Below are 576716 nucleotides of genomic sequence, written 5' to 3' on the forward strand. Positions count from 1 at the left end.
TGATTCTCAAATGTTGAGGAAGTCGAATTTATTTTCTCAAGAAAATCCTAATTGTTTCTGTATGTAGGCTAGAGGCTAACCTCTTGGTTAATTTTAATAATTACGTGTTATGAAAAGTAGTAGTTACAGTTTAAGAGGTTTGCCTTGTTCATTTTTTACAGTCCAAGTGTCAGACCATTGTAATTGTTCTGAAAAGAACTAAGAAAGAAACAAAATTTCTTATTGATTTATCTTAAGTATGTAGTTGAAGAAAAAAGTATTCATGTTTACTCAAGTTAAAAAAGACACCTTTATGAAGCTTTTGTTTCTTAAGACACGTTTGTGAATTCAGCCCCTGATTCGTAAAGTGTCTCTTGAAAAAAAAAAGCACATCAAACCACACTGAAATACGTTGTTTACATTTTCATATAAGGGAACCCTTGGGGGCTAGCTGGGCCTTTCAGAGAAGGCGCAATGATTTCTGGGAACTGAAAATTTTTCACGAGCTGTATAGAAGGCCTAACGCGTTAGATTAATCATCAGCGTATTAGGAAGGTACAGAGGAAACAACCAAACACGTTTTGATTTCCAGTAGGCAGAATCAATTTGTGAGGGGAAAAAAAAACATCAGGCCTTCTGGAATTCCTAGATACTGACTGTGAATGGCTGCAGCTTAATCACTGGGTTGTTAGAAATGAAAACAGTGGCGGCAGCTCTGTGCCAGAGCTCTGTACTTCTACCAAGTAAAAAAAACAAAATAAATAATTTTATATATATATTAAACATTAAATTCCCATTTAACAGCCACAAAACAAGGCATGGGCTAAGTTTATGTTAAAGTAATTTGAAAATAAGCTTGCCTGGACTCACTACAGTCATTAAGAATAAAGAATTACACCTCAAAGAGAAATGCAAAACTTTTTGTCTGTTTTAATTATTTATAAAGTGCTCTTCTTCATCCTAAATCCTTTGTCAAATCTTTTAATGGATTTCTGAAAAGACCTACAGATATTATCATTCTGAAATCTGTAGCTAGGTCTTTACAGAAAACAGTAAAACTGGAAAATAGCGATCCACAATTAACACTTATGACTTTCTCCATTATGTAAACAGACTCAACAGTAAAAAAAAAAATACAAAAACGTTTTAAAGAATGTGTTTTATTAAACCAGGTTCATATTTGACATATGAGCATTCTACTTTACATTTTCTACAGTTTTTACCATCAACTGTGCAGTAGTCTTTGCCAGATTTCTCTCTGTATAGCACATACACGCAAGAAGTCATGTCCATACAGACATAAAATAGTACAAAAGTACATAAATTACTCCCCAGTTCTATTTAACAAAAATGAACAAACTGACAAAATGGATATCCCAGCTACATGTCTGAAAATATACTGAAGCTGTTTTAATACATAAATGGAGGCTTGCTGAAAATGCTTTAGTTATGTGCCATGAAAGTTTGGGGATTGCACTCAAAAAGGAAAAAGCAAAAGAAACAGTGACCACAGACATTGCATTGATAGTCAACAGCCAGACCGTTCAATGCACACTTCATTTTTCATTTCAAATCAGTGACTGAACTATTTTTCACCTTCAAAATCATATGAAATTTACATCTTACATGATGTAAACCCTCTTTACATTCTCAGAATAACAGCCAATACAATATCTTTACTACGCAACTAATATTTTAATCGTGTTGATTCTGTCAGATAAACACAAAGTTATAAAATGTTTACATAGAAAGAATCAGGGCTTAAAAGAAATTAAAAGTGAACCCAAAAGATCTGTCTGAAAGGCCATCGCTTCCCAAACCAAATATATGGAAACATCTAGAGAAGTATAAAGACAAAGGTAGAAAATGCATGAGTGGAAATGAGGGCTCTTCTGTAGTGTGATGAGGCTGGATATCCAATCTTTAAAGTAGTAAATGGCTGGCTTGAAGGAGGAGCAAAAGGAAGCATATTTTACACGACTCTCCGTACTTCGAAAAATCTCTTCAGGTAGTAAATCTGTCCCAGGGTCATGGCAACAAGCACCAATGCTTCGAAGAAAGACCAGAGCACCACCCTGCTGTTAGTGTTGTCATTGACTAGAAGAGAGAGACAAGCAGAATGTAACTTGTACAGAAAACTTCAGTCTTCAATCTTTGCAAAGCCAAAAAACATTAAAAGTAATACATCCCATGCAGTTCTGTTGATATTTGCAGTATGAGTTTTGAGCTCACCAGTCAGATTTTCTAAGTAAAAAGAAGTTAACACATCCTCTACAGAGAACACACTTCTGCACATTTTAATGCAGGATTATTGTTTATTTGCTGGAAGGTCACATGGAGGGGAAAAAAAAAACATAAAATGTGACACTGTGCAAAGGTTTTGGCACATTTTATATTTTATGTTTTTTGTCCCATAATGTTAAACTCAGCAAATACATAGAAATTTTGCACTAAAATTTTTGTAGACAAGCACATTTTCACTTAAAGAGTCTTATTCTCACTTAGAAAATCAACCAAAACATGTAATTTGACCAGGGTTTTCAAACTTTTGCATGCATCTATAAACGTTATTACAAATAGAGTAATCTATCAATTGAGTAATCAAAGTTACAAAGAGGCCAAACTAAGGATACACCAAAATTTTGGCACCAAAAATGTTCAGCTAGAAATTATCAAAAATGACACTTTCAGAAGCAAAAAAAAAGCAATGAAAATTTTGACTAAACTGAGGTTAAACAGGAAAAAGGAAGACAAATTCTAACATTTTACAAAGAATTTAAATGGTAATGAAAATAATAAATATCCAATAAAAACACTAATTGTTCTCTTTGCTCTTCTGTGCTGGTCAGTGCAAACATATTTAAACAATTTGAGCAACAGCAGGTTTGGTTTTGGCCAAGATTTTTTTTTTTCAGTGCATCACTAGGCCAAATAATGAAAATGCACTTGACTGGACAATAACAAACCATGCATTGCATTTTAGAGACTTCAAAATACTTTACTGCAGAAACAAACAAGGATGCCTTTAAAATTATTAAAAACATTGCAAGTAAACAGGAGTGTTTATCAGAGCCTGCTTCTTACTGTAAGAGACCAGTAGTAGAATTTAACTGCCAACTAATCACTGCAGATTCCCTGAGAAAGTCAAATTTAATAACTTATTTTAAATCAAATGCCCATAATATGTGTGATACATGCAGTCTTTAAAACGGTACACAATGTGAGATTATAAGCATGTGCTTTTGTAAGTCAGTTAAGATAATAGTCTTACTCGCTCTGTGTATTCTTTCCCGGACCTCCATGTACTCCTGCTCGTGCTTCACAGCTGTCATTGCTACCGCCAATTCATTGATCATCTCTTCCAGCTTGTTCTGGTGAGCTGAAGGAGAAAGAATTCATTTAAGTAATTAGACAATACATGGAATATGCAAAGTGCAAGTAAAACTTATCAAAAAGGTAATGCATGAAAGTGGACCATGGTTTTATACCATCAACTAAGCTAATAGTTCAAAATCAGCTTTTGCAAATTTAAGTTATGCATGCAAGAGAGGCGTTAACAGTTCACCACCAATATAAGGTGCATTTGTTCACACTTGTGTTATTATTTTGCGTGGTATTAACAACATGCATAAAACTCTTGCCAGCCATCACGCTGAGCACACTGATCAGGTACATAATTCCAAACCTATAAGTGCTTTCTCTGCACTGTGCTGCTGTTAGATACTGTTTTTCTCAACGCAATGCAACAGGCAACACTGCTGTCATTAACAAATACAAACCGAACCATGGCACAATTTAAAAGTTAAAGGGGAATTACACTGATTTTTCTAACTTTCAGCATAATTCAATCATTGAGATATAGACAAAGTCATTCAGTGTGGTTGGATGCAAGATGGTGTACTGTAGAGAAAAACTTAATGACAAATTTTTTTACAGTGGTGATCTTGTAATGTTGATAACGGTACCATGATGATAACTCTCTACGGCTATTTTGCCTTACAAAATCTTGCTTCTCTCTGTCCAGCACATAATGTTTTTAATTACGTTTTAAGCCAAAACCTCAAAATAATCTTGAAACAATTTCTTACATCAGGTAGCGTATTTGTAACTATTGCACGTAATAGTTACGTTTTCAGAGGCACTTTGGACGTCTGGTTCCCACCACTACCACTGTGAGTTTATCAAGAATGAAGCCATTTCACATCAGATCACTTTAAAAGCCATGCAGAAATTTTGCAAAATCAGTGGAATTTCCCTTTAAGCTAATCTTTACATGTGTTAAAAGCTTCTTTATGCTGCCTGCTCCTACCATCCCAGCTGTCACCACCGCCTAAAAAGGGGAGGAAGTTACAGTTATGGCAAAGAAAATAAGGTTAACTAAACTTCATAATGAAAAATAAATATTATATTTCCTTGTGTGGTAATAATAATAACAATAATAATAATAATAATAATAACGATAACAAAAACAAAGAAGAAGCAGCACATTTCAATCACAAAGCGCTTTAATAACCCACCTACAATGGTTTTTTTTAAAAACCTTTATAAACAGCAATGTAAGGAGATGACATTTATATATGAAAACTACCTAACTAGTTGAAAGGGCCCAGACCATAGAAAACATCATTTTTCATATTTATATATAAAAAAAGTGTGATGTAGCATGTAAACATTGCTGAAGCTTCAAAATGTACAGATGACTGCTTAGCCCATATATAAACTAAGCTGCAAAAACAGCCCATTTTCAATTAATGTTTTTTGTGATGTCATACAACCACCTATTCAGCACACAACAGTTTAGCCTTACCCTTTCACACTGAAGTTATAAGGAGTGTTTCATACCAGATTGCTTTTTGAATGAGGCACAATACAAGGCAGCCAATCAGCTCTGTTGTATTTACATATATCAGTCTTAAAGGCATAGTATGAAGAACAGCCTGGAATAAAGGGAGTTTTGACACAAACCCACACAAATGTCATACACAACCTTGAAAAAAAAAAAACACTGAAATACAAGAAAAATGCATTAGCCCTTTAAATAAATAGAGTTCTGAATGAAAACTAGCCCAGCTCACTAACCCTATATTTTGACCATATGGAACAAGAGGATGAAACAGTGCACCCACGCCCTTTCACTTCAACTACAAAAGAACAAACTCACCTTCCGTCTCCATGTCTTGATCCTTAGGAGCTTCGCCGATGTCGATGGTAAACATCACGATTTTGGGGGTCATGGTGGACATCTTGTTGCTGAAGCAAAACTTATAGGTTCCATCCATATGGGCGGCAACAGAGTACTTGCCACTGGACTCACGGTCTCCTTTATAAATTTGCTTTCCATCTGGCCCTGTTATCTGCAAGAGATTTAAAATGAATTAGGCAGAATACCTTTATTAACAGACAGATGTAAAGACCAGCAGGTTGGCGGAATACTGCATGTCAGTCGGATACCCCACAAATATACTTGAGTATGCAAATGTTTTGTATGTCTGAAAAGTTAAAATCCGTCCCTATTCTATTTAGGTAGACGCAACAGAGTGAATGTAACTTCTATCCATCTCTGTTCTGTTTTGTGTAAACTGCTGTATCCGCTTTGCTACTCAGTAGTAGTTGCAAAATAAGCTGTTGACACATACACAATGTGAAATGAGGAAAAAGTATGAAAGGTAGAGAAACATCAGAAAGCACAGAAAATAACTGGTTGTTTTGACAAAGTGACATACAAAAGATTAGGATAAAATAATACAGCATCAGAACAGGAATGGCATCAGCACGTCTGCTAAAGCTATTATGATGTTTGTTTTAGTTTTATTTGGCTATATTTAACCAGTGAGCACCGCTGCTGTGGGGCCATAACTGAACGTCTTTTTATGTTTTAAACTAGCTGCTCCCGCTTTCCCACTTTCAGAGCTGGCAGGCGGCAGGTTAAGCCAGCTAGTCGACATTTTTTGCATGTGAAATTCAGAACCCTCACCTCCACGTCGATGTCCAGGAAGCCTCCCTCGGCCACCTCGAACATGAGGCCCATCTTGGTGCCCGAGTTCACGCGCTCGAAGAAGCACTCCTCGGCGTGCGCGTCTATGCTAACGAAGTAGCCGGACGCCGTGGCCACCATGACGGCGAGGAGAAGGACAATCTCCGAGCATGTAAACATCCTCCAAGCGCCGGCGTCACCACCACCATGAAGAGCGAACTGCGGAGGCGACGATTTTCGTCAAGGCTGGTTTAAGTTGAACGACGGGCTTTACTGCTAGTGCCACGTAAAAGCTTGTGACGGAAAGCGGGTAGGTACAAACATAGCGCTGATACGCGAATGCGAAAATACAACCTACCGCTTCAGAGATGCAGGTCAGTGGTGAAAGGTGAAAGGTAGTGATGAGCGTGACAGATAACCTACCGAGTTTATTTACTTTTCGATCTGCTACCGAGTAATACCAAGGCTAATATTCCGAAACCTATAGAGCCCTTAAGGTGAAATGGGGATTATTTTTAATAAGACATGGGGATTATTTTTAATAAGACGTGGCCACGAATTAATATATGATTTTGGGGTTTTTTTGTCTTTTCTTTTTTCCTCTGTTAATGTTTAACAAAGAAATTCAGGTTGATATGTGAATCTTTTATTTCCAAAACATAAAAGAAATTACTATATTAAGGCCACGAGTTGTGAGAGATTTAACTCGTGGCCTCAATATAGTAATTTGTGGCCTCAATATAGTAATGTGTGGCCTCGGTATGTTAATAAGGCCACTCCTTATTAAAAAAAAATAATAATGTCATCTTCGGGGTTAAAAACCAGTACTTTAAAAAGCATTTTGTGGATGTAAAAAGTGGGGGTCTTTGGTGAAAATCAGTAAATGTGAACATTAAACATTTTAATTTGAAATTCATAAAAACTCACTGTTGAGTGGAGTGAAATAACTCCATTTGATCATCCATTTTCAGGTATTCACTCCATCTCATGTTCTTTTTGAGAAGCAGAGGGAAAAGTAGTGCCGATAACACACATTTATTTGCTGCAATCATTCTCTCTCTGTCTTCTTTCAAAGACACATTCAGTTTCATAAAAAAATCAGTATTCAGTTATCGCTTAAAGAAAACACATCATAATTATAATCTTATAATCTAATAATAATCATCTTATTTAATTACATGAAACTAAGTCAATGTTACTTGTTGCCCCCCACTTGTGTATATAACTTTTTTTATCTGACATTTTCTTTACCATGTCTTATGATAGAGTCAATGGAGTGAAAGTGCATGCTGAGAAGGGAGCTTACATAATTGTCAGAAGGAAAAAAAGACTGTACAAGAAGGAAGAATTGGGAACTGTTTTTCTGGCAAAGCAATACATGGAAGAATTAGACCAATAGTACAGAACATAAATAAATCTCAGTAAGTATCGCCAAAAATTACAATGTTAAAACAGGAATCCAACCAATATTTCTGCTTCTGCTGTAAAAATGCATTTTATTGCGCCGTTCTCTCTTTCAACGTTCTCAAATGCCCCATTTGGCGTTCTAAGTTTTCTTGCTTGTGTTCCAATTCGTTCGTTATTGTACATATAGTTCCCTAGTGGGTTCATTATTTCATGACCTTTTTAGTGCACTATCTAGAGAGTAGGGAGCCGTTTGGGATCGAGCCCTACATATGCACCACTAGAGGACGCAGCTGCTTCGCGCAGGTCGGCCTCGCTGCCTTGTCGCATGTTTGGTGACGTTCTCCAACTGACTCGAAAGGTCTCCGATGCGAGGCCTAGCGAATTTTGTATTTCTCCGGCCAATTTTGAGCAAATGTCCACATACCTAAACCCGTTTTGAGCGGGTTGTTTTCTTTATGAGGGATTTTGTCGGACGAAAGAAGGGCTTCACCTACTCAGCGCGGTCTCCTCGCCATCGAGTGAATTAACTCGAAGCGCGTATCTGGAGTGGAGGAAACGAGGGTTGGAAAGATGACATCTCGGAGGTGAGGGCTGTGGAGATGAAAAACAAACGATATGCGGGGATGTTGTCTGCTCAAAGAGAGACTAATGTCATCATTATTTGGACTGGAGTAGTTGTCTATCTGGGCACGGCTTTTAAATACAGCTTACTAGCGAAACAGCCCCCTGACTCGGAAAGTTTGAATCGGTGGTGAAAAAGCACAGGGGGGTGTTTCAAACTTGGTTTGCTAGCGAGCCTTAGTAGTGCATTGTGCTATGGCTAGCTAGCTAACGATTTTAGCCGAGCCAATAAGACAGTCCGCGTTGGTTTGCTATCTGTCCGGCTGGCTAAAATAACCTCATGAATCAAAAACATTTTATCCAGCAAGACATTCAGACAGCATAACGCGTAGCTAGATAATCTACGGATTTTATTGTCAACTTCAGCGCCTGTGATCGCGGACACGTCACAGACTTCGGGTGCAAATGTAGTATCTGTGAAAGCTGTGTAAGCTTGAAAGCTTCGTTTAGCTTTTTCATGCCTTTTTAAAACTGTTGTGGCAAGATGAAGTGTTAACCTAGACAGATTCGAGACGTCCTGTTAGTAGCTACTGAACAAGTACACACCCAATGAACTGAAGCTTTGGTTTTGTTTTCATTTCCATCTTACCGATTTTCTCCGCTCGGCAAACTAGCAGCGTTTGCCGGATAAAGCAACCAAATAAACCTGACAGGTTGTGTTGATCAGGAATTTGCATTTGTCGCTTCTGATCACCACTGATTTTCGTTTTGTGTTCGCTCGCCTGTGGTTCCAGCTGCATTTTGTATTTCTTATTATACAGACTTTATTCTTGTTATTCGATTAAAGAATGACTCAAGTATGGCTAAAAGTAACTGCCACAAAAAAACCTAAAACTCTTCAAGTAGTCTACTTAGTTCCCTGTAGAATTGCAGTGGAACGTCTTAGTACATTCAGCATCTAGCAGTACTGGAAGTTCAGGAAGTGAAATTTGTTAGGTGTTGTTCTTCGGTGTTTGTCCTACTTTGGGTCTAAAATAAAATGATAAAGCTTGGATGTCAGAAGAGAGCAGCAGCAGCACTCAAAAAAGATATTAGGAGCTAGAAACTTACTGGCACAAATTTCTTTACAGTTGTGGTGAAGGGAGCCAGGGGTTGTGATGTCTACTGTAGCTATTTTATTTACTTTTTAAATTTACCTACACGTGTCTTCTGAATTTTTATGTAATGTTAATAATGGGAAATCTGGTAATATAGTTTTCTATGGGTATTACTTTTGAATATGTATTTGAATGTAACTTTCCCCCATGAATAGAGGATACATTTAAACCAAAACCTTATCTTAAAACATCTGTAAAATAATGTCTCAGGCATAAAGCAGCATATTCGTTAACATTTCATGTAGTAACTTTCTGCAAGGTAGCTTTAAGGCTTTAAACTCTTTAAACGTCTGGTTTCTATCACCACTCCTGTGAACAGTTCTGTTCTCTAGAATGGAACATTTTAAGAAACCACTCTTTAATTACTTTTTAATAAAAGAAAAATGTTGGAATTCCCCTTTAAGTACAGGGAGGTGAGTAAATGAAACCAGTCACTCTGCTCTAAGACTGAAAACCCACTTACCTGTTGGATAGGTAACTTCCAAGCATATTTATTTATTTACACTAATAGTGACTAATGTAATGTTGAAGACTTTGCTTGTATGTCTTGTCATAATAAAAGGCCACTGTGAAATTCTGTTATTAGGTGGTTCCACCCCAATATCACTGGTGTGGAGGCTGAGAACCTTCTGCTAACCCGTGGAGTGGACGGGAGCTTCCTGGCCCGTCCCAGCAAGAGCAACCCCGGCGACTTTACCCTATCTGTCAGGTGGGTGACCACTTCGAACATGTGCTGATGGAGAGACAACAGGCAGCACTGCGGTTGTGTTGATTTCAAGTAGAGAGCGCATTTGTTAGGATACGGTTGAAGAGAGAACGAAAAAGCTGTGTTTATGTCAAAAGCCACAAAAAGGAAGGGGCTATTCAAATGAACTTTATACCCCCTTACTTGATGTTCTGGCACGTCTTTCCAACAGACCATACGCCACTTCCATACCTGTTGCTGTACTGTAGATTTGTGTATATTTGAAACAGGTGGACAACCTTTTGAGGATTCATTGAAAATGCTAAACCCAACTCTTAGAATGTGTGTTGAACACACAGATGTGGGCAAACATTAGAATTACATATAAAAGGGTGGTACTGTTTGTTTGGCATTTAATAAGAAGTAAAACCTAGAGGTCAAATGAGTGGACTTGGCATGTAACAGCTAATGACAGTTTTGCAATTGCTGGAAAAATAATTAATTGATACCATGTTATCATTTGTCCCACTTGCTGTGTGTTATTTAGGCTTGCAGTAATTTCATATAAATGTACCTGCATGATCACCATTTACACTGTCAAACTTTGGCATACTTGTTCCACTTCGAATTCTACTTCCCTTTTTACCCCTATTTCTGCATACACCAGTCATTAATGCATCCACCCAACATTTTGTTCCTTCATACTTCATACGAAAGAAAATCCTAGTTCCTTTATTGTTAAGAGCGGTGGTTATAATGGTAGTCACACACTTTTGTCAGTAGTTTAAGCATGTTTAAGTAGAGTTTCACAATCTGTAGGGAAGATTCATTTCAAGTGTTGTTTTATTGCCTCAGTAGCAGTGGTCATCAGCCTGTCTCCTGGGGATCTACTTTCATATGACAATATTTATAGTTGCTGTGATAAATTATGTCACGTTACATTACATTACCGTATGGAATTCCACCTGTGTTTCCCTGAAATGTCTGCATAGTTAAATGATGTAAGCAAATACATTCAGAATGGTTTGATATGAAATGTTCCGTTCTAAAGAAGTTTTCAGAGTCAGAATTGTTCACATGGTGGTGATAGGAACCAGATGTTTGAAGAATTTAACACTTCTAAAAGTTGCCTCACAGAAAGTTATTATGTGACATGGTATATAAAACAATGTCTCAGACATCAGACACTGTGTTTGTCAGGGTAAATAATCTTCAATGAAAATTTATTTCCACATTACACATAAAAACTCGGAACACGCATTTGGGGTCGCTTTGGGTAGGAAATAAATGGCTATATTTGTGAAATGAAGACGCCTAGTTCCTATTACCACTGTAAAATAAATAAATAAAATAAAATAGGAGCTGGTACATTTCTCTACAGTGAACCATTCGTGATACATTTTGTGTCATAAAAATGTCTCGAAGTATTGCAGCGTTATTATTTTTGCCATATCGTTTCTTCTAACAGTATTTCATTTTTCTGAATTGTAACGCACAATGCACCAGCAAAACACTTGTTTAAAAACAGTGATTTGATGAACTTGATTTCTTAAAGGCAGTGCCTTAAGAATTTTAACTTCACTTTTCGTAACTGGCTGTCTCTCTAAACGCACTATAACTAGTTCAGAATGTGGCAGCCTGTGTGTTTAGTTTTTGTGGCATATTACTCCAGTCTTGTTCAGTTTGCACTGAATTTCTGTTAAGTTTCGCATTGACTACAAGATCTTAATACGTTGAAAGCTCTTATAGGTATAGCTCTGGTATGTCTTGCTGATCTGCTGAAGCATTCTAGCCCATCCAGACCACTTTTCTCAGCTGAGGCAAGTTTACTGCAAACTCCACTTACTTGTTATATAGCTTCTAAACTGTGGAAGTTGAGCATTCGCGAGACTATTGGGAATACAAGATAGATCTGTTTTTAAATTCAGGAATTATTTTAGGCTTGTGTGTACTTAGACTAGCTTCTTGTTTTTAATATGTCCTGTTAAGTGTTAGTGCCTTTGGTAAAATTTTATGTAGATGGTGGAAAAATTAAATGGATGAAATACACTTAATTTTGAGAGATTATGCATGTAGTCTGGCTAAAATTTTGAAGCTGTCCCTATTTAGGCGAAATGGGGCGGTCACCCATATTAAGATCCAGAACACAGGGGACTACTATGACCTGTATGGAGGGGAGAAGTTTGCTACGTTGGCTGAACTGGTGCAGTACTACATGGAACACCACGGCCAGCTGAAAGAGAAGAATGGAGACGTGATTGAGCTCAAATACCCTCTCAACTGTGCCGACCCCACTTCAGAGAGGTGACTCTCCAACTAAATCCACCTCAGTCATTGTGTCTCTGTTCCCTGGTCGGGGACAGTCGGTAACCATGTTTTATAACTGCTTTTATGGTGTCTGACAGAAATCGTCCTGACATTGTCTCGTTCTCCAAGGTGGTTTCACGGACACCTTTCGGGTCGGGAGGCGGAGAAGCTACTGACGGAGAAAGGGAAGAATGGCAGCTTCCTGGTGAGAGAAAGCCAAAGTCATCCTGGGGATTTTGTGTTGTCCGTACGAACGGGCGATGACAAGACAGACAGCAGTGACAGCAAACCCAAAGTGACCCACGTCATGATCCGCTGCCAGGTACTTGGAGAAGGGGCCAAGAGCATCTTTACTCATTTTGGGTTGTTTTACTGTCTTATTTGGACTGAAGAAAGTCCAGTACATCTGCATGGTTCTCACTTTTGTATTTCGTATTTTTGTTCTTCAGCATGATATGAAGTATGATGTTGGTGGTGGAGAAAAGTTTGACTCCCTGACAGACCTGGTGGAACACTACAAGAAGAACCCCATGGTGGAAACACTGGGCACAGTGCTTCAGCTGAAACAGGTCTGCTATTATTCTGATTATTTGTCTAAATTACGTTATGTGCGGAGGTGATTATTATCAGGACCTCCTAATTAGACTACAGTTTTTTATGGTCAGTAAATATACCTATTTCTAGTACCTCACACTTATTTTTGCTTTAAGCCACACCCACGTCTGGTTGTAATTTAAAATAAGGTATTGAGGAAAAAAATAGTGTTCAGAAATCAGTATCAAAGCTGGTATCAAATTGATGCCCAGCACCAGTTTAGACCCTTGTTTTAATACAGTCTCACTGTTAATGAAACAAAAATTATCTTTCTTCATATGTAGTCACACTGGACCATAAGTACCAAAAATATTTATAGATTTTGTATTTGCAAAACCCAGAAGAAGCGTCCCATGGCCATATTGTTGACATTCTGTCAGCAGAACGTGTATAAGCAGTCAGTGCTGGCTATAGCTTCCAAATCAAGATATCAAGAAAAAATCAATTTGAACAGAGATGTTGATTCTTATCTAATCAATAAGTTACCTTAGTTCCTGGTTATTATCCTGATTAACATGCCCAGACATCTATAAGTACTTATAGTAAATATTGCATCAGCATTCACATCCTTGTATGAATGCACACACTGTAAGCACAATTTGGAAGCTTTGTGCCAGGTGTTCACATTTAAGGTTACATACTCAGTGGAGAGAAAATTAGAGGGGGGAATATGAACTTGTTTTGTGTGTCAGGGCAGCCAAGTATTTGTAAAATTTAGCAGATCTACTATATTGAAAGGTTTCCTAACAATTTTGAAAAACGTTTTCAGAAAATTCACTTGTTCGTTTTTAAGAAATTCTATATTATAAACTGTATAATAATAAACTGTGTATTATTTATTGCTTATATTAAAAGCCACTGAACACCACACGCATTAACGCAGCTGAGATCGAGAGTAGAGTGCGAGAGCTCAGCAAGCTGGCCGAAGCCACCGATAAGGTCAAGCAGGGCTTCTGGGAAGAGTTTGAGGTGAGAACCACGAACCTGATCAGTTGTCTGCACTTAATGTGGTTTCATACATTGGTATTATGTTGCTGTACACTTTTTGAGCATTGCTAGATCTCTCTTTCTCTGACTTCCCACAGACACTTCAACAACAGGAATGCAAGTTGCTCTACAGCCGCAAGGAGGGTCAACGTCCTGAAAACAAAAACAAGAACAGATACAAAAACATTCTACCCTGTGTGTATACATAGTTTCTTCTTTTTTGCTACTTTATTGCTGTTGTCTTAAACAAGAATGTGGAGCAGGGAGGATTAAAGTATATTGGGAGGTGGGCAGAGCCTCATGTTCCTCAGGGGCATGTGGGAAATGAAATGGCTGACATTACTTTCTCTGCATCTTCTCCTCAGTTGACCATACGCGAGTGGTTCTCAACGATGGTGACATGAATGAGCCAGGCTCTGACTACATAAACGCCAACATCATCATGGTAGTAAATTTATTATGGTAAACATTGATATAGTCGGAAATCTGCGTATATAGTTATTTTATAACTGATCACAATACTACTTTAAAGCCCCACTGCATGATCTGCAAAATTTCCACTTTCACAAAGTCACTGCTAATGAAATATACGCACAATATTAAACTATTAAAGTTGATCATATTTTTATTGTGATCGCGGTCAGTTTCCATGATGAACCCATCGTTAAAAGCTGCGATGATGGATCAAATTACATTATGTTCTGTTCTTAACTACTAACCTGTAAAAACGCTTTAAATGGTATGACTACTCTCTTCTCCAGTGTTGTGTGTACAAAGTATGAAGCAGTCATGTCACAACACGCTTGCATCACCATATGTGTTAGTAGTTCCAATGCAGCTGCCAGTAGAATCAATATTGACCCAGTAATAATACTGGTGTCACTATCTGTGCATCTCTAGTTTGCTGTCTAAATGGATCTTTCTACTGGATTGGTTCAAAGTCAGAGTTGAAAACAGATTTTGGACTCTGAACTGACTTGGACTTTAGACTAAAATCCTTTTGCTTTGAGTGACCTTATACCTTCATTACATCTGTTGTATTATAATTAATAATTGAACATTCCATTTTGTCATTACCAGTATTATAATACTGCCTCTGAAACTGAAACAAACAGGCTGTGTATTTCTAAGGGATAAAGAGGTTTGAAAATGGTAATGTAAAAATGAATTTTAAGTATTGTTGGTATATAAAACCACACATATCTTGTAAATGGACCTCAGGGGAAAAATAAAATAGAAAAAAAAATGTCGGATATGGGCCTTTAAAGCTTAAATATCACATCAATATTCATATCAAACAAAGGTTCGATATCTGTATCAATATCGGAAAAGAGAAAGCGTTATCACGCCATCTCTGTTCAGTACATAGTGTGAATTGCTCATTGGATATTTGTCTGCTATTCTACAGCCGGAGTTGGAGTCAAAATGCAACAATGCCAGATTAAAGAAAAGCTACATCGCCACCCAAGGCTGCCTGCAGAACACAATAAGTGACTTCTGGAGGATGGTGTTTCAGGAAAACTCCCGAGTCATTGTTATGACAACTAAGGAGGTGGAAAGGGGCAAGGTAAGGTCTTTTCCCTGTGAAGGCCACCAAAAGGTTATCTGTTTTGTTTACAGGTGTGGTTTATTTATTAATTTATTTATTTTTGGAAATACAGGGTCACCTCAGACATCTTTTTTTGGCACCCCGTTTGTTTATTCTGTATTTCTGTATTCTTTATGTGGCATCAGTAACACAAGGATAAGCTGAAAAGGGGAAACTAATCTCAGTGTATCTTTTTCTATAGAGTAAGTGTGTAAAGTACTGGCCAGATGTGTCAGCGCTAAAGGAATATGGGGCCATGCGTGTACGCAACGTAAAGGAAACGTCAGCCCATGATTACATCCTCCGAGAACTGAAGCTTTCAAAGGTTGGACAGGTAAAGGAGTCCAGTAAAAAAGGGATTTATAAAAAAGGCTGCCCTTTCTGGGCCGACTGAATTGCTCTACTTTCAGTTTCTCATATTGAAAATAGGACAATATATCAGTTCAACAAAGCAATGAAACATGCTTTATGTGTTACCGAGTATTAACCTAGTGGTCCCCACCTATACATAACAAAATAAAAACTCACGTTGCCACTAATGTTGTGTGTTTGGTTTTTGTTTAATCCTTTTGAGCACACTCATGAGGTTTCCTCACTTCTGTATGTAAGGAATTTCACAGCATATGTTCTAGTAAGGTAATGTAGTTTCTATATGCAGTTACCCAGTCTCGTCGATTGAGTTGCTGTTCTGTAACATTGTTATCTTTTGTTGTTTAGGGCAATACAGAGCGCACTGTGTGGCAGTACCATTTTCGTGCCTGGCCTGACCATGGCGTACCCACAGACCCTGGTGGTGTCCTGGATTTCCTGGAGGAGGTCAAGCTGAAGCAGGAGGGCATTCTAGAGGCCGGCCCAATTGTGGTGCACTGCAGGTAAGATACAGGGAACATGTTTGTACCATTCTTTTTTTAGGGCTGTTGTGGTTATTTTCGATGCCTTTTGAGTCAAGTCTTTTCTTAAAGAGAAGAATTTATTGTACTTTGTTCTGTTATTGTAGTATTCTGCAGTGCAGCATTATATTTCTCAGCCTCAGAATTCAGAATAATTTCACTTTTATGTTTTTGTTCCTCAGGCTCTCCCTACAAATCCTAGCATGCATTATGCAAATACATCAATGTAACTTTAACATTGGTCATTAAACAAACAAGAATAGTGATTATAGTTTTATTCAGCACAAAATAAATGTCAGAGGCAAGATTTTTTTTTCCAAACTTTTCAGCCAAAGAAAAGAAGCCCAACTAAAGTAAGTTATTTAGATAGCTAGGTAGAGACCTTGCTACCTTTAGCTTTTAACTTGTTGTCTTCCTCACCTGACAGGTCATTTCTGTCATTCAAGTAATTCATTCTCTCCATTGTAATGATTATTTGAAAATAGTTACCGCTTGGCTACTTGGCTTGGGAATGCGATATGACCTACGGGTGATCCACCATTGTGGCAGGGTTTGTCAGTCTTGGTTGGTTCTGATTAGGTGAATGAATCCTTGTTTCCTACCTGCTCTCCTTGATTTTGGCTGAACTGAAGCCCATGGAATACATTTACATAGCTGATTATCACGTGGATCTACAAAGATCTGTGCAGCTCAAGTTAAACAGTACATAGGAAGCATTGCAGTGAGAGTACTGGTGAACATCAAACTCAAGCTCTTTTGTAAGTATTTGTATAAATTTAATAAAATAAAATCTTCATGGGATTTATCACTTTTGGTATCAGTTAACTAATTTTCCAGCAAAAAAGTGAAGTTATGTTGTAAGTGGGCTAGTAATGTTACCTGAAGTATAAGGCAGTTAGCCTCTGTCCATTTCTCTTAAAGACTTTAGATTAAATGCCCCATTCTTTGTGAACTTTAAATTATGTGTGATCTAATATGAACTTTTGTGGGGTTTAATATATTACAGTGTAATAGTAATGTTATTTGTTTGCTGACTTACTAAATAAGCAGTATATGCTAGCTGTATTTGCTAAAAGGCTACAGTGGAGTATACTAGCTGAGTGAAATATGCAAAAAAACAAAACAGAACAGTGAAATGTGATGAAAGAATGACTGACATGTAGCAGTGAATAACTGTAATATGCCAGTAACTGAGTTAAGTCAAAGATCTTATGACTCCTCTGGTTAAATCTGCAGTGGCTAAGTAAAATATGCCAGTAACTGTGTTAAATAGGCCAGTGGCTCAGTGGAATAACCATTTGTAAACTGTACATGGACTTCAAATGACTTAAATACACCAGCTAGGAAAGCACCTGTGAATGAAAGAGGTGGTAACGGTTGCATATCCAGATCATTATTCCATATTTTGGGAATTTGGATCCACACCATCACTAAGGCTAATTTTACCCATCCTTCACCGTAGCTTAGCATCCCTCTGGAGTTGGTAAAGATACACTTCCCTTTAATTCAGTTCACTTTTAAGCATTTTTATTGTATGTAATCAAAGGACAAACCCTGCCAACATGGTGGAACAATCCCATACGTAGCGTGACATAAGAAATTTAATTTCATAGCGGTAACATTAGCTGCCTTTCTTCTGCATTCTGTCGCTAGTAAGGGAAACATTTCAAACAGCCTGCCCCCCAAGATACACAAGAAGGGGATTTCCTTTGTGTCAAACTGTAAAATCTTACTCTAGAGGCAACTATGGCACTATTGTAGCATGCAAATAAGCATGTTTACAACAGATGTAGCAATAGTAAAATGTTTTATTTTGGCCAGAGTGGCTTTGATTGAGCTTTAATTATTAATATTCATTTTGTCTTTTCATCAGTGCTGGGATTGGACGAACAGGAACGTTTATTGTGATTGACATCTTAATAGACATCATCAGAGAAAAAGGTAACACTCTAATACAACTCAAGCCACATCGTGGGTGATAAACAAAAAAACATGGTTATATTCTATAGTTGATAACATTGTTTTTTCTATGCATCCAGGAGTGGACTGTGATATTGATGTCCCAAAGACTATCCAGATGGTGCGTTCACAGCGCTCAGGGATGGTGCAGACAGAGGCACAATACCGCTTCATCTACATGGCAGTACAGCATTACATAGAGACTCTGCAGCGCCGCATAGAGGAAGAGCAGGTACATATGTGTGTGTGTATATATACACAGTAGGGCGGCACAGTATATTGTTTGTTAGACAAGATGAAAATATTGTCCGTCTTGACCAATTACCAGTTCCAGATTCATTTGTGTTGTGTTTTTCATGAATGAAGGTTTTCATGTAATCCAGGGTTCTTGAACTCCGGTTCAGCACAGTTTGGTGGTTATTTTGCTCAAATGTTCCCGATTCAACTCATCTGTTAATTGCCAGGTGAAATGCGTCATTTGTGCAGGACACTGGCCCTCCAGGACCGGAATTGAAGAACCCTGATGTAATCCATCATAAGTAAATTATTTTGGTCAAAATATTGCAAAATGTTTTGCAATCGCAATGTGCAGCTATGGAATTGCAATACTAATGCATTGCATATCATACATCCTTTATTTACATCTGTGTGTGGAAAAAGCTGTTGCAAGCACTAATATATTTTAGTTTTAGGTTGTCATGTGTAACTTGTGTGTGCTGTTTCTCATTTCTATGACTTCTCCTTTCAGAAAAGTAAAATCAAGGGACGTGAGTATACAAACATCAAGTACTCCCTGTCAGATCTGACCGGAGGTGACCAGAGCCCCCTGCCTCCCTGCACTCCTACGCCAACCTGTGCTGAGTGAGTAGCCTTATGTTCTTCTTTTTGTTTGTACTGAAACACTGAGCTGCACTGTGGGCAGTTAAGTTTTCATACTCAGTTGGAGATGGATACACTTTCGATGAGAACTAAACAGCAACCTAACCACTAGGGATGGGCATTTCAAATTTGATATTCAAATTTATAAGGCATTATTCAAAAAATATTTTAAAAATATCTCCTCTCCAACCATCAAAAACAAACAGAAATATTCCACGTGGGACCTGAGGCTACAGGCTTCCACACTCTGGACACACTGGGCAGACGCCATTTAGTATCAAACGTCTTTAAATCTAAAGTCTCAAAGGAGAACAGTCACATTTTAGATTGTTAGATGGTGCTGCATCATGCCAGTGGTTTAATAATAAATGTGTATTTGCCATCAGTGGAAAAACTCTACCAGTGATGTTTTTGTACGTGTTAAAAATCTCCCAAGTTTCACGGCAGCGGCATGACTCTACCATTCAATCACACAGAAGTAGTTTATCCACTTCCACTGACCTGCGTTAGGTGAGGGGGTGGGGACATCCGGCATAACAGCTGTCCAAATAAACTCTGGGAGATGTAGGAATCGAGCTTTATAGGTTCTTAAATAAAAACACTCAATAATTTTAGAAATATTCTACAGAAATCATGATTTCATTTATTTGTTCTGAATATTTATGTAGGGTGCTGAAAAAAGCCATTTGAAAGTGTGACTGGTACCCTTTTTAAGATGATTGTGACATGCTCTCCATGGCCTTCTGGTGAAATACAGAGTTCAGACTTGGGGTTCTTAAATATGAGAATGTATAACATTAGAGTGAAGCTAAATAGTTTATAAAAAATTCGAATTTACTTTTTGATTTGTTAAACTTTCATGACTACTTGATTTATTGCTACTAACCACCAATGGATTTGATGTTCATGTTTGATTTGCAGAAAAGTATATGGTAAGAATAATAGAATAATAATCAAACAAAAAATCCATCTTGCTTTGTGGTTCTGGACCAAAGCTTTGAGCTCCGAGTAGCCATTGTGGTTCGAACTAATGTAGTATATGTTATAATGAAATTTCATGCACGCAGTTAGTGCTGACTGCATTGATTTTGTGAAGAATATTAAAGCACACATAGTTTCTGTTACACATATGGATTTCATTTACAGAGTGGAATTTTCTGAACCATATCATTTCACTTATGAGATGATTGGGCGTGTTCTTCATATGGTTACTCTTCGTGTGTTTGTGTGTGTATAGTATGCGGGAGGACAGCTCTAGAGTGTATGAGAATGTGGGTCTGATGCAGCAGCAGAAGAGTCACAGATGAGGCTCAGAATCCAGCACTGTCCAGCTCACAGGTAACGTTCTTCATTATACACCACATCGCATCAACAGTGAGAGCTGAGCCATTCTCAAAGGGAACATGCTGCAGTGTTTCCCCTAGATTGCTTTCAGGCTGTGTGGTAGACCGTTTGAAGCTACCAGAGTTGTCATGCAAACACAGTATTTGTAAAACACTGTTTGATTATTAAGGCTTGAAGAATGCTATGGGAAGTTGGTTGTAGTAGGTTTAATGTCTGCAAACATCCAGTAGGGGGAGCTCTCACTGGTTTTACTGGCCAATAAAATGGCAAAGATGAAACACCATGCTTGACTTTTACATGTCGATGCTGATTACTTTCCAGTCTAAACACTGTTTTATATTTCAACAGGAACCATTTTTTGTTTTCGCCAGCCGCACCTGAATGCCTGAAATGTGATCATTGCTACATGGAAAGATGAAAAAAAAATCAGAAAACATTAAAAAAAGGAGTAAAAAAGAAAATGGAGACCAGTCTGTGAGGGCTCAAAAGACGCGTGGATGGAGTTAACTTCATTTCTCCTCCCTGCAACGTAGCCTTTTTAACCCCCATGCTAAGAAACCACTGTGAACATCATGAAGCCTTATTCCTGAGAACGGAGAAGAGAGAGAGAGCCCCTGCGAAACAAACTGCTACGGCTCCGGAATTCTCCGCAATCAATTCAGGCTACAATTAGCAAAGTGTAGAGCGGAAAAAAAGCTGTTGTTGTCTTGTTCTCCTTTTTCATGTGTATTTTTTGTTTTATTTTTCCTTTTTTTGCTTCTGTTTTGTTTCTTTTACCAAAGGAAGATTATATTATAATTATTGTGAGAAGCAGTATGTATGATTTTTCTCCAAGGAAAAGAAAGGCCCGTGCCAAACACCCAGCCTCACTTAGTCATCCATGTCTGCCTTTTTTTTTCGAAATGATATGGGAACAGGGCATAAGGGACAGAGTTTAAAAGGATGTATTCATCTCGGAAGCAGTGTGTTTTGCATTGAGTAGCCCAGACCTGTTACCGAATAAAGTGTTCGCTGCCTGTTCTCAGAAGAAGACACTTGAGCCACCTTCACGACTCAGACCGAGGATGCCTTTCAGTTCCCGACGTGATCAGTATGAACAAGTGCGCTCTGTTATCGAGGGTGCAGCTGTCTGCCTGCTCTAGTTTGCCCTTCAGTCCAAGCGTGCTCATGTTGGGATTCCTATTGATGGTGCATTCAGAGAAGACAATCTCTGTTTGCCTTTTGTCCTTTGTGAGAAGATGAGAAATGTCCTGACTGAAGGAATCCTGGGACTTTTATCAAGGGAAGGCCTTTTAATATATATATATACACCTGTTCCCATCCTGATTGTGTCAAAGTTACTGAAGCATTACTGTGCGCATAACACACCACCTAGCAGGCCTCGCTGTTACCGCTTGGCCGCTGTGACTTTTTACGGTTTGTTGTTTTCTTTTTTTAACAATACGCTGTTGCCTTTTTAAAAAAAAACAAATAAATAAACACAAAAAAGGATCGCCTATTACGTATGTAAAAGCACCATGTGAACTTAATTTCTGAACCCCTGTTGGACGAAAAGTGACTGCACATTAACATGTCGAAATGAGTGTCGGTTCTTAGAGCTTCGAAGTGCTGTTGGGTTTTCTACGATGGAAAAATCTTGACTTTTGATTGGGGCGTTTATATACGCAGTCATCTGCCTATAATATGTCCTCTTTCTTTTTTGTTTTTTTTGGTTTTTTTTTACACTAGTTTCACTGGCAGGTTCTGAATACCTGTTACTGTCTTTACTTGTTTCACTAAACCAAACTTTTGTCTTTTTTGTTTTTTTCCTCTATGGATTTAAGTGCTTGACATTGTTAACAGTATTTTTAAATGAAATTCCCACTTTTTGTTATTTAATGTGTTTTTCACATGCTCTTGGACATTTATTCCCAGCCTCATCATTTCAAATGTGTAATGCATTTCCCCACTTTCTGCTTGCCCTATACACATTTGACAGGTTCAGACCGTGTATTCATAGCCTTATGAATGTAATTCTGCCCCTTGAATTATATTCATAGTGTTGGAAATTGGCCTTTTCTCTTAATACATTCATATGGCCTTCGAGGATGTCTAAGAAGCTAAGTGTTCTTCAATTCTGTTTTCTTACAGGTGAGGGTCGCCCGTTAGGTCGGGGGTCGCATCCAGTGTACTGTAGTGTGTCCATTTATTGTACTGTAGTGTGTATGAGTGCGAGTTTGTCTTACTTGTGGAGTGGTTGTGTTCTCTGTATGTGTGTGTGATAGGGTTGTATGTACGTCTTGAGAATACTGCTGATAAGCTGTCAGCTTCTTGATGCCTGCTCTTTTTTTTTAGGTAGCCATACACACTTTGGTCATTCACATAAATTCACCCAGATACATGTCTTCGACCAGCCTCGCTTTTTTTCTCACTTCTTTTTCCGTATGTCCAAATCCAGTACTCTTCAGAATCACTACCATCACATCTGAGACTTGCAGCCCCAAGCGAACTAATGTGAATTTTGTCATCCTGAAGAGAATACGTGGAATATGAACTCAATGCAAACAAACTATATTTTTGAACTTGTATATTGTACATGAATATCTTGTAGAGGAGAATGTACTTACTAAACATATCTAATTGCCAATAAGATATACTGTATGTTTAACCCAGCAACTTTCTCATGGCAGAATGTGAGCGTTGCCGAAAAGCTAATAAGGGTTTATTGTGTTGTTCGGCTATCAATGCAATTAACCATTTATCAATTTGTCAGTAACAATAAACAACAAGCTCACGTCTTTATTGTCGTCTTATTTTTCCTTTATGATGGAGATCCAGTGAGTTTGACCACATACAGTACTGTGCAAAAGTCAGAAACCACCCCTTTGGTTATTTCCAGTCAAAATAACTTTTAGGTTCAAGCTTTTTATTTCACATGAGATGTTTCTGAGGAGATTAGTTATAAGAAAATCTGATATAATTTTCTGCATAAGGAAGGTGAAGGTCAATCAGTGAAAAATACAGTAGTTTCCAAAACTGGAGCTCCAAAAATGATTTAAAGATATCCCTGCAGTTTTTTAAAAACTGAAATGGCTCCTGAAAGAATGGAAGCTGTAATGAAGGCAAAGATTTTGATTTTATATTTAAGTGTTGAGGTTCTAGTTTTCTGTTAAATATAGGTTTTCTGCTTTGTTCCTGAGGCAGAAAAGTAACTAACTATAAATTTATTTAACTTAAAACCTTTTAAATTATTATTGAAAATCAATAAATGAAAGGTGATCTCTGACTTTTGCATTTCGCACTGTACTTCCCTTCGGTTAGACGGCAGTGTTGAAATATTTTTCCAGATTGTTATGAGTGGATAGTACTTCATCTGAAAATAGTGTGAAAGGTTTTGTGGACAATGGGTAATGTATTACATAGTGTATGATCTAAATATTAGTGATCCTTCAGATCGTGCTCCATGTGTGTTGGCTCACGTTTATGAAGGCGTATCACAGTGCACCTAAAACCTTTTAAAGTAGTTTGTGATTTCTCCAGGAGAGCAGGACAATGAAAATCAAATGACTCACATATTGTCCACTTACATCCCAAATAGATGCATAATGTTCTGTAACTAGGCTTGAATTTTTGCTTTGTTTTGATTGACAGTGTGAATTAAGGCTTTTTTATGTACTGTGATGTACTTCTAAGTGAAGCATAGTAGTAAGGAGGATATCTCAGCTAGCTGAGAATTTTATTATCCCCATTCACTGGTGGATGGTGATCAAAAATTAGCAGGTGTTTTAGAGGCAGACAAAAAGGTTAAAGCTACATTTAGATGGAAGCTTACAGGAAAACGAGTTTTATCTTTTAAATGACATGATGAATCATGACTAGGGACGTAAACTACACTATATGGACAACAGTATTGGGACATACCTCTGTAATCATCGAACTCATTTTCATTAAGTCCTATTGCCACAGGTGTATAAAATCAAGCACCTAGCCATGCATTTGTGAAAGAATGGGTCGTTCTAAAGAGCTCACTGGATTTAAGTGTGCTGCTGTAAAAGGATGGCACCTTTGTAACAAGTCAGTTTGTGAAATTTTTTCCCTCCTAGATATTTCACAAACAACTATGAGTGGTATTGAAAAATGGAAGCGTTTAGGAACCACAGCAATTTAGCAAGTGACAGACCATGTAAAGTTACAGAGCAGGGTCACTGAGTGCTGGCGGGCATAGTGCACAAATTTCGCCAACGCTCTAGGAGCTTCATGGCATGGGTTTCCATGGCCAAGCAGCTGCATGCAAGCCTTACATCACAAAGCACAATGCCAAGCATCGGATGGAGCGGTGTAAAGCAGGCCGCCACTGGACTCTGGAGCAGTGAAAACGTATTTTGTGTAGTGACAGATCACGCGTCTCTATCTGGCAGTCTGATAAACGAGTCTGGGTTTGGCGAAAACCAGGAGAACGTTACCTGTCTGACTGCCAACTGTAAAGTTTGGTGGAGGAGGGATAATGCTATGAGGGTATTTTTCAGGAGTTGGCCTAGGCCCCTTAATTCCAGTGAAGCATTCTTAATGCTTCAGCATACCAAGACATTTTGGACAATTCTATGCTTCTAACTTTGTGGGAACAGTTTGGGGAAGAACCTTTTCTGTTCCAGCATGACTGCGCACCAGGTCCATATAGGCATATAGGAATTTGGTATGGAAGAACCTGACTGGTCAACGCAGAGCCCTGACCTCAACCCCATCAAACACCTTTGGGATGAACTAGAATGGAGATTGCGAGCCAGGCCCTCTCGTCCAACATCAGTGTCTGACCTCACAAATGCTCTTCTGGATTCATACATACATACATACACATACATCATTTAAACTGCTTATCCTTCTGGGTCGCGGTGGGGTGCTGGAGCCTATCCCAGCTGTCATTGGGTGGAAGGCAGGATACACTTCTGGATAAATGGGCTAAATTCCCACAGACACACTCCAAAATCTTGTAGACAGGTGTCCCAGTACATTTGTCCATATAGTGTATTTTATGTGGTAGAGACCTTGAGTGGGCCTCAGTACAAGTAACCTGTTTGACCTTTGATCCGCAAACCAAACCACCTCGTTAAAAATGAGGTCTATTATTTGTAAATCAGGCATTGTTTAAGGTTGTTCAACTCTGTTGAAGGGAAAAGGGATGACTTGAATTAATATTGTATGTGTTGTGCTCTGTAGCAAGGTCAAACCCTGCAAGTGGTGTGTCTGTGAATTTATGCAATGAGTAATCCTGCAAGCACATGCTCAGACTAAAATAAGGGGTTTAACGTTGGAGGAAGCAGGGGAGAAAAATCATAAGCACATTTGCAGCATGGCAGGCTGTGTGCTCTTTCTGCTATTTGGACTCCTTCTCTTTCTTCTTCTTTTCCTTGGACCCCGAAGGCCCAAAAACTTTCCCCCTGGTCCAGCGGCCATCGCTTTGTTTGGGAATGTACTTCAGCTGAGCATGAGCAACCCAATGGAGGACCTGGACCGGGTATTCCCCTGTGGTGAAACTAACTGTTGATTTGTATTTCGTGCTATTATGGAGTTCAGGACCACATAGGCTAACATGCACTTTGGATAACTGAGGAATCTGAAAGGCAATGACGTATTCAAGCTATCTTAGCACTGTTTCTGCCAATGACAACACTAACATTGGAATACATACAAATAAACGTAACAAGTATTTTGTATTTTTTTGGTTATGTTACAGGAATATAGTTAGGGACATAGAGCATAGGGTTGGTTCTTGACTTTTTGCTGTTCTACAGGCATTGCAAAGATATTGTTCAATTGTGTCAGCAGCACACTTGATTTAATTTGAATAAGGACTGATTGCATAAACTAGGTATTGGGTGGTAACTGTACATACAAGGCTTCCCTAAGCAGAGTTTTGGAAATGGTTAAGCTAACACATATTGTCAGACTTTAAATCACAATGTAGTGTTTATTTGTATTGAATCAAATATTAGTATTTTTTTTTAACACTTACTGCTCAGATAAAAGACATTACATCTTCTCATACACATACAAGACTTAACACATTAATGTATTTATGGAAAAGGACATGGTGGAATCTTGCCAAGAGACACTGTGTCAGGTATTTGTTTCCTCTTTTAGGTATTGAATTTGTCTGAAGCACAACAAGTGTTACAAATTTGCTTCCACACGTTGTGTGCAATTACACCTTTCCACCACAGAGGTCTCTAAATCCCCAAAACTTATACAGTGTAGCTTTAAGTTTAGGTTCAAAGGAATGCGCAATGTAGTGGCCTATTTTTTAACTTAATGGTTCCTTGAATCTTTCTTGCTAACCCTGAACTTTGGCCACAATCAGTTGATTTAGGGTGACCATAGGTCCTTTTTTCCAGGACATACCATGCTGGTCTATGCTGGTTTAGCTAGTTGACCAGCATACCAGCATCTGAAACACAATATTTCGCTGCTGTCTGAAGAAACCCTCGTATCTCCATTTTTGTCATTTTTCGGTTTTTGACATATTTTGAAAATGCCCATTGTCCTTTACATTGTGTGTAAATTTCATGAAGAATGGGCCAAAAGAAATGACCAAAAATGACTCGGAAAAAAGTCTGGTTCCATTGACTCACATTAAAAGTAGTTTTTTTTTCCTTCTCCTGATGTTTTTCCTTTTCCTGATGTTTGGTGTTAAGTTACCAACACTGTTGGTAGGGGACAGACAGACTGAAAGCCATTTGGTGTGTTCTTGCCATTTACAGTGCAGTCTAGGTGCAGCATCTTAGCAGAAGAAATGACATATTTACTCAAAAAAGTATTAGTTTTTTTTGGTGTTTTGTTTTTGTTAGATTTTTTTTTAAATCATCCATTAAGAAAAAGAAACACCATGTCCTCCTGCAGGCTCTGTACTGTTTTGTCTAAGATAGTGATTTTGTTTTTGTTCTTTGTTTTTTGTTTTTGTTTATTCCTCAGCTGGCTAAGCACTATGGGAATGTGTTCAGTCTGTACATCGGCAGAAAACCAGCAGTGGTACTGCATGGCCTGCGTGCTGTAAAGGAAGCCCTCGTAGTGCGTGCTGCGGACTTTGCTGGCAGGCCACAGGGACTGATGGTGAATCATGTCACAGAGAACAAGGGTACAGCACTCAACATCTCAAATAAAGGCTGTATTTTGTAGCCCCAACAGGCTGCAGTACAGCACAGTTTACTGTTTACCTTCTGTGACTGATTAAACCAACGGCAAGCAGTGACTATTAAAGCTAGGCCTTCAGTTCAGGCCATAAATGTCAAAACATGGTCTAAAAAATGAGAAGAAAATGCTTGTGCTAAGCTAAAGGTGCACACAAACTTTTTTTAACTTTTCTAGATTAAATACGACAATTGAAGCTCGTAAAACACATTCCACATTTTTTAAAGCTTGTAACATGTAATTTTAACACAGGTTGATAGTGATTTCTTTAGTACTTTACTGTACTAAAAGAATGTCCACTGATTTATTACTTTATCTTCAGAATTGACAAAAAACTTACTTCTGGCAATAACAGTCAGTGACACCTTGGCCTGCCAGAAGGCCTAGAGTGACTTTTTTGTTTTTTTACTTCAACCCCACCCCCGCTCCCAACGAGAACAAACATTTTTTGATAGAAATTAATTCATTCAATTCTTATTTTTCTTTTAAAATTGATTTTTAAAGTTAATTCATTTGAAACCTACCTACCTTCTTTATTTGTACATTGCATTGTCTTCTGGGCCTTGGCACACCATTGGCCCACATTCCATTTTGGCCCCTAAAACAAAAGGTTTGGGTCTGATCTAGACAAATGGGTAATTTCCCATTAGAAATGTCAAGTTTGTAACCCTTTCTCTAATCAAAACCTAATAATGAAATAAGAGTAATGATTCATAGTTTACCTCCACTCCTAATCTAATACACCTGGTCCAGGAATGAAGGCCTTATATAACTCATCAATCCTTTGTTTAATTGGTCAAATATGTTGGAACAGGGCTCATCCAGTGCTGTGGCCCTTCAAGACTTCAGCCCATCCATATTGTACAAGCCTAGACATATCTTTCAAAGAAAGCAGCCTAACAGTGCTTTCTCTGATGACTGCATAAGTGGTTTGAATTGTGTAGACTGGCTAATCTCACTACAAGGAACATTGTTCTTGTTGTAAAGCAAAGTGTGAGAAGATTACATGCTTATTGGGTCAAAGAGTGCTACAGTACAGTTAGCATTAGGTCTTTCATAATCACAATTTACCACACTGAATAGGGTTCTTTCTCAACACAAATAACTGCATGGAAAAATATAAACTGAATTCTCCAAAAACATTGAAGATGTGTATGTGTTCTGACGTTCAGCAGGTCTTGTCATGGCTAATTATGGTGCTGTTTGGAAAGAGCACAGACGCCTTGCACTGACAACCATGAAGAACTTTGGACTGGGGAAACAGTCAATAGAGGAAAGGATTCTTGAGGAGACCACAAATATCTGTCAACACTTTGAGAGTAGTTCCGGTAAAGCGTCAGCATGACCTTGATTAAGAGGTTGCTCTGGAATGAAACCTTGTATCTCCATTTTAGGTGTTTTTTTTTTTGCCCACCAGCTGTCCTTTACCCTGCATTCATATTTCAAGATGAATGAACCAATAAAGATGCTCCAAAATTACTTACTTAGAATAAAGTATCTTAACATTTTTACAACTTCCATTGAAAGTTCATGTTTTTTTTCATTTCCTGTAAAGTTGTTTTTTGGAGATACACGGTTTTGTTCCAACAGCAACAATACATTGCCTATGACCTACTGACTTCATTTTCGGTCTGATTCTTCATAGGAAAACCCATAGATCCACAGCCCTTGATCCACAGTGCTGCTTCCAACATCATTAGTTCTATGTTATTTGGAACACGATACAGCTACGATGATGAAGTCCTTTCTTTCATTGTCAACAGCTTCAAAGAAAATGCCAGGAAAGCCAATAGTGCCTGGGCCGTGGTACGCAAAATGGCACCACAAACCTAATAAGATAATCATGCATTCAGTTAGCAGCTAGCATTTTGCTAATGATTGTGTTCGATAACATTGATCTTGAGATAGAAGCACTGTACTCTGTTATTTTAGATCTATGATTCCTTTCCCTTCCTGAGACACTTGCCACTACCCTTTCGGAAAGTCTTCGAGAACTATAAGGCCCTCAAAAATCACACCAGGGGTGTTGTTGCTGAACATAAGAAGACAAGGATCCCAGGAGAGCCACGAGACGTCATTGACTGCTATCTTGATGAAATGGAAAAGGTTAGCCTGTGTCTTATGACAGCCTACAACAGACCACAGTTGAGCTCTTTAAGTGGCAATCGGCTACAGCACACAAAGAACAAGCAAAATGTGATGGTGATAGATACGATATATATTATTTTTTGCAAAATGAAAAACAGACTCCTCTTAATTGACATTTGAAAATCTATAATGTTCGATGGTTCTTGGTAATATAAATAGGTGTTATTGTCTTGTCTTTGAGAGCTCAGTTTGATCTTTGCCTCTTCAGAGGGGAAGTGAGGGCACTTCACTGGATGAGGACAGGTTGGTTATGTTCCTGCTGGATCTCCATTTCGCAGGGACAGACACCACTTCCAACACTATCCTCACAGCTCTTCTCTACCTCGCCACCTACAGAGATGTGCAGGGTGAGTGATCTTACATGTAGCCTACGTATGTTAGCCACCATATGCTAGCTTGGTTGTGTGTGTCATCATTCTGGAGACAGCATCATGGTCATATTAGAAACTGGGTCTAAGCTGGTTACAAGCGCTTCCAACGTTGGCTGACTGCTAACTCACATGCCTAAAGGTGCTGATGATAGCTTCAATATCAGCAAAATATTTGGTTGAACAATTCTCCTTTTTGGAAATGCTCTTTTCTAGTTTGGTAATGAGGTCTTCAACACATTAACTGAGATCTTACCTCACTCTTTTGTTTTTGGGTTCAGAACTGAGTAGCAGTTCACTCTTTCCACCAGTCTCTTGGGAAACTGGGAAAGTTTTCAGATTAATAAATATGCTGAACTTTTATATATGCATAAACTTTTTCATAGTTACATATGCATAGTTACAGTTATAGTTGCGAGGCTAAGAAGGACCAACTGGGTGAGCTAATTTGCTACAGCACCACCCTTAGGCAGACCAGGGCTGCATCTCTAGTTAGTTAAGAATACCAAAGACAGAAGCTCGTTGATTGTGTGTGAAGCAGCTAAACAATGACTTCCGGGGGGTCCCTGAAAATAGACTTATTATGAGGTTATGCTGTCAAGGAAAAACAGACGCTCAAATTTAAATTAGGGACCCTCCCAGAATTTTGATTTTGAGACATTCAGGGGTTCCAAGAGGTTAATCAGGGCGCTAGAATCGATTTTTTAAAATTCCATGCATTTTTGTCACAGAGAAATCCTTAGGCCTGGAATTGCTAATAAGGGTATAATGCCGGCTAATGAAACATGACTTCAGAGGTCTTTTATGGCTGGTTATGAAGCAGAAACAGGAAGTAAGATCCAGTGTTGATATCACCACTATGAAAGAAAAAAAAACTGACTATAAGCCCAAACAAAATTCATGCTTCAAAATGCTGCCATGACAGTTTTTTAGCAAAGCAACATACTTTTCTCCATTTTTGTCAGAGTAAGAAACCACATACTCTATTTGGAACCGCTATCTATTTGAGATATATATGATTAAGAAAATATCACACTTGGAAGGACGTGGGCATATATTTAGTCAGGAAGTGCTAATGGGTATAGCTTTCATCACTTCATAGCTATAATCCCTGCTGAAAAAAAATCATTTAATGTTTCCTTTGGTTCCTGGTGGTGTTCAGTAGTCACTTATTGTAGTTTATATTTTCTTGATTGGTTGATATCACAGTGTAAAGGATTCTAGTAGTTCAACAAGTATTCAGGACTGATACCAGATGCATTTGATGCATACTCAAATTCATACCACACTTCTCCTTTTTATTATTCAGTTGTCTGTCAGCAGGAGATTGACTCAGTACTCCAGGCAAAAGAACATGTCTCATATGAGGACAGACTGCAGATGCCCTTTGTGCAGGCCACCATCCATGAGCTCCAGCGTCTGGCTAACATTGCGCCGCTGGGCGTCTTCCATGCCACCACCAGGAACACCCAGCTAATGGGCTACGACATCCCTGAGGTGCTTGACTGGGTGAACTAATTAACGAGCAAACCTTATGTTCTATTTATTGCCCAGTTTCTGTTCAACATGGGCTTTTGGTAGGTGCAAAAACAAGTTTCAACATTCATTTTTTCTCCTCACTGTGTTGCTTAGGGCACCCTGGTCATTACCAATCTTACATCTGTTCTGTATGAGCAAGGTCAGTGGGCACAACCAAATGACTTCTACCCCTCACACTTCCTGAATGAACGAGGTGAATTTGTGAAGCCTGAGGCCTTTCTGGTATTTTCTGCAGGTGAGATGACATTCCCTGATTTTTACAAAAAACTAGTGGGGATATAACAATACAACATATTGTATTGTATTGAACTGTATCACAGAGTGTCATATTGTATTAAATTGGATTGTCGTATCCTGATTAACATGTTAGCTTGTGGCCAGTATGTTACTTTGGGGCTAATATGTAAGGTTGTGGCTTGAGTGTTAGATTGGGACACTATAAAGCACAACTTTTGTTTCAAATATTGTTCTTTTTTGATGTTGTATAATGGGCTAATTAACCAAAATTGGAAACATTAGCATGCTACCAGAATGCACGTTTCTAGCCACTCCCTATTTTTGCTGTATTGAGAAACCACTGTTTCATACCAAAAGCAAACAATGAATGTTGTGAATTGTTACACCCCTAATAACAGTGTCAGTAATATGGTCGTAGTTTGGGTACTGAAGATGAGAGAGGGAAGGGACCACGAAGCAAGGTTTTATCAGTCACAAAGATAAAGCCATGCTAGTTAAAGTAAACACTCTCAGTTCAAGCACTGGTTTAGCTAAAAATCAATTTTACAGTTTTCCCTTAACTCCAAATCTACTCAATGTATCTTTCATATCTGATGATTGCTTCTTTTGCTCTGGAGCTTTAAGGCTAATGCAGCTAGCAAGTACACAAACACATTTTCTAAGCCACATATCCTTCTGGGTCAGAGGGGGTGCTGGAGCCTATCCCAGTGCTCATTGGGCAGAAGGCATTAAACACCCTGGACAGGTCACTAGTCCATCAGAGGGTAGACACACAGACATAAACATTCATGCACCTGCTCTCACCTAGGGCCAGTTTAGTATCTCTAATACACCCGACTGTGTGTCTTTGGACTGCGGGAGGAAACCCACAGGGAGAACATGCAAACTCTACAAAGAAAGGACCCTGTTCATCTGGCCAAGGAATTTTTGCTGTGAAGTGACAGTGCTACCAATTGCACCACTGTACCGCCTGCTAGCAACTTTGGCAGCTTATTCAACCAGTTAGCATTGCACAGCCTGCATGCTTGAATCATGACACACCACAGTTGTTAACGCTTGCTTATGCAGTGACATGCTGTTACCTATAAAAATGGACAAAAGCTCAGGCTAAATCAATATGGCTCCTTGTACTACCTTTCCTATGCATTTGTCCGTAATACTAATTGGTGCATAAACCATTACTTGTTAGCTGCATTAGCTTCACAGCTCCAGTGCAAAACTAAAGAAAAAAAACTTCAAATTTAAAGCTTGTCTTGGCTAACTACATTTGGGATATTCCTAAACTGATAGTTTTAGCAAAATTATGCTCATGGAACCATTTCTAGGTTCTAGTATCTCTCTCTCATGTGTGGTGTTTGTGGCAGGTCCTCGTGTATGTCTGGGAGAAGCTTTGGCCCGTATGGAGCTCTTCCTGATTCTGGTCACGCTTCTCTGGCGTTTTCACTTCATGTGGCCCAATGACTGCGGGGTACCTGACCTCCGGCCTGTGTTTGGAGGGATACAAGCCCCCAAGCCCTTACAGACTGACTGTCATACCAAGGAGAAACAAGGGCGACCCTTTGGATTCTTGATCAGCCATCAGCTGAATTTAATATAACTGTGCTTTGTCTTAGAGTTCTTGTGATTTTGAATGATGTTTTTTATGTTCCATGATTTTTTTTAGGTCCTTCTAGGGATGGGGATGCGACTCATTTTAATGGTATCCCATGGGATAAAACTCAGTGAAAATCATCACATTCCAATTTGAATCAATTCCAAAGCATGCACCAGAATTTGTTCACAGTAGTAGTGCTTACGGTAATATTATAGATTTTTTGGTGTTATAAACAAGTACAAGTCTGGAAAGTATAATAATATTTGTTAGTGCTATTTAAGTTTTTCTGTATATTTTACAATTATTTGATAAGACCCAAACCTATAATCATTGTGATCACTTATAATAGGAAATGTTCATACCATCCCATCCCTAGCTTTTCTTTCCTCTGCTCTGTTGAATTCTTTAAACTGAGTGACCTTGAGATGGAAGCCCTTAGACCTGCTTTTCCAGACACAAACTGAATTAGTTCTTGGACTGAACTGCACTACAAATAAAAAGCATTTCAGAAGACCTCTTACATTCTCTTATTTGTGACCTGACTGCTCAACATTATTTTGTGAAATGAGGTGTCAGTTCATTCCTGTCTGTGATACAATGTACAACCACCACCAGGTGGCAATAAAGCTGTGATATATTGAGTCTGAGTTAAGTCTGAGTTAGGCTTCTGGACAGTCTATGAGAAGAATTCAGCAGAAATATGACAAAAGTGGTTTATATATCATCTAATATGTCGTCCTCTTGTATTCATGTGGGGTAAAGAATATAAATAACAAAACAACAATATGCCTAGAATGCAATGGGAATTTGATGACAGGAGTAATAACCTGAAAGACAAACACCTTGAAGTTCAGCACAATATGCCCCCAAAGCATCCCAATGTCCCTTTTTAATTAGTGAATTCAGCTGTTTAATGTACACCCATTGCTGAGGTATTCAATTGCTCACAATTGCACAGCTTGTATAATCTCCTCTAAAAAGCACTGCCAAATGAATGGGATGCTCTGAAGAAACTGCACATGAGCCTTAGCTCACCATTTCCAATGCCAAACATTGACTACAGGCGTATAAAGACCTTCTGCTTTGAGCTTTAGAGCAGTGGAACTGTGCTGTGATGGAGCGCCATCCAATAGTTGCAGAGGCGTTTGTGATCCAGAGCAAATCCTCCAACATGACCTGACCTTACTAATGCTCTTGTGGCTGAATGCAATGAGATCCTTGCTGCTATGTCCCAACATCTGGTGTAAAGCCTTTCCAATATAGCAGAACATGCTACTGCATGAAAAGAGGGAAACTCCCAATTAAAACCCTTGATTTCAGAAGAAATGCTGGACTATACTTTACTATATAAACTTTATTTTATATACTTTACTGTATAAACCTTTGGACATATAGTGCACGTTCTAACAACAGCACTAACATTTTAGCTACCTGCTGCAATAAAGTGGTCCCAAACCTCCTCCTGGAGATCTAGTTTCCTGCAGGTTTCACCTCTATTACAAATCTAACACACATCATTCAGCTAATGAAGGACCTCCGAAGGCAATAATTAAATGGGGTCAGTAAGGGTTGGAACTGAAGTCTGTAGGATGGCTTCTCTCCAGGAGCAAGGTTGATGACCACTGCTGTAAATCAAGTAGCCCAGTCCTGCTCATGCACAGGACAGCCAGATCAATTGGTCAAAGGTTTGTTAATTAGCTGATGAGTTCAATCAGGTGTATTGGAGCAGTGAAAACTAAATCAGTGTGATAGACTGATATATGATACATGGCAATGTATGGATTTTAAATGTATGACATATATCAGCACGTATAGCTTTCCCTTCTATCCATCACTTATTTGTGACACCTGGACATATATGTGATATATACCAACTTATTTGGTCATTTTCAGATCTTGGATGTATATTTCAGCCACATATTAACGTATCGCTGTTGTTGGAACAAAACCTTGTATCTCCAAAATAATAACTTTACAGAAGAAGGAAAAAAAATACTTTACTTTTAATGTAAGTCAGTGGAACCAGACTTTTTTCCAAGCAATTTTGATACTTCCATATTTGTACACGACACAGGTGACCCTTTGATGATATATGTGCATATTTGGCCGTATGTCAGATTTCTGTAAAGGTTCTACTTCACGGAGTGAGGGGGCGTGGCGAGGGGGCGTGGCTTCTGCTCTCTTAGAAGGCAGCGTTAAAGCGTGGAGAGCAGTGAACTAGGCGGATTATTACAGGCTCGTCTCTCCTCTCGTGCTCGAATCAGCGGCGCTGGCGAGTGATAGCAGCTCAGAGATCATCCACTCAGTGCGGGTGAGTTCAACATAGTTGAGATTTTCATCCTCATGTGTTTCAGAGCTACGAGCTGAACTGAATAACGTACAGTTCGCCGATATATTCATTCAGATAAAGGTGATTAAGGCACACGAGCAGCGCCAGGGTATCACGGATGCATTACTGGGAACGCATTAATGCACAGTGGTAATAATATAGGTCTTGCAGTATTATATTACTATAGGATTATGTGGATAGCTGCTCTTTAATCCTGATTTCAGTATCTCGTCTGTCAATCACTGTTCTGCCTTGTGTTATCCATTCTGTTCCGCCCCTGTCATTTCACATTAGTGCTAGTTCACAACTCATGATTGCCTTTTGTTTACTCTTTTAAAGAAAAATCCTCTGCTAACTTTACTGTCCTGCAAACTGCATCTCATTGTATGAATGTCATCAATGTGTAATAGAATCACTGCAGGCTAGAACATGGTTGAATTGTGGAGCCCAGGTTTCAAAGCTAAACACTTGTGTAAACTCTTGTGAGCTGGCACTACCCCTCTTGTCACTGGGGTGGTACCCTCAAGGGTACATATCAGTACTTTTCGTCAGGGAACATAATTGTACCATAATCCATTGAAAGTCATATTGACTCCACACACCTCATCTTGTCTCCAGGCTTTTTATTTTATTGTTCTGTTTTAAAACATTAGGTTATGAAAAGGTACAAATATGTACTTTTTCACTAGAAAAAAAAATTAAGGTTCACAATTGGACCCCAAAACCACTGTTGTACCTTTGATGGTACATTTACCTTGTTTGTACCTTGATGAACGAAAATATACCTGCACAGAACTACCGGTGCTACCGTGTTTCCTATCACTATATTAAAGATGTACAAGACTTCTTTTATCTCTGGATTGCTCAGAGCGATTTGAATTGGTAAGCACTTGTAACAAATGTCTAATCTATTAAGTATATTTCTATTCAAGTGTTTACTTAAGCTATAGAACACGAGAGGGAGTGTGTTATTGTTATTGTGTTATTACAGCTGTGATGATGTTATTTCGCAATAACACATGACCTCGAGTGTTCTATTGCTTTTATACACCAGTTAAATAAATAAAGTAAGAAATACATAAACTGGTCTGTGAACGTGGCATTTAATATCTTTTAATGTTAGCAGTTCTTTCCGCCAAATTATAGTTCCCTGACAAGCAGCTTGTTGCTATGTCAGAGTAACGAACTCCACTCACTCGCTGCACAGCCGGCAGTTTGTTCTCCAGCTCCTTACACTAAATTTCGAAATGAACCGAATACCATTTGCCAAATGTGTAGTCTCATCTTCAGCGTCTGATCAAATTGGACTGAACCACAAAACTGCCAAGATATCAAGTTTAGCTCAGTTTTTTCAATTTTTGCTAGATCAGTATTAATGTTGTTTCGTTCCAGCCAGTCTTTGTTTGGCGAATGGTATTTGGTTCATTTCTGGCTGATTCCAGGTTGTGTAGGTTTTCTTCGGTCACAGCTGCCGACTGAAAAGCTGCTCAGTGGTGATGATGCTGTTATGGTGAAATAACAGCACGGTTAGAACGCTTCTCAACCAATCAGCTTGCGTGGCCGGAACTAACTGTTGTATAGTCGTTAATATAATTTGTGAGATACATAAAACAAAAATCTATACATTTTCAGTTTTGTTAGATAATATATCAAATAAATGCAGCAACAGCATTTAGAAATCACTTGAGCAGATTAAACAGCACCAAGTTTTTGTTTGACCTTAAAGGGTTAATATTTACTGAACTACTGAATTTGCTCTGATAAGGAGTTGGTGCTGTGAGATCTGGGTGGCTGCATATTTTGTTTCATGTCAAAACTCATTACAGTTTTTTGACATATGATTTGAAAAGTGTTCAAATTTACATCGTACCAAAATCACCAGTTCTTGATGTTTTTTTTGTGCTTATGGCTGTACTCTTGACTAAATGTCACTTGGTAAATTAAAGTGCTGGTCTAGTCAGAGAAGAAAGGCTCTTAAACTTTAGCTAACTTCGTTACCACAATGCGGTGCATTACACTGTAATTTTACAGCACTACTGCTGCCACCATTAGGTGAAAAAAAACTGTAACACAATGGCTGGCGGGCCACATATAACACACTCTAAAACAGAAGCAATGGGCCGATTAAAATGAGCCCGTGGCCCACATTTGGCCCTGGGGCCGGATTTAGTGTTGGAGACTAACTACGATTAATACTGGCCTTCCTCAAGGAGAGGAAATGGTTAAATGAACACATTGACATAAAATCTCTACTTGTTTCGTAAATTTCTAATGCTTATTTGTCTTTATTTTAATGTTAATGTTTTTTAAGTGCAAATAAATGCTTGATTCCCAGATAAAGAGCTTTTTTATTCAAATTTTCTCTATTTATAAAGCATCCATTTGACATATCAGTCAAATCAAAACAACTGTTCGACACATATAATTTTTTCCAAGCGCTTATCTGCTGATACCGGTATCACTGTGCATCCCTAGTTTGAATAGCTCTTGGAACATGACTCATTCTGTGAGTGTGCTCTACCACCTTTCATTCAAATGCATTAAAATCATTGAGGACTTCTTGCCGCTTTCCGGAGCAGGTCTGCTTGAGCAGTTCACAGCAGCACTACAGGGAACCGCACACATCTTCGAGAGGCTCATGATGGGTGTATTATATAAGGAGAGGCAATCCTTCTATAACTGTTTAGACCCGGAGCCTGACAAAAAAAACAAAGGCAATAAAAAAGCGATTGTTCTCTAACAGGCGAATCTTAAAATAAACCCCGCTGCGTGAGTCAGAAAATGGAATATAGTTTGAAAGTCTTCTCTTTGATTTTGTTTTTGTTATCCTAGACTGACAAAAATAGGTTTCTAGCATGGATAATGGGCCCAGAACCTCTGTGAAGGCCTCAGATGACCATGGAGATCTTGGAGGAGGCCTTGTCTCATAGATTACACTGCTAGGTGAACCCTGCCTATGCTCAGATCCCAACTATGCTATGCTGGGGTTCCAGAGAATGCAATTTGTCAGGTTCTTACTAGAGGCAGGGTGCACACTGAGCTGCTCAGCAGTGGTCTGTGGCTGGTAGTTTGACAAGATGCAGGAGCTTCTTGCATAGCAATGGCTGGCCTGTTGTGAAACACTGAAGAGACCTAACACAGCAGGAATCGGCTACAAGCAAATTAGGGAAATAAATAATTAAGTAATCATCAGAAAAAGAGAAAGAAACAGAAAGAATGCCATGGCCATGGTGCAGTCATGCTGCCTGAAGGCCCTGTAGACCTTTGCAGATGTTCACAAACCCAGAATTAATTTGAGCAGGAGTGTCCCCAGAATAGGTCATGATTTTGCCTTGTGTAGGCTTTTCACACTTTTCTTAAACTGCATCTCAGCATTCTCCTGATCACTTACGAAAGCTCATGTCTTGGGTCAGTTGGTGTTTCACGGGGGATGAATGCATTTTGCATTAAAGCCGGTGGTGTTTTTTCATGCAGCGCTCTGGCTTGACAGATATATAAGCCATTACTAACAGCAGTAGAGGGCAGTTTGGCCCAAAATGTATATCACAGTATAACTTAAATATCTGTTTCAGTATGTATCACAGTATATTTTTATATTTAAATAAAAACTTTTTAGATTAAGTAAATCTATTTTTTAAGATTAACAGTGGCTTATTATTCTGGGATGTCCCTTCACCTGTACAGGTGCTTAAATGTAACTGCTGCACCATTTAAGGTGAAACGGAAAATTCGAATAAGAAGCCTGAATTCGAATAAGTGTCTGTGAATTTCTCAATTTCTCTTAATTCACCAATCTTTAACCCTGAAGACTGGCGCACTGACTGCTGGTCACATATCAGTGCAGACAACAATCTTGCCTCGTTTGTAACTAACAAAACGGAAAAGAGAAAGATTTAAAATAAACATCTGTAATTTGGAGACGAATGGACTTATTTGCATTTATAATCACTCCAGCTGGTTTCCTGATAGGTTTACTTTGCAACGAGAAACTGTCAGACACTAAAAAGTTGCGAGGCTGAAGTCGCTTCTCGTTCACCAACTTTTTGTTTGAATTTTTCTGTTTCACCTTGTGAATGGTGCAGCAGTTACATTCTGGCACCTCAGGCACCAGTTAAGGTGGAAAATTCGAACATGAAGCTGGCAAATGAGAAGCTGACTTCAGCCTCGTAAAAAGTCGAATGCTGAGAGACATTTTAGAAAAAAACTATTCTACTCTTGAGGAAAAGTATCCCACCAGAGATGCAGGAAAAACAGCTATAGCTGAGCTGAAGCTTAAAGCAGAGCAAAGTCTGTGTTTTTGCTTATATCCATTCATATTATAGCTAACATCAACAGTGATTAACCCCATCAAACACGGATGTGCAGCTATTACTCACTTTTGCGATCACAATGCTTAATAGTGTAGTTGATGGCAGGATATACAGAATATTTCTGACCGTTCCACAGACAAAATAATTATATTATTCTAGCGATTTGTACACATTTAGCTTATGTGATGTGTACGCTGATGTGTAATTACCATGCCATACCACCTACTACTAATCAACACTGTGAGCTTCTTAGTTATGACTCCCAGTCAAAATGTTGAAAATAATCGTATTTGATGTGTGGGTTACTGGGATAGACTGGGAGCAGTAGCAGATGAGTTACAGATGCAGTTTTGTGGCAGAATGAAAATTGGGCCATTAATGTGTTCTGTCTGGTAATGGTGAACCAAGATTGAACAGCTGCCCCGATGTTCTGGTATATGACCTAACTGTAGGACTCCCTCTGTGCCCCACATCAGATCATGAGTGCAGAATGATTTGCATGATCTGGGGGGAAATTATGACCCGATCATAGTCTTACATGCTACAAAATCACAAGTGTCTTGTGACATGTATTGTGGGTATTATAGGGCCTCACACTGGTAGCCTAACAAAGTGGTAATGAATCAAAGAGAGAAAAAAAAAGCCAAAACAGACAGAAGGAGACACAGGAGTAGAGCATGTCACTTGGCTGGAGGACAAAGTTGTTGTTCTCTTTTGGTGCTGAACCCGACACTTCCAGGAAATCCTCTGTGGGCACCCCAGCACCATATGAGAGGCATGGCAGCTACTGCGTTAATGAACACTCCACAGTCAGATGTGCGTATTCCCCCGCTTCAGACAGATGGTAAGGGACATGCCTCGCTGGAGGATAAGTCTCTTAGTTTGTTTCACCTGCGTTCAGTGCCTGGAAAAAACCTTTACTCCTAACTCAACTTTCCTTTGACTTAGGAGTCCACGCAGAATGAACGGGGACCAATAACAAAACCTTGAGGAACACCTAGTTTAGCTCTCGTAATATAGAAATCTTCTTTGACAGCACTGCATTAGCAGTGCATACCAGCGTGTATCCACGCTGTGAAATAGCTTTAGACTTAAAACTCATTTGCATCTGTTGACTCATACGAGTGAGTGTCATCAAAATGGTGGAGAAGGGATGAACTAGTTGAGGTTCTTACTAAGATGGTAAGCTTCTCCCTCGCAATGAAGCTGAGCTGGGGTGGGTGGTTGATCTGCTCTGTGCTGATACAGATGTTGCATTAGTGTGTGTGTGTGGTGGGAACGTAAATACCCTCTAGTAAGTATTAGACAGTTGTGGCACAGGAATTCTGAGCTTTATATTATTATGTGTTACATGACAGATCCATTTTGGAACACTAAGATTCATATTTATGAGAAGCATATTTTGAAATCATTAAATACATCTGACTCATTCCTCCAGATCTTTGTTTTCTTTTGTTGTGGACACACACACACATAGACATACCATACATACGTACAGAACACAGTGCAAAGGCCCTAAAGCCCTTTGTCAGCCCACACAGTCCTGTGCAGCTAAAATGCTACTGCTGCTTCTCGTCAATTTGCCGTTCTCTTCCCTGGGCTAGTGACAGTTCCCCTGTAACGCAGCGAGCAGTGGATGCCAAGTGACAGGGGCTTTCTCCTAGCAGTGCACTGGAGCAGACTGGAGCATCACTGTGCTTTGCAACTTCTATTACACTCCTCCACCCACCCCCAAGTAACATCTGGCTCCCTCATTAGTTCCTCACAAAAATACACTGGGATGCCTATTGTGTAATCCAGTATTTCTTAAATGGGATTCTGGAGTTTCACTGCCCTGAAGCGTTCAGTGTTTTCCCTGTGCTGTCGTCATTCCTCAGCTCAAAGTGTTCATTAATTTGCCGATTCATTGAATCATTTGTGTTACGACAAGAAAGGCACTAAACCTTGCAAGGACCGGATATGCTAAATGAATCCTTGAAGCAGAATCCTTAATACAGAGATACTCCATTAAAAGGTGTTAACTAGGGCTATAGCAGTGAGCACGAAACAGTGCAGGGTAAAATGTAAAGTGGATATTTTATGTCGTTGAACAGGTTCAAATAGTACATGCTTTTAGTCATCTTCTTGTAGTCCCATAGCAAGATTTTTCATTAGATTCTTCTACTATTAGAGTTGCTTTGTTCATCATATGTTTTTTTTTCAGTCATAGAATTCTTGCTTATATTACTTTAATCATATTAGTGGCTGTAACTTGTAGTAGTAGTAGGCTGTAACAGTGTAAGCACTGTTCTGAAGCATATAATCGACTCACAGTGAGAGCTAGCCAGGCTAAAGTACACCCTCCACACAGGGTTAGTTGGGGTTGATTGTAATTGTAATTTAAAATTGAAATAAAATATATTCCAATTATATTGTGCTGATATTTGCTCTTCTACTTTGTGGTCAAAACTAAATTTGATTGGTCAGTTAGAATGATTTTCAGTTAACTGTGTTCTGCATTGATTTACCAGACTTTTAGCCACTGTCACAGCTCTCAGTCCATTAAAGGAAATGAGCTTAGTTTTGTTCAGAAATGCTAAACGCTGGAAATAACATGTATACTTTCATTTGCAGCAGAGACATGTAGGGTTGCCTGTATAAAAACACACTAATCTTGCTTAAATACTTTTAAAATGATTAAGCAAAAAACTAAATATATCACCATGTATCATTAGTGAATTGTTATTGCGAAGTTGGCCTTTGCAACACAGATATTGCAGGAGGCAGCAATATGCAAATGAATATCTAAACAATCACTTAATGTTTTACTGTGTGATCTGAGCATTTTACCAATCACATTTTCAAATGAGTGTTTCTGTGGGTATTTGGATGAATGAATGTATGCATATAATCCAACAAAAGTAATTATTCTGCTCAAAATATTGCAGGCCAGTCTTTATTCATGTCACATTACTAATTCATCAGGGCAAATTCAGTATATCACAAGGCAGTCGCAATTGGTGGCAATGCACTTGCAATACTGCGCTCTTACAAATGGTGGTTCTTCAAGGGTTCTGTAGTAAAGAATTCTATATAGAAATATGAACACATAAAGAACCCTTTGCATGATTTAAGCATTCTTTACATTGTGAAAGTGTTCTTCAGATTAATGTAGAGAATGTGCTGTAGTTGGTTCTGTATAGAACCTTATTGAAAAGGGTTCTATATTGCTCCAAAAAGGGTGCTATTGTTATGATGTCAAGCTTGGAACAATACTGTAGTATTTTGTTAATATCGTGCAACCCTAGTTTTGTAGGCCCCATTTCTTTGTTTTGTTTTGTTTTCATTTGTTTTGTTTTTCTCTGTTGAGTGTCATTTACTAAAAGACCGAGAAGGTCGCCAGCTATACTATCATGCAGCCTTGAATCAGAGCATTTGCTCAGACTGATACATGCATGCAGGCCCATTTTTGAACATTTTGGGGCCCTACGTGACATTCTACTTTGGGGTCCCATACCCCACCCACCCCAATAATATTCTTTTGAATACAAAAGTAAAACAAGAATTTCTATCCATTCATTTTGCTAAAGAAAAAAATGAAGGAAATTTCTGGACCCACTGTGTTTTTGATAATAAATAAATGATAATATATACATTTGAAAAAGTACATAATCAGGAGCCCTGTGGTGGCTTGGGGGCTTGTAGCAACAAATTCACAAATTATTTCAATTAATTCTAACAGGGATTTTAACACAGTACGTTCTCTATGTGTTCAAATACCTACAGTTTTAGACCAAAACAAATTTGTATTACACGGTATACAGTTTCCAGCATCATCTTGTATACAAAAAATGTAAGAGTAATATTACTCTTGCATTCTGTTCCATGGAATGATCTCTCATCACATCAGTGATAATGAATCGCGCACCACTGGCCTTCTTGCTGCTCTGCTCTGTGAAGCTCGTTTTGCTCCGCTGATTCCGCTCTGAAGCAATGGCACTCAGACATGTTTGTGTAGTGCATTAATGAGTTTAGAATAGCCTTCATCTCGCCACTTTTCCCTCCCACTCGCAGAATAACAACTCAAATTAATCTCCATGCCTCGCTTTTGATCCGTGCATCTCGTTAACCTATTTCACGCGTGTTTTGCTAGAAGCAAGGTTAGCATTACAGTTAGCGGTGATGGTTTGTGGTTTCAGGATTCCTCCATGTTGGCAGTGGCAGAGGATGGAAGGGACAGCGAGACGAGAAGCCACTCTTTGTTTGAATGGTCCCATATAACTTGTCCACAGATGTTCAAATTGTTAGCAAACTATCTGGTGAAATAGTGAATTGTAGTGAATTCTGCCAAAAATCAATGAACCAAGACATGCTTGGTGTCCATATTTTGCTTTTTTAGTTTTTCTCTGGAGCCATAAGGCTAATGTCGCTAACAAGTATTGGAACTTCCAACCTGTTAGACTAAATTGTCACAGATTTGCCTCCAACCATTTTGAGTTGTAATCTCAAATAGACTTGCTTAGGTAGTTTCTGAGACTAAATGATACTGTTGTCGTTAAAAACAGACAGAAGTTAACACAAAATTCAAGCTTCTAGATGGCTGCCACTACTATTTCATGCAATGAAGCTAAAAATAGAAGTAGCAGTCATCATGAAGCCTGAATTTGGTCTGTACTTTTGTCCATTTAAGGCTCATTTAAGGTTAGGGTTAGCTTGAAAGTTTAAGTGAATTTTATGGGGCACTCTGGACAAAATGAAAAATTTCACTGTTGCTATGTCTGTTGCAAACATGCTCACCTCCTATAGTGGTGCTAGTCTTCCAGTTTAAAGACAAAAAAGAAAAAACCCTTCTGATTATGTATCTTGAAAGTGGGGGAAACTTCAAGAAACTACAGGTGCTTTGAGGTGGACACAAGAGGGCAGGCAGTTTGAAACGTTAGTATTTTTTATGCTAGCTGACTAACGTAGAAGGATGCTAGATAGCTAAGGTTACTTCTAACAAGCCGAGTATCATGTCCGTATTTATCATCCTCCGTGTCTTTATTGTAGGGCCCCAATGGCTGTTTAACGTGTTTGTGTAATGCATGCTGGGTATTGAGGTGAAGGAACATTGAGGGACAAAAACAAAATGTATACAAAATAATGAACTCTGTTGAACTTGTGAGACTGAGGTGCAGTGCTGCACTACAGCATACATATCATGATAAATAACATACTAAATACTAGTTTTAGGCGAGAATGGCCTTTTTATAGACATTTAGTTAAATGTAAGTAAAAGACAAGGTGAGCATCTATAAAGCATCTAAATTAAGTGTTACGAATGCTGGTGGTGAGGAGAGGGGGTGGATAGAACGGAAGGATGTGGAGAGCAGGTGTTGGACGTAGAGCTGGACGAGACAGAATTTTGGACGCCCCAGGGTTGTTCATACGCCGTGTCGTCAGAAAGCTCAATAAAGTCGAGCAATAATATCAGTCTCGCTGGAGCAGCTGAGGATGGGGTGCTTGGGTGTAGAGACATTGATGCTGAGGTCACTCAGGTGTGAACACACAAACACACACACACACACACACTCAGATTGGCCAGCTTGGGAGACAGAGGACTGAGCTGACACTGTAGAGGCAGTTTAGTATTGGGGCGCCATATAATCAGCTGTGGCATTCTGAGAGCGTTGTTTTGGCAGTGGAGTCCCACTGTGTGAAATCGTCTTGAAATGGGCACAGTCCTACCCTGTCTCTGCCAGGGCTAATGACGTGTAAATGAAAGCCCTGTGGTGTAGGCCTGGGTGGTACACCAGAAATGCCATGTACAGGGATATGGAATTGAAGCCAGAATGGTGTTTTTCAGTAGTGTAGCAGCATGTTCTAGGCTGCACTTCATTAGTCTCTCAATGAAATTGTACATTTGACCTTGCAGTTTCTTAATACTACTTCTACTATTATTACTACTATTACTACTACTAATAGTACTACTACCACTACTACTATTACTGGTATTGTTAGTAGTTCTATTACTACAAGTAGTAGTAGTATTACTACTACTGTTACTTCTACTGCTACTACCACTACTATTTCTGCTACTACTGCTACTACTACTACTAGCAGTAATACTGCTATTACTTCTACTACTACTACTACTTGAACTAGTAGTAATACCACTATTACTTTCACTACTTTTACAGCTACTGCTACTACTTCTATACTGTTATAACTACTACTACTACTACTAATTATTATTATTATTTTTATTATTATTATTATTATTGTTGTTATTATTATTATTATCATTATTATTACTGTTGTTATTATAACGTTTAGAAAAAAGAAAAATATAAAAACAAGCAAATAAAATTAAAACACTGAACAAGATACAAGAATTCAGCTTTTAATGCTTAATTTTTCAGTAAAAAGTTCTTGCTTAGTAAAAACAGAAAACTGTAAGCCAATAATAATAATAATAATAATAATAATAATAATGCAACAATGCAAACCGGACAATTGTTTGAATCTTACAATAGTTTCACACCTCTGCTACTAGCTGAACAATTGTGGCCAAATTGGTGCATTTGGTATAAAATGGCCACTTTGGAGCTGTTATGAAGCTCATTCGCAGATGAATAACCTTAACCTCACGTTGCTTTGCATACAAAGATGTGAATTTCATGCCTCGGTGCCATTGAATTCGGCAGGGGCATTAAATCTGTAATCCAATCAGTGTCCTGAATGTCCTGTGACAGTAAGTGACATTTAGAGGAGCGATGTACTGCTCCTGTTGCGGCTACAGCTGACCCCGAGGTAAGTGCGTGGACCCAGATCCAATCTAATAATGTATGTGACAATGGAGTCTAGCTGGACATGACTGCATGTGAATGATCTAGGAGTCACACTGCATAAATGCTGACATTTCTGTAGGTGACGACCTCAAACTGTCCTAGTGTTGCGCGCTCTGCAAATTTGAGTTATTGTGTGACAGTCAGCTATACATACAATGAGGTAACTAGGATCTTATGGAGCCCAGTGCAAAAAAAATGAGTTGCCCCCCTATTGTGAATATTACCTTTCAGGTAATAAAAAATTACAATGTAACTTGTTTTTTTACTCGCTATTGTTATGTCTCAAACAATTTGATGCTCCTAAGCATACACAGTTGAAAGGGGTGAACAGGGTAGCCAGTGCCCTCCTGAAATCTGATTGGCCACCCCAGATGCCACCCCAAAATTTCTGCCACCTCATTGGATTCCACCTCACTGTGGTGTGGGTGTTTGCACCATTAAAAGGAGAGTTGTTTTGCTATTGGTGGAGCAACTCCCCACCCACAACCCACTCGCACTTTAATACTGCCACCCTGCCACACCTTTATCATCCTCACATTTCTAGAACTGCCACTGCTCTTAAGGCATGTCATTTCATCCACAAGCATCTGATGTTAACCTAAATCAGTCATGTCTGTGAAGTGTTATGGGTAACCGCTGACGTATGTTGTCATGAGTGGAGCCCAACAAAGACTGCACCCTGGGCTCCAGTATAATTTACACAATTTACTACCACCCATCACCCCCCCCCACCCCACCTTTTGTTTAAGATCTTTAAAACAAAATTATATTGATGAAAATAAGTTAACCAGCTGGCCCTGTGCGGAAAAAGTAAAATTAACCAGATTTAGATGATCATTTGGGATCAGTTAAACTAGACACACACAGGCTTGACTGCTGCTGGCCATGCTGGATCTAAACATCACTTAAATAGAACCTTTCTAGCAATGCAAAGTACGGGAAAATGTCTGAGCGATTTGACAGACTAAGTTATAGGAAGTATTGGGTTACAGTTGTTGCTGGTAAAGGTGACACAACCAATTATTAAGTAAAAGCTGTTTTGTGTTTCCTTATGTTCTCATTGTCTTATAGCCGTATGCGAAAGTTCAAACACACACACACATCTTCTAAGCCGCTTATTCTTCCGGGTCATGGCTGGAGCTGGAGCTTAGAAAACTCACTTAGAAAATCAGCACAACATGTAATTTGACCAGGGGCACCCAAACTACATATTACATTTTGTATGAGGATCTGAATCAATTTCGTGTGACAAATAGGCAAAAATAAAGGAAAGTCAAAGGGGGCAAATACTTTTTCACAGCACTGTACCATTTGCAGAACGTTTACATTGTTTGAGTTAGCAGTGGCTAGTTTATTAGAACCACCTACACTGTACCTACATTATTGGCCTTATTATCAGAAACTCCATAGAGGTGTACTTTGTATGCTTAAAACTACTGACTACCAAATAAAATCAGCATGGTCGTGGCATGGTAGTGTGACACAACAGTGTTACTGGGGTTTTTATACACCTCAGAGTCACTGCTGGGTTGAGAATAGTCTGCCAACCAAAAATATCCAGCCAACAGTAGTCCTGTGGCCAGAAAATAATCAGTAGTGAAGTGCTAAAGGATGACAAACACAAACTATGCATGGAAAAATACAAGCTTTTGTCTCTAACTATACATTTACAAGGTAAACCAACAATGTAAGTGTGTCTAGGGAAGAGGACAGTATGTTTACACAGTATTTAAAAATCACAGCAACGTGACTATACATAAAAACTTCACACAAGCACAAAACCCACTGACACAGGGATAGATCATTGACCAGGCCTTTGGGTCTAGTGCCCAGGGGGCTGCCAGGAGTCTTGAGGGACCTCAGAACACAAGACTTGATTTAGCTCAAATACCTTCAATACAGATGGAACCCCTTCATTTAGTACTGTGTGCAACCTCCATTTACCACCATAACAGCAATGCATCTTCTGTTTAAATAAGATTGGAGAATACAGAGCAAGCAATTTGAGACCACTCCTTAATACAGAATCACTTTATATCCTCCAGGGTCCTAGGTCCTCTCTTTTGGACCCTTCTGTTCAGCTCACCCCACAGGCTCAATAAGGTTTAGTTCAGGGGACTGTAATGGCTATGTCAAAATCTGGACTCTGTGGTCACTCAACCATTTGTGTGCATTTGGACACGTTTTGGATCATTGTCCAGCTAGAAGACCCTACTTCGCTAGAGGTGATGGCATACATTATTTCACTTTAAATCTTCGGATACTTAATGTCCACAATGCCTTGTCTCCTAACAAGGTTCACAGGGCCTTTGAAGGAAAAAACATCCCCCAAAAAAGCCCTAAAACATAACAGATCCTCTGTGGTACTTAACAATGGGGAGTCTCTTTTTTGTATAACTATGCTAGTTTTTATGTCAAAGCCACCTTAAGTGTTTGGTACCGCAAGCTCTAATTTTTTTAAATCTAATCTGACCATAGAAACCAGTTCCAGTGGTGTCCAGTGGATGCCACTTGAACTGGGTTAGATGAAAGAAAAGGCCTTTTTCTGTCATGCCTTCCAAAAAGTTTGTTGGTATGGAGATGGTGTCTACATTTCTTTCTTTCTTCTGCACATCTCCAACCATGATCTAGAGAGAAAGTGCCTCTCTGACCATCCTCCTTACTGTGTATGTAAACATGCAGCTTCTTCCAGGCAGCTTCACTACGGCTCGGGTTCTTTTAAACTTCTTAATTATTGACCTAATAGAAAATATGGAGTTTTTTAGGCACTTTTTTAGGTAGCCAATACATGTTTATCTGATTTAATTTGTGTTCTCTAATCTCCCATTTTTATTAATGACTAAGGGAATTTGGCCTCTGTGACACCTCATATTTATACTCCAGTGGAAAGGAAGGCATGGATGACTGCTTAAGAGATCTCGAACAGTCAGGTAGACTTCAAAAAAATGTGAAATATAATTGGGAACATGCTTCAGCTACATTTTATTCAAAAACATGTCCAGTGACAAGGCTTTGTTTTTCTACAAAGTGCTGCTTCAGTTAAAGTTTAGATTTATGTAATATTTTCAGATTGAGTTAATAAATCACACAGACATGTTTAATGAGCTTTATTTAAGCAAATTGTAAAGCAAGAAATGGGACTACAGTCAGTAATTGTACACCTACACTCAAAGTTTGTCTTTTTAAAAAGTGCACAGCTGTATGCAAAAGTTTGGGTGCCCCAGTCAACGTACGTTTTGTTGGTTTTCCTACTGAAAATAAGTACACATCCTAATACATGGAAGATGTTTGTTTTTTAGGCATTTTTCTCAATTTGATCATGTCCCATTTCACCACTAGCTAGGTTTCCCCTCATTCACACAATGCTACTAATGCTGGGAGAATGAAGACTCAGAGACGAGACACATAAAGCCAGCCACCTCATCTTTTTGAACTGCTGCTAACGTAACACCATTGAATATCTTAAGACACTTGGAAGAGAATGCTAACTCATTACATTAGCTAACAGATGTCTGCATTGGCTAGTGTAGTGATAGGATCAGGAGGTCCATCCTACCCACCCAGAGAGAGCTAGTTATGCTCTCTTGGACTCCCAGATGACAGTGGCATCACCAGGTATTGAACTTGCGATTCCCCAATGATAGTTATGTGTGCAGTAGCTGTTTCTGATTAAATGGCCAACGAGAGTAGGTATGAGGTAGGTGTAGCACATAAACTGGCCGTATAACCACAAGGCTGTTCAGATCCCATTGTAATAAAACCAAGAATAAATTCAGAACTAGCAGGTTGTGGTACCCCCGTTTTCCACTGTACTGTGTTACTGGATCATGAAATTCACAATTACATTTTATTTGCATAATTTCATTTGTATGTATTCTCACAAAGCAGCTTTACACAAATCCAAGCCCAGCACACGCCTCAAACTTGCCGAAAAGATGAAATGACTCAGAGCCCTCTTTTGCGTCTGCGGTTTATATAACCCCTTACTGTCAGAACCAACCACTGAACCTGCCTCTATAAAAGGCCACTGCAGAACATGAATATATATTGTTTATGAAATAACCGCCTCTATCTCAGAATCTTCATTTCTAGAAACTTCATCACTTCATCCAGCTCAGAAATGCACAGTAATGCGTTTGGGTTTAGACGAGCGCTTCAGTTGAGGGTTTAAATGTGCAGAGCACCATTAGCAAGGGCAAGAAACCACACTCGTTTTCTGATTCGCAGACCGCCTTTGAAAAGCGCTGATGAGATGAATAGTGACAGTGATGGCGGGTGCGATGCAGTTTCCGATCATTTGTGTTTGCTTCTCTCTCTCCCTCTTTAGAGCGACTCCCTCTCCGCCTCTCTCCTCCCTCAGACAGCAATCAGTCACGTCTTCTGCCAGGTCGCCCTCACTGTCAGCACTCTCTCCTCGACATTTCAATCAGCGCTTAGCGCGTCTCTGTGGGGAAAAAAGGCGGAATCTGACTAACGCGGCCGGGCCGGAAAGAGCAGCCCACTGACTCACTGATGATGTGACACACTGTAATGTCAAAATCCAGCGCCACAGAAATTTTCATTCTGCTCACTGCAGCCACGTAGGAACAGAGGCTGCAAAGAGTGTTACCTCCGCTGTCTCGCGATCTGTGCATCTCACTGTCACGTGACACTTATTTTCTTATTCTTAAAAAGGTAGATCTGTTTTAGAGGCTGTAGTTATCATTTAGGAGAAGGTATTTGACGCCAAGTATCCACCTTATTTTTCACGTGCCGCTGGAATTGGAGATTATTCCTTTGGAGACCGGAAGTGTCTTTCTGTTTTAGCAAAGTCATGCTTATTGCTAAAGCTTATTGTTAAAGCTAATCTTCCCTCCCCCGCCCACCACCCTGACCAATCCTTAAAGGAGAACACCTCTCATCACCTCCTGGCTCCACGTACACGTATGCTGGCAGACAACTTCCTTTCTTATCATAACTGAGGTAGTTCTGATATTCAAAATGTAGTTATGTTACATCTGAAGTTTGGAGGGAGGAACATGCCTCAAACCCCTCCTTCTTCCAATCTAATGCCCACATCCTCACCTTCCATTCCCGTGACATTTTCTCCCTGTTCTTCAGTCCTACATCAATCCTACTACAACTAAGGGGAAGGGGGGGTGGGTGGTGGGGGGTGGTCTGGCCTTCTGCTACAAGCAGAAGCTGCCCAGAACTCCAGCCCAAGTTCTTAGAATTCTCCCCCGCCTCCTCAATCAGTCTTCATACTAACACTCATACTAGCACCATTTTGAAGGCATGGTCTGAACTCACAAACAATATTTGTGCTGTTTTCTAAAGTTTACTGTGATGCTGAGAGCTGTGAGATGGCAAGCTGATGATGGAGTAACATACACAGACGCAAACACATGACCCATCTCCTGTTCACTCACGTTTGGTACTTACACTTGTACATGGGTTTATTTTAGCAATAACCTGACTTCTTTTTTAGTGTAGTATTTCTTTTCTTGCTTTTGCTGTGGATGCTAAAAGCCTGCTAACTGGATTTTCACAAATAATGAATCATGTTTCAAATTCTACAGAAAATACATCAAAATGTTGCAGTACTTCATTTAGAATACAAAACAGACAGATTCTGCTGACTGTTAGATACTCTGTGTTTGTGTCCTGCTGGTTTTTTCACAATCAAATCAAATCTTGAAGAATAAAATCATGTCCTGCCTACAATTATTTAACCCCCCAAATGTCCTATTTCACCCGGAAATATGGCACATTATGGAAGAAAAATGCCTTCTGATATCCGATGCCCTATTAAATGTCTCAGAAGCATTTCTGTGAGATTGTGCAGTTTTTGTGGCTGTCACTACAGCTGAGTGATGCTGAAAGTACGACAAGAACAGGAATGTTACAAGAATAAACCTCTCAAGAAAGTGCAGAGCTTCAAAGGACATGTATGTGTATGTGGCTTCATAACCTCTGCTTGAAAAAGTCCAGTTGTTCTGGTTGAAATCCATGGTAATAAAATCCAACCAGATGATGAACTGTTGAACAGTTGAACAGTTGAACATCACTGGTTGCAGCTAAGAGACTCTCTTTAACTGGTTCACCCTTTATATTCTCTGGAACTGGGTGTAGAGTACAAATTACAGTAAGTTGAGCAAGTTAGCAGAAAGCTCACTAGCTAAACACTCTGACAATAAAAGACAGACTTCAAATTTAAGCCCTCATAGAAAGACTTACCTAAAAATGAAGACATGCAAAGAATGTTTCTTAAATGCCTGTTACAAACTTAAAATGTCTTTACTATAATGAACATTACATATAAAACTCTGAAGGCATGTGTAGGTTCAAATGGTAGTTTATTGGATAGTAAATAAAATGGCTATATTTGTGTTGTAGACACCGCTGCCTTGACACATCAAATCACTGATCACACCCTGATTTGTCTGATCCTGGATGAACTTTACACAAGTGAGCTGAGTGGTGACCAGTCAGGTTGTGGATGTGGCGTGATAACCATGGTATCACGCCCCTAGTCTAGCTATGCACTGAGATTCAGTAATGGAGCGCACATCCATTGGGAGAGATAATGGTGGAAAAAACATCTGATGTATTCAGAACTTAGGACATTATTGCAAAGTTTAAAAAACAACATTAGGCCGCTGTTGGGCTCAGAAATTGCTTACAGCTTTGCATACACTTTCACTCTGAACGAAATGAGAGACCTGGCCATGAAACAGTTGGCCAAGGAAGCAATACGGCTCACTGTAGTGAAAGCACAGTGTTGTCTCAAAGGGCAATTCCACCAATTTTTCAAAATTTATGAATCCTTCAGTTGTTGAGTTGTAAACAAAGTCATACAGTTTTCATTTAAAATGGTAGTGATAGAAACCAAAGGTTGCAATGTCTACAATGCAAATATAGCCATTTAAATTACTATCTAAAACAACCACTGAATGTGTCTTCTGCCTACATGTGTCTTCAGATTTTTAATATGTAATGTTGATAATGGTAAAATATTAGTAAATCTGGAAAAAAAAAATGTTTTTTTTAAGACTATGTATGTAAAAATATGTTTTAGGCCAAAAGTTTTTTTTGTGAAATGATGTCCCTGACATCAGACAACATATTCAGAACCATCATATGTCGTAGCTTTCATAGCTGTGAAGTTTCTATAGAGTGGTGCATTTGGCATCAATTTTTTTTTTAATAATGCAAGAATGTTTGAAAATTAAGTGTAATTCCCAACTCCACCCAAAATACCTCCACCCTAAACTGTATTAATTCTATTAACATTCAGTTCTTTTAGTTTTAAACAAATTTTTTGCAGGTGCAGATAAATTTCCTGAGATGTTCACTGGGTGTTGGAATGAATCAAGGCACATATGATCCAAAAAACAAGTAATTTTGGTAAAGAACAGCATCCTTTCCATTGCTATAGTGGTAATTAACTCTATTTGGGCAAAGGCTATCTGGACAAATCGTTAAATAGTTTGTTATTTTTATTGCAAAATTTACTGCAAAAGCTTAATATACTGCAATGTGACTTTTTCATAATATTTTTCTAATGCCAGATGGATGCCATCATCATTAAAGTACTGACTTCCATAAAGGTTAATCTCTTAACTTCATAAAGAGAGCATAGTGAATGTAATATAATCAAACTATAAGAGGTGAATCCATCAGGATTTTAAATGACATCAATCATCAATAGATCACTGTAGCATTACTATATTTATTACTTGAATTTCATTTCATTATACCTGACCAGCAGAGGGCGGTTCTTGCACAGGGATCACCATAAAAGCCACAAGGTCATGAAGAAATTGGATGCATCTAGGTGTCAGTGCTGGAGTGTTTGTATAAGGAACAGTGGTGAATGAATGAAAGGCTGTTTCTGTAAATGTCCAGGAAAAGTACTTCATTAATTGCCCAGAAGAATGACACACTAAAGTCATATGTTAAAAAATAATAAAAATCTGTGTTGAATAATAATTTGTTAAATATTTAAATGCATTTTTGTTATGCCCAAGAAACTGATAAAATTGGCATAGGAGCATCCCTAAACCTCAGTGCTCTTTAAAAATGCGAAGAACGATGAATGTGAACGATGCAAATTGTAAATGCTGCTCTGCTGCCCTGATTCTAAACCCAGCCCCTTCCCATCAGTACTCTGCATCCTCTGTTACAAATTGAGGGGCAGCAGAAACAAAAACAAGCTTAATAATTCGAAAAATTCTGTCTTTGTCACTCCATCACCAGTCACTCACTCAGATTTGAGTCTTCATTCTCTAAACTTGCTTCGGTGCAGCATCATTGACTTGTAATTGCTGGCGGTTTAGTCTTCTTGCTAAGCTAATGTTAGCCTCTGATGCTACAAGGGCATAAAAAAGTAAAAAGTAGAAAAGTAGCTTAAGCTAAAATCTTTACAGACAAAAACACACGTTAATCCCCTCAGATCTGAGTTTTTACTCCCCAAACTTGCGTCAGTGTGGCTTCAGTGAAACGCAATGAACCTGCGTGATTGTGTGTAAAGCCTTCTCTCTAAGCAAATGCTAACTTCTCGCGAACGTGGTCAAACATGGAGCAAAAGGACCTTCGGCTAACAGCTCCACACAAAAACACAGGTTTATTTGCTCTGATTTGAGTCTATATTCTCAAAGCAACAGTGAGGCTTCAGTGAGCCAGAATGAACTTATGCTTTGTTGAAATTGTAGCATGCTAAGCTACTGCAATAGCATGCTGCCTACTCTTAGAACAGTGTCAGATGCTGGTGAGAGGTGGCATGAGGCCAGCGTCCAAGCCCCAGGGACCAACTAGAGCCTTGGGAAGCAGCATGAGTCCCGTGATTGACTCCCTGGCACAGGCTCCCAGGCCTAAACCTCACGTTTGCAGCGTGGCTGCAGGACCATGCCTCACGTTCGACCTTGGCAGAGTTGGACATGATGGCTGCCCTTAAGGAGAGCGAGCTGACACTGGCTTTGTGTTGACAGTGTGTCTTGACGCTTGGAGCACATTAGGATATTTCAGTATATTGGACCATGATAGGTTCAAGCTCATGCGTGATGTACAGAACTATACTGCTACTCCATGAATCACTTTTTTCAGATGTACTAAGAAAACTTGTTTTAAATGGAAAAATGTGGACTAAAATACTTAACCAATTATAAAAAAATCATATTTTTGAGTACAGGGGGCCTTTAACAATGTCTTTCACAGTAGTAGATCTCTTTGGTACCATGCATATAAACATACATTTTACAGTAATAAAGGAATAATTTGCATTAGTAGCATTAACACAACAGTTGCAAAAAGACCATGCACCCAACCAAGGCAAAAATCGCCAAAAAAAAAAGTGATTAGTGTTTCAGACTTCCACTGAATACAGCCTACAAAAGCATGTCTGCCTCTGTCAAAAAATGAATTAATTTTTTTTTACAAAACTATAGTCAGAAAAAGGTACTACACAACTTAGTAAGACCAGCTATAAGATAACATGGTGCATGTCTGAATCTTAAACCTCAGTAGGGTCAGTAATCTAGAGTCAGTAATTATTGTAACGATTTTGTCTGATATTTGTCTGTGAAAACTGCTGTTTGATATGCTGGAGGGTAGAAAAAATGAATTTCAATTTATAAATCATATTTATAACAGCTATAAGCAGTGATCATGCACCAGAAACAGCGATTCAAAACTCTTCATCAAATTCAGTGCACTGCCATTAGCCAATCAGCAGCACAAAAAGACACTAGCTCAGGGCAGTGGAGAAAACACCCTATCAATCATGTGGTTGTTGCTAGGCAAAATTAACAAATTGCTTTAAAACCATTGGCAACGTTTCCTCCAATCCAAAGCTTCTGGTGCCAGCTTTAGTAAACATGGCTAAGAGAACATAGACTGCTTATACAGTTGAGGCTATACTTATAAATCCAACTGGGAGAAATTTTCTTGAAAAATTATATGTTAAGCATTAGAATGGAGGAACTTACATAGACAATGGTTATGAAGTCAGGCAAGGGTGCTGTGGAAGCATGAAATTTCAGTAGGGCATAAGTGACACAATGCTAATAGGGCAAGGCATCTGAGTCTGGTATGAGACTGGGCCACTGTGTTAGAGTGATGAATGACTGCACCGCCCTCCTAGTTGGCAAAACCATGCCACACCACTGTAATTGAGTAATCAGAGTTTTATCACTGAGCTACTAAACTGTTGTGAACCATACATGGCTGTTCAAAGATTCCAAGATACCCCACTGGAATAAGATTATATATATGTATATATGCTATTTTTTATTTCATTTTTAATCAGATTTTTGTAGGTTCCTGGTTCATATATCTATTTATCAGTAGGAGAATATTTTAAATATGCTTTGTCATCATACAAACTGTCTGCCAACTAATCACTCACTGTTTATTGAGCTTGTTATTTTTAATTGATTTAATGTTTAATTAAGAAATCATGACAGCAAGGTCCCAATAGCCCATTAGCCTTGAAAGAATAAGCAAACTACTCAACAGCAAATAATTAGACCCTCCAAACAGACAGGGGCTTATGAACCTGACTACCTGTTCTTCAGGTCAGTGCCTGCATCTTTGTCAACAGTGTGGAATCCTTTATCCAAACTCCATTTTAATGGCAGCGTTTTATTTTCAATGTTCTCCTGACGCAGATGCTATCATCTTTATGTCGGTATCCATAGTGTTCAGTCAGAATGATTCTACACAGACATTAGCCATCAGCATTGCTTTCTCAGTGAGATGGCTGCCTCCCAGTAAAAGCTATTGCTGTCGTATTGAGCATGATTGCATGCGCGTGTGAAGTGTGTGACTCTTCTGCTCTCTCCTTGTGGCTGTAAGACAGGCTGTGGGATGTATGCTGGGCAGATGGAGTTCACTGGAACCGAGGAGCTGACCGATGAGGAGAAGGAAATCATCAACCGCGTGCTGGCCCGTGCTGAGCTTATGGAGGCCATGGAGCAGGAGCGGATTGGGTGAGATGTACTGATGGGTGGAAGCTGACCCCCTTTTTTTACCAGTACAGCACTAGCTCCCCCCACCTTAAAGTGATAATTTGGTGAAAAATCAAATGGTGTCCAAAATGTGCTTCTGTAGTTTTGCAGTGACTGCGAGGATAATGGAGCATACAAACCACTTACTAGCATTGTGCGAAACTGGATGCCTAAATCATTACATACTTGCTTTAAACCACCTCAAGTTGTTCAGTAATCTCAAATAGAAGTGCGTTTTGTGGTTTCTGACACTGTATGTTATCTACAGTACATATGTAAGGACATATGTATGTACCTTGCATAACTTAAAGTAGTAACAGCCTTCTTGAATCATCACGAAGCCCGAATTAGGTCCAGTTTTATAGGTAACATTATATCATACAGTGTTAGAAACATAAATAAGTCTATTCCAGATTACTTATATGGGGATTTTTGGTCTAAAACTAGCATTTAATTTACTGTCATAGATAGATAGATGGATAGACAGATGGACAGACAGACAGACAGACAGACAGACAGGTAGACAGATAGATAGATAGATAGATAGATAGATAGATAGATAGATAGATAGATAGATACTTTATTGATCCCGAAGGAAATTCAGCAATTTCCCAACAATTACCTAACAATCATGTTAGGTAATAACCTCTAGCACAGCCTTGCATCCTCACAGCCTCACTGATTTGACAGAATTCACTTTTTTATCCTTTTTTTTATTATTATTGTTCATCAGTATTAGATAAAGATATGCATTAATAAAAAATCCTAATTTCTAGCAAAGCTGCTAATGTAGAATCTAATAATTACAGACATAATATTTGGCTTTTTAGCACAAATATTAGCTGTCTGACTTCAGTTGCGGTTTCTTAAAAATGACTGCCGCCTTTAAGATATGTCATCAGAAGGGGGTTTTCCTAGTCTTTATACTGGAAAATCTTGCTCATGAGTCTTGCTCCTTTTAACACTTTGTCACAGTTTGCACAATACTAACTGTTAAACATAATTTTCCATTACATGTTAGCTGCATAAGTCTTAAAGTTCCAGTGCAAAACAAGAATAGTAAACTTCAGAGACAAAGCATGTCTTGGCCGACAGACTCTGTTTGGGGTAAGGGGAAATGTGTACATTTTAATTTTCCATTAAACTGTCCCTTTAAGCCAACAAACCAACGAAATCAGTTTTAGAAGGAAGAGCAAAAGAGAGCAGATGGAAATATGGGTTCATTCACACCTTTATTCTCAAGTGGCTGAGGCGGCAGCGAAACATTCCATGGAGTGATTCAGCACAAGCACATCTGTCTAAGTGCTTCAGCATGCTAGTGCATTCACGCTCCATTACAGCCAATGAAGAGTCAGCGGCGGAATGCTCTGCAAGGCATTAACGGTGCAAGTTAAACAACAGCTTTGCATCTGTCTCTCTCTCTCTCTCTTGCTTTCTGTCCCCCATCCCCCTCTCCTGCGCCTTCAATGTGCTGATGACCACCCCCCCACCACCCACCCTGACCTCAGCACTTGGCTTGCAAAGTGTGTAAACTCTCGGTTCCTCTTATCAATCGTGTTTTAACAGGGGTGTTTCAGGGTTCAACTGAAAGAAGGTGTTCTGAGCCTGTCCTCTGCTGTTTCACATCCCACAGGCAGCTGGTCAATCGGCTGGACAGGATAAAGCAGACGGCCTGCGGTGACGGCCACTCACGCTGCCTGCTCTGTGGCCAGCAGTTTGGCCTGATGGGAGTCAGCTCGGTCATGTGTGAGGAGTGCAAGAAGGTAGATGTGCGTTCTGCCAGCTTGAAAGCTTCAGGGACTTGCTAATAATTAAGTCTGAATACATTCTTTTTATTGGGTTATTGGGCAAATTCTATATTCCAAAAAGTCATATGTCACGTGACTGTTGTTAGAAATTGCTGCCAAGTTCATTTTTTCATGGCTACAGTTTATCCACACTTGGATGGACACATCCAGCATGAAAATGCACCATGTCACAAGGCATGTATCATCACAGAATGGTTTCAAGAACATGACAGCAGCATACTGGCAGCGTAGGCACTAGTAGCTGAAATTATCTAATTAGAGAGGGTATCTGGATACTTTTGGACATAGTGTATGTTTTGGACTGAGTGTATGTTTTCATCAAACAAGTATAGCGTTAACTTTACAAGAGAAGGCAAAAATGTTCATAACTTTAAATATAAATGAATGTAAAGAGATTTTATTTGAAGCATTCATCATGTGTGTATATATATTTGTATATTTAGATATTTAGAATACATATACGCCCATAAAGGTGTAGTTATACCACTGCATGAAAGCAGGTTTTCATTGCAATTTTCAACTCGATCAAGCATTTATAGGATGAGGTAGAACACATGACACACATTTAGCATCTTATAAAATCCTTTCCCAGGCAAATTCATGCTGTTCTGAAGGTTTTAGGGGTTGCGCAACATGCTACTAGACAACCTAATAAACTAACAACTCCATGCAGCTATTTTGGTGCGCAAAGCAAAGATCCCATGTGGCTTGTGCATAACAGACTTTCACAAAGGCTACGTTCACGTTACAAGCCTCATAGCTCAATTCCAGTTTTTTGCTCAGATCCAATCTTTCTGCTTTGATGGTTTGTAAGTGCCTGTATCTGTCAATGGTGTGAAAACACTTCTGCCCTGAAAGAACCTGCATGCATTTTCAAAATCAATAATGTCATATGTGTGATCCACATATTTCATGCACAACAACAAAAAACAGTTGTTTTGAACAATACTCAATTTTTTATTAGGTTCCCTCCAGTTTATTGCCTCATTTCCCCAGATTCAGCTTTTTCACTGTCCCTCCACTAACTGTCTTTTTCTTTCAGGTTAGCCGCTGCTGACATGCTGCCCACTCTGGAGGATGAGCACAATGAACTGTGAATGTGCAGTGAAGTGTGAAGTTAAAAAAAAAAAAAAACACATTAATTCTGATCTGGCCATTCTCATTATGGTCGCATGGTCATGTCTCAGATAGACATCCAATTTATGACCACATATGAAGGCTACATTCACATTAGCAGGTTGAAATGGCACAAATATGATTTTTCTGTGTTAATGTGACACAGATCTGATGTTTACAGATTGTTAACACAATCAGATCTTTTCATTTTAGAACCAGTTTTATATATGGTCCTAGATCAAGTATATATCTGATTTGTCACCATATGACATTATTAAGAACAGTCAGATCAGAATTCATGTGTATTTTTCCTGCATGCTGCACCACATGTAATGCTCTTCTGTGTTAATCAGTGTAGCACATGGCCATTCGTGTCATACGAAGCCACAGCGGTAATGTGTGTGTGAAGCACAAAATATGCTTTGTGTCTATTTTTGTGTCTACAATTGCCAGAAATGGCATGCTAGCAAATTCTAGTTATAAAAACCATTCAAGATTTGGGATTCTTGCTATATGTCCATAATCAAAACAGCAGACAACTATATGGGTCTTTCTACCACTGTAATGGAGCCTGTAATATTGAATTGAGCTTTTTTACAATAGTCCACTGCTACTTTAGTTTATTTAAATTTTAAAATAATTTATGACATAAACTTTTTGTGACACATGACGCTGCCAGTATTTTACCCAAATTTATCAGAAATATGGAGAAAGGTTTCATGTTTTACTAACCCTGGACTTCTCACAGTTAGTTTTTCTTCCTAAGATATCCATACAAGAAGTAGTTCAAACAGACCTTCCTGTTTTTATTTTTTTCAAAATGACATTTTATGTTTCTATAAATAATTTTAACATTAAAAAGACAACAATTATAGTGCTTTTTACAAGTGAAACTGAAAAACAGGCATTGAAATTGTTGTTTCACATAAAAATAGTATCTGCTGCTTTTCATGCACTACATTACTGAAAATCACTAAAACAAAAATTCAAAAAGAAGAATTATCGTCATTTTTGTTGGTTAATTTAGGAATAGAAGAATGAATATATTGGGATTTTGGGACATGATGTGCCACCGCAATGGTAGAATGACCCATTTTGTGCTGTAGAAGCAGCACTACACTAGTACAAACTTTGAGAAAGTTCTAGACTGATGTAGGACTGATGAGGGAAACGACTGACTGAGCTAATCAAAAGTCCTTTCAAACAGTTCACAGCTAAAACCTGTGCTCAAATGTCATCTACATTAAGCTGGAATGGAATAAAGGCATCTAGAGGTCAACTTATTCATCAGTGGAAAACCAAATAGCAAGTGTCGAAGATCAGTGTAGCACATGGCTTCTGGTGTAAAATTGCCTTGATTGGTGCTTTCTGTCTGTTAAAAACTGCAAAATCATGAATGTATCTTGCCTTTTTTCCTGCTACCCTAATCTAAGTGAATACCTAAGAGCGTTTCAGAGCTAGTGATCTTCGCGAGGAAAGCTTGTGCTGCTAGTGTGTTCATTTGCTACTGCTGTTGTTGGTGTGGTTCATGATGCATGTAGATCATTCACGTGATCATTTGGGGCACATGGTTCCTTCACTCTAAACACAAATATGGGTCACTTACACAAACGAATGTGAACCACTGAGGCACACAGATTGGATCTGTGCAGAAAATTGGAATTGAACACTGGGACTTGTGATGTGAACAGAGCGGCTCAAATCTGATTAAAAGAGATCAGATTTTAGTGCTAAAAAAGGATGTGTCACAATTAGGCCAAAACATCAGATTTGTGTTGCTTTATGTAAAAAAAATCTGATTTCAAATTTGAAAATCAGAAAAATCAGATTTATGCTGCTGTAATGTAAACGCAGCCATAGCTCAGTTGACTGCAATTACAAGAATGTAAAACAAACACTCATCATATGACAAATATTGTGTCAACTGTTCCAACATATGCTATAGCCTCTGGCGTGCATACAGCTTAAACATCACAATTCAAGGCTGCAGCTAAACATCTTGCACATATCAGCACATCTCTAGTGCTGTGAATTGTTATGGAAATGCAGAAGAGGCTGATGCCATCTGAACTGTGTATGTGAGTATATTTGCACCTGCACAACCTCCTGAGGCTAATATATCTGTGTTCATGTTTATTTTTTTCCCCCCACTCCTGCAGCACATGTGCACCAAGTGCGGCATTCGCAGCAATAGTCGCTCCTGTCCTGTGTGGCTGTGCAAGATCTGCAGTGAACACAAGGAGGTGAGGCAATGTTAGATAAGTGATAATCTCCAGTGGTCGAATTTTTGAAGGGGGTGGTGGATTCAGACCAACAATGAAATGAGAAGAGTTCACTAAAAGACTGATTCTACTCATGTATATGTTATTTAAGGGTATTTAAGTGTAGTGTGTTACATTGAACATCGGTAAATTCGTAACACCACTGACAGAATGACGCAAATCTGAGCTTTTCTAAAATGTATTGCATTTACTGACACTTTAGTTTTAAAATCACATTGTATGTAGAAAATGACCCACATTGCATTTGTCATTATTTTATTTTCATTTAAAATAATTTAATGTGTCATTAGCAACATCACTGACACAAATTCTTTTTGCAACACATGAAGCTCTGTATTTTATGTTTCTGATACACAGCTGACAAAAAAATCTTGGAGCAAAATGATCAAAAAAGTGATATTTATCTATTTAAAATAATTCTAATAATTCTCATTTTATGCTCATTTTAATGGGACACCATTTGCCACCACATGATATAAAGGACTCCTAATACATATATGGCACGTAAATCTGAAATATGGTTGAAATTAGAACATCATTCATAGACATTTTAAATGACATATCGACATTAATCCAAAAGGGATGGAAATGGGATTTGGCAGTTTTACAAGGGCATCTCTTTTTCATCTCCCCTTTAATTGAGCCCTGGTTCATGATTCAAACACACTGCTATAGAATGTATGTGGTATATGCATTTTTGCAAAACCACACACTGTTTTTTGTTTTGTTTTGTTTTGTCTTGGCCTTTTTTTAAGAAGAGCTGTAGGCATGCTTGTCTGTTTCTGCATGACGGTTTGGTTCAGCACCTCTGACTTTTAAGAGGCTCTCTTACTGTAATGAGATGATTCATACCTTTGATGATGTAACCCGCGGTTAGTCACTGTTGTCACAGAGCAGCATGCAGACGGCCTCTTATAATGCAGCCGGATCATAGAGGCGCTTCAGCACTACGTTTGCCTCTAATCCAGTACATCCTCATCACTATGATGCCTGAGGTGTTACAGTTTCATACTTCAGCTCTTATAGGTGGGGTTGTAAAGGAAATACATAGTGTATTTATACAGAGTGGTGTGGTTCTTAGGTGATTCAGCACATTTATCAGAAATATCCATACTTTTATGTTCCAAATTCTGTAGCTTTAAGCAGCGTCTCACCCAGAGGTGTAACTATTACTTTTACCTCAAGTGGGTCCTTCACACTGGGGCCTGTAGCAGGGGTCGGTGGTGACTACAACCTTTAATGTCTTTATTGATGTAACTCAGCTCCGTCAAGATTTCAGGGACTTGCTAATGATTACTTCTGCAAGTTGCCAGTTTATTAGGTACCTTCGTACCAGGGTTATTATAGTTTTGTTTTTGTTGGTTTTTAATTTTGTTTAGTTTCAGTTAGTTGTAGAAAGTTACATGAATATTTTTAATTTAGTTTTTTATTTTCTAATAATAGTTTTAGTTTTCATTCAGTTTCATTTTTAGTTTTTAGTATTTTGTTGGACGCAGTGATGATAAGAGCAGGATAAAATTAACACAACAGTAGACTGAGCTTGGCTCGGCACTGGCTTTTCTTAAAAACAGTAAAACACAGAAGAGTTGCATTTCTAAACTCTCATTCACTAACGTAGTTTTCTGAGTAATTCTATTTAGTTTTAGAAATATCAATGTATTTAGTTTTAGTTAGTTTTGCAGTGGACATTACAGTTTTGATCTAGTTTTGGTGTTTTAGAAAATTTTATTTTTTATTTTTATTACAGTTAACAAGCACATTTTTTTCACTGCTAGTTTTAATTTTAGTAATAGTTTTAGTTAAATATAATACAAACTGCTTCATACAGACTGTGTTTAATAAGTCATAGTTTATGTGACTGTGGTGTGTCCACACTTGTATGGATGTTTGCAGCATGATAATAGCCCACGTCACGAGGGACCTATCATCAATGAATGGCACCCAGGAACCTGACAGCAGTGATGTAATAACTGGCAGTCCAGACGTGCCCATATTACGGTGGGGCCTGTAGCAACTGGGCCCCCTAACGTTTTTATCAGATGCCTTATATCACTACTTACGCAATTTCACACCAGTGACTCATGGGTAGCTATGGTAACTTACTAGGGAGTTTAGGCATTGACAGCTGTAAGGACACTGGGGAAATCAATGTCTCTAAGCAACAATTCTATTATGAAGACAATTTGTGTTTGACAGTTTTTGCTCACCTCATGACACATCTTCAGGAAAATGGAGAAATTTGACTGAAGTAGTCAGTGAAACATTTCCTCTGAATTCACTGAAAGAATGGATAAATATTGTAGAGTAATTAAAACGCTAATTCAACACACAAATAAAATGTGCTTACTAAAACCTTAGTTTTAGTGACTCATGTTTAGTCAAAGTGGTGTTTTTTTCTATATTATAACAACAGGCTACAGAGGCAGAAAGCATCTAGTCAAATTCACACACACCTATTTATCAGCAGGGGAAAACTGGTGAAAATGGCCCCCTTAGAAACAATGCCCATTTAGTGTAAAGCTAAACCATATGTGTGTGTGAGTTTATCAATGTCAATTTTGTCTAATTAAATTAATTAAATACTATAAATGAAATAAATACTAAATTAAATAATTAAATATTAAGTACTCGTGATTCATATTAATTGCATCAGAGGTGTCCAGTCTTTTCCACAAAGGACTCGTGTGGCAGCATGTTTTAATTCCAATCAAGCTGTAATAAACCTTCAAATGACTGATCATGTGCGCTCTTGCTTGATTACATAATTATATTGTGTACATTCATTAAACATTATTAGATCAGCTATTATTATTTTTATTATTATTATTATTATTATTATTATTATTGCAACATCATTTTTAAAAATAAAGGTGCCAGAAAGGATTCTTTGCACAATGCCATAGAAGAACCACTTTTGGTTAGCTGATGTATTATCATAAAAGTACCATTAGATACTTTAAGCTTTTAAGAAGTTCTTTACACTCACAAATTTCTTTTGTGGTTCTTTAGGGGACCAGGAGTGGTTCTCCTATGACATCGCTCAAAGAACCCTCTGTGACACCTTTTTATTAAGAATGAATGATAGCAATAACAGTTTAAACCAAACAATAGCATTCTACATTCAATTGGTAAGTGCAAATGATTATCACACAACAGAGCAGATTAGGTGTGAATGTAACTCTGCCTAACTGCTAAAGTCATTCAACTCAAACTCATCTCCAATAAGACGGTTAGAAATGTTGCCAAATTTTAGCTAACATTCGCTATTGCTAGCATGAAATGCTAATGCTAGCTAGCCACTGAAACACTAGAAACTTTTTTTAACCAATTTTCTCTGTAGTTTAGTCGTTGCCAGTTCCTCACTTTAGCTAGGTCTCCCCCTATCACACAATGCTACCAAGCTGGGAGGCTGAAGGCTAGCACATGGTTCCCCTGAGACACATGAAACTACATTTTTTTGAACTTCCACTAAACCAGTGTCATTGAACAGCTCAACATGCTTTGAGGAGAACACTAATTGCCAATTCTGTTACATCAGCCAACACAGGCAACACTGCACTGAAGGGAGTGATGGAGGATATAGAAGGAGGAGAAGGAGGGCCATCCTACCCACCCAGAGGGAGCAAGGAGAACTAGTCTCTTGGACCCCCTGGCTACAGCCATCTGTGGCATTGCTGGGGCTTGAACTTACAATCTACTGATTATAAGGCCAACACAATTTTCAAGGCAGTAAGCTAAAGGGGGCCTTCTGATCCATGTCTGGGTGGACTTCTTACCAAAACTTTACATTTTTACACCAACAGAAAAAAACTGTGTCTAGTATACTTTTACTATTAGCCTACATTAGAGCACCAAGTTGGTTGAGACATAGAAATAGTGAATAAACAAGCAAATAAATAGTCATTTTTAAATTTATTAAAGGTCATGTTTGTATCGGCCAGAGGCACCCATTGTTTTTTGCACTGTGGCCAATAAAATCTTAGTTACACCACTGGTCTGCTTTACTGGGAAAATGCACAGTGTGCAGTTACTTCCCAGGAGTTACTAATATAAATCACATACCCTCTTAGGAAATTTAATTGTATCTCAAGATCATGTTTTACCGTTGTATTACATTATTGCAAATAAAATCTTTAAAGAGGGGCCCAGGGGGACGGCATCTCTGGAAAGAGAACAAGTCTGATCTTCGAGATAAAATGAATCATTTATGGTAGTACATTTTCCCTCTGGCAGTTGCTTGTTTGAAGTCCAGATTAGCCTATTTCACCGATACAATCAACTAGACAATAACCGTTGTCTGTAATCATCCACAGGCAAGATAGGGAATCAAAGACATTTTGATACGTATCCTTTTTAATCTCTCTCAAGATGTTGAAGCGATCGGGTGCCTGGTTCTTCAAGGGGTTGCCGCAGCAAGTCTTGCCCGCTCCCTTACCCATCAAGCAGAAACAGTTCAACGCACCTGCTTCATATGTCAACACACAGAACGGAGGTTTGCTTTACAAGTCTCTATTATGCCTGAATGTGTGGTTATAAAGTTCAGTTTCATCTTGGAAACTTTCTCTGATATGAAAGGATTACCCATGTGCACATTAACAAGATGCATGTGTGAAGCAAACAAATTAACCACATTTGTACACTGGACCATTTTCCTAAATCTAGACAGTGCCCAGCTTCTCGGCAGAGGGCAGCACATTCCAGGTCAGTGCCTGTTCGTATTTATTTCAGTGGGCTTTAATATCGGATGAAAACAGCCTGAAAACTGGAATATCACTTTCCTGTTTATTCGCACTCAGCAGAAATGAAGCCTCCTGAGCAGGAGGAACAGTGTGTCATTGTCCAGAAGGAGCAAATGTTGGTAGGAGCAAGGCCGGCTGAGAGCAGGATCTTAGGTCGAACGCAAGCGGCTGTGGAAAGACAGACTAATCTGACGACAGTAAAGAAAGAAGAACCCGTCCAGAACACTAGACCTTCACACCCATCTTCTGCTATCATACTAACCCAAAAAGGTAAACAGATTTGTAGGTAAGTAGCAGAACTTTTTTAATGGCTCTGCAAGAACTTTGTTGGAGACAGTCTGCAAGAACTTGATTAACCTTTGCAGCGGCAGTTACAGCATGTGTTTGGCACGTTTGGAGCTGTTACAGTTGTGTGCAAAAGTCAGAGACCACCCTTCATTTATTCAATTTGCAGTCAAAATGACTATTAGTGACTATATGACCGTAAGTAAAAAATGGGTTATCTTATATCTAATCTGGTCAGAAATCTGAAAAATGAACTTTTGTTAGTTTGTATGTTTTGACTGGAAATTAAGTAAATAAAGAGGTGGTCTCTGACTTTTGCACAGCACTGTAAGTTCAATGGAATGGGTTACACCCGAATCCAGTGATGGCACTGGTGATTTTTTGGTCATACTATTAGGTCACCATGTGATTGATCTTCAACAGGTCTGGTAATGTGTTTCTCTTGCAGTCAAAACTCTTGCTCTTGAGAAAGGAATCCCGCCAATGGAGAACAGGCCACTACCCGCTATGCAGAAAGAGATACGACCCCTATTTGCAAACAGCGCCCCTGCTGTACACCAGCCCCCTCCCCCCACTACCGAGGAGGAGGAGGACGCCAACAGCTATGACTCTGACGATGCCAGTAAGACAGTAATACACTCTGACACATGGTCGTGTTTCTTCCCTACAGGTTCTTTACTGGACTAAATTGTTTACCGTGCAGCTCTTTCCTCCCCTAGAGAATCTTTGCATTCACACAATCCATGCGCCCTCCATGATCCAGCAGTGACTCGTGGCATCAACCTAGAATCCTAGTTTTTGCCTCTAGTTTGTAGTTTTTGTGGAATTAGGCATCAATTCCCTGTTGATCTGATATATTGTCACTCTCTTAGCCACACTGGGAATGCTGGAGTTCAGTCTGCTCTACGAGGAAGAAAACAGCGCTCTGCACTGCAATATTATCAGAGCCAAGGTATTGTGTTTCTGTCTCCGAGCGGGCAGAAATCACATTAAGTAAGCAGTTCTGTTTAAGTCTATTTCCGTACAAGACAAAAGCTTCCTTCAATCTTTTTGATGGATCATGTCACAATGTATGTAACCATAAACCATACAACCAAAGATGCTACTAAAACGGAGGTGTAGGAGGATAAATGTTGACTCTTTACTGTCGTCTCTTTGGTTAAGGGCCTCAAGCCAATGGACTCCAATGGACTGGCTGATCCATATGTCAAGCTGCATTTGCTTCCAGGGGCCAGCAAGGTAACACCAAAACACCTTCTGATCTGACTAATAAGGCTGATGGTATTGTTTTGACTTGAGAAGTGGGTACTGTCAGGAGGGATTGCTTTAAGTCTTAACTAGACACAGCAGAAGAAAGTACAGTTCAGTCTGTAATTACCTGAACTCTTGGTAAAGATAAGTATGAAAAGGTCATGAAAAATGTCTTGCTAATTCACTCACACTAAAAATGTGAGAATAAATCTAACATTTAATATAAGTAAATTTAGTCTAACAAAACAAGAACCATCTGTAAAACTACTTTTACAAAAAAACTAAAAACGCTTAACGAAGTTTAGTTTAGTACTTTCTGCAACCTCTCTTTGCCGACATAATGGCATTAAATCTTCTCGTATAATGCTGAATGAGATTGGGGAATAGAGAGTGAGGAATCTGAGACCACTCCTCAATATACAATCTCTCCAGATCCTCCAGGGTGCTAGGTTCTCTTTCTTTTGCACTGTCCAATTCAGCTCACCCCACGTTTTCAGTGGGGTTTAGGTCAGGGGACTGCGATGGCCATGTCAAATGCTTGATTCTGTGGTCACTGAACCATTTATATGTGGATTTGGATGTATGCTTTGGATCACTGTACTGCTGGAAGATCCAACCCCAACCCAGTTTCAGCTTTTTAGGAAGAGGATGCCTGATTTTCATTTAAATTCTCCTTGTACTTCATGTCCATGATGGCATATATCTTAACAAGGTTGTCAGGAGGAAAACAGCCCCAAAACATCAGAGATCCTCCAACACACTTAACAGTAGGGATAACTTTCTTTTTTTAAGAACAATCCTTCCTTTTTATGCCAAACCCTCCTTTAGTGTTGGGTGCCAAAAAAATGTACTCTCTAAGCACAGGACCCAGTTCCAAAAGTTCCAGCAGTGTCTAGTCAACTCCAGAGTGTCCTTTTCCAGGCAGGTTCACTATAGCTCCAGTTGTTTTAAATATCTTAATTATTGCCTTAACAGTGGATCAGGATACTTTTGGGTGAGTTTTATAGACATCACCTGATTTGTGAAGGTCAAAACACTTCTGACTCATTTCATAAGTGTAGTTCTAATCTTGACAAAGGGAGTTTGGCCTCTGTGTCACCACATAATTATATTCCATGTATAAATAAAGAGTCCCTGAAAACTCAAGTGGACTTAAAAAAGTGAAATCAACATGTTCACCATGGCAACATCAAATGGATGTTGAAATGTGCCTTGAAATGTGCATACATTAAATGCTTTGTAGGAAACATGACATAGACTTAAAAGGAAGATTTCAATTCTTGAAAAATATTTAAACTTACTGTGCAAAGTTGAAGACTAAGAATCTATGTTCTTCTTATGCCAGTCAAACAAGCTACGCACAAAGACTCTGTATAACACCTTGAATCCAGTTTGGAATGAAACTCTGGTCTACCATGGCATCACCAATGAAGACATGCAGAGAAAGACCCTCAGGTGAGCACAAGTTGTCTCTAGGTTTTTTTTCCCCATAACAAAAGGAAGAGTCAAGTTTACCTGTTATACAAATAGAACAACTTAACCAAAGCATGAAATCTGTATTAAGCCCATTGGCCAAATCATATTTCAATCATGAAAATCGTTAGTCATTTTGTAGAAACAAGCTGATTAGGTATTACATTCAGTGCTTTCATTTAATTTGCAAGTGAGATGAGCTTGGAGACTCATTGATTTACACTCTTCAGCTACTTCACAACTTAATTAAAGACCTGACATTTCCAAGAGTGCAAGGGGTTAGCATCCACATTGTTCTCTGCCAGACTGTCTGTGAGTGATGAGGACAAGTTCGGACATAACGAGTTCATCGGGGAAACACGGGTGGTCCTGAAGAAGCTGAAGCTGAACCAGAAGAAGAACTTCAGCGTATGTTTGGAGAGAGTGGTGCCGGTAAGCCACATTACTCACACTATTAGATTACAGATATTCTCGTAATGTATGTTCTTGAGTTTCACAGCCTGGCTTTGGCCCCCACCTGTGTAGGTGAAGCGAGTAGCTGCTGGAGGTTCGATCCGTGGCATGGCCTTGTATGAGGAGGAGGTAACTAAATCAAACCTACATACTCTTTGCATGGACATAGAACTTCCAAGTTGTATAACTCATGACTGCGAATAGGCATATTCCTATTATGTAGGCTAACCTCTTTTGCATAGGTTGCAGGAATGGGTAGTTTTGGAAGGCCATGGTGCTGCACAGTGTCCTGTCTCCACGAACACATTTTTTTAACCCAACAAGGTTGAAAATTAGCTGAATGGTAATATGTGTTATTTAAAGCAGAGAAAACTGTGCTCTGCTGGACTGGAATTGCTCATTTTTACTGTCGTCTGTGAGGGCTGACTGGTTCTTTGTATGACTTTTGGTAGGTAAAAGAAGGCGATGATGCAGAGGAGCGAGGCCGTATCCTGGTGTCGCTCACCTATAACAGCCAGGAGAGCCGGCTCATTGTGGGCATCGTCCGCTGTGCCCATCTGGCTGCTATGGACTCCAATGGCTACTCTGACCCTTTTGTCAAGATGTGAGTAGGAACTATTTTTGAGATTGAAAACTTCCATAGCCACTACAAAGTCTTGAAGTCAGACAGTCATGCTACATGCCACACATAATGAGTGTTTTGAGATTTTAAACGTTTCGTACAGGGCTATCCTCGAAGGGCCAGTGTGGTAACAGGTTTTCATTGTAACAAAGCAGGAACCCACATACGGAAGCATATCAGTAGCAAAATTCAAACGAAAATGTGACTTGTAAAATGGCAATGTATTCTTATGTTTGAATTTGAATTCCCACTCAAAAGGCAAAAATTAAAACATTATTTACCTTATAAGCATTTGCAGTCCTTGATAATGCATTTGATTTGCAATATCAAAGAGAAGACCTAACCAGAAACATGGCAAAACAGCACACTCAGTGGAAAAGGCTTTCTCTGGACCATAGCGGCCAGTTTAATGTTAGAACCAGAAACAGAATGAATGAAGCAGAACAATATATCCACTTGAGATTTACTATGTCCTTATATACAACCCACAAATAATCTTTAATTGAATGTGTGGCAGATCTTTCTGTTTTAATAAGTGGGTCAAAATTATGGCTAATTTATAGTGTTATATAATATAGTAATATAGTGTTAGTTGAACAGCTACAGACAGAGATTAGTCCAGCATCAAAGGCTATCTTCTAATGTACGTAATGAGCATCAGATGTACATAATATGCATGCATATATTGATGTCCACTGCATATTTTGTGTTCCACCTTATCTGTCATGAACAATTTATACAATTATTTAGTTGTAATTGTACTGGTACACACAAGCAGATGTAGATCAAATAAATACCTAGTCATAATGGCTGAGTTGGCAACAGTTCCTGTACTGTGTCAGTACTGTGTCATATCTCGACCAAGATCAGCTAGCGGTTCTATAACGGTATGCTTTCCATTTTAAAAATGAATATTATAAAAATCGCTGGTGTATGTGTGTGACATAGTATGCTGGTTCAGGTTAGCAGCTGGTAGAAACAGCAGATTGGGGCCTTGTTTGGAAATGTAGCTTTAGCAAGCATTAAAAACGGCTTTTAGCTAAATTAATTCCACAGTTCCACAGTTTCCCCAGAATACCATTAGATGAGATAATGGCAGAGCAATATATCCATATCTGATGGTCACTTTGTAGAAAACATCCCTACATGGCATCAACTGGAATCTCCATGACAGACCTCCCCGCTGCCCTAGTTGTGAATTCTTTCAGGCAACGCTCTCAGTTTATGAAACAAGGTGAACAGTTTCTTGTTCAAATTTTCTGTTTCACCCCTAACGGTGTTGCTATAACATTCAGGTGCATTTACATTGCTCCTGCATGTTGACGGCCAAGAGCGCATCCTTCCCCTTCAGTTTGCTGCCTGTGGGTGTTTTAAGTGAGTTCCCTGTGAAATCCAATTGAAATGTAGTCTTGCTAAGTTGTTATTTTAGTAATCAACTTAGTAAAGTAATGCTTATTTTAGTAATCAATTTAGTAAAGTAATGCTTCTATTTTCATGCTTTCTATTTTTTTCATCATTAAATGAATATTAATATTAATAAGGTTAAACTTGGAAAGATTAGTATTTAGGTCGTTGATTACCACTTGGGGTCAAAATCAGTCATTTTGGTTTACTATCATCCAAACAATCATTTTCCCACACGGATTTCAAAATCTGGAAGTAAACAGTTGTGTTTAGATATATTAGCGTTCACCACTAATCATCCATGTCGCAAGAAGACGTCTGAAAACCAGAGCGAATGTTTCGTACCTTGAGCTGCAGACACGAATCACGTGAACACCAGCTGCTTCCTGATTGGGTAAGATCAGCTGGATTTATTTGCATAAAGTTCAGCTCCACTCAACTTTTTGATACACCCCATCCCCCATTATGCACCGCACAGCCTCATCTGATGGAATCAATGCTTTCTATTGAAAATGAAAATGCAAGAAAAAGAAGCTGGCGAATTGGACAAGAAAAGTTCAGCTTCATTTTTATCAACCAGATTGATAAAGCAGAGAACTTGGCCTATGTTCGGCTAAACACCTTCTCATTGAGTCATAAAAACATTAAGCATCATAACTGGATGTATTGCTCTGCTTCATCTCATCTGCAAATGTAAGAATAGCTCTAATCTCTTCGGCCGCCATGCTTTCAGATAGAAAGCCTTTTACGCTAAGGGTGCTGTTGGTCCCACCCTGATGGGATTGTTGACAGGTTGGGAAGTCCATTAAAATGAAAATGCAATTGGGTCAATGCATTTTTAAAGACATATTGCCACAGAATGAACGCAGTAGGCAAGGATATGTAATTGCTAAGAGGAGAGGCACCAGTTCCCTTTTTACATTTGAATTTTATCCTCTTTCTAGCTTGGTGTTCTCTTTGATAATGCGACTTTTAAAGGCATTATTAAAGAGTGCAAATGCATATAAGGTAGGTTACATTTTAATTACCATTTTGACACCATTATTGTATAATCACATGAAGCATAAATATGTAGTTCTGGAAATAAATTTGAATTTAAATAAAGTTAGTTATAAAGCATCTAAATTGTTGTGTAAATGAAATGTCAATATTAATGTAGTGAATTTTCATTTTGAGTCCAAAGTTGCATATATGAATGGGACATTTAAATTCAAACATAAAAATACATTACCATTTTATACATTACATATTCATTTGAGTTTTGCTAATGATATGCTTCCATATCCACATAATCAACAAATCTGCAGACACACCAGCCCTTTGCGGACAAGACTGGACACTCCTGGTCTACAGCATTTTTTTTCCAACCATGATCAAACATTTTAAAAGCATTCTAAAATACACAACTGTTCAGTTTGGAATCACTTGCCATAATAAATTCAGAGTGGTTTAATGTGAAACATATCACTGTAGAGAGACCTACTGACTCAGCTTTCTTTACAGTGGTGATAAAGGATTGTAGGGAAAAATAGGGAATTCTTCCTCAATATCTTTTGTTATTTTATATTTAAGCAGCAGAGCAAGTGTGTTATCACAATTAATGTAATAGCTGTGATTCAGTCACAGGCCAAAGACCTTCATAGCAGCCATGTCATCATGATAATACACATCCTCAAGGCTTGTGTTGCTTTATACAACAGTACTGCAAAAAAAGTTAAACAAAGAAGCCCCAAACATTTTATCTAGTGTGCTTTAATATTAGCAATTCCTTCATCTGAAAATGTACTTACAGCCAAAGCCATAAAACTGTGACAATATCAGGTTCAGCTCCACCTTTTTAATAATTACTACATTAACCTGCATCTGCGTCTTTTGTTCCAGCCAGTCTGTAAAGCATTTCTTAGCCCATCTAGTTTGCCAAATTGTATTCTGTTCATTTCTGGCTAATTCCAGTTTGTTTAGTTGTTCCACCATCACAGCTGTCATCCAAAAACCTTGCTTAGCAGCAACGACAGGTTCAGAACTCTTCTTAAGAATCTGACCAAACAGGCTGCAGGTCAGATATTATCTTATATCAGTTATCTAATGTGTCCATTTTCTGGTTTTAGATATAATAAAGTATAAACTTTATTAGTGAATCGTTGCCAATTGTTAAACGGTGCTAAGAGGAATGTAATTGTGAAAAAAGGGCCATTATCACAAATAAAAGCACGTGTAGAATGCTTATCAACCAATCAGAGTGTGCCGTCTGATCTGACTGTCATATAAACAATAATAACTTTTGCAATGTGTATTTCAATATGACAAACTACTCACCAAAAGATATTTTTATACGTTTTATTCATAATTTCAGGAATTCTGTGAACAAGAAGTTAATAAATGATTATTAATGCAGTGTAATTACAGATTTACATTCATAGTTTTATTACTTTGTCTACCTAGAGAATTGATTTCCACATTTTAAATATGATAAATTCTGGATATTAATTTGATTATAAATTTATAGAATTCTTGATGCTATGCAGCTTTCTCTGTAGTTTTAGAATCTTATATAGCTCTGTTCAACATTCTGGACACAGCAAACATTTCTTACTTTATTATGTGCTTTATTTACAGCTCCCTTGTGTCCAAGTAATTATTTGAAACATGTGAAGTTGCACAGGACTAACATATTAGAGTCATTTTATACATGTCAAACAGGTTTTGTATTCTTGAAAGCTATAATTTCAAACTTTTGAACAGTAAGTAGAACTGTGTTTTGGAAGAATCTTGTCTTTGTCCTCCTTTGTCACATCTCATGGGGTGGCTATTATTAGCTTATCATAGATCTTTTTTTTGGGAAACTAATTAGACCCCCATGTAGCTCATAAATGTACTTCACATTGTTGTCTTTATTGTTGTCGTGCTGTTCTGCAGTTGCCTGAAGCCTGACATGGGGAAGAAAGCTAAGAATAAAACACAGATCAAGAAGAAGACCCTGAACCCTGAATTTAATGAGGTTTGCTCTTTCTGTCTGTCTCACTAATACCCATCTGTCTTGCTAATATGAGATGGAGCAAAGCGCTCTTCAAAATGCCGTGAAATGACACCTTGAGAGAGCATTTATGAGCTCTGACACATCAAAACAAAAGGAAGTTCCTCATTCTCTTCATGTCACATGAAATGGGTTCTGCCACTGACATGTTTCAGAAACTGACAGGTTTTTTGTCATTGCAGGAGTTCAGCTATGAGATCAAGCATGGTGAACTTGCAAAGAAGACTTTGGATATCTCTGTCTGGGACTACGACATGGGAAAATCCAATGATTTCATAGGTATAGACTCTTTAGAGCATATCATATGTTAACTTATGGATCCACATAGTTCATAAAAGGGACCAAACAATATATCGATTGGAGGGGATACTGGTGGATATCGAGATTTTGCTAATTTATCAGTACCAGTGAAAAACCTGCAGATAATGTGATAATGTGGCTTGTCTTATATTGTAACAAACAGACATCCTTTAATATTAGCAGAACCATTTGCTTTATTAAGACTGGTAATCTGACAGTCATCATGTATTTATATACAAGTGGCTCCAAAAGTCTGAGACCACACAGAAAAACTTGGAATAAATAAATAACAAATGTTTAGACTTTAAAAAACTAAAACATCGATAAATTATGAAGTAAATGAAGAAGAAATATTCAAGATTCTGCACTATATGTAGGGCACTATGCTATAATTCAAGCAAATTTGTGACACTGACATTTTTTTTAGTATTATTTGTTCGTGTTGAGGTGACTCTTCAGTGTATCTGATGTACTCATCAGAGGCTTTTGCACAAATTTGTAAAGTCTATCCCAACTCAAGTGCATTAAAGCAAACTGGGGACAGAATAAATACTAAGAAATTGTGAAATTCATATAAAGGTTTTAAAAAAACTACTTCTCACTCAAACTGGTATGCTGGTGTATACAGTCCTCAATTACAAAAAAGTTGGGACAGTCTGTAAATTGCTAAGAAAAACAGAAAACAGTGGTTAGTACATTCTGTTGTACCTGTTTTAATTTAAATAAAAGTTGTTTTATCTTTGAAACTATATATTTTTTTGCAAATATACACTCATTCCAAATTTGATGCCTGCAACATGTTTCAAGTTGGGACAGGTTTACTGTTTACTGTTACATCACCTTTTCCTTTTAAAAGTACTTAATATGTACTTAATAAGTACTTAATAAGTGATCTGGATGGTCCTTTTCATCCTCGGCCCAGAGAACATGACATGCATTATTTCCATAAAAAATCTGAAAGTTTGATAACAGTACATGCTGTTATTAAAGCAGCGTCATTTGAGGGATGGATTTCACCAAAAATCTTTTGATGATGTTTCACCATAAAGAGGGATATACCTAAAATCCTTGCAATCGCTCATTGAGGAATGTTGTTCTTAAACTGTTGGAATATTTGTTGATGCATTTTTGGCAAAGTGGAGAGTAGAGGTGAGTGATATGGAAAAATGTAATATAACAATACTTGAGGAAGATTTTTACAAAACACAGTGTGGCACAATATTGATTTTTTTCTGACATCTGATAAGTTAGAACAAAGAAAGTTGAAAAATGCTGTCAAAAATGATGTATGCAATTACTTGTATTCAACATTTCACACACTGTAAAATCTACATCCAAAGTATATCCACAATATAAATATACTCAGAAGAGCATATTGTGACATATTGTCATGTAATTTATCACAATGCAGCGTTAAGTACTGTCATATTGCCCAGCTCTAGTGGAGATTCTTTGCGTTCTTGCTTATAAGAGACTAGCATTACGTGTTTTAAGTTTTTTTTAACATTTCACAATGTTCCTAGTTTTAAACTGCCCCTGTCCCAACTTTTTTGGAATGTGTTGCAGGCATCAATTTCAGAATAAATGTATGAAGTTGATAAGATAAAACATTTAATTTTGTGTCTTTGCACTTTTTCTTGTTTAAATATAGGTCAGTGTGGATTTACAAGTCACTGCTCTTTGCAATTGTTCACTTTGTGAGCTGCTTATTTGAGTTCAAGAAATTTGCAGTTCACAGTTCAATGATGCAATACAATTTCTTATTTTAAAAAGTCGTTCATATCTTGGTTAGGATAGCACAGGAAGAACACATGTTGGTTCTTGATTTCATGTAAGCCATTGCACGAATTTGTTAAGTTTCATTAGCAACTTACCTGATTTAATTGAACGAAGGACTAATTAGATAAATTAGGTATTGGTTGGTCACTGTAAATTCTGGGCCTCCTCAAGGAGATGTTTATGGTTAAACAAACACGTAACATCACGTAAAATCTTTTTTGGATTCTAATTGCTTAATTGTATTTATTGTAATGTTCCTCAAAGGAGTGGTTCAAATTTACATAATTTTCCACTTACCCCAGATATAAGTAGTCAGCCAAGACATGCTTGGTGTTCAAATTATGCTTCTTCAGTTTAGCTTTTTGATGTGTTTTAGGACACAGTATGAGTTAATGTGAGCTATAAAAAGGAGCAAAACTTCTCAGTGTAGCTGAACACAGCAGGCAGACTTTTTAGACAACAGTTGTTGTGCCGAATTCCAACTCCTCAGCACAGTCCAACTTAACTGTTATTTCAATTTATGTTTATTAATAAAAACAACAAAAATCACAAACATAATCTGTAACGTCCATATGGTTGCATAAGCATGACTGCAAAGGCATGTCTGAATTCAGCACAACACCTCTTGTTTACTAGCTTCACAGTGAAGTTTTGCTTAATTATCTGTTAATTCACAGTAAGTCGTACTGTTCCCTAAATCACAAGGCTGCACAACCTGAATGAAGACCTGGATGCAGTTTGAGCTGATTGAGATAAGTTTTGGGGCTCTATTTATATGACAGAGGAGTCACTGACTATTGACTCCTAGTGTTTGCTAGCAATTTTAGCTTCATAGCTCCAGTACTAAAATAAAGAAGCCAAATTTGGGCATTAAACATGTTTTTTCGCCGAATCATTCTTTCAAGATAACTAACTGCAGTTCTGTGTTTGCTTTCATCTCAGTTGGGCCCCAGATTAGAAATGTTGTGTGCTGTAACATGCATGCTATATCCATAATGATGCTCAGGCCAGTGATATAGAGGGCCATGGTATGGTAGTGATGATGATGATGATGGTTAAATAAATGCAATAAAATATACTGTATAAAACAGGTGGCTGTCAGCTTGGAATCACAGCCAAAGGAGAATGCCTGAAGCATTGGTACGAGTGCCTGAAGAACAAAGACAAGAAGATCGAACGCTGGCACGTTCTGTTCAACCAAAACAACGTGGAGGCTGATGACTGAAACGTGTCCCTATCCTGCTAGATCTTTGTGACTCTGTATGATCCTGTCTTCCACCATCTTTATCCCTACCCTAACTGTGCTAATAACATGACTTTGTGTACCCAGTGTTCTTCTTGCTTTGAATTCCTATGTTGAGCTATTACGTAACTAGTGGTCTAGGTAACATGGAACTGACTCACTGTTAATCCGCTATTGTGCACAAGAGTGCATCATGGATTTTCAGGCAACATGAAAGAGCCTCATAGGATAAGAACATGGGAAGTAAATGTGACAGTAAATGTGACAAATACTATATTTAAATAATAAAAACCACCAAATAATTTTGAAACATGATAATGTTGCTGCTCGATTAGATTGGAAAAACAACTTAGCATTGTAAGCTACGCACGTGGCCTTGAGCTATATTTATCATTTCTGTTTTGAAATTATGCAAACAACAAAAGTTTATTTAAATGAGATATAACATCCAGTCAATTTAGACTATGAATATGAAGTTGAAACTATGTACTGACTGTTGTCTTATTGGAGGGTTTTATTTCGATATAGTCCATATAAGTGCTCACTTATATATACATATATATCACTCAATATTTAGGAAATGTTCTATGTGCATTTTCTCAAATATTCTTGTCATTGTTCTGTTCCTACCATTGAAAGAAGCTTATTCAGTTTATTTGTTAAATACTCAGACACGCTACTGTATGTTGAGTGTATGCACTTGTATTATCTAAATGTAGCCAATAAAATATACATGACACAAAGTAACCTTGCTGATATGTTGCAACGTGAAACATTCAAATCACTCGCAATAATTGGCTAGCCATGTGTTTGTACTCTGGAAAGTCTCTGCTCACCTGTGTCTCAAGATCCAGCGCAAAGGTCAGCAAGTGAAATGCTCGACAATCTGTAACGCAATATCATCTTCCAGTCTGGAGGGGAATTTCTGTGTGATGCCCAATGTCACTGTGCTGAAAGAAAAAAGGGTACATTTTAGTCCACGAAGATGCCAACAATATATACCCTCAAAGGTACAAAACTGTCTTTAAGGCCCAAATGGTTACCTTAAAAGAGTTTTACAGGTAAATTATGTTCACTTACCCAGGGAAAAAAAGGGTTTTTAAATAGAAATGTAACAAAAAACCTGGAGTGTATAGACAGAGTGTATAAAGTTAATGCAAATTAAAACAATACATTCCAACAGAATATGATACAATTATGTTCCCTAACTAAAAGTACTGAATATGTACCCTTGAGGGTTCTCCCCAATGACATGAGGGTACTATTTTTCAGTGATTTGAATTTGCTCTTTGTGCATTAATATGATGCAAAAACACAATGTGAGCATACAAAGTAAAACAAAAGCCTGCTGACCCCTATGACATGCAAACAAAACTAATTAGGCCTGTCATAAAATTTTAGCTGACAATTAATTCCCATAGAGGTAACTGTGATTTGCAATTTAATTTTTTATTTTTTTTTAGTTCCTGGTGATACTACAGCTATCCACGGTCAGGGATCCAAGAGAGCATAGCTGGGCTCGCTTTCTCTGGGTGGAATGAATGATCAGTATGATGCTAGTGAGCAAGAGTGCTTGTTGGCTAACATAACAGAATTGGCAGTTAGCATTCTCCTCCAAGCGTGTTGAGGTGTCCAATAACTGCATTAGCAGCAGTCAGAGAAGATGCGGTGGCTCCATGTGACTCAGAGTAAGCACACACCAGTCTTCACCCTCTGAGCTTGGTAGCATTGCGTGATGGGGAGAAGTAGCTATAAGATGTGAACTGTCATTGAGTAAATTGGGCAGAAAATGGGATGGTGGGGATGTTGTATTAAAGTACACGCCAGAAGTGGCCAAACTGACTGAATAGCACCTCTTGACTCTTGGTTGCTTTCAACTGACGATCTCAAATAAGCTAACAAAATATTGTTAGATCCTCTAACAAGATATTGTTAAATACCCATCGTTGCATTCTAAACGTATTATAGCACCGGGTCAGAAGACAGAACTTTGGCTGTTTTTGTAAGACCCACAATGTGTCTCAGTGAACGTGTTTTCTACTTTCTTTTATTTACATGAATTCACATTCATGTGCACCCAGTTCACATTCTTTGTTTGATGATAAACATAACATTGTGAATAGAGGTGGCCAATATGATGAAATTTTATCATGATTAATGTTGTTATCCTGATAATATGCTTTTGTGAGCATATCATGGATATTGTCAGAAACGGACTCCATGTTTCATTACAAAGACAGCAGAATTAGTCCTGTTTAACCGGACTTAATGCAGCATAATGTGTAGAACACTGAACAAACATCATTGTGCTCAGAGTTTTCAAATGTGCCACTACTAGTGCATTGTGTCTGTGTGTCACAATGTTGTGATATGTATTCTGTATGATAAAAACATCTTTTAGTATTATGATATGATCATTTTGCCATATTGCCCACCCCTAATTGTGAAAGCTGAAAACTCTGGAAAAAAAATTTTAACAGCTAAAATAATTGCGATCCGGCGACTATGTAATAACTGTGACAAGCCTAAACCTAATATGTCACGTTTCCTCACTGACACTCACAGACAAAAGGCAAACTATGTGGGTAAATTTTTGTGGCGATTTTGAAAAGTCACATCTTATAAATGTATTCACAGCCTTTGACCTTCTGGAAATCAGTGAATATTGATTACACTTTAGCATGTCCATACGCGTCATTTCCATCTTATGTAACAAGCCGGGAGACCCCTCATGTTGTGCTGGAGTTTTTCCTCTTGCCTGCTTTCAACGTGTACTTTCTCTTTCCTATAACCTGCTTTAGAAAATTTTGGTATGATGCACTTCAAGAACATGGCACAATTAACGAAAGTGCCAGTGTACTGTTGACAAAGTAAGACTCACATTATTTGTCTTGGCTTATTTCTCAATTTCAAGCAGAACAGAGGAAACTCAGCCAAAAAAAAAAAACTAAGTGGATGTCCAGAAGGTGCACTTTCTAAAGCACTGGAAGAGCTGTTGGGGGCACGTTGCTCTTTTCAACACAGGCTAAAGCCCTAAAAGCAAAAGATTGATCAATTACACAGAGAATAGCATCTAAAAGCTCAACCAGCTTTGTTTGTGTTTACTTTGTATGTCAACAAAGCACTCAATATCTCCATTACTGTGTCCCACCATGAGGTGAAAAAATGCCTTTAGAGTAAAAGGCATGCAAAGAGTGAAATATGCCAAAATCATTCGAAATATGGCATAAATGTAGCTTTTTTGCATGTTCTTACTAATTATAAACTTAAAAGTAAGCAATAAGGTAATAAGACTTGAGGAAATAAACTTTTCACCTTCATGTTGTAACTGAATTTATGAGTGCAATGAAAAAATTAGCTGCAAATTTCTGTGCAATTTCTTTCAATAGTTCATAGATGTTAGAATCTGGTTCACTGGGGGAGGGCGGGGGTTACCAATGAAGTAATGTTAATGGTTAATCTGCCAGCCGTGCCCCCAGCAATGATAGGACAGAAAACTTTGTGCGAATCAGGCGAGGGCTGCACCAATCACCGCAGTGACACGCATAAGGAACCTGGTGACCTTTGATTCGCTAGGTAAACACTTCAGCCTCCTTTGGGTGTGCAAACGTTCTTATCATTTTAGCCCATCACTACAAAGGCATTCTTACCTCATATATGTTAAGTGTAACAGACATTGTTTTACATGCAGAATCAGTATTGCACATGATGAGAATGCAGTGTTACTATGTCAAGACTGACCATGACACTTTAGCCCTGCAGTGTCCATTCTTAGCGGCTGCCACAATCACATTTTTCTTTACCCTGGAGTTTGAATCTTGTCTTGTTGTCACATCGCGTCATGTCATGCAGGGAGATAACAAGATGTTGCGGATATTGATAAAACATGATAAAGATAATGACTAATGCATCAGTAAATGTTTGATGTATCACTCTATGCGAGTCCATTCTAGTCCCCATAAGGACTGTACCAAATCAGGTGTGTTTCTGTGTTGGTACCTACACAGTCAGTTCTCCATAAATAAATCTACTTACCAAAGACACGCCTGTTGCCAAACCCTCCTTTTGGTCATCCAAACATCCTGATGTTGACTCAAGTCCAGACCATAAGGGAAGTCCCCCCATTCGGACCATCATATAAAAGAGCAAAGGGTGCAATGCCCAGTCACATAGCTAGAACAGAGGTGTGTAGCAGATTTGATTGATTTTCCTTTGGCTTTGTGTGCAACACCTCAAATTATTTATGCATTCACTTAGCTTTTTCTGGAACTTTCTGATGTGAAAAGCTCAATACAGCAGCATTTCATTGCAGAGAGGTTTCAGTTCAGTCCATTGCAGTTACCTTTTCTGGATTTCACAAATAAAATGAACGGTCGCTGCCTTTTTCAGGCTGTAGTGTGCCTCATGTCGTTTTTCCTAGATTTTTCCGCTGCTGGTCATTTTTGGACATTTGCAGGAAGCAGCACTTTCTGCTTCTGGACTAAATCTATCTCAAATGGGCGCACACATTATATGTTCCTTCACCAAACTGGAGAGGCCAATGAGAGATCTCTTGTCCTATTTGACAGTATCTGGAACAAGGAGAACAGCCTGGTGGACTGCATTACAAGCAGCGACCAAGCTGTTACCAAAAGCTACGAGTCAAAGTGCTGGGAGGCTGGAGGCAGGCCGTTCTTAGAGACTCCAGATGGACGCTTTAACATCAGTGAGCTGGTTGAACCCGATGGCCCCTGTGTGGCCATGGGCCGTTTGGCAGGACTCAGGACGTCTGTGCGCAGGAGCAGAGACCTGGAGAGTGTTAACCGCAAGGCGGCATCCATGCGGCAGAACAGTGGAGAAAGTTCCGGGCTGAAGCAGAGGCGCACAAAGAGAGCATGGATGATCCCAGGAACTCTGTGGTGTGGTGCTGGAAACAAGGCCCTCAACTTCTCAGACTTAGGTCAGCAGAATATGTTGCTTGTGCTTTTAGTATTATACACAACCCGATTACCATGCTTTGTGCAGTAGTTAAAGAGGACCTTGATGTTTGTGACAACTGTCCTCTCGTGTCATAGGTATGTATGAGGAGACTGATAAGTGCTGTAGGGAGCATGACCACTGTAAGGACGCCATCGCCTCTTTTGGGTTCAACTACGGAGTCTTCAACACCAACATCTTCACCTTGTCGCACTGCGACTGTGATACCAAGTAAGTCTAACTTCATTAACACAACCAGTTTCATGTTCCTGCAGCTGGAGTTTGACTTGCTAACAGCATCGATTCATTACATAGCCTCCTGTAACATGAGACAAAACATGACTGTGAGAAGGCTTACTTTAAAGACGTCTCACATTTCTATTGCCCACTAACACTGAGGGGTGTGCTATCATGTTAACTTAATGTGATCTCTCTCTGTGATATTGATTCAGGTTCCGCCGCTGCCTTCATAAGGCCAACGATAGCATGTCCAATGTGGTAGGCTACGGCTACTTCAACATCCTCAAGATGCGCTGCTTTGAATTCTCACAGAAAATGCAGTGTGTGGAAAGGACCTGGTGGGGCATGTAAGTGAGCATATATTACATATATTTAATCAAATGTTTGCACTGAAAACTCAAGTTAAAGACCCATAGAGCAAAATGTCCAGCAAACATCTATATAAGTATCTATAGCTACATGGCTGTAGAGTAATACAGGAGATATGACTCTTGACTCTTCTTAACAGGTGTAAATTATATCAGCTGACTAAATATGCGTTGGTGAAAGATGCAACATATTACAATTCCACGTCCCCTGAGTTAGAAGATGACATGCAGGGTCTAGCCATTTATCACACAATCTCTGCTGGAAACCACACATTCACTACCAGCTCTGCAATGTCCTCTACGGTGCTCATGGAAGATGCCAGGACAGCCAGCACAGAACAGTCGACAGTGTCTGGAGCTGAACTGACATCCAGTACAGCGAATGCACCTGAGCTTCATGAAGGAAGTCCACAGACAAATTCACCACTGACAGAGACAACTTTACCACAAACAACACAGAACAAAACAACAGACCCACCACATACACAAAGGACAGATTCACCACATACACCAACAAAAGATTCACCAAGGACGCCAACAACAGTTTCACCACAGACAAAAACAACAGATTCACCACATACACCAACAAAAGATTCACCAAGGACGCCAACAACAGTTTCACCACAGACAAAAACAACAGATTCACCACATACACCAACAAAAGATTCACCAAAGACACCAACAACAGTTTCACCACAGACAAAAACAACAGATTCACCACATACACCAACAAAAGATTCACCAAAGACACCAACAGTTTCACTACAGACACAAAGGACAGATTCACCACAGACAAAAACGACAGATTCACCACATGTACCAACAAAAGAATCACCAAGGACACCAACAACAGGTTCACCGCAGACATACTCACCACAGACACATTCAGGTGTGCCAATGACAAAAACAACAGATGCACCACATACACCAACAAATGATTCACCAAGGACACCAATAACAGTTTCACCGCAGACACAGAGGACAGATACACCACAGACAAAAACAACAGGTTCACCAAAGACGCACCTCCAGCCTGATCTACACACCAGGCAGAAAGGTACAATGTGTGGCTTTTATACGTTAAACATCCTACTTAAGTCCATTCCAGCATATATTATCTTCAGGAAAAAGGTTCTTAAAGGGTGACTTTCTGCTTTACAGATAAACTGGAAACATGTGAGAGTTATAAGGACCTGGATTCCTGTCGTCATCAGATACCTGCAATGCAGGAGAAATATGGCCTGCGCAACAGTGAATTCACCACTTTGTACCACTGCAACTGCACAGCAAGGTAGCCACATGTTCTACACTATGATCACAAGAACTGAACACGTTGACAGTCAGATACAGACTTTAGCACAGAAACAGAAAAAAGTACAGTGTGTTGTTTGTAACACAGGCTTGCCAGAGAGTTCGCTGGACAGGACAAGGCCGATGACGTTCACTTCTTATTGCTGGACTTTGTGTCCCAATTTTGTTTTATTCTGCCTCTGAACTGCACTCATGAAAGGTGAGATCACACCATATTACACTGGATACCAAATGATAAATAGCATGTAAAACTACCATCATTCGTGCAATTGTTCACTGTCAGTGAAGTAATGACTGAGGCTGAGGTGAAAGAGATACCAAAATTATTATTTTGAATCACAATATTCAGGGCTGTTTCTGAACTTTTGAGGGCCCCAGGCAACAGCCTACTTGTATGTAGAAATGAAAATAATTCTAATGTTTATTAAATGTAAAGAGAAATATGCAGTCTTTAAACAACTAAATTGTCATAGTTAATAAGTATATATATTTTAAAATGTTACATTGTTTGCCAATAGTAGTCATTTTCCTGCCAATATCATGATTGACAAAAACATTAAAAAACAAAACAAAACAATATTAATATAGTAATACTATATTAATAAATTGAAGCCACGAGCTACTACATTGAGAACACCAATTACTATATTGATGCCACGAATTAATATATTGAGGCCACAAGTTATGAGAAAGTTGATTTGTGGCCTCAATGTAGTAATGTGGGGCCTCGGTATATTATTTTGAGGCCACGCCTTATCAAAAAATAATCAACATGTCACCTTAGGGGCTGCGTACACAACAAAACAGAACAAAACCGGAAATGACGTACTCATTGGCGACTGATTCTAGAAACCGCACACAGCAAGAAAATAACCTTGTGATATAATTTCGTTTTTGTCTGGGCAGTGAAAAATATCGTGCTATAAATTTAAGGTCATTGCCCACTGCTGTTACTGCTCACCCTCTATTCATCGGTTTTTGAATTATTTTACAAGGCGGACAGTCTCTAAAATCAAAGCTAACTCACCGCATCACTCTTTCCTCTTTTCTTTTCCACAGCTGCTCGATCTCTTCTACCGAGGCGCCTCTGCTCAAACGATGGAGCAAAGACGTGGCTGGATGGCGCCCTCTAGTGGCTTCTAAGCGTAAAGCCAAGCGCTTCAACTCAAAACGGTCCAAGAGGAAAGACTCAACATTTAGGCTGTACAAAAAGTGTCTGAGGATGCACTCCAAGCTGCAGAAACACAACGCACCCAAGGAAAAACTCCAGGACCACGGCGGTGCAGCATCACAGCGACAAACTCTACAATACGCTCTGAACTAACAACATGCAACGACATACATGATTTCTCATTTGGTGTGCAGAAACTGAGCTCATTGCAAACTGCATATAAAAATTGTACACTGTGTACTCATGAATGTGAATGTTTGTATATATAATTTAAATATATATTTCTATAAAAAAACACTGTAAATATCTCTGCGTGTCTCATTCCATCGTTTTGATTCATGCACAGAGAAAAATATGACCAAGGACAGTTAAAGGGGAGGTCCACTGATCTTTCGAAATGAGTCAGTCGCTGAGATGTAGTCATTCAGAGTGGTTTGATGCAGATCGGTGTATTGTAGAGAAGCTTCGATATATTTACAGAGGTGGTGACAGGAGCCAGGGGTCACATCGCAAATGTAGCCATTTCATTTACTAAGTCTTTTGTGTTTTAACAATAAAGTAGTACTGGAAAATAAAAAAAAAGATCAATCAATTAATCACCTAATCAATACCACTGCAATTGCTTATCCGCAATGAATGGATGTTAAAAATGTGTTTCAGGTCAAAACCTTTTCTCAGAACTATTGCAAAACACTGTCTCAGGCATCAGTGTATAACTATTTCGTGCAGCTTTCTGTGAGGTTGTATTTAGGCACTTACGTCTGGTTCCCACTGTAAACAGTAAACAGAACTAAGCATTTCATATGAAATCACTCCGAAAGACTTCGTGTACATTTTACCTATTTTACAATGCAGAAATGTTCGAAAATGTGGTGGAGCGTCCCTTTAAAGAACCTCAGTAAGAGATTATGACTCCAACTGTATCACAGCATCACAGGCCTTTTGTAGTTCGAGACAACAGGTAATACTGAGTACCTGAGATGTGATGGAGGACCTTACACACACACACACACACACACACTCTTCTGCTCCAGTAGGTAACCTAACTCCATCCTGATGTCACGAATAGTAACTGAGCCCTTCACTGCAACCATACAATTGTGAACCGCCTCTACCGGGAGAGAGAAAGAGAGAGAGAGAGAGAGAGAGTGAGAGAGAGAGAGAGAGAGAGACAGAGAGAGAGGGAAAAAAATCCGCTACAAGAGGAAAAAACGCGAGAAAAGCGGATTTGACAACATGGCGTACTTTCCCCGGAATAACTTTTTTCTGAGGAGCTGCTGAGCGTTTCTGCACAGCTCTGCATGCCCTACTTTTCTCAGCTCGGTTCGAGCAGCCCAACAGCCAGAAAGTTTGAAGTGGCTAGCTAGGTTAACTCACATCGCGGCCTGTCCTTTTTTTCGTCGTTCTGGACGGAAACTTTATCATGGGCTGAAAGTTTCGAGTCGGCATTGTCGGAAAACTGAGCAGGACAGGATGGAGAAACAAGGGACGAGACGAGAAAAGGTAAAACGGCCACGGTGTGGAGAAGCGAGTATGTGTGGTGTCTTGTGACTTTAGCCATGCCTCGCATCTTTGCTTTGCTAACGGTTATCAGCTCAAGAGAAAGCGACCGTTTGTTAAAACCGTTTTACCTCTTCAGAAACGTCTACGGTGCCGAGTTTTGAGACTCACTTAAAAATTAGCTTCTTTGCTTTTCTCCATTTTCTTTTTTGGGTTGTTCGTGAATTGTGGACTGTTAGTTACTAAGCTACCGCCAGTTTAGTGCTCATGTCACAGCTTCTCTTGTTGAAAACAGGGTTTCACTACTACAGATACTAGTTAATGTCTTCTATCCTAGACTGACGAAATAAACAAAACATTTAAGGTTGGAGTTGTAACCGTTAGCAAATTTGAAGTTGGTCGGATTTTTTTTTGGGATTTTTAACTCTTTCCTGGTCTTGACTGAGAGGCCAAAGCGGACGATAGGGGCCCTTTTCACTCTTCACATAAATATAACACATAATATGTTCCTTCATAACCTTCATATCCTAGTACATTATGAACATGGAGCTGAAGAAAAATCAAAGAAAACAGCTCCACATCACAACACACTGACTAAGAGACAGGGCTGTCAGAGTGTCTGTGTCTGGCTTCTGTTTTGGCCGATTGTCTAATGGCAAGCCTGGTCCCTGTAGAGGAAGCGCCTCAGTGGTCTGGCATCAGCGCTGGAGCAGTTTAGCATGGAGATGTCCTCGTAACAGGTGCTGGATCTGGAACAAGATTCTGACAGAGCTTCACTGCAGCGGACCCCAACGTGGTTAGCCCAGACTGCCGACCAGGACATGCTTTGTGATGGTTCCATCCTTGCCAAAGAGCAGTGGTTGCACCTGTGTTTTCTTTTGCACTCGCACCTGGGAGGTTTTAAGTTATTTCCCTGAGGACATTAGGATGGTCTTGAGAATTGTTCCTGGGCCTTTTTCTTTACTATAGAACCCTTTAAGAAGCATATTTTTAACCCCTTAAGTTTTGTTACACATGTTGCATTTAAATCCCTTTAGTTACTGAATAATAAGCCTTTGTATGTAACAAGCCTGGCATGTTAAGTGGTTAAGAGCGTAAGTTTAATAGGCACAAGCCTTTCCTTTTTGGGATCCTTTTGTTGTAAAATAGACTGCTAAATCATAAAAGTGAGAAGTGTGAGTAACAAAAGAGAAAGACATTAGGCTTAACTCCAAAAAGGAATTAGGAGCTACACGTTAATTATTGCATTACAACTGAGGAAAAAGTAGATTCACAGATTTACTTCACTCATAGTAGTAGTTTAGTACGTAAGGTACACTCTTAGCAAAAAGGGTTCTAAAAAGGAACAAAAAAGGGTTCTTTTCAAGGCTTGTAACAACATTGGAACCCTTTCAAAATGGTTCGTTATAGAACCATCTGCAGTGCATTCTCCATCAGTCTGAAGAACCCTTTCACGATGCAGAGAACCAGCTGAATGGTGAAATACAGTACACTTCATCAAACCTTAAAACCGAAGATTGATAAGGTAGCAGATTAGAGGAACGATGCACAGAGGAAGTGGAGAGATTGAGGTCAGCCAAATGTGATTTTACTAGAAATCTGCTAAGCGATGACAAACAGGGTCAGTTAAGTGAGTCAACCAGAACTGTTCTGAAGGTTTGCTGAATCATATTTTGCTGGCAAGTTGTGGATGGCTGGCTTACTGCCGGTCATATGGCTGGAATCAAAAGTATCCACAGCATAACAACAGGAAGCAACCTCCAGTGATCCCATGAAAGGCATTTTCCCACCGTAACTGCCTTAAGACTTCACATCCTCCTAGCCAGTACAATAAAAATGTATAAGGGATGGAATTTTTATATAAAAACAACATTAAAATCAAATTGAATCAACTGATTCATTTAATGAGAGTCACTGAAAAAGGTTCAGCATGTTAATAAAGAAACCTGAGACTGAAGTAATCCTTAAATGCCTGTTGAGTTGCTTCTCTACAGTCCCTAACAAGAACCCTGATAACCACATTAATTAAATTAGGGCTATCATGATTAATCAATTACATTTGAGCAATAAAAATAATCAGTAAAAATATGCTTTATCAGTCATCGACAATGATTAGTTCGTATGATAATGTATGTTTTTGTTATCTTCCTAATCTCTCACGGTTAGAAGAAGCCTTATTGGCACCTGCATGTAAATGCATTTTTGTCACATAATGTTTTTATAGAACTTTTAATGAAGTATTTTAAAAGGCTTTTATTTTTGTGTTTTGCCAGTAAAGTATTTTGGAGTATTTGAAAGGCTACGCATAGTTATTGTTCAGCTAAGTCCATTTTTATTGTTTGATTGTTAAAAACTGTGGCTACTCGATTTCTCATCAAAATAACCAGTAGATTAGTTGATTACAAATATAACTGTTGCTGACAGCTATAATATCATCCATGGTCTAAAAAACATCCAGGGTCTGCTCTTTGTTATTTCTATTTGACCACTCATAAGAGGGACCACTCCTTGGATTTGGGAATTGGCCAAAGAGCATCCAGAAAGCAGCTGTTGCACAGACATACCGCAACATGCTGAAGCCCTAGGGCTTCCACCGAAGGGGGCATCTACTTCTCCATCGGCTGCTTGATGCCTCCATGGCCTGCCAAAGGAGAGGCTTGTTTTCATTTTCCCAGGAATGCGCCGCGGCCCCCTGACCCGAGCGAAGCCGAGGGGGTAGGAGCAGGAAAGGAAGCCAACAGCCCCAAGGTTGGGCCACGGAGGTGGAGGCACTGCCTACTTGCGCAAATGGAAACGAATGTTAGTTTGAGCGGGCATGGGGACACAATAGGTTCGGACTGTTCCCTGTCGGCAGGGTCTCACTGTGTTTGTTCTGCTGGACCGGGCCCAAAAAGCAGGTTGAAAATTCCTTCTTTATGAGCTGAGGCCCGGAGTATTATTGGAAAGAGTCTGCAGTTTGACTTAGAGCCTCGCTCAGCTGTTTGAAGTGGAGGAGGACAGAGAGGACAGCGATTAAAGAGAAGTAGAACAGTGCAGAAAAGAACGCAGCGTGTTACATCTCCACCTAGGCAGCTAGGCAACCAAATATTCTTTGGCTGACCTTCTGTGGTTCACGATAACAAAAATGTTCATGAAATGTTTTATGGCAGGTCAGCTAACAGGTGTTTGACAAGTGAAATAAAATATCTCTCTGTAAACATGTTATGGGCCAGGAATCTACAAGAAAGATTTGAATTAGCCTGTTCATCTGTTGCTTGTTGTGTCTGTGGGAAGTTTACAGCTGTTATATTTGGATCACCGAGTGGAGTTCGTGTTCTACACGTGTGGTGCGTGTTTGTGCTTGTGGTGGGTCCGCGCATACCCACTGTGATGTATACTTATCTGCATCTGGGGTGTGTGCGTACTAGTGTGTATGCATGCTGCTGCAGCTTGAGGTTTGCACTCTGTTGCTTCAGCTGAGGAGGGCTCCCGTCTCCCGTCTCCCTCCCTGAACTGGTGTGCCCAAATTTGTCTTTTCAGAATTACCTCCACCAAGACTCTGATTAAGTCTGCCTGCGCGTCCCATGCGGTCAGCGGCCAACAGAAACACACCCAACACTGTTATCTGTGCCTGCCCCTGGATAATGCTACTTCAGACAGGCTGCACGTGCAAACTGGTTCAAACTTCACTGTGGCGTTGAATAATAAAATTCAGTTCTATAATAAGAATGGCCATATTTGAGCTAGATTAGTTTTCACTGGAGATGTACCGTAATTTATAGAAATGGTTCAGTGAAAAATCAAATCTACACAATATTCCACTTACCTCTATATGTAGTCGATCAGTCAAGGCATGTCGCTGGAGCTGGAGCTACAAGGCTAATGTTGTCAACAAACACCAGAAGTCAAGAGTCTCTCAACTCTTCCATAAATGCATACTGTGAACTATACACATGAACAGAACTTCACAGTGTAGCGGTGGTTACCTAGCATGTTCAGCTACACAGTGAACATGTTTTGTTCATATTTACAGTTCACCTTAAGTCATACTGTGTCCTAAACCAAATCAACAAGTCTGCAGAACCTTAAGGAAGACCTGTGTGTGGTTTGAGTGGGTTGAAAAAATTTTGGACATGTATTCACAAAAAATATTGGGGTGACTATTGACTAGTCCAGTCCACCTCACAGTGATATAGTACTAAAACCTGCTAATAGACACAGCAGTATGGTGTGTTGTAATTGTGGCTTCTGTCTCTTAAGACTGACGTGAACATCTGGGCTATGACATTTCAGTCCAAGCAGTCTGTGCTAATTTGTTGAAATTAACACAATTACTTAACTACTTTATCCTGTACAAACCCCTTTGAAATTACATTACAGAAGCTCTTCTGGTAAAACTAATCCAGACCCAGTGGGGCCTTAGTCACATACAGGTTATCAGTCAAAGTAACTTGAATTTTCATCCCTTTAATCCTAGAGGTTCACACATTGGCCCATATTTCCATTCTTTTCATAATTACATGCCTCATAACTACATAACTTGGAGATTAGTTTGATAGTAGTTACTAAATTATTCATGTCATGTTACTAAATAATAAGCCTGGGGTTAACTTGGTCTCTATATTTCTCATATGAAAACAAAGTAAATACTTCACAACAAAACAAAATGTAACTGCGCCAACAAATGTGCAACTCTGCAGCTTACGCTATTCTTCTTTCTTTCTGCTTTGATTTGCCCTTTTTTTTAAGGGGGGGGGTGATGCAATTACTTTCAAAACACTTTTGCCTTCTTCTGCCTCTTATCTCTCTGCCTGCCCTCAGTCTATGCACTGTTGTCTCTCCTCCCTTCTTTTCCCTTCTATCCTTGCCCTGACAGTTCTTTGCTTTTTGTTTTCGACTCGATCCTTTATTCTCTATTCTGTCTGTTTTGCTGTCTTGCTCTTTGTGGCATGCAGGAGCCCAAATTCAGCTCTCTATCTGCCCTTTCCCGTTCCCCACTCAGCTTCTTCAGGCTTTCTCACTTTAACCCTTAAAAGGTGCAGTTATCACTAGCAATAACAAATGCTTGGTGTAATTCTATGGAAGTTTAATGGGAAATGTGGATTGGATACTTTCAATTAACAGCACATTTGTATTTGAATGTATTTTATTATACATTGAATTCAGTGGAATATTATTGTTGTGCATACAGTTTTCAGAACTAACACTTTAGTCTTTACTTGACTTCGAAACAAAGAGATGAGGTCAAAAGTGCAGAATTGAACCTGTCAGTACAGAATGTGAATGTAATTTGTTGTATAACACATTAAGTAATTAAACATATACTTATATAATTGCATTGAGATAGCAAAGTGAAAGTAACAGCTCTGAATTTCTAAGGGTTAACTGAGGTTCTCAGACACCCCCCTTCCTTTTCTCTTTTCTGTATTTCTTTCGGCCTCTTCTCTCTCATTCGTCCCCTAGCTGCAGCTCCAGCTCTCCTTCGTCCTTCCTCTCTCTCTTTCTCTGGAAGTAATTACCCTGCTGCGCTATCCCAGAGTTCCTTTGGAGGAGGGGTGTGGCCTGTGCCAGAGATTACAGGAGAGCAGAGGTGGGGAGTGGCTCTCTGCTCCTGCCCTCTCTCTCTCTCTCTCTCTCTCTCTCTCTCTCTCTCTCTCTCTTTCCCTCGCTCTTCACCCCTCGCTCCGTCCCTCCCTGCTCTTGGGGATGCTCCAGATGTGAAGCTCTGAGGTGGCTACCCATAAATTTCCTGCATACTCTTAAGTCAGCAGCAGCCACTGCTGTGTTCTTACCCGAGGAGTTGGCCTCCTGGCCAAAAAAGCAGAGCAGAGCCTTCCAGCAGTATTGTCCTGATGTTAAAGCTCTGTTTTCCTTTTTGTAATTTTTTTTTACCCCCTCAATGCAGCTGCTCCCCTCCTTTCATGCGTAGAAAGAAATGACTCACAAAACTCTCGTGTTCAGCTACATTGAAAAATTTGAGGTCCGTAAGTTTATATGTAAAGACACTAATGCTGAGTAATGTGGAAAAGTAATAAACATAATAATTGAGGTAATAAAAAGGTACAGCCTCAATAATCTTGATAATGCTATCTTGATATCGCTATCTTGATAACAATAAATGTAATGATAATTATACAGTCAAAACGATCATAATACAGTGAATACATTAAAGCATCACTAGGGTCATGACAGAAACATGCTGGTTGCTACCTGGGCTTTTCTGGCCATAAGATTTTCAGTCTCTTTAGTATTACTGCTTATATGTGTTGAAAATATGAGAAAATAAATCTTAAATGTTAAAATCGCGTTGTGTCTGTGTTTGCAGATTACCTAACTCATTGTTCTACATCATTTGACTCTTGAGTGATTTTGGCATTTTGTTTCGTTCCATTTATTACATTTTTCCCATTTTTATCTGTCTTTTTAAAATAGGAGTTTGTATCCTTGATACCTCTCTCTCTCACACTCTATTTTTATATATATATATATGTGTGTGTGTCTGTGTGTGTGCGTGTGTGTGTGTGTGTATATATATATATATATATATGTATATGGTCTGTATATGGTCATATCTGGGAAGGGAAAAATCTGGTTACTGTCTATTCTGCGTCCACTGACAGTCATCTTGCATGTTGTCTCCTTTGGGCAGTTTTCACTGTTTGGGCCACGGTCACTGGGGAGGGCGGTGCACGCAGTAGCTGAGGGGCCTGGCCTGAGCAAGGCCGAGTTCATGGAGAAGGTGCGGCGGAGCAACGAGGCGTGCCAGCTGGGTGACTTCCAGACAGCCGTGAAGCTGTATGGAGAGGCCCTGCGGGCCGACCCACAAAACTGCATCCTTTACAGCAACCGCTCGGCTGCCCACCTCAAACTTGGCCAGTACCAGACCGCCCTGGATGATGCAGTCAAGGCACGCCTGCTAAACCCCAAATGGCCTAAGGTAGGAGGGAGATATGTAGTCATGTGGCTTGTTTGTTGACTTTTCGTTTCTGTATTATTGCATGCAGAATAGCACACACAATTTAACTGCAGCATAATCCACATGCAATTGCGTCCATTTGTGAAAGTACGTGCTTCGTTCTGTGAAGACATTGATGGTACATATGACTTGAAAGAGCTTCTAACGGCATTTTTCATGCTTGGGCTGCGTACTACATACAGTCCACACCTAAGATTGATTTCTGGGCTTGATTGGGGAAGCCCTTGATTATCACAAGTTTGTTTTCAAATCAAACATGATTCTCTAGACCAGGGGTATTTAATAAAATTTAATAAGGCCCAGTTAGAGAAAATTTCCTCAAGCAAAGGTCCGGAACATAATAATGTCCAACTTGCATCATGACTCAGTGCCATACACTGTATACTGAAGTAGCCTAGTAGGTATATCAACATCTTATACAGTCAACAACTGAATGTCAAATCAAATAAAGTACAATTCAGTCATATTTCAACAACATTTATTGTTGTTTTCTCTTTTTAGAGAACACCATGTGAAATAACTTCCCTCTGACTCACTTTCTTCTCTGACTGCTGTGTCTCGCCTCGTCCCTCCCCTGTGTGTGTGTCACTCACTTGAGTCTCAGTGCTCATCGTAATGCACAGATCTGATTGGCCAGTAGCGTCACGTGTGATATTTACAACGCATGCAATTGGTCTGTGAGTCTCTCGGGCCGCTAAAGTGGCACCGTAAAGCGACACCGTAAAGGCTAGAAATGTTACGCCGATTAAAATAGGACCACCCGTCAAAATAAAAGAATTCTCCATAGTGTATCGGTTATAGGTCCAGGTCCGCATAGGACAGCGTCTGGGTCCGGACTTGGACCGCGGTTTGCCTATTAGTGACCTCTGCTCTAGACAATAAGTGCATCTCTTTATTGTTGTCTGTTTAAAGGAAATTAGAGATTTGTTTCTGAATGCATTATACATGTTATAAAGTTGCATTGCATTAGCATCAGTGGTTCTCCTGCTTGATTGCAGCATATGTTTTGTTTGATGTTATTGATAGCCTAACTTTATTTGGCTAGATTATGCTAGTCAGTAATACCTACAGCTAACTTGCATAAATGGGAGAAAAAAATTACCATTCTGTTGCAGGACTAAGAGGAACAAGGTTGATTCTCAGGTAGGTCAGTGTCATCTGGCTCCGAATGGGATTCTGGCTTTACATGGACTTTAAGGTTCCTTTGGTCCCAATACCAACACCATGTACAGCACTTATTGGTGGGTTCTCTTGTAGGATTACCTGTGATCAGTGTGGCCTTCTCATTTGTGTAGTCCTTACTTGAGTTTGCTTGGAGCAAATCCCAGACCACAGCTTTCAGGTGGGCCAGAGATCGCTTTTATGGTCCACACTTGGGTTTAAAAACAGCTGGACTAAAGGAAAAAAAGCCTAAATTACGACTCACTTATAGGCTGTATTTATGCTTGCATTAATATCCCATCACTCTGATCCCATTGTGGTAATCGGATCATCTTCCAATCAAGACACAGCACATTTCCTCCTGCCCTTTTTTAAATGTATAATCTGCATCCAGGTATTGATTGGATCTCGTTTCCCCACACAGTATTTACATTTTTAAATCTGGCTAGGATGGCTGGTATAGCTGTGGGCTATGTTGTGTTTTAAAGCTCTATTAAACATTTTGAAATTGTGGTGCAGAGCGTTCCAGGCATTTTAAGTTGCATAGAAAGAAAAGCCAGCAAGTTATGTACTTTTTGTACAATGCCAATGGCAACCTCAAGAGCAACAGCTGTTGTCACAGCTGCTTCTTTTCTGACTTGTTAACTTTCAAAGTGTGTACCCTTCACTTCCTCATTTCATTGTCATCAGAGGACATGCACTGATCCAGCTTGAAATGTACAGTGGAAAACACTATGGCAGCAGTGTACATGTAACTAACAAACCTCTCCAGCTTCAGGAACTATAAGGTTAAGGCAGGAAGGAGATTGAGAGGCCCTTGCCAAAAATGAAACTCAAAGGCTCTTTATAAACTCACCATCTTGAAGAAAAGAGCATTAATAATCACATGCTAAGACTAGATTAGCCTGTATAGAATGAAATGGGTTTGTGGTTTGTGGTGACTTAATGATACACAGCATCTGCTTTGTGTGGCTTCCATCCAGGTCAAGGAGCCCAAGCTTTTTACTTCATATGTATATTTGATGGAGTATTAGTTCTCAAGTTATGAGTGGGTCGAAGTTAAATAAACTGTAGTAGTACACATAAATTGCACCATAGGTTTGCTTTTATATTGCATATTGATTTATGCTGCACTCAAATGCATCCCATACAAGTGGACACATTTGAGTATAGTATAGATCTCTTTATCAGTTAAGGTGCAATCAGCTAAATGCATTGTAAAGATTGGGCACTCCACTGAGACATTGAGTAGTACCTTAGTTTGGTCTCTCCCTGACCACATGATCTTCTTCCTGGCCCAGATCTCATGTGACTAAATCCAAACCCAGAGAGGAACGTTAAACCCCAGCCCATGAGCTGCCAGTCATCTTCTGTCTGTGATCCCCATTCGCTGCACAAGGCCAGGGAGGCAGAACCGGGCAATTGCCATAAAGGAAGAGGCCAGAATGATTGGTTCTGTGCCAGCAATATATAGTGTTATCTGTGAGTGCATTTTCTTCGATTCCTTGATTCCTTGGAAAAATCAGGGCCCTGTGGACTGAGTATTAAGACCAATCAGTGGCACAAGATGGGGTAGGCCGTGGTCTGAGGCTAAGCACAGAAAGCTTTTGTAGGAGTAACTGTGGAGCCTTTTCCCACTACCAGAGCACTCTCGGAAAGAGCCAAGCTCTGCTTCCTTTTAGAGTAGAATAGGAGGAAGCAGTGGGTGTGGGGCAGCACTGCTATTTTGTTGTGGAAGCCGAAGCCCTGGACGAGCTTACCAGCAAACTAGCACTGTGAGGACAATAACGGCAGCGGCAGCAACATTCCTCTGCTTTTTACTGCCTTTAAGAGCTGGATGGGGTTTGAGTTCTTGCTCAACACAGCACATTCACAAGTGTTTGGCTGTGTGATTTTCAGCATTTATGTCCAGAAACTGTCAGTCAAAGAACTGAGATTGCTTGTGAAATATCTTTCAGGGCTATTTTACATTATGAAAGGTAACCATTTCAGTAACTTGTTCTGAATTCTAGTTAATGTCTTTCTGAAAAACAGTGTAACACTAAGGAGAAGGGAAAAACTGCCACTGAAAGAGTACACTAGAATGAGCAGGACAGAATGGCAGTGCCCTTGCTTTCGTTTAAGGGCTCTGTTTGTCTCCACTCTGTCACTCATGCTGACACTTTTCAAGCCTTAGAGAAAGAGGTTATGTAAAGTGATGAATGTGAAGAGGGCGCAAAAGAGTGCAGACAAACAGGACTTCATCAGAATGCTGCAGGAGAGCTGTACACTGCAGAAAATGGTATCTTACAACTAGTTGATATAACTAATATTTCTCATTTTGAGATTGTTGCAAGATTGCAAGATTTATCATTTACTTGCTGTTTTTATTTTTGAACAAATCAACTTTTCTGTTTCTGTAGTTTCTATTCGTTTATCTATTGCTGTCAGCATTTACATGGTTTGGTGTGGGGCATGTTTGCCTATATGACATCATTGGCTAAAGATTTCTGCATTAAACACTAAGTTTAAGACTGGCATGAAAAAAGCTGTCACATTTGTGATTTTATGACTTTTATGACTTATTATATACAGATTTCAGTTGTTAACGCACACAACTTCATCATTCTGAAAGCATCCTAAAATAGATTTAGCATCATCCTGCACACTTTTTTACACTCCCCTGGACAACATAACAGTCTTAGTCTGGAGCATTCCCATTTTAGTATTGCATCTCTAACTTAAGTGTGTCATTAATTTTATGGCATATACCTAACATCACTGAAATGTTTGTGTCCATGAGAAGTTCTGCTTTCTAAAAGGTAGTCACACCTTATATTTACTAGTCTGATGTTAGCCACTTGGGATAGTTAGTTAAAAGCACTTACCCACTATCGGTAATAGCGAAGAATGTGTTGGAACTCGTGCTTTACATTCATTTGCGTTATTGTTGTGCTGCTATAAAATGCTATCCACACCTTACATATCGTGTCACATTACTGTGAATTTCGTGGGTCTTGCTTTCTTAATTTCGTCTCTCTTTGCTGCCACCACTGTTTAATGTTCTGCCTCTTATGATGGAGAGAACGTCAGAAGCCATATTGACCCCATGTATTTAAAGTTTATTGAAATCTATAGACATAAGCACACATGAATTGACGATGACAAATCCACATCGACAATTTAGACTTTGAGTCTGTGGCTAATCGCTGCAGCCCTAATTGTACGTTTTTACAGTACATTTTTGTCGTTGAATAACAAGTTATAGGACAGATACAATGCACTCTCACAAGAATAAACTATTTCACAATGAACTGGAGGAAGAAGGAAAAAATGGTTAAAAGAAAAAATACATGAAAACTGATGGTAGGCATTAAATCCAAGCAGCTATTGGTTACACCTGCAGTATGCTTAGAAAAGTGCATCTTGACGTTGTTTCTTGCAGTGACAATGATATATCGTTACACCGCCCAATGTTAAAGTGACCCCTTGTGGTTAAAGCCACTTTGTTTACACCATGTTTATGGTCTGCATGCATTTATTCTTAGCAACTTACTCACACCAGCATGAGCCAGTTTCCATGAGCCAAATGAGACAAGTTTTTCATTCTGTTGTTTCCAAAACAAATAATATAAACAAAGCCATTAAAGTTTTCAAAACTCTTTCTTCATGTGGCTGACTATTGCATGCTTACAAGCCTTGTATGTGAAAAGGAGGGCTAGGGGGCAGGATACTTCCAATCCAGCATCAGGCTCATCTCTGTGCAATTTCAAAGTCACAAAGTACACCAAAAAATACAGTTTGTTTATTTGTTGTGCCTGAAATCTTTGTTCCCTCTGTTGTGCCTCTGTTAATTTGTTAGTAAAAGGCCAGTGGAGTGAGGCTACGTAGAGAAGACAGGCAAGGCGGTGTCATAGCAGTGGACCTGCTGCTTCATTACTGTAGGTTCACTGCCCCAGGTCAGCTCTAATTAAGTCCCAATGACCATGGGCACTCTGAGAAGGCCATTTACTTCTGCCTGGGCTCCCTAGTCAGCCAGCGCAGCTCATTCCTGCTCTGCTTTGTTGCCCCCCACAGACTCCTGTGTTGGCACAACAGCCGCTTCCAGAGCGGGTCCATGGGAGGGGGCAGGGGGAGCGGGGAGCGACCCTGGTGCGGCCCAGGCAGCACAAAAGGCCCTGAAATGCCCTGGACGTTTGCAAGGGAAGTTGTTGTTGTGTTTTTTTTTTTTTCAGAGACGTTTTTACTCCTTATTCTTTTGATGCCAGTCTCTGTTAAGACACAAGAGCTCTTTGTCTCTTTGTCATTCAGATCAAGCATTTCATGGGTGAAAGCGTCTGCATCTAGTGGACATCTACATCCAGCCTGTTCTCTGTTTTTTCACGCATTGCTTTCTTTCAGTGTCGTTTGTAAAGGGAAATGGTAAGTCCTTTGGCATTCTCTGTTCTCATCCCACATGGTTGCTAGGTTATGGTGGTCAACAGACGTGGAGGTGGGATATATGGAGATTGTGGAAAAAGTCTGCCACCTTACTGCTCTTCCGAGGCACCACACTTCAAAGGCCTTCATGTGTCCATCATCAAAAGCTTGCCTCAGATTCTAATTCTTCGAATCTGCTATTTTGCCCACTTTCATTTGTAGCCCTTTCCTTGATCAAAGACGGAGGCCGTGGCCTGGGCCCACACTGTATTGTGAACGGAGGATTACGCGTGAAGCCGAGATGCAGATAGGAACGCGCACCGACTTGTAATTTCTAGATTAAACAAGCATTGAGTTAAAGGTTGTGGATTGAGCCCTGTCCCAGTTTTCAGCTGTGCCAATACTAATGTTGATACTGAGACATGAGGAGGGTAAAGAAATGGTTGGGCATCAGTGCAGCATTCTCTGGAATTCCTTCATATTTTGGTAGGCCAGTCTAGGCTGCAAATAAGAGATGGTAATGCTGTGGGACATGATAAGAACTGGGTCTCTCTTTGTATTAAGGAAATTCCAGAATGAATAGTGTATCACAGCAAACAGACTGAGCATATCTTGTTTTTGTTAGAGAGCGTATTGTTCTTTGAGCAGTTGGAACATCCTCTTCTGAGAAGTTGAGCCATAGTTATGGTCTCTGGAGCAACAGGAGTCTGGGAAGATCCTCCTCTCCGGACCGGATGCCAAGGCAGCAACCCACAAGTCCCTCTTCCCATGGTGCACTAGTGCCATGGCCTGTTCTCTCTCCTCACTAACTCTGGCACCCTGCAATAATGGAGCCATGCATGTTCTTCTTCACAAAGGCACAATTCACCATGCATGAAATCTAAATACTCAGTTTGCTTTCAGAATCTTGGAATATGGAATGGATATACTGTACCACAGTGCATCATATACATCATATGGATATTAAAATATTTATTTTGATGTATAAAGATGTCTTAAAATGTAACTGATAAAACATTTTTGTCCTGAAGCAAGGAGGGGGTGACTGCAATGATTACCCAGGCCACTGCTTTTCTAAGGCTTGCTTTGTGATAAACCTCAACGTTATGATATCAGTTGGGAAAATAGATTGGGTTCACCCCAAAATGAATAGATATGATTTGTTACTGTGCGTTACCATGTTTTTTCTTCCTCTGTACAATACTTTCCCCTCCAGCATGTACAAAGGTAGGTTATTACAAGTTTTTGTTAGAAGCAGATTTTTGATGGTCTCCCCACATAATATCAACATGCCTAGATTTGGGTCCGATAACAGCTTTGTTTCCAAGTTTCCAAGCCTGTGGATTCCTCCATTTTTTACCTTTTTGCTCACTTCACTCCAGTCCTTTTGGGGTTTTTCAGACTCTGGGTCACTGGCATTCAAGGGCTTTAAGGACTGCACCAAAAGATGGAAACCAGGAGAAAAGGTTTGGTTTGGACTGTTGTAAGGCGATGTTTTGTGTGGCATCTGTACGGCCGTGTTAATGAGAGTTCACAGGCATTCTAATGTTAATCCAGCCCTTAAAGCCAGAAGTGTTCTAGACCCCAGACAATGCTGCACTGCAGACTTCCTCTCTCTCTTCCCCTGCTCTCGCTTTGTCTCTCTGTCTCTTTTTTACTCTTTTAGTTGTTTTTAACATGCATGCCCACACCACAGAGCCAAACCCCTCCAGTCCTGGCACCCTGCTTACCGCTTGACACCATGCCATTGCACCGAATGGGTTGCTTGCTCAAAGCCTTATAGACTCATGGGAGAGAACTCGGTCACACTCCCTAAAGGATCTGGATACAAAGTCAAGAATGTGTTAACTTGTTCTCTTAGAAGAGTCTGGTTTAATATTTTGTGTGCATGATATTGCACTGAGGCTCAGGTTGAAATTCTGACCGCGAGCTTATTGTGTCTTGTTTATTTTATTTTATTGATTTTATTATCATGCCAAACATGATGTAGAAATCTTGCCTTAAATGCAGATCTGAATGTGAATTTGACTTGGCTCTGTGTTGTTACTAATTGTTGTGCTAGAAGTAGAGGAACCTGCAAAGATCTCTTGAAAGCCAAGCTGTCCTACACAAGACTAACACAAGAGGGAACCCTTGAACCACCTATTAACATGGGTCAGGGGAAAACAAGTAATGGGGGAAAGTTACTAAGAATGTGAGAGAGGACAGACTGCAGAGTATGAGATCACATCAAAAACATCATTCCATATCACTTTAGTACTGATCTCACTGGGGCGTTGTCATTTTGATTACAATAACGCTGTCTTCTTACAGTCTCCTCCTCGCCCCACGCACAAACTCATGCACACACATACGTGCGCCTTCTGTTTAAAATTAAGTGCTTGGTTCCTTTACAGACAACCACTAATAACCTTTCACTTGTGTTGTGGAAGTATAAATCTAACATTAACACTAACATTTGCTAATTGGATAACAAAGGCCTCACCACAAAACTTACAGCAGGCTGTAATTATTTGAAACATTCAGGGTGCTCTATTTACACTTTCCGGTGCTTTATAATTGTCAGAGAAAACATAAAACAAAGAAGAAAGATCAAACATCTTTGTAGAGGCTGATCCGGGTTGTCCTTTTACCAAACAGTGTCATTAATATGGAGGAGAAAAAGGGTCTTAGATCCAGTCACATGAAGATGGGAGGAAAGTGCTGTGGCACTCCAAGCACCGCCTGCATCACATGAGAATTTGTCTCACTGCTTTCCCCAAATGAGGTGGACGGCTGTAGCCAGGGCCCCTTTCAGAAACACACACACACACACACACACACATATACACACTAGTGTAAGCTCTACAAGTGCAATACTCAAGCGTGCTAATTCCATAAAGTGCAATCCTGTGTTTCACGTCAAATGCACACAATGACCACTTTCAGAAGGAAACTAAGCCTTTGCATTATGTTGGCCTAAATAGTGTGAAATCTTAAAGATCACGACGTGTGCTTTCAGGTTTAAAGACTCCACATACCATTGCTAAAACACATTATTCAACGTCGTTCAGAAAACAGATTCATTCATGAGGTGCAAATGAGAAGAAAAGACGAGCCACGGTTGAGGGTGAATACATGCACACCTGATGTGTGGAACGCAAGTGACAGTGTTGCGATAGTGAATAAAAAGCAGTTTGCGCACATTTGCTGTCATTTGGCTGAGGAAGTCATATTACAGAGGTCGTAAATTTCATCAACCGCAGCAGTGCTCAAACACCTTTGGAGGAAACGAGCCAATCCGTCTCTGTCAGTCGGATGTGAAATTGATGGTTTATGTTTCCACACAATTGGTTCCTATCAATTGCCTCTTTTGTGTTTTGACATGTATGTGGCATTAGATAGCGTTCTCGTTTCCTTCAGTCGAGAGGTCACTATGCAAATGCAGTTTTGATAGACAAGGTCAGATCTTTGAGCAATTGGACAAATCTTGCCAATCTCTCAACTATGGGTGCATCGATTTGGGAATTGTGGGCCGATGCCACTATCCAGTATTTTTCATGTACACGTATGCCGATACATAAACATAGCTGATGCATGCCGAAACATAGCCTGTCCAAAACCTGAGGTTACTTTGCAATTTCAACAGCAGATGTGCAAGAACACAAATCAGCACTAGATAAAACACACACAACGGTTCCTCCGTTGATCAGAGAATTTTTGTGAGTTTGAAGGAAATCATCACTCGCAGCTGCAGAAATAGCTCATTCCTGGCAGAAAGAGAGTTTATCAGTCTGAAAGACATTTTTACTTGCTGCTAAAGTTTAGCAGGTTAGCTTGTTGCTGGCTGAGAGAAAATTTCTAAATCTGAAGGAAGTTTTAGCATACTGCTAAAGAGGTTAGCTTGTTCACTATTGAGCTTAAGTTTGTTGGTGGCTGGCTGAGGAAAGATTTTTGTCCTCTTCATTCGCCACTAAAGAAGCCGAGAGAAACATCATCAGTACGGTGGAAATTTTTACTTGCCGCTAAAGAGGTTAGCTCATTAAGGGCTCATTACGAGAGAAAATTTCTCAGCAAGTCGGAGTTAGCAGTACAGAGAAATTCAGTATTTATTTTGGTAAGGTTACAAATGTGGTAACATTTAATAAAGTGCAGACATTTTACCGTAGTACCATAAACCTGCATCATCAAATATCAGTTTGAAACATTGGCTAAAGCTTAACATCGGTCACAACGGGAAATTCTGCTTTTGTAGTGGCAACTGATCAAGCAGATCTCTCTAATAATGTCTAGATGTTACACAGTTGATGATGACTAGTTGGAATGGTACATCAAGCAACTGACTGTGATTTCAGCTCATTGTGCTTTTCATATCTCAGTAAAGCAGGTTAACATTCCTTTGAATCCAAGCTGTATGCAGTAAACTTCCCTTGTAGTGCACAGCCAATCAAGCATTGAGTGGGCTGAGAAGTTGTCAGAAAGGGCACGTTGGCATGATCTGCTTCCTCCAAACACCCCCTCTCCGCTCCCTTTCTCTAATTGGCTCGGCTCTGGCTGGTGAAGGAGCAGCCCTAATTGGTTTGAAACGAGAGACGAGGTGTGTTAACTGCGGAGATGAGAGCTGTGCCTGTGTGGTGAGGTCATGCATGTGTGTGTGTGTGTGTGTGTATGTGTGTGAGGATGTGTAGGTGGGTGGAAGTACTGCAGCTGCGTACACTACACACTGGAACATCTGCTCCAGCTCCTCTGGAGCCAGATCTCAGTGCTGCCTCAGCATAGCAGCAGCAGGCGAGTGCCTGGTTCATCCTCCCCATGCGGGCCGTTCCGCCTCTGCCTGCAGAGGTGACTAAAGGATCTCTAACAGCACACATGACCCTTTTCTTACATTAGCAACTTTTAAATAACTGTTAATGATGGCTGGACTGTATTTTGCGACAATGGCGTGGCAATAAATAATCACATTTTAGTGTAGGTTAATGTAGTGCCATCTGTGCTTTGGAGAATGACAGTTGTAGGAGGCAGCACAGTGGTAAGAGTAGAAGTATGCATGTGGATTCAAATACACCGTTAATCGTACCAGATGCACCACACAGGTACTTATTATGTCACATCATGGAGAGTCAAAGCAAATATACAGGCCACAATTCATGAAATGTGTCTGCATCTATGTTACTTTGCTACTTTGAAATATGTTTTAACATGAGCACTTTGCCAAGGACACGTTGTCAGGGATGGGATTGAGAAGTCTGGAGTAGTGCAGCTGTATGTCCAGCTAACAGTGAAAGCTGACATTGTCTAGGGCTAAATTTCTCCTTTTGTTCTGTTTTCCTCAAACTTACGTCCTTTTCTGATCTCTACATCTTAAAAGTAAAAACAGTTAAGAGAGCTCAAGGCAACATGATGCATTAACATTAGAAATCTGGCTAGCTCTCATATGTCATGTTAGTTTGATATTATAAGGTAATGGCTAGACTTCTCTGATGTTGTCCTTGAGTAAAAGGTGCGCATCTCCATCCAGTGTACTCATGTACTCCAACTAGTGTGCTGCTAATACTGACTTTCAGGAGTCAAATGGCAACATTGTTTCATCGAAAATACCTCAAATGTGCTATTTTTATTTTTACAACCTTGCTCCAGAATGACGTTCTTTATTAAGCCAGTCTTCTGGAGTAGATTTAGACCTATGTCATTGTGAATGTGATACAAAAATACAGCATTAAAGCAACAAAGTGAAAGTTATTTAGTTACCATTGCATCCCTCACAATGTGGCTGTTATGTGAGGTGTGAAGGAGTTACGGTGCTGTTGGTGGTGGGGGGAGGAACTGCAGCTGCATCCAAGGCTGTATGTGGTTTGAGCCTCACGCCTTCGACTGCTCTTTGAAGCAGTGGGCTAGGCGCCCGCATATGGGTAAAGCTCAGAGCAGAAAGAGGCCATATGTGTGATGCTTCAGAACACTCATCCAGGGACAGCTCTGTATGTGTTCATTAGTGTATAAAAGGTGAAAACAGATCCCGGGTTAGTACTGCTTTTCTAGGAAGGATTATACAAAGGTCCTGCTTGCTGACTCTCTCCCACACATGGCCCTGGCCTTGCCTTCTTTCTCAGTGAAATATCTCCAGATCTGCCAGAACTCTGCCCTTTCCTTTTGTTCCTCCTCTTGAAACTAATGTCTCTTGACAGGACTTCTGAGACCAAGTTTACTGGGAGTTCCCCAGGGTGTGGAAATGCACTGTTGGGTTGAAGACATTCCTACTTCTCTTAACGTTGGAATACTGAATACCCGCCTGTGGGAATGTCCCAGGATTGTATTTAGGGATGCAAGGAGGAATAGCTGTAGACATGGCTTAGTGAAAAGAAAGGGAGAAAAAGCCTAGGCAACTGTAAAATCCTACAGATATGCAGTGTTGTGAAAAAGTATTAGCCCCTTCTCAACTTCTTTTATTTTTGCTAGTTTGTCACATTTAAATGTTTCAGATCATCCAGCTATTTTTAATATAGGCTAGAGACAACACGGGTAAACACAAAATGCAGCTTTTAAATGAACATTCCATTTATTGAAGATAAAGATTTATTCAAAATCTATATCACCCATGTAAAAAAGTAATTGCCCCTCTAAGCATAATAACTGTTTGGCAGCAACAACTGCGATCAAACATTTGAGATAACTTGTGGTGAGTCTTAAATCGCTGTGGAGGAATTTTGTCCCAGTCTTCTTTGCAGAATTGTTTTAATTCGGCCATATTGGAGGCTTTTATAGCGTGAACTGCCCGTTTAAGGTCTCGCCACAGCATCTCAAAGGGATTCAAGTCAGGACTTTGACTCGGCCACTCCAGAACCTTAATTTTGTTTCTTTTGAGCCATTCAGACTTGCACTACCCAACTGCACTTGAGCTTTAGGTCACAAACTGATGGCTGGCCATTCTCCTTCAGGATTTTCTGACAGAGAGCAGAATTCATGGCTCCATCAGTTATGACAAGTCATCCAGGTCCTTCAGAAGCAAAGCAGCTCCAAACCATCACATAACCACCACCACATCTAGATGTTTTTGGGCAAATGCGTGACGAGCCTGTGTGTTCTTTTTTGGTCAGCAGTGGTTTGCACTCTGCAACTTTCCCATGCATACCGTTTTTGCCCAGTGTCTTTCTTAGTGTGGAATTGTGTACATTGACCTTAACAAAGGCAAATGAGGCCTGGAGTGCTTTAGATGATTGTTTGGGTTCTTTTCTGACCCCCTGTGTGAGTCGTCTGTGTGCTCTTGGTGAAATTTTGGTAGGCCTGTTACTCCTGGAAAGGTTCACGACTGTTCCAAGTTTTCTCCATTTGTGGTTCGCTGGAGTCCCAGAACCTTAGCAATGGCTTTGTAACCCTTTCCAGACTTGTAGATTTCAATGACTTTGCTTCACATTGTATTTGAATCTCTTCAGAATGTGGCATCGTGTGTTGCTTTTTGAGACCTTCAAGCCTGCTTCACATTGCCAGACAGGTTCTATTTAAGTGATGTTTAGATCCAACAGGTCTGGCAGTAAACATGTCTGGGTGATTAGTGAAATTGAACCCAATAGCCTATTGAATTTGGTTAAATGGTTGATTTGGTAGCTAAGGGGGCAATTATTTTTTTACACAGGGCCAGGTAGGGCTGAACAGCAGTTTTTCTTCAATAAATGAAAGCATCATTTAAAAATAGCATTTTGTGTTTACATGGGTTATCTTAGTCTAATATTAAAAGTACTGTGATAATCTGAAACGTTCAAGTGTGACAAATATGCAAAAATAGAAGTAACTGGGAAGGGTAAGGAACCATATATTTAGCTCTAAAGGGCTAATTTTCTGTAACAATGTCCAGTGCAGGCGGTTGTTTGATATTGCTCACTAGAATTTAGGTGGAAAAACAAAACTTCAATTCCTGTCGGAATGTTAAAAAATGCTGTGTGTACATGGACGTGCGAATAGCTAATCAAAAGGCAATTGACAGAATTCCAATAGTTGTGGCCAGTTTGTGTGCAAAAGATTAGATGATCTGTTTCCACGTGGGCGGAGCTTCTAAGGCTAAGACTCCTCACTTCTTGACCAGCATGTAAAAGGTGCATCTCGCCACCTGCTTTTGAATATGCTCTGCCAGGTTGGAGACAAGTATTGCCTCTCTTAACAGGGAATGCTCGCCTGTGAGAATGTCTCTGATTAACTGAATAACTGGGAATTTCAGGATTATTTTTGAGTGCACAGGGAGGAATAGCTATAGAACTGGCTTGCTAAAAAGAAAGGGAGAAAGAGAGCGAGATAGTTAGACGTCCAACCTCCATTTGCTCTTCCTACCCCGTTTCTCTTTCTGTCAGTCGAAATGGAACCTTCTTTTCGGGAGTTCAAAACAAGCGTGTGTATTGTTAGATCATGCTAATGAGAATAATAATTATCAAGAATAATAAGGTAATAATAGAGGGCCTTGCTTCGCCAGCACTGACATAATTTCCCTACTGACAGGAGGTAGGTTTCTTTCCGCCCTTTTTTCTCCTTCTTGTGCTGCTGCCAGGACGACCATTAAAACAAGGTCTCCACCATCTCAAGCTCTCTCATCACACGGGCTGCTGTATTTTTGCAAAGGCACACGCTGGAGGGGGAAAAACACATGCAGGAGGAGAAATGTTTGGAACCACTAATAACGGGGTGCACATCGCAATTTCCAGGGGAGGGTTCAACTTAATGAACAATCAAATAAAGGATTTGTAATTACAGGCCGCCAGGAGGGAAAGAATCTGAGGTTGCCCTTAGTAGTGAGAAAAAAAAGATATGGAATTATCTGTCGTTCAGAGAGGTGGGCTGCCAGGCTTGGGGCCCTCGTGCAGGGAGGTCAGGAGTGAGTGTGTGCGTGAGTGCGCATGTGGTTGTTCTGTTCCACAGCTATTTCCCATTCTGCATCTGTGTGTCCAGCTCTGTGGCCATCCCCATTCTGGCTGTATTGCGAGCAGTTGAGAGAGAGCAGCTGCCCTGGGCATTCCAGTTTCCTTTAAGTCAAATGCTTAATTTAAGCAATTAGTCTGGAGTTCAGGCTCACTTAATCTGCAGCCTTTTGCTGTAGTGACTCAATAATTGATGACTTGAGGGGATTCCAGAGAGGAACTTTGAATTTAGGTCTAAAGAGGTTTCGCTTTACCCATGGCTGTTCTCCCTCTTTCAGCTTAAGCATCATGTTTTTCTTGGGAAATTATTAATGTTGTCATGTTCAGATGTTTTGTCCTGTCACACTTTTTTCATGAGCACAAACCAGCATTTTCCAGTCACTTTCAGACAACTTTGGTGGTTTGTGCTTGTATAACGTCAGTATCTTTTCAAATATGGTAAAAAGGTAAAGCCCTGGGTCTGTTTAGTTTTCAGACGTGGTGTTTTGAATGTCAGGCATTTTATGTCAGGCTTTGAAAAGAGGTATCCAAGGTCTTTCATTTGTCTTTCACCGCAGAGACCAATTCATATTACATGTTACATTCTCCTGTATCTTACATTCAATGTATGGCTACGTTTATCACTGAGTCATTTGGGCAGCTGACCCTCTGGCCCCTCTGAGCTCTGGTGAGTGTGAAAGCAGAAGTCATCTCAGCCCATGCGAAGACCCTTATCTCCTCATCACTCCGGGGGCTGCCTTCTCCTCTTTCGCTGCCTCAGGGCCCTGGATATCCTCTTCTCTTCTTGTCTGTCTGCTTTTCCACTCTTCCGTCTCGCTGATGACATTCGCATAAGTTCTCGCTGCAACTTGTGCAAGGAACCGGACGTGGCCGCCAGTGAAAACAGTGTCTGTGTTAAAGGGATAGTTCAACTGAACAGTGTCGCTGAACGTAAGTAGAAGATAGCGTTGTACTAACAGGTAACTAGGAATGTGGATGAGTACTGCAGTACTCGGTTAACCAATCAGTACTGGATCAGTAGGATTGGTTCAGTACTGAATACTGAAATCATTCAGGTGTCCATTACATTTTGTCACAGGAAGACAGAAAATATACAGGCAAACAATTTTGCTCATATTTGTGAGAAAGTATGTTACCTTATACTTTGTTTTGCTTTATTTTGAAACATGAGCGCCTGAACATGAACGTGTTGCAAAGCATGTGTGGTTAAGGATGTGACTGAGAAGGCAGAGATTGCTCAGCTGTGTAACTAACTACGCTAACTACTGTAGCTGATGATAGCTAGGTCTAGAAACAATGAAAATACATTTCTCTGATGAATAACATGTTGGCACAAGACAGCGCATTCTCATCAGCATCCAACATGACACTGGTTAGCTCTGTTAGCTTTTTAGGTCATTAGCTTATCTGAAGAGACAGCCTCTCTTACTCATCCAACACAAAAACCTGGAAGTGTATTTGTCTGTGTGCCGCTATATTTTTGTGCAACACCAGTTCTATCCCTTAAAAAGTAACTGTAGTGTATTTTTTTCTTGCCTGTGATTAACTGGATATCCAAGAACTGTTATGGATACTCCAATATCAAAATTAGTTGATATGCCTACTGGCAACATTAGCTTGCATTTCTTGTTAGCCATGTTAGCATTGTACAGTAAAGCTGTTCCTTTAAGGCAGCACTATTCTCCCCTTGTCGGCCCCTTTGGCCCTTGATAATGTCTGGGGAGACGCAGTAACAGTACTGCGATGTTTCTGTCCTGAAAAGCGGATATGAGGTTGTGGGGGTTTAACCTTCTGTCCCGCTGCCTGCCTTACTCTTCCCAACCAAATCCTCTGGTATTAGATGTATATTGATATAGGGTTGAATTTAACTATGTCCAGAAGGGATGAAAGGGTGAAGTGCATGTAGTGGGATAGGAACTGAGTGGTTATGTCGTTGGGGGAAGAAGCATTAAGAAACTCCTGTAGAGGAAATAATATGTGCTGTGGCTCCAAAGATTTATGATCAATAAAGAAATTCATTCATGCTTCCATCAGGACTGCATTGCTTTTTCAGTTTTCCCTAAATCACTAGTCCCTCAATGAAGTTGTAAGGAAATGCATTCTTTTTCGCTACTCAACTTAAAATGTGCTTTTGTGAGGAAGTGGTTTTATTTATTATGAAAAAATACATCTGTAACCCTATGTTCTGTTGTGAAAAAAACAACTATGCCTTGGAAGCAGCAAGAACAGTTGCAGCCATTGATAACAGTCATTAAGAACCTAGGTGTTCGGCATTCACTGTTGCGTTTGAGTGTGTGAGAGACACTGCTTGACAGAGGAGTAAAGCTTTGCTCTTTTGCTTGCGCTAGCTTCACCTGCCACCTTTCAGTGATGAAAGCTGCGGTACTGCTGCCCTTCACCCCCAGCCTTCAGATCTAATATGAAGTCGAGAAGATTTATCGCGCCACTCGGCGCCGTTATTTTCCGGCGATCGATCAAAACCCTGTTTAACGACCAGGTGATTTTCACTAGGGCTTGGAAAAAGAAATTTTAGTGCTTTCTGTCGGACCTGATGCTCTCATGAAGCCGACGGTCCCCAAAATGAAAAATAAGCCTTCCAGCTAAGATGTCAAAGGAATATTTAATACAGGTGTCACCGGCGCTTGATTAATCTTCATAAAATTGATCTTGCTGTCAGTTCCCCTTCTGTTGATGGGGTAAAATCGCAGACCCTAAACAACAGGGTTTAATATGGAGTGTGTGTGGTTGTTAAATGAGTGTGTGTTTTGTATGTGTGTGTGTGTTTTACAGCTGGCTCCTCAGCAGGCTGTCCTCTTACTGGAATGCTATTGATTCAGGATTCATTAGGAGATCAGACTAATTTTGTGCTTACTCGTACTCTGTTTCTCTGTTTTTAACCTGCTTTCATCTGTCTGCTGAAAGCCTACCTGTGTGAGATTTCTCACGACAGATGGCGACGACAGTGCCTGGTGCTTTCTCATACTGATCTCAACAAATTGACAACCTCTGCTGTAGTACTCAGCAACATCTGACCTGGATTCTGGAAAGAGCTCTTTGTTTTTACAAAAGCACCTGTGGGTCAGGAAATGCTTGAAATACTTTCAAATCCCAGCTATAAATGGCAGTAGGAGCTTTAAAAAAAAAAGCTGACTTCAGGCCCTTGGGGCAGTGCTGTGTACTGCTTCTCACTCTCTCCTCAAGCAATCCATTACAGCATCTGTTTAATACGCACCCCCTTCTTCAGAGGCTGCTATTTTCAGCGTCCCATCAGTCCTTTGAATGGGTCCTGGGAGAGCCGTATTGGAATTAATGCTGAGGGCTCTTGTCCAGTAGTGGTCAATAAGCAGAGGAGCTCCTGACTCCCATGCCTCCAATATAGACTTGTCAATACAGGCCATAAGGGTTGCCCGGGACTGCTGCCACTGACCTGTGGTCAAGGGGTCACTCTGGAATTAATCAGGAAAAAACACTCTTACCATCCCAATTGTTGTCTGTTATCTGTTCGCCCATATGTGTTGACCAGCGTCATCAGCTAACAAATACGTAACATTTGACATTGACCGTTGTGCTGTGTTGAGGGTCACTGGATCTTTGGTCAGCTAAATGGGTCAATAGTTTAAGACTGTTTAAGGCATAGGATATTCAGCCCAAGCTCCAGAACAATGGAATGTGAATAGCCGTGGCCCCAGAAGCAGGGTCTAAGGAATGTTTAGATCGAAGTGCCAAGAATTTATCCGGCATCTCTGCAACTAACGCAGGCTTTGGTCCAACTAATTACTTAACCTACATTCAGATAAGAGTCTGGGCTGTGTCCTCGTTTCCTTAAAGATTTCCCTTTGAAAAAAAGCAGGGGGGGGGCAGTAGGAATTGCACCACATTCAGAGGAAATGCTTGATACTCTGAATCATTTACAGTTGAGGTTAAAAAGAGAAATTTGGGTCCTGGGTACACTGCCATGTGAACTGAACTTCACCCGCAGTTCTTTTCATTCATATTCAGAAAGCTACACTTTCAAGACACTCAGCATACAGGATGGGGTGTCCATATACAGGTCAAGCCTTATTAACTAATTTGACCTGTAAATTGATTTTCCTTATCAACATTCTTTTCTTTTAACTAAATTTGCCACCAGAACATGGTCCTGAGTTGTCATGTGCTATGATGATGTAATTGGTTCTACTTTGATTTGATATTTATGTGCGTGCTCTCACATCAAAGAGTTCTGCTGAGTGATATTCCCACAGTGAGAAAGTGTTGCAGTAGCTGTGCAGCAGGCTGCTGATGGGACAGATGTGGTGGTGTGTGTCATGCTCATAGAACAACAGCCCTCGCTCTTCTGTCTGCTGTCCCCAAGAGTTGGTGTCATTTTTGGTTTCCTTTTTTTGGTCTTGAAAGCAATAAGTTGCCAGGTCTTTGATTATTTATTGCAGAACCCTTCCCTAAAATCTTTTTGATTATTGCTATTTTGAATCACTTCTAATTATCTGTTCTTTGGCCTGAGTGCTAATTCTCTCACTTGTTCCTTGTCTGACTTGAGATAAGCTTTGTCAAAACAAAGCAGCAGGTGGAGAGAGTGAGGTGAACATGCCTGTCTTTATGTACCTTGAGCTGTTTATTTTGTAATTGGCTTTGCACAACTCCTAAAACCATTCACTTCTGGCTGTCATCATCATTATCATCATCATCATCATTATCGCGATCACTGCCACCACCATCATCACCACTGCAGTCATCTTTATCATTACTCCCATCGAAACAATCATCATTGCGGCCTTTGTAGCCTCCATCACAGATTGAATGTGTTTTTTTTTTTCGCTTTCCAGTCAGTGGCCTAGTGGTGCAAGGCATCCCTGCTAAAGCAAAATCAATCCCTTCTGCCCTATTCCTCCACAGCTGCCCCACTGACTTCCCCTCCGCACCATTTCAAATAAAAAAGGGAGGGGTGCATAATCCATGCAGGATGATCCATCGCACAGGCAGATAGCAGAAGAAAGGAAAGCTGATGGTCTGTCCCATTGCCGCCAAGAAGACTACACAAGCGTATTTGTCTCCTTCAGAATTAATATACTGTTCAAACGCAAAACTCAGAGTGACAAGTGAAGGCTACGGAGCTTGTGCGAATCTCAGCTGAATCGTAGTTATTCCACAAGGCAGGCATTATTCAGACAGCCACTGGTGCAGGAGCCTGACAGCCTTTTGGTCTGTCACTCTTGAAAGACCTACCAGATGGAAATGTGAGATATAGCTTCGCTAGTCAAAGTCACAAACACAGTGGCGCTGGGCCTCATAGCCCATTGTCTAAAAGATGCTTCAGAAGATAAGGACTTCTTTTCTTTTTGTGGCACTTGCTGTGATTTGATAAGAATTGGCTTTATCAGAAGCTCAAGTTGTGGTCCAAGTATAGAGGCAACGTTGTTTCTTTTTATAAACCCATTGTTGCACCATAATATGTAGATTTGGAACCCGGAATGCTTTCAGGATGCTGTTGCATGTTCACTCCTGAAGCACCTTTCAGATTATGGGTTTCATGTGAAGTTAGGCTGCGTTCAGACAGTGGAGTATATTCTGCAAAAAATCTGCATCTGAACTGCAAAGACATGTGAAACTGGCAAGTTTTTCGACGTGGAGAAGGAGCGGAGGAGATCTTCATGGGTGGTGTTGGAGGCTGAAAGTTCGACACCATGTCACACATCGCAGTGCGTAAATAAACTAAAGAAACTAACTCTTACTAGCCACGTTTACATACAGCCTAATAATCCGTTAATAATCCGATTTATAGCTCAATCGGAATAGAATACGTCCATGTAAACACCTCAATCGGAGTAGTCTAGTCCGATTGAGGCCATTCGGAATACAATTTCTATCCGATTGAACGAGGTGGATAATCCTGTAAATAATCTGTTAAATAGAAGAATAATAGCCATGTAAACGCCTGAATCCGATTACATTTCCAATCGGAACGTGTAAGTACGTTTTGTGCATGTGCGTAGCGTCATAACAAAAGCACAGAACTCAAAAACCGGCTCTGGCAAAAGTTTATAATGTTCAACATGGCGGAGCAGAAACTGGTCTGCAGAGGAGACGAAGTTTATGCTCTGAGCTTTAAAAGGCAGCGGTGGGACGGGTGTCCAGCTTATGTGTCTCAGAACACGACGTCTTCCTCTCGGCCTTCTTTAATAAGTACATGTGAGGTACATTTTTCTGAGTCTGAAATCATTTTAAAGTAATTAAAAACTTAAGCCACCAACTGGAAACTCATCTCACTCGGACTGGACCTCACGTGATGTTTGCTGTCATGGTAACGTTTACTCTAAGTTGTTCTCCACGCATGTGCGTCATTTTGTATCGGATTGCTTGTAGTGAGCATATAAACGAAGATATTCCATCAGATTGTTGAATGGAGTGAGCATATAAACACGTCAGTCTGAACCTGTAATCGGAATGTATTCATTCGGATTGGCAAAAATCTTTGCATGTAAACACAGCCACTGTGCTTCTTTCTGGAGGAGAAAGATGGGGAGAAAAAGTCCAACAGGCTTCATTTTTCCTTCTCAGCTCGTGTGAACATTAGGAGTTTTAGTAAGTGCCTTGAACCCCACAAACAACAAGCAAAGTGACACTAAACTACTCTAGTGTATTTCTCATGGTCTTTTAGCAAACCGTAATGACTGCAGAGTACAGGAGGGCACATTTGCCAGTGAAATATTATTTATCTTTGAGCTGTATATTTTTGCGAGCAAAACCATTGTACTTAGTTCTACCCTCACTCTTTTTTGAGCGGTTATTCCATCAAAAATGACACGATTGATTTAACTTTTAAGTAAAAAAATTTTCAGCTCAATTCTTGAGGATCCGCAGCAGAAAAATCCACAAGCCACAGCAGAAACAGCGTGATTTGAGGCAGATGAGCAGTGCTCGCTGAATCTAGGTCCTACAGTAGAATATATTGATGTTTTAAACAGAATAACAGAATTCTGTCTGAATACAGCCTCTGACCATTCCTGCAATACTGTGCAAAATAGTGTCGCTAAATCCTTACTGGTAGGATCTACAAACAAACAAAAAAAGGATGAGGTGTGTGTGTGTGCGTGTGTAGGCGTGCGTGTGTGTAAGAGGAATTAAACTCGTCGGTGTTGTGGTCGAGCAGTGGGCGATAATCAGAAGTCAATGGCACCATGTTATCAACCTCCAGCTGATATTGATTCCTCTCCCCCCAGGCGATCTGCTGCTGTCTACAGTATCAAAGCCCATTGTCCATCTGTAGCACATCATTGGAACCAAGCTGCTGCTGCTAGCTGATAATCCTTTTGGATATTAGGGGTGTGTGCCTAGGGCCATCCAGTCTCTTAACCTAACGTACTGGAAAGGACTTGCATCTCAGCCTCTTCCATAGCTTGTAGAGTCAGATTTTTTCTGCTGGATGGTTTTGTGTTAGAATTTGCACAAAAATTTGCTTTGGGGGGCGATGTCAGCCCTTACACTGGTACAGTGCGATTCCGAACGAGGCCTAACATTATATTGCTCATTGCCAGTGGGCCAAGACCCATTGAAACATGATCACATGATCAGAATTAAATCTGCATGACTAGACTCCCTATACAGCTTGCTGCTGAATTGCTTGTCTGGGTTTTAAAACAAGCCAAGCTCCTTCAGTCATTTGATCAAATTGTGCACGTGACTGATGTGATGGAGGTCCCATATGCATTACACTTATGGTTGATACATATTACAAAATTAGAAAGCGAAGAATGATTTGATTTACCCATTAAAACAAGCGAGGTTGTATTAACTGGTTTTCTTGCCACTTTTGTTAGTAGCTTTCATGGCAAGCATATTAGTAAATATGCAAATCCTCCTTCACAGAGGAGCCAGGGGAACGTCTGAAGGTCATATACAGCCCATTGAAACACTGCTCTCTCTATTACAGCAAGAACCAGATGCTGCAATACTGTTAGGTGAGAGCAGGGCTCTGATATTGGAAGGTCAATGTGTTATGCATACAGTGTAATGGTGATTATGCTGTATATAATGATATTTATAAACATCGAGAGCATTGAAGTTATTAATGAAGACATCTCTGCTAAATGCTTCTCTGAAGCACTTTAGCTGCTGTGTGATCCTCTCTAACTGAACGCTATTCCTTGGGGTCTCTTATAGGACTGTGTAATCTGATGGTACTCAGACAAAGTAATGAGACATGATTTTCTTTATTTTTCTTTTTTAGATGATAAAAGTTTCGTATTTCTTTTGTTTTCTATGTAGGTTTCTTATCTTTACCTGTGATGTTCTCAGTGCCTATTATCAAGAAAGGCATTGCAGAGATTTTTTAAAGCTGTTTTGACAGAACATCTAACATGGCTCTCACACTTGTGCGCAAACACCGTCTGAAACGGTCTTTACAGACATTAATAATTCACTGAACAGGTGTCAATATGATGCTCTGGCTTCAATTTCCAGAACGGCAGCGTTCTTGGCCGTGGATGGCGCCCCATGGAAGCACCCGGAACAGATGCCTTCAGCAGGCCCACTCTTCCCCAGCAGCTGGCTCTGGGAGCTCGCGTCCGCTCACCAACTGTGCATGGCCTCGCCACTCTCTCTGTCTTACATACACACACACACACACACACACAAATCCTGCCGTTTGATAAACGAGAGGAAAATGCAGTGCTGTATCCTACTATGAAGGTCAGTTAGTCAAGCGTGAGGTGTGTCTAGTTGTCCTTGTTTGACAAGTTCTCATAAATACAACTCTCCCCTTACTGCATTTTTGCTAACTGCCTGTGGTTGAGTTTTCCCCCTTAGTCCGGGAGCTGTGGAGTGTGGAGGGTTGGAGGTCTGTTATGTCTTTGTGCTGAATCTGACAGATGTGAGGTGCTGACATTGCTTGCAAGAGTGGCGTGCCTCAGGGGTGCATGTTAGGGTCGATGTCATTTCCAAGGTAAAACTCTTTAACTCGCACATTCAAGCCATCTTGCCAATTATGCCTACCCTATAATTATGTGCTTGATTAGCATCAAAGTCATAACCAGGCTTTTTTTTTGTTGAGTTTGATGAGACCACATTTGGCGATGAGTGCCTATTAAACTGGCACGTACGGAGTGTCCGCCGGGATCGCACACCTCTTTGATAAATTCAAGAGCGTCACGTTATTTGTTTATCCCCGTCTCATTACTCACACTATGCAAATTAAGAGCGTGGCAGATACATAAAAATATATTTAATGGACCTGTAGCGCCTCTCTGCTGTGACAGTGTAGTTAATCTTAATGACCTAATGATTATGACATTAGCATTTTGTTTCTCTGACTGCTGGCTGGATTGTGGTGTGTGGCTATCTTGAGTTCTCTAGATGGATATAAACTCATGGCTAGCCTTTTGTCAAAATTAAATATGACCTTTTAATCAAGTCAGGTAGGTTCAAGTGGCATCAAGTGGTAGGCCTGCTACACATCAATCTTCCATAGAAATTTAACAATCTGAAAGTGGAAGCCAGAACACTCATGTACTGAGCAGAAGCTTGTATTGCACTAGTGGCTTTGATCATCTGCCCTTTTTCATATAGCCTGTTTTTAAAATCCACACATGTACTTTTATTTCCCCTGCATCCTCTTTTAGACCATATTTTGCATGCATAGAGACATACAATATCTCAAACAAGTAAAACTGTATCTAAAACATGTACAGGCTTTTCTTCCGTTGCTGTCTTTCATCCAGTGTTAATGTGCCCATTTGTATATATCCTGATCATGGTTTCTGCTGTGCCTTGATAAATCCCGGGATGAAGGCTTTGTGTTGGTGTTTAGGTTTGTTTCCCTCCGCCTCTGAGCTTCTCACTGCAAATGAGATCATTCGTCTTGGCCACGATGCCTTAGCGCACACCCCGATGGAAAATTAATTAACGCAGTTTGTCTCTTTCTCCTCTCTTTTGTTTCTAGGCCCTTCCCCTCCCTCCCACTTTGACTCAGGGCCCATTGATTCGTTTCTGCTGGTATTGTCCTGGTTGACAGCTCTTAGTTGGTGGCACACAAAGCCAGTCATTTTCAGAGGGTGTTTTCTGTGTGTTGAGGGCACAGTGAAACAGGTTCTGTGTCATGCCTCTGCAGCCACTGCGGTAGGGTACGGCTGGCCCTCTAACAGCCTATGCTGCAATGGGAAATAAACGATGCTCTCCGAGGTGCATGTGCATTAGACATGCTGTGATGGACTGTGCTGGCAGAATTCAATGAGGTCTCTTTATGAAAGGGGAGGGTGAAGGGGGTGTGTGGGTAAAGGCAGTACTGCGCTGTATGCTACTCTTGACACCTTTTATAAGAGGCAGTACTCCATATTAGGGGGAAATTACCAAAACAGCAATGCTTTGTAATATGGATTTTAGGTTAAAGACAAATTAAACTGCTAAACTGATTTAACCCTTAGACATTGCTGTTATCACTTGTGATGACAAAGGCATGGTGTAATTTGATATTAATTATTTCTCACTTATGGCTCATTGAAACAGAAAAATTCTGTCTAGCAGATTCTAAACTTTGAATTCATGTCACAGTTGTGTTAATAAAAAAAGATGTTTTATAATGATTTGAATCTGACTAAAAGGTACTATTGTACATACAGTCTTAAGCATTCAAATGCTTTTACGTCACTTATGATGCTTTTAACAGCAAGATGAGAATTTCCAACTAAAACCAGACACAGTTTGAGCTCAAACGAACATAAAGTACTTACCGCTGTTACAACGAGCTTTTGTTTTTGTAAGACCATGTTGTGTTTCAATGCTGTCTTTTCTGCTGTCTTTAATCATTTTTCTGTTAGCCCACCACAAGTGCAGTATGAAAAAAGGGGCAACGGTCTTGCTTCATTTATTTAGGAGTATAGGTCTGTTTTGGGCAATGCATGTTTTAACAATGGGTTTCAGTTAGGGATAGATCTGTCAGTCACTCAGTCACTCACCCTGTTACCTTGTTACAGACAGCGAGTCTTGTAGGCAACAGCATTTACACTTTATATTTTTGCCATGTTTATCATTTGTTGGCGCCAAAACAAATAGATATAAGTTGGAAATGCAAACTCAAACCTGTTGATATAAAATAAAATAAAATAAAAATTGAAGATCAGTATAAATCCGTACATTTTATTTATTTGTATAATGTACATTACAACAAAACAAAATAACAAAAAATAAATGCTATCTTAAAAAAAAATTAAGTTTCCATTGTATGATAGTTATCTTTGAACATTACTGCCCCATTGTTCTGGTTCTTGTTATAATATAATTGAGCCGACTGGTGAGCTTCGCTAACACATGGCAATGCAGATGGAGCAGATGACCCTGTTTAATGGTTCCACCTGTGCAAGATGGTCGGTCTGGGACAGAAAGGTAAATCCCAGAAATGGAGTCCAGGGGCATGGTTGGCTCTGGAGGCGCACAAGAAATTTTGGCTCACGGTGAGTTCTAGTGGATGGGTGGGGCAGCTGTCAAAATGGAGAGTGTAACGCCCATCTGATAGGAAGATCCATCTGGTGTCAGGGCCACCCCCCAGGTGCGTTACAAATGGAAACCCAGATGGAGATTTCCTCTGTGTGTTCTCACATCCTGGTACGCCGCCTCTTGAATGACCTCTTCAGGGGCCCCCCTGTATTTTCTTTTTTTGCTGCTTTGGCTTCGTTGAAATGCTTGAATTTGTGTCTTCTGTGTCTTTTGACTGATAATAATAGTTGCTTATGACATGTTCTGGGTGGAAGCCATCGGCAGCTGTGTATGTATTCATGCTGAGTTGTTGGTCTATGCAAACAACATTTATGGCCCATACATCTGCGTATCCGTCTCTATATAAATATGCTTCATTGTGCTTGTCTGTGCCTTTGCATTTCTGATGCGGCCATGCCTGCATGTTGGTGTGGTTGGGTTGGAGGTGCGGGTGTGTGATTTGTTGCTGCAGAAGGGAGCTAGCTGGCAATAAGGTGGCAGTTCATCACACCGCCCTGCAGGGCTTCTGTCACAAATGTGGTAATACGTCAGCAAATATGACTACATTGGGGATTGGAAAGAGCTCGGTGAGCATACCTCAGAATGTGCTTGGAGAACTACACTCAGGTGTTTAGAAAATGAGCTAATGCCTTGATTTTTGAAACAAGTCTCTCATTATGGCTTTCAGCTTTCCCCTTTAAGCCAAACTGAAATCAGAATTTCCCTTTTTTACGTTTTTTGCACCTCATTATGCACAAGCTAACTAGTCACCTATTGGCAAAATTTTGCCATTTTGAATGCTGAATATGTCATTCACATGAACCATGTAGATTTGAAAAGTTTTTCATTTTAGGGAGGCAAAATTAAACACAGAACAGTTCAAGGTCGTTATTCGGCCACATAGTATTTTATTTTTATTGGACCATCAGAACTAAGATAATGTTACTGACACATGGTAGCAGAGCCACAAGTGGATTTAATTTCAACTCCACACACATCATTGGGGTCCAAGCACAATATGTCTTACGAAGCCAGTAGAACACAAATGATGGGCATTTTCCCCCCAACCTTTTAGAATGCCCTCTATTCATGACAGACAAAAAGGCCCAATCCCATTTCACCCCTCGCCCCTACCACTTAGCCCTTAGCCCTTAGCCCTCTGTTTTGCGCGTTCACGTCTAGGGTTAGGGTGTCCCAATTTTTGTTAAGATAGGGGGGTAGGAGGAAGTGTTAGGGCTACACGGCCCTCCAAACGGAGATTTTTCAGAGGCACACTCCAAACTCCGTTAAAAAATTACAATAACCATTGCATCATCTTAGTTTAATGTCATTTCAATGTATTATGCACGTTTTCATTATAACATGCATAAAAAAATCGCTAATAGCATGCTAATGTTTCGGTAGCTAGCTAGCTAACTTTCCCGTTCCACCTTAAATAGTCCAGCAGTATTGACGCCTGAAGCGCCAGAATGTAACTGCTGCACCATTTAAGGTGGAGTGGGAAAATTTTAACAAGAAGCTGGTGAATAGCTGATTTCAGCTTCGTATCACCAAAGAATTAGCGGTGGGCGATAATAAATAATTGTCTTATACCCCCTTTTTGAAAGGACATGATGCCCTAAACGTAACTAAAGCCCAGCAGCGAGGTCAAACTTTTCCCTTCTCTGCTATCACTGAAGTCGGGCTGGGTCGCCTACAGAGCACCGATGGTAGCCTGTTACTGAAGTAATGTTTTTTTTTTTGACTTTGGTATGGTAAACAACAAATTATAATAAAATAAATCAAATTACCTAGAAAAATGGGACATGATTTGTTGCATAGTTGTTGAACTAAATGGACTGAATGTTTCCACAACAAGAATGTTATTTAAAACCTACCTAAAGTTTTCTCTTGTGAACGATGCCACCAGACCCACTACAGGGGTTTGGTTTCTGAGCTTGTCACCTTTTTCTTGTCACCTTGTTTTGTTTCAACCCATTGCTACAGTGCTGTAAAGTGTCATAATCACATGCTTTGTGGTTGCACAGCCACTGTAATTTATGAGGAGATGCTCTTTTCATATAAATGAAAATGTAGTATTTATATGCCACTTTAAACAAGAGAAAAATGAGCGTTTATAACCTCATTTATTTTTCAGCTGATCAGTAGATCATTAGAAAATCCTCATAGCATCTCTAATATGATTCCAGTTAATTCTTTTTCAATCTGTAGGCTCGATAAAGAGATTCGTAGCTTCACTCCTAAGGGCTACAGGAACGTAATCTACTGCTTTCATCTCATTAATAAGGATACGCGTGCAATCACACATTCACGGTGGAGCTGCCAGTTGATTTAGGGTGTTGAGATTGTGTGGCACCTCTCTTGGCTGCTGTATTAAATAACACGGAGAGCTCTTTGTACCGAGGTGGCCGCCCCGGGAGAGAGAGAGAGAGGGAGTCTCGCCAGTGCAGGCCATGCACGCTCATAAAGGAATGCAGTTAATAATTTAAACCAATATTGTAAGAAGACAAGGAGGGGGCTATAGCTGAATAACACTAGAGCTCTAAATGAAGAGGAACCCAACAAATTCCCACCATCATTTCCCTTCCACAGAGCGATATATTTGGACTTAATGCAGATCCTTAATGAGGTCATTGATCCAAGGGCTGGCTGTTCTTCTTTCTAGGTGTCGCCTAGGCACGGGAGTCCTACACTGAGGCACTTTAATTTACCAATACATTGAGACCTGCTCGTGTTTATAGACCTCTATAATGGAGAGTGAGAGAGAGCAAGAGAGGGGGAGAGAGAGAGAGAGAGGGAACATCTCCTGAGCTTGCTTATTAAATTTCCAATCAGACTCTGGCAGTGTGATGGCAGGCATAAAACACAAATTCCCTTGGTGTAACAATCCAAGCGAAATAAGGGGCTGTTTGTGGAAATGGAGTATTATTTGGCACTGATCGACACTGAGAAGGGAAGAGGGAGGAAGGAGAGAAAAAAGCAGCATGTGTAAGGGGGGGGGGTGGGCATGAAGTGTTAAATTCGGAGCACCGGTTAAGAACAGGGAAAGTGCTCGCCACTCGGCTTTGTGCCGTGGACCCTTTTTACGAGGCAGCATGTGTGAAAGAGTGCGGCCTGTAATCAGCGCACAAAGAGGGGCACGCAGGGCCCAGTGTGCCACATCCTGTCTTCCCTTCCCCACATCTCCCCCGATTAAAGGCCTTAATTGCTCTAATCGAGCCACCAGATGGATTTTTAAAGGGCTTGATAAATCAAAACGCTGTGCTACTTTTTTATGTCCAGGAAGAGACATGTTTGAGGACGTTAAGCATCGATAGAGGACAGAGTGAACAAATGGGGGATGCAGCGTCAATTTTAGAAAGGCAGTGCGTAATGTCTCGACGGTGTATTACCATTTGCAGTTTGACTCGAGTTTGTAGTTGTGGGTTGGCGTCTTGGGAAAGATTTCTTACTATGTTTGGCGTATCTAAATCGGTTTTGTAGATATGATTACTTGGTCTCACAGCCATCTGCAGCTAGGACACTGAATGGCATATGGTAAATCTTATCACCCTGTGCAGATTTCTGAGTATATTTCCAGCAGCATCAACATGCAAAAGTCACTTTAACTAGAGCTTCCTGACTGCCACAAACCTCCTCTCCAGTCCTGAAGGGATGGCCTCCTGTTTACACAGCTGCCTCTTTGAAATCATATGATTTGTGCTTAAATACAACCAAAATGTAATAATCTTACACTGAATTAATGGCAAAAAGCAATACAAAGATATTTGAATTTTTGATGCTGTCATATATTGAAATATGGTATTATGCAAAAGTCCAGAAGACCACCCTTCATTTATTTGGTTTTCAGTCAAAATGGCCATTAAGTACAAGTTACTCTCGTTTTCAGCCTCAGGAAAAAGGCAGAAAAGGGTTTTGTTCCAAAACACATTGCAGACCACTTTTATAGATTTTTTTTAGAGGTATACACTGTCGAGAGTGGGCTTTACACCTACAAGAAATATAAATGCTATATTTTGATTAAAAGCACTTCTATTAGATGAATAAAGATGTGTCTTCTATTATTAGCTGTTACTCTTTTCAAAAACTCTGCATATATTTAACTTTTGAAAAAACGCCATATATTTAACACAAAATTCGAGGAAGGCTTCAACAACCCAATATGATATGAAATTTTCCAGCATTTAGAATGTCCACCTTTTACCTTTATTACAGCTTCCGTTCTTTTCAGAAGACTTGTTTTCAGTGTCTCCAAGAGATCTACAGGGATATTTTTCCACGCCTCCAAAGTCTTAGAAGTTGCATTTTCTGCTTCTCACAAGACAAGTAATTCCATACACGTTCAATGCTATTGAGGTCTGGACATGTTCAGTGCTATTGAGGTCTGGAGGTCTGGGGTGGCCAGTCCATTGTTTTGAGAAGACCGTCATCATCTTTGTTTGGATAGAAAAGGTTCTTTTTTTGTCTATTTGCGATAATCACTGTTTTGGTAATAGAACCAAGAGAGAGTTAAAGAGGGCTAATTTACCGTAAAACAGCCTGCGTAATACTTTGGGAAACGGGGCTTCATGTTTAAGAAGTGTTTGGGCTTGCACACCAGTAGTCAGGTTCACACAGACAAGAGAGAGAGAGAGAATATAGACAGACAGACAGACAGAGAGATTTGTTACGGAACTGCCTGTGTTAATTCTCTCTGCTTTGCACTGTAATGCTAACTTTATCTGGTAGATATAGTGAATCCTTCACTAAATATTTCAACATGACACCTAACTACTGGATTCTACTGTTAGCTTATTATCAGTCTGCTGAACTGCTTAGGTTGAGTTTAAGCTTTTTATGCCTTTCATTTCACACACACAAAGTTTGTGACTGCAAATGTAAGTGTATTCGTGTGACAGAGCATTTTTTTTCTTTCTCTAAGCTAGGCTTTTAGGTTAGAGGAGTTGCTCCCTGTTCTGCCATACTGTTGCTGCTGTGGATGTTTACAAGCTCTGCTCAGAGGAGGGACTGCAACATGTTATCAGACCGTGACTGCGTAGTAGGCTCTTGTGAAAGCAGAGCTGTGCTGCATGTCTAAGAAATCTCTGGTGAAACTGTGGCTTGTTTGACCTAATTTCAGTGATGTTATTTCCAAGTGCCTGCGATAATGTAACTGTGCACGTTAAATATTGTGGTGCACAATATTACTGAATGCCGGCGCATGTCTATTGGCAGCACGTATGGATGAAGGAAAAATGTGGACTATGTGGGGAGCACTGACGACTCGGGCAGGAATCACTGTTCTGTCACGTTGGCCGAGGCACTTACTGTGCTTCCACACACACACACACACACACACACACACACACAATTTCCAGCAGTTTTTTCCTTTCCGTTTCCGCATGATGAATGTGCAATTAATTTGGTGTTCTTGAATTTGTGGAAGAATGGAAGAAAACAAAAACACCAGGTAAACTCAGCAAGGCCAAAGTCAACACCTGAGTAACTTCCTTTTGTGGTATATTGATTTTTGGCTGAGGTATTGGGTCAGCACTTTGGGCAGCGTTTCAGTTAAAAGGCTTTATTTGTCACCAATAAGGAACCCATAACAACATAGCAGAGGGACGAATATTTTCCCCTGAAAGGGCTTCATCAGTGTCAGGACGTTGGGGACATATTGATCACAGTTAATTGCTTGTGATGTAATGTGCCATCATGACAGACTTAAGGATGCTCTTTTTGTGCCTGCCCAGCGATGCTTTTGAGGAATTTCTAGTATATGTTGATTTATAGTGCGTGCCTGCCTTCATTTAACTAGTTGAAAGCCACGTATTGATTTACTCAGATAGAAGTCATAAGCCATTGTTTTCAAGTTCTGTTCTTGATCTTGATTTAAGACCTTTTTGACTTACATACACAGAATTTGCATCCATTGTTTTTGTGTGGAGTTAACTCACATTAGGCCTCCTGAGGGTTTTATGTCAGGATGTGTAGGGGAAGATGTACTACATGTTATAAAATGATGCAAGGGGCTCAAGATGCCCCATGATATATGAGAAAAATATTGCTGAGCCTCTTGTTCTCAAAAGTATTACAGAGAGCAGTGAAAGAAAACATTTGAGAAAAAGGTTTCAAAGGAATTTCAGTGGGACTTGAGGCACACTTATGAAAAGCTGCACACACAAATGCCTCTTTATATGTATACATACACACATCTGCCAACTGGGAATTCAATCCATCACTGTCTTGATCTTAAACAACCTTGCTGCCAATAAGCGCTCAATCACAATGCATGTGATCCCTGATATGGCAAAATGGAGAGTAATGATGGCGAGCCACTGGCGGCAACAACCAGGCTGATGGGGAGTAAATGGAAACACGATCAGGGTGACCCTTAACTCCCTAAGACAAATGAGGTGTACATGCAGCACCACACATGCTTTGCTTCAAGCTTAAAACACTGTACTCTCCAGACAGTGATAACACAATGTAATACTGGCCCCAGGGCTCAAAAGGATCTGCTTCAGAACCAGATTCTTTTACCTAATTCAGATGGCTGGCTGGTTTCTGTGTACTTTAAAGCAGCTAGTTGCATGTTGTGTTGTGAGTTACATGCAACATAATTTCTGTGTGTAACCTGACAGTTATATGAAGTAATTTAAAAACAAAGTTGAATGCAAAACATATGATTACTTTACTAGGTAACCAAATTAGTAGCTCATAATTTTGATACACCATCCACAAGGTGTTATTTGCAGCATCTTCACAGTTTTTTCAGTTGTCATTGCTGTTTATGTATGTCTATATATCTGTCTTTTATCTATGCATCTATGGTTCTTTACTTTATATTTGACTCCTGTTTAATCTGTTCTGCATATGTTGAAAATCAGTGTTTAATTAGTGATTACGGTTGTACTTGACATCTTGCTTATCCAGTCCTAGAAGCACTAGAACTTCATTAAGGGCCACATCTCGGTCTCCTCTTCTGTAATAATTTCCATCCTATGGTTGTCAGAGAAATCTGAGCTGTGTGTGAAACTGGGGGGTGTCAAGAGAGGAGAAAATGAATCTAGCTACGTAGATCAAGATAATAGTAGGCTAACAAAGAACAAGCACAGGTAGCCGTTTAAACAGCTCTGACTGTTAGCTGGCAAGTTAAGCCAGCTGGATGCAGAAACATTCACTTTGAGAAATGTTTGACATCATGGCTTAGGTGACTGACGAAAGGAGAAACTACCCACCTTGCATGAGGGGCAGTCTCCTTTTTAACTGTCTAAAAAGCCATCATCTGTTTTATTTTCTTGTCTGTTGATCGAGTGAAAATAGTTTGAAAGTGTGGTTTGATCATGCAATGTATTATTGGCGTTCTGATTGGCTGTTTTATGAAACTTGTTTCACAAAGTTGAGACGCTTGCAGCTGTTGTCTTTGAGTCTCAGATGAGACGCAGGACACTTTACATTATGCAACTCAGGTGAGGTTTAATTTTTATACAGGTTTAAGCAACATCAAAATTTCACTGTGCAGAGCCAGCTGAAGTCTGCTGGTTATGCAATAAACAACATGACTGGCTTGCCGTGACTGACAGTAGAGAGGTGGGCAAAACCTTACAGTAAACCAGCTCTAGTGATGAGATCAACCAAGTTTGCGCTCACTAAAGTCCCAAGGCTGTTAAAATATTAACAATGTTTGTATGATACTTAAATCAAGTGTTTATCATCCTCCAGAATAAAAAAACAAGATAGAAATGTGATAAAAACACAAAACACAGTAAAATCCACTGATTAGGCCTGTGAACCATCTGGTCATGGTCCTAATATTCTAATGAGCATGTTTCTGTCTATACTCTCTGTCCAGCACTTGCTTCGCCAGTTGTACATCCTTAGCTGGCTAATGTGTTTAACCCTGAGACAGAACAAGCTGCAGAATGTTCAATATTATTTTTGAAGTACTAAATACTTCTAAAATACAGAAACTAAAACGATGCTTGTAAAAAAGATTTTAAAAAATTTTGTCTGTCAACTTCATTTGAACACTGCAGCTGCCCTTTACACTGTGTGACAAATTCATAATGAATGGGACCAATAGAAATGCTCCAGAAGTGCATGGAAAAAAATTTCAGCCGTAATTTTTTAGGTACAACGCTATATACATATATTGCTGCCTTTTACAAGTTAAGTCATCAAGTCTCAGCTGGTCATCGTTTTGAATATGTAAACGAAAAAATGAATGTAAATATTTGTAGATGATGTTTATTATTGAAATGATTAATAATACTGAATATCTGTTTCAGCCCTAGTAGTGTTCTTATTCATTATACTACACACATATAATGTGACAGACAAATGAGCCAACTTGCGAGCACACATATGCTTGCTAGGTTAGCTTTGGCTGCTAAGTTGCTTAGACTTGAAAAAGAGAGACTGTGGAGAAGGTGTAGTTTTGTTAAAGCTATGTGGGCTGGACAAGCCTCATGAGCCTTGTGACTGGTGAGGGTAAAGCTTACCGAAAGGGAGTCATTCTGGCAAAATACATTGATCTTTTATTGGACACTAGTACATTATTTACAAAGCATACTGTATATTGCATGTATATTATGTGCCCAAAAGACCAAGATGAATCTAATTAAAAAGAAAGCATTTACGATTTAGTCCCCCCCTTGCTTTAATCCATTATTAAAGAAGAATTCCACCGTTTTTTCCAAATTTCTACCATTTTATTTACTATCCAAAATGACCATGAACAGACACATGTCATCTGAGTTTTTACATGTAAGGTTGATGATGGTAAAATAGTGGCAAATCTGGAAAAAAAAAAGTTTTCTTTGGGGACTGTTTGCCTTCCAGTACCCTACATGTACACCTTCAATATGAATGTGTGTGTGTGTGTGTGTGTATAAACATGCGTGCATGTGTACAAACGTGTGTATGTGTATAAGCTATCGTAAAACAACGTGTCAGGCATCATAACCATTTCATGTAATGTCTCAGTGGAGATAAGTTAATAAACCACTATCGTTAATAACGTAAACAGTAATCTTACTGTGATACACGTATGCTATAATACAAGAGTACTACAATAAAAGAAAATGCTGTAATACAAATTCCAAGATTTCAACCAAATACCATATATCATACCAAAACCCATATACCTTATATGTTCATTATTAAGCTGGTGAGGTATATGTACATTTGGTTGAAATTGGAATTTGTGTTATAGCGTTTTCTTTTACTGTAGTACTCTTGTATTTCTTGTTTTGTATGTACTTTTGAGTTATTTTATGTTGGAGTGGGCCAACACAATGTTTTTAATATTGTTCACTTTTTTATGATTTAAAATGCACAGGAATCAATGTGTAGCCTTGTTCACCATGTTTGCCTTGCCTCTGTCTTCTGATTGGAGTTGGATTATAAGGCATGTGAGCGTTCTCCCCACCACAACCTTGTTTACCTCAGGCTAACCTCCTGACCCTTTGAAGAACTGCAGTCTGTTTTTCCTGTTTGTTGTATAAGCTGAAAGCACAGACGTTGGGAGTAGGGAGCGCTCAATTTTTCTCAAAGTAAGAAAGAGAATCTATTGCTTTTTGGAGTGGAACAGACTGAATTGTCGATCAGGCATTCTGCTCATACTGTCACCTCTGGCTGGTTGGCTCTTGTTGGAATTCTAGGGTGCTGATAGTGTCTCTCTGTCTCTCCATACATCTTTCTCTTTCCCTGCTCTTTAGTTCCACACTTTTCTTGTTCGCTGCATCCTCCCGCCTGCATTTGCATGCCTCCGTGTCGGCGGCACTCTTACTCGCAATAAATATGCGGTTAACAGCCTTCATGAAAAAACAATGAGGCAGCAGCCACAAGCATAAACAAATAACCCAGCTTCTGCATCATTAATGGACGTTGGGCCATATGCAGTTCGAGCTAGCGGCTAGCCCTACTGCACAGGCTCTCTGCGAAGATGGCAGTATAGCGGCATCTGAAGTCTCCTCTTTTGTCACAGGAAGCAGGTTGCAGGAATTAGGGAGCCCTTATACAGCAGTGTGTGCATGCTTGGCAGCAGAGAGGGACCAACTCATGCCAGGTCTTTCTGGCCGACAGATGTAGTCTCAGTGGCACAACACATCCATACCCACTGCTAATGCACACTTGCATATTGCTGGTTCTGCTGTCACCTTGTGTTAAGCAGGAGAAGCTGGTTTCCCTTCCTAGTTATTGGTCAACTTCTAGAGTGGTAACATAGGCTTTGTCTTTGTTATACTTTAGGGACACTAGTTTGGGAAGGTTCTTTGCATTCTTGAGGTAGTCTGATCTTGTCTGATAGAAGCGAGATTTGAATTTCAATCCAAGCTGGGCGAACTCTGCATTAAAAGTAGGGAAAAAGTTTCTTTGCCCCTCAATCCAAGTACTCTTAGTACTTTAATGTTGTATATCAGCCAATACAGCCACATAATTTATGCAAGATATGTTGGGGTGCCAATTAATCTGTAGTGTGATTACTTTTACTACATTTTTAGTATGTGTGTAATGTAACATTCTGGACTGCTACATTTTGTTTGTTCCTATTCATTTTTTTTTTAAACTTATGTCTAATATTGGCTTATAATCAAATTTGATTTACCAGCTTGATGATTTAGCCGCCAGTTAATAAAGTATTTTGCAGTGAAATCACTTCATTTTTGGATGTGCATAGGCATATACACCTTAAACTTGTATCTTTTGTTTTGGTGAACCATTTACACTACATGGCCAAAAGTTGACCATGTAGCTGTGAGAGCATCGATTCTTCTGGCTTTCCACATGATTTTGGAGTGAGTCTGTGGGAATTTGTGCCCATTCCGTCAAAATAGGCTTTTGTGAGGTAAGGCACTGATGAGAAGGATTGACTCACAATTGATGTTCTAATTCATCCCAAAGGTTCATTGTGGTTGAGGTCAGAGATTTGTGCAGGCAGCTCAAGTTCTTCCACACCCAGCTCGTCAAAGCTTGTCAGCTGACCTCGCTGTGTGCACAGTCATGCTGGAACAGAAAAGGGCCTTTCCCAAACTGGAAAGAGCCTTCCCCAAACAGTTGCCTTAAAGTTGGAAGCATATAATTATATGAAATGTCTTTGCATGCTGTCATATTAACATTAACCTTCATTTGAACTAAGGCATCCAAAACCCTGAAATACTGCCCCAAACCATTATCCCTCCTCCACCAAACTTTACAGTTGGCACTCTGCATCCGGTAGATAGTTTTCCTAACATCTGCCAAGCCCAGATTGGTCCATCAGACTGCCAGGTAGTGAAGCGTGGTTCATCACTCTAGACGACACATTTCCATGCTCCAGAGTCCAGTGGCCATGTGCTTTACATCACTCCAGCCGATGCTTGGCATTGTATATATATATATATATATATATATATATGTGGATAATGCCTGTTTATGTCACCTCTATGACAGTGGTGTGAGTAGAGCGCAAAAAAAAACAAGGAAGGAGCTAAACTGGATCGGCTCTGATCCCAGTCCTTTGGCTTGGATCAGGACATTTCTATTTAAAAGTCATACTTCAAAGCAGCACTTCATACAAAGTTGCTACAATTGCTAACAATGAAAGAAAGCTAGCGGGGCCAAAGAAGATCATAGTAACTGGTCTTTAACTTTAATTAGCTACGGTAGCGTTTGGGTAAAGCATACCTTTAATTGGATGAGTCACTTTTCAGGTGTTCCACGTTTATTGACAGTTAAAAAGAGTTTTGCTGAATGCACTGTGCTCTGAAAATCTGCCCCTTACAGGCGTTGACTGCACCCACAATTCACTGTCAAAGGCATAAAATATTTCAGTACGTTTAGAACACCATGACTGATAAATGGAAGTCCCACCAGGTTCAATGCTTGTCCTACTTACCAAGTTGTTCGTGTCTTCTCTTACCTATTGCCACTTAATGATCCTCCTGCTTCTTTGATCGATCCACTCTTTCCAGTCATTCCTCAGTTCCTTCATTGTTCTGGGTATGAAATCTCTGTCTCTATACAGCTGCAGTTAATGCTGAAATGCCTGTCAAAGTGCACTTTTACTATTGATCTAGAACAAAACTGAGATTAAGCCTTTTTAATCCAAATGCAGTACTGATTCCTGTCACACACTCACTGAAAATGACTGACATAGTGTAAGGGCTTTAAGAGTTTAGAATCAAACTGTGAAGTTCAGTGATACTTTAGAATGTGCTGCAGTACGGAAAGAGCTTCAGTACCGTTTCCATGCTATTCCATGCACTCGTGGGGCATTATCAGGCCAAATCATAGAACATTAATATGGGATATATAAATAAATGGTCGGATGTTAGCCATCCAGGTATGCATTACTACAAAGCTAACAGTCTAATGAACATTTAAATGCATTAGATTTTGATTGCGTGATTGCGAGCATGCAGCACAAGTCCAATTTTACCCTGTCTGGCAGCAATGGTAACCAGATGAGTCAACTGGGGACACTTCAGTTTAGGTATTGACAGTTAGACAAAGCATCGTCTCTAAATGCCTCATATGTCTGCATGTAGTTTACGTGAATAGAATGAGCAATATTGTTTTCTGTCCCAACATTTTGCCCTTGCAATTAAAGATGATTCTTAATGTGCTGCATAGTCAGTTAACACCTTTCATTCCTGTGCTGCTGGTTCATTAGAACCACACATGAAATCTGCGTGCCATGTAGTAGGCTGATCATTCTGTCTGTCCATCAAAAATGTTATTGTTATCTTTGTGGAAGGCAAGTTGTTGTTCACGCTATCATTTTTTTAAAAACCCAAGTCTTCATCAAAGACAATATTAGCGTGCTTATATTGACCCACTTTGTGACCATGACCTAGGCAATTGTCCAAGATCGCTTGGCAGTTTCACTCATAGTTCAGGTGCTTTCATACAGTACATACATTTTTTTTGGTATGCAAAAGTGTGGGTATGCCTGGCCAAACAACATATTTTGTTAATTTTTGAAGTGAAAAAGAAGTAAATATAACCTCTGCAGCAAATTATTTTAAAGAATAACATTTTTCTGCAAATGTCATTGCACAATACTTTATATCCTACAAAATAGAAAAGAATAAAATAGTAATCGTGGCATGTGTAAACATTTGGACACCCTTCCAACTGTAAAATCTCAGAATTGAATTCATTTGTTAGATCCTAATTGACTGGTTAGATAGGTCAAGAATTGTCGTTAGGAATTGTCAACTGATGACAGTTCCAGAGCATAATACGTTCTCTGACTCTTCCGACCTTGTGCTAACACTCTACAACTATGGGCTTCTCTAAGCAGTGGTCTGAGGATCTAACTAATACCTATAAAGCAGGGAAGATATCAAAATGCTTCCTCCCAGCTGTTTCCAGTTTCCAGAATGCCATTAAGAAATGGCAGTTATGTCACAACAAGATCTGGAAGACCTTGGAAGCATGGAAGTCATGGCAAGATCAAGGATCAAGGAAAACGAAGAACATGCTTTTATGCTTTGAGGTTGTGTGGCAGCCAGTGGCACAAGACACATTGCACAGGTAAACGAAGGAATGGATTCCACTAAATATCAGCAAATTCTGCATCCAAATGTGACACAGTCAGTCAAGAAACTGAAACTGAAAAGAGGCTAGACAATGATCCAAAATGTGCCTCAGATTTGACCATGAACTACTTCAAGAAATGCTTGCTGAAGCTTTTGGAAAGGCCCTCACAGTCCCCTGACATCATTCAAAATCTGTGGGTAGATGTGCTGTCCATGCAAGATGGCCCAAACAATTTGCAGAACTAGAAGTAACTGACTACAAAAAGCATTTACAAGCTGTGATAACTGTCAAAGGGGGTGTCAGTAAAAGCTGACTTAGTAAGGTGTCCAAACTTTTGCACATACTATAATTACTGTAACTGCATTATTAGAAAAAAAAGTATGACTTGGAAGCTAGGGTAGGTGTTTTGTCTTTGAGCATTTAGCATTGTGCAAAAAGAGGAATAGTCCTTTTATTTTTATTTTGTTAAAAGGAACATTGCGCATAACATGAAATATTTAAGTGGCCACACTTTTTCTTTTCTCGATTAATCGATGTTGTAATGAACCAATTAATCGATTTAAAAAATTATCAGTAGCTGCAGCTCTAGTCTACATTCACTTTTCAATACAAGGTTTCATACTGCTCATATCCGCTCTACTCAAACATAGACAATTGAAACATTTGAGGCTTGGAAAAATACTGAAGAGGCATATACTTTATTTTGTATGTTGCGTTAAAGACTAACTGGAAAATGTTTGAGTAGCCATTTAGCTGCCTGCCATGTTGTTCAGCCTAAACCTAATTAAGCCGAATTTTTTACAACAACTATTTGTAACAACAAACAGTATTCTTACTTCATATACATGCAGTTTTTAACTACAAACACAAATACATTAGTGAGATCCTAATGATGTGGGTTTCCTGTTTCTCAGTGAGGCACACAAAAGTGAATTGGGTGCGGAGAATTTGCAGTCTGCTGAACACAGCTTTATAATGGCCTGTGGATGATTCATTGGGAATACAAATTTGAATCCATTTTTAAAATTGATTTTAATGAAGTAATAATCTGAAGGCATGTAGAGTTGGTTGATGTGCTTCCTTACCTTTGTGTACCCAATTTGTGGCAGCAGCTCTTGATGACCACTGTAGCTGCTTTTAAATCCACTGCACCCCACTGAACTTAGAAAGGAAAGAGTGGTAGGAAAAAAGAGAGAGAAAAGAATAATCCTATCAATTCGCTTAGGACTGGATGCTTGGCTATAAAACCATGCCATGCTTTCTGAAAGATATGTGTCATTTGATGTTGCAAGGTAGGAAAACACATTTGCTTTCTTGTTGCAAAATGCCTGTGACCTTTTAAAGTTCTTGCAACTATTTGCAATGACTAAATGTTTATAGTTTTTTTCCCAGTGTTTTTCACCACAGCAATGATAAATATTGTCTTTCACGACAGCATAGAGGAAATATCAAAAGTTTTGCACAGCTGGATAAATGGAGGCTATGAGTGTGACTACAAAACAGGCTTTTATTAGACACCAGCTCCAGTTGGCAACTGTTGTTGTGACAGCATTGTATTAGCCATCTAAACATTCATTGCCAAATACATTAGTATAAACACAAGAACATTGATTTTGATACTAATGTCAACAGTCAGTGCACTAAAAGCCAGTAAACACTCTTTCTCCCCTCTCTCACACACTCCTTCTCTCTCTCTGAATGGGTACTTTGACATGGTTAGTTTCTTTATAGATCAATAGCGAACTTGTCAATACTGCTCACAACATTTCTACAGCTGTAGAAGGAAAAGGAGAACAACCTAAACAGTTTTAACGGTCAACTGTGGACTTTTCTGTCTAATATTACTAATGGCTGCATCGTAACTTGCATCTAAGTTGCAGCAGACTTGGAGCCTATTTATAACACTACAGCCCTAACGGATGTTTCCATTTAGAGTTATTACAAAACTAACAACGTAATAAATGCTGCCATGTATTGTGATCTGATACTGTTGATATTAGGGATTTAACGATTATCGGTTTTAATGAATATAAAATCCAAAGATAATCGCACTGTTACAAATTTTAATAACTGACCATTTCAAAAAAGATTATGACTGACGCCTCTCAGCCAATCACAATTGCTCTAAACATTCCTTATTCTGTCAAGCAAAGAAAAAAACTTTGTCAGAACTCAAATCTGCAGTGAGAATGGCGCTGGCAGTAAATAAGTCTTTTCTTACATTTGTAGTTACTGCTCAGGCCAGTAAAGGTTTTGTCTTTAAATATTAGTTTTAGAGACATTACAGAGACATTACAGAGGACAGACAGTGTACCATATATACAAAAATACTGTTACATTTAAAGAATTAAAGGTATCATTAAAGTTAGCAAACTTTAAAGTTAACAAAAGACCTTGTGTAAAGGGTGACGAGTCCTCCGCTTAGCTTTAGTTCATCTGTTTTTATTAGACATGAAAATCTACCACTTAAACATTGAGTGAGGAACGATTCCCTTGGTATGTTGAATGTAAACACAGTTTCCAGAATCTGTTTTTTTTTTTTTGTTCGCTTTACATTGGCCAGCATTCTAGTTTTAGCAGTTCACAAATATGTACAGTGCTGTGCAAAAGTTTTAGGCACCTGAGAAAATAATATTTGAAACACTGTGTATCTGGGCAATAAGAGTTTATTTGCTTAGAAAAGCATTAACATTACAATAATTACAAATAACATCAAAACAATAAGTAGTCATTTTATGTACGTGTTTAACTATTTCCAAACCTCTCCTCACAGCAGCCCAGTACTTTTTTGTAGCAATCATCCAACATTTGCTTTGGATAATCAGTGTTTCATTAAGTTAAATCAAGCGTGCTGGTGATTTAATTTAAATCTGGAACCAAACTTTGGTTTTTAACAAGCTCACAAGTTTTCAACTACTTTTTGAAAATAAGAAATTCTTGTTACTTTTTACTGTATTTATGTTCATTTGCTTCTATTGTAATGATATGTGGTGTTTTTCAAGCAATAACACACTTATTGCCAAGATGGATGTAGCAACAATAACTAAGGGAGGTGGAACTTTATCTGAATTTTGCCAGCGGTCAATTCCGATTTGCCAACTTGATAGTTTGTGAAAACCATGCTGGAGGAAGTTGATCGATCTTTGTTAGCTGCTCTTTTTGAGTCACAAAGAAATACAAGAGGTTCAATAAAAACTTTGTATTACCTACATTTTAGCCATTTAAATTTTAATACCATGATAATACTGATAACCATGATCATTTCTATCAATGATTTTATGGCAAGAAAATTTCATACCAATCTATCGCTAGTTGATATTGTGGGTGTATTATATTCTCTTAAAAATCAACTCATCTAAATGCTGAGAAAGGTATGTAATTGCACTGATAAGAAGTATTACATGAATAATGCTACATAATAAACAGGAAGTTGACTCTGGTCAACAGTGTTTACAATACAGGCCAAATAAAAGGGTGTTGGGGAGGATGGGAGCACGTCTGGCTCAAAGTAAGATCAGAAATCGCGGCATGATTAAAAAAAAAATTCTTTCTCACCCCCCGTTCTCTTGTCGCTGAGGCCGCAGGCGACGGGCCTGACTGTTGCCATGGCGATGTAATAGTTTTTTTTTTTCCCTCCCCTCCCTTTTCTGTAATGTGATATGTCTTATCGGGTTCGGTTAGAAAAATTTCGCCTCTGCTATTTTATTTCATGCATCGTTAACCATTTTTGATACCCGCCCCCCGTCTTTTGCACAAAAGGCTCATTCGGGTTTTCTACAAACATACCTCATACTTGCATCAAAGAGAGAGGGAGCAGATGTGTGCATGGATTTAATAGAGACCTTTGTTGTTCTTGTGCTGTTCTTTTCCTTCTCAAGACTTTTATCTGGTCCTTAATTTCCAGAAACTAAAAATGCCCACAACTCAAATCAAAGATTTGCTACATTTGAGGCTCTTGCATTTGAGTTGTGGCCATTTTTTAGTTTCTGGAAATTAAGGACCAGATTAAAGTTGTCCTTCAAGACTGTGTACACTAGATTAATTGAAAGGTCCTCAACAGCTACCACGCTGTCACCATACCTTGACTTGATGTATGTTACATACCTTCAACTAGAGCAAGTAGTGTTAGTGGGATTCTTCGCTATGTCCAAAAGAGGACCAGCCTGTGATGGACAGTTTAGTTTCAGGCCTGTCATGGCTAGAATGATTTAACACTATATTGCTGCCCCTGTTGGCCTCTGTGCCTCTGCAGCTGACCCTGAGAGACACCTGTTGAGGGCTGCCTGTATACTTGTAGGGTTTGTATCCAGGCAGAGTCTAGCCCCATAATATTTTTCTGGGTTAGAAGGGGGCAGCACAAAGCTTCTGCTGTCCTTCCAGCTCTTCTGTCAAAGGGGAAGCCTTGTGCCCAGAGCCACTGAGGCTAAATAGACACAGGATCAATACTGGCATTGATGGCTCCTGTCCGAAGCCAAACACTGCCCTGTAAGCCTAGCTGTAAAAGGGCTTAGCTCCTCAGTGGGCAGCCGGCTCTACCCAATTAAGTCACAGTGGTGGGAATCGACCCTGGCAAAGGAAGGAGCTACTGGAAGGCCAGATGTCGAGCCCATGAGTTCTATCCATAAAGGACTTTACCACCATCGATGGGCAGCCTTCTCTGTCCAATTAGTGCCCAGTAGTAGAAAAGCAGTATCTGCTGCGAGTCCTTTACCCCTGTCAATGGGTGGCGATTAAAACGGCCGTGGGGGAGAAGATTACATGGAGGCTGTTTATGGCTTCTCATGTGTGTCATTTAACAGGTATGGAGGCAAAGCGCTGTGTGCGAGTTTTATGTATGAATGTGAGTGAGTGGGAGGTTGCAGTCTGCCACACAGGGTGCTGTTGAGCTTGCCAAAGCTGATGCAAACTTGCTACATTTCTCTCAGCATCTGAAGGGGAGGAGTGCCTGACTGTAGTGTTGAATTCAATGGCTTTCTCCATTCCTCTTGTGGTGCCTTTATGTTTTTGCCTCTCTCTCACTTTCCCTCTCTTCCTATGCCATGTCTATGTCTCTCTTTCTCTCTCTTTCTCTCTCTATCTCACTCACATCTCTGTGGCATGGGAGGTTGGCTGAGGCACCCTGGTAGAGTGTGGAATTGGTAGTGCCCTTAGGAGACCAGGGCAAGAGCTGGGCAGGGTCAGGCACCAAATTACTTTCTCCACTTGCGGTGCTTGTGGACAGAGGAAAGTGAGACTGTTATTATTCAGAGCATAGCTGCTTATCTGACCTGAGTCAAATGCATATTTCAGGGATTTTTTTTGAGAAACCCTGTTTCTGAGAACACATTACAGCTCTACAGCTCTCTGGATTTTGGACACTTCAGAACAGACACTGCATGTTCACTTGCATTCAGGGGCATGTCCTTATGGTTCAAGGGGATGAAAATGAGAAGTTTGAGCAGATTGAGGGTAGAACAGAGGCGAAGGAACTTGAAGTAGAGCTGAGAGAGTTCTGTTCACTGTCCCAGAAGAACCTGGGAGCACTTGTCTTTACACATGGCCCTAATCCGTCAGCAGGGCGTCTGAAGAATTGTACAGGGTTTATGAGAAAATGAAAGATCAGCGTGACTCTCTTTAATTCGGCCTAAATCCTGGTACTGCACAAGATGTAATGTGCCTTTCCCCAGTGTGACAGCAAGGGAGAGTGCTATCTGGAGGTGTGCAGTACCTTTATCAGATGCCTAATTCTGCTTTTCAGAAGTAACAGGCTGTCACTCTTTCTTTTTGTATTATAAAGGTGGGAGGCCACGCTGTCATAAAGGCTTTTCCAAGAGCCTCTCAAGCTTCAAGACTCCTATACTGTGCCAGAGGTGTAAGGCAGAAAGCCAGTTCCATAATAGTTCCACAGCTCTTCTGCCTTGCTTTTGGGTGTGAAAATTCTCAGAATGCTTCATCTCAAGAGGTTTATTGATGAACAGTCTACAGATAATAGTACAGGGTATCTCATTTGGTCAGTGTATAGCATACATCTAATCTTTATCTTGTTCTTGAGATTTTTTCACAATACAGTGTGGGACAATTATTTGCCGATCTATTTAGACAACGAATTCTCTGCAGCAAAGTGAAAAAAAAATTTGTTGAAATATAGCTCCAGTCATAAAAGAAGCTGTGATTGCTTAGATTTAAAATATGTGCACAAAATATTATTTGTCAGCAGGATGTGCCTGGTTGAACCTGCACTTTGAATGAAGCACCATAAATTAATCAAAACTGTTTCCTTTTATTAGACTGCAGAATGTTCTACAGAACCTGTGCTGCTGTGTGTATATTCGTGTCTTAGGTGTGGGGGGTATGGGGGCGTTTGCGACATGATTGTCTGTGCGTGTTTGAGGGCTGAGTGAGATAGTGAGTGTATGTGTGTGCTTTGAGCATGTTTGGTATATTTGATGAAAGTGTAGACGACCAGGTCTGATTGATGCTGATTATCGAAGTCACAGCTGCGCTTCTTTCTGGGTTTCAGCTCAGTGCCTGGAGAGGAACAGGAGTGGGTGTATTCAGTTGTGTCTGTGCAGCATTCGAGGGCACAGAGCAGAGGTGGGACATATGCTCTTCAAGCTTGGCAGATCCTCCTTTCATCCTAGCTCTCCTTGCTTTACACCAGTCCTACATCACATCAAGCCTCCTTATCTTGCATTTGAACATAGAAAGCTCCGGAACACTGGCCTTCCTCTAAACACGACAAATCCCTGCCCTCCAGTCTCACTTGGAGTACATTCCCTCCAGTTTAGCCAATCCCAGTGAACAGAAATACACTACGCTCCTTTCATAGCATGGAGAGACCAGTACACTGCTTTGCCAGGAACTACTTCGACCATGGATGCTGCTGAGGGTGGATCAGGATGAACACGTCATCCAGGCGAGTGGCGATGACAGATAGGATGCACGGCAGCCATGATTGTCTTGCAGGCCTTTCCAGGCAGCTGTCAGGCCTGGCACAGGAAAATGTGGAGTGGGGTGGGGCCTGGTGTGATTGATGGTTGGAGAGCGGGTGGAGAGCGGGGCGTGAAATGCACTGTGTGGAGGAGAGCAGCCGGAATTGGCAGGAGCTGAAAGAGCGAGATGGGAAAGCTGGGGGGAAGAGTTGACAGTGCACAACCTTTCTGCTGTTTACCGTGGCCTTTATTTCGGGAGAAGAAAATGTAACTATGGGCCATGCTCAAGGAAGAGACTGCATATCAGATGGCAGCAGATTCTAGCTCTGGTGAAATAATGCTGTCAAATTTGATACCATTTCAGCTTTTGTGTGATGTAGTTGTGTGTATACAGTTTGATCGCTGCTGAATTGGTACATTCTCGCAGATACTGGTGCTGAGACTCAGCCCTGATTAGCTTGAGTGGTAGGTCAGAGCACTGATCTCTCACTTACCATGAAACAACCTGTGTTGGAAGGTGCATCTTTGATCATAGCACGATAACATGATGGGGTGGTATCTTTGTAACTTCTTCACCAGACCCAAGTAGTATTTAAGATTGCCTTAAAGCCATGCACTAACTAAATTCTTGATTTTCATCTCCAAATTTAATTCTGATGAATGCCAGTAATCCAAGTGATGATTTTGTTATGCAAGCTTATTGATCATGTCTCTGACATTGTCTTTTTTGTTTACCTTGCACCTTTTGGATTCAGCATTTTTCCCCCAGTGTGGATGCAACGGAGTCCTGCTTGTGTTTTTGGGGCTAAGAGCTGTCATGTTCACTCTTGTCTAACCAGGGCAGTGCTTCACGCTCTGACAGCTCTGATAAGAGTCCTCCATGTTCCCTAATCAAGTGTTTTCCTCCAGGAGTAGGAGAACCTGGTGAAAAGTGGGCAGAGAACAATCCTGCCAGGTGGGACTTTCGGTGAGAGCTTTAACCTCTGCTGGAGCCCTGTCATCATTGTCTGCTCTGGATGCCTGTAGTTGCAGCTGATGAGAGAGGACAGGATGAGCAGGGGAGACGAGATGTTGACCCAGGGGTTCTCTGGCTGAGTGGGACAGCATTGCCATTGAAAGTGAAGGTTGGAGACTATTTAGTATATAGTCAACATTTCCTTTTTTCCTTGGAACTAATAAATTATTAGTTTGATTAGTTAAAAGTGGGCTTTGGTTTTTGGTAGCATGACAGCCTACCTGCAGGTTGATATGGTTACAGAGGTTAGTGATATGAAAGGAGGTTGCTATGCAACACATTGCCAAACACTCACATACGTGTGGACAACTCAGCAGCTCTGGGCAACAGAGGTTAGAGGCTCAAGAGAGCAAAAGAAAGAGAGAAGGGCCCATGCAGGGCACATGAAGGATCTGTAGCCATTTAGCTCTCAGTGAGCCCGCAGCCTTTGGTTAATGGCTGTCTACAGGAGTCTCTGGTAATGGCTCTCTCTGGCCATTGAAGACATAACGGGTAATTCTGTTTTGACTAAGCACCTCATCAGCCACACAGAACAGCCACAGTTGCCTGGATAGCTCATCCTTTCAGCGCTCCTCCAGCCAGTGCGACTCCTCTCACTTTTTCATCAGCTATTTTTTTCTTTAGTGATAAGAACACTGGTGAAATCACTTTTCCATAACCATCCCTCTGTTTGGGCTGAAAAGGAGGAATTTCTCACAAACTGCCTATTCCTGAAAGAAAGATCAACGGATGGATTAATTTAGGTAGATGATAGAGGAGAGGGAGCCTGAGTCAGCCTCTGGGCCATAATGAGTATGTGTTCCTTTCACGCTGGCACTGAAGAATCTGTGTGTGCCTCTCCCTAATAAGCGCCTTTCAAGATGCTCTCACTCACGGAGCCATCACTTAGTCATGAAATATGCATAGCGCGATGCCTCCACTCAGCTCCCACCGGACCAGCGCAAGATAACTCCTTCAACCTGATCAATGCTCATGCAGTTGTAATACGCCTGTTTTGGTGGAGAGAGGGAAAGCAATTAGATTATGGTGCTAGATGTGATCTTTTCCCCAGCTACGCCTTTAGCGGCCAGGCTATTTGTTTAATAAATGTCGTCGTGTAGTCTAGGGGCTCCCAATCATTCTGCTCCCTTTGTATAACTGTTTTAGTTAAAGCAGTAAATTAACTACTTAAACTCAAAGACAGATTGGCTTTTTCATAAAAAGTTTCCATTAGTCTGCCTGATTAATAGTAGTGTATTATGTTGCTCTATCAAGCTTGCTTCGCACAATATGTAGTGCACTCTACTGTTTAAAAGTTTGGAAATGCATCCAGGTTTGCTCAAACTCATGACAATGCCAAAGTGCAAATGTATATTTGTAAAAAAGCTGTGGCCTTTTCATGATCCTTGGCCTCATTTGTCCTCAGTCACAATATTTCTTTCAGTCTTTTCATTTCCAAAGTTTTTCCTAAAAGTCCTAATTCATCTCTATTTCTCCAACCCATCATTTCAGCAAAACTCAGTGCAAAGCTTTCCTTTTCCAAACTTTCCATCGAAAGGATCCGCACCATCTCCTAATCTCTGTAACTCTTCCATACACCCCTCCGTCATTTTCTAAGAGACAGGGGAGGTTATGGAGTCCTGAAAAACTTTTTTGTTTTCTTTTCCTCCCCTTATCTTTTCTCCTCTGTCTTGTCAACCATAAATAAGCTTAAACTTTAGTACTGCCACCCTCCCTCTGTCTTTGAACTTCAGAGCTGTTTTGTCAGTGAGACTTGCTTCTACCTCAACTCACATGTTCTTTTATGTAAGTCCTAATATGCATCAAGTCTGTCCTTTCTTTGCAGAGATTTATGCATGCAGGCTAAAAGAACAGTAATGGACTTAAATAAGGCTTGGGGCCTGTATTAAAGTCTTCAACCTGATAATAAGTTAAAATCCCCCTTTTGTGGCTTTGAGAGAGCTGGCTCTTGGATTTAACAGGCATGAAATGTTTTTGCTCACTATGGCGGGACTATTTGTTACGCTTGTTTGTATGATTGTAGCGCATGAACTTTTCCTTGCAAATCAGTCAATTTTCCCCCTTTAAGCTGAGCTTGCTGCAACTTTTTGAATGTACTACAGCAGGATGCAAAGCCGCTCTGCTGGAACTCACCTTCTGTCACTTGTGGCTAATGCCCTGAAATGCAAAACTAAAGTTAAACAGTGTGTAAGTAAACATCAGCCTCATTAAATTTAACTGCAACCTGTTTTGGCGTAACTTACTCATTAACTCGGTTTAGGTGTTTATCCATCTCTTTTTGTGTTGCTGATTTGCTTCACCAAGAAGGCACGAAAACACCTCTGACCACCAATTTATTCTTTTAAACTAGTACAGATAACCTGGAAAATATGTAGAACATGAAAAAAAACAAGTTTTAGCAGTGGCAACAGCATAAGTATATTATGTGCCTGAGAAACCTCGTCTGAAAAACTACTTGGCTGAGTGGAGCGCTTGTCTGTGTTTACACTGACCACTTGTCAGTCATTATATAAGACCCTCACCCAATAACACAATACTCTGCCTCCATCTCCGTCTGTTCTGCTAAGAAACCATGGCAGAAGTGAACTGCGCAGCCAGGTTTTAGTACAGTGGGGAAAACCCATGCTGTGCCGCCAAAAAACTTGAAACTTGAAACACGAATCAACACATGAAGCACTTTTCAAAGCTGGCATTATTACATGAAAAATGGATAAAGTTGGACACAGAATTAGCACAAAATTTGAACGCCTGACGTGACATAACGAATTAAGTAGATAAATCTTTATCATTCAGGGAGCCAGGTAAAATAATGTTTTGGATGAATCACTGTCACAGAGATGTATGTAATACTAGTGAACTAGTCTAATGAAGCTAACTATACGAGGCTGTTAAAAAGCTGTATCCTTCTTTTTTTCATTCCACCTTAAATGCTGCTTGAGTAGCAAATCGGTATAAACTGTTTAACACTTGGCATTCAGTCACTGAATAAAGGAGACACAGGAGTTGGATGCTCACTCTGGCCAAACGCCACTACTATACAAAGTATTTGGCAAATACTTCGAAAGCATAACTACACGAAAAGCATCTCTGAATAAGTGAAATGTAATAGTGTGTCATCATTATAAACCAAGCAGTATAAATCAGTACTTTGCCAGGGGGAGAGCAGTATTATCTTTTGATGCTTTTATCTCTTAGCTACATTCCTGAAAGCAAGCAAACCACCCTTAGATAAACTAAGCTGATAGCCATGGTATTCGCTGTTGTAAACAACTTGTAAATTGTTGTTTTAGCTATTAAAAAATCGAGATGTAAACTACATAGAGTACTTTGATCTCTTTTTGAGCTACGTTAGCATAATGCCATACTTTTATCATCTATATCTAAATAATGGAGGAAGGCAATACACTTAATGAAGGCTTACCTCATCGCTGGAAAGTGAGGTCAAGATAATGCCTATTAATGCTAAAAACTCTAAATGAACTTGACGCTGGGCACCATCGACTCTGTGAGTGTGCTCTATGCTGATGAGTGGGAATGGAAGGCAGATCCAAAAAGTAAAAAATCGTTCTAGTATTGCAGTAGTCCCCCTATTTAACCATTAGAGGTTCTCCTGTGTCTTCAATTTTGACTCTTGCACCTTTAAAGATGAATGCCTGTGAATGTATCTATGCCTATTAATGCCTATTAATACCTTTTACGTTAACCACTAGCTGTTGATAGAGTTGATGACTTTTGTTTCCCCTGTTTTAGCCTCCTTATAGCAGATAGTTGTCCCTTACCTTTTTAGAGGGCTGATCGGCTCTACCACTGTGGACTCAAGGGCATCACATGTAGCATTATCTAAGCCTCAGGATGATAAATGTACACATTCACTGTACATCCTCGTCTGATTCTAAATGAGAAGGATGCATTCCTGCTACAGAGACATTTGCAGTGTCACATTAGCGTGCTGTAGATTTAGCCAGCACCAGGTTCATCTTCAGAGAGCCAGCACTTGCTTTGCTCCTGCTGTGTGGAGTTATATATTTTCCCACTGTATTACACTTGTGTTGGTGCTAGGAATAGTCTAGCTTCACATCATTAAGCTGAATTTTAAACTTAAAACTTGTTGAGAAGTCGAGATTTTTAGGCAAGTGTGGCTTAGGAAGACCCATAGTCACCTCTCCGCAGACTTTTTATCCTTGATAGCGGTTTCATCTCAACACTGGCTTTCTTTATTCTGAACTCCAATGCACATACTATATATATCATTATACGATCATGCACACATACTCACCCCAAAGCCGAAACAGTCATTATCTCTGCCAACACCAAGGGGACCACACAGGCCTGTTCTGTCTCTCCCTTATTCTTTCTCTCTCTCTCTTTCTCTCTCTCTCTCTCCTTGTCTGCATAGTGTGTTGTGGCTCCACTGTGCTTTGCTATTATTGATCTGGGTACAGATGAAACCCAACTGCTTTTTAACAGCCATGTTGATTTAAACAGCATGTTGGACTCCGTTTCATCAATATCCAGTGCGGATGAATTATTAAACACAGCTTTAGAGGGCTCGCCGTCTTCTTGCATAAAGCGTTTTTATATAAGTAGCGCCCCTTTGTAGATAAACAGACCCATGTTCATCACAGTAATTGGGACCACTGGTTGTTAGGAGAAGTGATGGAGGGAAAAAAATAAAAAAGGTTTAATCAAACGTCTCTATCACGACTGCTGAACATTCGGGGGGTGGGGGGTCGGGGGGACGCCTGCCGTTCAATTTAACTTGATTTTGTGACTGGAGGAGTTTCATTCCCATAAAAGAAGTGCAAGAGTAAATGCCAGGATGACTATTTTGTAAATGATGAGATCACGTTTTCTCACATCTGTAACTTAAAGTCACACCGGTAACACTTTCTATGAATGTCACCCTTGTAAGCATCTATAAACGCATTCATAACATGTTATAATGCATTCATAAGACATTATAAACATAGCTATACATATTTATAAAAATGCATTATACATTATAGCCATGTTTATTATGCATTATGAATTGTTAACATAATACATTATAAGTACTGATCATAACAAATTATAAGAGCTCATAAGTTGTATTTGTCCGTTCTAAGTAAAGTGAATTGTACTGTACTAAAGCCTCCTCCAGTGTTAAGAGTGAGGCTTCAAGCTGAAGTATTTACTGAGGAATTTACTGAAACAGTAAAACATACATAATGAAGCTCATTACAGGCTTCAAATGTCAGAGTTTAAACTAGTGCTGCATCAGTGTTTTACCCAATGTGGGAAAGGTAATGTACACCAGCGTTAACTTGGTATTTGTTTTTACGCTCTCCAAGCTGGGACTGACTTCTTCGGCACTGACATTATAACATGTTATTAACACTATTTATAATGCAGTATATTAACAATTCATAATGTATAATAAACATGGCTATAAAGTGTAATTCAGTGTAATTCTTTTTTATATTTATAACCATGTTTATAATGCCTTATGAATACATTATAACATGTTATAAATGTGTTTATAGATGCTTACAAAGGTGACATTCATAGAAAGTGTTACCGTCGCACCTTTTCAACATGAAAAGAGTTAAAGGAGAAAAGATCCAATATTCATCAGTGACACACAGTGTGTTTGTCGTTTTATGAATTATTGATTAAACTGTTGAATTTTAAATGAGGGGTTGTGCCATGCTATAAACATACAGCTTTCATCCATAAGCCTGATTATGCAAATTCTGCAAAATAGAAGAATATGAGGTGAATATAGGAGGTTAATATCAATATCATAAGGAAAGAATGTACTGAATGTAATAGTAAAGTTTTATTTTTATATTAAGTCAACTACCTGCTGGAAACAATAACTGATCTGTTCCCTTTGTAAATCTTTTTGCACGCTGACAATACCACACAATTGTAACAAGGTTCCAGAACTCAATGATCTTGTACATGGTCAGTGGAAGTTCACCACCCTGTTTGCAAAACTCTAGTGGGGCTGGTCAGATGGCCTTTGCCTGCCAGCTAAAATCAGTTGATGGGTGACAAACCGAAATGTAGACTTGAGCAGTTCTTATTGGGTTAGCAGGATATTCAGTGGGTAGAGGCACCATTGAACAAAGGCTAATGCTTTGCTAAATCCAATTGCCTCGAGGTCATTCATGGGCCTTGGGGCTGGTATGAGTGATCTCTGTGTAAGATCAGTGTACATCTAATATTGGGAGGCAGTTGGATAGTGCTATGTGAGACAGGATCCATCCCCTGAGGCTCATTCAACTAAGAGTATATCTTCTTTTGGTTGACCAGACCCTGCACATCCAGGCAAAGACACTCTTCCCCAAAGGGCATTCCTGACCCTCAGCTGTGCCTTATGTGAACCTTGCAGCCCAGCATGACCCATCTGGCCCATCCTTTCCCCAGGGAGAATTTGCTAGTGACACCAGTGGGGTACCAAAAAACTCAATATATCTTCATCAGAAAGAGCGAGTTCAATAGTAAGCCATTTATGGAGACACACAGAGAAAGGTGAAGCAATGGTTTCATCTTAAAAAAAAGGTCTGTTGTATCTTTTTTGTGTAGAGCAGTGGTGACTGTCTGCTGTGTTGAGGGAGCTGAGAGAGGCTGGAACTGCTCCATGTAGATAGAGCCTCTGTGGCTTAGAGATAGGCAGAGCAACATTAATTAGCTACCATGATTATAGCCCATGGGGTCTCATCACTGTGTAAGACAGCATGACTCAGACTTAAAACAGACAAGCATACTGGTCAAAAGACTTTCAAAATATAGTCAAATCCGCTTCTTTATGTAGCTCTTCTAATGACTTGTATATGTATTTATTTATTTATTTTTAAAAATGTAACCAGAAAGAGATTTTCTGCGAGAGCCAAATACAACCTCTTTTCAGTTCACTTTCTAATCCTTTGTACTTTCTCTTCAGCAGATCTATTGATAGAGGTCTCAGTGTTTTATTTATTATTAATTTTTGGAATAAAAAAGGCTATATTGAAAACAGAGAAGAGCCAAGGCACTGTAATCCCTCTAACATTCCCATACATCATTACTCTCCCCTTTTAGTACACCACAGATTTCATCTACCTCAGTGTCTCATTTACTCTCTCAAACATTGCCCTCTTGAAAGATGAAGATGCTTCCATGCTTTCATCGACAAGGCCAAAAAAAGAAACACAGATGCAGCGTGTGGCTGCTAAATCAACGGAGAAGCTAAAAAAGGCAGCTGTGTTGATTTCCTGTGCAAGCCTGATTGCGAAAGCAGACCTAGGTCAGATCTGAACCCCTTTCTGCCGTCGAGGAGGTGACTGTCTTGTTCTGGGATGGGGGCATGCAGGACACTGTTATGTCTTAAGTGAGGTAGTCATTCTAATAAAGCTAAGTTGTGTCAGGACAGTGCTGATTTCATTAACAGATAAAAGGGCATTAAATAGTCATCTTTTAATCATTTTAATAATGTAATAATTGAACTGCTGATATGATAGAAGTAACTAAACAGAAATATATACTATATGGCCGAAGGTATGGAGATTATTGATAATTATTGAGTTCAGGTGTTTTCAGCCACACCCTTTGCTAACAGGTGATGAAAATCAAGCACATGGCCATGCACTCTCCAGAGACAAACATTGGAAATAGAATGGGTCATGCTGTAAAGCTCTGACTGATACCGACTTTAAACTTGCCACTGTAATGGGATGTCACTTTTGCCACAAGTCATTTCATGAAATATCTTCTTCAGATCCTGCCAGATCTGTTTATTGTAAAGGAAGTGTCTAGGTGCAGCAAGAGCTCACAGAGCTGGGCTGCCAAGCTCTGAAGCGGGTAGTGCATAAAAATTCTGTGGCATCACTATGCCCATAGTTTTGGAATTGGATGTCCAATAAGCTCATATAAATTGTGATTGTCCACATACTTTTGACCAAATAGTGTACATCTAGGAGATTAATTGTTATTTTTAGAACTCCATGTATCCTACTTAGACACAGCCTGGTTTATTATGCTATTACTGCACAGAACCCATTAATAGAATATAAATTATTAGATTACATGCTCACAAATACATCCCTATAGAGTCTGATTTAGCTTTTTCCCACTAGGGAAACACAGGCACACAAATACAGTTGCTCATTATAAAAGCAACCTGCTGTTGACTCGAATGGCATACTACATTTGGAAAAACAACTGATGTTTAAATCAAAGTTTGTTTATTTTTGCTGGTGTTATGTACATGAGCTCTTTGGATTAAAGGTAAAAATCTTGCTATTCCAAGTGTCTGTGCTTTGAGTTCTCATTTTGTTTAGAAACCTAATATTCACAGTGTTGATTCATAGATCTTTACTATGCAAAATCATCAGTGAACCCACCCATCTTCTGAGTTCTTATATGTAAAGCTGATCAGGGTAAAACAGAAGTAAATGTGACAAGTTTTTGGACACTATTTTGCCTGTAGTGCCCTGCACCAAAGCATGTGAGTGGTGTGGAGTGGGAGCCGAGCGGGAAGCAGAGTGATGTGAGTGTGGAGCGACTTTTCAGAAAGTTGGAGCGTCAGTGTTCTCACTCGCTCTGAAATCGCTCCAGTATCACTCTATCCCACAAACCAGAGAGCCATGAGTGACATGAGTTATGCAGCAGTGGCTGCTACAGCTCTCACATGACAGCCATTCAAACACAGCTTCTGTACCGTGGAGCTGTTCAACAAATCTGTACTGGAAATTCTCACCAATCACAACAAAGTTCTACAGACATTACACAGAGTGAGTCTCGCGTCGTCAATTTTGCTGAGCGAATGATAAAGCAGAGCATGTTAAAGGCACATACATTTGTTTACCCTCAGCAGTTTCGCTTTAAGGCTATACCTTCTGAAAAAAAGTGTAGCACAGAATGTTTAACTAGTTTTTGTTTAATAATGGCCAGAAATGATCATTAATGAAATAAAATGTGTAGTGTCTCGTCCGTACATTCACGACATAAAATAAAGGTAAGAATGGATCATATGGAGCGGACATGGAGCAGGGTTTCTCTGAGGTGTGAGCAAGGAGTGGGAAATAGAAAACCCAGAGCGGAGCTGGAGCAGGAGAGGAAATGTCTGCTGCTCCACTCCACCCACATGCTCTGCCCTGCATGTACCCCTCCACCACGAATGGGTTTAAAAATATACATACTTGTATAGGCCAGAACATTCTTAAAATCTAAAACAACATACTGTGTTTACATTTCAGTGATCGTGTTATATAGAAGTTAAGTAGATGGAATTTCCCTTTAAAATAACCATACATATAACATTTATGATTGCAACCACACAGGCAGGCTTAATGAAATGATATAAGATGACATGATAGCAACCGAACAGGCAGGCTTATTAAGACGATATAAGATGATATAATAGCAACCAAACAGGCAGGCTTATTAAGATGGTGTAGGTTTGCTGGCCACAGTATCTTTGAAATTAGCTCGGAAAATAATGATTAACAATACAAGTCTCGCGTTGAATTGTAAGAATGTTTGTCACCGCACACTAAGGCTGTTGCACTGCTGACACTGTGGGACCAGAGAGATCTGGATTTATACACTAGTAAATTAAGAATTATTCTTCATTGCCTTTTCTGTGTCCTCAAACCGAAATTAAATTTAGGACTTGCACAAAAGGTGAACCTCAACATCTGTGCTTCCAGTGCAGATGATCACCAATTTAGGGCCATTTGTATTAATTGCATCTGGTAGTGTCACAAGCTAGACACTTGAGTGATATTATTCACAGGGCTAGTGGTGTCTTGTCACTGGTTTGACTTGACCGGCCTGAACTTCTGCCCACTTTCACCATGAGCAGCTGTCTGTGTGTGCTTTTGTCCCTTTGTGTGTGTCAGATTGCATCCATGCACAAAAGAAGGAAAAAATCTGTACATGTGCAGAAGTGGGAATGGTCTTTTATGACTTAGTTCTTATAAACACTTTAAAATAGACCTAGTAAATTACTGAAAAGATCACACAACTTCACAAGGACACCAGTGTACTTTAACACACTCAAAAAATTCAGATGTGCTGTGGACAGGGTGCTGCTCAAAGAGGGTAATATACACCCCCTGTCAGTCTATCACAACTTAGAATGGCATTTGTGCCTTTTGAAATCAGAGCTGAAGAAAATATTATTGAGGGATCAAGGCAATTTGCCAAGCGGAGACATAGGGACTCCTCCAAATCTCTTAAGCACCCTAAAACCAAAGTAAACAGCCAAGGAGATCAGTCTTTAAAGGCAACTCGTGATAAAACAAAGCCTACGAAACCAGTGTCATATTACTCGTGCCTGTTATTGACGGAGACTGAGGACATCAGTGCTTACTCTGACCTTTTCAAAACACACACGCTGGCATTGGATGAATAGGGGCTTCCAAAAGAAGCCCACAAACACATGTCAGTCTGAGTCTAACTGTTACAGGGATGTAACGCTATTGGAATTCATCTGAAGAGCATGCAAACCAAGGCACATCAGGATTACAAACCTGTTGCTGGTACTGTAAATCTATTCACAAGTCTTCCTAACAAAACAGTGGGGCGCTGCCAATATAAACCGCATTTGTTAACTTTTGTAGCAATACACAGTATACATACACTGACTGACCACTTCATGTGGTACACCTACATAGTATTTACACTCTTTGTATAGGTGCAGTTTGTAGTATGTATATATGAATGTATGAAAAAAGGCCATGTGTATTTTTGCACAGGGGAGGGGGGCTATTATCCATAATGTGATTTTTTGACTAGAAAATATCCTGCAAATTATTTTTAGGTATCTGCCAGGCCTAGTATGAATTTAGGCTATATTACAGCTTGTCTATATGCAAGGTGCGAAATACAGGAACCCCTGAACGCCTCAAAAAACAAAATTCTGGGAATCCCTGAAAATAAGCTTATTATATAGTTAGGCTGTCTGTAGAAGAAAAATAGACGCTCAAATACAAATTCACGGAAATGTTATTGTTGAGGAGCTTCACCCACAATAAGTGAGCTTCTGTCTTTGGTATTCTTAACTAATTAAAGATGCAGAACTGGTCTGCCTCAGGGTGGCGCTATATCAAAATGGTTCACCCTGTTGGTCCTTCAGCCCAACAACTCTAACTGTGTCCCTGAATGCCCCTGAAAAATCTAAAACCTTGCCCAATTTCTCAAGGCGTTTGGTGGAAAAAGCAAATTGTTAGTCACCTCTCAAACTAAAGACAGCAGTTACTCACCTCTCAAACTAAAGACAAAACAGGAGATGTGTAAGATCTCAGCTAATGTGTAGAACAGCACATTATCAAACTAGAAAAAAGAGCAGTACCAGAAGAAGAACAGTTAACATTTTGCTGCCACTGAAGCTAGCACCAGCACCGCTGTGATGAGTAAGTTAGCAGTCAGCCAACATGGGACCCTCAAGTACACCAGGGGGTATTTGGCACACTGTCCATATACGGCTGCTAGAAGTCACCTCTCCAGTAGCTACAGGAATTCTTTTCATTTTATACTGCTGTCTAATCATTTTTTGGCAGCTGCAGTACATTTTGAAAGTAGCCTGAAAAAAAACACAACCTTGACTTTATAATTTTCACCTACGACACATTTTCAGACTAGCCCAATTTGGCGGGGGAAAAACGCAAACCTGGCAACTCAACCTGGTTGTTAAAGCAACTTTCTTGCAGGGCTGTATGGAGAGGAATTTGTGCCAAATTGAAAAGCAATCTCTACAGTGGAAAAACATGAAATGCAATGCACACATCAACTTTTTCATAGTGATATGCAGAATATGTCTCAAAGAGAAAAACAACTTCTGTTATGTTGTTTTCAGGTGCTTGACCTCTTTACTGTAAACCAATGCATGAGAATTTACATTTGAACAATGAAATGATGACTTCATGTAAGAATTGAATACAGTCCACTTTAAAATGTACTTTTTTCTCATTGAAAAGCAATCATAACAGTGAAAACAGTGTAATATAATGTAGACGTACGTGTACTTTTTTGTACCACAGGTGACATGAGGAACACGTGCTTAAATGAAAAGCAAACTACTTCTCTACTACAGTCTACTACAGTCTTTTCACGTCGATTGACCTCCTTTTTGTACTTCATATGTATTTGCCTCATTGGAATACAACCAAAACAGTGAAATGTAAAGCATGAGATTGTGTTTAAACAGTAACATGCAGAAAATGTGTGAAAATGAGTAAAAGAATTAAAAATGAAGTAAAACATACATTACATTGATTTAGCATTGTTTTGAGTACTGCACAGTGGAATGCAATATAGGCATGGCTTTATTACATTTTAAGGTTTATGTATTCAATTCTGTTATGAATTCAGCATTTCGTTTTTTTTAAATGCAAATGGTCAAGCGGCATGAAAACAGTGTGTAAGAGGGTTTGTTTTTCATTTTGTCACATATTCTGAATGTCGCTGTGGAAAAGTAATGTCGTGTGCATTACATTTCACGTTTTTCCACTGTAGTGACTGCTTTTCAATTTGGCATGAATTCCTCTCCGTAGGATGTGTCTACATAGTTTGTGACTGCAAAATACATAGCATTTTTGTCCAATTCTCCATTAAAAAAATGCAATTATACATCCCATAAACGTGCTCGGACTAAACTTAACACAAACACAAAACACAACACAAAACAAAACAAAACTCGAAACTGACTGGAAAGGTTAAAGGAAAAGAAATGTGGATATTCTTTAAGTGTCTCCTTGTGTGAATAATTTTATAGCAAAATACGATATATCCATTTACATCAGAGTATATAGCTTATATATGGCTAACTATTATAAAAATGTTTTATCTTCTGGTCAGTGGTCATAGTAAAATGAGTGAAAGCGGTTTCATTGCCTGAAATTGTAACGTTAAACGGAGCTGGCAGTGTACGCGGCGGCGCTAGGACCCGGCAGCCTCCTTCTGCTCCGCCAGTGGAGCTCAGCGAGCTCGAAGGAGCGGGGAAGGAAGTCATTAGTGTACTCAAGTCCAGTTCGTAGCTGTTGCAGGATATCCTTCTAACTCGACGTACAGAAATTCCAAGGATTTTTGCTTTTCGTTCTTTTTTCAGTCTCTCTCTCTCTGTGTTTCCCCTCTGCTTTTCGTGTGGTTCCGTCTCTCTCTGCCTCTCACTCTCTCTCTCTCTTTCTGACTCCTTCTGGTACTCGGGATTTTACGGAGTTACGCATCTTCTCTGGAATTCACATTTAACAAGGACTGTGATTTTCGCGATATTTTCGCTCACCCTCGCCGAAGTGCACGAACTGCTTCACAACCGGTACAGTCCGTCAACTTTTCCCCCCACCCCTCAGTTTAGCAGCCTTCACACACAAAACTAGGGGATTCGTTACACTTTTTTAAGACGACCGTTGGGCACATATGTAAATATTATCGTAACTGAGTCAGATTTTTCAGAGGACGCTGAGCATTAAAAAAACGAAAACTCAGTCTGAGCGCACTGGAAACGCTGCGGGAAAAGACGGAAAGGAGTAGCAGTTTACTTGACTGGCCGATGGCACATCTCAGCGAGCAGCCTTCTCCTTCTCCATGGTCGAGGAGGACAACTCGAGTCTAACAGTTTTACTCCTGCTCCGTATCACACCGCCATTTACGGCGCTTGTGGAGAAAAGGACGGAAAAAAGTTGTCGACGTTTCCTCCACATCCCTCCGAACCCACCGGATTAAAGGGGGCTCCGCACGGACCGCACGGAGGGGGGAAAAAATGCTGCAGCTGTGCTGAAAGTCAGCGGGCAGCATGACTCCGCGCAACTCCCCTGAATGCGCCTTCTCTGCTCTTGTCATGTTTTGATGCTGTACATTTTTCGTTACAAATATGATGAAATGGCAGCCCCGGAAGAAGGTAAGACATGTACATCTGTACTTTTTTTCTTGCGCTGTACCACTGGTCATTTCTGTACTTCACATCAGAAAGTACCTTTGATTTGTAGACATCGGCAGTTTAAGCCCTCATGCAATCTGTGTCGAAACCTTTGAGTTACTGTACAGATGTATTTGAATAGCGCTTTTACAGCAGACATCGACCTAAAGCAGCCGTACGGACATAGGGGTCCAGGCACCTAATAAGCAACGTTGGCTGGAAAAGAGCATGAGTAAGAAACCTTCTTCAGCATGGCCATCATTTAAACGTTTTTGGTTGCAAAACATATTTCAGATAAAGCCTCTGCTGAAAGTTTACTGTTTGCCAGCTATCATGATCCTGTATTTTTACTCCGGGCTAGGGCTCAACACTAGCAGATGTGGCTGGATTGGAATAGGTTGGGAGTGATCACTGATCAGATTTAGAGCTGGTGGACGTGTACTTTTAGCCCATTTCCCAGCTTAAGGCTGTAGTCATGCAGTGGCCGCTTCCAGCCACATGCAGCCTGCGAAGCGTATTAGTCTTCCCTTTGGTATGTTAATCTTGTGTTGTGTGTTAACGTAGTACCAACCTCGCTGTACTTTATTCCACCTTTGCTGCATGCGGGTGAAACTTGACATTTGTTCACAAATCCCGTGGGAACAGATGGCTGAGGTCAGAGAGGATAGAGCAGATTGGGGGTTGCAGTTTCCTTCGGCAGCCACACGATAAGAAAAGTGTCTGTGAAATGTGATTGTACTTGATTTTTTATTGACAGTATCCCCCCTTCATTGAGTCAAATTTGTGACTGCAGTGCAGTTACTATTTAAACACAGCACTATAAAAACATAGTCACTCATTGTATTTTGGTTCATGTCATTATTAAGATTCTAATTGATCATTAGAAAAGAAACAAGTATGCAGAATGCATGGCCTGTATATATCATGAGCAGACTGTAAGTACTGCTGAAAAACTGCCCTGTTTACTCTGTGCAGTGTCCAATCTGATTTCCCTGGACACTGAGCATACCTTCGCCTGTAGGCTGGTGTATTGAAGCCAGGACTTGCATTTTCTCATTTGTTCCACTAGGGGGCAAGCAGCTGCAGATCAAAGGAACTTGATTATTTCTTTACCCATTAAAAAACAGCAATACCTTCACAGATCTCTGCTTATTTTGAATGTATTTTGAATGGTTTGTTTGTGGTTTTAATTGAAGTGGTTATTAGTAGTTTTCTATGAATGTCCCAGGATTAAAAGGATTCCAGTATGACAATGCTGGTTTTGTAAATAAAAGATCTTGGCAAATGGTGAGTGAGTCATGTATGCAGCTGTAGCACACCTCTTTAAGTGTCTGTAAATAGACCTCCCCGGAGGATTACAGCACCCCAAACGCAGCTAGGGGAGCCACGGCACAGACACAGAGCACAAGATCATGCGTCACTACACAAGAGCGTTCGTCACTGCAATTCACTGCGCTGCCGCCGCCGCCTTCCAGCGATGCAACAAAAGTGCAGTGAATGATAACAGTTCCCAACAAAAGACAGCTGCTGTTAAAACTCTGCTCGGCAGGTGTCAGATTGTGTTCTTCACCAGACTTTCTTGATTATTATTTCCACTCTTTCTTCCTTGTGGGGCCTGTTGTATCAGCTTCTCTTGCGGATCAAAGCGCCGCAGGTCTCACTCAACTGTGAATGCCCCCCCCCACCCGCAGCAGTCACGAGGCACACCTGCTCCTGTATCTGCGTCTTGGCAGGGGGAGGATGCTTTCCAAACTGCCTACAATCACAAGAGACTTCAGGCGACTTCAGACACTGATACTCTTGTTGTGTGTAAAGCATTGTTTTGAGAGCACTAATAATAGTCTGTCTGCTACATGGTACTAATGCCCTGGTCTGTGAGCGTCTTGTGCATGAGGCAGAGAAACTTTAAGGGGGAGAGGCCCAAGGCAGGGCCAGTGGGGCCAGGGTTTGGCGTAGCTCTGCATGGTCCTGGCCAGCAGCACACATTCCGTGCAGAGTTGGCCCGGCATATTTCCTACAGGGTTTAGTGTTTCCACAATCTCCCCTCTTGAGAGCCCGTCAGTTAGAGAGGCCACACTGCTTACTGCCACATCCTCACTTTAGTGAAGACGGTATTTTAGGAGTAAACATGGCTATAATTTAAAACCCCAATTAGGAATTTTTGAAGCTTGCAGGCCAGAATTTAGTCCTGCAACAACAGGACCAAAAATGTGCAAAAAACATTTCACCTACTTTCACAGCACTTTCTGATAGTGAGCCAGAGGTAGTACTAGGTTATGTTGCTGTTCCAGCCATGTCTGATTGGGGATTTAAGGACAAATCTTGCTTGATCCAAGCTTGAAGATGTTATTTGAAAAGCATTGTAAAACCACTGGTCTTCATCCTTTGGTGCAGTGGTGTCACCAAACAATTTTTTTTTGTCCAGTCTTTCTCCTCGGTTTGACCCAAATGTGTCTTAATGGTCTCTCTGAATAACCACAAACTTAAAAAGCCACTTCTTCAAACACACCCAGGCTCTTGCTCCCAGCACCATGCAGAAACAGATCAGTGCAAGATCTCCAAGTGTTGAAAGTGCCCTGTCTCAGAGTGTGTCGTGATTCGTTACTGCGACTCCTCAGGCTCAACACTCAATAAAAGCCACAACCCGTCTTTGATCCAGCTCTCTTTTGTGTGGTTTTCGACTTGTCTCTTCATTTTTATTAGCATTCAATCTACCAGTCCTCTCTCACCCCTACATATTTTAAAATGTTCTAGGAACATATGTATCAAATCTTGAATGGGAGTGAAGATTTGGGATAAACTTTATCCTTAAAGACCCCACTGATGAGGATTATAAGGACAAAAACTGATCTTTGAACAGCGTTCTTATTTGATACGGGCAAAATTTTCACTCTCCATCCCTGGCAGAGATGTCTGTTCACTGTGTCTGTATGCATATTTTGTTAGACCTCGATTTGGTATGCACATTATTCTGTACAATGTTTTTGCCATACAAGCTTTAAAGATTTCCTCCAGTCATTATGCTGCATCCTCTCCACTCTCTCAGTGCAGATCAATACAGGCAGCAGTAAACACGCCGGGTGTTTGCCTGAGACCCCAACCGACTCCTCCGCTTCTGATTGGATTACACTAATATGTTCAAAGGCACTTCATATTTCTCTGTGCACTCGGTTCAAGCATGCTGATAGCGTTCCAGGGGAAGGCGATTTTGTTTACTGCGGATTACGAGGATTACCGGGCTCTTTTCTAGCTTTACCACCTCAGCAGATCAGCCTCCCCTATCCATTGCTCACTTCCTTCAGTGACTTGGAGGAAGCCCATGCCCTAGAGGTTATCTACTACAGTGGAGGGGGTGGAGATGGAGACGTAGTTATTCATCATGTCAGGGCCGCTGAATCAGGGCTGCAGAGGCAGCTCTTGGAGGTGTATGTGGGGCCAGGGCAGAGAATTGTGATTCTTTCACTTCAGCTTTGTGCTTAATGATTTAGGCATGAATAAATCTAGGATGATGAAAGTTGCTGAAAGTTTTTTTTTTTTTGGTTTCTGGGGCAGCTTAGATGAAAAACTGAAGATATTGTGTCCTTGACATTGTAGGAATTGGGGCTTATTTTTAGCTCTTGTGTGTCAATTGAGTTTCAATGTTGTGAAATGTCAGGAATTTCAGATATTTTTAATGCATAGCTCTTGTTTTTAGGTCATGAGTCATGAGCATGCAGTCTGAACATCTAGAAATGCTCTGATGGCATGGTTTGGGTTGAGACTGGCCACTATTTCAGAGAGATGGGAGGCTTTTTTTGCTCCTTCATCTTATAAATGATATTGCAGTACAACATGATTTAGTGGGAAGTTCAGTGGAGTGGGCTTAACCCTTATCTGTAGTGATATTCCTTCTGTGCTAACCTAATTTGGTAGCTCTTAACCTCTGAGCAGCTTCAGGACCTTATCTCCATTCGATTCCCGTTTTATTTATTCAATCTATGAGGGGAGGCTATCTCTCTTCTGACATTTTATCCATCACCAGAATCACTCATGACTGTTGGCTTGAAAACAAAACACCTTACGGGGAACAGCTCAGTGAATCCATGATGAGTAACGTCCTATCTCTCTACACTGCGAGGAACAATGTTTGGTCAACATTCTATTCAGATCCCCTGATGTCCAGAGGTATCTCTCAGCTCAGAAGGGACAAATAGGCACAAATAGAGAGGAGATGATGAAGTGCTCCCTAGTACCTAAGGCACCGATGCTGGTGTATAGTGCAAAAGGTGTTCTGTCGTGTCCACTGAAATGGAAGAGAGAGTGTGTAGGGAGCCAGTGGAAGATTAACAGTAAAGAGTAGGTGCACCTGCTGGGGTTTATGACAGGCCAGCATATTTACAGCCTACCAGTTTGTGCGGAAGCATGCTGAATCAAGCTCCCAAGGCAAACCGCCAGGACTGCAGCAGGTACCCCTGGCTCACCCTTGTGTGAGTGGCTAATGTGGTTGAGAAGGGAGCGAATGGAAGTTATTAGGAAAACTTTGTGATGGCTCCTTTACATCATCCTTTCACATAACAAAGAGAGAAAACTAGAAAACTACGAGCAGAGTTAGATATCTGAACGTGTTGTCTTCGTAAGAACATGTTGCAGAATGGCTAGTGCCACAGATTGGCCAGTACATATGCTTACTAAACAGTAAACTTTATACATAATACATCAAGACATCAGGATGTGTAATTACCTCCAGTGTACTGCAGATCTTAAAGGCAAATTTGGACTAAGGATCATGCAGGCTTGGGAGGGTCATTTTAAAAACTTTGCCATTTGCAGTGTAATTTGTTGGTCCCTTTATGTTTTAGCAGTCCACAGAACTCAATGTGCCCTATGTTTTAAAAAGCATTAATTTGTTAGTGGAAACTAATTGTTTTAATTGCCAATAATGATGAATTAACCATTTTGATGTTCTTGCAGCCATCATTGAAAACAAATAAAGAAAGAAATCATTTTTACAAAAATGAAACCAACTTTACTACTCACAAGATATTACCACATTAGCAAAAGTTAAGATTTAAAGATAGTAAAACTGTACAATTCTATGTGACGAAAAACAGGAATAAAAGATCTTTCTTACAGTGACATTATTCAAAATGAGAAATTTCAACAAAAGGCGACTGTTTGTGATTTGAATGTAATCCTGCCAGTAATCACACTGTTTTTATGTTGTACCTGTAATTTGATTATCTTTTTTTTTTTTTTTATCTGTTTTTCTGTTTTTTATTTATTTATTTATTTTTGTATGATTCCATAGCGCCATTACATGTGTACTGTTACTACCCAACCTTGAGTAGTGTCGGCTCCTTCATTTTCAGGTATTTTGGGAAGACCTGAACTGGACGTAGTTAAAAAAAAACTGAGCAAATTTGAAAGTTCTTTGTCTTCTTTCCCTAACATTTCTTGCCATGTAGGATATTAGCAGTGCTGATGCCTTGCAGTTTACTGCCGCAAGAAATCATCTCAGCCAGGCACCGAACCGTCTAATATGACCAATAATGCTTTTGATTGAAACCAATTTACACAATTTTGCCTTTACCCCAGGCGAGCGAATAAGTTAATTAGCTGGATGTGGTAGCCGTGGTGAGTGTGTGTATGTGGTGTTATCTCCAGTCGAGGAGGTGCATGCTTGAAAAGAAACTCTAGTGTCAGCTGCAGCTTTAAGGTTGGATGTTCTGTCAGTTTTATGCGGGAACTATGTAACGGTTGTGCTGATTGGTACGATTAGACCCTGAATGTGTATGTGAGCCAAAGAACCGGCTGAGGCTAGAGCGCCTGTTTCTTGAGCCCCCAGGCAGCAGCGCTACTAGGAGAGGCAGTCAGATGAATAAACATGCAGGCCCAATCCACAGCATATTTCCCCGTGTGATGAGGTGGAAAAACACCTCAAACACGGCAGCCCAGGAGAACTCAGCACTCAGACCTGCTCCAGCGAGAGTCCCTGTTCCCCACTCCAAAGGAAATAAAGCAAAGACAGGCAGGAAAAAAACAGAGGAAGCCTTGTGTTGAATACAGAGGCCGCCCTAGAAGCTTTTGATGAGGACTCACCTACTGTTTCGCAGCTTAATGGGCTGATTTCTTTGCCTAGATTATGTTTGATGCTGAGTATTTGCCAGCATGTGTCTTTTAGCTGCTTCACTTTCATCAGGATGTATGAATAATGAGGCTCATCTCTGGCTGTGAGGTGGATGTGCAGCATGAAATTTCACAAGTATGATGGAGGTTGTGGCTTCAGCGTGTCAGCTGTTTATTAGCATCCTTGGTCTTATCTTTTGTTAGATGGTTGAGTGTCTTGCTCTTGTACACTCAAAACCTGCAGGTCAAGAAGCCATGTAAGTGTGCTGGCACTATGTTACAATGCTGCTGCTATATGTATACCAAAAAAACACAGATTTGGCTGCCTAAAATGACTTATAAACTACTCTGTCTGATTCATGAAGTGTTTGTACAACGTGGAAGCAAGTGGAGATTTCAGCGCACATGATGATCCTCAGTGTGTGAAATCAAGCCTCAGCCTACCAATACCTCCTTTGCATATCTTTTATATGGAGCACGCCCTAATTCATTCAGATGTTTCAGTAGGGAGCCAATAAAACGACAGCATCCCGCAGGTTGTTAGCCAGGGGCTGTGTGCATAGATGAAGTTTAAGGTCCAAACCTTCTAATGTTTATATTAAAACAGCTATAAAGAATAAAAGGTGAAAAAAACTCTTAGTTTTTAAGATGGTAGAATGATGTGATTGTGTGGTGTGATTATTGTCATAAAAAATATTTAAGTACTGTATTATTGCAGTGTATGAGATGAGCTATTGCGCTAGCTGTGTCTTGTATTTTTTATGTTTTGGGTAGTGTCAGTAGTATAAAACAAAAGCACAGTGTGTGAACATGGAACATAAAATAGTTGCAGCATTTGTTTATAGCTATGCACTAGGCTTGGGTGATAAGGTAAATTTAGACAAACAATTACTGCCTCCAGAATTATCTAGATAAATTATATAATCATGTTAAAAATTAATTTACAAAGAAAACCCAAGTGAGTGGGCTTTTCAGTCACGTGATCATTTTATTGCAGCCTATGTAAGTGAACTGCTGCATCTCAGTGGAACAGCAAAGGAGAATTATAGCAGTGAATTCTGGAAAAAAACATAATAATAATTATTAATATTGTTATGATTATAGTCTTTAACAACCTAGATTGTTTCATGCACAATTAACATTATTATACATCTCAGGCATCGCTGTCTTGCTGAAGTACTTATGGCTTGGCAGCTCGTACTGTGGATTCAAGGTCTGTATTGCCGCCTTTGGTGATGATCAGTTTTCTGCATAGACGGCATGTAACACTGTTAACATCTAACGGTTCTCCATGTTCGTCTGGTTTAAACCAAAACATTGCCAAACGGGTGCGGTAACACCCTTCTTCTGTACGAGCTCATCCATATTTCACCGTCTAGGGAGAAGGTCACATGTAGCGGAGCGTTTCATTTGCATATACTCAGCATTCTTTGTCAGACTGAAATGCTACGTTCTAATCTTTTCAAGTGGCGTTTTAAAAACATATGGTTGTAGTTAATTAGTTATGTTTGTGTGGTCTGTACTTAAATGCCTTCTTTTCTGTTATAACTTAGGTCTAAAATTTTAACCTACCATAGATTAGAATGCTTGTATAAAGTCAATGGTTAAAAACAAAGAACAACAAAAAAAAAGTCACATGCCATGGTACATGATAAAAAATAAAATGATAATTTACTTAATATCGTCACCGGTTGAAATTATCGCGATATTCGATAATATTGTTTATCGCCCTAAGGCTAGTATGCACAAATTATTTGTATTGCTGTTATTTTCTGTTTTCGTTTCCATTAATGGTACTATAGATGATAGTGATAATAGTTTTGATTAGTTAACCACAAATCAAGCGTTTTCTTCAGGTTGTTAAACTGTTATCCTCAAATATACATGCACTCCTACAACAGTGAGTTTGATCGTACAAACACGCCAAAGATGAAATTGATGAATAACACATGAAAAACACACACACACACACACACACAAACACGTGATATTTGCACGCAGATTTGACCACGGCCAGTTTGTCTAAAAAACTCAATCATACATTAAAGTACATGATTATTGCACCTTATTGTAGCCATAGCAGCATCTATGTAAAGTCTTACTATGGTCTCTGAAAACAGACAGATTTATGTGTGTGCGTGGCTGTTAGGAAGCGCACCAGTGCCTTTCATCGCTGAGAGATTGAGCAGTGAACAGTACGGTACAGCATTTCACACAATGATTGATCAGGCATGTCTTTTTGGACAGATTTAACTTTGTATGACAAGGAAGCTGGCCTTTTGTCTTTAGTAGTTATCTATCAGAGCACACTGGTTGTTGACTTCCTGCCCTGCATCTGCTCTGCAGGCCAGTGTGCATGCTCTATAAATGGGCTCAAGCATGGAGACTCTGTGGCACAGTTATGACCTGCTGTTGTGTCTACAGTCATTTGATAGCATGTCTGCTTGCTGACTCTTTGACCCGAACGTCTCTGTGTGTATGTAACAGACTGTTCTTGTGTGGTCATGAAATACGCAGACAGCCTGAGATGAGTAAAAATGACATTCAGAGACTTTGACATAAGCAGAATTCTGTGCCACTCAGTAGCCCATGCAGTGTTAGGATCTCTTGACCTGTACAGGTGTATAAAATCAAGCACCTAGCCATGCAGCCTGTCTTTACAAACATTTGTGAAAGAATAGGTCATTCTAAAGCTTACGGACCTCAAGCTTGGTGTAATAGGTGCCACCACTGCAATAGGTCAGTTTGTGAAATTTCTTCACTCTTAAATATTCCATGATCAACTTGTGAGTGGTATTATTGGAAAATGGAAGTGTTTTGGAACCACAGCAACTCGACCATAAAATGGCAGACCACATAAAGTTACAGAGTGGGGTTGACGAGCGTTGCCAAAAATCTGCTGACTCAATAACTGCAGAGTTCCAAACCTCCGCTGGCATCAACATCAGCACAAAAACTGTGCTCCGGGGCCTTCATGGCATGGGTTTCCATGGCCGAGCAGCTGCATGCAAGCCTTACATCAGTAAGCACAATGCCAAGCATCGGATGTAGTGGTGTAAAGCACGCCGTCACTGGACTCTGGAGCAGTGGAAACGTATACTGTGGAGTGACAAATCATACATCTCTATCTGGCAGTCTGATGGATGAGTCTGGGTTTGATGAATGCCAGGAGAACGTTACCTGCCTGACTGTGTCAACAGTAACGTTTGGTGGCGGAGGGATATTGCTATGCGGTTGTTTTTCAGGGGTTGGCCTAGGCCTTTTAGTTTGATTGAAGGGAAGTTTTATGCGGGAACAGTTTGGGGAAGGCCCTTTTCTGTTCCAGCATGACTGTAACCCACTGCACAAAGCAAGGTCCATAAAGGCATGGCTGGGTGAGTTTGGAGTGGAAGAACTTGACTGGCCCGCACAGAGCCCTGACCTCAACCACATCGAACACTTTTGGGATGAACTAGAACAGAGACTGCAAGCCAGGTCCTCTCATCTAACATCAGTGTTTGACCTCACAAATGCTCTTTTGGATGGAAAATGTCCGCAGACACACTCCAAAATCTTGTAGAAAGCTTCACAGAAGAGTGGAAACTGTTACAGCTGCAAAGGGGTACCAGCTCCATATTAATGCCTATGGATTTAGAATGGGATGTCATAAAAGCTCCCTATACTTTTGTCCATTTAATGTATGTAAATAAATGAAACGTTCAGTCAAAATGTCAATATGACCATAAAAATGTAATAATTAGCAATAGCTCATAGCCACTTCTTAGCAGTTAGCATGCTAACCTGCATTTGTGATTAGCAACGTCTGTATTTTTGGCAAGACTGTTTTTTTTCAGTGCCTCTGCAACCACAGAGTATTCATTGGAGAGAGAAGGCGAAAGGGCTCTTGAAGGTCTGAATAGAATAAGTGTGAAAATACAGTCCTCTTATTCTGTCTTTTGACTGTGAAGCCAGCGGTTTCACCTTGAAGCAGCCTGCAGGCGCTTGTGAAGAGAGAGGAGAGCGGGGAGTGACGGTGTGCTTGTGAGAGAAGGACAGTAAAGGGCGAGTTGGGATAGCCTGCCCACTTCTCCGAGTGTGATGAATGGGGACTTTACCGCTTAAGGACATCCGAATCTTGTGAATGGCCAGTTCAGTTTGGGCTTGTGTGGAAAAAGAAGAGATAAGAATAGAAGGAGCTGTATTTTGTTTACAGTGGGACACTGTAGGAAAAAGGTATTGGGGTAGAATTGCAGTATTTATGTGGGACAAAAGCTACTGATAACAGCTTGAAATTTGGACATGGCAATATACTATAATACATGGGGTTTTGTTGATGTAGGTATGGTCAGGGATTTGGGATATTGTGTCATGACTAGGGTAATATGACAATGTTCTGTAAATGTGAAATTATGTGACATTACGCTCTCGAGTCTCTTCTGTACAAATGACTTTACGCAAGTCTTTAGTTTCTAAAGTGCAAGTCAGTCATAGTGAAATCAGGTCTTTAGTAGTTTATGTTAGCTAAGTCTCACATTGTTATTAGCTGTGGACATTGTATTGTGTAAAAGTTGGATGTCATAGTGATCACTTTTTTCTGTATATTATCTTTCTCATGCATTCATTATGTAAACAATTAATTTTCATATGAAGATAAGCTTTATAACATTGACTTAAATTTTAGTCTACTTAAATGTTATTTTTTCAGATGAAAAGTTCCAGCAATTCATAAAAACAAGCAGGATCTTAATAATACAACTGCTTAATATTCAGTTATTCATTTTAAGATTTATTATTCAGTAACTACTATAAATCACTAACTGCTAATGTGGAAAATATGTAGTTATCAGGAATTAATTAGGAATTAAAGTGTAGGCCCACGCAAAGACCGTTGAATTGACCATAAATATGTGAATCAATATATTTACAGCATTGACGTACTATATATTAGTATTAACTTACTAAAACATATGAATCCCTGCTTCTTCTGCTAGATTACTTAAATGGCTAACACGCTAGCATACCAAACCACAGGCTAATCGACCTTTTTGTTTAATTTCAAGTTGTTTTGACAGTTTAAACACCACATTTACTCCATGTAGCAATTCAGTTGTCATTACATTGAAGGTTTTTTTCTATAGTTAAAGGCTTGTTATTTGAAGCCATATTGAACCTGACGCTGCTGAAAGCTGCAAAAGAATGGCTTTGTGCAATGTTTGTGCATCACATTTGCCAAATTGACAGGCAGATTTACATATACAAGGTTGGAAAGCTTTCACTGTATTAAGGAGGACAGCCCTAATTTGATTATATTTCCTATTTTTTCTCAGGCCTAAACTTCAGTCTAGAGACAGGTCAAGTTGTGAGTCAGTTAAGAGCAAGTCAGAGTCAGTCAACATTGTGAGACATATCAGTGGCATTAGTGGCAAACTTTGACTGTTAGAGCTAGGCCCTTCAATTTGAGCCACAAATCTCAAAATCCATCTCTACACTAAAGCCAATAAATGCTGGTGTCCTAATGGGATTTCTTATCAGGGGTATGTTAGCACTAAGTTACTAACTTGGTTGAACACATTTAAGGCATTAGCAAATATTTAACAGTTGTACTTAGCGACTTAAGTAACTCCAATTCTAACAACAGACTGAAACCTGTTTAGACTATGGCCCGTATTCACAGCCAGTGACATATCTAGGACTTCCTGAAGATCTAGAGTCTGCTGATGGCCTGCTGTCAAACTTCTGAAGGCCTAACCAAAAGAACAGCTCTCTTTGGTATACCTATCTAGATAGTACAGGAAAAAATTATGGTTGAGCAGTTTTCTGTTGGGTGTTTAAGATCTTAACCCTTTAGTGAAATAAGAGTAGTCGTAGAATAAGCATAATTCTGTAGAATAAAAAAATGAACAAAAAATTACAAGCATGTGTTTTTTGGTTCCCAGAAATATTTAAGCTTTCTCTGAAGACTTAGAAGGCACTAAAGGTTCCTCACTGTGAAATGCCTTAAAGTATCCTAATGCTGTATAGCATAGAATTAGATAAACGGAGTGACCATTACTTGTATGCATCCTGGCTGCATTTTGAAAGTTATATATATACGCTTTTCTTCGTAGATCAGTGAGTTCAGTTATACAGGTCCATTTAACCTCTCTGTCACAGCACATAAGCTCACCTTGATGAAATGATTTACAGGGATATGAGTTTTTCCAAAGGCATGTAATCATCTTTCTGAATGTTTTTTACCTTGTGGAAAATGGAACAACTTGTGAAAGTACCACAAACTTGCTAAATCTTTCCTGATTCACATAGTCCAAAGAAAAGAACTGTTTTTGCGGATAACCTTTTCCATTATGATGTGGGTGGGTGTGCGCATAAGTGGTGTATTTGAACTAGTCTGAAATACTGCGAGCAGCGAAGCAGAGCAAGACTCAAGACCTCTCGCACACTTAGCCGGTAACTCACACTGGAACTCTCCGCCACGATTACTCTCACACACACATGCGCACACGTACACACACTTACACCACTCTTTTTATCACAGCACTCCTGCCCCTCTGAGCTAAAACCAGTTTCCTCCCTTTTGAGATGTGAAAGGATGAAATAATAAGAGGCCATAGGGGCTTTCCTCTCCCAGACTTCACAGTGGACTCTAATGCAATTTATTTCAATTCCCAGCACTGCTTCTACACTCACTTTAGCCACCAACTCCCCCTTCACAGCTAGAGGTGATACTGGTTGCCTCGCGCTATTTTTTGAGTATGTGCGTGTGCATATGTGCATGCGTGTGCATTCATGCACATTTGTGAGCACTTGAGAATGAGCTCTGAATAGAGGCATTCCAATTCTCCTGTGTCAAGGAGGTGTGAAATACTCAATCTCTGAATGTGTCATATGGCGACTTGGCACAAAAAGAAAAAAAATTCATGACATGGAGAGACTTCTCGCTGCCAGGTGTGGCGGCTTGCTGCCGTTTACCTATTGGCCACTCAGTGGAGAGAGAGCAAAAGTGTTTCAGCCAGATTTGGAGTTAGCAATCTTCCAGCCTCCATGTTTTTGTTTTTCATCTCAGCACAGTACATATGACTCCTTCCATGCTTGTCAAAATGTGTTCATTTCCTCTGTTCATGCGCTCCAGAGAACTTGAATCTTTCCGCATGCTGCAGTTTAGATGATTGAACTTTTTATCTTGTGTGCCATAAGAACAGAAAGCACTAGGTATGTCCCGATTCAGTTTTTCTGCCGTCCAGGCCAATCCGAATCCTTTAATACTGAGAATTAGCTTCTACCAAGTCTGAGTTGATATTTAAATTCTCATACATATTACATTTAAACAATTTACATAGAATATATAGGGCTGGCTGTTAAAGCTACTGTAAAATCACCTTATGGTTACTATTGTGAATAATGTGACACTTTGAGCTAATATGTTTTGTTTTTGTGGGCTACTATTGAGTACATTTATTAGCGTCTTATGCTCCAATTTGATTCACCGACCTGGTGATTTTTAAAATTCTTTGTATTTGCATGCACACAGTGTTGTATGCTATAATATGGATTTTTTGACTATTTATGTGAAATCATAGTGTTGGGAATATGCTATGAGTTCAACTCACTGTAATATGCACAATAACCGGAAGCATGGCCAGTACAGCAGAACCTTTTCGTGCCACAACACTAAATAAGTAAAATAGGCAGTATTACTCAAGTCTTTACCTGCGCCCTAAGTGAGGGTCATCATCACCTGTAATGTGTCAGTCAGTCCATGTAATAACAGCATTTAACCTCGGGGAGAATTGATTAAAACTAGGATAACAGTTATACTCCTATAACTAAAAGATAAGTTATAGTCTTTTCTGGCACAGTGAGTGAGAAAGATATTAAAAAAGCTTTGGGATAACAGTGTTAGCTTTTTGTAGAGAGTCTATTAAACATAGGATAACGAATGCACCGGTCCCTTGTACTCATGCTTTTTTCCTTTTACACGAGCATGTGCACCAGCGTGTGAAAAATGTCATGGGAGGGTATTTTGGATGTGCCTGTAGTGCCATGCTGTTCATGGCAAGCTGTAGAAATTAGACTGGAAGCATAATAGCTATGCTTTCACGTATATGTGCCCATGTGTGATGAAAGGTGACTTTATCAAACACAGTCGAAACACTGCCACTGAAGATATCACATTTTCACTTTCCACTTTAAAATAGTGTCGCACCGCAAAGGCTGGGTATCTTTTAATTTTTAAATATCAGTACCGATACCTTAAATTCCTGAGCAATATTTATTTGACACCTTCTTTGAAAATTACAGATCAAAAGTGAATGTGGCCTAAACCAGAAAGGATTGGTGCTGATGCACAGTGAAGACTTAAAAGTGGATAGAGTTCATGATCCCAACAGGTTACAGACTAAAGAACAAACTCTGACATTCATAGTATGCATACACTTGGTAATTTAGACAGCCAGTCCCCACTGTAGATTATGTACAGTAAGCATGTATATTAGCTCATGAAGGCTAGACTGACTGCTTAGGTACTGATATTTTATACTGAATTACAAAATTTTTATACTTGACAGTAGTGAAGTGTATATATAACACCATAAAAGTATTGAATTTTGACACCCAGCCCTACACACTGCAGGAAACATGCCTCATTGCCTCAGTCGTTAATAATGTAGGGTTGTGTCCTCTTAAATAGAGGCATAAACAAAGCACAAAAAGAAATTAATGCTCGGTACTGGATTGTTTTTAATATAGCCAAGATCCAGTCCAATAAAACATGCCTGTATTGGCTATGATTCCATTCTTCTTACCATATCAGAGGTTTCCTGAAACCCCTTTTTATGGTTTTTAGCACATAGTAGGAGTGTAACAATACTCTGAACCCACAATATGAATCTATTCACAATACTAGGTTCACAATTTGGAAGTGGAATGATGCCTGTGACCATGTAATCATGTTTCACAATTTGCTAAATACTCTACAGTTAGGAGAGTACTGGAGTGATTTGTTGATTGGTGCCTGACTTTGGTGTTCAAAGATGGCATAATTAATAAGTCTCCAGCATGCACAATGTCACAGTGTCATATGTGTATACATATATATATATATATATAAACTGGCTTTCTGAGAATTTGGTATTGTTGAGGAGAAACTAAGGCTGGGCAAAATGACAGTATTTATTGTTATCTCAATAAATAACATCACAGTATGCTTTTCTGAGAATAATGTGGATATCATTAGCACTTCCTAATTGCATGTTTGATCACAAGAACATCATAATTAATCCTGTTTAATTGGATTTAGTGCAGCACCTTATGTAAAATGTTGAATGCAAATCATTAAATTCATATTTTTTAGTAATTTTTAGATGTGACACTACTTTGTTCCAACTTATATCATATTGTGTGTCTTAATAATTTCTTAAAGTATTTTTGTCATATCGCTCAGCTATAGGGGAAACTTTTACAGGCATAGCAGAAGAGTGGCTGTACAGAGGAAGTATTCTCTGTCACAAGTGTGTGGGGAATGGGGGAGGGCTGGGTGAGTTTTAATTGGAAAGCTTCAGAGGGCTATTCACACAGCCATGTTCTACTGAACCCCCTCAAACACACAACCCCCCCCATTTTTTAACACACACACACACACATGCTACAATATACTCACATACACAGGCATGTTTCATCAACCTTTTCACTTTTACACCCATTCCCTCATTCTCTCTCTCTCTCTCTCTCTCTCTCTCTCACTCCCCCTCTCGTGCTCTCTCCCTCGCTCTTTCCTGGCAGTGCGAATAAAAACCCGCTCTCAGAGGACCCATGAAAAACGACAGGATTGGAAAGAGAAGGAGAGAGGGATGGAGGGTAGCATGCCGGAAAAAACTGTTTGTGTGCTGCCTATCCAGGCATACGAGGAGGGTTTATCCCAGTAGGCAAGGTCCTAATATTACATGCTCTATTCTAGAACGTTCCATATTTGAAGCATGCGGAATCTCTTGCCCATATCCACCCAGTGCAGCCCATCCACCCATCCATCCTCGCCATGGTCTTCTCCAGTAGTTTGGTGGGTCATATGTCAGATTAACATTACAGGCCAGGTGGAAAATAATAGCCCCAGACTGCTGCGCTTAGCATTTTTCCTGCCTGGCACTTTCCACAGCCTTCATTTTGACGTAGCTTTGGCCTTGAACAGGCAAACCCTGGAATATTTTTTTTCCCCTTTCTGAAATGCCCTTTGAACGAGTGTCTTCTGACAAATTGGCCAGTGTTAAGGCCGGCGATGCCTGACCGAGGTCTATTCTGCTGTTGGTCTTCTACTGCTTTCCGTGTTGCTGCCACCTCTGGCACTTTCCCCTGTTCAACCACCCAGGGTCTGTGGGGCAGCTGCAGTGAAGGGCCTCTCGTTTTCTGCACTGTTTGTCCAACTGTTGGGGGCAGACTGCTCTGTTTGTTAGGACCAGGTGGTTATGATAAAGCTGAATTGCTCAAAAGCAAACACTCTTTTGGTGGTACGTTCTTATATTACTCTTTTTGTATTTTAAAGGAAGCTCCTTCAATAGCATCGTCTCTCATCATTTTAGCATGCGTCTGTTCAGCTTTTCCTGTAAACACAGCTAAACTGTTTGTTCGGTTGGTCTCTAGTTCATGTTTACGAGTAGAAATTATGTACTGGTGTTTGATGCACTGGTGCTGGATAGTCCTCTCAGCCAGTCTTGTGGTGTACATCTTCTTATTAGGGCTGTCAAAATTGCATTAACACAATAAATTAATAGCACCACTAATTTTTCTAACATATACAACACATTTTCCTAGTTTGACCCTTTGAACCATCTGTAGCAGTGCAGGCTGATGCCCAGCTACTCATGCGCTTTGCCTGGGCAGGGAATCGATCCACAGTCTGCTGTGTGGAGGGCAGCAATATTGTAATAGTACCCTTGCATAACTCCTCACACTGCACTTGCCTATTAATGTAAACATCTGTGGATAAGAGCGTTTGCTTAATGTTTACAAACTCACATGTAGTTGTGTTTAGTACACACTCTGTCCCTGTGCTCTGGTGAAAGCCTGAACATTATTAAAAGTAGGCTAAGCATTCTGACGCCTCAGCGTTAGATGAGCAAACAGCACTGATTTAAAGAAGAGAAAAACTATGTGAATTGAAGAGAGAATATTTGACATTGTTTATAAATAATTAAAAAGTAGCTAAAAAGTAGTTAGGTATCTAGTGTTCTACTTGTGTGGACAGTTATGCATTGCGATATTGTTGATCAGATTGAGTTCTGAAGGCTTTTCCACAGTTAACGTTAGCGAAACTACTCAAACACTAAAGTAATTTAACATTGTTATGTCAGTTTACTTACACAGGAAAACAGTAAAACAGTTCATTTCTGTTTTCTGACATCCGTTCTTGCTTTAATCTGTACAGCACATAGAATATATTTTGATTCCACTGGTCATTAAAATGGCAGCACGGTCATACAGTGACATCATACGAGACAGATGAATAACAAAGTGGAAAGCTATAGTAACCATTGAGAACCTTCACTGTAACAAGAATTCACAAACTGTATGAAAAAGAACAAGAGCAAAAGGACTGTATGATATATGATATGTACTCTAATTGGTTGCAGCTACTGTTGCTCTCGCTAGACGTCTGTGATGAAAATTAGAAGCTGCGTTCACTCTGTGGGATTTTTTAATTTGGTTTGTGTGAACCCTGCATTCACATAGCAATTTCTGAAAGTAATAAATACATTCTGATGAATCTTATTTTGTCCACTACTGTAGCTATAAGAAAAAATCGTTAAGGTCGTTAACAAATAAGACAAACGCGATTAATGGCAATTAGCTGTACAAAATAATACAGTTAGTTGTGATGAATTATTTTAATCATTTGACAGGCCCGGTTCTTAGCCATCCAACTAGGGAACAGTTCTTCAGTGTCTTACTGTCCTCATCTGTTTGCAAACAAATATTGCCAGTTCTCCCTCCTCTCTCTGTCCCAGACGACATTGTCTGACTCCTCCAGACTCCGATAAGCAATCGTGGCTGGTGGATGACACTTGTTTTTGCATGCTGTCTGCTGACAGCCTTATCAGAAAACTTCCCCCTCCTCCAGACAGATCCCAATTTGCCTCTTCATCTCCAGTCTCTGTTACAGATGGCGTTGTTTCCCGAACAGATACCCACTCGAGCTTTGCAAAAGTATGTCTTCCACTGCTGTTAATTGCCTTTTTGATGTAGCTCGTTGCTTATTGATATGCCCTGATTCATTGCTGTGTATCGGTGGATGTCTTAAGTTGGTTCCTGTTTGGTGAATTAGTGTCAGAATGATCTCATTTGAGAGCTCAGGCCCTCTCTCATTAATATGATCCCTCGTCCCTCAGGGGGGTTACAGCCGGAGACAGGATTGGCTTCTCCCAGAAACCTGATTAGAATGCTGTTCCAGTTAATCAAGCTTGAGCCCCTTTTTTATCCTCTTCTTTTAAAAATCACTTTTGTGTAATGTAATTATGCCATGTCTTTTTTTCCCCCCAGCACTATGAAATTTAATTTCAACCGTCCCGTCAGGGGACTGAGGAAAGGCGTTTTGTTTGGAGCAAAGCAGTGGATTTGCTTGGTCCTAGAGTTGTATTTTGGAGTGTGGTGAAACCCACTAACCTGCCTGCTGTGCTTATACACAATATATGTTTATGAGAAGGGATAGTAAACGTAGTACGATGGGTATATGGAAAAGAGTGAGTGGATGGATGATGGTCATGCGCATACGTAATCATAGGTTTCAGACTCGCAGGTTTCTGTCCTCACACTTTGCAAACCCAGTTCCAAATGGTGGGATATTTCCATGGTTCTGGCACAGCATCCCAATTTCCCCAGCTATCTCAGAGGAGACGGCGAGATGAGGTTAGAATGGGGCCATGCAGACTGACCTCATTTCATGGAACTGTATTTGGAAAGGGGGGTTTGGGTATTGCCTTATATTACTTGCTCTATAATGGCTGTGTGTAGCTCAGTAAGTGTTATTAATTCTAAAACTACTTTGCCAGAATTTATTTTGGCGAGAAAGAAATAAAGTTTAAACTGACAGCAGCAAAATGTAATTCTGGCACCCTTTTATATCATTTTCTCATATTGATTGTTGGCTGTTATATGTCTCTCTCATCCCCGGGGATGTCACTGTAGGGTCGGTAAAGTGGTTTCTTATCTCAGGGTTGTTTCTAAAATTGGTTTATTCTTTCATCTTACATTAAATGTTTAGATTGCAAAGAAAAAAAACATGCACTTTGGCTATGAGGAATAAAGCTGTAAAAATCAGTAAGAGGTTTGGCCCTGAAACTACAGCAGGAAGGAAGGACCACATGTCCTGTCTCGTGCCTTTGACACTCCTTTTTGTGCTATTATGACTGGAATCGTAATGCATGACCTCTGCCATCGTGTTTCGTTTTGATATGTGATTTGTCTCCGTCTGGGTTCGTGTCTAGGTTCCTGTGTGCCCTCTATCCAGTGTCTGTTTTGCTAGTGCGGTAGGTGTCCCAGATTCTACCACCCTTAAATTTAGAGCACAGCTCAACTTCTGCAGGGAGGCAGCTGGAACACACTTGAAATGGGAGTGATGCTAAGGTACCTCAATGTGGCTTTGGAAGCTTCTCAAGTGCTTAAACGCTCATCATGGTTTCATCAGATTCAGCCCCCAAGAGCAGAGTGGAGCATTAAGCGGCGACCGTAAAAGGAAACTCTCGATTCGAGCTAGCATGTTATAAATTTGGATGAATCTAAATGGCAGCTGTGATGCAAAAACGTTCAGTGGGATTTGAAGTTTTCAGGAAGACGAGTTCATTCTGCATCTGTGGGCGCCTCTTGTCATTCCAATTGGACTCAGCTCAACAGTCTAAGAGAGGAAGGAGTTGTTTTAAGTCCATGTTAGCCTGGAGATATATTTCTCACCATCTGCTTATTAATTTCATGCACATCTCTTTCTGGATTTTTAGAAAGATACCATCTGTGGTAGGCTTGTAAGCCTCAATTTCATCCAAAGATTATTTGGTTCTTTTCATTCCGTCTTCTGTGAGATCTCTTTTCTGTCACTTTTCTCTTTCACTCTCACTCGCCTCTCCCCCACTCCACATAGGCTGCTTAGATCTACAAAAGACCAGTGTGGACTGTTGCCTCCTTTGGCCTTCAAAACACAGGTGGGACAGTGGAGAGCTCTGAGCGGCGATGAAGTTCAAACACAGCTGGAGCTCACTGGGTCCCCAATCTGAGGCCTTGAGAAGGCGTCAGTCCATCCAGCTGGGGCTGCATTTGATGCTCCTCTTCACTCCACATCTGGTCTGCTATGTCTCTGGTCTCTCCAAACTATGGGAAAAGAAGAGAGGTTTGCTTGAGCAAGGTGACCAAGTGATCAGACTTTCCCTGGAACTGTATGCACATCCATTGTACAGTCCAGATTGCCTTCCAGTAGTTAGGTAGCTTATTTATGTGTGCTCTCACACATATCCTTCATTTTTACTCTCATCATCTGATTATGAAATCTAATACATTCAACATAAAGCCGGGTAAACAGTGTTAAATGTTTCCATAGTAACCAAGCTTGAAACAGACAGCCTGTCTCCTAACCATATCCAGTCTTTGGTGGAATTTTGAACTTGAACCATAAAAAAAGGCCGCATTAAAAGCCTGGAGGTGACCACATTGGTGGTGCCGTCTTTCAAGCGGGGCCTGCTGGGAAAGAGGTGGGCATGTAATTAAGGCGCGGGCGGATGGTTTTAGGAGATGTGAAGCAGCGATATTTACTTGCTCTGTTTGCGGCCTTGGGTGGAGCTCCCCTTGTGGCTCAGGGCTCACAGCAGCTGGGCCGTGGGTAGAAAACTGCAAGAGGAAATGCACGGTGGCTCTACAAGCTAGAGCAGTAGAAGCCATGGCTGCCAGTTTTTTAAGAGCGTTTGTCAGGTTACCATCTGTTTACGCTATTAGAAAGATGGCTGCAAGTGGCACTCATTCTAACCTCTTTACGCCATTACACTCCAAATACGATGTGAATAAATGACATGAAAAGGCAAAATATTATGAAACTTTTTCAGACCAAATATGCACACCGAACACCAGTGACTGTTTGTTTGTTTATTTATTTATTTATTTCTTTATTTGCTCTGTTGTTCAAGTTGTTCAAGACTGTCAGAGTGCCAGATGTACGTTTGAGTGCAGACACAATGCAAAATGTGCTTTGATACAACTGCAAAATTCACCCACAATGTGCCTGAATTTTACTTGTGATTTACTAAAACTGCAGCTTAGGAAATACATGCAAACTACCCATAACCCCACCTACTAACTTCTCAGTTGTAAGGCTCAGGATTTAAAAGGGCCCGATGAAATAACGGAGCCATCAACAAGCTGGAGACAACACAGGAAATGAAAGTTAAGCGATAAAGTTCTTTCCCACAGCTCTCCCTAAAGTGCGTTTGTAAGAGGACTTTTTTTGCATTACCATGCATACGTCCTGGAATCTGCAAGTTAAAGCTCATGCACCAGTTTTGTAAAAAACATAAAATGCTGAATGTGTCTGATTTGTGCTTGAAACTGCCGCAGAAGTCTTAGTTCATCAGGCCCAGAATATCTTAAGTGACAAAAATATCCTTTGCTTTCAAAAAGGGCAAATGGTGACATTGGGTGGGTTAGTGTTTTCGAAAAGTAAAAGTACTATGGAGAATTTTCTCATTGCTTTTGTGCATAGAGTTGTTGTCCATAGGGCATTTTGAGTTGCTTTCAGAAATGCTAGCACCATGGTTGATGAAGTAGATGACAAACTAACTTTATTACATTTTTTAAAAGGCAAGAGTTGTTGAGTGACAATCAATCAGTTAGCTCAGTTGCAGACACAACCACAATTAATTGAGTGGGTTCATATTGCCTGCAAAGGTTTGCAAACAGGAAGAACAAAATAACTCATGTGTTTGGTGTGCAAGATATCATTATTCGTACATATCAAATTATTTTATTGCGCCCAAATAAATCACTAGATGTCTAAAGGCCTTTAGAGCGGCCTCTGCACTGCAAATTCTCCAGTAAGGAACCCATCTTAGAGTAGCAGTGGTTTGACCAGTGTGGTCCAGAGCATTACTAACAAGAGCAGCCCAGCCAGGCCAGTATTAGACAAGAACTAGAAAAATTAGAGAGACAGGACTCTGATGCTTCATACACAATAGAAATCTGAAGTTTGGAATCACCTGTCCTATTAATAATTATCATTATTTTATTTAACAATAAATTATACAGTGTAGAAATGTATTTTCTTTTCACAGCTTCCTACTAATTGGTTGAAATCTGAAGTTGTAGAGTAGTAGCATCATAACAGAATCATTTCGTATGTTTATCAGCAACGTTTTTTAAAATTGCATTAAAACATTGATCCCAAACTTGTAAATAGTGATTCCAAACCTTTGAACGCTAGCTCACTTGGTTGAAGATAAAGATTTATTACAGAGCTACATATTCCTCAGTGACTAAGAGGCAACAGTTTGTTATGGATGTTGGAAATGGCATTCACATCCTTATGACTGTCTCTCTGTCGCTCTCTTCTCTCCTTTGCACGCACTTGCTGGCTTTGACCCTGATTGATTGCGATGAAGCCCTCTAATTCAGGGCTCGACTGTGGGTCCCTCTTCGGGATTAAATGTTTAATTATGGTGAATATAAGAAATTGGCCGTGACTCGTTGGAATGAAATATTTATGGCCATGAAAGCTATCCCTCGGATGGGACCACTCTCCTGTCTTTCTGTCTGCGGGGAATGAGGAAACAGTGCCAAACATGAACACGCAATACAGCATGAATCTGGCCATCACACAGAATAACACAAGCATGATCACAATGTGACACTGTGTTCGAAACTCCGCCACTCCGTGATCAGACTTCAGACAGAGGTGTTCAGATGCATGCAGATGCATTGTGGGATCGAGGGCATGCTCATCACGTGCCTTTTGAAACACGGCGTGTTGAGTGGTTTCCCAGATGTGCTGCGCCGCAGCAGAGCCTGGAGGACCGGCAGTCTTATGTTTCTCCAGGTGAAAGCGTATGCATAGCCTCCAAATGAGAGAAAAAGAAAGAAAATTGGCCTCTAGCAGTAATGAGAATAACAGAGAACGAGGAGGAGGGGGAACGAACAGGACGGGTTCAGAGGCTATTTTTAGACAGGCAGCCAAAGCTTTGGCAAATCTCTGGAGGACTGACCCGGACTGAAGTGCTGAAAGTTGGACTCCTTCATCCAGGGTGTTTGCCAGTCTAGTCGACACAGCGGTCAGTGCTACAGGGCTGGAGTGTCTGTTGCCCAAAGGGCGTCCAGGCTAGAGATGGTGTTCTCATCTCTGGAGGGAAAGGAAGTAATTACGCAGCAAGAAGGCAAGTGGAATACGGCAGCAGGGTCTTATTGTTTTTTTTTGGCATTTTTATCTTATGAATATACTCCTCTGGCAATAAAGAGACAGACTAAAAAGATTGGGGTTGATTTGATTGGGATTAGGCTGAGTCTTGGGAAATGGTGTACTGGAACAGTAGAATAAGGTGCGAGAGATGAAAACAAGCAAGAGGAATCTGGCTAGTCAGGCCACAGATGAGGAGACTAATAAAAAACGTTTAGGGAAGGAGAAGACACTAAAGCAAGAGAAGTTGGAGAGAAAAAGAAATGAGCCAGTGAAGGAGTCTGGCAAGCCTCTTTTGTTGTGTTTTGATCCCGCTGCCTGTAACAAGCCTCATTTGGGGATGAGGCCAGGATTAGGCTCTCTGGGAGGGCATTCAATTGGCCCTGTCATGGCTAAATGCTCTCCTCAGCAGGGGAATAGTGAGTGGGGTGTATGATGAGAACTCTTGCAAAGCTCTGACAGACAACACCACACCCCCTCTTTTTGTTCTTTTAAAATCCCATAAGTTAGCACCCATAGAGCTGCCATTGTATGCTTGCGGTGACTTGCTGTGGCTTTCTTTTATTGTACGTATATGTAGTACTGTTGTAATCTTCGTGAAATTTGCTGCTTTGCGTCATTATAGCAGAAAAAAAATCTATTTTCCTTTATGGCAGTGTGCCACCATTAGAGGCAAAAGAGCAGCAGTTAGTGGAAAGGCACTGGGATCAATGGGAGTGGCCACAACGTGCGAAAACGGAGATGTAAGAACCCACTGTGGACATGAATAGGAGGCTGAGAGAGGAGAGAAAGGAGGAGAGAGATAAAGAGGCCTGATATACTGAACCTTTTCTGCCGGTTTCAGGTGCAAATCGGATGCATTCTTCCCACATTATGTATAAAAACCTGCAGAGGACCTTAAATGCACAGTGAGCTGTGTGCATGGTAGAATGCAGAACGCTTAATGGGCATTGTTGAGAGACTTCCCTTAACAAATGCAGCATTAGGCACGAGCCTGAAATACATCCTGAAAGAATGTTCACCATCAGGACGATTCTGTTTAAACTCTCAGGACCAGATGTACATGTGTAAGAAGACACAGCACAAGAAAAGCAGTCTGTGTTAACATTTCACAAACTTTTAATCTCTTAGTTGGAATAAAATATCATCCCTACAGAATGTTTTGGTGGGATAGAACTTTATTTAACTTGTCACTAAACTTGAATTTTCTATTTTGTCTCTAGCTTGTTGACAGATCCATTATTTCACAGCCCACCAATATTCTCCCCAATTTGATCCACCCACTAGCTCGGCCTCCTTCAGTCACAGGATACTAGCAGTGTTAGGACGGTAAGGGCTAGCGTGCACTTCCTCAGACTCATGTGAAGCCAGCCATGGCATCTTTTCTAGTTGCTGCTAATGCAGCATCACTGGCAGCTCAGCGGGCTTAGAGGAGAATGCTAACTGCCAATTCTGTTACTTTAGCTAACAGTCACCCACTCTGGCTAGCATTGCACTGAGTGATAGAGGGAGAAAAAGTGAGAGAGGGAGGCCAGTTGTGCTCTCTTGGACTCTTAGATTCTTGTGTCATCGTACAGGATCAAACTGCGCCAAAGCGTGCATTATAAGCTGAAGTCTTAGTAAATCAGACGTTAAATTCAAGGGCATTACAGTTGCATCAAGGCACATTATGTGTTGTGCCTACGCTTGTACATACATCTGACCCAGAGAGTGGATCCAGAGAGAAAAGTCATTGCTCACGCTGTGATGAGACCTGTCTCATCAGCCTGGCTCAAACGATAGGGGCTTCAGTCACGGTGTCCAGATCAATCCTCCCCATAATAACACGAGGCATGTGGAGTGGGCAACAGGCAGGCTCTGCTGTCCTCTTCATACATGCTCCTCTGCCCACCTTTTTTTTTTTATATTTTTAATATATATTAATACACTCTGTAGATTATTTTCGGCTCTCCGCTTTGAATTTAATTTAGATGTTGAATTCCGTGTGATCTCTCCTGCAAATTGTGATGCTACGGTCATTGTCTGGCAATTAGAATTCAATTTGAGGAGTGGAGATGGCTTGAAATGTGATTATGTGGGGGAAAATTAAAACTAACATGGTGGCTTAGTGCTGCATATTACAGGAGCGAGGCTTTTGTCCCGTACGACCCAGTGCAAAGTGATTTTTTTTTTTTTGCGCCACCTGAAATGATGGAAGATAGAGGCCTTTATGGAAGATGAAAAAATGGGCGCAACCTTATTTTTGTTCTTTAATAAAGAAAGCATGCTGGCTTCAGCTGGGGGCATTTTATGAGTGTGTGTCTTTGGGTGTGTGGGTTTGTGTGAAGGGCAACCACCCATGGGTTGGAGTGAGTAATCAGCCATCGAGCTAGTCTCTTAACCACTGAGGGGGCGTGCGTGTATGTGTGTGTGTATGTGTGTGGCAGAAGGTTAGAGGACCTCCTGGAGTTGGCCTGAGCCTTGTCATGTCAGCTGAAATTAGCTGGAGCAGCCTGTGCCAGGTCAAATAATAAGCTCTGCTGGCTCGGAGGCATCCACCCAAGACCTCTGCTGTTACCGGTTCGGCTACTGTTGTTTTTAATCTGCTTTTAAGAGCCTCTTGTGTTGTTCTTATTTTCCACTGTCTTTCAGAGTAACATGGTGATAAGGCTACAATATAATATAACAATACCTCAAGTAGGGATGGTCAGTATGACAATACTCATCGTTATTGTGATAAATTACGTCACAGTATGTCACAATATTCTTTTCTTAGTCTATCGTAGGTATCGTCAGTACTTTTAGAAAACTGAACAACTACATGGTTTGTTACAATGAAACCATAATTAGGATTTAGTGCAGTGCAGTGTGTGAAATGTTGAATAAAAATCATTGTATTCATTTTTTTATGTGGCAACACTAGTTCTTTGATTGGTTGTCTATTGGTTTTTTGTCCATTCCAACTTTTTAGATATCAGAAAAAAAGAAATTGTGTTATATCATTGAGAAAATTTCTTGTAGTATCGTGATACTGTATTTTTTGGCTTATCGACCACCCCTACCCTCAAGACATTTTCTCAATACACTGTATCTATCAATAGTGTTTATTTTTTCTGAGGTTTGCTGAAACAGACAACAAAAGAATTAGGAACATCACATTTTAAAGAGTTCTGTCAAAACTATGAATACAGTGATTTTTATTCACAATTATATTAGAGTAAATTCAATTAGAAGGCTTAATTATCCTATCTTTGTCATAAAACATACAGTTGGTCAGTGTTTAAGTACTCACAATATCCACAGTATGCTCAGAAGAGCATTTTGTGTGGTGTAATTTATCATAAAGATGCTAAATATATTTTCATATTGCCCACCCTTACAGCATTGTCATTGTGGAGGGAAAAGCCTGTTTTTATCACTGTGACACAGTGTTAAAAGGGAATTCCACCAATCTTTCAAATTACCTGCATAGTTCGATCATTGAGATTGCTAAGTCTCAGAATGGTTTGTTGTAAAATACCGACGGTGATAGGTGGTGATTTCATTTACTTCTCAACCCACATGTCTTCTGAATTTTTTTACATGCAGAGTTGATAATAAAAAAAGTGATAAAATAGTGGTAAATCTGAAAGAAATGTTGAAATCTGAAATGTTTTCTGTTGCTTTACAACACAGTACATGCACCTCTCCATCACAAATAGATCTAAAAAAAATGTTTTAGGCCAAAATCTTATCTCAGTCAGCTTTCGGAAAACAGTATCTCCGGCGTCAGGCAGCATTTTTGTAACCATTTCACATAATAGCTTTCTGTGATGTAGCTTTTAGAGCTATTAATTGGTTAGGAAATGCTTAGCAGGACTTTTGAGAAATCTGTGGAATTTCCTTCTGTGGAATTCTCTTTGATGCTAGTTTTTGAATCACAACTCTGTAAAACATAGATTCCAGTAGACTGTTTTAAAAATATCATGGAGTCTGGAGGTTCATTTATTTACACCAGTGCATGTTTGTAGTTAACAGAAAGGGAAGGGTTTCAGTGACCTGGAAAGGTGGAGTGACCCAGGAGTATTCCCGCATTGAGCAGTGGCTTACTTCCAGAATCCCATTTGAGACTCATAGATTGTGTACTAGAGATTAGATTATGTAGATCTAGACGCTGTTTTTGACTTTTATAACGCTTTTCCAAGGGCTGAGTGGCCATGTAAATGTTTTTAGGCGCTTCTTTAATCTTTTTATGGAAGAAATAATCTAAACGATCGGGTTTGTCTTCATTTACTAAGTGCTACATGTGATATTCTAAAAGAATAATCCATTTTTGTGACTGTAGTTTGCTGTACACACCATGTTAAACAGATTGTAAAGGGGCTTGAGATTCCATGTGCAAAATGCACACTCCAAAATTAAAACACAATCCATTTGTTCATCTAAAGACAAGTATGAATCATTCCAAATGGTCTCTTTGCCAGAGCTTTAATCACCCAATCCTTTGTTCTTCCAGCATAGGCACATTAAAATTTTATGCTGTCAATACGGCAGCCTCACGAATGCATGTGCATCTAAGCGAGCTACTAACATGGCTGTATGAATTATTAAGCACAACAAATGACTTGTCACAGCATGTGTAATGGGGTCCAGCTATTTACATATTGCGCTGGTACGCTCACAGTCAGCATGATTCTTAAGCGTCCTCCATCAGGCAGGGCTGACCCAGTATCAAACAGCAAAAGGACTGGAACTGTTCTATTGACATGACTGGTATTTGCAATGGTGGTGGCCCAGCAGCATAAAAGTGAGGAGAGAAATATCTTTGCTTAATGGAAAGAATGTACGGTAGTGCTTTATTTTATGGTGCAGTAAGTAACTATAATTTAATAGGTAAATATGTGGTGCTTAGCAGTAATTGTATGGTACATACTTTGCATGTACATAATAATTTATATACAAAACTAAAATTGCACTTACTCAGGTAAATATGAAGTACTTACAAGTAATTTTCTGGTATATACTTTGCATGTACTTAGTAAAATCTAACTTAGAAAATTTAATGGTAAGTATGTAGTACTTACAAGTAATGTTTGGTGCAAGATTTGCAAGTTCAAAATGTTAGAATATCACATGTAACACCAGGTATATTTCAGATATTAGTGATTGAACATTCCTGTAAATACATGCATAGACAGAGAAGTACAGAGTAAGATATAGTACCGATTTCCAATACATTAATTCATTCCATATTAATTGCTACCTTTACTGGTGAGTTCTCTGTGATGTTGTGCTGTTATCATATACAGGAATTAACCAGACATATATCTAGGTACTAACTAGGAAGTCCTGTATAATATGATGGAAACAGGACTGTAAAATAAAATGCTTTGTACATAGTAATTACACAGTAACTACCTCTTCTCTTCTCGTCATCACATAACTTATTAACAAGGTGAAAAAACAACAAAAGACACAGAAACTTCCATCTGAACCTGATTAATACACACACATCTACAGCCATAGTCACACCCAGAAAATCAGGACTTGCTACGTGCAAAATATCTACAAAACAGTAAAGAATCCAAAAGAGCAAGAGCAAACGGCATGGCAGAGAAACAAATGTAGATTAACAAGTCCAGTTGCGGAAGCTAACGGGCCAGTGACTCAGTCCCACAAATAGCGTCAAGATTGCAGGAAACATGGAAGAAGTGGACAGATGTACTGGGTTGGAATAAATCACTGTACTGGAAAAAGATAACTTACTGAAAACTCAGTGATAGATACCGTTTTTACAGCACTGTCAAGTATACCTGTAATCTGCTCTTCGCTGTCGCATAGGCATGTATTTCCTGAAGCACTTTGGTAGTCCTTGCCATTATCATGTAACTCTGTAGGATTAACCTGTTAAAATCCCAGTCTTATTACATACTAAGGCTTACTATTCAGTAATTAATGAACTCCAATGCAAACCAGTTGAACTTCTTAGGCTATAGAAGTGTCTAATAAAACTGGCTTTTTAAGGAGTTAAAAGCTGAAATATACCCTGTATTTCTCACAGGAGTTACTGTAGTTATATATTAAAAGTAAGCAAGTATTTATTACTGGTAAATACTACATATTTAGCCCAAAATTCTGAGTAAGTACTGCTTTAATTACCTGGCACATACTATGCAAAGTTTGCAAAGTATGTACCAGAAAGTTACTTCTAAGTACTACACATTTACGTAGGATAAACTGCTACCGAATATTCAGCATTGACATCAGTGTCTGTCCATGAGGTGCTGTATCTATGTTATTTTCAAACGTTTATTCCAGAAACATAATAGACATATCTGCATTAGAATTCAATTGCTGTACATGTAAGGACTAGGCCACATATAGCTCTTTCAATTTGGTATCAGATCAAATCCAGTTCATTGGGTGAAACCATGTATCTCCTGAACATGCCTTTGTATATCATATAATAAGAATGGTATATGGCAGATTTCTTTAACCAAAGCACACAAGTCTTTCTCTGCCATTTGTAAGAATTTTTATTTTTAATGCTGTTTACTCTTGTCTTCATACCAAAAAATCATAATTGAAGTGTTCCCTTCTAACAGTCTCACTGCAGTGGTGGATCTTAAGATTCTTTGTCTCAGCTCTGAAAAAAGACTTACTTAGTACGGAAGGATAAAAGAGCTTTGATGGGGGAGGGGTTACTTCGTTTGATGTCTTTAATACAGAGGGCACTGAGCATGTAGTGAAGTAATGGCACTCGCTCCATGAGTACATCATTAGGCAGGGTGCTCTTTACACATAGGCTTATATTTTGGGAGAAGTGAAGGAATGTAAATAGTCGAATGTCATTCTTTTTAATCACAGAAGGTACATCCTTCCTTCAGCGCTTAACAGATACAGCCATAGTCATGTTCTCTGTTCATTCAACCCCAAAACGAAAGCTCCTAGCGAGGAACCCCCTTTCGATCTGCAGTCTAAAAATTATAAACACGCGAATCAGTATTACTGCCACACCTAATTAAATCTGGGTGGTCTTATCACTCGACTCACAGCCAAAGATGAATCAGTACTTGAAGTTCATGTTGTAGGCTAATTACTGTCTTCAGAGATCAGAGATTTCCACTGCATCAGTTCTGTCAATGTTTGGAGTACACCACATATGAGGATATGTTAGAGGTCTTAAGATAACAAAAGTGAAAGCTTTGTGTGTGTTACATTTTCTCAGAGGGCAGATCAAGCACTGGATCAAATGTGTGGGAGGAGAGCGTGTGGCGAGTGTCATTATTGCCGGCGGGCTGGCTGCAGGACTCGGCTTTATGAGAAAAGAAGAAAGAGCGTGCTTCTGAGACTAGAAATGATATGCCAGCTTTATTAAGACAACTCCTGTTGTCTTATCAAGCGTGTGAAAGTGGTGGAGCCAGATTGTGAAAGCTCTGCTGGTTCTCCTGAGTGTGTGATTTGGGGGAAGGTGGTGGGGGGGGGGTCACTTTATTCTTTTGATCCCAAAATCTTTAATTTTTATTCCCAGTATCCCAATAGCTTGCAGGCTGGGAGTACTATCATCAAGAAGATATTAAATGTAAAAAAATGTGTATTGTGTTGAGTGGTTGAAATCTCCTCTTATTACTAGTACAGGAGAGCTCTGCTTGGTGTATACATGCATTAGCATAAGGATTGCTCTGCAAGTTGATTTGTCCTTCAGCACCTTTTGAGCTGTGGAGAGTGATGGGCTATTGTAGTGAGTGGCCCTGGGCAATGACAGAAAGAGAGAAAACGAGAGAGGCGGGAGAGAGGGAAATGGCAAACAGAGTCATTCAGCCCTCACAAGCCTGCATTCATTTATCCAGCTAAGCACCAAAAGCAGATTAGTGGTATTAATCTCTTGTAACCAAAATAAAGTGTGCCGGAGTGGCTTCCGTGGGTGCACGGATAAAGCCAAGGACTTTTGTCCTTTCTGTGGGGCATAGCTGAGCTTGTTCCCCCCTCCAGGCCCTTCTACTTTCACTGGAGCGCCACTGTCGGCCCTGTTCTGCTATTCTCTCCAGCTTTCTATAGCTTATCGTATGAAAGCAGATGCATCATGACAGTGGGCATTTTCCATATGTACCTCTTGGATATGAGAGAGCAAAAAGCTTTTTGATTCTGAGCTGGTCCCTGTCCACATGATGTTCCAGCAAAAAATTGTTGATATGTCCAACCGTTTCAGAAACCCGTAACCTGCCTCCACTTTACCCCACAAGCTACTTCCTGTCCAAGAGATTCTGGCCTCTTGAGTTCTAAGAGTACCTCGTCCTGTTTCTTGTTTGTATTTAGACATGTTCAACTGCTTGCTCACCAGAGCAGGACTGGCTCCGGACCCACTCGGGACCATTTGCAGTTTAAAGCTTTGGGAATCCTGACAGCGGTTAAGTGTCCGCGTGTGAACTGCCTGGATGAACCCGGAGACATGGAGAGAAACATTTGTCTTCGGAAAGCAGTGCATCTTATCCAGCTCGCAATAAAGCTCATCAGCTTGCACAACAAGATGGACTTGGGCAGCATCTTACTCCCCTTGCAGGCAAAGAGCAGGGATCATTTTTGGAACGATAATTGCTCAATGGAACCATTCCATTAATAGAGGCCGGGGGCAAACACTGGAAAGATAGGAAGAAATTAAATCATAATTATCGGCTACTTAGTAGTGGCCCCACACCTGAGCGATTTCAAATTAAGATAAGTTTAGGTATGTGACAGAGGTGCCCCACAGAAAACAGACGGAGCTGAAATAATTAACAATCGACATTTAATGACGGTGTGAATCACCCAAGTTCACTCAACTTTTAGCTACAGCGAACTTGACTGATTAATAATGAGCAAGGAGAGATTGGAGTAACACTAACAGGCCTCTTATTGACATATCTGGTGCAGACTGTGCATGTAGTCAGTGCATGGCTGCTTCCTGAGGTCTGGTGAATATATTCAGAGTATTTGAAGTTCAACCCTGCTTCTGTTTGGAGATGGCTATCCGTGGGCTGAGATTACCCCTGTACTGGTCCACACACATACGCTCTCTCTCAAACTACACAGCGAGTCTGTAAAGAAAGAACTGCAATAGGATCTAATGTGGCCGCAGAGATGTTTAGATAGAAATAGTGCATGTGTAATGCAGACCACAGGTATTCTAAGAATAGTGTGACTAGATTACAAAGCGGACATACATGCACTTTATTTCTCTTGCTCTCTCTCTCTTTCGTTCGCTCTTTCTCTTTCTCTCTGCATCTCTCGCTGCTGTTGCACCTGCATTCCACATACAGCACAGAGGCAGGACAGCAGAAATGGATGCAGGCAGGCAGGTGGGTGCTTTTGCCTGCAACCCAATTAAGAACACAGAAAGGAAGAGGCTCAAAGATAATTGAAAGGCAACCGGGCGAGCCTTTATTCCCTGTCCTTCTGTCTACCAGCCACCATTTTGAGTTGTAAAACAACACCATTTTCAATTAAGCGTTCTTAGCATGTGGTCCGTAGCCAGAAGGAGTCCATGTTCACTCACTGGTGTGGAGGTGCCAGATGACTGATGTCAAAGTTAAGGCCTATTATACTGTGACACATGCTGGGCATATTCTGCTGGAGTATTCACTCATCCTCCTAGTAGTGGGTGGCATGTCCAAAAATTATATCATGGTAAAATTAAAATTTCTTTTTTTGCTATATTTCACAATGTGTATACATGTTTTTAAAGTAAAACCATTTTAGATCCTTAAGTATCCCACCTGTGTAGGTTAACAGGGCCTAACTGTTGAAATCTTTTTTTATGTGTAAAATACTAAAAACAAAACTGAACAACATACAGATAAACCTATGTCAGTATTGCTTGAGCCTTGCAGACCGGGCAAAAATGATGCTAAATGTTGCTTTATGTCTTACTTTCTTTAAGGCTCTTCTTGTTGGGCAGCTTTTTGTTCAAATTTTACATTCCACCTTAAACAGAGCGGCAGTTACATTCTGGCACCTGTACAGGCTTCTGAATGCAACTGCTTCACCATTTAAAGCAGAACAGGGATTTTGAATTAGAAGTTGATTTCTCAGGTCACTTGTTTCATGTGTGCGTCCCATACAGTTGTGTCTCCAACCGTCAGATATTGTGAGAAATTAGAAAACATTACAGTTATTCAGTACCAGCTGGTTGATGGCCCTGAGACCTCAGCCTAATCTGACAGAGTCAGACAGCTACTCATGTGGTACAAAGGGCAGCATGTCAATTGGTCTGGTGTCCATGTTGGGCTAAGGCTAACCCTAAAACACTGGCTGTATGCATGTTGTGTTATCAGCACTTATTTGCCTGATAACACCTACCTGAGGAAGAATTTCATCTGGTATACTGGACGAACTGGTCCACTATTTTGTCCTCCAACAGTCAAGGCACCTTAAATAAAGTGACCATTTGCCGGGCTGGGGTTTCAGCTTTGGAATGCCAAGAGAAGGTGTTTAATCCTCGTTGTATAGCAGGGAGAAAAAGTGGGATGAAAAGCATGTTCAGTATAAAGTCAGAGCTTTGTTGAAGGATAGTTACAGGTCTGGCCCCTCTCCTAATCCCTCTCCTACTCTCCTCGCAGCACTCAAGAATTCTTCCCTGCATTCTTGCAGCAGCCTTGCTCTTGTAAGTAATAACGTCTTCATCAGAATGTCTTTATAAAGAAGCTTTTTTTCCCCCCTCACTGCTCAGTAGAACTAGAATTGTCCTCTCTTCACCAATCAGAAGATTTCTTTAGAGGACTCTAAGGCAAAGAAACATGAATGAGAAGTTGACCATGACTTGTCAAGTGGTCTTAGGCTCTACTGGGGGGGTACACGGCCCTGTAATGGTCTACAGTAGTACAGCAGAGGTAAGAAGGGGGAGGGATATACTTGGAGGAACAAGAGCAGAAGGTTGGAGAGAAAGCAGCCCTGGATTTTTGTCATATTCCTATGCCGATGCATCCACAGAGCTATATAAGGTTGCTGGGTATGAAGTCGGCCTCTGAATGGGGCCCTGATTGAAATGCGCAATTCTAGAGCTGCACAGGGAATGCTAGTTTTATCCTTGCACACACACACACAAGCTTTCTGGTGTGTTCCACCGTAAATCTCCCTCACGTTGCCTCTGAATATAATCCTCTAAAATGATTCAGGGGTTTCTCTCCTGTAGAGGAACGGCTGGCTTTTGTGTCCCCACACTGTTTGCCCGCTCCTGTGAATGCTGACAATGTCACCTCGGTGCTTTTTGACAGCCATTCTCTGCGCCGATTCAAACCATCAGTGGGATCCTCCTCTACAGTGCTGAAAGTGTCTATTAAAACTCTAAGACTTTTGCCTTTTTATGGCCTGCTCTACTTTTTGTATAGACTGGGCTCGGCACATTGTTGTGCATTGACCTGCTTTGAGGTCCATTGTACTTTAAAAAAAAAAAAAACAGCTTTTCATGAGCTTTGCCTCTGCAGGAACTTTGGTACATACAATTCTAGTGTACTGTATCTGTGCCCAAAGGCCTGCGGTGAAGCCTTTCTTTTCAGCCAAGGAATAAAGGATTCCCAATCCATGCAGCCATATTCATAAAGCCTCCCAGAGAAGGTGCATTGTTTCTAGATCTGTGTTTTTGCAGTTTAGCGCATGATAACAGATGAGGTTTCCAAACACAGGCCCTGCTTTTGGACCGGTGTGAGTCTCCATCGCTGCAGTAAAGAGAACACCATATGGAAGAGGAAGAACAATAGCCCGTTGGAATGTTGCATTCCTTCTCCTCTTTCTTGCCATACATCAGCCGTGAGGTCAAACAGAGAGACTACAGAGAGGGGGCTGTTGCACTGGGGGACTGAGAGAAGAGAGAGCAATGCAGAAAAGTAGACACTTTCTCTTTATCTTGTTTCCTGCTGTTTGTGTCCAAGGACAGTTCAGCTGCGGGGAAGATGCATGGCTTTCACCATTTGCTTGTCAACTGGCCGTCTCTTACTGTCTAGAAAGGAAATAAGGGAGCACAAACAAATTTGTAATGAGCTTGACATCTTTAATCAGTAACGAACGGTTTCACACCAGACTCGAGAGAGTGAGTGTGTGATGTGTTTTGTCTTATTTACCATATAATGGGCAGCAATCAACACCTGCAAAGCCCCCTGTCTGCACACTGAATGCATATAAAAGATTGTGAATTTGTTCTTTGTCCAACTCCACTATCCCTCTCAGTAGAAAAGTGCTGAGGGAGTGGCTTTGAGACTTGCATTTTAAAGCTATTATTATGGATGATGGGCCCATAAATGTTTCAGCTTCATTTCAAACAGCACAGTAATGTTGCGCGTAATTTTGGCTGGGCCAGGGCTGTGTGCAGTCATTTCAAGTTGTTTCTTTTGATCATTAATGTGCAATCCAAAGCATTTCGTAAAAGAAGGAAAAAGCGCTCCAAGCTTTTTCACACCACTGGAAATGGATGTTAACGAGGATGCTGCCGAACACCATGCAGCCGTGGTAAATATTCCGGAATCATTAATTAGCGTGTGCTTGCTAATAGGCTCTGTCAATGAATCAACCATCAGCGCCTGTTAAAGTGACAGAAAACAAAACACTTTATTAGAAGCGAGAGCAGCACATTATGCAGCAAAATACTTAATACTTAGCAGTAATGACATTATTTTTGTTGTTGCTAGGGCATGGATTGAAATATAGCAGAAAATGTTATTTCAAAAGGGATAGGCTTTAATGTAATTCAGAAATACGTATCAGCTCCTGGGCTATTGGTGCGGAAGCAGCGCTGCCTCCCTTGGGAGCGGATGGTCCTAGATCTTTCAGTTACTCCCAGTAAGTGGATAATTTCGATCTCATTAAGCGCTCCTCATCTGAGAAGATGGGGGAAACTAGGACTGTGGTGAGGCTGTGGCCCAAGTCTTCAGCAGCCTAGGAGTGGTGGTGTGAAGGAAGGGGCCGGCCGGTCTCAAGGCTTTGAGAAGGGACATGAAAAGAGAAGTGGGGAAGATGACAAGGCGTTTGAATCTCTGGCCTCTCTCTGTCCTTAGGGACAGCCCTCATTAGCACCTGACTTCTAAGCGGCCCACTGCTCCTCCTTTACCCTCCTTAGATATGGATAGTTGGGGGGTTAGAATGGTGGACCAAGGGGCTGTTGCTGCTTTCTTCTTCTTCTTCTTCCTTCCATCCCTCTCTCTCTTTAGTGCCTGCCCTCTATGTGTTTGTGTGGTTTGATTGATGGCTGGCTGAAGTTCAAGGCATTGGGGGATTTTTTTTTTTGTTTTGGTGCTGTGGTGAAAGATGGACGGAGCCATTGGAAGGGAGCAGAGCCTAAGAGAACCTGAGAAATGAATGAGCAAAGAAACCTTTACCACCACCCAGGTGATTCTTCATAGTGTCCCAGATAATCAAATCCTATCAAATCGATCAAGTAGCAGCATAGAGGAAAGGGGATGGGGGTCTGTGTTCTGTCTATATTTAAAGGTTCTATATTTTACATTTTTCTTGTGTTTAAAATGTTTTGCTTCTTTCAGTCCACTTATAATATTTGTGTGGTTTCATGTAGCAAAACAATAGTAATTCATTTCCAATACTGTGCTAGAATATCTACATTTTACTCCTTTTACTGCATTTGTAACCCTCTACAAGTAAATATTATATTTCTCTGTAATGCTAATACAAGTGGATCTAGTCCCAGTTTCTACATTGTATAAATGTTTGTGTCTATATCTGCTTTGGCACATGTGCACATGCAAAATATTCCTGTCGGCATCACCCCGCAATTCCCATAACAGTGCGTTCATACTCATTATTCCATAGTCCACAAGCAGTTAAAAAGGCAAGAGAAGCCTAATGTTTAAACATTTTCCTATACTTTGTACTCCAGTAACTTCACATAGTCTGTCTGCAGTAACAACACTCCTTATTACTTGTGAAAGAGTGGGCTTAACTGCTGTAGGCTGAACGGGCGATTATATAAAAAAAATAGTTTTTTGCAGCTTAGTATTCATTTATGAACTGAGTAGAGAACTTTTTTGAAACTCTATTTTTTTGCTTTTTGTACTAAAGTATATTAAAGTCTATTTAAAAAAGCAAGGAAATTTTGATTTCTGTCATATGGGCAGTTTAAAAGTAAGGATGAGTTTAAAAAAATCTTTGTAAGGTCCCGTGACTGCTTCTGGAGCCTCTTTGTGTGTGTGTGTGTGTGTGTGTGTGTGTGTGTGTGTGTGTGTATGTGTGAAAGAGAGGGTGGGAGTCAGGCAGCCACAGTAGGCCTTAATTGCCCCCTTAAGACAGCAAGTGCAGTAGAGGATCCACCACTAGTAGTCTACCTGTTAAAAGCAGAGAGTGTGTAAGACCAAGGTTTATTACAGCACATTTTCTGCCCATTTCACAGAGATAAAACCAGCGCCTTACTTTATTGCCTCCGTTTGAATGGCGTTTTTATAGTTCAAAGTAATTCATGGGAAAATATTTTGAAAGCTATTTTTGGGGTTGGTATTCAAATATCTCAGTTATTTTTATATATTAAGAATTATTTTTAACAACTTATCAGGTTGTGTTGATTGATTACTTACAGTTTATTCATCCATTTCATACCAACTCATAGGTCCAGGGCCAGACTAATGCCATTCCATCATCCAGAGGACAATATTTAAGCCATTTTGGGACGCTTAAGATGCGATTAACCAGCATGCAGAAACTTAACACTTAATGCCTATGAAACATAGTCATAAAATCCTGAACATGTCAGCTATTCACACCATCCCTGATTGTAGAAATGTTCAATATAGAAACTGTTTTTAATTAATTTAGTTCATGAAATTTCTACAGCTAGTGTAAAGCTAATTTCTATTTGCTTGCCATTTGGAATTCCATTGTAATTTTAGCATCAAGCTAACAGTTGTGTCCGTTCAAGGTTTTTTCATATGCTCTACCTTAAATGGGCAATTAACGTATATTAAAGTGAAATGTTGTTACTCCATTTGTTGGAGGTTTTGGTTGTTGTGCTTGTTGTGTACAGTGAATAGTTTTCATTATCTACACTACCTGCTTATATTTCAAACAGGACACTTCTCAATTTCTGCTTTCTTTCTTTCTTTTTTGGAAAAGAAAGATGCCAAACTGCTTTATGGCATGGTACAGTATCTTAGTAATAGATGCAAGTGTTTGTACTGTACCTAAAGAATTATGTCCAAAATGTGAATCTGTTTTAAATTTTTTGTCCATACTGAAAGCTGATTAAGATAAACGAGGATAAATTCCCCGCTTCCTATGTCAGAGTCACTCTTCAGTTAGGACATCTGAACATACTACAGGTCACATACTACATAAACAGCCCTCAATGCATGCCTCACCTCTTAACCTAGAGGTCATTCATACAGGCCTTGATTGACAATCTAATTACCCAGTACAACAATGCCAGACCTCTGCTGTAACGGCAGCTAAAAGGATTGCAAGGGATGGGAGTAGGGTCAGACAGACGTTTGTCCTTTCTCCGTCCATCTGCAGTGTCATGGGAACACCGGAAGCCGACTGACTTGTTTGCACGGTCAAAATGCCCGGCAAATGGCCCAGGCAATCAAGAGCATAGATAAAAAGATGGAAATAAATAAGAAGGCCAGAGGAGAGAATTGCTCCTTTCCACAGGGGAGGATCAAGACAAATACAGGGTTGTGATTGACTTATGTGTCCGTACTGGCTGCCTCTGTTTGTCCTCATTCAGGAGCTGATGGTCGGACTCCTGGAGGTAAGCTCTGACCAGCTGTGGGGAGGAGTCTTTGTGTTCTCAGTGTGGCACAGGCTGCATCAGCTATCCCTATACAAAGGCAAAAAGAGGTCAGTTTTCACAAGGACGCCGCAAGAGCGCTCTACCCAAGAATATTGTTTTTTTTGCCCAGTGTTCGTAAGCCTGGCAGCTCTAAGACAACACCCTAATGGCCAAAAACGGCTCCTCAAACACCTGGACTATGAGTTAGTGCTGATGTGCGTTAATTACATCTGGAAGCTGTAATTAAGCAGCATGCCTTGATCATTGAAAAGCCTAAAATACATCCACAGAGGCTATCAATTGCAGGGAACATGTAACCTGCTATTTTTGGATGAATTTGCTCTGTGTGATTACAGGCATAATTGCTCAAATGGTCTGAAATCAGAGGTTGTGTGACCTAATGTTCATTCAGTACTTAACCAATTCAACATTTGACAGAGATGTACTATCAGTACCAGAAAAGAATGGGTGTGTAGTGATCTATCTGCCCAGTCTCTGTTGCAGTTACAAAGAAAACCTGTAAATAAAAGTGATGTCAGTCTGCTAGACCACTTTGTTTGGCTTTGCTGACCATGGACGTTCCCCTACAATGCAAAACCCTGAGTCCTGAAATAGTCATGAGAACCGCCACAGCCAAAGCCTTTGAACGCAAACGTCACAGCGTGGCTGTAATGAGAGGGGTGATCCTGGGTGTTCCTCTGCCTGAAGATAAATACGCTATCGGGTATCGTTTAATCTCCTTGCATCTCCAGCTCCTATTGATTGAAGTTTCCTGTCGGAATTCCAGTCGGCTGTCAGATGGAGGTGAATTCCTTATCTCAAATACATGTCATCTCTCTCTCTTGGTTCAATCAATTGTGAAAGCTGAAACATCTTTCTCTTTTCGGCTTGCTTTCCCTCTCTCTCCCCACTGCTCAATCAGAGGGTCTCATTCACTAAACAGCTCAGAGCTTTGGTGGAGATATCAAATAGAAAGAACAGGAACCTGTCTGTTCTGCTGGAGCAGTGCCCTTTGTTTGCTTGAGCTTAGCAGCGATACATCCGTTCTGTTCCGCTATCCTCAGAGCAGTCCACCTTTCTTGGATGAGCCACCATGTGACAACAAGATATAGCCTTTGAATTCTTCCAACTGGAGGAGGACTGGGGTGTAAATGCCCTCGGCTTGTAGCCTTGGTTGGAGGTCTAAGCCCTGAAAGCCTCCGGTTTCGGAAGCGTTGTGGTGTTGTTACTGCTGGACAGATACGTTTCTTATTTTTTAACTAACTATGAACCCATTGTGGTCATTTGTTGGTAACTTTGAAATATAGAAGGAGACAGTGTTTAGAGATCGATAGATGAAGATTACTTTCTTATGATCTTATGATGTACATGGGTCCATAAGTACTTGGATTTATCATTCAAGGTGCCAGTATTCAAATACTGAAACTGTATTTGCGATTTTTTGAGAAAATATACAGGGCAACAATTCAGTGAAATTCTGATTTTATGCTCTAACAGGACAGTAAAATGTGACTGTTTTGCTTGCATTTGTGAGTAAGAGTGTATTTTATATTACTTTGCTACTACAATACATGAGTGCCTTAACGTGAGCACGTTGCCAGGGACATGTTGTTAAGAATGTGACTGAATGAGAAAACAGTGACTCGGCGAGAAAACAGTGAGTCTTCCGCTTTTAACGTTCTAAGGTTAGCTCTAGGTTGTAAGGTTTTTGACATGAAAACCTACTAGTTTTCATTGGCTATTTTTGAATCATAAAACATGCTTTTCAGTGTGTTCCAGTGTGAGCTACTAGAATGTTTTGCCTCATAGCACCATTGCTATCACCTAAAAAGGAAATCCAACTGCCCTACACTGTCAGAAAAAAGAGTACTGTGCACATACATTTTTGTCCCATAAAGTACAAACAATGTAAATGCACCCTAAACAGTACAACATGGTCCTTAAGGTCCAATTGTGCACTGTAAATGCGTTCGAAAGGCACTCTGTGTTCACTTTCCCAAGAGAAATAGCCTAACTTTTTTTTTTAGAAAGGCAAATCTAATAAAAAGGCTGTTAAACAGAGTTTATGAAATCAGTACAAGTTAAAAAAATAAAATAATTGCTTTGGAATAGTACAATAATGTTGCCTTACTAAAGATATACCTTTGAGGGTACCACCCCAGTGCAGTTTGTGTAATCTGTATTCTGAGAATGTACATTAATTTGGCTATAGTCAGTCACCCTCACACCCAATTAAGTAAATAAGTTATAAAAACAGTAAAAAAATAAGTTTAAAAATATAAATATTCTTTTTGTTAGGGCAGCATAATAATTAAATTGCTTTCAAAATATATTTTATCAGAAACTCTGTGACTGTACACACTTAAAGAAGATGGTTCTTCAGGGGATCTTTAGTAAAGAAAATGGTTCTATATAGAACCATGAACACTCAAAAAACCCTTTGCATGATGAAAGGGTTCTTTGGATTGATGGATATGTGCTATATGTGGTTCTGTATAAAACCTTATTGAAAACTGTTCTGTATAGTACCAAAAGGGTGCCTGTATTGTTACGGTGTCAAACTTAGCAAAAGAAGCAATAAAAGAACCCTTTTTGGTGCTATATAGAACCCTATTCAAAAAGGTTCTATATAGAACCATCTACAGCACATTCTCCATCAATCTGAAGAACCATATCATGCCATGCAAATGGTCCTCTGAGTGTTAATCGTTCTATGTAGAACTGTTTTCTTTACTACAGAACCCTTGAACAAGCATATTTTTAAGCGTGTAGTATATCGGTGGCTCAGTTCTAGCTAACTATATCCCGCTGACAGTTTTGTAGATGTGGTGAAATGACATACTACCTGCCACAACATTCTATCTCATCACTTTCAAGTTGGCTTAATCTGCTGACTTTTTAGGCCGAGTCAGCAGACACTCGCACTGAGCAAATGATCCTCTTAAATGCTCAATAGAATCAGTCACATTATCTCTGCAGCTGTGAACCTTATCTAGTCAGTGGAGCCATCTCTGAATTACCATAGATGAATTCATACCATTTCCACAACAATAGACAGAAGAAACTCCAGCTTTCAGCAATCCTAAGCCTCAGAAAATGCACACGACAGTGGATGCTATTAGCATTTTGCGTGGATCTTTGCTGTAGATGTTCGGTGCTTTAGACGGCAGTTAGGTCAGAGGTATCTCAGCTAATGTTATATATTCCATTTTCTTTCTGTGCAAGTGGAAAAAAATTCTACTCAAGCTGAGAAGGAACCTGTGTAATTGTGGTTGAAAATGTATGACATTTCAAGCAGCCTTAGATGTGCTCATAAGTCCAAAGGCCCTGCTGAAGGTCCCCTCTAATTGCCATAAATTCCTCCATTTCTGAATTAACTAGAGGCTACAAACTAACTGGAGAGCAGTAGGGTATGGGGGATGTTGTTTTCGTTTTTTTTAATTTGAAAAGGGTTTTTTTGGTTTTGTGTGTGTGTGAGAGAGTTGTGGCTGACATGACTCCAGAGAAAGTTTTAGTTTCATGTCTAATTATAATTAATGAGCGTGTGAATTCAAAGTGAGGATAAAGAAAACGGCTGACTGTACTTGGCATTTCTAGTGTGCCTTTAGGACTGGGCTTACTTGCAATTAAAGGCAACGCTGTTACCCTTACCCTTTTTTGATGGAGGGTATTTCCTTCCATTTGTACGTTTCCATTTAACTGTCTCTGAGTTCATTTCATCTTGGTAAGGATAGGATAGGTGTTTTTTTGCCCAGCTGAGGACAGTAATGAACCTGCTCCTCTGCAGACCAGAGATATATAATAAGCTTATTGTCATACTGTGTGGTTATTCAGTGGACCTTTGCCTTTTGGAGTAGCATTAGTGGAAATGTCTATTGGCTCTGGACTAGTTAAAGGTCACCCATTACACACTGTCAATAACTGTCATATGTACAGGTAAGCATGACAGATACAAAGAGCTTTATCTCATCTGTCTAACATAGAAATTTATACTGTATTCTTTCTTGTGTCCTCAACTCTCTTGGTGCTGGGATGGATCGGCAAGACGTATGTTATCCAATCTAGTACAGTGCCATTATCTTATTAGTAGGGATATTTCAATTAAATGTTTTGCCATCTAGCCATTTAGTATCTGCCTGTACTGAGTCAGGATCTGATATTGGCGTTTTTGTAGATACACACATCAGACCAGCTCATGTAAGATATGTCTACTAATTATAGGAATACTTCTGTCTACCAATCAGCGTGAAAATGTTGACATAAAATCACTTAATTTTTAGCATGTCCATAATGTGACAAACTCTGAACTGAATGTTCTGCTTTTTGGACTTTTGTTTTGTCTTGAATGCATTTTCCAGTTGCTCTAACATGAGTGGAGTAGCCTAGTGCTTGTTCTTGTCTTTGAATGCAGTTTCTGTTAAGCGTATGATAGCCACACACTCAAATTTATGTGCGGCTAGTTTAGTGGTGTTTTGACAAAAGCTACTTCAACCGTAGTCGAAACACTGGCCTTGCCGATATTACAAGTGGATGTTGGGCTGTTTACATTTTCCAAATAGCTTCAGACTGCAGAATTTAGATGACTTGTTAATGTCTCTCACTGTTGCAAATGTCCATTTTAGGTCATCAGTACAACAGTGGTGCACATGAAGCACAATGGGGTTTAACAGCCTTAAGAAATGATTGGAATTAGATTGAGTTAAATGTAGCTGATATGGATTTATGAAAATATGGTCAACTTTGAAAGCGATCTTTCAGATGGGATCAGAACATCCGTATTTATTAGTGTCATATATTTTGCACTGATAATGTTTTTCCATACATAGCTTTTAATGTGGCTTTCTGTGTGGGTATTGCGAGGCAGCCATACCCAGAAAAATAGTTTGGGAAGAGTTTCTGAGCATCTACAGCCTCTTTACTCCACATGAACACTTTAAGCTTGCCCGATGCTGCATTTAATCAGCTGTAAAGGTGACGTCGAACAGGCTACATGACCAAGTGCTTGTTTGAATTACTCTAAAAGCTTTGGAGGCAATCTAATGTCGCTGTCTGCTGGCGCCAACTAGGTTATGAGTTCAGTAGTGGAAATGCTCTTAAATCACCAGGCAAGCCTTTTGGCAGGGAGCTGTCGTTTTGTCGCCTGCGTGGTGGAGTCATGACTCCCCTACGGATCTTTATCAAACCCTCTTCTCAGCTGTAGTGGATTACCTGCCTGACCAGGGCCACCGAACACCATTTGTATTTGTCCCTGCTGTGTGGCACTACCTGGAAATTAATGGCAGGTTCAAAGAGAGCTAGAGAAAGTGGAGCCACACATAGACATGACTTCATCATGTTGCATCATAACAGTTCTCGGAGCTCCTCTGAGCCCCTTCAGTTAAACGCTGAGACTGCTCATGATCAAAAGGCTTCTGCAGAAACAGAGTTGCAGACCACCCTCAAGACAATAAGTGCATAATTGCCTCCACTCATCCTGGTTTCACTCTTGTTATATTATTGTCCTATTTTAGCCTGTTTTATTGAAAGCAGTTCATCAGCAGGCACTTTTCACCCCCTGTGCGACACATTCTCTGGTGCTTGACTTGGTGTTAATGGTGTTAATCTCTAAACATGATTTTTGTGCTTTTGAGGGCCGGAGCTATTCTGAACAGGCAACAGGCGGCTCTTGCATCCCTGCTGATGTCTCATCGCTAGCTGGTGGTCTTGTGGTTTGATTTCAATTACAGAGGGAGCTGTTCCTCATCTCCACCTGGCTGTGACTGCTGATCAGAGACGGGACAGGATCTGACGGCCCAACGGTGGGGAGTGCCGCTCAAAGCCTCCTGCTTCATTAGTGTCAGAGGAAGTGGGCTGCCGTGTCGAACCTCAGCGCTGACATCAGCAGAACAGCCTACTGGGGGTGTCAGCAACAGCCGTGCTCTCTCTCTGTTCCTCTCTCCTCTGTGTTGCAGCCATAAAGAGGCTTTGAACGCAACTTCTTGTCAAGCCCGCAGGCCTCTTCGTCTGATTCATGCAGTCCGATCCACACGTTAATGGACTCCCCCGATCTCTGCTTTTCTTTACGTGTCATCCACCCACAAAGGGGAGGCTGTGCTTCCTTGCCATTCTGAGAGGAAGAGCGGCGCTGGGGGGAATGATTTTGCAGACGTGTCGGGCTCTTGTCTGGATCAGAAAAAAATCGGTTAAAGCAGAGGCTGTTTTAGCTACCAGCGCATTGTTTCAAGTGTAACTCAAGGCTGCCTGGATTGTTTCGCCGTTGGCCTAGAGATGGGAGCGTTGTTTTGATTGGTGCCTTCATGAGCAAGAATTCAGGACTAGGCAGGACTCAGCATCTCTGCATTTAACTAGAACTTTTTTACACTGCCTTGTAATTGTATGCTGTCTGCTTGCTTTTTAGCAACAGAACAAAAAACCTAATGTGTGTTGCCAAAGGTCTGTGATGTGTACTGAAGCGCTCTAGTTAGACCCAATTGACCAGTGTGCAGTCATAATGGACAAACAAAACAATTGCAGATTTGCTGCCAGCGGTGAATTAAGTCTTTGGCTTGTGTGCGAGGGGTCCTCTGTAGACTTTGTACACTAACATTTTTCAAAACCGTGTTAGCATGTTCAAATTATTGATCATGGCAGTGTAAAGAAATGAAACTCACAAATAGACAAATACAAATATATGAAACAGTGGTCAAAATGAATGTTTGTAGGCTTTTCCACAGCTAATTTAATGTTTGTTTTTTTTCATTTACCTTTATAGAGCAGAACAAAATTAAAATGCTAAAAGTTGTGTTCTTTTAAGGTTTTTGTATTTCCTATAATGTGTAGTGTTTAACCCCACACCATGATATGTAATATGGACAAAAGAATGTGGACATTTGATCATCACACATATATGAGCTTATCAGACATTCCATTCCAAAGCCATGGATATTAATATGGAATACCCCCACCTTTGTGGCTATAACAGTCTCCACTATTCTGGGAAGGCTTTCCACTAGGTTTGGGGAATTTGTGCCCATTCAGTCAAAAGAGCATTTATGAGGTCAGACGCTGATGTTGGATGAGAAGGCCTGGCTCGCATTGGAAGAGACTGCATCCGGGGGTATGCAAGTGACGCAGCAGAGGATAGGCGATTTTTATGCGCTGTGGCAGCCTTGCCCTATGAGTTTGCATGGTCTGCCACTTCATGGCTGGGCTGTTGTTGCTCCTGCTCCTAGATGTTGTCAGTTATTATGGATGTTTCTCAATAATAGCCATGTGTGGCAAATCTGGCATCCTGTGATAGTACCATGTTTAAAGTCAACTGAGATCTTCAGTATTACACATTCTACTGCCAGTGTCTCGTCTATGGAGAATGCATGGCTATGTGTGTGATTTTATGTACCTGTTAGCAATTGGTATGGTTAAAACACATGAACTCATTAATTAGAAGAGCTGTCCACATACTTTTGGACAAATAGTGTATTTATATTGTGACCTGTCTGAAAAGAGTAAAATAAGGCTGGTAAGGCTGTAATTTTTCCATTGTGTGTGAAAATAGGATGGTGCAAGCGCAGGCTTGAGGCTTGAGAAAATGATCTCTGAAATTCCTCACAACTGACTGAGGCAGCTTCAGTTCATATCTACAGTGCGTTTTGCTGCGATTCGGTGCTAAGAGAAGGGACGGAGAGTTCACTGCTCCAGGCTGTTAAGCCATACCAGGTTGGGTTGGATTAGGTCAGGCTGATCTGAGCTTGTTTAGACTGGACCAGTGCCTAACTCAGTCAGGATGCCTCCCACACCTGGCCAGCGGTGACCTTCATCTGTAATAAGCATCATTCCGCATCTAAATCCCCCCAGCTGGGCTTTACTTATGCATTTCACAGCCCAATTATGTATGTACCTGTCAGTTCTGTCTCTTGCCCTGCCCACCTCCTCAATTCTCTCTCTCTCTCTCTGCCTCTCTCTCTTCGCTTCTGTCCTTCATCTGGCCACTGAAGTCGGCAGCTTAGTAGGCTGTCCTGCAGAAAGGTGAAGCGGGTTGTCCTGGAGCAAGGTGATGCAGCACTGGGAAGTGTTCTGCTGGACTAACCAGTCTCTCATAGCATATTTGGCAGGCAACTATCTGAAAGGAAATGACTCTCCAGATTTCATAATGACTCTAAACTCTCCTGATTCATTCTGTATCGTTTTTATCTTCAGTGTAGCTTATAAGCAAAATGCACTGATTGGTGTGCCCCACTAGCTAGTGCAGGTGGGGAGGCTAGTGTGATTTGGGCTGATGGACATTGTATGTAAGGTGAGCCCTCAGGCAATGAATCTGTACTTGCTGAAGTTGTAGTGCACTTGAATAGTTCTCTTTTAATATCCACCAGAGCTTGAGATGTGTGCTAATGTCTTGCTGCTCTCCTGGTGTCCCTGCTTGTCCTCCTACATGCACACACACTCACACATTCTTTCTTCTATCCCACCATACTCTCAGCACCATTACACCCAAGCACAGTGATGAATGACTTTTAATAAAGCAAACAGAGTTCTTGCTTGTCTGGATCAATCTTTCCCTTGGTTGCCATGCCAGCCATTGTCACAAGTAATTGCCTAAACCCCTTGTTGTATGAAATGAGGCACTTTCGGGGAAGAAAAAAAAACATCTGAACTTGTGGCAGCCTCAATTTCCTACTTCAGTGCTCTCTGTGCTGCAAACCCTGAGCCACGGGGGACAGTTTGGCTGGATGCTAGCGCAGTCAAGGCCGACACATCGGCAAGAGCCGAGGACCCCTGCAAGGGCCAGAGACCCCTGCAGGTGCTAACTGCTAAGGTGATGTTACCATGCTGGGAGATGGACCCCACTGCTAAAGTGATGTTACCAACATGGGAAATGGACCCCATTACGTGCATCCTATGGCATGGAATGCATGCCCATATGAGGATAGTGTCCTTCGCTTGCATTGCAATTAATCCTGGTTATCGTGCATTAGCAGACAAATACCAAATCAGAAGCTTCAGTGAGATCAGCTTTCAAACCTGGTTACACTTATGAAATTCAGTGTCAGCTGATTTCCACAGCATTGATTTTTGTGTACTTCTCAGATGTTTGCCTATGATTTACTTCTAACTGTCTGGTTTCCCAGCTTGTTTGTGTGTAAGACTATGCTCTTGGACCACTGGGTCATTGGGGTCATATGACTTGCTGGCTTCATCTGGCAGCGGGATGCATTCGCTTGTCCCTCTTGGAACGTTCACAAAGAGAAATGCAACCAGATTAATGACATTTGATTAGCTTCCCACAGCAACACAGATTAATATTCATGCAGATTAGCCCTGTTATTTTGGGCCCAGCTTTCCTGCTAGGAACAGTTGGCGACGGCTGTTTCAATTAAGGTCTGTTGTTTGCCTTTTAACGGCTTAATCTCTCTGCAGGTGGACACTGAAAGCTGGCCACCTTTAACTGGATCAGTTTGAATGAGACTGCTGTGTGTATGCATCGAGACCAGTGCTCTTAACACACCCGTACTCTGCTAAGGTTCTCTAAGAGGTTAGACAACAACAGATATGCTGCATGGATACAGTTTTGAAGCCCCCAAATGTTGCTTAACCATGCAGTACTGAGGCGCTTCTCACTGAAGTTGATAAAACATGGAGCCTGGAGAGAACTGCGAGGAATTAGCAGGTCTATATTTGGGCCGGCTGCATGTGTTGTGAATTAGAGTGCATTTATCTGGTAATCGCCTGGGAGATCTAAGCATCTGCATTCCAGGCAACCTGGAAACAGAGCTGCTGGACAATGACCAGCCATGAGCAGAGCCTATAAAACTCAGCCTTGCTTCTCACGGCTCTCGCCATCTGTCCATTCTGCCTCCCTCCCTCTCTCACTCGTGCTCTCTCTTGACACATTGCTTGTTTACTCGTTACTACACACGAAGGGCTAAACAGTTGCTATTTTAGCATCTTTGTGGGTTTTCTATTTCGTGGTATTACTAGGAGTTCTTTATAGCACTGTGTTTTCCATTATTTTTCAGTCCAGTCCTTGTTGTCCTCCTCTCTTGGCTGCAAACACAGCCTTCTCCCTGTGCATGGGAACAAACAAGGCACTCAAGTCCAATTACAGTCGTAAAAGCTCCAGCCTCAAGAACAGATCTCTCGCGGTCACCTAGGCTGAGGGCATCATTATTTGCATCCGAATGTGGTAATAAAATGACGTCAGTGTTGTTGTTTCACAGGACTAATTTACCATCTAAGTTCCTCTTGGTGCCGTCAAACCAACTGACTATCTCTGCTGATTGATTCTAAGGCGTGGTCTTCAGCTTTGTGAGCAAGACTTTGAAATGTGCTGGGTATGTATTGACAGTTGTTGCTCATATTGGCCTTGGTTGCGACAAATGCTTATTAAAAGCTAATCAGATGAATGTTTGTTGAGAGTTGGGGCCATGGAGTAGGTGTTAGCAGTGGACTGAAACCAGAACAAATGGAACATATCCAGTACTAAAGGGAGGAGCATTACTGGCAAGAGTGCAGCTTGTATCTAGTTTTCCGATCAGGACGTTTTTCTAGTAATGTGCTTAAGATGAGAGGGGATCACAATCCTCAACCCATCTGTATCCTGCTGTCTTCCCAGCACTGCTGATGCTGCTGTCTTGACTCTCGAAAGATTTTTTTAATACTCCCATTTATGTTTGATACAGCATTTATATTTAATAAGAACTGCTGATGCACAGTTTTCTAAGGATTCCGAAGAAGAGGCTTGTTGAAAAAAAGAAATCAGAAGAGAAACGCTCTGCTTCTCCTTTGAGACCCTGGTGTTGAACTGATGTTGCATTAATAAAAGCCTCTCACATTTCAAGACTGGCTTATTATACACCTACAGTGGTGCTTACTGGCTTGGGGAGTGGCAGGAAATCCATGGCCCGTAATTCCACACTGCAGGGACATGCATGAAGGTGAACGGTCCTAAAAGGTAGCATGGGGAAGGTCGGAGAGATGGGTGTTTTGGCGATCTGCCTGTAGGGACTCGGGAGAGAAGGTTAACATCTTGCTTTGACTGCTCTACTGACATGCTTCTAGAGTGCTCTTGCCTATGAGGATACAGAGCCCTGAAAAAAGGATGTCCCCACTCTCCCAGGCATTGTGCCCCCAAGGTGTGTCTCTGTATGTGAGCGGGTGGTTTAAAATTAGCTAGAGAAGTTCCTGCTAGCCCTGAATGGAAGAAATTCCTTTTTACCAGATGTACAACTCTTCAGTCGATACTAGCCTAATATTCCTTACACTTACAGTCCCCTCCTCGAGTCACTAATATGTTTGACTGCAGAGTGTTTTGCCTCTCCAGCACTCAAGCCAGAGAAGTCTCTGCACAGTCACCATCTGGACTTGATTAATATAAGTAATGATCTGTAATTGAGGTGTCTGCTCATACAGCGAAGCTTCAGTATGCCACTAGCCTTGCTTTGTCAGTGTTTCTAGTCCTGGACTACCCCTGCACTGTGCAATTTATTGTGTCCTTTGCTCCAACACACCTAATTCAACTCATCAGCTAATTAACAAGCCTTCACTGAGTGGACCCAGGTGTACTGGAAAAGAGGGAATGCTAAACTATGCCCAGCAGTGGTACTCCAGGACCAGAATTGAGAAGCACTCCTTTGTGTGATCCACTAGCCCTGTATGGCTGGCAATCAGTAGGGCAGAAATCAGTCCTGAGGAGCTGTAAGAAGTGGAAACTGCAGGATGTTCTGTTGATTAGCATTAAGACAATAGCATTCCCAGGACTTTGCAGTGTAGTTCAAAAAGCGCTTTCCAGCAAGCCGTCATCAAAAATAAAGATATGATTCCTGGAGTACAAAGAGGAGGCATAATGAAAATTACAGCCAACTTTCATCTGGGCCCATTCAGAATACCTCATCCTCTGATTTCAAAGCCAGGTGAGCAGCCGATGTCTCGATTGCGCCATTACTACTGTGTGTAACAGTTGTGACAGACTGTGAATTCAGAATGTGTATATTGATTATGGCTCTGAAGTATGACCTTTTCCACACACTTCTCTGCAGTTTGATGTACGCTGCCAATCGATTGCGCTCGACAGTCAAGGAAGGCGGGAGCTCTTGTTCTGCTTGCACAACAAGTACCTTTTCGCCATCAACCAAGGCATAATTTGTCCACGTGTCATGCTTTATTTTCAGACGAGCAAACGTATGTTCAGCAGTTTAGCACAAATACCTATTCTCCTAAAGATCTGACAAGCAGTGCTTCTGTCTTCATGACTGATGCAGATGCTGTCCAACTAGAAAGTCTTCAAATTCCTCTGAAAATTTGAGGCAGTTGAGTATTTCATTAGTAAGCTAATTGAACTCTCCATCCCTGTGCTTTAAGTGAAGTGATAATGCGAGTGGCACGGCAAGGCTCTGAGAGTAATTAGACGTGAGCAGCCCCGTTAGTCTTGGCTCTGTCTGAGTCGTCTGCCGGCTCAACTGCAAGCCCAGCAGGTGAGCTTCACTGGGGAGAGGCAGGCGTTGCCTGGCAAACGTTGCTAGGCAGCCAGTAACTTTAGGAGGTAGCGTGATGTGGACCTGCTGACTGGAGAGATGTTCTACATATATCATTGATATGTGGTATATTTTACAACAGACACATCTCAACCACGTCATAATATGGATGGCAAAGAGCTTTTTATCATTAAGTAATATTGTAACCCCTTAAAATCCCAGACTTATTACATACTAATTCTTATTGTTTAGTAACTACAGTGACTTAAGTGCAAACTGGTTGAATTATTCTTAGGATATAGAAGTGTATAATATAAAGAAAAGAACTATGCATGTATTTCTTTAATAACATTGGTAAAAATGTATTTTGGTGGAATTGTATGTGATTTACAAAACTGGAAGTGAGTTGGATTTTGAAGAGCAAGCTAGTATTTATAAAAGTGTTTTTATGATGTTTAAATGCTGTCTTTGTGGTTGTTGTACCTGATTTTTTGTTATGAAGAAAGCTGCAGTTCTGTCCGTTTTGTCTCGGTATGGCTTTTTGGAGAAGTGTGAATTGATTCACACCCCTCCTATTTAACCCCTCATTACTTGCTAGCAGCTCAACCCAGAGTCATAACATGTCATACACAGAGTCAGAGAGTTAGAGTAAAGAAATATTTTGATTATATTAATCAAAAATATCCAAGTCGATTTCCAGACACCATGGGACCTGCTATAAAAAGGTAATAGATCTTCATGTATTAGTTTTATCTAACATTGCATTTTAAATGTCACAACAAGTTCCTTGTTTCAGAGCAGACTAACTAGGCTAACTTAGAAACTGTTTTTTAGTTATAGTAAAGCTTCACCCTCGAGGCTCTCAAGGACACCGTATGTCAAGCAGTGTGCTACCAAATCCAATTATGTTTTGGGTTCAGTAATTTGTTTTTATTGAAAATACTGAATGTTTGTTACTTTTTAAAATAAAAACTGAATTTCAGTTAGATTAATAATATAATTTATGACCATATTTCATGGGCATGACAAGGATGTGTAACAGACACTGACGTATAAAAATGCATGCATACACGTCTCTGCACACTCTGTGTTGTACAGCCGGTCCAGTGGTCCTTCACCAGGCCAAACCTTGTATGCTAATGGAGCAGTTGTTTGCTCTCACTGTTGAGTGCTTTCTCAACAGTGTTGTTACTGCGGAATCATTTTAATCCCAGCTGGAAAGCCAGAGGAACGTGATTGCGGTTCAAGTGCTGACTGTAAGCGTCTATAAACCATCTGAACCGAGGCAAACAGTTTTAGATGCAGTAGCAGTGAGTCTTGTGTATTATGTTTGCTTGTTTGTTTGTTTGTTTACTAGAAGCCAGAGCAATAAACAGAGACCGCTATATCCCCTAAGTCGGGTTCTCCACATGTAGAGGGCTTTAATAAACCATTAGTTTGTCCAGTGAATAGAGCCCTTCAGAAGCAGGCTTTCGGGTGAAAGAGAAATTCTTCCAAAGATGTTCAGTAGTATGTCCTTAAACAAGAGCACAGACAGAAATGAGAGCATAGCCAAAGGCTTGCGCTTTCCATGCCACACTTTAGCCTCTTTTCCTCCCCCATCTGTACATGACAGGAAAGATCATGCTAAATGGTGTTTGTTTTGATGGTGGACTCACCATTATGTACAATGATTGTGTTCATGGTTGACTAGAGGATCAGATGGTAGCCTGTCAAGCATAGCCTACATAGTAAACAAAAAAAAGTTTGAGTTCATCCTAAAAAAATGTGGCAACAAGCAGTTTAACTGGTTTCATTTAACCAAACAAACAAAGACTTTGAATGAAACAAGTTAGCAAAGTTTTAGTTTAGATCAGTGTTTCTCAACCCGTTGCTCAGGGCCACCCGAGACAGTCAAGATTTATCCTCCAACACATAGGAATGAAAGAAAAATGTTGCCTCTCTGGGGGGCCCCGAGGGCTCTCTGAGTTGGGAACCACTGGTTTAGATGAAAAAAGGAATATTTCACATCTGTTCCTACCTCAAAAACACTTAAAATCAACTTGCGCCCTATTACACTCTATTCACTGAAGTGTAAGTGATGGAGGGCAAAAGAAATGATTATAGAAGATGGGGAAAAGGCATGAAAGTTGGCAAAGCAACATGAGGATGAGGCTTTGGTGGGAATTTACTAATAGGCCAATTAGGGTTTCTGGTGGAGGCCAAATTGAGACTGGCAGCGCTCAGTTCATCAATAAATTGTCTGATTTAAAACCAGTGTACTTGGAGATGGAAATGTGTGTGTGATGTTTGCCAGATTCATTCAATTATGCAGTAGCAGAAGAAACATTTGCTGAAAATCATATTAGAGAAATGGGATTGAATGGGATGGAATCTTCTGAAGCAAACTGTGTCTTCTTTATCCTGTCAAGAGTGTGGATGCCATTTCTGAGAGCAGTTTGTCTAAAAGCTTTTCCCATACATCTGCTTTGCATAGACGCTGAATAAATGTGCTCTCTGAACATAACTTAAACACAGACACACATAGGGCCATAACAGACATTACAGTGTTCAACGGCAATATCAGGCATTTAACACTGCTTTAACATTGATGATAACGTTCTGTTTATGTAATTAGTTTTTAAATCATAACGATTTATTTTTTAAACTTTTTTTTTTTAATAAGACTTTATAGAAACTAAAAGCAATCTATCTAAAAGTATCATTACATGAAACTAATTAAAACATCATGAATGGCCTTATGAAGTATCGCTTCATGACAGCACAGCTACGTGATGTGAGAATTTAGCTACCTTTTCATTACAGCAAAGCCAGTTGCCTACCTTGCTGTCTGTTTTCCATCAACCTCTTTGGTGGAAAACCAGGATGGAAAATCCAGAACAATGCCTAAATATCACCAAAAAGTTAGAATGTGATAGAAAAGTTGGTTTATTGATAAAAGAAAGATGCGAAAAACAGTAATGGAAATAGATTTTTCAAATAAGTAGTGGGAACCTCTTTGCCATCAGGAAAGGAATACAGTCATAAAAATACACAAGTGAATTATAACATTATTATAACATTGTAGACCAGTAAACGCTATACATACTTTTATAATATTATATATGTTAATGACAATGTTTTATTTCTATTTACTATATTGCTGTATTGTGTTTTATTGTATGTCTCACAGGGCCTTACTGTAAATTAGACCTCAGTATCAGTGGCTGTACATGTAGATGCATATACAGGGTGATTCAAAAAGATTCATTGATTTCAATCATTACAGAACAATGCAGTAAATTGTAAATGGTTAAATGAGCATGAAGTTTGTTGTGTAGTTTTACAAGTGCTCAATACGATCTCCTCCAGCTGCACGGACATCAACAACACGATTTTCAAATTCATTCCAAACTGATTGAGCATGTCGGGTGCCATTGTACTCACAGCTCTTTCAGTGCGATTTTGGAGATCATCCAGTGTTGTGGAACCAACAACGAATGCTCTGAGGTGTTGGAGGTTCACTGCTGACGAAAGTCACGTTGCAGTTATGATGGATTTACTCTTATTGAAGTGGAGATTGCAAAACGCTTGCTGCTCAGGGGTCGCCATCTCCTCGCAGACGGAAGGGAGCCATCTTCCAGTGACAGTCAGAAACTCTATGACTCCCTCTTTCAATTGGTATGTGATTGTTTTCTTAGCCGCCTCACGGTTGTAAAAATATGGCGCTTTGTAATCGGATGAATCTTTTTGAATCTATAAATATATAAATATAATAAATATATAATATGCGTACAAACATGTTCGGCCAGTGTTCAGTAAACGACTGTGAAGTGAAATAGCGAATTTGGGCCTCATTAAATGTTGTTGATGTTTATTTATCAGGAAAAGCTGATAAATTTGCACTTTGTTTAAATGACTTTTTCGTAAAATTTGCTTAAAATTTGCAAAATGTTTGAATGGACACACAGCTTGTTTTGAAGTGTCGCAAGAAAATTTAGCTGTCCAGAGTGAAAGATCTGTAGGTGAATTGTGATTCCTGATGAAATAGATATGATGTAAAAATTTGTCTGTTGAATCTTTACAACTGTTAAATTATTTCACCATGTAGCTTTAATATGGGCACAATATATAGCAAAAAATGCTTTCTGTGTTACATTTCAACAACCTTATTGGCCTCTTTTGGCTTAATTGCGTGCTCTTCTCCTCACCATGGTGGTATTGCATATCATGACTGTTAGTCACGCGGACATTGTGGTGTTTCCACCCCAATGACCCTAGACACACACACTTGTAACACAATCTTTCAGAACGGTCTTTTAGTTTATATAACTATGTGTATCTGTAAATACATGCTACTATCAGGAACCCCAACATTTTGGAAATCTTTAGTCTCTTCTAGCTTTCCAGATAAACAGTCCCTCTCTCAAAAAACAGAAAAGGAAAATTGTAATGTCTCTCTAATGACAGTTTTATTGCTTTGTGTGCGGGCGTTTGGTCCCCATAAAGACAGTAAAACAGACCACACATGTGCACACACACACAAAGTAACACACACACTGAGGCAATTAATAGTGAAGTGAACATGGTGGCCTGCAAGGTTCTGTAATAACATGGTTAGACTAAAGGTTAATGTGCTGAATTCAATCTGCCTCTCCGTTCGTTTCAGTGAAGCAGTCTGAAAAGAGAAGATGTCTCTGTAATCAAAGGTTGCCCTACCGTTCAAAGTGAAATTAATTACAGTTGAGCTTCATAAATTCAGTGCCATGCGTCTTTTTCCATAGTTCTCCTGTCCCCTGTCATCTGAACACTGCTGAATAAAGACAGGATGCTGAGGAGAGATGTGTGTGAGATGTGAATGAGCTGCCATCAGTGCATTCCCTCCCTCAGCATGTGTGTGTGTGTATGTGTAACCAGAGGTATGTGTGTATATGTGTAACCAGAGACGGAGAGCACTCCACTCAAACATTAGCGGCATAATGAAACATGTCTCTGAGTGGAAATTAAGTTATTATGTCGAAGTTCATCTCTTGCTGGACCTCAGAAACAGACTTGCATACAGAGTGCAAATTAGCACTGATGGTAGTTAAAGGGATAGTTATCTGTTATACTAACTGACAAAAATAACCTTTGTTCATTTTTAGCAACGTTAGCACTGTTTCATTAATTAGTAATGTATTTCACATGCTATAGGATTATATAGTAAAAACTGTTTGTACAGTGAAAGCTGAAAGAGGCTGATAATCAAAACAGTTTACTGAAATATACTTATCGATTATGGTATATAATCTATAAATGGTTGGTCATCCAAGGCAATTTCATTAATTTTTTATTACTTTGGTGAAAAAATGCACAAACAACAGTTTTTTTTTTTCAGAATTCCAATAACTAACTACAGGTGGCATTAGCATGCTGACCGGGCCTTTCCTTTGTGCTTTGGTTGTTTTGCTGTATTCTGTGCAGAGGATCCTACTAGACCTTCGGGGAAGGCCTAACAATTTCTGGGAACTAAGAAATACATGTCTGTAATTTTTAGTTCATTTTTACTCAGTAGAATCTTACTTGTATTTAAACTCTGTATTACTGTACTACTCTTGTTCCATTGTCAAGTTCTGGAAGAAAAAGGGATACATTCTTATAAAGTCCAGTGGAAAATTGGCCAATCGGGAATGTTTTTTCTTTGTGGTATCTAGGTAGATATAGCTAAGCAGGCTCTCCTGTTTGTTAGGACTTCAAAAGCCTGAGCGAAGTATTTAACGCTTTAGATTAACCACCAACGTAATTACAAAGTGACTGTGGAATGAACCAATCACATTTTGATTTACAATGGGTGAAACCAATTTCATGACAAAAAAAGGTCTCTCTAGGCCTTCTGGAAGTCCTAGATCCATCACTGACTGTGAATACGAGCAGCAGCCTAATCAATAAGTTGTTAGAAATGTAAAACAGCAGCAGCTCTATGCCAGGCCCCTCTACTAAATAAGTCACTGTGAACCTGCTACAAGGTAAAAAATATATTAATATATCTGTTAACAAGCTTCAGGTAAAACATGTCTTTCAGAAGCTTCAGATGACGGCCAAAAAAAGTTTATGCAAACTGCTAGAATCTTGCTAGAGCCTCTAGGAAAAATTTGCATTATCATAGCAGAGGTTTTTCCCTCATGTTTTGACCAGGTTTTGGCACTTGTATCTCAAATTGAAGGTCTAGCTTTAATAGTCACAGTTCACATACTGTGCATCAAGCGGGATGCCATGTGGTGCCATGTTTTCAAGTGGTATCAAACCTGTAATGTAGACGTTTTGTGTGTTGTACCCCCTCATGATACTTGACGTTAACAGTGTCAAATCAAATCGCTTGTTTAATGTCTCTTATAGAAACCTTGAAGTAGTTTCACACTACCAGCATCTGCTACTGTTTGAGTGCAACTGCACTGACCAGCACAAGAGAGTGAAGGAAACACTTTAAGCCTATTTAGTCTTTATTTTGGTCAGAAATTTCTGCCTTTTTTCCAGCCAAAAACCAGAAGTGCAATGGTTGACCATTTTCAGTGGCTGAGCTTCTGGTGCATCCCTACTGTATAGGTCAGTGTACAAGTGGAAATGTATTATTTTATGCAGCAAAAAGTATGTGCTGTCCACTCGTTAGGTATGTCAGCCTTGTACCTACACTCATTAGCCATTTTGTCAAATATCTCTACCATATAGGTGCACTACGTAGGTTACAGTTACTGACACCAACATGGTAGTGACCAATGAGTAGAGACAGCATAGGTGCACCTAATAAACTGGCATCTCCGTGAATTTGTGCCTTTAGTTTCAGTCTATATTACAGGAAAGGTCAGAGTTTTTGTGTACTTGGATCCACTGTGGTCAATTTTTTAATTGCAACACTTTTTAAAGTTGTAAATTGGATAAACAAAGAATGTAACATAAATGTACCTCTGTGTCTCTTTGTAGGCATACTTCCGACAGGGTGTTGCCCTTCAGTACCTGGGTCGGCATGCAGATGCTCTGGCTGCATTCGCCTCTGGCCTGGCCCAGGACCCCAAGAGCCTGCAGCTGCTGGTCGGCATGGTGGAGGCTGCCATGAAGTCGCCACTACGAGGTGTGTGTTTTTTAAATGCTTGATTTATGGTAAAACCTAAATTTTACTTCTCCATCCGCGCATCTAAAAATGTGCTATCATGCTTTCACATGAGTATTTGTCTTACAATTTTCTTTTCTTGCTCTTAGAATTAATACTCTCTTCACTGGCTTTTAGTATTTGGTCAATGTGTTGCATAAATGTTTGTAATTTTGCACCTCTTCTGCCAGCTGATTCTTGAACTGCTCCATTTGATTATGTGCTAGTTCTGTTTCGGGTCGAGTGTTATTCGGATCTCATCCCACCCTCAGCCCTCCTGGATAGCCAATAAGCGCTTGCTTGGTGTACAACTCTGCAGATTCGCACAGCACATAGTTGAGATTTTGGAGGTGTGCACATTGTGGCCATTGCTACGCTTACTACTTATCTGTGTCTGTACAGATGAGTTTTTATGTATCTTCACAGAACTAGAAATTAAGCTTAAGACCTCATATACTCATATACATACCACTATTAGCACACCTTGTACTTCACTCAGTGGCCACTTTGTATGTGTTCCACCTACATCAAGTATGTTTTTTAATGAGGCAGCATGCTGAAGTCTGATGTGTTTTGCCCCACAAGGACTGGAGTCTGACCCATGTGACCTGCATTATAGGTCCAATGTTTAGGTGTACAATTACAGACCGTAGCACCCAAAAGTAGTACCTAAAAATGTTGTCAGCTGTACATTTCTTCCTGTAGGGTACAGTGTTTGAGTAGCTTGAGCATCATAACATCATCATTTTAGTTCCTGGAATCTGGAATCTGGAGGTGCAAAATTGAAGACCTTTGTCAGAGGGTGGCTAAGAGGATGTAGCTTTCCACTTTGCTCTTGCCTTTGTTAGTCTGCTGCTTGTTGATTTGTGAATAGGTCTCCCACAAACGATGTGTGGCTTAATCTGATGAAAGTATTGTGTAAAAAGCCATCTAAAAGCTGTATGTGAACAACGATACAACTGCAGACTTTATCATTGCAACATGCAGTGTGGGAACTGCTAGGCTTCAGGCTGGGCTACTTTGGATTGTTTGGGGAGTCAAACTGGGATAGCGAGGCATCAAAGAAATTGTGGTAACATATTGAGAAGAGGCAGTTTTGCTAACAGACTGAGTGACAACTTTGTTGAAACGTGCATGTGTGAGGAGTGTAGCTAGCCCTCAATAGGTGGCGGTAGTGTACTCAAAGCTTGCCAACCGTCTTTAGTCCAATAGAAGAAGACTCGGGCACCAGCTTTTAATGCTACACTGCATTAGATAAGCTAAGGCTGTAGTGTTTCATTTGGGTGTGTGACAGAAAGTTTAGTACGAGCTGAGGGAGCTCTGTTGGCTCCTTGGAGCATGTTAAATCGACATTAGCCGAGAGCGAGCTGCGAGAAAAATAGAACACGTTACGTAGCCACGTTTAAGTGCAGAGTAGCAGAGAAGTAAACAGGGAGAGTAGCCCCGTTATTTGCTATTTAAGTGAACTTTTAACAAATGGTAGTTAATACTTCATTCCCTGTTAAAAACCAGCCTAAGAGTCAATTAGTCTCCCCAGCCCTACCTGACACACTCTCAGACACTGAGTAACTGTACACCTGCGAGGTGCACCCACAGTGTAAAGGGTTCTAATAAAGTGGCCATAATGAAGTGATGTATGTACATTACTGGGCTTTTGCTGCCAGTGCCTCTGTATGTGCAGACTGTGGAGAGTGGTTTCTCTCATTAGTTTGTCTAGTGCAGTTTGCTATTCTGAAATCCAGCAAAATAGCAGCACCAGTGTTGCTGTTTCCTGCAGATGAGGCCTCCCTGGCAGGAGAGCTGTCCACTAAAGATATGTTTCTGCAGCTGCCTGTGGCTGGATCAGATCTGCACGTGTTTGTGTATATCACATTTCCAGTCTGCTTGGCTGCTCCCTGTAGGTGTGCTCGTGCGAGCGTGTATGTGTGTGTGCGAGAGATGTTACTATAGATGCACAAAGACGGAGAGAAAATATAAATCTGTGGCTCTGAGTAAACAGCCACGTTTATTTGTAGGTAAATCAGTGACACACACACACAGCCTTGGTCCTGGGAGTGTGTCCAAACTGAGGCTGTTTTATCTCTTAATGACGCCCTTTATTTCCTCCACACGCACACATACGCGCACACACACACACACACACACACACATACACACACACACACACACACAGGCGCACACAGGCCGGAATGCTGTGGAGGAGATTATGTAGAACAGCCCCTTATAATCAGCCCCAGAGAGAGAGAGATGATCTGAACCACTGAGCTCACACACTCTGTCTGTCTGTCAGTCAGTCTTTCTCTCTCTCAATTTCTGTCTCTCTTTCATTTTCTATTTTAATTTTTCTCTTTCTCTCACTCTCAGTGTCTCTCTAACCTTTTCTCTTCCACTTTCACTTTCTTTTTCTTCCTTTTTCTGGCTCTCTCTCTCTTTCTTCTCCCTGTTTCTTTTCTTTTTGCCTCTGTCTCTCTCTGTCTTCCTCTGTCCCATCTCTCTTCCTCTCTCCCTCCCTGTCTCTCTCTTCCTGAAAGAAGAGACAGAAGGAGAAAGAGAGCTCTCCCTTCTGTCTCTTTCTTCTTTCTTTCTCTCTCTCCCTCTCTCTCTTTGCCTCTCTTTTTCACTTTTCTTTCTTCTTTCTCTCTTTCTTCCTTCTCTTTGTTTCTGCCTTCTTTCTTTCTTTCTTTCTTTCTTTCTTTTCTCTCTCATGCTTTTTTGCCTCTTTCTTCTTTATATATCTGCTGTGCGCTTCTATCTCTTTCTTCTCTCTCTTTCTCTTTCTCTCTCTCTCTCTCTCTCTCTCTCTCTCTCTCTCCCATCTTTGTGTCTGCCCTCCCTTCATTTTTTTTCATTTCAGTGTCAGTCTGAGTCATCTCACTGCCAGGGATTTGATCCTCTAGTCGTTCTTTATCAGTTTGAGCGGAGCTATCATTTTGAGGATTTGCATGCGGGGGGGATTACCTCACTCTAATTTAATTGTCCCCCCTCATTGGCTCTGCGGCATTAGAGGTGCCATCCAAACCCTCTCCATACTGCCAAGCCTGAGAAGAGAGCAGTGCTAAATGCTAAGCAGGCTGTTTGGCTGCTTATCGAGGACAGCTTTTGAATGCTGTATCTCACAGAGTTTATGTTCAGGCCCAAGACACAAGATAAACACGCTTGCGCAATAATGTTTAGGGTTCGCACAAGTGCGCAGACAAATTAAACGTTTAAAGGCAAAGGAGTCTGGAGGATTTGAAGTGGTTTTTAAAGCCCCTGTTGTGGTTTCAGTTGTAGAATTTTTGTTTTAATAGTAGAAATTTGCCACAGAAAAGCATTTACCGGTGTTATACTCAAGAAACATACACCAATCGGGCATAACATTATGAGCACCGCCTTGTTTCTATGCTCATTGTCCATTTTATCAGCTCCACTTACTATATAGGTGCACTTTGTAGTTCTACAGTTACAGACTGTAGTCCATCTGTTTCTCTGCATACTTTGTTAGACCCCTTTTACCCTGTTCTTCAGTGGTCAGGATCCCCCAGCAGTGCAAGTAGGAAGCAGTGTCTAGCTATGCTACAAACAACCTTCAAAACAAGCACTGTTAACAAATTTAGAAAAGCTCAAATAATCTACTTGCTGGGAGTTCTGGCTGGGACTCAGCAGGAGAGCAGTCACATTTTGTGAAGTAGTGGAACATAAGTAGCTGATTTAGACATACTGTTAACTCTGATTGGTACTTTGGCAGATCTACCATCATCTCCAGCAAGTTTAGTCCTGCCCAACTCAATTTGAGCTGAAGAGAACAGCAGAAAAAGTTTCTCAACAGAAAAGAACAACATCATCAAGACTGAAGTTTGCTTCTTTTATTTAGCACTGTGGCTACAAGGTACAAGCTATTTGAGATGGCTTAGCAACTCAAGAAGGCCAGTGCAAAACTACAGAAGCAAACTTTGGGCACGATACATGTCTGCTTGATTGCATTTGAGAAAAGGGGAATAATTTAAAGTAGATTTTTCACTGAGCTGTTTCTTTAAGACACAAACACTGTGTTGTACTATGTATGGATGGAGTTCATCATAAGAACTGTTCACATCACTTGTACATCAGTGTCTCAGATAACTGAACGCCTCCAGATGTGTTGAATGGGAATGTAAATAGCATGAACGGAAATAAAGCGAGCTCAATGCAGGTGGGTGGCGGCGTTGTCACTTGCTGTTATTACGGTTTTATTTAGCAGCCCTCCCACGGCCACATTGAAGCGTCCTTTCTGACAGGGAAGTGGTGTGGAAGTGGAAGAAGGCAAGCAGAGCAGGAAGAGAGAGAGGAGGGAAGAGAAAGAAAAAGGCAGCCAGAGGCTCATCATTAAATCCTTGCCGTGCTATCGCTCCATTGTGACGTGCTGCTTAAGCGCCTCTCCTCTCTTATCATCCTGAGCTCCATCATTAAAAGAGTGTTCTAGCTTTTTTTAACCTAATATAATACATGTTTTGTTGAAAATAAGTACACATCCTCTACATAGAACAAACCTGTGAACAATTTTAATGCACCATTTAACATACTGGGGAAAAATGAAAAAGAAAATAGCCTCTGCCAAAGGTATGGCACATATTATATTTTAGTTTTTTTCCCAATATGTTAAACTATATGTTAAATAAATATATGTATTGTGCACAAAAATTTGAAAATGCCATATTATTAAATTTGGTCTCTGTAGAGCATATGTTAACTTATTTTCACCCAGAAAATCAACAAAACATGTAATTTCACCAGGGAGTGTTCAAACCTTTGCATCTGACTATAGTTCTAGAGTAGACTGAGAAAGTTTAACATCCAGAAAGCCTCGTGATTGAAAAGTAGTGATCAAGTCTCGAGGCACATTCAATATTAAGAAATTACTGTAAATACATAATTAAAGTATATTGTTTGTCATTTAATAACTTGTTACTGTTCCCCAAAAAAATTGAAATATTAAATAAAACATCTTAAGATGCCTTCTAGTGTCTAGCTTATAGTATTTCAACCCACACTGTGTAAGTTACAATAATAGCAGTTATTGGTAAGACAAGCGATTCCAAACTTTTGAATGGTACTTAAGAGTGTCGATATACAGTATCCTCCCCAAAAGCCATTTATACAGCAGCCCCAAAGCCAAAAAGTTCTTTCACCATTTAGATTTATGCAACTTGTAGGGCTCTCAGGCAGAACGTACTTACGAGCGTGGGATGACACAGCTCTTCCATTGCAAACATCACTGGAGGATTCCTGGCCCTTTTCCAAACAGACAGCTTTCTTCACTTACTAAAAAGGGGATAGATGAATTTCTGCAGTTCTGTAAGATGCAGTGTCATCTTTTGGCCTTCGGGACATCCTAAGAGAAATGCCGATCGATCCTAAAAAGATTTACGGCGCGCGTTTTGTTGTGTTTTCATGCTGTTTTGCTCAGCCACATTTTCACACAAAGCACCCTCTCTGCTCAGCCTCTAGTGCAGTCTGTGTGTGAGAAGCGGATTACAGGTGTGTAATGGTGTGTGTAACGCGTTTGACAGCCATGGATGGACAGATTTCCTCTCGCTACAGAAGAGCTATTGTTGTTTTAATGGAGCAGACAAATGCATGCAAGCACTCACATGCACGCTTGTGTTACTATCTTTGTGGGGATTTTCCATATATATATATAATTGTAGCTTACATCTAAACCTAAGCCTAAGTCTAGTAATACAAAGAAATTCGGCTGTCTCTTATACTCCATTAAATTAAATCTGCATTTTGTGTCTGAAAAAGCATTTTATCTGAGACGTTTCTCAACAACTTTCATATTTACCTATAAGTGACCTATCAATGTGCCCTCCACAAATGTGTTCTTTCATAACTACTGTTGGACAAGCTTTATGGAACTTCCCATTCAACCTGATGAGTTTAGGTTCTCTACGTAACATTGAACATCCAGTTTAAATTGCTAAACTACCAAGTTAGGCTATGTTGTTGTAGCTGATCAATATGAGGCAGGGAGGAATGACAACATCTGCCACCATTCTAGCATTAATGAATTACACACTCTATATTTCTATATTTTGACAAAAACACAATTTATCTTTATGTTGAACAAAGTTTTTGTCAGCATTCCGTAAAGCTCAAAATCAGGAATAATCAAAAAACTTTAATTCCTTTATATTGTCACCAAATAAGTGAACGCAGTCCATAATTTTCAAGCCATTACTCAAAAAATTTCAAACCATCTGTCTAACAATTGCTAAATGTTACAGTGCTGCTAAATAGGAGAGAGGTGCTGTCAGAATTAGCTTAGCTAGCATGATAACAGCACAGCTCACTTCAGAAAATGTTTGATTCTGGCTAACTAAAGCACTGACACATGTTTGTGATAATGACTGAAATCTGAGGAAGTGAAATCGACCAGTTGCTGTTGAAGAGAGAGAAAGTTGAAATTAAACCTGTTCTGTGGTGTTTGGATCAGTAGCCTGATTCAATACCTCAAAAGTGAACTCCACTGATTTTTCTAAATTTCTGCGTAATCAAATAATTAACATGCCAACAACATCATTCTGAGCAGTGTGGTGTGAAATGCTCTGTCTTTAGAGAAACCTCCTGAGTCAGAATTGTTCATAGTGTTGGTGATAGGAACCAGATGTCTGAAGTGTTTAATGCTTCTAAATGCTCCCTCCCAAAAAGGTTTTACATGAAATGTTAATGAACACACTGCCTGATGTTTGAGACATTGTATTAGAGAATTTTGTGATGAAGCTTATAGTGTTTTAAAGTTGTTACTGTTATTTGATCCATTTATTTTAGTCCATTATGGTGGAAGGATACAAGAATGGTATTCTAAGGCAAAATGCTCCCTGAATAAAACTTATTTCTTCTGATTTTCCACTATTTTACCATCATTAACATTACATACGTGAACTCAGAAGACACATGTCGGTTCACTGGTCATTTTGGACAGTAAATAAACTGGCTATAATTGCATTGTAGACATTGGGACCCCTGGTTCCTATCACTTTAAGTTTATTTATTAGAATCCTTTTGACGGCAGACCTCTCTGAATGACTGTTTATATCTCAACCACTACATTATGCCGAAATTTAGAAAATCTGTGGAATTCCCCTTTAATGTTAGCTTAGAGAGCAGGCTACAGATCCAAACAGTGCCACACACCACAGTGTACAGGCCTGTTTCTGACTAACTGGTGCTCTGCTTAAACAAGTGTAGATGATAAAAACTAATGTCTGAGAGAGTAAAAGTCAAGCAAATGGTATGTTGAAGTGACAGAAAGCTGAAATCAAACCTGTTTCATTGGTGCTCAAGACTGCTTTTTGGCTAATCTAACGACAGGTTCATTATCAGGCCAAACGTGCCCCGCACCACAGCACAGGCTTGGTTCCAGCTAACTAAAGCTAAAGTAACACCCGATTAGAGGATATCAGAGAGAGAGCAAAAGTGAAGTAACTGGTGTTGGAGTGACAGAAAGCTGAAATAGAAAGCTGCCATGTGGTATTTGGGACTGTTACATTTTGGCTAAACTAATGATGGCTTTGTTAGCAAACCAAACCTGCCACATACCACAGCACAGGCTGGGTGCCAGCAAACTGATGCTAAAATGAGACTCATTTAGAGGATATCTAAGACACTGTTTACACCTGGTCGCTTCATGCTTCAGAGTTATATCTGGATAAGGCCACGCCACATAACAATGCAAGTGTAAAGGCACCCAAGACACATTTAAAACAGATACAAATCAGATCAAATACAGAAATGATTGCTCAGACCACTTCAGGAGTTGGTCAGAGCGACATATTATAGCAGTGTAAAAGCATCCATCTGTCCGAGATGCATTCAGCGACCAAAACTTGTTTCAGTACAAGCAAAACTCCTCCCCATGCAGTATGTTACTGGGCATGTGATCCGTGTCTGTGAGGAAGAAAGTCATGGAGGACGCACATGGTTGGGGACCCGACGAAACAAAATGCTTAATAGCAATATGGGCAGACAAAACAACAACTGTGCAAAACAACAACAGAACAATTGTTTTATTGTCTTTTGGCCTACATGTTGACACTTACGTTATCATAAAATATTAGAACATCTCAATTCCATCCCCACCTCCGCTTTCCCTCCGCAGGGTGTGTTGATGGATTACAGAATTTACATTGAGGACAGTACGCAGAAGAAAATATATAGCTTTATAAAAACAAAAGAACAAAAAATACACAAATGTACATGTGGGTTAATAGACAAGAATTCTTTTAAAATGAAAATAAACAAATAAATAAAACCAAGAACCAAGAGTCCATGCCTCTGTAGGCAAAGGGTCTGAGGCTGAGACTAACCTAGTGTCAACCTTGTCTAACAGTTGCTACAAAAGAATGGATTTTTGTCCCCTCAATGAGGTTAAAATCAAGTACATACACATTTGTGTTACCCCCCAGCATACACAGTCCCACACCTATAAAGAGTAGGACATCAGTGAAGCTCTTCCCAAGCTAGAATGTATAGAAAGAGCAGAAAGGGCAGCTAAAACAGTGTCATCCGTCCCAGCGGGCAGTGCGGGGGACATTCAGCTGCGGCCTGTGCTGATTTATGACAGTGTTTGCACTTTCACTCTTTACCTGTGTCTCCGCCCCTCCTGTGGAGGTCACCTCTACACATATGTTGGCCTTCTGTCTGTACTCTACCTTCCACCGTCAAGCATGCGCTGAATGTCTGAGCATGTATCACACCTCAGACTGTGAAAATAAACACTTTGAAGATATCAGAAGACATGGAAAGGCATCAGAAAGACGTTGGCTACTGTAGAAAAAGAAACATCAGTCGTTGACTGTAGTAGGACATCGAAAGAAATTAGAAAGTTTTGTGCCCTTTGTGCCCCATATACACTGGCCATCATCTGGCCCTTCATCAGTGGTCAGTGTCTAACCACAGAAACACTCTTGTGTGAATATATTTAGTGGTGAACCACTCTCAAGCTGTCCATTACCATAATAATAGCTGGATACTAGTGTTCCAGTTGTCCAGTCATTAATGTGGTAGACGGCAGCCAATAAACCGTGCATGACATCAGGTGGGCTACAGTGAGAATGGTTCTAGTTCTAGTTTACTTTCCACCTACTTGAGAGACAGCTTGAATCAAATAACCGTGATTATCTTTTTTATTGTCTTTCTGATGATTGTATTCCACCCTAAAGCATCTAATTTGGCTAATTAACTACCTTACTTGCTAGTCATAATTACTTTAATTTATGGCTAATATGAAGCAATTTACTGCACTGATCTGCGATCACACACACACAAATGTATAAAATTACACAGATTTATCTAGAGTTAAGCAACGCTTATATTTTTCTCTGCTCAGTGTAAAAATATGAGTAAAAACGCCCATTCCTTGGAGGCTAGCATGAACACTAATGACATTAGCCTTAGATTAAATAGTTTAAACTAGCTTACTTAGCAAACTGTTTACAAAGTAATAATTCTAAAAAGACAGCAACTGACACATCAACATACCATCCTAGTTTACTTTCTGGTGCCTTTGTAGGTCATAGTGTAATAGTGATTGGTGACTTTACAGTCACCTGAAAGCTGCAAGTGTTACCAAAGACAGAGTAAAACTCCCTCAAGTCTTGTTTGTACCAATCTTGAACATTTACAAAAAAAACACAAAACCAGAATCTTTGATAATGGACCAGTGGCCAATAGAAAACACACAGTTACAGTTTTCTGGTGTCAAAGTTTTCAGAGCTTTGTGCCATGGAAAAACACCCTAATTGTACACTTCCAATATATGGCCAAAATTATGTGAACACTCATTGCTAACAGATGTGTAAAATCAAGCACATAGCCATACAATCTCCACAGATAAACACTGGCAGTAAAATGTGTTGCACTGAAGAGCGCCGTGACTTTAAATGTGGCACTGTCATAGGATGCCACCTGTGCTGCAAGTCAGTTTGTGGAATTTCTGTCCTGGTAGTTCTGCCCTGGTCAACTATAAATGGTATCATTGTAAAAAAAAATAAAAGTTTGGTGGAGGAGAGATAATAGGCTGTTTTTCAGGATTTGGACATGGCCCCTTAGTTGCAGTGAAGTGTAATGTTAGTACTGCAGCATACAAAGACATTTTAGACAATTATACACTTTCAGTTTTGGCAAAAGTTTAGGAAATGCCTTTTGCTCCAGCATGACTGCACCCCTATTCACAAAGTAAGGTCCATAAAGAGATAGTTTGATGAGTTTGGTGTGGAGGAACACCAGTGGCCTACACAGAGCGCTGACTTTAAACTGACTGAACACCTTCGCAACATCAATTGTGAGTCAGCCCTCTCGTCCAACATCAGTGTCTGACCTCACAAGTGCTCTTTTGACTGAATGGGCACAAATTCCCACAGACACACTCCGAAATCTTGTGGAAAGCCTTTCCAGAAGGGGGCCTGTTGTAGCCTCATAAAGGGGCAAACTCCATATTAATGCCCTTGATTTTGGAATAAGATGTCCAACAAGCTCGCATTGGTGTGATGGTCAGGTATCCACATATTTTTGGCTATATATTGTATATAGTGGACCTGTAATGTAGATGGACCTCAAAGTGGCCAGTGAGTACAAGTATTTGAAATAGTAGATTCTGAATATACAGATTTACAGATACAGTATATTGAAATTAAAATGTGTTTTGGAATATTCATTGTTGGTTACGTTACCTTGTTTATAACTTTCTGCATTTAATTCTTTATAAACAATGTTAACGTGGATGATATTGACACACAAACCACAACCTTACGCTAACCTGGTCATCTTCACATGCAGAGTCATTGGAGCCCACATATCAGCAGCTGCAGAAGATGAAGCTGGACAAAAGCCCATTCGTGGTGGTGTCCGTAATCGGCCAGGAGCTGCTGACCGCCTCCCACCATGGTGCCTCAGTGGTGGTCTTGGAGGCAGCACTAAAGATTGGCACCTGCAGCCTGAAGCTGCGTGGCTCCGTTTTCTCCGCCCTCAGCAGTGCCTACTGGTCACTGGGCAACACGGAGAAAAGTACCGCCTACATGCAGCAAGATCTGGAGGTGGCCAAGACTTTAGGTGAGTGCACCCCGGAATCTAACTCTGGTTAGTAACCATGATCTTAGTGTATGGAAACTGGACTCAACAGCTTTCGTTAATTTTTACCAATGCTGGGATTTTACACTGGTATAACTGAGTATAATGTAGCTAACAAGTAATAGAAGTTTATAGATTATTCCCCACTAATTATTATCATGCAAACTGCATACCCAAAACACACTGGCCTCAAACTGTGTTAAGATGATAAAGCGGAGTTCATTTTACAAAATTTTAGCATACGTAATTGTTGAGATGTTAAGTTATTCAGAGTGTTTTAATTTGAAATATTTTATTGTGTAGAAACCTATTAGTTTGGATCTTTTTTACAGTGGTGGTGATAGGAATCAGTCATCACGATGTCTAAAAGCAAACACTGCCATTTTATTTGCTGTCCAAAATGACCAATGAACCTACATGTCTTCTCAGTTTTGTAATGTAATGTTGACAGTGGTAAACTGGTGGTAACGCAACACACTGCCTATACCTCTCTGCCATGAATGCCTTTAAAAAAATGGTTTACAACAAAATCTTTTCTCAAAACTATCATAAAATTAAAGGCACCAGGCAGCAACCAAGCTTTCTTTAAGGGAATAAAGTCTTCAGAAGTCTGGTCCCTCTCACTACCATTGTGAATTATTCTGGCCCTGTAAGTTTTTAAACAAAGGCACTCTTCATATCAAACCTCTGAATGACTTGTTTACATGTTAATGATTGAATTATGCAGACATTTTAATAGAATTCTCTTTCAAGTAATCTCAAACAGACTTGCTTATGTTGTCTCTGACACTGAATGACATATTGTTATCTATAAAAATGGAAAAATATGTCACATACCTGAAAACAGTTGTACCAGCAATCTTTTAGAGTAAGAGAAAATTTTCATTAGCTTATCCTTCAACTGTTAAGTGTCCACTAAGGGCATTCATATCTGCCTTGTTTGGTGCAGACCTTTCGAACCTTTTCGTTATGACAGTTGTGAACACTCTTATCTGTACTCAGGTGCGCACTGAATCAACCAAGGTACAGCAAAAATTGCGAGTCTCGGTTTGCTTGTACATGAAGGTTCAGTTCGCTGCTGGTGGGAACACATTTTTGTGATGGTCTGCACCAAACGAGGGAAATCAGCATCAGAGCATGCTTTTCTGTTTCTTCTAGAAATATGGTAGCTGTGTGTGATTTATTGAGTCAAATTTGCAGTCTTTTTTGAACAGCTGAAGTGTCTCAGTGAGTAGTTGAATTACGAGATCTTGAAGTATCCTGATGTAATATTTTTACAATACCGCCCTTCCCTACTTGTATCCCTGCAAAATTACTGACTAATAAACAAGCACACACGCGTGTAACATGGTGCTCTTTTGCCATTATAGTGTAAAACGAAATGAACCAAATGAAAAAAAATGTCACGAAAACTCAAGCACTGGTTCAAGCTTAATCAAAAGTAGGCGTGAAAACAGCCTTAGTCTCCGTATGACTAAGAGTGAGTGAATGTAGCTGCTTTTGTTAGGCGAGGCTTGGCTGAAGAAAATAATGCTTACCCTTGAGAGACGCTGTGCAAGCCATCGACAGAAAGGAAGAATTGGTGAATTAATGTACTTTTTGAGCTAGCCCCTCCGTTAGCACAGGATGAGAGTCACGATTCTGACCTTGAGCTCTTGGAAACAGTTCGCTACCTCTTCCTGGTTCTAGTAGTTCTACACCTTTTTCTTGAAGCTAATTAATTTGACCCGCATGAGCCAGTTTTAATTATGTTCTGTCGTAATTAAGTTAAATCTTACTCGTGCCTAATTAGTTATTTTTTCCATAAATATATATTAGTAGATATGGTAACACCAGTAACACCTTTGACCTTCAGCACAGGAGGAAGTGCATCTCATAAAGTATACATATAACATAGAGTGCGCTCCCACCAGGAATACAACATCATAAATATTCACCACGCGCTCCGCATGTCAGTCTTATAGGCCAGCTTTGTTGAGACATGAAAGGTTTTCACAGTTTGAGCACGGCACTCTCCAGCGTCCGCCTCCTCTTTCCCGCATCTACGCGGCTGCTGAACCGTGCAAACGTGCGTATGTGTGTGTGAGCTGTGGTTCAGCTCACACGTTTAACACATTACAGAACAGTTCTGGAGATCGGCTGAGGGGTCTGCTCTCTTGAGTGAGCAGTCAGCGTGAAGGAAGTTGTGTTACTGTTCGGCACTGTTTGCCTGAAGACTGCACATACAGACGGGTGACAATTTAAGGAAAAACCTCAATAAACGAGTGAAGGAAGGTAACAAGTGCAGATGCTTCCAGACAGATGTACTTAATTTTAGAAATGAACAGTTACCATGTGTTATACGTATATATAAAAAAGCTCAGCAGGCTCAGCTGACCTAGATTTTGGATCAAGTTTGAAAAGGAAAAGATCTTAGTGACTTTGAAAGAAGGTTCGTTACTGGGGCACGGATGGCAGAAGCTTCAGTAACAAAGACAGCTCAACTGGCTAGTGGTTCAGTGGGAACTGTGACTAAAGTGGCATCTACATTTTAGATCTATGGGAAAGTAAATCGGGTTGGAAACTGTAGTTGAAAGTGCAAATGTTTTGATCGTGATACTTGTTCAGTTGTGTGATATGTAAGGGAAAAACAGAAGAGCAGCCGTTCTTCAAGTTACTGAGAATAACAGTGTGGGACGTGATCAGACTGTGTCAGCAAGTACAGTCCATCCACAACTCCATATAGGGGGATTTTGTAGTGGGGCTGCAGTGCATAAACCCCTCATTACAAAGACAAAAACACTTTTGAGACCTCAGTTGTGCTAAAACCACACGCCCTGATCTACAGAGAAGGGGAAAGTAGTAGGATGATGCAATGAGCCATCCTTCAACAAATTCTCCACAAGTGGGTGAGTGCATGTGTGGCGTACACCAAGAGAACAATACAGACCTAAACGCCTCAAACAGTGATTGGATCCCCTCACTGTAGGCTGATAAACACATATGCAATGGACTACAGAGGTGTGGAAAAAAGTAATATGGTCAGCTATCTGTCATCTGAGTTATCTGTCATCATACTCCTCCACAAGTAGACGAGTGCATGTGTGGTGTACACCAAGAGCAGTACTGGCCTCCTGACTCTTACAGTGAGGGAGTCAAACCACAATTCTAGATGAGTTTTTCTGGATGAAGGTATTCATGTAATCCAACGAAAGTAAGTACTTTGTTGCATTTTACTTAAAATAATGCAGCCAAAGAGTTAATGGTTAAATTAAATATGTTTTTAATATATTGCAAAGCCTTTCGCAGTATTTAGCCATATAATCAGATTGATCTCAAGAAACTGCCTGAAACTATGTCCATAGATATTTAAGTGTCAGTCATCATGCAGATAAAGATATTTTTAAATAATTCAGTAAGCCAGTTTGAGCTCTGTAGGATACATCAAAAAGTTAAATTATTTATTTCTTTTTAAACATTTTTTTTACCCTAATTCCTATCACCGCAACACCCACATATGTTTACACCCACATATACATTACTGAAATGTATAATCTTTTTGCTATTTTTAATTTAAAAAGATGAGTTTGTATTACTTCTAATGGTTGAATCTCTTTACTTCAATATTTTTTTATGTAAACTGTAAGGAAGTGGACCAAAAGAACAAAATGTTTGGGGCACAAGTGACAAGAAAAACCTCAATGGCTGTCAGTGTGTTACAGTAATAAGATAAAATTGCAGAATACTATAATTTGTTAACTGCATATGTTTGAAAAAATAGCTTTAAAGCACTTAGTCTGACAATAGTATGCAAAATACAAAAAGAAAAGTTGGGAAAATCATTATTTACACATTTATCTTCAAATTACAGTGTTGCATTAATAACAATTTAGTCACCTAAAACTGGAGAAAGTTACTAATAATGTAGAAGTTAAAATCAGTTAAATCATTCAGGTTTTTTTTTAATCATTTGAATCAGCATCAAAAAATAAAAATAGTAAGTTATTTTAATTTTTTCCATGTTCCCAGCATTCCACCATTTGTTAAAGGTGGTCAAACAATGGTATGTGTCAGTGTCACACAAGAGCTTCTGCAGATGTCCAGGGAGCTGGGAACCTTACTTGACTGCAATGATGTCAGTGCTGTGTTATCTTCTAATGGGGGGCTCCTGGATAGCTGTGTTCACTTTTCATACACAGCACAACTGAACTTATGACCTAGGGCAAGGTTCCTCTAATCCAGCCTTGAAGAAACACAGCACTTGAAATGTTTTGTGTTTTCCTGTGCTGACACAGCTGATTCAGCTCAACAGCCAGCTGCCAGATTCTTTCATGTAGTGTGACACATCAGAGAAACGCTAAACTTTGTAATGTGTTGGTGTCTACAAGACTGGGGTTGGAAACCTGCAATCTAGAGCCAAAACTCCATATCAGACTGTGAAAGGAAATTCCTTATCCATCAAGCAATAATCTCATCATGTGGAAACTAGGGATGCAGTGAAATGGGAATTCTGGGCCAGTGCCCAGATCTGATATTTATCTGCCAACGCCGATAGCTAAACATTTATAAAATGTAGAAATTGAAACTAGATCCACCTGGATTAGCATTACAGAGAAATGTAACACTTCTATAGAGGGTTAAAAATTCAGTAAAATTAATAAAATACTACGTTTTAGGTCGCTGAATACAGAGCTTTTGGAAAATGCTCAGTTTTCTGTTTTCATGTGGTTGGATGTCTTTGAAAGTGTTGACATCACATGCATGTTTACTGCTATTTAACAAGTGGTGAACATGTTTTATGGTCCTGCATGTCTGACAATGTCTGATTACAGGGCTGCTTCTATATGTTCATACTAGGGGTGGGAATCTCTAGGCACCTCACGATTCGATTCGATTACGATTCAGAGGGCTGCGATAAAAAGATTATCGATGCATCTCAATGCATCTTTTTTTTCTATACAGGATTTCTTTTTTCTCACTGAGTGAGGTCATTTTAAAGCAAAGTATCTGTAATGATCCATAATGAATTTACTTCCAATATCTTTTATTAATAAAACAAATGGAAGTGATGTGGCAAGTCAACTGGAAGACTCTCGTTCACTGCTCTTGTTTGGAGCACGTGAGATGCAGGCTGCCACTCATCTGCGATAAAATGCGCCGTTATGGTGACTTAAGATTTTGCGGCAGTGGGTGTCCATGCAGCAGATTACAGCGATTCTACCCGTTATCTTCCGTGATTTCATAACTTCGGTTTTGGTCTAGTTGTAGAGAGTGGGGGAGGTGTAACTGTGTCAGAGAATGGCCGGAAACATGTAATATGCTCCACAGAAGCCAAAGTGCTTCCATGCGCTAGCTCAGGGGTCGGCAACCTGCGACTCTTTTACTGGCCTGGTGTGGCTCTGCATCAGTTAGATTTCTAGGTAAAAATAAATAAATCCTCATTTGCAGTAAAATAAAGCTCTGCTGATCGTTCAAACACAGTTTCAACAATAAATGATCTTAAACGCTGGAATTAATATAGCCTATAACTGCTAGTTCACCTAGCTAGTAACGTTAGCTAACGAAAAGGCAAAGAGAAAGATTTAAGACGAACATCCATTATTTAGAGACGAATAGTCTTATTTGCATTTATAAATCACTCCAGCTGGTTTCCTGATACATTTAATCTGCAATGAGAAACTGTCAAACACTAAAAACACATTAAACTGAAGTCAGTTTCTTGTTCTCCAGCGTCTCATTCGAATTATCCTGTTCCAGCAGTTACATTCTGGCGCCTCAGGCACCATTTAAGGTGGAACGGCAAAATTCAAACAGGAAACGCGGATGAATGAGAAGCAACTTCACCTTCGTAAAAAGTAGAACATTGAGAGACATTTTACAAGAAACTGTTCTTTTATTGGAAAGTTCCAGCTGGTGATGCAAGAAAAGCGGCTACAGCTGAGCTAAAGCTTAAAGCAGAGCAAATTAGTCTGCGTTTTTGTTTGTATTATATTTTTAGCCTACACTAGGACGTTAGCACGTGCTGAGACACACGTACAGCCAAGATGGTAAAATGGACTCAAAATGTTGTGGCTCCCAAGGTGGTTTGATTTTTGTTGAAAGGGCAAAATGACTCTTATTAACATTTGGGTTGCGACCCCTGCACTAGCTTTTAATGTGGTGTGCACGCCACAGACTGTCCAGGCACTGCACTTCTGCACTTTGCAAAGTTCCGCCTTTTGCGTCCCATTAGCATTACGTTATCAATTAAAATTTAGAAAATCGATTTTTGACATTTGTGAATCGATGCGGAATCGTCTACGTCTGCATCGCGATGCATCTAAAAATCTATTTTTTCCCCCCACCCCTAGTTTGTACAGATGGGCAATATGGCAAAATGTAATATCACAATACTTTAGAAATACACAAGGTGTCATGATATTTATTTTTTCTGACATCTGATAAGTTACAACAGAAAAATAGTGCCGCATTTTAAAATTACTAACAAACACCATAACTCTTATTCAACATTTCACACACTGCGCTGCAATAAATCCAATTAAACAGGACTAATTATGCTCTCTTTTTAATCAAATGTGCAGCTGCTGAAAAGTGTTTTTTAAGTACTCATGATTTTGATGATGTACTTTAAAAAAATATATATATATATCACAATAACTATAAATCGTCATATTGCCCAGCTCTATGTGCTCGCTTATATCAGGATTGATTACATGATGTTACTGACCGCACAAACTAATTCATTTATACTTACTTTATAATTAGAGAAGATATTATTGGAATAGCAATGTGAGATTCTTGTGCAATCAAACTACCTCTATAATAGTTTGTGGATTGCCATGTAAAATTTTGTTTATGCTTTATTCTTTTGTTTCTGCACCTTTCACACAGAGCAAAATAGTATTTATAAGGGCATTGCAGAAAGCCTCCTGTGGCACTGTTGATCTTGATCAAGTATGATTAAGAAGATAGGATAGGTGTTATATGTCTGAAAAAGCATTGCGAATGACATGAAATATTTAGTTATCGACAGACCACTGGCCGCATCTTTTCTTTTGCTGAGTAATTGATTATTTGTAGCCATAACAAACTGATTAATTGATTATGGAAATCATTGTTAGTTGCAGCCCTACAGTAAATGGATAATCAAATATTGATTAAAAGTACTGGTCAAATCTAAACATTTGTCCGATGCCATTGTTGATATAATTATGCATCAAATGGGTAAGAGGTATACAAATACGTATGATGATAAAATTACAAGTGTTAGAATAGATTATAACCAATTATAATATTTTGTAAAGTAAATTATTTTTTAGCCAGTTTTTAATTGAAAAATCCTCCAAAAAACTTGTTCTGTTGTGTTTGTATTGCTTTTACTCTGTAAATAATTTCTCTAATCACATTTGCAGAATATATATATATATATATATATATATATATATATATATATATATATATATATATATATATATAGTTCAACTGTACCAAATACAAAAACAAATTGAATCGTGGTGGAATTTGAGATTTCGCTGAATGATTTCCTGAAGTAGATTAATGTGAATTCAGAAGGATTTTTAGATTTGTCGATCTAAAAAGGCTGTCATTGAGATGGCAGTTGCATAGGTGTGTGACTGGAGCCAGGCCTGTGTGTGTCATCTGCTGACGCCACCCCATTGATTCTTCCAGGTGACCAGACGGGCGAGTGCAGGGCCCACGGGAACCTGGGGTCAGCCTTCTTCTCCAAGGGCAATTACCGCGAGGCCCTGACCAACCACAGACACCAGCTCGTCCTGGCCATGAAGCTCAAGGACAGAGAGGTAAACGGCTGTGTGTGTGTCTGTTTGTGTGTGTAGGTGTCTTTGTGTCAGTTCCCCCCCTAAAAGAAGTCCTTGCCATATTGTTTTATCAGCGGACTGCAGTTTGTACTGTGGGAGTGACAAATGTTATTGTCAAATCCTTCATTTGGTCTACTGGCCGTCAGGTTTTTGGCCTCACTCTCAGTCTGGCTCTGGGCACCGCCTGCTCTTCTCCCTGCACCTCTGTCCACTCTGCTTCACACACTCGGAGCACCCACTCCTGAGGCTGCAACGATTAGTTGTTAAACTTCAATTATGACAAAATGGCATGGATTTTTATTGTTGATGCGTCATTTACTTTAAAAAAAAAGCGTAATGCTCTATAGTGTTCATATCTAGGATGGTACTCAAGGGCATTGTGACAAATTACAGTACACTACAATACAGGAACAGAATGGGGATGATATAGTTTCTGTTTTGTAGCAACATAAATTGCAATCATTTGGTGTTTTTCTTTTAATATCTTGTTTTCATTTGAGGAAGCATTTATTCATTCATTCATTCATTCGTTCATTCATTTATTCCTTGATATTAGCTCTGTAGCAACAGGACAGTATTAGTATTAATAAAACTGAAAGCAGGGCTGTCAAATGATTAAAATAATTCATGTTTGTCGTATTTGCTGAAAAGGACCCCAAAGAAATAAGATTCATCATAATCTGTGTATTCATTTCAAGAATTCAGTAACATGAAAGTCAAATGATTTCCATAGGGTGGACACAGTTTTCAGTACCAGTGAGAACAACAGTGAGTGCATTTATGTGCATTAATAATCTGTTCATGATCAGATTTCTGCATTTACATGATTATTCAAATAGTTATGTAAACAGTATACTCTGATTTCTTAGATCAGAGTAAGGTCTAGAAATCTAATTAAGAAATCCCATAAAGAGAGGTGGATTTTAGCTTAGTAATCAGATTTCTCAGCACATATATGCTCTTACTCTGATTTCTTTCGGATTTCTCAGTCTCCGCATGAGCGAAAAGAGACTGTGGTACTGAAAATAAGCAGCAGCGTTTAACACAGCGAGATGGCAACAGAAACACCGATGGACAGAGATCTAAAATGCTTTAAATGCAGGGGTGTGGCTAAAATAAGCCTCTGCCTATGTACCAAAACTGTGTGTTTCAGTAGTGACATTAAAACGTGGGACAGCATTTTTTTAATAAACTCATGATACATTTAAATCTTTCAACTTTCCTTTTTAAATATTATTTTAAAGTAATTTTAAGTATTCATTTCACAAGTTGAAATTCAGCGGTAGGGTTTGGGACAGACACCTCCCAACAGAAAACACCGTATAAATGATGATTTTGTATATATCTATCCTGATACTTTCTCAGTTAATCCCTTGGGTTTAAATAGATCATAACACAATCGTTTCAGATATCTCAAGTCTGAACATTTTTTTAATTTTTTAAAACAGCTTTTTTACTGTGGAATTACTTCAGTAGAATGATCCATATATGATAGATTCTTGTTACGGTGGCTCAAGGGGATCTGTAGCTTTCCCACTACTGTTGCTTTTGTTAGTTTGCTGCTGGTTGACTAATTCATAGTTCTCCCACGAGCACTGTCCAGTTTCATATTGTTTCACAAGCTGTGTGTAAGCTGTGTTACAATGAGAGGGCTACAATTGTAGATTTTGTTGTAGCAACATCAGGTGCACGAAAAACTGGACTTCAGGCTGGAACAGCGGATGGTTCAAAGGGTCAAATTATGGAAATATGGTCATGGCATTAGAAGAGTTAGCGATGTTGCTAATTTGTTTGTTATCAATGCATTGACTTTGACTGGACTAAAAAGAAACAGTAATAAGATACAAAGAAATATATAAATAGAAATAATTAGATCCAGCCATACCAACCCCCTACTCCCACGCACCTTTCACTGCTTTTGTGGAGTTGGAAAGCTGGATGGGACCCCTCCCCCTTCAGTTTGCAAGGGGTCTGCGTTGTGGCCAATTCTTGGCGCTTTCTCGAACACCAGGCCCCATTCACACATGGCAGCACACACTGGCACCAATTAATACCTCCCCCATCACACCGCTGCCTCTCCATGGCAGACGCTCAGCGCAACCTGCCAGCGCTGCTGCAGTGCATGCTGGGTAACGGGGGTTGTCAGATCTACGCTGCTGTTCTCTAGCTGCATAGTGGGAGAATGGATGGAGCAAATGAGGTAGATACAGCTTGCATGGCAGGAAGTGTGTGTGTGTGTATGTGTGTGTGTGTGTGTGTGTGTATGTGTGTGTGTGTGTGTGTGTGTGTGTGTGTGTGTTAAGAAATAGATAGATAAACTGCACCCCTCATCTCCTCCAGTTCGTCATTAGTCACTCCAGTCTTCAGAAGGTCACAGCGATGCTCATTGTGACTCTGCCTCCTCCAGCCATACTTTTGTCTCTTGTCCTTTATCACTGTGCGCAAGTAACTACCTCACCACGTACGCTGATCATTTGTCAATAAGGGTTTTTAGCGGAGGTACTTTTTTTGTGAGGGGGCTGGGAGTAGGTGGCAAAACTGAGCGTTAAGCAGACATACTAGACAGTAGAATTCTAATTTGTGATGTGACGTCCATATAGCTCTTGGTTGAATCTGAGTTTAAAAGAATACACCAAAATTTTTCAATCTGATCTCTGTCTGACACATCTGTATTATACTGTTGATTATCACAGACAACAATTTTAACACAGTTTCCTGTGCAAACCTAGTTCCAAAAAAAGCTGGGACAGTATGTGAAATGCCAATAAAAACAGAAAGCAGTGTTTAGTTAATTCTCTCTGTCCTGTATTTAATAAAAAATACAACAGAAACATTTTATGTATTACCTTTTGAGCATCATTGTAATTAATATATGCTCGTTACAAATATGATGCCCCCAACACATTCCAAAATGTTTGCACAGGAACACATTTACCACTGTGTTACCTCACCTTTCATTTTAACAACACGTTTGCAGATTGAAAACACAAACACATCCTTTTTTTGGAAGTGGATTTTTTTCTTCAGTTATACAAGCCTTCAGCTGCACAAACGTATGGAGCCTTTGTTGTCATATTGCACTTCATAATGCGCCACACATTTTCAATAGGAGACAGGCAGGCCAGACTAGTCAAGTCAAGTCAGTCAAGTCAAATTTATTTATATAGCATCTTTGCAACAGATGTTGTCACAAAGCAGCTTTACAAAGAATCCGGGTCCAAGCCCCCAGTGAGCAAGCCTTGGCGACAGTGGCAAGGAAAAACTCCCTCAAAAGGAGGAAGAAACCTTGAGAGGAACCAGACTCAAAAGGGGAACCCATCCTCCTCTGGTCGACACCGGATAAGAGGACAGACACAAAACAGTATAGTGGATACAGTTTAACACCACTGTGCAGTGCACCGGCCGCATCTCAGGTCAGACCCTCTTAGGACGGGCAGCCGCTCAGCTCAGGAAAAGAGAGGGGGAGGGGGAGGGGGAGGGGGGGGGTGGGGGGGGAGGGGGGATGAGAGGGACATAGTTAGAAAAACAAATTAACCGAAAGCTCGACTAAACAGGTACGTTTTTAGCCTAGACTTAAAGATAGAGGCTGTGTCTGAGTCCCGAACACAGACTGGTAGGCTGTTCCAAAGCTGGGGGGCTTTGTATGAAAAGGCTCTTCCCCCTGACGTAACTTTATTTATTCTGGGTACTAATAATGAGCCCGCACCTTGTGATCTAGCACCCGCACTTTCTAATTACACAGCCATACTGTCGTAATCTGCAGAATGTGGCTTGGCCTTGTCTTGTTGTAATAGGCTGGGATGTCCCTAAAAAAAATAGCACCTAAAAGGCAGCATATGTTGCTCCAAAATGTGTATATATCTTTCAGCATCAGTGGTGCTTTTACAGATGTGCAAGATACTCTCTCCCATACCATGACAGACTCTGGCTTTTTAACTTTACACTGGTAACAGTCTGGATAGTTCTTTACTTCTTCGGCCTGAAGAACACAACCTCCATTAATTCCATAAATCTGAAAGTTTGACTTGTCAGAGCATGTTTCCTCTGTACATCAGACCATTTCAGATGAGCTTGAATCCAGAGAAGGCGGCAGCATTTCTGGACGTTGTTGACATATGGCTTCCACAGTGCATAGTACAGTGTTAGCTTGCATTTGTAGACACAGCAGTTGACAACATTTTGTGAAAGTATTCCCAAGCCCATGTGTTGACATCTGCCCCAGAAGTATGTTGATTTTTAATGCAGTGCCATCCATGGGATCTAAGATCATAGGCATTCTGTTGTGGTCTTTGGCTTTGCTGTTTACGCACAGAGATTTCTCCAGATTCCCCAAATTTTTTGATAATATCATGCACTGTAGAGGGTGAAATACCTAAAATGCTCGCAAACACTCATTGATTAACATTGTTCTTAAACAGCTGGACTATGGGCTCCCGAGTGGTGCAACCGTCTAAGTGTTGGACCTCTCATCAGGAGATCGCAAGTTCGATCCCTGGTGATGCTACAGCCATCCGTAGCCGGGAGTCCAGGAGAGCACAATTGGCCTCGCTCTCTCTGGGTGGGTAGGATGGCCCCTCCTTCTCCCCCCATCACTTAATGTGATGCTAGTCAGTGCAGGCGTCTGTTAGCCGACATAACAGATCTGGCGGTTGGCGCTTTCCTCCGAGCGCATTAAGCTGTCCACTGACGTTGCGTGAGCGGCAGCTCGAAAAGAAGCGGTGGCGCTGATTGGGGGAGTCCTAACTAGCAGGTGGAATTGGCAACGACTAAATTGGGGAGATAATTGGGTTAAAATCCAAAAAAAAAAACAGCTGGACTATTTACTCATGTATTTTTGGCAAAGTGGCTTGCCTTACTCTTGCTCTTAAATTACTAGGCCTTTTCTAGATGCTTCTTTTATACCCAAACATTATTATGTCACCTCTTTTAAAATATTTAATGTTCACTTAACAACGTTGCTCATCTTAAATTGACCCTGTCCCAATTTTTTTGGAAGGCATCAGTTTCAGAATGAGAGTATATTTACAAAAAACAATGAAGTTGATGAGGCAAAGCTTCATATCTTGTCTTTGCACCGCTTTATTTGAATACAGGTTTAAGGGGATTTACTAATCACTCCTTTCTGTTTTTATTTGTTTATTTGTCTTCTCACACATTGTCTTAACTTTTTAGAATTGGGTTTATACTTCACAAAATGACTGAAAACCAGTTGACTCAAAACCAAGTCAAAGTCAGACACCAGTGGGTAGTTGAATTCAGTGAATTAAGGATGTCAACAGTATCTGTACTCCTCTGCAAAGTTGGTACCAAAATTTAAACTGACGTAACAACTGTGTGTTTTCTATAGGAATGGTGGTACCAACTTAAATCAGTACCACAATCCTGTCTGACTGAAAGTAAATAACTCAAGGACACTATAAAAAAACAACATGGCAGCCAGTATGGCTCTGTTGCAACACCGCAACCACCAGTATACTTCTTTTCAAGTGAAAAGATTATTTTCTATTGTACAATTTTCAAACCAGAAAGATGCACTGGTTTGGCTTGGCATGGTGCAGTTTGCTCTGGCTTCTAAACAGAACTCCAGTGTATGTTCTGATAGGTCCTCCTGACTGTGATTGGTCCAGACATCGCTGTGAGTTCTACTGTGATTAAAAGTTTAAAAAGTATAACTATATAACATTAATTCAAAACTACAACCATTACATTGACCTGTACAGGTCTTATGATGAAACTGTCTTTTAACAAAGCTGTTATAAAAGCTGTCCTTTTGGTTACTTTCACATTTTCTAGATTTGTGCACAGTCGGGATACCGTGAATATTCCACTCGCATCACTATACTGCAAATATTACCACAAATTCTACACACTGAAAACTAGTTCTATCTCTGACAGAACACATTGTGCAGATTTACACCTTAAAAATATATTTGGTGGAAGAATTCATGAAAGTAATCCACAATAATATGTTTTGCTGGCGCAAATCAGCGGCCTCCCAATGGCTTCTATTTTAAACATATGTCAGGTTTTGTGTTCTTTATTAAATACAGGAAAATGTGTTGAATTAATTCTTCATGGTGAAAATGCGACGTTTCCTCATAATTAAACAGTTAAGATGTAAACTGAGTCATACAGAGTGACTTTGATGAGGAATGCACGATTCTACAGAAACATGCTGAGCATTAATACCTCTATACGCTACCTCACAGAAAAGCTTCTACATTAAATGGTTACTAATATGTTGCTTGGCTGAGAAAAGTATTTGAGAAATTTTTGGCCTAAAATTGGTTTTAAAAATACATTAATTGCAAAGAGGTACTTACAAGGCATTTTCCAGGCAACGCAGTACCCAAAGAAAATGTATTTACCACTATTTTACCATCAACATTACCCTAAAAACACACAAGACATGTGTGGGTTCACTGGTCATTTTGTAGATTAAATAAAATGTCTAAGTTTGCATTATGGCTATATTACATGCTGCAACACATGGTTCTTATCAGCATCATAAATACAATGCATTATTTTATATCAAACCAGTGAATTAATTTGTTTGCATCTCAACAATTTAACAAAATCTGACAAATCGGTGGAATTCACCTTTAAGGGAGCTACAGAGGAAGAAAGTTCACACACTAGAGATCACCATGCTTCATCATATATTCACTGATGAGCTGACTTTATGATCTCCAAACTTTCTTATGATCTCTGAGAATGTGACCTAAAATCCAGTGGCAGTGAACTACACAGTAAACATTTAAAGCGACAACAGCATCTAACATCCCAAAGCTGGAATTGCTGAAGTAAACACTTGATGACAGGATGTTTACATTGATTAGCCTGCAGTTAGGCTAAAAACAGCCTGCATCATCCACTTAGCTAACAGACGAAAATGTAAGACTAGTCAAATCCGACAGTTCATTAACTGATTAGTAAACTGCACCTACATCCCGTAATGAGGGGCCTTCTGCGTATTCTGTTTCAAGGATTGATTATCACGCTTTAATTGAGTTAAACGGTTAAATGCTGTACATTCATACATTTTCATGCTGCAGGCTCAGTAAGCAGCATTTGTGTAATTGCACTCATATGCAGCAGTGAAAACGATTAGTTCATTTAATTGATATGTCTCCCAAAGAGTTCACTGAAAATAGAAGAGTGTGGTGTGGATGTGGTTGGCTAATGGAGTGTGATTTGTGACTGTGCACAGGAATATGTGATGGGTTGTGTACACAGGTGTGTGTATCTATTTACGTATCTATGCATGTGCTTGTGTGTGTGTTTTTGTGTTTGTTAGGCCTGTGACGGTTAACCAAGTTACGGTGCTAACAGCCTTCACTGACGATAGAACTTGTTTACTGCTGGTTTAAAAACCCATCAATCATTTCATGCAAACCAGAGTAAGACTAGTATTTTCACACATGTATATGACTGAACTGTAAACATGGTGATGTGATATTTTACATTAATATACCTAAGGTAGATTGTTCTAGAAATGCAGCTGTTGAGCTGCACTGGTTGAATGCGCTGGTTGAATAGCTGCCTAAGTGGTACAGTGTTTGTTTTAGGACGTTTTTCATTAGTTTTACATTAATTAAAGCGAGTTTTATACTTTATTCTGGACAGTTGAAAACTCAATGATGTGGGGAGATTTTTGTCAGGTTTGCATTAGTTCCAGCTTCAACAATTGATGATGTGGTTCAGGTCAGGTACTGGTTAGTCAGATTTTTGTCAGGTTTGGGTCAGTTTCATCCTGAAAACTTGCTGATATAGTTCAGGTCAGGTTTGCACTAAATGTTGTCAGGCTCGAGTCAGTTTCAGACTCTATACCTGATAATGTGGTTTGGGTTGAGTCAGATTTGAACTCTACACTTGACATGGTTTGAATTGGGTTGGGTCCAGGCGAAATGTTATCAGGCTAACAGAAGAGAAATGACTGTCGGGGCACATGCCCTTCTTAAATGTGAACCCCCGTTTTTCAACATGCTTATAAGCTGTTAAACGTTATATTAGTCCTAGTCTAGTTCTTCGACAGTTTTCAAAACTTGATGATGTGGTTCAGGTCACAACAGATTCAGACTCAAAACTTGATGTTGTGGTTCAGGTCAGAACAGATTCAGACTCAAAACATGACTATGTAGTTCAGATTGGGTCAAGTTCGGACTAAATGTTGTCCTTCTCGGGTTGGGTTTGGACTCAAAAAAAAAAATTCTCAGACTGTATTTGGGTTCAGACCAAAATCTTAGGCTAGATTAAAGCTCTAGTGTGTATATGGGTGTTTGACGGTATTGCAGAGGTGGGGATGGGGGTGTCTGTGTCTGTGTGTGACAGTATTGGTGTATGCCTCCTGTCGGGCTGTACTGCTGTGAGCTGTGCTGTCTAATGGCATCATCTGCTCTGCAGCACCTGCTCTCATTTCACAAACACTCTCATCCCTTGTCTCTCTAATTACTGCAGCTTTCTCTTCCTTCATCACTACACAACACCACTGCAACTGCCTCCACACACCTGCAGCACGCAAACAACACACACCCTCAGCAGAGCTTTAACACTGCCACAAAGCTCAGCATTTTTCATGAAGCTGACTGACTGAAGACGTTTCATACGTCAAGACATTTGTTCAGAATTACTGTCTTTGTACTTTAACTGTGCATCGAATAACAAGAACTAAAGCTTTTTCAGACCACTCTGGAATGTAGAATATTATATCAATAAGCTTAAAATGTCATTGCATTGTTAATTAAGGTGAATACAGTGAGTGAACATCATGGAATGCACCATGGACATAAATACTGAGAATGTTTTGAGCAAAGAGGGTGTTGACTTGCTTGCATATCTATATTTCAGTGATCCTAAAGATATGTGACTTCATCATTAACCAAAATCAGATTTGAAAAATAATTCAAACATCATAATTCAAATGGATCTCTGCCGGGACTGTATGGACGTTTCAGGGACAGCGGTGTAGCCATGGTAATGTAAATAACCCTATGGCTGTAAGCACTTTTTTTCTGGCAGAAGCTTCAATACTGGAGGTCTGTCAGCCACAGCTTTTTGTGGTTGCAACATGCTGCTGTTAGAAAATCTTCAATTTTGCACTCTATATTTTGCACAGTACACATTTCTGCCATGTACTTAAGGTGTTTTATTGCTCATATGAGCATTTTTGTGTCATTTTTTGTTTGTGGACAGTGAGATTTTTGAAAATGTTGCTGGTGTAGATGAAGATTTTTTAAACAATAAAAGATTTCACAAATATACATGTGGGTGAGGTGACAGTTTATCTGATTTCATCTCTCATGCACCCTCTGTTACAGGTTCATAAACATAAACACACCCATTCATACACATACACACTCCTGTGCTTTCCATGTCTCTTTTCTACCCCCATCTTTCAGCTCTTGCAGTATTTTGCTTCTGGCTGACCAAAAAACACTCAGAAGAAAACATTAAAATTTGATTGCCTAAAAAAGATCAGCTCCTGAGGGCAGTAAGTCAGGAGAGAGTGAGATTTGGAGGGTAAGTGAGATGTTTTGGCCCTGCCACAAAACCAACAATTCAGTGAAACACTGCTTTTATGTTTTAGCAGAACTGTCATACAAAAGTTTGGCGCATATTTGTGGGGGAGTGTGTTGTATTAGGGGCTCCCGAGTGGTGCAGCCATCTAAGCATTAGCTCTATTGTCAGGAGATCATGAGTTCCATGATCATTTCTGATAGCCTTCCATCCAAAACAGTTAAAATATATTTTATTTTATATGTTGGCAAATAATTACCGAAGAGGAAAAAGCATGTGTAGAGGATGATAAGTCTCCATCACCATCCAGTGCTGTTTCAGTTAGATGTAGTTTTAGCTCTTTACCTCATCTGTGGGAGTCTCCCATTATGTTACTCATCTGACATAAAAACCTTTGAAATTTATACCTAAAAATGTAAGCCATATCTCTACCTTAATTTCAGCCAAAATCCACTTGTATATGAACTCTTACGAGTATACAAATGTCAGAATTAGTCAAACTGCATATCTCTAGTTGGTACCACCAGTACTACAATTTCAATTTTGGGATCTAGTTGGCACCAAAGGTCCAATACTTTTGACATCCTTGTATTTTAATATTGCCAGTTTATTCCACCAAAAAACGAATTAATGTGATACAACCGTTGTTGTTACTAAGCAACAGCACAGTGATACAGGTATGCTGGATTTCAGCTAATCGGATTATGTGGTCAGAACTGTTAAGTAATCCACGTTAAGAAGAGCTTATTATGGCTTGTTCACTTAAATGCTGAACATGTTTTGTGTGTCCTCTTACAGAAATTTTGAATCGAACCTTCCACTGGTGGTGCATGACTATTGAGCAGGTGCGTCAGAAAAAGAGGGCTTGGCTAGGACATGTGCGGGAGGGGCAGAGAGACCGAGAGTTCATTGTAATAATGTGATGGATTGCATAATTCTCCTCCCTTGTTGAGCGCTTTGTCTCAGTTTAGCTGTGATTTAAAGGAGATATGAAGGAGCACAAAATAAAGCAAAGCATTTCTCATAGCTGACTTTCTCTCCAGCCTCTGTGACGACGCTGAAGGAGATGAATGCGTTGAAGTAACATCTTCCTTTGCACGCTTGTCTCCCGCTTCTCCTCAGTGCCCACAGAGAGCCGTCATTCACATGCCCAGTAATTTGCGTGATGGCGAGCACGTTTTAATCTCGTCCCTGTTGTCATATTTTTCATGTATTCATTAGATGGGGTGCTTTCGGATGTGACAGCAGTCATAATTGGTTTGGTTTCATCTAGCTGAAACCCTCTTTTGTGAGCCTTCACTGGCTGTGGCTTGCTCTCGTGACTTCCGGTCACAGCCGTCCACCTAATTAAAGAAAAAGCCGGGAAGGCCTGCCTGGTTTTGGGCCACTTCTGAAGTCCCCCCGTTTAGAGATAGGCGGGGCTGGATGAATTGTAGAGGATGTGAGTGTGTGCGCGCATGTGTGCACCCACCTGTGTGCTCCGTCATCATCGCTCTCTCAGTGCAGTGTTTAAATTTGCCTGGAGCACCTTCCGTTTGCATCTCACTTGAGACATGTCAAAGTCTGTGTTCCCTGTGTGTGCATGTGTGTGTGTGTGTGTGTGTTGCGTGGGTTCTGGAGGTCATTAGTAGCTGTGATTCTGTGTGTGTGCCTGAGGCAATAGTCCTGGAGGGCAGGAGGAGCTCTTCATTAGGAATCGAACACTTCCTCTAGAGACACGTCCTGCTATTACTGACACAAATCAAGTGCTGACTGCGTGTTTATGCTCGTATGTTCAGTTTTACTGTCTTTGTGGGGACCACGTCACGACAACCAAAGAATGTGCAAATCAAGAGTTATTGTGCCAGATTTTTTTTTTTGCATGAAATTTTTGCATTGAAAACCTGAGAGAACCAATTACGTGCACTTGCACAAATAATAAATATTGCAATGTTACATGTATTGTGAAAATTTCTTGAAGTATCATGATACACACACACACACACACAATATATGTGTATATTATATATGTACACATACATCACATAAATCACGATGTTGAGCCAGTATCGTAAATCAACCCCCCCACCACTGGTCCCATCCCCCACCAACATGAGAAAGAAATTTGTGAGGCAGCTAAGGTGTGTTTGGATAGTTGCTTGTGTGAATGTTGGTGTTTGTTTGAAGGGCAACATAATAGCAGTGACTCCTTTGAGAACCTTTTGTTGGGAGGACATAGCTGTTTTTAAGATTGGATGGATGGAAGAGTTAAAGTGGCAGTAGGTGCAAAAAATAAAAATGGACAAATTAAATACTGAAAGATTTAATGTCATACCTAGTTTTGGCGGCTTTTCTGATATTTTTCTGTTAAATATATGTTTACTGATTTCTCCTGACACTAAAAAATGAATAACTTGCGGTGGTCTCTGACTTGCACAGTACTGCGGTTTAGTGAAAATATATACTTGTATGTGTGTGTGTGCATTCCTGTTTTTGTAGCACATTCATGCATATCTTTTCCTGAGTCTGGCTGTACACCGAGTATTTGTGTACAGCGTGTGACGCAGGACAGCCGACAGCCAGAGATTATGGCCCCAACACACGAACGAATGTGCCATTGTCAGTTAGATTAATGGTTACTGGGGCATTGACTGCTTGCTACTCCTCTTTCCTCCAGCCCTTTAACAAAGTTGCCTTCCTACCTTTATCTCTCCCTCGTTGTCTTGCTCTTTGCTTTCCATGGATGCGGGGCAGTGCTTCTGAAACAGAATATCACTGTTCAAGGGTAACCAACCTGCGGCATGAGTCAACTGATAGTGACTCAGAAGGCTACAACTGTAGTCATTTTCCCACATTATAGCCACATATGGATGTCTTTTCTTGCCAAACAAAGAATTTATGAAGACAGTGTACTATATTACTATTATTTTAGAAGAGATACGTTCAGTGTATGTGTAACATAATAGAACATAAAACATTTAGCATAACAAGCAGTGAAATACATCTGAAAAATCAATAGCAAGGCTCTGAACACATAAGTCAACTCTGCCGGTAGTAGAGCTGTACCTGTGGTCAGCATGCTTTGAGCTATTGCGTCAGCCTGATTCGGCTAACTGGCCAGTCCTCCTTAAGCACAGGCGGCCTAGGCAGCAGCCAGCCTTTGGTCGCACTGGAGTGGCCAGACGCAGAGTCATTTAAAGGCTTGGAATTGCATCCCTCGCCCCGTGCCGATCGATGCCATGCCTGTCAGAAAGATGAATGGGGGGCTTTGGGAAGTCCATTTCAATGAAGGCAGAGAGGGAGAGCACACAGGAGAGATTGTGTGTGTATGTGTGTGTGCCCGTTGTGAGTATATGGTCATGTTTGTATATGTGTGCAGAGTAGACACTCTTATAGACTCCTAGCCTGCAGGGCAGGCTGTTAGAGCTTAATGTGTTAGCTCCAAAAGGGGTCGTTTCGCAGTTTGCTGATTTAAACTGGACTACCCACTGTACACTTTCCCACTAACAAAGGCTCTTCATCTCTCAGATGCAAACTTTATTGGACAGGACTTAGCATTTCTACAGTTATTAACCTTTGAATTTAGCACCACAAGCAGAAACTAGCAGAAAAAACTTGCACCCCACACTCCATGTCACACATGCTAACCGTTAGACAACTGCAGTGGACAGCATTCGCTTTGTACATCTTTGCCCGCCAGTTCAAGTAGAGCCTGGTCTCTGGTCAGCTAGCTATCCACTGTCCCTAGCCAATTGCAAATAACAGTGTTAGTCCTGTTTTTTACAACTGCCTCACCCTCTGCCATTAAAACCCCATTATGAGCTTATCTGGACGCTGTCAGTTTGGGCGCAGGATTGGAGTATGTTCTTTATGAAGGACCCAGGCGCTGGCAGGAACTGTAATTATCCTGTCGATGTGTTTGTTTCCCCGCTGGTTCTGGAGAGAGCAAGAATTGGGATGTCAGAGATTGCAAAGGTTGCCTTTTCCCCTCTGAAATTCACCCACTGCTCAGGCTACCGCACTGTCCTGAGGGTTCTCCAGAGCTTCTGGATTAATGGAACTTGGGCCATGGTGGGATTGACTCATCAGTCAGTCAGCGTTTGGATGTTTGTGAGGCTGTTTCAATGTCTTGCGAGTTGGGGTTAGACCCTGGGTTGAGACCAATGTTGATGGATGGCTATTGAGTAACTGTAGTGGGGTCAGCACCGTGACTTCACTGCCAGAGGATTGGACAGTCACATCAATAGCAATCAATAGCCTAGTCTTTGGTGGGTTTGGTTTAGTGTTAAGGGATGTGTTTGTGTTTTGTTTCACTTAGGCAAAGCAGAATTATAAAAGAACAACTACTGATAAATGAAGCCAAATCGTTGTTTCCATTCCTGTTGGAGGAAATCAGAGGCATTTGTCCTCAGCATTTTTTCTGAATCCAACCGTCAGCTGATAAATCTGCTTGAAAGACTTGGTTCTCTTTCCAAGCATATGCTCATGACTTTGATTCTTCCCCTCTGTGGATTTTCTCTTTCTTTTCTCTCTCCCACTTCTGAGCCAGCAGTCAGCACTGACCTTCGTGAAGTTCAATCTCAGCTAATTTGTAGGACGCAGGGGCTTGGCTCTGTGAGCTGTGCCATGAATAAGCTAATTTTGAGCAAATGGCGGGGCTTGGAGAAAGCCTGTGTTCGGCAGGTAGCTACAGACCAGAGCAGCCTCACTTTCCGAAGAAAAGGTCAGCATAGCTTTAGAGTTGGAGTTGCGCTCTATAAAACGTGAGGCTCCATCCCCGAGGAGGATTTGCATTCTTGCAGGCTGAGGGAACGCTGTTACGCAAGGCCCCTGCTGCTGACATGTCGCCAAAGAACACAGCGGTTGGGGGTCCGCTCTGCTTCTGCCAGACTCTTGCTGCTAACTGGGCCCTCTCTCTCCATCTCTTTTTTACTATCTCTTTTTGAAGAGTGCCCTCACTCTTCTTTTTGAAGATTATCTTTATTGTATCTTCCCTTTGAGTATTTTCTTTTTTGTCTTTCTCTTCTCTCTCTCTAGTCACATTCCTGTGTTTAAAATGAGTTACCCCTTAATGTCATTATCCCCTGCCCCCATGTTATAGAGGCCTTGGAATGATATGCATCTTACCCCCTTCCTCTACCCAAGAGACTCTTACACTGGGCAGTAAATGACGAAGACAGAATTCATCCACTCTTACCATGTTAAAGAATAAGAAGCAATGTTATGGTCCACAAGAGTGACATCTAATGCAGTGTACTCAGAAAGGGCTAGATTGGAGGCTAGATTGTGAAGTCCCAGCCTCTCTTCTCTCCCCTTTCCTCTTCTCTTTATGTGGTGGGCCAGTCGTCTGCCTCGCCACCATCCAAATTGATAAAATGGGAACGGGGAATGGAAAGAGAAATGGATTACTCAAGGCCCAATGTGTGTCTCTGAAAGCAGACATCCACACAAAGATGAGCAAACTGGATTAGCCTCCCCCACCCCCAACACCCCTTCGATTTGGGCAGGGATAAGCTCTTGTGTGGTTCGTCGCATGGCAGGCGGGTACCCCACCATCCCGGGACTCTTTTGGGAAATCAAACACTTGTCAACCCAGCTGGCCCTGTGTGCCATGTCGTTTTTCCTTCTTTTTCTCTCTCTCTCACTCGCTCATTTTCCTCTGTTTACATGTGGGGCTTGTGGGAGGGCTAACTTCCCCCACCCCATCGTGCCAGAATTACTCCAGAGGAATTGCTTTGCACAAGGCAAAGAGAAAAAAATTGTCAACAAGATTTTATGTTTTACAGCCGTCTGTCTGAGCACATTACAACAGCCCGCTGTCTGCTGTTCGATTCATTACAGGCCCGCTTAAGCAATTTGTTCCTCTCTGGTGTTTTAAGGAAATGCGATTAGGTGTGTGTTTCCTTCAGACTTCTCGCTGAGGTCGGGATGGAGGTGATATTACAGATTTGAAATTGTTTTGTTGTGTGGGCAGCCCTAAATGAGACCACGGTAGCAAAGTGATGAGCGTTAGCATGACTGTTGTAAGTTAGCATAGGGAGAGCTAGCATTAGCATTCGCTTTAGGGTCTCCGCACCAATCAATTTCCAAGACACTTAAGAAAGACCCATTAAAGGAAGCTAACACCTAGCAGCAACTGTAGCAGTGATTGCCTTCTCGATCATTCCCTTTCTCGTCCCTCGCCATTCAGCATTGATGAATCTGGGCAGTTTCCAGTGGCCGGTCAAGACCTTCCAGAAGTGCCTCTGAAAGAGGATGAGAACAAGTAGTAGCACATAAAAAGGAAGTGCTGAGGTAAACGCTAGTCTTCAGATGCATTCAGCTGTGAACACGTCCCCTGAAAGCCAGCTGCCTGGTCCGGCGAGGCTGCAAAATGGGGTACTGTTCCTTTCATAGTGGAGCTAAGAGGGCATAACTGAGGCTGCATTGCAAAGAGAGAGGCTGAGCTTTGGGCACGTTTGCTCTGGTGTGAACAGACTCTGGTTCTGGCAGCGCTGGCATGCTGTTCTGAATGGCTGACCACCCGGCACCCTCATCTCATCAGGACTGGGCAATTACGAGCTCCGTGGGACCGCAGTTCTCTCACTCTCCACTCACACGGCCATTATGTGCTGTAAATTTTGACGAGCCGGGCAACCAGACTAAGGTCCACGTTTATTAAGTAGGATGAGTGCTGATTTGGGCCAGCTCCCACTTGTCAAGGCAGTCATGTTAATGAGGAGATGACCATTAAGGTTGTTATGGTGTCATTGTTAGTCACATTTAGTCACGGTTACTTTGCTATTAACTTTACCAAAATACTGATTAAAGTGCGTTTCCTTTTATTCCCATCTATGAGTTACAGTTTCTTAAACCAGTGGTTCTCAGCCTATTTCAGCCACAACCCCCTCCCTCTTAAGTCATCCTGAAACACTTTTGAGCAGCCTTCTCCACACTTTCTGAAGGATGTGAACTTCACAGCGCTGGTAGATGTGTGGTGCAGTCCACATGTTGCATTACTAGTTAGTAATAACACGCATGCCGGCTACCAAACACATGGAAAACATGCCGTTGTCCATAAATTAACCCACAGCTTATCAAAAAATTTGACAGTGCTTTCACAGCTCAATCATTCTAAATGAAGTGACAGCATAATAAAGCTGCAGTATACAATTCTGAAGAACGATTGTTGATATTTGACGTCAACAGCAAAACAAACACACGCATTCCTTCAGTGCTCCTTCAGAAGCTCTGCCACCAAAAATTCATGGATGAGCATTGCCAAGACGAATGACGCTTGGCTAACAAACTTTTTTTTTTAGATTCGATCGTTGTAGGCATAAAACCCTTTGTGGGCTAAAAAACATGTATGGACTAATAGAGCAATGACACAGCAAGTAATGTAAGTAACGTTAGCTAGGTTATGCAGCTTCTTGCAGTCAGTTGCTACTGAGAAGCTAACCAGTGGCATTAGCAAGCAGGGCAAAACAATACTGACCTACTGGATCTGTGAAATAGCAAAAATAAGTTAATGTTACCCACCTGTCAAGCAAAAAACAGACCGACCTTCTCATGCGTTTTTATGCCTTTCAACTCTTGATAAAGCTTAAGTCAGCTTCTTTTACACCAGCTTGTTGTTTGAATTCTCCCATTCTACCTTGAAGATGCAGCAGTTACATTCCAGCACCTCAGCTTCTTGTACAGGTCTTCTAACTCCACCTTAAATGGTGAAGCAGTTACATTCTTGCATCTCAGCTTCTTGTTCAAATTTTTCCGTTCCACCTTAAATGGTGCAGCAGTTACATTTAGATGCCCCAGGCACCAGAATGGAACTGCTGCACAATTTAAGATGGAATGGAAAAATGTGAGTAGGAAGCCAACTTCGGCCTTGTAAACTCTCAGAAGTCTCATCACTGTTGAAACGCCCTTGCTTGATCTAAGAACTTCTTTCTCAGTCTTTGTTCTTCAGATCTTCTCCTTTTTGGCTGTTTCTTGGCCGTCTCTCTTTCTTGACAATGCGTGGAGTTCAGCACGTAGCCCCTCCCCTTCTCCCTGTCCTGCGCATGAGCACGAACACCCCCTGTTGCTGATTGGCTGAAATAGTATTATGTGTCTCGATCTGAGACATTTTGTGTATTTCTCATGTACGGAGCCAGAGTTCTGTACAAAGACTGGATTTATTTCCAGCACGCACACAAAACGGAGAGCTAGCGGAGCGTCAGAAGATATTCGCTGAATTTGACAGAAAGTGTATTGAATTGAAATCGTATACTGTGCCTTTAATGTTGATAAACGTTGACAGTTAACTGCTTGGCTTAGACTCGCAAACTGCCAGTCAGCTGTGCAAGTGAGAGACTTTTTGACTTTTTATTAGCACATGCGCTTTCACTCTCGCAGTCGCTCATCTCGAGTTCCATTGGTCTGGAATTTCTCAAAAATATATTATCAAATAAATGTATTTTATTTCTGCAACCATACGCAAAGTTAACCCTATGAGAGCCACTACATTAAACAACACAGTGGTCTACAAAAAAAATTAAATAATTGGAGGTAATTTTTCTGGTTATTTAAATGTGGTAGTGGATTTAATTTTTTTGTTTTTTTCTCCTTTGTTTTTTGTTTGTTTGTCACTCAAAGATATTTTGCATTTGAAGACATGATTTCACAGAAAATAAAAAAATTGTCCTGTTCGAATGATGAGGAACCAGTTGAAAAGTAATGTGGAATTGTAATATTTAACATGTCACATTTCCATGTGCAAATGGTCTCATTCAGCCATTTCATAATAATTGTACCTTAATTTGCACCACATTCTTGTGTGATTTGAAACGGTTGAATAATGGTTGCTTAATACCGGGATACTGTAAAACTGTGATTTGTTTTACTGCATTTTTTGCATTTTGACATAAGTGTCAAACTTTAACCCCTAATGGCCATTTAAGAGAGTAAAGCAATAAAAGTGGAGAAGCTACAATTTCAAACTGTGTCTTCTTTATCCTCTCAGTTCAGCTCAGCTAAGTTTTATTTATGTAGCACCAAGAGGAACCGAGCCCCGTAAAGGGAGGCCTTACTCCACTAATGACATTGTCCAGTTTGATTCATACAGTTGTATGCAAAAGTCTGAACACCCCCTCAGCCAATTACTTGTTTTGTTGATTTTCTAAGTGAAAATAAATTAACACTTCCTCTACAGAGAACAAAGTGAAATATAAAAATTCTGCTAATTGTAGTGTACAATTTTTATTAATGTGCTAAGGTTAACATATTGGAAGAAAACAGAACACACAGAATAGAACAGAAAATACAGCACAATGTATGCTCAAGCCACATTTTATGTTTTTTTATATTGTACAATATGTTAAGTTCAACAGATAAACAGTAATTGTGCCTTTACATCCTCTGTAGAGGATGTGCTTATTTATTTTCGCTCAGAAAATCAAACATGTAATTTGACCCAGGGTGCCTGGACATCTCCAGTGTTTGTGGATTAAATCACCCAAGGAAATCTTTCAACAACCCCACCATATCTCTACATCTCACCTATGAATTTCTCACTAAAATGTTCTTTTCTTTGTCTTATAAATTAAATTTTTGCTTTTGTACTATCCCTTTTGTGCACCAGAAAACGAACAGCGCAGTGAAACAAAGGATTTGCATTCTGCATTTATCAATGTCGTGATGGCAAAGCAGAGCATTCACACTCAACACAGCTGAGCCCCTGGGCAGAGCAGAAAACTCTGGTTGATTCGTTACCTTTCAGCGAAAATCAAATCACACCCATTGATCTAATTACAGACAAGCTATGCACACTGATGCTAATTGCAAGTTCTGAATGCTTTGAAAGGTCACATATTCCCCAGTGATCTTAGCCTGTGTTAGAACAGTGGGAAAGGAGCTCTAATCTATTTCTTGTTTGAGTTTCTGGGCTTTGATTTGAGTTCAGCCTGCAGTGGAGCTGTGAGGAGAGAAACTACTCTTTTCCACAGCGGTGCTTTTGGCAAGAGCTCAACCTCTAAAGCCTGGAAAGGCTACCATACAGGGAGGGCCCTGAGCTATCTCCGTGTGACGTCCCACTGCCTTTCAACCTCTTCCTCGCGTCTGAGTGTGTGAATGGATATACGTCTTAGGAACTGCTGATGCACCACACCTGGCGAGGGGTTAATGAGTTGCTGATGAAACACATGGATAACAGCTAATTAGCTTTGACCTTTTTTCCCTGTCGTTTCATTGGACTGTTGACATCCAGTGTGCTAATCTACTTGTACTTTCTTTAAAGTCTTTGTTCTGAGTTACTTACTTTGTTAGATTGTTTAATCCCCTGTCCATCACACCATGAACAGGTATGGTACATCAGTAGTTCCTGAGTCCCTGTTCATACCTGGTATTCACATATGTCTTAGGTGATTTGATCCGAAGTTTTTTTCAGTTTTCATGGATCTCGAAATCATCTCCAGTGGCTGCTTTTGTGATGATCAGGTTTCCTGATGGGAATGAGGGTTCCCTGCACATGTACCACCTCTGTCTCTTGCTTTGTTGTCATATAAAAGCATTTATGATGGTTTACGTTACTACAGTACTACATTACTAAACTACCTGGATTGATAATGGCAATTAGAAGCAAACAGGACAGGACGCGACAAAAGAAGCTACACAAAGCAGCTGCTTACATCTGTGCTGTTATGACGCGGTTGATTAGGCAGTACTTTGTTGCCGGGGACACATTGGGATGCTTTAGCATTCAGACTACGAATGTTAAATGGTTATATGTGCCCTGTCTTTTGAGTGATTAGACCACAACCTGTACTTAGTGCTGTCCACTTTTGATTGGTTCACCCAAGACACGTCAGACACCTAAAGGTTCCTCTGCACTGAAATGTACAATAAAAAAAAATCAAGGGCAGATTTACTAGAGGCGCTAATTTCCGACAGTCTGCTTACACTGTGCACCTGTAGGACGCAGGCTCAACTTCGTAATTAACACATGGGCAGCGCATTATAACCATGTGTTTGACTCACATACTTTTTTGTATGGAAGCCTGTTTCTGCCAAGTAAGACAAAAGGCTGTCTCCCAAACTATGTACTACAGCACTAAATAGTATGTAAAAATGGTGCATTGTTAGTGTAGTATGTAATATTGTTTGGTTTGGGATGCGGACAAAAAGTTTTTTTATCCTTCTCTGATTCTGGTTCAAATTGTAGCTTCTTAGTTTGCAATAACTTATTTTCCCGAGATTTTAACTAAGTAGGTCAAAATAACGACTGATAACTGAAAAACAAGGTAGTGATCTTTAAGAGAATGTGTGATTATTTCCACATCAAACATCATTGTTTTGAGAAAATAAGATATTATTTTGACATAATAAATAAAAAATTCGAGACAGTAAGTTTCTTCATACTTTGACTTTGTTTCAAAACATATTGCTTTTTTTGGCTGGTGGTTTGATTTTAACTTGAGTTCTGTGCCGAGTACATTTAGAGTTTGTGTGATATTGTAAAATTCCTGTTTAATTCCACTGAGAGCTTTCTGTGTGATTGGGAACTGTATATGAGTAGTGCATCAAACAATGGCTTTGACATTTTTATAACAGACGCCACGGCATGAACAGAGTTAAAGAATTTGGAAAACGCGTTTGGAAAAGAAAACTGCCAAATCATTATTTAGACAAAACCTGCTCTTAAGACACTTTGATAGTATAAAATATACCCACAGTATTATAAAGAGTTTAAAATATTGGTTTGCTAAAATGAATTGGTTTAGGGTTTTTATTTCCTTTATCAGTTTAAGGATAATGTAACATTGACAAAGTGTTTTTTTTGTTGTTGTTTTGTTGTAAAGTTGACTGATGAACTCTCTGTTTTCTCTCTCAGCAACAACAGTGGCAGCCACGTTAGCCACAAAAACAAGATTTTCTCAGGCGTTACATAACTCAATATTTAGCATCAGTCTTGGTAAATCGGAGTAGGAGCTTCTTTATAGTAATTCTCCCCGATTAAAATGGCCGCTCCTTTCATCCTATTATGGACGGTGAAGAGCTGTTGCCCCTTTTTAATAAATCACAACAGCTAACACAAGGTTCGAGACAAACCATTAGTAAGATTACTCTTAGGTGCTTTTAGCAAGTGAACGTTTTGGCTGCTGCACATCCCTTATGGAGATAGATTTCAGTTAATATCAGTAGAATTGAAAGAGTTCTTATGTTGTCTCTTGCCTGACTAATTTCAAGGTGATGAGACAAAACTCCTTTCAATCGTCTTGGCAAAATCCCTGCATGCAGAGGATGCATTTTATTTTGCTATTGAAACCGTGTTCTCGTTTTTTTTTGTAGCCTTAACCTTAAGGAAATTATCATGATAATAAAGCCAAAGAAAATGTTTTATGAAACATGGCCTACTTTCTAAGCCTTCTCTTCCTGTATCTCTTTTGAAGGTTGAACTAAATGGGCTTTCACACTATTCTCATAGGACTAAAAAGTAATCTTTCTGTCCAACCACAGTCTTTCAGTGTGGCCTTTTCTTACCCAAACCCCTGACTATCGCTGGAGCGTAGAAATGAGAAAATGAATGCTGGCAGTCCTGACACAGGCCCTGTTTAAAAACTTAGTTAGTTGTGAAGTAACCGCACCTTTACCCCTTGCTTTTTTATTGTTATTATTATTCCTAAAACATCGGTCACCTTGCCTCAGATCTGTTTGATGCTCATCAGAAAGGATGTCAGTGTCGTGTTTCATCTTGAACATCTCTTACTCAAGTGCCCTTGCTCTTCTCCGCTACCTCTATGAGTAAAGTGAGTCTGTTGAATGTTTTTTAGAACGTAATACACTAACCGTTAAAGCCAACATTATTAATTTTAATCAGGATCGTAACACATTTAAACCTACCTTACATGAAGATTTAGGCCAACGTTTCATATAAAATTGGTTCAGTAGGGTTTTAATGTTCTGCTAGCACGGTGGTTCTCAGTCCTCGTCCAACCTGTTCTCTGCAGATTTTAGATTTTAGTGTTTTCCCTGCTCCCAACACAACTGTATCAGTCCACCAGCTAATTAACCAGCTCTTCCCAAGTTGAACTGGCTGTGTTGGAGCAGGGGAAGGGCTAAATTATGCAGGACAATGGTACTCCTGAACCAGGGTGGAATAACACTACACTAGCATGTTCTACACATTCTGATCTGCACTATGTGTGCCACTGCTCTATTCTGGTGGAGCAGTCTACATGGGGGATTGGAGGGAATGAGCAGAGGACACTACTACAGCCATTATATGTGCTCATCGATCCGCTGTCATGTCCTGCTGTGCTTGGACCATCACAAGGACAGGTGTGATGGACAGCATCAGAAGAGCGCACCAGCAGGGGACTGAGTAGCCAGAGGGGGACCACAGTGCATACTGAATAGGCTGGTGCAAACGGAGTAGGCTTGGAGGGATTTCTCCATAGAACACTAAGGACTTACTCACATAATGGGCACCTGGGCACCAAGGATGGGGATTTGAGGTAAAATTGTTACCCAAGTTTTCAAGGCATTATTCAAAATGTATTCAGTAAAGTAAAAAAAAAAAATCACCTCTTGCACACCTATAATATTTTTGTATATTGATTTAGTGTTTACCACATACACTTACAGTGATAACTACGACACTGAACAAGTATGTCAGCCATTGAATATACCTGGCTGTACCTGTGGCAGTTTTCACAATAGCCCACAGCTTTTTGTTTGGGCTAGTAGCATATAGGACATATCAGCATTACAACACAACAGCAAAGAAAGATGTATATAAATATAAGGTAATGCTTATATATGTTCGTGTATCCCCTTTGGTAGTGCTGCAGTGATACAACAGGATTGTGTACTAATTTTGAGACTTATTTAGCCAAGATATTGGAAAAAAAGAAAGTTTCTAATCTTTCCAAGTCAATAACTTTGCAACTCTGTGTGTTTTTTGTCATGTAATCATGAACATACCACACATTTCTTTGCGAGGTTTAATAAGAAGCAGTAGCTTTGTAAAGGTATTTTCCCACTGCACATTCAGAAACAACTGACCCAAACATGACCCAACTGAACTTACGGTTCTAGTTTATTTCCCTCCTGCTCAAGAGACAGCTGGGTCTGTTTATAGCAACCATGATTCACAGTTCTGATATGAAACAGTTCACTGCACCATTCTACACACTTACACAGGTGTCAGTATTTCCACAAAATCAAGTGTAAAATTATACAAAGCTTTATCTTTTTTTAGCATTCTTTAAACTCTCTACAAAGTAGGTAATAATTCTAAAAATAACAATCAATACATCTATGTACTGTTCTAGTTTATATTGTCATGCTCTTATTGGTTGTTTGCAAACACTTGTGAACCTTACCTGGAAGAATAAAGGATTTGCTAAATTGTTGTTGGCTTCAACTGCAAGTGTTACCAAAGACAGAGGATCTCTCAGTGTGATTAAAACCAAAACCTTAAAGCACCATTTATTTAAATCTTACCTTTGATGACTTTATATACAGAACTAGGCAGTTTGCAGGTCGCTGCCGACAGCCATGTATTCATGCAGTACTGCTGTTTTTTTTATTTGTGTTTGGCTTTGGAAAAGTATCAGGTCTCACTTTTACAGATCCCCCAGCCACATCTTTTGTATATCTTGAGCTCCAAAATTTGTTTGCTCACTGCTTGACCAAGATAGTGGTGGAAGGTGGAGCAGTTGCTAAGCAGTGATTGGAGGAGAAAATGAAATAGATGTTCAGGAAAGATGTGGAGAGCATCGGGATTATGATCGGTCCTAACACATGACAAGATTGGATTTAGTTCTTTCACTATGCTGCTAATAGTTTCCACTCAAAGTCAGGACAGCTGTTTAGATTTTGTCATCATTGCTTACGGGGGCCCCCTTGTGACTTGGACCCCTGGGCACATGCCCATAAAAACCATGGGATGATTCAGGCCTGGTATAACTAGTTTTAAAAGTCATCTAGGTAAGTAAAGGTCCAGAAGCAGTAACTTAAAACTAACATAGCATAGAAAACCTCATTAAAGTGCTATCATAAGCAATAGCACAATGGCATAGCTGTGTTATTTGGATACAAAAGCTTCTTATAAAGCAGAAGGTTCTACATTAAACTATGCTACATATGCACATGTTTACAATTAAATGACAAAGAATAATTATGAAATGGCAGATATATCCCAATTTTTGCTTTATGTTTGGACTTGGGTTCTCAACTCTCGGCTCCAGTGGTTTTTAAAATAAATTATTCAGTACTCAACATTTCTGATGAAGAATGAACACTAAGAGCTATACTATATACAATATGTGACATGAACAGTTACATTGAGTAAAAATGTAGGGTTTTTTCCATTTGGTTGAGATTTTAGTTACCGTAAACCTATTAGGTGGTGAAAGAGGCCTATAGACTTCAGAAGTCATTAGGGAGGGTGCATTCAAATTCAATACTTGTTAATGACAAATAGAGGAAAACAAAGACTATAGAAATCAATAATTCATGATGCATTGAGAATCATTTTATAATTGCATCCCACCACTCTGAGTCAAATTGACAAATAAAGATTCCCACCCTTAATCCTCAGTGTGAAACCTGCATGTGTATAATTTCAGCAAGAAGCTTCATTTCTTGCTCAATTTTTTTAAACTTTCGTAAATATATGAAAATTTGGACATGTACAAAGAACCGGCACGTGTTGATTAATCTTCTCACTCCTTTGTGCATGGGATCCTTGTTAATAGGATAGTTTTCCAAACAGTAATTAGCAGCTGTGGTTGTGTTACCTGAGGAAAATCCACAAGGGTCCTTCACGACTGTTATTGACAGTGGCACGTCATAGAGAAACCATACCGTTGGTCGCTCTTTGCTTGTGTTTAGCTGAATTTCTAGGGGTTTGTTAAATGTGGGGAGAATGCCGGAGTGGGCTGTAGCGGTGCCGAATGCGAGCCGCAGTTGTTTTCCTGTATCTGAGCACGTTCCCTCTTAGGCCCCCCCAAGGAGAGAGCTTGGTGCATAAACCCACACAGCCAGCCAGAGAAATCACTAAAGAACATGCTAATAAAGGCGTTTAAATAATTCATCTCTCCGTTCTCCCTCCCCTGACTCTCCAAACCTGCTACTGCGGCTGCGGCCCCTTGGGCTGGCACACAGAAACTCATCATTCCCTCTCTCTCTCTTCCTCTGTCTCATCCCTTTTTCTCTCTGTCTCTCAGATTCATCTCTTCCCTGTCTCCCTCAATCACTCTCTCTCTCTCTCTCTCTCTCTCTCTCTCTGTCTGTCTCTGTCCCCCACTCTTCCATCTCCACCTCTGTGTCGCCTTCCTATTTATTGTGCTTGAGATGTTTTATTTACTGTCAGAATAATTTCCTGGAGGTAAATTCAGATCTGAGGGTAGTTTTCCCCCCGGAGTGTCTAGAGAGTGCGTGAGTCGTGCCACCGAGCACGGCGGCAGGCATGTGATACGCATCACTCATTTGTACCCACTCCTTCTCTCTCTCTCTCTCTCTCTCTCTCTCTCTCTCAGCCTCTAACACTCCAAACCCAGCTCATTTTTCTCAGTTTATGTCTCTAGTACTGACTCATATTACATTCATTATCAAACCGTAATTATAAGCATTATCACATTCACATGTGAATACCCGTCTCTGAAAACCTGGCTTTGTTCACGCGCTTCAGAGTGAAAACCCAAGCCGTTTGTTCCAGCTGCGCAGCGCCACAGCGGCCGTGACACAGCGCATGGCGAAATAGCTCATTTGAGTGAGCTCTCCAGCTCCTCATCAGTTTGATCTGTGGCTTTCTAACACACAGCAGAGAGCATTTTGGAATTTAATGAGCTTGCAGGCCTCTCTCTGTCGGGGCCCCCTGTCTTTTTCAACTAATGCACTTTATGTAGCCTTCCCACTATAGATCACCGATGGAGATGTTCTATTGATCTGCCTTAAGTCTCTATTGAACAGGCCATTAATTGTTGCCCCCCCCACTCCTTCTCCAGAACGCCTCATCCCGATAATAACACGGTATGCTTAATTCATTTGGTAAAGTAATTATCAGTTAAAGTGAGTAATTCGTTAGGCGCCCCCACCCAGGAATGAAAAACCTAACGAGCTGCGGATGTTCAGTGCTTAAATGCCGTCTTCATTTGTCCTTCTAATTTGGAGCTCCTACCTTCCTCTTCCTCCTGTTCCTGCACTATGGATTTCCCCACCCTCGTCCTGATGGCCTCACGATCAATAGCAATAACCCCAGAATTAATCATCCAATGAACGGACAGTGGTCCAATTACCGGCAGCCTCTGGTAAAGATCACAGATAGTTGGATGCAAGTGGTTCTGCACTGTTTCAGTAACATTTCACTTCAGAGATCATACTCCACAGTGGAGAAGAAAACTCATGCACTGCCCCTCATGTGTTTGAAAGGCCATATTCTACATTTTTCTGCCTTATTTTTTCATTTAAGGTCCACTTATAACATTTGTGTGGTTTTGGTGACCAAAAACTTTCCTTATTTTTACATGACTGTTTTCCAGCCTCTCTTCGTCCCTGAGAAAGTGACTGATTCAAAAAGTATGTAGAGATGCAACCCTGATTATACTGCAGTATGAATGGGCAGGACTAAACTGCTGTAGGCTAAATATGTGGATATATGTAAATGATTTGGTCCCTGTGTGGACCATATGGACTGGGTTGCGAATGGTCTGTTCTGAAATTCACATATTACTCCTTTATTTGAAAAGCACAAAGGATCCTTTTAATGGCATGTCCAAAGTTTTATACACACTTCTATAACCTAAGAGTAGGTCAACCAGTGTGCAGTGAAGTCCCTGTAGTTACTGAATAATAATCCTTTGTATTTAACAAGCCTGGGATGTTAAAGAGTTAAAGCATTGGATCCTCTTACTCCAAATGTGGGCGATTAGCCTATGAAGTCAGGGATGTTATAACACCTCTAAAGTAGTGTGGCAAGAGATATTGTTTATAAAAATAAAAGTAATAAAACTAAAGGTTGCTTGTGAAACTGCAGCTAAGTGATTGACAAAAGACAGCTAAGCCTAGCCTAAATAAAACTAGCTTTCAGCGCTACATACAGTATATGTCATATAACATGTACCAATAAACCAATAAACCTCTTCAGAAACAGTGTGTTTGTTTTGACCCTACGTACTTCACTTGGTTTAGCTTGGACAGCAAACTCTTGCTAGCTAACAACTCTGAAGAACATCAAATCTTAGTTTAGCAGGGTGTCAGGAAGAAAAATGCCTACAGCATGAGCTGCTTTTCTGTGCTGACAATCGATTCAGTGACAGTTGCAGTCACTGAGTGCTCTGCACTATATAATTTCATGGAGTCATTTTTGATTTTCTTGTTTTTAATAGCAGCATCACACTTTCTAGGTAACAGTAGATCACTGTTTAAGAAAGGACATACGAAAAACACAGCTGATTGACAGTTATAGTGTTATTGTAGCATATCAACAGGGAGACCTGCAGATAGAAGCAGTGCTCAAAGAAAACAGTGTGAAATACCCAAGAAAAAGACCGTGCAGTGTGCCTTGTTTTTCAGTCTTCTGAAAAAATGCAGTGTGAGCCCTCCCCCCACCCCATCTTTAGTTTCTGCATTGCAAAACTAAAGATGCTAAAAGGGACAGATAGGCTCAATGGGACAGTTGTGTGCCGTACATTTGGTTTTTCACTAAACTAGGGCTTTAACAGCTTTTAAACCAGGAGCGTGTCAAAGGACTTTGTCTGAAATAAAGGCCATCTTTTGTCCCTGGCTGTCGCGTTTATGGGCTTCGTCAGGCCAAGCTGTTGGAGATGGGACCACTAGTGTAATTATGGGTGTCCTCTCCAGACTCAGCTTTTCTTCTCCCTGTTCTCTCGCAGATGACTTTGCCAGTGGTGTGTGATGCGATGTGAGTGGAGATGGTGATTCATGCTCTCCCAAGAAAAACAGAAGGGCCTGCCAATGGGCCGGCGGACACCGGTGTCCCGCCAGGGAGCAAACTCTGTTTATTCAAAGAGCCTGTTGACCAGAGCAACTCTGCATGAACTGATGTGTGTTTCTGTGTGTAGAGGGAGTATGATGGAAAAAAGGGAGGAAGGAAGGAAGGAAGGACGGAATGAAGACGAGATAAAGATAGATACAGAAACAAGAGTGAGAAAGGCAAGGAAGAGAGAAAGTCGTATTTTTCCCGTGTCGGTTCCGGCATCCTGTGACTTTTTTCCTGTATTGCCTGTTTAACAACCAAATATTTAGAGCCACACAGTAATCTTTACACTTCATAAAGTGTAAATTTAACTTCGAAGGAAACTATCGACAACTGAGGTACATTCTCATGTATTTACACTTCGTTTCTTGGACAGGGCTGATCCTGTCTTTTCGTCATGGGGAAAAAACTAAAGCAAGACCATGTGACCTGGTCTTTTTTTTCCATACTCTCTATTACAACAACACAGCTTTGCTTTTAGTAGCTGCTTCTGTCCAGCACTGTGATTTGACTGAGCTGTTTCTTGATGGTCTGTGTCGCCGTGAAGTTCTGCAAGAGGGGAAAAAAAAGGCAGGCCATGTGAAAATTGACCTTAACCGTTCGGTGAGAGTATTTATCTGTGTGGCCCATGAGATTAGGTGTAATTTAACAGCCATGGAAAGCGTTAGGATTCTGGCCATCTGTGAAACTAGAGTTTATGAATTTGATATTGCACTCTTTCACCCAGAGGGGAAAAATGGTTAATGCTGCCCTTCAATTTACTCTTCTTATTAAGTAACATGATAAAATTTAGAGGAGTTTTTTTTTCACGAACTACCATTTTGAGCAAGTAAACTAATGCACTGCAACCTACAGTACTATGAAAAACTCTTAAAGGGGACAGATTTTCCAAAATGTTTCGTTCATTAATTTTTAATTCAGTGGTTGAAATGTAAAGAAAATCATTCAGAGTCTTCTGGTGTAAAATGCTACATTGTAAAGAAACCTACTGGCTCTGATTTCTTTACAATGGTGGTGTTTGGAACCAGGGGTCAGAATGTCTGCAATGCAAAGATAGTCATTTTATTTACTGTCCGAAACAGACAGTGAGCCTACACGTGTCTTCTGAGTTTTAATATGCTATGTTAAACATGGTACAAAATTGGTAAATGTGAACTATGTTGCCAAACAACGTTCTGCCTCCACAAAACCTTATCATAAAACTATCATAACACAATTTACTGTTTTTCACTTACTCTGGATGTAGTTGATCAGCCAAGATATGTTTGGTGTCCAAATTTTGCTTCTTTATTTTAGCTCAAGAGCTACAATCCTTACGTTCCTAACAAACATTGGAAGTCAGTTGTCTTTTGTGTAAATACACCCCACAACATAACCTGATCAAACAGCATGTATGTGTTCATTCATGTTGTGCAGACTTGTCGATGTCGATGTGGCTTAAATTTTGGAGCTTTATTTATAGAAGAGATTTAGGTGGCTGTTGATTTATAGTGTTTGTTAGCAACATAAGCTTCATAGCTTCAGCACTAAAGCGACATTTGGACACCAAACATGTTTTGGCTGATCGACTACATCTGGGGTAAGTGAAAACTTTTACATTTTAATTTTAATAATTTTAATTTAATTTTTTATTGTTTAATTTTTTTTTTGCCAAAGTGTAAACAGTGTCATCAAGAGCTTATTTAGCATTTCTGTTTGGGTGGGTAACATCTTTATTATAGGAATAACTATGTGCTTTACCATCAGCAGCATCATTTTAAAGAGATTGGTGACCACTATCAGGACTTATCCAAGACCTCAGAAGGGCCCACTGTGCAAGCAGAACAAAGGTTTTGCCACGATCAAAAAAATTGTCTGTCTGAGCCTTTCTCAGCAGGCTGGGAGAGAGAGGGAGCATTCACACATGTGCATGCTTGTGCACACCCACACCCACACACCCCCACCCACACACACACACACACACACAGATGAGCCGCTGACTTAGGGAAACAGGGAAAGAGGGTGTTAAATCCGCCTTTATCGAAAATTGGCTCTCCCAGTTAACAGCCCCTAACAGAAATCCAGTCGGGTTTCCAAGGTAACCACTCCACAGATCTACGATTGTGGGCATGGTGGGAGATGAATAGTTGATTGTTGAGAGGCACAACCACAGCAGTCAGGAGTGTAACTATTAGACTAAATCATTTTTCTTTCAATCCTGAATTGACGTAAATTCTGTATTCAGAATTGATTGTAGTGTTTGGTTAATGATATACTGGATTGTTTCTGCGGACAGTACTACAGATCCAGAATATGACACAGTGTAGTGTTTTCCCAGCTCTAACCACTCTGCTGAGCTAATTACTAAGCCCATCATCATTCAAATCAAGTGCCTTAAAGGGACACTCTGGCCTAAATGAAAAACGTAACCATTGGTAGACCTGTTGTAAATAATCTGCAGTGGTGCCGCAGTAAGTCTCTAGAGTGAGATTGTCTGGTTAAAAAACTAGGAAAACCCCCTTCTGATGATGTATCTTGAAGGTGGATGAAACGTTTGAAAACTACAGCTGCTTTAGAGTGGATTTTTTGGGCTGCTATGAAACTTTTTTTTTCTGTTAGCTGGTGAATGCAGAAGGAAAGCAGATGGCTAACATTACTAGAAAGCCGAATACATTAATGCAGTTGTATAAAGTTGTGTTCACATTGTTGTTGCAATCAAGAGGTTTTAAAACAGAATTATTCTCTAGATGAGGAGGACAAGAAGTTAAAAGCTAAAGTTAGCAGGGTAGCTATTATGTGGATGTCTTCGTTTAGTTTGGCTGATATCTCACTGACATCTTTTCATTTTCATTGACTAACAAGGTAAAAGTTACACTAATGCTTGGTTGTATTTGTTAGTCTATAGATCAGGGGCTAGGCTAACAGTCAGGATTGGTTGACACCACAGTGATTCCAAATGGTTGATAGATTAATTTTCACAATGCATGGTGGTTATTGTAGTGAGAGAACACTGATGAACAAGAGCATGAAAACAACATTTGTAACAAACTCTGTCATACTGATAAGGCTGATGGATACAAAGCTGTGCTACAGAACACTATGTGACAAATAACATAATAAACTCTCATTTTTAACCAAAATGGCCCTTTAAAACTGTGCAGTTTTGTGTGCAGCAGTTGGACTTAACAGGCCTTTTTCCTTCTCCTGTTGACATCAGTCCCTAAACCTCTAATTGTAGAATAGAGTCCAACTGATGAAAGTGATGCACAATACCAAATTTAGGAAGCTAACAAAACTGATGATCGTTAATATTGGCTAATCCAATCTTATATGGCTTATGTGCCTTATATGATATGGTTCTAATAGTTTTAAACAATGCTGTACTGGCTGATGAGATTGTCATTTGTTAAATCAACAGTAGAAATGCAATCTCTCTGAAGAGTGATTTTAGTAGTAGTAGAAAGTACATTAGACAATTCTCAGAGATCACATATACACTTTTATTATATACTACAAGCCACTTCAGAGCAACTTCAGTGCTATATCGATGATAAGAATAAATCCCTGAAATCCTAATATCAGCCGGTGTTATCGACCAGTGAGCAAACCATAATACAGAAGCACATTTTCAAAGAGAGTCTCTTCAAATATTCAGTTCACTGTGGGCTGAAAAGCTAAAAACTTGAGTGAAAGTAGTCGGCCTTGGTATCTTTGTTCTTTTTCATGCTGAGAGATGAACCGGGCTGGTATGCAGCAGTGAGGAATCAAATGCTGCACGTGAACTTGCAGTGGCCCAGATAGGCTATCTGTGACCAGGACGAGCCCAGGCTCCTGATGGAGGGTAATTGCCTCTGCGTATCCCCCCGCGTCACATCTCACCGGCGCTCTAAACTGGGGCCGACTGCTGGAAGCCCTTATGTCTGCAGGTAATTGGTTCCAGGCAGCACCCAGAGATTGGGAGTGAGTGGAGCTAAGGATGGCCTAGTGCTCAGCACCAGGATTAGCTCGAGCTTTAGTGCTCAAACGAACTTCTTTACCTTTTGTTCTCCAGGGGTGCCACTCTTTCCAGCCACCGCTTGCTGCCCAGCTGGACAGTGAAGATGGTAATCGTCCTGAAGGGCATAACAATGATCTTAGACGCCTTTATGCAAAAAATAGGATACCCCTCCATAAAAAAAACAAAGAAAGAAAGCAATGCAGTTTGAATGTCTTCCCTCTATTGCTTTGTCTCAGCCAAGTTAGTACTCTGTAATAGGCTAACGTGTAAAGTATTGTATAAAGTTATCATAGCTGCTTGTGAACAGTGGGTGTTAGGTCTAGCAGTATAAGGAGAACAATGAAGACTTTAGAGGACTCAGATGATTCTACAGGTCTCTGTGTAATTGCCTGGACTGCAGTGCCAGTAGTTACGCCAATAAAATGTTGTAGTACTTGAGTTCGGTCTTAGTCTCAGTCTTAGTCTTAGTTTCGGTCTGGGAGTAAGGTGTACTCGGAAATTGTTCTGGAGACCAGCCAAGTGCAATGCCTCCATCTCAGGATCTCGCTGAACTTTTTCCTGTCATTATTGAATTTCAAAAATACCTTCAGGTAGAATAACAGTCCTTTCTCTACATGCTTAAATTAAATCTGTTCACTGGCGGTTGAGGATCGAATTGATCCTTTCCGTGATGGCTTAACTAGGTATTATTTGTTTGTTGATGTTTATTGGTTCCAAAATTCAAACACCCCCTGAGGTCAGATTGGAATTTTATCATTATTATATTTTCATTTAATAAGTTGTTTGGTTTATATAACATAACATAATATTTATTAATATATCATGTGCAATGCCTGATATATAATGTCCAGTGAACTACAAACAAATTTTATTTCCCCCCCTTGTCTTCCAAGTATCGGTCTTGACCTGGACTCAATGTGTCCAGGTCTCAGTCTTGACTCGCCACTGGTGGGCTTGACTGCAAAACTGTTGGGTGTTATAGCAGGCGGTTCATCTGGTATACTTGTTATTATTCTTCTTAAGGTATCAGTTTTGTGTGCAGATAACACAACATACAAACAGCGCGACATGGTAGGGTTAGGCTGGGATGAAAGAGTCAGGGATGCTTCAGTTGTGCTTCAGTGACAATGAAAATGCAGCAGTCCGTCGGATCACCTCCTGCTGTGTAGTGAGTTGCAGTCTGAGGTATTCCAAGTTGTTGTCAAGTAATATATAATATATAAGGAACAGCCTAGCATGGACACCTTTCCATGCTACTGTTTTCTTTTGTGCCTCCTGTGCCATTGTCTCCCTCAGTCAGCTACTTTAGACAAGACCACCATCTCAGGGCCTGGTCCTCACAACCATTCAGTTTTTCCGGGCCCAGAGTAGCTGCTGCGAGCCTACCTAAGAGTTCCTTTAACAGTCAAGCTCAAATCAGGCAAACTCTGGTGCATTTGTTTTTGCTGACATTAGGGTGTGAAAGATAAGTGCCCCTCCTTTCAGGATCTCCAGCCCCTCTTTCAATTCCCCTCCTCCAACCCCCTGCAGCACCCATAGTCCTCTGGGTTAGATTGTGTGAGCTCTCAGAAAAGCCACGCTCTGGGCTTTTAGCACATTCTGTGCATGTGAGGGTATGTGTCTGCCTGCCTAACAACCCTCTTAACCCTTGAGAGTCCCGATTCAATTAAAGGCTTTACACTGTGTGAAGATACTATGTGTGCTACTGGAGAGACTTGGTGTGTAGCAGGCCACTGGAGAGGGGTTTGTTTGCGCCTCACACAGAAAGCTAATGGGCTTCCACCAAACATGGCTCTCTCAGAGACAAGCATGGACTTCTCAGTCTCATTATGCCACTTGCCTGCTGCATCCAGCATACTCAGAGGGTCAAGAAGATCTCAGTAAGACACAAGCTTGGTTTTATGCCCAATTTACATACTTTCATTCAGTTCCAGCAGTGTTCTGAAATCAACCTGAAATCAAAAACTTGTTAGTTCATGTCCCTGCTCATATTGAACACAATCCTTCATACCCTCCCATTTAAAAGACGAAATTCTTGTTTCTTGTAATCTTTGATCAAAGTGTAGTGACTTTTACCCACTTCTAAAATGTCCTTGGTAACGTTTTATGGTAGGGCAGTGTTCATAAGGCTATGTGACACCTACGTTATCTTGTCACGTCAACTGATAGAAACCTGCATAAAATGTAAAAAGAATTATGTCATTTGTCATAAAGGCTACTTTTATCATTTTTGACTTTTGTCAACTTTCAAGTTGACTTAACACATACATCAGGTGACAGTGGGTTATGACTAGGGTCGGGTGGTATAATGGCAATGCGGTATACCACAGTATTTAAAAATGATGACATTATTTCAAAATGATGGCAAGTTAAATTTCTGTTCTATGTCTGAATGGCCAAATAAACACATTCCACCCATTCCACCCAACCATTTTAGAATGGCTTACTGATTGGTGGTTTGGGAGCTGAACGAAGGTGGTGCTAATAAAAAGAGGAAAAAGTCAAGTTTTAGGAAAAACCTCAGAAAAGCGTGACAGTTGTAGTGACAGAAAGTAGTCTTTTGGCCTGCTAACTAAGCTATTGATGGCTTAGCCAAAACACTACAGTTCCAGATGCCCCATACCAGATTTGATTTCAGCTTTCTGTCACCCCAAAACTAGGACTGTGGTGTGTGGCGCAGCTTTGGTTTGTAGCCTGCTTGCTAAGCTAATATTATTTGAGCGGATCAGGCTTTTTAGCAATTTTAGCAGCACTTTTAGCAGTTCTTAGATAGAAGGTATGACATTTATTGAGTGGTGACTTGAGTAATACAGGATAAGATAAAAAAGATGATTTTTACAGTTCGTATGATGTTTTGAAAAAAGTCTTTTGACCCCATAAATTGTCATGACACAACTAATGTCAGAAAAAAACGTTTAAGTTGACAAATGCAACATTTATGACAAATGATACCTGTTGGGAAAAGTGTTTATAAGTGTCTATGTAAGTTCTCATGAACGGCTTATGTAGGTGTCACGTGGGCTTTTATGAAGACTCCCCTTAAGTGAAGTGTTTGCACATTTTCAGAGTTTCAGAGTCATGTTTCTGATTTTAAAGAAGGATTGTAGCCACAATGCTAACATGGCTAACAGTGAATCAGAGACCAGTTAGTGTGAGCTCATTCACTAATGGCCAGCGTTAACATTTTGGTGGATTCCTTTCAAAACCATGAGAAATATTTCTGTGACTGAAAAACTGCTCATTCATTTACCAAATCAACAACCCCAACAAACAAAAATGTTCTGTCTTCCCCCACACCACCTCCCCTTTCCCTTCTTAGGCAGCGTCGTCAGCTCTCAGCAGTCTGGGCCATGTCTACACGGCTATCGGCGACTACCCCAATGCTCTGGCCAGCCACAAGCAGTGCGTCTTGCTGGCCAAGCAGTCCAAGGACCAGTTGGCGGAGGCACGCGAGCTGGGTAACATGGGCGCCGTCTACATTGCCATGGGAGACTTCGACAATGCCGTGCAGTGCCACGAGCAGCATCTAGGCATCGCCAAGGCACTGGGTGATAAGCGCGAGGAGGCACGTGCCTACAGTAACCTGGGCAGCGCCTACCACTACCGCCGAAACTTTGACAAGGCCATGTCCTACCACACCCACGTTCTGGAGCTGGCCCAGGAGCTGGAGGAAAAGGCAATCGAGATGCGGGCATATGCTGGCCTGGGCCATGCCGCCCGCTGCATGCAGGACCTGGAGCGGGCCAAGCAGTACCATGAGCAGCAGCTCAGCATCGCTGAAGGCTTGAAGGACCGTGCCGCCGAGGGCCGCGCCTCTTCCAACCTGGGTAAGCAATTTTATTAAACTGGGGAGTAAAAGAAGCTTTGGTAAGCAGAAACTATTATGTGTTGTAATAGGAGTCACAGTGCTTTTTCGTTCAGTTATTTTACTTTGCCTGTGAAGACTACCATTATCTGTCTAGGACAGGTCCGGAACAAGTCTAAGACAATGACTGATTGAAGTAGAGTCAAGATCAAAACTCAAGTCGTCTTTGACGCCAAGCCTTAACTAAGCTTCCAGTCAAAATTTCTTAGTGTTTTCCTTTCCTATTGCTTTGTGAGTCATTTCAAGGTGAGCTGCACCCCTGTAGATTCAATTGATACAACAGAATTAACATTGTTACTTTCATTTTGCTATACTGTTTGAATTAAACAATACATAATTAATTGCAGTTATCTAAAGAATTACATGTGATTTCAATTTACAGGTTTGAGTCTGCATAGCTGACTATTTTTTTGTTTTTTTTTCTAATGTCAATAATTGACATCCATGTAATTTATGGATTTTTCTTTACACAAAACAGAACAGTAACTTTTCAACAAATTCAGATCTTTATAAAATATCTTCTGTTGTACTTACAAATGTGGACAATTTCCGATCCAGTTGGCTAAATCAAATACAAACATGTGCAGTGATTTGTTTTTGAGTTGCTTGCGTTTGACTCATTGCATGTTGGTGACAGTTAGAAGAAATAAAATACAAATAATTTTCTTTAGCAGTAGCTGAATGTGGCGAGACCAATGGCCAAGATCAAGACGAGTCAGAGTACAAATACTATCAAGTACAAGACGAGTCTGAGAACATAGAAAAAACATCTTGAGTCCATAGTCAAATTCAAATTCTCAGAAACAGCAATTGCAAGCATAGTAGACCAGGGAACAACACAGTAGTGGATGACTGAAGGTTACTTCCAGTCGTAAATGAAAAACTATTGAATGAATCAAGAGTGCTACCCATGCTGTGTGAAAGAGAAGAGCACAGTTTACAGTTTACTGAAAAAATATAAACTGTTCTTGGATAAAGAGTTGTGGGCGAATGAGAGTGTGGGTGAAGGATAAAGGTATACTAGAGTGATGAAAAAAAAAAGGAACCACTCATGGTTCAAAGCATCCATCCCATCACTGAAACATCATTGCATGAACATGTATGGCTGCCAGTGCAAGTGTTTCACTCGTCTGTATTGATAATGTGACTGCTGCCTGATGGGATGGAATGAATTCTGAAGTGCTCAGAAGAATCTTAGATGCAGTCTGAAATCTCAAGCTTTTAGAGTGTGTTTGTGGGAATTTGTACCCATTCAGGGAAAAGAGCAAGTGTGAGTGCTTGACCTCACAATGTTCCATTTCATTCTAAAGGTGTTTAGTGGGGGTGCGGTCAGGGCTCTGTGCAGGCCACTGGAGTTCCTTCACACCTAACGTGTCAAACCATTATTTTTTTTGCACCATGCTTTGTACACAGGGATACGGTCATGCTGGAACAGGACCTTCCCCAAATTGTTGTCACAAAGCTGGAAGTGTATAATTGTGTAAAATGTCTTTGTACATTAACATTGCCCTTCACTGAAACTAAGGGTCCTGGACAAACGCTAAAAACTGCCCCAAACCATTATCCCTCCTCAACCAAACTTTACTGTTGGCACTATTCATTCAAGTAAGTAGCATTCTCCTGGTGTCCACCCAGCCCATATTTGGCCATTAGACTGCCAGGTAGTGAAGCGTGATTCATCACTTCAGAGAACGTCTCCACTTTCCCAGAGTCCAATGGCAGTATGCTTTACACCACTCTAGCCAATGCTTGGCATTGCGCATAGTAATCTTAGGCTTGTGCAGCTGCTCAGCCATGGAAACCCATTTAATGAAGCTACTGACACATAGTTCATCTGCTGATGTTGGTTCCAGGGAAACTTTAGAACTCTGTGGAGAGTGATGCAGAAGAGGATAGGCGATTTTTATGCACTACACACTTCAGCTCTTGGCAGCCCTGCTCTGTGAGTTTGTGTTGTCTACTGCTTTGTGGCTGAGCTGTTGTTACTCCTACACATTTTTATTTTACAATAATAGTATTTATTAGTACTTTGAGATCTATCGGGGCAGAAATTGCACACACTGACTTATGGCAAAGGTGGCATCCTATGACAGTGACATGTTTAAAGTCACTGAGCTCTTCCGCATGACCCATTTTATTGCCAGTGATTGTCTAGGGAGGTTGCATGGCTATTTGCTTGATTTTATACACGTTTGCAATGTGGCTGAAACACCGGAATGCAATAATTAGGAGGGGCGTCTACATTCACAAACGCAAAGCATTTGTTAAGTTGGACAGTTTTGTTTGGGACAATGTTTACTTGACCAGTTACGTACAGAAGCTCTGCTTCACTAGATTAATCTGGAATTTGAAGTTTGCCAACATCTCAAACAGTAAACATATTTAACTTTAAACACAATGGTACAGATTCATTAAATGCATCTCCAGATTTACTATGACGTTAAGAGCAAAAAGTATGGCAGTGACAAGTTTTTCCATTTGTAAACAAGGATTACTGACGAGTTTTACAGCTTGCACGATGTGAGCCATAGTCATGCATTTACTTAAAAATGGCTGTACAGATTTATAACGACACAGTCGTGCAAAAAAATAACACGTGGATTAAATTGCGTTTTGTACAATCCTTACAAACATGTTTGGTCTCACACGCAACAAACCGCACATACACACACTCAGCTGATTATCAGATATACTTCAAAGACGTGTTTTGATCTGTTCGGACGTGGCAGCATGGCATACCTTCCGACTGCTGTTGTTGGAATACAGAGGAGAAAAAAGACTCGCTTGAGCAGAATTTCAGATTGTCAGAGGAAACTGGCACTGTATTTTTTCTTCCTGTGTCCAGTTTGATGTTTGGCTAATTCTCTCTCGTATGTGGGCTTGGAATCCAGATAAGTAAAGAGTAATTTGACATGTTGAGATTCTACTTACATTTTCGAAGTGATTTTATTGTAAGCAGTTTAAGCTTTGAGTCATAATTTTGTATTTTCAATGAATTTTACAAAGAAATTCAATCTACACGTGAAAATGACATTTTACTAAAGAAAATAAGTTTTTTACAAGTACTAATGAATTTATTTTAATTTTTATGAATCTTACTCAAATATTAATTACTTGATATTGAATATTTACTTGTAAAATTTTAATGTTCACATGTGCAAATCAAATTTCTGAGATCAAGAATGAAATATTTACTAGTTGAAACGTCATTTTCACATGTGTAAAGTGAATTCCTGAGAGAGAAGAAAAATAGAGAATGACTTGCTATAGTGATTAGAATTTCAGCATGTCAGTTTAATTTTTAATTGTAGCAAAAAATGCCACATTAAACTTCAGTTTGTTAATAAAAATTGGTACTGCACTTATAATAATTGGAAAAAGGCTTAAATTCTAAACCTTACATGCTGAAATATAATCCCTACAATTTAAAGTTGAATTTTAAGTTGTTAGAATTCCATTTTTGTATTGCAAAAACTTTTTCTGATAAAGAACCTTTGTTTCTTTATTAAAAGTTAAAAGCATCTTTAACAAGCAATTAACCATTATTTGCCAGTGTCTTCCATTAAAATTAGCTCTGTTTCTGAGAATTTTTGTTTTCTTTGTTTCTTTGTCTTCGTTTCTTTCATCATATCCATTGTGGCAGCCAACCGGAGCTTCACTTGGCATTAGTCTTTAATATGTATGACCTGATTTAAAAGTGATTTTAATTCCTGCCTAGGACAACAGCAAAAATACCGCTGCATTGAAAGACACCGGTGCGCTAATTACCGCTGCAGTGGCTTTATGAATAGGTCTTATTTTGTCTGCCACACATTTCGCTTGCCGTAGCGCTGTTTCCACTGAGTGACTCTGGCCCAATATGTCATGAACATATTCAGGATTACCACTGATTACCACTTTATTACACACTTTAACTTTAGGTATTTAAATTGTGTCCCACAACTCTCATTAGACTAAAATTGAGAAAGATGGGATTTTTGTAGGATGATAATGATAATATCAGAATCATGTCCTTGTTCACAAATAATTGGTTAAAATGATATCAGATATCAGCCGTCACTTCACACATCGCTGCACCTCTGTGAAGCTTGTCCAAATGTACAACTGTTGCTATGAAAGAATACATTTGTAGGCGGAGCATGGATAGATCAGTCATTTCTGTTAGTAAATTTCTGTACTTTAAACAGACCCAGCTCAGCTCATTAAGGGTCTGACGCTTATCAAATGCATATGAGAGCAGCCAAACATTGCATGAATGAGCAGCTGGTATAGTGTAGTGGATAACACTACTGCCCTCAATGCTGCAGACTGAGAGCATCTGCCAAATGCCATAAATGTAAATGTAAATCCATCAATGTATGTAACCTGGTGATAATGACCTTGTATGCCCTAGTCACCCAGAGGAAGTGTGGTTTTAATGGACACACACCCAGTTCACATGCTTCAACCCTTCTCTGCTGCACTTAGAGTACCAGGTGTCACACGCACCACCTCTTTAGGTTGCATGAGTGTGTGCGCAATGTAAGTGCAGGACAAATGGAGCCCATCAAAAGCAAGTGTTTCCAAGCTCGTCCAATCCTTCACTTTGACTTCCAGTGCCTCACAAATACTTTCTCCCAGCCCGACACCAAGCTCCATCAATTTGATCCGAGGCGCGTGCACTCTCCCAAATGAATAGATCAACTCTTGAAAGAAAAATGTTGCCAAAGGAAAAGGGAGTATGTGCACCAGATTACAGGGAGCAAAGCGAGCTACATCTGGAATGACTGCAGGTCAATTGTTATGTAAATATGTGCTTTCAGAGTAAAGAAAGGAAGAAAGTCCAGTGTGTGTCTTGACTTGAAAATGAACGTTTTAGTGCAGCTGTTTTTTTGCACTGATTTAGTATTTCCAGGGCGCATGCCACTGAACACTCTCTTAACTCAAAGTCCTTGAAACATTTTAATCAGAATGAAATGATGACGTGATTGCTTTGATTTTTATATAGCGTGTTGTGGTGCCATTGTACTGAGTGCCATCCAGGATTATTGGCACCCTTGGTAAAGATGAGAGAAAAAAGGCTATGAAAAAAGTGTTCTACTCTCAAAATACAAGAGAAGTCGAATCTTTCAGCGAGATAAAATTTTCAAAAAATACATGCAATACAAAATATTTTTCTCAAAGCACATCAGTTATTGGCAGCTCTACATTTTGTACTTTGTCCTTCCACCAAGACAACAGCACTGAGTCTTCTTTGAAGATAACAACAATGAATCAGTATCTGAATGTGGTGTGAGAACTCAAGGGATCTGAAAAAATTTCCCCTCTCCAGATCTCTTTAGAGTCTTTGGTCCTCACTTGTGGCCTCTCCCTTTCAGCTCAGCCCACAGGTTTACAATGGGGTTCACATCAGGGGCTGGGAACGACCACTGCAGGAGACAGAGGCTGCCAGAAGCAGATTTTGATCTAAAATTTTCTGGTAATTCATGGAGTCTAGAGTGTACTGAATTTCACCCATCAAAACATTTTGGCTGAAAGTGCATAAAAATGGCTCTTTCAGTTTTGGGCCGAAAGAGAAAAAAGGTCGAAAATGTTCACTGAAAAAAAACATACAATTAAATTGCATTTCAATAAAATATTTAAGTGAAAATGAAAATATAAAAAACAGTGTAACAATTTGAGCAGCAGCAGATCAATAGTGCAAGTATTTCACGGTTTCCACAAGGACAAGCAGTTTAGAATCTCTGTTCATGCCGAGTATCAAACGGAGATGCAACACCCAAAGAACTTCTGCACTACAGCTTTGATACCACTTGAAAAAATGACATCCTGCTTGATATGCATAAAACAGCAAAACAACAGAAGCAGAATGCTTTGCTAGCACAACACCACCATCTCTAGCCTGTAGTTTGTAGTTTGAAATGATAAAAAAAGTATAAACCACAGTGACAAAGTGTAAAGTATAACTAAAAATAATAGAATTTAGTGCTTTGGATGACCAGCTGTTGTCAAGGATGCTGGATGTCGTGGCACATTCTGTAGCCTACACACTGTAATAATTTTAGTTTATTTAATGTAAATTGTTTTTATTTATTGTCAGTTCAGTTTTGTGAGGTGGCATCAGTTTGTAGTTTTAACTGAGAAACTGGGTAAACCAACACCTGCAGCTTTCTTGTGAACCTTTTAACTCTTAAACCATCCTCCTCACTGGGAATGAGGACATAATACACTTGGATTCTCTTCCATGCAGGTTTATCACAGCTCCAGTTATTTGATACCTCTTAGTTATTGTTCTAACAGTGGAGATGAGTGTTTTTAAGTTAATATTGCCTCATTTATGTTGGTAAACAACCTTTTGTGTCATTTCAGAGTGTTTAATTCCAAACAATCTTTCCCTTGTTATTGAATGAGTAAGGTTTTTTTGTCACTGCATATTGAAACCCAGGGGGGTTGTGGATGACCACTTAAAGGAATTCCACCAATTTTGCAAAAAACACTGCATAATTAAATCTTTAAGATGTAAACAAAGGCATTCAGAGTGGTTTTTCGAGAAAAAAAGAGTTGTTCACTATGGTGGTAATAGGAACCAGACATATGAACAGTTTAATGCCTCTAAAAGCTTGCTCAGAAAGCTCTTGCACAACATGGTTACAAATACACTGCCTAATGCTTGAGACCTTGTTTTATGATCATTTTGCGATAAGGTTTTGTTCATAAATGTGTTTTTTTAAAATCCATTTATGGCGAAGAAGTATATGTAGGGTATTGTAAGGCAAACAAAATCCAAATACAAAATTTATTTTTTTCAGATTTACTGTTGTTTTACCATTATCGACATTACCTACAGAACCTCGGAAAGACACGTCGGTTTATTAGTCATTTTAGATAGTAAAGAAAATGCCTATATTTGCTTTGAAGATGTCCTGAGCCCGGGTTCCTCTTACCACTACTGAAACTCTGTCAAGAGGGAAAGTTTCTCTAAAATAAACTTCATGTTAATCCACTCTGAATTACTCTGTTTTAAGACTGGGCAGTATCAACATTTTCCATACTTTAAAATCCTCTCCACATGTTGAAGTGAGTAGTACTGGTACTTCATTAAATAAATGTAAAAAAAAAATCTTTATAACAGCAATTGATAAAGAGAGTTGCTGGTTAACATTAGCTTAACAAGTTCTACTCACCACAGAACCACATGGAAGTTCTGTTGTGGCTAACAGAAACACCGCAGACACAGGTTTAGATGGTAGTGACTTAAATCTGGGTGAATTAATACTAGCAAATGTTGTTTGAGGGTGCACAATGAGAAATTAAACCTGGCACTGACTGGATCTTAAGCCTGCTTACATGTGTTTAGCAAGCAGGCTTAAGATCCAGTGAGTGCCACACACCACATACATTATAGCTATCTACACCAATCAGGCATAACATTATGACCACCTCCTTGTTTCTACGCTCACTGTCCATTTTATCAGCTCCAACACTGATGTGGTGGTAGTGTGTTAGTGTGTCGTGCTGGTCTGAGTGGATCAGACACAGCAGTACTGCTGGAGTTTTTAAAAACTGTGTCCACTCACTGTCCGCTCTATTAGACACTCCTACCTTGTCAGTCCACCTTGTAGATGTAAAGTCAGAGACGATAGCTCATCTGCTGCTGCGCAGTTTGTGTTGGTCATCCTCTAGACCTTCATCAGTGGTCACAGGACGCTGCCCACAGGATGCTGTTGGCTGGATATTTTTGGTTGGTGGACTGTTCTCAGTCCAGCAGTGACACCGAGGTGTTAAAAAACTCCAGCAGCACTGCTGTGTCTGATCCACTCAGACCAGCGCAACACACACTAACACACCACCACCACGTCAGTGTTTCTGCAGTATATTCATTTTGATTGCTGTTGTTTGTATTATTTTGTTATGCGGTGTCAGAGTAGGATGAGTTCCTGTTTTGAGTCTTGGTTCCTCTCAAGGTTTCTTCCTCTTGCTCTTAGGGAGTTTTTCCTTGTCGCTGTCGCCCTTGGCTTCCTCATTTGGGAATTTTCTGTAAAGTTGCTTCATGACAACAATTGTTGTAAAAGACGCTATGTATGTAAATCATGACTTGACTTCACTTGGCCACAATACAGGTTCAATTCTGAACTGACAAAAGCATAGATGGTGATAACTTATGCCTAAGAGGGCAAAGTCGAGTGACTGGTGCCTGGAGAGAAAGTCAAAATGAAAACCGTTCTCTGGTGTTTGGAGCTAACGTTGAACCAGGCGTGCTCAGTCTTGGTCCTGAAGATCTATTACCCTCTAGAGTTTAGATCTGACACACCTGGTTCTAGTATTCAGACGCCCCTGAAAACCTTTGTTACTTTGCTGAAATAGGTGTATTAAATTGGGGTAGATCTCCAAGACCAGGATTGAGCACCCTGGCCTTAAGCTAATGATAGCTTATCAAGCCAAAACTGCCACAAACCAATGCACAGGCTCAGTTTCAGCTAGCTAATGTTCAAATTACACATGTTAAGGAAATAAAGACTCATATCTGAGCGTGCAGACCTGAGGGACTGGTGATGGTGATGGAGTGACAGCCAAAATCTAACATATTTTGTGGCGTGAAGCTGTTAGTTGTCGCCACTGTCCTGCATAGTTGTTCTTTTTTGTGTGTTTCCTAATCCTCGTTTAGCAACACAGCAAATGGAAAAGGAAACCATAACTGGTCTACAGCCGTGGAAAGTATTTGGCTCTACCATGGAGGTCGACCGCATCTGTGAAGCAGTTAGAGGGTGCTTTATTTTTTAAATGGAAATGCATCTTGGATGTGTTTCCATCTCTGGATTTTTCAGGCAAATCTTGCATTTTGCAGGCCTTACACTAAAATGTGAAAGGGCGGAATTAGTTTATTTGGCCATTTACTAGACAGACGTTGAACAGAAATCATGTTTGCAGTGCATAATCAAGCTGAAAAACAACAAAGACCTTTTTTTTTCATAGCTTTTTTCCCTCATCTTTCTCAAGGGTGCAATTTGTTCTGGAGGGCTACATTCTGTATTCATCGTCTCTCACTTTTAAACTAAAGAAAAATGTGTACTACCTGCAGTTTTTCATGCTCTTTGTTCACCAAACCCTGCCAACCTTTTGAATAGCCTTAATGACATTGAAATGGCTATAGGGTAAGTCCCTGTATTTTACAGTGGATTCAAGTGTAGAGCTAGAGACATAGTGGCTAGCCAAGTGGTCTTCTCACTCCCTCACCAATCAGCTTCTTTCTGTCCAGCTTGTGTGCTTGAAACTCTATTGATCAGAATTGTCAATAGCAGGAACGCTGGGAAAGAATGGCAGCACTTATAAAATTAATGATTGCATGCTGGGCCTACAACTCAGCTGCTTGGCAACAGTAATGAACGAATTGATTGCAGCGTCAAAGGGGGGATTTTGAAGAAAAAAATAGGAGCAAATATTTATTGACGTAGCAGCAAGAGTCGCTTGAATAGGGACTTAACTGTTGTTATTGCTTGTGTGTATAATTTCAGTGTATTTACTGTATGACTGTACAATGTAATGCCCAAACAGTATTCATGTGTCAATCCATTATGACTGGAAAGCTACTTCAACTGCTTGCGGTTCTTGGGTTCATCCTAAAGCTCACAAGCTTCTAGTGCTGCAAAAATAAATATTTTGATATTTGATTATTCATGTAAATGAATCGACCAATAATCAGCTAATCTGCTGTAAATGTGGCCTGCAAATGTGAAGAGCTGCAACAACAAAATGCCTGGCAGTGTTCTGACAATTTGAGTTAGTGTTTAAAGCTGTCATTGAAAATGCTCCTATAATTCACATGTAAACATTCAGCTATAATTGTTCTTTTCCTTTTGCTATCTGCTCATATAGGTAGGACATTATCAAGTGACGTGCTGGTCACTTATCTTCAGGTTAGATCATTAACTCATTCTACGTTAGGCATCACTTTGAAAATGTTAATGAAAAGTCAACAACAGAAATATTTGTTGTTGATTTTATTTTGTCAACATTATTGATTACATTGAATAATTGTTTCAGCCCTACACGTTTCTCTCAGGGCTGGTGATACAGGAACCTGCATTTTATCCTACCTTTCTGTATCTCTCAGGTAGGAAACATAAGAGAACTGTCTGTCTCTCCATTCCATAACCTCTCATGTTTTATTCAGTGGCGTTTTGGGTTCAGTGGGATGGGTGATATTCGAGCCCTGAGTGTGGCGAATTGGATCTCTGTACATTATTGCTGAGTGGACAGTAACAGGAGGCGTTGCTGTCCGGACTGAGAGCCTGTAGACAACGTACACAGTCATTATAGTGCTTCACACTTTCCAGTGTGTTTTCGTCTGGCTCTTCTGCAACAGAACACACAAACACTTTGTGTTTACCTGGCATCTAATACACACTGTAATCCAGTGAGTGCTGTAGCATCCCGCCCACTCAAACAGGCCACAGAAGGACATGGTTATTCCTGCTTTGATACTACATTAGCTGCATTTTGTCCTGTAACCGTTTCGGAAGCTTTGACAAGCTAGCCACAGAATTCCACTTGGATCTGGTGACAGCGTTTGAGGCGCTGCTTTTGTGGATTTTGGATTAAGTGCAGTCTCCAGTTCGTTGCAGCAGCGTAATGGCAGCACCAGGCCAAAGCCACCAGAAAAATAGAGCAAATATTGGCATCTTCTGAAATGGGTCACCGTTTATGAAAATAATATTTTTTTAAACCGAGGTTTGCTGGGATTTGGTGGGCTCTAAACTATGTCAGTGCTAGCATGGCATTCTTTGTATGTGGAACAGTTAGACTGACAGTACAACTGATGGTTTTTTTGTGGCCCACATTGAACAGTATACGAGTTCTGTTGTGCTGAGTATATAAGGGGCAATGCCGAGCCCTATAAATTGTTAGCGAGGTTTGATCTATCTAGCTTGGAGACACAGCTGTCAATCAAAATGCAATTTACCTTCCCATTCTCTTGAAGCCAAACAAAGCCCAGACTTTTCGAGGATTTCAATGTAAACAAGTCTGCCATTTGTTTGTCTTCATTTCTCCCTCAAGCTTCCTGGAGAGCTATAAATCACATGATGGAATATAGCGCCTTGTTTAATGTCTGACTTGTCAGGCTTTGCAATAGAAGGAGCCAAGGCAGGAAGCACCGGAGAAAGGCAGGAGTCATAACAGAGGAAAACAGCTAGCGTTCTGACATGGTCTCTGACAGATGTCTTCTCTTTCTTTCTCACCATTTCCTGAAAAGCTGAGGTGATCAGCTTCTGTCTGTTGGTTAGGGGATGCTGTGAGATGGTTTGATATGAGAAGGAATTATATCACTGGGGTGCGCTGATCATGATTTTTTTATGGCCAAAGTGCATGAAAAAAATCACCCTTCATGAGCTGAAAGAAAACACTGACTCTGTGTCTGAACATATAGTACTGTGCAAAAGTCAGAGAACACCTTTCATTTATTTAATTTCCAGTCAAGATGACCATTAAGTGCAAGTTATTCATTTTTCTTACTCAAGTAATTGACGTGTTACAGCTTAATTGTATGCGGATATAGAAAACACATTCCATTTACATTTGTGTTCGATGTGGTCAAGATGCGTCTCTGACCATCTGTGTGATTTAAGTGATCCAGTCATAGTCTGAAGATGTGTTTGCACCTTGCTTTTCATGCAGTCAAGTAAAATATGAATGTGAGCTGATCACCAAAACTCATGCTGATGCAAGAAGTAAACAGTCTCACAGGTTGGTGAATAGGCCGGACACATGCCAGTTGCGTGTTCTGGGACTCGTCCCTGCAAAAAAAGCATAGCAATCAAAAACAGTTGCAGGTCAAAACAGCAATTACTGTCAGCATTTTAATTCAGTTTTCAGTCATACACCCCTTTTCTAAGGACCCAGTTAAGAACTCTTTGATCATTGGATCTAATCAGTAGAAACCTAATGCCTTCATGCCCCTAGCTTATCTTAAACCATGTAGATGCCACTAACTCCACTTTGTTGCATAACTAAGTCAAGCGCTAGGCATTCTTCACTGAGTGTGTTGGGACACTGAACAGTGCTTCTTGGCCAGTAGTTCAAAAAGCACCAGCCCTAGGCTTCATACACAAGAGAGATGAGTGCAGCCTTGAAGATTTGGCTTTGACCACGTTTCGAGGAATAAGAACAAACACATTTAAAAAAAAAAAAACATTTTGCATCACAATTCCAAGAGAGACACAGGCGCTGCATAGAAGTTAATAATGGAAATGCCTTCCATTATTGAAGGTGCAGTGTTAAGAATTTAAAACATGTCGCAAATCTAATGAATATTGGTTTGATCTATTTTCATAAAGTTGTCAAATTCATGTCAGGGGAGCCCTAAAGCTTTGATGAGGAGTCAACTCTCCAGCTAATTAATTCAGAACGTGGCGGTTTTTATGGAGGGATAATACTTCAAATACGACAGCTATGTAATGAGTTCAAGTAGGACATTTGCTTAGGAAGTGAAAGAAGTCATAGTCATCCGGGATGGGGGAGCAAGCCATTTGAATCTTAAATTACTATATTTTGCGTGATATCAGGCAGCACTGCTGCTTGGGGAGAGTGGTATTTTTAATGTTTTTTTGAAGGACTGCCCTATGCCTGGTCCACATAGCAGGATCATCAAAGCTGAGATGCCCGTATCCACTTGTGCAAAAGGAGTCAGAGTTACTTTAAGCCTTTCCGCTGCTGCTTCAGCCAAAAAGAAACTGCCTAGTATTCATATTCTGTTCGCCAAATGCACCACTTCGTTCGGACAGATTTGACCTTCGTGCTAACCTCTGGTGAACTCCTCAGCCTGCTCCCCCTCTCTGCTGTCACCCAGGCTCCAGATGCCAGCCTCAGGGGATTTAACCCTGGGGATGGGGACAGGGAGCATTCCTGCAGCGTCCACAGGTGGCCCAGTAATCCTCTTACCTGACCTATTGAAGAGACACTCTGCTTTCCAGCCATGACTCTCCTACCGAAGGCGCTATGATGTGGTACTGAAATGATACGCACCAATGATATGAATATATAAAAGCCATTCATGTAGCATACCTTTGCATTCCTTAAATGTTGGTATTTGAATGCAGAAGAGGCATAGTGGTTGAAGTCCAAACTGAAATGGAATTGTTGATTCAAAACAATGCTATTAATTTTGTGCTACAAGGGACTATTTTCTCTGTTGTTTGAATGTCTCAACCAAGTGCCAAGCCGTTCTTCAGGTAATTCAATATTTAAAAAGCACTCAGAACTACAGGAACAAGAACTAAATATTACTACTTAAAAAAAAGTGAAGAAACCCTGTAATAAAAGTAATCAAAAACAGCTGCAGGTCAAAACAGCAAGTACTGTCAGCATTTGAATTCAGTTTTGTTGTGCACATGTTTTTGTTTTTGTAAGCCAATGAATGTGTCTTCAGCAGCAGAATGTGACTAAATAAATGAGCAAAGTAAACAGAAGTGAGAAAGAGTATTTGAGGAAAAACAGTATTGAAAAAAAGTGTTGTCATGCAACCATACCTTGAAATCCTCCAAATGGTGCTTAAGTACATGTAACTGACTAAACGTATCTTACTGAATACAACATGATTTGCAGTGACATACTAAACAATGGTTGTCTTGGCTTAGACAGCTTCAGTTAAACCAGTTCGTGATCTGGCAGTGTTTGGTGTGCCTTACAAGACATGCTGTGGACATAGCATTTGTAAATGTCCTGCCAAGACCAGTCGTGTAGAAATGGATCCTCAGGGGAGCGTGGGCTTCACTCTTCCAAGCTTTTATTACAGATACACAATTATGAGCGTCTGGCATGTTTCACTGAGCAGAGTTCCCTGGGAATCCTTCTCAAACAAGCTTCTAACGCAAGATTTATTTTTCCAATGCTGATCGCTGATAAATGAGGAATCACAGGGTTAAGTATTGATAATTGGCCACAGAAGATTGGGGCCATATAAAAGAAAACATTTGAGTAAGAAGAGATGCTCTAATGGCCCCTTAGTGTCTGGGTTCTAGGCTGGCACTGGCCCTAATTGGATTTTCCACATGCTGCTAATCTTGCCTTGGCATGCTCTGATTGACAGTGAGCAGATGGGCATCCCCTGTCCATGGCTGATGGTCTCTTCCACCTCCTGTTCGTGCACACTCGCATGCATACACACTAGGATGCACGCTCCCTGTCCCATGGCTCACCCAGTCCTTTGGTGCCCCCCCAACAATTCCAAACCACTCTGTCAAAAATGGCACCACAGCCCCCAAGAGAACCCTTTCATCTCATATGCACACATATTCCCACCGGTATTTTCCCTCGGCACCCCCGGTTACACAGCCCATTATTGGTCAGTCTGGCTTCTTTACCAATTACGCAAGCGTCGCCACCAGTTGCCCACTACTGGTCCCGCTCACACGTCCTGTTTTCCGCCCATCCCAGCACTTTCCCTGATCCACGGCACTTAGCAGACAGCGTTCTGGTTTGTGGAGGAAAGGAACTGATTAGCACACGCTGCGATGTGGAAGCCAAATCACATGGACCTAAGATTAATGTATCCCACCACTCTTGCCCTCAACTTATTTTCCATCATAAGTATTCATTAGCCTCCCCCTTGTACACCACCACCCCTTCACTACTCTATCTCCCAGATCCCACCATGTGCTGGGAGCAGAGGGGTGGGACTAGTGCTACGATGGTAATGATTATTTTATGGAAAGCGCAGAGACAACAGTAGGGAACCCCAAAAGTTGCCAAGAGTTCTCCCAGGACAGACAAGAGCTGGGTGTTTTGGACTTTTTCGTTTGAAGTTCTTTCGTCCTCTGGGTAAGAAGAGCTTACGCTTGAAAGGCACTGAGACTGAGGAAAGCAGAGCTGGTGTATTTTTTTTTCATTATTTCAAGACATTTTACAAACTTGCTCTTCAATTATTAAACACACTTTGCTCGAATCTTGTTTTTAGGCTCTTGAACGCTGCTGCATGTTGAGCCTCACTTGTATCTCTTCCCTTTGGAGATGGTGTCATGTTTGTACATGCTAATTTCCAGCATGGAGGCTGTTTTAAAAAATGTGCAACTAATCTTGAGCCTCTTTACAGATAATCCAGTTTCTCCATCAGGGGTTTTGTTGTTGTTTTCATGTTAAGAACAACATCATTTGTAATCAAACACAATTTCAGTGCTAATACTGACAGCTTTGAAATTAATGCAGAGCAGAGAATGTGTTCAGGAAGGGAAGTATTTCATGGCATTGCTTTTGTTCTTTTAGATTTGGGGAAGATTGATCAGAATCTTTCTCCTCTTTTTCACAGGAATCATCCACCAGATGAAAGGAGATTACGAAACAGCTTTGAAACTGCACAAAACTCATCTCTCCATTGCCCAGGAGCTGAATGACTACGCTGCCCAGGGCAGAGCCTACGGCAACATGGGCAATGCTTACAATGCTCTTGGTGCCTTTGACCAGGCTGTGCGGTACCACAGACAAGAGCTGCAGATCTCCATGGAGGTCAATGATCGTGCCTCACAGGCCTCCACTCATGGTAATCTGGCCGTGGCCTACCAGGCCCTGGGAGCACATGACCGAGCCCTGCAGCACTATCAGAACCACTTGAACATTGCCCGTGAGCTCCGCGACATCCAGAGCGAGGCCCGAGCCCTGGGAAACCTGGGGAACTTCCACTGCTCACGGGGAGAGTTCCCTCAAGCTGTGCCCTATTACGAGCAGTACCTGCGGCTCTCGCCCGACTTGCAGGACATGGAGAGTGAGGGCAAGATCTGTCACAACCTAGGCTATGCACATTATTGCCTGGGCAGTTTCCAGGAAGCAGTCAAGTACTATGAGCAGGACCTGGCTCTGGCCAAGGATCTACATGATAAGTTGAGTCAAGCCAAAGCCTACTGCAACCTAGGCCTGGCCTTCAAAGCCTTGGGTGACTACAACAAGGCTGAAGAGTGCCAGAAGTACCTTTTATCTTTGGCCCAATCTCTTAACAACTCACAGGCCAGGTTCCGCGCTCTGGGAAATTTAGGTGACATCTTTCTCTGCAAGAAGGACGTGCCTGGTGCTGTGAAGTTTTATGAGCAACAACTGGCGCTAGCACATCAAGTCAAGGAACGTAAGATGGAGGCCAATGCCTATGCTGCTTTAGGTGCTGCATACCGGATGCTGCAGAAATACGACAAGGCCCTTGGATACCACACACAAGAGTTGGAAGTTTACCAGGAGCTGGGGGACATCCAAGGCGAGTGCCAGGCCCACGGGCATCTTGCGGCTGTCTATATGTCACTAGGCAAGTACAGCATGGCCTTTAAGTGCTACGAGGAGCAGCTGGAGCTGGGCCAACGGCTAAAAGACCCCAGTGTGGAGGCCCAGGTCTATGGGAACATGGGCATTACAAAGATGAACATGGGCGTGATGGAGGATGCGATTGGCTACTTTGAGCAGCAGTTGGCCATGCTGCAGCAGCTCAGCGGCAATGAGGCGGTGCTGGATCGCGGCCGTGCCTACGGCAACTTGGGAGACTGCTATGACTCACTAGGTGACTACGAGGAGGCCATCAAGTACTACGACCAGTACCTGTCGGTGGCGCAGAGTCTTAATCACATGCAGGACCAGGAGAAAGCCTACAGGGGACTGGGAAATGGACACAGGTAAAATGGGCTGTTTGTTACATGTGTCAATGAGCCATGTGCCCTAATATAAGATCTGCCTTAGCACATAGCCACCATTTAGTTGAAATTATGTGGTTGAATTGCATAGTGTCCCTTAGAGGGCAATCAAACCAGTCAATATGTAAGACTCTTTGCCTTGTATTGCTGTGGTAAAATTCAATCAAAGAATATTAGATTGATTTCAGTACTAATCTTATGGATTATGTTTCTAATACCAAGATTGATTTAGCATATTTTAGCATATTTATGGCATGGAGACATGACAATGAAACAAGCTTTGAGTTATAACTTCTTATTTGAACTGAGGTAAATACAGATTAGTTCAAAATAGTAAAGCACATACTGCTTAGTAAAACAAACAGACTGTACAAAGTGTGTACAAAGTCTTGCTACTTAAATCATATCTGTGAATTTATTACAACGTGAGGGCGGTAGCTGTTAGAGGAACCTTGATTGACGAAGCCGTCAATCCACGCACAGTCATGCATATCCTGTGCGCCATTATAGAAGCCTCAGTGTCGCGCACCACCCATCGGCTTTAATTAACATCCAGTCAGCTGCTTAAATGCTCTGACAACGTCCCAGAGCCCTCTGTCCATTCTGCTTACCTCCTCCACTCTTCTGTATAAGTGTATTGGCATCAGGATTTGATGAATGGGCTAGTGCAATGACTGTCAGAGATGCTACCAGTTGGGGGGCTGGGGAGGTTGGAGGAGCTCCCACTGAGCCTACAGTATACCAATCCTATCCATGCTATCATCCATCAGACATCCTCTAAACCCCCCATCATCCTGCTGCAGTCCAACAGGAAGGTAAATTACGCTGTCAGCAGGGACAATAAGCCTGGTTTCCCCCCCAGTGGTGAAAAAGCTTGCTCCCCCTGATGCTGGAGAAGCAACCAACAAGAGGCTCATTAAGGCCTCGCATTAGAGGTTGTTTGTTTCATTTACATTAGACAGAACTAATAGCGGCGTAATTTTAAATGACTGCACCACAAGGCGTGATGATACATGGCTTCTTAAGTAGCAAATGCTTTCTGGCAGCCACCTTGTGTGAATGCAGTCAGGTCTTCTAATTCCTCGCCAAGACAGTTTTCCACTTAGACGTGCTATGATACCGTTCTCCCGCAGGACTTGAGATTATGTGGCGATGGGCTGCATTTCTCATTCCAAATTAGGCTACAAATAGCATATCACATGTTCTTCTACCTTTTTTCAAATGGCTCACGTTGGATATGGATAGTCTGAGATCCCCTGAGATTCCGTCTCTTAGTTTTTCAAAACTGGAGCAATATTGCTGCTACATTTTAAGAACTGTTCTTTGGTTTTCCCCTGGTTTATTAAAAAGGTTTAAATACTATTTTGACATTCTTTTATTCTCTCACCCCACTTCATAGTGATACTCCGTTAGACTTGTAGAGATTTGTTGCGCAGACATTTAAAAACATAATATTGCATTGAACAGAATTCAAGCAGACCACATTTTTCCACCAGGTTTTCATTGCTAGAGTCAAACTAAATTTTCCAGTCCCTGACCAAAGTGTTGGTCTATACTTATTAACCTTGAGAGGGCTAGCCTGCTGATTTAGGACTCTGCACATACCTATAATCATATTTGTTAGGGAAGGGAAAGCAAAAAGCTGTCTTACAGTGATACATGTCGCCAGTTATACATGTGAATGTTGTGTTCTCCCTCTATCTTTAGGGCCATGGGCAACCTGCAGCAGTCTCTGGTGTGCTTTGAGAAGCGCCTGGTGGTGGCCCATGAACTGGGTGAGTGCGGCGGGAAGGCACAGGCCTATGGAGAGCTGGGCAGCCTGCACAGCCAGCTCGGCAACTACGAACAGGCCATCTCCTGCCTAGAGCGCCAGCTGGCCATCGCCCGCGACACCGCTGACCGGCTGCTGGAGGGCCAGGCTAGCTGCGGCTTGGGTGCTGTCTACCAGCTCATGGGTGAATATGACACAGCATTGCAGTTCCACCAGCGTGACCTGCAGATCGCAGAGGAGACAGGCAGCGCCAGCTGCCAGGGACGGGCTTACGGCAACTTGGGTCTCACCTACGAGTCGCTGGGTAACTTTGAACGTGCAGTGGTGTATCAGGAGCAGCACCTGAGCATCGCCGCACAAACCAACGACCTGGCGGCCAAGACGCAGGCCTACAGCAGCCTGGGCCGTACCCACCACGCCCTGCAGAACTACTCTCAGGCTGTCATGTACCTGCAGGAAGGTGAGAGAGAGGCTCACAGTTGGTGATGAATTGTATATTGACACTGCTTGTTTGACAAAATTCCTAAGTATTAAATTTTGCATGGTCATGCACAGATGTTCTTTAAAGGGGCTGCAGTCGCTGAGCAGTTTTTGCATGATTTGCTAGGATAATTATTTGGCTGAACCATTTCAGTTGTTTATTACTTCTGAAGATGTTTGAAAAGAGAAATTATGTGCTTGCATTTGACTAGTAAACACATTAAAATTAATAATCATGATTATATTTACCTAAATTGCATAAAAATTGAATATTAGTGGTGATCCATAATAATGGGTTATCAGTGTGGCAGTGGCTTATTCATTTGTTCTTCCATTATTTAAAGGGGAATACCACCAGTTTTCATAATATCTGTCTATATAAATTGTTAATATGTAAACAAAGAAATTTAGAATTGTTTAATGCTCAGTGCTCTGTTCCAGAGAAACCTACCAAGTTAGAATTATTCACAGTGGTGCTGGAGAAACCGGACATCTAAAGCATTAAATGCTACTAAAAGCTCCCTCACATAAAGTTTTGAAGACACTGCCTGGTGTCTAAGACATTGTTTTGTGCTATATTATTATCAACATTACATATAAAAAGTCAGAGTAAGCATAGCTTCTTTTGTGGTTTTGGACAGTAAATAAAATATTTGTGTTGTAAAAATTGTGACCTTTGGTTCCCATCACCGCTGTAAGGAAATCCCAGTCAGTAAGTTTCTCTACAGTGAAGCATTTCACATTAAACCACTCTGGCACTCTGACAGCTCGTCTGTGACTTTGTTTACGTGTCAACGATTTATGCAGAATTATACAGAAATGTTGAAAAATCGGTGGAATTCCCCTGTAACCTTGTGTGTGTTACTAGGGAGCAGGCCTGGTTATTAGGAAGACCAGCAGATTTCCTGATGGCCTGGCCTGTCATTTAGCCTTGGCAGTCACGCCAAATGCATGAACTGAACTGGTGCTCTGCCTCTGGCTCGTAGTCTATCAAACAATTGGTTGAAGTTACTTTTTAAAGCATGCACATAATAAATGGCATCAGATCAAAGATGGACAGTAGTACTAGTCAGCAAGTTGGCTTGTTCTGTAAGTCAACTAGCGTACAGCATCTTTGCAAAATGAGTAAAAGGAAAGAAGAGTGGAAAATAGAACGCATGCTCAAAATCAGCAAGGGAGCAACAGGTCAGTCAGAAAAAAAGCCACCTGTGCTCACATGAGCATTTTAACGTACATCTAGCCAACGACTGCTGCTCCCTCATTCAGAAGGCATCAAATTAATCCACCACAGATTGAGATCATCTCCGTTGCTGACTCTGTCTAGCTAACAGATTTGGCAGCACTTTCGCATTTGCTTACAAAAATAGCCCTGCTTCTGCTTCCTAGCGTAGCCATTTCTTTACAGTTGATTTTGCCATGGGTAACTCTTCTCTGCATATACTTACATTTGTGGCTTATGCTTAGTGTTTTAAAAGTCACTGAGCTTTAACTTTTGTTTCCAAAAAAATCAGAATACCATATGGAATTGAGTGTTGTTTACATGTCAGAGGTTTTCCATTCAACTTGACATTACACAGACTCGTATTTTTCAGTGTATTGTATCTTTTCACTATATAGTCATGTATGCGGTGCTGCTTAAATTTGCACATACAGAATCTAATTTTTCCAGATGCCTTTGCTGTTCTTTTTTATGTGTATATATCTGTCTTTATCTATATGTCTATAGTTATTTACTATGGATGTGAATTTTTAATCTGTTCTGTTTATGTTACACATTTGAAAACTAATGTATATGTAGCCATTATAGTTACATCGTAGTAGATGTCTCACTCATTCTGCCCTAGAATCGCCACAAGTTCACCAAGAACCGCATTCATCTAGCTCCCAAGGGAATCTGCGCTTTATGTAAAATTAGGGGGCATCAAGAGAGGAGAAAATGAATAAGCTAGCTATGTAGATCATGATAACAGCAGACTAATACATACATATATAATCTAAACCGCTTATCCTTCTGGGTCACGGTGGGGTGCTGGAGCCTATCCCAGCTGTCATTGGGCGGAAGGCAGGATACACCCTGGACAGGTCACCAGTCCATCGCAGGGCAGACAGACATACACAGTCACACACTCACACCTAGGGGCAATTTAGCATGTCCAATCAGCCTGACTGCATGTTTTTGGACTGTGGGAGGAAACCGGAGTACCCGGAGGAAACCCACGCAGACACGGGCAGAACAGGCAAACTCCACACAGAAATGACCCTGGTCACCCGGCTGGGAATCGAACCCAGACCATTCTTGCTGTGAGGCGACAGCGCTACCCACTGTGCCACCGTGCCGCCCCAGCCGACTAATAAAAAAGAATAAACTGTGGCACAAGCAGCCTTTAAGCTGTTGTTATTAGCTGACAAGTTAAACCACTCGCTTGCCAAAATGTTCTCTTCAAGACGCTTGTTTGTTTGTTTATTGTAGCTTGGCTACTGAAAAAAAAACGAACACTTCCAACTTTACGTAAAGTCATCTCTTTTTCACCTACCCAATAAAACAACTTACTGTTTTATTTTCTTGTCCGTTATTTTAACTGTATCGTTAGACATGATCACATGATGTGTTATCGTTGTATTGATTGGCTGTTCCACAAAGTTGAGGCGCTTGCAACTGTTGCGGCTAAGTTTAAAAGAATTACAGGACAGTTTGAATTATGCAACTGAAGAGTAATTTATCTTTATGTAAGCTTCTGGCAACTAAAGCCCAGTGTCGCCTAAACATTCTTCTCTTAAGGGCAATAAATATGTCATCTATCCCATGCTCAAAACTTTTTTGAGCAATTTCCTGCCAATACTGATGCTTGCAATAGCGTGCATTCCTATTTGTGTCTGCACTTTTCACAGCACGTGGACTAGTTCTTGTATTATCACTGAGATTGTCATCAACCAGAAAGGTTATACCTTTATATAGACACATATAATGATCGATCTGTTTTTTTCTGCTCAGGATTATTCTGCTTCAGATGGGGACGGAATCTCATTGTGATAAGTGCAACTTAAAAAAAGAGCTTATTTAAGGAGGCATGTGTCAAGTTATGTTTCAACTTTAATGTGTTGACCCTCTGCTATTCAGAGACAGTTACTCTTGGCTTCTCTAAATGCATTGAGCAGATTACTCACACCAGCTTCCTGTGCTAAGAAAGACACATTGTGTGTTTCATTCTTTCACTGCTTTGGCCTGGAACTCTGCAATTTCATGTTTTTCAGGCCATGCTGCTTTCTCTTTGAATATGAAATTAATATGGCTAGCGTGTGCCTGCTTGGTGCACACAGTGGAAAACGTTGGCCTCACTTCTATGAAGAATTGCTTCTATACTTTTTTATAGCAATAGTCCAGTCAAAACAGTAAATGAAAATGACCAGCCACCTAGTAGCATTATGCAAATGGCATGTTAATTGATGGACATTCACTTTTAACCAAATCAGCAAGCTAATCAAGCTATTTTTAGTGCAGCCCAGACCGGCCATATAAGACCAGCTGTCTCACTGCAGTGACAAAATTCTACCTTTCAGTTCTTTAAATGAAAGAGATGCAGTTATTTTCCTTTGAAACCAGAGATTTTGGTCTTACTAGCAAGCTCACTTTGTCAGTGTAGGCCATTCCCTTTCATCATCATCTTCTCATAGATGTTTATTAAAATTTGAATAGTTTATCTTGCTGTCTGGTATATTGCTTGCTGTATTGTTTTGTAGGTAGACCAGCTCTCCTCCACCATGTTGGTACAGAATGACTGTATAGACACATTTTAAAATCTTTTGCCTCTGGCTGGTTGTTTGTGGACTAAATTCTCTGGTTATAGGATATAGGGATACTAATTGATTGACATCTTATTTACTGAAGTTGTGCTGATTGGGTTAGTCATAGAGATGGCACTGATCCAGTACCTGGTATATTAGCAGAAAATCGCAAATCAGAGGAAAAGGAGAATGAATCTAGTCCATGTTCTGGAACAAATCTAGTTACATCAGACACCTGCGTTGGCTAGCATCATGCTGAGTAGTGAAGGGCAAAGAAGGACCACCCTATGCACTCAGAAAAAGCGAGGCCAGTTATTCTCCAGGACTTGACATTAAGCTATTTCAGGGATTTCAGCCTTCTCAAATTAAATGGTGTTACTCTCTCAGTTTTGCTGGTTATTCAATAAAAGTCATTAAATCAAAGACACTAACCCGTTAGCATTAACATAAGTCCTATTTTTTTACTCTGTATAAAAGTAATGTTGTCGAAAAAGTACACTTTCAGCTTATCCTGTGAGCAAGCCATGTGGTTTGATGGTTAGTTGGGCAGCTAACATAGCTATTCATTTCTGAACTGAACTGGGATTTGCACACAAGATCACGCAAAACAGCCGTTGTTCTTCGTCATAGACTCATACATGTTAGCGTTAGCTTTCATTTTAGGGCTTTATCTGGCACTTGGCCAGGTTGTGGTTTCAGAACCATTTCTGACTGATTAGCTTAGCTGCTGCTGCTGAAGCAAACCTGACATGTCTGATGAAGGTTTTTCGCTGTTTTATTTGCTATTTGTAACCCCTGTTGATTGGGACTGAGAGCAGGAGTGGCCGAGACTGAGACAAGACCGAAACTAGACTTGAGTACCACAGTACTAGTTAGTAGCAGAAGCATCACAGATTTTAAAGGAAAAAACTTCAGTATTAGCCAGTACATAAGGTTTCAGTATCTGTATCAATCAGTAAAAAACTGGATTGTGCCTTATCTAGTTAGGCCTATTCTAACATATTGGTATTGTCCTCTCTCTGATAGACCCAGTGTTAATGCTGTCAGACCGAGGGCAGTGAGGAAGTCCAAGTATCATCTACACAATTCTGTAGTCATCTTCAGCCAGTCTCCTGGCTATTAATGGCCTATATGTGAATCGGAGGTGGAGGAGATAGAAAAGACCAGTTCACTCCACACTCACAGCTCCTGTCTCACACCTGCCACAAAACCACTGCATTCCTCTGCCTGACAGCCAATTAGCTGAATATGGCCCCTACACACGTGTAGGAGTGCGAATGTGTGTGTGTGTGTGTGTGTGTGTGTGTGTGTATGTGTGTGTGTGTGTGTGTGTGCGTGTATGCATGTAACTGTGAAAGACAGCTGTGATTAAAACTGTACAGCACATGGAGCTGCAATTCACTTTAAGAAGAGTGAGAATGGACTTACAGTAAGAATGGCTGTCTGCTCTTTTTGTGTCCTCGCAGAAGCTGTAAACCCATTACAACTGCATTGGCTGCTTGTCTGTGCATTTGGAACTATAATGATAATGTCTGTTTGCTGGTATATTTGGATGTGTACACATTTGTGTGTACTTGCATGGCTGTGTTTGGTGTACGAGTAAATATGGAGGAATGTTTGTGTCTAAGGAACCCAAGGGCTCTTCAGAATAAAGTTCAGAGCTAGAATGAGAAGGAGAATGTTCCCAGGTTTCTACAAGCAACGCTCTGTCTGCTCCTTAGAAACGCTGCATGTAAGAAAGGCATCCAGATAAGGCAGCAGAACAGTTTTTTTAACTAGTCTAGGTCTGTAATGATTAGACAGTTTAGCTCAAATACTAAAATTTGCCTATAAAATTTGACTAAAATTTACTTTAATAGATTGGAATAGTTGTCTTCTTGAGTGACAGTACTGAATGTTTTATGTTCTACTGGCTTCTCTTACATTAGTCTAAAATTTTATGACGCACTTTTATAACCTAAGAATAGCTCAGGCAGTTTACATTGAAGTCCTTTTAGTTACTGAATAATAAGACCTAGGATGTAATATGCCTTGGATTTTAAGAGGCTAAGAAACAGTACCTCATGGAAACACCAGATATACAGTACAGTGCAAAAGTCACAGGTCATCCTTTTATCTCAATTTTAGCAGCCAACTGGTCAGCCAAAATGTATGTGTTTAACAAGAATTAGAGACTTGCTTTGAGTTTTTCAAAGAAATTTGTATATTATTCCATACTTCCAGAGTTCAGTCTTTTTAGTTGGTTGCATTTTGCTGTGAGATCTTTCCACAATTTGCATGTTTAGGCTTTTGCAGTTTTGTACATAACATGGCCAGAATGCGACTAACATGCACCCAAAACTGAAGCAGATGGTTTACTTTTTTTAAGCTTTTATTTTCTGGAAGAAGTCAGGCTTTGAATTTTGTGTAAGATAGTGGATTAAAGAAGTATAGTTACATTTAACCTGGGAGTGACTGTGCTGACCATGGTGGTAAGCATCTTCTAGCCCAGAAGTGGTTGGAATGCCTTAAAGGTTTAAGTGCTGATGAGTGAGGATGTTACAACACAAAATGGGGCACAAAATGTGTGGGCTTCAGCACTGTCACCAGTGCTGTCACAAACATTTATATGTGTGAAATTGGTTTCCTTAAAATAAAACTGGGGCCTGCCTGACAAAGCAGGATTTTGTCATTAATGTCACGCTTTCGTGTACACAAGGAGTAATCATAGCTGGGGTTTCTAAATCTGAGATAGCAGAAAAAAGTTAAAGGAGTTAACTACGGCTGCAGTGTCAGGAACTTGAAGTTGAAGCTTGCCTCTTAGAGACAAGCCCCCTGGTTAATCTTTAATTATTGCAAACTGACAAAAAAGACATGCATATTTGTTTTAAAAATATTTTGAAGATATAGACGTCTCCAAACTGACAAGCTGTGCATGTTTGTGGATGCAAGGCATTGGATGAGCAGAATGGTTGACAGTTTTAATCCTTTGCACTCTATATTTATGAGCACACGTTTACATGCCTAAATACAAAGTAGATCTGGTAAATGGCACAAAATAACACTGTTTAAGAGCCGTCTGCCTGTCTGTCTCTTTCAGGTCTGCGTCTGGCGGAGCAGCTGGGCCGGCGCGAGGATGAGGCCAAAATCCGCCACCGTCTGGGGCTCTCTCTGTGGGCCAGCGGCAACCTGGAGGAGGCCCAGCACCAGGTACACACACACACACACACACACCCACACCCACACACTTGATTGTATACCCACAATCTTGTGATCTACTTCACTCCACTGCTCCTGTGACTCCACTAAAGTTGCCATAACTACACTTAGACTAAACTAGACTTTCCCAGGCTGCTCTAATGATTGGCCTGTAGGCGGGTTGCTTTTGTGTGTGTGTGTGTGCGTGTCTGTTTTGAATCTTTGTGGAATTGTCATCTCCAGAAGGCCCATCATTCTGAGAGGCACACAAAGAGCCTGGAGTTTGATGAGCAGGAATGCAAGCTGTTCCACACCCTTTCGCTCCGTTTTAGTCCCTAATTGATTTAGTGCTGTCAGAACAGACGCACAGCAAACATTGCCCGTGCCTCTCTTCTCCTCTTCTTTGCGTCCTGAAAAACGCCTGCTAGGGCTGATCCTCCTGATGAACATGCACATGCGCACATACAGTACCTTTTAAAAGTCTTAATAATTTGTTATTTTATATTCAACAATAACATACAGTGTAGATTTAAATATTATAAGCTAGGTGCCAGATATATTTACAATATTTAATGTATTTTGGGAACAAGTTTTTGGCTGTTTGGTCTGTTTACAATAATTTTTCAGGTTATTAAAGTTTTGTCAGTGTGAGACATTCTTATCCAGGTGTCTCATTTTAGAACCTTTTAGAACCAAAGGATACTGTATTAGAATCATTTATACATTTGTGTGTGACTACATTGGTTTTATATTCATGAAAACAGTGATTCCAAACTTTTGACCAGCAGAGCATAAACATTCACAACACTTCAGCTTTTTCAGAATTGTTCCTTAACGCTTCATTATGGATGTCACTGGGTTGGGACGAGCTCAGTGGCTTTCGAGATCGCATTCGGGCCTCCGGCATTTTCGGGCCGCTTTGGTTTCAACTTTCTGCGAAGCCAGATGGAGGAGCTGATTTCAGAGTGCTGGCTCTGCAATCGTCTGCTTGTGCCTAGCGCTGTGAGATAGAGCTCCTTAGGGGGAAAGGCTGAAGATTGGACTTCCTGCTTATACATTTTGGCTATGATAACATGCCTTTTTTCACAATTTTCCTGTGTAGTCAGTGGATATCTGTGTGATTACTTATGTACCAAGGGTCTTTGGGGAAAGGCGCTTGATAAGACGATAATGTCTCTATATCATCCTGCAGTCAGCCTGGTCAATTAGACAGTTGTGCTGGAGGGGAGGGACGTCCTGTAGCTGAGGGAGAGAGGGGGAGGTGTCTTCAGTCTGTCCTCCTCAGCCATCTGTGAAAGTAGCCGTCAATCAAAGAGGCACGCCATACGGCAGACCCCATAGAGATATGCATACACTGCTGATAGGTTCATGCACAGTACCGAGCAAAGGTCACACACCACCCTTCATTTATTTATTTTCCAGTTCAAATGACTGTTAAGTATTACATTTTCAGGAGAGATTGGATGTAGACAAATCTACTTTCATAAGGAAGGGGCAAGTCAAAGGAACAGTGTTTTAAAAAACAAGAAACTGGAGTTCAAAGAATTATTGCAGGATATAGGGGAAATAGGATTTTTATCAACCGTGCAAGACCTGGTAGACCACTAACCCCTACCTAAAGCTTTCATATTTGAGAGAGAGGAGAACCTTAAGCTCCACTCTTGCTTCAGATCTGAAAAGATCCATACATGTTTCTGTCCATCCTTCCACTGTGAGAAGACTTTGCAAATCAAACAAAGAAGCTGCTGCTGTTCTTAGAAAAATGGACTTTCCGTCGCAGAGTCCAGACCTCGACATCATTGAATGTGTTTGTGATTACTTTAAAGGTGTGATTTTTTTTGCGCAGATGTTTTTGACACTCTGAAAAGTCTTTAATTTTCTGTTAAATATATTCAGTTTTTTTCCTGCCCCTAAAAAATGCATCATTTGTGCTTAATCGCTGACTGGTTGGCTGCTGAAGTGAAATCAATGAAAGGATGGCCTCTGGTTCTGTACATGGCAAAAAATGCATATAATGTTTCCATGGAATGTAATAGAAGAATGGAAGCTGTAATAAAGGCAAAGGAGGGACACACTAAATACTGAAAAAAATATTTAATTGTTGAGGCTTCTGTGTAATTTTTGGTTACTGTTTCTGTTTTCTGACTCCGAAAAATGAAAACCTTGCACAGTACTGTATACTGTCGCTGTTGTAATAAAACCTTGTATCTCTAAAAGGAGAACTTTACGGGAGAAAGACGCAAACAAAAACTTTAGTTAATGTAATGTAAGATTTTAATACAGGTATCTTTGGACCGTTTCCATTGGTCCATTAATTGTAAGATGTTCACTTAATGCAAAGGGCAGCTGTTGTTGTATAAACAGTTTAAAAAATGAAAAAGAAGAACTCTTTAATGTGTGTGGTCATTCTGAATGGGTGGAAAATGAAAGAAAGTTCTGTAGAGAGTGCATGCGTGTGTGTTCCTGACTAATGCTGTAAGTTTCGCTGTTCCTACCCCTCCTCCTGTATGACTCAGTATAAGTGTGTGCGTGTGTGTGTTTGAGATGGATAGATGATGCTGGAGTGGCCTGCTGCAGATCTCAGGCTGTGTGTGTGTGTTTTTATGTGTGTGCGTTTGTGCGCTGCCAATGCATTCCACTCTTAATTGATTGCAGGCTGGCCTTGGCGGATGCTGACGAAAGGAACACTGCATTCCACTGCCGCAGCCCTGCTAGCCAGCAGCACACACACAAACACACACTCACACACACACACTCAAACATAAATACATAAATACATAAATACAGACTCGCAAGCCAAATACACAATTAATACACAAAGGCACACTATTCAAAACTAAAGCTTCATATGAGTAATACATTTTCTCAAACAAATACATACGGTCTGCTAGACTGACGCAGTCTAGAGCTCCAGCAGGACCTGACAGTGGGCGTTTTTCCACTGCACGATCTGAAACAAGAAATGACGCAAACAGTTACCAACGGTTCTGGTCCTAGTTCATTTACTGCATGCTTGAGAGCCAACTGCAACCGTCAGAACCACTTGCAAGAGTCCAGTTTGGCTACTTAGCTGCCTTAGTTATTGGCTGATATGAGACGATATGTTGCACTGGTATGTGCACACACACTAACAAAGAAATCTAGAGTCTTCCTTTTAATGTTCTCTTTAGAGTGTGAACTGACACATAGGCTATCATGCTAGCTAGCTTATCATTAATAGTTTGCAAGTTTGCCAGATCGCTTGAAAAACTCCCTGAAAATTCAAAGTTCAGCTTTTTAACCTATACTTACTAATACACCATTAAACCACCATGCCATCAGTTATAATTTGCTAGGGGACATTAGCCACTAATGCCTTTCCTTTGCAAATTTGTAGATAAATGTTTGCCATTCCATGAACCAAGAGGTTTTTTATGTAATTTCTAGAGTTCAATCACAAAGGCAATACATCTAGAGAATGTTGCAAGCAAAGGAAGAAGCATAACTATTTCTCAGACATTTTTAAACTTGCTTGCAGTAAACAAGTTACTGGCCATTCCAGTTTCCAACTTTTGCAGAACTACATACAGTCAGTAGTGCCACTGGATGATTTATGCCATGTCTTGCCTTTAAGACTGTGAACAATTGCCTCCTCTCAACAGGACTTATTAAAATGTATGTCAAAGTTTTGCTGCCTGATTGAATGTAGGGAGAGGTTAGTGAAGATATGAACTCTTGTTCTGTGGCTTCTAACATCAATGCTGTTAGCATTAGTGTTAGCTTCCCAACTAAATTCTCACCATAGTGATGTTTTTTAAAAGTAATAACTCTAAAAAATGACACAAAAATGAATTGTTTTGTTTACATTCTTGTGCACTAAGTGATCATAATAGCACTTATAACAGTGACTTTATCTTCACCTGAAACAGTAAAGAATTCGCCAAATTGTTGTTGGCTCAGCTTCAAAAACAGAATAAAACACATTCAAGTATCCTGTTGACTTAATATTGAGTGACTACCAAAGAACATAAAACTGGAGCCTTTGGTGCTGGACCGATGACCGATGGAAAAAGCACAGTTCCAGTTTGCTGGAACCAAAGGTTCTGATACTCTGTGCAGTGGAAAAATGCCCAGTGAGAAGGGGTGTGGGTGTGTGTATGCATATGTGTGTGAGAGACACTGGCAGACAGACAACTGTGGCTCCATCTCTCTGTCTGTCCAAGCGAAGGGAGGGAATCGTTAGTGAGGAAAAGCACGCCATTTATGCCATACAAACCTTCTTTATTCACAGGGCTAAATGAGAAACAGACTGGTTCGAAAAAGCTGTGAGTCTCCAGCTCCATTTGATCTGAGACTCCCCCCTTACTGTTATACAAACATGCCTCTCTCACCTTACTGCCTTTTTAAAGCCCTCATTAACCAGTTCACATTACTGCCTGAATTAACATTCAGCTCCTGTTTTATGCCTCAGGAACTCTTGTGAGACAGAGGCGTATTACGTCTCGTGTCTTCTCTCTGATGAAAGAAGACCAAGAGACAGGGGGGAAGGATATTCCCTTGCTGCAGAGAGCCTGTTTTAACAGGGGAATTGTTTCTAGGCATAGAGGCCTGCTGCCACCTGCTGTTGGTTGCAGATAACTGCAGGAAAACCCTGAGCCATAAAATGCTATTTCTGCCTGCCTCTCTGCCTTTGCGGTCCCTCGGTTAAACTCTGCCATAGTTTTTTTCTTCAGTAATGCTGATAATATATATAAATATGATGTAAAATGATTTACAAAACTGGAAGCTGGATTTTTGTCCTTGTAGGTGAACACATTTAAAAAAAGTGTTTTATTGTGTCTAAATGCTGTTGATTTGTTGTGGTAGTTGTACATGATGTTTTAATATGAAGAAAGCTACAGTTGTGTCTGTTTTATTTCAACACAACCGTCTTTATGGAGAGGTGAGGATTGTATTTACAGCAGGGGGTTCTCACTCCTCCTCTTTCTCCCTTATTACTCACTAGAAGCTCAACACAAAGTCACAACATTTCACACAAAGTGGCAAGGCAAGTTTTTTTATATAGCACCTTTCATACACTGTGGTCATTCAAAGTGCTTTACGAATGAAAAAATGCAAAGATAATTCAAATGACAATTTAAAAAGTAACATAAAGTAAAGGAGAATGGAAGTTAAAACATGATTAAAACAACACATTTTAAAAGAAGAAAATAATCATTAAATAAAAAATTGATAAAAATATCAACGTTCTACTGACCTGCGGAAAGAGGTTAAAGCATCTCTTAAATTTTGCAATCTGTGTGATACTAACCATTGATTCATGCATGATCTTGTACAGCTGTGAATATGTTTTTCATTTTCCCTTTTAATTTTCCCTTTCAGTTGTACCGTGCCTCTGCTCTGTTTGAGACCATTCGCCATGAGGCTCAGCACAGCACCGACTACAAGCTCTCCCTGTTTGACCTTCAGACTTCCTCATACCAAGCTCTCCAGAGAGTCCTTGTCAGCCTTGGTAAGTGCCATCTCACTCCTTCTCTCTGTGCAGTAGGCTACAGTAGTGCACTGTTGTTAGGCCCAAAATGACAGATTTAATGCTTATCTGCTTCCATAGTCTGATAATTGGTTGGTTTTCAACACTACACTAATATACTAATGAATTGTGACTTCAGCAAAAAATCTAATTTACACATTTTCCCTTTTCCCCAAATGTTGTCCGTCAGCCAAGACAAGTTTAATGTCCAAAGTTTGCTTCTTCAGTTTTGTACTACAAGAGCTACAAGACTAATGTGAAATACGTGATTTAAGCATATAACCCACCGATAACAACTGTACTAACTGCATGCTTAAAATAGTACATGCTTGTCTTAAACCACATTTGAATCTGTTTAAATAATCCCAAATAGACTTGCTCATGTGGAGTTTGACACTGTATTGACAAACTGTTCTATGTACCTCACAAAGCTAAAAACAGATGCAGTAGTCATCTTGAATTTTGGCTTTGCTTTTGTTCGTTTTTATAAATAACCATAGTTCACACAATATGTGGTGCTAATCAGCCTCATAGCTCCAGGAGTAGAGAATTAAACTTTAGATGCCAAACATGTCTTGGCTGAACAACTACATTTGGCGTAGTTGTGTGGATTTAGTGTTTAATTAAATTGTTGTTTTAAGCTTAGATATGCATTAAATGCATTAGCACTATATAGAAAATAGCGCATGGGATGCATATTCTCTGGCAGAATTCTGATTTAAGAAAACTTCTAACCTTTTTCATCTTAATTTATGCAGCCAGTGGCCTGTAAAAGCCTGATCTTATTTTGAGACAGTTGGTCAGTACTTGTCGCTGTGTTGATCCAAATCTTCTGCCGATCCCAGGTCACCATGATGAGACGCTGGCGGTGGCAGAGCGGGGCCGCACACGGGCCTTCGCCGACCTGCTGGTAGAGCGGCAAACGGGCCAACAAGATTCCGACCCCTACACACCTGTCACGGTGGAGCACATCCTGGACACTGTCAACAGCCAGCGGGCCCTGGTGCTCTACTTCTCACTGGCGGCTGGCTATCTGTACAGCTGGCTACTGGCCCCTGGCTCAGGTAGGACAGCACACAAGAACTTTGACCACACTGACATGCTCATATCATATTCATATGTCCAGTGGATCTTTTAATTAATGTATTATTTGGGGGTTTTTGTTTGAGACAGTGCTCTGTTACTGAATGATACTGTTTGAAAGGGATTCACATTGTCCAAAACAATTGGCCTTCCATCCATCCAGCCATCTGTGAGGTACTGGTTGAATGGACTGATGGGTTGATGGGTGGATGGATGGATGGATGGATAGATAAAGGGATCTCTGTGGGGAGGCAGAGGTGTGAGACAAACCCTGCACCCACATGGACAAGTAGGCAGGGCCCAATCTGTAGCCATGCTGAGCCCCTGTCTGGCTATGAGAACTCATCCCAAAACCACACACACACACACACACACACACACACACTCTCAGACTATATAGGGCTCAACCGATATGCACGTTTTAACACAATGCTAATTTTAAGCAGCTAAACATTCCAAACAAATGATAATATCAGCTAGTCAAAAGCTATAGTAGTTTTAATTAAATAGTGCTTGATGGCAAATATGTTTGTCAGTCAACTGCGATTGGTTAGTTCTCAATCAGCTGAGCTCTAAAAGTAGCAGAGATTCTCAGAGTCTTAAATAATGTTAATATTTTACGAGTGGATGTTGCATGACTTCTCTGAAGTCATGAATCTTTCTGTTGTCTGCGTCTTGCCCATATTAGGAACTCCACATCTAAGCTGGTTTTCTCAATGAGAAAAAGAAATTGCGTTTTTGAAAGTCGCTGCAATCGCCTCCTGTGGGAATCAAAAAGCCAATACAGTTTTGTCCTATGTACACTTTTTCCCTAAGTGTCACTTGATTCTCTGAATTTGAATGGTTGTTTAAGAGGCAAATTATGAAGATACATACATGCTACAAGCAAGTTAACACAGGAGGCACACTGGAAATGATGTTGCATGGAAGAAAGTCTACAGTTAAACTGAAGCACTGTTATATACCAACAACAGCTACTCAAACTGCAACCTAAAACTGCCAAAGTAACTTAAATACCACATTTGACAAAACTATGTCGTTTGTGTTGGGGTATTTTGGTGAGGGTGCCAAGCTTTTGATGTCAATTTAAGTGCATAGCAGTGTTAGCTTGCACATAGCAATTAGCAACGTCATTATTCAGAAAATCCAACAACATTTAGAGGAAAAATGTCCCTACAGCAAAACATATCAGCTTTGGACCATTTTAGATTACCACAGGATGCGACTGAAGCAATTTTTCAAAACACCAGTTATTTCTGTCATAGAGAAAACCTGCTTAGACCCAGAGTACCTAATATAGACATGACTCCAACTACAGACTGACAACATGACTTTAAAGGTCTATGAACTCTTACTTTTCTTATGTTGAATTACTGCTCTTCACAGGTTTTTCTGTTAACGTCATGCTAAAGGTTCAGGTCTGAATATAAAGGTGATTATTTCTTGTTATTTTAGCTATGATTGTGCTTTGTGTTCAAGTTTCCAGTTTAACCTGTATTGGGGTGGGATGTATACTGGTATAAAAGTGAACACAGTTATGAAGTCTCTCTATATGCGACTAGCAAAAATCTTCCACCTTGCTGACTATGTTGGCACAGATTATTACTCTGCAATGGCTTCTTTAAGTGCTCTTGTGTTGCACTTTATTGAATTAAACAAATATAACTTTACTTGCATACCGTCTTAAACTTGCCTTTATAGGTACTTGCATATGTCACCCGTATGTTTCATATCAGAATGCTCCGTTATCTTCGTTACGACTTTCCAAAACTGCTGCAGCAACTTCATCCGCTGTAAACTCTTTTCTTGCTATTTTATGCATTTCTGATGTGGAATGAGTGAAGAATGGTTTCTGATGTGATGGGTCAGTGATTGGTTTGGCTTTTAAAAGAAGAGGTCTACAACAAAGTGTCAAAATCTGAGAAATAGTGATTGAAAATACCGTTTGTTCTCTTTGAATTCCACAAATCTGCCAGGTTTTTTTCAGTCTTAACTGAGATGGTCTGAATTACTAAGTCAGTTGTAGCTTAAAGCAGTTGAGAGGACTTTATGCACATTTCACCAACCAAAGTTACACCTAGGTGTAAGACCAGTCTTTTGAGGTGCGTGTTCACGTGAAAATGTATGTAAAAACGACAGGTTACTGAGCAACACTGCTCTGCACTTATAACAGTCAAAATGGGAGGGTTCAGGAGGACAGCACACAGTAGGATAGCATTTTTGAACTTTTTTTCATGACCCCTTCATCTCATAGTACCCCTGAAACCCACTAGCTCTTCAAATTTCTCTGCGTGGGGGACATGGACTTTAGCTCTGGAAGAATGTCTTTGCAGTCTGCATCTTTTGTAAACACTATGTTTTACTCTGTTGTCAGCTGTTGTCAGCCCAGTGTCCTGAGTTTGGTTTCGGCCAAGAATTTTTATTTCAGTACCATCAGTACTGTTCACTGCTTAGTCTCTGTAACCTTAATACTAAGGATATATCGATCGGACCCTGACTCACACACAAGCTAACAAGCCAGTAAGGACTAAGGATTGACTACAGTGTGTGTTCTTTATGCTCTCTGCATGTCACACATGCACACACACACACAGTTTATCAATTTGTTTCAAGCAGCCATATCCCTCACACCTTCTGTTCCCTGCAGCTCGCTGTCTGCTGCCTGCTGCTTGGGGGAGCTGGTAAAAAGCTGTGAATTAACGCAAAGCGGCAGTGCCACCTGCCTCTCTGTTTGTCTCTCTGCGTTTCACACTCGCACACACACATACATATGTGGCATTCAGTACTGAGACCGATACAGGCATCTCTCTGTCAGACACATGTCCAGTTAGACAAACACTTATTTCAGAGACGCAGCTGTATCGGACTATTTATTTACACTGACCTCATTTTGCTTCCCTTCCTGCAGCTTCTTAAAGGATGTGCAGCGTCCTTGTAGTATGAGCTATTGACCGAGCTCAACGCAGGAGGATAGCACTATATGTGGTTATCAATGTCATATGTAACCATTCTGTGCTTGCCAGATCTGCTCAATGTTCAGTTCTTTAACTGAGGAAGGAAAATAAATTGTTAATCGATTGCTGCTCTGAAGCCTCAATCCATCCTCTTCAGGCCTTTCATATGGTATATGAACTTTAAGATAAAGAGAGTTCTATCCACTGTGCAAGAACATGTGTACTATGTTTTAGTATTTATAACATTATATTACAAAATAAAAATTGCCTTTTGTAGCGGCACATAGTTAGGAGAGAGCTTTGTGGTGTATGGTCATATGCAAAGGTTTACAGAACACCTGGTCAAATAACAAGTTTTGTTGATTCATATAAAAGTTAACACATCCTCTACAGGGATCAAACTTAAATGTGACATTTTTTTTGCTTTCGTGCTTATATTCCCTTTGTAAAGCAGTGACACTGTACAACTTGGTAGATCTCATTGCACCTAATTCTTTACTCAGTCCTTCCAAAGTATGTCAGAAGACAGAAGTTTACCTTACTTGTTTAACCAAAACAATTTTATAGGCTGACCAAAAGCTGCAAAATGGATGCAGTTTGCAATTTTATAGCTTATTTATATTTACAGACAGCTTTTCAAAGAAGGATATGACCATGACACCTTGGCTCTGATTGGTCAGCCTAGTTATGAATGCATTCACAAAACACAAATCTCTGTTTAAAACTACACAGCATCACAGTCACTTCATATGAAAGACGTGTTAAAATTCATGTATACATTCTTAAACCCTGACCTGTGTTTTTTCCTGCTGTAAAAAATGGACTGTGTCTGAAAAGGCCTTTAACTCACCACAGATTTCACACTCATGTAAACGCACTGGTACACATTCCTCATCATTTGGCACAAACCTGTGGAAAATGAACACAGCTCTGTACTGCTCCCTGGGTCCAAGCAGGAAAGCGGCTCTCAGAGGCGTCTCGTGATTTCTCACGATGGGTTCATTGTGTAAAAGACTAATAGATGGGTTTTTAACAATATTTTTGTCCTTGTCAATCAGGATTTTACATCAAAACACTCTGAATGACTGAACAGCAAAACGATAATTGTCTGTCATGTAATGAGCTGATTTGCATATTTTGCATTATATAGCAATCAGCTTTCAGTTTGGCTAAACGGTAACGTAGTTGGCTGCTAAGTGTACTCGCATGTAGTTAAAATCTTATCAGGTCGAAATCCATATCATCATTTTCCAATAGAAAACAAGTATCTCCAAAATAGTAACTTAACAGAAGAAGACAAAACCGTTCTTTACTCTTAATGAGTCAGTGTAAGGGGACTTTATTCTAAGCAGTTTTTGGAGCATTTCTGTTGGTCCAGTCATCATAAAATTTTCATGCAGTGTAACGGACAGCAGCCGTGCGCAAGTTACGTAGAAAAAGAAAAATTAAAAAAAGGAGAGGTACATGTTTTTCTATGGACAGCAACGATATACAACGATATAAGTCACATTGCCTTATGTCACTTTAGTGTTAATTTCAGGACCTTCTATATTTATATATTTTTTATTATTCTATTTTTCGACAATTAGTGTTTATTTTTACGATTAGTGTTTAGTGTTTTTTTTTTTATTTTTTTAATGTCTATTTAAATTCACACTTTTCCGGTTTACTTTCTATTTAATGTTATTGCTACACCATGGGGTCTGAGAGTAACGCAATTTCAATACTCTGTATGTCCTGTACATATTGTAGTATTGACAATAATGCTGACTTGACTTGACTTGACCTTTACCAGCCAGATGTAAATGGTCGGAGAGCCTTGTAGTTTCTGATAGTCTGACATACTTTTATCTCTAAAAATGGACAAAAAATGAGAATGTCTCAACCGATCTACTACACTTGGAGTGAGTAGGAAATTGTGTAAAAGTAGTTTTTGTCTGTGTTTTCACTTTCACTTAATCACCCTGCCCTGCTTTGCCATTCAGGTATCCTGAAGTTCCATGAAGTGTATCTGGGTGAAGGAGCATCCGAGAGTGGGGCATCTGACTTCCAGGAGGCTGGAGGTGGCTCTCTGCAGGCAGGCGGTGGGGGCGGTGGTGTATCTTCACTGGAGCAGCACATCGCTAATGCCCGCGAAGCCCTGGGAGTTGACTCCTACTACAGCAGGTGACCACACAACTCTGGTCAGCTTCCATTCTACACAACAGAGTGGCTCGGAGCCATGCTTGGCACTAGAGGACAATTGCCCAGAAGCAGATTAAGAAAAGAGGTTCCACCGATTTTGTAGTTTAGTCTAGGATATAATGTGGGTCAAAAATGAGTCAAAAACTGCATAGACATCCATAGCAACTTCTGATATGTGGAATACGGAATACTGCATTGGATTTTTAAGCGTATGACTGGGTCATGCAGGGCGTGTTTTCCACAGTAATAACAGTAAAAGTAAGAGCTCAGTTTAACTGAGTAGCACAGAAGATCAAGAGAGCAGCATGGTTGTGCTTCAAGCATGTTTTTACTGAAGAGCTCTATTAGATATCAGCGGGCTGACCCCTGTCACTACGGCATAAAGCAAACAGCATTTCAGATCCGTCTAATCTCATCTCTTCTGGACCTGATAAAGTCCATTTAATGCTGCTTGTAGATCTGAGACAGCTTATTTGGAGCAAAGCCTTGGTCTGCTCATCATTTATTTAAGCGAAAATCAAGAATCAAATTTCCCAAATCAAATTTACACAATTTTCATCCTATCCCAAGTGATCTGATGTTTGTTATCTGGGTTTTGCCTCTTTATTTTTGACTGGTTCTGTAAAAATGCTCAAAAGAACATCTCATCGATAAAAACAACAGTAGCAACCACCAGGAAGCCTGAATTACGTTTTTGTAGACAGTTTGCCACACAGTTTCACAAACCACATAAGCAATTTTGCTTCAGATTAAAGAAGTAAGTGTGCAGCGACTGGGGGGAGATGTTTTGCATGTTGTTTGTGCAGAGTGATCTGGGCACTTTGAGATGTGTGGTTAAGTAGTATATGTGTATTTTCTGTACTGACCAATGAGATGAAAAGGATGGCAGGCCTGCACTGACTGTAGTCTCTGAGTATGATTTTGTGGAATTTAGCATGACATAAAGGCTGAGTGATCGAACTTTCTGCCTGTTCATATTAAAGTGATAACACAGCCAGCACAGCTAATTGACAGTTACAGTGCTTTTCACTTTCTGAGAAACCTTGCCTTAGCTATGCACCCAAATGTCAGAAAAAGAGTTTTACACTAGGACTAGGTGGAAAAGTTTGAATGTTGCTAAAGCCAAAATATGTAATGGCGTGATGGAAAAGTGTTTTTCGAGTAAACGTATCAAACCACAACTCACATGATTCTGTGATTCCTACAGATGGTCTAATAGTGGCACTTAGCTTTTTGAAGATTGCTTTTGACGCTCTGAACGGCATAATCCAAAGCTCGTTCGAAAAATTCCTCTGCACAATGTGCTCCCAGAATTGTCTGGTGCATTTGCATTCCCAGATGCAGGGTAGACGTCATCAGGGTGGCACAGAGATTTCAGCCCTCATTAGGTGGGCCTTTGCTCGTCCTGACCGGGAAGGCATGAAAATTTCAGTCCTCATTAGGTGGGCCTTTGCTCATCCTGACCGGCGTCTCTGAGCTGCAAACAACATGGCTATAAAAACATGGCAAATGGCTTTAAAGATAATTCTACTTGAAGCAAAAAAACGAGTTAAATCTCTCCATCTTGCTTGTTTTGATTTAGCCCTTAATCATGGTAGTCTACGTCGACTGAAGTTTCTTTGTGTAACTGTAGTGAATGGAAACTCAACATAATTCGCAATTTTTCTGCCAATATTTCTTAAATGCGCATATCATTTGCAAAATGTTTGAATGAAAACCCGCCCATAATGTAAACTGTGGCTTCAGTGCAAAACTGAAGTGGTAGTTTTGGACACAAAACACTTCTTGGATGATTTTTTGCCAAACTCTTCCTTTAAGTCTCCCCTTACTGGCCTATCTGTACCACTATGGCCCTGTACACAACTGGTATTAATATTCAACTCAAGTGATCTTATCATAAAGCTGGCAGTAAACTTCAACACCGTACTTGCAGTCATACCTAAAAAGAGCTCAGTGTACATGTTCCTGACACTCAGCGTCACTACAGACCTGCTCACTGCAGGCAATCATGTGACATACGAACCAGTCGCAGTCAGGGGGTGGTCTCAAACAGCAAGGTGTGACTGGAAGATGGGCGCCACCCACATTTACTATGTGAGTCTCTCACTGCGTTTGTTTTCATTGAGCCCCATGAGCTGTTGTCTGTGTTTGTGTATGGGCGTTTACATATATAGGTTGTGAGGAAAACTTAGAAACGGGAAAGGAGGCGAAGAAGCCACACAAAACTGCTTGATTACATATTCCACATATTTTCCAAAATGCCTGCATAATTAAATTTTCACATCAAACCACTCTGAATGACTGTTTACACATCAATAATTGAATTATGTGGAAAGTGTGAAAAAATGGTGAAGTTCCCCTTAAATGCCATGTGTGAACAAAACACACGGCATAAGGCAAATGGCATTTTGGGTTCATCTCCTTCTTATCTTGTCCCTGCTGCTCATAGACCTGAGACAGATTATTTAGAGCAAAGCCCCAGTCAGTTCAGCAAATATTTAAATATGGAGAGAGGGAAGAGGTAGCAGAGATGGTGGACACGTACAGCTGTTCCAGCTGTGTACTTATCTCTGAGCAGCTAAATAAGTCCTGATGGATGCAGTTATATCAGTTGGTTGTTGCACGCACAGCTGGATTGATCACTGTTTGTTCTTCAGTGTGTGTGTGTGTGTGTGTGTGTGTGTGTGTGTGTGTTGGAAGTTGGATGGCTCTACAGGCAACAAATCACCATCCACACTGAGAAACAAGCCGTGACAGCTGGACAGGAGGGGCATACTGACCAGCCCACCTGTTGTGTCCGTGCTGGCTGTTCATGGCCTTGAGTACACAGGTTCATTTCAAGTGTCATTTTGAACACTAACGAAAACTAACAAAAAATGTTTTAGGTGTTTAATCCTGAATACATCTTTGCACTAAAAAAACAATCGGAGACAGTTTAATTTCTGTTTTCATTTTTGGGTTGTAACTAAGAACTATTTTCATAATCGATTACTTGGTCCACTAGGACTTGGATTAATCGATTATCTAGGAAACAAAAGGCTGCAGCTATTAGTCTGACAAGAATGCCTCAACAAATTCAACAAATTAAAAACACAATAATTATTCTTCCTTTAAAAAACAAATTATACAGCGAAAATTCTTTATCTTATTCATATTTTCCAAAAACAGCTTCTATCAATGGCACAGCAGCAGATTTCCTGCATTGCTCCTGAAAATTCTTATTTTTGAAAGGTGCAGAAACAACAAAGGAACAACACATCCAAGTCTTAGGCTGCTTTTATGTATTTCTTCTTTAATGCTAATGCAAAAATGAATAATCAATAATGATAAATCAATAAACGGTAACATCATGTAATGAAATATTACAGATCACACTATGTCAGTTATGAAGACCTTAAGCTTGCTCATCACACAAAATTTATCTTGTCACTTCAGCCAGTGTTACTTATTCTGTCTGCTAAACTAAAACAGAGTGAGCTGAAAAGCAGACAGTGAAAGCTGTATTTTACTTTTGGCTGTGGTTTTAATAAGATATCACTATCTCACCACATCAAGTTTCTGCAGTGGATGCAGTGTGAGTCTCTTTCATCCTTGACCCTGATGGTTGTGCTGCCCACTGAGCCCAGCTTTACTCATTACACAGGAAACCGTCTTCTTAGATGACAAAGTGTTTTCATAGTTTTTTATTTATTTGGGGGTCAGCAGTGTCTGCTCTTTGTACTTTACCTCTTTCAGTTACGTGATGTAAATGATATGGGCAGAAGTCATCAAGCTAACTATTCAATAACTTGATTTATTGCCAATGGTTTTTAATTATTAACGTTAACAAAAATGGTGATTATTAGTAGCAGACCTATTTTATTTATTTACTAAATAATTTGTGATCTTTAATTAACTATTATTTGTATATGATTAAGATTTTTTTTTAAAAAAAATCATAAATAAATGTAATTGTACATCATATACACAATAAAAATAAAAATTAACACTAGATCTGCACCGACACGTTCTAGAGCAGAACATGTCGGTGCAGATCTGAACTGTAGCTTATAGTGTACAGTGCTCAAAATTAGTCTTGTTACATTCTTTGAATACAATTTATGTCTTGTTTATTTTTTAGTTCCCAAGCTAAAGTTATTTTATTTGCATGCATCAAGAAAACTTTAACAGTCAGCAATAGTCGACTAGGTTTACTAACGGTAAAAATGATCCTGGTAGTTAACTGAAAACTTAAGTAAGGCAAGTAAAAGTACTCAGACATTAGCGGGGCCAACATGAGTGATCAGTGTCTCTTTCGTTTATGTAGGTCAGTATTTAGTATTTAAGTTATTATCTTGTCGCATATCTCTTCTTTTGGATGACAGCTTGAAGTCTTCTATGTGTGAAGTACATAAATTGGCCTTACTGATGGTCACAGACCATTTTTAACAGACTTTTAGACAGATTATTTCTGTCAGCTCTGTATAAAGTTTTCTAAAGCAATATCAGAATGTTAATGAAATATTGAGTCAGGCAAGTGGATAGCGGCTTTGCAGGAGTAGCTCTCGTTTGGAGATCTCTGATTTGAACATGTGCAGTTGGATTAGTGTCCCAACATTGTTTTTTTAAGCAAAATAAGGGATTATATGAAAGTTTTTTAGTTTGCTATTGTCCAGTTGGACCAAAAATATTGATATATAAGTTATAGCAAAACTAAAATGATGTACTTTTGAATGTGATGAAGCAAAATCTCCATAATACATTAAAAAATAAAATAATTAAAAAAACTATAATAGTCCCAAGACTATGTTTGAGCGCTGTAGACTAAAGCATGACCAGTATATTGGTTGGCCTGTAAAATCAGCATCTTTGGGATTCAAACTTGCAATCTCCCGGTTGGGCAAAGTTCAGGCCAGAGGTTCTCAACTTTTTGTAACTCGTGGCCCACATAACCGACCTCAGACGCTTCCCGAGGTTAGTAATTAGAATTAGCAAAAATCTAAACCTCCAAGAATTCTTCACCCTCAGTACTACAATATTTTTAATACTTAAAAGTGTGAGTTTCTGCAGTTTATTTGACTCCAAGAAGTCTGAACTCCAAGAGAACTGCCAATCATATCAGTCAGTAAAGCACTTCTAAAACTAACTATATTTCAGTTTAAAAGGAAAATACAAAATATAAATATGAAACTATATCAAAATGTAGCCACTTAAAATCAGTATCGGCTTTAACCACAAAATCTTTGTACATCTGCAGCTGTAGATGTATTTATGTCATGTACAATTGTGCAAAAGATTTTGGGCGCCGCTGGTCAATTTACATGCTTTCTTGATTTTATTAATTGTAGTGAAAATAACACATCATCTACAGAGAACATATTCTGCACATTTTAATGTGTTATTGGAAAAAGAAAATGTACAACATTAAAAACATTTTGTTTTATTTTTTTTAATATTTAATATTTAATATTTAATAATATTTAATATTTAATAATATATCATTTTTAATGTTGTACATTTTCTTTTTCCAATAACTGGGCAAGCAAATTGAAATTATGCACTAAAACTGCAAAACTTTGATGCCTGTAGAGGAAACTGTTTTCACTTCAACAAATTCAACAAAACATGTAATTTGACCAGGGATGTTCAAACTGTTCCATACAGCTATATTTAGACCCGCAGTTTTCTGAGTATTAGATGAATGGGATGAATTATTGCCAAAATCAGATCAGATTATATTGTGTGTTTAATTGTACTCTGTGTTAGTAAAGAGAACGGCCGAGGTCCTGAAAAAGAAACTTAAACATAGTGAATCTGTATTCCAAAATAAAACAAAGGCCCTCCCCTATGTGGTTGAAGCCGGGACTTTTGCACCATTGTGAGCGCATTAGCGACGAGAGGATTCTCCTGCCGAGCAGCGCTCTCTTCCCAACCTATTAAAGCATCGTTTAGTGCTTGAATGAGAGGTTGCGAGCAATCATTTCCACTTGACTGGGTGCAAAACACCTTTGAATAGCCTAGTCATTCTCCAGAAAGTAATGAGCAGGAGGAACGTGCACCTGCATAGAACGTTACCTGCACCTCCAACAAAGTTAGCTTAGTATTTTATGACGTTTTAAAAGAAGGACCCTCTTTTTGTACCTCTAAAGGACCCATATCATGGAAAACCAAGCCAGCTAGCACAGTTTGAGGCAAATGTGATAATTTGGGCATGCAGTTTACACAAAGCTTCCATTACTTTTTAGCAACATTAGCTTTTCAGCACCAGTGCAAACCCAAAGAAGCAAACTTCTAATGCCAAACATCTCTAGGCTGATTGACTACATTTGGGGTAAAGGGGAATTGTGTACGTTTTTTTTAACTATCCTTTTAAAGGGAAATGGGTGAGGGTATTTTTTCTGGACAGAGATTTGGCCTAGTATGAGTCTAAAAAAGGATTTTAATGGAGAATTTCCAAGGCCAGCCTTAATCTGGGTCTGGAAAGCTGGCAACTGTGCAGATCTGTGCTGGCCCAGGTCCAGTGCTCTACTTTTTTTTGTTAGTTCACATTGTGGTTCAGACTCATGATTTTACTACTTTCACTGGGACCATTTGCCTGACCTCTTTAGAAAGTGACTTATCCCATGTTCTTCCTCTTTCTGTATCTGTATGTGTGTTTGGGCACTAAGCATTTGTTTGCTGAGAAAAACACTAATATTGGAATAAATTAATAAATACAAACTATATTAATACCAGTACGAAGCAGTAGTGATTTTACATATGCCAGTTACTCACTATCAAGTCCTTTTTTCAAAATAAGAAATTCTTGTTACTTTTTACCACATTTATATTTATTTGCATCTATTCTCATAATATGTGGAGTTTGTACAAGCAAAAACACACTTATTGCCCAGATAAATTGTTTTGAAAAGTGTGTTCTAGCGTTCAGAAGTTTTATATCTATAATATGCAACCAATTTGTTTGTAGACAAGTATATAAAATGATAGTAATATGTTTCAGATGGTAAATAGGACACTAGGAAGCTGTAGATCAAAACGTGAAGAATAAAGTCATAATTTATTGTAAAACAGATGATTACAGTATATTATTAATCATTTAATAGCTTCTTGTTCACAGAATTCTTGAAATGTTGAATTAGACACACCTTTTGGTGATTAGTTTTTAATATTTAGTTGTAATTGTTATAATTTAATTATAATATTAGTTACAATTGTATATAACAACAATTAGTATGACAAGTTATTACAAACATTTTAACGGCTGTGTATGTTTTATATATATATATATAAACTGGCCTCTGTTCACTTTCATTACTGGCCACGTTGGCATGTATAACATATTAACTAATGTTATATATAAAACATTAGTTAATATGTTATACATGCCAACATGGCCAGTAATGAAAGTGAACAGAGGCCAGTTTATAATATTATTCAGCTGAGATGATGATACCTGGTGGGAATTGGGTGTCATTCTAGCTTTCATTCATTTTTAGCCACATTAGCATTTTTATCTGAAGCATTAATGAAAAAAGACAGCATACACACTATGCATTTCCTCTATTTGTATCATTAACAAACGAGTGACACGCTTTATTTGTAAGCAAATGCATTCAACCTCTGGAAAAATATATTCAGAACATAACACCAGTTCTGAATAACTGCATATTTAATGCATGAATAAGTTACATCCGTGGCGCTGTTGTCGGCATTGACATGCAAAGTGAGCGGGTAATTCCAACTCAGCAATCTGCAAACATCTGCGATTTTTATCGGCGTTTATTAGGTGCAAATGAAGTGGATTTTGCTTAGGTAATTGAGGCAGATAAGACCCAGTTAAGCCAGTACAACACGGAATACTCAACAGATCTGGTTTAATCAGGAATCAAAGTCTTTTCCTTTTTTCATTACAGCCAATCAGGCAAATTTGTTGCCATGTTCCCTCGCCGCCGAATGATTCGTTTGTAATTATCTGCCATAGCGTAAGTCGTAGTTTGATCATTTGTGAAATTGTTTCTGCATTTCCTCGCTGCATGTTAATGGACACTGTGCATAACAAGATGGCATATTCAGTAGCTGGATATATTTCCCAGATGCTCTGCGTGTGTGTGTGTGTGTGTGTGTAATCATCAGGGTGGATTGTTGTGTGCCCTTGTAGAAGTGTATAGTACCATGCAAAAGTTAAAGAGCCCTCTTCATTTATTTAATTTCCAGTCAAAGCAGCCATTAGGTACATCCCCATTTCCAAAAAAATTGGAATGCTGTGCAAAATGTAAATTAAAAACAAAATGCAATAATGTGCAAACCCTATTTTTCATTGAAAATAGTACAAAGACAACGTATCAGATGTTGAAACTGAAATTTTATTGTTTTTTTTTTTTTTAAATATTTGCCCATTTTGAATTTGATGCCAACACCACATTACAGAAAAGTTGGGACGGGGGCAACAAAAGGCTGGTAAAGTTGTGTAGTGCTAAAAAAAACACCTGGTGGTTGATTGGCAATGGGTCAGTAACATGATTGTGTATAAAAATCATCCCAGAAGGGCTGTCAGAAGTAAAGATGAGGAGGTTCACCACTCTGTGAAAGACTGTGTGAGCCAATAGTGCAACAATTCTAGAATAATGTTTCTCAACATAAAACAGCAGAGAACTTTGCTTTTCATCATCTACGGTGCATAATATCATTAAAAGACTCAGAATCTGGAGAAATCTCTTTATGTAAGGCACAAGGCCAAAAACCAGTACCAAGATCTTTGGGCCCTCAGGCAGCAGCGCATTAAAAACAGACAAAATTCTGTAGTGGAAATCACTGCATGGGCTCAGGAAGACTTCTGAAAACCACTGTCTCTGCAAACAGTCCGTCGCTGCATCCACAAATGCAAGTTAAAACTCTAAAACAGAAAGAAGAAACCATACATAAACAGGATCCAGAAATGCTACCGCCTTCTCTGGGCCAGAGCTCATTTAAAATGGACTGAGGTGAAGTGGAAAAGAGGGCTGTGGTCCGACAAAACATTTGAAATTCTTTTTGGAAATCATGGAAGCTGTGTCCTACGGACCACTCAGCTTGTTATCAGTGCACAGTTCAAAAGTTAATATTCATGATGGTGTAGGGGTGCATTAGTGCACATGGCATGGGTGATGTGCACATGTGTGAAGGCACCATTAATGCTGAACGATATATACATGTTTTGACAACACATGCTGCCATCCAAATGATGACTTTCTCAGGGAAGGCCTTGCTTATTTCAGCAAGACAACACCAAACCACATTCTGCATGTATTACAGCATCATTGCTCCGTATTAGGAGTCCAGGTGCTAAACTGACCTGCCTGCAGTCCAGACCTGTCACCCACTGAAAACATTTGGCACATTATGAAATGAAAAATACGACAAAGGAGCCCTTAAACTGATGAACAGCTGAAATCCTGTAACAAACAAGAACAAGAAAACATTTCACTTTCAAAACTACAGCAGTGTCTCCACAGTTCCCAAATGCTTACAGAGTGTTGTTAAAGGAAGAGGTGATGGAACACAGTAGTAAACATGCCCCCGTCCCAACTTTTTTGCAGCATGTTGTTGGCATCAAATTCAAAATGGGCCTACATTTTTCAAAAAACAATTAAATTTCTCAGTTTCAACATTTTATATGTTGTCTTTGTAGTATTTTCATTTAAATATAGGGTTTACATGATTAGCATTTCATTGCATTCTTTTTTATTTACAATCGGCACAGCATCTTAACTTTTTTGGAAATTGGGTTGTACAAGTTATTCATCTTTCAGGAGATATTTCTGAGTTGATTAGATATAGGATGGTCCTCTTGCATAAGGAAGCAGAAGGAAAAGAAGGGTATATTCACACTTGGCATGTTTGGTTTGATTAAAACGCACCCTGGTGTGATTGCTCTGTTATTGTGGTTCGTTAGAGCAAGTGAGAATGCTGCCATCCGATCTCTGGTGTGCACCAAACAAGCACACCAAGACCCCCTGAGCTGGTCGGTCTCAGTTCACTTCAAAACGAACTACGGTGTGGTTCAGTTGAAGTATGAACACATTACAGACCAAAGGTGTCTAAGCGAACCAAAGACAGATTGAACTGTCACTTTCTCTCTGCCGAACCTCTTTGGTATGTGAAGAAGCTGAGTTTGTTTTGACACATACGTTTTATCATCTCTTCATAAGCAGTGTCAGCAGCCAGTGTTACCGGTTAGCTGTAGATTCAGCTCATTAGCTCATCTAAGGCAGCCTCCATTACATTACTCATCCCACATGAAAACCTACAATTTTCCCTCTGCTATTTTCGAACAATAAAGCATGTTTTGAAATTTATTCCGCTGAGTAATGCTACATTTTTGTGCAACGCCAGTGCTGTCACCGCCACAGCTCTACATTAATTTTAACCAAAATCCTTTTTTTTTATTTTGGCACTGTTTTTTTTTTTTCAGATAAACAGTATTTAAAGCTTTCATCTTTGAGAGAGAAGAGAAAATCAAGCTCCACTCTTACTTCAGATCTGAACAAATCCAAAGGTGTTTTTTGTCCATCCTTTCACTGTGAAAAGACAACTTGGTCAGCACAGTCAAGAAGCTGTTACTCAGAAAAGGGATTAGACACAAAAGAAGAAAATTTGCAAATCAAACAAAGAAGCTGATGGTGTTCTCAGAACAATACACTGGTCAGCTCAGAGTCCAGAACCCAATATCATTGAATGTGTTTGGGATTACTTGGATTGTGAGAGGTAGAAAATGCCTGAAAACCAGCTTCTGAGACTGAACTTTGGAGATGTGGAAAAATGTCCCTGCAGTTTTCTTTGAAAGTGAAAGGAAGCTTCCCAAAAACATTTACACTTGTGGCATTTGGCCGACACATTTATCCAGAGCGATTTACAAAGGTAGTCTTAGGAGACTTGCACAAGGACTATTATTGGGTTAACCTAGCCTAGCTTGACCAGGCAGGTGATTGAACCCCATTCTACACTGTGGAGGGCTGTGCCAACCAAAAAGAATGAAAGCTGTAATAAAGGCAAAGGGTAGACACACTAAATACTGAAAAAAATTAGTATTATATTTAGTTCTTAAGGCTTCTTTGTAATTTTCTTTTAAATATATTCTCTGCATTACTTCTTGACGCTGAAAAATAAACCTGTACTTAATAGCCATTTTGGCTGGAAATGAAACAAATGAAGGGTGGTATCTGATTCTGCACAGAGCTGTACATGCATGCATATGTTTGTGGTGCAGATCATATCTGTGTGTGTGTGGGTTGAGCTTGTGTATGTAAGTACACAGGGATCAGAAGGAATGCACAGTGGTGTTGTGGCTGATCCCGCAGGCCTAAAGAAGGATGTTTTTCTCTTCGAGGCACGCTGCAACCACACACACACATACATACTCAGAGAAACAGGAGCCGCATGCATTTCTCTCCAGTACAGTCATCTTTTCCTGACTCCTCTGTTCCCTCTTCCTAGCTTATGTTGGCGCCTGGGTACTTTAGGAGCAACCACTATGTGCGGTGTCAGCACACTGTCCCCCCTCTCCACTCACAGCCATTAGCCTGAGGTGGCTACATTACATTCGCTCAGGTTCCCAACTGAGCCATTACAGTGATTAGCACATTAGAGGTTAACTAAAAGCAGACACATTACTACTAACACATTACTTCTAGTCTAAAAGCGTACTGCAGAAATACGGAGGCTACAGTTGCAGATACAGTGTTTGTAAAAGGGTTTAGCTTTGTCTTGCTTTGTCTAGCTTTGACTTGAAGTGGGTATAATATTTCCCACTATCCTGACTATAATTTTACACATTAAGGGTCATGAATTTGCTGATTTTTTGGGCAATTTTTTCGGGGTGGAAAGAGTACAGATACACTATATTGCCAAAAGTATTCGCTCGTCTGCCTTCACACGCATATGAATTTGAGTGACATCCCATTCTTAATCCATAGGGTTTAATATGACGTCGGCCCACCCTTTGCAGCTTTAACAGCTTCAACTCTCCTGGCAAGGCTTTCCACAAGGTTTAGGAGTGTGTTTATGGGAATTTTTGACCATTCTTCCAGAAGCGCATTTGTGAGGTCAGACACTGATGTTGGACAAGAAGGCCTGGCTCACAGTCTCTGCTCTAATTCATCCCAAAGGTGTTTTATCGGGTTGAGGTCAGGTCTCTGTGCAGGCCAGTCAAGTTCTTCCACACCAAACTCGCTCATCCGTGTCTTTATGGACCTTGCTTTGTACACTGGTGCTCTGTCATGTTGGAACAGGAAGGGGCCGTCCCCAAACTGTTCCCACAAAGTTGGGAGCATGAAATTGCTTGGTCTGCTGAAGCATTAAGAGTTCCTTTCACTGGAACTAAGGGGCTGAGCCCAACTCATAATCCCCCCATAATCCCCCCTCCACCAAACTTTACACTTGGCACAATGCAGTCAGACAAGTTCCGTTCTCCTGGCAACCGCCAATCCCAGACTCGGCCATCGAATTGCCAGACGGAGAAGCGTGATTCCTCACTCCAGAGAACACGTCTCCACTGCTCTAGAGTCCAGTGGCGGCGCTTTACACCTCTGCATTCGACGCTTTGCATTGCGCTTGGTGATATAAGGCTTAGATGCAGCTGCTCGGCCATGGAAACCCATTCCATGAAGCTCTCTATGCACTGTCGTTGAGCTTATCTGAAGGCCACATGAAGTTTGGAGGTCTGTAGCGATTGACTCTGCAGAAAGTTGGTGACCTCTGCGCACTATGCGCCTCAGCATCCGCTGACCCCGCTCTGTCATTTTACGTGGCCTACCACTTCATGGCTGAGTTGCTGTCGTTCCCAATCACTTCCACTTTGTTATAATACCACTGACAGTTGACTGTGGAAAACTGTGGCCTTTTAAGTTCATAAATAAACACCCTGTTGCCACTAATAAAAAATGCTACATCGAAAGTAGAAGACAGCTGGCTATATAGCACAATGAATCCTTATCAATTATGCAAATTATGTTATGTAGCGCAGTGATTCATAATTATGCTGCACATTTTGGTACAACGGTAACAGCAGCATTCGAATAGTGTGCACTTACCTGACTCACATTATTTATTTATAAAATTGCAACACAAACATTAATTTTCAAAGGCTTAACATACACAGAACAGATTAAAAACATAAATATATAGTAAAGAACAACAGATATATTATTAAAAAAGATGTATAGACATAGGAAAAATAATAGCAATGATAAGGGATGTATAACTGACTGCCAGCAGCCTCAAGTGTCATGCCAGGAGCCTTGCAAGACCATGTCATCCCTGGCAATGACAGCTGAAAAAATGAGACAGAGAGACTAAAAACGCAGCAGATACACAAATGTAAATAACACACCACAGATGGCTTCATATAGCAAGAACAATACAATATATTTAAAAAAACATGCTGCCAATTTAGCTAACTACTAGAGTAATCACATGTAATCAAAATTTGCTTCTGATTTGGTTTGTGTAACTGGGTAGTAGCACAGATATTAAGTTGCATGCAACTCACAGAAGGCAGCCAGTTGCATGAAAGTTTCACTGGGTAAAGCCAGCCTAATTTGCAGCAATATACCTATATAAACAAATAATGATTGCCAGATTTTATACACCCATCGGTTAGTAAGTGATGCCAAGGTAAATCTTAACTTTATAATACCAAACAGTTGTTAAAAAAAATTCTTCTGAATCTGGAATCTGGTGTTTTTCAAGTTAGCTGCTGGGCTGGGGCTAACTTTGCTAGGTTATGCTCACAGAAACACTGTCACATTAGCTATTTAAAAAAAAATGCTTACTTGTTGCATTGAATGAAATCCTGTTCTTCATCTTGTGCTTGTTAGAAATGACTGCAAATTTAGCTAATTGCTAGTTAGTTGCTACATTTTGGCTAACATTACTACAGCACATTTACTGATTGATGCTTTAAGCTCACATGTTTTCTGAAAGAAACTGGTCAGAAGTTGCCTGCCCTCTTTTTCATTCTCTCTCTCTGTTCTCAAATCGAACAGAAGAAAACCACAGATATTATTTTTAAAAATCTCTCAACAGGAAAGACCAACAGCATTCTTTCTCTGCCAGTTTATTGTAGTCGTCACAAAAACTATGGCTAATGATTAAAAAAAATCATGATAAACAGCAGAATGGGCTTTACGTGAGTAGTGTCTCAGTTCTGCAGCAATGTGATTTCTCTTTATATCTCTGCTGGTGTATTCGCTCCAGTCTGCAGCCAGCTATCTAACTGACATGCAGCCGAACCAAGTGTGGCCTAGGACATTAAGACCCTTCTACATTTTGACAGGAGCTGGATCACAAAGGAACAGGGACGTCTACACAAGATTGTCAAACCAAAAAAAGCACTCCATGCTAACAGTATAGTAATTTGTCTTAGCTGAAAAGGAGCTTTGTTTTGGTGAGAGTGTGGGTGTGATGAAGTATTGTGATGTGTTTTTTTCTATGTAGAGCGTGCTCCAGCAGTGAGACAGAGAGCGAGGCAGGCGATCTCTTGGACCAGCAGTTTGAGGAGCTCAACAACAAGCTCAACTCAGTCACCGACCCCACTGGCTTCCTTAGAATGGTGTCCAGGAACAACCTCTTCAACAGGTCAGAGAGTTCTCACCAGTCAGTATTCACTGGGTTCTTCTTAGGCTTATTTGCTTTGAAGCAACTGTTGCAAAGTTGGAGAAGCTTTGCAGAACACTGACAAAATTCAAATTCAGCCAAATGAGAAATTGAAGTATACAACTCAGTTGTTGTCAGAAAATGTAAATTGAATACTTGTGTATATGTTTGTTACACTGGTATTAATTTCTCTAGTTTTCAGGTGCTTTGTCTTTTTGTAAGCCACAAAAAGTGTAGCCTAAACTACTGTACATTTCATCAGCAGATGGAAAATTACTGTTAATATATGGAAAACTGCAACCGTTTCCACGTGTCCATTGAAGCTAAAAGACTAGATAGATGCCTCTTAAATCAAGCGTTGGAAGCACTTCTGTTGTCTGCCTATGGGAATTTGTGCAGAATTTGCAACAAAAGGTTGGTGTTTTATGGAGGCATGACAGGTTTGATGAATTATGTCAAATATGTAAGCATAGTGATCCTCATATGAATATGGCTAGCTTTACACTACAGCTGATTTCAGTTTATGACCGGTATACACTGTTAATACATCGTTGCTTCATTGTTACTGGATATGTTTTGAAAACATGTAATGAACATACTTAAAATAATGGTTATTATTGTTATTATTATTTGAAGCCTGTAAAATGCCAGCCCTAAATTACTATCAAACCACTGGGGCGTTGGTTTAGAGTTGCTACAAAAATTTCATGTCAAGTTTAAAATGTGCTACTGATTGAATGATTGAATGCTTTCTTGCCAAGAATCTGTAAAGCTTACCCAACCTCACAAAAAATTATTTCTGTGCTAGCATGGAGTTCTTTAGTTTGTCCAAATTGTAGGGTGAAGGACAAAAATTCTAAAAGAACACTAGAAATCCAAAAACCAAAGGAGCAAAGAATAGGTCCTTTCTAAAGGGTTGACCAACAAAACACCTTTTTTATTGATTTGTTAGCACATTCCTTTTACGTTTGTAATAATAGAGGGCAAGAGCAGAAGTTTTAAGTCCTGCACATTTCTGACATTCTTTTGTGTAACTTAAAGGGATTTGAACCTATAAGAGCTGGGTAATGGGTCTTGTCAACTCTTTGTGCCACAGCTTCAAAAATATTTGAAATACATTATAGTTGTCATTATTTTTCAGACGCTGCACAATCTAATCTCGGAGAATGAGAAAGATTTTTCATTTTGAAATGGCTGCACCCATCAAGAATTCACAGTGAATGCTTTTTAAAGATTGCAGAGCGAGAAAACAGAGAAGCAATCGATCACTAAATCACTAAACAGTAAACATTTGGACATTAGGGAGTCAGTGTCGAGGTAAAGTTTGGCATTCAGCTGGGTCCTGCAATTCCTGATTAATTTAGAGAAGGAGAGAGACAGAAAAACACTGTTAAAGGTCTCATCAGCACAGCAGTGAGAGAGAGAGAGATGGTGAGTATGCGCGGCGAGACACTGCCTATAACGTCCTTTAATGAGAGAATCACTCCAGACGTAATCAGGTCTGCGCTGCTCATTACGAGCTCAGAGGAGCTCCCAACTCTCTGGCTTCATTAGCACTGGGTGCCTCTTCACATGCAAAACCACTCTGTCCACAATCAGTGCCTCTCCTTCATTCTCTCACCCAGAGAAGCACGCTAGCGATCACACACAATCCATCCGTAACTAGGCTTTGATAGCTACTGTTACAGGTCAACAAACTACTTTCTTGTTTGTTCCACGGTACAAAGAGGACTATGTTTCTCATCAGTCAGCAGCAGAAAGTTCAGCTACACCACTAGGGGTATTTGAATACATAGATTTCCAAATTCATCTTACTTAATTGTTTATTCAAATAAAGAGTGCCTTTTGAAATAAAAAAATAATTATGTATTATCTTGCAGAGATGTCATATTGAGTCGAGTCTCGAGACTCTGGGGAGTGAGTGTTGAGTTTCAGAGAACATTTTAGTGTGCAGGTATTACATTGTACAAAAGTGAACCCTGCTTGTCAGGTTTGACGCAGCTTTAAATAACACACCTTTCTTTATTGAAAAAACATCAGTCTGAAATACAGAATGAAGTGCTACACACAGGAAAGCGGCAAAACAGCTCGATATGGCTGGTTAGTCTGTAGTTTGTGTAGAAAGTATGGTTGCTAGCTAGAGTAATAGGTGAACCTGCTGATGTGTATATAAAGTATAAAGGAATGTGATATTTGACTTTTCCTAACTTTAACTTACTAAAACTTCAACTAGATTAGTTGATCACTAAATTAGCTATTGCACTAGCTATCATACTATACAACAGCTATACACACTACATGCTAGCTTTTGAATTGTTCTACCTCTCTAAATTGTCCATCAGACTAAAGTTTTTTCTTTAAAGAAAGACTTGTTATTTGAAGCCGAGTCAAACCTGACACTGCACAGCTGCAGGAGAACCACAGAAAATGTAGAGACACAGTCATAAAGGGATATTACATCCATCATCTAAACCGCTTATCCTTCTGGGTCGCAGTGGGGTGCTGGAGCCTATCCCAGCTGTCATTGGGCAGAAGGCAGGATACACCCTGGACAGGTCGCCAGTCCATCGCAGGGCAGACATACACATTCACACCTAGGGGCAATTTCGCATGTCCAATCAGCCTGACTGCATGTCTTTGGACCGTGGGAGGAAACCCACGCAGACACGGGGACAACATGCAAACTCCACACAGAAACGACCCTGGTCACCCGGCCGGGAATCGAACCCAGGCCCTTCTTGCTGTGAGACGACAGCGCTATCCACTGCACCACCGTGCCGCCCGTGGGATATTACATCTTAAGTTAATTAAATGGCGACATCTAAGCGGAGATGTCTAGAAATATTTTAAATTAAAGATGACGTGCATGCTCTCACTGTTGACTGCTGTCATTAAACAATTAACATTTAGACACAGCATGCAAGATTGCTTTGCCCACAAATTCATTCTTTCGTAGCAATTGTTGCAATTTTGGACAAGTTTGAGCGAGTGTTGGCAAAAATCTTATTCACCTAATAACAACTGGAAGCACTACATTTAGAATGCATTATTAATTTCAAATGATACTGAACAGCATAAATTGTTTTTTTCAAGCATGGTGACATGTCAGCATGCATCAAATTTGTTGTTTCCAATCTGCCTTACTTAAGACGCAAATCAATATGGTTGCTACTATTTCTCATTAGATTGAAAGCTCAGTTGTTATGTAAGAATGCATTTAAGGGCAGGTCTCGGCTTGGTAACCTGTAAACAGAGGCCAGCAGACTCGTTCTTCCTGTCAGTGTGAAGAAATGCCTGTTGAACGCTTAGAGAAGAGAGAAGTGTTTCTCATTGCTGCTTGGTTACCATAGTGATTTCACCTTGTGCCTGTGAGCCTCTCGAGTTCTCGACATACTAATGACAGAATCACTGTATCTCCCACCGCCAGGAGCCATAGCTGCTCTGCGTGTGTCTGGGTCGTTTCAGCCTGACATAGCTGACATTTCCCACTACACCTCAGTTGTGCGGAGAAAAAAAATTCTAATAGAACTGGCTCTAATAGATCTGTGGCCACTGAATCACTCCAAACATATTATCTGCTCTGGATCATAGAAAATAACGTTCATTGTGCTCTGTTCATGGTTCGCTGACCTGGTACTGTGACCCCTCTCTCTGTTCAAAGCTCATAATTGAAACTGACACTGTTCTGAAATGATGAGCCTCCTGCAGATCTTTACATGGATGCACAGTGCCACCTAGTGGCCTTCCTGAAATTGTGAAACATCTAATCATCTGGTGCAGTGGATCCTGATCTTGGTCTAAAATATCCCTGTCAATCAATCAATTTTTTTTTTACCTTATTTTGGCACAAATCGGATGTTTTCTAGAGCTGTGTGGGCTCTGTGATCAGATCTGATTTGATATGTGATCTTTTCAAATCAGGTCTGAGCTAGTTTAAAATGTGGTCACAGATCAGATACATATTTGATAGGCGGCCAGGCTTAATGAAAATTGTGTTTTTTCCACCGTACATGCACATCATTCAACGTTAACACGGCAGTAGCGCCTTACTTTAAGTTGTGTCAGTAAACGCTGCACAAGCAATTTATCTGACCTTTTTCATCTTCGTCCTGCTCGTAAATAATGAACAGCTGACAGGGATTCTGGGGAAAATATCTTTGCAATGAGGGCTTGTTCTGCTAGTTAGCATGTTTGATGTTGTTTATTTGTTATTGAGCTGAATGTGCGCAAGCTGGAAACACGCTTGTTCACTTTAATGGCAGATGGGTCATTCATCCACGTGAACTTAAAGCATCAAATTAAAAAGTTCTAAAAATTAACTGCCTTCTGTCTGGCTCTCATTGTCTTTCTGTGAGTGTTGCACTGGTTCATCCCACTGGTTCAGATGTATATTCTGGTCACATGATACATTTACTAGTTGCTGAACCTGAATGCGAGCAATTGGTAGTTATAAATTGGGAACTTGTCAGGTTTCTGGCTTCGCGAGTTGACAGAGTTAGTCTGAACGGACCATTGTAGCTTGGATAACACTAAAACGTGCAGGTCAGGGGTACTCCACGACCAGGGCTGGGAACTACTGATCTAACACTGATGAACAGTAGCGAACTGTAAGCCTTCTGCACTGACCTTATATTGTGTAATATGTGTGTTCTGTTGACACAGGAGCTGTCAGAGTATGACCAGTCTGTTCAGTAACACAGTGTCTCCAGTAAAAGAGGGAAGCTCTTCTCTCTCCCGCCGCCCCAGTGCCCTCAGCAAGCCTCCTCTTCGCGCCCTCTATGACCTCCTCATCGCTCCTATGGAAGGGGTGAGTCACTTGTCATACAATAAATGAATTTTTGAAAGTTGTTTAAGCTCATCATGGAGAGGTTTTGCTCATACACTACCAATCTAAAGTTTTGTATTAATGTTTTCAACTACATAAACTCATTCACAAATAAACTTACATAATAATTCTAATATGATAGTCCTGTGGAACTTGTAAACCAATAGCTGTGTGACTGTGAGTATGAAATTATAATAATAGTAATATCCAGAGTGCCTTATGTATCAAAATGATAATGAGGCAGATAACTTGTTCTAATAGATAATTACAATGCATAGAACAATATTGAAGTACATTATAGTGTCTAATTTTTAATTTTTGTTTTATGAGTAATAATTTTTAAATTAGAGATGGCACCAACCTCACTCTCAGGCCAATATCAGTAGAAAATGCAGTATCAGATATTGGAGGGGAAAAAAAAAATCTGATCCAGCCCTGTATCAAATCTAGCAGGATATACCATTGAACTAATGATGTCAGCTGTAAATGTATTCCTGTGAGGTAGTAGCATGTTCTAGTAGTTAGAGCTTGGTAGTCTATTTTTAAATATGCATGTGAATATGAAACATTTAAATTCAAATAAGTGATTTTAAAGTGTAGCAGGTAGCTTTTTTTGTTTCCCCTCTATCACACAATGTTACCATGCTGGGAGGGTGAAGGCTAGTACATGCTTCCTCCGTAGCATGATTGGCATTTATTGCTCTTGAAAGAGAACACTAAATGCCAGTTGCGCCAACTAATAGACACCTGCGGTTGGATAATGGGAGGAGAAGGAGGGCCACTTATGTTCTTTTGGACTTATCTTAGCTGTATCATCACCAGGGATCAAACTTGCAACCTCTCGATTATTGGATCAAAGCTTAGACAAAAAGTGGTATAATGCCAGTAATATAAACCAACATATATTCCTAATATTGTTAGCGATTGCAAACCTTTCTCTGTGTCTCTCTTTCAAACCTCTGTCTGTTGCTTTTTGTCCCTCTCTCTTTTCTCTTTGTCCCATTCAGTTCAGTTGAAGTCTGCTCAATTAAAGAAGCATGACTGACTATGTTTACTTGCATTACTAGCAAAGCCAGTATCAGTTTTGTTTGCTATTAAATATTTGTGTTTTCTTTCTGTCTCTCTTTACTCCTCCAGGGCCTCATGCACTCCAGTGGTCCGGTGGGCAGGCACAGGCAGCTGGTCCTGGTTTTGGAGGGTGAGCTCTATCTCATCCCATTCGCTCTGCTGAAGGGCAGCTCCTCCAACGAGTATCTGTATGAGCGATTCAGCCTCATAGCTGTGCCTTCCATCGGCAGCCTGGGGGCCACTGCCAAGGTCAGCATGCTCTTTCACATACACACAACATAGACGCAAGCTCTAAAGTGAGCACAAGATTTAACTACAAAAAAAAAAATGGTAAATCAAGTTCTACTCCATAGACTCGTGTAAGATTGAGAAGGACCATCTACCTGCTCAGCGTTCAGTTTCTCAGTTCAAGATGACTTCATTAGGATGCATTGTGTTATATTAGCACATATTGTAACACATTCAGGACACATAGATGAACGTATTCAGAAAAAATAAGCAGAATGTGAGTGAAGGTTTTAATATTATCATCAATAGGAGTAGTAGTAATGATCTGCTTCTCGCTCTTTAACTCTTTACCTTTCTCTCCTATAGGTTCATCCCCGACGTGCAGGCCCAGCACTGTGCAGTGGAGGCAGCTCCATGGCAGCAGTGGTGGGCAACCCTCGCCTCCCAGCATCAGTAATGGATCGCTGGCTGTGGGGTCCGATGCCATCAGCTGAGGAGGAAGCCAACATGGTGGCTGAGCTCCTGGGCTGCCAGCCCCTGGCCGGCCCGGCCGCCACCAAAGAGCGTGTGATGAGTGCCCTGAGCCAGGCTGAGTGTGCCCACTTCGCCACACACATCTCCTGGAAACTAGCTGCTCTAGTTCTGACCCCAAGTCAAGACGTGTGTTCTGCGTCCGGGGCCACTGCTTCTTGTGGGGCGTCTGGGAGCGCAGAGGGTGTTGGAAAGTCCAGCTACACCATCCCGGAGAGCCTGCGTGTGCCGGATGACGCCAGTGACGCAGAGAGCATCTGTGACAGCCCACCTCTGCAGGAGTTCCTGCTCACAGCCGCCGACATACTGGACCTCAGACTGCCCGTCAAACTAGTGGTGCTGGGGTCAGTAAAGCTCAGTTTTAAAGGGATAGTTTGGTGCTAATGTAGCTAATGGTTTGGCATGTCCTTATCAAGCATTTGTCCCTCAATCCTGAGTCATGTAATTAAATTGAATTTCAGCCAATACCCAATATTGATCTGATATTTGTATTTCTGTGAATAATTCAGCTGCACAGTACTCACTTCACATACATTCAAATTAGTAAACTCAGTCCAGTTCAAGCTATTTGGACTTTTTAAAAATTACTGTTCTATGGTTTCTTTCTTTCTTGTTTTATGGTTTTTAATAGAGCTTAATGATCTAAAAAAGCCTTAAAAAGGTTGAAATTGAATGGGACTAATACATCCAATACTGACCCATTAAAATATGCTGTGATAAACGTCAGTAATGATCGTTCAGATCGAATTGGGGCATCCCTAGTGATAAAAAGTGAACAACAGTGAGCAGGGCACTCCTAGCCCTGAGTGCATCAGCATTGTCATACATAACTTAAATTAAACTGGCCATGCTCTGACTGCTGCCATGTTCTCAGTGGAGTTACACTCTATTTACAGTAATTGCCTTCAGCTGTTTCAGCTAATTACCCGACTCAGAGCTTTGGTGTGTGTTTTGATGATTGTCCAGGTCCTACCAGGAGTCAGATAACAAGGTGACGGCAGACGGCGTGGTGGGACTCACCAGGGCTTTCCTAGCCGCAGGAGCTCAGTGTGTGCTGGTTTCTCTCTGGCCCGTGCCTGTGGCTGCCTCTAAAATGTTTGTCCATGCCTTTTACACGGCCCTGCTCAATGGCACTAAAGCCAGCGCTGCTCTCGCAGACGCCATGAAAACGGTTCAGAGCAGCAAGCAGTTCTCTCACCCGTCCAACTGGGCAGGTCAGTGTGCATTTTAACCACATAGTTCACCTGCGGTGCTGCAGTCACAGCTGGTGTCTGGAGTTTTTTTTAAGGCCTTCTTAGTTAATCTTTTTCCGGTAAAGTATTTTGGAAAGGTTTGTTATTGTTAATTTTTCCTGTTTTGCTTTTTCAAAAAACTCCTATTACTAATTTAATCGTCAAAATACTCAATAGGTTATTAGATTACTAATATTATCATTAGTGACAGCTCTAGACTAATGTAATCATTTTTAAAGCTGAATCCCCAACCTCTGTTCTTTTCCTTTGTCTGCATAGGATTTATGCTGATCGGCAGCGACGTGAAACTAAACAGCCCTTCATCCCTGATTGGCCAGGCCCTGGCCGAGATCCTGCAGTATCCAGACAAAGCCAGAGACGCCCTGAGAGTCCTACTGCACCTGGTGAGACTCGCTCGCTTTCATCTCAGAATTACCTTCACACTACACTGCAACAATTAACACAGTCCCAGCCACAGGCCTTGTGAAAGTCGGTTATTTTTGTAGCATCAGAGCTGCACTGTGAGTCAAATAATGATATCGCACCTAGAGGTGATGATGTTTATTTTAGATGTAGGTGTCAAACTCCTGTCCTGAAGAACCATGACACTCTTCATTAACAGACGTGGTTGAAGTCAAATAATATCAGGCTCTTTAGAACAAGACTGTGTCAAGACAGAGGGCCAGACACATCGAGCAGTAGTTGAGACTAGGAGTGGGTGAGACCAAGACCGGATTAGGGTTATTAAAAAAAAATTGTTTGTAGTTTGTTTTACATTCGTAATACATGATAGATATCATAATTAATTAATTAATTAATTAATAACAAACTGATTCTGTCTTGTGATGTTGAGGTTACTTGTGATCTTGATTTTAAGTGATACAAAATCAAAGTGTTTATTGATTGAATACTGGATGAGGAGAGCAGTGACATGTATATGCTGATATTTGAACTGTCGCGGGTTTGTTTCCCTGGCCAGGTGACCTTGTTCCTTTCTGTGTGCAGTTTTCATGTTCTCCCTGTGTCTGTGTGGGTTTTTTCCGGGTTCTCAGGTTTCCTCCCACAGTCCAAAGACGTTCAGTCAGGCCAATTGGACATGCTAAATTGCCTCTAGGTGTGAGTGTGTGGGTGTGAATGTATATGTCTGTGTATCTGCCCATGCAGTGGACTGGTGACCTGTCCAGGGTGTATCCACCCAATGACAGCTGGGATAGGCTCCAGCTCCCCCCGCGACACGGAAGATGTGTGTGTGTATTGATATTAGGGCTGTTGGTGTGGCATATTTTCAACCCAGCAGTGTTTGCTGTCAAAGGTTTATGCGCTTAGGTTTATATCTGTGTGTCAGCTTACTGGACAAGGTGCTTTACTAAGCATAATACATTAACAGCACCTATTAGGGAACCACAACCTTGTTTTATACCAGTAACTACACAGGACAGCAGCAAAGTGGGGGGGGGTTCTGCTTCGCTTGTGAGTAAAATGCACATGCGCTTGTTGCACACAGTGCTTTAGCTGCTTCTGATTTAAAATGCACTTCACTTTACAAAACTGTGCTCTTACAGATAAAAAGAATAAGCAAAAATTAAACAAGGCCTTGCACTCAACTGGTCTCAAGAAAAAAAATAGAGTTCTTCTCAGCCCTAGAGAAATGATTTTGAGACCAAGACAAGACTGACTTGTAATTTCGAGATAATACTGAGTCATAATTTTGAGACCAAGACAAGAATAAGTCAAAATAAGACAAGACCAAGAAAATTTATTTGTGGACTTGCGATCAAGATTCAAGTACTACAACACTGTCTCTAGGACTTTAGTTTGACGACTTGGTTTTAATATTTGGCTCTCTAGTAACATGGATGTTTTGTTCAAGCAGCAGAACCTTTCTTTCTAATCTATACATCCAAACCTCTCCTCTCTTTTCCTCTAGGTGGAAAAATCTCTTCAGCGAATTCAAAACGGTCAGCGCAACTCCATGTACACATCCCAGCAAAGCGTGGAGAACAAAGTTGGTGGTGTCCCTGGCTGGCAGGCTCTGCTGACCGCTGTGGGCTTCCGACTGGACTCGGCTGGCACTGGCCTTCCTGCTGCCGTCTTCTTCCCCACAGCCGACCCTGGAGACCGACTCCAGCAGTGCAGCACCACGCTGCAGTCCCTGCTAGGTATGTATTGGCCTTCATGTTTTACACGTATTTTCCACACAGATTAAGCCTAACCTCGGACTAGTTACAACTAAAAGTTAATCATGAACTACTACAGGGTCAGGTTTTAGAAGGGGCATTCCCTGATTTATCGTCAATCCAGCACCACAACTTTAAAGGCTCGAATCATAGAAAAGTGAATTTGCCTCACTTCTTTGAATAAAAGAGTTTGATGTGGTAAATAAACATTGTGAAAGTTTCAAAATGTACCATTCAGTCCCCAGTCCATACAGTTCATATGTGAATAAAATTAAGCTGCAAAACTGTTTTTGTGATATTATCATGATATCATTTACATTACTTACATAACATGTAAATCATGTAAAAATGAATTGTGACTGTTTTTGGTACATAAAGCCACACAAATGCAATACGTGAACCTCAGGAGGAAAGAATGAAATACAATAAAAAAAGGTAGGATATGGCCCCTTTAACAGATGTGTTATGAGATCATGTCAGGAACATGAGACTAGAAATATGTTTAACCAGTTTTGCTATTCAAATATCTCCAACCCAGAATGAACAAAATTGGATTATCGCAAAAAGAAAATAATAAAAAGCTTTAGCATTTGCTTTTTGTGTGTTGTAAGCATAAAAGATCAGTATCTGCCCATTTGCTTGATTTTGTGAATTGTCTTTGTATTTAGGCATATGTAATTTAGCACAATACCAGCTAACCTTACAGAACTATAACTCACACAGCTTACACTGTATGTGTTGCTTATGTTTCTCTTTAAAATGATTAAACTAAAATCTTTGTGTAGGTAAGTTTTATGTCCCAACATTTCATGCTCAATCAGACAGTACATAATTTATTTCAAGGTATATATTAATTGTTTCCATATCCAATTAAGTAAATAAATTCTAAGATTAGTTTGGGTTAGAGATTTCACTTAGATATCACAAGGATAAAAATAATGAATCTGACACAGTCTTGCAACAAATCTATCCTGAAATAGCACACACTCACATTACATTTGTGTTATTAGCTGTGTATTTGTTCCTGTAGGGTATTAGAGTGTTGGAGTAGTTTGAGCTTGATGGCCTACTTTTAGATGCTCTTAGGATGCTCTTAAAAAGTATTGCTACTGATTTTTTAAAATTCCAGCATAATTCAATTCATTGAGATGACTCTGATTTGTTTACAGTGGTGGTGATAGGAACCAAGGGTCATGATGACTACACTTAAAATTTAGTCATTTTATGTACTATTCAAAATGACCAGTGAACCTAAACATGTCTTCTGAGTTATTGGCCAAAACCATATCGCAAAAACAATGCCAACATCACACAGCATATTCATAACCATTTAATGTCATAACTTTTCTGTGAAAGAGTTTTAGAGGCATTAAACAGAACCACCGCTGTGAACAAAGAAAATCTGTGGAATTCCCTATATTACAGAAAGTAGCTTATTTTAAAGTTTAGTGGTTAAATATCATATCCATGTCAGTATTGGCCAGCACTCAAAGGTTTTAATATCAATGTCAGTGTCAGTAATGAATCTTGGTATTGTGCCATCACTAGTTTGGCTATGCAGTTATTCATGTCCATGCATGTACTGAGATGACTGCATTTCAGACACCATTGAAGTGTTTTCTCTTTGCTGGGTTGAACTGAAAGCTGTTATTTTGTAAGATGGATTTGTGAAAGAGACTGAAATCACTGAGTCACTCTGCTTCTCTGTGCCCCCAGGTCTTCCCCCTCCTGCTCTTCAGGCCCTATGTAAACTCATCACTGCCTCCGAGACAGGAGAGCAGCTTATCAGCAGGGTGAGGCAGCAAGATACAATACAAAACTCTACAAAACATACATGGCCTAATATATTTATGGTCATATATTCCCTGTCATAACAGAACATTAACTACTTTTTTTTTTTGATAAAGCAGTTTGATAATGGAATCTGACCTTTACTTTGTGTGAAACTTTCATGAGGAATAGACCAAAAGAAATGGTCCAAAACTGAGCCCTTTAAACGAAAAGCCACATATTATCCATATCCAAATTTGGATTACAGTTTTGTTATAAGAAGCTAAACTATGCTTTAATTACACTTTAGTGACAGATAATGCCATATCATGCTTAAATGATTTTTACAACAAATGTACTGTCACATGTACTGTTTTCCACTGGAAGGGCTCAATTATTTGGAGTTCAGATGTTTTGTTATGACCAGTGATATGCATCAGTATTTTCGTCATGCTGCATGCATCTTGTGCAGTTACTAATGCTTGCTTCCTATGCCGCTAAATCCTCTCTTCTCTTTTCCTAAACCTGCTCCTTGAAGGCTGTTAAAAATGTAGTGGGAATGGTAAGTGCTTCAGCGATTGCACTCAACTAACATGCTGTTCTGAACATAGCTCTCAATAATACGATTGTGCAGTCTGATAATAAACTGGCTAGATCTGCTATAATTACATCCTCACTCCTGTTCTGAAATGCTGAGAAAAGCATGATCTAAAGGGCTATTTATTTATATTCAAATCTGTCTTTCTTTACAGCTTCACCAGGTGCTGGTCCAGCTGCAGTCTGGAGAGAAGGAGCAGGACTTCTCACTGGCGCCCATCCAGGTGTCCATCAGTGTGCAGCTTTGGAGGCTGCCAGGCTGCCATGAGTTTTTGGCTGCTCTGGGTAAGTGGTGCAGTGTTTACCTCACTGTTTAGGTTGTGTGAGGTTACGTTGTAGCAGATTTATGTTATGTATTGCATCATATTTTTAGGCTTCATGCTTCTAAGTATGTGATATAAAAATGTGTATAAAAATATTGTCTGAAAAGTATTGGCAAAAGTGCTGTACAACAGGACAAGAAACGACCATTCAATAAAATAATAATTTGTTGAAAAAATAAAAAAAGAAACTATTTTTAAAAACCAAACAAAAAAACTATAATTACACCAAAGACATAAACGCACACTAGAAATAGAATCAAACAGAATACATAAGCAATATGTGTAAAAGGAAATCAAATAATTGAATAAATACTCTAACCTTCTCTCTCTCTCTCTCTCTCTCTCTGTCTCTCTCTCTCTCTCTCTCTCAGGGTTTGACCTGTGTGAGGTCGGTCAGGAGGAAGTGGTGCTAAAAACTGGCAAACAGGCAAACCGCCGCACCATGCACTTTGCCCTACAGTCTCTGTTGGCCCTTTTCGGTAAGACTCTTTTCAGTTAAGTAAGAAAATGTTTTAACATAAAACAACTATTTATTTGTATTTGTAATCTAATCCAAATAGTAACTATTATAAAGTGACCTAATCTGATTACTTTCTATTACTTTTGGATTAGTTTTGTTTTTTTAATGTCATATAATTAAATAAATACAAGAAATAAAACATTTCATTTGACCTCCTAACAAAAGATAAACAGAAATGCACAATAATGGTTTATTCAGCAGACTGCATATTATAATTAGGGGGATTAATAATACATTCTCATTCATACCTCTCGTTTCAGACTCCACAGAGCTGCCCAAGCGCCTGAGTCTGGACAGCTCTTCCTCTCTGGAGTCACTGGCTTCAGCTCAGTCTGTATCCCACCAGCTGCCACTGGGCTACCCCAACCCTCCCTTTTCCCCTCCCTGCCCTGATAGCCTGGCCTCGGACGCCATCTCCGTCTACAGTCTGAGCTCCATTGCCTCCTCCATGAGCTTCCTGTCGCGGCCTGAAGGCGCCTCAGACATCACTGGCCAGCAGCTGGAGCGCCACCGGGGCCTCTTTGCCCCCCAGCGCCATGCGGCTGTCCCCCGTAGGTCTTCCCCCCACGGTGCTGCTGCTGGCGGCCACGACGATGAAGAGTATGAAGGCTATAGCATCATCAGCAGCGAGCCTCTGGGCAGCCATTGCGACACACTTCCCCGGCCAGCAGGGGCCAGGCATCATCGTGGTGCAACCCGTGGAGGGGCAGGCAGGGGCTACGGGGCTTCTGTGTCCTCCAGGGGAAGCGTCAGCACCCCAACCTCACCGGTGAAGGCCAGCCTCGTGCCCAGTCCGAACTCACCTTTCCAAAAAGTGGGTAAAGTGAGCAGCTCAGACACGGGTGAGTCGGATCAGTCCAGCACCGAAACTGACAGCACTGTGAAATCACAGGAGGAGCGGCCGCCAGGTGCACCTCTGGACCCACAGGAGCTGGCGCAGAAAATCCTGGAGGAGACCCAGAGCCACATGCGGGCTGTGGAGACCCTACATAGGAGCGCCAGGCATGCGGCTGCCAGTGATGGGACTAGGGCCGGAGATGCCCCCACTCCGACCGGAGGCTCTGCGTTCCGCTCGTCAGAAACCAGCGCTTTCAGCAGGCCCAGCAGCAGAGCTAGCATTAAAGCCCAGTCCTCGCCTGTCCCCAGCCGCCCCAAACCTCCCTCCCGCACCTCCTCCCTGCAGAAGATCAGCTCTGGCTACAACAGCCCAGCCACCTCAGATACATCACTGAAGGACGGCAGCCAGCCATCGCCCACCTCCGATGGCCACAGCCAGTTCAAGCTCAAGTACCCCAGCTCACCTTACAGCGGCCACATTTCACGCTCCCCCAGCAATATCTCACCCAGTTCAGGCCATCAGTCACCTGCTGGTAGCGCCCCTTCACCTGCTCTCTCCTATTCCTCCACCGGCTCCACCCGCTCCAGCCCGGCCGACGCCCCGGACCTCGACCGACTCAGGCTGGCCGCCATCGATGAGAAAGTACAAGCCATTCACAATCTTAAAACCTTTTGGGCAAGTGCTGCTCAGCAGCAGCACTCTGGCCCAATGAGGGCCCTGCGGGGTGGAGCCAAAATGAGTCCTGCTCAAAGGGATGTCCTTGGCCTGCTCAACCTCTCCCCCCGCCACAGCACAGGTCAGGACCTGCCTGGCCATGAACTGCAAGACATGGGGCTTCAGTCTCTGGAGCGCAGAAACCCACCTAATGGCCATCGTAAGATTGACCCAAAAAGAGTCATCCCCTCACCCACCACGTCCACCGGTAGCAGCCCCGGCTCCCACCCCATTAGACTGCCCACAGGAAACGGGTATAAATTCCTGTCGCCTGGGAGGTTCTTTCCTTCGTCTAAATGCTGAAAAGGTCTCTCCCTGTGTTCTCCTGATTTTTCTCGAAATGGTGGAGGTGGAATGTTCGGGTGTTCACCAGTCCTCTGGAGACAGTGGCTAGGACAGGCTAGGTTCTGACGTAGAGCCTCATTCTGCCCACTTTTTCAGACTGACCAGAGAGCATATAATCCTTATGCTTCCACCTACACTGTAAAGAACCATTGATATATGCAGACTGACCTTGAGAACTGACCCATGTCAGGAAAAAAAAAATTATACCAAAATGGTATTCTTACAAAAGACGCTCGCTGTTTGTGTTAGTGAAGACCACATGGCTTTGTCTGGTTTGTTTCATTTGATTTTGGTTTTCATTTTTAATATAATTATTGTTATTGTTATAATTATGGATTGTAATTGTTATTACAGTTATTTGTTTTGTAAATTAAATCAAGTGTTTTGCAATCAGTATTATACGTTTTTATATTATTAAAGAGGCAAACCATGCACAAAAAAGTTGAACAAACATTTTCATATTTTTATTGAAATGGTGAAAAATGCATCTGACCCAACTTCTATGTGAACTGAGTGTCAGTATTAAAGCATGGGGTTCTCTTGCTATTCAGTGATTCAATGTCTTTTTAACAGAGATTTTGCATATGTTCTCATCCAGAAATATCTCAGTCATTTCTCAGTAAAATGTCTCAATAAAAGGATTTAATTTACTCTTTTGTAGGTCTGTATTTTTGCTTCATATTTATTTCAACGTCACTGATGAAGTAAAAAGCTCTCAATTGTTATTATCTTGATCAATTCAGTTAATCTGTCAGTCTTCAGCAGTATCTAAATATGCAGGCTGCACTTTTTCACAGTGGAAGTGCATACTGTTCTCCTGCATACTAAATACAGTATTCAAGTGAGTGTAGAAGGTTTAGGACTGGCTACAACAATGTGTCGCCTTTACAACCTCTATTATGACATCCAGATACTTGGTATACTGTTTGATAAGTTCAAATGGTAGCTATATATATATATATATATATATATATATATATATATATATATTCTCTTATGAATCCCTTCAGTGGGGCAATACACTGACTAATGAAACATGTTATGCGATACATTTACACCAATGTTACCAAATCGAATTTTAAACCCATTTTTTTTCAGTAAACCAAACTGATACATTCATTCAAACCTATTCAGGTCCAACTAAATCTAACATTTCTTCTTCCCAATATTTACATCAGTGTTACATCTGTAGATTGAAGGTGCCTAATACAGTTCAAATAGTAATCTGTCGATATATTGTCATAAACTCGCACCAAAAAGTTGGCATACCAGTTTGCTTACATGTTCTCTCTGTAGATTGTAGCTAGCCCCACCTTTCTGTGTTCGAATTTTTGCATTTCAATTCTTTACTCCATTAAGTCAGAAGTAAGCAAGTAAGTAGAAGACGTCACACTAACTTGCTGAATCAAATGCCATTGTACATGAAGGGCATTTTTAATTCATTACATTTCTTAGTATTGGTAAATACAGTGTGCGTAGTACAGTATGTAGTTTGAGATGCAGCCAGACAGTGAGGAAGAATAGGTTCAGCAAACTGAATCAAACTCCCCATCACTGATGTCCAATTCTTGAGTGTATTTTTTTGACTGGTTCTTTCAGTTAATCAGTCGAACTTGGCCTGACGTTTCTTTAGCATCTTCAGAATGTTAATCTGTGTTATAGGCTTAAAAATTCAAATTAAAATGTACTTTTAAAGTGAATTAAAGAATGTCTACATTACACTTTCCTGTGTAATTAAATGTAACGGTACAGTAATGCTTATAACTGTGAGTATCACTAAGGGATTTGCAAGTGGTATTATATACTGATACAGGAAAGGTAGGAAAATATGTGGTAGGTGGGTTTTTTAAACTGGTCAGCGAGTGGAAGTAAAAGGGGGTATTTTCTGATAACATGAATGGTTAGTGTATATATGTTCATGTCATCACAGTCACAGTCCAGCGAGGAAAGAAAATTAGCTTTCTTGCAGACCAGAAGGGGCTTTTTTTTATCATGGACGGACCATGGACAATGAAAAAAATAATGGAGGTGAGCAACTTCAAATTTGTCCCCAGTTTGAAAACTTGGTCTCACTTTATTTGGATTGTCCACTATAGTGAATATAAGAATCGACTCTTCTGGAGTTGACATCCCATCACTAGTAGCAGTCTGTGAATTTGTGCGACCAAGCAAGCCTTCCCAGGGTGTTTGAAGTAGCAATATATGAACACATCCTACTACAGATGCTATAGTTAACCAGCTCACAAACATATGGAGAGAGTCCAAAATCAAACTTTCACACTTTTTAGCTATGAATGGCATGCACCCGTTCCCCAGGCCCCAATGACGGCCGCAAGAGCCGGGACAAACCCTGACGCGGACGGTGGGGAGAGAACAGCAAACGACTGGGGGGTGGTGCGCGAGTCCTGACTCCCCCCTTCTGGGCGCTGCCTCTGGTCCCACAGTGAGGCCACTTTAATTTGCCTTACATTCGACCCGGGTGGCCGAGCTGCCAAGTGGTGCAGTGACGCAGAGGAGGAGCAACGAACTCTCATTCCCTCTCAGCTCAGGTGCTCAGAGCCTTGTTAGAAGAGTGCCTACAGTATAGGGCTTAGGAATGTGATGTCAAAACGCAGTATTTTATGGGTGACCTGCCATTGTGGCAGGGTTCATCAGTCTAGGCGGTTTAGAATAGTTGAACAATACTAACTTTTTAACCAGTTTTGCTTGATTTTGGCTGATATGAAGCTTATGGTCTCACTAAATACATTTGCAGAGATGACTAGCATGTGGATCTACATGCGAATCAACAGATAACAGATCAGAGCAATATCAGTGAAAACAGTTTGGAAAGGAGCTTTAATCTGCTTTTCATATGCAGCTCTGGTTAAACAGCAGTCAAGCATGAAGTTTATAGATCTAGTCGTACAGTTTTAATGAAATAAAACTTTCAATAACATTTAGTGAATTTATTACATTTAGAACCAGCTAACTTGTTCTTCACAAACGCCTTATGGGCGCCAGAATGTAACTGCTGCACCATTTAATGTGGGACTGAAAATTAGAGCTTGCATTTTGGTCATACTACAACTAATGCAACCAATAAACAAACCTAATGTTTACCTTTTAAGAGGATGTTTCCAGCTAAAATGTAGCTACGAGAAGTAAGTTACACTGTGACTGGGCTAGTAACGTTAGCTGAGCTGCCTGAAGATTAGCGTTTACTCATCTGCTTCTCTTAAAGACTTTCACGTCATCTGCTTCTTCAGAGTAAATGTAAGACTTGTATAATCTAAAATGGATTTTTGTGGGGCTTAATATCAGAGAAATTGTAGAGAGGAGAATTACCACTCTGTACAGGTTTCTCAAACACTAGAGGGCGCTCCTGAGCAATTCCAAAATGAATGGGTGAAGATGGAGCATTTGAGCAAAATCATAGTTTATAAATGCTTAAACATTTTTAATGTAAAAGACTACATTCATTTCCTGAACACTGAACAGCAAAAAACATTTCAACACTGCTGTCATATTTTTAAAGCTTTTAAACTTGAGTAAAAGAAGTTTGTAACAGCACATTGTGTACATCCATGATGTCAGTGAGCATGAAGAGCCAATCACCTGCTCCGCTCGACAACCAATCAGCACTCGGTAGCACTAATGCTAGCATGCTGCTACCCAAAACCCGTTTGCTGTAGAAAAAAAGCAAACATAAAGGTAAGTTTTCTTTGCTTTTTAGTAAAATACATCGTTCTACTTTCTAAATTTAAAGGAAAGTTCTAGGCAAGTGGTTAAGAATGAATTTAACTTTTCGTTTTTAGCTATGTTGCCCCATTCATCCCCCAAAAAAAAACACAATCAAGTTGTAACACGTTACGCAGACCGCAACATTAACAACACTAGATGTAAATTAAACAAGGACTGCGGAAAGGTGCACGGAATTCCGGGAGCCCTCTATGTGCTTCTCTCCACTCTTCCAATAGCCCCACTTCCACACAGCGCCCCCCCCCAACACCCCAACCTGCCTCAGGCTCCGCACGGCTGTGAGGAGCTAGGGTGTGGGGCCATACAGTGTCTCTCGGAGCACGCCACACTCCTGGTTAAAAAGCTCAATTTGTCGTGACTGCTGTTGTCACTGGGCGGTTTGGTTAGTAGTTAATTAGAGTAATTTTCAGCTTAGAGAGCGCTGGGTTTGGCATTTCTTGCTGCTGTTTAAAATAAAAGAGCATTTGCTTGTACGCTCAACGTTGTCAGCGTCTTCTCCTACGCCAACACTACACTATCATACTGTATGTAGTAGTATGTAATAGTATGTCACAAAAACAATCACCATTATAAGTACATTCATTAGTAAATTGTGTTTAATACGATAGTGTGTGGTTTCGGACGCAGCTGTAGCCCAATTTCATTTAATTCATTTACAGTAACCTGTAAAAGGTGTGCCAGGTCTAGCCAATCTCACACCACCGTGGGCGGAGCCAGCGCTGCTGTCGGTAACCGAGGTGACGTCAGTGCCCACGCGCAGCCGCAGCCGGGCGGAGAGAAGATGGTGATCATCAAGGAGTAGTGAGTCCGAGTTTTTCCACATCTAAATCAGTTTGCTCTGTGCTGGGAGTTCGAGCCGTTGGGTTTCGTTATCATGTCATTACATGCGAGCTCTCGTCCGCCTTTGGTACCGCCCGTATTATGAGGGACTCGGGCGGTGAAGTGAGGTGAAATGAAGTGGAGACCGGCTCGATTCAGGCCCGGCTTAGCAGCATTAGCATGCTAACGCTAACACAGCTAGTGCGCTAACTTTACCTGACTTCGCCGCCTCGGGCTGGGGCGCCGGTGGTAGGGAAAAGATTAGCTAACATGCTACAACCCACGGCTAAACATAAACGTAGACAACAGTTATAAACAAAGAGAAACATCGTTATGCTTCAATTTTCATTGCAAAGTGTGACTTCAAAACTTTTGCAAACTGAAGCAAGTCTGTCCAGCTGTGACGGAGGCAGAGCTTCATGCCGGGGAAACGAAACTAGCCGGATAACGGTAGCTGACATCTTAGTCAGACGACGTCGAAATGTTTGCCACACTGCATTATTGAAAAAAGTGGCACTATACTTTGACTAGGGTGTTGGAAGTTGTACAAGGGGTATATTTTATGTTTTGTGGCACTGGTGCACAGCTGAGGGTGTGAGTGAGTTGGACCTGTTTCCTTTTCACTGTGCGTGTGAGAGATGTTGCTTTCTGTCAAGACTGCTTATTACTGGTTTGAGGTGGTGCTCTTGGCTACTGGGTTAACCTAATGTGGTTAAACGGTCCCTCTTGCCTTTCCCCCTCTAGCTTTAGCTACGTGCTGCGTTCGCCCTTAAGCTAATTATATTCACTTCAGTCTCTTTAGGTAGTCAGTTATTTTTAGACATTGCTTCTGTCGAGTCTGTGTGTTTTTGCGGCGAAACGTGCAGTATTCTCGGATTTACTGTCAACTGACTTGTGTATTAACTTTGTGGATCAGCTTATATTGAGCCCTGTCTCTTTTTAGACTGCTTTAGGTTAGATTTTCCAGACAGTGATACTGTCTTTAGTATAAGTGTTATAGCTTTGCTGAACTCTGCAGAAAGTTTAAATGTGTTGCATGTATTACCTGTGGACTGTGCTCATTCTAATGTGCAAAGAAGGCTCTTAGTCATTTATTTGAATGCCGTCTCATTGGTCACGTCTGGCCCCTCACTCCAGGCACATCAAGTCCATTGCTAACCGCTTGGAGAACCCAGCCCTTTGCAGTGTTTCTTCAGTCTCTTAGCACTTTGCACACTGAGGTTTGAGTTTGCTTTGGTAGTGGTCTGTGGCTCAAATTTTTATGATTAGACTTTGTCCTGCAAATTAGACAGCATCAAACGGCTATGATCTGAATGTTTGTCCATTCATTGGCCTCAGGAGGGCACGACTAAAGGCCTTTCTTAACCATCACCTACAGGATTTGTTTGGGATTAAGGGTGGGATTGATGGGGCTTTGGTTGCAGGACAGTAAGGAAATACCTAGTGGTCTAGGTATTTCTTTTTGAGTTAAAATGGAAAGTAGAGATGGCACTGATTTGATACCAGGTATCAGGCAGTTATTAGCAGAATATGCCAAATCCGATCCAGTCCTGTAACAAATCAAGCCTGAAATAGCACATACTCACTTTGTGTGAGCTCATGTTGCTGGGTACTTCTTCCTATACGGGAGTATGTTTGAGTAGTTTGAGCATAATGACATACTTTTAGGTTTTCGTGTTAGGTGAAGGGCTTCAATTAAAAACTCCTTTTAATGCTTAGTAATTTTTAAAGAAGAAATATCTGAATCTCTATCTCAGCCTAAACTCAGACCTTCAATATTGAGTAGTAGTTGTGCCATCTCAAGTGGGAAGGGTTAAACAAATCTGAGATCCCAATAAGCACAGAGCAACTGAAATAAAGGTTACATGTTTTGTTTGGATTGCATCTGTTTGGATACAGAAGATAAAGTAACAAAGTAAACTGCCCTAAATTAAACTTAGTGTTATTGCTTGATGAACTTTGGATCGTTTGGACTGATGCCGAAAGTGATTTATTCCCTGTCTCTCACCTGCTCTCTCCCCGATTTCTCCCCCGTCTCTCTTGTACAGCCGTGTGGTCTTGCCTTGCTCAGTAGAAGAGGTGAGTGCTTCCCTCCTCCATGGAACATTTTACCATTTACACTGTCAGAAGGATCTGTTATGATGTTTCAAAGGTTTACCCTTAAAACAAATAACAGTCCCTGTTTCACCCTCTTGAATGTGATGTGATAACTGAGATTTTACTTGCAAACTTTACCTTGCAGACTCAGGTTGTGATGGGCTACTTTGCAGCGTCGGTCCATGTTAATTATTTCGCTCTCACACACACACACACACACACACACACACACACATATCCTTTAACTATCCACAAAGAAGATATGATTACATTAATGATTTATTCAGTGGGCATAAGCCTTTACATTTGTTCTTTGTGGTTTTACGTGAACTGAGTACATTATTCAGCAAAATCATTTTTTGCACAGCCCTAGTATTAAACCAAATATTAAAATATCCCTGCTGTGCCTGCAAATGGTCACCTTTCAGTGTGCTGGTAGTGGGGGGAAAAAGTGTTATCAGAGTTTTTGTAATGGTTGGCAAAAGAATGTGTATGTAGGGCGGCTCATTGCTGTAGTAAGATTCGGCATGGGATGACCCTGCATCATAACGTTGATTCATGGCATCACTTATTGAGTCACAGCGGACAGCAGGTTATGGTGTTATTAAGATTATTTCAGGAAACTAATCAGTTATATGTTCTTGAGAGAAGGTGTTGGCGGCTTTTGTGTGCCACATGTAGGCTCTGTCCAGGAACTGTTTGCTCATGTGGTTTAAGTCGAAGTGGCCAAGATTTGTGCTTAATGGCTTGCAGATTTCACAGTATAAGCATTCAACTACAATTGGGGGTGAGCGACGTGGCCAAAATGTTATCACAAGACTTCAAGACATTTTTACGATACACAATATGCATTACCATATTTTTCTTTATGCGCTTATTTATTCTTTCTTATTTTTCTTTCTGTGCTAATTCCAGTTAACTAGGCCTAATTATGCTCACTTTGTAATGAAACAGTTAGTCAGTGTCCTTTAAGTACTAATGATTTCCATGGTATGCTCAGAAAAGCACATTTTGACATAATTTATCATGGTATCAATAAAATATTGTCATGTTGCCCACCCCAACTACAGTTATGTACAGTTTATTAACTGTGTTGCACTAATGTCTAATACTGTCTGTGACCAGAGTAGTATTTTATCTAAACTCATGGTGAGGCCAAATGTGTAGAGCCTGTTCTGTAATGTACTCTGGGAAATATGTTTGTAATATATTGAAATTAATCAGCTGTTGACTTTAGTGGGTTTGTTATCGACAAGGGTACTATAATATCTCTATCAGATTCCTATGGGGAGCAGGATTATACTGTACAGGCTCTGTCATTTCATCTTTTCACATAATACAGTTTTTTTTTTTCCTCCAACTCAGACTCAGACTTTTCCTAATTAGATCTAAATGCTTTACCAACCTAGATGCTAAATAACTCTTTACCTTTAGAAAATGAGTGCACTGGGTGTTGATCATACATGAGAGGCAACTGTTACAGGCAAGTCTTACAGGAAGTTTTACAGGAAAACAGACTGGACTGAGCAAAACAAATGGAAAGACTGTTTACATGAAATGAAAGGCATCCTATTTCAGTGATCTGTTTGAATGCTGACCTGATTATTGCATTGTACCCTCCTTTTTGATTTGGATGCTAGTTTGTTTATGACTGCTGATTTCCTTGGGCGGTTTGATGGTTGAATGACTGGATGAACACAAATAGCTTGAGTATTCATGAGAATACCATACTAATAAGGTAGTAATGGTGCTCTCTTGCTTTATTGTTTCCTTCCGTCCTCTGCAGTACCAAGTTGGGCAGCTTTTCTCTGTGGCTGAGGCCAGCAAAAACGAGACAGGTGGCGGGGAAGGGATCGAAGTGCTGACAAATGAACCATATGAAAAAGAGGGAGAGAAAGGACAATACACGCACAAAATCTATCACTTAAAAAGGTGAGAAAAGCCTGCGTTAAAGATAGAAATCTATCACAATGCTGTCACTGGTCCTCCATGTCTGAGTGAAAAGGCGGAAGGGGAGTTGATGCCTAGTGCAGTAATTACTGTTTGTGGCTTTAAGTTCGCACACTGTTTATCTTAAATCATCTTGTTACTACTAATGTTCAAAATAGTTTAGATTTCTTTTTCTCTATAGTGCACATTTTTCAGTTTGTTAAGTGAGTGGGCCAAGGGTGCAGCTGGGAGAATGCCTCACTCTCTAATATACACTCTGCAATTTGTATGTCTTTTGCATCGAGGTCTAGTGTTTTTTTTTTTTCCCCTTAAAGAGCACTACATTCATTTTTTTGAAACCTAGAACTGTTTCCTGTCTGCAAAGTCAGCTTCTGTGGTGTTGCATCATCACATCTTACATAGCTGTAGATCAAAATAAGGAACTGTTGTAACTAGGATGCAATGACAGTCTTATGCCATGTCTTTCTTTGTGTTTCTTGCACAGTAAAGTGCCTGCCTTTCTGAAGATGATTGCACCAGAGGGGGCTCTAGTATTCCATGAAAAAGCCTGGAATGCCTACCCATACTGCCGTACTAGTAGGTTTGCCCTCATTCTGACCACAGATTTTTCATCAGTCACTTGCCATCATCAAGCATGTTATTTTGTCTAAAATGCTTAGTGATGAATGCACATATTTTATTAGTTGTGTTGATTAATCACAAAAACATTAGAGTAGATTCTAGTTAGTGGTTGATTTTTATGTTTTATGTTTGTATTCTGTGTAATAATATATGGATGTGTAATGAATATAGTAAAATCCTGTACAGAAGTATTATTTATTTTTGTATTTCTCCTTTATTTCTTGCTTGCTGCTCCATGTTCTTCAGTTGTGACGGTGAGTAATGAAAAATGAAATCTGTGAATGAAATCTTACAGTCCAAACTTAATTACTGCTTTCAGAGCTACACTGGTTGCATGGTCATTGACATTGTCACTTGCAGCTTGTAAGTGGTCAAATGTTGTTTCATCCCAAAGGTGAAGTTATGTAATAGAATCTGCTCCATGGTTTGAGTGTTATAGATAAGTTGTTATTGGCTCACAGCGTGCAGTAGTAGGACTAGCCTGTTTGTAAGGAATGAGAATCCGTACAAAAAGTGAAGACTCCCTGTCAGTTTCAAGTTAGATTTTCAAGATTTTAAGACAGTGTTACATCTGATGCAGTGACTTGCATTTGTTTTTGCAGAATGAATACATGAAAGATGACTTCATGATCAAAATTGAAACGTGGCACAAACCGGACATGGGCTCTATGGAAAATGTGAGTGATGATGGACACATTTTAACACACACCCACTTCCAGTATTTTGCTCTTTTGGCCATGGTCTCGTGTGTTTTCAGCTGAGTGTAGCTGCGTTTTCTGTTGCATAATCAGGTACATGAATTGGACCTGGAGACATGGAAGATGGTTGAGGTAGTGCCTATCGACATAGCAGACAAATCACAAGTGGAGCCAGGAGTAAGTCCAATCTTTGAAAAGCCCTCAGTAATATTATACATCATCTGTGTGTGTATGAAGGCAAAGGGCTCAACTTTAACTTTCAGTTACTTTAAACTGTGTAGCTTATTACTAAAATGGATTTGGACATTGCAGTAGTGTCGTATGTTTTGTGGAAAGCCTTTTAGCATCTCTGTGGTTGCCATTCTCTTGGACATGAATGCCCCCCCCCCCGGGCCCCGGTTGACAGTAGCCGCTGCCCTATCTAGGAAGCAGATATAATTTTGCAGTCCATGCTTATTAATTCGGGACACACTCACACTGATGAGTTTTCGAATCTCCTGGCCATGTCCTGTCACACGCCATGCCTGGTTTGGTCTGCTCCCTGATTGCCATATCCAAAGGTCTTGTCTATGATGTAATGGTGGATTAGAGTGTGTGTGTGTGTGTGTGGGGTGCACATAGACCAGTTCATGCCCTCCAACCTCATTTGGTGTTGGATGCACCAGTTTACTTGAGATGCCTCTAATCCTTAAGCCATCGGCAAATAGCCAAGCCCTGCTTCAGAGGTGAGACTCCACACGTCTCCTAACAGCGGAACAGTGAAATCCCTCCTGGCCTCTTTTTGATTACTGAAAAAGTTGATGCGTCATATACTTAAAAACCAAACAAGCTCAATAATGCCCCGCAATGTTCATGTAGAACATGCTGCTGTTACGACAGACTGCAATACATTATTACAATGTACAATGCGTCACTCACCTTCCTTTTGACCCTGTTTTTTGTAAAGGGGAAATAAATGTCTAGTGCTCATAGGACTGCAGTATCTTCTTGCTTTGTACCTTTAATGACTTAAGTGGATCAGTCTTGGGGCAGGGCTAATCCTAGTTACCATCTGCACAAGGTGCTCAGTGCATAGGTTTTAGAGTTTAAAAGGTAGGGTGTGTTGTGCATGTATGTGAGGGAGAGTGTGGGGTATATGTGTGTTAAGAGAGGGTGAGAGTGTGAATTAATTCCTTACAGCAGGAGTATGCAACTCATACCAGAGACCCAGTTTCCAGCACACTTTGGTAATTGCCCTCCTACTAAACTAGGCAATTAAATAAGTTGAATCAGATGTGTTTGAACAGGAAATTGCCAAACTATGCTGGGTCTGGAGTTAAGGACTCTTGCCCTTATATTACAGGGTAAAATGTGAGTCAAGGCAGCTCATGTGACTTACATTAAGTGCTGACTAGAGTGCACAGTTTATTTTATCCCTCCAGCATATATGCAGTTTTGAAGACAGTTTAGGGAGTGACTTACAAACACAAAAAAGTATGAATGTATCTCTTCATTCTTCTTGTTGCTCATGATTATTAATCCCTCTCAGAAAGTATATTAAATAAAAGTTCCTAGAAAATACTTTAGCATTGCATAGTCTGAGCTATCTGCATGGTTTCCCTTTTGTGTCTGCAGGATTATAAACCAGAAGAAGACCCTGCGCTATTTCACTCAGAGAAAACAGACCGAGGTCCACTAGGCCCAGACTGGAAGGTGCATGACCTGCTCTTTTGTTTTTTCAGTTACCTGAAATCTTACCTTCTTTGTTATTTAGCCCAATTGTTTTTTTTTTAGATGTTGGTTCACTTTCCATGCCAGCCTGCCTATTTACTTTGCTGTTTAGATTGAGTTTTCTAAACACTTCTTTATGGGTGATGATTCTGTTGTGTTCTTAACAGTCAGAGCTCACTGCAAAAGAAGATGCCCCACGAATGTGTGCATATAAACTAGTTACTGTGAAGTTCAAGTGGTGGGGCCTTCAAAGCAAAATAGAGCAGTTCATCCACAGAGTAAGTGTGCATGTTTAAAATAACTTTTATGGTATAACAAAGGTATGCTATAAGGGTGGTGGTATTGGCGGACAATGCTATTTGGTAATTTAAAGTAGTAGTAGTGAGAATTTCCCTTCTTTTAAACTCACTTAAACAGCATAGTGGATCAGTTATAGATATCAGCTAAAACAAGGTTTTAATTATTGGCCATCAGTCATCGTATTTAGCCAGAAATATTGATACATCCCAAATTTTGTATACTGATATACTGAAAATTTTCAAGCGTAACCTAGTCAAGCCGATTAGTGTTTGTTGATTTAAAATAAATTGTATGAACATCGCCTTATCTTTGTGTCTGCTAATGCATTTTGCCATTCTGTCTGCAGCAAGAGAAAAGAATCTTTACGAACTTCCATCGCCAGCTGTTCTGTTGGATTGACAACTGGGTAGAGCTTACCATGGAGGACATCCGGCGGATGGAGGCTGAGACACAGAAGGAGCTGGAAGAGGTAAAGCCTGTGTGACACTAGTAGCACAGCCTTGCGCAGATGTGATGTTAGATTCTGTTCACTAATGTGGGTAACTTTGACATAGCTATTCCCAGTGTGGAATTTTTTCTCTGCATCAGAAAAGCTATATTGATTGTAACCATTGTTAATAAATTCAAGAACTGGTCCTTAATAGACATGGCTCAGTTGCTGATTGTGCCATTACCAGTGCCATATGGTATGTGTACTTAAGGTAGGAAATTAGGTCATTTTTAAAAATGGAATGTGTACTGCTGTTATAGTGTCTAGAAAAAGATTATAATGGGTGCAATTCTTGCTGGTTCTAACTTCAAATGGTAAATGTACTAATTATATGACGTTTTCACAAAGTAAACTTGGCACACAAATTGCATGGCAATTTAACTCATGTAAGCCTACAATATATTGTATATTGAATATTCTGGTTTCCAGTCTTGTAGAGAAAAGTTAAAGAAATTGGATCACAATCTGTGTCCAGTGAAGTTCGAATTTTAGGAACCACATTCAGCCATAGTGACGATTTATGCAAAGTCAAAATAAAAATAAGTTCATTGTATGTAGTTTTATACAGTAGCATTAGGTAGCACCTCCATGTTCTAACACTATATCAGTAAAGTTTATAAGTAATAACATGAGTCTAGAGGAAAGACATGTTTTGTGCAATAAAAGACTCAGTATTGCTTAGTATTGTTTTTCTCTTCTGGTTGTCACTGGCTACTCTGTAATATTCTCTATTTTCAGTGTGTGTTTGTGTTGAACATGGCCCAACTCAAAGAGGGCTGGTAGTTGGCTTGGCTTCTTCCTCTCAGCTTGTTAGAAATGCAATCCAACCGCACAGTCCCTCCAAAGCTTGACGCACTCTATGATCATTTTCAGCACACAGCCAAGGAAAACTACAGACTTTCCATTCCCTGGGAAATACTGATCGATACTTTCTCTTCCAAGTGCCCATGGCTAAGCTTGGTATTAGGTTAACTCTTAGCTGTAGTTTGCCAAAGCTAATAGACTGTATTGATTCTTATATCATCAACTTTCAGTCTCATTAGAACTAATGGTCTGACCTCTGTAATTTGTCTTTTCATTAGCCTAATTCTTTTATTATCTCAGTTTTTAAAGTTGGATAGCATTTCCTTCTGTAAATGTGGCGAGTGTGATATAAATGAAGCCTAGATGTTCAGTCCAACTTTCAAAAATTTGTGCTTCTCCTAGTATCCTTCTGCCAAGCTTAAACTGTGCTGTTTTTGCCTAATACTTGATTTGATGGTTTACTTTGGCATTTTCACTTAGGCCTAGTTCTTCCAAGCACTATTTTCCAAAGCCTTTTTGAGAACAAGATGTTGATTATGATTTTGATGCTGATGTTAAGCTGTTCTCCCTTTTCAGGTCTGATGGGAATCAATAACTCTGGATTACTCTTTCAGTTGTGAAATGCATTAACCTTTTGTTGTTTCTCCCCACAGGAATTAGTGTTCGGACTGCACTGTGTGTGCTAACGTCTTCCTGTTTTGTGTTTAGATGCGTTGCAAGGGCACAGTAAGAGGCACAACAGCAGTAGAAGAGTAGCTGTGGGCCGTCTAATAGCGAGACAGGTGGAGTGAGATCCGTAAGTTCTGCAGGAATCGGAGGGCGAGGCTCTGCTGGGGGGACCGGTGTTGTGTGTTCTCATGCCTCACATTCACACAGTCCCCAGTGTTTTCCATTCACTACTGTATCCATTCGGGTTCACAGCCAGCAAATGTTAAGAATAGATCGGGGACTCGCAATAGGGTGTTGTCAGTATTCGATTTAGTCCAAGTACTGGTGTTCCTCCACAGGAAAGGTTGTGCTGTTCAGGCCTGCTGGAGTGTGCAAAGGCCAAGAGAACCAGTACCACCCAATGTGATAAATCAGAAACAGAAAGCTGGCATCATCTGCTGCTCATGAGTTCAAATGCTCAAGTGAGAAACAGAAAAATTATGTTGACCAGATCTGTAATTTATTTGGAGGTTTAATTTCAGTTAGAAGTTCTTACTTCAGGCTAGTGGACCAAATGGAGACAGTCTGTCCTGTACCACACAGGTGTTGCTGATGCATGATGTCAAGCTTGTGAACCATTTCATCTTCTGCCATTTACCTTTCATCGCTTCATAGTCTGTCTAATTTTTTTTTCTCAAGTGCATTGCTCATTTTGTCTTTCATTTTTCAACGTCTTCAAGATGGATAGATTATGCTATTCTTTAGCTGCACTCTCTCTTCTACAGGCTCACTGTTCTCTTGACAAAAACCTTCCTTCTCAGAAAGGAGTAGAATGTCTGGGTAGACTACACTGGTTTCATATTTGACCTATTATTCCTCCTCCCCCTGTTTGGCTCTTCAGTAAACTCCTTCCAGACTTCTCAGAAATCCTTGTTTCTATTTGTTCACTGTGTGCTAACCATTCTGTCTCTTTTAACCTTTTTTTCTTTTGATTTGAAATTGCTGCATGGGATCTAAAGTGTTTATCTTCAGATGTTTCTTTATTTAAGTGCAGTTGTGATAAAATGCAGGAATGAAAGTACTGATTCTCTTGCACTTGGAATGCTGAAGTTTGTACTATCCCAAACTACTGAGATTAGATCAAGTCACCATGCCCTTGCTTTACTTAATTGTGCATATCGTTACTGTCAGGACAAAACCTTGTATCTTTACATATTTTATAAACATACTTTGAAAATACTAGCAGCCCTTTATATTTTATCAACATGTAATGATGAATGGGCCACTCGAAATGGTATAAAAGTACTTAGAATAAAATCTTGTTACATTAGCTTATGTTCACTTCATCTCTTGTAAAAATTCCATATTGGAGATATAAGGTTTTTGTCCAACAGCAATTATACGCTTGTATGCCAAATATGGGAAAGCTTAGGGTATATGTAAGGGCTAATAGCACTAATAGAATACAGCTGTGTCATACAGCTGTGTCAGTGCTTCGCGTTGAGGGTTCTTCTTTGATCTGTGATTCCTTATTTCATTTTCTTTCTCCTGTTCTATGTTTCAGCTTCGTAAAACTGGTGAGGTTCGAGGTACCAGTGCCGCTCACGAACAATGAGACGAAACTAAAGGATCCTACTGTAATATTCTGACAAGCGAACAAAGCGACACACAAACGAAGCTGACCAGTGGCGTACTGTGTGGTTCTGTCCTCCACCAGCCTGAGGGAATGTCCCAGCAATCGGTAGTACTGTATCCTGCTCAGCGTTACTCCCAGTCATCCTTCTCAACATAGACAACAGCCTCACACTGACACGGAAAGACTCTTGCCACTGCACGTAATTAGCCTACGATGATATTAGTGAAGAATGGTAGAAAATGGTACTTTTGAGTAAGGGGTTTGCATCATTTTAGGAATAAGTGAGCATGGTGATGAGATTCTTTTAATTTCAGTGTCAGTTGCTGGACCAATTTTAGTTGTCTGTTTTAGTACTTTCATAACTTTAACTATAGATTCTATTGCGAGTTAGTCTCACCAGTTAAGGTGTATCTTTGACCCCCATCCTCTCAGACTCCCCAAGTTAAGCACTTATGTCAGTTGGATTGAAATGTTCATATCTATTTTAAGTTATTGTAATAATCACGGTTAGCTTGTTACTCTTTTAATTGTAATAGTTTTGCTTTTCTTGTCTTGTCTGGTCTAGAAAGATCTAGATCTAGTTATGCTGTTGCATGGAGGCAATGCTCTCAGCAACAAAAAGCAAGCATATACAAATAGCCACCTGATTTGACATCAGTTATACTAAATGTCCTATTAGGCAAACCACACAAACAGACCTTTTGGTGAATGGTTTTACATGAGCTCAGCTTATGCCAAGACATAGTGGGTGTTTTTACTTTATTACTTTTTTTGTTTTGTTTTGTTTTTTAAACTAACTAGAGGTCTCCATGTTCTCAGGGGGGGCCTCCGTGCTCAGCACTGGGCTGGGTGTAGACTCAGGCAGTGCCCACTGACAGGAACAGATAGGAACTGATCCTTTCTGAGATTTAGAGTAGCTAGCAATGCAATCACTGCTGCTTTTTCTAGAGCTTTTAGGGCATGTACTGTACAGCTAAATCTCAAATGTTCCTGTATGCAGACATGCATGAATCGCAGGCAAGTCAGATAATAGACTTACATGACGAAGAAACCGGACTATAAGAAGATATAAAACAAAGCAAAAAGGGCCTTTTCAAGATATGAAACTGCAAGAGTGTACTTTCCTACTCCAAACTAAGTTAGAGATACATGAGAATGTTATGAACCGGGAGGATCTCTACCTGAAAAAGGACCTCTCTGCTACGCCTCTCTTGTACCTCCAGTTCTACAGTCAGGAGTCCTCATCTCTACCTGTGTGCACCAGCCTTTCATCAGCCAACCTAGCAAAAAACACAGTTATCATGCTCATTTGCACTGGTCACACAAGAGACTAAACCCAACTTGCAGGGCTGAGAAACATGTTTTAATGTAGTAACGCTGAAGTAGCATAGCGTGTGTACAGTTTTTCTGTTAAACATCTATAATTACATTCTGGAACAGGTGAGATTGAGAGTGGCAGAGATCTGTACATGATTTGTAACTGCAGATAGCCATTTTCACATTTTGCAACCACCGGGTTTTGTTCAGATTATATAGTGGTAGGCTGTAGGGTTTCTCAGACAGCTAAAGGCTTGTTTTTGACGTTGAAAGCAAAGGTGTGCCTGATGTGTAAAAACCCTTTGCATTCACCTCTCCCTGCAGGACTGTTACGTTTGTTTTGAAGTGAATCTTTTGAAAATGTCAAAGCAAAATTGGTGCATTATTTTTTAGCAACTTGTAGATTTTTGAAATTATTATAGGAACGATGTCCTCTCACATTTCAACCTTTGTGAATGTTGAGTCAGTCACTGTAGCTGGCAGGATCTGTTCAGATCACAGTGCCAGCCTCAGTGCCATTTTATCAAGTGCAGCACTTGAATGAAGAAACTTTTCATGTTGCATCCCAGCTAATCTGCTTGTGTTTACTCATTGTCTGAGGTACTTTAGAATAAGGGAAGATGTTTGAGTTGTGCTGTTCTGTGTATGTCTGTGGACTAATTTTTGTGCCAATAAGACTTGGATTTGCGTTTTGTAAATTTGGTTTGGAATTCTTTATGCCTTTAAATTAATTTTGTATTTAATGTTTTTAATTTTTGAATCAGAACAGACCAAATTTGTATTCTATAACTAGTATGTATTTTTGTAATGAATCTAATCAAAGCAATGTAAATTAACATTTCAAATTTAATTAATCACCTTCAACCTTCTGAAACACTAGAATTAGGTAAGCCCATGAGCAGAGATGCGCAGCTCCACCTGCCCTGCTTTTTGTATCCTACCATAACTAAAAGAAGGATGCTATATGTCTGGTGTGGGACAGTCATGCAGATGATGTCATCAAGGGCTATCTTTTACAGAGTGACTAGATGTCGACACATTGCTCTGCCCCACATCATTACTAATGCACATACTGTGATGTAGCAGATACAGAAGCTTACTAATGCCATTTTAATTTACTACATTCATTTCAAAAGCTCATATAAAAGCTCTACATGCACATATGTGCTCAAACTCTGGAATACAAGTTCACTTTGATCTGATTCAGCTTGATGTACAAATCCAAATAATGGCATAAAAATTCTGATGCATTTCAAATTCAAGTCCTGGCAGAAAAATCATTCCATACAAGTCCTCAAATCAAGTTTGAATGTCTGTTTTACTGAAAATGCTGCACCACATATGGCTGAAGAATGCTAAAATGCTATCCCTCATAGGTTATTTGCATTACTTTTGTACACTGAAATTGCTCTTTGATTATTGGGGGAGGGAGGGTGGGGAGGGACATGTGTCAGATACAATGTTTAAATCAGAAATACTGTAATAATATAACCACAAAGAAGCACTTGCAAAAGCTACTGTTTTTTTTTGTTTGGATAATTTGAAATTCAGGAGAAATAGTGAATGTACAATAAGATCTTTTTTGTTCGTTCTCTTTTCTGTTTTTACAGCTTTTGAATTGGACAAAAATGATTTAGACAGTGGAACTTAACAGAATGTCTAATAAATTTCAGCATAAAAGGTTTTAAATGTTTGGTTTCATCTCTACAGTATTCCTTCAAAGGTTTTACCTATTTTTACATTAATATGAATCCTGTTATTACTGCAATTCTTGTTATATGCAAAACATTTCATATTTTTAGATTAAAACTGCTTTTATGTATGCACAGACGTGTTGCTAGTCACCACTAGATGGCAATATGTGACCTTTTCAAACAAGACAGGTGGCCCTACTGATTTCTCAGGGTGAGGGAAGCTTAACAGAGTTTACTACAGCAGCAGGACTCGCATAATCACATTATCACCATAAATTCATGGTGTGGGTTAAATACTTCACTTTCCTAATGTATTTCATTATCTGCAACAATACTGCATACTGTGCTTAGAAACAGTACAGAAATTGCAATACATTGTAGTTTAGGTATGGACACTAAATCCTACTTTTTTTTCTCTTCAGTTTTTATTACACTTAAAATTTCATTTGTGCAGTTTGCCAGCACTTAAGCGAGGAGTAGATTCATATTTATACATTATATACATACCAATTACAATATAAATTTATAAATATAAAATCAGTTAAAATATAATTTATCCTTATTCATAAAAAACTTTAACATTAGCAATATGGTGATATATTTATTACTTAAACTAGTTTAAAGTCCCTGGTCGTCGTTCCCTCCTCGTCTGGGGGCGTGGCTATGTCAGGCCCCGCCCTCCCCGCCGTGGCCGTATTGGTGAGCGGTGGGCGCTGGTGGAGATGAGGGAATGTCAAACTTGTTGCCGAGTGGCGAGATAAACACGTCCAACATGAAGATGAACTGGGCTGCCTTCAGGAGCTCCCCGTTTTTTTAAATACTGCGAATGGTCAGTTGGGCAGCCTCAGCCAAGTAAACGGGACTAAGCGCAGCCGGTTGGATATGTTTCACACAGTGACAAGAGTCGCGGTTGTCTTGGACATTCAGTTCACAGGCGACGGACGCAGAGACTTGAATTTGTAAGACAAGTTCATCCTCTAGCGGATCAGGAACGGCCGCTGTTACAGTGGAGTGAGAGAGTTTTATAGTACATATTGCCGGATTGCTCTAAGATGGGACTGTGCGCGGGCTACGCTGCTTTGCTTTGCAACGTCCTGGATTCGCCGTCGCTCCCAGGAACGTTTCGTCTTGCAAAATGAATATTACAGAGTGTTTATGAAGATGTACGTTTTCCAGGATCAGCTCCTTAAGGTCACTTACTTGTCCTCGTCATCTGCAAAGGTACCAAAGTTTTTCGCACTACGTGGATATCACGCCGACTGCCCTCATGTTGGGTCTCCGGAGGTATTGGCAATTAATGTCATCCCAGTTTTTATCATAAATATTATGTCATCCTGTTATTATAATAAATAACAGTACATACTACTTATAACTAAGACGGGGCTTTTATTAATAATTTTATCACAGATACGTATTTTAGTGACTTATTTAAGATTTTTTAAATTTATTTTTTGTTAACAGTATGGACCCGGTTGGAAAGGAAGAAAGTAAGAAAAAATATTTGGAATTACAGAAAATGGGATCCCCCATCACTTCGGATTATTTGCTTTGATTTTGTTTTAAACTTTGTGTGCTTAAAGAAAGCTAATTGCACAAGCTATTGTGCAGAGTAACAATGAATGCTAACTATAACACTTCTGGATTTCACATGAAAGCACCATCAATAGCTGTAGAACCAGTCTTGGATCCTTTGAATGAACCCCCCATGCAGGGGCTCAACTTCATGCCAGGCAGAGAGCAGTATGGATTCCAGCCTCACAGCCATGGGGATATGCTCACTACAGGACTACAGCAGCAACATCAGCTCCATATGCCGCCGCCTTTCAACAGCCAACAGCTTAATCCTGACCAGCCTTCACACCCCTACCACGATGGGGTCGCCTCATGCTTGCATGGGGACAGACACATCGGCTTCAATGGCAGCAATACAGGCCACCAGCAGATGTTTGCGTCAGAATTTGGTCAGCTCACAGAAGCCCAGACACGAGAATGTCTCTCACAGCAGCAGCAGCAGCAACGGCTGGCTAGTATGCCTGATTACCATGTCCACAGCCATCCTAACAGCAATCATGCTGTGCCAGCCCCATGTTTGCCTCTGGACCAGTCACCTAACCGGGCTGCGTCTTTCCATGGCCTCCCATCTTCCTCTCCCGAAAGCAACAGACTGGAGCACTATAGGCTTTTCCCACAGGGAAGGGCGGGTGGGTCGCAGTACTGTTTCCCATGTGATCCTCTGCCTGGCCATTTTGATGTGACAGGATTCTCTACTCCTGACTCCACTGAACCCAGATTCTCCTATTGCGAAGCGGAGAGCCAGATGGCTGGCTGTAATTTCCCCACTTTCAATCATGGCGGCTCCCGAGCTTTGATCGGCAGTTCTAAAGTCGACCAACAACTACCTCAGCAAAACACATATTCAGAGAGGTTTGGGAACAGGGGGAAATTGGAACCAGGAGTCTCTGCTAGACATCACCTCATGGCCCAGCAGAGAGGGCCCATGGCCAGACAGAACCCTGGGTCCCCTGTTCTTCCCCGGTTGTACCATGCCCCAGACTTTATTCCAAATAGTCCAGACATGCAAAATGGCAGTGCTGTGGTCCATGCTCAGCATGGCCAGATGGATCATCCCATGCACAGATTAAGTAACCACAGCATGCATTCTTTTGGGGAGCCCATGTTTAACGTTCCCCAGCTTGGACCTCAACCACCCCATCAGCAGCACCTCAACTCCTTTCCCTATTTGAATATGGCCAAGAGGCCGCGGTTTGATCTCCCAAATGGCTCTGCTGGAGAGAGCTGCAGCCCCATGAGCAGCAGCTTACATAATCGGCCGGGCCTTGAGAACCACCTCTCTCCCTCTGCCTTCCCTGCTCCCATGGGGGACTTCACTGCTCACGTGATGGATGGTTTTCCATCGGGCCTCCCACATTTAAGCTGTGGCCCACACCAACAGCAGCCGCTGCCTCGCCGGCAAAACGCAGCTATGATGATTAAACAAATGGCATCCAGGAATCAGCAGCACAGACTGAGGCAAGCCGAGCTCCAGCCTCTAAGTCACCAGGGGGACATAACACCAAATGGCATGGTTCAGAGAGGACCGCTGGGTAGTATGTCGCAGGTGAATTTTGAAAAGAAGCATAATTTTCATGGCAACTTTGAGGCTCAGAGCCCCCACCTACCTCATGAAAACTCCTGGTTTCCTGATTCACATCAGCAGTGTAGGGAAACTAATATTCATGCAATGGAGCAGACACAAAATGGACACAATCCTATGTTTAGATCAGGGGTAACAACTGGAGACATGCAGTCTTTAAATTCCCCTGGGCCACACAGTCAGTTTGAAAATGGCATGAACAATACTCTGCAGGTACATCCACCCAATGACGGAACAATGCAGCCAAACACACCCCTGGACAGGAGTCAGCATGAATTTGGAGGAGCCGCTATGAGGCGGCAGCACAGCTTTCCTCCTGGGGGGCCAAATCAGCAGGGAACCCCCCAGAGCAATCCTCCTGGCTTCATCTCCTCACCAGGGAACTATCAATCCCATCCTGAGTACCTCTCCAGCCAGCACCTGTCAGTCAGTAAGCTTGGGGCCCTGTCTTTGGGGAATTTAAACAAAGCCAGTACAAAAGACAGTGTGTTTGGCCAAAGCTGTCTGGCAGCTCTCTCCACTGCCTGCCAGAATATGATTGCCAGTCTAGGGGCCCCAAACCTCAATGTGACTTTTAATAAGAAGAGCCAAAATGAGGCCAAACGCAAACCAGGTCAGGTGGAGCAGGACGTAAATAGCAGTGGCGGTGGCGGGGCTTGTGGCCCAGGGGCAGAGTATTTTCAGAGCAATGCTTCTCAGAATAGTCAAACATCTTGCTCTGGGAATAACAACAATGCAACAGCGGGTCAAAGTGCTCCAGGCCAGATGGCGAAAAGGGAAACTAGCACCCTCTCCCCAAACAACAACATAGATTCTGGGAATGAAGGGAAAGCAGCAACAGGCAGTGGCCGAGGAAGAGGAAAGAGAAGACGGGACAGTGGGCACATAAGTCCAGGAAACTTCTCCCCCTCATGCAGCAGCAACCCTGTGGTTAGTCCAGGCCAGCAAGCATCTTCTTTGAGCATGGGCATTGAGGGCCATGGCAGGACACCTGATGGCTCTCTTGTCTCCCCTTCCTTTGGAAAACCTGATCTTGCAACTTCTATGGACAGCGGTATTCAAAGCGTGGGAAAATCTGATGGTGTTTCACCTTGTATGGATTATCTAGATGATGCTAGCCCTAACTACAGCAATGAGGATCCTAGGACCAACAGAACCAGCATAAAATGTAATTCAGACAACAGGACTGGCTATCCTGACACGCCTTGCATGGAGCAGGTGAGGACACCGCTGGGTAGCTCAGGCCAAGACGAAGTGCATCCTCTGGAGATTCTCCAGGCCCAAATCCAGCTGCAAAGGCAGCAGTTTAGCATTTCCGAGGACCAGCCACTCGGAGGAAAGACTGGCAAAAAGCCGGACTGCCCGTCTGGACCCAACGGAGACTGTGCTCTGGCAAGCGGCAGCCCAGAGTCAGGAAAAGGCTCTGTGAATACTATTGACCTTGACTCTCTCATGACAGAGCAACATGCCACCTGGTATGGCCCTAGCAGCAAGGCTCTGATAAAGGACCCTGGGAATGGCAAGTGCATGGGGTTCTGGGACAGAGCAAGAGGCCAGAGTGACAACAAAGAAGGTAAATGCAATGGACTTGCAGCATGAGCATGATGAATTGGTGGTTTTATGGACTGTTGAGTTTACTGTGATGACTTAATGGCTGGATAATGAACAACTTTAGGTGGCTTAACCTCTGGGGGCTTTACAGCTAATCTTTCTCAGAGAAACGAGCTTTAATTAGCACACTTTCCAACACTCTGTCTGGAGCTGACAGACACAGCATAAAGAGAAAAAATGTGGTGCTTCTTTTGCTGGAATAGAGCAGTGTACAATCTTTGGTAGAGAAATGGTTCAGTTCAAATTCACAAAAAAAAAGTCCAGGGCCATTAAAAATGTTCCTGGTTTTCAGACAGATAAAAACTAGCCATAGACTAAATTACAATGACAGTCAGGATTTCTTCATTGAAAAGACTGTCTGTGTTTTATTATCAAATGATAAAATGCTAAATTATTAGCATGCAAACTACGGAGATATTTGAAATTAAACATTATTGTCATGTTTAAAAAAATACAGTACCGTGTAACCACAGCAGGATCAATTGAAAATAAGTGAAAAACTTTTCAAAACTCTACAGAGACACGCAGCATTTCCTTTTCTCTGTCAGTGTTAACAATATTCATACAACTAATTTATTACGATTTATTATTATTATTATTAATATTATTATTATTATTATATTAATAATGACCCTTAATTTTAAATAATTTCTCTGTACGGACGTCGTGTAATTTTACGTTCCTAGATGGAAAGAGAACAGACTGCAGATACAAGGCGGGAAAAATTAAATTGTTCGCAAAGACTAGTCCTTTATCCATAATTACCGTATTATTATATAAATGTACTGAGCCACTTCTGTGACATTTCTGTGTAAAACTGAAGTAGCATTTAAAAATATCATGAAACTGAACCGGTGACTTATTAGCCTGTATTTGTAATCAGAAATGAGACATTGTGATAGCCTACCTCAGTGAACTGCCGCTGGCTAATTTGTCCTTTTCCTCAGAGAGCTTTAAAAATGATATGAGCAGTTTATGTGGCTTGTTTCAGTGTTTGGAGTCGGAGGTGTCTGAGAATGTTTGGTGAATTGTTTAATTAGTTTTGTCCATTAATCTCCTCAGATTATACTCAGTCCAGTACGCTTCTCCCGAGGCTTATTTCCCCCTTTGTCTCGTTATCAAACCCCGCGAGATTTACGACATTCAGCGCGTGGCCCACTTAGAGCCACGGCATCAGACGGATGAGCTCGACTGTGTGGATTTATTGCGAGTGCTTTTAGTATTTATCACATGACGTATTTCCCCTTTTCAAAACAATTTCCAAGTGAGACATTTTAAGAGCCCTAAAAAAAAATTAATAAATAAATTAAAAGAAAAAAAAATGCTGTAGTCTACTACAGTTGTCATATCTAATACTGTGATATATGATAATTTGATAAAAATTAGGTTGGCCTACGTAGTTTAGTGAGACGAAACGTAACGTATCAATATCACAACTGTGCTCAAAATATAAGATGGTTACTGTCTTCAGCGTTTACTACTACTGTGATTAGTGATGACAGATTCGGCTAATTTAAAATGTGTTCTTCTTTTCTTTATCTGTCTCTGACTTTTTTTATTAATGTATTGGTGTTTGAAGTATCCCTCTTTTATAGCCTTCTCTGTGGCCATTAGGTTGTGATCATGTTAGTTTTTTTTTTTAGCTAGTCTTGAAAATGCATTGCATGGTGGAAGAGCTGATTTGCTTTTTGACATTTTGAGGAGGTTTTGTATTGTTCATTTTTAAATTTACTCCACTGCTCCCTTAACATTGCTGCTAGCTTAATTAAAGGGAAATTCCACAGATTTTTTCGAAATTGCAGCATAATTAAATCGTTCAGATGTAAACAGCAATTTGGTGTGAAATGCTCTATTCTAGAGAAACTTGCAGTGTCAGAATTGATCACAGTGGTGGTGATTGGAACCAGACATCTGAAGAGTTTCGGTTTCAGAATCTTTTACATGTAATGGTTATGAATATGTTGCCTGTTGCCTGAGAAATTGTTTTACGATACTTTGCAGAAAAGGCTTTAGACTAAAACATTTACTAGTAAAAACTCAGATGACACGTGTAGATCCCCTGGTTATTTTGGAATATAAATGAAATGGCTATATTTGTGTTTCACACATCGCAGCCTCTGGTTCTTATCACCACCATTGCAGAGAAATCCGAGTCAGTAAATTTCTCCACAATGCACCATTTTACATCCATTATTTTTTTACATCTAAACAATTGAATTAAGCTAAAAAAAAAAACAGTGGAATTCCTTAAAGTAGTATTTGAAGACAGTGTGCGATAGCAAAATTACACAACGTGGAAATTCAGATTCCACAAGGCTGATTGTGACAGGCAAAGAGAAAGCAAAAAACGCTCAGCTGTAATGCTGTCCGTGCTTTTATAGTTTTGCCTAATCAATGGAGAAGGCTGTCAAGTACAATACTTCCAACAGGAGCTGTCGGATATTCTGACAGCATTGAGGCTCAAAGAATAAACACGAGGTCCAAGATAAGAACTACACAATGCAAATAACTCTCAGCTCTCTCTGGGGAAAACAAGCTCAAAACATCTCAGACTGGAAACACTAGGACAAATTTAGTCAAGCAAGCATTCATCATGTAAGAAAAGAATTACTGCTTGCTATTAATGCTCATGTGCATTGTTTTTTAGTGCTTCTTCGAGTCCAACACACAACAAAGGCAGTTTTCACCAATCTCTTTCATTAGGGAAGATGATAATGCTAGTGAGATGTATAGCACTGCTTAAAGCTCTTTCACTGGTCTTGATGCTCATCATATCTGAATGATATTGCAAACTGGACACTGAGGCTAGTAGACTAGTGTGTTGGACTGCTCACTTCTGCAGCTAGAATCATTTTCTACTTTCTGATGGTCAGAAAAACATGCATGCGCACCAGCCAGAGCGATGTTTTGTGAACTTCTCTGTAATTTACATGAGCATACCTTTTATGGGAGTGTTTGTCTATCAGAGTGAATTAAGGTGTCTGACGTTGTCTGCCAGAGCTCCTCCTGTACACGGTACTTTTTTCCATTAAGAACGTAAGGAGAAATGATGATCTTGTCTTGGCATTTCCCGCTTGGCTTTTGCCAAAAGGGAGGCCTGCGCTGTCAGAGATGCATCAGAGAATCCGAAGCCTCTACTTTGATTTATACATCTTCCATCCCTGCAACACCCTCTTACTTATAAACCAGTGCTATAAGTGCTGGGTCGCTATAGTGTGCATCCAGGCTGAAGACACTTTCCTGTTGTAAATAGCATGTTTATTTGAAACTATAGTATTCTTCAAACTGTAGACATACAGTATAGATAGAAAATGTGTTTTAAATTTCTCCTATCAAAATGTATTAAAATATGTAAATTTACACACAGTACTCACTGAACAATAATAGTTTTCAAATGGTTTTGGCTTGAACAGACAGTTCTAGGAGAAAAATGTTCATTGGTTTGCAACCTTTTACATTATGTGAAAGATCTTTCAACTTCAAAAACGTGCTTTCTCCTTTCACATCTCACATCATCTTTACAAAATGGGTTTTTTGAGGGTAGTGGTTCTTAAACCAGTCCTCAGGGACCCCTATACAGTCTTTATTTTTTCTCTATCTCTATCCCATTAAAAAGTTGTGAGTTGGAGCAAAACTGTGGACCATCTGGGGGCCCTGAGGACCAGTTTAAGAGCCACTGCCTGAGGGAATCTAAAGTAGTAGTTCTGTGTCAGAGGTCTTCATATCTGGATCTTGAATTCAGTTTCCAGTCCTGAATTTTGTAATCACTGGTAGGTGAGCCATGGGTGGCCAATCGTTTAAGGCCAGTCACACCAGCATTTACCAGCCTTCCGGACCAGCTGTGGTCATGCTATCTCAGCAAGGTGAATATCTAGTGTACATCAACAGTTTAGTTAACTGCCAGTGATTAGAAAATCCAGTGCCGGAAACTAGATTCAAGATCTGTGTTTGAAGACCCCAAAAAACCCTTTTTGGCATCTTCTTCTAAAGCTCAAAGTTTAGAGTCATGAGGATGACCAACTGTGTTGTCTCTCCAAAAAGTTTCACACTCGCTTGATTGTCATGCAGACTAAGCAGGAGAATAGTACTGTGTATCTTTGCATGATATGTACTTTCAGCCTCAATGCAGTTCTTTGTAACTTTGTAAGCCCCAGTTGTTGAGCTCAGTTTATACTTTTTTTCCATTTCAACTCCCAATCATTTTATCATATGCATCTGTGAGATCACTGAAGCTAGCCGCACCCTTATAGCTACAGGATAGCTACGGTTTCTCCCTTCGTTGCCGTGGATCAGAGCGTGGGCTCTGAAGTTCCCTGTGAGCTGCATATGGAGCAGAAGGGTGTTACTGGTCCATGTGTTGAAGTTTTAGTGCCTGTAGAGTGCTGGCCAAAGGCAGTGTGTTTGTGAGCCAGACAGAGCAAGTCAACCATCCACACAGCAGCAAACCATCCACACTGGGCCCCACAGCTGGCCTGAGTTCCGAAGCCTTCCTCTCCCTCCATCCCGCCCTTCATCCTTTCCTGCTCCAGCCCCTGAGCTCATGAAGGCAGGCCCTGTACGTCGCGGCAGTGGGTGGGGGGTGGGGGGTGCGGGGGGGCACTTGGCGGTTGCGGGGGCTAAAACGGCCCCAGGGCTCAGATGTGAGACTCCCTCAGTGCTTTTCGGGCCTCTGAAAAAACTGTGAAAAGCCCTTTCATACCCCTCGGCCTCGCTCCCCGCTCACTCTTTAGAATATTTTAGGGTAATTTCATTCGAATTTGTCAATGGAAATTCGAACCATATAACAGCATATAAAAAGGGCTCCAAGAGGGACTCGTTTATGTAAAAAGCGAGCGCGAGTGCCAAACTGTTTCTGTGCTCTTGCTCTTGTGTGAGGGAGGCACCCACCGGGCCCCCCCACAGTTGTGTTGGCAGGTGTTTAGAGGCTTGGAATAAAACTACCCAACAATGTCAAGTAGACACTCCAAGACTTGAGTAATGAAATGTGCCCTGCTGCGATGATTTGCAAGATTGAGCTCAAATAGCTGGAATGTTCTAATCCTAATAGGTTTGCTGTTTAACCCTGTGATACAATCTTAATATCTTTCTCCATCTCTTTCCAAAGGGCTTGGGTAGGACTGCTTTTTTGGATGTCCCTCAATGGCTCCTCGCTGTATCGCCGAAGAGGTATCGACATAAAAACCATTTTCTGTTGAGTTGTTGAGGGCATTTGTGGCATCATTAAAACTGACAGCATCCAGCTAGATCCAGAGTTTTAGGAGGACAGTGACTAGTTGCATTTACTGAGTTACCTGTACTTAAAGAGACATTCTGGCCTAAAACTAGCATGTAATATGTTAATTGTTATGTTCTGTATAATTCTGTAGTGTGTGATTTTGTATCATTTTCAAGTTTTCATTCATCAGTGTCCTCTCAATAGAGTACCCGGCATGCATTGCTAAAATAGCCATAGGCTTACAACTTCAACTGTAGTGTGAGCTAGCATCAATGATACAGCACTAACTTCATCTGACGTTTTTCTTTGTTAAAGGAATAATTCAGCTAGCGACCAAAAAAAAAACAAAAAACAAAGCAAAGTACAAACATTGCCAAGTATTCAGGCCAAAGCACTGCTAGTCTTTTAAAATGGACATCTTCAAGATACAAAGCATCTTTCCTACTCTGTAAACTGGAAAATTTTGCTTTAGAAACCATGTAGCACTGCTGTAGCCTGGCCAGCTCTCACTGTGAATTTGTGCTTCAAAATGCGCTATTTACAGACACCAAGAGGGTTATTAAAATAATACAAGTATGAATTCAGTGATTTGTACTTATAACCGAGTAAATGAATCGTATCTATTCGAGAACATGATTAAGAGCATGTCCTACCTGTTTAACTACATAAAATACTCATTTGACAGTTTAGTAAGTTAGTATGTGCACCACTCTCCCCTAACAGTACTTGGGTTTATGCCTCTCTGCCCACCTCTGAGCATAGCTATTGCATACTTGTTTGAAATAAGTTGTGTTAACTCTGAAACTTGCTCATGCTATGGTTTTTTTGGACTCTAAAATGGCAGAATGACTGACATGTGTCTCTTCTCTGCAGGTGCTGCTCAAGCTCAGTGTGGGAGTGGGGGAGGACTTGAAGGAGGCCACCCGCAGTGCCTGTCTCCTCGCTGCACAGGGGGACTGGGGGATGGAGGAGCCCACGAAAGCTCCACTCCTGGCCTGGAGCACATCAAACTCAGAGACACCCAAGACCAGCTCCAAGCATTCAGAGGGGGTTGGGGGAGAAGAACCCCCTGCCTGCTCCCACCTGATGGGTGATGTTCAGTCCCAGTATATTTTTTTGCTGGTAATCGGATACCGTCTTCACCAGGAACAGTGAGGCCACCATCTCACTGTATGCTGCTAGGAGGCCACACATTCACAACCTCTACTGGAAACTTCACCACAGAAGAGACTGAGGACTATGCGATTTGGGAAACACACATAAGCACACCAGATTGGAATGTTGGACAGCATGGTTGAATTGCTTTTAGCAAATTTTTTTTAATCCTTTTTCACCATTTGTCCTCTTTTCTAGTTTTGTTTTACCTCATTTTTTAAAATGTTGAAGTGAAAATCAGAATGTTTTTCGCAATATTTTTTTTTTTTTGAGATCTTTCTGAATGTAGACGTTGGTGAAGAGGTGAACATATTTCTCTTCATTCAGGTCACAGTGTCCTAAGCCAGTTTCGGGTGAAAACCCAACTCATTCTGCCCACGTGTTATGTACAAAAGTGCCGCACAAGCCTAATGCTCAGTTTATGGGCTGTGTGCATGGAAAATTACAAAATGCGTATGATGTAAGGGAAGGCTGCGTAATACGTGGGAATATCGCGCAAAAAGTGGGTGAAGATATTACATGTGTGATTATATATTCTATTCGATTTACTAAAGTTGCGGCCGCTGGTTTTGTATCGATTTTTCTCTGCCTTTTACAGACAGGCTTAAACTAGCATTAAGCTGCAGTCACAATAGACTACAGCAGTTTGTATTGCCTGCGAAATAAGAGTGACCAAGGCTGGTCCGGAAGATTGGCGACAAAAATATCCTCCATGTTGGTGCAGTTAGCAAGCTCGCTAACTTGCTAACCGGGAACAGTAACGACACAAAAGTAAACATAATTAAATCAGATAATATTTGCTCATGAGTAAATATCGTGCTGCACACTGAGTCGTAGATGTAGATAACTGGCATAGTTGACAGCAGTGCCGTGACTTGTTTGCAGCTGCAGTTAGCCAAGGAGCTAACAAGCGGACTAACTCACCTATCACAAACAGTAAAAACACAAAAGTAAGCATCCTTATATCACATAACTATATTTTCGCCACAGCATAGTGCTGCACACTGATCTATAGCAAAAAAGTTCGGATTGGTTGGCGGCAGTGATGTGACTTGTGTGCAGCTGTGGTTAAGCAAGGAGCTAACCTCGCAGTTAGCAAGCTGGCTAACTCATCTGAAACAAACTGTAAAATCACAAAGAAGTCTCCCAACTCCTGGGGTATCATGCAGTCTCTCTTTTGTTTGTTTATGTATAGCCAGCAAGGAAGACATGATAAAAGGATTGTGCTTAGACACTGCTAAATTGGCATTTCCTTCATTTTGAGGGTTCAGTGCTAGGACTGTCCCTTTAGAGGTCTGCACGGGCTTAGCAGTAGCACTACAGGTAGAGGATGCGAATTCACACATCAGGGTTCACCAAAGTTGATCTCGATACAGAATTTTGCTTATTTATCCCGGACGTTTGCGATGTGAAATTGGTCATCGTGGCAAAATGACACCCCTGCAAAATGTTTCAGTTGGAAGAAACTTCATTCATTGACACCACTATCTCTTTGTTACAGAACTTTTACCCTTTGTGTTGTCACTTATTGGCTGCTCCATAATTTCACTGCCTTTTTCAAACCCTGCAGCTCAGTTAGGGGATGGGGCTTCACGCAATTGTGATAAGTTGCTGTCTTAGTAAACCAAACGTTAATTTCATTTTGCAGCTGCATCAAGGCCCGTTTTGCACTGTGCCTGCACTCGTACATACATCTGGCCCTGAACATTCTCTTCTTGGTTTCTGATAGCTTCAGAAATCTCAGAAAAGTCTGGCTGGTTCCACCAGTCATTTCATCCGTAAAACCACCTCGATTCTCGTAAAGAAATGCGCAATTAAATATATGTTCACCACAATCATCCTTCACAGATCCTTCATATCCCACATTCGAATCCCGTTTTTGTCCCACAGTGAGCCGCTTCAGAATTAAGACAGAAACTATTCACACTAGAAGAACCACTTTCAGTATTGTGTTAAAAACTCCTGGCAGTTCACTTTGGTCCTCAGCACTCAGCTTTTCTGACTGCGGTGGGTCAACCTTTTGACTTTGAAAGGCCAGTGGGGGTTCTCTCCTCTCCCTACTGCTTTTGGAAATCTGATATGTAGGCTGAGCTCATCCCTTTGTGGCCTGCCTGGCCAGCGTCGGAATGCCATTGTTTCAAACCGATACTCTTCTCTATTTGGGTTTTCCCCTTCACTCGGCCTTCATTGGCAAACTGAGCTTCTCCCTGCTTTTAAGCTAACTGGTCCTGAATATGTTTGGCCAGAATTGGCAGCCCATTCAAGAGGGGACAATAGCCACTGACAAAAGACTTTTCCCTTTTAAGAAAATGGCTTTCCTTCTGGCAATTTAAAAGGTCTTTAACCAGTTTATTGGTGTTTGACACTTCAGTATTTCCATGCTCTACCTCTTCCCCTGTTTTGAAATGCATTATTTTTTGTCAAATTTACTTGACATCGGGACACATCATTTGCTTCTTAATATGGCCTTCTTGCTCATATAAATTTACACTACGTGAATCTTTTTGAGAAGACTTTGTACATGTGGAAGTGGCTTTTTAAAGCCCAGAGGTTTCACTGCAATATTTACACAGCTAAAGATGTTTTTTGTCCTATAATTTGCTGGTGTTGTAAATAAACTGTATAGCAACTGTATATTATGGATTAATTAACAGGAAATATGTTGTAAATCACTGTTTTTTTCTGCTCCTGACACTCAATATAAGTTGAGTGCATTAAGTGTTTGTCGTTTGTCATTCATGTCACAACGTAGAGATTTGTCCTTTGTTTAAACAGTTTGTGCCAAAAGGAAGCCAAAGAGTTGTGCTCTTGTTTAGTGATGCCGAAGATTTCTTAAAAACAGCTTCTTCTTCGGGTTAAATTCAAGTCTATTTGATTAGGGGTCTACAAGGTTGAGATATAGCCTGAGAAATGCTGGTATCATGCTTAGCCTGAACAGTAGGAAAATAGTTTGAGAGAGAAAGAGTGTGTGCGTAATTCTAAAGTTAAGAAATACGTGTGAGAGTGCTTAATGGGGTTTCTGATTTAAATGATTAAATGATTTGCTTGTTGCAAAGGCAGAAATATCTAAGAGCACATAGGACATGACTAAACAGTTGAAAAGGAATTCAGATTTTTCAAAAAATCCTCGTAATTAAATTGTTAAGATGTAAACAGACCTATTCAGAGTGGTTTGATGGGAAACGCGCTGTTGTAGGGAAAGCTACCAAGTTAGATTTTGTTCACAGTGGTGGTGTTGGGAACCAGACATCCGAAGAGTGCAACGCCTCTAAAAACTCTCTCACAAAAAGCTATTAAGTGGAATGGTTAAAAAATGCCTGATGCCTCAAACATTGTTTTTATGATAGTTTTGAGGTGAGGTTTTGACCTAAAATGCATTTTTAAAAATATTTTGATCACATGCAGGGGTGTTGTTAGGCACAGTTGCACCCAAAGAAAACATTGTTTCTAAGAATTTTACCATTATCAACAAATTACATCAAATCAGTAAGTTTCTCTATAGTGAATCATTTTACATCACTCTGAATGGTTCCTAAATGTTGATTAATGATTCTTGGCTTGGCAGTATGGTTCTAGGACAAACCTTGAATTGGTATTGAATACATTATGTGCAGGTTCTTTAAACTTTAAAGGAGAATTCCATCATTTTTTCCAAAATCATCAGCACAATTAAATCAAAACGATGTAAAGAAAATTATTCAGAGAAGTTGATGTGAAACACTCTAACCAGCTCAGGACTGTTCACTGTTGTACGACAAAATAGTCCCTAAAAAGTGTATTTTTATCTGATTTACCACATTTTACTATTATCAGCATTACATAAAAAATTTTTTAGACAAGATTTGTAGGTTGACTGGATGTTATTGACAGTAATTAAAATGGCTTTTTGTTGTAGACATTAGAACCCCTGGCTCTTATCACCACCACTGTAAAGAATTCCAGGTCAGTAAGTTTCTCTACAGTAACCACTTCACATCACACCACTCCGAATGACTTTGTCTACATCTGAACCACTGAAATAAACAGATATTTGGAGAAATTAATACCATTCCCCTTTAAGAAAGTGCACCTCTTATCCAAAATGGTCCTTTAAGGACCCACCAGTTTAAAAGTGGTTCTTCTGTGGCTTCAAAGAATCTTTTTTTGTCACCTTTATTACCTAAAAGTGCATGATTACAGTTGCACACATTCATAATCTTTCAGTCAGGTTACGCTTATGATCTCTGATGAGGGACTGTACTGAACAGGACAGAAAGGGTTAACACTGCGGTGTCCTGAGGCTCCCAAGGGTGACGCACAGTCTAAGAGACGGAATCTTTAACAGGAAAAGCAGTCTGAAAAATGTCCTAGCACAGCTAGGCCGAAGGTGCATTTTCCTTGGCTGCCGCCAGACATTCTTGCACTTGTTTTTCCAATTTGCCGGGGCTGCAGCGAGACACTTTTCCCATTTGGAGATGGCTGCAAATTTCTCTTTTTGCTAGTTCATATTGTCATCAGGGGACTAATTTTCAGCTCTCTGTAATTCCGTTTGCTCTTAGCAATGCCCAAAAAACAAGAAATTTTTCACCCCTCTACGGGTCTGAAAGAGTTCATACTGGTTTGAAACATAGTTTTTCACCCTTTATGGTGGCGTACACACTGTATTATTTATCATATAAAAATTTTTAATGATTCAAAACATATGAGGAATTAATGTGTTTATGTATTTGGCCAATCCTAGCCATTCCATTTCATTAATTTTTAATGCATTACTGTAAAAAAGTTCATATTTACAGTATTAGCATCATCTCATTTAGCTGCTCTGTTTGTCTTTGCTGGGCCTGTTTGAGTACCAATATTTAGACAAACCGGTTTGTTGGAACACAAACATATTGGCACAGAGTTCTTGCCTCCTCCTTTAAGCCTGTAATATTCATGTGTGTTTGTTTTAGGCTGAGGATTGCTTTTCCATTCTTCTACGCGTGTATGTTTGCCAGAGTGGGGCCGCATGGTTTGCTCCTTACATACATGTTAATATGCAGGCCGAGTGGCTTCGACATTACGGGCTTTTGAGAGCCCCCTGACAGTCCGCCTATTCACTAAGCCCCAAAGCGGGCTTCTCTATTCACGTCCAGCCGAGCCACGGCAGGGATGGCAGGCAAAAGGAGGGGGCAGAGGGAGGGCCATTTCAGCCCCTCCTTGCTGTCCAGAATGAGATTGGGCAATTGGTGTGCAAATGCCACCGGCTGCCCAAAGCCTGGTGGTCCCCGATAGAGCTGGAGCCTTCCGCGTGTCCCCTGAATTTTTCATAGGTCAGCCCACACAATGCACACTTAAATAGCTGGGCCGTACCGATGGAAATCAGCGTTTGCGGGGGAGAGAGGGATATAGGGGGTAGAACCAAAATCCACCCTCCACACAATGACGAGTAAAACAAAGATTTTAGTATCTTTTTAAATAGAGCTCAATCTGCTCATCCCAAAGGAAGCTAAAGAAAAGCAGGGAACTCTTTTTGGACTCTTTTTCTTAGAAAGAAAGAATGAGGAAGAGAGGAGCTGGGCGGTGGGGGGTGGGGCGGGGGTGCTCTTAGTTGTCTTCTGCTTGGGAAAGCCTGCTACATCTTTTTTTGGGCTTGAGGGGGAGGGACGCTTGCCTGAGTTTGTGAAATACTTCTCTTTGTACAAGTTGTATGGAGCAAGTAAGCAAGCAAGGGCCAGTTCAGACGGTTGGGATACATTTAATGATTCTTTTATCACTGATTCCGAAATAAAACTGGGAAGCTTACCATATGAATGGTCAGTGGTCCTCAGCAGTGGGGGTGACAGAAGTGTGCACTGGCAGACAGAGTAGTTGACTTATACAGCCATATGCAAAAGTTTGAACATCCAAAGTTACATGTTTTGCTGATTTTCAAAATAAAAATAAGGTAACACATCCTCTACAGGAAACAAACTTTGTTTGCTCTAGTGCACAATTTCTGTTTATTAAAAAAGAAGTATAAAAATATAAAGTTTATATTAAAGTTTCATATTAAAAACAAAACATAAAATATAAAATGCATAGAGCACACTTTTTATGTTTTATTATTTTTTCCCCCAGTATGTTAAATTCAGCAAATAAACAGTAATTGTGCATTGAAATGTGCAGAAGTGTGTTCTCTGTAGAGGATTTCTTAACTAATTTCTACTTGAAAAAATCAAATAAACACGTAATTTGGCCAGAGTGCACATACTTTTCCACAACTGTAGGCAACAAATTAATTAATAATACAGCAAATTCTTTCCTGAACACACTGTCTACACTCTTAAAGTATATAGTTTCTAAATAGGTTCCTATATATATATATATATATATATATATATATATATATATATATATATATATTCTATACATAGTCATGTATAGAACCTGTAAGTTAGGTAGAATTCCTTCACATTTTAAAAAGGTTCTTCAGGCTTGCATCTGATTTACACATCTTTTAAAGAACCATCCACTGAAAGATTCTTTAGGCAATCAATAGGTTTTCCTAGGAGGAGAAGCACGTCTGAGGTAAGATAACTAACCAGCTACCTTGCTAACTTTAGTTTTTACTTTCTTGCTCTCCTCACCTGAGGAGTCATTTCTGTCATCTGAGTAATTTGTTCTCTCTTGTAATTATGATGTGAAGACAGTTAGTACAGTTATACATCTGCAAAAAGCTTCCTCGCAGTAGCATTAGCTATGTGCCTTCCTTCTGCCTTCACCAGCTAACAATAAAAAGACATTTCAGGAAGAGCCTGCGATCAAAATATGACCCTAAACAAGCTGTAGTTTTTCAGACGTATCTCAAACCTTCAAGATACACTATCAGAAAGGGATTTTTTCTACTCTTTAAACTGGAAAATCTCACTCTAGAAACTACTCCAGCACCACTGCAGGATGCAAGCAGGCATGTTTACCACAGATATAGTTTTCATTCTGGCTTGAGTGTCCTTGTAAAAGTGTAAAATGTAGCAAATGGAGAGAATACAGACACAGATGTTCAAAAATTGCAAACACTGGATATGAATTTCCTAAATATTGTAAAAGGCAGCTTTCTGGACACAAATTAAGCCTTGTCCTAGACTAGACTCAACAATCTCAGCCATTGTGACCTCTACAGTGACATTTGGACGTGGTGCTGTTTCCCTGCGGAGTGAGTCTGACTGCGTGCACGGCAACTGTGCGGCGGAAGAAGGCAGTAAATCCTGCCTTGTCACATCTGTGTGTGGATATTTGATCTGAAGAAGACGACTAACTTGCATTTGTCATGCGCCCCCTCTTCACCTAATGGGAGGCCTTATTCCATTACAGTAGTGCAATACTGTTGCCTATAAAATGAGGCTAGTACTAAACTCATAAGTCCTTGTTGACAGGATAACTTAATCCAACAACTCGGCTTAATCTGCATCCAGGAAAACAGCCTCAAATGATTCATGTAGACCTGTATTCCAAGCCTTGTTGCCCTTGGTCCTCTGCACTACCTATGACTCAACATGGATGGGGAGTTGGAAACCGCAACCTCTTTTTTCTTTTTAACTCCCATTTCCCTTCTTCCCTTTCCAATTCTTCAAGCCCCCCCTCCGCCAGCTGCTGGCCGGCCTCTCCGAGTCTTCCTGAGAGGGCTTCATGAGGTCATTAATAGGAGAGCTAGCCATGATGGACTGGATGGAGCAGCAGCATTTTTGCAGTTAGAACCCAAAGACCCCACTCTCTACAAGCATCCCCCCACTTATTTCTGCTTCCAGTCCACTCCCAGACTAGTTCACTGTAACCAGACACCAGCCAGCTCTCTGACCTTTGATTAGCAATGGAAAAAATGGGCTGTTATCTAAAGTGCAGCAAGTATTAATGCTTTGGGCAGTTCAGTTTGGACAGCACACATCCTTTCTGACCCATAGTGCAGAGTTGTCTTCTCACAGTGGGAGGATGGACCCCACTTTTGGAAACTCCTGCTTTTTCACATTTTTTCCTTTGACTTTCTCCTTCCTTATGCACTTGGATTATCTTGGATCTCCTAAAAAATATCTCTTGTACTTAATAGCTGTTTTGACTCAGAATTCAATAGGAATGAAGGGTCTTTGACCTGTGCACAGTACTGTAGATGTACTCCCAATATCCACATTTTATAAATGTTTGTCACTGGCATCAGCCCACAATTCCCTCTGCAGGAATGTAATTATATACATGATGTAAATAAGGCATATTTTCTGATCAAGACTACACTCTTAAAAATAGATTCTTATTTCAAGAACCTTTCATATAATCTAAATGTTTTATACCAAGTACAGGTTTTTGCTAGAACTGTGTGTTAGTCCCAAGAATCAGTTGGCCACATTTATTTTAAATAGTGTACTTTCTTCCATAGACATAGTGATTTAATTGATTTCTTTAATTGATTTAATTGAGTCTTCTTCAGAATGTTCACTTCCTTGTCTATTTCAAAATCAATGTAAAAGGAAACGAAGCATTTAAGCCAAATCGTTACACACTTGTGTATGGCACCAAACTCTTGAGTTGATTAAAACTTACAGTGAGCAGCACTCTGAGAGACAGCCGAATGCAAACAGTTCATTTGTCTGGCTCTCACATAACCCCCAGTGGAGAGGTGCTTGATGATTAATTAATTAGTGAACTGGCAGTCTTGACTGAATTATTCATCCCGAGCCCTGTCTGTAATTTCTGCATCTCCATATTAGATTCCTGCTCCAATGTTGTGCCCTCAGCTCTTCGGTAAGGTTACCTGATCTGGGGCCCTCTATCATTTAGACCGCCAAAACGAGGGAGGAAAATGAACGGTGTCTTCTTTCTCACTTTCTAAAAGAATCCGCTAAGACCCTTTAGTCCATTCCATCTGTTAAGGGAATACTTCATTCGCACATGCTAATGTTGCTAATAGCAAACTAAAATGGGGACTGCTTGTTGTACAAATGAGTCATGCTAACTAGGCCTCAATATTTTTCAGTTGAGGGTGATGACTCCTTTAAATGGGGATGTAACTTGGGTTCGAGTGCCCAATTCCAGCATTACTGTCTTGTAAAATTTCAAAGATCTCAATCTCACTTGACTATCTGTTTGTAGATTCCAGGTGCCCGCATAAGCAATATTAGACAGTTAAGTTTCCTGATAAGAAAGCTCGAGATGGAGATATGGAGTTGAAACAGGAGCTGCTGCAGAAAGAGAAAGCCTATCCGTAACTGGGTGCATGAACTGCCAACATGAGAAAAGGCCATTACAGTAGCTTGAGGAAAGCATAACAGAGCATAATGCAATGGACTTTTATATTGTTTTGGAAGTGATAAGCTTTTGGTTCCTACATGTTCTCAAGGGTCTTGTTTAAACCTTCACTGGGGTGTTGGGTGTGGAAAGAGCTTAACGTTCTATCAAGTTTAAAGTACTTATGTGGGAGAAGTACAGTAGGATTAGTGTTGGGTTTCCTTTTCTCCCCCCCAAGCCCATCCACCCCCTTCTGTTGAGAGTGGTGGCATTTGCAATGTGTGCACTCTTGAGGAGGCTCATGTAATTAGACTATTAGCAGTGCTCATCTTTCAGGGTCAGGCTTAGCTGAAGAGCAAACCCATCATCTTGATCTTGTTTACTGCTGGATTTATGCCAGCGAAGGGCTGAAAAACACCTTTGTATATCCATTGTTACACCATTTAGCAATCTATTTAAAGAGGATGAAGGGTGAATGTACCCCCTCTAGCACAACTTGAACTTTGGACTCACCGACCAGGCCTATATCAAGCAACTTTCCACTCAGAACTGCCCTCACGATATTTTTGTTCTCGTCGAGAAGCAGGTATCTCCCTGAACTTGCCAACCTCTTTGAAATAATTCAAGCAGTACAATTACCATCTCGAGATTACTTCCTCCAAAATAGCAGCTTGATACCATTTAGCGGGATTCTCAGTGGGACGCTAATGAGCTCCAATCTGGAGTAATCCCAAACGGCCAGCCGGCTGACAGCCAGTGCTGAGGCTCTGCGGCTCACCATGCTGTTTCTCTCTCTTCCATTCTGCCACATTTTTTCCTCACCTGCATTTTGACAACCCCCACCTCTAGCATTAGGATTGGTTAGTGGTTTGCTGCCTTGTGAGCTCCAATTGGCTAGTGCTTTTTTATTTCAAGTCCCCACGGCTAACTAGCCAATCCTAGCACTCGAAGTAGTGTTTTACTAGCCGGGTGATTCCATGACTGGGGTGCCATTTAGCCTTTGTAACTAATAAAAATTAATTTATTATCATTTTCAATGTTGAATCTACATCCCTAGTCAAAAGACTAAATCCCTGGGTTTGTTTAACCAAATTTCCCCAAATTACTCCAGATAGCCTGGATCAAAACATCATAGCCCAGCGTTAAAACTAGAATCAGCGTTAGAACTAGAATGGAACAATCAAACAAGTGTGAATTTCCAGTACTACCAGATAGAATATCATTAGGCTACTGAAGTGGGCTCATTAAGCTTGATAAATGCCACCCAACAGGACAGAAATCACACTGCCCTGCATGAGGTACTTTCAGATATTTAATTTTATTCTCCTGATTAGCCCATCACCAAAAATGCATTAGATTGCAGTAGTTCTGTTTTGAACTTAAGGATAAATTAATTGTCCCAGTAAGAGCATCATTTTAGCAGTTAGCCTTAGGATGTGTTCCATTTGAACAGGACTACTTTTATTGAAGGAGCTCCATGTTTGATGAATTAATTGTATTTGTTCAATCAGAGGACATCTGGTAATGTAATTTGTACGTGATTTGACTGGCTGATTCGTACAAGATAGAGAACCTGTGTGATTTCCCCAGATTAGCCCAAATAGTCTGGATCGAAACATCGCCATGCGGACGTTTACATCAGTATTATGTAACACTTCTGAACAATAACAACACCTTGTGCTGCTAAATGTCAAGTAGGCCTATGGCACTAAACAACGCTACCCTGGACAAGGAAGGACACTTTACATCTACAGGTTAGTAAAATTGGTTCATTCAACTTACCAAATGCTGCCCAACGAGACAGAAAACACATTGCCTTGCGAGAGGTACTTCCAAGATATTTCATTTTCTCTCTCCTTGTAATTCTGCCATCACCAAAAATGGTGTGGATTTCAGTAGTCTTATCATGAACTTGAGTTTTAATGAATTGGGCCAAATCAAATTCCATTTTAGCTGTTAGCCTTGTTTTCAGGTCACAAAAAAAGAAAGAAAACGGAGGCCGTTATTCAGTTTTATTATTACTTTACTGTGATTTCAATTTGAACAGAACTACTATTACTGAGGGAGCTAAAGTTGGGCAAATTATAGAAGGTAATTTGCTCTGGAATTGCAGACTTAAAAACTAAGGACATTGCAGATTCATACTGGATTAAAATCTCATTGGTAATCACTCAAATTACAGCATCTCCCCAGGCAAAACTAATCCAGATGGAACAGTGCTTAAGAGGGCATGCAACCATTCAAAAAAGTTTTCATATCTTGTGTTTTTAAAAGGTTTCCTTGCTTGAAGGTTGAGCGTTTTTTTAAAAAAAATAGCGACACAAAATGTAGTTAACCAACATCCACGCTAGTGGCATGACGACATTAAGGACTTTCATTTCATTAAGTAGATTCGCTTAACATTTTTGTTTTTAAAATGAATAATTTAATATTGGCAACAGTGTTGTAGTTTCACAATCACCTCAACTTTGTCAGTCAATATCACAGCATCATTGCAAATAAAGAAAAAAGAACTGAAGAACTTCTTCCCATGATCTTCAGGAAATTAGACATGCCTTGTAGAATATTCCAAATATTTCATAGGGATGAATGTGCTCAGGTAACAATAGTTGGAACATAACTAAAATGTATGTTTCCTATAAGCCACAATGAATGACCTGAGGAAAAGGATAATTCAAGCATCATTACAAAACAAAAAGAAAGAAAGAAATGTGAGATATGAATTGTAACCAAAAAGCTCTTCCTTGTCTTCCCCCACCACCCAACATCATCCATAAAAATAAGATTTGTAAAGTATTTTAATGATTATTTTTCAAGGTACAGTGTAGTTATTTATCTGAAATATGCATGCAAGGTTGTTGTGAAGTGCACTTACAATTAAAATGTCTTTAACTTTACATAAATTTACATGATGTAATATCAGTGGGACACAAATGGCACCCAGCCAGTCTTAGAACAGGAGGCAACTCATAGCGCAGAGGTGATAATCTACTCCCAATCCTAGCACAGGAGGCGGGGCTTGTTGGATGTGTTACTGGCTGGCTTGTAGGCCTGCACAGCCAAAGCCTCGCAATTTATCAGCCAGTAGCCTACCTGATAGCCTCCAAGAGGAGCAAAACCAACACCAGAGCCAGAGAAGAATTTTTTTGCCATTGACAGATTTTCTGGATAGCTTTTATCTTTGCTGTTAGCGAGGTTATGTGAGGTTGTGTGAGATGTTTTTCTGTTCCAGATGCTGATGCACTTCAGCCAGGTAATCTAAATGATTTTATTATTATGCATTTTATATATATATGCATTTGCATTTTATATATAAGTGTGTGTGTATTTTTTTTCCCCAATATGTTAAACGTAAAAGAATTTAAAAAATAATAAATAATAATAATATGCTATATGTAAGTTTGCATATGTATTTTCCCTTCAAAATGGCAAAATGTGGTTTGGTGTTCACTTTTGCATATGACTGTGCAATATACTGCATACATCTTCAATGTGCAAATATGCAAGGTAGCTTCCTTTACAGTGCCTACCCTATGACCTCCGCTGGTTATGGTGACAGGTCCAGACTGCGCTCCTAATGCTGTGTCTCTCATGGGCGTTTGAACTAGTTGAGAAAACTACATGCTGCTGGCAGAAAAACAGCTCTAATTGGACTATTTATAGGCAACCCTGCAGAACCTCTCTGAAGGATATAATAGTGCGAGCTGGCAGAACCCCCCTGTGCAGGAGACAGGAGTAGAGATGGCAACTTACACAGTGTGCAGTGCAAGTGCTTTAAGTAGAGCCATTTATTCCACCAAGCATATTCCTTGTATTATCACTCTCTTGTTATTATAATTGTTACCAAGCTTCAGTGTGCACACTAGACCATTGTAAGATTGATGTTAATGATGTGAGATTGAAAAAAAATCCATTCATTATAGTACGTAAACACTGTTAAACTTTCAAAACATCCAACAGAACAGAGGTCATAAACCCCAATTCCAAAAAAGTTGGCACACTGTGTAAAATGTATATAAATGTAAATAAAAACAGAGTACAATGATTTGCAAATCGCATAGACCCATATTTTATTCACAATAGAAAATGGAACACATATCAGATGTTAAAAGTAAGACATTTTACTATTTCATAAAAAACATTAACTCATTTAGAACTTGATGGCAGCAACGCATCTCAAAAAAATTGGCACAGGGGCAACAAAAGCCTGGAAAAGTAAGTGGTACTAATGAAAAAACAGCTGGAGGAACAATTTGCAACTAACTCAAATGACTGGGTATAAAAAGAGCATTTTAGAGAGACAGAGTCTATCAGAAGCAAAGATGGGCAGAGCTTCACCAATCTGCAAAAAACAGCATCTAAAAATTGTGAAACAATTTCAGAAAAATGTTCCTCAGCGTAAAATTGCAAAGACTTTGGATATCCCACCATCTACAGTACATAATATCATCAAAAGAGTCAGAGAATGTGGAGAAATCTCTGTACGCAAGGGACAAGGCTGACGGTCAATATTGGATGCTCATGATCTTCGGGCCCTCAGGCGGCACTGCATTGAAAACAGGCATGATTCTGTACTGGAAATCACTGCATGGGTTCAGGAACAATTCCAGAAACCATTGTCTGTGAACGCAGTTCACTGTGCAATCCACAAATGCAAATTAAAGCTGTATCATGCAAAGAAGAAACTATATATAAACAGGATCCAGAAACACTGCCAACTTCTCTGGGCCCAAGCTCATTTAAGATGGACTGAGGTGAAGTGTTCAAAAGCCAGCATCCATGATGGTATGGGGGAGCATTAGTGTACATGGCATGGGTAACTTGCACATCTGTGAAGGCACTATAAATGCTGAACTAAATATACATGTTTTGGCAGCATATGCGGCCATCCAGACACTGTCTTTTTCAGGAAAGGCCTTGCATATTTCAATGCTAAACTGCACTAGCATCCACCCCAACAGCACAAGAAGAGTCTGGGTTCTCAACTGGCCTGCCTGCAGTCCAGCCCTTTCACCAATAGAAAACATTTGGCGCATCATGAGACTAAAAAATCCGGCTAAGAAGACCCAGGACTGTTGAGCGTTTAGAACTGTTTTGGGTATATAAAACCACACAAATGTTAAAAATGATGGGACCCCTGTTTTTTGCACTTTCTTCAGATATTAAATGAGTTGGGGAACGATGGCATTCAACTTCCAATATTGTTAAGTATGTAATATCTAAAGTGTGCAGTAACCTTTGTTTAAATAAAGAAATAAAAATATTAAGAAAAAAACATATATACATACATATATATATATATATATATATATATACATATATATATATATATATATATATATATATCAACCAGCAGAAAGCTGAAAACATACCATAAGTATCAAATTTACTGCAGAACTATAGAGCATAGTTATGAGAGCCAGACAGCAAACCCACACAAAGGGAGTCAGGTGTCCTCCTCTCCTGTGTCCACTGCTCAGGGGCTTAGCTTCTCGATTTCATTAGCTGTGAGCGTCACAGGAGGATTGTACATTAGGTCTTTAATTTAGAGTTTAGCCAGGGGCTGTATGTGAGTGTGTGTGTGAGTGTGAGTGCGTATGTGAGGCTCCTTGATGAGCTGTGTGTGTGCTGGGGAGGAGCTGTGAGAAATGCTTGAATCTTAACAAGGATCACCACAATGCTCCTTGATGGAATCAGTATTTAGGAAAGGCTGCTTGACAAGCTTGTGTGATAGCAAGAGGAGTCACAGGAGCTACTGAAGTGATCCTTGTCTGTATTTTTTAATATTCTCAAACTGAATGTATATCATACAGGGTGATTAAAAAAAATGTATCCGATTTCAAAATGATTTATTTTAGTAGTAAATCATTACAAAACAATGCAGTAAATTGTAAATGGTTAAATAAGTATAAAGTTTATTATATAATTTTACAAGTGCTCAATGTGACCTCCTCCAGCTGTACGGACATCAACACCATAATCAAATTCATCCCATACTCGATTGAGCATGTCGGGTGTCACTGTACTCATGGTGGTGGCACATAAACAGAATCCTTAACGTACCCCCACAAAAAAAGTCACATGGCGTGAGATCTGGTGATTTTGGTGACCTTTTTCTTGGTACCAATCACGAATGGTCTGAGCTGTTGGAGGTTCACTGCCATACCGACAGTCAGAAACTCTATGACCCCCTCTTTCAATTTGTATGTGATTGGTTCCTAGGCACCTCATGGTTGTAAAAATATGGTGCTTGAAATCGGATGAATCTTTTTGAACCACCTCGTATGATAAATATTAGAATCCTGCTATGCAGAATTTTCTATGCTCTGCTGACAAAACATTGGCAAAAATCCCATTCAACCTAATGACAAACAGTTTAAACTTTTCCATCTGACTGTATATTTAAAAGAAAATTAATGGTTATAAAACTTGTAGCAAAAAGTTGTTGTGTTTTGTAGTACATGGTGGCAAATTTGTTGTTGTTTCCAACCTGCTTAGTTTTGAAAAGCTACAACATCGCACAGTACTCGCAAAAGTCAGAGACCACCCTTCATTTATTAAATTTTGAGTCACAACAGCAATTAAAATTCATTTTTCATGAGACATTTCTGAGGAGATTATATATAAGATAAAGCACTTCCATAAGGAGGGGGAAAGTTAAAAGAAAATAAGTGAACAAAAAGGAATTTCCAAAACTAGAATTCCAAAAAATATGAAAAGATTCAGAGACATAGGACTCCTGACAACCACGCTAGTCTTAAACAATAGACAAAATAGATGAATAAGAAGAAAATTTGCACTAAAACATTGAAATGACCACAACTGTCCACATCAGATACACAGCACTTAAAGCTTTCATTTCTTGCTTCAGATCTGAAAATATCACAGGTGTTTCTGTCCATCCTTCCACTGAGAGAAGACATCTCAACATTATGAGTCTGTAGCTGTCAGGAAACCGTTACTGAGAAAAGAAAGAAAATGTGATAATTAAACAGAGAGGCTGCTGGTGTTCTCAGAACAATAGACTGGCCACCCCAGAGTTCAGGTCTCAACATGAATATATTTAAAAAGTAGAAAATGCAACCAACTTCTAAAACTGAACGTTTAAAATCTGAATGCAGGTCTCCTAAAAAGATTGGAAGCTGTAATAAAGGCAGAGTGTGGATGCACATTTATTTATTTACATTTATTAAGGTGGGGTTTAGTAGGGTTCAGATTAGGATTGTTACTAATACTGCCAAAACACAAATCAGGCTTTCAAAACCACAAGAAAAAAACATCAGCAAGCATCACCCAGTTTATAGAGGTAAAGGAAAAATTAACATGTACTGGAGCTGTTAAATAGAAAGAAAGCCTATGCTATGGTAACTGCATTTGTTAAACACAAATGATATGATGGAGCTGTCTAAACCAGGGGTGCACAACTCTCATCCTGGAGGGCCGGTGTCTAGCACAGCTACTTAACCTAGCAATTAACAGATGAGTGTAATCAGGTGTGTTGGAGTAGGTACACAACCAAACTGTGCTGGACACTGGCCCTCCAGACCGGAGTTGTGCACCCCTGGTCTAAACAAAACCCATGTCTTATTGCAGCTGTTTTCGTTTGAAGATGTCGCCTCCTCTCAACTAATGAAATGTAAAAATTTAATTTGAAAATAAAGGTGAAGGAGAAAGTGGTCTGGTGTCTGCTATGTATGCTAACATTCTCTAGTCTCTCTTTACACTGGATAAAGTATGAAATACAACCAGGATACCTCCATTACTCTATGACTGATATTTATGATCTATAGTGGGATTAATATGTATGCTTGTGGAGATTTTAGTGATATTAGATTTAAATTATGTATCTACCACATAAAAGTCAAAGTCAGTTCTTTAGAGTTTTGCTTCAACAGCCAAGATGCAACGCTTTTGCTGTGCAATAAACATTATATTTTTGGCAGTTACAGTATATTGATATGCAGTTATGTTACATATTCACAGCTTACTGCATGTTAGAGACATCAGTGTGGTGAAAATAACTTGTGTGCAAAGTTTGGACATCTCTGGCCAAATTATATATTTTGTTGATTTTGAATTAAATACATTCTCGATATGTTAATGCAGTTTGCAGTTACTTTATGCTTGATTCATTTAAAAAATAGAAAAAAAAATTGTGGCATGTGCAAAAAACCTGGACACCCTACTGGGTCAACTTCTGCAGCAAACTATTAAAAATATAACATTTTCTATAAATGTTAAAGCACAGACACTTTACCTTTGTTTCTATTCTTGGTTAAGGGATTTTCACCCACTCTGGGTAAGACAGTTGTATTACTGTACAGCGTGTTTAAGATCTACCCACAGATATTTAATTATTTTCAAGTAAGAGGACTGTGATAGTAGTATATGGTGGAGTTTGAGGTACATTTTGGATTTTTATTGTGAAGCCAGCTTCTTTTCAGCTTCACTTTGATTGACTGGGTCACACTTACTTCCACAGTATACTGATATTTAGTGTTATCCATTCTTCCATCTACCCATGCAATGTTTTCTTTGCCACTGACTGCCACACAACCCCACAGCATAACAGATCTGCCACCATTCTTAACAGTAGGCAAGGTGTTCTTTTCATCAAATTCTAATCCTTTTTTTCTACAAATGATACCTTTGGAGATTGTAGCCAATGGGTATAATATTTGAATTCACGTGAGCTTTTACTCCAGCTAAACCTTCCTGCAGGTCCCTTGCTGTCATATGGGGGTGTTCCTTTGCCTTTCTGGCCAGCATGGTTGTTCTGAGAGTGTTCTTTGTCTTACAGATCTTGCGTTGATGTCAACAGTTTCCCTTAACTACCATTTCTTAATGACATTTTGGACAGTGGGAAGCATTATGATGTGTTTTTTTCGCTTTCCCCTGCTTCAATTAGCTTAAGAAACCAAGAAAACTCCTAAACATGTTAGGCCTTAAGTTCTACTCCAGAAGTCTTAACTAATGAGAGAGCTAATGTGAGAGGAAGTTGTCTGCTTCTACCTACACCTACTAAAGTTACTGTGCAGGTACATTTTTCGTTTAACAAGGTACAAACAATGTACCTTCAAAAAGGTACAAAGGTACAATCGTAGCTACAATCATAGTTTTAAGGTCCAATTGTGTACCTTAAATACGTTTTCCTCAGGTGAAAAGTGCATATTTGTATCTTTTCATAACCTAATGTTTTAAAACAGAAAAATAAAATAAAAAGCCTGGAGACGAGACTGGGTGTGGAGTTAATACAACTTAGAAAATATCATTTCGATGGATTATGATACAAGTATGTTCCCTGATTAAAGGTATTGAGATGTACCCTTGAAGGACCACCCCAGTGACAGAAGGGGGACTGTCCCATTGACAGTTTTGCACCTTTTTTTGTGAGAGTGTAGATGCCAAAGAGAAAATAAATTCTAATAATTGTCAGTTGGGTATTTCAGGAATGTTGCTCTTTTGTTTCCAACCAAAACAGTGAAAGTAAGAATATTACAACAATAGTTGTAGAGTTAAAATACAACAAACATAATGAATATATTAAATGAAAATGAACTAAAAATTACAGGCAGACACAAATTGGCTTAATCTGGCTCTGTAGTTTTTCAATAGTGTTCCGTAAATCTTGTCTCACTTCCCACCAGTTGTTATAAAAGTGTGCGTTTGTGAGTAGAGCATGTGTAGGTTAATTATAGAGATAAAAAAGCATGGATGATATATAGTATGTTTTGCACTGCCCATGATGATGAGGTCATTCTCAGAGCTTTGAAATCCTTGGTGGGCTGCATGACCCTGACAGCGTTTTGCAGCAGTCATGAGACAGAGCAGTGGCGTCTTCTCTCTCAGAATAGCCGCCGGTTCACCGGGTGCTCCAGTTGGCAGTGCTGGCACGCGGTGATGCAATGGAGCAGGATTAATCTCCAGCAACCTTACTCCTTAGCCACTTCTCTCTCTCTCTTTCTCTCTCTCTCTCTGCCTCCCCCTCTCCTACTCCCACTGCTTCAACTATCTCCTTTCCTGATTATTCCCATTCCTTTAGATTATATCCCTCATACATGCTTCCCCTTATACCCCTGAAAGGAACACCTTCATCTCCTCCCTTCTTCTCACACAGACCCAAAAATACGCAGGGCACATCATGCTCATAAATATACCCCCCACACCCCTTCCCTCACTGGTGAAATGCCTGACATTTCTTCCACTGGGACTAAAGGTACTGAAATAAAGCTGACCCATGGGCTCCAGCTAGTTCAGGAGCTAGCTAGCTCTGGAAAGAGTGGCAGTGGCTTACTTTACCACTGTGTGTGGACCTCCTGGCTCCAAATCAAAAATAATAAAGAGCTTGAGTCATGTAATAAGTCATGTTGCAGTTAAAATAAAAATGTATACAAGGCTATTTACAGCTGTAGTGAAATACTAAGATGATAAGGAAGTTGGACCTGCGCATGAAACTGCAGTCATGTTGCTGTATGTGTAAATTAATATGTTTAGAAGTCAGCAGTTATGATAGAATAATTACATACAGTATTTTTTGGTATATAAAGCAGACAAAATACAGGACTTCCACCCAAACACAGTCAAGGACTCAATCGGTGATGCAATGGTGATGATATTGCTTATGCTGCTATGTTTTGTTCATTAAAGAAGCATTTCAATTAGAGCTACATTATAAAAATGAATCATTCTGGTCCCAATCAGGCACTAGTGGAGAATTGAGGTATTGCACCCACTTGGCTCAGTAAACCTTGAGCTTGTAAACCAATGTTGCTAACCAGGTCCTCAGGAACCCCTAGACAATCCACATTTTTTTTTTTCATGCCTATGTGTTGAAAAATGTAGACTGTCTGGCCCTGAGAACAGGGTTGGGAAAAATCTTCAGTTTAAAATATCTTTTGTACCTTTTTTCTTTGACAAAAATCTGTTATTTTCTAGAAATTAGTGATTTGTTTTCTTAATACTGCCATCAATGTCATGGACAAGGTTAAGATGCTTATGACCTTAAGGCACTGGCCTAGCTGGACGTAGTGGGGAAACCCATGGATAGACACACGCACATGTAAACAGGATGAAATGACTTGGCAGATATTGCATTGCCCAGTACCAAATCTTGATGTGCTTCCAAGTGCTCCCAAATGAAAACAAATTCAAGCTACTTTGAATGCTAATACCTTTGATATCTGTGCTCTCCACTACATTTATTTCATTGTCCAAAACATTCCTTTAGGGTGAAATATTCTTTTGATTGGCTGAGCCACATTTAGTTATTGTAAAATACTCAATGTGCGCTATAAATGTTCATGTTTTAGTTAGATCTGCCTTCTGAAGCAGGCTTAATTTAGGCTGCTTCTTTTAAGTAAAGAAATTCTGGCTTTTACAACCAAATGCACTGTTTGTCCATAACAGAATTGTATACATGGCTGAAACCCAAATAGTATGTACTATTTGAGTACTGGAGCCAGTATTTTGATTCCTTCGTAGTGCACTATGTAGGTAGCTGGGAGCCATTTGAGATTCTGCCCCTGCATGGGAAATAGGACGTACAACACTTAACAACAGTTAACTTGGTGCTAAATAAGACTGCAAATCCCATAGAAATGCTAGTGGAAATTAGCATTATCCTTGTGGTGATAATTTGATGAGCAAAAGCCCCACCGCATTATTGTTTTTTTTTAAATCAAAACAGCCATAACCGTTTATGTAAAAATACCAGATGTTTAAAATATCACAAGTGGTCAGTGTAGGGTTCGCCTTTAGCAGCTGTAGCCAGTCAGCAGCCTGTCCATGTTGTCTACTCTCACACACATGCACACAGACACACACACACACTAACAGAAGACTATGTAGGAGGAGAACAGAGTGAAGGGACACAGCACCTCCACACTTTTATTCCCGTGGGTTCACCCCAACACCACATGTGTAATATAAATGTGTAGGGGATGTACAGTGTAAAGTCATTGTAAAGTCCCACAGCCCAAAGACCACTCAAGGGTTAATTATATCTTTATAACACAGATACACAAGCAAATGCATGATGTAGGATATGCAAGGCTGGCGTTGTGTCAAGTTCCTTCTTGCACACTTGATTCATATTGTAACAGGGGAAGAAGTAAACTGACATGTTCATGTGTTGATCTGCTTTTTAAAATGAAAAGTAAAATCAGATCTCATCTGGTCACACTGGGGACACATTTTAAAAGAAATCTGGCCAAAGATGTCCAGATACCAGCCAGATTTGAAACACATGTTTATTCAAGGTGTAATCAGCCTTATAAGAAGCTCTCCTGTTAAATGCAAAATTGCTATTGTTTTAAAAACACATTATACAGAATTACCCTGGCAGCTTTAAGTGAGCTGAGGTCTGGTAATGTCCACCATTTCCATGTGAATGAGGTTGTAGTTCCCACAGTGGAGGAAAAGAAAAGGGAGGCCTGTTTCTCAGAGACACACAGGTTGGGGGGAGTGTGTTTTCATTGCAGTTAGGCAACCTGTTTGTGTTAGCTGTCCAGCAGAGTAACATGATGATGATGAGCAACTGGTTAGCACAGACTCTGCGTATATCATGATTGCTGCAGTGAAGCCTATAATATTCACTTTTTTATATGCTCCAGGTCCATAGGGATGGGGTGACCAGGGACACTGTATTGCGTTATTCCAAGCATGAAAGGACTGTAGTAAAAAATGCATGTTGTCACAGGAGACTCTTCTCCAAACAGCAAGTGTGTAAGTTGCTGGTGTGCATTCCCACATGCTGACTACTGAGGGCCAGCCATCTCTGATATACTGCAGGATGCCATCAGTCAAACCACAAATCTTGACTGTCACTGCAGGGGACAGCTTGGAGTGGCTTCTATGATGTATTCCCATCCAACAAACATTTATGTTTTAGTTATATTGCTTGGGAATCAGGGTCATGTTGTGCTACATTATGGAATTGTTCTGCCATATTGGTAGGGTTTGTTCTTTGTTTAGGGAGTGCTGCCTTGTTGTGGTTTTTCCAGACGTCTCATGCTTAAAGTGAATCAAATGAGAAAGAGATGAATCTTAACCAACTTCAGAGGGATACCAAACTATGATATATAGATAACATTTCTTTTATTGACGGTGTGGATTCAACTCCCAAAGAAAGAGTGTCTATTCTAGTCACTCAAAGCCCATGTTTACAAATGGCTATTCCACTTAGCCATTGGCATATTTAACTCAGTTACTAGCATATTTCACTCAGCCCACTGGCATATTTAACTCAGTTACTGACATTTTTCACTCAGCCACTGGCATATTTAACTCAGTTACTAGCATATTTCACTCACCCACTGGCATATTTAACTAGTTACTGACATATTTAACTCAGCTACTAGCATATTTAATTCAGTTACTTGCATATTTCACTCAGTTAGTGGAATATTTCACTCACCCACTGGCATATTTAACTCAGTTACTGACATATTTCACTCAGCCACTGGCATAATTAACTCAGTTACTAGCATATTTCACTCACCCACTGGCATATTTAACTAGTTACTGACATGTTTAACTCAGCTACTAGCATATTTAATTCAGTTACTTGCATATTTAACTCAGTTAGTGGAATATTTCACTCACCCACTGGCATATTTAACTCAGTTACTGACATATTTCACTCACCCACTGGCATATTTAACTCAGTTACTGACATATTTCACTCACCCACTGGCATATTTAACTCAGTTACTGATATATTTAACTCAGCTACTGGCATATTTAACTCAGTTACTGGCATATTTAATACAGTTACTGGCATATTTAATACAGTTACTGGCATATTTCACTCAGGCATTGGCATATTTAACTCAGTTACTGACATTTCACTCAGCCACTGGCATGTTTAACTTATTTATTGGCATATTTAACTCAGTTACTGGTATATTTCACTCACCCACTGGCATATTTTACTCAGTTATTGGCATATTTAACTTAGCCACAAATAAAGCCACACCTAAATCACACTAAAGTGAGTTGAGTGAGTTCTAATTAACTGGACAGATTTACAGATTACCTTTAAATTGTTAGATTTACTTAAAAATGTTGTCAAGTGGTTCCAATTAACTCTGTTAAGTAGATTTTAAGATGCTCAGTTGAGTATATGCTCTAATTAATGTGTAAAAATAACAAAGTTAATAAGTTTAAGTTAGATCCACAAAAGATCGTTATGTTGATACTGTGCTACGGAGCTGCCATAGCGTCACACTTTGCTCACACTTAAGATCAGCAGTAAGTTACATGGTAACATACAGCCAACAACAACTAACTTAACCATAGATGCACACACAATGCAGGGTAGAACACAGTCAAAGACAACATTAAGAGGGTGAGTAAAACAAGAGAAACATTATGCAAATGGAGGATGGCAGGAGCCAATGGGAAAGATGTTGAATTTTACACTTAAAAAAACACTTAAAAAGTAATCTGACAACTCAGTTCCATGGAAACAGCACAGCTAACTCAGTTTCACTGACTTGCGTGCATTTGTTAAATAATATCAATGAGAGAAAATTGATTAAAACCAACAACAGATCAATTTAATTTTTTGAGTGTGCGTTATGTGCCTGGTGATTTGGGGGTCTGTATCTCCGATTTCTTTAAGACTAGCAATGTGATCCAGGGCTCGTTGGAAAGGGCACTGTGGAGCTGTGGAGTCTGGCTTCGTTCATTTCTCCACAGATCTACAGTGCTTCAAAGATCAGATATAGAACATTGTTATCTCTGGTTTTCCAAAGACTACATTGAAAATCATGTATCGTTGGAGAGGGGACAAAACAACCTGTAATCCTGTAAAATTTGAAGTTGGTTGCTCTTATTTTTGCTACATTATGGTACCCAAAATTTCTCTGGGTCTCCGGACCTCTGCCAGAGGCAAGCGTATGCCTAAGTAGGATAGCATGCCACGCTCTACTGACCTGTGGAGTTTGGCTTTGTCATGGATTTTTAAAGTTACTTGTTGCAAAGTGTTCCCTTCTCCTGTATTAATGATGTCATCAGTGATCAGTCAGCATCGACTCGACTTTCGTCACATAACTGTTGGCTTTAAAAAATCTGATAGTCACGCAACTCTAAGTGTATATAATGTCATTGTGTTCCCAAACCCTATACTGTCAAAATTTGCCCTGTTAATATGAAGAACAGATCTACAGAGGGAGATCTGAAGGCAGTGGACAGAGGTATTTATAGAGACTGTTGCATTTGCCATTGAGAATACCTTTGCCGGCTCTGCGTTTATGTGTGTGTGACCATTCCCGCTCCATTCCATATATGTCAACCCCCTCCTCTAGACACACACTCTGCCAAACAGATGCGAGAAACCCAATATGGGGCCCTGAAGCCCAATAGTTTGTGTGTGTGTGTGTGTGTGTGTGTGTGTGTTCAGGATTCCGTTTCAGTCAGTCCACCACTCACCTGAGTCAACAACTCCAAGCATTACATTAACTAAAGAAATTACCACACTGTTTGTCGGAATAGTCATGGGAAACATATATAGGTGTTTAAATGACTACAGCTTCCCACATTGAAACCCTTGGTTCCGGTAGTGCAATTGTGGCTGTTAGCTCGGTCCCTGAAATCTTAATTACTCCCAAAGCCACAGCACAAACTAAGCCTTGCCATAAAAGCTAACCTAGAAATCTTTAGTTATAAATTCATTAGTCTCACAAGCCTGACTGTAGTCCGTGTTGCGGAATCGATGCAAAATTTCATTTTTCAAGATTTCTTCATAATTATATTGTTGAGATGTAAGCCAAGTCATTCAGACTGGTCTGTAAAGTGGTGCAGTGTAGAGAAACGTACCGATTTCTGTAAAGTGGTGATGACAGAAATGAGTGGTCGCGATGTCTACAGCACAATTTTATTTAACAATGATGTTTAATATAGTGATAAGTCTGGAAAAAAGTTGTCTCATTTTTTTCATTTTTCATTTTGCCTTAAAATGCCCTGCATCAAAGGATAAACTTCTTAGGCCAAAACCTTATCTGAAATCTATCGTAAAATAATGTCTCAGGCATTAGGTAGCATATTGTTGACCTATTGATTTCACTGAGGAAACATTTAAAGGCCTATCACCACCACTGTGAAAAATGCTGGCTTGGTTAATAGGAAAGGGCAAAGTTGACATGCAGAATCATGCAAAATACCTTACTAGGATGTTTAGGTTCTAAATGCCTCAAATTAAATTAAGTTCATTAAGTACACCTATCCTGTATCTACACTCCATTAGTGCACCTATATGGTACACTCCATTTACCATATAGGTGCACTTTGTAGTCTGACTTTTTGTCTGTTTCTCTTCATACTGTCAGCCACTTTTTACCTGTTCTTCAATCATCAGGACCCCCACAGGACCACCACACAGTGTGTGTTGTGCTAGTATGAGTGGATCAGACACAGCAGTGCTGCTGGAGTTTTTAAACACTGTGTCCCCTTACTGTCCACTCTATTAGGGAAACCTACCTTGTTGGTCCACTTTGTAGATGTAAAGTCAGAGACGATAGCTCACCTGTTGCTGCACAGTTTGTGTTTGTCATCCTCTAGTCCTTCATCAGTGGTCACAGGATGCTGCCCAGAGGATGCTGCCAGCTGGATATTTTGCTTGGTGGACTATTCTCAGTCCAGCAGTGAAACTGAGGTGTTTAAAAACTCCAGCAGCACTGCTGTGTCTGAGACAGTTAGTTCTGTTTGGGGTGACTAAGAACAATATACGTGTTGACAGAGTGCTGCAGTGACTCAGGCCTAGCTATTACAGCCTAAGACCCTGAGATGTCAGTGCCCCCTCCACTCCACTGTCAACAAACCTGAGTGAGTGAGTGAGAGCAGCGGGATGACAGTAGTTTGCCACATACTCGATGTCCATGGAACCCCAGATCTGCACCTGTTATTCCTTTTTATGTGGTGGGAAAGTTTATCAGCTATCACTACTTTTTTGCTAACATGCCCATTGAAAAATCCAAGTTTCCCACTAATAAATATGACCCTGTGGTAGCGTTCATGTGCGCTCATCTCGTAAATACGATATTTCTGACACAACTTGAAAGCAGCCTCACTTAAGCTAGTTTGTAAAATATCAGTCAGTTATTAGCCACCGAAGCAAGCTTATAAATCTGTATTTGACACATTCATTAGCCACTGAGGCTAGCTTACAAATCTATCACAGCTTCTGTAGACTAATGACTTTATGATAGTTGGGATACCAACTGTTAGCCATAGAGCAGGGCTGTCCAGTCATGTCCACAAAGGGCCGGTGTGGCCAAAGTCTCTACTTTAAAGTCTCTCTTTTCATTCCAACAAAGCAGGAGCAGATTCCACTGGTTCCACTTGTTTAATCAGCCTCAGTGTTTAAGAACAGATCATATGGGCTCCTGCAGCATTGGAATGAAAACACACAGCCACACTGGCCCTTAGTGGATAAGATGGGACATCCCTGCTGTAGAGACTTTAATTTGGTGAACCAGGCCGTGTTGTGGTCCTGTGTATGGGCTAATAGCCGAGCTGCAAGTCAGATAAAGCAGAGGAAAGCGCTAAGTCCTTGCTAGCAATTGTGTTTCACGCGCCATTAAAGTGGCAGTAATTGACAACAGCTGGGAGGCCGCTAGAGGCAGGGAAGCCATATTTGTTTTTTTCAGCACCTGTATTCTGACAATTCCCTCCTCCTGAGCCACGATAGGAGAGTAGTTTTCCGCTTTGTGCTCTAGGATTGACTGTTAGTTCATACTGATAAGCAGCCCACCCTTTGGTATGAGCTACTAGCCAATCCCGGTGCAGGAGGCAGAATACGGGTGGGAAATGAAAACAAACATGGCCAGGTCTGGTGTGTGTGCGCCGCCAGAAAATCGCCAATCTCTCCCTGTGGACCAATTGCTCTCAGAGATACAGAGCTCGTTTATGAGTGTCTGTCTGGACTGAGGCCGGGACCTCTCTCTCTCTCTCTCTCTCTCTCTCTCTCTCTCTCTCTCTCTCTCTCACTATCTGTGAAACAGCATGTGGTTTGCATCTACTGCTTTTTAGAGACCCTTAAAGTATTAGAAGGAGATTTTTTTGTATAATATAAAGGAATCAATAATGTGCAATCGCTTTGTTAGAGAATGCATTTTTTTACATCCCATACTACCATACTACTACTACTACTACTACTACTACTACTACTACTACTACTAATAATAATAATAATAAAAGCAGTAGCATGTGGACTGTATTGTTGCATGTTCAAGATGTTCCGCATGTTACTATTAGAGTATTAGTTCTGCAGCACTTATTCACTGGGTTATTCTATAAGGACTCTTATTATGATAGTGGCAGCAGAGGAAGCAAAAAGTAGTAAGACTGTGTAAATAATATAAAATGATAACGGTAAAACAGTTAAAATGAAAGAAGTCAGTTGTAAAACAACTGTTCAAGTGAACAACATGCAAATTCTTGTAGCTTACAGAAACGGCAAAACCTTCAGTCTGACGGCCACAGCTGCCGAACCCAGCAAAACACTAACCATAACTGTCTAATTGCTGTGTTCACTGGGAATAAATGAGTTTGGGGAAAGTTACTTTACAATCAGCTTGATGACCATGACTTCTGTGTAATTTCAGCAGAGGATAATGTGTTTGTGAATAGACTATATCAGATATCAGATGTCAGTGCGCCTTGACGGAACTATGCTGGCAGGAGCGGGACAAATTGTTTTGGTTGCAGGACTAAAAAAACAGTCCCATGCAGACCTCTACTCTCTACTCTCTTTTTGTTATATAATACTGAGTTTGTCTGGAATTCTACAATGAGACGCTTGGCATCCATGGTTCCCAAAAAGCATCCGGATTACTGTACTGCTGCAGTCGATGCCAAAAGTTGGAAAAATGAAATGCTTGACAGAGCATTCTGCTGCACAAACATATAAGCACACCATTAAGGCTGTTAGAAGGTGTGAAAAAAAGACATGAAAGTGCAAAAGGCTGTACACACTGGATGCAAAGCAAATTTTGGAATTTTGGAATTTTGCCATATTGTTCGCACCAAGAAAAGAATGGGCGGGATATATCTTAAAAAATGTATTGGCAGAATATACATTAGCTATATCAAGAAAAGGTCCTTTGTTCCTCAAAAAACTGTGACATTGTGCAGGATGCTTTCCGTTTTGGAAAGAAGAATGGGGAATTTCTCCACCTCACTTTAGGAGCTGAAACTCTGATTGCTCACAGCTGAGATCTCAGCTGAGTCTGAACTAATTTTGGAGATGCAACTCTGCACTAAATGAAGCACAAAACAAATTGGCTGAATGTCTTTAAGTGCAAATGAGATCCGATTCTTTGCTCCCCACAGAACAGACAAATACGGACAAGTGGTCACACTGTCCATTTTGGAAAAGGGAATGTAGGGTGAAGAGCTTCATCACTTCATTCAGAAGCTGAAACTCTTGAATTCTGCTGCTTTCAGAGCTTCTGATCCTTTCAGCATTTATGAAAAAAATTCTATTTGCTGGAACACAGATGCTCTGGCATCTTGGTTGTCATCATGCCAACAGCAGAGGCGACCATGATTGGTCAGTTAATCTTTGCTGCCGGCGAAGTTCACAAAAATTGAATAAAATAATGTTGCATTTTTGGTGGCCAAAAAATTGCATTTGGTGTGCAAGACACTGCCAGTTATGCACACGCTCAAACCAATTTACTGTCGTCTAAACTAATTGCATTTAAAAATTGTTTTTGTATATATTTATGGCAGTGAAACTCTTCTGTAGCTTCCAGTTACCTATCGTGATCTAATGAGATGACATTAGCTAATCAGTAGATCAAAGGCCTTTGTGTTTGTCTCTTTCATCTTTTTTCCACAGTGTAAATGCAGATTGTACTGGTGTCAGGTGATGTGAGATGTCATAGCTACATGTTTTTACCTTCCCAGTGGAACAATCCCACCAGGGGCGCACTGTCAGTATCATGTGTGTGTGTGTGTGTTGAGTGTGTTTGTGAGTGTGTCAGAGCAGACTGGTGGTGCAGAACTGCATTCCTTGTGAAAGAGAAGGTACATGCTGGATGAGCACTTAGCAACAGGCCTCAGCGGCCCAGCAAAGCCCCAAGAGCCTGGTGCTCCAGCTCAGACGCATTCATTAGCCAGGAGGGAATCTCAGGCTGCCTTAAATATTCATGCTGTTTACAGGAACAAAAGCCACCATTAATGAATAAAGGCAGGAGCATTGTCTGTTTCACTTGCCCTGTTAGATATGGGGAGCCAGCTCAAGCAGCAAGAGTACGCTCATGTGTAGTAATCATGTCAGAAAAGGAGGAGATTGGAACACTATGTTGAATTCAATCTTAGGCTGTGTTTACAAGGATGTTTTTGTGTCTGTAAAAAAAGCACTTGTTGCCAGTGATTTTAATGAGAATGATGCTTTGACGCGTGGCAGTGAAAGAAACTTACACCATGCTGTCTGTAAAAACTTCACTAGATTTGAACTTTTGAGAAAGCATACTCTGACGTTCATGCATTAGTCAATAGGGTGCGTTGTGAGGCGGGGCTAAACGTCAATTTCAAAGCCTGTTCAGGCTCATTTTCATGATTTTCTTTTATTTATTATGCATACATACATTTGTGATCTTTGTACTAAGCACTGGCAGATAAAGAATTGATTTTTTTTTTTGTGACATTTTTGAAATGACTGCTTTCTGCCAACCTTTCCAGCATCCCCCTGCAACCCAGGAGGATAAGCAGCTAAAAAAATGTATGTGTGTGTGTGTGTGTGTGTGTGTGTGTGTGTGTGTGTATTTTCTGCCATTCCCTCAGTTTGATTTGAGTTGCGCGGGACTAAATTTGGTGCAGGCAATGTCAGATCTGCTGTGCTGATCATAGTTTGTATACCTCAGCTATGTTCCCTCTCCCTCTCATAAAGCGACTGCTCTAATGTCGCTGCTCCTAAGCCCAGTCAAAACTCAGAGGAAGTAGGTTATTTAAGCTTTTCCAACGTTGTTAACATTACTTGTTATGAAGGTTTATTATACCATTGTTTGTAGCGTAGCTAGATGCTGCTCCTGCTTGCGTTAGCCACCTGTTGCAGGATCCTACTCTATGACAGCGCAATGGCTAGCGGTCCACCTTAAATGTGTAAATAAAGCAAAATGATAGCTTACTATGCTACTATTGCTATTACTACTAGCATCAAGGCTCACAGTGTTTTCCCACAATTGTGGGGGTCTCTTGTTCTTCTCTATCAAACATGTAGGGCTGAACCACACTGACCCTGCCTGCTGTGTGTGCCATCTCTAGCACTGTTGACGGTGTCGCTCACCACTGGATGGATATTAAAATACGCATGATGTGAACGCGGCCACAGTCTGAGTCAGTGATGGATTTATTGATTCTGGGACGCTAGGCAATTAGTGGAGTTATATTTCTCATTTTGAGACTGTTGTAAGAGTATTATAAGATTATTTAACTAATTTCTAGACATATTTACCTAAGTAATATTATTTAAAAAAATCTCTATATTGTCAGAAATATGCTTGAAACAAGGAGTGTAGCAATAATTTTTTTGTTTTCATCTTCTTTTTGTGTTTCTCTGTTGCTCTCAAATTAGATTTTCCCTCTCAACTCCAAGAAAATCACACCAAAAAAACTTCCTCTCCATAATCTAGATTATCACTTTAATGCCTTGTTCATTCTAGTCTGTCTGTAAGAATATGGAACAGTCCATTAGAACAACGACTGAAGGAAGGGGCTGCATTGAAATCACTCAAAATAACTGCAGTCCCACAGTCCCAAACCCGTAACCCCTAAAATGTGTAAAAATAATTCTTTTTCCAAATTTTTTTAGATCTTTTTAGTTTCTTTTAAAGTGAAGTTAAAAGATTTAGATTTATCATGAGTTTCATTTAAAAAAAAAATGCTGTCCCAAATTTTCATGTCACTACCGAAACACAAAGAGTTTTAGTCCATAGACGGAGACTTATTTTAGCCACACCCCTGCATTTTAGAGCACCACTGTTTTGAAATAAATGCGTCCCAAAGTCTGAATATCAGTGTGGAGAATTGTCACTACTGAAACTTATTCAGTGTGTGTACAACTGTTTAAGGCTGTGTTTGCTAGTCATGTCCTGGCTAGCGTTTTTGAGTTCTGCTCAAAATTAACTAAAATTGTCACTACTGAAACATTTAGTAAAGTTATAAAGTTAAAAATGAATGCTCTATCATTTATTTTAATAAAATAAAAATAATGTAGGTATAGGGTCACTCAAAGCAAAATGATTTTAGTCTAAGTTTAAGTCCAAGTCAGTTAAAACTCGAAAATGAGTTTTGAGCTGTGAGCTTGAACCAGTTCATTAGAATGATCCACATCATGAAGAAAAAGAGAAATGCTCAAAGTACTCTATAATGATTTTGGAATGAAACCTTTCATATTTATTTTGGAATAGGCTATTTGACGTCAACACATAGTATATCGAATTTGTATTTTTATAGCCTAGTGCAAAGGCCACCAGGTTGTTTCCAGGCAGTATAAACTTCAGAGGCGAGATTTCGGATGCTCATGTGGTCGAAGTTTGACGAGGATAATTGTGATCATGATGCTTCAACCTTGAATAGCCAAACCAAACGGAATGACAAACAGTAAAAACATATAATAAAAGTTGGTGACTAAACAGATGAACCCAGCCCAGAGCAAACCAACCCACAATATACACTCTCTCTCTCTGTCTCTCTCTGTTGGGCTCAGAAAGAGGAGAGAGACAGCAAAAAACAGAAAGAGGAGAGAGGAAAAAGAGATGAATGAGGGAGGGAGAGTAGAAGAGAGTAAGACAAAGAGAAAAGAGAGGGGAGAGAAAGAGCAAAGAGTAGAGGGAGAAAGTGAGAGACACCGAAAGAGGAGGGTACGAGAGTATAGGAGGGTAAGAGAGCAAAAAGAGATTAGAGAGGAATGAAGAAAAAGAGGAAACGAATAGAAGAAGGAGAAGATGAGAAAGAGAAACAGACAAAAGAGAAAGTGAAGGAGAGAGAGTTATAGAGAGAAAAAAAAGAAAGAGGAGAGAGTCAGAAGGCAGTAGGGGAGAAAGATGGATAAGCAGAAAGAGTTGGAACAAGTTAGAGAGAGAACAAGAAGAGAGAGAAACATACAGAAGGCAGAAAAAGAAAGAGAAGCAGAAAGAGAAGAAAGAAGGGGAAGGAGAGTTAGAGAGAGAGTAAACAGAGGAGAGAGGGTTTAGAGAAACACAAGACAGAAGGAGAGAGAGAAATGTAATGAGATGAGAGAGGAAAAGAGAGAGAGAGTTAGAGAAAAAATAGAAAGAGGAGACAAGGAGAAAGAGATGGTGAGAGAAACAGGCAGAAAGAGACTGTGAGAAAGAGAGAAGAGCAAAACAAAGAGAGGGAAGGAGAGAGAAAGAGGAACAGGCAGGAAACAGGAGAGAAAGAGAAAGACAGAAAGCAGAAGGAGAGAATGAGAGAAACGGAAGAGAGAGAGGGAGATGGAAGGAGAGAGTTGCACATATCTTAGAGAGAAAGAAACATACAGAAGACAGTGAGAAAGAGAGAAGCAGAAAGTGAAGGGAGAGAGAAAAACAGAAAGAGAATATAGAGAAACAGAAGGCAGAAGGAGTGAGAGTGATAGAGAATTGGAGAGAGGAAAAGACTGAAAAAGGACAGAGAGAAATAAGAAGGTGGAAGGAAAGAGAGAAACAGAAAGAGAATAGAGAGAAACGGAGAAGGTAGAAGGAGCGAGAGAGAGAGAGAGAGAGAGAGAGTGAGAGAGAGAGAGAAAAAAAACAAAAAGAGAATAGAGAGAAACAGAAGGCAGAAGGAGTGTGAGTGATAGAGAAAAACAGAGAAAGCACAAGGATCGAGAGAGATAGGGAGAGAGAGAGAGAGAGAGAGAGAGAGAGAGAGAGAGAGAGAGAGTTTGGTAAAAGCTGGATTCTCTTTGTTCTCCCACCTGCGTGTGCTGAAGCGTGGCGGGCCGAGGCTGTGCTGTCATGTGAGTGACAGATATTGAGGATAATTGTGTGCTCTCGTTGTCGGTCTGTGTTGCGAGAGCGGAGCTGAGTTAAGCAGCAGTCAGGCGCGGGAGAGAGGTGCTGAGGTGAAGAGAGAGAAAGAGAGAGAGAGAGAGAGAGAGAGAGAGAGAGAGAGAGAGAGAGAGAGAGGAGGCTGGGGAAGGAGGGAGGAACGCTTGTGGAGACTGAGGGGGGAAAAATCTCAGCAGCGAATGCCTCTCATTGTCTTTCTGTACAGAGGTGGACACCTGAGAGCAGTAGGGGTGTTTTTGTGTGAGGTACATTGGAGGGAAAAAATAAGCGTAATTATATATTTGTGCACACATACATAAACAACAATTAACCGCTTGACCCCAGAACCCTACACATCAAATGCACTTCATGCGTTCTATATGGATAAATATATTTCATTAACACTGTTGTTCTACTAATGTAGATATTGTGCTGAAGTCAGAGACCACCCTTTCATTTCTTTCATTTCCAGTCAAAGCACAAGCTGATACTTTGCAATGTCAGGAAAAAAAAGAAGAACAAAATTGCCTAAGCCTCAACAACTAAATATAATATCAATGTCAATATACAGCCTTTGTACGGAGCCCTGTGGCAACTTATATAAATAAAAATTATGTGTGGCCACACTGTATTACCACATAGGAACAAGACCCTAATGATTGGCAATGACTTAGTAAGACGCGGGAAGGAAATAATTAAGTCGTGGCCACGAATTAGTAAGGCGTGGGAATGAGTTCATGCTATTTTAAGCTGTGGTTAAGACTTAACTATCTCGTTCCTACACCTTACTAAGTCGTGGCCATGCATTATTTTTATTTATACGGGATGTCACCAGCGCCCTGCGATGGACTGGCAACCTGTCCAGGGTGTATCCTGCCTTCCGCCCAATGACAGCTGGGATAAGCTCCAGCACCCCACCGCGACCCAGAAGTCCCATGTCTCTATATCTTTAATAGTTTTTAGAGCTCCAATTTTAGGAAACTGTTTCTTTCTCTTTCTCCTTCCTTATGCAAGTGGGTTATCTTATATTTAATCTCCTCAAGCTCCATTATGCCTGCATCAGATTACACAATATTTTTGTCTTTCATGATGGTCACTATGTAAGATTAGTCCATTAAAGTGCCATAAATTTATGCCATGTCTTTGTCAAGACTGGCAACACTACAAGTTTGACAGCAATCATTGTTCACGTTCTTGCGCAAGTTTGTAGGTCGTGGAGGAGGAGTACTAAGTGTGATGCTGGAGGTTTTGTGTTCCAAAAAGAAAAAGAAAAGAAATTAAAAATGACTGTGGACTTGGTTCCTGGGTGTCACAAAGAGGACAGTCTGGGCTGTCTGTCCTTCAAAAATAACTTGAGGTTATGAATGTGTTGACATATCGAGAGCATTTTATGAATGTAGCTAGCCACCAGGTTCTCTGCATGGAAACAAATGCTATAAACGCTATTTCTCCCCAACATTTATCTTTCTGGACTCTGTCATGGTGCTCCCAAAGGCAGGGGTTCTTCTGCAACAGCTCAACGAACGCATCGTTGGAGATGTCAAACTTGTTGGAAAAATACAAAACATTCTGATGTGTTAGATGTTTCATTGTCGTAGGGTGTCCCAGATGCCACATCGCTGTCCTTCCATTATGTCACCGGCGCTAATGTTCGGGCCTGACACTGGAATTTTTGTGTCAAAATCAAGCTAAATTCTTGTAGTCTGATCCCACATTAGCCATTTTTGATGCACGTGAGAAAGAAATCTGAAGGCAGCTTAGGTGTGTTTGGGTAGGTGCTTGTGTGAATGTCAGTGTCTCTTTAAAGAGGAATATGGTTCTTTAGATTGACTGAGAATGTGCTGTAGGTGGTTCTATATAGAACCTTTTTGACAAGGGGCCTGTATAGCACCTAGACAGATTCTTCTATTTTGGTATAAGCTTGACATCGTAACAACAGAAGAATCCTTTTGCATGCTATATAAAACCATTTTCACTTTCATGAAGTAAAGAACCCTTTAATCACGCAACGGGTTCTTTGAGTGTTCATGCTTCTTTATAGAACCATTTTCTTTACTAAAGAACCCTTAAAGAGCCATCTTTTTCAAGAGTGTAGGCTTGTCATTTAGTTATTAATCTTAAAACTTGTATTTCAGTAATTACTATGAGTTTAACCCCATAAAATCCCAGTCTTATTACATACTAAGGCTTAACTACGGGGACTTCATTGCAAACTGGCTGGGCTATTCTTAGGTTATAGAAGTATGTAATAATACTTTGGGCACACTGGTGGGCCCTGGCCATTTGGGATTAATGTGTAAGTAGAGTATATGTAGTTGTGACATGTGAATACCATAGACTCTCAAAAAAGATGGTTCTTTAAGGGTTCTCTAGTAAGAAAATAGTTCTATATAGAGCATAAACACTCAAAGAACCCTTTCTTTGAGTGATTAAGGGGTGAAAAGAGTCCTTAGGATTGATGGAGAATGTGCTATAGATGGTTCTATGTAGAACATTTTTGAAAAGTGTTCTATATAGTACCAGAAATGGTTCTTTTATTGTTACAAGTTTGACATCAGAACCCATTTGATGCTATATAGAACACTTTTCAAAAGGGTTCTACACAAAACCTTTTTGTCACGTGTCACATGTGAAATTGTGTGCAAAAAGTTTATAGTTGCTGCAGCGGTTTTGGGATGTAGCAAAGGAAATAATGGAACATTTTGATGTGAAACATATGGGTGTCATATTATATGCAAGTGCCTTTAAAAGCAAATTTAAGAAGGTATGCAAAAGTCAAGAAAATGCCTTTAGACCTCTCAGGGTTAATCGGTTTATTCATTGAAAAAAATACTTGTGGCAAATAATTGCATGTTTTAATTACGCTAAACCTTCTAGCACTCAAGAAAGCAGATGCAGTTATAAGCATTTATAAATCCATACTGTTGTTTCAGAACTGGAGACTAGAAAAAAACCCACATGGTCTGAGTTGAAATGCTTCAGTCCATCACTGCTAATCCTGTGAGAGCAGGTTTGGATTTAAAGCTGCACACCTTGTGGGAGGGGGTGCTGGGTGCGGACTGGAAAGCTGGATTTTTCCGAAAATCCAGCAGAGGAAAGGGTAGAAAAGCAGAGTGACCCTTTCTTTCCCCCTCTCTGGGTCAGGAGACAGCTTCCCCCTCCTCGTCTCTCTCTCTCTCCCTCTCTCTCTCTCTCTCTTGCTCTCTGGGAATAATAGAAAAAATAGCCCTTCGCTGCCAAAGGAAACAGTGAGTATTTTTTTCTTCAGCGCTCTGCAGAGTCTAGAGAAACTTGAGTGAGCTCCAGCTCCCTTCCTTGGTAACACTGTTGTGAGCTGAGGCCCAGCCTGGACGAGGCCCCTCTCTCTCCATCACTTCTCATGGGACCAGTGGAATAGAAGATGAGAAATTCGTTCCAATAGCACAAGAAAATCCACAGAGCTCCCTATCCGTGAAAAAGAATTTCTTGGATGAGGCAAATCCTCAAAAAAACACTTGTGTTACTTAATATACATGTATTACATTTTAACTCAAAGCTACCAATATATTTATTATTATAACACAAAATGACATTCTATTACTACCTTAGTTAACCTTACACTGCAAAGGCCCATATATTGGTATACACTTCACTTCCTTACTCTCAGAACTGCATTACACATCGTTTTTATAGTAGTCACTTAATAATTTAATTCTGAATTGTGTCTTAAAATTCAACCTGAAATCATTTTTTTGCTTTGTTATTTTATGTTTCTGGTCATAATAAGCACAATTCATCATATCATCATATATCATATCATATTATATTATATATGGACTATTCTGCTGAATTACTTCAAACTGAGGTTTCAAAGTAAAAAACAATTAAAAAAAATTCAGACCTTAGATATTTATAAAGATTATGTTATGATCTATTTAAACCCAAGCCATTCACTGAAATACTAGTAAGCTAAATATATACAAAATCATCATTTATACTTTCTATTGGGAGGTGTCTGTCCCAAACACTAGCCCCTAAATTTCAACTTTTTTTAAATGATTTTTTAATTTCTTTTAAAGTTAAGTGAAATATTTGAATTCATCATCAGTTTAATTTTTAAATTAAAAACTAAATTAAAAAATACTGTCCCACATTTTTGTCACTATTGAAACATAAAGAGTTTTAGTCCATGGGTGGAGCCTTACTTCAGCCACACCCCTACACTTTAGAGTAGGAAGTGAGACTGCATCCCTGTCTCTCTTGGCCACATGGTGAGTGGTTATTCCGCACTGTTTTGAAGTAAATGTGTCCCAAAGTCTGAAAATGTTTTCATAAAAAAACATTATGATTAAAGTGTGTACATCTGTTTAAAACTGTGTTTGCTAGTCATGTACTAAATAGAATGATCAACTATTTTTATTTATTTTAATAAAATATACATAATTAAGGTATTAAGGTCTAAAGACCAAGTCAGTTAAGTGTCAGAAATGGGTCTTTCCAGCATGTGCGGAAACACAATATAAAAATTAATGTCAATAACATCATGTTTCACCTCACACTCCCACCATCGCCACCTATTATCGATGGAAAATAGACCCTTCGACCCTTAGACCCTACCTGAAACCACATTTCATTCAGAAGGACCTCACAGGGTGGAAGTAAAATGCATTCTGATTCACATTAACTTCACTGAATGTCTCTCTGGCTAGTTTGAAAGTCAGAAGCTACAGTTAGCTTTTGTCTGCATTAGTGGGAAATTAGTGGTACCAGACTGTTCATAGACATCTTTGTTCTGTTTTTGCAAAATGGAGCACAACAACTCATTTTTGCGGTTTATCATTATTTAATATGCAACTTCTAACACTGCTGCAGTAAACAAGCCTTAGGTATGACTGTGCTAAGTGCAAAGTGACATATTACAACACACCCCTACACTACATCCTTCCAGAGTTTGAAGGCAGAAAGCAGGAGGTTAAACAGATGATAATATAGCACAAATTTTAGCCTTAGCGTATTAATATCCATGCCATTTCGTATAATCATTTCTTTGAAGAATGTTGGCGTAATTTGAAGAAACTGTATGAAGAACATGTATTTGTGGAAACGGTTTTGATGATTATTTACTACAGTGTTTTTTAGCACCATTAGCTCCAGTTCAATCCCTGCTGAAAAAAAAAAAAACAGCACAGACCAGCATGAATTCCATTCTGATCTAAGTTGGTCTATACTGGTTTATGCTAGTCTAGTGCTGGTCTGATGCTGGTTTAGCTAATCAACATACCAGCATCCAAAACATGATATTTGCTGCTTTTGCTGGACTATGCTGGTTTGTCAAGCAGGGATAAACCTAGGGTTGAAAGAGTTAACTACTATTTGTGCTGGCGGGTTGTGTCTCAGTTGATGTACCAAGGTCATTTGCTAAGTGAATGCATGTTGTTTTCCTTCTCCATTTACTTTTCCTCAATACAACTTTAATGCACAGTTGTCACTCTATGGTGATGACTTGAACTGTATTATTTTTTGGACTCTCTATGCTTCAGTTCAGAGGAACATGTTACAATCGCACTAGTTTCTCAGAATTTGGCGACATTGAAAGAAATTCAAAAATAGACATATTTGACAGGAAATGCACAGGAAGGGCAATACGCGAAGGAAAGATATGAAGGGCTGGGCTTCCTCCATGCTAGCGAATGGGCTTTAGCCACTAGCCCCTCGCTGGCCCCTGTGACCGGACGCTAGGACGAGGAAAGACAAGCCCTTCCCGATAACAATTCTTCTCCTCCTTCAAATGAATCGGCTCCAAGTCCTCTCTGCTGTCTGGTGACCTCCTCTGCTTTTGTGACTGCCATATTTTCGCTAATTCATGTCCGGACCGTGAGGTTAAAATCAGATGGCGAAGAACGTCTGAGGGGCAGGTTTGAGTGCTGACTGGGGGGTCGGAGATGGTTAAAGGGAGAAAATCAGGTAACAAATGGATTGGGAAGAGCGTCGCTGTGCACCTCAGATAAGAGGCCGGCTCTATAATAGAATGGAGAGGGCTTGTCTATCAGCCCATTTGAGCCCCATTTCTACAAGCCTCTGCCTTTCATTAGTGTGCCCCGTGAATGGTGGAGCTGAATGAAAATTGCTACTTACCCTGCGATTACAGGATTGAAAGGTAGCTGTCAAAATAAGGCTGGCTGTAACAAGGGAGAGAGGAATGGGGGGCTCTGGACCTGCCACTATGATGGGGAGTGTGTTTCTCCAAGATTACCATTGTGTGTGTTTTATTAAAGAGAGAAAAGGGGAATGTGATGGATAAAGTCGGAGGGCAATCCTGGAATAAAATGGAATAAATGTCTTTGACTTGATCCAGCCTAGTCATTAACGACTATTTTCAATAGTTTTCTGATTGTGCTTTGAAGGGTATATGTTCTGTGCTAAAATGTTTTCTTCTTATTTGAGGACACATTTCAAGAGAAAATTGTGTTTGAAATTAAACATTTGGTGTACGAGGTACATTTTACAGTGCATTCTTTTTGGGCAGGGGTGGCACAGTGGGTAGTGCTGTTAAAACACAGCAAGAAGGGCCTGGGTTCGATTCCCTGGCTAGGTGACCAGGGTCCTTTCTGTGTGGAGTTTGCATGTTGTCTGCATTGGTTTCCTCCCAAAAAGACATGCAGTTAGGCTGTTTGAAATTGCATCCTGTGATGGACTGTAGACCTGGCTGGGATGTTTCCTGCCTTCTGACTGCTGGGACAGGCTCCATGACCCAGAAGGATAAGTGTTTTAAATTGTGTGTGCCTCAACAACTAAATATAACATCAAACTCTTCAGTATTTAGTATCTTTCAGTATTTAGTATCTTTAGTATCAGTATCTTTTTTCAAAGAAATCTGCAGTGATATTTTCCCGAAAGTTCAGTCTTAGAAGTTGGTTGCATTTGCTGCTTCTCACAATCCAAGTAATCCCAATTACAAATTTAGACTCATGATGTTCTAGAGCAAATTTTCTTCTTCTGTATCTATTTCCTTTTCTCAGTGAGAGCTACTTGACAGCTACACATCCTTTCAGATACATAGTGTTGAGTTGTCTTCTCACAGTGGAAGGATGGACAGAAACACGTGTGGATTTTTTCAGATCTGAAGCAAGAGTGGAGCTTGACTTTCTCTTATTTCTCAAAGATTAAACTTTTAGTGCTGTTTAGCTGATGGTGACAGTTTTGGTGGTCTACCAGCCCTTGCATGGTTGTTAGAAGTCCTGATAACCTTAAAAGCCAGTTTTAAAGAAATGACAAGTGGTCTCTGACTTTTGCACGTTCCTGTACAACTGCCCATTTAGGCTACAGCAGTTTACTTATGCATTCACGTTGAAGTGATAAGGAACACTAAAAACATAGAATATAACTGCTTTAACCAGAAATATGCTGTTAGATGACTGACTACAGCAGAGACCCGATGTAATATCTTATGAGTAATGTCGCCGGAGCTGCGTGAGCGGTATGACTAAAGCAGAGTGGCTTTTATGCACCAGCTGAGGTCTTTAGGGGTCTCTGTGAGAGAAGAGTGCTGGCGAGTGAGGTGATGATAAATAGCTCTGTTTGAGTGCGTCTACTGTCGTCCCAGCACTTCAGCTCAGGACTGCTTGGTCTAAGCTCTCGGCTGGTGGAGGCTGGATCAATAGCACTGCGGAAGTGGAGAGAAGAGGAACACAGTGGGGTTCTGCACAACAGAGCAAAAAATGCCTATAGAGGGAAAAAAGCATGTTAATATAAGCCATGATTGTGCTCCATTTACTTGTATGGGAGGCCTTCATCAGGAACACTGCAACTATGCTGTGATTGACATGGATCTATCACTTAAATGGAGAAAGTACATAGATAAACAGTGCATGATTTCCCAGAAAAGGCTAGGGAAAAGATGTTTAGATGTAAACAAAATCATTCAGAGTGGTTTTCGTTGTGAAATGGTGCACTGTAGAGAAACTTACTGACTCTGGAATCAGGAGCTGCAATGTATACAAGACAAATATAGCAAATATAGCAGTTTTATTTACTATCCAGCAGTGAACCTCCATGTGTTTTCTGAGTTTTATATGTAATGCTGATAGTGATAAAATCCCCAAATTAAAGCTACAATTCATGAAAAAAGACATATATTTAACAGAGAAGTACACAAAAGCAGCTAAATATAATATTATAGCATGTTCAAGGAATGTGTACATGTTTATTCTGGATTATTTGTTCTGCAGTAGTTGTTCTCTGGGCTCATTCTGACTAGGACCCTTATTCCGAAGGGTGAGGTTAGCTGTTTGCTGTATTCTAGTTAATGCTAGAGGTAGCTGCTAGCATAAAGCCCCACCTTCTGTACTGAGACCAACTACAGCCTTTTAAATAAAGTTAATAAAGTCTCTTTCCAACATGCTACAGTGTATTTTTTTTCCTACTTGCGTTTTGTTTTTTCTAAGAAATCTACAGGAATCTTAGAATTTGGGTGCATTTCTGCATAATACCAAACACATTGAGTGATGCTGAGCTTTGGGGTGGTCAGTCCAGTTCAGATGTAACTTATTATTCGACTACTAATTTAAAGGCTTATTATCCACTAACTATTAACAGACTACTATGTAAACTATGCATTTCTGAGAGTGAGGACAATTCTATGAGTTTAAGGGGTTAACATAACCTGTCTGAAATGTCAATGTTTTAACATGGCTGTAAGACTGAATTTGGGACTGAATCTTAATGTAAACTTGATTTAATCAAGTCTTGTCAGTAGCAACATTGCATTGGAAATCATTAGCTTTAAAAGAGTCTTTAACCTCTTTGGTCTGCACACCGCATTTCAAATGTCCCATATAGAATTTCACAAGATTAAAAGCACTTTTCCGCTTCTTCAGTTTTGAGGGGAAAAAAGAGGCCTATTTAGGGCATAATCCTGTTTCAAAGAGGAGATGGGCTGCAGGACAGGCCCAGGGATTGATTATAGCCAAATGGTTCCTGTAAAACGCCTGATTGCTTAGGAAGTTAAGATGGTGAATCCGAGGCGGGGAGGAATTTCGTCAACTTAGCGCGAGCTTTTTGATCCGGCAAGATTCGCAGCGCAGGCTGCTTCTAATGTCTCCCGCTTTTTGAAACAATACTCCTGTGTCTGATCGCGTTGATCTCCCCACGGTGACCCCTGACCTCTCAAGATGCTGTGGAGAGGGGAGCGGAGGAATGTGGGGGGAACTCTGCCTCTCTCTCCCTTTCTCTCTTTTCCAAGCTGTGATTTCATCTCAGCCATTGGAAATGGCCCACATGTGCAAGCAATTATACTTCGCAATGTAATCACGAGAGAGAAGCATTTCTAAAAGTTAAACAGGCGCACATACGCTTAACGTATACACCCAGTCCTGCAGATCCATGCCTCATCATTCCAGTGTAAAAGAAAACATGATTATAGTCAGAATGTGAATATATTTGTGGGTTAGCTAATACATTAGCATGGAAAGAAAGCCATTTACTTGCCGTTACTTAAGAATCAACTCCAGCACGTTTCTTCTCTGCTCAAAAGTAATGTTGTGCTTCTGTGGAAGGCTAAGTCAGACGTACATGCATATGACTGCTTTATCCCAGTCTGCTCCCAGATTTCACTCTTTTTTTACTTTCATCCATAATTGTTCTTTTTCTTTTGTTTTCTGCTCACGAAGGTACGATACTATAATTGAAATTGCTGGCCCTCTTCAGCCATGAACTCTGGGTTGGATACTACTTTGAAAATGTCATTGAAAAATCAACAATGGAAATATTTGTGAATGTTTTTTATTGTTGACATGATTGATAATGTTGAATAATTGTTTCAGCCCAAAATATAAGCCACATTAGACTTATGGTGAAACAACTAGTTGCATGTTGTCAGTTGCCTGCAACATAATTTCTGTGCAACTTGACATTTACATGAAGTAATAAAACAGCTGCACACAACACTATTAGTTAACCAAATTAGCAGCTTGTATTTTTGAAAAAAAGTTGCATGCAACACATTTGATTGCTCCATTAGTTAAACAAAATAGCAGCTTGTATTTTTGAAAAAAGTTGCATGCAACACATTTGATTATTCCATCAGCTACCTAAATTAACAGCTTATATTTTTTAAAAAAGTGGCATGCAACACATTTGATTGCTCCATTAGTCAACCAAAATAGCAGCTTGTATTTTGGAAAACAGTTGCATTCAACACATTTGATTACTCTGTTAGTTTACCAAATTAGAAGCTTGTTTTATGGGAAAAAGTTGCATGTAACACATTTGATTACTCCAATAGTTAACCGAAACCTTGTATTTTTGAACAAAGTTGCATGCAACACGTTTGATTACTCCTTTAGATAACCAAACTAGCAGCTTTTATTTTTGAAAAAAGTTGCGTGCAACACATTTGACATACCATATTGTTGAGATAAACTCACTTGATGGGTTATTACCTTTTTAATTGGCTGTTTCAGGACCCTTATTCCATGAAATCGAATCTTGCAACTGTTGCAGCTGTGTTTAAAATGAATTGCAGGATGCTTTACATTATGCGACTCAAGTGCAATTTAGTTTCAAGAAACTAAAGTTGCTAAGCCAGCCTAAAGCAGCAACTTTGCACACCAAACATATTGGCTGATTGTTTATATTCAGGCATGGGAAATGGTGTAAATTAGAATTTTCCCTGAACTGTTGCTTCACTCTGAGCAATAAAATTGTGACCTTGACACTTCATTAGCTGTAGTGCAGTTTAATAAGGCGCAGCTGGCAAAGAGCCCATTAAATAAGGCACTGTCACCCTTGTAGAGTTCGCAATGCACCTCGGCTTTGTATCTGGTCCAAGCATCCGAGCACTTGGCCTTCATGATTTTTGGAGGAGAGAAGCTAGGTGGCTTTGCTTTGCCTGAGGAGCATAGAGCTGGAGCCAGAGGCCTTTCTCTTCCTCTTTGTCTGATAATTGCCACAGTGATACAGGCTGCCCACAGACTGCCCTGAGATGTTTATGGAAGCTAAGCACTTCTAGCACTCCAGTTTAGGCAAACAAACCAATTAGCTGCCTTAAGTGCTTGTAATCTCAATTACCTGTTTGACCCATGCTAGCATATAGTAAGGGTAGATCACTTTTTGCATTTGCTGCAGTTATTCATGCCTTCATGACTATGATTGTGAGAATAAATAACTGAATTGTCTCCTCGAGCTCATGCCCTAATAAGATAATCCTATAACAGATGTGCTTATCTCTTGTCCTGGTTGGGCACAGATCAGTGTTTTCCCTGCTGTAACACCTGATCCTGTTCCTTTGCAGATTAGCTCTTTATGAATAGAATCGGGTGTGTCAGAGCATCAGTTGAATTCCAAGTAAACTTTTAAAATATAAGAGAGCGCTGTAGCCCATTGCCAGTGGTGAAGAGTGGTACATTTAATATGTCTACTTAGCAATCATTTATTAAAAGTAGAAAAAAATAAAACTAGAAGGGAAACATTTGTGAAAGAAGCCATTGCTATGAAATCCCAGGTGGTTGCTAAGGTGTTGCTAGGCCTTTGCTAAGGTGTCCCAGGTGGTTGCTAAGGTGTAGGTAGGACATTGCTATGGTGTCCCAGGTGGTTGCTAAGCTGTTGTTAGACCATTGCTATGGTGTCCCAGGTGGTTGCTAAGGTGTTGGTAGGCCATTGCTATGGAATTCCAGGCAGCTGCTAAGGTTTGCTTTGTCTTTGCTATGTTATCCCAAGTGGTGGCTAAGGTGTTGCTAGGCTGTTGCTATGGTATCTCAAGTGGTTGCTAATATGTTCCAATAGCATAAGTGCACTATTCATGAATAGGCTCTACAGTTTAGTTGTTCTAACTTAAAAACTGCAGCTCGTACAGCAGTGCAAAAAAGTGCACAATAATAAAACGAAGAACAGTAAGTTGGCTTTGTCAAGCTAACTTAATGATTCAGTAACAGTAACAGTATAAGTAACAGTATATACACTGTTAATTGAAAAACTAGTTGAGTAACTACTTTAAGTTACTTTAAGTTAAGCGCTTTACAGAAAGGTCCAATGCTCAAGGTTTTATTTATCTCAGCTAGCCTAATAGCTTAATGTGTGAAGATTAAAGGAGCTTTTTGGGCTAAAATTAGTTTTTTTATATAACTATAACTATACTATAACTATAACTATAACCATGTTATTTGTTATGTTATGGAGTATTCTGTAGCACAGAATTGCATCCTCATCAATTTCACAGATTTACTTTTTTGTATTTTTTGCATTTTCATCTATCAATGTTCTCTCACTACAATACCCAGCATGCATTGTACAAATGTGTCATATAACCATTCGGAATTCATTTTGGCTGTAGTGTCACTTTAACTTATATTAGATACATTATCTAGCTAACAGGCACTCGCTATAGAACATATAAATAACAACTTTAGGGTTAATAAAGAGCTGCCACACTAAAAAATGACAAAATAACAACAAAGTAATAAAAACACATTAGCTATTAGCTGAGATTAGATAGCCAGACAGCTCATAGCCGCTTAGGTTGTCATTTTTTGTGCAATGGTTATTAAAAAAGTTATACTTTATTAGAAATGGATAAAGTATAAAGAATAAACTATGATTTAATTCCACTCAAAAGTACCATTACTATGGAAAACATACTCAGTAGCTGTAATTCATTACTTTCCACTTCTGCCCATCTCTGAGCTGCAGTATCTCCCTCATAGGTAGCTGCAGCCAAAGAGAAGCTTTGTTAAGATGAGTAGTTCTAAAGGATTAACAGCAGTCAAATTAGTTCACTCTAATGTGTTCATATGTTTGCTATTTGCTTTCAGCGTGACAAACAAAAAGTAGCCCGTCCATATGCCAAAGGGACAAATAAAACCTTGAATAGAAAATATCTGTCCTGCCAAACCACTGGGATGATACCGTGCCTTTTTTTACTGGTTTAGTAAGGAACATCATTCTATGTGGTTTTTTTTTTTTGGTTGTGCAGTGTCTATCCCCCATTGTTATCAGCTTAAGGAGCACTTGCATATGAATAAAGCTACACTCTCATAAACAAACTTACATCATGTCCTGCATGGTACTTATGCAATGGAGTCTGGAGGCAGGCCAGCATGCGGAGAAACAGAGAGCCACACATGCCCACAATCTGACAACACCCTCCCAGGCCCTTCAGAAATCTTTATTTACAGCACCTACCACCCCCACCCAACCCCACACCACCAGCACATATACTCACCATGCAAGGTAATTACATTACCACACTGCAGGATGATCCCTTCTGCAGGGGTGAGGCTTCTATGATGTATACATTTGTGTGCAAAAGTTTGAGCACCCCTGGTCAAATGACATGTTCTGCTTATTTTCCGAGTGAGTTAAGATGTCCTTTACAGGGGACAAACCGAAGTATGTCTTTTTTACTATTATTTTTTTAGTTTAACATTTTGGGCAGAAATAGAACAAAAATTGCCCTAAATTTTTGCAAAGGGTGCATTTTATGTTTTTCCCCCAATATTTTAAGCTGTAATTGTGCTTTAAAAACTGCAGAATTGTGTTCTCTGTAGAGGACGTGTTAACCTATTTTTAGAAAATCAATCATCTGTCATTTCATCATGAGTGCCCAAACTTTTGGCTATGACTGTATGATTTTTACACTTTTTGACTGTTTATTTATTTATGTCACAAGATAGATTTCACTTTTTTGGGTTTATTTATTCAGTTATTTAGTTAGTTATTATCATTATTATTATTATTATTATTAGCAGTAGTAGTAGTCATAGCAGGCACGGTGGCGCAGTGGGTAGCCACAGCAAGAAGGGCCTGGTTTGATTACCGGTTGGGCGACCAGGGTCCTTTCTGTGTGCATGTTCTCCTCGTGTCTGCGTGGGTTTTCTCCCACAGTCAAAAGACATGCAGGCCAAATGGATATGCTAAATTGCCCCTAGGTGTGAGTGTGTGTGTGAAGGTATATGTCTGTTTGTCTGTCTGCCCTGCGATAGACTGGCGACCTGACCTTCCGCCCAATGAACCCTGGGATAGGCTCCAGCTCCCCCCGTGACCCTGAAGGATGAGCGGCTTAGAAAATGTGTGTGTGGTAGTACTAGTAGCAGAATCATCGTAGTAGTAGAAGAAAAATGAAGTAGTAGTAATAGTAGTAGAGGTATCAGTAGTAGAAGTAGTCATAGTGGTAGAAAGAGTAATGAAGTAGTAGACGTAGTAGTAATAGAAAAAATAGCACTAGCAGAAGAAGCTGTAGAAGTAGTAGTTTTAGTAGTAGTAGCAGCAGACCAGGGTTGGGGGTCTTTGGTCCTGGAGGGCCATATTTATGCACATTTTGATGATTTTCCTGTTGAAGCACACCTGTTCAACCTCATCAGTTAATTAGGTAATCAGGCTTAATTGGTATACTATGACAGGGAAAATCACTGAACTGTGCTGGCCCTCAGTTCCTCACTCCACTAGTTGACAGAAAACAAAGTAGTAGTACTAGCAGCAGAAACAATAGTAGTAGTAGAAGTAATAGTAGAAGTAGTAGTAGTGCTAGCAGCTAGTGGTGAACTACATGGAGCATTTATCCCAGATAAAGACGTACTGAGTAGATACATGTTTTCTTCAGATTGTGAGCAGAGGATGATGCTCTGCAGCACATATCCAGATCAACTCGTAACTGCATTGAAGCTACTTCAAGCATTCTCGCAGGTAGCTGATTTGCATGTTACCATGGAGATCACCTTGGTTACATCTAAAGGTGATTAAAACATGAAGATCAGTACATCTTAGATGGGTAGTGGTCCAGCAGTACAGAAAAACATAACCCTACTGCTCTTTATGATCAATAAGTGACCTAAATTTCATTTAATACATTACCAGTGCAGCCAAAAGACCAACAGAACAGAAGTGTTCTGCTGTAAGAAACAGCTCTTGCATAAACAGTGGTAGAATGTCAGCCATGGACACCACAGAGACCGACTGCAGACACCGACAACAGGAAAAATATTTAGCAGGTTGACTATTTTCCATTTGAGTAAATGAGGGAAACTGTATAAGCTGTAGGTTGAATCTTTCACCGTCACTGATTGGAATATTGGAACCTTTCAGAAATGTGGCAGGTGAAAACACCTGGAGACTGAGCATTCACAAAGTGCTGCCCTCTTGAGGATAACCATATGGGCAGATGATCACTTAGAAAATCAACAAAGATGACCATGTGACTAGGGGTGTTCAAGCTTTTGAATATGACTGTACAGTACTGTGCAAAACCCTTAGGCACTTAAGCACATTTATCTTGGCAATATGTGTGTTTGTATTGCTAAAATCATTGTTTCTCATTAGAACAAATGCATATAAACATAAATGCAGTAAAAGGTCACAAGAATTTCTTATTTGGGATGAAGGAGTGGATGTCTTGTGACCTAGTTTGACAAACAAAGTTGTTACCAGATGTCTCCTGGTAGTCCCCAGACATTGCATACGTACTTAAAAAAGATCTTCAAGGGTTTTTTAGGTGAGACAATGGTTCCATATACACTGTTAGAAATAAAGGTTCTGTGCAGGTACATTTTTTTTGTTCATCAAAGGTACAAACAATATAATTGTACCCTCAAAGGTACAACAGTGGTTTTAATGTCCAGTTGTGTACCTTAAATAAGTTTTTCCCCAGGTGAAAAATACAGATTTGTACCTTTTTTATAACTTAATGTTTTAAAACAGAACAATAAAATAAAAAGCCTGGAGACGAGATGGGATGTGTGGAGTCAATACGACTTAGAAAATGTAAATTCAATGGATTATGGTGCAACCTTTTCAAAAAGGAACCATACAGAACCGTATACAGCACATTCTCTAACAATATGAAGAACTATTCCACCATGCAAAGAATCCTTTAATCATGCAAAGGGTTCTTTGAGTGTCCATAGTTCTATGTAGAACAATTTTCTTTACTAAAGAACCCTTGAAGAACCATTGAAACCAGGTATTGAATGATGACTACAAAAAATATTGGGCTTCCTTAAAGATAGGTTTGAAAGTGAACACAGTGACATAAAATCACTACTTACTATATCATTGTTATTTGAATGTATTATAATATTATGTGTTTGTCCGAGCAAATAAACTCTTACTGACCAGATAAATAGCTTTTTTTAAATCTAAAAAAAAATTGCACAGAACTGTAGGCTATACGTGAAAAAGTTTCGAAAATGTGTATTGAAATATGTTTGATAATTGAATAATATTCTTAAAACTGTCAATTGTGGTTGTCTGTGTTGGGTCACTCCTGACTGAGGAACAGGAGGAGAGAATGGGAAAAAAATCTGTTGATGTGGTTTGTCAGTTTTAGGTGTTGACTTTGGCGTCCATTCCAACCAGAGGACTCAGTGCTCCTTCCGGAATTCTGCAGGCCAAACATGCTCCTCTTTGTCTCTGTTTGTATGAGTGCCATCTAACAAGAAGTTAACAGTTTGTATTTAAATAAAGTGATTGATAATGCGATGGTTTTATTGTCTTGTAAGAGAGTGAGATTATTTCAGTGGCAAGAATTTATAATAAAGGAACTACTAGAATTCTGAAAAGAAGTTTTACAGTAAAACACTGTGTTTTTACCCTAAAACAGAAAAAACAGAATCAATTTTCTTAAAAATTGTCAAATGTTCCTCATGTAGAAGTCCATACTCTGTTCCAGATCACGTTTTATTTGCAGACTTTTTATGTTTCATTTTCTTGCTGTGTAAAGGAACTACTTAATTTTGTATTGTTTAATTATTTTGCATAGCTTACACAGATATGTAAACAAAGGTATTCAAAAATATGTTTTAGGCTAAAATCTTATCTCAAAGGTTCTAGAACAGTATCTCAGACATCTTGTCATATCTTCTCATCTCATCTTGTCAGATATATTTAGTGTATTAACTTTCTGTCAGGGAGCTTTTAGAGAAATTAAACACTCCAGATGTCAGGTTCCCATCACCACTGTGAACAACTCAGACTCTACAATTAAAGATTTCACATTAAACCACTCTGAATAAGTTTCCATCTCTACTAGTTAATAACGCAGAAATCAGTGGAATTCCCCCTTAATGATACAATGGCAAAGGAAAACATGAAATGGTATCTGCATTAGGTAGCCTGCATCAGAGCTGACAATTAGAGGATATCTAGAGATTTTCCAAAGAATATCCAACTCTTTCCAAAACATATTCTCAATTACATTACATTTTGAGACTTTCCACACCCACTGAAGAGCCCTGATTAATCCATTAGCTATCAAAAGCTACTGGTGTTTAATGTCTGACAGAGGATGAGTCCTTCAAAGCGCTCGGGCATAAGATTTGCTTAAGAGTGGTAAATCAACTCAACTGCAGCTGCAGCTCATCAAGAAACAAACTGTTTGATATTAGGAATTCTTTGAATCTCTGCGCTCACCCTCCCTCCCTTAGGGGCTTGAGCTGAAACTCTGGGTTCCACATGGAACACTCATCCAGCTCCCTTGTTCCTCTGTGTTGGAGACACAAGCAGTTCTGTTGTAAAGTCTCTCCTGCAACTCAGCGTCAGCTCGCTGTTACACCTACGCCCCCTGTTGTTGCCAAAAGTCTCCTGGCTTAACTATGTGTGTGTGTGTGTGTGTGTGTGTGTGTGTGTGTGTGTGTGTGTACATGTGTTTGTTTTCATACATCATACATCGACATGAAATATATATAGAACACATTATTATCGTATATTATCGTATATAGTATATAGTATACTTACATATATAATGTATATGCGATACAGTATTATTACATGTACATACTTACATGTATATAATACATACGGGATATATTACTATTATGCATAGGTCCTTATATATATATATTTATGGGGCATATTATTACATATTGATTCCTGCATATTAACAGTAAAAACCTGAAACTACCCTTCATTTATTTCATTGCAAGTCAATATGGCCATTCATTTTTCCCAAGAAAAGTATATTTAACAGAAAATTACACAAGCACCTCCTTCACTAAGTATAAGATCAAAACTATCAGTATTTAATTTGTCCACCCTTTACTTTTGTGCACTCAACTTGCACAAAGAGGGGGAATGTCAAAGGAAAATGAATAAAAAAACAGGAGTTTCTACAGATGGAGTTAAAATTAAAAAATATTAAAACGTAAACAGAGAAACTGGACTAAAGAGATGAAGACTATTCAAAGTCCAAAGTTTTGTGGACTGATGAGTCTAAATTTTTAATTGGGATTTCTTGGATTGTGAGAAACAGAAAATGCAACCAACTTCTAAGACTGAACTTTACTCTAAAGTTACAAGCCTAAAATAGTGCAGTAAAGGCCAACGGTGCACACATTAAATATTCAAAATGTTTGTGTTATATTAAGTTGTTGAGGCTTTAGTGTAATATTCTATCAATAATGTATGTTTTCTGCTTTTTCCCTGACAAAATTAAAAATGAATAACTTGAGCTCAGTGTCTTTTTTCACTGGAAATGAAATCAATAGTGAAGAGTGGTCTCTGACTATCGCACAATGCTGTATAATGCATATAGGACATTTTATTATAGGTATTTACAAATCACAGCTTTAGAAAAAAGATCTTCAAATACATTCTTCACTTTTAATGTAAGTTAATGTAAAGAGATTTTATTTTAAGTCATTTTGGTGACATTTGGGGAATTTCTATTGGCCTATTCATAATGATTTTTTAACAATGTAAAGGGCAACTGCTGTGTTCAAATAATGTAGAAAAATAAAATAGAAGTAGAAAAAAAAATGGAAATACATGGGATTTTTTGGACAGCGACAATATATGTGTACATATCATATCTAAGACCATTTTATTTTTAGTATGCACATATTACATCAGGGGAATCTGTACACTGAAATGCTTGTGAGAACCTAAGTGAGTTACAACACACAGAAATATAAATAATAAAATAATAAATATTGAAGATGAATAAATATGTATATGTGAAATATGAACTGTACATTTAAGAACGCAAATTAAATATCAGGACTTTCCCGAATATGTAAAAAGTGTAGAGGCCTAAAAATTAACAGAACTTATCTAGTGCAAGAAGAAAAACAAACCTAATAGCGACATTGCATGACTCATACTGCATGTAAAAACATCACATTCTGAGAGAGAAAGAGCCTGTGAGTGAAGCACTCTTGTGAAAGAATGTGTGTGTGTGTGGCTCACCCTGCTGTGTCACAGGAGCTGTTGGAGAAAATGATGATGAAACTGGAGACTCCTGGCTTGGCCGTGTTGGCCCCACAGTGATCATATTAGTAGCTGCTAGCATCGATCGGTTCTAGCACTTAAATTTCAAGTGTGACAAAACTGGGGCAAATTAATTGTTCTCTAGAATATTAGGCATCAGTGTACATTAATCCTTTCCCGAGATGCACACACCAGATGAATACTAATAGACCCTCCAGACGCCTCTCCATCGCCTACCGCCGCGCCGTTCGTTTCTCTATCGCTCTCCTTTTTGTTTCAGCTTGCTGCTTCGTTTTTATTTTCGGTCCACACTGTTGTTCTCGCTTTCTTTGTCTTCTGACTGAAAGTGACATGAACAGGCAGCAGAGCTCATTAATATTCATCTTTCCTCCATTTCCCTCCATTTACCTGCTCTGTCTGTAATTCGTACATGCTGCAGGAACTGTTTAGTCATTTGAAGGAGGATGACTTTATACCCCTCCACCCCATTCGGTTTATAGGGGCCTGAAGTGGTCACGAAACATAATTATTCAGGCCTGTGACACTGGCACATAAAGATGCATTCATAAAATAGTCAGATACCTGGATTCCACCACCACATCTGGTTGCCCTGCTGATAAAACAGCATAGATCAGCATGAATTCCATGGTTTATGCTGGTTTGGTTCTGGTTAAGCTGGTCACCCAGCATGGTCATGAAAAGAACCATTAGGATTTAAGCTATTAAAACTATGACCTGAAAAACTCCCCACAGGAAAACAACCATAGCTTCTACAAACAGTTCCAAATGCTAGCTAATTTGCTGTAATCATCTTACCAGCTAGCCTGCTAATGCACCTATTTATGAAGGTAACCTATCATATAATTAGCTAGCTAGTTAGCATAATCAGTGTAGCTGCTATGGCAAAACAAACCTAGTTAGAGGTTCCTGAGTGGCCAAATGAGTATGTTCCAAAGTCTTTATTCTGGACATACGTTCAGGATACAGTTTTTACAACTACTTTACTATAACTATACCTAACTATCACTATAACTAGCATGTACCACTCAGCTAGTTAGTTAGCTAGCTAAGATACCTCTCACATATGTACAACACCATTTCCAAAAAAGTTGGGATGCTGTGTAGAATGTAAAAATAGGATGCAATGATGCACAAATCATGTAAACCATATTTTTAAAGGAAAATACTACAAAGACAACAAATCAAATATTAAAAGTGAAAAATTGTAAAATATATGCCCTTTTTGAATTTTATCCCAACAACATGTTCAAGAAGTTTTCATCTCCTTTTAACAACACTTTGTAAGCGTTTGGGAACTGAGGAGACCAATTGCTAACATTTTGAAAGTGAAATGTTTTCCCGTTCTTGTTTGATATAGGATTTCAGCTGCTCATCAGTTCAGGGTCTCTGTTGTTGTATTTTTCATTTCATAATGTGCCAAATGTTTTCAGTGGGTGACAGGTCTGGACTGCAGGCAAGTCAGTTTAGCACCCGGACACTTTTAATACAGAGAAATGCTGTTGTAATACATGCAGAATGTAGTTTGACATTGTCTTGCTGAAATAAGCAAGGCCTTCTCTGAAAAAGACGTCATCTGGATGGCAGCATATGTTGCTAATATATGTATTTGTCATTCAGCATTAATGGCGCTTTCACAGATGTGCACATCACCCATGCCATGTGCACTAATGTCCCCCTATACCAGCATGAATACTGGCTTTTGAACTGTGCACTGATAACAAGCTGAGTGGTCTTTGTCCCAGAGGACACAGCATCCATGATTTCTAAAACCATCAAAAAGTGTTTCTGAGACCATGCAGTGATTTCCATTACAGAATCATGTCTGTTTTTAGAGACATGGCCAGCAAATACTGGTTTTTGGCCTTGTCTCTTGCATACAGAGATTTCTCCAGATTCTCTGAGTCTTTTAATGATATTATGTACTGTAGATGATGAAAAACAAAAGTTCTTTGCTATTTTATGTTGAGAAATGTTAAACTGTTGCACTATGTTACAGCGTCCCAACTTTTTTGGAAATGGGGTTGTAGTTTTGTCTCACAGTTAGGTAATTAGGCACCTAGCTAGTGGTTTTGGCAAAACTGAAACATTTAAGGTCCTCAAGCACTAAAGCTAAGAATCTAATCTGGAAAGAGTCCTGAATCAGAAATAGCCTCTTTCTCTGACTTTTCTTTGACTGATGAATGTGACAGTTGCCAATTTTACAAGTACAACCACAATTTTTTTCCCCTGATATTCAGATACACTATTTTTATAAGTGGTTGAGCTATCATTGATCCATTATTTAGTTTATGACTAAATTTTTGTTTTATGTGAAACTGTGAACTTGCTCTGCAAGTAAGCAACACAAAAATAAAAGGTATATAGTTGCAGTGAACTAGCTTGTGATCAACATGTGCAAGTTTTGGGACTGAGAGGAGGTCAGAGAGAAAACAAGGTCATGGAAGGGTTGAGCAATGCCTGTTAAATTGAGGCTCGTCAATTTTATCACATCATCATAATAGCGTCTCACTTCATCCATAATAAACAAGAATTAAGGGTGGCCAAAGAAACATTATGAAATATCTTAAATACTGTGCTGTGAAAAACTAGGTAAAATGATAATTCCACTGAGTGGTTTGAATCAAAAGTACATGGCTGTGTGTTAAACAATCCAGTAAAAATATTAAATATATATAGATTTTTTTCACGTAGGCCACGCAGGCTAGTCCAAACACAAGAGCCGCACTCAGATTTCAGACCTTTTCCCTTGCATTCCGCTTGGCGAAACTGTTCTGTAGAAAAATGTACACAAGGCTAATTCCAGTTTGAAAATCTCTGAATAACCCAGAAAGGATTGAATTAAAATTCCAAGACGAGTGGGGAGTAAAAAAGAGAATTTGGGTCTGAAAGTGGCCCCTGCTTCCTTAAGCTGGATTTTAAGTGATCAAAGTGCCATATGAGGCAGCCATCGATGGTATAGAGTTACCCTAATGGTTGCCATGTGCTTTTTTCTGACGGTCAGGTCCAAGAAGGGCCTGGGAGTGTCAGGCGAAGGCAGTTGTAAAAAAAAGATGCTTTGCAAACAGGCTTCACTTCAGAGACGATCTGAGATCACAGCAGATGCTGCTTAACGCACTCACGGCACTCGGGCTGCACAAGTGTGTGCTTTTATCGGAAGAACTCCAGGTTTCTCAAGAGCATCCATGCCACCATGCTGGGCTTTATTCTGTGCCAGACAACGCCAGCGCAAAACAGTTAATTACTGATGCGTGGCTCCTCTGTTCCCAGCTAAACTGCGGGAGACGTAAGTAACAATAAAAGTCAAACACTCGGTAGTTGCTGGAGTCCTGGTTGGTTATTAGTATGGAAATTAAATCATCACAGCTGCTCCGTTCGCACTCTGCTAGAGCGGGGGAATAGGAGACCCTGCATTCTGATGGTGTTTCTGGAATGATCGGCGGGGAGGCTGCCCACCTCTCAGGCAGCAGCCACACGTGAGAATGTGCAGGAGCCGTCTAGGCCTGAAAAGATGAAAATGTTGTGTGCTAATGTATGGGACGGTTAGTTGGATGGCCTGAATGATCCTGGGCCAAGTGTTTTTTGCATGGGTAGTTCAATTCAGTTCGATTTTATATACAAAGGGCTCTTTATAATAGACACTGTCACAAAATAGCTTGACAGGTCAAGTCAGGTCCAGATCCCTAATGACCAAGCCAAGGGTAACAGCGACAAGAAAAACTCCCTACGAGCATAAGAAATTATGCAAATTTCTGCTAGTGCCCACATGGCATTCTAGTAGTATGTTAGCGCCTAATATTTATGGCCATTCTAGATTAAACACAAACATTTGCAAAAGACATTCCAAGTTTTATTTAAAGCTTATAACATACATTAATAATTATTTTACCTTGTAGCAGTTCTACATTGACTCTTTCAGTAAAGAGCTGCTGCTAGTTTCCATTTCTAACATCGGACTGAGACGCATTGGTGAGGCTGCCACTCATATTCATGGTCAGTGATGTATCTAGGACTTCCAGAAGGCACATTTTTTCTCACATCCATTGGAATTTAAAACATGATTGGTTCATTTCAATCTCACTTTGTAATTATGTTGGTGGTTAATTTAATACTACTTTATTTAATACTAATTTAAAACTTCAGTAAAGTGGGATTTCAACACCCAGAAACAGTACGTATACTCATAAAAATTAAGGTGCCTGAAAGAGTTCTTTAGAGTGATGCCACAGAAGAACAAGAGTGTGAAGAACTTTTTGAAAGTTTAAGAAATCTCCCCAAAAGCTGTATACTGGCTGTGTACCATAAGCCAAGAACCATTTAGGAACCTGTAATGACACCTATAGGGTTTCACATTTTTTTGAACTGATGCTTTTTTTGAACTGAACTTTTGAACTGATTCTTCTTTAAATTTGTAAATGGGTCAATGACATAACATACATTTTTTGTCCATTCTTTTCCTATTAGAGCATGAAATATCACATTATTCCACAATACTTCCTTTATGTTAATACATTTTCAATGCATCAAAATAAAATTCATTTTAGCATTTATGCCTCTAAAAGTCTAATTGTGTCAAACTTGGGTCCAATCACAACGACTAGTGTCAAAACTACTTAAAAAGTTTTTTTAGTCATATAAACCTTTAAATGAAATAGTTTGGCATGATATGTTTGAAAACACTGAAACATCATAACATTTGCAGAAAATATTTGCAGCTTTAAAAGTATTCAACTCTACGAAAAACTTATAAATTACTTATAAATTACTTATAAATTCTCATTTTCTCAAATGTCATGCAGCACAACAAATAACAACCCGTATTCTGGCATGCTTTTAAGAAAGAATGGGCAGCAAATTTTACAATATAGAAGACCCTCATGGTGACCTTCATGGAACAATGGTCTGTAGCCATTTCACAAATACTGAAGAAATTGTATATTGTAAGTCATGTCTAGGCAGGTTCAGCTTACCAAGTCATGTAGTGTGATCCATAAATGATAAATAACATTTATTTATTTAAAAAAATTGGGTCCAATCACAAAGACTAGTTTATACAGCTACAACAAGTAGTTTTCAGTACTATTAAAAAAACACAAAACATTATTTTTATTAATGTGTGGTTGTGCCAGCTGACATTTTCTTGTTGGTAAAATTGATTATTCTGTTTAAAAATGAATTTATACCATTAAAAAAGACATGAAACATGATTTTTTTTATTTTCATTTTAAAAGTGTTATTTGTCATTGACCCAAACGAGATTTGTAAGTGCAAAGGATGTTTAAAGTTTTAAGAGCCTCCACTAAAGGTACAATAACAAAAGTTTTTTACTAGAAGCCTAGAACCACATGTCCAAGCCAAGGATCACTGAGAAACCTTCATATTTAACAATATACCTACATGCAGATCAGTTGTCTATTGTACGGCCCTTGCTCCATAGTCATCATCCCAGCAATTAAGAGTTTGTCCTGGATGGTCACCCTGCAGGAAACATCAGCCTCAGTTTACTGGAGAAAAAGAGGAGAATGGTATTTAAATCTAAGATTCCAAATGTCCTCAAACACAGAGCCTCGGTCAGCCTATCAAAGCCCATGCAAAAGCTCACGTTTACTTTTCCCAAGGTCAGGATTATGAGAAAATTGATTATTTTCCTCCAGCAATAAATAAACACATTCTCTGCAAAGAAGCGAATGATTTTTGCCGTTAAGCAAAACATAGGCGCAAGTTGAATGCTGCCAAATTTCAGATTGAAATTGTTTCCATATCTGCTCCCTGTATGCCGTGCCCATCTGCTCTTCAGTTCGGAGAATACCGCGCTCAGCCAGCAATAACACATGAGTAATTCTGTCCTAACATGGCAATAAAACGTGCTTTCCCCCCCAATTCCATCAGGGTTACATACATAGATTTCAGTGATATGTTGATAGAGTGAAAATATCTTGTTTTGGATTGTCCACTTGAGAATACTAATTAGGCTCTCAAAACAGTTTCAGACGCTGGAAAATGTTACAGATGGAGGACGAGGGCTTTGCGTTAATCAGACATCTGAGGGAAACATCGGCGTCGAGTGGCTTTGTGTGAGGCAGAATAGCTTCACTTTATTGTCTGTTTATGCAGAGAAAGCTGTCTGTCTCACAGTTTGGCAGGGCCATCTCTGCCCAGTAAGGAAGTGATACAGGATAATATCAAGCAGTGAGTGTCAAATTGTTTGCTGTTTAAATGCATTGAGCGATTCTGACAAGAATTTAAGGTTGCCAGAGACTTGAGAGTATATGCACCATTCACGTCAAGACCAGTATTGATGCATAGACTCACAGCATTTCCTTGTTACCTGTCTAAAATAAATTTTACTAAAGCTGAAAAAGGGTTCAAGGTGACTTTCTCTGAAGTATTATCCATGAAGCATTTCTCTGATTCCTTGTCAGAGGCTGCTGAAGTTGAATTTCATGGTCATCATTATTTGGAGCACAAAATTTTCACAAAAGACTTCTGGATTCACCCAATTATTTATTCCAGACATATGAGTGCATTATACTTTTTGGACAGTTTAGACAATCAGAAAATGTTTTGTGAAGTTACAGTCCTGCAAGAAGCACTGTACTACAGCAGAGACCTCCTTCATTTATTTCACTTGCATTCAAAATAGGCATTAAGTACTTGATATTAACTGTTCAGGAGATAAAAAAGATTTTTATCCTCAGGGCTCCAGACTGACGTCGTCCTGAACTTATGTGCAAAAACTTAACACTTAATATCATGAATATGCCGACGATTCAAACCCAAACACAGCAACGTTTAATCCAGAGACTTTGGTTAAGTTTGAGTGCCATTTTTCATGAAATTTTGACTGCTAGCATCCTACTGACCTGGGAATTCCCATGTACTGTTAGCAGCAAGCCAAGGATTACATTCAATCAACATGTTTAGCACACTCTACCTTCAACATGGACTATTAAAGCTTGTAACAGACATTTCAGCCAGATTTTCTTACTTTGTTTGTTGGACAGTCTGTCTAGAATTTGGTCGAATATTCTAGCATTATTCACACCAGTCAAGTGATAAGCCAGTTAAACCAAAACTTTTAACCTTTTCAGATCAGGGAGCAGTGATGATGATCATGCTCTGTTCTTGATTCTGAATATATATATATATATATATATATATATATATATATATATATATATACATCAGCTTTTCTGCAGTCACCTATACTGATTTTGTTTTGCTTCTTCATGTTTTCACTTCCTTGATGACGAGCATTCACCCTCTCTTGCTTTTTCTTGAGATAAATAATAAGTATTAGTCAAAATTTGCGTTCTCAAACTTCATACAACACAAAATGGTTAGCCAGCACACCACTGATTTGTCTTCTTTCTACATCCTCATCCTGGTGCTTTTGTGCTACCAAATTCAAGCTGCTGATTTCACGTAAAAATGCAAAACGCACTCTAGAATCAGTGTTAGGTTTTTATTTGTTCTGGGGTACTGTAGAAACATGCTGACACAACATGGCGGCCTCTGTTGGAAGAGGACCTGCTTCCTATGTAGATATGAAGGGCTTCATTATAAGATAGCAAAACATAATGATGCATCGTTACAGGTGATTGTACACTAATGAAACCAGGGCTTTGTATACTATATTCCATTTCTGCTAATAGATCCTTCTAAATCTTACACACTGCACCTTTAAATGTTATTGCAAGAAAACCTAAACATAATATAAATCTACACTGATTTCTTTTGTATTTCAACAATGCAGTTAATTATAAGGAATAAAGTGATGTTTTAGAACTTTACATATTTAGTTAAAGGGCTTTTGATACTGTCTACACATAAATGCATGCATGGACTATAGATATGTTTGTGTCTGACTGCATGCGTGTGTACATTTGTGCTAAGCATGTTTTCTGTGTAGTGCTATCTGAGAATTGTCATGTTTGTGAATCTGTAATATGGTTATAATAAAAAAGAAGAAATGTTATGTAAACAAAGCAGTTTAATATTTTGGGCTGCCGGTATTCACTTTCGTGATGGTTACAGACAATACTTTTCGGAATGGTTCTGGGACACATCTTAAAAAGTTAGTCTGGAGCCCTGCTGGAGCTCTATTCCTGAGTTAAAAAAATATTTCAAGATATAGAAAAAATGGAACTCCATAACTCGGTGCAAGACCTGGTAGACCACCTAAACTGACACCATCAGATATTCAGCACTTATAGCTTTCATCTTTGAGAGAGAGGAGAAAATCAACCTCCGCTCTTGCTTCAGATCTGAAAAAATCCACAGGTGTTTCTGTCCTTCCTTCCACTGTGAGATAACTCTACAGTATGCATCTGAAAGGATGTATAGCTGTCAAGAAGCCCTTACTGAGAAAAGCAAATAGACTAAAAAGAACAGAAAATTTCTAAATGAAACAAAGAAGCTGCTGGTGTTCTCAGAACAAAGAACAGACCTCTACATCACTGAATGTGTTTGGGATTACTTGGTTTGTGAGAGGCAGAAAATGCAACCAACTTCTAAGACTGAACTTTGGAGGTGTGGAAAAATATCCCTGCAGATTTCTTTGAAAAACTGAAAACAAGTCACCTTAAAGGAATGAAAGCTGTAATAAAGGCGTGTGTAGACACACTAGATACTGACAAAATTATATTTAATGTACCTTTCAGTTAAATATATGTTTTCATTGACACTTTATTTTGAGTGGTCGCATTCAGATGAAACAAACACTCAGCGGACTCTCAGTAACATATCAAAAACATATGTTAGGGTTAGGTTTTGGGTTGAGGTTAAGGTTAGGGTTAGGATTAGGGCCAGGGTGAGGGTTAGGGTTTGGGTAAGGTTGGGAAAGGTTAGGTTTTGTGTAATGGAAGTGACATATTAACAATACATCTACTTAATGTCAGTAATGTGTCAACAGAACATCTACAAGATATTTACTTCAGTGTTTTCAGATGCTGCATTACTGCTACTTCACTGAAATGTTGTCAATGTGTTACTGATAATCTGTTAATTTATTAATCATCTACAAAGGACCACTCTAAATAAAGTGTTAGCCTGTATATGTTTTATTGTTGGTCACTGCTGTGACCAGTGGGAACCTCCAGAGTCCAGTTCCTCTTCAGTAAATAAACACACTTTTATTTTAGAGCTTCATAAACTCAGAACAAAACTTCAGTCATGATGGGGATAAATGGAAATGCTTAGCTTTATGCAACTAACATTGTGTTAACTGATCTCAAACAGACTTCATTGTTTGCTAGTTGTGTTCATTTGGGATTTCAGTTATTTTTCCACAATTTCAAGTGTGTACAAATGAGCTTGAATTCAGCTCCAGTATCATAAAACAACCCCATTTACATACAATATCAAAAAGAAGAAAAACAAACAAAAAATGTAAGCAATTTAACAATATATGCATGTTGACCTGGAAGTAAATCTTAGTTATAGAATGCAAGAAATTGTTGATTTATTGTGGCAGTGAATTATTTGATTGCATGAGGTTACAGAGTTTGTTTTTTTCAGCTTAACGTGCCCCACCCCACTCCACCCCACCCCCGCATCCTCTCTCTCCCCCTGTGATTAAAAAACATAATCAGCATCTCATTATCTCTGATTTGCATGGTAACAGCATGAATATTATGATGCTGTTTCGGGGGGTAGGGGTAACTTAATGAATGCAACAGCCTCTTCTGTTTAACTAATTTTTGCCTCATCCATATTCAGATGACTCTTAGGGACAGGCAGCAGTTAAAGTTTCCACGCTAAAGTAATACAAAGACCAGCCAAAGAACCTGATTCCCTCGTTAAAGCTGCCGCTCTTGCGCTACGACTGTCACAGATGCTTTTGGCATTGGGAAACTGTACCTGGTCATGCCGTATAAAAGCTGCTATAAAGCTGCTGTGAAAAGTCTGTGGCTTTCTTTTTTAAGCGAGGGTTGGGGTTACAGCTGCTCTGGTGCCAGTAATATACTTTAAATTACAGTAACCAGTAGGAAAGTTTGATTATAGTATTACACTCTAATTATGGATATCGTGCCAGTAATTTGGACTGAGTTTATGGTGGTGTTGTTTCAGTAAGCATAGCCTTGGCTGCACTCATGCTTCGCCCCTGCCTGACAGCTATCACTCATAACCACATACCGTGTCTCTGCGCTCAAACAAATCATGAAACCTTATCAGTTCTGTGTGTTCTACACGAGTGCAGCTTACTGAGCCTCATTTATGTCCAGTGCTGTCCCATAATTGAGCAGGACCCAGCTTAGGGGGGTCTTTTTTCAATCTGATCTCTACCTGCTGCACCTGTATCGTATTGTCGATCAATTCAATTCAACTTGTCATTATACTAGTCGACAGGACTAAATGCTTACTTATAATAGAGGGTATTGGGCAGTTGTCGAATTCCATGAAAAAAACCTTTTAAATATAGGATTTCCCTTGTACTCCTTGTACTTTCCCTTTTACTGTAATAACACAGGTCTTAAAATGAGATAGCCATAGCAGAATGTATTAGCAAAGCTGTTCTTATGAAGCTTCACAGAAAAAAACAAGAGTTCCAGTTATGTGTTATGTTCACTTTCCATAAGTTTTCTGGTTTCTCTCATGGTCAGGGAAGAGCTTATAAAAACCAATTGTGACCAAGCGACCAATCACATCTCTATAATTGTAATGGCATAACTTTACTTATTACCTCTCTGAAAGAGTAACCTCACTGCTCATTACTTGATTTATAAGCCCTATTTAAGCTGGATTAGTTTTACCAGGAGAGCTGCTGTCATTTGAATGATTACCAAAAAGAACTGTTATTTCAAACCCAGCAATGTCTGGTATTCCCCTTCTAAAGCCCTATTTCAGATGGATTAGTTGGTACCCCTTTAGAGTAAGACTACCCTAATAAAGGTTTCATGAATGGATTATTAATGGTTATTAATAAGGTCATAAACATTTTAGGTCACTGTTTTGCTTTTTATTTATGTGTTGTAACTGCTTATTAATAATTTGTAAGGTGTGTATGAACTACTTAATAACCACTAATAAGCTATGTTTAAACCATTCATAAACACTTCATAAGCATAGTGTTATTCTAAAGTGGTACAGATTAGTTTTACCAGAGAAGGTCCAGTAATTTGTGTGTCTTTTGACTGGTTGATAGGCCAGATCGAAACATCATTGCGCGGATGTTTACATCATCATTATGCGACAGGTGCCTCACTTCAGAACAATAACAACACGCTAAGTGGTTAAATGGCAAATACTGCACAAAAAAGAACAAAAAAGTGAGACTTCACATCTCATTTCAGTGCTGGGTGACGCCCGTTGTCAGTGAAAAGTCACAGTGATGCTGCATTTTCAGAGTGTATGGGAGAGAACTGTTGTAGATTTCAGTAGTCATGAACTAGAGGATTAAGGAATTGTGTCAAATCAAGCTCCATTTTAACTGTTAGCCTTGTATCAGGTCATAAAAAAAGAGAAAAAAATGGAAGAACCATTTTCCATTATTTATTACATTACTGTGATGTTATTTCAAACAGGACAAACATTACTGAGGGAGCTCCAAGTTTGGCAAATTATAGAAGGTACTCCGCTCTGGAAGTATTACTTAGCAGACTTGTAAAAACTATGGACATGGCAGATTCATGCTGGACTATACTGGACTCCATCTTAAAAATGGCTTTTGTTAAGATGAATTAACACCCTTTACTAGCCTAATGCAAGTCTATATGCCATTTAGCTGCACAATGTGCTTTTATTGTTCGGAAGCATGGTGCCTGTCACGTAATGCTGACATAAATGACCTTGCAAGTTTCAATCTTGGCTATTTGGGGCGATTTGGGGAAGTTACTAACAAAATGATCTGAATGATGATTTCGACAGTTATCTGATTATTCAAGTGGTCATGTAAGCAGCGTACTCGAATTTCTTAGACCAAATTGAGGCTGTTATCGGATTTATAGAAATGTGATAAAGAGAGCTGGATTTTAGCTCAGTTATGGGTTTTTTCAGTGCATGTATTTTATTTTTTTTATTCAAATAATTTTCATTTAAAATCATTTTTTAGAAATACCAAAACACATCACCTGCGAGACAGCAACAAAGCACTTTCGGAGCGATAAAATGAAAAACTTAAATATTCTTCATCTTCATCTTCTAGATGATGTTCATTAAAATTTTCTTCTAAAGTGATGTTTGAGTATTTTATGTTACATTTACGTCGCGTCTTATTCTGTGAGTTTATTGGCGGGTTGAAAAGCAGAAATCCCATTATTGCCCAACTCATGTAGACTCAGAGTTTCCCATTACCCGATTACCTAAGTGCATGTAAACATGCTGAATGAAATACTGACAAAATCTGATTGTCTGCAGTTATAGGAGTATTAAGTGCATGTTTAAAAATTGCTAAAATTGCTAATGCTAGCCTGAAAGCCATTTAGCTGCATGTGTTATTACGGTTCGGAAGCATGTTGCCTGTCGCATAACACTGATGTAAGCGTCTGCACGATAAACTTTCACTTCGCTGTATGGGGTGTTCTGGGGAAATTACACAGATAATGTACGAAATGGCCAGTCAAATCACACACAAATCACATTGCTGGACCTCATCTGGTAAAACTAATTTGTCTCTAGTAAGGCTTAAGTTACTCTTTAAAACCCAAACAAATCTGTAACTGTATATTACAAGGGAAAATCCTATATTTATTAGAAAGCGGTAAATATAACTTAAAAGACATTTCACCTGATGTAATGAAAAGGATTTCATTCACAGTGATTTGATGTGAAGTGCTCTATTTGAGAGAACCTTACAGAGTCAGGACTGTTCACAGTGGTGGTGATAGGAACCAAACATCCAAAGAGTTTTATGCTTCTAAAAGCTACATTACAGAACATTTATTAGACAAAATTGTTATGAATGTGCTTTATGAGATCTTTTATGGTAGTTTTATGATAAGGTTTTGGCCCTAACATAAGTTTTAGAAGCTTTTCATGGCTATCGCAGGATGTGGCCAAATAGTCCTTAAAGAAAACTTTTTTTTCCGATTTTCATAACTTCCGCTTCATAACCATTACATATAAAAACTCACAAGACGTGTAGGTTTGTGTAGCACTGGTGGTTTAGGTAGTAAATAAAATGTATTGTAGACATTGCGACTCCTGGTTCCTATCACCACCACTGTAAATCTGAGTCTGGGAATTCTCTTTTAATGTGATGTATTTTCAAGAGAAACAAGCTACTCGGGTGGGAAATAATTTGTGGGTTATCATCAAAGTAAATCAACATACAGGTGTAACTACCTAACGTGTGTGCGCAAGAGATGGACTGTGTGTGTGTGTCTGTACATGTTGCTCCATCACGTGATGACTTGGGCTGCAGCCTCACAGTGTCGTAGCGCAACAGAAAATAGAAAACAGCGCAGATATTTGATACCTCACTCCTGTTAAAATGAACATGGGTTGCCAGCAAAAACAAACTGAAATAACTGATAAGTGATTAGTTTTACAACCAGTAGAGAGTAAATCAAAAGATGAGAAGAAGAGGTCATCTGTAGCGGGACAGCCAACTGGAGGTGCAGGTACATGAAGCCAGGAACGGAGGAGATGACTGGTGTTCTCATTTGATGATGGGTCAGGGTGGTGTCACAGGGAGGCAAAACATGCTAAAACAATATTGGTTAGTGTAATTTTTTGCTTGCTGGAACACAGTGACACAACCAAACATCAGAAGGCATTTAGAGGCAGCAAAAGTTGCTACACTTCAAACAAAGATTACAGAGAAACAAGACTTTTGTCTTTTGAATGATATGACACAATGTATTGTGCTTAAAATGAGCAGGGACATAAACTAACCAGGTAAAAAGGTCCATTTTGATTTCAGGTGGACTTCCAGTGTGTGTTGAAAAACTGTCATTTCGTGCCTCATAGCATAACTGGCAATGGCACACAGTTGGCGGAGACTTGAAGTCATGTAAACATTGCCCTGTGTGGGGTGTTGGCGTCACTCACTATTTTATCCAAAAAAATGTTTTAAAACACATGCTAATGTTTCTAATAGAGTGTTTTTTGTTGAAGTTCAGGTGTTGCTGTACATAAATGGGTTCTCTTGAACTTCAAACACAACCATTCTGCACCCATCAACATCCGGTTTATTTCACCTGTGCTTTCAATGGCAAAAGTTGGGAAAATAGAACTGTGAACTGCTGTGGTCAGTGGAACCACAGGGTTTTCCCTCCCCATCCATTAAAAACAATGGAATATATGGTTTGTCAGTGTCCATCTACCACCAACATGCTAAAGCAGCATTAGAGGCATACCACAAGCAATGTAATTCTTACAATAATAACTGTAATGAGATTACAAGAATTTGAACTGTAATTTGAACTGTAACTGTATTTGAACACACTACACTGCTTTGTTGCAGGAAAAAAACTAATCACATTACTGAAACGTGTTCCTTTGAACTGCCCCCAACACTTGTGAAAACTCCACCCCCACCATTGTATTGACAATGCATTACCGCACTTTCTTGCCCCTGAAAGTTAGTCTCATCTCTCAAAGAACAAACTGTAAAGATTTACAGCTTATTTTAGAAACACATTGGACTGGAATATTCAAGATACAAAAACACATGGAATAAACATTTGCTGAAGTATCTCAGCAATTACATAATGCCTTCTGTCATAAGTATGTATTGACTCATCAGGCTTTCTCTAAGTACAGGTAAATGTACCAAAATGAATGTCTATGGTAATCATCTGTAATAGGCAAGCTAAACCGCAAAGAAGCTACCAACATGAGAGTGAACAACCCATCTTGGCATCTGTGGCTGTGAAATCATTCCCAGCTCCAGCATCCACGAAGGGAAAGCTCCAGACAGATCACTGTCACATCTCACCCTGCCACTAAACCACACCTCAACACAGATGTCCTACCTGTACATAAAATAGTGCCTGACCGGGCAATTCACACTTTTTTTCTCTCCCCCCCCTTTTCTCCCTAAAATGAGAATTACTACTGGGAGGCTCAGGACAATTTTATGTAGGAGTGGAGAACAAAAATCAATATTTAATTATCTGTGAGCTTTCTGTGTCACTACATCTTTAGGTCTGTAGGGTTGCGAGGACAGGGTCACCAGGCCTGTAAGTGAGTCCGTCACTGACAAGGCTGTCTCTTCCCAAGGCTCCTATTGGCCTGTCTTAAATCACCGCAGGAGTGATGACCGACAAGCTGCTTATACCTCAACTTGTCCGGCAGGCCTTCCAAAATGTCTCCTTCAGGAGAACAGTTGCATCGTTCGTGTAGAGTTTGGTAGATAAGATTTCTGCATCGCAATAATGATACAGAAATTATACAAAAGCGTGGTTTGAATGCCCCAACTAATATTCTTAACTTACTAGAGATGCAGCAGCGGTCAGCCTCAGGAGAAGGCTACACATTAAAAGAGGAATTGTTAAACCATACATTTTGGTGCCACTGAAGCTAGCAACAGTGCCTCTACGGTGAGTGAGTTAGCCCCAGCTCCCCGAGTACCATGGAGTATTTCGCACACTGATTACACCAATACCATCATACAACCACATCCCTGTGGTGTCAACATATCATGATAGCTAGCCTAGCCATGGATCTATAGGCCAATAAATACAATCAAGCTATAACTCTTACCTTGGTTATTGAACAAAATCATAAAGCAAACAGGGATTCTATCTTTATTCAGCACAAAATGGACACCAGAGACAAGTTTTTACCCTTTTCAGTCAGAGGAAAGAAGCAAAACTGAGGTAGGATATCTAGACAGCCAGCTACCTTGCTAACTTTAGCTTTTAGATTGTTGTCCTTACCTGAGGAGTCATTTCTGTCATTTGAGTAAACCATTCTCTCCATTGTAATGATGATTCGAACACAAATATTCATAATAAAATAGTAAGGTTAGCTATTCTCCTGCCTTCTGCATTCATCAGTTCCATCCAAAGCAGTTTCTCCCAAAAAAATGCCTCCCATCTTGAAGACTTCAAGATATATCAGAAGGGGGTTTTCCTAGTCTTTAAAGCGGAAAATCACACTCCAGAGACCACTGCACTGCTGTAGGATTCAAGTAAGCATGTTAACAGCAGATGGTTAAATCTTTCATTGTGGCTTGAGTGTCCATTTAAAGTAACCATTCAGTCAAAAGCTAATTTTGCTAGCAGTGACTAAAAGCAAACGTACATCACCTATCAGTATGCAAATGATGCCATGCTAGCTGAGGCCTACTACCTTCTATTCATTCTTAGCCACGTTAGCATGCTTTGTTGATCTATTCATTCATCATATTTTTCTGCAGCTGTTCACTAATACATTCATGAATTTCACAGTGTGGGGGCCAACCAAAGATCAGGAAGGTGATCTATTCATTTAACATGAATTTCATAGATTCATGAATTTCCCAGATTTTGTGAACCAAGAGTTTAAGAACAAGCATAAGGTTAGGAAAACAGCTGACCACAGTTGGGCCAGTGATACCAATTGATTATTTAGTGATGGAGTTCCTGTCGCATGGCACATGAACCACCTGATCTGCAGTAATTACTCCTCTTGATTCACCCCCCCCCAGTCTCTCTTAGTCTTTCTCCTCAGTTTTCTCTCCTTCCCACCATCATGATAGGTAGGAGACAGGGGACTGAGATTATTCCCCAAGCTGACCGCCAGCCTCTGGGCTGATGAGAGACTTCTCCCCCACTCTTGGTCTGGATGTCCTCTATGTTCGAAGTTAGAGGACACAAAAGTAGATCCTCCAAGGTGCCTCTGTGAGTTTAATGCTAGCATACGGCCGATCGATACACTTCAACAACAAAGGAACAGAGTTAAGGCACCAAAGGCGCAAACACATTAGGCTGTGGTCAAGGCCAATAGCAGTCTGACAGGAAGACTGAAAAAAAAACAAGGCTAAGCAGCTGTTCTCTAGTTTCTCAGCTGGGCCCCTCAGGTAGGCCAATCCATCTTAAAGCCTGCAGTGGAACAGCAAAACTCCCAGTACTGTTAGATATTGTGACTCTTTATGTGATAAATCAAAAGAAAAGTTTAGTTTAAACAGCATTTTGGTTAAATCTGTAAAGACAAAAGCCTGATTGAAATGTTCTAATTTTTGGTCAATGCTGTGTCGCTTTTGGGAAGTAGCAGCCACTCACGCATGAAAGATCAGGTTTTTGACACTTCTCCTGAGCAGTATGTGCCTATTTTCACACAAAATACACAGCATGACATTTTCAACTTGTGAAAACGAAAAGCTTGACTGTGAAAACAACAAAAGCCGATACGTTACTCAACTTTTCTAAAAATATAACAGCTTCTGTTTACACGAGCCCTCTCAGTAATTTGGTGGGAACTGTTCTGGGTAGGAATGCACTGAAATTTTGGCCACCGAAATTGTCCAGCTGAAAACCAAAGTAGCATTTTTTCGGTCAAAGAAATTACGGTGGCTGAAATTTCACTGCATTCCTACCTAGAATCCCATGTGGAAAAGAAGTACATGAGCAGGTTTTTTACATGTGAGATACAATTTTAATTGTTTTTTCATTCTAAAATGTATTTCAAACAACAAAATACATTAAGAAAATATGTTTTTTGGCCATTTTCATACATTTTCAAATATATTTGATGAAATACACTTTACATGTTAATTCACCACATAAGAAGAGAAAAATGGCTAAAAATGTTTGACCAAAAACAACAAAGATCAAATAGACCTACCACGTGTCAAAAAACAAGATTTTCCAAATAATTTTAAAGATAATGGGAATAAAAAATATTTATTCTCTTTGCTCTACTATACCCTTAAGAGTTCTTTCAGAAAAGGCAATGGTTCTATTAAGAACTATGAGTTCTACAACCATTTAATGCTTAAATGTTTCTTTGCATGGTGAAATTGTTCTTCAGATCGATGGTGTTGCATATGGTTCTACATAAAACATATCTGAAACTGGTTCTATGTAGTACCAAAAAAGGTTCATCTATTGTTACAAACTTGACATTGTGACAATAGACGAACTCTTTTTGGGGCTATATAGAACCATATACAACACATTCTCCATCAATCTGCAGCACCTTTTCACCATCAAAAAGAACCATTTTAGCATGACAAATTCTATATAGAACTCATGATTCTAAACATAACTATTCCCTTTAGAAAAGAACCCTTAAAGAACCAACTTTTTAATGAGTGTACATTGTTCAGTGCAGGCGCATTCAAACAATTTGAGCAGCAGCAGATCAACAGTGAAAATGTCATTGTAATGTAATTTAGTCTCTGATCATGTTAAAAGAAGGTATGATATCCAAAGACATCTCTAGTACAGGTTTGATACCACCTGAAAATACAAGATAACACAATACACAGAATACAACTAAACAGAAGCTAAAAGGAAGAGCCCTGCTAGCACGCTAACTTCATCTGAAAAAAATCAGAAACGTCCGAGCCAGGTGCAAAGTATAAATAAAAAATTATGGAATTCATTGCCTGTTGCCTCACAGCAAGAAGGGCCTGGGTTCGATTCCCGGCTGGGTGACCAGGGTCCTTTCTGTGTGGAGTTTGCATGCTCTCCCCGTGTCTGTGTGGGTTTCCTCTGGGTACTCCGGTTTCCTCCCACGGTCCAAAAACATGCAGTCAGGCTAATTGGACATGCTAAATTGCCCCTAGGTGTGAATGTGTGTGTGACTGTGTATGTCTGTCTGTCTGCCCTGCGATGGACTGGCGACCTGTCCAGGGTGTATCCTGCCTTCCGCCCAATGACAGCTGGGATAGGCTCCAGCACCCTACCGCGACCCAGAAGGATAAGCGGTTTAGATGATGGATGGATGGATGGATGGAATTCATTGCCTTGGATGACTAACTGTTCTCTGTTGCTGAAGATGCTGGATTTCATGGCACATTCCGTGGCTTACATACTGTAATTATTTTAGTAAATGTGTTTTATGTAAACAGTTTATTTATTGTAATCTTTTTTTGGTTTTTGGCCAAGTGTGTTCTGAATTTCAGTTTAGGTTTCATCCAAGGATTTTCATTTTGGTGCGTCACTAGTTCTAGATCCAAACAAGTCTGTTACTTAACAACCTGAAGCTGTTTGATGCTAAATGGTGTATAAGCTTCCATTACTTGTTAGCAACATTAGCATCATAGCTCCAGTGCAAAACTAAAGCAGCAAATCCTAATGAACTCGCGTTAGACATCAAACGTTTTTCGGCTGAACGACTACACTTGGAAAAATTGTGTACTTTTGATTTGTCACTGAACTTTTCCTTTAACCAGAGAAGGCAGGCTGAGGACACCTTGTTGCAGGAAGTGCACTAAGCCTCTTTATTTCTCCCAGCATCACTCCCATGTGCAGTGTGCAGCCTTCTCCTTTACTGCTTACTCTTGCAAGTTCATGTTAAATTAAGTGCCTCATCTTCATTGCCGGCTGTAAGGCAATTGATTTGGTCCTTTTAATCAATTTATTTAATTAGTCATACATTCGTCTCTTTACATGCGCTGCCGTTCTCCTTGTCTCTCCTTGTGGGTCTCCAGAGATTAGTGGGGAAATCATCTAACCCCTGCTGCGAGAGATGGGAATGATAAACAAAAGTCTATTAACTCTCCACTGGTAGTGAAAGATCATATGGAAATGAATTATTGGAGCATTCCAGCAGCAATTTAGAGGAACAACAGGCTTTAAACAGCATTAAACAGGTTTGTATACATCACTATGTAATGTATAAACAATACAACACATCATTGCAGCTAAAGATATTTACTTACAATATGAAAAGCAGCTAAATGGTAGAACAGCTTATAGAATCATGGGTTAATACTGAGTGTTTGACACTACAGTTCTTGTGATGAAGGAAATGGTTCACATACTAATGAATTAAACCTGGATTTATAATTCTCTCTCCATAGATAAAAAGTGACAGATTGATAAATGAGTTGGTGTGGCAGCAATGACTCGCTGTAGCTTCAGATATCTATATTCATTTGAGTCATGCTGCTGTAATTTTCTTTGTTTTACAGAGCCATGTAGTGGTAAAGCATGTGTATGCACAATGTTTCAGGCTGTGAACTGTTGTGCATACATGGTTATTAAAAGCATGCAGGCCTAGAGTAGTATTATCATGCAGGATTTTTTTTCAAAATACAGTTAATTTTAGGGATGTAAAGGTACGTATAATCGTCCTGAACTGTCACGGCATGGGCGTTGTGGTTCAGCACATGCAATTGTATTGAGAATACATGCTGTGTGAAAACTGATGAACATAATGCAGAACCAAATTTCACAAACATGAGTTCCACCTAGAAACCTCAAGCTGTAAGCTGTTAGCAAGTTAGCGCGGCGATCCACGGAGGACCTTTTGTCTGCAGCTAGGGGCAAATGAGGGTTCATTCAGCCTATTGAGGGTTCATAACTGCAGCAGCTTCATATCTCCTGAGCCTTGATCAGCTGTGAGGCTGAGTTGAAGATGTTTGAACATTGGGTGAGAGGTGAGGAAGGCAGTTATCAAGGCATTGATAACTGCAAAAAAATATAAAAAAAGTTAAATTCAACGAATGACTCGAGACTTATCCCTATCAACAGATTGCAGCATTTTTGTGCCTGTGAAGAGATCAAGCACAAAGCCTGAAAGATTTTTCTGTGTTTTCTCTGATCCTAACTACAAGATCATAACTGAAGTTAAACAATTACCACACAAATTAATTAACGTTAGTGACTTTCCCTGTTGAGTACAAATAACTTACACTACAGGCTGTACCAACTACTTTAGGGGGGACTATATGACATTTCATAGAACAAACTGTAAGTTGCACTCCTGTCTGTTCAAAATAAATGAAAAGAAATCTAGTCTTATGCATTCGGGTGTTTTTGTTGCTTTTTTTCCCTTTGTACCGAACTTGTACCGAACCGTGATGGTTAAACCTCGGTGTGAACCAAACTGTGACTTCTGTGTACTGTTAGACCCCTAGTCAATACACTATTCATGTGAAGTTTTACATTCTCTAAACATTTATTTCTGGCAGTCGTTCACATATAGTCAGTCAATTTATAGCAGAAGACTTCACGTGAGACTGAATGCTTTTCATTTCAAACTGAGCCAAAGAATAATCGCATATATTTTAAAGAATTTTATAAGCATAGTAATAGCAGTTCCCTAAACCAGCACTAAATGCAGCCTCATGGGGCCAGACATGATCAATTGATAACACAAGCAAAACAATCCCGCTAGCATTTGGTGATCTCATCTTCTTCTTTCGAAATGAATGGCAACAAATCCAACCACACGGCAGAAAACGTGATTTTCTTTAGCTTTAGGTTTTCTTCAGTTTTTTTATTCTGGCAAAAATCAGACTCTGTGTGTGAAACATTGAAATAAGGATGGTGTTCATGTCACAGCCTACAGTTGTTGTAACGCTCTTCACTTCAGCTTCACAGTGCACTCTATCGTGCCCAACGTTCTCATTAAGGAGTTTTTGAAAATTAAGAAAAAACCTACGTTTTTAAAAATATTTGGATACATGTGGACAAGAAGACATCATACTATTAGATAGATATAGATACTGTATAGTATATAGGTACTGATTCTAAAGTTAGAGTATAGTCCAGTTAAATGGAACTGTTTTTCTTGTGCTATAGGTAATGTTTATTTTCATGTGTTCTCCGCACATCTACATTCTTAATAGAAGTTTTTTGAGGAGACCTCTCAGCTATGCTAACACATCCATGAGCTAATGACAAGCTTGTCTGTCAGATAATGTTGAAGAGCGTACCGTACCATCACCCCTTACTTTAAGCTCTGCCTTCACGAATGTTGGATTGATTTAGAAATTTCACATTTGGCTACATTTCACAATCACCTACCTTTAGCCCAAAATTTCTCAAAGTTGTCCTCAGATGTTCTTGTCCATGTCTGGCCCTTCTCTACAAAGTCTATGAAAAGCCCAAATAGATCTATTTTTGTATTGTTATTAGGACTTCTAGAATGCTATTTTCTATTTCTTTCTTACATCTGCATGCCCCCTACAGAAGGTCCTATTCAACCCCTTTCAATGCTCAACCCCAAGTTACACCCTTGGTTCAATGGATGGTTCTTTAACGAAGATGTGTGTGTGTGAAGCACCTTCACATTTTACATAATGTAAAGGTTCTATACCCATTACAGGTTTTTCCTAGTACCATACATCCAAGCCAAGAACCACAGAGGAACCTTTTTAAGGAGTGTTTGGGTGTATATATGGGAAGGATGCACATTAGGTATTCAGCAAGCATGTCTGGAGCCCATTTAATCAAGCTGTGATGAGGAAAGATGCAGAAAGGATGAGATTGCCCTTCACACTGATAGGGTCTGGCCAGGGCAAGCGCTGAGCCACCCGAGGTCTAAGCAGGCAGACAGGCACGGCAGAAATTATGGAAATATATTCTGCTCTCCTCCTCTCGCTTACTCCCGTCCCTCTGGTGGAATGTACAATGACGGCCTGTTGTTTTAATCTTGGGGGGTAGAGTATGCCGTCCACAGTCTCTATATGTCTGTATATGAGATCTACTCCGCATATAAAAGGAATCAGAGCTGTATTAAGTGCCCTTTCCATCTCCACTTATATCGACATAGAGGTCTGCAACGTGTTGCTTATGCAATGATATTGATTGAGAGAAAGTAGTAACTATTCGTTTTTTTTTACAAATATACTGCCTGTCAAAAGTCTGAGGACACTTTAATACAAAGAAGCATGTTTTCTTTGTGTTGTTTGCAAAATCACCCACATTTACATGGGCCGACTGAAGTTGTAGGCTAATTAGAGAATTACAGAGAATTATGGCTTACTTTATATAGGCCATTCCACTGAATTAGTTCAAACTGTGGTATAGTAAAAAAAAATTAACAATTAAGTATTCAGATATTAGATATTTACAGTGATTATGTTATGATATATTTAAACCCAAGGCATTAATTGAGATAATGATAATCTAAATAAGAGAGGCTGTCCCAACCCCTAACCCCTAAATTTCAGCTTGTGACAATAATACCTACATTTTTTTGTTCTTTTTTTGTTCAATGTTTTTAAAATACTTTAGATTTCTTTCAAATTGAAGTTGAAAGATTTTGACTAATCTTGAGTTTAATTGTTAAATAAAAAAAAAAATAATTAAAAATGCTGTCTCATGTTTTCACATCACTACCAAAACACAGAGTTTTAGACCATAGACGGAGCCTTATTTTAGCTACACCCCTGCATTTTAGCGTAAGACATGAGACTGTATCCCTGTCCCTCATGGCCACATGGTGAGCAGTTAGATCCCACTGTTCTGAAGTGTCCAGTGTGCAACATTAAGAATTGTCACTACTGAAACACATTTTCTGCAGTTAGATACATTTGTAGGTTTTAATGAAAAATATTATGAATTTATGTGTGTAAGCTAGTCACTTTTTGAGTTATGCTCTTTGTCACTACTGAAACAGTCACTATCAAAACAATTGGCAAGTTTCAGAAGTGTTACTGTTGGATTGATGGTGTCAAAATGGAATGTTCAATCATTTGTTTTAATGAGTCCAAGTTAATTAAATGTCCAAAATGTGTTTAACTATGACTTTGGACCAGTTTGGTAAAATGATCCATATATGTAAGGTCATCACTCAACTTTTTGCTCTATTACATTTAGTCATTAACATGTAGTTACTCATTCCTTGATTGTGCTTTAGCAATTTCAGTACTTTATGTTGGTAATGACATTTGTACTGTTTTGCAATTGGCATCTGACTTTTGGGATTTATTATTTTTTTCAAGGATAGTTTTTATTCAAGAATATAACAACCCTACTAAAAAACATCACTTCATGATGGTCTTAACTGGTTTAAACTGGTTTATACTGGTCTAGTGCTGGTCTGGTTCTGGTTTAGCTGATCACCCCAGCATCGTCACGCTGGTTGACCAGCGTACCAACATCAAAACACAACATATGCTGGTTTTGCTGGTGTTATGGCTGGTCATGCTCTGCTGTTTTTCCTAGCAGGGAAACTTTAGTTCCTATGCTGATAGATACTAGATACTAGATACAGGCAAGATACAGGCTACTAAATAGGTACAGATTAGTTTTTTTAACTAGATTTATTTATTTAGATACATTTACTTTTAAGTCATTATTTCACCACTCATTATCTCAGCCGTACCCACCTCTACTGCAGACAGAGGGCTTCCTCAGAAGGTCACTCTTAGCTCTTCTGGCCACTCTTCTATTCCGAATAAAAACACTGCTCTTCACTGCATGCTAATATTCACCACACCACATTATAACTTACTGTCTTACTGAATTACACTCATTGCTTCATCCAGCAGGGATTTACTTGGTTATATTAGCCTGGTTATTATGATGGCCTACTGAAGTTAGCCTAGCATAGCATTCGCGAAAATAGTAATTAGCAATGCGCAAAGTAAACAGTTCTCTCGCCATAGGAGCTTCATTTTCATCAAATTAGAGCCACAGTTACGAGGTCATTTGCATATTATTATTTTTTCCCAGCAACGAAAATGAAATCTAGCTTCGACTCTCGACTCCATTCCCTCTCCAAAGCAGTCAAATAATTGTAACAGTTAATAATTGGGTGAAGAAGATGGAATGACCTGGCCTCCGAGACTTTGAAGGGCAGCCAGAGAGAGCGAGAGAGAGAGAGCGAGAGAGAGAGAGAGAGAGAGAGACAGAGAGAGAGAGAGGGAGACTCCTCCATTATTCATTAGGACTTGTTAAGCGTCTCAGGCGGCAGAGGTGGATCTCTGCATTATTATGATTCTGCTTTGCCGCCTCCAATAGGACCTCTAACTCCTGCAAGCAGAAGGCCTGTCATCCCCCGTTGACTTTAATTATAATTTCTATTCCCCGAGCTTTCGCCTGCTCTGTGGTTTTCAATCATCACACACACACATATATATATATATATACACACACACACACATGCACGCACACACACATACACACTCATTCTGTCGCTCCAGTCCGCTGGAAAGATAACAGAGAAATGCACCGCACCTGCATCGTCATATGTGCCTCTAAAGTCATGCTACTAATTGCATATACTCCATAATGCCTAGCGGCTCTCTGTGCAACCTTAACTCCCGCAGCATGGAAACCCTTTCTTTGTGTTGCGTGACCTGCTGTAAGAACAGTGACTAAACTCAACGAGTCAATAAATGTAGATCTAATATTCTGTCATAACAGTAAGACTGATATTCGCTTCTGATGTAAATAATGAAATGTGTTGATGTATATTCGTATGAGCGCGTACAGTGAAGTGCAAAGACCAACATCACCATCTGGTGGCTAAAGTGTGTTATTACAGGTTTCCGAAAAGCGTCGTTTATTTGCAGTAATATACACAAGTTTGCGCGCCCCTGGTTAAACTACATTTCTTTACAACACACTTCCTTTAGAGAGAAGACTTTTTTTTACACAATTACTGTTTATTTGCGGAATTTAGTGTATTGGACATTAAACAATGAATGGGGTCAAATTGACCCCAAAGAAAATAGAAGGGTTAGTGTATTCTTCACTGTTTTGAATATTGCAACAAGTGCATAAAATGACTGTAATATGTTTGTCCTGTACAACCACACAGTGTCCAATCAGTAGGACACTAAGAAGCAGTGAAGGAAAATGAAGAAATTTTAGATGTTTCCAGACAAAAATGTATAGAAAATGACAGAAATTTAGGGGGTAATAAAGCTGTATAACACAACCGTACACACACACACACACACACACACATCATAGTATATTAATAATTTTTTAAAATTCTTTTTATGTTCACAGAATTCCTGAAATTGAAGGAAACCTCCAAAAATGCATTTTAGTGAACAGTGTAATATTCAAATCCAGCTTGCAAACTTTATTACTAAATATGAAAAGTCATGAATATGGCAAGTGATTCCAAACTTTTGAACAGTAGTGTGCATGTTCAGAACTCAAAGTATTGTAGTGCTAGGGCTGTTTTGATGTGACTCATATATATAGATATGAGGTTTTCTTCCGACAGCAGCGATATACAGCTTGTAGAGCATTTGGAGCTGCCACTAGATGGAGATACAGACCTGAACACAAACAGAGCCCACAGTGTGTCAGTTAACTGGTACAGTACTGTTTGTTCAGGTCTTTAAAGTAACATGATATAACTCAGAGTGTACTTGATTGAAAGAGGTGGTATATTTTAAGATGGTCAGCTGAACACTTTTCTGTGCTGGACTGCATCCTTCTAGGACTGGAGCTGATGACCCCTGCTGTACAAACGTAATTCCAAAATAAGTTGGAGGTAGCAAATACAAACAGAAAGCAGTGATTTATAAAGTGTCTTTTACAGGAATTTAACTGAAAACAGCACAAAGAAGAGACAGTTTCCCTTGTAAGAGAGAGTCTACCTTATCAACTTCACTGATTTTTGTGAATATATATGCTAATTCCAAATTTAATGCCTGCAACACATCCTAAAAAGTTTGCGCAGGGAAAAGACTGGGAGGTTTATGGAATGAAAAAAGCTTGTTTTGGAAATTTCTGCAGGTAAGCACGTGAGAATGAGTTGAGGTTCGCCACTTTGAGAAAAACTGCATGAGCAGACGGTCCAACAATATAGGTTTGATTCTCAACGCACGATTGAAGGACATGTTTGGGGCAAAACTCATCTGAGATGGACAGATGCAAAATGGAAACATGTCCACCTTTCAAAGGTTTAGGATATAATCGATGTTGTGCTCACTGGGCCAAATAGGAAAAAGACCGTTCCGATTGCTACCAATGCAAAGTTCAAAAGTCAGCGTCTGTCGAGGTATGGGGCTATGTTAGTGCTAATGGCATGGGCCACTTGCACATATGTGAAGCACCGTTAATGCTGAGGGGTACATAGCATTTTGGAGAAACATATAGACAACATTTTGTTTTAGAAATACTGCTGCTTGTTACAGCAAAACAATGCCAAGCCACATTCAGAAGTGTTTTAACAGCACAGCTTCTTAGTAAGAGAGAGTAGGTGCTAGACTGGCCTCCCTGCAGTCCCAACCTGTGTCTCATCAAAAATGTGTGCAGCAGTATATGACAACAGAGACTCCAGAGACTCCCTGTTGAGCAGCGGAAGTGTTACATCAATCAAGCAGGGAAAAAGTCTATGTTCACAGCTACAACAATTGGTGTCCTTAGTTCCTAAATGATCACTGAACGTTGTTAAAAAGAAAGGTGATGTAACAGTGGTAAACATGGTCCTGTTCCAACTTTTTTGGAATGTGTATTTAGGCAACAAAATTAAGAATAAGCATATATTAGGTTTGTAAATCTTCCAGTATTATTACGACCAAAAGTTTTTTGAGTAGGTTTTCTTAGAAGTTCTCACTTGAAGAGTCAATAATTTTGAGTAAAGCCACTTAAGATAAATGGCAGGTCAAGCTAAAGTTCTTCCTCTGGCTTAGCTCTGCCTGCCGTCCTCACTGTCAGCAACAGGGAAGCTCTGAAGTACCAATGAGACCTAATCCTCTTTGAGAAGAGTGGAAATAATCAAAGTGTCTGCGTCACAGTTTTAACAAAGCCATCATTTCTGTTTCTTCCTGTCACCCTTGAGAGTGCATCTTGTGTATATGCAGTAATGTGTCATGGTGTTTGAAGTCTCTCTCACACACTCGCACTTGCAGCAGAGCCTTCCATCTGACCTAAAGTGCCCCCCTGTCTAAACAGAATGGGGCTTAGTCACTGCTTCTCTAAATGTTTGCATCTTCAAACTGGCTGCGTAAATGCTGACACTGCGTGGTTATTGTAAACAGGAAATGTGCACTCAAGAGAAAGCAGAGTAGGTTCTGATTGGACAAGGCCTTCCCTTGAGACTGGGAGGACATTTCACCATGCAGGTTTCATCATTAGGCAGATAAATTATGCTCAAAATTCAAGAAGGAAATCAGGGATTTGAAGAGGATTAAAGGGGATTTCCACCATTTTTTCAAAATTTTGAAATAACTATTAGTAAAATACAAACAAGGTAATTCAGAGTGCTTTAGTGTGGAAATGAATCAGATTTATTTGCAGTGGTGGTGATGGGACCCAGAGGTCACCACGTGTGCAACACAAATATAAACATTATATTTACTATCCAAAATGACCAGTGAACCTACACGTGTTCTGGTAAAATGGTGTTAAATCTGAAAAACAAAACCAAGGCACTAAGGCACTATTTTGCCTTACAACCCCTGCGTATACCATTCCACTACGAAGGAATAATAATAAAAAAAAAAAAACACGTTTTAGGTCAGAACCATCATAAAATAATATCTTAACCATCAGGCAACATATTTATTATCATTTTTGTGTAAGGACTTTATATAAGGATTCTTAATCTTATAGCTGATTAACACTGGATGTTTGAACAATTTAGACTCTAGAAGTTCCTCTGGAGTGGAACATTTCACATCAAACCACTCTGAATGAATCACAGTTGATTACATCTTAGTAATGTAATTATGCCAAAACTTTTACAAATCTGTGGAATTTCCTTTTACGTTATCCAGCTTACTAAAAGATCTTGTTTTGTATATACCCACTAACTCTTCATAATTCTAAAAATACAGCTTAGCTTTGCCTTAGTGGGTTTTCTCCTCTCTCTCATCTCTCTTTCTCTCCCTCTCTCTCTGTCTTTCTTTTTCTTTCTGTAGAAAACCACACTCAAGCTCTATGTGTGAGGAATGCTCTGTGTGAGTAATGGAATTTTCCGGTGTTTTCAACCTAATCTCTATCTTCAGCGTTTGTAGCAAATGTTCGATCACCCTGGGCAATAATTTCCCAGTTTTTAGAAAAGAAAACTGCCCATTAAAGCAACTGCCTATTGGCTTTTGTTGTAAGTGGGTAAGTTTCATCATATAATGAAGAACAGACAACCTGTTGACACACTTATATTAGGATGCATTTATATTTGCAGATTTGATCCTTTGGTCAGACCTAAAGCAGAAAAATGATACATTGTTGCATTTTAGTTCTGGTTCACTTAGAATTCACACTGATATATTTGACATTTGTGCGCCATCAAGGGCCACGAGAGACGGTAGGAGGAGGACAACAGCCACAAGTAGCAGCAAGAAGATAACACCTGAGCCCAGCGCCCCCCAAGGGCCATGAGAGACGGTAGAGGCTGGACAACAGCCACAAGTGGCAGCGAGAGGAGGTTGATGGTTGCAAGAGGTGTGAGGCCTGAGTCTCAAGCCCTGCGTCCTGAGCCTCGTCTCCTGTTCCACAGTTAGGCCACTGTACGATGCCTGATGTTTGATCCTGGTGGCCGAGCTGCGGAGCAGGGGCAGTGATGGGGAGGCGGAGCGGTGAGCTTTCTTTCCCCCTTGGCTCAGGTACTCATGCTGCACTTAATGAGAGCCAACTGCCGCTGGTTTGGCTTCAGCAATGTGGACACCTTTAAAATGAGTGGAGAGGGAGGAGACAGAAAAAATGCATGAGCAACAAAAAGGACTGATAAGCTAAAAAGCATATGTGTGAGAAAAGGACTGAAAAGTCTGGCCTGAAGCCACTGAAAAGTGGCCAGTATTTGTTTTTTGTGTTTGTGTGTAAAATAATAGCGAAAATGCTTGCTGCAACTTTCCTGCCTGCCTCCAGTGTCATTCTTCCTCCCAGGTGTAGGACATTGCATGCTGCATTGGACAGCCTGTTTCAAAACCATGGGCATTAATATAGAGATGCCCCATATTAATACAATTTGTGCCACCCCTCCTTTGTTGCTATAACAGCCTCCACTCTTCTAAGAAGGCTTTTCACAAGATTTTGGAGTGTGTCTGTGGAAATTTGTGACCATTCAGTCAGAAGAGCATTTGCAGTCAGGCAGTGATGTAGGGTGAGAAGGCCTGGTTCACAATCGACAGTTCATCTTAAAGGGGTTCAGTGGGGTCGAGGTCAGGGTTCTGTGTAGGCCTCTGAAGTTCCTATTTTGTGCACAGAGGCTGGAGGAGGAAAGAGTCCCAAAAGCTTGCCACACAGATGGAAGAATATAATTGCCTGAAATGTCTTTGTATGCAGTAGCATTAACATTACCTTTCACTAGAACTAAGAGGCCTAACCCAAAAAAAACAGACCCAGGCTATTATCCCTCCTCCGCCAAACTTTACTGTTGGTACTATGCGTTCCACAAGGTAGCATCTGCCAAACCCAGACTCAACAACCTCATAATTCAGAGGATCCAGTGACATTTGGGGTGAAAATTAGTGTACAGCAAAATGAGTTTGGAACACTTGTTTACCACAAAGTGTAACAGCAGTGAAAACATCAATTTTCCCCATGGAAAAAACTGCTTAAATCTGGAGTTCCTAATATATGCATCATACATGCTACAGAAAGACAATACCCCTTCAGAGGTTTGTTGTCTGACGATATGCTACGGAGATTAGGTTGACAATGCTGCAGTATTCCTTTAATACCCGAGCGAACCTTTCCTGCAGAGCTTTGTGTTTCTGTTTGGATGTATGGGTGTTGTTTGTTCGCACAGTGATGTACCACAAAGCTCACAGCCCCTTCTCCTCTATGGCCAAACCCATCAGTCCTCACTTCCAGTCATCTGAGACTAACACCTGCGCACTCTGTCATCGTTTGTCAACACAGCCGGTCCTCATGCCCTTTATTTACCTCCAGTGACAGATAGCACAGGGCGAGCGAGTTCACGGCGTGGGTTTAGGTTTATTTTTCTGCGAAGTGACACAGTCAAGGCTCTGATTCACAAATAGAAGACATGAGTCGATACAAACACAGTCAACACTGGTCTGATCTGTTAACCCTTAGTTATCCCTGGCATTTTATATCAATTAAAACAACTGGAGTTCTGTTAAAATGGTGTTAAAATGATTCTAAACACCTCATTTTTGTTTGTAAGTAGAAAAAGTTATTGCTGTTCCCATAGTCTTGTTTAGCAAAAAGAAAAAAAGGTACATTATGTCACTTGTTTACATGGAAATGAAAGAAAACAGCTGGTAGCTTCATTCATTATGTACAGGGTTGGGCGAAATACTTTGACAAAAGTAGTGATGGCTGAATACTGAATACACCGTCCTAAATGTATTCAGTAAGGTATTCCATTAGACTGCATAAAAAAGTAGCATATTCAGAATACATTTAGAATACATTTAGCACGCATTTACCATAAATCTTGGAAAGGCATATTGGAAATCTTTTTTTTCATTCACACTGCTCATCGCTATTACTGGTTGTCAGTTTTCTTCATGTAATTATTCTGCTTCTTGAAATACAATTCATGAAAAATTCACCTTTCATTTAAATTTATTTTGCTCTCATCACCTGCTAGTCTAGTGCAGCTCCCACAATCCCCCGAGCAGGAGCCCAGTACAACACAGATGCTAAGCTTATCACTCGCAAACATGTCCACTACTGAGGAGATTATTTGTGTGATCATCCCTCAAAAGAGCTCAATATTCCTGAGATTAATACCTGATCATCATCTTGATTTGTCCATCTACTCAGAGTGTACAAAAGTGTGGGCGACCCTGAGCAAATGACATGTTTTGTTGATTTTGAGAAAATAAGTACACATCCTCTATAGAGAACACACTTCTGCATATTTTAATGCACATTTGCTGTTCATTTGCTGAAAAAAAACACAAAACATGGGCAAACATTACAGCACATTTTATGTTGTTTTATAAGATGTGCACTAAAATTAGCAAAAAAGGTGTTCTCTGTAGAGGATGAGTTAACCTATCTCATTTAGAAAATCAACAAAACGTGATTTGACAGAGGGTGATCATTACACAAATAACTATGTAATGTAAATTGTATGCATTGGAGAAAAGACAACAGTTGTACTGTAGGCTTCTAAAGGTTAACTGGTGGGTCAGATGTCTTGTGTAATGGCACTGAAGTGGCTGCTCTCAGGGGCTCTGTGTGATAGGAAGCATGTTTTGCACCACTGAAGCAGATCCTCATGGTTTATACTTCAAGCAGGAGGGGGTTGTGGGTGGTGTTTTTAGACTTTCTGTTTGGCAAAATGAGAGTACTGCTTTTCTTTGCATAGACTGAATTTAACCAATGTCTGCATGGAAAACTTTACCGGTTTTTCCATTCACTTCAAATGATAAACCAAGAATCAGAATAAGCCACCAGAATTTATAAATCATGCGTTATGTAACACTACAAAATAAACTTGTTTTACGTAAAAGGATGCTTAAGGACAAGTAAACATACTGCGAGACACAGTGTTGCCATTTCTTTGAGCATTCTTGATGATAGAAAATGGAAAAAAGAATAGAATATCACTTTTTATTATGAAGTGTTCAGGGCAAATAAGCATTTTGGAAAACAACAGTGCTTTATTTTTACGTCTACATTTGTTCCACATGAATAACATATATCACACTTTTCGCTAATACTCACGTGTTGAATGTATATACTGTTAGATGTACTGAAAACCAGAGTCAGTTTCTTTTGAGTGTAAACTACATACTCTGCCAATAAATCAATTGATTGCTATGTCATTCTAACTTATCTCAGATCATCACTGACATGAGAACAAACCAAAAACACATCACAGCAGGGGGAGTCAAACAGGCACAGTACAGAACAACAACATAAACTGACACCTAAAAAACTCCTGAAATATGAAACTGAAATATTTTCTTAGTTCCTGCAAGTCCAGACAGTAAGTTTTGTCTCATATGCCTATAATGGTGAACCAGTTCTAGAGCCTGCATGCTACCACCACCATGTTTCACTGATTATGTAATTTATGAAATTTTGTCAGTTTGTTCCACCATACTTTTCCAGTACTTCTTTCCATCACTCTGGCTGAATGATATTTTATTATTCAAAATTTGTCTGATGTTTTATCATGCAAAAACTTTTTTTTTCTCCATAGAAGTAGTTTTCAACCTGTGGGCTGTGCCCCCCCCAGAGGCCCTTGGTGGTACTGCTAGGGGCTGTTGGCCGTCAGTTTTTTAAGCCCAAAATATAAATGTAAATGTCATATTTATATTGAGCTCATTGATTGTTATGCTAGTTATGCTTATATTTTCAGCACAAGTCAATGTAAAATGTTTCACCTTTTAATCATATGGAAGTAATCTATCATGGATAAAGGGCTTAAGGGTCTTTCAAGAGGAAAGATCCTGAGACTGCACAATCTACAGGTGAAGCAGCCACTGTATGAGACTGAGAAAACCGAGAAAACCAAGCATAAACCAAAACAAAGAATACAGCAGTGCTGGGCTTCACGTAGGTGGGAACTAAAAACAATCAGCTCCTGCTCTGCGTTGTCTCTTCAGAGATCTTTTCAAATGAAGCTTCTAAACCCAACAGTTTACACCATCACTTGGACAGTAAACAAAGTGAATATGTATTTAAACCTTTGAATGTGCTCTTTAGGACTTCTGTATAACAATAAAAAATCAAGAAAAAAGACACTTCTATAATACCAATTTCTTCTAGCACCACAATGGGATGTAGCATGTTAGTGCTAAGCTAAAGTTGGTGCACATGTCTGTTCTAGATTAAACAAGGATGTTTGAAGCTTGTAAAGTACATTCCATATGTTATATTTGAAGCTCGCAACATACATTAATAGATATTTTACATTGCATGTTGCAGCTTTCATTAAAGAGTCCTGGCATAGAGCTGCTATTACTGTTTTCCACTTCTAACAACTGACTCAAACCTACTGACTAAACCATAACTTGTATTCGCAGTCTGTGAGATATGTAGGACTTACTTAAGACCTAGAATGAGTTTTTTTTTCACAAAATTGTTTATACCCAATGTAAAAACATTCCTCTGTCACTTCCTTTTTGTTTTGCTAATTAATCTAAAGTATTAGATCCCATTGGTTAGGCTTTCAGTTCAGCTCCTGAAGGCCTAACCAATGGGAGAGCTCACTAAGCTGTAAAAATGTCAAAGTCTTAATGCTTTCGTTTCCAACTAAAACTTAACAATGAAATAAGAGTATTGCTACAGTATTTGTAGAGTTTAAGTACAACAAATATAATGATTCTATTAAATAAAAATGAATTTAAAATGACAGAAATGTATTTTAGTAGCCAGAAATAGACAGCATTGGTGGTTCCCCACCATTGTAGATACTGTAGACTCTATACATGGTTGGTGAATACAGTGGTTAACCAACTAAGTTTTTCTTTGTTCTGTTCTCTTCCTAACTATGCTTGTTTCACTCAGCTCTTACCACTGTTACACACTATTGCTTCTTCTCTTTGGTCAACTTGTTCCAGATGATTGATTTAGCTGTGTCTAACATGTTTTTGTTGTGAATTATTCAAAGCAAAGAATGTAGCATTCAAACTGCTTCCTTTTGAACAGCTGTCACGCTGGTTTACACTAAAGGGAAAAGTTTGGTCATGTGGTTGTCGGTTCAACGTAGTGTAAAAAAGGTACACATATTAGAACTTCGAACATACAGTACTGTGCAGATGTCTTTTCCAGTCAAAACAGCCATCATGTACAAGTTATTTATTTGTTATTGATATTTGAATGAAGAAAAAGGAAAAAAGGAGTTTCCAAAACTCTACTTAAAAAAAAATATTAAAAGATATAAAGAAAATGGGACACCAGACAATCGCACAAGACCTGGCAGACCACTAAGACTGTCACCAACAGCTAAACAGTGCTTAAAGCATTCATCTTTGAGAGAGAGGAGAAATTTAAGCTCCACTCTTGCTTCAGATCTGAAAAAAGGTGTTTCTATCCATCCATCCTTCCACTGTGAGAAGCTGATGCTGTCAGAACAATGGACTGGCCATGCCAGAGTCCAGATCTCAACATCACTAAATGTGTTTGGGAAACTGCAACCAATTGACTGAACTTTGGCAGTATGTAAAAATATCCCTGCAGATTTCTTTGACAAACTAAAATGGTTCTTTGCATGGTGACATGTTCTTCAGATTGATGGAGCTTGTGTTGTATATAGTTCTATATAGAACCTTTTTGTCAATTTCATCATGCAAAGAACCATTTAATCATGAAATGGTTCTATCAAGAACTCATGTTAAGAATGCAGACATTATTATTCACTTGTTAATCTTAAAACTTAATATTAAGTAACTACTATTAATTAGTTGGAAACAACTATGAAACTAATGTGTAAGTGTTACAGAAGTGAGGGATTGAAATGTGGACCCACATGTTAAGTTTCAGGGGTCCAATTCATTTGACTCATGCCGGTCTTTAACATATGCACAGAAATCTCCAGAAATAAAAGAAGGAATTCTGCACATTGGCCTTATTTTAATCTGAACATGTAAAATTGCTTGCGTATTACACAAAAGTTACATTTTTGGCTTCACTGTGTATGAAGGTCTTTGCTCATATTGGCAGCTGTTATAAAATTAGAGAACACTTAACCTAATTCAGTTCTTTCTCTCTTTTAGCTTTGCTTTGCTCTACTTTGAGTGTGGTTGAAGGCCAAAGACACTGCAAGCACAAGTATTGCTCATTTTCAGCTGTCTCAAAATTCAAACTGCGGTTGTTCTTATTGCTTTCTGCAACTTTTAATAAACTTCTAATAAATGCCATACGATACTCATTGCCACTGCACTCAGTCTAATTGGATAACTGTGCTGAGAGTGTGAGCTATAGTTTTTCTTTGTGCCTCCACTCAAGGTTACACGTGTTTAATTACACTGTTCATTAAACTCAATCTCCTGCCTAATTGCCCCACCACCTCAGACGGCCTTTTACTGCATAATAACACACAACCTATTTAGATTGAGACGATAAAGAACCTTCAAAGTTTGAGGCCTGCGAAAAGTAAACTGGTTCATTTCTGTCATCTGTTTTGAAAAGGAACACTTTATACAAGGCTTCACTGTTCTCAGCTGAGCGCGTTTAAACAGTGAGTAATTGAGATGGAGGCACTTTCATTGGTGTAGAGTACGTAAGAGCTTTTAAGGTCATCTGTGGAAGGATGTGGTTTAACATTGGATTCATACTATTCTTTGTAGTCTATTGATAGAAAAAGCAGTTAAACTCAAGCGTAGCAGAAACTGAGCAGTGAGGTCAGTTGTGATTGTCAAATCCTGAACTTGTTTGGAATGCACTGGTTGGAGTGGCTGGTTTATTAGAAACACGTACCATCAAGTCAAAAAGGCTAATAATATTAATACCACACCAATGTTCAGTCTTAGAAGTTGGTTACATTTTCTGCTTCTCATGACCCAAACACATTCAGTGATGTTGAGGTCTGGACTCTGGGATTGTCAGTCATTGGCATTGTTCTGAGAACACCAGCAGCTTCTTTGTCATTTCCTTCTTTTTTGTCTATTTCCTTTTCTCAGTAACATCATCTTGACAGCTACACATCCTTTCAGACTCATAATGTTGAGTCATGTTCTCACAGTGGAAGGATGGACAGAACCCACTCTCTTTTTTTTAGTACTGAAGCAAGAGTGGAACTTGATTTTCTCCTCCGTCTCAAAGATGAAAATACTGTTTATCTGATGGCGAGTTTTGGTGGTCTTTCAGGTCTTGTATGGTAGTTAGCAATTCCATATTCCTTAAATATTTTCTTTAAATATATATTTTATTCCTAAATACTTAAATTTTAATAATTTTTGAACAGTTTTTGGTAATTCCTATTTTTTATTTTCCTTACGCCAGGGGTAGGCAACCCAAATGTTAAGAAGAGCCATTTTATCATTTTAACAAAAATCAAACCACCTTTTCGCCATCTTGGCTATAAATATGTTTCAGTATGTGCTAATTATTATAAGCTCAGACTATAATATAAACAGATTTACTTTGCTCTGCTTTAAGCTTTAGCTCCGATATAGCTGCTTTTCATCGCATCTCCGGCAGGAAACTTTTCCTCAAGAGTAGAAAGGTTTCTCGTAAAATGTCTCTCAACATTTGATTTTTTTCGAGGCTGAAGTCAGCTTCTCATTTGCCAGCTTCTTTTTTGAATTTTCCCATTCCACCTAAAATGGTGATTGAGATGCCAGAATGTAACTGCTGCACCCTTTAAGGTGGAACAGGAAAATTCAAATGACAAGTGACTTCAGTCTTGCAACTTTTTAGTGTTTAACAGTTTCTTGTTGCAGATTAAACATACTAGGAAACCAGCTGAATGATTATAAATGCAGATAAGTCCTTCGTCTCCAAATTATCGATGTTCATCTTAAATCTCTCTCTTTGCCTTTTTGTTAGCTACTAGCTAGGCGAGATTGTTGCCGTTGCTATGTGACCAGCAGTCTGCATGCCAAACTTCAGAGTTAAAGGGTGAATTAGCAGTTATACAACTCCAGCGTTTAGGATGGTTTATTTTTAGAACAATAAGCAGAACTTTATTTCACTGCAAAGGAGGATTATTTTATTTTCACCTAGAAATCTAATTCTGCTGTGGAGCCGCAACAGGGCAGTAAAATAGCCACATGTTGCCGACCCTGCCTCACACGTTATTTGATTTGTAATCTCCTCAGAAAGATCTCCTGAAAAATGAAGAACTTGCACTTAATGGCTGTTTTGCCTGCAAACTAAATGATTGAAGGATTGTCGTTGATTTTGCACAGTACTGCAGTATCCCTTTTGTAGCCTATCTGTTTGCACAGTTTGTCAGCCATCCTCTACTCCATCTATCAATACAAAGGAACTGCCATAGGACCCCCGCTGACCAGATATTGTTTGGGTGGTGGACCGTTCTCAGCACTGCAGAGACACCAACATGGTTGTGTAATGTTAATATGTATTGCACTGGTACGAGAGGTCACAGACACACATCATTGCTGGGGTGAGGACTATCCACCAACCAAAAATATCTAGCCAAGAGTTGTCCTGTGGTCAGAAACTGACCACTATTGAAGGACTAACGAAACATTTATACAACCCTATTTCCAAAAAAGTTGGGACGCTGTGCAAAATGTAAATAAAAACAAAATGCAATGATGTGCAAATCATTTAACCTTATGTTTAATTGAAAATAGTACAAAGACAACATATCAAAAAATATATGCCCATTTTGAATTTGATGCCGACAACATGTTCCAAAAAAGTTGGGACGGGGGCAACAAAAGGCTGGTAAAGTTGTGTAATGCTAAAAAAACACCTGGTGGTTAATTGGCAACAGGTTAGTAACATGATTGGATATAAAAAAAAACATCCCAGAGAGGCTGAGTCTTTCAGAAGTAAAGATGAGGAGGGGTTCACCACTCTGTGAAAGACTATGTGAGTAAATAGTGCAACAATTCAAGAACAGCGTTTCTCAAACATTGTAAAATAGGAAAGAACTTTTGTTTTTCATCATCAACAGTGCATAATATCATTAAAAGATTCAGAGAATCTGGAGAAATCTCTGTATGCAAGGGACAAGGCCAACAACCAGTATTTGCTGGCCATGATCTTCGGGCCCTTTGCCCGCACTGCATTAAAAACAGACAAGATTCTGTAGAGGAAATCACAGCATGGGCTCAGGAACACTTCTGAAAACTACTGTCTGTGAAAACAGTTTGGTGCTGCGTCCACAAATGCAAGTTAAAGCTCTAAAATGCAAAGAAGACACTAGTTATAAACAGGATCCAGAAACGCTGCCACCTTCTCTGGGCCTGAGCACATTTAAAATGGACTGAGGAGAATTATGAAATGAAAAATATGATAAAGGAGACCCTGAACTGATGAGCAGCTGAAATCCTATATCAAGTAAGAATGGGAAAACATTTCACTCTCAAAACTACAATAGTCGGTCTCCTCTGTTCCCAATCCCAATATTAAAAGAAGAGGTGATGAAACACAGTGGTAAACATGCCCCCGTCCCAACTTTATGGGAACGTGTTGTTGGCATCAAATTCTAAATGGGCATATATTTTTCAAAAAACAGTATAATTTTTCAGTTTTAACATTTGATTTGTAGTCTTTATAGTATTTTTTTTAAATAAAAAAATATGGTTTACATGATTGCACATCATTGCATCCTATTTTTATTTACATTCTACACAGCGTCCCAACTTTTTTGGAAATGGGGTTGTATGTTACGGCATTTCGCAGATGCTCTTATCCACAGTGACTTAGAATTTGATCACTTTACAGAGGTAGGCAAAGGTAGTGTTAAGAGTCTTGCCCAAGGACTCTTATTAGTATAATGTAGAATGCTTGCCCAGGTGGGGGATCGAACCCCAGTCTACAGTGTGTGGGACAGAAGTGTTCCCCACTGCATTACACCAACCAAACTGTGCAAAATTGTCAGCTATAGATAATACCTGTACCTACTATGGATACCAGTAAGGTAGGTGTGTCTTATAAAGTGGCTAGTAAGTCCACCACCCAAAAAATGTTTGGTCAAGGGTGGTCCTATAGTAGTCCCTTTCAACTAATAGACAGGCTAAAGAGGGATGATAAACTGTACAGCAACAGGCAGGCTACAGTCAGCAGTTATATACCTATAAAGTACACTTACATGCTAGGTATAGCGGATAAAATAACCAATGGGCATGGGTACAGAGTAGGTGTTTCTAATAAACAGGCCACTCTGTGATATATGTCATTTAGCTCCTCATTTGCTTTAACATGAGCCATATTTTGTAGCATATATGAATAGATGTCTTGCAGTAAAAGCCTCACTATTTGGAGGAAGGTTCTGTATTTTTCCACTCCCGCCTCTCTGTTTAATGTCAGGCGCTTGGTCCTCAGGGTGATGTTTTAGAAGATCTCTTCTGTAGCTGAAGCCAAGCTGATGAGCCATTCCATTGTTTACTACTGTTTACTGTAGTGTGTTTATAAGACTCTCTTCTCCCATTTCTGCTCTGACATTTTCAAAGCAGGCTGATATTGACCTAAATGGACTCCACTAGATGGCAACAGAGCTGTGCAATGTTGTTGTCTTTAAAAGCACAGTCATTGACCCTCACAGAAAGGCAGGTGGGACTGGAAAACATCGCCAAGTGCTTTGTATGTGCTCTCGTGCATCAAACATTAATAATTCAGTTGTTTAGACAAATCCCCAAGAAGGCAGCTGGTGTTTTTATTGTAGGTTGTGAATTGCTGTCATTTTGGGAAGAGTAGTTTATTTATTTATTCCATCATTTCATGCTAGACAATGTTAAAACCCTTCACGCCCGTTCAGGCACTGGAAATTCTTATTTGGGCCTTCCGTTTGGACAAACTCTCAAATGTTTCCGGGAATGGACTAAACATGCGCCAAAGATACCCTTTGAATAGCCTGTGAGATTTATGCATGTTTAGCTTCTCCTTTCATGTGCAGTAGCACTTCTTCAGAAAAATGTGGCCTGAAGTGTTGACCAACATAGGGTATTCTGGACTTAATTTCTGACTCAGAACCTTAATGAAAAGAACCTTACTGATGGTGGCTGATCAAATCACAAGGGCAGTAGGACTGCCATTATTGGGAAGCAGCTGCAAAAGGATGGCCAGTGGAGGACGCAACTTCAAAACGTGTTTCTTCTTGTGCTGGCTGATTTCTGGGGCAGCCCTTAGTCACGAAGATATGGATTACTGGGTTAGGCGACTTTTCATTCTGACTGTTTTTGTTTGGGCAGGCTTGGGAGCATTCCTACATTAAAGCTTCAAGCAAAAAGAATGCAGCCTCTGAACTGAAAGTATGCAGAGAAGATCACAAGATGGCCTGTTCTCACAGGTCCATGTGGGGGAGTACATTTCTTATAGAGCCTTTTGGATTTCCTCTAACAGGTACATCAACTATTGTTGATAAAGCAGTTGAACTACTTTGTGTTGACAGAGAAAGTCCCGAAGGTTTTAAACGAGCAGCTACTGACAGAACAGCAGCTGTAGCTGTTTGCCATTTGTTACTTGAAGATATCTCTTATCATGGGTCTATTTCATGTGAACTCAAATTTTCCTGGCTTTTTTTTATTTAAAAATTTGATGTAGTACAACCCCAATTCTTCAAACCCTATATTTGACTGAAAAAAGTACCAAGATAACATATCAAATGTTAAAACTGAGAAATTTTCTTGTTTTTTTGAAAAATATATGCCCATTTTGAATTTGATGAGACGGGGGCATGTTTACCACTGTGTTTCATCACCTCTTCTTTTAACAACGGTCTGTAACTGTTTAGGAACTGAAATGTTTTCCCATTCTTACTTGATATAGGATTTCAGCTGCTCAACAGTTCAGAGTCTCCTTTGAGGTATTTTTCATTTCATTATACACCAAATATTTTCAATAGCAGGCCAGTTTAGCACCCGAACTCTCTTACTAAGGAGCAATGCTGTTGAAATATGTGCAAATTGTGACTTGGCATTGTCTTGCTGTGATAAGCAAGGCCTTTCCTGAAAAAGACGTAACATTTCGCAAAGATTCTGTAAACACTTACTCCCCAGTCCAGACAGAACGTACACGCAAACTAAGCTGCAAAAACAGCCCATTTTGAATTTATTGTTTTTGTGATGAACACACAGATATACACAGCCTACAGCAGTGTAGCCCTGCCCATTCAACCTATAGCAGTTTAGCCCCACTCATTCACACTGAAGTTATAAGGAGTGTTTCACCCTGGATTGCTTTTTTTAAACTAAGCACAATACAGGGCATTTGTCTATTGGTGAAAGGTCTGGACTGCAGGACTGCTAGTTCAGCACGGGGACTCTTATTCTGCAAAGTCATGCTGTTGTGGTGGATGCAGTATGTGGTTTAGCGTTGTCTTGCTGAAATATGCAAGGCCTTCCCTGAAAGTGACGTTATCTGGATGGGAGAATATGTTGTTCTAAAACCTCTATATACTGTTCAGCATTGATAGTGCCTTTCCAGATGTGTAAACTGCCCACGCCATAGGCACTGATGCAACCCCATATCATCAGAGATGCAAGCTTTTGAACGGTGTTCTGATAACTAGACGGGTGGTCCATCTCCTCTTGAGTCTGCAGGACACAGCGTACGTGGTTTCCAAAAAGAATTTCAAATTTTGATTCATCTGACCACAGAACAGTTTTCCATTTTGCCTCCATTTTAAATGAGCTTTGCCTGAGAGAAGATGGCGGTGTTTCTGGATCACAACGTGATTTCATGTTGACACATGGCTTCTTCTTTGCATGATACAGCTTTAACTTGCATTTGTGGATTGCACAGTGAACTGTGTTCACAGGCAGTGATTTCTGGAAGTGTTCCTGAGCCCATGCTGTAATTTACAGTACGGAATCATGCCTGTAAATGCCGTGCCGCCTGAGGGCCCGAAGATCACAAGTATCCAATATAGACTGTCGGCCTTGTTCCTTGCATACTGGGATTTCTCCAGATTCTCTGAATCTTTTGATGATATTATGTACTGTAGAAGGTGGGATATCCAAAGTCTTCACAATTTTACACTGAGGAACATTTTTCTGAAATTGTTCCACAATTTTTAGACACAGTTTTTTGCAGATTGGTGAACTTCTGCCCATCTTTGCTTCTGAGAGACTCTGTGTCCCCCCCCCAAGTCATGGTAATAAATGGACTACTCCATGTTGTTACATGATGACATAACTGTGTAAAAACTGACCGGAATGAACATGGCAATTACATAATATTCTACATGGTAACACTTTACATTAAGGGTAGCTAATCAATCATTAAATATATAATAATCAACTATTAGTTTCCCATTATTTAGTTATTAGTTAACTCTTCATTAAGCATTAGCTATTACTTAGTAATTGATTAAGCACTTATCAATTAGTAATTAAGTACACTGTTAGTTGATACGTTAGTTTGTGGCTTACTTACTCGTTATCTGTGTGCTAATTGCTGCTTATTACATTGTTAATTAACTAATAAGTATTTTTCTTCATATAAAGAAGTCACGTGATAACTTACTAGCACTTATGTGTTAATCCCGCTAATTATCTGTTAATTAACTTTCCATCACCTCCATATATTCAGTTGCTTCACTTTTCTCACTTTGGTTCATTAAAGATGCTTATGGTCACATCTGACTGTAAGATGAGTGCACACAAATTCATGGACGGTTTTGTTATTCATCACGTTCATCTTGGCATATCTGTACTCATATCTGGTAGGAGTGCATGTAAATTAGGGCATAAATGCTGGATATGTGGCTAATTAACCAAAACTATTATCAACGTAATCTGTAATTGCAAAAATAAGAACAACAATAGAAAATTTCAATAATACTAATTTGTGTGCATAACAGTCCAGTACAAAAGTGGATGTACTTACTTTACATGCACATTGATATAAACAAGTGCTGCAATTATTTCATGTTCCATTTAAAGACACATTACACTGTGCTTTTGTTTCACACTACTGACTCACAAACACAGCTTCGGTCATACACTGCAATAATACAGCGTTTATTTTAGGGAATTAATTACACTAAACAATCACTCTACTATGTTAACAACACTGAGTATTTTGTTTTATTTCACATTTTATTTTTTCCAGTTGTTTTCATTTTAATACTAGTAAGTTTGGTCAGCAGGGGAGGAGTGCACTCACTGCTGGACATCAAACTCCACCCACGAGCACGGCCATTAGCTTTCATGCCAAACACTGCCGTTTTATTGGCTGGCTACTGAAACATCTGCATGAATTAGTGTGTGCTTCATGTAAATGATATGTAAATGAGGTGCTGGTAGGCTGGTTTCATGCACTGAAGCTGATTTATCATTAATGCTCAAATCTCCACTTGTTTCCACATCGTACAAAATTGTTATGAATCAGACGCAGAGCAGTTCATACCTTATAAAAGACAAAAAAGGTGTTCTTTTTTTTACGTAACTTTGATGGTTAATGGCCATTAATTCCACTTAATCAACCATTCATTGCTTCTTAAATTCCTCTTACTTAACCATTAATTACTGCTTTTGTGTCCCTCAAAGTAAAGTGACAACACAAAAGCAGTAATTAATGGTTAAGTAAGAGGAATTTAAGAAGTAATTAATGGTCAAAATGTAAAGATCTAATGGCCATGGGCCCTTTTCACAAAGAGTCGCGATTACGTACGGATTAAGCATTAGCAGTGAACTATAATGCTCAAATACTGAGCTACAACAGACATATGTTAGTTTTTGTGCACTATCATGACAAAAAGTGAGAATTGGAAGTGAATGGAAGCACTGATTTAACTGTAAACACAGCTAAAATGCTGGGTGTGGTGTAGCCCTGCTTACTGCTGCTGCAGCTGCTCACATAAAGCAGTGTCTTTGTAGTTGAACAACATGCCAGCGATTTCTGTAATATTTCTGTTTTCAAAAGAAATAAAAGTTCTTCTATGTAGTATAAATTTGGTAGAGGTTGTTTAGCTGTAGCTAGCTAGCAAGGCTAGAAGCCATTTCTAACTGTAGGTTAGCTGTATTCCCAAAATAAGGAAGCTAGTTAGTTAGCTTTCATCAGCTGCTGCCCCAGTCGGCTAACGTGGAGCAGGTTCTGTGACACATTTAGCTACATGATGGCAGTGACTTCTGACATAAACACAAACAAAAAACTTTTATATGTAAAGTCTATTTTACAGACCTCGTTTAAACTGTATTAGCTTATGGTAGGCTAGCAGGCTACAGTCGCTAAATAGCTAGCCTACCATTAGCAGTTTGAGGAGCACCAGCTTCGTATGAGTAGCAAACTTTAAAGCTAAGTTAGCTCTAACGCTAGCTATGTTAGCGATCTGCCAAACAGCATTATTCTTATAGTTTCATGGCAATTTTTGAAGCAGCACTTCAGAAAACATCCACCTTTCACTGCTCAGTCAAAAACGCGACACCTAGCTGAAAAAAACATCTGAAAAAGCTGCTTCATGTTAGCCGGGCTAGTTTGGTTAGCAGTAGCTTCTAGCCAGTATAGCTAGCTTAATATAAACAGTCTATAACATTCATGCTACATATAAAAGTTCTTCTTTTTTTTGAAAACAGAATATTAACGAAATCGCTGGCATGTTGTACAAAGACACAGAGGCTGCTTGATGTGAAGCAGCTGCAGCAGAACTGCAGTAAAAACAACATACAGCATTTTAGCTCTGTTGACAGTTAAATCAGCGCCTCCGCCCACTTCTTATTCTCGCTGTTTGTCACAACCGCGCAGGAAAACTAAAATACAGCTGTTGTAGCTCAGTGTTTGAGCGTTACAGTTCACTACTAAACATTTTGACATCACGTCTGAACACCTTTTTTTGTCTTTTATAAGGTATGAACTGCTCTGCGTCTGATTCATAACAATTTTGTACGATGTGGAAACAAGTGGAGATTTGAGCATTAATGATAAATCAGCTTCAGTGCATGAAACCAGCCTACCAGCACCTCATTTACATATCATTTACATGAAGCACACCCTAATTCATGCAGATGTTTCAGAAGCCAGCCAATAAAACGGCAGTGTTTGGCATGAAAGCTAATGGCCATGCTCGTGGGTGGAGTTTGATGTCCAGCAGTGAGTGCACTCCTCCCCGCTGACCAAACTTAATAGTATTAAAATGAAAACAACTGGAAAAAATAAAATGTGAAATAAAACAAAATACTCAGTGTTGTTAACATAGTAGAGTGATTGTTTAGTGTAATTAATTCCCTAAAATAAACGCTGTATTATTGCAGTGTATGACCGAAGCTGTGTTTGTGAGTCAGTAGTGTGAAACAAAAGCACAGTGTAATGTGTCTTTAAATGGAACATGAAATAATTGCAGCACTTGTTTATATCAATGTGCATGTAAAGTAAGTACATCCACTTTTGTACTGGACTGTTATGCACACAAATTAGTATTATTGAATTTTTCTATTGTTGTTCTTATTTTTGCAATTACAGATTATGTTGATAATAGTTTTGGTTAATTAGCCACATATCCAGCATTTATGCCCTAATTTACATGCACTCCTACCAGATATGAGTACAGATATGCCAAGATGAACGTGATGAATAACAAAACCGTCCATGAATTTGTGTGCACTCATCTTACGGTCAGATGTGACCATAAGCATCTTTAATGAACCAAAGTGAGAAAAGTGAAGCAACTGAATATATGGAGGTGATGGAAAGTTAATTAACAGATAATTAGCGGGATTAACACATAAGGGCTAGTAAGTTATCACGTTACTTCTTTATATGAAGAAAAATACTTATTAGTTAATTAACAATGTAATAAGCAGCAATTAGCACACAGATAATGAGTAAGTAAGCCACAAACTAACGACAAACTAACGTATCAACTAACAGTGTACTTAATTACTAATTGATAAGTGCTTAATCAATTACTAAGTAATAGCTAATGCTTAATGAAGAGTTAACTAATAACTAAATAATGGGAAACTAATAGTTGATTATTATATATTTAATGATTGATTAGCGACCCTTAATGTAAAGTGTTACCCCTAGAGCCCTAGAATGACTAAATCTGCCCTTGGTGGTGCTGTACCTATGGCTGTTGCAGTGGCAATGTTTGAACACAGTCACTGACCCATAGTCTAGCTACACATTGAAATCAGAGTGGAAAAAATTCAATATGAAGTTTCAATATCTGAGCACATATCTAAGGCTTGCTGTCACCTGTGTTTCATCAGGGCTGCTGCATTTTACCGACATACAATGCGGTCACAGTTTCAAGAGGGAACTGATTTGCTTTGCAGTAATGAAAATGAACCATGAAAATGAAATCTTTGCACAGCTGTGCTTTGAGGCACAAGAGCATGCATTTAGACAGTCTTTTAGTGTGTATACCCACAAACCCTGCACTATATGGTTTTTCCAGAGAAGGCAATGATGTGCAAACAAGGCGGTTGTCATGCTACCATCGTGGTGGTCATTGCAGCACAGGCTACTGTGATATAAACAAACTTGTTGACACTGAAGCAGCACTGCAGCTGATGATAACTTAAAGTGGACACAGTTGATGAGCAGTTAAATGGCTAACCAGAAATAATTCACTTCCACAAGTATATATACATATATATATGTACACACACCATATGGCCACAAGTATGTGAACACCTGACCATCACACCTTTCTTAGGCAGTTTTTCCTTGCCACTGTCGCCACTGGCTTGCTCATGGAGGTTTGGACCCGGATTTCTTTCTGTAATGCTGATTTTTTGTAAAGCTGCTTTGTGACAACACCTGTTGTAAAAAGCGCTACATAAATAAACTTTGCTTGCTTGCTTGCTAAGAGTGAGCTTGTTGGACATTTCAAAACTATGGCAATTATTCTACTTTTGGCATCCACAAACCCAGATTCATCCGTCAGACTGCCAGATAGTGAAGTGCAATTCATCACTCCAGAGAACGTGATTCCACTGCTCCAGAGTCCAGTGATCTTAGGCTTTTTCACAAAGCTCCCAAAGCACAGTTCTTGTGCTGATGTTGCTTCCAGAGGCAGTTTGGAACTCTGTATTAATTGACGCAATAGAGCGTTGGCCATTTTTGGCACTTCAACACTCAACAGCCATGGCTGAGCTGTTGTTACTCCTAGACACATCCATTTCACAATAACAGCACTTACAGTTGACCAGGGCAGATCTAGCAGGGCTGTAATTTCCTGATTTGAGGCACTGAGGCACTGAATCACTGAGCACATGACTGATTTTACTGTCAATGCCAACAGAAATTGCATGGCTATGTGCTTGATTTTATACATCTGTTAGCAAAGGGTGTGGCTAAGGCACCTGAACTCGGGGAGGGGTGTCCACATACATTTGGCCATAGTGTCTGACTGAAGATCAACGTAGGATGTCAGCTAATGTTTTGATTAAGTGTAGGCTAAAACAGGACGGATCCAATATCAGCCGTCTGCTGTGCGCTTTCAGTGTGTACCTGGTACACAAACTCATGTAGACAGTGGAAAAGACAGCTTGAGCACCCCCCTCTCAGCCCTGTGTCTGGGTATGTAAACCCATACAAATGTTACAGTTGAACCTCAGGAGAAAAAAGAAAAGAAAGGCAAAATTGTAGGATATGAGCCACGTTTAACAGCTAAGCAAACGTCTGTCAATGTGAAATACTTTATATATTTCAGAGCTTTAGAAAAACCACAATTCTCTGTTCCTTCATGTCAAATGAATGAATTGATGTTTGCTCTAGGAGAAAAATGTCTCTTTAGGCTTTGCAGCATCTGCAGCTTTAGAAGAAACTCATGAGAGGAAGACAGCCAAAAAATGCAGAGTATGTTTAGTCACAAAGTTCGATACTCTACATATCTCATGAGCTTTCTGCTTGCATTCCACTGTTTGTTGTGTGAAAAGAGCAGTTGGCACGGAGGTTTTGTGCAGTTTCTATAGCAACTTAGCTACGATTTTGGAAAGAGATGTTCAAAAAGCTCAAGCAGATGAGGCCACACTATGACACTGCTGCCTCCTACACTACCACTCTCTTTCTCCATTCATGCACATGTGATGCTATTAGGTTTGCAGGTTTGGAAAAAGGAGATTCCTTTTGGAGGCCAAAAGCTCTAGGGGGCTTTGTGAAAGCAGCAGGATCCATTCTTGGCTCGGTTTCATCCTTGGTTGGTATGAGGCAGAATGATGCCCCTGAACAACTGGAGCTGTTTGAGAGGATGGGGGGCTTTAGTTGATTAAGGCCTGTGTTCTTCTGCCAGCCGGCCTGACCTTCATCCCAGCGTTAATCACTTCAATGTTGTCCAAATCAACAGCCGGTGACTGAGCAGTGATGAGACGTCGCAGTGGGAGTTCCTTTGGATTCGGAACTCAAAATGGCATTTCCTCTGGTTTTTACTGTATGCAGTTAATAGACTTGGGTTTGATGTTTTTGGACAGAAGTGGAGCTGTATATGTATGTAGTGTTGCATGATATACTGAAAGTTTTATGCTTTTTTTTATTAATACAGTGAGGTATACAATTGACTTACCCATCGATCTTTTGCAGGTATTGTTGGACAAGTCAAGGTTGCGGGCGAGAAAAGCCTTCATGTTGGAGAAATCGAGAGTGACGAGATGTTGCAACAGCAGATTTTGTAATGAAATATACAACTTAATCGTGTGTTTAAATGTAAGAGTTAAGCTTAAGTGGGTGGTTCCACGAGTGGGGTGCCATTTGTGTCCCATCGAAATTACAGTTACAAATATGCATGTAAAGTAAAAGAAAAGGACATTTAAACATAAAGTGTCCTGTCCTTCACAACAACCTATAAAAAAAGATAAATAACATTAATAAAATCTATTTATAGTGTTTGTAAATCAACCTTTAAATAATCATTAAAATACTTCAAAAATCATATTCATTTTGCATTGTTTATTTCTCATGCTTGAAACTTCCTTTTTCACAAGTTGTCCTTTACAGGTTGAGAAATCTACAGTTTATATGCAGAAGTTTGAGCACCCCTGGTCAAATTACATGTTTTCTTGATTATCTAAGTGAAAACAAGTTAACCCCTCTTCTACAGGAAAACAAACTTAAATATGGCATTTTCCTGACAATTTTAGTGCATGAGCAATCATTTATTAGCTTAGTTCAACATATTGGAAAAAATAAAACATGTCCTGTTACTTTAGCGCAGGCCATAATTTATGTTTTATTTTTTTCCAATATGTTAAGTTCAGCAAATAAACTTTTACATACAACTGTACATAGCAGTAGCAGTAGCAGTGTCCCTCAGCATTCACTTATTCACTCAACCCTGTTACTTGAACATACTCACTCCTGAGAAAGATGTTTGGAATATTCAGCATACACACAAGACACATGTTCAACAGGAATTTGCATTGTACAAATTTCTAGAAGATCGTTGGATAAAGAAAAGAAGCTTATCTTATTATTTTTCTCTTTTTTCCAAACATTTCATGTTATTGACTGATGCGGTCAAACCTGTTTCCCACATTATAATATTAATAAATTATCAATTTCAAAATAAGTAATTTTTTTAATGTTTTTGACATTTTTTGTAAAAATCATGTATGGTATGGTCTTGATTGATGCCCTATATTCAAAACAAAGGGGTCACTAAAATGTAAATACACTATAGTTTTGGTTTACTTCTGCAATGTAAAAGGTTGTAGAAAATAAAAAAGAAAATAAAATAACTGAGAACCCAGCAAATAAGTAAAAGAATGAATGAATGAATGAATTAATAAATAAATAAAGGGTGGGGTTGTTCATATATCAATAGAATGTTTATTTGTTGGAGGGGCTCATATACTGAATGGTTGAATGCTTTTAGATTCAGTGTTGAAAAATGATTTTAAAAAAGCACATTTTCAACGGCTAAATGACACAATATTTGTGGAGTCACCCAGTATGATATGGTTTTATTTAGCGTATATATATATATATATATATATATATATATATATATATATATATATATATATATATATAAATAAAAATAAAACTTATGATACATATACTGTTTATGAGGGAGTTTTCATGCACATGGCCAGAAACTGCACATTCAGCCTTGTGTGCCAGTTTCATGCTTAGGCAGAATTCACCCAGCATTAGGCTTTATTGTATATTCTCATCTCACTGTTAATATTCCTGTCAGAATTGTGTGTTCAGTTGTTTTAAATGTTTTGCTGTAGTGGTATTATGGTATTACATTTATTATCAGAATCAAGTCTGGTTGTCATGACAACCCTAAATGCATGTAGATGAACTGACTGAGGCTTTTAAAACAGTGCATTGTGGCTGATGGTATCAGGTTTATTTTGCTGTATCTGTAAAGGTGCTGGCTTTTGATCTATGCAGGTGGGACATACTGACCTTTAACTGTGTGTGTGTTTGATAAAACCCTGATCTCTGTCAACACTACTTTTACCAGGATTGCTCTCTCTCTCTCTCTCTCTCTCTCTCTCTCTCTCTCTCCGTCTCTCTCTCTCTCTCTCTTTGTCCTCCTCTTTCTCTTTCTGTTTCTCCCACTCTCTTCACCCCTTTTACCCCCTTTTCCCCTCTCTCTTTTTCCTCCCCTCTCTTTTTTCCCTCTCCTTCTACAGCTCTTTTTCTCTCTTTCTCTCTCTCTGCTTCACATTCTCTCTCATCTTCCCTCTTTCTCTTTCCCTCGCTTTCCTTTATCCTCTTTTACACTCTCACCCTCTCTTTTCCTCTCTTTCTCTCTCTCTTTCCCTCTCCCTCTCTTTCCCCTTCTTCACTCCCTTCTTCACTCCCACTCCCTACTCCCTCTCATTCTTCTCATTCTTTCTCTTTCTCTGTTGCTTTTCCCTCACTTTTCCCTTCCCCTTATCTTCTCTCCTTCATTTTCTCTCGTTCTCTTTTTTAATCTCCCTTTCTCTTTCCCTTTCTCTCTCTCCTTCTCTCTCTCATCCTGTCTTTCTCCCCCTTTTACCCCTTGCTCTATCAATTGCTCTTTCCCCCTTCTCCTTCACTCGTACTCATCCTCTTGTCCTCTCTCTTACCCTCCTTTTCCCTGTCTTTCTTTCTCTCTCACCCTCTGTTCTTCTCTGTCTTTCTGTTTGTCTCCCTCACTCTCTCTCCCCCCCTTACCTTTCTTTTTTCACCCCTCCCCCCCTCCACCCTGCTAGCAGCTGTCTCTGGTAGCTTCCATGCAATCGATGCTCCCATGTGACGTATCTTTTTTGTGAATGGAGCTTCTGCTGTGCTGCATGTGTACAGCAGCGGACAGTACAGTACATTATGATCTTTAATCAAAATCTTTTCTTTTCAGTCTTTCTTTTTGTAGTACACATACAAAGTGTGTACATGCAACAGATCTGGTGTACAGGAAGCCATCAATTTAGCAAGCGATTGACCTCTGATGAACATTGGTTGCACAAAATCAATCAGTTTTTAAAAGCCTTACGTAAGCCAGGGAGACACTAGCCATTGTTTCCCTGGACTAAATCCAGATCACTCCAGCAGATTAATTTAGACTGACATCATTCCTGCGTGTCACTTCTGGCCTTTCTGCACCACATATGTGTGCAAAGCTAAAGCCAAAATGCAGACAGCTCTATTTCCAGCCCTGTGGATCTCTCTCCACTCCAATTCAAACACTCCTTTTCTTGTATGAATGCTAAAAGTGCACTTAGAGTCTCGCTGTCCATTGAGATACCACTCACACTTCCTGTTTACCCAGACACTGGATTTGTCTCTTAAATCATTCATTCTTCCTTCATCCCCCAGGCACCTGCGCAGATCAGGTTCAGTCCATGCTTCGTTGGAGTCTTTGGCAATGCTCTAGCGCTCGATGTGAGAACATGTTTTCACATGGATGTTTCTCCTTTTGGACCATGCTTGAGTAATCAGAACTTGCAGTAACCTTGTTAGCATCTGAGCATGATATAGGCTTTATCCTTATATAGGCCCCTTACACATTTCCAGCTTGCCACTTTCATTGGTTTCATTGGTTCATTGGTAAGCAGGAAATGATGTTTCTGGTTTAACCAAAACAAATGATGCAGTCAAGTTTTAAGGCATTTTGTTGTGGCCACAATTTCAAAAATCATTATACATGGGGCTTCATCAGCTCTCGATTAAGCACACATTAACCCTTTAAATGGCCAGGGCCCACCAGTAGGCCCAAAGTTTTATTACACACCTCTATAACCTAAGAAAAGCTCAGCTAGTTTGCACTGAGGTCACTGTAGTTACTGAATAATAACCCTTAGTATGTAATTTTAAGGTGTTAAGTCATGAAAAGGCAAGAGATTTTCTTAACTGTGGGTTAAACTGGTAGGTTTCTGTGTTTGATGAGGAGGAGGCACAAGTGAGGGATGAAGGCTACTCTTTGGCCTTATTCAAACATGCTACCTCTGATCAAATGCACTGGCCTTTAATACATACAGCGTTTGTGCTGTGGAGCCAGGCAGCAAGAAAGTTATAGACATTCCTTTTTCTAGATGCAAAAATGGTCAAATCAGTCACTCTGCTCAATAAAAATACAATTGCATGGTATATCTGTTTGCCCTGGACAGCATTCTGACTTGTGATTAGGAAAAGGTTTCAGGCCTGGTAGACTAACTGGGAAATCTGTTTGTAGCACAGAATGTTTAACTCATGAAATAAACAAAATAAAAAGTAGCGTTTTTAAGTTTGCACACGGTTTTCTATTAAATTTTTATTCATTTTCATGGCTTATTTCAGTGTATTTTGCTGTATGAGTGCTTCAGTGCACGGTGTGTGACACTCTGCCGCTTCACACACGCAGCCTGTGTGAAAGCAGTGACCACTTAACATGAGCGCCGAAATGAAAAGCAAGACTTTCTCACGGCATGCAGACGCAGTATGTGTGAACAAGGCCTTTCAGATGAGCTAAAGCTGGAGCTAACAGTTGTAACATTACATTGTAAAGGGAGGACTCGTTCTCTTCTATACAAGATCTTTTCTTAATTAATTATGTGCAAGCTTGTTCATTCATGTTTATCTTCGCAAAATCATGAATGCAAACAAAACTCTGCCTTGTTTATTGTAGTATTTGTTATGCTAAACTGGAAATGTAATTCCCTGCTGCAGAACCTAATGGAAGTAGAGTGCTGGAAATGTGAAAAGGTCCCAGTATTTAGCATTGTATTCTTGAATGTCCAAAACAGTCTGCAGTAGAGGTGCACTAATTGTGATATTAGTCAGCAGTGCTGATATAACAGAAGGCTGTAATATGCACATATTTATTTGTATTTGCTGGGAGCATCTTGACCAGTCAGTTTTTGTGTGCTTTCATGAATCGTGGTACTCATGTCATTCAGCAAAAGTGAATTATTTTGGTCAAAACAATGCAGGCAAATCTTTATTCATGTAACATAATTGATTCACTGATGCATTTTTGATATATTGCAAGCCATTCGTAATATATTGCATGGAATTAGCACAATACAATTGCAATGCTAGTATTTCATCCATATAAAGGTACAAAGGAAACATACGCACTCATATGTAACTTTTTCACTGCTGGAGGTCAGATTAAACAACGGCCAGCTGCTAAAGGGCTATTTCCAAACCATATTGATCCAGCAGCTGGATCAATAAAGCAGGCCAGATGTATTGAGTGTAACTGCAAGCACTCTAACCTACAGCCTGACTCTGCTAATGAAAATGTGTGAAAAAAAGCCCTCTTTCTTTTCATTTTTTGGGAACGTGTCTTTAGCCATGTAGATCTCTGAACTCACAAAAATTCAGTTACCAAATCTCAAATTTCACCACATATTGATTTGACTTTGGTCTGATTAAGAATGCCATTTAAAAATACACTGAATACACAAATGTGACTGTTTACACAGTAGTGGACAATAGATAAAAAAAACAACACATCAAGCCTCTTTTTATATTTGCAAATAGACCAAGAATTTTATTTCAGCCAAAAATGAGCACATATTTTATTGAATGTTATTATAATTGATTATAATTTATTCTAACATTTCAAAATTAATGTAGTTGAACCACCTCCACATTTTTACGACCATATGTTCCTTAAGCTATAATTTCATAAAGAGGTAAAGCTCAAAGAAGACTAAAATATCTTTAGCCATGCTGCTGTTGCTGTATTAACTACTAGCACTAGTATTAATAAAGTAAAAATACTATTATTACTCTGCCCTGCGATGGACTGGCGACCTGTCCAGGGTGTATCCTGCCTTCCGCCCAATGACAGCTGGGATAGGCTCCAGCACCCCACCGCGACCCAGAAGGATAAGCGGTTTAGATGATGTATGTATGTATTATTACTATTATTACTATTACTATTGGCTACTTCAGCACTTTGCAAAAGTCAGAGACAACATTTCATTTATTTTATTTCCAATCAAAACAGACATTAAGTACAAAATTTCATTTTTCAGAATGTAGACGCTTTACTAGTATAATAGAGTATAATATTATTTTTTCAGGATGTAGTGTGTCCAGTATTTGTCTTTATTACAGCTTTCGTTCTTTTCAGAAAACCTGCTTTTAGTTTTCTCAAAAAGAAGTTGGTTGCATTTTCTCATGATCCAAGTAAGTCCAAGCACATTCAGCAATGTTGAGGTCTGGACTCTGAAGTGGTCAATCCAATGTTCCGAGAACACCAGCAGCTTCTTATCTGATTCATAAATTTTCTCCTTTTTCGTCTGTTTTCTTTTCTCAGTAAGGGTTTCTTGACAGCTACTCATCCTTTCAGACTCATGAGTGCTGAGTTGTCTTCTCTCAGTGGAAGGATTGACAGAAACACCTGTGGATTTTTCATATCTGAAGCAAGAGTGGAGCTTGATTTCCTCCTCTTTCTCAAAGATGAACTTCAAAGATGAGCTTTGAAGCCATTTATCTGATGCAAACAGTTTTGGTGGTCTTGCATGGTTGTTATGGGTCCTACTTTTGGAGACTGTTTAACTTATTTTCCTTTGACGTTCCACTTCCTTGTGCAAGTAGATTATCTTATTTACATATTATCTATCTCTCTTCAGAAGTAACTCCTGAAAAGTGAATAGTGTGTAGTTACTGGTCATTTTGACTGGAAATTAAATAAATGAAGGGCGCTCTCTGACTTTTGCACAGTACTGTTCATGATTGTATCATTTCATGTTTCGATGAAAAAGGGAAATATGATTAGTTGGCTTTATCTCAGTGACTGTAATGCATGTTAATTGTATTGCATTGATTGTATTGTATTAATTGTATTAGAATTCTGTATGCTGTCTTATCTTACAACTTGGTTAATTGGTTTCTTTTCATTTGAAGTTGCAATTTACAGTGTTGTGTTAACGTACACATATCCAGTGATGACACGGTGTTAGTGTCTGTTCCCAAACTTGATTTTCAAACTCTTTTGACACATTCTGCTACAGCTGTTAACACCACTGTAACGTCCACTGACTTCATCCTGCTGGTGCTGCTTACAGGCATATTTTCATTGACATTTGCAGGATTGAAATGTAAATTGTAGGTTTCATCTGCGTGTATAAGTGCCTGGCGCCCTCCTTGATTTCTCTCTATAATTTCTTTGCAGCCTGCTGAAAGATATATAGTATTCTTGTAGGGACTAATATACTTTTTATAGCCTGGCGTTATGGGAGCATAAGGCACAGAGAAAATGCACATGAACTCAGAGCTCCTAGAGTAATAAGTGTAGAAGCTTTAGGGCAAATTCTTCTCACAAATGCCACAACAACAATGCAGCACTTACAAATTATAATGTGTCATAACGTTTGATGTAGGTGCTCATCAATGGTAATGTCATCTAATAAAAATGCAAAAACGGATAACACAAGCATAATGGACTATATGGTGGGTGTTTTGGTTTGGGATGAGAGTGGGGTGCAGCTGGTGGGTGAAATTGGGGGGCACAAGTCCTAGCTTGCCTTTTGTGGTTAGTATGGGGGTGAAGACAGCTTAATATTAATCCCAGTGCTTTCAGTTATACTGAGTGTATAATGCATTATATATAATGAAATAGCATATTAATGTAGTACTTCAGCCTTTGGTCTTAAAGATTGGTGGCATTGTTAAATGGGTGGAAAAACCTAATACAATAGGACATATAGCTGTAAGGAAATGGGAAAGATACATTTCATAGAAGTCATAGTTATGGCCACAGAAAGCCTAAGAATTAACCACAACAATGTTTGTATCCCCACCGATGCCACAGCCATCCATAATTAGGAACCCAAAGGGATAAAATGTATGGAGAGATCATGTGATTCAAAGATTCAAAGTTTATTTATATAGCACTTCTTACAACAGCCATTGTAACAAAACAGAAAATCAGGGTCCTCATTGGTAAGCCACAGACAACAGTGGCAAAGAAAAACTCACTAAGAGCAAGAGGAAGAAATTTTGAGCAAAAACAGAAATCAAAAGGGAAACCCATCCTCCACTTTAGAAACTACTAAACTTTAGCATTAAAATTAGACAGTTTGCTTGCTCGTCTGAGTTGGGTAGGAGAAAGTTACTTGACATCCAATCTTTTATGTCTTTTACATAATTCTCAATCCTGTTATATTGAAATTTACTGTTTGGTTTTGGCCGATACATACAATTGTGTCTCATTAATGTAGCAGTGTAAATTGTTGCCATTTTTATTGATAAAAGTGCCCAGTGTTACCATATGTAATGTGAATAATAGGGATCCTAAAACAGAGCCTTGTGGAACACCACACTTTACATTTGTTTGAACAGATGATTTGCTGTTTACATTTAAAAACTGCTAGCGATTAGTCAGGTAAGATCTGAAACAGGAAAGAGCTATACCTGTTACATGTGCAAGGCTTTCTAGCCTGTCTAGCAGGATAGAGTGGTCTATCAAGATCAAGCAGAGCCAGCAAAGATACATTTTATTTGGTTATTATTTCTACTAGTGCTATCTCTGTATTATGATGAGGCTTAAATCCAGACTGAATTTTTCGTGTATGTGATTCCTATGCAAGTCATTGCACCACAACCTTCTCCAAAAATTCTGATATAAATAGAAGATTTGAGATGGGTCTATAATTTAGTAGCTTGCAAGTAGAAGGTTTTGAGGAGGAAATAATTTTGACCAGCTCTGTTTGTTGAAGTGAGATAAAGGATTCCAACCTCTCTGCAGTAGTTACATTGTAATCAACATCTGGATTGGCTTTGCAAAAACGTGCTGAATAATAATCCAGGATTATTTCAACAGACAACTTTTGACTAACGTAAGACGATTGAGCTTGTTGAACTAGTAGCTGCGGTTCAAAGCCTAGGCTGCAGCCGAGTTAGTGTGGGTCCTCTTTAGGACTATCCTATAAAGACTCCTCCTTAGTAGCCTACCGGTCACACAAATGGAACAGCCCTAATGAGGCTGCGTGGTGACGTCACCAGAGAGGCACCAAACTTGTGAGGGAACTGGTGAGAGAAAATGGAGCTTGTTACATTGTGTTTGTTACTTTTTCATTTCTTCACGGAAATGGAGGCGATGTTCTCATGTAGTACAATAAACTACATATATGCAAATGCTTCTAAATATAATACGATATATGGACGATATACGATATTGATAAACAATTTAAGGACAAATCCTTTAATTAATCAATCATTATAGACTTTATAAGGTAAAGAGGACAAACTCAAGGATGTGAACAACTTACATTTTAACACAAACATTTTGTGTTCTGCCATTTTCGTGGTGCTGTTTTTTTTTTTCCTTCTTGTCATTTGTGTGCAGAGAACTGTGGGTAATCGAAGGCCTGGAAGGATACATCTGATGCATCCTTGACATCACTCAGAACGTAGGCTGCATTTCTAGGCTGTATGTGAAAGGTGCTTCACTTTGGAACGGCCTGATGTAGCGGCCGAGAAGAGCCTAGGCTCTAGAATGCAGCTTTTGAAGTTGAGTTAACTACAGAAAAGTAATCAGCATAATCAATTACCTTATAGTTCAGTGAGGCTTCAGTAAGCTGGAATGAACCTGTGCTAGCTTGTTTCACATCGGCAGTATAGCCTCACGCTGCCTCTTGTGGCTCCCATCGGTGCCTGGCATATTTTAGTACATTGGACTGTGATATGTTCAAGCTCATTCATGACATACAAAACTGTGTGCTACATAACGCCCCACGAATCATGTTTTCAGATGTCTGTGTCTGTGCTTTCAATGGAAAAATGTGAACTCTGCACTATAGTAACACAGTTGATGCAAAAATCAGTATATATTGCCATAATGAACCTCCAAGAGGAGTTAACCTTTAAAAACAAGTTTTTAAGTTGTGGGGAACTTTAATACTGTGTTTCACTGGGAAATATGTCTCAGTATAGAATGAAAATGCACTATAATTTCTGATTCACATTGACTAAACCCTTAAACCTTAGGCTTCATTGACCAATATACTCTTACTTTTTTCTTAAATGTGTTTTTGAGAAAGGTCCTAAGAAAAAGTCTATGTCAGTGTTCTTAAACTGCAGGGTTTGTGTAGATTCTGTTCTTACCTGAGAACAAATCCCAAATAAGAAACATTGGCCAATGTCAGAATCTTTGTGAAAACTGCTTAAGTGGGTTTGAAGAAGAACAGTGGGTGACTGAGGCCCCTTGTTTAGTCTTTGTGTTTTTATTGTACCAATATAATCAGCATGTCTTAATCTGCCAGTGTTTTGTGCTTCCAGTAGTACAAACGTTGCCATCTATTATAGATACCCATTATTAGTCAAGTAAGAACTATATTGTAGTCTCAGCTGTAATATTGTGCCTGCAGCCCTGAGAGAACAAAGCCTCCTCTTCTGTCTGAATCTGCCCTGTTTGCATAGTAGTGTGGTGTGCCGGTTTTCCAGGAACGAGTGTTTTTTCATTGATGCACAGCACAACGGCGTGAAAGCAGCTAATCTCTTGCGTGCTCTTTCATGTCCATGTCGGACTGGAGCTGTGCAGCCATTAGCACATGCTCAGCTAGTCCTGCAAAATATACCCGCATGGGAGGGAGTCAGGAAAGTCATCAAGTCTGTCAATGGCTTTTAAAGCCTCTCAGCATTTGGCATTCCGCTGTGTGTTTAGTGCAATGCAATTTAGGGCATGTGCGTGCAAGCTCCAAATCCCCAATTACAGTATCATAGGCCCTCATTGTACCACAAACAAATGTGGAGATTTGTTATCAATGGAGTATGTTTGCTAAAAAACAAACAGTTTTTTTTGGAGAGATGTGGATCTGTTCATGAAGAGAAGTGGAAAAAGCTTTGTGATCTCTGGCTTGCAAATCCATTAAACCATCACCTGCCACATGCACGTCTATATTTACCCGAGATTGTTATCCACTCTCTGATGTCTTGACTCTTTTTTTTTTTGCTTTGTGACGGAATGTTCCATCACCCAGCGGTCTGATTTGTATTTGGATCCAATGCTGACCAATCAGCCTGCACAGAATGGCCGGCAGCCTCAGTTTATCTTTCTATGATTAATCAGTTTATTCCCATCATGATTAACTAAGGCATCTCACTGTTTGTTTATTTTTTTTTCTAAACAAACTAATTTACCAGAACTGTCTGGGATGATGGCCAGGACTGCTCTTTATAGAGGGGGTGGGGGTATGGGCAGGGGTCTAAAATATATAAACTGGAACATTCAATTACTGTACTTAACACCTTAAATTCACAGGCTTATTACATGGAAGACCATGCAAACGGGCTCAGTCATTTTTATATTATAGGAGTGAGAGATAGAAACCTGAACCGCTCAGTGGGTCCTTGGCCTTTAAATTGTCTTTTTGAGTATATTTTGAGTTAAAACTTTCACATTCCCTTCTTTACTTTACCAAAGTAAAAGTATTTTTAATCCAGTCCATTTTCCATGAGAAGCAAGATTGCATTTAAAGTTATTTGCTCAGTAAAATTACTTGGTAAAAATTGTAATCTGTAACCTAATCCAAAGGATTTCTATGTTAAAGTAATCTGATTGCTTTCAGTTACTTTTGGCTTACTTGTCATTCTACACACACACACACACACACACACACACACACACACACACACGCACACACACACACACATGCACACACACAAAAACACATATTATCTAAGCTACTTAGCCTCCTGTGTTGTTGGGTTTAGTGTAATGTATCCCAGCATTCACTGGACGGAAGGCAGGAAACACCCTAAACAGGTCACCAGTCCATCACAGGGCAGACACACAGACATATACATTCACGCACAAATTCACACCTAGGGACAATTTACCATCTCCAAATGGCCTGACTGCATATCTTTGGTTTTGTGGGTGGGGTAACCGGAGCACCCCAAGGAAACCCACACAGACACAGGAAGAACATGCAAACTCCACCCAGAAAGGACCCTGTCGCCCAGCCGGGGTACTTGTCATTCTAAAGTAATAAAATTAAATCCAGATTTTCCTTACAACAATGACTTTAACTTCCCCAGAACAAAACAAGAAAAGCGTACAGTTTTGTGAAGCTAAATGATGTAATAATTGTTTTACTTGTCTGTGCCAAAAGATCAGTCTGGTAGACATTTAGTTTTGAGACCCCTCATTTAAAATTATTCTAAACAAAGGCGATTCTAAACTGACCCTCATTTGTGTTCTATCTCCTTAAAGGTCTGTCCTGGCTTATAAGGCTTCATATTAGTGCATCGTACTTAGACAGTCACCTTTTGTGATGTAATTTGTGGATGGTGCCTTTACACTTTCAGGGTTCAGCAATCCACACAAATTAGCTTGTCCTACAGATTTTAAAAACATTCATTTCACACAAAAACTAAGTGGGAACCGATTGCTTTAGTCATAAATAATGAATTAAATCTTTTAAAATTTATGTAACAATTGTTCAAAAACGTTTCTCATTTATTCCTCTGTTTCACATGATTATTCTTAGTTAACCTAGTCAAACTGAAGTATGGCATGTGGCAAAAAACATCAGGGTAAAAATCCTGATTCAAATATCTTTAGGAAAACACAGATCCCAGATTTAGTAAAATTTACATGGATTGGCCACATAAAAGGCCATGAACCGCTACACATGAGGGGGCTTCTTCTGAATTCTCTGCTGGCAGCCTTCCCAAAAATGAAAAACTTTTAAAATCTTCACGAATCATGTGACATATCATTCAAAATGGCGAAAGGTGGCTGTTTGCATGTGTGTGATTTGAATGTAACTCTGCCAGTAATCACACTATTTTTTCTGTTATTTTTCTTTATATTTCCTCTTCACTGCACAAATGGATTATCTTACATCTTGCTAGTTGCTTAATATCCTAAATAATTTTTATTTACAGTACTTTTGATGTGAGATTTACTAACCTGCCTCTGCTTCTTTCTTGTTTCTTTCTTGATCATATTTATTTAGTGCATTACACAAAAAGCCGGGTCATGTTTGGACCCTTGCAGGCCCTGTCTGTGTTGTGAGGCTGTTAACTGTATGGTCTCACTTATTAAATGGAACACAGCTTGCTTTGAACGCAGAGCCAAGAGCTGTTGTGCAAGAAACCTATCCACCGTAGGAGTCAGCGCTTTGGTCTCGGATAATAAGTTGGACACAATGGTATCATCACCTTGGAAGACTTCAAAACACTTTTGTTCACTGGGCTATTTTTCCACAGAACTGATCAAACAAGATAAAGATCACAAACCCTTTATGAGGAGTTCCCCAAGCCACGTTGTCATCCTGGACTAAGATTTCACTTTCATCATGTCATTTCCACTTACGGAGAATAGACCTGCCTTCTTGGAATTCAATGCTCTGCTCCATGTATCAGTTTGGCCTTTTTCTCTGCCATGAAGATTAAACACATTTTGTTGTTGCCGAATGCTTTTAAGTGGTTGATCTCAAATGACTCAAATGGGGTGTGCTCTGAAATGGTCAGTGTCATCTTTTCAGAGGCTTTCATGTTTTATTGGCAGCTTCCCATCAAAGGGAAAAAACAACATGAAAGAATGGCTTGCAAATTGCAATATCAGTCCAGTCATTCTGTGCAAAGAACACCAAGAGCCAAAAGAATACAGTGCGCTCAAGAGTGTAGCTCTTCTGCAATGAATAGCCCTATTTGGATTGGCTTAGTTTATCAATGGCACATCTGTATTAAAATCTCTACACTCATAAATTTCTACACTCATAAGGTCTCATAAGTGACCCCCATCCTGATAGCAGATATACTGTGAAGTTAAAGGCTAACTAATAACAACAGGCCTCATTCACCAATATCTTTTTTTTCATAAGTGTGTCCACGTCCGATTCATGACGTGTTCTAAAACCACAGAATTGTTCACACATTTGTGCTCTTGAGCCCCAGATAGAAAAAAACATTGGTGAATGTCAGAATCTTTGTGTGGGTTTTAAGAAGAAATTTAAGAACAGTTGGTGAATGGGGCCCAATGACTACCAGAAGCTGTCTAAATCAGTGGTTTTCAAGGTTTTTTAGGCTCTGGTGGTCATGGTAGGGGGACAGTGACCATCAGATTTTTTTAACCACATATTATCATTACAATATTGTCATTTAACCAAATGTAATAAGACAAAACATAAGACAAAAACAACCTGAGGAAACACAAAATATAGTTTTTAAATGATTGTTTTATTTATTGAAGGAGAAAAGTTATCCAACACCAACTTGCCCTGTGTGAAAAAGTAATTGCCCCATCAGTTGATAACTGGGATCAGTTAAACTAGACACACCCAGGTGTAATGACTGCCAGCTCTGTTAAATCTATACAGCACTTTAATGGAACCCTTCCTCAACAACCCTTTCTCAACAAGCAGCACACGATCAAAAGAACTTCTGGAAGAGATGAAAAAGAAAGTTATTGAAATTAGTCTGGAAAGGGTTACAGAGCGATTTCTGAGGCTCTGAGTCTCTAAAGAACCACAGTGACAGCCAGGGGCACCATGCCCATTCAAGCTGAGGGGGAACATGCCCCGCCAGATTTTTTAAATCTGTATTTTTTTTTTATTGTATTTTATTTAGTACTACTGTTTTTGTAAAGTGAAATTAGTCATTGTATATTATGAGTCAAACATATTCTAATTATGTCATACATCATACCTCAAAAAGTCACACACACCTCCCCTGTTTTTTTTTTTACATTTTGGTGCTATATATACAATTTTTAAAAAGCATCTATACAGAACCATATAAAGCACACTCTCCATCAATCTTAAGAACTTTTTTACCATGCATAGAATCATTTAAGCATGAAATGGTTCTATGTAGAACTCATGATTCTACATAAAACCACTGCCTTTACTAAAGAGCATCTTTTTTAAGAGTGGAGGCCAGGCATGCACAACTCTAGACCTGGACACCCGGCAGTCAGCGTACTTTGATGATTTCACTGCTTAAACACCTCCACACACACACATTTTCTAAACTGCTTACCCTTCTGGGTCATGGGAGGTGCTGGAGCCTATCCCAGCGGTCACTGGGCGGAAGGCAGGATACACCCTGGACAGGTCACCAGTCCATCGCAGGGTTTGTTTAAACACACCTGATTCAACGCATATGTTAACTGCCAGGTTCGGTGGGTGTGTTTGAGTAATGAAACCACCAAACTGTACTGGACACCAACATGACTAGAGTTGCGCATCCCTGGTGTAGCCTATTTTTCCTTCTTGGAAATGTTTGCAGATTTAAAGATTGAAAGATTGGTTTCCTCTTTCATATGAGCTTTTGTAGACCAATCAAGATGATCAGGCAGTTAAAGTTGCTGATTGATGTGAAGCAGGTATAAAGATAAGCGAATAGCCTAATGATGATTCTCACAACATCAACAACAACAATACTACTACTAATACTATGACTACTGCTACCACTACTAATAATAATGATAATAAAACTGATTTAAAGACCTTTAAAACAATCCCCCAAAGTTTCTCAGCAAGAAAAAGATCAGCATGGCTGATCTGGATGGATATAAAATCACCATATAGTACCTATAATAGAAAATTACCCCAGGTCCCCAGTAAATTCAATCTCATCCGTATCGGGCTAATGAACCATTTTTGTGTGGAATTAGAAGTATGTTTTGAGTAAATGTCCTACGGAAACTCCAACGTCGACTCAGTCTTAACCAGATTTGTTGGAGTCCATTTACCCTACGCTGTTAGAAGCAGGTATTGTGCAGGTACATTTTTCGTTTATCAAGGTACAAACAATTTAAATGTTCCCTCAAAGGTGCAACAGTGATTTTAAGGTCCAATTAAATTGGACCTTAAATACATTTTTCCAGGTGAAAAGCATGTATTTGTACATTTATATAACCTAATGTTTTATTAACAGAACAATAAAACAAAAAGCCTGGAGACAAGATGGGGTGTGGAGTCAATACAGCTTAGAAAATATAATTATGGCACAATTATGTTCCCTGACTAAAGGTACTGTGATGTACCCTTGAGGGTCCCACCCCAGTGACAAGAGGGGTACTGCCCCAGTGACAGTTTACTATGTTTATTTTTCAGCATGTAAGAAGATTCCTGGAGCCTTTGAAGAAAAAGCAGCCCCTCAGTATCATATATGACCTTTTATTTTTGGCATTTGTTTCCAAATTGCTTTATTTTCATCTGAGCGGAGATGAAAATCTCACAACACCGGCTGCTTACATTGGTGGTTTGATGCAGAAGCTTTTTCTGGTTAGTCTTACAAACAATGTGTTGTCAAGGACAATATACAATTGTATTGTAGTTTTGGAGTCTTGGTAATCCCCATGATGCAACTCCTGCGAGTCTTTTTTTATCTTTTTATCTTTTACCTATTTTTAATCTTCCTCATGTTGATGAATAACATGCCACCTAATATTTATATCTCACTGAAACAAGATTTAATGAATGACCACTTGGAACTGTTTGTCAAAATTATATATATATACATATATATATATATATATATATATATATATGTATGTATATATATATATATATATATAGCAGACGTATTTGATCAACTAACAAATTTGTTGAACTTTGCATTTGAGGTTAGTGCTAGAGCTAAGAAGCTAACATTGCAAACACTAGAAGTCAATAGTCACCCAACTCTTTTCCATAAATGTATACCCAAAATGTCACTCAAGACACTTAATCTACTTCCACGTCTTTATAAAGGTCAGGCAGACACAATATGACTTACTGTGAATGATAAAAATGAATAAAACTTCACTATGTAGCTTCATTGTGTAGCTGAAGTGGGCAGACATTTCAGATGGTGTCAACAGGTATTGCGCTGAATCTGACTCACCTTTGTATGCATGCATGTCATGCAGGCATATGGACACTACAGATCACAGTAACGATTTCTGTTGTTTCTATTTATAAGCATACATCTTAATTCCAAAATTCAGGAAAAAAAAGACTAAGTTCCAAAAGTTAAAAGTCATTTACACATGGAAACTACAGAAATCGCAAACATGCATGAACACCAGTGGGTTTTGCATGTTGTCTAAAATATTTCATCAGTTATACTGAGTCCTAAACCACATTGACAAATCTGCACAAACTTAATGAAGACCGGTGTGTGCCTTAAACAGGTTGAGAGAAATTTTGGGGATGTATTTATGGAAATAATGTGGGTGACTATTGACTTCAAGCATTTGTTAGCAAGATTATCCTCATAGCTAGAGCGTTAATCTACAAAGAAACAAATTTTGGACACCAAACATGTCTTGGCTGATCGACTCCATCTGGAGTAAGTGGATAATTGTGTGCAAGTCATTCCTTTAAGTGTTCCTAAAGAATATGTGTCAGTCATTTTGCTCATAATTTCCAGGCATGCCAGAAGTTGTAACATATTTTTGAATACTATCACACACTGAGCTTAGATGACACCAATATTTTCATTTTAAGATCAAGCTGATGAACAACAAAGACATCTTCACCAAAGATATTTGACCATTCTTGAGGAACTGTATGCCTTTGGCCATGAGAAAAAAGGAAAAAAATCTAAATCTCAGCACCTTCAACTGAATCCATTTTATTATCCTGATAATAAGAGGGCTCTTTTCTTTCAGCCAGGCAGTCCCATTGTACCTTCAGTGAAGGGTCTGTCTTTGACGTCATTGCTTTGCCGTGTTGCTGCGCAGACTAGCCGACGTGAGCCGACTGCCGATGCGGCTTTCTTCCCCCCACCCCCACCCAGGCACCGGCCAATCAGACAAACCGTCTCTCTCAGGGGCTGGCCTCTAGCATGACAGGCGCATGAACGGCATAGCAAACAAACTTCCATTGACACAGAAGGGTATGAATGGACGTTGAGTGTCAATCACTTCTCGGAGCCCCTCCACTCATTCCATATAATGCTGCGGTTAATGAAGTGTCCTTCAGAGCACTCACTCTTACTTCAGCAGGTGCTGTCAGACATTCCAGGGAGACTACGATGTAATATGATCCTGTGAGGAAGAAGGAGGTGTCATCAATTCATTTTCGAATCGCATGTTTGCTGGAATCATCAGAGGAGCTCAGGCAGTGAGATGTCATTTTGCAGCATTCTGAAAGTGTTTTAATGGAGCTCCCCAGCAGATTAGAGAGTGTAGCAGAGACAGAAATAGGGGAGGACAGCGTGATTAGCCAGATGCCAAAGCAAAGGTCTGGCTGCTTAATCATCTTAAAAAGAGCAGTGATGGCATTTACAAATGCAGAGCATGAAAAGAGCTCTTTAACTTAGCATTACCTGCTTGACCTCTCTCAAGGTCTGACCTGTGCCATCATGAACCAGCAGACTGGAGGAGCATCAGACATGGATCAAATTACAGAATCATTACAGGTGATGAAGCACGGACATTTGCAAAGTAAGGGCCCTGACACATTCAATCAACTGTGGGGCTGCCACTGGTTGTCGGGCTCAGGTCAGGTTTAAATTTCATGTTCTCACAGCCCTCCTGCTGCTTTTAACAGATTTTACACTGCATTTCCCCCTGCTGTGGCTTTATTCTTTACTTTATTCTTCACTACTTTCACCACCTTAAATTGTTTTTAATCTGGCATGCTGGAATCAGCCATTCAGCACTGAGGCCCATGAGACACACACTGATAATAAATAAGTGATGGTCCAGTTATGGCCCACTTATACTACTTTCATCCACCCCAATAACTGGCTCAATCCATTTCCTTAGAAGACAAAAAAAATACAAAATAAGATAAATAAAAAAAAATTACACTTTACACATGTGCATTTTGTAAACGTGTGTTATTATAGCTCATAATGATAAAGGGAAACCAAACATTTGAGATTATAACTTTCACAGGTTTGTTTACAGATCCTATGTTTCTCTATGTACCAAAATTCTACCAAATTGGTTCAATGTCAGAGTTCAAAATACATTACTGACTTTGACTTTAGACTAACATTATTTTGCTTTGAAAAACAAAATTATGTGTTTGTTTTAATTATGTTTGTATTTATTTTATCATTATTAATTTCAATATTAACACTTCCGAAACATTACCAGATTTTTTAGTAGTGACAGTATTAGCTCATTTTGAGAAGATCACAAAAACACTAGCTAGTGCATGACTCGCAAACACAGCTTTGAATAGTTGTACATACATAATTTTCTTTCGTTAAAAATTTTCAAAAACATGGGGCAGTATTTTTGGATTTTTTTTTTTATTTAAAAATTCAACTCAGTAATAAAAGTTGACCAGCAGCTGTATGTGGCCTCTGTCATTCATAGTTGTGACAATATTGCTGGAGTAAAAGCGATGTAGAAAGAATTGGCAGCTATACTTGAAAAAAGCCGTGCTCTTCGATTTGTGTTTATGCTAAATGATGTGATGTCACGCCCACTAAAAAGCATACAAAAAGGACACCTGTTATCTGTAGCAAACAACAATTACAAGAAAAATACATAACTACATGTAGTCACCACTGAGCAATGGTATGAACTTTGTCCACAGCTGTCCGAACAAGGTGTTGATAGCATACATCTGTCTAAAGTGCTTAATGTGCTTAAATGAATGAGCTGCCCCTGAATCACACCTACAGATAAGGCCGATGATGTGAAAATATAGTGCTCAAAATGTTTAGAGAATCAGTAGAGCAGCTAGTTATGACAGAGGCTCAGGAGATATGATGGTCCTAGTCGAATCAGGACCCAGATTCAAGTGGCATGGTAGTGATAGCTAGGCTGATTTCTTTGATTTTTTGTGATACTGGGGGTGGGTCTCATTTCTTCCTCCTCAGTTCATCTGTCCTACCTCCTCCAGACCATGACCTGGAAAGCAAATGTGCTCTGCCATCTTTAAGGAGGTACCAGTTCTGGAAATGTGCTCACAGGAGTGTGTTACAGTTTCTCCACCTGCACCTCATGTAGTCAAGTTAATGGGATGGTACTGCTGAAGGATAATGAAAGTTCACTAAATGTATATGTCTGTGTGTCTGCTCTGTGATGGACTGGCAACCTGGCCAGGGTGTTTCCTGCCTTTCACGCAATGAGCCTTGGGATAGGCTTTAGCTGCCCTGGTTGGAACTAGTTCTTTGATGTCAGTGGTGTATTAAAACAATAAGGCCTTTCTAACTAAAAAGGCAGTTTTTTATTGCAGTCGAGACATACACTACATGGCCAAAAGTATGTGGACAGCTAACCATCACACCTATATGAGCTTGTTGGACATTTCATTCCAAAAACATGGGCATTAATGGAGCTGGCCCCAACTTTGCAGCCATAACAGCTGCCACTCTCCAGGGAAGCTTTCCACAAGATTTTGGAGTGTGTCTGTGGGAATCTGTGCCCATTCAGTCAAAAAAGCATTTGTCAGGTCAGACACTGATGTTGGACGAGAGGACCTGGCTTACAATCGACTTTCCAATTCATCCCAAAGGTGCTCTGTGCAGGCCATTTGGGTTCCTCCACACTAAACTTGTTAAACCATGTCTTTTTAGACCTCACCTGCCTGCACAGGGGCACATTCATGCTGGAACAGGAAAGGGCGTTCTCAAACTGATGTCACAAAGTTGGATGTCAAAAATGTTTTTGTCTGTTGCAGCATTAACCAGAACTAAGGGGTCGAGTCCTAACCTTGAAAAGCAAACCCAGACCATTATCCCTCCTCCACCAAATTTACTCATGGCACTATGCAGTCCAGTAGGTAATGTTCTCCTGGCATCTGCCATACCCAAAGTTGTCCATCAGACTGCCAGATTGTGAAACGTAATTCATCACATCAGAGTTTCCACTGCTCCAGAGTCCAGTGGTGGCATGCTTTACACTATTCCAGCCCATCTTATGCTTGTGTTCAGTTGTTTAACTATAGAAACCAAGTTAATGACACAGTTCTTGTGTTGATGTTGCTTTAAGAGGTAGTTTGGAGGTTTGCAGTAAGTGATGCAACAGAGGATGGGCTTCAGCACTTGGCGGCCCCGCTCTGTGTGATCTACCACTTTGTGGCTAAGCTGTTGTTGCTCCTAGATGCTTCCATTTCACAATAATAGCACGTACAGTTTCCTGGGGTATAGCAGGACTGAAATTTCACAAGCTGACTTGTGGTGAAGGTGTCATCCTATGACAGTGCCATGTTAGAAGTCACTGAGTTTTTTAGTATATCCCATTCTACTGCAAATGTCTGTCTATAGAGGCTGCAGAGGCTATGTGCTTGATTTCTATACACCTGTTAGCCATGGGTGTGGCTGAAACACCTGAACTCAAAAATTAAGGGTGTCCACACACTTCTGATTATATAAATATCACACTTAAAATACACAGTGTGTCTGACAACACTTTGGTAAAGAGAAAAGATTAGGAAATCCCTCAAATTAATACACTGCTTCAGGAAAAAAAAACACAGGCCTGTCCAAGGTTTCTGGAGAAATAAAAAGTGTTGCCCCACATCCTGTCTCAAGTGTTTGTGTTCCTCAAAGCAAACCACAAGTTCAGTTCCCAGTGAAAGCCTGAGCTTTTTCAGTTTCACTTCTCCAGCTCACCCCTTCTAAGTGCACTTTCATACCTAAGGTATGAAAAATTGTTGTTTTGTGGAAACAGACGTGTCCATCGTCTCGCAGCATCCGTGTGTACGTGTATTTTTGAGGTACTGACCATTAGAACGTGACCAGTGCCTGTGAGGCACATTCCAGTCACAGAGTCACCGCATCCTTCCCTGGAGTACCAGTTTAGAGGACAATGCTAAGACTATGTGACCTGCTTGATCTAAATTTAAAGCCTGCACATGACAAGGAAAGCTGTGGAGGAAGTAGTTCTGACTGTATACATCCGATTCTGTTTTTGCAATGTGAGAATTTCCAAAAAGGAAAATGGACAAGCTCAGTCAAAATAAACCAGGTGTATAGGCCTGACGTACTGCCCAGCCACAGCTACTGTAAGGGTTTGATGTTTAAGTACAGTGATGTGCAAAATTCAGAGAACCCTGTTCATTGATTTAGCCCCTTAAAATCGCAGTTTTATTACATACTAAGGCTTATTATTCAGTAATTACAGGGACTTCAGTGCAAACTGGCTGAGCTGTTCTTGGGTTATAGAAATGTGTAATAAAACTTTGAGTCCGCTGGCGGGTCCTGGCCATTTAAGGGGTTAATTTCCACTTTTATTGTAACAGAAAACATTTAACAGAAGCCTCAACAACAAAATTTCCACAGAAGGCTCACGAAGTATTTCAATGTAAAATACTTCAGCATTTAGTGTGTCCACACTTTGACTTCATATAGTTCTAGAGACTCAATTTCAGTTATATTTTTACACACCTCCAAAGTTCAGTCTAAGAAGTTGGTTGCATTTTCTGCTTTTCACTTTCAGTGATCTTGTGGTCTGGGCTCAGGGGTGGTCATTCCATTGTTCTGAGAACACCAGCAGCTTCTTTGTTTAATTTTCATTCCTCATTAATTTTATTCCTCAGTAAGAGATTCTGACAGCTGAGTTTTCTTCTCACAGTGGAAGGATTGGACAAATATATCTGTGTACTAAAGCAAAAGCTTGTTAACTCCCTTCTCTCTCAAATTTGAAAACCCTAACTACTGCTTATGTGATGGAGACAGCTTTGGTGGTCTTGCGTCACCCACGCATTTTAGGTGTCCCATTTTTTGAACAGGTTTTGGAAAGTCCCATTTTTTCATTTATTTTTTAATACCTTTGACTTTCCCTTTTCTTATACAAGTGGCTTGTCTTATATCGTATCTCCTCAGAAATATCTCCTGAAAAATTATATATTGTACTAAGTTCTGGCATGTCCAGCGCTGCTTTTATAAAACTCCCCTCTGGCAAGGGGATGCCTTTATCCAATACTGAAATAACTCCTTTGGAAAAATGAAGCTAGCTTGTTAATAGTGATGCGTTTGGGACGTAAGGAAACAACAAATTTCAATTGCTGTCACCTGCACGTCTAGAGACAAAAGCAGCAGAGCGGAAATACAAATTAGGTGTGCTAAGAGCGGAGGGATATAAATAAATCGCTCAGCTGCTTCAGGCATGGAAAGTGTGTTAAGTCAAAGAAGGCCCATGAGCCTAGCCTCCGTGTGCCTCTCAACCTTCTGTTATTTGCATGTATATAAACCTCCTGGAATCATTTCGAATTCAGGTCACGTTTGTGTTTTCTCATTTGCAGTGTGGTGCTCTAGTCTACTGTATGTGTGGTGATTACTTATTCCTTCATGGTACTGAAAAGGAATACAGTGCCCAAAATGCTAGCATAGCTAATAATGAATGAAAGCTGGTAGAGGTGAATTATGCAGACGAGATGCTAACTGGTCTACATTATCTTTCATTCTTGGCCACTTTAACATAATTCACTGTAGCATTTGTTTATGAAGTCCCCAAGAGTTTAGTTTGCATATTGGTTGTTCTACTTTTTTTTAAATTGATTTTCTGGCTAAAACTAGAGCTTAATGTGTTTGTTATGTTATGTTATTTATATCTCAGTTTATATCTCACCTAATTTACAATTTTATATTGTTTTTATTCATCAGTGTTCTCTCATAATACCCAGCATGCATTACACACAGGGAATCCCTGTGTTTTCAACAGGTCCTACATACATAGATGCTGCATTGGGGTCATCTATGGCACCCTGAATATGTATGCAAGGTGCAAAATACAGGAGGTCCAAGGGGGGTGAATGTCTCAAAATCAAAATTCTAAGGGGTCCCTGAAAGTTAACTTACTTTGATGTTACACTTTCCATTTTAGAAAAACAGATACTCAAATACAAGTTCATTGTTTAGCTGCTTTACTCACAATCAGCGAGTTTCTGTCTTTGGTATTCTTAACTATCTAGAGATACACTGGTCTGCCTTAGGGTGGCGCTGCAGCAAATTAGTTTACCCAGTTGGTCCTTCATAGCCTAGCAACTGTAACTATGCTCAGGATACCTCTAAAAAACTTTGTTACACACTTCTGAAACCGAACATAAAATACAAAATGTTTAAGATTTAAGTTTATCTCAATTCATGTGTGGAAGACCACATTAGCAAACCAGAAAAGAGCTTTTTCAAAAGAAGAATTCTTAAACACGACAATTTTTTTGCCACTGAAGCTAGCATCAGCGCTGCTATGGCAAGTGAGTTAGCAGCCAGTAGCCAGACAACATGGGACCAGCCCAAATACCAGGGGGTATTTCACACTTATGTATTATTTTTATTTATTTTTAGCATTCCCTATGTACACAGGTGTAAGCAAATTGTCAAAACAAAGAAATTTGCTTTGCACTTTGTGATAATTTTCTATAACACTTTGACTGAACTGTACCATTGGACCATAAATACATGTGTATGTACATTTGCTTTGTATTTTTATGACAGCTAGTTTATGTTAAGATTTTTAAAATCTAGATCATAACCATATTAATGGTAATGTGTCCTGCTGTCTGTTTGCTCAAGAGAGATCCCATCACTGCCTGTAGTTCACTCGGACACCCCTTCTGACAGCTTCCTGATTCAAATTTTGTTAATCAGCAACAGCAGAAATGTCTGAGGAATATAACAAAACAAATCTGGTGAAAATTGATTGAGTAATAAGGAAGTTATGGCGAACAGATGCACTGGTAGAGACATAACCTCAGATAGAGAACAACAGGCAATACAGCATCTATGGTAGATACGGTAGACTGCAAGCCTTACCACTTATTATCTATCCCACTAACATAGGATTAGTAATACAATCAAGCTAGCATTAAGGTAACTCTTACCTCATTGTGAAACAAAGTTATGAAGAAAACAGAGACTGATTCTGTTTTTTAGAAAAAAGTTTTTTACCCTTTTAGCCAGAATAAAGAAACTGAGGTAAGATAGATCTAGATAGCGAGGTAGCTTCCTTGCTAGCTTTAGCTTTTAGCTTGTTATCCTCCTCGTATGACAAGTCATTTCTGTAATCTGTTTTTCCACTTTAATGATTATTGGAGGAAAGTTACCACAGTTCATAGCTACAATAAAATATTCTTTTGTAATGTTAGCAGTATTGCTACCTTCTGAAATCCAAAAATCCAGTTTTACTTTGAACTACCTTTACAATTCATCATCTCCAAGTCTTTAAACCTGAAAATGTATTCTACAGTAGCCACACTGTTAGCATGTTTACGGCAGAAATAGCAATGGGTCCATTTTTAATTTTGATCAGAACAAACACACAAACATCATGCAAACCATCGAAAGCTTAACAGTATTTACATTGAGCCTTGTGCCTGTAACAGTTGCTGTACATGCATAGCAGGGTGAGGTTTCCTGCTAATGGTGTCAGGCTTTTCCTCACGCTTATCAAACGTGTTTAATTAGAGGTGCTGGAGGTGGTTCACACCCTCTGAAAGGCTTTGCAAGCCACCAGCCAAGAACTGACTGTGAAGTCTCGCAGTGCCTTCGCCTCCTATAGGCAAAGCTGATTCTAGATCAGCACAAAAATTGTTCACTGGGTTTTGGTGCATAGCTGCTGGACGTGCTGTCCCACAACAGGCCAGTGCTGATGGATGGAGGTCACTCCAGAGGGACCTGCTGTGGGTGTTGGCAACGTTTCACAGCATTGTTCTCCATGCTCTGCTCTCTCCGGTAGGAAGCCCCCGCCACACTTTTCCCAGCACCCTCCTTGGCCCGCTTGCAGCGCTCAGCTGCCCTTTCAGGAAACAAGCCCCGCAACCCCACTCCCACCCACCTCCTCTCCCCAGCCCACCCCCTCCTCTCCTCTCCTTTCACAGGACTTCCCTTGCAGCAGCCAAGTGGCACAGTGGAACCTAGCCACGACCCCAGCTGTTCCTTTTGCTTTCCCTTGCAAGACAACTTTCTAAGCATTCTACCTTTCAGTCTTTTTTGTGCTGTAGCTGTTTCTTTTGCTTTCCCTTGCAAGATGACTTTCTAAGCACCTTTCTTTTTTTTTAATTTTGTGGCCTTCACTGACCTATCTGTGACCTAACTTTCATTCATGGCAACTCGTGAGGTTGGACGATCCCAAAAAAACTGTTCTGCCTAATGAAAAATGGTAGCATTGTCAAATTATAAAAAAAATTAGTGTGTTATTAATGTTGGATGATATTTATTTTGTATGTATGTGAAAGGTCATACTGTTAGAATAGAGAGTTGTAAGTGAGGTACTGTTAGCATGGTGGCAACTCAGCCAACCTGCCAAGTTATGATTAGCTACAACGTAATCTGGCTGTTAAATGTAGCATGTCATCGTTGTGTAGCATATCTAATCTCTAAACTAAAGTTGCAGATTAAGGGTAAGCCTAGTCATGGATTATGTATATCTATCAATCAAATCTCCACTCAAAGTTCCATGTAGTCCAAGACTAGGCTTAATCCCTGACTGGGAAACTAGCCCTACCATTTCCACCACAATGTAGCAATCAAATTTTCTCAGTGGTCTGTAAAACTTCCCTAACATTTGCCATGAAAGAATGCATCTGTGGGCATAGCATGGACAGATCCTTTCAGTACTGGATGAGGTGTTCTAAAGTCTGGTTGCCATGCAGAGTACTTTCTTGTTATTGCACATCGAACAAGCCACAACCTAATTTGTTCTGTTCGTTTTCTATGTATAGACCAGCTCTATGGGCTTAAGAAGTTTTCAGCTTTTAAAATTATTAGAACTAGCTTGCTCATAACAAGAGAGAAGGAGTGCACCAGTTGAGCCATGACTTGAGAGGAAATCTAATGGACTTTATTCTCCTCTTTTCTTTAGAATGCAAGTATTATGCAATCACAGAGTGGCGCAAGTGTCTTTCTGAATGATTTTTGGCATGCATTTCAATTAGGCCCAATTGGCTAATGATTAGACTGTGAAATAGACCATTACACCCTGATCCTAGGAAGCAGCAATGGTGTGAGTAAAGAGGAACACATGTTTTATGGAGGGAATAAGAGAGACAAAAGCCTACATTAGCCTGCAGAATTCAGTGCCATTGGCACAAAGCACAATTCTAATTAGCAAAATGTGGAAAAGCTGTGCGCTTGAAAAAGTAGGCAAAGTAGCTGTCAGTGGGATTTGGGCAGAAAGGTTTGGTCTAAAATGCTAAAAATGCTAACAATGAATGAACAGCCACTAATGCAATGCTAATAGCATCATGCTAATTGGTAACTACTGTCTTCCATTTATTGTTAGCTATAGTTAGCTATCCCTGCTAAAAACATCATAGATCAGCATAACTGCTAACCAGCAAAACCAGCATATGTTGTGTTTTGGATGCTGGTATGCTGGTCAACCAGCAAGACCATGCTGGGTGACAAGCTAAACCAGCACTAGACCAGCACAAACCAGCATAGGCCAGCTCTGTGATGTTTTTTTCAGCAGGTATGTTGCATGTTTGGTTAAACTCTTAATTTAATGGTGAACTACAGTATTGTGTCTCCAGGGGATTTTTCAGTCTGCTGCAGCAAGTAATGACCACAAAGCTTATGTACACAGAAACACACATGCATTCATCAGTGTGGTTATCAGCAGTAGTGGTAAGTAAAGGGCACCTGCAAGCTTCTGATTGCCATTTCCTGTTTCTAGCTCAGTTGGGGAATGGAAGCTTCTTGGGAAAACACACCACCCTAAGTGCAGGGCACTCAGTGACGTCTTTAAACAGTTAGAGAGAGAGTACAGGCCCTAGCATTTGAGAGATAAGACAGGAAAAGGTTAAACACTGGAAATGGAAGGGTGTCACGACATTCAGGGCTAACTTCGGGCACTTACGTATAGAAGCTCATTTCTTCATTTTGTTTTCCTGTCAGTGGATGTTCCATAGTCCCATAGATCCCACACTATAAACATCATAATCTGTGTGATGTCAGAGGATGATCAGAGTTAATTACTGATGTGGAGTTTTCCAAAGCAAGCTGTTGATGTTCTAGTTTTTAACCCAGCAGACAGAATGCAATGCTAGCAAATCAGCCAAAAGCGGAAAGCATTTCTTGGCAGCTCACAAATACTTTACAAAATCCTTTTTATATGTTTTGGCATTAATGCTGCATTTACTTATGTTTTCAATACCCACATGTTGCATTCAAACTACAAACCATCTACTGAACATGTCAGCCAGCCCTGCTAGAAAAAACAGTGTAACCAGCTTATATTGTGTTTTGGAAGCTGGTATGCTGGTCAGCCAACATGACCATGCAGGGTGACCATCTGAACTCGAATAGTACTAGCGTGATTCCATGCAGGTCTGTGCTAGTTTTTTCAGCATGGAGCACGCTAACTAGCTAATTTCTAAGTGAGCTAACAATTAAGTTAGCTAACCGCAATCTAGAACTTCATCAGTTCTTACTACTTAGTTTAGCAATCCATCAACAGCCATGTCATTTGTTGTTTTTAACATCCTCTAGACTAATGGCACATGAAAAACTTTTTTATTTATGGTGTGTTTGTCCACTTTTGTCCACAGTTTTAATGCTGAGTCTGAAAAAGCAGCAAAAATACTAAAGGCTAAGTGAAACTTGTGACAGTTGAACATGACATCTAGTAACTTATGCTGTTTTTTGTCCAATTTGCTTGTATAATTTACTTTAAACTTTCTTTTTGTTTCAGTTTGTGATATAGAGCATGTATATGTACTGCATAGCCTGTTGTTTATCTACACCACAGGTTCCGAACCCTGGTCCTGAAGTACCCCTGTCCGGCACATTTTGATGATTTCCTGTTCCATCACACTCACTTCAGTTCAGGAAGGCTTGGAAAGTAGCTGATAAGTTGCATCGGGTGTGTTGAGAGCAGGAAATACACTTAAATGCAAGGCAGGGGGTACTTCAGGACCACTGATACACACAAGCCTTTTTGATCCAATCTAGATTTCTTTACATGGCCTACATCAAGGGTGGCAAACTCTATGTCCAACACAGTTTGGTGATTTGGCCCTCCAGGACCACAGTTTGCCACTTCTGGCCTATATTGCCATTACTGGCCAAAGCTCATTCAGTTGTACACCATTTAACATGCTAATGGTGCAGCAGAGAACACAGTGTGCAGTTGAGATGCTGACCCCTAGGCTTTGAAATATCTAAAATGCAAGGCTCTTATGTAGGGCATACAGATATGTTTAATGGCAGGACCAAATGTCATGTGGTTATTATAAACAATAATAATGTCAATGTGGCCCCAGCTAGCTGCTCAGATTGAAATTATAATATTATGCTGAGACAAAGACTAAAGGCATGCCATATTTTAAAAGGCTACAGGTAACGTTATATAATAACATATCAAAATAACGGATCCTTTCACTTTAGTGTGGACTAAAGTGAAAGGATCCGTTGACAATACAGGGGTTTCACTGTTGAAAACACGTTCTAACACCCAAGAATCCAATTTACACCTGAGGTGGCAAGGATTTTCATGAAAGTCACAGAACAATTGTGAGACTTGGATGACTCAGAAGATCAAACACATTTCCACACATCTGCAAGTCCATGCAAGTGGTGCTAAAGAATCCATGGGAACACACTCCTTGCTTTCCACTTCCTTTTCATCTGTTACTTTTCTCTCCTCCTCTCACAGCTCTAAAGCCTAATGTACATCTCATATTCAGAGATTTTGTCCAGCGACAAGAGAAGATGGTAGAATATGTGTAAAAAGGTTATCCATGTTCTGTTCACAAGTGCAAACTGCTACACTGCTGTGCTAGACACTTTTGTTTTAGACAACCAAAACTGCAGAGTTAGGAACGGCGCTATGCTAATGTTTCACTGTTCGTTTTAACATGCCCTCAACAACTCTGACTCACCATTTGGAAGTGCGTCACACCTACATTACACAAGTGGTCGCTTGCAGCATGAGGTGGGGTTAGCAAGGAGTGGATTTGGCATTGGAAACACACTCTCCCTCGGCTAGATTAGCCTCAGTGAGCTAATTAGCAAGCCATGCAAACTTTGTAATGCAGATTTCTTTGAGAAGCCTGAACATGACTTATATAAATCCTGGGAATAATTGCTTTGTCTTGCTATAAACTTTGCTTTGGATCAGTGATGCTAACTAGCATGCTAGTAAAGAAAAGAAAGTTCATAAATTAGCCATCAGTAACCATAACTGGTGGAATAGTTTGCTACCTAAATCCCACTATGACCACAGCAGCTCGAATATAGTTTTGAAAGCATTTTTAAATAATTCATTGCTGCTTTATGATTGCTTTGTCTGCCATTTTTATGGGGGCAAGTTAAAAAGAGTATTTGAAACAGACGGAAAATACAACTATGTTTCACAGGACCTTGAAATTAAAAAATACCTGATAAATGTAGGTATTTTGAGGAAATCTGAGTTGTGCGCTACAATTTCTCTTTTGGTTGAATATGATTTTTGCTAGCTGTTGACAAACATAGACATAGCAAATGTTGTGAAGCCAAGCTTTTTACAACACTGGTATAAATCTGATTCAAAATTATATGAAATGGTAGCATGTTCTTTTGCCAAAAAAATAGATTTTGGACCACTGGACCACTAGAGTGTTTTAAGTCACTACATAGCATTGAGTTTCAAGTTTGCAATTCTAATCAAGTTTCCAATTCATATCCTAACAGTGTGACCTTTCACACACAAACAAAATGCATATAATTTGAATGCATTAACACACTCTAAATGTAATTTTGATGAAAACTGAGTTGTGTGCTACGATTTCTCATTTTCTCAAGTGAAAGCATTTGTCAGTGAAGCATGTACACGTCAAATGTGTCCATCTTTTCAGAATGCTGCAGTCGTTCTGGATGGAAATTTGGAACAGTAAATGGGAGTTCACAAGTTGGCCTGCGCTCAAGCATTGCACACAGGAAGGTGCTTCTTTTATTTTAATTGGCCCGTGTTGATGGGAGGGCGGATAGCATGCCTGAATGTTATACAGCTGAGAAAGCCATTTAGCTCCTTGCTGCGGTTTCCTCTTCGACACCCGCTCGCAAGAAGCGTCTTATCTCCCAAGAAAACACGGCTTGAGGAACAACCCAAGGCTTGACCCTTAAAGTGTTGGCAGGAGAGGTGTGTGGATTGGGTCCATCGTTTGTTTTGGGATTGGGCTTCCTTCATACAAGAGCTCACAAAGGCATTTTTTCATCTATCTCACCTCTCCCCTTCATCTGCTCGCTAGAAGGGGAAGGACACGCCTCGCTCCGGCATTCCATTGTAATAAGTCAAACGGGAGTGAGGTGAGAAAATGAGATGGCAAACAACATCCCAGGAAGCAAAAAACGCTGTCCACCCAGCAGATCAAACCCACACCTCATCCTCCCTTGGCCTGGAGGTTTAACACATACATACACATAGTTTTGCTTTTACACAATGTCAGGACATAGGGTCATACATATATGGACAAGGGCGTAGGAGTGAATGTGACACAGGGGGGACACATTTGGTACTATGAATCTGCCACTGAAGTCACAGAGCTCAATAGCTGCTTGAAAACAATTCTAAAGAGGCTTACTTAAACATATTGTATTATTTCTATTTATTGATCTGTGAAACTGGCAGTGAACAGTATGGAGACACTTGAAGAAGCGCTTACTTGTGCTCTCTGATGTTCTTCTTATTCACTAGCTTCTTGTACACAAATCATGATAATTGTACTAGAACACAATAAAGTTTGATTAATCGCAGTGTCATCGGTAGTGACGAGTCTTAATGTTAAACACTGACTTTCAGACTTTGGGACACATTTTCTTCGGAACAATGGGATCTAACTGCTCACCATGAGGCCATGAGGGACAGAGATGCAATCTAAATAAAATGCAGGGGTGTGGCTAAAAGAAGGCTCCGCCTATGGAATAAAACTCATTGTGTTTTGGTAGTGACATGAAAATGTGGGAAACCATTTTTCAAATGAAGTTTTTTTATTTGTCTTTAAGCTTTTTTAAAAGATTTTTTGTAGTATGACTGCTGTTTGCACTGATTTGGAAGTAGAACGGTCTATATCGAAAATTCTACAACACTATTTTTAAGGAACAATATTAAGGCTTATTCTTCTATGTTCGGTAAAGCCCAGACACTTGTAAATCGTTAGTACATAATAGAATGATTTGTGAAAAGCACTATTCATTGTAGTTGTGTCTCATGTATTAGTTGTAACAATATGCAATAAACACTTCATTAACACATTGTTGTGCAAAAAATATTCATCTAAATCTTATTTATTATCATAAATTTAAAGGAGAGATCATTTCAGTTCTTTTTTGGTAGCTACAGCATGCAAGCTTGGAATATTTTGTTTCAACATATTTTAACAAATAAATGATACATTGAAAAGATTTCAAACTCTTTTTACTGTCATTAATGATGCAAACTGAAAACCTGTAAAGCACTTTTTTGCTCTAATTAGTGCTGATTTGAACTTGACTGGAACACATGTGGAAGTAACAGTGGTTTATTAAACTCTTATTGGCTGTACAGCAATAAACACTAGCAGAACCTGATGCTACGACAAGCACTGCAAAGTACAAACTAATAAGGTGTAAATCTAGGTCAGCGGGGCGGCAACATGCAGATCTGGAGCTCCATTTGGCTCTTTTACTGCCGTGTTTAAGCTCCATAGCTGGATTAGATTTTTAGGTAAAAATAAAATAATCCTCTTTTGCAGTAAAATAAAGCTCTGCTCATAGTTCTAACACAGTTTTAACAATAAATGGTCTTTAACACTGGAGTTAATATATATCTGCTAATTCAGCCTTTAACCCTGAAGATTGGCACGCAGACTGCTGGTCACTATAGCAATGCAGACAATAATCTTGCCTAGGTAGCAGCTAACGAAAAGGCAAAGAGAAAAATTTAAGATGAACATCGATAATTTGGAGATGAATAGACTTATTTGCATTTATAATCACTCTGGCTGGTTTCCTGATACATTTAATCTGCAACAAGAAACTGTCAATCACTAAAAAGTGAGCTTCTCATTCGAATTTTCCTGTTCCAACTTAAATGGCGCAGCAGTTACATTCTGGTGCCTCAGGCACTGTTGAAGGTGGAACGAGAAAATTTGAACAAGAAGCTGGTAAATGAGAAGCTGACTTCAGTTTCATAAAAAGTCAAATGTTGAGAGACATTTTACGAGAAACTATTCCACTTTTGTCAAAAAGTTTCCTGCTGATGTGAGAAAAGAGGCTATAGCTGACCTAAGTAAGTCTGTGTTTTCGTTAATATTGTATTTTTTAGCCTAAACTAGGAAATTAGCACACACTGAGACATATTTACAGCCAAGATGGATGGAAAACGGACATAAAATGTTATGGCTCCCAAGGTGGTTTGATTTTTGTTGAATTGACAAAATGCTTCTTCTTAACATTTGGTTTTGACCCTTGATCTAGGTGATAAACTGATGCTTAGTAATTTGCATAACAAAGTCTTAATAAATTGTTTACTGTATATTATTACTATTATTACTAGTAACTAACAATGCAGTTACTAGTGATGTTCAGATACCAAGCCTGCAATTATGTACTAAAACAGGTCATAATAATGAATAAAGCTTAATCTATAGTGAATAACCCATTTAGATGTGTCTAATGTGGGCTTTATCGATCAAAGAATTACTGTTCCTTACTGTTGCACTATGTAGGATTTGGCGACCCAGTGCCTCTTACTTTTATATTATTATCTCAGTCTTTACAGGTTGACTCACAGAGTTGCATGCACACCATATTTAAGTGTGTTTCTTTCTTCTGAAATTAAATGAAGTAATGCTAATTCTTTTAATTTTACCAATAAAAATCTTACATAGTACAGCTTTAAATAAAACGTCTTACCAAAAATCCTTACATATACCTTAACCTTAACCTTGAATTCAGTAACAAAAACAGAGAAATGATTTCATCCTTGCAGTTTAAATAAAATGAAACATGGAGCTTTTGTTAAAAGCACTTTATAAAGCCACTGGAGGTTTGGGGCAAAAATGCATTAAACACATACGCACACAGAGGCACGACAGGTAAAAGGTCTCTCTGTGGTTGCATAATTATCAGATAAATCCACATTTCAGAGTTTTTAAATATAATTGTCAAAAAGCCATTGAAGTTTCTATAGCGACAGTGATGGCCAACGAGCCAGATTACATTGCAACACATCATCATCAGTCTAATGGAAACCCAAACGGTTTACAGCCTCATAGAAATGGGTAAATATTTGAAAAGGTTACTGACTGAGCCTTCACTTTCCTTTTTAATTATGTCTGGCAAGAAGACCCCATCAGGGAGGGGAAATTATAGGACATTCATTTCTTTAATGTATGTGCTGAGTCAGGGTGTGATACGTTTACAGACTCAAATCTAAATCACTGCATCATTCACCAGCTAATATATTTATATGGAAAAGTTTGGCATTATACATGTTTTGGTGCAAATGTGGAGAAATGCTTGTTGGGAGGGTGGTGTATGTAAAGTTAAGGCCAAGGTTGGTACTGGATGGAATCGGTACCAGTCTGATTTGTGGCTTTTTGCCAATTGGTTGTCAGTTTTTATGGCTTTGCAGCTTTCTCAAATATGGGACTAGTTTTAAAGGGTCCTTCTATGTTTTCAAACTAATCTCCATCTGACACTTTTGTAAAATATGGTCAATTGTTATTGACATTAATGTGACATCTCCATACTTTCCACAGAAAACCTTTTGACTTGAAACACACACATAATTCACTTTTATACACAGAAGCTTGCAAATTGTTTTGTTGACTTTTGAAGTGAAACATAAAGTGAAAAAGTAAACATAACTTTTGCAGCAAACTGTTTTCTTCAAATGTTAATGAAGAGTTTGTTTATATGTCATTAGCTTTAAAAATAAAATAGTAATTGTGGCTTGTGCAAAAGATTTGACAGCCTACAGGTCTCAGGACTTAATTAACTTGTCAGGCCTTAACTGATTTGTTATGATGTGCTAGGCTGGTTGAGAATTGTCATTCGCAGTTGACAGCTGATGACAATTCCAGACTGTAATATATTATCTTTGCATTCTTTGAAACTTGTGATAACACTGAACAACCAAAGGCTCAAAGCAGCTGGCTGAGGATCTCAAATGAAGCTAGTTGCTGCCTACAAAATCAGGGTAAGACTGTAAACAGATGTCAAAGCGCCTCCACTGTTTAAAATGTGATTAAGAAATGGCAGTTAAGGGGAACTTTGGAAGTCAAGATAAGATCTAGAAGACCAAGGAGACTCTCAGATAGAACTGCATGTACGGTGGCCAGAAAAGAAAAGCAAAACCCTTATATGACCTCAAAAAACCTGCAGGAAAGTTTGTCTGACATAGGAGTGGTGGTACATCAATCTCTTGTGCAGTGTTGTTGCACAAACATGATCTGCATGGAAGAGTTACCCGAAGGAAATTTTACCTGTGACCTAATCACAAACGTCAATGTATGCAGTATGAGAAAAACATCTACAAAGGCTAGAAGCATTTTGGGAGCAAATGCTGTGGACTGATGCAATAAAAATGTAACTCTTTGGCCACAATTACCAAAAGGAAAAAAGAAGCAGCATTTGATGAAAAGAACACCTTGACAACCGGGAGGCATGGACTTATAATGCTTTTGGGTAGGGTGGTAGCCAAAGTGATGGAATGTATTTCACTGAACATAAGCAAATTCTGGAAGCAAATGTGACATAGCCAGACAGGAAACTGAAGCTGAAAAGAGGCTGGCTTCTACAACAGGATAATGATTGAAAACATACCTTAAAATTCACCATGAACTATTTTAAGAGTGGCAAGCTGAAGCTTTTAGAATGGCCCTCAGAGTACCCTAACATGCAGTGCATGCAGGACAGGACATGAATATTGCAGAATTAGAAGTGCTCTGCAAGGAAGTGGGTAAAAATTCCTAAAACAGGAATAGAAAGACTCCTAGGTGGTTACAAAAGCCATTTATAAGCTGTAATGCCTTCCAAAGGGAGTGTTACATAGTACTAACTTAGTAGGGTGTCCAAATTTTTATTTCTCCAAGTACCAATGCATCACATATTTTAAAGTGTTTTGCTGCTGTTGTGTTTACTTCTTTTTACTTCATGTTTAATGGAAAATATGTCAATTGGCCCAGGGTGCCCAAACTCCATACAACTATGTAAAACAGCATGCTGTGGGCAGGGGCTGAAGCAGCTGCCCTTTGGCTTCTATTGTAAATGCGTAAAACTGTACCATCATTTGTGTCTTGTACCTTTAGACTTGGTGTCATGTTTTAATAGATGGGCAAACTATCTCCTGCATGCCGCTGTTACTTTGCAACAGCTGCGTCTGTCTGAGAGGGAATTATGGAGGATGCAGCGGAGCATGGCTGTGGAAACATCCATCAAATCTTGTCTGGCTGCAGTAACGACCGTGGATAACAAGCTTCTCGTTCTGTCTTCACGCAGCTTGATGAAATCAATAACGTCAGAATAAACTCAGATAGAGGAGGATGAATTTCTGAAGAAAACAAAAAACAATCTCTTCGCTACGCCAGTGCTGATGCCAGCTATTCAATGCCTACAGTATGGCTCTTTGTTCCTTAATAGACTGTTTGCCTGGCGATGATCTCTGCTCTGATTAGTTCACGGGGACTCAGGGAGAGGTACACACGTGCCTCGCATCTCATCGAATCACAGTGCAGAACTAATGGGCAAAAATCCTCGCAGGGCCCCAAGGCCGTGCTGAACTGCTAAGATGCATCTCTGTTCACTTCGCTACATTCACTCACTCAATTACCACACTTCAGATTTTCAGAGAGAGGGTGTAATGAATAGTAATGTAGTGCTTTTTTGTTCTGCAACTCTAATCGCAAGAACGTGAATCACAACTTTAGTTGAAAGCCTGTTTTTAGAACTTACAAATTACAGTCTGCAGCATTTCCCTTTAGATGTCTCCTAGCATATTCAAGAGATTGCACACCAGAAAGAATGACCTGAAGAGTTTGCCTTGGCTCTAGATTGGAAAAGCTTTGATGTTATGATCAGGCTCTGGACTTTTTGTTTGGAAATACAGTAGTGTGCAAAAGTCAGAGGCACGCCCCAACTGTATATTATTGTGTGTATGTTTCGAGTCAATGGGTTTTCTGTTCTTCTATGGAAAGTATGGAAATGAAGCATTGGGTGCGTTTACATGCACTCAATAATACGATCATCATTAGATTTCTGCAGAGGTACCAGGATGGATTTGGAGTTTTTCTGACCACAACATACATCATATTAACGTCACATGCACAGACTCAAAAAGATGGTCCGACTCGATGTTTAGCTCTCAAATGCAAAATTAACAATATGCTGATGAAAATATGATGACAATAGTAGATAATTCACTCACATCATCGGAAGACACGTCCCTTCACCAAGTTTTGACTGAATACTCTTTTTACACACTCACAAAAGTTAAATTCATCCACTTGTGGGGGTCCAAAGCACAACATTGTGTGCAATTACATATTTCCACCAGAGAGGTCTCCAAATTCCCAAATCTTACATATTGTTGCTTTAAGTACTGTTTATCTGATGGTTACAGTTTTGGTGATGTAGCAGGTCTTGCATGGTTGGTAGCAGCCCTGTTTTTGTTACATGTTTTAATAATTTTGAAACTCAAGTTTTGGAACCTACTATTTTCACTTGGTTTCGTTTGACTTTCACCTTCTCTGGAATTTTTGGCTGGAAATTAAATAAATGAAGGATGGTCATGTTTTAACATCATTACAAATGCATAAATAAAAGAGTCCTGCTGGAAACGAATGATTGAAAATAACTAATTAATAAACCACAAACATGCAGAACTCTGCTCAAATCAGAAGAGATGGCATATCTTCTGCTAACAGTCACTCAATTCCTTGAAGAACATAAAATATATTGTCATGTCTATGGCAGCTTAAGCAGCTTCAAAACATTATAGATTCCAAAACACATTCTGGTTGATGCTTCATCTATATTGTGGGTCTGAGTGACACGCCAAACCTTTGCCAGCATTTCTGCTTTGAAAAAACACAGGGAAGCATTTTGTTTACAGTGCTTGTTGATATGCTGCTTACTAATTGGAGACTGTTTATAGTATCAGCCTCATTTAAAAGCTTTGCTCCAAATTACACACTGGCATGAAAATGCATTCCCACCGCCATGCCCATGAACTCTGGAAGTAAACAAGATAAGATACAGTAACGGGGAAAGTTTCTTCACAGAACCTTCTTGGCATGCTATTAAGCACCATATTGTTTTATCTGTGTGATCTAAACTGTAAAACAATATGATTAAATATAGACACTTTTCTATTCTTTGCACAACTTATTTTCTGCAATAATGTATTTGCAGTTATCAAGTGCATTAGAATTAGAAAAGGATATACATATACTATATGGTCAAAAGCATCGGGACATACCTCTTAATCATTGAATTCAGTCCCATTGCCACAGGTGTATAAAATCAAGCACAAAACCCTGCAGTCTGCCTTTACAAACATTTGTAAATAATGAGTGGTTCTAAAGAGCTCACTAATTTTGAGTATGGTACTGTGGTAGGATGCCACCGTTGCAACAAGTCAATTTGTGAAATTTCTTCCCTCCTAGATATTCCACAATCAACTGTGAGTGGTATTATTAAAAAGTGGGAGTGTTCAGGAACCACAGCAACTCAGCCATGAAGTGGCTCAATAACCGCAGACTTCCAAACCTCCTTTTGCATTGACATCAGCACAAAAACTGTGTGCCGGAATCTTCACGGCATAGGTTTCCACAGCCAAGCAGGTGCATGCTAGCCTATGTCCAAAGATTTGAGGATCATCCAGCATTTCTTCTGAAATCAGTGGCATAGATAAGGAGGTTGTTCCCATTTTGCTGCAGCCTCCACTCTTCTAGGAAGGCTTTACACTAGATGTTGGAACATTGCTTTGAGGATTTGACTGCATTCAGCCACAAGAGCATTGGTGAGGTCTTGTGCTGATGTTGAATGATTAGCTCTGGATCACTAAAGCCACTCCAACTCCATCACTCCACAGAATGCAGTTTCACTGCTCCACAGCCCAATGCTGGGGGGCTTATACCCCTCTAGCTGACGCTTGACATTGGGCATGGTGACCTTTTCTATGCACAAATAAACTCCTGTGTCAGTAACAGATGCACCTTAAAAGAGCAGAATTCACTAATCAAATCTACAAACTTTTGGATATGTAGCATATAACACACACACACACACACACATCATCTAAACCGCTTATCCTTCTGGGTCGCAGTGGGGTGCTGGAGCCTATCCCAGCTGTCATTGGGCAGAAGGCAGGATAGTGTATAACACGTGTGGAAAAAACAAAAAACTTGCCCATGAATCCTCCAGTCTTTTCCTGTGTAAAATAATAAAACATTCATCATTTTTCATCATTATTTAGTTAATTGCATTTTCAGCGTACTCAACGGAAGACACACATGGCCATCTAGCTTCAGTCATTTTTTATAGCTTTTTATAGCTGTGCTCTGCTCTGTAGATTCATCTCTTCCAAGGCCAACAGAATGTTTTTCTTATTGCTAATTCAATTTACATCCTTTGTGTGTACTGTAGAGCTGAATATTGACTCGGATCATGAGTGTTGTTTTACGTTGCAAGAGCGTATTAGCGCTCCAAAGCAATCCAAAGAGCAAATAAGCTTTCTAGAAGCCATCATATTGTATTGATAGTAGTGAAAAGCTAATTCTGCACAGCGTAGGGCTCATTATTTTGATCTCTCCATCTCACAAAGCAATGCCACAGGTGAGTAATAGCACTGCATCCTATTAGGCTTGCGAGGATAAGCAAAAAGCCTGCTTGACTGTCTTTTCCAGGCAACAGAGGGGCCTTCTATTCGTGGCCTTCCACTGTCAACTTTTCCACTGCTCTCCCTACTAACTCCCACTGAGCCCCCTACTAAGAGTAAAAACATGCATTGTGAGGCATCAGTGTGAGGGTGGCAGTTGAATTCATTTTGAAATGTTAAAATTAATATTAATTTGTTAAAATAATATTAATTTAATGATGTGCTTACTTACTTCATTTTCATTCATACACTCATTCATCATCAAAATGCTTATCCTCCTGGGTTGCTGGAGCCTATCCCAGCGCTCATTGGGTGGAAGGCAGGAAACACTCTGGACAGATCACCATTATACATTAATTCCATACATTAGTCTTATGCTAGTCATAAGTCGTAAGCTTCTGAGCAACAGCAATCAGTGTATCAAATTGTTTACTGCCCAAGAAGCGTTCAGTACTAGGGTGTAATGGTAAGTGTACTCGTCCTGAACCACCTTGGTTTCATGCATGCAATTATGCGGAGATATTTTTGCACATGTGAAGAGATTCAGCACAAAGACTTACAAATTTTTCTGTGACTCCTCTGCTTCTGTTTTCAAAATCACAACCGGAGTTGAACGATCACTACACACATTAGTTACCATTAGTGACTTTCCCTGACGAGTGCAAATAACTCATACTGCAGGCTGTACCAGCTACCTTGGGGGGACTACATAACACTAGATGGAACTTACTGTAACTTGCACTACTGTCTGTTCAAATTAAATGCAGCGAAACTTGCCTTATGCATTTGGGTGTTTTTATTGCTTTTTTCATGTTGTACTGAACTTGTACCAAACCATGATGTCCAATCCACGGTGTGCATTGGGTCAGGACTTCTGTGTACCGTTACACCCCAATTCAGAATAGTTCTTATACTTGCATAATGACATAGAAGTGCCCAGCAGTAGCTAGTGAGAGATCCAGCACAGCAGAATGCAGTAAGCAAAAGTGTAAGTGGACACATAGCATAACACTGCTGCGCACTGAATTGACATCATAAGGCTGGCAACCTCACCAAATTTCCCCGCTCAAGCCAGTAAGCTTGTATCAAATGTGGTAATTGGTGTTGCTTTGGCAGTACTAAGCTGCAACTGGAGTAGCTGGTGTTAATTTTTATGTAGTAGTGAAGTTCAGTAGTAGACTTACTTTCATGTGACGTCATTAAGTCAAGTCAAGTCAAAGTTTATTTATATAGCGCTTTTTTACAACAGGTGTTGTCACAAAGCAGCTTTAGAGACAAAATCCGGGTCCAAGCCCCCATGAGCAAGCCAATGGCAACAGTGGCAAGGAAAAACTCTGTAAGAGCAAGAGGTAAAAACCTTGAGAGGAACCAAGACTCAAAAGGGGAACCCATCCTCCTCTGGTTGACACCGGACAGCAAACAGCATTAGTATAAAATATTAGAATACAAAATGTGGGAAAACAGGTGGAGCAATGATTAATTAGATGAGATGATTAATTAGATGTTTGAGTTTATGCAGCAGCAGCAGTATCATCAGGTTGGTCAGTTCATGCAGGCGGGGTTAGCACAGCGTTGTACAGCATGAAGCTCCATGGTGGTCAAAACGGTACAGATCAGCCAACAGAGATGGAGCTCTGGTGACTCTAGCAGCTCTGGTGGCTCCCATGTGGCGACTCAGGCAAATGTCGCTCAGGGGCTCAAATAAAGGGACACAGAGAGAGAGACAGAGAGAGAGAGAGAGTTGTAAGATTTAGTGCATTAAATGCTCAGGAATGTAAGCTTGCTAGTAGCATATTTAGCACTATTCGTGTTTTGACTGCTAAACAACCTTATAATTCAGAGGACCCAGTGACACTTGGACAGAAATGTGCACAGACAAAACATATCAGCTTTGGAACATTTTTTGTGTAGTACAGGGCTTGATGGCAGCGTTTTTGGTCATGACACCAATAACATTTGAAATTCTTTTTGGAAATCATGGACGCTGTGACCTCCGGGCCAAAGACCACTCAGCTTGTTATTAGCGCACAGTTCAAAAGCCAGTATTCATGATGGTATGGGGGTGCATTAGTGCACATGGTATGGGTGATGTGCACATTTGTGAAGGCACGATTAATGTTGAACGATATATACATGTTTTGGCAACATATGCTGCCAACCAGACGACGTCTTTTTCAGGGAAGTATTTGCTTATTTCAGCAAGACAACGTCAAACCACATTCTGCAAGTATTACAACAGCATTGCTCCGTATTAAAAGAGTCCTGGTGCTAAACTGGCCTGACTGCAGTCCAGACCTGTCAGCACTGATAACATTTGGTACATTATAAAATGAAAAATACGACAAAGGAGACCTCAAACTGTTGAGCAGCTGAAATCCTATATCAAACTAGAATAGGAAAACACTTCACTTTCAAAACTACAGCAGTTGGTCTCCTCAGTTCCCAAACGCTTACAGAGTGTTATTAAAAGAAGAGGTGATGAAACACAGTAGTAAACATGCCCCGGTCCCAACTTTTTTGGAACGTGTTATTGGCATCAAATTCTAAATGAGCATATATTTTTCAAAAAACAATAAAATATCTCAGTTTCAACATTTGATATGTTGTCTTTGTAGTATTTTCCTTTAAAAATATGGTTTACATGGTTTGCATATAATTGCATTCTATTTTTATTTACATTTTGCACAGCATCCCAACTTTCAAATTTCACTAAAATCCGTCTCAAATTTCACCACTATTTGCTTTGGTGAAATTTGAGTGAAATTTGAAAGTTGGGATTTCGTGACACACTGACTCTTATCCCAAAGCATCACAACCAAATCAAATCAAATCATTGTGAGGTCAGAAATATGCGCCTCTGCCCACTACACTCAACTAAACACCTCTCTGGTGTCACCATCAGCACTCTCTGATACAATTTCACAGCCCAGAACTGTGAGCTGCCCACAGAACAGACCCTACCCTCTCAACACTTGTCATGGAATGATCCTGTAATGTCTGAGCAGAGTGTGAAAGAGCGACTTGTCTATTATTGAAGCAACTCTTTCTGCAAGATTTGCATTCTGGTGCTTTGAAATGGAACAGTGAATTCTGATAGCGAGTCATTTCAGGTTTCCAAGAAGAGATTTGTTTTAAAGCCTTGCGACCCCTTGACCCCCAGGCCTACATCACAGCCTTGCATTTGCTTATCTACCCCTTCCTGTTTAACCCAAGATTAGATGCAATTTTCTGATTGCTGTCGACAAAACAACAGGGATGAAGAAAACCTCACTCAAAGCCAAAATCAGCTGAAACTGATTGGACCTGCTATTTTAAGCAGAACTCCTAATACTCATATGTACCAAAATAAACAGGCACTAAAGACATCCTACAGGGCAGCGCTGGGCTTGATCAAACTGTCAGCAGCTAGATACGCCCAAAGGATACTTCAAAGGACAAGATACTAATTGTAGCTTTGGTTTTAGGCCTATCATTAGCCAAACACCACCCAATAATCACAGTCCTTTGTGTCATTGGACTTCCTGTAATACAGCCTACATTTCCAACCCAAAAGCAACATTCATCCCTGAGCTTAGCACTAGCATCCCTGCAAAATTGCTGCCTGGTTAATTATGCATCGCTCAGATATAACAACATTTTCAACAGCACACTTCCGCATGGAATGAATGAGATCCCAGCTGTTACATGAACACTTTCTCCATCTGCAGCATTTTACCTCTCAACATGGCCAAGATTTCAGCACTTTGATCTGAACTAGACCAAAGCACATTACTGTCAGTTAGAGCATCTGCCTCCAAAGAAAAGTTAATAGGCCTACAGATTTTTGACTAAATGATGTAATTTCAGCTGCTGCTGTTGGAATCAGAATCTGGTGAACCTTGAAGTGTGATAGAGCAGTGGATAGTGCAAGTGTTTATAAAGTGACCAATAATTGTATGTTATACCAGTAATTGTATGTTGATCCAGTGATTGTATCTTGCTTCATTGTATCTGGCACACTGTTGTGCAGAAGAGGACACTGCTTGCTACTGAGGAGCTAGACTTTGCTAGACAGTAGTGCAAATAATCAGTGACACAATTCCAATAGTTGTGGCTATCTTAGCATGCTCTGTATAACAGATGGTCTGTGTATCTCTGTGTGGGTGGAGGGTAAAACTACAAACCTGGGGCTCCTGAGAGGCGTAACCATCTAAGCATTGGCTCTATCACCAGGAGATTGCAAGCTCAATCCCTGGTGATACTACAGCCATCCGTGGCCAGAAGTCCAAGAGAACACAATCGGCCTCGCTGTCTCTGGGTTGGTAGGATGGCTCCCCACCACCCAGTCTGTTAGCTGACGTAACAGAACTGGCAGTAGGCACTTTCCTCTGAGCACACTGAGCTGTCCAATGATGTTGCATTAGCGGAAGTTTAAAAAAGATGCAGTGGCTGGCTTCACAGGTCTCGGTGGAACCTAAACTTCCGGGGTTGTGTGACTGGGGGAATCCTAACTAGTGGACGGAATTGGATACCTCTAAATTGGGGATAAAATTGGGAAGAAATTCCAAAAAAAACCTGCAAAGTGATTACAAATACGTTGGGGCGGTAGATTAAATGCAAATAAAAACAGAAAGCAATGATGTGTAAGTGTACTTTGGCCTGATTTGAATAAAAACAATACAAAGACAAGTCATAATGTTTTACCTAGTCAACTTCATTGTTTTTTATTTTTTTGTTTTGTTTTTTGTTTGTTTTTTTTGGTAAATATATGCTCATTCTGAAATTGATACCTGCAACACAATCCAAAAAGTTGGAAGAGGGGCAATTTAAGATTAGGAACACTGGGCCTCATTCACCAACCATTCTTAAGAGGAAAATTTCTTCTTAAAACCCACTTTTCATTAATCAATTCCATGAAGATTCTGACATGCACCAGTGTTTTGATTTGTTCTTAGGTAAGAACAGAATCTACACACACTCAAGAGCACAAAGGTGAGAACAGTTCTGCGTTTCAAGAACACATCATGAATCTGACATAGACTTTTTTTTAATCAGGACCTCTCTCAAGAACACATTTAAGAAAAAACTTGATTTTCTCAAAAACTTGTGTATTTCTGAACATTTTCGAAAAAAACTTTTGAAAATAAAGGAAATGAAGTTAAACACAACCTAGCCTAAGCAGTGTTCTGCAAGCTTGTATTCTATTTCTATGTAGGATATTCAGCATGCACAGATAGAACATGCTTTCAATCTGTTTTAAACAGCTTGGTGACACTTTTTTAACCACATTTTTGAGGACCATGACCCTGGGTCTGAAAACCAATGTGATAAATGGCAGTTTAGACTGTAGCATGGGGTAAACTGATGGCTTTATTGCTCATGGATGTACTGCTACATGGCTGTGTGGTTGACTGAGTGATTTCAATAGAAGAATGCAAGCAAGGTTGCATTGTTCATTTTCACTCTTGCAAGCCCATTCAGATTTTAGCTTTGATCACATGCCCAAAATTTCACTCACAGCACTAATTTTTAACTAGCCTAGCTCGCACGTCTCTGCACGTGAAGAGACGCTGCAATCTCAGGAATGAGAGCAGTATGATTTATTAGCCTGGCTTTTATCCAGCATTCACTGAACCCCCCATTTTAGTACAGGACGTTTTACACAGCTGACACCGTGAAAAGCATTTAACATGCCAAGCTCCTCCTCAGGTGCAATCTAAGGTTCCAAAGCAGAGGAAGGCAATTGCGCAAAAAGCTGCTTCCCAACATCGAGGCTCAGTTTCCTCTTCATGCTCCTAGAAGGGGGTGTTCACGCAGATGGCTGTGACTTCCTCCAGGCACACCCACATCCCACTTCCTCATGTTTATCATCAGCCGTTTGGAGGAAGGATGCTACACATATCCTTATCCTCCACAGCTGCCTCAAACCGGCTTGCTACTCCAGCCTTTTCTCTAACGCTAATGGGGCTAAGCAAGTAGGTGGAACTGACTTGCGAAGCAAGGTCATGGGCTGGAACCGTCAAAAGTGTCAGGAACCTTTGTTCCAGAGCATTGACGTGATTGAGTCCATTTCTTGCAGCCATTGGCCACTGGAGGCCAATTGACCTATCCATGCTCTGCCCAGAAATATGTTCTTTCTTAGACCCCACTGCTTCTGAACACTGGAAAAATCTATTCAATGTAATGAGTTTGTAGCACAGAACTTAGCTTTTAGGCACATGCAAAGGTAGACCCAAGAGGGGCTTGAGCCCCTGTACTTTTGCTCTCTGACTGTACAAGATGTATGGTTGATGTGTAAATGGTTGTTTGAGATTGCTTTTGCCATTCTTCAAGATCTGTTTCAGTGAGGTGAGGCTTAGCCTTGGCCTGTGAGTAGAGCTTCCACGAGCTTCAGTGCCTTTGAGTGCCCCCACTTGTGCCCTAGCTAACACCTGTGCAGATTTCACGTCAGTAACTTGCCATCACCATAGCACTGGAAATCCTACCAATAAAACAATGATAATCTCTTTAAGAAAGCATCATTCCATAATATTGTTACTTTAAATACCAACCAAACATAATGCCAGCAGTATGAGGCAGTAATAACTTGCTAAACAAGTATTATAAAACAGTTAACATTTATGCAAGACTCTGTGAAGCTGTTAGAACTCACAGGATTGTAGCAATTAGCATAGTGAATGACGTTAAAGCCTTGTATGCTAAACATTGGTGTTCAAATCCCTGCTTGGGTAGTAATGGACTTTTATGATATATATATTTGAAAGGTCATACATTTTACTGTAATCCTTTGTCATTCATGGACATTTTTAGGTATAAATATCTGATTGATAGGCTAAGCTAGTTTCAGCTGTATTAATGTTGCTAGCTAGCTACATTAACAGCTTTGCCTTCACTGCCAACTACTGTAGCAATTATAAATCTAAAAGCTACACAAAGTCTGTATAAAGTTTGGAGACAGTACTATTAAATGCTTCCTATACCTGTAAGACTAAAAACTACATGCGGTCTATGCTAACAGCACGATTCTTCACATGCATACAAAATAAAAAGCATTTATAATTAGTAATACAATCTGAATTTATGGATTTTATCAAATAAATGAATTGATTGAAAGGATTTTTTTTAACATTGTCTAAAAGCTGTTCATCTTTGCTGTAGTAACTAACAGCAGTTATTTGTGGGCGGAGCATAGGTAGGTCAGTCAGTTTCCACTGTCTATTGAATTCCTTCACTGACGCGACTGTCCTCTAATTTAGCAACAAGCAAACGTCAACCTCAGCAGTTCTAAAGTGTTTATCATCCTCCTCCCTATAATGAGCTAACACGTTGTCTGTCAACCATGCATTGAACTATTGTGTTTTCCAGCTGAGCCTCTTCATGTTTTTTTCTATAGTGACAGTCCCTCCAGAGAACCCTGATGTCATCCGATACTATACATTCATACATTCCTTCTCATGTCGAAACAAACAGTCTTGCATTCTGTCCCAGCCTCAGGCCCTATGTAAGCCCATTCGGTTTTGCGGTACATAACAAGGCTCATTAGGGGGCAGTGTTCATTCAGGCCAAACCTGCTGACTCACATAGGTGTGGAAAGCTCTGAGCAGGCTGAGACAGGAGAACAAAGAGAACAAAGAAGCCGTCATTGCTGCTGCTGTGAAGAAAAAGTCTGTTGTCACTGCAGAAATGAGTGAATACGGTTCCTAGAGAGAGGGGAAAAAAGTTGCTGAAGCCACGACTTGGTGTATTTAATACACTTGATGAACACAGGAGCTTTTGGGAGGTTTTTCTAAGACAAGACAAAACTAGCTTCATTTTTATCTAGTTTAATTCTTCAAAGTGCAGTTTGGGGAATCAGGGTTTGGCCCTTGGTTGTACATTTTCCTCCCCCTTTAAAAACATGCATGACTGCTCTCAAGAAGCATGACATAAATTTCATTCATTACTCAGTTAAACTATTTTGGTCTGCTACCGTTTCTTGTTAAAATGTTCTTCTGAAGTGCGGGTGCATATCTTTTCTTGGGAACTCCTCCACTGAAACACATTCCTTACAAATCACCAGTCAGTTAAGAATGGAAGACTGTTGGTGTTTGGTATTTTGCGGTCATGCCTCAAAAATAACGTATGATAGTACTTCATGGAATTCCTACATGTTTGCTGTAGAGTGCTTCATTCCTTTAGTGTGATTCAGCTTTAGCAGTGTTGCTTGGGCCAAACATGATCTCGATGTTGTTAATCTGCTGCTAACAAGGGTACACCACCTCTAAAACCCACCTCCTAGTCCGAATGTTTTTAATGTCCAGAGTACAATCAATACCTCAAGCAAAACAAGCTAGCTGGCAAAATGCTATTGTTAGCTAATGGAACTCTTTTCCCAGCAAAAGCCAATGTTCATTTTCACTGCATGTAATTTGTTCTCCACACATGCGACACACATCTACATGCTTAATTGGAGGCCTTTTTAGCCATGATAACTTAAAGTAGCGCTAGTAACTGTCCAACAATGTTGATGAACACACCATTGCTTTGTGCTCTGTCATTGATTTACATATTTCACTCTGTTTATTCCCACTTTTATGTTACCTCCCACATTTAGGGCAGAATTTCTCATGGTCACTTTGCTGGTGTACAGACACTGTTGATGCACAATCTCTAGCCCTTCATCAATGATTTCAACTGATGGTGGACCACTCTCAATCTATGCTCATACCAGGACCATAAACACACTACTATGCCACTATCATGTCAGTGTCATTGTGCTAAGAATTACCCAAATAATACCTGGTTAGCAGTGATCCAGTTGTCAGAGACTGACCTATGAGGAATGGAGAGAACGAAGCCTGTAGTCAGTGATCAGTGAGTAAAAATGTTTCTAATAAAGTGAGTGGTGAGTGTTCAGATCAAGGGTTTCTTCTAAACTTTTTGAATCCTTGTTTATAGTGTAAATCTTCAGTAATTTCAAAGAGGGACTGCAAACTTAACTATCATCGGTTGTAAACATGACACTACTTCAGTGGTCTCTAGAGCATGTTTCCCCCGTTTACAGACTATAAAGGTATTTTTATTACCCTATAGATCAGTGGCTAGGCTAGCAGTCAAGACTGGGTGAATGCCATAGGGATTCCCCAATAGCTGTAAGATGTTTTTGCATAATGCATGATGGGTTTTTAGTGAGAAAATGTTGAGAAATGAAAACATAAAATCATTCTGTCAAACTGATGAGGCTAAAAGATATAGCAATACTAAAGCAATACTATAAAGTAATATATAATCTAACTAATAACATATATGGATATAATGGATTAGAGTACAAAAAATGAAGTATCTTTTAATAGTAACAAGACCAAAAACAGTTTGCAAGCTTGGATAAGATTTACAGGACCTTAGCATTATTTCTATTATTGTTTGTACAGGTGTGAAAGATGATCAGGTGTAGTTTTTGTCACATAATCAAGTTAACGTTAGCATGGTGGCAAACTATTTACTACACAGAAATGTTTTTTTATAAATGCTGTTTACCATCAATGCTACAAACATTTTTAGATTTTTTCTTAAGTGCAGAAAGACAGAATCCCCTTGGATTCTGTGCCCCACTAGGGCCCCTTCCTGCAAACTGGTCTGGAAACATCACTGCTTCCAACTAAGAAAAATCAAAGAAAACACCCCCTCCACTGGGAATTCATACTCGGAAACAGTTGTGTTCTCAAGTCCAAAGTTAGTGTATGACATCACATCAACATGGCTGCTCACACAGTCATCAGTAATAAAGTGCCAGTACTTCTTTACTTTTCAAATGTGATTTGCTTCAAGTAAGTCAACATAGAGACACACTAGATGGTTAAATCTATAATATTGAGCATCACGTTTGCTGTTTTGAAAAGGTAAATGCTTCATAAACATCATTTTACATGTAACATGTCATTAATACACAGTTAAGGTTATCACTTCTATCACTAATACGGGCTGACTGGCTTGTTTTTTTCCCCACTATGTAGCTGAAACACATGAAGGTTGAAACTGATGTAATTCCAGGCTTTATCTTCCTGGGTAAGTTGAATGCAATGTTACTCCATGTTTTATTTGTGCCACCAGAGGTATCAGTGTTGATCTGTATAGAAGCCCACAGGCAGCCAGCAAGCAGGGGGGAATGTTTAACCACACACAATCCTGGGAACCTGTGCTGAGGAAAGCAGAAAGGATGCATGCTCACTTCCTCTGCTCACTGGCGTGCGGGTCTTGGCTGCAGCAGAGCACAAACTGAAGCACACCGACGCTGCAGTGACTACAAAGCTTCAAGTTTTCAAACTGTATATACTAGATACTCCAGTAGTACCACTTGTCACAACACTTTGTTTGGTCTTTTATGTTTGTATTTGGGTTAAGTCAATTAATCCACATTGGTTGGTGTATCGTAATGTTGGAACAACACCATCCTATTAATTATTTTCAGTACATGCTTAAAAATAAAGGTTTCTAAATTGGTCTTTGCTTGAATAGGAAATCCAAGGGAAAGCCTTTAACCATCTCTTATAACAAATAAATAAAAGGATCAATAAAGGGAAAAGTTTAAATAAACCAATAAAATGCTTTCATTTGGTCACCATACAATTTGCTGTAATAATCAGGTCCATTTTTATGCAATAAAACATCCTTTCCAATATGTGGAGGTCATTTTGAAATTATTGTAAAAATATTATTGAATAATATATACTATATAATATAATAAACAATTCAACGTCTATTTAAAAATGAGAAATATAAGACATTTAAATTAGATCTAAGATAATTTTTCTTGCCAGTATATAGTCAGTGTTCCTGACAGTTGCTCTTTTACAAAAATAGTTCTTTACAGAACCATCTATTGAATGGTTCTTTAGGGAACCAAATGTGGTTCCTCCATTGTATTCCTCCAAATAAACGTATTTGGCGCCATTTTACAGAGTGTAATGTACTGTTTATGTTGCACTTCTAAGTTCCTCATTAACGTAGTGAATTAAGAGTACCAAGAAGATACAATTTGAGTTAAATTCAACTTTTCAAAATGCACACCATGTTAACTACTCTGAGCACAATGTGTGTCAGCCACAAAAGGGTTGTGTAGGGTGAGGTGGCAGACAGATGAAGGCAGACAGCAAAGGAGACGGAACTCCAAGCCGAGCAATAATTGGCCCATTGTGCCATCTGGAGAGAGATAGAGAGAGGGAGAGAAAAGAGAGTGAGAGATATTCTGCAAATGGATGTAGAACGAGGGCTGTAAACCCTACTTACCCAACAGTTAAAAGCTTATTGAAACCATTACAAAGCTAAATGCTCCTGTCTTGTCGCCTCACCTCCGCTGACCTCAGCTCAGCCTGCTATCAGCAATCTGACTGATTACCACAACTGTCCTGCAGCCACTTAGCTTGACAATTTACCAGAGATTATAGGTGCACATCTGCTCATGCCAAAGTATACGACTTTTACAGTTCAGCTTAACGACCAAAACAGGCAAATGAACGCTGAAGTGAACTGCACATCATCTGTCTGCAAGAGTTTAATGAATACATGAAGAGTGGACCGCACTGGCAGCAAATGAGGCTGGAGGTGGGTTGAGTGAAACTTCACTGCTAGAAAGCACCAGTATGCAGTTTTTTTTACCAAATTTAAATTTCAAAGGAAGTTAGTGGGGATTCTGAAGTTGGTCCTGATCTATTAGAGCCTCACACAATACATGCAGTACTGTAAAGTCAAAGTTGGTTGCATTTTCTGCTTCTCACAACTGAAGTAATCCCAAACACATTCAGTGATATTGAGATCTGGGGGTCTGGGGTGGTCGGTCCATTGTTCCAAGAACAGCAGCGATTTCTTTGATTTGCAAATTTCCTTTTCTCAGCAAGGGCTTTTTGACAGCTACACATCCTTTCAGACCCATAGCGCTGAGTTGTCTTCTCACAGTGGAGGGATGGACAGAAACAGCTGTGAATCTTTTCAGATCTGAAATGTACTCCTCAAAAATATCTCCTGAAAAATGAATAAGTTGTACCTTATGGCATTCTGACTGGAATATATGATGGGTTGTCTTATTTTTGTAAAGTAACTGACCAAGGTGGGTCAACTTAGTACCCCAAAGAGAAACATTCTGACAAAAAAACAGAAACCACCATGTCATAAGAACCATGTTTAAAAAAGAGATTTGTAAGTGTAAAGTAATTTAAGGGTTTTTCTTAGAAACTTTACATTATGTGAAGATTCTTTAAGCCTTTAAAAGGTTTGTCACACTCACACTCATTTACTAAAATGGTTCTCTAAAGAAACATCCATTAGAACGTTTTTAGGAAACCAAAAGTGGTTGTTCTATTGTTGAAAGAACCATTTGTAGCCTTTTTTTAAGAGTGCACTATTCAAAAGTTTATATCCATGAGCGTGTTATTAAGCATTTTCGGTGAAATAAGATTAAATGATTAACAATATACTAAACTTGCCTACTTGCGATTAGTTTTGTTTCTGCCTTGAAAATTAATCACTTTTTTCATATTTGAGGCATTGAGGAAAATTTTAATGTCAGCATGAGTGAGAAACCATTAAGCATTTTCCTTCCATTCTGTCTTGTATTTCTGAGTGAAGCATGATATCAGAGAGGGTCTCAGAGATAACTGAGCATTTTTGCTGAATGAAAAAGGTGGTGAGAAGAGGTGAAAAAACATAACATTAGTGGTTCATATTGTTTTTTCTCACCCACTGGTGCACAGTGATGTCACGACAAATCGGAGGACGTTTCAGAGATGGGTAAATGCAACTATTTTGATGGAAGATCATGGGAAAAACAAGAATTTTGCGTTTTATGTGATATGATGTACCCTACTTACATATGACCAAGGATATGAACTAACAAGGTAAAACTAACAAAATAACTTTATTATCACCTAATTCAAAGTGATATACAGCTTTGTCAGTTATTTTAGAATCATCATCAATTCCGTTCATTTTTCTGGACATCTTTCTAAAATTTCTTAATGTTTTTACAGCTTCCAAGCTTTTATTTGCTCATTTTATAGATGAGTGAATTAATAATTGTATACACTCATTTGCAACGAATATGATTGAAAGTACTGACTCTAATCTTTTGAACAGTGAGCCCAGCCTTCAGAACAGCAGTGTATAAGAAATTTAGGTTCAGGGCATCTGAGATCTATCAAGTCAGTGGTTCTCCAGAGCCCATGAGAAAACTCAGTTAATTGGTATTTGCATTGTTATCTTGCGCCAGCGCTCTGACCTGAATTGGCTTCTTGTGGAACTATGTAAATTCTCTGCATACATTTGAAATGAAAAGTCTCACTTCGGCTGAGTTTGCATACACCTTTGTTTTGGCCATGCTCATGGCTGGAGCTTTTCAATGCTGAGAAAAGTTAAGGGCAGGAACTCATTTTTGGACACTCCCTGCCATCCCAGGCTGGGAACAGTGAAAACAATGGTGTGAACTAGATAAGCTCCGCCCTTTGAGAGGGGGGGCAGTGGCAAAAGTGCCCTAAGAAATGTCCTTTAATCTGTGTAGGAAATTACACTGTGGTTTTAGTGAAAATAACCCACAAAGATCACATGCTCAGCATTGGTATACATGCCTAAACATAGGACACAGAGTATGTCAGAAACAGATTTCACTGTCATATCTCAGAAATGTTCTTACCTATAATGTATTTAAATGTAACCAGATTTGAAGGAGAATTCTGGCAGTTTTTCAAGGTGTCTGTATAATTAAATGATACAGATGTGAAGTCATTCAGAGTGATGAAGTCAGCATTGTTTACAATGGTGGTGATGGTAACCAGACATTCAAAGTGTTTGATACCTCTAAAAGCTACCTCATAGAAAGTTATTACATGAAGTGGTTATGAATATTTTGCTGATGTAACAAGCTCTGTTCTGATTGGTTTGGCCTCATTCAAAAAACGGTCCAGGCTGAAACACTCCTTATAATGCCAGTGTGACTGGCTGGGGTTGAACTGCTGAGGCCTGAATAAGTAGATGTATGTAAATAAGTTGGATTTCTTGACATGACAAAAAACAATAAATTCAAAACAGCCTGTTTTTGCAGCTAAGATGGCTTATGTGGACTGTAAGGACTGGGAAGTGAATATATACCACATTAGACTTTTATTTCAAATGTGGGGAAAATTCTGTTTTCAATGATACGGCCCATTTAACAGTACCACTATCATCATTACATATATAATTCAAGCTTTTACATATTCTTAGAAGATGTGTAGGTTCACTGGTTGTTTTCCACAGCAAATAAAATGGCTATTTATTGTTGCATATGTTATGGTTACTTTCACCACCACTGCAAAGAAATCTGTAAGTTTCACTAAAACAAGCCATTTCATATCAACTGTGTTTACATCTCAACCACTGATTTCTGTAGTTGAAAAACTGGAATTCCCCTTTCTAATAACAAGTAATTTTGGACCAATTCTATTGTCCAATTCATCATAAAATGTTCACACAATGTAAAGGGCAGCTAGTGTTTACAAATGGCATAAAACAAAAAAACTGAAGTTACATATTTTTGATATGGAAAAAAAATATTGATGAATGATTTTGAAATGAATATTTTGAATCTGTAAAGCTACATGTGATGTTCCATGTCCTAATGTTCTTTCTGTGTTGGAGCTACTTTCAACATTCTCACTTAGTCTCAGCTAAAGTCTTACTTTTAATACTCAATCTCTTCCAATCCTCCAGGGTCCTGCAGGGTCCTCTCTTTTTTACTCTCCTCTTTAGCTCACCCCTCAGGCTTTCAAAGGGGTTCAGGTCAGGTCACTGTGATGGCCATGTCCAAAGCTTGATTCTGTGGTCATTAAACTTTTTTGTGTGGATTTGGGCACATGTCTTGGAAAATTGTCCTCCTGGAAGACTCAACTGTGACCCAGCTTTAGCTTTTTAGCTGAGACAGCCAGTCTCACTTAGTCTCACTTTTATCCACTTAGTTTTTCACGTGAACCCTGTGTTTGTGATTATGGCTGAAGTATCCAGTGAAGCGCACAGAAGTGTTGTTTATTACCATTTTTAGCCAAGTCAAAAAAGTATGCTTGCTATTTAAGTCAACGTTTTGTCCCATTAAATGTCTCAGAGGCGTTCTGGGACAGCATGCAGTTTGCAGCTGTCGCTACAGTTCAGTGAAAATGAAATTATGGCAAGAACAGCAATGTTACTAGCATAAAAAGAACAGAGCTATACATGAACATGGCTTCATAATGACTTCCTAAAAAAGCCAGTTGTTAGCGTTAAAATTGACAAACTATCAGTTGAGCAAGATTTTTGCTCCTAGCAGACTCTCTTTAACTGGTTTACACTTTATTGTCTTTATAACTGAACATATTCTGCCCTCAGTAGAGTAGGCTGAGCAGGTAGCATCAAGCTAACCAGGTATCAGGCTAACGTTACAATAATAATAGACGGACTTCAAGTTCAATCCTTTAAAGAAAGTGCTACTTGTGTCAAAAACTGAGGCACACCGTGACAGAGAAAGTCACCCACATGCCTGTTATGAACTTAAAATGTCTGGATTTAAACTAGAGCTGACAGGAAAATCCCATATAGCGCTGAGATAACTCTGCCAGTTTGATGCTAACAGACCATGTTGAACTTTCAAGGAGCAGCTGGTTTAAAATGAAAAACAGATTTCTACATTCGACAATGGCTCTGCTTTATGCTTTTCTGCTTGTACCAGAATCTCACAGTTAAAAAGTTTAAGTGAAATAAACTTTATTAGCATGTGTAATTGGGGTAGGCTATATGTGGGCTCTACGCGTGTCTCACACGTGTCCAGGTTTCTGCTGGCAGAGCAATTACAAACATCGGCAAACAAGCATTTAAGCATCCCAACAATAAAGATTATTTATATTTTTATTTATTTCTGCATTTCTGTCATTTTAGACAGTTAATACATTTAAAGTTTCTATGAGTTCTGTCAGCAGGGATAGACCAGCATGGCTGCTTTTGGATGCTGGTATGCTGGTCAACCAGTATGACCATGCTGGGTGACCAGCTAAACCAGACCCACACCAGCACTAGACCAGCCTAAAGCAGGCTTAGGCCAGCAACATTCCATTCCATGCTGTTTTCTCAGCAAGGAAATCACTCAAAGCATCACAGGGCACAGGAATAAGATAGATACCAGAACTACTTTGTAAACTCTCAATGTCCATCAACAAGTGATCGCACAATGGGAAAGTACACACAGTATGTAAATTGCAGAGAATTCTATTTTATGGTATAAACAACATTGGAAAACTGCTGAGCTGGCTTGTGTCTCTGGCCGACATAAATACTTTAGCTGAGGGACTCAGTGTCCTGAATTTATTGATTCATCTGTGCCCATTAAATTGCTGTTTGAAAATTGTTTCCTGGGGAGAGAACATTTTGAGCTGGAGCACAGCGGCAGCCGTTTTGAGCACAGAGCTTAATTATTTTCCATGGTCAGAGGCACTTTGTCTTTTTTTTGCAGTTATTCTTTTTACATACAAAAATACAAACGGACGCTGGGCTGCTTAAGAAAAACAAAGCACTTATAATATGAAAAACTAAAAAAAGAACGCGAACCTGTACAATCTCCTGTGGTGGAGTGGAACAGAGGTGTGCAGCTTCTTAAAACTATTGTTTTAGACAACAAAACAACTCAGAGACCTTAGAGACCTTGCAAAGACTTGGATTTTAAGAACTTCAAAGCAATAATCAAAGAAACATTCTCTGCTCTTACAAATACATAATAATTATTGGCACCCTTGGCAAAGATGGGTAAAACAAAAGGTCATGAAAAAAGTCTTTGTGGTTAATTAGCTGTCATATTTTTTAACAGAACAGCATGTCATAATTATTGGCACCCCTCTATTTAATACTGTAGCTGGTGCTGGCTCCAACAAGCTTGAGAGGCATGGCCATGCAAGCGGCCACACAAAGGGTCACGGTAGGCACACGCCCTCTTACAAAAGGGACTAAATTCTGTTTAAATGTCATTGCTCGTCAGTTGTAAGGTATGTGTATGTGGTAATGTGCCCATCTGTGTCAAAAAGAGGGGTTATCCGTCAGAGAGAAAGATGTAGCTAGAGGTGATCTCCCCTGTGAGTTCTGTGTTTTGAATGTGCCGTCTCTACCGGTTTGTTCAATAAAGAGCACTTCTCACAGCAGAAGCATGGTTACCCCTGTGTCTTCCTCTCTGCTGATGTCACAATACTTTGTGCAGCATTTCTTTCCCTACATAACAGCATTGAGTATTCTCATATACTGATCACTGAGAGTGTAGAATAGAGAGTGAGGAATCTAAGACCACTCCTCAATACACAATCTCTCCTGGGTTCTGCAGGGTCCTCTCTTTTTTACTCTCCTTTTTAGCTCATCCCACAGGCTTTCAATGGGGTTCAGCTCAGGGGACTGTGATGGCCATGTCCAAAGCTTGATTCTGTGGTCATTAAACTTCTTTGTGTGGATTTGGACACATCTCTTGGAATATTGTCCTCCTGGAAGACTCAACTTTGACCCAGCTTTAGCTTTTTAGCTGAGACAACCAGATATTGAAGACTTTAGAAATCTCTTTCGACTCTTAAGATGTTATGGATGACCACTTAAATCTTCCACTCAGGTGGATTTAAAAGTGAGATATAAATGGGAACACACTTACTTTTCACTTCTTTCATAAGAATTTCTAGGGGTTCTAATAATTACAAACTATGTGGATTGGTTGAAAAATGTTTTTGACATCCTAGACCAAATTTACTTAAGTTCAAGGTTAGATTTCTCTCATAATTTCAGTGTGACAGCTAATTAACCACAAATACATTTTGTCAACTGTCCAATAGTTATGAAACTGACTGTATTGTTGCTGTCATAACAAAACATTTAAGCCCAAAATGGTCACTTTGCAGGAGGAGAAAAAATAAACAAATACATTCATAAATAAACAAACAAATAGGCAAATGAAAACTATTACAATAATCTTAACTTTAATGGACGAGTGTAACAAAATTTTATTCAAAGTGATTTTGGATCATTTCTACTGATCTTTCATCATAGAATATTCACACAATGCATAGGGCAACTGGCATTTTCATATGGTGTAAAGACATAAAAACTGAAAAAAATTGAGCTATGAGGTTTTTGTATGACAGCGACGTTACAATGCAGTTTTCATAAGGACTTTGTTGTAAATTTGAGCAATAAGATTTTTTTGTGTTGAAAGTAGTGTGACAGGCCAAGACCTGCTGGAATCAGAAGGAGCAGGGCCGGGGGATTAACCCAACCACACACACGCGCACACACTCACACACAGCTCAGTGGCTGCGGTCCACAGGTCTAACACAACTCCCTGCCTTATCAGCCACGCTCAGATAACTCTAACCTCCATTCCACCCTGACAGCTTATTGATAGGCCCAATTGGATGAATCAAGAGTGTGAGTGTGTCAGAGAGAGAGAGAGAGAGGAGAGAGAGAGAGAGAGAGAGAGAGAGAGAGACAGACAGACAGAGATACAATGTCTGTGACCAGGTAATTGATGTTGATATGAGTTAGAGCTAAAATCCTGATACAACCAGAATACAGCCCAGAAACTTCCTGCCCAAATCCAACCTGCAGCACCAAGTTTTCAGAATTCCATCCTAATGCAGCTGTAGCCTGACAAAATTATGTGCAAACCCGAATGCAGTCTGACTTAATTCTGTCCCAACTCAGCTGCAATCCATCAAAACTCTGTCCGAACTAGATTGCAGTCTGACAAAATTCTGTCTGAGCCAGCAGACCACGGCATGACAAAACTCTGTTCCATGTGAAATGTTGCCTAAAAAAAGGTGTTCCATCCTGACTGCAGAACAACAAAATTCTATTCAATAACTGCCCAAAAAACCCAAATGTAGCCTGCCAAATTTTTTTTTTAGCCCAATTATCTCCCCAATTTAGTCGTCTCCAATTCCACCCTGCTAGTTAGGACTCCCCCAATCACACGATATTATCAACGCTAGGAGGGTGAAGGCTAACACAGGCTTCCTACGAGACCTGTGAAACCAACCACCACTTCTTTTCGAACTGCTGCTCATGCAACATCATTGGACAGCTTAATGCGCTCGGAGGAAAGCGCCAACCGCCAGATCTGTTACGTCAACTAACAGATGCCTGCGCTGACTAGCATCGCGTTAAATGATGGGGGGAGAAGGAGGGGCCATCTTACCCACCCAGAGAGATCGAGGCCAATTGTGCTCTCTTGGACTCTCAGCTACAGATGGCTGTAGCATCACCAGGGATCGAACTCGCTTAGACGGTTGCGCCACTTGAAATTCTACGCCAGCCCAAAGATAGCCTGACAGAATTTTGTCTGAACCTGATAGTAATCAACAAAGTTTTGTCTGAACCCAACTTTAGCCAGAAAAATCTCTCCTAACCCAACTACTGCCTCACAAAATTCTGTCTGAATCCAACTGTAGCCCAATAAAATTCTGTCTGAACCCAACTGCTACCTGCCAAAATTCTGTCTAAACCTGAATGTAACTGCCAAAATTCTGTCTGAACCTGAATGTAACCAGCAAAATTCTGTCTGAACCTGAATGTAACTGCCTAAAGTCTGTCTGAACCTGAATGTATCAGCCTAAATTCTGTCTAAACCTGAATGTAACTGCCTAAAGTCTGTCTGAACCTGAATGTATCAGCCTAAATTCTGTCTGAACCTGAATGTCACCACCAAAATTCTGTCTGAACCTGAATGTCACCACCAAAATTCTGTCTGAACCTGAATGTCAGCACCAAAATTCTGTCTGAACCTGAATGCATCTGCCAAAATTCTGTCTGAACCTGAATGCATCTGCCAAAATTCTGTCTAAACCTGAATGTAACTGCCAAAATTCTGTCTGAACCTAAATGTAACCAGCAAAATTCTGTCTGAACCTGAATGTATCAGCCAAAATTCTGTCTGAACCTGAATGTATCAGCCTAAATTCTGTCTAAACCTGAATGTAACTGCCAAAATTCTGTCTGAACCTGAATGTATCAGCCTAAATTCTGTCTAAACCTGAATGTAACTGCCAAAATTCTGTCTGAACCTGAATGTATCAGCCTAAATTCTGTCTGAACCTGAATGTATCAGCCAAAATTCTGTCTGGAACTGAATGTATCCAAAAATATTCTTTCTGAACCTGAATGTAGTTTGACAAAATTCTGTCCTAACCCAACTGCTGCTTGACAAAATTCTGTCTGAACCTGCATATAACCAAAAAAATTCTGTCCAAACCCAATCACAGCCCGATAAAATTCTGTTCTGACACAATTGTTTCCTGACAAAATTCTGTTTGAACCTGAATGTAATGAAATTTTCTGTCTAAACCCAACTGTAGCCTAACAAAATTCTTTCCAAACCCAACTGCTGCCCTGCACAATTCTGTCTGAACCCTAATGCTTCCCACCAAAATTCTTTCTGAATCTGAATATACCCTGACAAAATTCTGTTTGATTTCTTAAATTTGAATGCTTGACCTCTATAGTGAAGGGGCCCCAGTGGCTCTGTTATGGTGTGTGGGGCATTCTGCTGGCATCATTTGGGCCCACTTGTTCCTTAATAGGGAAGTTACATATATATCCTGTTAGGTGTGATCTCTTCCAGGATGACAATGACCCCATCCATAGGGCACGAGAGCTCACGGAATGGTTTGATAGTATGTAGAATGATACATGATATGCTATTGTAACGGTGGCGACAAGGAGGCGGGATGCAAATGCAAGTTATTTTTATTGAAATTAGAGTCCATGACAAAAACAAAACCAAACCACAAGAGCAACAGGCAAACAAGAGACAAGAACATCCACGAGTACATCCACAATGCAAGACAAAGACTGAACAAACACAAGGGTATAAATACACTGAGGGAAAATAAGAAACACCTGGGACTAATGAGCGGCGGAGCACAGACAGGTGGAACAGATAACAAGGGGCAGGACCAGGGAGGAGACACAGAGCAACAAAAGCACATGGGACAAGAAAACAAAAAGACACATGGCTATAACAGAGGGGAAGAAACAGACACTCAGAGGGACAAAGGGAAAAGTCGTGACAGAACCCTCCTCCTAACGTGCAGCTCCCGAGGCACGAAAAACAAAGGCCCTCCAAAGTGGGAGCCAGTTAGGAGGAAGGACCGGATAGGAGACGGGACATGAGACCTGACAGGAGACCGGACAGGAGATGAGACTGAAGACCAAAGTGGAGAGAGAACAGGAGACTGGATAAACGGCAGAACAGAAGATGGAATTAACATAGACATGGGGACAGGAACAGACATGGTTACTGGGACAGGGACACGAATGGGTACAATAAGACCAAACACAGAAACAGGAACACTGATTGAGATGGGTACAGATATATACATGGTTACAGGGACAAAAACAAAACTATGGACTGGAGACTGGACAGACTTGGGGGACCAGATTTAAGAAATTCATGTAGGCAAAGGAACTGGGTGGCAGACTGAGCAGGGAACTGGAAAGTCAGCACTGGAGCAGGACGCTGGGAGGCCGTCCCTGGACGCTAAAAGATTGGCATAGGAGGGGGTCGCTGCGAGGTTGGCGGCAGAGCATAATACTGAGCGGCCGGCACCGAACCAGGACAGGAAATGAGAAAAGGAGCGGCCCAGGGTGCAGGAGCAGAAACTGGGGCATCCCAGGGTGCAGGAGCAGGAGTGGCCCAGGGGGGCAGGAACTGGGACTGGTGACGCTGAGGCCACGGGCAGGTCTGGGGATGTAGAGGCTACCAGCAGGTCAGGGAACTCAGAAGCGACGTCCTCGGCGGCAGGCTGGGCCGCAGCGACGTCCTCGGCGGCAGGCTGGGCCACAGCGACGTCCTCGGCGGCAGGCTGGGCCACAGCGACGTCCTCGGCAGCAGGCTGGGCCTGCTGCGACGTCCATGGCTGCTGGCTGAGCAGAGAGCAATGAAGTTTTTTTCTCCTTACCAGGGAACAACAACTGAAGCCGACGTAGCAGATGGTAACTCTCCTGAAGTCTGACCTCATTCTCCTTAAGAAGTTCCTGCAAACTCACTGCTTCCCTGTGTGGTCTTGCATTCTGTAACGGTGGCAGGATGCAAATGCGAGTACATCCACAATGCAAGACAAAGACTGAACAAACACAAGGGTATAAATACACTGAGGGAAAATAAGAAACACCTGGGACTAATGAGCGGCGGAGCACAGACAGGTGGAACAGATAACAAGGGGCAGGACCAGGGGAGGAGACACAGAACAACAAAAGCACATGGTATAAGAAAACAAAAAGACACATGGCTATAACAGAGGAGAAGAAACAGACACTCAGAGGGACAAAGGGAAAATCCGTGACAGCTATGGCCTTTTCAGTCACCAAATGTCAACCCAGGAGATTACTTCTGAGAGACTTATACTAATTAAGGGAATCTTTTGGAATGATGGTGTACCATTCCTCCAGTACAGTTTCAGAGATTTGTAGAATCTATTTGTAGAATGCGGTGGCCCAACACCTTATTAAGTCTTCGTCATGAATGGCAAACATTAAATATAACTCACTCTAAAGGTAGAAAAGACAAAACATTGCTCTCTGTTTCTTCTTTGAATGTGTGATAGTTTAGCATAATGATAAATATAAAAACAGCAAGGACTGTAAAATGTTCAACTGGATAAAGTTTATATGGTTTGAGCAGCAAGCCAAAATTTAAACCATACGGAGCTCTAAGGCTCTTGCTAAGGTCACTAGCTTGAGATTGACTGAGCTAACTTCATAATATCCTAACATTCCTAACGTAAAAAATTAGCATAAAAAGCATAAGTCTGTATTTTATGCTCATTGCAAGCTTGTGTTATTAAACCAATAAGACAGTTTTATTATGATATTTGGGCATTTGTATTATTATGAAGTAAACAATGTACTGTGTTCTACTTTGAGTCTCTTTGGACAGAAGTGTTGCCACTATGACACAAATACACTCACAGTACAACTTGACACTAAATGAACTTGACACGGCTGTACTTTTCAATTTTTATACAGCCTCCCTGCACTTTGTTCAACGTTAACATGGAGCCACGCAGAAGTGGCAGAAATCACAAGTGGCTTCGCAGATCTCACTGGCTGTCCGGAGTTCGCGTTAAACTCTTGCAAATATGTGGTCTAGCATATTTGCTTGTGCATGGGGATGTTACAAGTAGGCACTTTTGTGCGGTCAGTTTGCTGACGTGCAGCTGTGCTCCTGTTTGCTCGTTGCTAATCAGCAGCAATTTGGTTTCATTTGATTGAATGGCCCTTGAACACATCCTGCATAAACGCACATACATAACAAGAATTGTGTCAATGGGAACTGAATAGTTTATTAGGCAGATGAATCAATTAACAAACATCATTCATGCATATGCAGTGAAGAACTAGTCTCTCACTGTCCTCTGCATGCTGATGTAATTTTCATGCTGAAAGATGGTGAGTTGGGGGGGGGGATATGATTATACCTTCAATGTCATAATGAAACCACATATCTCCAAAATGGAAACAGTAGGAGAAGGAAAAAAACATCTGTTAGGACTTTTATATCACTGAACAACTTCATGTATCATCGAAAATTTAAACTGGGACCAGTTTGAGAGCTTAGAAGCAACAACAACCAATGTAACTGCATAAACTGCATACAAGAAAGTAGTTGATTCTTAAGCTGTCACAGCCTTTTTGACATAGCGTTTTTGTTTTGCTGGTGCAGTTTGACCATTCTAACTCATTCGCAAACCTCAGAAATACTAAACATTGTGATACATATCATGTATCATGTAATAATTTGTTAGTGCTAAACTAACACTGGTGCACAATAAACATTTTCTGGCCATTCTAAATTAAGCTCAGGTATTTGAAGATTGTAAAAGATATTACATATGTTTTATCTGAAGCTTATAGCAAACATTAACATGTATACACCTTGTATGCAGTAGTCTTACAGTCACTCTGTCAGTAAAGAGCCTTGGCATAGAGCTGCCACTACTGTTTTCCATTTCTAACAACTGAATGAAACCTGGTTAGATTAGCACTCATATGATGTATGGAGGACTTCCAGAAGGCCTAGAGTGACCTCTTTTTCTCACAAAATTAGTCCTACGCATTGTAAATCAGAATAAGATTGGTTAATTCCTCTCTGACTTGGTAGTTATTAATGTTAGTGGTTAATTACATGTAAGGCTTTGTGTCCAGCTCCTGAAGGTCTAACCAATGGGAAAACTAGCTCTGCTGTATTTAATCGTAATGGGACAGTTTTCCTTTGGGCATTTTAAGAATTTAACCCATTTGTTTCCAGCTAAAACAATAAATTGGAGTATTACTGCAAAATTTACAGAGGCTAAATACAACAAACTTGATGACTCTCTTAAATAAATATGAATGTATAGACATGTATTTTTTTAGTTCCCAGAAACGATTAGGCCCTCTTTGACAATACGGTCATGTCTGTAAAACTCAGTTAGAAAAAAAAATCGACTCTATGCAAATGTATCTTTTTTCCATTAGTATAAAACAGAAGCAAAGTTTTGAACATCCCGATGTGTAAAAATTCACACAAGTCGCCGTGTCCGAGCTAATTGGGGAGCGAGGCTTCCGCTTCTTTGAGAGAGAATCTTTGAACCTTTGTGAAAGCCTCTCATCTTTTAGAGACATTGGAGTTTGTTGCCATGGTGATGGAGGAAGAGGCAGAGCGAGACAGAGAGTGAGAGAGAGAGCGAGGTGCATTGAAGTGTGATAATAAGTGCAGCTGTGGCACATGACGCCACAACGGTCACCACAGCAACATATTTGGTCAACATTTCCATATGAAAGAATTCAAATAGACTTCAGACTCGCCTTGCACACTTTGAATATTGATTACTCTGAAAATACATGCATTTGATGTCTAAATGCATTTAAATTCTCCTTCCTCTTTATTTTAAACTGGAATATCTGTCTTTTTTCCTGAAAACAAGTAGCATCACTACTGTTGACAATCAGTTAATGTCGGCCAGCTTTTATTGCATTAAAGTTTTCACTGGAGTATGTAAGTGTGACTGACACACTACAATGCCGCGCATTCATTCACATATCGAGGGGGCCAACAGCATTCCCTAATTTCATATATTTCAATGCTGCTTTGTTCCTTTTGAATTACAGTTCTGTCCTTGGCCTTGTTTTTTTTCACCCACCAGATAATGCATGGAATTATAGCTGTGACCACTGTCAGCAGACAGTTATGAAACAGCAGGCCGTCTTTACCTCTCCAATAAAAGCGATGAGAGGAGAGTCATTATGAAATCCAGCACGTCATAAAAATGAACCTCCAAAGGGCATCATGCTTGGCCAAGTAATGTACTGTAACATAAAGGGCCAAAAATGAAGGCCTGTGCAAATATAGTGAGCCTTTAAACCATTATTATTATTTTCCTATTGCTTAAATGGAATTCCATAGCATACATATTTCATTACATACTGAGTTACACAATGGATTAAATTTACATTTGATTTACATTTGTTATCAGCAAATTCAAGTCTGAATTTTTCTGACCTTGTTTTAATGTCACGAAGGCCATTTTATTCTTTCCCCAAAGACTGCACATACAACAGTAACCTTTCGTCAAATTCAAATTATGATAAAATGCTAAAGATCACAAACGTGCTGTCTATTCAAAGTTCCAAATGTGCTCATTTGACAGAATTTCTTTGTTGAAATGAGCTACAGCTAAGAAATAATTTGGTAAGGCTTCTGTACAGTTGGACATTATAACGCCGTTCTAATGCTCATACTAAGCCTTCTCAGGCCATTCATGTGGCTTTTTATTACTACTTTATTAATATTATTAATAACTGATTATATTAATAAGTAGGATGAATTAAGCATTTCCCAGCATTTTTAGCAGCAACAACAGCAAGCAGATGCTTCCTATAATTGGAGATCAATTGTTCACATCACATGAAGGGCCTTCCAACATGCACCCTGGTCTTTGTCATGCCTCAATATCATTGTGACTCACTCTTGTCTCTGTGTCAGGGTAAGATGGACTGCTCTCAAGACCAGCCAAGTGCAATGCCTCTGTCTGAGGTAACTGGAAATGGAACTTTTTTTCAATCATATAATTTAATATCAATAAGAGTCTTGTAAAGCATGCCACCACTGGACAGGAGCAGTGGAAACATATTCTGTGTAGTGATGAATCACGCTTCTCTATCTGGCAGCCTGATGTACAAGTCTGGGTTTGGCAAGTGCAAGGAGAACATTACCTGCCTGACTACATTGTGCCAACAGAAAAGTCTGGTGGAGGAGGGATAATGCTATGGAGTTGTTTTTCAGGGGTTGGTTTAGGCCCCTTAGTTCCAGTGAAGGGAAATCTTAATGCTTTAGCATACCAAAGACATTTTGGACAATTCTATGCTTTCCAATTTTGTGGAAACAGTTTGGGGAAGAACCTTTTCTGTTCCAGCATGACTGTAACCCACTGCACAAAGCAAAGTCTATAAAGGCATGGCTGGGTAAGTTTGGTGTGGAAGAACTTGACTGGCCCGCAGAGCCCTGACCTCAACCCCATCAAACACCTTTGGGATGAACTAGAACAGAGACTGAGTGCCAGGCCCTCTCATCTAACATCAGTGTCTGACCTCACAAATGCTCTTCTGGGTGAAGGGGCCAAAATTCCCACAGACACTTCAAAATCTTGTAGAAAGCTTCCTAGAAAAGTGGAAGCTGTTAGAGCTGCAAAGGGATACCAGCTCCATATTAATGCCTATGGATTTAGAAAGGGACATAATAAAAGCTCCTGTGGGTGTAATGTGTAGGTGTCCCAATACTTTTGTCCTTATAGCGTATCATGTATGTATAAATGAATGGATGACAATAAATGTATACTGAACTACAAACAAATTTCAGTTTTTTCCCCTTTCTTCTTTTTATTTTTATGTTTTGAAAATGTCTTTAACTACTACAGAGTCTTGATCTTGACCAAGGCTCGATGTGCCCAGGTGTCTTTACTTGGACTAGACAACACTACCATCAATTATGGCAAATTATATAGGTCCTAAAGCATCAATGCATCCCCATACCATCACACTACAACCACCATGTTTGACTATTGGTATGATGTTCTTATTGTGGAAGGCTGTGTTCGATTTACACCAGATGTAACGTGACCTCCATCTTCCAAAAAGTACTATCTTTGTCTCATCAGTCTACAGGACATTATTCCAAAGTGGTAATCAATGTGACGAGCCTTAGTTAGCCTCTTGGTTGGCATTGTTTTTTTGCCTTGAGTGAGTGAGCAGGGCCTGCAGTTCCTTAAATGTTCTTCTGTGTTCTTTTGAGCTTCTTGGGTGAGCCATTGTGTGCTTTTGGAAGATTTTTGGTTGGTCAACCACTGTACCAATTTTTCACTATTTGGAGATACTGACTCTCACTGTAATTTCTTGGAGACCCAGAGCCTTAGAAATGGCTTTGTAACCCTTTCAGACTGTTATATTTAATAACTCTCTTTCTCATCTCTCCTGGAATTTATTTTGATCAAGGTAAGGTGTCCTGCTTGTTGAGACTTTCTAGCTTACTTCACATTGCTCAGCCAGTTGATTTTGGATAACTTTTTCCTTCAGTGATTGAAATGATCATTAAAAACTGTAATTTGTGTTTTTTTATCTTATATTTTCTTTCAAGATCTAAAACTTGCTCTCCGCCCAATGACTGCTGGGATAGGCTCCAGCATCCCCTGCGACTCAGAAGGATAAGCGGCTTAGATAATGTGTGTATGTGTGCATGTGAGATCTGAAACTATTAAATGTGACAAATATGCAAAAATAGCATAGCAATAGCAGCTACTCGCTGGATAAGGCTTAGTAAGAGTGTTACAAGGGCATAATAATACCCCTCTAAACTGAAGTGTTACCAATAATTCATATACAATTCTGTCATGCTGTTATCATCACTGGTGATAACATGGCTGCTCTAGCTGTGACCAACAGGCCTCAGCAAGTGGCAAGTATTGCACTTTTCCTCTTGTTTCATGTTAAGTTGTGGATGGAAACAAAAGGGTTGAATACTTGAAAGACCCGGGGAAAATTTACCAATCAGGAGTTTTTTTTTCTCCACAATATCTAGGTAGAAACATCCAAGCAAGCTGTCCTACTGTGTCAGACTTCAAGAGCGGAAGTCCTAATCTGTTAGATTAACCATCAGCAGAGGAAGCGACCGATTACGTTTTGATTTCCAATAGGCAGGATCAAGTTCGAGAGAAAAACGTCACTCTAGGCCTTCTGGAAGTCCTAGAAACGTCACTGACTGTGAATACTAGTGGGAGCCTAATCAATGAGATATTGGAAACAGTGACAGCATCTCTATACCAGACCTCTGTACTGAAATAGTCACTGTGAAGCTGCTACAAGGTAATATATATGATAATATGTCTAGCACAAGCTTGTCTATATGTCTGTCACAAGTAAAACATGGAATATCTTTTAGAAGCTTCAAATGCCTGTTAGAAAAAAACAGCATAAAACAGCAGGGCTGGTGTCCAGCCAAACCAGCATATGTTGTGCTTTGGATGCTGACATGCTGGTCAGCAGCAACAGAAGTTGATATGCTGGTCACCAGCAAAACCAGCATATGCTGTGATTTGGATACTGGTCAACCAGCATGACCGTGCTGGGTGACCAGCTAAACCAGCACCAGACCATCACTTGTCCTGCATAAAGCAGCTTAGAACAGCATAGCATTTTTTCAGCAGATATCTCTGTTTAATCTAGAATGGCCAAAATCACTGTTTTTCACTGAATCACTGAATTCCATAAGGATGCTCACAGAAATCAGTCTTTATCGTAGAGGTGGGTTTTTTCCTCACGTTGAGGAAATTGAAGGCCTAGTCCTAATGTTTAATGTAATGTCTCTTTTCCCAACCATCAACGAGTCTAGCTGACTTTAGTGATTGTAATATTTTATTGACATTGTGATTATCGAAGTATGGGGGGGATTTTTTCTGTCGAATTACCTTTGAATCTATGGTTCTTTAATATTAGAATGCACAAATGTCAGAGGAATTGTTCTACGAAAAATCCAGCTTACACAATTTTCCACTGATTGATCAGCAAGACGTGTTTGGTGTGCATATTTATATAAAGACTGGATGTCAATAGTCACCTAAAGCTTTTCCATTAATACATCCCCAAAACTTCTCTCTAGCTGCTCAAACCACATCCAGGTCTTTATTAAGGTCATGCAGACTTGTCAATGTACAACTTCCTGTAAGCTATAAAAATGATGTATGTTCATAAAATAGAAACAGAAATCACAAATGTAATCTGGTGTCCATATGCCTGCATGAAGTGGGTGCAAGCAAAGAGGAGTCAAATTCTGTGGACATGTGTATGTTTGTGGTTTTCAGTAAGTCATTCTGTGTCCTAAATCAAGTCAACAAGTTTGCAGAACCTTAATGAGGATGTGGATGAAGTGTGAGCAGATTGAGAGACATTTTAGAGATGTATTAATGAAAAAGATTTAGGTGACTATTGACTTCTGGTGATTGTTAGCAGCATTAGTATCATCGCTGCAGCACTAAACTAAAGAAGCAAAATGTGAATACCAAACATGTCTCATCTGGGGTTACTGGAAAGTTGTGGAAATTAGACTTTCCACAAACCTTTTAATAAGAGTGTAATAATTGCATTACTGCACTTCCCTATGTAAAACGAATCATGTCCAAACAGTTTACTGAACAAAATACTTTTACAAATCACTGCTGACTCTTCACTTATGCTTTTAATATGAAATGAATGAGCCAACAGGAAACCAGACTGGTTCTCTAGGACAGCATGCCTGCACTAATCCGCTCTTATCTAAAATCATTGCTGTATGTTTGGCTTCCGGATGAACGAAAACTCGTTACGCTGGCCTGTGCCTGTGTAACAGGGTGAAATTGTAGACCTGTAAGTCTCTTTAACTAAAGCCCTTGTTGGGAAAGTTTCAGGTGAAACTGCCCACACAGCTTTACTGCTTTGTAATAATGCAATGGTTGGTGTAACTTTACATGTTTCAGGGGATATTGTGAGATCAGCAGCCTCTGGTGAGATATTTCACCTGCTGTATTTGTGCCACACCTTTTCTCACACTTTCTTTTATGAATGAGAGTCTGCATCACAACTGTTAGCCTCGCAGCACAGGGTACTTTTCACTGCAGCAAAGAACCGCAATATGATGAACTTCTCAGGGTCAAAACTCATAGAATTTGTGATGGCCCGATACCCAGTATCAACATCAAAAATTCTGAATCAGAGCTAAAACAACTAAAACATCTAATAAAACTCTAGTCTGGAATATCACAAAACTGTTTCCCTGAATTTATTGATTTTTGAATGTCGGATTAGATTCACATTAATGAATTTATTTTCATGTTAAAGTTTTACACTAACATTTATTATTTTCTATTTATGTTTTTTTCTATTTATGCCCCCATGATTTTTTAACCTGAAAACTAGAAATAATGTCACGTATTTTACTTGCCATGAATGAGACACCCTTGCACTTTAAGTGATATTTCTGTTTTTATTTTACTTCTCACACTAAAGCCTTTAAAGGACACCAAGTAAACATGAAGTCAACTGGCTGAAACCTGAAGTCTGTGCAGTTTTGGCGTATTTTCCTTTCAAATAAGGCATGTGATTCAACAGGCTGCTGAGATTTTGTTTTTAGTTCTACATCACAGTAAAGCAGAGCCTCGCCCTCTACTACAATAACCACACCCACCAATGCCGCCTCTGCCGTTTCCAGCATGATTTCACAGCAAACACCATTTCGGACATAAACAAGAATAACTGTACCATCATTGGGTGCCAGGTTTCCAATTAGTCATGTTTTCAAGTCCTAGAATGTATAAGTAAGTGAACACCTGGTTAGTGTCTGTATTTTAGTTTAACGTGTAACATGATCCGCCCTCTGGACGAATATTTGCATCCCTTTTGCAATTGAAGATATCAGTTCTTAGCTAAGCTCTTGAAAAATCATGCAATCTGTAGGCCTATCTGATGATTCAACTTGGAGTACTGAGATTTCTGGTCTAAATCAGACTAGTGATACAAAACTGATATGTAGGTGAAGTCGAAGATGAGTACACACCACTTAGACATCTCTGACAGGTCCATATCGGATGAATGCTAAATTCCTGTGTGTTTGCTACGTCAGCAAGATAGCATTGTTTATAAACCGCCCGTACCATTTTGAAACATCTTGCTGCATCCTGGTTGGTGGTTGGCAATCTGCAGCAGTCTCTTTGCATTCTCTGAATCCGGTTCGAACATATAAGATGACCGTAGAATGTTGCACAGTGCCCAAAAATCCTGCAATGGCGCTGGTAATTCGCGTTGATGTGTGGCGGTACTCTGCGACTGACTCCAAGACTTCTCCACTCCCCACTCAGCATTTTGACCATACTACATTACTTTAAAGCTATACTGAGACCACAGAAAGCCTTCTGCCTTGAAATTTACACAGAGAAAGGCTGACAGTCTCGTGGATAAACAGATAAATGCTAATGCTCTATTACCTCTGCTAATGTTATTAGCCTAGTCTTTTTTAAATTTGTATCTTTCAGATTGAAAACACTGAGTTTGTTACAAGGTAGTAAACTGATTCTGAACAAGATAAAAATGCTGAAAGCTTTATTTAATTAAATTTAAACAAGTAGAGAGTAAAATTAACGTATTTATATGCATTCTATATCACTGCTCGGCTACGTGATGCTTTGGGTGCACAGGGGTCCTGGACAGCCAGTATCCAGCGCAGTTGGGTGTTTTACCTGCTCAAACACATCGGATTACACTCATATGTTAATTGCCAGGTTTAGTGGTGTGTTTGAGTAGGGGAAACCTCCAAGCTATGCTGGACACCAGCCCTCCAGGACTGGAGTTGTGCACCCCTGCTTTACAGTCTGACAATGCTGTGTTCCACTGCAGCCATTTTTGAACTATGTACAGCAGTGCAGTGATGACCCCAACTCTGCCCTGAATATATTCTGCCTAGTCACCCCCCTATTTATCTACAAACATTAGCAACAGTCAATTAGTAAAACAGTTAGCTAAACATCAGAGTTAAGCAAGGGTTAAAACCTAATGGTGTCACTGCAAAATTAGTAAAATGCAATAATAACCTTTAGTATTATAATCATTTACTGATTTAAGGCATTATTAACGCTATAAATGATTAACAGCAAAATCTTTAGCGCATTTTTCTTTCTTGCATGCTTTTGAGATAAACCATGACTGTAGCCCTCTCGTTCAAATACAGCTTTTAAGTAGAAATTTCCATTGATGGCTTTCAAATGTATTTTTTTTTAACTGTTTTTTGATGGCTTACTATGATTTGTGTTAAATGTGTTTTCGCATGGTTCACATTTCTCCACTGAAAACACAGGCTGCGCTAATGTTGCTTACTTGTTTGAAATGTTTGGGCTGTGCAGGATGCTGTTAGCTAAAACAGATTATGATATTATTATTTAAAATCACAACGGTGTCAAATTAATATTCCACATCTACCTAATAGACTGTCAAATATGGTATAGAGCTGGTCTAGGTAGCATTTAAATGCAGTAGCTGTATGTAGGTCTATTTTTCCTTCAGTGTCCTTGTTAGGACTAGAGGCTAGCATTATCTTAGCGAGAAGGCCTAAACAGCTTTACACACACCAATGCAGGTTCATTCCAGCTCACTGATGCAAGTTTAGAGAATAAAGTCTCTGATCTGAGCGGGTAAACCTGTGTTTTTGTGTGTGAAGCTGTTAGCTTAAGCTACTTTTAATATCCTCATCAGTACCAGAGGCTAATGTTAGCTTAGTGAGATAACTAAACCACCAGCAGTTTAGGCTCACTGACACTTCTCTGAGGCAAGTTTAGAGGATAAAGACTTAAATATGAACAAGTTACATCGAATGACTGGTGCAGGAGTGACAGAAGGGGGTTAAAGGGTTTATAACTCACAGCTTCATACCCATTAGCACACAGCATACAGTATACCGAGTAAGAGTTTGGGGTTCAAATCTGTTCTATGAAGCATGAACTTGAAACATCGTCTAAAAGATTATGAAGAGCAAAGAGAAAAATACTGGATTATGGTCAAGCATAATTTCAACATATAGTAAGTACTCAGTGTGTCCGTGGTATTTAAAATTTAAAATAAAGGTAAATAAATAATGGTTTTTCAGGTTTTTTCATGCTGCTGAAGTTTAATGAGCACTGTCTGCTCATCTGAGGCTAAAACAATTATACTGTTGTCTTGCTCAGTTTTGAGAATAGATTCTAGACTCTAACACCATTAATATTCTAATCTGGTTGCTTAATCAAAATTCTTTTGGGAGCTGTGCCTCCAGACTCACCAAACCAAATGATGATCATCATCTCATGCTTTATACATTAGGCAACTCACTGGATTATCACATAATCATGTGTGCTCTACCGCTCAGAACTCACGACGCTTAAAGCGATGGTTCAGCCAAAAATCCCATTTGCACAGTTTTCCCCTCAGTCTAAATGTAACTGATGAGCCAAGACATGTTTGATTCTGTGTAATGTACAGCAGCTGCAAAGCTAGTTGTATTTAACGAGTAATAAAAGCTTATACTCCACTAATTAGCATTGTGCAAACTGCACGTCTAAATGATCACATCCTTGTCTAGAACCACATCAAGTTGTTAAGTAATCTCAAAAAGACTTATGTGGGTTTTTTGAGACTTATGTGGTTTTTGATTCAATGACTTTGAATGTATAGTAAATATGATGATGATTATTCACTCAGTGTCACTTTGCTACAGAAAATTTGGCCCTTTTCATAATATTTAAATGTATCATTTTGCCAATAATATCATGCTAACTACTCCTCACTGGCTTTCATTGCTAGCTATACTGTAAACCCTAAAACCCTAGATCACCGTCCCACCACTGGCTTCTTCCAACATTGCATCCTGGTACCATCACTTTCCCATGTAATATATATATATATATATATATATATATATATATATATATATATATATATATCCAACTGCTGTCTTAGCAGGCCACAACAAACAGCACCAAAGGCCAACAAAGAAATGTAGTTCAAGGACTCAGACACCTGTGACCAATTAATAGAGGGCAAACTACGGGAAATGGGAAGACTGCCAAAATAAAAGCCTCCAAAGGAATATTGCACCTATCATAATAAAAGGCATCCAAATACTTCATCCTGCCACACACACACATATATATATATATATAAATTAAAATCTTAAAACAATATCTCATCAGGCATCAGGCAGCATTCTCAGAATCATTTCTTGTAATAACTTTTTATGAGGTAGATTTCAAGGCAATAAACACTATGGACGTCTGGTTCCTATCACCATCACTGTGAATAATTCTGATTTGGTAAGTTTATCTAGAACAGCACATTTCACATCTAACAACTCTGAACATCTTTGTTTGAATTATGTAGAAAATGTAGAAAATCTGTGGAATTCCTCTTCAGAGCAGCCGACCTGGGGGCAGATGGGAAATGGGAAGACTGCCAAAATAAAAGCCTCCAAAGGAATATTGCACCTATCATAATAAAAGGCATCCAAATACTTCATCCTGCCACATATATATATATATATATATATATATATATATATATAGTACTATTTGCTTTACTACACCCTGCATGAATCTCTCCACCATGAATAAATATATGCTTTAGGCAAAACTTAAACTTAGATTTCCTCTTCAGAGCAGCCGACCTGGGGGCAGGGTATACTGCTGAGTGCTCAGATCTAACATCAGTAAACAATGAGGTCATTCTCAGTGATACAGTCTTTGGTGACTGTATGATGGTGAGATAGACAGTGCGAGTTTGTCTCAGGTGAGTAAAAACATCACCACGCAACATGACCATACAGGTCATCATAGGGACACCACAGTGAGTCACAAGCCAAGAGAGACTACAGTCTATACAGATACTACAGTCATGTCACTGTTGATAACAGAGTCTATTCATTTTTGTCTATCTAATATGGCAGTATGGCTGAAGCTTTCCGACACAATAATAACTGAAATATCTTATCTAACATCATTGTGAGGAAAAGTTAGTAAGCATGATTTGGCAAATGATTAGGCCTCGATGATCCACACTTGAATTCCCTCTTCCTAATCTGATGAACTGTCCTCGTTCCCGTTTCATGATTAATTTATTGCTAGCCCAAGTTTCCTAAATAACACTCATCCAGATGTGCTGAAGACAACTCACCATCTCCTTTAGGCCTGAACTCCCTTTAAACACAGCTATTCTTCATCTCTGCTGTACTTTGCATGTTGAGTAGCTCCTGTGGCCTCTCGTAAGGTATAAATACAACCAGAGGCAAACACTTCTGGCTCTTGTCAGGTTTTATGAGCTCAGGTATTGAGCATACCTGGCGCTTTTGTTGAGAGATCTCTCAGCATTTCTCATGAGAGGTGACAGCCCGCTCTTTCTGCCCTAGGCCACGTGCGATGCAGCCAAGCAAAACTTCCAGAATTACCCTGAGGGGGGCAAGATGGTGTTTTCAGACACGAATACAATTAAAACGTGCCTCACCATCTTTGCACTTACCTATTTCTAGCTCTTATTTTTCAGCGCCGCTTGTCCTTGTTAGTTTTTGTTTTCCTTAAAACTTTATTTGTGTAATATTTATTTAAAGGGGTCTAAAACTTGCATGTTATATGTCTCACTATGAGCTATTACTTACTGTTGTGCAACATTGCGTCCCTCTGCCTCATCGGTTTCGCAGAATGTTTGATTTTGTACCTTTTTTGTGTTTATCAATCTTACATTACCCAATTTTCTCATCTCCAATTCCACCCACTAGTTAGGACTCCCCCAATCACACAATACTACCAACGCTAGGAGGGTGAAGGCTAGCACAGGCTTCCTCTGAGACCTGTGAAGCCAGCTACAGCATCTTTTCGAACTGCTGCTCATGCAACGTCATTGGCTACGGATGGCTATACCTTCACCAGGGATCAAACTCGCGATCTCCTCATGATATAGGGCCAATGCTTAAACGATTGTGCCTCTTGGGAGCCCACATATAGTGCACATTTAAGGGCTTCACAAAGATATGGGTCTTCAGTCAGCTTTTGAAGACAGTGAGAGACTCAGAAGAGTCTCATGCTTGTCTTCCATGAGTCTTAAAAGATGACGGGTCAGCTGAGCTGTACTTGAAGCTTGCACAGCTCAAGGTACAGCCATGTCTGTGCATTCTGGATCAGTTGCAAAGGCCTCATGGCCCACATAGAAAGACTGAGACTGACAAGAGATTGAACAAGCTCCTGGGTGGCTCACCTACAGAGAAAGGGTCCAGTCCTCCAGATGTTGTAGAGGAGAAACCTGTATGACCAAGTCAGGTTTGCAATATGAGTCATGAATGATAATCATCCAAAATCTAACTGAGGCTTCATAAATCTTCAGACTGAATGTCCAAGGAGTTCTTGAGATTGAAACGGCAAGATCATGAGGAGGACCTGTAGTTCCTGTGATTAATAGCAACTGAGTCTTGCTGGGATTCAGCATCCATTCATCCATAAAGAGATGTCAGCCATACATGCAAAGATGTGACTAGAAACCTGGGTGTCATATATTGGGAAGGAGAGGATTAGTTAAATGCGGGAAGGGAAAAGTGGGAAGTGGGGTTGCTAAGAGTGCTGCAGCACCCCCAGAATTTAGGACTGCAATTGCTAAAAACAACTGTAATAATACAGAGATCTGAAATGTTTAATAATTTGAGCATAGCAACGACACCTGTGCTTGTGTTAGAGTGGAGTTTGTGTTTTCCTATTTTTATTTCTGTTTAAGTTGACGCTGTATTTTTATTTCAGCAAGCTGAATTGCTTTTCTTGACTACAGTTAGGCACTTTGAGAGGCATGTTGCTAAAACACACGCAGGTTGAGGTTTGAAAGTGTAGAGATAGAGACCAGTTCTAAACCCAAATGCAGCCTAATAATGTTGTTAAACATTAAAAAGAAATCATCTAACATAACAATAATGTTTCACCAACCATTATATCTCCTGCTCAGTGAGCTTTCCAGTGTTAAATCTCACAGTGTGATGGTGGACGTGACACAAATGGTTACTGCACGACATATCAACATTCTGATTGGTTGCCACTCGGTTCAATTGCATAAAGTTCGTCCAGAATGAGCGAGCAGGGAGAGGATGTGCAACAACTGTCAAAGAAAAACAATTGTAAAAAAGGAAAACAATTTTGCATGATGTCTTCATTCGTGTCGTGTTTATGCTGCTTAAAGTTTCAGCATTCCCAATTTAAAACACCTTAAAACGCATCTCTGGTTGGGCAACATCAGCATAGCATTGGCAGGAGAAGCCATGAGAGGATATTACGTCACCAAGAGCACGAGTGGAAAGTGCAAAGAGGACCCAGCACTGAGCCTTGTTGGACGCCAGTGATCTTCTCTCACTACAATACCTAGCATGCATTATGCTACATCCTCCATCAGTGTGATAAAGAAATTCTGCTAGCTTAGCCACTGATGTAGCATCTAATAATTACAAATGTGATATTCATCTTCTGAGCAGTGATATTAACTATCTGGCTTTCTTCTACATTAGCCTGCTAGAGAAAAACATTGGAGAAAAAATAATTCTAACAGCCCAGCCCCATAAATCCACCTCAAAGCGGATGTAGTTTTTCAAAACTTCTACCTTCAAGATACATAATTCCCATCAAAAGGGGTTGTTTCCTAGTCTTTAAACCACTTAAAGATTGTTACGGCACTACTGTAGGACGTGAGTAGACATGTTTATAACAGATGTAGCTTTGGTAAAATTTTACATTTTGGCCAAAATGTACCTTTAAGTTTATCACCAACTTATACAAAGACTCAGCAGTCTGAGAGCACAATAGTCAACAGAAATCAAAGGTGATATTCATAGTAGAATTAGTTTGTGTTTGAATGTAAAAATAATTATTTGTTAGCGTTCATTATGCACCCTCACCTGATGTTCTAGTGGGCAGAATGTGGGTCTTGAAAATAGTACTAATTAGCTTAACATCAAGCGGCTCATTACACAATGTACCTATTTCATCCAGCAGCCCGTGATTATAAAATGTGTGTGACAACTGCTTCTGTGTTTTGATGTGTACTTGACCTCATTTTCTTTCTCTTTATTTTGCAAGACCGTTCCATCAGTCTTTTGACTAATAGCTTATGAAATGTGTGAGAATTGGGTACATCCACAGTTTGTGATCTAATTTCAAAAGTCTTAACCTAAATTTAACAAAGCCTTGACACTCTTCAACCCAGAAAAGAAGACATTATCGTGACAACACCATGTACAATTAGTTGTTCTGCATGTTACGTAACCTTAGCATGTCTATTTAGCATGAGAAAACAGCTCATGGTTCATTCAAACACGATGTTATCGGTGAAGAGTTCACCAGGAGAGCTCTGGTCACAAGAATAATCGCCGCTCTTTTTCTTTCTCCCCCTACATCCTGTGCCCTTGTGCCTGCTTGTCTTATCTTCCCAGTCGTGTTTGTTTCTGGTAAGCAATTTGCTAAAAATGTCCCGGGTTCGCTTGATGTGTGCGGTCCCACCCATCCACAGAGTGATTAGATTTTGCTCTCCTCAGCATTTGGAGACCTTGCTGCCAACCAAAGTTTACAGTCTGATAAGCTTCAAAACTGACTTTCCAGAGCAGATCTTTTATATGATTATGCTTTTAAAAGACTACTTCACCCTGCTTTGAAGATAACATGGCTAACATTGAACGGAAGCAAGTGGGGATGGGTTAGCATAATCTTATTTGCTTAATATAAACTGCTTTCACTGCAAGATTGTGTTGTTAGCAGTGTTAGCTCTTGTGTGTAGTCAAATTGACTGCAAGTGTCCATCTGCAATTACATTTGGTTTATTAAAGATGTCTAAAACTAGCATTGCAATGCTATTTGTTAGGTGATGCAGTATTCTGAGGTGCAGCATGGTATCACTTTCTTGCTTTACGCAAATACTTCAAACCATCACTGGGAATCCTTACAGCTCTCAACAAATCCTGACTGCTAGCCACTGATCTAAAGGCTAATAAGTACATCTGTGGTGCTAGCTAGCATAAGTGATTTAGCACTAGCCTCAATTGAAAAACTTGCTTCTTTGTCAACCCCTTAAAAGGCTACTTTTATTATACAATGCTATACCTTAAGAATAGCTCAAACTGTTTACATTAAAATCCCTGCAGTAACTGAATAATAAGTCTTAGTATGTAATAGCTTTGGGTTTTAAAGGATAGTTCAGTCAACTAGCAAAAAAATCTGAACGGCCCACCACCAAGCATCCACTCAACACTTGTAGTCTTTCAAAATCTACTTCCACCTTCAAGAAGGGTGTTTTCCTAGTCTTTAAGTGAGGAAATTTCACTTTAGGTCTACTCTGGCACTGCCGTAAGAGGCGGGTATGCATGTTTACAACAGATGTAGTGATGATTAGCCGCATTGTCCCTTTATTGTCTTGTGTAATTACAATAAAAATCACTAACTGATAAATCACAGTATTAAACCAGCAGTTGACCTATTTCTTTTTTCCACAGTGACTCGTTGTTCTCATCTGCGAATGAAACGACTGACCAGCAGCAACGTCTAATGTATGTAGATGTAAAAGCAGAACTCTTGTGGAGCAAAGACGTGACTGGGATGCATATAGGCCTCGCAGCTGAGCCAGCCAGCAAGATGCACCTGCACCGGACTAGAGGAAGCAAACACAATGGAGTTTGTGTCAGTTAGCTCAGGGCTTCCTACTCTCTTCCTGTTTGTCAGGAAGTCAAGACTCCACTGGACCCCTGCAAAACCAACTCCATGCACACGCACACTATGACTATTTGCTCTGTATTTGTTCCCAAAACTATAGTTAAGTAAGTTGCGTTCGGTGAATCCAGTAATTTTATCATTTAAGTGCATTATGAAACACAGCATGGCCATATTATAAATCAATGTCAGTTCACGGAGAGCTGACAGAATGAAAGGCTGCTTGCAGATGAATTAACATCGATTCTGTCTGCCATTTAAATACCAGACAGGGACGTCAGAGACATAATGGAAGGATGCCCTCTGTTTAAATGGTAATAGACCATTTGTAGCAGCTTAGGACGTCAGGAAGTTGGAAGTGGAAGTTGGGATGCAATCAGCCAGTGAGTGAATGAAAAAGGGCTTTTAGGAAACAATGTGATGATGGGGCCTTACCTTAAGTTCTCTGGAAATGGAATTGCTAACAAGCATGGAAGTGCTCTGGTAAGCTAATGGCTTACATAACAAAAATAAAGCTGGAGAAAAGAAGCTCATGCAAAATGTCAGTATACTTTGACACTTTGATGCTTCACATGCTCCTTCATTAGTCATTGCTAACAGCCTTAAGGCGAAAGTCCAGTCAAATAAGGACATTCACATTAAGGTAAAATCAAATATGTTAGAGGATCATCTGTGTGATGTAAGAGGTCTTAGTTCATTGCTATCAGAGATGATTCATCCGGTACATTCCACTACGAGCACTCAACTCTGTGCTAATTCATTTTTTCACCCTAAAGTGCGATTTTATTGTAATAAATGAAAAGTGTGCACTCAGTTCTAATGCAAATAACGCAAGCCATTACTTCTTATGTAAGACCTCTGATTACACACTGATAAAACCAATGCAGTCAATTCATGTGAATTGTGTCCTTCTAGAGAAACTTGCAAAGTCAGAACAGTTCACAGTGGTGGTGTCAGGAACTAGACATCTGAGATATTTAATGCCTCTGTAAGCTTCATCACAGAAAGCTCTTACATGACATAGTTATTTTATAATTTAATGTAAGTGACCCTTATTAGTCCCACAACAGGGAAATTTCACCTCCACATTGAACCCATCCGTGCAGTGAAACACCACATACACACTAGCGGGCATGGAGCACACTTGCCTATCCATGGCACCTGGGGAGAAGCTGGGGGTTAGGTGCCTTGCTCAAGGGAACTTCAGTCACATACTGCCAGCTCAGGGGATCAAACTGGCAACCTTCCAGTCGCAGGGCTGGTTCCCTAACCTCCAGCCAATGATTGCAACTGAATGTTTTTGAAATAAGGCTTTGCCCTAAAATGTATTTTGTGACTTTCAAACATGGATGGAATTTGTCACAATGAACAATTTTGTGCCACACTTCTAGAGTGGATCAATTTCGTGTGCAAAATCTTCTGTCAGGTTCAACCTTGGAGAACGCAAATTCACGTCCTCAACCATTAGCGCTATAGTTGCATTGACTAACGGACACCTGGCTGCTGCTGACCATGACAGTGACCTAGTTTTTTGGTATAACAATATGCCCACATGTACTGTTCATGGTTAGCAAGTTTAGCACAACTGCACCAACATGAAGATTTAAACAAAAAAGATAACCTATTTTGAGGAATTTTGGTTTCTCAGCAGTGAACCATTTCGGGTCAAACAACCGTGAATGACTTTATTTACATCCCAGTGATTGAATTAGGCAGAAATGTAGAAAAATCAGTGAAATTCTGCTTTTCAAGTCAATGTGAACCAGAAATTAGAACATATTTTTCTTCCTTAACATGATGCATTTTTGAGTGAAACTACTTGGGTGGGAAATAACTCCAGGTGGGACATAATTTTATTCTTCAAGATATGACTGGATGGTGCAAAGCAGACCTTCCTGAACAAATACAGAGTAAGACTTTAATACAGCGAAAGCAAAGGAAAAAGGTTCAAAATGAATGCATTTGAGTGTAATTACTTAACATTTGAGCAAGAGATGCATGTCACTCCATCTCTAGCTGACCCGCCTCACAGCCTCTCAGCACAGCAGAAAACTTTGGAAAATAGCACAAATACTCCCATATATCTGAAATACCTCACTCTTGTTAAAATGAACATGGGTTTTCAGTGTAAACTAAGTGAAATAACTCATAAGTGATTATTTTACAACCAGTCTAAACACCAAAAGTGAGAGAGTAAAGTGAGCACAACATACATGTTTGTGCTGTCGATAGCAGAGGTAAAGATGGGTGTTCTCGCTTGGTGATTGACTTCACTTTAATCAAAGGTGACAAGAAACAAGAATTTTTGTAATTTGAATGAAATGACACAATGGATTGTACCTAATGTGACCAAAGATGTGAACTAACAAAGTAAAACATGTCGATTTTGATTTCAGGTTGACTTTAAAAGCACCCAATTGTGCTAAAGTTGCCTACAGTGAATGGAAGCTAACTGAACAGTCAGCATGACTGTGTAAGAACAATGCTAGTTAATTAATTCATTAAGATTTTAAGGTGTTCTTTTAAGCTTGTTTGAATCTACACTGCCTCCTCATGCTCTCTGGTTGTGCTTTGTGAACAGGTCGCAGGGTTCGGCTTCATCCCACGACTTTCAGGCTGTGAAGTAGCATAAGAACACACTGGTAGGTTTGATTAAGGGCTTGATTCAGTGCTCAGCAAGGGCAGAGGAGAGCAGTCTCCAGAGAAAATAATGCTCAAGTGATTCGGCGCTTGGCCGAAACCCACAAAGCCGACTTTTTCTCACACCCACTTCATTAATGGACCCTTGTGTGGAGCGCTGCTAATGAGAGCCGTTTTCTCTCACAGAGAGAGGGAGAACATCATATTCTGGCAGAGTTTTTCGATGAGCTTTTGTGCTACAGGCTTCATTACGGAGCAACGAGAGACAATCAGAGCATGGCCATTTGTCTTTTTCAGTGGGCTTTTGAAGGTGATTTTTTTTTAAATCTCAGACAAAAAATACATCTGCAGTGTTCCAGTGCTCTGGTGGGAATTCCATTATTGTGACAGCCTCCTAGTGAAACTGTTCTATAGTGATTAATCATTTAGATCTCGTGTGGATGGCTGACCTTCATGTAGGGATGCACCAATATGGAACTTTTGGGCCGGCAATAAATAATAATCAACACTTCATAATGGTTGACACAGTTTTAATAAACAATATATATATATATTTTAACTTTTAAAAGTTTAATAACTTATTTAATCCAAACTGCTCATCCCCCTGGATCACTGGATCTCAGAGCTCATTGAGCAGAGGGCAGGAAACACCCTGGACCCAGGTGGCCAGTCAATCACAGGGCAGACACACAGACACACACCTAGGTGCACCTAGGGGCGACCCACACAGTTCACCCAGCTGGGGAATCAATTCAAGGGCTTTCTTGCTGTGAGGTGACAGCACTACTCACTGCGCCACCATGCCACCCTTAAATGAGTTACCTTTTTTTGCATTTTAAGACAAGTTCACATTATAGCAGGGGTTCTCAACCTTTTTCACTTCAAAGCCCACCTATTTCTCACTAGGTCCACAGAAAAGCAATACAGTTTCGCTTGACAAAATTTTTAATTTATTTCTTACACAAAAAATAGAAAAGAGAAAAAAAATGTAATTTATGTTTGGCTCGTGTTTTAGCTCTAACCTCTAACTAAAAGCTGGCTCTGTATGTCAAAGCCCACTATCAAGTCTGAGTCAGACACAGAGACCAGGAGTAGGCCAGGGGCTACAGGAGGCTAAAGCTTACAAACAGCAAATTCAATATGTCATATATCATGTTGATGTATCGTGCTTTATTCATGCAATATTCATTCAGTTTAATGCCAGTTGTAATGAGTTTTTTCTTTCTATTGCAACACGAATGTTCTTAGTCTAATCTGCACAGTTTTAAAAATATTTCAGCAAATAACCCAATTATGATAAATATGATGATGTTTAAGAAAAAAAAAAGAACTATTAATAACTGTTATGCGTAAGTCAAAAAATGATCATAGAATAAAAAAGTCATTTTCTTTTTCTTTTCATTACTGACTCGAAACAAAACAACAGTTAGTGTTGGGTTTAATAAGAGTTTTAAACTGTAATTGATAGCTGGGTAATATTTGATGTTTGACAGCTCTTTTGCAAACTGCTATGTACTTTTTTCAACAACCATCCTGCAACCCTCAAAATGATCTTGCACATGCCAAAAAACTGTGTGAAATATGTCGTGTTGCAGCTTACCACTGAAAGCACATTTTATCATTTCATCACTGTACAAACCCAATTCCAAAAAAGTTGGGATAGTAGGGAAAATGCAACTTCTCTGGGTTAAAGATCATCTGAGATGGACTGACAGTGGAAAAGTGGAAAAGTGTGCACCTTTTAAATTTTTTTGGAAATAATAGGTGTTGTTTTCTCTGGGCCAAAGAGGATGAGGACCAGATGTGTGATGATATGAGGGTTTGTTGGTGCTAATGGTATAGGTAACATGCACATCTGTGAAGGCACCTTTAACATTGAAGGGTACATACGCATTTTGGAGCAACAAATGTCGTCATCCAGACAACGTCTTTTTCAGTGACGTCTCTGCTTGTTTCAGCAGGGCAATGCCAAGCCACATTCTGCTTGTGTTCTGTGTGACTTTGTAGTGAAAGTGTCTCTCATTAGAAATGCGTGGTGCATTTGATGCGCAATCTAATCCTCTTCTACAACAATTGGTATCTTTAGTTTAATTGATGGTGATAAAACACAGTGGTAAACATGCCCCCATTCCAACTTTTTGGGAACATGTTGCGGACATCAAATGTAGAATAAGTGTGTACCTTTACGAAAAACAAAAAAACGTCAAAAAAAGATTGGCAAATCATTGCTGTCTGTTTTTATTTACAATTTTCCTCCTGTCCCAACTTTTTTGGAACTGAGTTTGAGGATTAGAAAGGCGCACTGTATGGAATCTCATGTTGCTTTACTTTTGTTTCATTTATTCAGAGTGAAAACGAGCTGTTGAATGAACTCAGCCCCAGGCCTTTGCAGATGATTGATTTACACCAGCTCTTTGCTCGTCCTGTATGGTTTACACATTAATAGTATGGTTAAAATTTATGTGGATATTCTCCCTGAGGAGGTGTGTAAACTCACAGCTGAACTGCTCTTCTCTGGTAATAAAACGTCTTTCCCAGGTTTAAAGGCATGTCAAAACTACTTCTCATAAAAAAATGAATGTAAATGTTGCTGCATTTTACTTTTTGTGTTATACATTATCATGTACATGAACTGCTGAAAGTTTTAGCAGATCCTGTAAAAGGCCCTGAATGTACAAAGTGGATATCTTATTTAAAAGGATGTTTTGTTTAAGTAAACTCGTTGACACCTTCCTTTGTGCTCTGTCACTAGTGGAATGTGCTCCCCCCTTTTCTGTGAGCTATCGCTTTGTTGGTTATTACCGGTCATGTTTGGACATGTCTGGAGGAGGTGTTTTCCAACATGCTCTCAGGTAACCCCTCGCCTGGTGTCCTTTGGTTTCTTGGTGACTCTTTGTGTTGCAACCTCTGTTTTTCTCTTGCCCTCAGCTTTTCCACAGCTTGCATCAGTTTCGCCGAGAGTTCTCAGGCGCCTGGAATGCGAATCCCTAAGGTGTGTTAGGGAGTAACCCTCCACTGTGCATTCAAGATCCGACAGCCATGGTGTTAGGTGTTTGTGTGTTTGTATGGCACTCAGTAGATGGGGTTTCCTCTAGTATTTGTCCGGAATGTCAATAAACCTTTGGCCTAATGCCTGATACATTTGGGTGAAGTTCAATATCAGGGCCCTCAGGCAAAATCGGAAAACAAAGAGGTTGACGCAAGACATGGATCAGCATACATTTGTGTTATATGTGCACTCAGGCAATGAACTAGTTTATGGACACTAACATTTCAATGTAATATGTTACTGCAAACTGACAAATAGGGTATCGGAGCAATCCAATGACTCATAACAAGGCATGGCAAGTGGTATTCTCCAATAATCATGACACAGAGAGAGTTAATAAGTACAAAGAAAAAGAAAACCCACAACGTATGTTCTATTTTTCACAATTAAAACAAATAAATATGCAGGACTGGTGGTACTAATGGACCAGAGTTGGGAACCTGTGATGTAAATGATTGGGTCCAACAAATTCTCTGACCACAGGCTATCCAATGTCCCCAGTCCCTACTTTCTGAACTTTTCGTTCCTGCTGATGGAAGAGAAACCATATAAACTTGTAGACTTATAACCATCATGGTTCATATTTCAGATAATGCATATACTGGGAAGATACCTTAGGTACCTAAGCAAATTTTTTAAAATCATTTATATCAACAAAAACTTTTTTTTTTGTCAGTAAAAACACTATATAACATCAGAATGCTAGAAAAAAATGAATAAAAAGTAACAAGAATTTCTCATTTTCCGAAAAACAGTTCAGATGTTGTGCTGTTTAAAACAAATGTTTGGTTCTGGACATCAACTTCATGCCATCACCCATTGCATGGATTTGTTAAATTCTATTACCAGCACACCTGATTTAATTTAATGCAGCACTGAGTAGCCAAACCAGATTGTGGATGATACCTGCAAATAATATTGGACTGCCACAAGGAGGTGTTTGTAAGCAGGTAAACAAACAAAAACATCTTGTTTTGGAAAACTTTTAAAAACAGAGGCCATTTTTAATTAGTGTTCTACCGGCTCCATAATAAGGCATAGTTATTGGACCCTAATAATTGCCATTCACTATGTAATTTGTAGATGGCGGCTAAGCTCACATAGCGGTTATGACAGTCCGCAGAAATGTTCTACATAAATTTCAGACATAAACTGAGTGGAGCTGATTGTCTTGGTTGCTAACAATCATTTACCAGAGGGGAAACCCACAGGGCTTTCTGGGCCTTCAGAAGCCTGATGATTTTACATGTCTGTAGTTTTTAGTTCATTTTTATTCAATACAATCATGCTAGTTTTCGTCATTAGTTAAGACTCCAAGAGCTGACATAATGTGCTGCCCTAGTGTGTTATATCAACCATCAACATAATTACAAGTGACAGAGGAATCAGTGGATAACATTTTGATTTCTAATATTTTGGACCAATTTTGTAAGAAAAAAATACACTCCAGGCCTTCTGGAGGTGTGAGAAACATCACAGACCGTAAACAGAAAGTGCAGCCTACTTAGTCAGTTGTTAGAAATGGAAACAGCAGCAACCAGATCTCTTTACTGAGTCACTGTGAAACTGCTTCAAGGTAAAATATATGCTAATATGTCAGTCACAAGCTTCAAGTAGAATATGGAATGTCTTTTAAAGGCTTCAAATGTCTGTGTTTGAACTAGGAACCCTAAAAATATTTATGCAAATCAACGTTAGCTTTACCCTGACAAACTACTAGAATCTTATAAGAATGCTAGCAAAAATTTAAGTTGAGTAGGTGTCTTTTATGGCCTAAATTAAAGGCCTGGTTCTAATAATCATGGTTTGCCACCCTTTTTGCCAGCTGTTCAAAAGCTATTGAGAAAAGAAATTTGAATATGTGAAAATAAAATGAAGCTCTTTTCAGGTTTTAACAGCTTCGCTCTGGTTGGCCCAGAAAATTAAAGCCCCCCTCCCTTCCCAAAAATGAAAAACTCATCAAATCTACACAGTTCATGTGAATGGCAAATTTGTAGAAAAGTGACAACTTTGCATGCACATCTACTTATTGTGTTAATAGTACTTGTATTTATTCTAATGTTAGTGTTTTTCTCTGAACAAATATACACTCACTGCCCAATCAAACAGCTTTTTAAAATATAATTTGGACAGACTTGTAAGCTTTACATTTCATGCTTCCTCTGGTCAACACATGTTCTTGTTTGTGAGTTTTCTTGTGGTGATTGGACGTGATGTTTCTGAAGCTAAAGCTTAAACTCACCAAAGTTGTCTCTTCTAATCCATGCCAGGGTTAATCATTATGCATACAAGGAAGGATCAGACCAAAATAATCAGCAAATCACAATTACATAATATCTGTCCTCATCTCATCCTATTCTAAGCACGGTTTGTCCATCTTGATTAATTATGCAGTCTATTCATAGCAGACCCATCACATTCCGATCACGACTAAAAGCGGTTATTTTTTTAGCTTGTTTTCTGCTGAACAGAAACTCCTCTGAGTGAAGATACTTGTTTTGAGCTTAATAAACATGATAGTGCCGCCAGCAAGCCACGTATTGCGCTGAGCAATATTATTTGTTTCATGCTTCTTCCATGTCTTTAGCAATCGCTTGAGACTAATTAATGAACTGCTCAGTAAAGAAGGAAGAATCCACAGGGATCATGAAGGCGTTTTTTCTGCAACCCCATCAGGTGGTGGTCAGAAAGGACATTGTTTCTTTACAGGTGTATTGAAGTCCTTTCTGAGAGCTATAATTGTGGAGGCACTGACAATAGGGTAAGCACAAATATTGCAACACTATCAAGGCTCTTTGAAAGAAAGAACACATCAGTGCAGTTTTCACTGTGGAGTGCATATTGTTGACTCAGAACCACTTAAAGGAACAATACAGAAATGTCTGTTTTCCTTCTCGCAATTGCCTTTGTCCGCCAGAGGAGAAAATAAAGAAAATGAATCATTGTTGCTTTGGGCACAGTATTGTGCATTGCCTGTTAAAACCCTAGCAGTAATGATAATGTGGCAGAGAGACTGTAGATGCCACCATCTTCAAAACAAGCACTTTGAAAATGGCACTTTCCCATTTTCACATCTGTAAAATGTCCCCTCTGTTGGCACATGGTTACATCATGCTCTTTAGACTGAAGTGAAACGCTCAGCCTGCATGCTGGTGCTGAAATCACACAAGCAGCCCGTTTCCTTGCCAACTGTGTGCATTTCCAGGAATTTTTCAAGCCTACTTTTCGCAGCCCTGCCCCATTACCCATAACAATACTGATTCACTGACATCAATTGTGTCCCTATTTACTCTGGCAAACCAAAACCATTAGATCCATTCAGATGGAGGTGCGATACTGTAAATGGAATGTGGAGGGGAATGAATTTCATTAAACATCGATCTCAGTCATGATTGCAGCCATCATAAGCTTTTCAGTGACATTTGGATCCAGAGCTGAGGAGCAAATTGCACTTCTCTTAACACTTTTTTTTGTTTAGGAAGCCAAACTTTGTAATGCCCCCTCCACCAAGATAATGGGAGAATTAGGGCTGGATTTGAAAGGGGATGTGAGGGGATACCATTCCTCCCGGTCAAAAATATGACAAAATCTTCTCGCTTGTATAATGACCATCCCCCCTTTCCATCTCTATTATTAATATCTCTACTATGAATATTTTCATTCCATCCATATATGATATTTTCACATGACAGGAGTTCTTCATGTCAAAGAAAAGAGTTATCATCAGGACAGAACACACCTTCAGAAGAAACTTTGCTTTAGTTATGCTGTGGAATGTTTGGTACAGTGTCAGTGTCAGTTTGCTAGTATTTTTGCTGGATTTTTGTTCATATGAACTTACGAGACATGTCAAAAATATACCTGTAAAATTACAGTAATTAACTGCTAACAGTGGCTATGTTTACATGCAACGATTTTTGCCAATCCGATTGAATACAATCCGATTACAGATTCAGACTGAGGTGTTTATATGCACTCTATTCAACAATCTGATGGAAAATCTTCGTTTATATGCTCACTACAAGTAATCCGATGCAAAATGACGCACATGCGTGGAGTAGCGCTTAAAGTAAACGTTACCATGACAGCGAACATCACGTGAGGTCCAGACCAGTTTCTGCTCCGCCATGTTGAGCGGTGTAAACTTTCGCCGTGACGCGACCACATGCGCAGAACATACTTACACGTTCCGATTGGAATGTAATCGGATTCAGGCGTTTACATGGCTATTATTCTTCTATTTAACGGATTATTTAGAAGTTTACCCACCTCGTTTAATCGGATAGAAACTGTATTCCAAATGGCCTCAATCGGATTAATCTATTCCGATTGAGGTGTTTACATGGACGCATTCTATTCCGATTGAGCTATTAGTCAGATTATTAACGGATTATCAGGCTGCATGTAAACGTGGCTAGTTTCTTCTGTTTGTTTACTTACTTATTTATTTACTTATCCTGCAATTCGCAATTACAGCACTTTGCTGTAATCTAGTGGTAAACCACCAGGGAACTTCTAGTCCTTCAGAAAAGGCCTAATGATTTCTGTAAAATAAAAAATACACATCTCTAAGTTTTTTGTCCACTTTTATTTAAAAGAATCATCATTCTTGTTGTATTCAAACTCTGCAATGTGCTGTAGTAATTCTCTTATTTCATTGTTGAGATTTGGTTGGAAACAAAAGGGTTAAATTCTTGAAACACCCAATGGAACATTATCCGGTCAGGATGTTTTCCTATATGGTATCTAGATATATAGAGCCAAGCAGGCTCTCTGATTGCTTAGGACTTCAGGAGCAGAACATAAGGCCTAATGTGTAAGATTAGCCACTAACGTAATTGGAACTGACAGTGGAATCAACCAGTCATGTTCAGATTTACAATGGGTGGAACAAATATGTAAGAAGAAATGTCACTCTTAGCCTTCTGAAAGTCCTAGATACATCACTGACTGAATGTGACTGGCAGCCCCACCATTGCAGTTCAGTCAGGGCAGCAGTTCTACATCAGGGCTCTTTACAGAAATAACTATTGTAAGGTTGCTGCAAAGTAGAATATGATACTATGCTTGTTAGAAGCTTCAAATACAAATGGAATGTCTTTCACAAGCTTCAAATGTTCTCATTTAATATAGAATATAAAATAAAGAAAATGTTCATGTGAATCACCACCAGCTTAGTGCTAATGTACTAATAGCATCCCATAGGGGTGCTAGGAGAAATTAGGGTTATCATAGAGGTGTTTTTTATGTGCTTTTGAGTTTGAACACTTATGACCCAACCAGAGGCCTAGCACTAATAGTCATGGTTCACCACTACTGTTATACATTATACAGTTTTTACAGTATTTTTAAGTTACAGAAGTTAACTGTACTGTTTTACCAGTAAGGTATTGTTTGAATACAGCACACATGCACTGTACTACTGTACTATTTTAATTAAGTAATATTGTAATTACATAGTGCAGTAGTGTGTATCTTACTGCTGACATAAATTTAAGGGGAATGCTACATATGGTTGAACTTCAGCTAATACTAGCTATGTATAGCTAGCAGTATAATCACACAATAAATTATAACAGTGTTAATCTGATTACAAAGAACACCTTTTACGCAATGCATTTTAGGGCCTACACTTGTACTTATACCAGTTGTTAAGCCTACAAAGCTGGCTGTAACCCAATGTCTGTTTAAATGTGATACTACAGGATAAACTACTTAACTGAAAACATGGTTAGAATAACAAAACATGTAAAACTTATTAAAGCAATTTAAAAAGAAACAGAAAACTAGAAAAAGGAGTGCTGAGAAGCTCCACCCTCTATCACCACAATATTAGAGACAGGCTGCCCAAGACTGCACAAAGTATCAATCACTTACCCCATATGCTTTGCAAATAGTGGCTAATTACTGTAAAATCTGACCATTTCCTTGACAATAAGCATGACCTTTTAAGGAATTTTTAAGGAATACAGTAGATTACTGCAGGATTTATGCTGTAAGTTTGCAGCAGTTTCTTATAGGTTAGTGAATACCGGTAACCATTGCAGAGCTGGGTGTATTTCGGTCACGGGTGCTCCAGATCACAAGGGCATTCCAAGAGTAATAGCTTAATTCCATGGAATGTTCATACAGTATAGTGGAAGCGTCTCTATTTAGTGACATTCCCCCAGGGCAGCGGTTACAGACCACTGGAAAATCCCTCTGCTCTGTAATTAGCAGTGGGCCTTAACCCAGCATGGGCCATTCATTTTCTGACCATATGACTTTCCATTGTAGCTATAACATGAAAATGGCTCTGATGAACAAATGACAGAGTAATATAATTGCACTGCAGTTCCCTGTACTTTTCCAGTCATTTCTATGAGATAATGTTGTAATCTTGGCCATCTGATGGGCGGTATACCAATTTGCTGTTTCTGTTCACATATCGCAACATTAAATTCAAGCCCTTTCTTCAGGCGTTGACTGAACATGTTTTTTGGAGTGTGCTTCGCTTACATGTGGTGATCCCTTTCTTAGAAAATAAGCCCAGAAAAAGCTTGCTTTTGCAGGAGCTTTTATATCCAGTGATCTTAACTCCCTGCCCTGGAGGGCCCAACACTACTCAGTTTATTATTCCTCCTGCTCTAAATACCTGATTCAACTCGTCAGCTAATTACCGAGCTGAGTCAAGGGTGTTAGAGCGCTGACTACACTAAGCTGCAACGTGAAGAAAACTGCTTTAATTCATGCAGAATAGGCAACAGGATTCAGCTCTGCACATTCGTATGCAAAATTTGAACACCTCTGGCCAAATGACATGTTTTGTTGATTTTCTAAGTGACAGTAAGTTATTCTACAGGAAACTATGGCATTTTCTGCTAATTTAAGTGCATAATTTCTTCATTTGCAAAGTTTAACAAAACAAATAAAACATAATGTGTGCTCTAACTTTTGCACAGCTCACATTTTATGATTTGTTTTTCCAAATATGTTAAATTCAGCAAATAAACAGTAATTGTGCATGGTACCTTTGACCTGTAGCACACATGTACCTCTCTACCATTATAGTTTTTTAAAACGTCTTTTAGGCCAAACTCGTGTCTCAGGCATCAGACGGTATATTCACAACCATTTCATGTATTAGCTTTCTGTGAGGGAGGCTTTAGAGGCATTAACCCCTAAAATCCAGGCTTATTACAAACTAAGGCTTATTAGTCAGGAACTACAGCGACATCAATGCAAACTGGCTGAGCTATTCTTAGGTTATAGAATTGGGTAATAAAACACCAGTGAGCCCTGGCCATTTAGGGGGTTAAACTCCTCAGACATCTGGTTCCTATCACCACCACTGTGAACAATTCTCACTTGATAAGTTTTTCTAGAGTGAAGCATTTCACACCAGGCTATTTATAATGACTTTATCTTCATGATTGAATTAGGCAGAAACTTTGAAAAATTGGTGGAAGTTTAATGCCTCGAAAAGCTACCTCAACTAAAATAAAAATAAAAAAAAACAGTGATTAGTAAATTCTTTTTTACCTGTGTAGAATTAAAAGCAATACAAAAATGCAATATTTTAAGTTTTTACTTATGAACTATGAATGTTTTTTGTAAATGTATGGTCATTCCAAATTTGATGCCTGCAACACGTTCCAAAATTTGGGTTAGGACCATTGTTACTGGTGCGTTACATCACTTAATGATCGTTTGGGGACTGAAGACACCAACTGACCCAGTTTTGAAAGAAGATTTTTTTGCCATTCTGCTGTTCATCAAGCTGCTCAACCATATAGGGCTTTTGTTATATTTTTTTGAGCTTAATAAAACACGTTTTCAATTGAGAGACAGGTCAGGACTTCAGGCAGCCCAGTCTAGCACCCACACTCTCTGATAATGCAGTCATGCTGTTCTAACACATGCAGAATATGGTTTTTGTTGAAATAAGCATGGACATCCCTGAAAAAGACAATGGAAAACAGCATAAGTTGCTCCAAAATGTGTTCAGCAATAATGGTGCTTTCACAGATGTGCAGGTTACCCGTTATTTCCCCCATACCATGACAGACTCTGGCTTTCGAACTTCAAGCTGGTAACAGTCTGGACGGTGCTTTATTCTTGACATATGGCTTTCACTGTGCAGAGCATAGTCTTAACTCGCATTTGTGGATGCAACTACGGATGGTGTTTATTGACAACAGTTTGTCAAAGTATTCCCAAGCCGATGCAATGATATCAATCATACATTAATGCAGGCCTTGGCATTTCAGAATGTTGCTAGTCTTAAATTGGCCTTGACCCATCCTTTTTGGGCATCAATTTAAGAATCTGCATATATTTACACAAAACAGAAGTTGATAAGACAAAACATTACATATCTTTGTACTGTTTTTGTTCAAATACAGGTAAAAAAAAATTATAAGTAAGTAAAATGAATTGCCAACAGCTAAGCAGTGAGATTGGACAATAGTATACTGCACATGATATTACAAGCTTACCTGAAAGTGTTTTACCGGGCAGATGCACACGCAAAATAGTCCTAAAGAAAAACATGTTTTTCAGATGAATCACTATTTTACCATTATCAACATTACATATAAAAACTAAGAAGTCGCATGTAGGTTCACTGGTGGTTTTGCATAGTAATAAAAGGGGTATATTTGAGTTGTGGACGTTGTGACAGCTGATTCATATGGTCACCATTGTGACTTTACTACAAACCATTTCAGACCACTTTGTTTACGTCTTAATGATTGAGCTATGCAGTAGAAATCCCCTTTTACAATGTTTACCGTCTTATCAAAGTTGACCAGCCACCTCAGAGGTCACTGCAGGAATTGTGGCTGTAAATAATGTCCAGTGAATAGATTTTGTATGCCTGTGGGTGCAACATGTGGTGTATTATTTGATGAGTATTAAGATTTCAGATGCACAAATCATTCAGCTTTAATATTTTGGCATGCTATCTAGCAGAACCATGCAGATCAGCAGCAGCTTACCTTTGGACAAGTCTACACAGTGGCAGAGTTCTGAAATATAGTGAACAGGGTGTGATTTCTGAGATCTTCCAAATAGATATGTCACAAATGTGTTCTTGTCTGATCTCACTCTGCAATTAACAATGTCTATCAAACAGCTGGAAACAGAAACCAGGCTGATTCACAGGCTTTGCGAGATTATTGACAGGATTCGTTAATGGTGTCAGGCATGATGGCATAGTGAGTGCTTTTGGCAGAATGCACTCTCCTGGGAGGCTGGACCACTCTCTCCTGCTGATAGCTCTGCTGCTGAGTTTCTCCACAGGCATCTTTTTGGTTTGATCGGCAATCCACTCGAGTTTTGGACTGTGGCGCTAGCTGCTAATGCTAATCTTTAGTCTCTGCAGTATCTTTGAAACTGCATTTCCAAAGCACAGCAAGGCTGTGAGTGACCACGAAGGCAAAGAATAGAGAGACCAAGCTGTGCTGTTTTAAGACTGGAGAAAACTGGGGGCAGTGAAAAGAGAAGGAAAAAGCCTCGGTTGCGTAATCTGTGAAGATCCGTGGAAACCAGTGATCAAAGTCCTCTTGAATAGCGCTCACTGTGAAGTGGGGTGAGGACTAGGGTATGCTTACTGTACGAGAGAAACAGAGGAATCTCAGCTGAAAGATAGCTTTCGAGAGAGTTGTAGAACAAGAGGAGGAGAGGACAACAATGAGAGATGATGGATTTGGAATACCACTTTTGGCGAAGGAGGCTTAGTCAGGAGAAATCTCAAAATTAGTGCTTAAGGCAGCAGGCCGAAGAAAATAAATTAAGAAAAAGGAACCTTCACAATTCCCTGGGCTTTGCGAAATTCAGAGACTTTTATTTTATTCCCAGTCAAAACAACCATTAGGTACAAATTATCAATTTCTCTCTCAGGAAAAAAGCAGAAAACATACAGTTAACAGAACAATAAACAGAAGCCTCAACAACTAAATAGTATATCACAGTTTTCATTATTTAGTGTCTCCACCCCTTTGCCTTTATTACAGATTCCATTCTTTTTGGGAGTTTTTCAATGAAATCTGCAGGAATATTATTCCACACCTCCAAAGTTCAGTCTTAGAAGTTGGTTGCATTTTCTATTTTTCAGTATGCAAGTACTCCTGGGGTTCCCAATCCCAGTTTTGTACTTTGTCTTATCTAGCACACCTGATTCAACTCATTAAATATTTAGCAAGCTCCAGCAAAAACACAAAAATGTGCAGAGCAAATTTGCAGTGACTAGAACTGTGATTGGAAATTTAACAATGTTCACATTTTTCAGTATTTCATGTGCCCACTATTTGCCTTTTTTACACCTTCCTTTCTTTCTGGAGAAATCTGCAGGTGTATTTTTCAATGTGTCCAAAGTTCAGTCCAATGCCAACCATACACTAGAAGACTTTAAGAAGAATTTGTGAAGACTTTTGAAAGACTACAGTCTGACACCCTGTTACATATAAAGACAATGTCACAGTTTTTAGTCACAGACTATGATTTTGCAAAGACTAGGGATCTTGCAGGGTCACTATTTGCAAGACTGCAACTACAGTTTTGAGATTATTTCCCATCATGCACCCGGTGGAAATTTACAAGCAGATAAACCTTTTTCCTTCCAGTATATAGTGGTACAGATTGGAAAATATGTTGGACATGTAAAGACCTGGGGGCTCAGCCCAGTTCACTGTAGAACATCACCCAGAATCTTTTTAATTAACCCGTAAAATGTGCAGTTACTTTTTTATTTAACATAAAGATTTACACATCAACAAAACATGCAGCGATTCAGCATTGTTGATTGGTGTTATGAACTAAACCATAAGAAACAAACAAGCAAAATATGAAACCACTGCAACAGGAAGCAAAAAAAAAGTGAAAAAAACATTGATGATTCTAAAAAAAGGCTATTCTTAAAGACCTCTGCACATTTCCTTACATCACTGTTACACTCAGTGAACTTGAAATATTAAAACAGCCAGTTTACATGTTTAAGCTTATATGATTATTGTATTAAAGGGGAGCAGATTTGCCTTTTTTTAGAGATTTCAGGCACTCATGCATGCATTTTCTCCCTCTCTCTCTGTTGCGCCGCGCGCATGTGTTCGCCCACTCGCTCTCACGCGCACCCCTGGCACGTCACTATTTGCATGAGCCAAGACTTAAAACTTATGACAATATTAAACACAGTTGATTTTGTCATAACATCAAGATGAGAAAAGGCCTGATTTAAGACAGCCATCCTGACCACCTTATGCAACGCAACTCTAGCAAGACTCTCATGATTTTCATCCGACGTTGGATATTTGTCTGTGACAGTGAAATCACTTGAAAAGTCGTTTGATGCAAGGCCGGCATAAGAAGTTGGTTGCATTTTCTCCTTCTTGCCATCCAAGGAATCTCAAACACATTCAATGATGCTGGACTCTGGGGTGGACAGTCCTTTGTTCTAAGAACACAGATACTTTTTTGGTTGGTAATGGTCTCTGGACAGCTGCACATCCTTTCAGATCCATAGGGTTGAGCTGTCTTCTCACAGTGGAAGGATGGATAGAAACACCTTTTTCAGTTCTGAAGCAAGAGTGGAGCTTTACTTTCTCCTTTCTCTAAAAAGTCAAAAGCTTTAAGTGCTGTTTATCTGATGGTGACAGTTTTGGTGGTCTGCCAGGTCTTGTGTGGTTGTTAGGGGTCTCATTTTCTCTATACTTTGCCCTTATTTTCCTTTGACTTTCCCCTTCCTTATGCAAGTGGATTATCTTATATCTAATCTCTTCAGAAATGTCTCCTGAAAAGAACTTGTACTTACTGGCTGTTTTGACTGCAACTTAATGTTAACACAATGGCCCCCTTACATCTTTATTGGATCTCTTATCAGTAGCTATGCAACATTCCACCCATGAATCATGGTCAGCTACAGTAACTTAATAATATACTTTAACCATTAGCCCACATAAGTGCACCAACTTGGTTGAGACTTAGCATAGGTAGTTAATTGCTTTTGTATTCATTGAAGGCAATTTTTATATGGGAGGGGGCATTATTTTATTTTGCATTGCAGCTCATAACATTCTAGTTACACCACTGGCTAGGAATGTGTCCTGATCTGAGCTAGGGAGTTCCTCATGCCTAGCCAGTATCGCTAATAGCAGTGCTAATGAGCACATTTCCCTTCTCTACATATCTTTCTCTCTGCCGAACAATGCACTACCTATGCCAACACACTGGCCTGCTCTATTTGAAGAGGGATATTATTGAAGACTGTCTATTGAAAGTCTTAAACGGGCTGCATCTGTAGAGCTCTCTGTACAATTATCAACAGAATGGTTACTCTCTCTGTTTTCATTCATATCTTGGTCCATGGTTCAGTGGCTGACACCGAGAGACTACAGTGATTGACCTGTTATCGCTGGTGTTTACTCTGAGTTAAGGAGCTTAGCCTTTACAACCTTGAACATAAGGTTATGATTACATAATGTTGCTATTCATGGATATTGCTTTTTGATGTTCCTGTTTATAGATGCAATATAATGATAACTACATCCTTAACAGCAGCAACAATACAATCACAACAATGCTGAAATGGGGACATGGATGTTCTGGAGGAATAGCTGTTGAGACATAGCTGAGTATGATGTCATTGGCCCAGCAGTACAAGTTGCAGGCCAACATTTTAGATAAGTAAACTAGTTGCCTGTGACGTTTAAAACATTGGTACATGTTCCTACATGCCTTAGATCCAGCATAGATTGTTTGCACTCAGTGCACTGAGGTAATGAAGGTTAGCTCGCATCATCAAGTAGGGTAGAGTACAATTGTAATGTTTTTTTGTTTCAGTACCACACAAAAACTGTAAGAAAAACTGTAAAAAATAGTCTTAATGGTTGGTCCAGAATGGTTAGAAAAAAAACCTCTCCTCAAGTGATATAGGAGTGTCATTCAACAGTGGTCAGTTATTTTTGCTGGGTTTCACTGGGTGACTGAGTTCGCATGGTCTACCTGAGCTGCTGTTGTACCTAGATGCTTCCATTTCACAATGATGACACTTACAGATGACCAGGGCAGATCTAGCAGGGCAGAAATTTCAGCTATAGAAGTCGTTTTTCTGTTATGTTGAGGTAGCCAGAGTCATGACCGAATGGGATGTTAATACAAGCTAACAAGCTAACATTGTTGCAGTGGTTGTATACTGCATTTAGGAATTTCACATTGTATTATACACCAACAATTCACAATACAGCCTGTCCTGTCTGTACTTTTCCATTTCTCTCTAAGAAATCAGTAAGTCACCGACATGTCGGTACAGCCAGGCTGCATTTAAGAAGCATTCAAGCCGCATTTAAGAAGCATTCTGCACTCATGTGACTGTCTCAGACTGTCTGCTTACTAGCCTCAGTAAATCCATGTGACATTCTCTCTCTCTCTCTCACTGTTATTCAGTAGAGTAGACATTAAGAGGGCAGATCCAGGCTGCCAGCTCACTCTCTGTCACTGTGCTTCACACTCTGTAACTCTCACTGCACTCATCTCTTATGGCACCCGTGATCTCACTGCATGCAGAGAGGAAAACAGCGTCCTATTCAAACATGCATCCAAATCTTCAAACAAAAAAGCTTTCATTTATTCATGTCTGGGTCCATTAGCAGGTCCAGCTTCATTTTCCCTGACCACCATGCTACATTGTGCTAATACTGTGGGCCCATATGCTATTTTATTCACTTTGAAACCATTTCACACAGTTTATTGTCTTAACTGCAGGGCATAGCTATGAAACAATGGGTTAGCTGCTTGTGAGTCATTGTGTATGAAAATGTTAAGGCGTGTGCTCAGATTTTATGATTAATACATTAAGTCAACATCACAACCGGAAGAGAAGTCAGTGCTAATGACCCACTGACAGTTTTAAAAGGCTCATATCCTGTATTGTTCTTCTGTTTTATTTGTTTCCCTGAGCTCCACTCATTTAGTTGGGTTTGTCTACTAAACATGATCATAATTCATTTTTACATGACCATTTGTCCAACCTCTTTCTATCCCTTAGAATTAAATAGATCGCTTTGTTACTATACCTGTGAGGCCGACACATGTAAATGACCTCTGACTAGCTGTTCTACAGTGTCTTCAGTGTGAATGGCGGGGTTTAACTGCTGCAGGCTGAATAGGTGGATATATGTGAATAAAATGGTGCTTGTGACATCACAAAAACAGGGAATTCAAAACGGCCCATTTTTGCAGCAAAGTTTTCCATATATAGACTGTGTGGACTGGATGGTGAACAGTACATTGAAACTTTCTTAAAGTTTACATACTATATGCTACAATGTTCACATACTACGAGAACTCTTTTATTTAAAAAAAGATAGAAATTCAGTTCTCCTTGATACCATGTATGCCAAACAATATCTTTTACTGGTTTGTCACAGCTTTGTTGCTGTTTAGGCCTTATTCTGATTATACTGGACCCTTGTGTCCTTTAGAAAAGAGCTCCAAGTTGATCCTCTATGGTGTATAAATGTGGAAGTGTGGCACTATATTAGGTTGGTGTGAAACAAAAGCTCTTTTCTCTGAGGCTGTTCTGTTTTCTACATTGACCACAGCAGGTTTTGAGTTTTTGTTTATTTTTATTATAAACATATTATTTTATTCTTGTTTATTTCAGTGCTAATGACACTTTGACATTGGCATTTCCTAAATATGAACAGGCACAGAACATCCAATTCCACTTGAAAAATGTTAACATTCTCTAAGACTGGCAAGTCAGTATATCACTGTTTGCCCCCCACACCTTTTTTAAGTTGTACTCTCTCTCTCAATATAGCACCAAAAAGGGTTCTTTTATTTTTACTATATCAAGCTTCTTACAATAGAAGAACCCTTTTTGGTGCTATATAACACCCTTTTCAAACAGCTTCTATATAGAACCATCCACAATACATTTTATCAATCTGAGGAACGCTTTCATGATGCAGAGAACTCTTTAATCATTCAAAGATTATATGTATATAGAACCATCTTATTTACTAAAGTAGTTGTGGATGTTCTTGCTGACAGTCTGATCACGTCCTTCATTGACATTCTCAGTCACCAGACGAACTGTTGCACTTCTGATTTTTTTACATATTGCACTAATGCACAAACATCACAGCCACTGAATGTGTGCTTTCAACCATAAATTCCAGCCTTATTTACTGACGTCTTTCCCTTAGATCTAAACGCAAATGTCACTCTAATCCGTGCCACAGTAATGAGCCCTCTTTCAAAGTCACTTAGATCTTTTCCTCTTGCCATCTCGATCCAAAATCGAGGTCAACTGGGCCTGCTTAGCGTTTTTATACATACCACAAAGCATGGTAGGACGTTAATTGCTTAATTACATCATGAAGTACACTTGTCTCGTAAATGAATTTCCTTACTCGTTTATAAACATAAACTCATAAACCCAAACCATTTTTCGATGTACTGGCTAAATAAAGAGTTCATTTCTGTAACCTAAAGTCATGTGTTCCATTTGGGTTCCATTACTGGAGTTCAAAGCATTCTGAATGTCTGAATTCTCTGAAAGGAAACTCTAGTCCAGGAACAGGCTTAATCCTTGTCTGGGAAACTGACAGTTAGAGTATGTAATTGTCTGTATCTGCAAACAGACCTGTAGTGGGGGTTTCTCTGAAGCCAACACTTTGTAACAGCCTTGCTGCCAAGAAGATCTTTAAAATCTTGGCATCAGATTTAATATTTCAGTGTACTTTTAAAGTGTAAAGGTAGTGCTTCTACCCTGACTGGTTGGAGTGATTAAATATTTTCTAATTTCCTAATTTCTACAGCCAAAGGTACAGTACTGAAGTCAAAAACTACCATTTTGTTTATTAAATTTCCAGTCAAAATGGCTAATCAGTACAAGCTATTAATTTTTCAGTGTCTGGAAAAAAAGCAGGAAACACATATTTGACAGAAAATGACACAGACCAGGTTTTTATTATACACTTCTATAACCTAAGAACAGCCTGGCCAGTTTGCATTAGAGTGCTTGTAGTTACTGAAAAATAAGCCTTTTTATGTGATAAGCCTGGAATTTTAAAGAAGTTAATGTGTACACTCTTTAGTTGTACACCTACTGCCACTTTAACTCTTCCATCCTTCCAATCTTAACACCAACCGGTTACAGCTGCCAACAAAAGCTGTTCCCAAAGATCTCACTGATATTAACCGTGTGTATATGACCTCTTTCAAAGAGACACTCGCACAAGCAACTACCCGAACACACCTCAGCTGCCTTCAAAGTTTTCTTTCATGTGCATCTAAAATGGCTAAATGAGACAAAAGAGATTAGATATAAGATAATCCCCTTTGCATGTTTCTGTTCATCCTTCCAACTGAACAACTCAGCACTACAGAGATGTGGGTATTAGGGGTGCTGAAGGTGCTGCAGCACCCCCAGATTTCAGGATTGTTTTCAATTTTATTTATATATTTTCAAAATCAACAGAAGTCATGCATTGTTGAAGTTAACAATGTATTTTCATTAAATTGCTTCCTTCACGACACTTGGCTGTTTTGTGGGTGCATTTTGTGGGTGCACTGAGGTTGAAAGAGGGAAAATGTATGCAGCACTGTGGACCAGTTGTGAATCCCAAAGCAAGATACCAAACATAATAATGATGTTTTTATCAACAGTTATCCTGTTGATAAGACCAATGCTGATCAGCGTGAATTCTGGTTGAAGCTGCTTTATACTGGTCTAGTGCTGGTCTGATGCTGATGGTAGACCAGCATACCAGCATGCAAAACAACATATGGTGGGTATAGTGTAACGCACGTGTCAGACTCCAGTCCTTGCGGGCCAAAACAGCAAGCTGCCTCATTAAACACACCTGATTCAGCTCATCAGCTAATCAGCAAGGCCTTCATGAACTGAATTCAGACCATTAGATGAGGGTAAATGCTAATATCCACAGACCTTTGGCCTGGAAGTTGTTCAGATTGGCATGCCTGGTGTAGTGGGTAACACCTCTGCCTTCCATGCTGTACCAATAAGAGTCCTTGGGCAAGACCCTTACCTTCACCTCCCTAAGTAAAATCATCAAGTTGTAAGTTGCTCTCGATAGGAGCAGCTGCCAAATGCTGTAACTGTAAACATGTGCTAGTTCAGTTGATTATCAGCATCTTCTATTGCTCCTGACCAGCATCCTGGTGCTGGTGACTGGCCGTGCTGGTTTTTCTAGCAGGAATATCGCCCACTTGATGTGCATTCCAGTGTTAAATCTTACCGTGTGACTGTGGAACACAATCGGTCACTGTGCCACACATCAACAATCTGATTGGTCACCACTCCAGAATGAGAAGGCAGATAGAGAATGTGCATAGGTGGTTTGTGAGTCATATTATGTATTATATCACATGTATATATTGTAGCCTCTCACCACATTAAAGCACACTGTGACACATTCTGTTTGAGGTGAATTATCCAAAAAAATGCTATGTATTTTGTGAGATATCATTTATTTCAGTACATTCTGCTTTAGAATTTCAGAACCCCTAACTTAAAACAGCTTCCTGGATACCTGCACTGCTATGGGTCTGAAAGGATGAGTAGAAGCCATTACTGAGCAAAGAAATGTGAACTAGAACACCAAAACTGGATTCTGAGATGTGTAGTAAGGTATTATGAACTGATAAGTCTAACTTTGCATTTGGTATTTCTTGGAATGTGAGAAACAGAAAATGCAACCAACTTCTAAGACTGAACTTTGGAAGTGTGGAAACATATCACTGTACATTTCTTTAAAAACTGAACGCAAACCCTTGAAAAGTATGAAATCTGTAATATAGGTAAACATACTCTAAGCTGCTCAACACACACACCCCCACCCTCAGGGACAATTTAGCATGGGCTGACTGGATGTCTTTGGACTGTGGGAGGAAACCACCATACAGTCACCCAGCTGGGGAACCAAACCCAGGACCGTCTTGCTTTGAAACAACAGTGCTACCACTGTACCACAAAGCCACCTAAGTGCTTTCGGCTTTTTTCCTCATGCTGAAAAATAAAATGAAATACCTGAGCACAGAACTATAAATGGATTTGTTTATTTACCTCCGTAAACTTTAGACTTTGATTCATCAGGCTTAGCACTCAGTAGCTATGATGAACAATTCAGGAATTACTATGAAACTAATGTGTAAGTTATGTAAGGCATGTCATGGTTCCTCTGAGTTCCTCACAGGGTTAGTGTTTATTCATGCGCGCTAGGCCTAAGTGACAGTAATCGCTCATTTCCACTATTGCCATGACAGGGTGAAAGCATTTGGAAGAAAACAATTGCTGGTTTGAAGTCATCACTGAGCTGGTGCAGGACTGATGAAGTGAAAGTCTCTGCTAAGCGCTGTCTGCTTCAGTAATGCTGCTCTTCCATGCAGCAGTTGCTCATTGCAAGATTGATGATGTTTACAGGAAGCAATGACAATCCCCATGCAAATGTTAATGGGCGCTTGCTAGCACTAGTTCTACCAAGACAGTGGATTAAGCAAAAGCCTTCAAGGACTCGTGTATGATCTTGCCTTCAGCAACAGGAACAGCTACACACACACACACACACACACACAGGCGTAGGCCGCTCTGACATGGCTTGCCAGCAATTACTCAACCTGTCAATCAAATTGCAGGAAAATTAAATGATTATATTTTGCATAAACATATCTGTCCTGGCTAGAATAATTTGAAAAGCGCAACTTACCCACGGTGCAGTGCACCTCTAAAAACATTATTTATAACCACTAAATTAAATCATTGCGTTTACACCATCTATCCCATTTCTTTCAGCTGGTGCTAGTGAGGGGTAGATTAAAACCTTAATTTCTGTCATGATATACCTCCCTCTCTCTGATGTGACTGTAGACTGCAGGCAATTTCCTGGTTCCTGTTTTTCTCTGCCATATGTAAGGCTAGCTCTATTATCAAAAACCACAGAGGACATATGTGTCATAGAGCAGGAGTTCAGTCAAGCTGGCCTTCAAGGATTTCTTGGCTACCAGAAAAGAGTCAAAAGGGGTGTGAGAAAAATTGATACAGCAGAGAATGCTTCAATTTATTTTATTGATTCACTTTATTTGGATAGCCATCTGTCATTGGGGAGCTCTCAGGGTCTTCTAGGCCTTCAGGGAAGACCTAATGATTTTTGTGAAATTAAAAAAGTCTATAATTTTTTGTTATTTTTATTTAACAAAATCATTATGTTTGTTGCTCTGCAAGTATTGTTTTAATTTTCTTATATTACTATCAAGTAACCAAAAGGATTTTTCTTCTCATCGGTGTCTAGGTAGATAAAGCCACATTAGCCCTCCCACTGGTTAGGCCTTCAGGAGCGGAACTGAAGGCCTAATGGGTCGGATTAATCACTAACATGACAAGGAACTGACAGTGGAATCAATCAATCACGTTTTGATTTTCAGTTTTGAAAATCAGTCTAGGCTCTGTGAACGTTTAATCTAGAATGTCCAAAAGTTGCTCATGTGAGTCTGTGGGAAGAGTAAAACTAAAGCAGGGTGAAATGCAGGGTAATATCTGTTAAAACTGGAAGGTGGGCTGTGAGAACTTAAAGTGAAATTTGAACCAGACCTGAGCCCAATACATATTTGGGAAGTGATAACCAAACCTGACGAAACCCAGCTTTAGCATTCGGGTCCTATCAAGTTTGAAAAATATTTAAGTTGGCTTGAAAAAAACAACTTACCGTTCTTCGTAGTCTTCTTATTGTTATCATTCTATGCTTAAAAAATAAAATCGCTCCACAATTTTCGAGCTAGAACCACAAAACTTTGCAGGATCGTAGGTCCCATACCCAAAGAGTGTGCTTGTGGTTTTTATAATGATCCAATTTACGGTTTTCATAAAACAATCGTTCAGAGATGATATTTTTTCCTATAGGAAATGGATGACAGAATGTTCGGGACATTCAAGTCTAATTGCCACAAGTGATGTCACAGTGGACATCTCTCACACGGACACTCATACACAGTACACACAGACTCACACACTTACAGCCTAATGCACAGCAGTATCAGCACAAATAATGTATCGTAAGGTAACAATGCCTTTAAGGTAGCACTGAATTTAAGACGGAATTACATTTTAGTTAGCACTGCATTTAAGTTAACGACCATCAACAGCCTTTCACCATTTACCACGTTTTAACGCAATTAGCCGGCTTTTTCAAGCCAACTTAAAGTTCGGTCACGGACTGTAGTAGTAATATATCACAATACATAGCATATCAAAAGAATAGTATTTTAGCACAAGTATCATGATAATATGTCATGTGTCTAATGATATGGTTTGTTGATTTTCTAAGTGAAAATAAGTATACATTCTTTCATTCTCTCATTCAGAGAACTTACTTTTGCACATTTTAATTCACATTTACTGTTTATTTGCTGAATTAAATATATTGCAGAAATAATATATCATAAAATAGATTTAGAACCCAACGAATAAATAGGAATTGTGCACTAACATTTGCAGAAAAATGTTATATTTAAGTTCTTTTCCTGTTATGGCTAAGATAACTTTGATTTTCACTTAGAAAATCAACAAAACAAGTAATCTGACTGGTGATGTTCAAAATTTTTTACACGACTGTTCCATGGGCCTCCAGTGATCAATACCCCCAGGAGTCAAAATGAAGTGGGCTGTGTGTTTTTGCTCTCTATCTTCTTCCCAGACTTATCAAAGTATTGCTACCTCCAGTGAGGCCAGGCTGGAAATCAATGAGCTGTTTCTGGCAGCTAAACCTGCAGCATGCCCAGATGTGCCCCATAAATCCGTGATTAGAAACCAAAGTCGAGATGCCTTCTTGTCTGTTAGTTTCTTTTGCCTCAGACTGAAGCATTGCTACTGCAGCAAAGATCTAAATGTGAGATAAGACATGACTGAAAAGTTAAACCATTGCAGTCGAACTAGCTCACTGTCATGAATATGCCATTCTGAAATAAGAACAAAATCAAATAGTGGTCACTTCAAAGTCCAGCAAAGCAGGTCTTTTAGAAAGGCAGTGAAATGTAATCTCTGTCTCATCAGCTCTTTCATCCTCCAGAGCAAACCTTTAGGCTCATGGCTGTGTTATTAGAAAGTCTGAAATTTCACATGGCCATCTCCTTTTCGGCCTTGACTTGGTCCTCCTCCAGCTGTATAAATAACCATGCTTTTAACTGCTTTCCCATCGAACGGGTCTCTGAGCCAAATTAAAAGCAAACCTACTGCAAAAAAAGCAGAGGCTCCCTTGGTGTACATGACTTAAAGGAACCCCCTGTACATGACAGACATCTTGAGAAGGTTTACAGCGTGTCTGCTTTTTACGAGCCAGAGCAGCCGGTAGCCAAAGCTCAGTTAGAACATGATACGTCTGAGGAAGTGGCTTTTGTGGAGAGTCAAATCTTTCAAGACAAAATCAGTTTTATGAGACTGAATGGCAAACACATTTGCACCGGTGACTAAACGGATGACAGTCTTCGTAAGAATGCACTGTTCACCACACTCTGCAGGCTTTCTGCTCTGCTTCTGATTGCCTGTTTATAGTTTAACCATATCAAACTGAGCGCCTTGCTGGCAAACCAGTGTCCCCCTCAACTCTTTGAAATCTGCTGCCAGAGGAGTTATGGAACATGCATGCGTCCATGCTGGTCACGCTGTTACATATGAGCATGTAGATCTGGAGCTTTCTGTGTGCTACTGTGTTTACTATCACAGTAAAAAAGATGCACAAGGCTTAAGTTCATTCCCAGCGCAGTTCAGATTGGTATGTGCTTATTATTGACTGGGTTTATCATTTATCACAGTAACAATAAAATGTGACTGATGTGAGACCAATGGTGTGGTCTTAAGAAAAGTCTGAGTATGTATACTGTAAATTTGTACCAGAACAGGACCATTTACCTAGAATGTTTTTTTTCAGATACGAAAAAAAAAGTATGGAAAGTCAACAAACTTAAATATGACAATACTCTGCATATTTTAGAGCTCAAATTTATGTTATATTTTCTCAATATGTTAAACTAAGCAAAAAAACAATACTTGTGCATTAAAATGTGCAGAGGTATGTTCTCTGTACAGGGTGTGTAAACTTATTTGATGACACTTTATTTTGTGTGGTCCTTTACACTCAACGGACTCTCAGTAACATGCCAAAAACATATGAGGGTTAGAATTAGGGCCAGGGTTAGGGTTTTCGGTAAGGTTAGGTTTGGTGTAATGGAAATAACATATTAACAATACAACTACTTAATGTAAGTAATGTATCAACAGAACATCTACAAGATATTTATTTCAATGTATTCACATGCTTCACTACTGCTACTTCACTG

General features: G+C 39.9%; 8 protein-coding genes across 11 annotated transcripts; 7 read left to right on the forward strand and 1 right to left on the reverse strand.

Moving 5' to 3' along the window:
- Positions 1-1119: 1119 nt before the first annotated feature.
- On the reverse strand, positions 1120-6297 carry tmed2 (transmembrane p24 trafficking protein 2). Of its 2 annotated transcripts, XM_036595101.1 has the most exons (5): positions 5954-6297; positions 5141-5333; positions 4289-4309; positions 3251-3358; positions 1120-2076 (listed from the first exon to the last, which is right to left on the reverse strand). In XM_036595101.1, exons 1-5 carry the CDS (start codon positions 6131-6133, stop codon positions 1952-1954), a joined length of 627 nt encoding a protein of 208 aa, XP_036450994.1. In that variant the 5' UTR covers positions 6134-6297; the 3' UTR covers positions 1120-1951. The 2 variants fall into 2 exon arrangements, with proteins under 2 accessions (XP_036450994.1, XP_036450995.1); XM_036595102.1 differs by lacking the exon at positions 4289-4309 and having other exon boundaries at positions 5954-6290.
- A 1370-nt stretch (positions 6298-7667) lies between these two features.
- Positions 7668-20748, forward strand: ptpn11a (protein tyrosine phosphatase non-receptor type 11a). The gene is made up of 16 exons (XM_036594799.1): positions 7668-7944; positions 9665-9787; positions 11873-12067; positions 12200-12392; positions 12520-12639; positions 13520-13633; positions 13750-13846; positions 14017-14096; positions 15060-15218; positions 15442-15573; positions 15957-16111; positions 18003-18070; positions 18169-18320; positions 18837-18949; positions 20205-20305; positions 20660-20748. The coding sequence occupies exons 1-15, from the start codon at positions 7931-7933 to the stop codon at positions 20272-20274; spliced, it is 1785 nt and encodes a 594-aa protein (XP_036450692.1). The 5' UTR covers positions 7668-7930; the 3' UTR covers positions 20275-20305; positions 20660-20748.
- Positions 20749-25614: 4866 nt separating this feature from the next.
- On the forward strand, positions 25615-33361 carry LOC118825099 (cytochrome P450 2D15-like). The gene is made up of 10 exons (XM_036595635.1): positions 25615-25802; positions 27257-27419; positions 27670-27672; positions 28645-28800; positions 29118-29278; positions 29405-29578; positions 29829-29967; positions 31298-31485; positions 31621-31762; positions 33129-33361. Exons 1-10 carry the CDS (start codon positions 25638-25640, stop codon positions 33359-33361), a joined length of 1524 nt encoding a protein of 507 aa, XP_036451528.1. The 5' UTR covers positions 25615-25637.
- A 2209-nt stretch (positions 33362-35570) lies between these two features.
- rph3aa (rabphilin 3A homolog (mouse), a) lies at positions 35571-80338 on the forward strand. 2 transcript variants are annotated; one of them, XM_036594569.1, is made up of 17 exons: positions 35571-35669; positions 57640-57773; positions 59425-59554; positions 62875-62958; positions 67366-67489; positions 67660-67698; positions 67794-68006; positions 68470-68643; positions 68894-68973; positions 69186-69260; positions 70618-70727; positions 71051-71177; positions 71271-71327; positions 71651-71802; positions 76141-76222; positions 76441-76537; positions 79429-80338. In XM_036594569.1, exons 2-17 carry the CDS (start codon positions 57652-57654, stop codon positions 79560-79562), a joined length of 1800 nt encoding a protein of 599 aa, XP_036450462.1. In that variant the 5' UTR covers positions 35571-35669; positions 57640-57651; the 3' UTR covers positions 79563-80338. The 2 variants fall into 2 exon arrangements, with proteins under 2 accessions (XP_036450462.1, XP_036450463.1); XM_036594570.1 differs by having other exon boundaries at positions 35573-35669; positions 57644-57773; positions 67797-68006.
- Positions 80339-83763: 3425 nt separating this feature from the next.
- Positions 83764-88012, forward strand: pla2g3 (phospholipase A2 group III). Its single transcript, XM_036594568.1, has 7 exons — positions 83764-84519; positions 84635-84767; positions 84989-85123; positions 85285-86201; positions 86306-86435; positions 86544-86654; positions 87515-88012. The coding sequence occupies exons 1-7, from the start codon at positions 83946-83948 to the stop codon at positions 87777-87779; spliced, it is 2265 nt and encodes a 754-aa protein (XP_036450461.1). The 5' UTR covers positions 83764-83945; the 3' UTR covers positions 87780-88012.
- Positions 88013-88762: 750 nt separating this feature from the next.
- ttc28 (tetratricopeptide repeat domain 28) lies at positions 88763-339237 on the forward strand. 2 transcript variants are annotated; one of them, XM_036595414.1, is made up of 24 exons: positions 88763-89129; positions 95755-96042; positions 215864-216011; positions 226827-227099; positions 234786-234916; positions 270686-271193; positions 286509-287850; positions 289576-290099; positions 296982-297091; positions 302441-302570; positions 303434-303652; positions 308611-308791; positions 323261-323401; positions 328082-328226; positions 329382-329561; positions 329907-330415; positions 331038-331285; positions 331583-331707; positions 333231-333462; positions 335197-335273; positions 335789-335812; positions 336003-336132; positions 336542-336649; positions 336951-339237. In XM_036595414.1, exons 1-24 carry the CDS (start codon positions 89100-89102, stop codon positions 338543-338545), a joined length of 7398 nt encoding a protein of 2465 aa, XP_036451307.1. In that variant the 5' UTR covers positions 88763-89099; the 3' UTR covers positions 338546-339237. The 2 variants fall into 2 exon arrangements, with proteins under 2 accessions (XP_036451307.1, XP_036451308.1); XM_036595415.1 differs by lacking the exon at positions 335789-335812.
- A 3825-nt stretch (positions 339238-343062) lies between these two features.
- pitpnb (phosphatidylinositol transfer protein, beta) lies at positions 343063-354581 on the forward strand. The gene is made up of 12 exons (XM_036594616.1): positions 343063-343129; positions 345196-345226; positions 347031-347176; positions 347679-347770; positions 348062-348069; positions 348418-348492; positions 348607-348690; positions 350128-350205; positions 350391-350501; positions 350870-350992; positions 352526-352613; positions 354030-354581. The coding sequence occupies exons 1-11, from the start codon at positions 343110-343112 to the stop codon at positions 352571-352573; spliced, it is 816 nt and encodes a 271-aa protein (XP_036450509.1). The 5' UTR covers positions 343063-343109; the 3' UTR covers positions 352574-352613; positions 354030-354581.
- A 3228-nt stretch (positions 354582-357809) lies between these two features.
- On the forward strand, positions 357810-370965 carry mn1a (meningioma 1a). Its single transcript, XM_036595222.1, has 4 exons — positions 357810-358396; positions 358574-361839; positions 366982-367043; positions 367966-370965. Exons 2-3 carry the CDS (start codon positions 358728-358730, stop codon positions 366990-366992), a joined length of 3123 nt encoding a protein of 1040 aa, XP_036451115.1. The 5' UTR covers positions 357810-358396; positions 358574-358727; the 3' UTR covers positions 366993-367043; positions 367966-370965.
- Positions 370966-576716: the final 205751 nt, after the last annotated feature.

The sequence above is a fragment of the Colossoma macropomum genome, unplaced genomic scaffold (genome assembly GCF_904425465.1).
Source record: "Colossoma macropomum unplaced genomic scaffold, Colossoma_macropomum, whole genome shotgun sequence".
NCBI classification, from domain to species: Eukaryota; Metazoa; Chordata; class Actinopteri; order Characiformes; family Serrasalmidae; genus Colossoma; species Colossoma macropomum.

Bases quoted from the DNA above. Each gene is read 5' to 3' on its own strand.
- tmed2 (XM_036595101.1), bottom strand. From the start codon at position 6,133: ATGTTTACATGCTCGGAGATTGTCCTTCTCCTCGCCGTCATGGTGGCC. The intron at 5,334-5,953 runs GTGAGGGTTCTG...AATCTCTTGCAG, and splicing joins TCCTGGACATCGACGTGGAG to ATAACAGGGCCAGATGGAAA. The intron at 3,359-4,288 runs GTAGGAGCAGGC...TTTCTCCTTCAG, and splicing joins CGGTGGTGACAGCTGGGATG to CTCACCAGAACAAGCTGGAA.
- ptpn11a (XM_036594799.1), top strand. The intron at 12,068-12,199 runs GTGACTCTCCAA...TCGTTCTCCAAG, and splicing joins GCCGACCCCACTTCAGAGAG to GTGGTTTCACGGACACCTTT. The intron at 14,097-15,059 runs GTAGTAAATTTA...GCTATTCTACAG, and splicing joins TAAACGCCAACATCATCATG to CCGGAGTTGGAGTCAAAATG.
- LOC118825099 (XM_036595635.1), top strand. From the start codon at position 25,638: ATGGCAGGCTGTGTGCTCTTTCTGCTATTTGGACTCCTTCTCTTTCTT. The intron at 25,803-27,256 runs GTATTCCCCTGT...TTTATTCCTCAG, and splicing joins CAATGGAGGACCTGGACCGG to CTGGCTAAGCACTATGGGAA. The intron at 29,579-29,828 runs GTTAGCCTGTGT...TTGCCTCTTCAG, and splicing joins ATCTTGATGAAATGGAAAAG to AGGGGAAGTGAGGGCACTTC.
- rph3aa (XM_036594569.1), top strand. From the start codon at position 57,652: ATGTATGCTGGGCAGATGGAGTTCACTGGAACCGAGGAGCTGACCGAT. The intron at 67,490-67,659 runs GTTTGCTTTACA...TCCTAAATCTAG, and splicing joins TGTCAACACACAGAACGGAG to ACAGTGCCCAGCTTCTCGGC. The intron at 68,007-68,469 runs GTAAACAGATTT...TTTCTCTTGCAG, and splicing joins TATCATACTAACCCAAAAAG to TCAAAACTCTTGCTCTTGAG.
- pla2g3 (XM_036594568.1), top strand. From the start codon at position 83,946: ATGAACGGTCGCTGCCTTTTTCAGGCTGTAGTGTGCCTCATGTCGTTT. The intron at 84,520-84,634 runs GTCAGCAGAATA...CTCGTGTCATAG, and splicing joins CCTCAACTTCTCAGACTTAG to GTATGTATGAGGAGACTGAT. The intron at 86,655-87,514 runs GTGAGATCACAC...TCTTTTCCACAG, and splicing joins CTGAACTGCACTCATGAAAG to CTGCTCGATCTCTTCTACCG.
- ttc28 (XM_036595414.1), top strand. From the start codon at position 89,100: ATGGAGAAACAAGGGACGAGACGAGAAAAG. The intron at 329,562-329,906 runs GTCAGCATGCTC...TCTCTCCTATAG, and splicing joins GCCTGGGGGCCACTGCCAAG to GTTCATCCCCGACGTGCAGG. The intron at 331,286-331,582 runs GTCAGTGTGCAT...TTGTCTGCATAG, and splicing joins TCACCCGTCCAACTGGGCAG to GATTTATGCTGATCGGCAGC.
- pitpnb (XM_036594616.1), top strand. From the start codon at position 343,110: ATGGTGATCATCAAGGAGTA. The intron at 347,177-347,678 runs GTGAGAAAAGCC...TTTCTTGCACAG, and splicing joins AAAATCTATCACTTAAAAAG to TAAAGTGCCTGCCTTTCTGA. The intron at 350,993-352,525 runs GTAAAGCCTGTG...TTTTGTGTTTAG, and splicing joins CACAGAAGGAGCTGGAAGAG to ATGCGTTGCAAGGGCACAGT.
- mn1a (XM_036595222.1), top strand. From the start codon at position 358,728: ATGAATGCTAACTATAACACTTCTGGATTTCACATGAAAGCACCATCA.